Here is a 503439-nt window from a genome sequence, read left to right on the forward strand (position 1 = left end):
CACCCCAAATGCTTAAGAGAAAACAGGCAGCAACTTGCTCACGATGCATGTTATGCTTGAGGCCTCACACTATCCAAAAGCATGGCAGAACCAAATACTTCAGCTGCTGGGAGACATTTCTTGCTCTCCATGCATGTAAAGTAAAAGATGTTTTCCTCTGTTTTCTAGAACTTACAAATATCTTTTCCCACTTTTTGTCTCTCAATTTAAACAATCAGTGCAATGAAAGCTCTGAAAAATGCTTCTCCCAGCACAAGTTTTGTAAGGAGCTGTATGGAGAGGGCCATTGACCAGAAACAAGACATATCAGGGAATGCCTTTTCCAGGCCATAGACATGGGAGGCATAGCTCTTCTTTTGTGATCAGCAGCATCTTTCTCAGAGCCCAGTGTGAAACCAGCCAGGTGATCCAGCAAGTTTTATATTTTCCTCCCACCTGATTAAGTGATAAAAGAAACTTCCTGGGCTGCAGCTTTGTTCTATCCCTCATTTCTTTGTATGCAGATGCTCACTACTGGGTCTGTGTGTATAAATACAAGGAGAGCAGGGGCCAGCCGCTCCCTAGGGTCTCTGGGGTTGAAAACACCTGGAAGCTGCTGTTTCATTTCCACAGAGAAAATCCCATCTCTGGGCTCCAGGACAGCGATTGCTTTTCACTTCTGCACCAGAGCAGCATGTCTGCCTCTCCAGCACTCCTGCACCAGCACAGCCAAGATCACAAAGCCATTGACTTTTTCCTGCTGCTTTCAATTAAGCAGAATTCATCAGCACAGAAGGCTAGCAAACAGCACAGGCACTAATAAGCGCAGCGCTTCAGCATCTGATATTTCTAATATCAAGTTTCATAGCAGCACCCCCCTCACTCTGTGTGCTATTTGCCTCTGTTATTAAGTGCATTCATCCAAAGCTGGGAAGAACAACTAATCTTAAGTAATTAAAATAGTAAACTCGCTGATTTCTTGCTCAGCATCAGTTTGTTTCCCTAAAGCAATAAAGCGATCCACAGCAAATAACCAAGTGGCAGTCATACCAGAAGAGCTTCAGCCCCCAAATACTTGACCCACATTGCCCAAAGATCAGCTGTTTTGGGCAGTCTGAAGTCATTAACAGCTGCTCCAATTCACCTGTCAACAATTTGACCCCCCCTTCATTTGTCAAATCCTCTTCACAACAACCCACTTAGGCTCTAAGAATATAATTCAAATCTTTTCTGCTTTCAGAGTTAGACCTGAGTCAAAGCTAGTTGGAAATCATATAGAGAACTGTACTGGCTCAGAGAGGCTTGGATCAATTTTCTAAAGGAAACCGGCAAAATGAAGTATGGGTCTGCAGATGTCTTGTTATCTCTGCTCCTCCATTCCACCGATTTCCCCCTCACCCTTTTTTAAACAGCATTGCACTGGAAGAAACCTTGCAGAACAGGGAGCTGTTCTAACAGCTATAACGACGCAAAGCCCTTCAAGGACGGTTTCAGTGGTATCCAATGCTATTGTGCCTACACAGGAGCACATTTCACCTGACCTGAAAATAGTGGTGAGCAAGGGAAAAGAGCACTCTTGCACTTGTGCTATTAAACTGATTGCCTTGATTTTAAATATTTTTGGAAAGTGTCTTCAGTGTGCTGCCCAGTGCAACTCTGAAAAATCATTTCATAAATCAATTTAAATTAGCAGCATTTCACATCCTCCAGGCAAAGAGATGCTTTATGGTTTATCTACATGGTAAGACACCATTAAAAGAAAGAATTAACGGAGGATTGCTATCAGTGAATGACTGACAATAAGATGAAAGATTGATTTGATCAGCACAGGAAATGCAAACAAATTATACCTTTAGGGGGTTACTGAAAAGCTCAGCAGAAACTGACAGTTTATGTGATTAAAATAAATCACCATCAGAACCTGGAGATAGAGCAGCTGTGAATGGTTCACTTCTCCTCTCAGTCCTGCTAGCTTTACCCCTGTGTAATCCTGCTGACTTCAGGCTTTCACTGCTCAAGTGGGAAGAGATGCACATGCCAAATATACACCATGCTAGCTCTGCCCAAACTTTGGAGTGGTGACTCCAGCTCAGAGGTTCCAACTTTAGTGCCCCTACCCTTCTGGACCATCCTTTTCACTGAAGCACTTGACCTCTACACAAAACATAAAATGCTTTCAGAAAGGGTTTTCTACTTCTATAAGGGAACTGTTCGTATATTCTTGTTAATTTTAATATGTTTCTTTTGAATGAGCATCTCCCAAAATCTGTAACATCAAGAACAGTAGCAATTTCCTTTTTTCAGAGTTCCCAAAGTAGATTTTGTAAATGTCTATCATTTTTACTATTTTTTTTTAAACACCCATCCTTTTATAGACACAATCCCCATGCAGCCCTTTTACTTCTCAATATATACTGGTGCTAATTTATAAATCCATTTATTGTAGTTCTTTTTACTCCCATTTCAATGAAACTGAAACAACATAAACATATTGACTAAAGAAAGCTAATCTAATAGACTTGGAACATTTCATCTCATAAAACATTATTAAAAATGTTGGTACATAACACTACCTCATTCCAATTTGTTTCCTTTTCCTCATCTCTTATCATTTCTCCAAATGTAGATTACACTTTAGAATTTCTTCCTTTCATGGAAGTCAAGTCCCTGGCAGATTTCTATCATCTCCAAATCCAGCTTGTCATAATGTATCAAATCCATTTTCTAAATCCAGTCTTGCAAGTCCTGCAGACATCTGAAGCAGAACAGCCAAATCAAGATCAGGCTTTGGCTGTGTATGACTGATCTAGAGATCCCTCTCCTTTTATCAGCAACTCTGCTGCTGCTATTAGAGTTTCTCTCTGAAGCCCAGACTTCTTATATATGGAAAATCTGCAGATTATGCCATTTTTGGACAAGGAATGCAGGGCTGGAAGAGGCCTCCTAGCTCTCTGAACATGATCTCTTGCTATTGCATGTATTGCATTATACAGTTCCCAATCACAATCTTATCACGCTGCATCACAAAACAAAGTCAGGTTGCAGCACTGCTTCTCCCAGAGGAAAGCTGCTCCAGACCCTGATTGCTGTCATCATCCTTCCAGACTGAATTTTATTCATGACTAGTCCAGACTCATTTGTCTGTACGCCAACATCTTCCTGAACTTTACACAATTTTTTTCTCCTTCACTGCCACCAGCGTTCACCCTCTGTTGCACTATAGAGAGAACTTTTTTCTGCCTTTCTGCAGGTGAACATCATGCTCTTTCAGTCTCCTCTGGCAGGAGACTGGCCCTATCCTTACCTGGGAGCTCTACACTGGACACCCTATCATTTCATTGGTATTCTTGGCAGCTATAGCCAATTTTTCTAGATAGTGACTAGTCAAAAAGGAGAATATTTCAAAAAAGAAAAGAACTGTATGTGTCACCACTCCTAGTTACATTAATTATTCTCCTCTATAAAGATGCTAATTTCCTGAGCCAAAACTTTTTCTCTCGCTTTCCCTCTCTCTACAATCCCCTTCTCTGCCTGAATCATGCTCAAATTCCTCACCATTTGGTAACTGGATAGCAGATTGCTGGACTGCAATTAGACATACATATATGGTACCACCTGCTACTTTTTTTTTTTTCTTATTGGCTCTGGAACAGCTGTTGGTCTCAGTTTTTGCAAATTCAGAGTGAATGAAAGGAGGGAATTGATTTTTTTTTTTTTTTTTTTTTGCAGATGCATTAATTCTTCCACAGAGCGTCAGGGCATGCAACAAACTCAAAAGTTTTAAGAACCTATAAGAAATTCCATCAAACAGCAGACATTAAGGAATTTACCAAAGGAGTCTCCAAAATGATATAGGCTCACAATCACATCTTTGTCACTGGTTCTTTTTTGAAAATACTTAGCACTTTGCAACATACACATTCAAAGTCCATCAAAAAACTGAGAGCTTTAAAAAGCAACACATAGGACATAAAATGTTTCAAGCAATCGATGCATCAAAACCTGCCAAAAGGTGAGATGAAAAATCTCATTGCTCTATCTTGAATACCTCATTTAAGAGTGAGGGAGACAAAGAGATGCATAGTGTAACGTTTCCATGTTTTTCAAATCACTGACCCATAAGTCAATCCTTGAACTTACCAATAATATTGCATAATTATCTCAAAGGCATTGATATGTATCAACTTAATTTCAATGTCTTTCATGAAGTCAACTGTAAAATGCAGATAACAGTCCTAACATCCTATTACACTGGTATTGTGACAAACAGTTCCGACTTATTCAAGGGGAAATGAAACATGCTGTTACAAAAGTCCAGAGCTGACCATACTTACTAAGGTAATGGATCTTTCTCCTTGGGGAGACACACTGAAATAAATAGGATTACTTGAAGTATATGGGCCAGGATATGTAGAGGAATCTGGTCTGCATCACAATATTAAAATTTCTGCAAAAACTCAAGAGCTGTTCAGTATTCATACAGTTCCAGCTACTAAGTATAAACAAAAAGTATCTTACTTGGTTGGATTTTTTTTTTTTTGGTGATTGTTTTTCCCTTAAATATTCTGCATTTAAAAACAGATCAGAGTTGGTGGTAAGCATAGCTCTCCTATTAGACATGACTATATTTTCAGTGTTGGGTAGAAGAATACTTACTATTCCCTCACTGAATTGCTGGGTAGAAGTAGCGTCTAAGCATATAAAAACATCTGTACAACTATCCAAGAGCCAGAAAGGGATTTAGAGCTGAAAGACTGGTGGGCACAGTTGCCCTGCAGCCAAGTTTTCTGAAGCACTATAAATTTCATAGCAAAGTTAAAGTTGTAACTGACTCTCTCCACAGTCACTAATGCACAAAATACGTAATGTCATGCTCTCCCTTTCCTCCTTTTCCCTTATCTAATATCTTTGCTATTTCAAACTATAACCAGTTTGCAGCTATTTTTCCCAGCACTGCTGTTGCACATCTCCAGTCCCATATGAATTCACAAAGCATTTCCATGAGAGAGAGTGCCTCATGATGGGCTTGACTCTACCTGGAGCCTTTTCCCTGAAGTGGGACAACCTGGCTGGAACAGGGTCAGGGTTTTGTCACCTGAGCAAACTCCAAGCTGAATGGGGTTTCTGTTCTGTTTCAGTAGGATTTAAGCTATGCAGCTTAATGAAAAGTGCTTGTGATTACTTTTGAGGAAGAAACTAAGCACGTAGTGACAAAGTTGTGAATGTTTTTAGGCACTCAGTGATGTAGATAGACACCTGATAGAGGCTTTCTAATGTGATTTTAAAGACAATTACCTCAAATCCCTCTCCCTGGCTTCTAGACAGGGATGCACCTCACAACCTCCTCTAGCTCTGAATCTTATAATAGGAACATCACTGCACACTGAAGTGACACCAATGGCCCACATAAGCTACTGCCAACTCTAGCCATTGACTAGAAAGTATGGAAAGCCACAAAATCCTCAGGAGCTAGCCCTTGTCCCCTTCGGTAGACCCGCAGCATAACCTTTGAGGTCTCATCATTCAGCTGCATGTTCGCATGCGTAGACTCTGGCGACTCAAGAAGAGATCTAAATGCGCAATCTCAATTGAAACCTTCTGCTCTGCCACTAAAATGATAAGTGTTACAGTTTTTTTTTTTCCTTAAATTGCAGTGAGAAAAAGTTATTGACATGGATCATCACACAGCTGAACTAAAATTGAACTTTGGGGTGAATAATAACAAATTATTCTATTGATCGAGACTAAGCAATGTGTTAATTGTTTCAATTTGCATTAGTTCTAATGTAGTGCAACAGAATAGCATCTTGGAATCCAGTTTCCCCATTAATGCTAGTCCTTCACATATCTGATCTTCTTCAAGCACTTACAAAGTCACTGCAGCATTGTCATTTGGCCTTCATTTCCCCCTTCTCTCTGGAAGAAGGATTTTTTTCCATTTGGTTTTAAGCTTGAAATCCGTCTGATTCATGGCTTACCAGCACTTTATTTTTGCTCTGGAGATCTTGCTTTATCCACCTCAGATAACTGGGAAGCAAGCCACATCGGAGGCCTGATGTGCAGTTTGGGTCTCTAGGATGGGGAATGAAGCAGTACACCATTTAAGATGACTGCGTTAAGGCACACTACCCACCTTACAGCACAACAGCAAGATCCCTGCTCGTTTCATGAGGCAGGCTACATCTTGTGTTGACCCCTTGCTGCACGTCAGTCTTAATTTTCTAACACTCATTAAAACATTCAGCTGAAGACTATGCACATGTCCCTGCTCTCCAAGAATGTTATGTCAGTACTTTGGAACTCTTTTCCCTCTATCCAGCAGTTCCTAGACACAAAGGCACTGTGATTATACAAAACCCTGGTCTTCTGTATCCTACATTCCCTGTTTGCTTCAGTGTGGCTCTTATTAGCTAACAACAGATTGCAGTCTCAGCTTTGGAGAGCTTTCAGCTGAGCAAATGGAAATCTGCATTACCAAAATGCAATGCATAAAGAGAAGGGAAAAAGTGCTGAAAATGAAATGTGATCTGATTTCAGGTAGTAAATCTTAACACAAAAAGATTGCTCCTGCTTACAGCTAACATGTTCAATTACTTGAAGAAACTGGGTTCTAAAAAGAGAATTTGGTCATGTCAGCTTATTCCTCTCACTTCTCAGATGAACTGGTAGAGCAAATATCAAATTTTATTTTCTTTCTTTGGCAAGTCCTCAGAGGTCAATATCTACCCACAAAAAGGAGATATAATCATCGCAAACATAGGCAACAGATGTTGTACACCCATGTCCGATCTACAGGGTGTCAGCGATGTTCCTTTTGCTGTCTCCCAGGCAAGGGGTAGAGAGGTGAATGATCTGTAGTTATCACCAGCCACTAAACACACATGATTCCACACTGTGGCTGCAAAGCCCTTCCCCCCTCCAATTCCCTGTATCAGATCAGTCCATGTAACAGAAGGGTATCAGGCTAGACTGCATTATCAAACAAAACAATGGAATTTAACTACAATATCAAAATATTTACAAGATGGATCCTGAGGTTCCTCAATATTTAGATGAAGTGCAGTTACAAATGCTTTTCCACATCTGTTACTCTTGGGCTGCAGTAGATGATAAAAACACAATTATAGTTAGGGCTGGTAAGAAGCCATGACTTAAAGTTTCAGTGAATCACTCACTACCTTCAGTAATGGACTTGAGGAAAATACCTGTTTTTCCTTTCCACTAACTCTCTACCCCCAAACATGCATGAAGTCCTGCATCTTAGGGAGAGACTGCAGTATCTGCAAAGCTTCCGTGCCAGCCTCTAAGACCAAAGGCTGATACTGCCAGTGGAAAGCACACTACAGAGCCTGCTGTATTGCTGCAGTGGAGTTTAAGAAATATTCAAGCATTTTAATGTTATGAGTATAAACTAAGTAAAATTCAAGTAGAACTGTTAGGGTAAATCCATAGTAGGATTAAGCTGAATTAAATATTTAAGGGTTACAAAACATTTCTGGGCAAGCTGTGTTTCTGATTTGTATGATACCTCTAGTTTGGCACTGAAGGAATGAAGTCATCCCTAAGGCAGAACAGTTACACATAATAGTATCATCTAATATCACTTGCTGTAATACTGCAACTGCCTGATTCTACAAAATGATCCTGGCAGCCTCAGCAGCAGTGAATGAAAAAGCCTAGCACTTTCTGCCATGTACATTGCAGCCCCTGGCTCTCTAAAAATACCTGATAGAGCAATTAATCCCATGAGGTAGCTATTGCTTCGGCACCATGTCATCCATTTTTAAGATTCCATAAACACTTGCACAGGGAGAGAGCTGAGGTCTGTCAGGCCAGGCGCCAGATAATATCATGTATTATGGCCTTAACTCCACAACACCTTTGTATACCTGCTTAGCCAGCAAAACCGGGCTCTGAGTCATCACTTCACCACGTGCTTTCTCCTTTTTAGTGAAGCAATGGCGCAGATGCCCATAGGTAAGGTGTGGGATGGCCTAACCCTGCCTCACAGAATTCAGCAGGACTTGTGCCATCAGCTTCACCAGGTGCATGATCAAGCTGTAAAGGACAGATTTTTCACAGACACGAAGGATGCAGATCAGCAATTAGCAGGGCTTGTGCTAACGTGATTTTCAAAACTGCAACAAGTATCTGCATCTTTAGGTGCACCTTTAGAAAAGTGAACCTTGCATGTTGAACTGGACTTTCTCCAAGGAAAAAGATGTCATTATATAATATAGGCCTGTCTGAATTTTCCTTTTCATTATTGCCACACTGAACTTTTGGCTATGATGCCATTCAATCCTGACTATGCTGAACTTACACAGGCAGCTTTGGAAGTGATGCTAATTGATGAATCTGGGCATAGAAAAAGAATCAAAACCACATAGTGTTCACCTGAGTGGCAGAAGGCAGCAATGCAAGAAGGTGCAATATGCAGGAAAGGGATCTAAAGGTGCCAGTAGTTAATGAAACTCTGGTAGAAACATATTTAATGACAAAGGGTTGGGGCGGAGCGGGGGGGGGGGGGGGGCGCTTTTTTTTTTTTTTTTTTAAGTAGTGTAACATGTAGATCAATTCATTACAACTGCATGAATTAGTTATCTCCAGACATTGGGAGTGCCGCATATCGTGGCGCTTCAGTGTCATTCCTCAAATGCAAGAGGAACTCATTTTTTCCTATAGCATGGCAATATACCAGCCAGATCCATCAATATGTGTCTCACCTAGAGGGGGCTGCATCTACAATTGTGCAAATACATTTGATCTGTGAACCTTTGTTGTATTTATTTAGGCACAGAAATTCAGATCTACAGTCAGCGTAGCGGCCACAAAAGAGATCACACGTCTCTGGGCAAGGAAAGAGTATTCCATCACATAAAGCCCGGAAGACGGAAATAGTTGGACATATGCCATTGGAGAAAATTATTCATTGGACTTAGCAACAATTGGAGACATTGTTGCAGTCCTTTCTGGATGGAATTGTGGAAAAGTAAAAGCAACACTATTAATGAGATTATTCATAGATTTTCTTTATCCCTCACTTCCTCCACCCATTCAGAATTGGCTGCTTCCAGGTCCCTTCACAAAGCATCACAACAACAGATGTGAGAGTCTTCTCTGCAACTCTGACATCTGGAACAACCCTCCTGTATTTCTCCACCTCGTCACTTCTCCATCTGTCTTCAGACCTCATAAGAGTTCACAGCTTGCTGCTCTGCTGGCACAATCGAGATTTTCCTCAATTGTTCTGCTGATCTTTTGTATTTAATTCCATGCAACTGAAAATATCTGTTCTATCTGTAAATATATCCGCCACCACTCAAAATGGTTTGTTTGAAGTTTTAACAGATACTGTTTGATTTGTGTAAGATTGTTAATGAATGACTGTACACATTTTATTTTGAAGACACAGTGAATGCAAGCCAATCACCAGAGCTGGCTCAATGATCCTCATCACCATAAACAAATTAAGTTTTGCTGCCCTGAGGACAAAGTATGGGTTACACCCAGAGCTGGCTGCTTCTGCCACAAAAAAGTAAATAGGATCCAGAAGAGGCCCATGTGCCTCATTTTCCCCAAGTAGCTGTTTCACACGTTCTCATCCTCTCTCCTGGCAGCAGAGGCAGCTGCCAGCCTGGCTTTCAGGGCTCTGCTACGGCCCATTCCACCATCACTATAGCTGCCTCCTTTGCCTGTGCCTAGAGCTGGCCCTGCCAAGCACCAAAAGATTAGCCACGTGTTTAAAAAAAAAAAAAAAAAAGCCCAACCTCAGCTTTGTGTATGCTCTCCTCTTGTGTCTGTATCTTTATCTCACTAGAAATGGTAATAACAACCTTGTATGCAAGTCCGAAATAGAGAATTCCATGCATCTTTATACATGGTATGTGCCAGCTTCCATCCTGGCAGGATTTTAACTCTTACTGACACCTACAGTCTTCTATGGACTTCTAAGGTCTTCTAAGAAAGATTCTACCCAGGTTGCCAAGGTCACACCCAATTGCTTACCTCTAGTAAATAAAGTAAGCAGGCATGTACATGTACACATGTGCTTGCACAAACGCTTATTTCTTCCAAAAGGGAATGTGCTTGTTCTGTGCTTTATTTCAATGATCAAATTGTGGCAAGGGCACTTGTAAAAACACAAACTACAAAGCCAGATATGTGCAGTGAAGGGTGTAAAATGGTATGTAAGGGCCTAAGTTTGCAACAAGCTCCCATTAGGGTATGTGTCCCAGTGAAGTCTAAGCTCATGCTTTATGATTAAGAAAGGTTTACTATAGTTTAAGACACCACAACACACTTACACTCTGAGCATGCAACTGGAATGACATAAAATGCTTTGGACTACTCCTCTGCTCTGCGATACCTCTCATTCTTAGCAACCAAACATCAAATGAGAAATAGTTCACATTCATATGCAATAGATTCCAGCAAGGAAAGCATCAGAGATTTCTCCAAACAAAAGTAATAGAGCTTATGCTTTTGCTGTACTCTTGTTCCTCTTTCCTCCAAGATGAGGAAGGGGAGCACATAACACAATAGAGACAAACCCACTATCGAAAGTTTAAGTCTATGCTGAAACACTGAGTTTTGCCCTAGAGGTGATGAATAAGATTAAAGAACTGTATTGCAGAATTCATTACAACTATGGAAAGAAATCATGGGCCTGTTTTCAACAGTTGGAACAAGCTGTCTCAGGTCCAACTTTACAAAGTGCTGGGTCAGCTCTGGAAAGGAAGGGGTGGCTTGGCAGAAATAGTAAAGCTGATTAGGGAGTTAGGGAAAACTGCCAAATCCACAAAGTCCTGATTACAATTAGTAGATTTAATAGACTTTTCTGCTATGAGATGTTTAAAATGGAAAAAAAGATTAGAGAAAAATCTAGCCTTGTTCTAATGCACGATTATGTCCACATACATTAAATGCCCCATGGCACCCCACTTCATTTGCATTACACAGGCAGCAGAAGAGTTAGAAATGGTCCCTCCTTCAGGGACAACTCTCCAGAGGAGAGATTTCATGGCTGACACAGGGCTGGCAGAGTGGCTTCATGCAGGAACACAAGGGGCATGCTTGAAACGGGGAGGGTGGGAGAGGCAGCAGTGTCAGCTATCCTTGGTTTCCCATCACACAGTAGGAGCTATGGCAATTTGAGCATAAATGAGGCCAGTCCCAAACACTAAAGTGTCCTGAGAAAACAGAAAGCACAGAAGCATCTTACAGTTGAACATAAAATTAACAGAGAGTCAGGGCTGTTACATTTACGTTCCCTCCAGACCTCAGGCATGCCAGGAGAAGTACAGTTCTCATTAATAACTGCTGTTATCATTAAAAAATGGCTATTAAATCATTACTGACTTAATTGTTGGGGTCTCTTGTTGATATGTTAAGATTTTTCAATGAAATCACAGAAAAGGCAGCTTACTTACGAAGAAGCAACCTAAGAGAAGGATACACAGGAAACAAATGATGTCCTGTACTATTTTTAAAAAAAATATTCTCATGTAATTTATACTTTTATAATAATGTGCTGTCAGTGACTTCTTGTGAAGAGTGTGAATTTTTCATTTTGCTGAGGGAAGATCCAATCTGCTATTCCCATGGGTGAAAAGCTGATTATGTATGAATTTGATATTCAGAAATGATTAATTACTTGGTTGAGAATGTTAGTCTTATAAACCTGGTTGGGTATGCACAAACAAGAGAAGATATGCTCAAATTAAAGGAGCAAGCAGGAAGAACTGCACTAGCACAAGTACCTATAAGACGCATCTGCAGAAAAGGAGAAGAAAATCAGAAGATCTGGACACCATTTAAGAAGTTAAATACCAGTCATCCTGATATGCACAAAGAGTACACACGTGTAGAGGTTGCTTGCTCAGCACCAATAGAAAAGGACTCCACCTGCACATTTACCCTTAAGAGACATGTTTTGCAAAAGTTATATGTAATTATATTCTTCCACTTAATGTCAGGAGGGACTCTTCTTTCCTGTATGATCCTTGCAAAAGTTAATCCACTTCAGTTTTTATACCACTGCATCCTTCACGCATTTGGGTGGAGCTGAATAAACTGACTTTAGACATCATTGTAGAAAACAGATTACAAAGAAACTACTGCCCTCTTTTTAGTAACTCCTTTGTCCCTCTTAGTTATGAAAGCCTATTTTTATGCAACCACTTTGTGGTACCTTTTTCAGAGCTTCTCAGCTTATTCAAAGTATCAGCAGAAGCAATGATGAACAATTTCCCTAAACTTCTGCTCCCTCGTTTCTTGGGCATTAGGTGAATATTCTTTGCCAGCAATAGAGGAGGATGCTGTTGAGCAAGTTCTCTAGTAAACCAGCACTTTACTATTTCTAGCATCCAATAACTTATATTTGAAACCACGGATGAGGAGAACCCCCTAAAAAAGAACTTTCCTACCATGTAGGAAAACCTCAGGATTTGGTTCACATATGGAAAAAAAAAAAAAGACAACAAGAATCTACAGAGATCTAGGGGGAAGTCCAGCCAGATTCTGCCAGGGTTTGGAAAGAGCTATTTTAAAGGCCTACAGCCCGGTACAGTAAAGATAAGCACTCAGCAGGGCTTCCCTCTTGCTATGGAAGAAGCTAGAATCAGAAGCCTTTGCAGAACATACCAGTCCACCTGCCCGTACTTACAGCTCCATGCATCAGCCACCCACTCAAACAGCTATATATCAAATAAGGGATGAGGATAAGGAACGGAAACAGGAAAAGGACAAATAGACAGAGGAATGAATGTAGGTGGCTTTCTGACAGTCAAGATGACTAATATCTTCCTGTGCTCTGTCCTACCATGTGCCTTACCTTAGAGGTAACCATCCCAAGACAGTTTTGTTTTCCTGTGATTTCATTCTTTGGCTCTCCGGTGGAAGTCAATAACTGCAGCAATGCTGGCTGCCTGCAGAAGCCTGGGGCCGTGCCATGGAAATCCCTGGGTAACTATAAAGAGAACACAGCAACTGAATGGGAGTCACAGGAAGGAACAAAGTTTATCTAACACTTCAGTTCCACACAAAACCAAAGTAGAGCTAAAGCAGCATGTGGCCGTGAAGCTGACACCCTGCGTTGTTTTCCTCTTGACTGAAAACTCTGCAAATAAATAGTATTTTTGAAAAAAGTTATAGTGTTTGTACGCAAAGTTTACCCTATAGGCCCAGGTGTTAGTGCTTTATTAAACATACAAATTAGAGGATACTTGCAATAAAGAATATTGTGACTGCTGCCAATTTTTCTTTGGCAAGTCTCCAGCAGGAAATATTCTTGTGTCAACTGTAGCTCTTTCCTTTGGTATCACATAGATTCAGACAATGCATCTGTTGGATTCATTTAAATATGTCCAAGTCTGTGTTTCATTGTTTTAAAGCATCAAAGAATTGTGCTGTCATAAATCATAACAAATAATCGGCAATTCTGAACAATAAAACCACAGGATAAAAGTGAGGTGCAGATGTTGCCAATCATTGAAGGAGATTGTAAAAGAAAGAGGAAACAGTTATGTATATTATAGTGCTTGTTATTTGAATGATTTGTTTGAAGACAGGGTGCTAACAACATCTCATTTTAAAGGTGAAGATTTTTCCATAACACTGAATTGCCATATTTAAAGAAATACAGCAAAAAGTCTTTATTACAGCAACAAACTTAATGTGTTGTAACATCTGTGGAGCCAGGAGAGCAATGTCATGTATTTTAGGAAATACATTGCTGTTTCAGTGCTTTATCAGCATCCTTAGAATACAGGCTTTTGAAAAATATCATTATTGCTGCATAGGAATTTCAGATAAAGCAAACATTCAGCATGGCTCTGTATAAGTCACATTTGATTCAGATTTCTGTGTGTAATTTAAACCTAAGCATTTTAGGAGACTAAATCCTATTTTCAAAACTGTAATACTTAATTTCCCTGTATACTTCATGCAGCAGATTTGTATTTTCTGTCTTTGAATATGAAGAAAACTAAATAAAGGGCCAGATTTTAAAACCTGCTTGTTTAGTAGCTGCTTTTAAAAATGACCCAGGAAGGTGTGTATCTCTATACTCTAGAGCATAGAGAACTCAGACTGTATTATTTATTGTTCACATTGAGAATTATCACTTAGCTAAAGGCATATGGGTTTGTGGACAGCAAGCCTGATGTTTACTTTCCAATTCTTCCCACAGCAGTTTTGAAAACCTGGAAATGTTCATCAGATCAGAAAGTAGTTCAGCTGCAAACAGCAATGTTAAGATGCTTGGTAGAAACCACAGGGGGCTTCTAATCAAAGGCAACACGAATTGCTTTCTGAGAGACAGTACTATTACAGGAACTACTGCTTTTCAAGTGTTAGAATTTCTCTGATGATGCTAATACTGTGCACAAGGGCAGCCAGGCTGATTGACTGGAGGATCAGCTTATGGCCCTTCCACTCTGAATAGTGCAAGGGATACAACTCCAAGGGATGCTATTTTTGTTGTTAGTCTTCTACCTCACACATCGCCAAATCTGTGTCCCATTAACTTTGTTGGGACTGATATTTTATGTGGGAACTAGAGCTGAATTACAATCCTATTCTTCATGCTTTCTGAGCCCTTGAAACTGTTATTCCCCTTAAGATTAGGTATTGGAACATGTCTTCATTTGCTGCATTCCTGGGTCTTGAGTATTCCTTACCAAAAAGGTTAACTCTGTAAAGTCATTCTCTAGCTTAGAAATAACTGAGTGATTTTCTGCAGATACAGCAACTATCACACAAGAGAAAATATAACTTCTTTTTGAGCTTGTATTTAGACCAATGTAACTACAGAGCTAAAAGAATTTGATAAGATCAGCTGATCCAACCTTGACAGACATCATTTGATATATATTTTTTAAATCATAACCAAAATCAGCAGAGCTGGGAAGAATTAGTAATGTCATGGCATGATTGCTACAACTCTGAGCTTCACTTTGAATACTGAAAACCTGCTAGTGTAAGATGGGGCTGGGAGAGATGATCCCTTCAGTTACTCAGTTTCATTGCTAAGCATAGTAGTTTATAAAGAGATTCTGCCCTCCCCCCCCCCCCCCCCGAATGAACTTCTGGAAGTTTCTGTGCAAATCTGAAGAGTAAGATTCAGCAATGCTATAATGCCTTATTAGAATAACTCTTATCACCTTACAAAATTGAATCTCATTAAGTTAAGTGGGATTGATAAGTTTATTGGAAAACCTGGAGGATCCTATTATTACCAGAATGAAGAAGTTGATGCAAAATAAGGAACTGTTGCAACACAGTAATGCTGTGCTTTGTGCATGATGCAGTGATCTGGAATACGGCAGGCAGATGTAGCTGAAACAAAACACTGCAGCAGCATTTACACAAGGCAAAGAGTAAAATTATTACCCAAAATTCCACTTTCCCTCACACACCTCAGATTTTCACTGAACCCATCTAACAACCTATGGCACATTTCTCACTCTCACTAGGAGGAGTCTCACATCCACACATGGGGGTGACTAATGGGGAGGAAAGCCAAAAGAACCCCCTTGCTCTGTCCCTCTTGCAGCTGCAGCATAAGGGCCATTTGCTGCCAGTACCTCTCAGCTCAGCATGGCAGGGAGAACATGGGGACTGCTGAAGTCAAACAGCAGCATAACCTGTAAACTACCTTCAGAGGACAGATTTGGACAATAGACTTCCCCTGATTATTTTAATTGTTCAAAATAACCTAAAGCCTTCTATTAACTATAAATTAAGAAAACAAGCAGTTTTTGTAAGTGTTCTCTAGGGTATATATTCATTTGCATCATTATTTGCTCTTTTCTATGAGACTTACTCATTCAAAGTCCCAAAGGCAACTGCTTACTTAAAGCTATTTGGCAATTTGTGTCTTAACTTTTTTCCAAAGACTGGCTACTTATGTCAGAAAATGCATGGTCCATGGCATTCAGATCCATCCTGACTCTCACACCAATGTATGTCGTTTGGTGGAAGTCATGTTACTTCTCTGTGCCTTGCTTTCTTTATTTGTAAATGCATACTCAATGCTGCGACACTGCAGCAGGAACTACAGTAGGAACACTAAAGTAGTAGATGAATGGGAGGAGAGGCTTAAGAATTCAAGATGATCTAAAACTAGAAAAATGTCCTACTATCAAGAAACTGAATTAGAGAAGTGTTCAAAGTGGAAGGAAAACACGTGCAAATACCAAACAAAATAACAAGTCCAGTACCAAAAAGGCAGAAATGATCTAGAGGGCTAGTTTAGATCACAAATCAAAGCTAAAAAGAACATGGAGGGCTCTGTCCAGATTTTGAAAGAGACATAAGCAAAATAGCAGTGATCCAGAGGAGAGTGATAAGAATGATAAGGAGATTAGAAACCCTGTGAGAAACAGCTAAAGAGACTTCTAGTCTAGTAAAGAAGAGAAAGAGAAGTGAAAAAGTTGTTGATTCTTTCAATAATTATAAAGTTATTATTTCAATAACTATAAAGTAAAAAGCCACAATCCATTTGTTAACCATGACTAACGAGAGAAATACAGTAAGAGATTAGCTGAATTAGCACTACAGAGCTGGACTGGGTCCTCAGAGAAACTTTCTAGTGAGGATGGTGGAACACTGGAGTGGCTACATAGAGATGCTACCGCATCTCCTGCTCTGAGGATTTTAACAAAGAGGTTAAGTAAACAGCAGTCCTGGGTGACCTACTAATCTCACTGTTGTATGTGAAGGTTTATTTTTTGTGCTTTCTCTCAGCCCTGCATTTTTATAACTGTATGATTCATTGCTATCTTGCATGTTATAATAAACACTTCAGACATATCCCCAAAGGCATCTCCTTAGTCTCCTTCATACCTCCCTCTCAAACTTTCCTTTACCCCAGTGCTTGAAAATAATTGACAATGGTTCAGGCTGCCAACATGCAGAAATCAATGTATGTTGTGCTGACTACTAATGCCTTACTTATATTCCCCATCTGCCTGAACCCATCTGCTGTCTCTCATTTTATAGTTAGCTAGTAAGCTCTTTAGGGTAAGGACTGCTTTTTCATTCTATATTTGTTTAGTGCCTAACCAAATAGGATCTCCTTCCACAAGGATAACAAAAGCAATAATAGGAATATTAAAATAATAAGGGTTTCATAAGTACTGTAACAGTTTGAAGAATCAGCTTATACCTTGTTTAAGGTCAGTTAGAGAGCAGCAGTGGTCAGCTGCTTCGTAAGAGACAGGGAGCCAGGAGTCAAGCACAAGAACACAGCCAACAGAACAGGGGCCTCCCCAGCCAAGGCCCCATCCCACAGTACCTGAGCAAGGCAGGCCCAGAGAAGGTGGCCAGAGGCAACCAGAGTTCAGATCACAAGCTAAGATCAGAGCAATGAGGAAGATACCAGGTCAAGCCAGGAAGTCAATCCATAGGTCAACAACAGATCTGGAGAGGGCAACCAGGATCAGACACAGCCCAGTTATCACCAAGGAGGACCACAGCAACAAGACAGGTCTGAGATCAAGCTAAAACATCAATCAAGGGCCACATCAACAGGACCCATGGCCAAGCACACACAAAACTATAACTAAACCAAACACTAACAGTCCTATAACTGACCTCAAACAGGGAGTAAAGGCCCAGGCCTGAGCTTAAATGGAGCCCTTGGGCCAGAGGGTGTGGGTCACAGCCCCAGGTGAGGCTGATCAGGGCAATTAGGGCCTATTAGTGTCATTAGGGCCCTAATCATTCTCTTCCAATGCTAAAGTAATAATGACAGTGATGATTTTTGACTAACATTACTCACCAAAGATTAGTTTGACTCATAGTAAATGCCATTTTTATAACTATGTCTCTTAAATTTGTCTTTCCAAACCTTCTAAAGTAGTTATCAAAGTAGTCTGGTCACATTTTAGCCACAACCTCTTGTAGCAGGTGGTGGTGGTGGGTTAATCAGTTTATTGTGCTTGAGTTTCCTGAGCCTTGTAAGTGGCATACATTCCACTGAGGCATTTTTGAAGTATTTTGATACTGGCTCTGGCAGAGCATTCATAGTATCATTTATAAAATGGAAGAAGATTATTTTATCACTGTCAATTTTCTCAGTCTGCCATACCACAGTGGAAAATGCATATGCTCATTCACATGTGCATGCCCATACACACACACACACCATCTAATTTACATGCCTAGATTTGATTTATGCTGCATTTAAATGGACCTGTTCTGAGACAGTGATTTAAAATGTATTTGAATGAATTTGAAATGTATTTGAAATGACAGATTAGAAAACAGTTTATAGCAGTTGAAGGCCCCCTGCACACACACTTGACTAAGCTTTACTTCACCTGAAACATCACCAAAGATGCCAGAATTGCTGTCATTTGAAATGGTGCTCCCATAGGTTAGTTTAAGTATCAGAGTAGTAGAATATTTTCAATACAAAGATTAACACAGGGCCATAAACAAGTAAATGACATTTATGGATACTTTGTGTAATGTTTCACTCCTCTCTGAGTTTTTTGAGATCACTTAGCATCTGCCTCTCAAGCTGAAAAAAAGATGTCCCCAGCCTTTCTGTCCCACCTGGTGAAATGCAAGAGTATTCCTGACATTCACATGCCAATCCCATTTTGTTTCACAGAAGCAGATATGACTGTTGTACTTCTTGCTCTGACAAAGCACATTTGCCCTTAAGGCTCTGGGGCTTGGTAATTAGGGAGATGGAAAGGAAAAGTACTAGAACAGCTGGGATGGAAGGCAAATGTAACCTCAGAAGTAAAGTCAGATGCCTGATACAATGCCTTCATTTTTAAATGTTCTCTGAATACATATAAAGCCTAGAAATGTTATATTCTTTAAAAATATATTACCACTCTATCATAACAAATCATGAGCATTACCTGTCACAGCTGGTAATTGTGACTGGAATCTGATTTGATCTCAGGAGATTATTATGTCATGCAGGTAGTCGGACTGATTTCAAACTCTGCAGTTACCACTGGCAAAATCAGTTTAATGATACTCTGGGAAATGAGTGACACACTGAATAGAAAAGAAATGAAAGGTCAAAAGTTTTGTAGAAATGCGAAAGGAAATTTGCATTATTCCAGTACATTGATGTAAGCACTTTCAGGTTCATCTATACTGCAATTAATTTTTTTCAACAGCAATACACCTATCTGCAAATTTTAGTAAGTGGAAATAATGTAAACTAACCAGGAAGCTATATTTATGATCTCTACATCCACTGAGATACAGCAAAAATTAGAGTTATTTTTCATTACTGAGACAACAAAAGCTGGATCCTCGAATAACAGATTGATAGGAGACCTCATTCATTATTATAATACTATTATCACAGATTGCTACTGCAGAACTCAGCCATGGGCCCAGATCCCATTGTACTGCATGCTATGAAAACAGAGCAAAAAAGCTGGTCTGTGCCCCAAAGCAAGTCGGTAGCTGGGTACAAAGGGAAACAATAGACGGGTCCAGAAAGGCAGACAGACTGGGAGCAGAAAGACACAGAAACGATACAGGGTAGCCGGATAGCCCCTGGTCGCATCACTGTGCGGCATTTTATAGCCGCATTTAGCTGTCTGGAATTTCGGTGGGTTTCTGTTGGCATCACAGTAAAGAGATCCCAAAGAAGAGGTTGGGAGCACAGCGCGGCACAGAGGATCCTGCGGCCTCCCTGTAAGCTCTGAGAGGAAACGGGAGCACACAGGAATACCCTCACCCGAACGGACATAAGCAATGGAGACTGGAAGTGTGGCCTGGCATGTTATCACATAAGGGAACACAGGGACTAGGAAAAGCCTAAAAAGTGAAGCTTGTAAGGCAGAAATAGCCAAAGCGAGGAAGAAGAGCAATGGAGTAGAGGAAGTTGCTTTCGAAACAGTATTGAAATTGGAAAATAAGATAATACCGTAGAGAGAGAATGAGGTGGTCAATATATATGCTGTAAGAGTCTGGAGGACAGTTTAAGTTGTATGATGAATGCAGAAGGCCATATCATCAGAAGCTTATCATTATGGTGAGTTAAAGGCCACAAAAAGCTGTCTTTATGCAAAATGTTATGGCTGTTTACAGACAACTTACATCTGCAAAATTACATCTAAAGTGCAAGAAATACTTATCTCTTATTTTAATAATGGATATGACGATCATTTTGTTAAATTAGTACATTGTCAAGTATTTGCAAGTTATAAAGCAAACCCTGCAGGGTCTCTCTTTTAATTAAGAGGATACTTTTTGTTCCTTTGCTAATGTTGACACAGCTCAGACTATTACAGATGTTAATATCATGATGCTTTTAATTCTGTAGTGTGGGTGTGCAAGATAACTGGGCTTAGTTTTTGTAACTACAGACTGACTTAAACATGAGTACCAACATGTGAGTTGATCCAATGGTACCTACATTGGATCATATCACTGTACAGCACCATTGTATTTGAGTCCAGTGTCTTAGGGTTAGTTTGATTGAGCAAAATTACCCTTGAAGGAAAGAATGGCTGTTGTGCCATGCAGGTCTTTAATCCGGTTACAAGCCAAAACCTTTACCTGTGGCTGTGCTTCAGCTAGATCAGATTCAATTATTTTGATTGTATGATTTTTTTCAACTGTAGCAGTTTCACTGATGCCCTAGTATATATGAAATTAATTTACATAAGAGACTTAAGCTTGCCTATGTATTCCCTTTCTCATGTTGATATGGAAACCATTTGTACAGCTGTCATGGTACTGGAATAGTCAAAATGGTACCGTCTATGTATGGAAAGTCCTGAGTTTCCTTTGCTACTACAGCAGCAAATTTGTTGCTGGCTTTGCTTCTAAATGCTTAACATAACAAAATCCAAACGCAGTTTCAGTTGGACTGTTTGTTCAAAGTGCATTGACCATATTTTCATATTTTTTGGTACTCTGAAACCATCTCTGTACCCAGAGTTTTGTCTGAAGTCTCCAATCAATGCACAGGAGGTGCAAGTTGCTGGATAGCAGCAGCGGCCTGGGTGGGAGCTGAGGGGTTTCGAAATCGCTGCTTCACGAGTGTTGGGAAGGTAAAACCTCACCAGCCCAGGCGCAGGTGTGGCTGGTGAGCCACGATTTGCCCTAAGTGGCTCCACCTGCGAGCGCAAAACTTTGATTTTTTGCTGTCATCGTTCAGGTTTAGGATGGAAACAGAGTTACGTGCTGGGGGCCGGCAGGAGGCCCGAGAGCTGCGCTGAGGAGACGCGTCGCCGCCCCCGCGCGCGCCGCCGGGGGGCCGGGCGCCTCGCGCCCCCGCAGCGGCCGTTTAACGGTCGTTGACGGTCCGGCGCGGCCGGGCGGGAGCGGCGCTCTCCGCAGCTCGCGGTGTCCCCGCGGCCCCGTGTTCCCTCTCCCGGCCTCCCCACTTCCCGGGGCGCCGCCGGCCCTGCCGGTAGCTGCCTGGCGGCCGCGGCCCCGAGCGGGCCGGCGGCGAGCGGCGCTACCTCAGCGGGGGCGCGGCCGGCGGAGGTCCCGCTGCCGCTCGCGCAGGTAAGGGGGGCCCTGGCCCCTCCGCCCGGCCGTCCGCCTGGGGCGCCTTCCTCTCCCGCGGCTCGGGGGCGGCGGGCTGCCCCGGGCGGGCGGCGGCGCGGGCCGGGCCGGGCGGAGGGCGGCAGAGCGGTCCCGGAGTGATGACGCGCTTCCTGCCCTCCCCGGCGGGGGTCTGCGCCTGGCGTCCGCGGCGGCGGCGGCGGCAGCTGCGGGCGGCGGCGGAGCAGGCGGGAGCGGGCGCCAGGAGAGCGGGGGGAAGGAAGGAAGGGAGCGAGCGAGCTGCGGGGCTCAGGCGCTCCGCAGTGCTCCAGTAACGCCTCTCCCGGTAGGAGCCCCCGAGGGCCCCTCTTCCCTCCTTGCCGTCGCGCGTTGCATGGAGCGTCTGGTCCGCGCTGAGCCGCGGAGAGGGGGACGGCTCCGCGCAGGGGCTGAGCGGCGGGAGCGCGGAGCCGCTCCGTGCCTGCGGCCAGGCAGCCGCCGCCGGGATTTGCGTATAAACGTTGCGTGGTCCCCAGCCAGCAGCAGCTCGGGAGCGGGGCAGTGGGCTCCGGGCGGGCGGTAGCCGCCGGTGCCTGCCGGTGGCCGGGCGAGCGGCGGGAGCCGGGCGGTGCGGTCCGTTCGGCACAGCCTCGCCGGCGCGCAGCGCTGCCCGCCCAGCAACTTGCTGGCTCCGGGGGGGGCTGCGATAAGCCGGTGTGATGCGGTGCGGGGAGCCAGGCTGCCCCGGCGCCGCTGGGCTCCCACGCCGGGCGGGCTGCCGGGGCTGAGCCCCGGGAGGGGGCGAGCGAGCGGCTCCGGCTCGCCTTCCCTTCGGCCGGAGCGGCGCCCGGGCCGGGGCAGAGCCTGACGCCTTCGGGATCCCCCAAGCCGTGTAGGTTTGGCGCGTGGGAGCGAGGGGGCTGCGGCGATGGGCGGGGGCGGCCGGGCCGGGCCGAGGGGCTGCGCCCCGGGAACGGAGCTGTCCGCCGCGCCGCCGGGCACCGCGATGGGGAGAAACGCTTTTCGCGACGCGTTTTGAAGCGACGACCTCCCAAGGGCGATCGCGCCGTGTGTGTTTACATGCGTGTATCATAGCCGTGTGTCTGTCCGCCCTCTCCCACCAGCCCCGCGGGGCGGCTCGGGGTGGCGGCGGCTCGCGGGCCGGTGCCGTGGGGCCACCCAGGAGCGGGGGGGAGGCGCGCCGCTCGGCGCCGGCCGGAGCCGGCTTGGGGCGTGCGAGCGCCCGGCGGCCGCGGGCTGCCCCCCGCGGGCGGGAGGCGTGCGCTCTGCGGGGCCGCGCCCTGCGGCCCGGGCGGGGGGCGCCGCGCCGGCAGCACCTGCGGCCCCCGCGGCTCCGCGCTCGCCTCGCCGAGCGCTCCTGCTCTCCTGACTGGCCCGGTTCCCTTCTTTGGGCCCCGCTTTCCCTTCTGCGTTAAGCCGCTGCTAGTTGGAAAGAACGTGGCATGCTCATTGATTCGAAAACTCCATCAGATTAAACAATTGCCCGCTTCCCTCCAGCTCTTGTAAAAGTTTATTTTACGTAGCTGTATTTTTAGAGCCAAGTTTGAGCCATATTAACTTGCGTGCCAGAAAGCCTGCTCTGAGCTTGAAAGCATGCTGCTTAAAGACATCAGGAGTTCTGCATGGCTAGAGAGCCCAGTAGGTATGGAAAATGTACTTGTGATTAAAAAGCAAGCAAACAACAGATTTTTCAGCTTACTTACGGTTATGTAAAACATCACCTACTCTTTTGTGAACTTACAACACACTGCCATTCACATAAGAGTAAGTATGGGTGAAAGCTGCCAGTGGTAATTTTAAATGTCTTATGAATGGTAGTATATGGAAAGTTTTCATATCTGTTTCAGATAGTGGCCAGCCGTTCTTTAGTCAGTATGGTCGTTAGCTAAGTTGACCATGAATTAAGTCGGCTGAACTACTTTTTCTGCTTTATTTTTTAAAGCATTAAAGGTGGTGCCATGAGATTGAAGGTTGCCATAGAGCTGGGGGGAGGGGGAGGAGGGAACAAACAAACAAAAAACCCCCAAAAATCCACTTGCCTCTGAGATGTGCATTTCATGTGAACTTCATAACACTTCATTCCACTCCCTGGTCGTTGCAGAACTAAAGGTTTAAGTGGAATTTTCTTCTGACCTACCTAGTTATTGGTGGCAAAAGTGTTGAGCTGAAGAAAGATGATGAGAATACTTCTTGTTCCTAGTCCTCAATCTAAGTCTCAGAGTTACCTTGACAAACTTGGTGTATATTTAAGTTCTGCATCCCAGTGTAGAACTTGATACTGAATATAGCAATTTTATATAGAATACCCATTCATTCTACTATGCAAATTAGAGTACTTCACCCTGAATACTTGTGAATAATTGTCCTACGTGTTCCTAAAGTAACATCTGTTGCATTATATCATGTAATGGAATGTGGTACAGCCTAATTTAAGTTGTTTTGAAATGCTGCCATTCCGCTGTAGTAGTGCCTCAGAGGGTAAGGGTTTTTTTGGTGTGTGTGATGGATAGGTTGGTTAAAGACTAGAAGATATTGAGAAAGATGAATTTGCATTTGAACTGTAAAGGATTAAGTAATTTAACTCTGAGCTTGGTTTGTTGTGCAGTTTTATGTAGACTTCTTTCATCATTTGCCAACTAACCTAATCACTGAATTCTACTAACATTAGCAAATGAATCTTTAGTTCAGATATAACTGAATTGCACTATAGTCTATACAAGTCTCTTATTTTGGAGAGGGAAAAGTTGGCTTCAGAGAAGTGTCTGGCTGTCGATACTTCTGTGGCACAGCTTGGACTGCATAATCTTTATGACGATTAAAAATCTTACTGTGGAAACTTTCTCTTATTTGGTATTGTTTCTGCAAGGGTTTGACTCAGCCAAGCAAGGATGTACTGAAGTATTAATATTTGGCCTGTGCTACTTCATATCCTTACCTATGTAACAGATACATATTAAATCTGTGCAAATGCAAGGTCTGGGCAGCTTCCAAAAATGCCAGTACTCAATTAGTCATCACAGCTGGTCAGTAGTACAGACACCAACCTCCATTCCTTACTGTGGTATTGTAGTGTCAGATAGCTATTGGCATAGCAATAGTGTATGTTCATGAAATGTGGGCAATATCACTTGCTTAAGCATCAGTACATCCATAACATTAGCAATGAAATAATGAAAAAGCTGTTTGAAGTAATTCTCAGTGCCTAGTCATATCTACATCTCGCAGATTTTGGCAAACTGCTGAATGTATACACATCATCGCTTTTAAAAATATGCTAACTTTCTTGCTAAGAAGTTCTTGTATAAATGCTGCCTTTGCAACAGGTCATAATTAGGAAAGGGGGAGAGGTGTGAATGTGTTTACAGAACACTGTATCCAGCTTTCAAAAATTCATTTTCTTCCTGGTCTTGAATCTTCCAAAGATTTGGCAAGTCTGTTTATGCATGTTTCTGCAGACAATAGAATGCTGATGCAAATTGAGAACAGCAAACAAAATGGTTGGGTGTTGTTGCAAATAGGGGGAAACAGTCTCAAATATCTTGCATGTTATGTTTCATTTGTTTCCTTTTGCATTGTAGTATGTTAATTGGAACAAAACTTACTAGCATATAGCTGGAAACAGTAGTTGGCACCTGAAAGGGAATGCAGGTTTTTGCTTCTGAAGTTTTGCTTTTGACCGCATGAAGTCTTAAAATGAGATACAGTGAACTGAAGGAGTTTTTTGGGGCAGTGGGTACAAAGAATTAAGCAGTGTTTTATGGAGCAGCCTGACTCCCAAATTCCAGAGGCTATGGTATTCAGAGTAATCTAGGCCTTTGCAACTTTATGGATAGGATTATGGGAGTATAAGTATAGACATCATGTTATATCTTGGGCTCCCTTATTTTTATTGTTCTGAGTAAACAGTCCATTCCTTTTTTTAAGATTGGCTGTGTATGTTAAAGACCTTAATGGTAGCCCAAGCTAGTTAGACCTCTAAGTGCTAGGTAGTTACACAGGGTGCTGAGATCCTGGGTCTGATCAATGACTAGTGAATTATGGACATCTCTCTCTGGATGCAGAAGAGACAGATGCCTCTTCAGTCAGGTTGGTACAGTTGAGGACGAGAAGAGGGGAAGGAGCCTGGGGTTAGCCTAGATGCAAAGATACCAAACTTGTACGTGCGAATACTGAACGTTCCAGGTTTGTCTCTGCTAATGCTATTACAAATCCATTTCATGGCAGTGTCAGAGAACCATTTCTCTGGGTGTGTTGTGTGCACACATACTTATCTCTGAACTGAGTTTGAATTAGCCTGTGTACTTAAAGTAACTGTGATAACATTTTGATGTTTTTCAGTTTCAGTTGCAAGCTGGGATTCCATCCCCAGAGATCCACCCCCTCAATTCTCAAAGCTCCAGTGCCTTTTTACCAAAGCACCTTCATAAAGCTAGAAAACACACTGACTTTACAAGGTGGTGGTGAGCATACAATAAAAAGTCACGTCTTAAAATATCTTTACCACAGTGCTGATTTCTTGCTCTTAGTCCCTTTACTTGGCAGCAACCAGTTGAATTTCTGCCAAGACAGGTCAGGCTGGTACTTGAAACTGCATCCCTTGCATTCTGGGTAGGTAGCTCATCTTTCTGTGTTTGGGCAGCAGGAGGAAGGTGTGAATTGAAGTGAATTGTAAATGAGTCTTGTGTCTTTCTATCTGCCAGCTTTTTTAAGGCTGAGATTTTGTATTTCCATGAAAAAGTGACATTTCGCCTAGGGAGAAGCAGGAGGTACTGGCTGTTCAAAATCACAGTGAATAACAATTAAGGTGATAAAGAATCAATGGTACTATGTGGGCCATTTAACTGTTCAGACAGATTAACAATTTCTATCAGCTGTGGTAGGGGCTTTCCCTACTATAGTGTATCAAAAAGTGTTTAGTGCTTTGCTAAAGAGTAATGATGTGAGAACTTCTTAAACAATAGCATTTTCTTCAGCTTAGGAAGGCCTTCAGAATTGTTTAAGACTTTTCTTAGCATGTGTTCCTGTCTGGTCTCATCTAGTCATCTCTCATGCTTCTTGGGAGTCAGTATCTGTAATACAGTAAAAATTACCCTTTGTTTCATCCACCTCATCTTTGAGTCTAGTTTGTATTGTAGTTTTACAGTGGTGGTGTGTACTGCTTAGGAAGCTGTAATTTCTCTGGACTGTTTAAAGGTTCAAATGTGGATGGAATAATTACATGAGCATAAAACAGTTTTGAAAACTTATTGGTGGTAAAAAACGGGCTTGAATGTGTATTGGTGACACCATCAATTAGCCTTAAAGGCATTGATGGCAGGACAATATAATAGCAGTTGGAGAAATACTGTAAATCTGCCTTTGACTGTTCTGATTAAATGTACCACATGTTGGGTAACAAGAAACAGCAGGATGGTACTTGGCGCAGAGAGAGGAGAATGGAAGTAGTGAAGGCAAGTAATGAATGCCTGCCAGAAGTGATAACCCCTGGTGAGGAAAAGAAACATGGTAATCTAATGGTGGTGGCAGGGGACAGGAGTATGGTGTAGGACTAAAGCACATAATGCTATAGACATAATAAAGATGTTGAAATGCCAGGAGAAATTTGAAATTCAGCAATGGGACTAACAATGAATACATGAATAAATGAGATCAGGAAGCAGAATTCGAATGCTACAGTTCTCCATAGCCTGTAACTTTTGCAATTTTTGGTTTTTGACTCAAAGATTTTCTTAGATTAATTTTTGTTCCAATCTAAGGAAACGATTGCTTGAGTCACCTCCTGTTGGCAAAGGGGCATCAGAACTTTCTGGGGAAAGGATCAAGTGGGAGCCACTACTGCACAGCAGGAATGCAGGATCAAGCTGAAGGAACTAGTGGCAGGCCTCCTGGGTCACGGTACTGCAGAAAGCATGACTGCAGGCAGGAAAAGATAAATGCTCAGCTTCTGTTTTAAAAAGCAAAGGCTATGGGAAATGAAATTACTTTGTTGTGATGTTTGAAGTACTCCTGGGAAATGTTATGTGCAGCAACAGAAGATGTATGGAGCCCAAAGGAGAATCCAAAACCTTGTGGTATTTACCCACCCTGAAAATGGTTTAAAAAAAAAAAAGTTCAGTGGCTGCCTTTGCAGTTGTGGCATGATCCAGATGAGCCTTGTTGTAGCTGGATTGCCTATCCAGTTGCACTGTGATCCTAACCAGACTTAAAAGCAGCTGAGGAGGACAAGAGAAACATGACCAAATGTATAGAAGGATGAAACCTGTGGAGAAAGGGTAATTAACTTTATATAGTGAGATCTTACTGGCCAGAGTATGGATTAAATACAGCACAAACCTAGGCACTAAGATGTGAGAAGGGAGACTGCAGTGGTTTTAATGGGCCTTGTGTGAGGCTTTTGTGCTTAGAGGACATGAAGGATAAGGGACCAGTGCAAAAGGATTCGCAGATGCTGTTGGGCTGTGTGTGTGTGATGTTTTGTGCTCTCTGTCGTTAGCCAGGAAAGCAAAGGCCAGGCTAAACAAAGTGGTGTTGTCCCAGGAGCAGGAAGATAGTCTGTTAGTGGTGCTAACTCTGTCGGTTGCAAAAGCTGCGATTGTCAAAGAATATGGAATGCTTCAGCCTCTCTCCTCTCCCTGTTCACACTGTCTTGTTACGTTGTTCGAAATGGCCACCTTGCTCCAGAACATGCAGGTGGTTACCTCTTACAGGGAGGTACATAGCTGTTGCTGTGTAGCTGTTCCTGAAAGAATGGTCCAGTCTTGAAAGATGCCGTCATCATGATCACAGCAAACCATCAGACATCAAGCCTTCTAGTACCATGGAAAATAATACTTTGAAGTTTGATCTTGGGGAGAAGAACAGCTGTGTTCAGTGAGTGACTGGCTAATGGCACAGTACAGTTAGAAAGCCCAAGTATGCCAGCTGTGTGGTGGTATTTTGGGGGCAGCAGGAGGAAGTGTCATTTCCACCATTCTAAAGTTTTTTCTGCTGCTGCCTTGTTTGCAGCACAGACTTGTCCATCCTCAAAGTTGCTCATAGTTGCTTGAGCTCTAACACAACCATTTGCTGAGTGAAATTGCTCCATGATGTTCCATGAATATTTTGGGGCAAGTGCTGTTTGCTCTCAGGTGACTTGACCTTGAACAGTACTCTTAAAATTTTAATTACGATGGCAGTTGTGGTGCTAGCCAAATTTTAATTCAAGCTGCCTAACAAAAAGCAAGGAAGATGAAACAAGAAACCATGGGAATTAAGTTCCACAATTCTGTTGCTTTACTCTAAAGAATCAAATCCCCCAAGACAAAACATGAAAATATGGGGGGGTGAGGGTACAAAAAGATGTTTTTAAAGATTTCATATCAGAACTGTGGCTGACCTCTTACAAGGGAACACTGAATGGAAGAGCAGGGCTTTGGTGTCGAAGAGATAAGGCAGAAGAATACCTTGATGGTGGTACAAGTGGGTGGTTAAGGTGAATTACGTATGCAGCAGTTGTTGCAGATTATTTGGAACAGATGAAGAAAGCTTGCAACCAGTGAGAAGGATAGACATGCCCTGAGGAACTGAGCAAACCAGTACTGAAAAAACTGTAAGGTCAGGGTGTGAAAATGACTCCCTAATAGCTGTGAATACTTTTACAGGAAAAATACTTTCCTATCTAATGCTATTATCATTTCTTTTCAAAATGTAAATTAGAGTTCCAAGAACTGAAAATCTCATCTGTGTATGAGGGGGAAAAAACTCTGTTACTTAAGCTGAAAGCTGAAAATGGAAGTTGAAGTCAAAACACGCTATTCCATATGGGTTATATTATAATCAGCAATGGCCTTAACTTTTCTGGAATAGTTTCACTCCTTTCAAAACTTCAGCCTTATCTGGTCATTTAAGAAAGAGAATGAATTGCCTGTCTTCAAAGTGACGTCTGGTTGTAGCATTAAATTCTGCCCTCTATGTTTGGATCTTGTTACTAAACAAAGTCAAGTGCTCCCTGAGCGGAAGTGCTTTGTAGTTTTCTCTTCTGAGCCAAAGGCTCTGCTGAACAGTATCAATACAGAGGTGGTGATTTAAGGAGGTTTTGGAGACTTGAAGAGGTTACAGGTCCATTCTGGTGAAGAGCAAAAGTGCAATTTGACTTAATAAAATAAAGCAGCAAGACTAGTAAAACGTAAAAGCAGTGGGACCTTTTAACAGAATGGCTTAATTGCTTCAGAGTTGTGGAAGCTTTTGAGTCCAAAAGGTTATATTTGAAAACAATCTTAACTTGTTTTCTTCCACCATAGAAAAATGTTAATCTGCATTTCGATGTCAGTTCTGTTGGTGATGGAGGTTCAGTTCATTGCCTCATGAAAGAAGATGAACAGCAGAGCTGAGAATTACTTGCAGAAGACCCTGATCTTAGTTCACCAGGTTGATACTGAGCGCCCTTAAATGTTCTTGGGTTGGTTTTGTCTCATGTTAGCTGAGCACTTGCAATATGTCTGATGCCTCAGCAAGTGATTAGGTATAAGTTAATGTAGCTGTGACAATTGTACTGTCATTACAAAAGAGATGCAGTGTCTTGACCTTGAAGCATACTCATTGTATTTAAGCAGTACTCTAATAGTGTGATACCTTGTTAGAGTTCTTGATAGTCCATGTTGCTAACTATACTAATGGTTTACTTAGCTTTTTCTCAGGGTAGTGATTTTAGTTTTGGAGCCCAATAAGAGGCTGTAGAAGTTGTAGAAGTACATAACCCCTTGATAATTAACATCATTTGAACTTCTCAAAATGAAGGCATGCATATAATCTTAAGTACACAAAATTAGGTCTGTTGTTGCTGTATGGTGATCTTAGCCCAGGAAGGGTGTCATTTTGATGTTAAATTTCATATTGAGAATTACTTACCTATAGTACTACTTACCTTCAGGTAGCTTGCAAATTAGTTCATGCTTTGATTTGTTTGTTTCCCAACACAAGTGGGAAGATTTAAATACATAACTTTGAAATGTTTTTGTGTGCATGGGTATATTAAATGTCAGCTGGGAATTTTCTACCTAAAGGCTTAGTGCAGCTGGATACTGTTGCACTCGGGATCAGCCTGTATTGAGTTTTGGAGGAGAGTTTCCCGTAAGCAAGTTTCACAAATGGTGAGAGGTTATCTAGTCAAGACTTGGAAAGCTTCCATGTTGCAGGGTTCGTGTGTTTTTTGACACAGTACCTGTGCATTTGGAATTGTATTATCTCCTGCCTTCTTGCATTACTTTGCAGGTGACTTGCACAGCAAATGCTGGTATAGCAGCTGTCCCAGTGCATATTGTCTTTCCAGTGCTATATTAATATTAAATATACTGCTGACTGCTCTGGGTGACTAATATTCAGTAGCTGCTCCACTTGCAGACAGACATCTTGTAGTCAGGCACTCCTGATGTTGGCCTTGCTAGTAACCTGTTTCTGCATCTGTAGCCCTGTTCCCTTAGTGTTAGGAAATCTCATGTTTAACATAAACAGTTATTAACTTTTTATTAAGTCACTTTGGAAAGTTCCATAGGAGTCATCTTAACAACATGAAGTGAAGCAGCTGCTCTGTGTGTGTGCATACATGTTCATGTACTTACTGGGGAGACAGTGCTGTCAAAACCAGAGCTGGCTTAGTGTTTTCAGGTGTTGGCTGAATGGGAGGCACCTTAATTTCCCCAATATCAGTTTAGCCAGATAATTGAGATTTCTTGGCCTAAGGCTTGTGCTGTAGCTTTGTGGGTCTCTTCTGTAGAGAGGGTATAACAAGGTGAACTGTTAGCCCAGCTCCAAACTAGAGGGGAGAGTTACCTCTGTTTTTATGGACAGGCTGAGTTGAGGGGTGGTCTTTCTGGTACTCCGTCCCTTTTTACTAAAAGTTATTTGCACTTACTGATTCATGGGGGTCCAGGTCATGTTCTCTTGGTCCTAGGAATACTTCCTCTTTAGCCTATTTTCCTTAGCTCTTGGTAAAGCATTGCATTATACAGTTTACCGTGCTTGGTTGCCTGTTATCTTGTCTGCCTTGAATATGAGGCACTTGCTATCATTTGTGGGCAGGATGGTGATGACACACACATAGCCCATCTGTGTGGGTCTGGTTTATGGGTTTTCCCTGTCTCACAGTGAAATAAGATCACTTGCTTATTTTTTGCCTTCCAGAACTTGTTTAATTTGCCTGCAGCTTAGGGTCATACGTACTTGTTGTGTGTACACTCCACCTGAACAGTGAAGCTCTAGGTTTTTTGTTGTTGTCTCATTTTGTGGCAATGTAGACCCCACTATAAATGGTGGATCACCTGTTTCCATACACTGGAACTGGAAGGCTAATAATGAAGCCATGAATAACGATGCAGTCACTGTTTAAACAGAGGCATTTTTATTTAGATACTGATGGTCAAAGAGCATTTGAAGCCCCTTGTTTGCTTAGGCTTGAGTTCAGGATCCTGTCACCTTACAGAACTGCATGTTAGAACACTTAAAATGAGTTGTGCTGTGGTCCTATCAGGTGATGTGTGTGGATTTTTGAAGCAGAAGCCAAATCTGTCATGGTATTTGTGCATGTGACTGATTTCATAACACTTGAAGGTTCTAAAGGGGTGATTTGAGCAAGATCCCAACTGCAGAGGGTCCTAAACCACTTGTGCACTTCCCTGGTTAGAATTCCTTGTCTTCATTGTGCCTCATATTCCTGTGCTTCAAAACACAGTATTTAGTAATGTGACCCCTGTGTGTTGTGACAGCATGCAGGTTTTAATGAACACATCCTAGTGATGTATAGCTTTAGGTCATGCCAGCTAAACTCTTAGAAATAAGTGTTAAATGATTGAAGATTTTTGCCTAGGACTTCTGGGGAGGAACAGCAATTCTTGCTCACTTTGTTTAGCAGCCAGCACAATGCAGTTCTCATCCTGCCTGAGGCTACAGAGTCTCCCTTAGAGATAAATTTCAAGTACCTGCTAAACATTGGCTATCAGGCACCAGTAAGGTCTTGGTGCCCACCCAATAAGTCTATCTCTTCATGTGCAGCTCAGCTTCTGTAGCTGTCATGTGAGTTGTGAGGAATGGAGTACAACTTCAGCCCCTGAAGAGGATGCTGAAGCAAGGTGGGACTGCAGATAATAGTGCTTTGGGTAAAAGGGGAAGATTAAGCAGGGAGTTGCTTTTTTTAGCGTTGTTTACAAGGAACTTCTTAAAACTAAAGGAAAAATATAAAAGGACAGAAAATACATGGATGAAAGGGAAAATGACAAAAACAGCTGTTTTCTTTAACTGTAGTTACAGCAGTTGTGCTGTATTGACTAATCTCTTTTTCTGGACTATATACTAGTCTAAAACTCCTTGCTTAGGGTGTAGTTTTCATTGCTTGAAGCAAAATTGTTCTTGCATACTACCTGCAAAGTATTCCTACTACCACAATCAAATACTCAAAGAAGTCCTCTCTGTGTTGAAGCAGAAAATTTCTAGAATGGTAGCGGCTGGTATTTGGTACCAACATTTGTTTCTGACATGTTATATGGAACTTGTTTGCTTCTGGATTTAAATTCTTGTGTGAGAGAAGCAAAGCACGCCACTTATTTGGGGCACTCTTCTTTGCATTTGTTCCTTAGGACCTAACTTTGGCATTTAGAATGGATATGAACGACAGGAAGCTGCCTGTAGATGCTGCTGTACATGGCAAGTAAATCAGGATGTTAGAGATTTGTTGTACAAGTGAAGTTTGTCTTCCTTCCTTGGCCCCTAGCAGCTCAGCAGAGGTCGGGGGTTTTTTTTGTTTGTTTTGTTTTTCTTCCTGGTCAATTTATAGATGTTTGAAATGTTTGTGCTTGTGATTGTTGGGAATTTATCATTTGAAATTTAAGCAATTCATACTTCAGGTATCTCAAGTGGTTTAGAATAGGAGCTTTTATTTTCTGACAATATTCAGGAGATATTCAACTAACCAATAGGAAAAAATGTCTTTAAGCTAATGAAAACCTATTTGTATGATCAAGTTTGTGTAAAAAGTATGACTGTCTTTTTAGAAACTAGCAGAATGCAGTCCTAGAAAATGCTGGTTGACAATCTTATTTTGATGAGTGTGAGTATATTAGTGGCCCCTAATGAGTGAAACAAATGATAGCGGAGCTGGAGTGAGTAGGACAGAGGCTAGTCTTTGCTTTTGTTTAACATTTCCTGTTGGGAGTTATGGCATGCTTGTGGAAGAGGCATGCACTAAAACAGCTCATTTTCCAGAATGCGGATGATCAAAATGGTGCCAAATTATAATATTTGCAGAAAAAATTAAGTGTTGTGGAGCGGGGAAGAACATAAACAGGTGAATCTGGGTTATTGTTAGTCACACTCTGGTTCAGTAATGGATATCTTGGGAGCAATGTAATGAGATGTAAAATGGTATGCAGGATCTTGGTGCAAGTCCCATACTCCAAAAATTCAAGGCATTATAACAGAATCTGCTTGTGTTCTGCAAAAAAGCTGTGATGTCATATGGAAGACACAGGTCCTGACTTTTAGTTAACCGAAAAGGAGATTTAGAGCAGAACTTTGAAGGCTAAAAATGTGCGTTTTCAGCAACTCTTGGTTTCCGTTGCAGGCTTGTTTGCTTGTTCAAGAAACAAAATGGGGATCAGAGAGACTGGATGCAAGCATTGACCTGAGAGCCAAGTCTGTGGGGTATCTGGGAGACATAGATGGTGTGTGTGGAGGTTTTGGCACTGTTGTTAGGCATTCAGATGTACCTACTTTGAAAAGTTTACTTGTCACATAGAAGGGGAAAAGCTTCCCCATCTCTTTTGCAGTGTACAATACATGAATCGGTGTGGTGATCTGAAGCTACCTATCAAACTTTCTCCTGTAAAGAGGAAACCCTCAGGGAGGGCTTTGATTATAAATAGAAAGTGTTTTGTCAAAGAAAACTTCTGTATTATGTAAAGCCTTCCGTTATCTGTCTAATACATGAGTGGACAGTGACAGCTTTTTCCACTGTAGAGAGATAAATACCATAAAGCTTAACAGTCAGCTTGGTAAGTAATATTAAACATTGGGAAGCTTTGGTCTTAAGGTTCTTCTCTAGATGTTGTATTGCAAATGAATGATATGCTGCAATATCTTCCTAATGGAACGAAGAAAATGGCTAAACCACTTGAAATAAATATTTGCTTTAGAGACATCTTATTTTGAGCTGGAAGAAGAATCAGCTGATGTGTTAAACTGCTCTGATGTCCTCAGAAGCAGTCTGCAGGGTGCTTCAACCTATGAGCATACTAACACTATTCAGTGAAACTTGCTCATGCTGACAGCTAGTAGTTTCTAAATGTTTGTTCTTGGCTAATTTGGGGGCAAGTCTTGATACAGTTGGCGTCTTGTGTGACTGAACAAAGGAGCAGTGTTTTTTTGAATGTCTGAGAAGAAAAATATATAGGCAAAATGCAGAGTTCAACAGGTAATGAAGCTTAATGTCTGATATTTAATGATTCCAAGTAAAAAGAAACTTACTTCTAGTCCTGCATAAAACAAAATGGAGACAGAAGAGGTTTGGATACTTCTAAATCTGTTTGAACTGTGTGTTAATGTTAATACCTTCTCAGTCTGATCAGGGTTGCATCTTCTGAGCTGCTGTTTTGAGGTTTGTCCCTCTGAGATACCTACACAACTGCTTTGATTGCATTTAACTCTTTTTTTAAGATATCATTCACAATCATATAAGCCAGAAATGCGTTCAAATGGAGATAGTTATTTTTTGTGACATGTCTCAGTGGAGCTTGAAAATTAAGGAAAATCTATTGGACTTCCTAGGGCCCTAAATTGCATCTAGGCCCTGTAGGTCTAGGTTTACAGCTTGGAAAACTGCATCTTCAGGCTATGTGGTGGGCTGTATATATGCAATATAAAACTGTAAAACACCTTTTTGTAATTATAAGAGGGGCTGCAGTGGTCAAGTAAAGAAAGGCTTTCAGATGAAGTCTTATAGAGATTAATTCTATTTTGTAAATGATTCCTAAAGTATTTCTTAATAGTTTGGCTGTCTCAGCAAAGTGTCAAAAGAATAACCTTGCCATATGACAGTTGCTACACCTGAGGGGCAATAGAAGTTATTCAAGAGACAGTGAAGTTATGCTAATCGCATATACTTGATATCTTCTACTGAACACAGATTTTCTGTTTGCAGAGGCAGGAGTGAAAGCCTTTGAAGCACTACAGGAATCTCTGTGAGAGATTAATGGCTCTGAGGCAATGCTTGTGTAAAATAAGTGCATATATAACATGTTAAACTTGTCTGACTGGGCACCATACAACCTATGACCTTCACAGTTAACTGCTTATGATATTTCGACCACACATCAAAATGTATCAGTCAAATTAATGTTGATGCTCAAAAAGAGCTATACCTTCACTTTTTCTGAAGGATAGAAATAATCTAACTTCAAGATGATTTGTTTCTCTTCTTGAGCAATAAGGATAAATGGAAAGATTCAGGAGTACATGATATTGATTTTTTTGAATGCTTTAACATGATTATTTTAAGTCTCAGACAAGGCCCACTTTTTGTGCTGAAGCTGCCTGAGTATCCAGACATGAATTGAATTTTGGATCTACTTTTTTTGCAGTAAGCTCTTATGCAGAATGATGATTCATCCTACCCTGTATCAGTGAATTACTGACATCCTTTCTGGCTTTTGCATTCTCATTCTCTCTCTCTCTCTCTCTCATTATTTCTTTTTTTTTTAAAGCCCTAGTTGTTTAAGGCCAAGTTCTCCTGTCATTTGATACTTCATTCCCTTCTAACAGTGTGTAGCCCATCTGTGGAATCTGCCACTTCAGGGACCAGAGCCTGGGTAGCAGTATGGGTGGGATTGATGTGGTTACGCATGCTACAATAAAAGTCCTCAACTGCAACCACAAGCAGCATATTTTAAGTGGAGAGCCTAGAGGGAACAATTTTTTTCCTTGCATTGCATATATAGAGGTGGCTGAGTGATCAGGATTTTACCTTTTTCTGCAGCATTACAGACCTAGATTTGCTTTGTCAAAGGTAAAGCCAGGGATCTTCACAGGCAAAGGGGAAGTAGTTGTGTGTGTCACAGCAAACAGAGTTCCTGAGCCCAAATGTCAGGTTTGGATTTGAAAAATTAATTTGAAATACTGACTTTGCAGGCATATTTTGACCTATGTTTTGAGTTTGAAGCTTTATTAAACTCATGTTGTTAAACCCTTTTTTTCACATCCCCTTCTCCAGTAACCTTTCATATACCTACTGACAAATGGCAATGACAAATCTGAATTGTTGTGTTCTGATGATGCTCGAGAGACCAAGGGTAGATTTTTGCCCATCAGTGTAAATAGTGTTTTAAAAAAAATCTTCTTAATTTGCAAAAGTGTGCGCTTTTTCCAGGAAACCTAATATATTCAAATTCTTGATAAATAAACATTTGTGGCAGTTCCCAGATGTGGCCCATGAAGATTAGGTGATGATAGATAGTATTTTAAACATATTCAACAAATGGTATGCTTAACCCAACTGCAGTAGGGTGTGTTTTCTGAACAAATGATATTCAGAATCCAGTGGTTGTATTTATGGTGTCACTGGGTGGGAAACACCCAAAGGTATGATGAAAGATAGCAACATTTTGATTTTCTAAAAAATGTTTAGCTAGTGCAATAAAACTGAACAAATGGAACAGGTGAACAGGGCTATTGTTTTTGAGACTGAGGTTTAGAGTAAGAACATGCGAAGAGTGTCCTTCTGTTACAGGATTGGATATCCAAGATCCTGGCATAACCTGAAAACCACTAATGATAACACTTGTTTTAATGTTGTTTTGTTTTGTTTTTGATGGTGCTGTACAGTGACAAATTCAGTTATTTTTGGTAATGAAATTACAACTTTTATCCTTGGTGAATGAATTGCTATCTCTTACAGTGAAAATTAAAAATTAAACCTAATGTTGGGATAGCAAGCTTTTTGTCCTGAGAGAGCAGTTGAGGAAAGGTTAGAAGTGTTAGCTCTGTTTTGCCTGAGGATATATTTCACTTTTTGTACTGAAGTATGTGATGTAACTGACCCCATCTTGCAATGACATGTGATTTCTTGTAATTTATTCTAGCTTCATGAGCATTAATGCCATTATGGTTGAATAATTTGCAAGGATTTTTATGCTTCTGGCTTGTTCTCTACTTGTGCCTTGTTTAGGTTTTTATATGTTGCAAATTTAGTTAAAAGTAAAGTAAGATGAACTGTAGTTGTGTGTTTTTCAGCTTCTTGCTCGTTTCTAATGGCAAAATAGAGGTGATGGTAAGAGCTTTCTAATCCAACTTGCAGCTGGAACACAAGGAGTCATTTTTGGTGCACTGTAAATGTTAAGCTTAGTTAAGGTAAAAGTTAGATCCATTCTCGGTTACCTTCTGTTGCTATGTATCCCAAAACTTGAAAATAATTTTTTGTATTTTGGTGGTTAGCTTTTGGTCCTTGAATATCTATTTTTTTTTTCATTATTCAGAGTTTTTGTATTTAGGGCAAATGCTTTTAATTCTTTCTCCAAATTGTTACTGTGATGAACAGTAGTGGAATGCTTACAAGGGAATTAGCTGCATATTGAGTTCAGCCTGTGACAGTAAACATCTTCCATTCCTTGGAAGATGAGTACCTGCCTGCACAGCAAGTACTCATCATACCATGTTGGTGGAATGAGTATCCTACTTGCCCATTTTGGAAAAACTAAAACTTTATTAATAGTGTCCCTTTAACTAGACCAGGCTTTCAAGACTTCACGTGAGTAACTAAAATCTCCATGTCCAGTTACCAAGGATAGACCACTTGGCCTTTGCAAGAAAGCAGTTCTTTGAAGGGTTGGCAGTTGGCTCAAAGGACAGATTCTTGGTCTTTTCTGGTACTTCCTTAGCCACTCTAGCAGGGAGCTCCTACTTCAATTGCCTAGTGCTAATACTAAAGACAGTCCTTGTTGTTGTGTTGGATGTGGTTTGCAACAAAAATCTCTTTCCAAATCCAGTAATCTCATTTCCTTTCCAGTTCACTGTGCGCTGTGTAAAGATAGGGATCTTATTAACTGATGGACATGTGCTGAGCCTTGCTGAAAATATTGCTATTGTATCTTACCGCATTAATGGATGGGATTTAGATATGCAACAGTAGTTTATTAACTAATGAGGAATCTAACCTTGCTATGGAGTTTTAAATTGCACGTATTAGTGCATGCAGTACACCAAATACAGTGAAGCTGCAGACATTTATGTTACATGAATGACTCTGGCTTGTCATCTTTTTCTTAAATACAACTTTTTGAAAAAGACTTTGAGCATGTTAAATCAACAAAAGAGGATGTTGATCTAACCAGTATAAATCTTCAAGGTCCCTTAAAATCTGGATTCTATTTGTTTGAGCTTTCTTTAAAAGTGAATCTCACCAATACTTGGAATGACTTCACACTTGTGTTTTCCCTGAAAGTCCTTTTGTTTTGGTTCAAGACAAATTACATTAGTTTGTTGGTACCAGTTTATGATAGCTGCTTGTCAGAAGACAGGAAACTTTTAATGTAAACTTTGAAGAACAGAATTCTGATCATTGTTCTTTATTAAGCACTTCAGTAAACATGATGCCGGAGCATATCTCATATTTGAGATGACGAAAAAGAATGTCTTGAACTTGCAAAATCAGCTGATTATTATGATTGCGAATAATTCATGACCCTTCCAACAGTGCAACAAATTAATTTGTTCTCTTGTGTGCAGGAGGATCTACAAACCAGCTCCCTAATGTGATTGGATACACTGCTGGTCACCATTCAATTTTTATTAAAAATTAATAGCATAAATGGACTGTAGTATAACACAGTCTTGATGCAGATGAGGTAGAAAGATATTTGGGCAGTGAGTTGCCAGAGGACTTAGTAGACTTCCAGTGTGCCCAGCAAATTGAATTTTCCCTCCTCACCCTTCAAAATCAAAAGCATTCTGGTGTTCATCATTTAAATTAGTGTCTGTGTTAGGTCAGATTCTGCCTGACAGTAGGACAGGAGTCTTGACTGACAGTGTTCTGCCATATGTTTCTGTGAGGAAACAAAGATGTATTTAGTCTTAAACACACAGTTTCTGGGTCACCCTAGAAGCTGGAGGAGAAGTTTCCATTGAAGTTGTTTCCCAAGATCTAAGTCTGCTTTATAAAGGATACTTGCAGCCAACAAAATGATTGAAATTATCCCAACCAATACAAAATCTATGCTTTCCTACAGCTGATAAGGAAACTGGTGTTATTTTCCTTGTCTACCCCTCTTCAGTGCCAGATACTTCAAAGTTCACTGCATCTAGCACTGAAATAAAGGTTATACACAGAACACTAAACGCTGACTTTGTTACTAGTTTGTTGTAGAAATGGTCCAAGTATACTTTGTCTTGTTTGCTTATAAAGTTTTCCAATTGCTGCCTCAGAGCATTTTGTTTAAAACAGTTGTACCTTTCATTTCTTCTTCCCTCCCCAGAAGCAAATGGTTTTTGGGGAGTTGAGTGTTAAATTGGAAGTGACCTTACTTGCCTTCAGTCACAAATAGCAGCAAGAAGGAAGGGGATTCCCCTGCTGCCCATCCCCATTCATGGCTTTCTATTTCTGTGCAAACCCCACCTTACAGTGCACGGTGACTGCCAGCACTCAACCTGCTGCAACAGTTCAGGTGCAAACCAACGCGCTGCCCCCCCCCCCCCCCAAAAAAAAAAGGAAAAAAAAAGAAAAAAGAAAATAAAAAACAGTCTAGGTTGTGAGCAGGCAAAGTTGCTGTGGTACAAGTGCTATAATTTTTTGGCTGGGGGATGCTAGTAGAATTAGATGTTATGAGATTTGTTGAAACAATTTTATTTTGATGTTCATGGTTGTGTGCTAGTTTGTGTGCTTGAGTTGTTCTGGGCAATGTGACTCATGGGTTAAGATGCTGCTAATGGTGAAATGTTGAATTCTGGTTTTGAAATTCAAAGAAAATAAATCTTGGATATGGTATTTGGAAAGGACAACTTTTTGTTATTGTTCAGATGGCTTGCTTTTATGTGACAGGGCTTCTTGCACTGTAGCTATTATGGGAACTAAGCACTTAAACAGTAAAAAAAAAATAATGTTTTGGTGTCTCTTCTGTGTGGTAACACCTTTTAAAAATTCTGTGATATGAGGCATTAGTAAAAATATACTCTTATTTGAACAAGAGTGTAATATAGTATTTCCAACTGTTCTTGACCACTTTATTACCTATATTGGGTGGCTGGCTAGCTGATTAATTGTTTATCATCCTAAAATGTATCTTTGGCAACATGTGGATTGGTACTGGCATTCAGTTTTTACCCCACCTTCTAAGCATACTGTTTGTCTGTAACTCTGCAATGCAATAAATGTCTGTGGTGGGAGCAGCTGGTTACTTGAAACATATGATCATATGATTGATACTTGATCTTGAAAGTAATTTCACTGAGACAGCAGGTCTCCTAAACCAGTGATTTCTAGTGGACTGAATGGCAGATACCTGACTTCCGTAGCACAGTGCAAAATGTTGTATATCAGGTAGGTGGAGGGCAGAAGAGAACAATATGTCATTATTTTGTATGTGATCTAGTTATTGAAGCGAAGGTGAAGTTAAGCTGAGCTTCTGACTTAATTGAAGGGATAAACTGATTTGAAATAAATATTAGTGTTGTCCTCTCCCAAATCAAGACTGTAAAATTGTGGCAGGAAGTAGAATTATTATGAAAAAGGTGATCTGCAGACAGGCTCATGTCAATCCTTCTCCATCCTTTCCCTCATGTCAGACAAGGTAATATCAGTCATTTTCTGGTTCATCCTCTCCCCGATTGACACAACTAGGTTATGAGCTATAACTGTTCCTGCACAGCATTTGTCTGTCACTTGCTTTTTCTCCTTGACCATTGTACTCTAATTCTCTTTTAGAAATTGGGTATTTTATAACCTAACTGCTTTGGATTTTTGTGTTGCTTATACTTTTTTACTGTCACTTATTTCAAAATGTTAAGACTGTTGAAACAATTAATGATGATCCACTCTTCTAGATCTGTTCCTTGTTCCCTTTCTTCCCTTGCATGGTCTTCAGTGCATTCTTGACTTGCAAAACTCCCTAGATTTTCATGCTGTCAATGATACCAGCCAGATTCTCCTTCCTTCCTGCCCCCCAAAGAATAGTACACTGTAGTAACTTCTTGCTCTTCCTCTAATTTTAGGGGAGAGCACATGCTCAAAACTACTAGTTGCCTTTTTATTTCAGCTTTGGTTGAGGAAAACTGCTTCCTGGTAGTGAGATGATTCTAGCTGTTTATTAGGCTAAAACATGCTTTTCCTTATGCTCTTGTTGTTCAGTAGTCTATGTAGCTCAGTTTTGTTTTTGTTTTTTTTTTTCTTTTTTGAGTAACACTGTGGGGGAAACCATTTTTCAGCGGTGTTCAATATAGTGGAGCCCTAAGCTGGTAGAGTCAGCTTTAAAAGAACTTCAGCATATAAACTCATAATGTGTCAGTGTGGTAAGAGCCAGAATTTTATTTTTCAGGTCTTGCTAATGAGCACGTATTTCCAGTTATGAGTGGATGACCTTTCATTAAACCTGGCTCTTGGCCTCAGTTCAGTTCCTGAGTGGAAAAACCAGGAATATGTACTAGAAGTGGCTACCTAGCATAACGTATGATGTCCTGATGACATTCCTAGACAAAGTTATTTTTAGGATGGTGAGGCAGGCAGTATCTCTTCAGGTTCTACTGTACACGTATAGTTTGTGAAATGAAATTTGTAGTAATAGGATTCTCAATAGAGCAGCCACAATGAGCCCAAGCCTGGATTTTTCATATTGCTGTTTCTTGGGTTTTACTTCAACTACATGCTGTCCTTATGAATTTCCTAATGCAGGCAGCTACTTGACCAGTAAGAGTCAGAAGGCTCTGAGTAAACTCAGTGTTTATAACTAGTTGATTTTTAAAGAATGCACCATAAATACATCCTAGAGAAAGCACACTGTTTAATTTTTTTTATTGTCTATTGTTCACTTTCAGGAAAAACGTGCCAGTTCTGGCATTTATACCCACAGATAACTTCATGGTTATGCACACCACATTAGCAATATGCTCTTAGTGCAGTTTGAAGAGCTTACAGACTTCTTTGTGCATCAGCCCTTGGTTTGAAGACTGAATAATTTCCCTTAGATAAACTGGTTGAGAACCTCTGTCTGCATAAGTGAAAATATACTGGAAAAACCTTAAGTAATTATTTCAAGCAGTCTGAAAATCCCATGTCCCTGTTCTTCTGATCCTGAAGGTCAAAAAAGAAGGTATGCTTACAATTTCCCCTTATCTCCCCCCCCGCCTCGACACACTCACTCTCACAGAGCTGACCTCTAATGCTCCATTGCTGTGTCTTCTGATTGCTAGTATACTAAAGTTGCAGGCTGTAAATCTAGAAATCCCTGTGAAAGGTTAGTTTCACAAACATGATCTGCTTGCTCCTTCCCCTGGTTCCTCTCACAGGTTTTCCTGCTGGGGCCAGGATGGTCAGTGTGATGCTCTGACTCAGGCTTGGCCTCTGCTTGGCAGCTGTGGAGTGGGATCTCTTCACAAAACTGTCTCCTGAGTGTGGGAATGAAGGCTGAGACACTCCGTGCTTTTTCAGAGCTTCATAACAGCATAAGTTTTCTGTCCAAAAGGTAGAAATGTGAAAGAATGAAAGAACAACAGCAATGTGTAGTAAGAAGGGAGAGGCTACTCTTGGTAAAAGTTACCAAAAATGGAGATTTGTTTTCCTCCTTACCTGCACTCAGGGTCGCATCTACCATGGACTGCGATGAGAAAACAGGTTGCTCAGACTCCCCTGCCTCAGGAGGGGGAGAAAACAAGGTGGAAAATTTGACCTCAAGTGTGAGATGAAGGGGACTGTTAAGTGAAAAGCCTAGAGCACAGACACAGAAGAGACTTCTGGGGGAGATGACAGCATCCAAATCACAGAATCACTGAGGTTGGAAGGGACCTCTGGAGATCATCTAGTCCAACCCCCCTGCTCCACCAGGGTCACCTAGAGCACATTGCACAGGATTGCATCCAGGCGGCTTTTGAATATCTCCAGAGAAGGAGACTCCACCACCTCTCGGGGCAACCTGTTCCAGTGCTCTGTCACCCTCACAGTGAAAAAGTTTTTCCTCATGTTAAGATGGAAGTGTCTGTGTTTCAGTTTGTGCCCATTGCCTCGCGTCCTGTCGCTCGGCACCACTGAAAAGAGTCTGGTCCCATCCTCTCGACACCCTCCCTTCAGATACTTATACACATTGATAAGATCTCCTCTCAGCCTTCTCTTCTCCAAGCTAAACAGGCCCAGCTCTCTCAGCCTTTCCTCATAAGAGAGATGCTCCAGTCCCCTAATCATCTTTGTGGCCCTTTGCTGGACTTGCTCCAGTAGTGCCACATCCCTCTTGTACTGGGGAGCCCAGAACTGGACGCAGTACTCCAGATGTGGCCTCACCAGGGCTGAGTAGAGGGGGAGAATCACTTCCCTCGACCTGCTGGCAACACTCTTTCTGATGCACCCCAGGATACCATTGGCCTTCTTGGCCACAAGGGCACATTGCTGCCTCATACTTAACTTGGTGTCCACCAGCACTCCCAGGTCCTTCTCAGCAGAGCTGCTTTCCAGCAGGTCAACCCCCAACCTGTACTGCTGCATGGGGTTATTCCTCCCCAGGTGCAGGACCCTGCACTTGCCTTTGTTGAACTTCAGGAGGTTCCCCTCTGCCCATCTCTCCAGCCTGTCCAAGTCTCTTTGAATGGCAGCACAGCCCTCTGGCGTATCGGCCACTCCTCCCAGTTTTGTATCATCAGCAAACTTGCTGAGTGTGCACTCTGTGCCTTCATCCAGGTCATTGATGAAGAAGTTGAACAAGACTGGACCCAGTACTGACCCCTGGGGGACACCGCTAGCTACAGGCCTCCAACTAGACTCTGTACCACTGATCACAACTCTCTGAGCTCTGCCATTCAGCCAGTTCTCAATCCACCTCACTGTCCACTCATCTAACCCACACTTCCTGAGCTTGTCTATGAGGATGCTATGGGAGACAGTGTCAAAAGCCTTGCTGAAGTCTAGGTAGACAACATCCACTGCTCTCCCCTCATCTACCCAGCCAGTCATTCCATCATAGAAGGCTATCAGATTGGTTAGGCATGATTTCCCCTTGGTGAAGCCATGCTGACTACTCCTGATCACCTTCTTTTCCTCCACATGCGTGGAGATGGCTTCCAGGATGAGCTGCTCCATCACCTTTCCAGGGATGGAGGTGAGGCTGACTGGCCTGTAGTTCCCTGGGTCCTCCTTCTTGCCCTTTTTGAAGACTGGGGTGACATTGGCTTTCTTCCAGTCCTCAGGCACCTCTCCTGTTCTCCATGACCTTTCAAAGATGATGGAGAGTGGCTTAGCAATAACATCCGCCAGCTCCCTCAGCACTCGTGGGTGCATCCCATCAGGGCCCATGGATTTGTGGGTGTCAAGTTTGCTTAAATGATCTCTAACCCACTCCTCCTCCACCAAGGGAAAGTCTTCCTCTCTCCAGACTTTCTCTCTTGCCTCCAGGGTCTGGGGCTCCTGAGGGCTGGCCTGAGCAGTAAAGACTGAAGCAAAGAAGGCATTCAGTAACTCTGCCTTCTCTGCATCCTTCGTCACCAGGGCACCCACCCCATTCAGCAAAGGGCCCACGTTTTCCCTAGTCTTCCTCTTGCTGCTGATGTATTTGAAGAAGCCCTTCTTGTTGTCCTTGACATCTCTAGCCAGATTTAATTCCAAACGGGCCTTAGCCTTCCTCGTCGCATCCCTGCATACTCTGACAACGTTCCTATATTCCTCCCAAGTGGCCTGTCCCCCTTTCCACTTTCTGTAGACTTCCTTCTTCTGGTTGAGTTTTGCCAGGAGCTCCTTGCTCATCCATGCAGGTCTCCTGCCTCCTTTGCTTGACTTCTTACTCATAGGGATGCACCGCTCTTGAGCCTGGAGGAAGTGATGTTTGAATATTAACCAACTCTCTTGAACACTCCTTCCTTCCAGGGCCCTCACCCATGGGATTCCTCCAAGTAGGTCCCTGAAGAGGACAAAGTTTGCTCTCCTGAAGTCCAGGGTTGCGATCCTACTTGGTGCCCTGCTGCCTCCTCGCAGGATCCTGAACTCCACCATCTCATGGTCACTGCAGCCAAGGCAGCCCCCAACCTTCACATCTTCCACCAGTCCTTCTTTGTTTGTTAGTACGAGGTCCAGCAGCACCCCTCTCCTTGTTGGCTCCTCCACCACCTGGGTCAAGAAGTTGTCACCAATGCTCTGCAGGAATCTCCAGGACTGTTTGTGCCTAGCTGTGTTGTCTTTCCAGCAGATATCGGGGTGGTTGAAGTCCCCCATGAGAACCAGGGCCTGGGATTGTGAGGCTACTTCCAGCTGTCTGTAGAAGGCCTCATCCACTTCCTCATCCTGATCAGGTGGCCTGTAGTAAACACCCACAACAGTGTCACCTCTATTAGCCTGCCCTTTGATCCTTACCCATAAGCTCTCGACTCGCTCTTCATCCACCCCTAGGCACAGCTCAATACATTCCAGTTGCTCTCTCACATCAAGAGCAACTCCACCACCTCGCTTTCCTGGCCTGTCTTTCCTAAAAAGCACGTAGCCATCCATGACAGCACTCCAGTCATGCGAGCTATCCCACCATGTCTCTGTAATGGCAATGAGATCATGGCCCTGCGACCGCACACACATCTCTAGTTCTTCCTGTTTGTTCCCCAAGCTGCGTGCATTGGTGTACAGGCATTTCAGGGAGGTGATCGAGCATGCAGGTTTCCCAGGAGGGATACAAGAGGGTCCTCCACAGCCACATCCCATGCGCACTTCCCTGGCTGCATTCACCTGTTGGAGGCATCCTGACTTGAGCAGTCTTTTGCCAGCTACCCTGTCACTATAACTCTCCCCTTCCCCCATCTTTCCTAGTTTAAAGCCCTCCTTACCAGGTTGGCCAACCTGTTGGCAAAGACCCGCGTGCCCCGCCTCGTGAGGTGGATCCCATCTCTCGCCATCAGTTGTCGATCTTCAAACAGGGTCCCATGGTCGTAGAAACCAAAACCCTGTTGCCAACACCAGCGGCGCAGCCAGTCGTTAACCTGGAAAGTCCGTCTCCTCCTCAAATGATGAGCAGGGATTATGGTGCCAGATATGAGACTGGGTTTTATACCTACTGGTAGACCTGTAAAATCAGCAGAGCAATCTCTTTGGAAGTGGCATTTGATATTTTTACTCACAGCTGTTGATAAGCAAGGTCCCAGTATCAGGTGGTGCCAGGTAAGCTGACCCAGTAATTACTCCAAGGTTTTAATTAGGATGGTTATGTTAATATTCCTGGTTCCTCTACTTTCTCCACCACCTTTACTGAAACAATGTCTGTCCATCCCCCCGCTGGCATGGGTGGCTGCTAAAGAATGGAGAGTTGTCACCTGAAGTTTTAACACCCAAAATATGGGGAAAATGCCAACAGCGAAGCTTCTATGATTTAAATGTGTTCTGTGGTTCAGACTACCTTTTTGGATTTACAAAGGCAGCTTTTTGATTTAAGCTGTTAGATGACTGAAATGCAAAACATGTTTGGTTTTTGGCTGGATAGCAACCTGTTTTTAAAATGACTTTCTGAAGCCTGAATCACCCACATAGAAGCCTTCAACAGAAAGATTGTCAGACACTTAAAATTATCTCTCAAGGCCAGATTTTCTGCACTTTTTTTTGTTACCATGTGCAGCCCCTGTTTACATAGAAGGCTCCCACTCATTTGCTGCTTCCCGACTCTGTTACTAGCTGAATGAAAGAATTTGATCCATTATTTCTTCTTTTCATCCTTTTCTTTATCCAGTTCTCTTCTCTCCCTCAACAGATCTCAGCCCTTCATCTTTCCAAGAAAAGGCTATGGATTTGGAAGGTATCGTGTAGATGAAAGGGAGGGTATTTGACCTGTGGTGGCTGTGCACAAAAATTCTTATACTGCTCTTAGTTGGCTGAAGAAAAGCAAGTATCTTACAGGGAGAATATAGTGGATAGGGAGCCTGAGGGTTTTACAGCTGCCTTTGTACTGAGCCATAAATTTATATCAGAAGCTAGTTTCTACAAGCTGGATGGCAGAGCAGCTGTTCCTGATTCATTCTAGTTACAATTCCACTGGCTACATTTTTCCACCTTAAAGTACTCTTGAAATCATAGAGCTAAGCTTAAAATAAGCTGTAATTCAAAACAAAAGAGTTGGAAAAATGGTGGTGCTGCAAGTGGTATTAGCTCAGCATGATAGGATGACTTGTTGCACTGCTGAGTGCCATTATTAATTAAGCAAATGGACTGCCACCTTGATCATCTTGTTGCTCTTCTCCTATCCCCGTTGTTGATCTCTGCCCTAGTTTTAGCTTATTCCTACTGACATTTTCCTTCAAAGAAAGGAAAATAATGCAGGTGTAAAATGGTTTGAAAAAGAAACTCTGATCCCATATATCTGGGGGGGAGTGAAAAGATCGGAAGTCATTCTCCTCTGATTAAATATATTCGAATGTGATGCTTCTGTAAAATTTGAGGTGGTTCATTCTCTAGACCATATATTTAGGATTTCACTTGCAACTCTCTAGTACATAGAACTAATGTTAATGGAAGAGATCCTTTCTTGTCACTCGAAAGGCGTGTCACTGCAGTACTTCAGGAAAGTGTACTTGACTCAGATTTGGAGTATAATTGTCTTTAATTGTGCTTCTTGCAGACTAGCGAGTTCCTTAGGCAAGTTTTAGTGAGAATTTTCAAATGGTCAGAAGAAACAACTTCATAAGCCTTTAAATCTTAGGGGATAATTAGATTAAGATGAAAAAAGGTGAGGAAAAAGCAATGTTTTAAGTATTCATGCTTCTCTGATTCTTTGCAGTGCAATGCAAGTTGCTGGTCTCAGCATGCTTATTAATACGTGAACAATTATCTGACAGTCAAATAGACTAAAAGTATCTGTTATGTGCCTCCACTACGTATGTTTCTGGTATGTCCATTACTTTCTTTAGGTAGAGAACTGCTAATACATTAATACTTGGACTTTGACAGCTAACTGATGAATTCATATCTTGTAAATGTGAAGCCGCTAAGAGTTGAAGACCTTTAAGCTGTTGCATTCCAGTTCCCTTGCACAAGTGTGTGGAGTAGGCCTTTTATACTTCAAACTTGCAACAAAGCTTGTATTTATTTCAAATGAATGGCAGCTAAATAAAGTGGACTGCAATAGTTGTATCTATAGCCATTATTAGGAGTAAAGGCTTACATGAGGATGGGCGGAGGACAAAGCCTGCTATCATTCCAGAGCAATGCAGCTTGCAAACATTCTTGGTTTTGTTGTAAGTCAGGCTGGTTGTTTCTTTGTGTTCATGAAGGCCTGTGTTGTGCAACTGTACCATGCATTACAAACTTTTGTTGACAAGGAACTTTGGCATCTGTAGCATCTGTGGAACTGGGAAGATATGTTCCAGTGTTTGTTGGGACTTGCTTATTCAAAGCTCCGTCAGTTATGAGGAAGCATCTTTGTGATAAGAGGTGGTAAATTTAATTGTCAATCAAACTTGAGCTACTTCAGAAATCTGATAACTGTTTTAAGACTGGGAACAGTTGTTATATTAAATGTTTTATGGAAAGGATGGAGAATCATTTGTTACCCCACATTTTAGATAGCTGCTTTAGCTACCAAGAAAGAAGGGTTAGATTTTCTCTGGTTACATTTCTGCAGCTAAGAAATAAAATGCAGCTTTTCCAGTTGTGGAATATTATTCTTGAGCACAGGTGTAGCAAGTAGAGGTGACTGTCATATCCAGTTTGATGCTAACACTATTCTGTTCCACATGTCTCCCTGGAATCTCCTGCGAGCGTTGTAATGAAGTATCTGAAAATTTTGTGTAAATTAAAGTTATTTTTATTTTATCCCATTAAATGTATAGTGTAAAAGGCTTGGTTAGAAATGGGTGAAATAAGTGAATTTTGGGAGTAAATAAGCATGATTTGTTTAAAAGAGGTGACAAAGTTGTGCCATCTGCCTTGATAGAAGCTGCCATAAATACTCTTCTTGACTTGGAACATAAACATAGCACTGAATTGTTGTAGAAGTTGTGATCATGATGACGCCTGTTCATTAGGCAGATTTGCATAAACTTTTGCCTGAATAAGCTCTTTTGCATGCAAAATAATTTCTCATGCATATGAGAGTTCACCTTTTGCAGTACAGTTGGAAAAACCAAGAAAACAGCCTAACCTTGAACTTCTAGTTATTGCTATACCTGAACAATAATTGAATCTGAAAGGGAACCTCTCTGAGCTATTTATTGCTACTTCTGGAGCATCTGCGCCTGAGTATTTCCTCCTTATAAAGGATTTAAAGAGGCTAGGTCAGCAGTGTAGGCCTTCTGGGTCCCTTTACCCTTAGACTGCAAAATCTGTTCTGGTATGCTCCACCTCCCTTGGCTAGACCAAGAGAAGTTCAGCTTTTCTGTTGACGTCCTTTTATCTAGGCCATGTAGTGCTGGTGTCTGGACAGGTACTCTCGACTGGGAAGAGAAGACCTTTGCCTTTTCTGTCACCATTACTAATCTCAGTCCTCACTTGTATCCCTCTAGGCTTCCTTGAGGAGGCACATAGTGTTTATATTAAATGTTTACTGCTGTGTAGACGCTTTGCTAGCATAAGGATATGATTCCAAGGTAGCTTGGTTTATGCTGAACCAAGGTTCGTGCAGTTCTTCCTTCCCTGCAATGTGGCAGCCCTGGCACTGGCCTGACTGTGCAGAGAGCTGGGCTGGGAGTTTCAGCGGTTTGAAGGAACAGCTAGCTGTTTGGGGGGAGGGAAGGACAAGTACTGATGGGTAGTCTAGCTCCCCGCACACACTTGCTATGGGCAGAGAGGAGTGCCAGTGTACAGCAGGAGTGGGAACATCTGCTCAGCGAGGTAAGGAGAAGCATGGGACCAAGGCAGTGCTGACTGAAACGGACGACAAGTTATACCCCCAGGGAATTAATTCTCCCAGTAAAAGTGGTCTGTTTGCTAGGGTTGCTATAGCCCCCAGCATTATGAACTTCCAGTTTGGGTTGGTGAGCAGGTTGTTTCTGGAGTACAAATACTGATGCTAAAGTTTGCCTTCAGGTGGGCTCAGGTTATGTAGCACTGCTTTACTACAGCTGGCATCATTCGTCTCTTCTCTTCCTTCTGGCTTATTAATCTTGTTGTCTTGTTGCAGTGGGCCTCTGGGAAGGAAATATTTATTTGAGCAAAGTTCAGTCTAATCAGTTCAGTTTCTTGTGTGATTGTATTAAATTAAGCTGTAGTATGCAATTAAACACTTTTAATAGACAGCTTCCTGTTAATGTGTTTCCTGACATTCATTAACATCTCTACTAAAACTTGAGCAAGTGAAAGTTGAAAGAGGGAGTGGATAGACTTAAAAAGAAAAAAGGGAGAAAGTTTCTCGGGAGATTTATTTTTCTTTCTTAGCCATCCCTGTATCTTCTATGAATTTGTCTTAAACTTAAAAATGGTGGGTTTTTTGCTTTGACAGAACAAATTTTTCTGTTATGACTTTTCAAATCAATGTTTCACTTAAGTTTCTTTGTATTATATTTTTTCCCCATCTTCTGACTATTTCCAATAAACATAGGCACAAAAGTGTGTGTGTGTGTATATATATATATATATACACATATATATATTAGCCCAAGAAAAAGCTAACTCTTTGAAAGACTTCAAGGTTGCTTCTCATCCTTCCCCCCCCCCCCCCTTTCCAGTGATGGGGGGCAGGGGACCAAAAACCCTCAAATGTCATCTATTACTGCAGGTAAGCCTCCTCTCACTCTCTTGCTGACTTGGGCTGAGTTTATGAGCATTGGAAGTGATGGTGATAATGAGTGTTCTTGCTGCAAGGTACTAAACACAGGTTGTTTGAGAAATAAAATAAATGATCTTTCTGTCACTGTCTGTAAAACAATCCAGCTGGCAGAATGCTGCTGCTCTGAGAATCCATGTGCTTTTTCACTCTTGTATGTGAGCTGGAGGCAGCATGTGGGAGGAGAAGGTAGGAAGAGTGGACCTTGGACATCCGTTTTGTGTGCTAATAGAAAGGACTCTGAATCATTGTTATGCCACAGTTTCCACATTAATGATTTTGATGGATTTTTTTTTTTTAATTAGCATGAGTGATTTGTTTATTGAGGCATTGACTGAACTGATGTCTTGGCTGAAATCACATGATTTGCATAATGGAAAATGGATATGAAGAGAGTGAAGAAGCCTGTGTTTGAAGAGCTTTCTTAGACACAGCCAAATCAATCTGAAAGTGTGGTGCCATTTTGGGAAGGTTGTAGAATCATTTTGACTACAGTGCTATTCTGTAGAGAGACAAATAAGCAGGGTGATGCCAGGTACATGTCCAGAATTGCAGAACAGTAAGAAATGAAGCTGCAGGGAAAACTGAGCGAGCCTTTTAAAAGGGAGAGGGTGCGCAGGTGCCTGAAAACTACTAACCTGTGACTTCAGTCAAACTTGTAGAAACAGTAGCAAGTCTTGCATTTGATTCAGCAGACCTTGTCCATGGGAGCACCAAGGATTTGTGTTGAGGCAACAGTAACTTTACCAACATGTTTGGAGCTCTCAGCATTTGAAATTATGCTGTACACATTGCTACTACTGCATCTGCTTCAGGACACCTATTTTTGAAGAGTTTGTACTTTGAATCTTGTGAGTTTTACTCGAAGGGTGTTCCTGAGAATAGATGCTGTGTATCTCACTGCATATGTTCTCACTGGTCACTGGCAAAGAAGCTGGCTGAGCATTTTAAAATACATCTGGAGGGACTAGCCTATATCAGAAGGTATTGTTATGGTGCCAGTTATAACTTAGCCTTCTGATTTGGCTAGGGTTAGAAGTGATAGTTTAAACACCAGTTAAATGACCTGATTGTGTTGCACTTACTTAATTGTATATGACATCTCAGCAGGATCAAATGATACTGCTGCACGCTTTTACAATTGGCATCATGCATCAGAATTTCAGTATGGCTGAAAATTTGTCAGTGCAATTAAAGTTCCAGGCAGTTAGCATTTATTATTGGGGCTAGAATTTGTTTGAGGTTTGTTACCTCAGTTGATGCTCATTCATGGGCAGTGTTTTCTACCTAATTTAACTTCAGTGTAGCATGTGTTCCTAAGAGCTGGTTAGGTCTTTAACTTGATCAGCTGTAACTAGGGTGCAGCATACTTCACTACATCAGGGCATGCAAATATAGATTAATCTTTGTTCTGTTCAAATTATTTGGAAAAAATCAGTGTATTAATTAAACTTACTCAAATTTCATTAAGCATTATTTTCTGTACTTTAGCTGGCCAATTTTGTGGAAGAGTTTATGGAATGACTTAATATGTTATTTTTTAGTACAAGCCTTGATTGTCAGTAGAAGAAACAATTCATGCAGTATTGATTAGCGCCATGCCCCCTTACTTTAACATACCTAATCCACTAGAGGCTAAGGTAATATTCAACTGCTTATCAGGCAGCTTCGTTAATGCCAGTACTCAGGCCATTTTGAAGTGCATATTAATAATTCTGCATTCACTGGATAACTGTTTGGTAAGCACATCTTAAACGTGTATGTGCATGTTATTAGGGCCGTATAGCCTTGCCCATTTCTCCTGGTATGCATTTACCAGCTCTATTGTTATTGTTGGAACTCGGATGGACCGTTAGCTGGGGAAAGACTGCTGCTGAAGTGGAAGATGGGTTGAAATGATGGCAGGAAATTCAACTAAAGCGTCTCTCTCAGGCTTTTTTAAGCTTTCCAAACTGGAGTACTTCATTACAGTCCAGAAGCTTTTCCAGTCCCTTTTATTGTTTGGTATTCTGACAATCCTGACCATCCATATGGCTATGAGGTTGCACTTGATTGTCTTAAAATCTTGAACTCACGTGTAAATAAAATCCTTCATATAGTGATAGCGAGTTGTTGCCTGACATGGAGGAAAGAAGAAAATTTCTACTTCCAGTTGCTGAAACTAAGATAAAACTACAGTTTTGTTTTTCGGTGCTCAGTAGTAATCTCTAACATACATGAAGGAAACCACACAACCTCCTCTCTTCCTTTCTTGCATACCTGTCACCAAGGGCATTGCTTACATGTACCATGCATAAAGGGTATGTTGCAAGGATCAGTGCATCCTATATTGCAAAGTGCTAGACCCACAATTAAGATATGCTTATCTTGACAGAGCATCAACTATTTTTTAAGGCTTAATTTAGATTAAAGCCAAAGATTTAGAAGTAGCAATAAACATTAGCTATTCATTTTATTACTGATGAAAACAGCAGAGCAAAATATTTGTATCAGTATCAATCTGGAAAGATCTGTGAAATACAATTAACTAGCTGAAGTGCTGCAGGTAAACAGAAACAGTTAAATGTAATCAATATGTACTTCACTGAGATCAATGTGATTATTTTTGAACCATGAGCTGATGATACAAAACTGGGAGGAGTGGCTGATACCCCAGAGGGCTGTGCTGCCATTCAGAGAGACCTGGACAGGCTGGAGAGGTGGGCGGAGAGGAACCTCCTGAAGTTCAACAAAGGCAAGTGCAGGGTCCTGCACCTGGGGAGGAATAACCCCATGCACCAGTACAGGCTGGGGACTGACCTGCTGGAAAGCAGCTCTGCGGAGAAGGACCTGGGAGTGCTGGTGGACACCAAGTTAAGCATGAGGCAGCAATGTGCCCTTGTGGCCAAGAAGGCCAATGGTATCCTGGGGTGCATCAGGAAGAGTGTTGCCAGCAGGTGGAGGGAGATGATTCTCCCCCTCTACTCAGCCCTGGTGAGGCCACATCTGGAGTGCTGTGTCCAGTTCTGGGCTCCCCAGTACAAGAGGGATGTGGCACTACTGGAGCAAGTCCAGCAAAGGGCCACAAAGATGATTAGGGGACTGGAGCATCTCTCTTATGAGGAAAGGCCGAGAGAGCTGGGCCTGTTTAGCCTGGAGAAGAGAAGGCTGAGAGGAGATCTTATCAACGTGTACAAGTATCTGAAGGGAGGGTGTCGAGAGGATGGGACCAGACTCTTTTCAGTGGTGCCGAGCGACAGGACGCGAGGCAACGGGCACAAACTGAAACACAGACGCTTCCGTCTGAACATGAGGAAAAACTTTTTCACTGTGAGGGTGGCAGAGCACTGGAACAGGTTGCCCCGAGAGGTGGTGGAGTCTCCTTCTCTGGAGATATTCAAAACGCGCCTGGATGCAATCCTGTGCAATGTGCTCTAGGTGACCCTGCTTGAGCAGGGGGGTTGGACTAGATGATCTCTAGAGGTCCCTTCCAACCTCAGCGATTCTGTGATTCTGTGATGAGCTAATCAATATTCAGCACCTTGGCCATGTTTTCTTGCTCTCACTATATAACCATTGCAAAGCCGGGTCCGGGTAGCTGCTCTTACTTAACACTCATAGGACTTTGACATCTGCAAACTGGAGCATCTTTACATGCAACCCAGCTGTCATAAAGAAGAATCTGCATATTCCTGCAGGACTCTTTACAACCCCTCTGCTAATATCTGAGTGCAGAAAGCCACCCATACTGTTCCCTGATCTCTGGGCCCCAGGTATCCAGGGGAAGGCATCTCTGATCCCTGCGAGATGCTCATTTTCAAACTTTGTAACATAATTCCATATCCTGTATCTTAATAATACAGAGTTCATAGTTTCTTATTTTGGGCAGACCTGAGACAACTAGTCTTGTAAGAAGGCTACAGGACTGTAGCAAGTCCACTGAGCTCCAGAACAGTGGTGTCACTCTGTGGTACTCTCCACAGTTCTTGTCCAGTGGATTACTGGACTCTTGCCATTGCAAAGATCTCTGAATTTAACATGACATTTGATGCTCTTGGGTACCCTTTCACTAATATCTCTGACAGGTCAGCAATATTTAACTGGGAGACGGATAAAGATCTTGACAGACTTAAATATCACGGCTTCAGAATGCTGTTCTTAATTTTGAATCCAAACTGGACAAATGTGCAAGTTGAATGTGACAGAACAGTTTCTCAGAGGTGTTACTGTGAGTTGCTGCTGCTGCTGGAATTGGCAGGTGCCATTTCTGTAAGCTTGCAGGCAAAAAAATGATAGTAGATGAACTTAACGGTTGGTGTGGAAAGCCTTTGGAGTGTTGAACCTTTACAGCAGGATTTTCAAGTGTGTGTGCACCTGTTGCTATCAGGGTGGGCAAATAAGCTGCAAGAGAAATGTTTGAGACTGGCTATTGGCAGTATTAGAAGGTTTTGCTGCACTAGAAGGGCCAATAATTTGTGCTGTTAGCTGTCAAATGGTATTAGAAAAAAGTAATTAGTTCATCGCTTACCACTTTCTGTTTAAGTAAATGTGAAGTCATGTCATACACTTCTGTCATCTTCCATGCCTAGAATTCATTTCTTCTGCCTGGAATACTTTTGACATGGAGGTGTAAAGTTTTTGCAGCACTAAAAGGGATCTCTCTGAAAGTGTGACATACCCTGTTAAGTCCCTTTAAAGCAAACTTTTGTTGAAATTTTCACCTGCTTTATTATTAGCTGGTTAGTCAGAAAGGCTACTTAAAAATAGAGCAGATGTGGAAATGCGTTTTAGTGTGAACCAATTTTGCACATGAGTGAATGCGTGGGCTGCTGTGAGGGGGGAAGAAGAGCTATGACGTACCTCAGTTTGAGTGGGTAACTTTTACTCAGTGTGGCTGAGCAACTGGGAAGCAACAGGAACTGCTGCTGTGACAGTTCCTGACAACCTTCTGTCTGCACCAGGAAAACATTGGGCACAAAAGTGTGGTGAATGTGGAAGATATTCCATACAACACCTTTTTAATTCTTCTGTAAGAGTTTACCAGTAGTTGAACTGCTTAAAATTTCATCTTACTAAAATAGAGAAGTAATTGCCTGTATAGGGCAAACTGTGATTAAATTGGCTTAGTTTTTAATCTCCTTTAAAGGGCGGGTCTGCTGTTGAGCCACTTCTTTATGTGGGGATCTGGGCATTCCACTCTCTCAAATGTGCCATAAGGCCACAGCTGCCCTCGTTTCCCAGACATATTAACAAAACATTGGTGATTCCTCTTTGGGACACTGGGACCATACAGATTTGTTGTGCCAAAAATGTCTTTAGAACATTGCATCAGTTATTTATCAGAGTAGAAAATACGTGGAGCAGAAGGCCTAAAAGACTTCTGTGTGTAGTATCTTCTTTATCTTTTCAGCTTTCCAAGGTGGGCTTTCAGGCTTGTCTCAGCCCAGGTAGCTCTAGCAGAGAGAAGTGGCACAGCAAGCTTCCTGTGACAGTAAGTTTGTCAGTTCAGTCTAGTTAGCTTCTGGCAACTTAATCTGTCCTATCCTTTCTTCTAGCATCCCTGGGATGATTTAAAACCTGCTTTGATCCTGGATTTGGCCTCACAAGAAGTCAGTTCTTAACTAGATGGACCCAGTCTAGGGGAAGGGGAGGAGATGTGCCCAATCCACATAACTTTCCTATTGTTTTTTCAAAGAGCCGTATCTTTCCACCATTTTCTTTGCTGTAGGCTTCTCCCTTTACAACTTGCATTGACATAATTTCTGCTCTTCTTTCAAGTTAGTATGAATCAGATAAGCTGAGGGGTATATACTTATAAAAAAAAAAAAAATTGCATGTTTTTCCTCTATTCTCAACAATGATGTTATACAGCATGAAAGTAATTGCTTGATAAACCCATCACTTATTATTTATCTGTAGGGTTTTTTTTTCAATGTTACTCCCTGTTTGTTTCTGTAAGTAGGCTACCTCTAGATATGATTGTCTGATCAGAGAGACCTCTGTTAATACCTTGCAGACAGATATTAAATAGCCAAACACACAGTGCTGGAAAGACAACTGAATAGGTATATGCCTATAGAAGGGGAGAGTATGTATCGTACTAACTGTGTGATAAGAACCAGAGGGGGCAAGTGTTGACCCCAAGCTGCAGTTCTACTATGGTTTCTAAAGGAATAGAGACTGCAGGCATCAGTAGTTTTGGGGAAGGAGTACTGGGAATGGAAGACAGGTAGAACATCTGTGACTTCTGCTTGACTGTCATTACTTAGAGGATACATTACTACCTGCTTGCTGGAGGGCAGAACAGAAGGGGTAGAGCAGTCAGGAGGAGGTGCTGATGAAGCAGCTACCTGTCTGCTGCAGTGCCTATCAAAATGCATGTGGCTGTGTGACAGATTCAAATGTGTGCCTATTACCAGTAAAACTAAACAGTGTGTAGGTAAGTTGAATTAAACTTTGCCTATAAGTATGTCTTCAGAAATGTGTTTTCAAACTGAAATGGAAAGCAGCTATTTACTTTGTCTTCTGAACTGTATTGGAGTTGTTTCATATTGAGGGGAGTCACTGTTGCTTTATTTCTCTGGCATACCAGGGAAAGAGGATAACAGTAAAAGGCTATAAATGAACATGTCAACATTTGCCTGGCACTGGGCAGAATTGGCTGTAATGTTGCTTTGCAGAGGTTTCAGACTTGTCTGAACACAGGTAATATCTTTGTGGAAGCCGTTCTTTTCTTGTGTGAGGATTTGCTTCTGTGCGTGTCATTGGAGTAGCTCTTTGCTGGTGTTGACTAGTATAAGCTCTAAGTAGCTGAATGTAGACTTATAAAAATAGACTTGTACTTTTGTGTCTTATTGTGGAATAATGTTGGTTGACAAACACATGCTAAAACAGAAGGGAACTTGAAGCATCCACTCATAAATATTGAAAAAATGAAGTCTGATGTGACTCCTTCTAAGAAAAGAAAAAAAAAGTTTGAAAAAGTTTAATAGGTGTAGGCTATCTTCTTTCTCAAAACTCAAGCAAAAGTACTGGCTTACCCAGTGTCAGCTTTGCAGGTAGGAGCCTCGCACTGTCCTGGGGTTCGTTTCTCCTGGGTCTAATGAGAAGTTCCAGGCATGGCCTTGCTCATATTGAATGATGGCATGTGGCCATGACCTGAGCTGCAGCCCCTCACATTTGGTAGAAGTTGCTCTTAAAGTTGAGGGGTGTTTCATCCTAGATGTTATTTCTTAAATGAATCTCTGGGCCAATCTCAAGCAGCCTGGTGTATCAGGTGGTATTTTTGCCAAAAGAACGAAACTGTTATGTCAGGTAGTCATTATTTTTATTTTGGCATCTGAACTGTTACACTCAAACTAGGTTGAATCTTCCCTGTACCCTTAAGTTTTTAGACCACTGGCTTGCTGTCAAGCCCAGGGTAGGCAGAATTTGTAACAGCAGCACAAGGCATATCCAGTGAAACTGGCTATAAATCAAATACTACTTACAAGCTAGTGGTGATATCAATGCTTGTGACTAACGCAGGAAATCAGCTGCCTTTGAGGTGGTCTTCAATATGATATGATATAAAACTGCTCTATTTATATGCAAAGATATATCACAGAAGCCGTCATGCGTCTAGAACGCTTCTTCCTGTGAAGATCAGACTCCATAGTGTGGTTTAAGTTAAACTAGCATTGTTAGCTATAACAAAACAAAGCTTTGTAAAATGCCTTTAAGCAGCAACTTGAGGATTACATTAAGGTAACTCCAAACCTACACAAACATGATGTGCATTAGCAAACCCTGTAGGAGTTTCTTGACGTGGAAACAAGCCCACCCAGGCCCTTTTTGTATAATATGTCATTTATCATAAACCTGATGTGGTTTACTAAAGGCCAGCAACGTTTCCTATACTGAGCTGTAGAGGCATGAGAATAAACTATAACGAATCTTAAAAAAAAAAAAAAAAAAAAAAAAATTTTTGCAGCATTTTTATCATACTACATGAACAGCTCAGGCAATCTTAAATAATCAGTTGCTGTTCTTGAGTGGCTAAAACTCTTTGCTGTTTGGTTTCTCCGTATGGGAATGATGTGGGCTGTTTTAAAGGGTTGCCACTCCTGGATGGCTGACAGGCTGCCCGTAGCTCCACTTAGGAAATCAGTAGCACTTAGCACAAATAGAATTGTCAGTTGTCTTAATATCTGACTCTTCCAGCAATCTCATATGCAAATCTGATAAGTAGTGCTCCCCCCCCCCCCAATTTGAATTTTTTTCTAAAATTGGTTCTGGGTCAGTTGTTGTATGGTTTGGGATTAGACACTTGTATGTATTTTTACTGTTCATGACTGCAACTTGGGAGGCAAAGGCTAATGTACCATCTTTCACTTCGTTCTTCTATTTCATTTTTAATCTGTGTTTACCAACTGGTGCAAATAGAGAAATTGGACTACAGACAGGACTGTGCTGCTGTTGAAATTAAGTTTTCCTGTTGTATCCACAGCTCCGGGATGGCAGCGTGTTTAGAACTGTCCTTTCCTTGGCTGGTGCTATGGCCTCAATGTTATAAAGCTGTGTTTTTGTGTGTGGCTGATTATGCACTGGTTGTTCTAACAGCATGTTCACTAGCTAAGGTCTTCATAGTATGACTAGTGGTGAAAGGACTTCGAGGATGCCTGAGTAAGACACTTGAAGTCTAGTTTATCAAAGCGTTAAGTATGCACTTTGTGAATACTAGGCTTTTTTGAAGTACCAACAATCTAAAAACTGAGCCATTGTTGCTGCCTTGTTCAGAAAGTTTGCTCTGTAGGTGCTATGTAGACTGAAACATCTCAGGAGTTTGGTGGTAGAATAGTTCATGCTGATAAACCAATTCTTTAATGGATACTTGTAGGAGAAAGGAGGGTGGTAACAGCATGCAAGCGCAGATGTTTTCTGCTGACAAACCCTCCTGTTCCTTCATTTAAATAGGAAGTAAAATGCAGAAGGGTGAAAAATCTGATGTTAACATTTTTCATATCTTCTGATTGTTCAGGTCCTACTCTGAATCAAATTTTGGCATCCTCATAAAGGAATAAAGTTTTTTTGTAACTGCTCATCTTTGGACTGTTTAACTATTATAAAGCTATCCTCTCTTGTATTCGTGTTATTCTTAATGTTGAAAATGTATGGGGTATTTCCTCCTGGGTATTTTTGATATTCATATTCATGACTTGCATTGTAGAGTGTCTGACCTTAAGGTTTGATAACATGGTGCATTTCTTAAAGTCATGAAATCCTATAAATGGCATTATTAATAATGACAATCAGTAAAGACAATAGTTTTTCAGCTGTTTGAGAAATGATATCAAAATTCTGTAAATTTCAGTAGTTACTATACAGCAAAAACATTCTATTTTCTTCCAACTGTGAAAAGAGTGATGCTGTTTGGAGTACCAGCTAAGTCTATTGCTTGATGTTTGTGGGTTTTGGCTGTATGCATTGACTGTAAAATATACAGTATCTGGTAACTCTTGGATCTTACTAGAGTATGGGAACAACTTTTTTTAAGCCAATTCTAAGAAAGTAAAGGGGAAACAAATGTAGTATGTTTGGCTGTGATAAAACAGTGGAAGTACGCTGGTAATGATTTGTCTACTGTGATATGACAAGCAAATAATGAGATTGAGGATTTTTTCTTGTTTCTTGTATATACTTTTCATGAACTTTCAATATGTTGTGAAGACTGATTATTTTTCCTGGATTTCTTGTAAGGGAGAGGCCTTGTTCTTGCCTTCATGTGTGATAAAGTGGAAGACTCTACTTATGCCTGTAGTGATATACCTGCAAAAATGTTAAAATTTTAATGATCTGTTTCCAGTAGTCCTTTGAATATTAGACCAGGGACACACTTCTGTTACATTTAAAAGATTTTTAGAAGAATCTTAGAAACCAGACTGAAATTTTCCCCAAATATGAATATTTAACTAAGATTATGTTCACAGGAGGAAATGCCCTTGTATCCATGCTAAATGTGAGGGTGTTTGGTAGTTAACAGTAGAAATACAAATATTTATTTAAGTGTTATGGCATATAGTCTTGTAGATAGTGTATGTACACATATCTGTGTAGAGAGTACATAAGCTGGATGGCATGACAGAAACTTTTCTTTTGTTGTTGCCAGTTTGTGTGTAGAGCACTTCAGGCGTTTGGGAAGGTGAAAGAAAAGCATCTGGATATTTTTCCCCTGCTTGCTATCTTCACCTAGCCGAGTGGCTGCTCAAACATATTCCCAGGCAGCCTGCAGGTATGGTGGGGAAACAGCTTCCCAAGTAGTCTGTGTGTACAGCTCATAGGACAGTGCTTGTGGAAGGGCCTGATACTTGAGTTTTAAATCTGATCTGAAGCTGAGCAGCATGGGAAGCTTTCAAAAGCTCTGCTGTCTGCTCAGACAGTATGAGAGGGTAGTTAGACGGTACCAAGTGCAGTACTCGGACACTGTTACTGTGCATGCATGCGCCAGGATCCTTCTGAAATTGCGCTTAAGGTTTTTAAATCTGGTTGGCATGTCTAAGGACAACTTGGCGGCCCTTAAGTTGCTCACAGATATAGCTTAAGCCCATGAGTTAGGAGGCAGGGGTAGTTTTATTGCATTTTTACAGATGGGGGAAAATGTAATGTGGAATTTAAGTGACTTGCCCCAGCCTGTGCAGTAAATGGTAGATGGCTTGTATACTGATCATAGTGCAGGGAAAAATAGCTTGGGTAGCCTTTTGTCAAACAGCATCTTGTGTCTTTAAGGCAGCTAGTACTGCTATTACTAAGCAGCCATTACAAAGTACAGCAAACATCTACTGTGTATATCATGTGGAAGTTGTTGAATGCTAACAGCTGTTGCTTCTTTTTTTGTTAGGAATCTGCTGAATAGATTTCCAGACCTAATGATATTTCTTTTGGATTGTTTTCAGTGCTTCTGGATAGAAAAGTTGAGTGACCACTGTTTAGCACTTCTGTAAGTATGTTTATGCAAGTTGATTGACTGGTGGCACAGCTCAAGTTGTCATTGATAAGTGACATTGTTTCTATGAGAGCTGCTTTTGCTGATCTACACAGTCAAGCTGGTGGTGGAGAAGGTTTTAGAGCATTGACTCAATATTTGTATGAGTTGAGTATAGTTGCAAGGAAGGATGCAGTCTATCTTGAGTAGTTAAATGTGCAAAAGATGCAGAATGCCTTTATAATTCATGAGAAAATGACAATAAATATCAAAATGAGCAACAACTTGATCTCTAGTTAGCTTTACTCAAGCAGACTGTCATATGCAGTTTTGAGTTATGACTGCAGATGTGTTTGGTATATGAGAGTTGGACTTTTAAGATTGGTAATCAGGATAATTATTTAGTTTTTTTTCCTGCGTTACCCCATACTTCTATTTCTAAAGCATGTAACGGAAGATATTGTAGGAGGAGAAAAAGTGAGGGTGCCATCTCATGTCAGCAGGCATATTATGCTTCCTGTAAGGACTAAAGGTAAAAGTTACCTAAAAATAGGTTACAGTATAGGTTAACTTGAATCCTCAGTTATTTCTGGGCTACTTTCAGTTATGTTGGATAAAATACTTTGCCCTTATCTATAACCTTTGAGGTGAAATTGCTTTGAATTCATCCATCTTGTCCATGAAGTACCTGTATCTGCTTAAAACCAAAGAAAAGCTATTAATGTACTTCAGTGTTAGCTTTTTGTTGGGGCTTTTTTGTTTTATTTTAATCAAAGGGGAAGACTAGTATCTTATGTGACTTTCTTGGTTTTGCAGATTGCCCACAGTAGTTTTAGAATAGTGGACCTTGATACCTTTCTGTACTGGAGGGCAAGTAGGCAGGCACCTGTGCTGTGATGAATGACTGATGTCTTTTGAAATGTCCAGCTTTACTATACGGATGAGCAACTGTGCTAAAATGGATGCTAGTGATGGCTGCTACAGTTTCAAGACAAACAAATGACTTCATTTCCTAGATTATTTTTTGTGTGTGTGGAAAGCTAACTGCTTGTAAAATAATTCTTGGAACCTCAAACAGCATATTGTAACAGCAGGTTCATTACTGAGATTGGGGGTGATCAACCAGTGAAGGGTAAAAGGTACACTGTGTATCTTGTATACATTGAACCACATATATGCATGCAAATATATGTGCATCACTGGTTAACAAAATCAGTTGCTTCTAAGTTCTATTTAGACACTGCAAATAGTCTTTAAACTTTGAACATGTTGGAAATTCCGAAGGCAAGTATTAAAAAATTTTGTTAGACCTACATAGTCTGGATTTCAGCCATTTGAAAGGGGCATGAGGTCCAGGAAAAAGCACCTCAGTTGTAGACAGTGCATTTCTCATCAAATTAGTGTATTAGTACCAGAGTTCTAACATTCATGTAAACCAAATATATTTCTTTCGATTGCAATAGTTATTCCTTTACTGGCTGTAGTGTAACTTTTTTCTTAGTTTGCTTATGTTCAGTTTTGTCCCAAAGATGTCAGTGTTGAATAGCTGAGTTATGTGAGAATGAATTACACCATTTTTTTTAAAGGCACTTTGCTATGATTTTGTGAAATCATAGTAGTTTTTGACCATCTCTCAGACTGTGGCACTCAAACTTGCAGATGTCAGTGAGGACAAATGACTCTGGTGTTTTAAGGGAAACTAGATTCACAAGAAACTTCTAGGTGCTTGAAGAATCACAGAATAGTTGAGGTTGGAAGGGACCTCTGGAGATCATCTAGACCCTGCTCAAGCAGGGTCACCTAGAGCATGTTGCCCAGGGTCATGTCTGCATGGATTTTGAATGCCTCCAAGAAAGGAGACTCCACAACCTCTCTGGGCAACCTGTTCCAGTGCTCTGTTACCCTCACAGTAAAGAGGTTTTTCCTCATCTTCAGATGGAACGTCCTCTGTTCATGCTCGTTGCCTCTCATCCTGTCACTGTGCACCACTGAAAAGAGTCTGGCTCCGTTCTCTTGACACCCTCCCTTAAGGTACTTGTGCACATTAATAAGAGCTCCTCTCAGCCTTCTCTTCTCCAGGCTGAACAGTCCCAACTCTCTCAGCCTTTCCTCATGAGAGATGCTCCAGTCCCTTAATCATCTTAGTAGTCCTCTGCTGAACTTGCTCCAGTAGCTCCATGTCTCTCTTGTACTGGGGAGTCCAGAACAGTACTCCAGATGCAGCCTCACCAATTTATCATAGTATTTTTCCAAGATGATCTTGAAAATAATGATCATTTTCCTACAAAAAAGTGTTGGGTGACAGAATGACACTGCAGCTCTTTCAGAGAATCATTATCTATCAGGAGTTTCCTTTTTCTCTGCCCATTTTCACTAAGTACATTCTTAGGAGTGTTGATCAAACTCTGTGGCTTTGCAATACCAAGTATATGTTTGGAATAGCAGTTACTGCTTGTCAGGTCACTCCGGCTAAATCCTGCAACATGAACTGCCCTGGTTTGCTATTAACTTATTCTGATGGACTGCGGTACGGGTCACTTTGCTGACACATTTCAAGTTGTTTTTTCTTTATTATTTGGCTTGATGTGTCTTTTGTGCTGAAGAGTGGTGTCATAACATGCTGTTGCTTTCACTAACCTCTCTGCTTAGATAGAATGCTTAAACTTATTTTTTTCTCTCCCTCTTCCTCCCTCCCTTTTTTTTCCCCAATAGTACTCCGTTGTGGGATAACATCTAGGCCTTGCATGCCACTGGACTGTTCTGTTTACCTGTTCCAGTATTTTGAGATCCCAGATCAGCACAAAGGAATCTGTAAGTACCATTGTACAGGGAGGGATACTTCACTGTCATTTATGGCACTACATGCTTCCTGCAAAGATAGATAGTACTAGTTAATGTGATGTTGTGTGTGTGCTTTGTGAAGCCTTGTAAAGCAAGCTGCTAGTGGTATCATGAGTTTTATACCACTTTGCTCTCAATGATAGTACATGCAGCTGATCAATAATCAAGGTTCAGGCACTATCTTAAAATTGCATTTTACATCTTTATCCATTAAAGAAAATACTAAATGAAAAATGTAGCAGAACTATCCTTTAATATACAACTTGTGCGTAGTCTCTTGGTGTTTTAGAGTCTTAGACCTAACCTATGAAATTGTGTAGATAGGAAAAATATAGGGAAGAAGTGTATTTTAAAATAGCTGTATGTGATAAAACTGAATCTGATAATCTAGAGCTACCTTTTAGTCTTCTCTCATTGACTGGACATCACGTAGCATGCATAGTGTTCAACCTCATGTCGGTGCTCTTAGCATGTGAATTATTTGGCCATCAGCACACAAGTATATGATAATGCATAGGAAGACTTGGATTCTGATTTATTTTGTTGCAGTTTCTTAGTTCTGAAACTACTCCTGTCATCCAAGTAGCATTCTGTCTAAATGTCCAGGGTGTGCACCATTAGATGAAGTGTTGCTGCCAAGATGTCTGGGCTGGCTTCAGAAACTGGAGCACTGTAGCAGCTTACTTGGTTCCCTCACTGACCTCTCAGCAAGTTTGGCTGCCTTTGTCTGCTCTTGTCTGGTTCCCACTTCTGGCCTCAACTGTAGTTGGAGCTTTAACAGTCATGCTAAAAGCTCTTTCTAACTCTAGATGTATGCTAAGTGTGTTATCTCCAATGTGTGTGGGTGTTAATGAACAACTGAATGCAACATCTTTCATGTCTGTTACTTGGGACAGTTGGAGGATGGGTCCCTATATAGGAGCAGCTTCTGGGGGCTAGTTGGGTGCTGTTGTTTTGTTGTTGCAAGGTCATGTGTAAGACTGGGAATATCATATTTGAACGAATACTTGAAAGAAATGGCAATAGCTATAAAGAAATGGAAAATGAACATAAGGGTTGCTGAAATGCATGCTTTAGCAAGAACACTGGAAAAGGAAAAAGGGTGTGTGTTGGAAGAGCAAGTCATCAGGTGCTCCTTACAGGATATGTCATACTTAATGTATTATGTGGAATTTCAAACAACTGTCCTCCTCTAATAGCTGAGTTCCAGTGAAACAGCTGAACAGGAAAAGCTGCTGTTGTAAGAATTTCATACTGTGGCAGTTCAAAAAATGGGACATGTCCAATTATTTTTATCAACTCAATTTACTATGACTGGAGGCAGAAAAATGAAAACACTTCAGTCAAAATGTGGTTTGAATGTTGTGACTGGAAACTGGTTCTATTCTTGGCACTTCCAGAACGGAGTCCCTTTGAGAGATTCTATTGATCTCTTCTGCATCAGTTAGTAGTGTGTTGGTTTTTTCTTCTTTTTTTTTTTTCTTTTGAGTGGCATGATAATTCAGCTATTCAGCTTTCCCGGAGGTCTGTAAGTGGTTTCATTGAGGCTATTTCCAGGTACAAGAATGTTCAGGTGTAAATAAAACTGTCACTTTTCTCCCCCACTGGCCCATAAACTGCCTCCATTAACGTGACTGATTTTGTGCAAGTACAGTTGATTCTTAGTATCAGCTAGTTAAGTGTTTGAATACTAACTTTATTTTGCAGTATCAACACTCAAACTTGCCTGGAATTTTTCCCCCTAAAGATTGCTTCAAGTAGTTGCTACCCTGCTGATATTTGCTTGTGTTCTGGGCCATAACTATTTATACTTTGACAGTCACAGCTATTGCAGGAACTAACCAAGTTTAAGGGAGTTACCTTGAGACATGCATCACTTCTGGAGTTTGTGGACAGGAAGGTTTGGCTTTTCTATCCAAGAGAATGTAAACATGTTGAAAAGTTCTCCATGTTGGGTAGTAAAACAGTTAAAACCAAGTAGTGAGTTTTGACTGTGAATCTTGCTTGTTAATGAACTTCGCAGTTGCCATGTTATCCTATTTTTGATGAAGCGCTATCCTGTGGAGTCTCTCTGAAGAGCTTAACTCTGGTTCTTCCTACAGAGCTATGAAGTCAAGAATGATTTATTTGACTGAACTGCTTCACAGTTCAGTTTGTAGGTGGACACTAAATTATCTGCAGGTGTGAACATTTATTGTGCAAATAGGAAATAACTCTGACAGTTTGAACCTTCAAGTAAATTGAAACCGTGAGTTAACTCCTAACTTGTAAATGTTCTGAACATTGAGAAACAGTGAAATTTTCCAGATTGGAAAAGACAATGAAAATACTACAAAAGAATGGAAATGGAATCTTTTACTGTTTATTTTTTCTTCTCTCAGTGTGTATATTTATAGGTTAACTCTTATAAGCAAGCCCCTGATTTTAGTTTATTTAAAGAGGCCATAACAAATCCTAATATGTGCTAACTTTCTCTTGCCTTGAATTTTGTGGGGGGAAAAGTAAACAAAACTTAGGGGGGAGGAAAGAATTATAAAATGGCCTCTCCTACCAAGGAGGCTATGTTCATCCTGACAAACCCAAATGTTAGTCAGCTTACTCCAATACAGTGATAACACTGGCATTTGAACAGAGCTTTCCAGGTTACTTGACTGGTTCCTAGAGGCTGACTACTTCAGTGAACTACGAGCTAAATTTAAGTTGCAACTGAAATTTCTTCCTTCTGTAGGGCTTTTGCTGTATAAGTGATCCCATAGTGGTGGCAAAGTGTCCTTGACTTCTGTTCCAGTTGAATTCTAGGAAGTTTGCAATAGTTCAGCTTCTTAGAAGACTTGCTACAGTCTCAGGTTGTGTATTTGTATACTGCTGACAAACATACTTTGTTGCAAGTATGGTAGTTGCATGCAGTCTAAAAATGACTACGAAATGTGCAACTCTGGTTTAATATATATTAGTGCTGACTGTCTTAATGAAGTAGGTTAAAAGGGGCCCTTAGTTCAAAAAAGATTGCAAATACTCTTTTTGTGAGGAATCCTCAATCTTTGTGAGAACTACTCAGTATTGCTCTAATACACACACTCTTGCTGAGATGCAGAGCCAGTTTATACTGCTTAATGAAGAAAACTTCAGTGCTGTGGCTGACTTTAAGAAAGTCTTATCAATTTATGTTCCAGAAAGTGTAAAATTTTAAGAAATTGTGCAGGTTTTACTGTTAAGTTAAAATGGGTGTTCCTTGGATTTTCCTGACAGTGAGGCAAGATCCCTCAGCATAGGCATTGAAATACTTGCCCTGAAGTTAAGGCTAGAGCATTTTTCTTACTTCATTACAAAAGTATATCATAATAAAAGTGGATATTAAATGGTGTGCAGTTCAGCTGAATCCGTACCTAGTTCCATAATCTCTGAACGTAGTTATTCTTATACTGCCAAGTAGTATATGAATACTGCCTGACATTTCTTTTGTGTCTGTCCAAATTTAAACAAAGTTGTTATTCCTAGTTGTCACTGCCTCTCTGTTTTTTTCCCTTAGGTTTCTCTATGCAGTGTTCTAGCTTAAGAAAAGTGGTCCAATTTCTATGACTTTTGGACGTGATGTTGGACTTTTGTGAAACTTAGCAGTAAGGACATCTTATTTGTCAGTCATCTTTATTATTATTATGGAAATACCTAAAGAATTTTTTGTTAAATATTTTTAGCTTTTACTTTCATTTTGTTTGAGTTTCACTTTATTTCATTTATCTTTTGGACTCCCATGCCATCTATTGAGTATTGTATATATTGTCAGAAACTTTCTTTACACTCTTGTATATTCTCTGAAATGATTTGCAGCAGTTGGGTATGCAAGAGAAAACACTGTGAAGTAAGCTAATTGAAACTAAAACCTAATTTCTGCTCCTGAGCGGCTTTCCTCAGCAGCAGTTTCAGTTACATTGCCTTTTTTGGGGTCTCTTGACCAAAGTGTTGAGAAACCGTTAGCTCCTGGCAGAGCTGCACCATTAGTTTTAGATGAGGGGAATTAGGAGGGAGAATTTCTGAAGTAAAAGTAGCAGGAGGAGCTTCTTAGATGAGCCAAAATTAATCTGTAACAGTAGAGATGAGCTGAAGACACTCAAACTTGTCTCACTATGAACCTGCTTTATTAAAGCAAAGAGTGCAAACTGTACTCAGACTTTTTTGGAAATTCCACTCTTTGAAAAATGATTCAAGTATGATCTGTTCTGGATACTTGACTCTGTATGAACTGGAGTGACCAGTTAGTGTTTGTGTGTTGACTTGTTCCTCACACTGTGTGGACTTCAGTTTATGCAAAGCACTGCAGTGTCCTTCATTGGGGGAAGAAGGTGTCACAGGGGCGTAGGATATGAAGGAATTTCTGGAGAAGAGGAGGGAAGAGGAGAGGAGTATGGGAGAAGGATGCATGTCTCCACAAAACCAGCTTTGCTAGTTTTACTCTTCAAAAACAACTTGTTCTTATTTAAAATGCTAAAAGATCTTTCACTTTAGCCTTGTGATGCTGAGGGCAGTTTGGAAATTGGTAATGTAACTTTCTTTTATTTTTCCTGTTCTAGAAGGGTTGGAAGAACCCACCTAATGTATTCTTAGTCTTCAGCTTGCACCCTAATCCTTCCTCGCTTTCTCCTCACCAAAGGCCCTCTCTCACTTGTTGTAGAGCAACTACCGAGCTGAGTCCTAGATGCCCCTTGCCTCCTGAGGAAGCCTCAGCAAAGATGATTAAATTAATCATCCTCTTTGAGCCGATGGCTTTCTCCAGTCCCTTTCCCTTGCTTTTTTTTCTTCCCCTATTGGATGGGCTTCCAGCGTTTTTTGGCAGGTTCAGGCTATTTATGTTGCTTATCTGATATCTTTCTGGGCATGTAACTTGTATTTAAACTGTTGATGACATTGCTAATGGTTAATTAATTGGTTCATTGAATTCCATTTTAAGTGGGGAGCAGTTCAAATGGTTTAAATTTGTATTTGACCTAGAAATGCTTATGATTTTCTATTCCAGGCAAAGGTTTACAATTCTGCAGTTTTCACAATATTCTATCCTTTGGCAGTGGTTAATCTTTTGTATTCCTTCTGGTGAGGTGTGGCTCTTTTTTTCTTTTTGATGTAGGAAGGTGTTTATTTTCTGAAGTTATGAGAACTTTGGTCTAATTTTGGTGTTCTAATAAATTTATTTGTCTTGTATATATTTTCCATACTTCAAGTACACAGGTAAGCAGTTTGGGCAGGTTAATTTCAGGATGTGCCGAAAGCTCTGTTTTACTTTTGTAACACAGAGAAGTTGGTTATCTTTTTGAAAACATATAAAGAAATATTGGGCTCGAGGCTGCTGCTTTGACAATGTTAAATAACTGAACAAGACACCTTTTATGGCTAGGGGATGAAAGAAAGTCACCTTTTAGTGACAATGAAATAATGTAATCAGAAGGTACCCTCTCTTGATACCTCAAAGATAAATTATTTCTATATTAGACTTCCTTTTTGTCATGGAGAACAGCTATCTTATTTTAAAATTCAACGGAAATTGCATCTTAAATTAATCCACCATTCATGAGTATTAAAATTGCATGGAAAACTAGCCTGCTATTTAGTTAAGCAGTGTATGAGCTACTGAGCCACTAACTATGCTGGAGCTATAGTACCAAATGATTACATGTGGTGCATAATTGAAAATTTGCTTTTATATCATCGTTGTCTATATTCCCTTGATAACACAATTCTGCTACTTGGAATCTGAGATGTACAGGAACTAGAAACATGGCTAACAGGAGAAGAAAAGTTGCAACAGCTCCCAGTATTGAGAAAATCATTGGCTGTAATATTTTAAATGGTTGAAAAGAATTACTTGCCCAGTTGCTCTTAGATGATGGTTGTCACATGCATCTGTGATTTGTAGGGCCCTTTTATCAAGAGCCCTTTAAGGAAAGATAGTATTTAGATAAGAGAAGGAAGCAGTTAAGTTTGTGCTTGCTTGACTTGGAGTGTTCAACATTATAAAATTAAGCTTTTGTCTGAAACTATGTAAGATAAACCATTAGTGGAGTTTAATTCTCAGGACTTCAAAGTTTTTTCAAGAAATGGGAGTGCCTTATGTATATTCCCTTTTAGCCTTGCAGAAGAGAACTTTCCCAGCTCTATAGCAGAGATAGCCTTTTATCGGCTTTCTCAATTGCAGATTTGATTGGAGTCCAAGAACTAGGCTCCTTCCTATCCCTTTGCAAGATCAATGACTCATTGCTTTGTATGTGAGGCAGCCAGTTGAAGAATGCAAAAGCTGTGGAAATCAGCTCTGCAGCTTATGATTTTTTTTTTTCCCATCTTCTGTAATTGTGCAACTGTTCCTGTGATGGGTAGGAGCTTCATGCAGTGCTGCTGTGGCCAGGTTTTTACAAGATCTTGGGAAACTATTTTAGAAGACTTTTAAGCCTTGAGTAGTCTGCATTGCAGCTGCAGGCATAATTGGTAATCATCAAATACACTGCTCACCTGGCTAAACTACTGTATCTGGTATATGTCAGTAAGGCTTTTGCAAGGAAGCTGAGTGTTAAGTTGAGGAACAGTGTTGCCTTTGTATACTTGTGAATCCTAGTTTTATTTTGCATTCAGGAATTTAAAGATCTCACCACCCCAGAAATCTCAGTAAATAATGTAATAGGTAATTATTCAAAGAAAGCAAGTTTCCTATTAAGAAATTAGATGTGCAGGTGTTAGAAAAATTGTTGTGATAATGCAGAATGAGTTTATTATTATTATTTTTATTTGACTAAGTGGTTAGGTATCTTTCATCTTGAACAAGATGGTGGAAAAAAAAGCATGAATGTGAATTGCATGTGTGATCGTAGAAAGGGCTGATTCCGGAAGCAGCTTTCATACCAAGTGCATACATTGTATTCCTCTTTATAGTTCTTCTGTGATACTGTTACCATTCCCTATTGCCAAAACATATGAAACAAAATTCCTCTCCCCACCTCTACTTGGAAATTGGGGCGAGCTACTCTAAATTACTACTGGAATCATGAAATTGTTGGTTTACCAGGGAAAGATAAGAAGATGATACAAAGATGGTATTAGGACTTCACAGAAGTGTGGAACCAAAAGAGCTGGGGAGTAATAAACAAACAAGCCTGCTGAATTACAGTTTGGAGGAAAAGCACAAAATCACTATTGTAAGTGAAATTTCTCTGGAAAATACCCTCTAGCACTGATATGCTAAAGAATTTGCCGACTATAAAAGCTGTTTTGTAGCAAGTCTGTCTATTGACTTCAGTAACCAATTTATTACTCTTGCGTATTTGGATGTGTAGTATCCTGTAACTGTTGTGGGTGCCAAAATATGAAAGACCCAACATGCTGCTCTAGACTGATACTGAAGCTAACATAACGCAGTTCATGAGAGAACATCATTGGTATTCTCCAGGTATGCTAATTCTGTTTAAACTACTGTCAATTCCTTGAGTTTTAGCAATGAAATCAGTCATTTGCATGTCCAGGAAATTGATTATAGGGAGTATAGCAGTAGTTTGTTTAAAGATGTAGCATGAGGTAGCCTTATAGACTATAATTCAGGAGGCATAAGTCTGTCTATTTAAGAAAAAACATTGATAAGCAACAGATGAGCACTTAGCAGCATAAATTCCTCACCTTTGTTGCTTGTATGTTCAGAGTTTGTACTGCAGCTAGAATGCTTTGAAGTACTTGCTTTGCTTTGCCTCCAGTGGCTGTTACTGATTTTATATTGATTTTTTTCCTACAGTGGGGAGTGAGCCATTACTTATTTAGCTTCTTGAATTTTGTGACCATGTAGCCATTGCTCATGCAGTTTGGGATTTACGAGAAGTGGATGAAGGGACTGTGGCACCTTCTGCCTGATCCTGTCAACCCATTAGGTCTGACCAGTACAGTACTTGCTGTCTGGGTCATATGACAGTGCAGCTTCCTTGTGGTCACACACTTCTCCTCTCTCCGTGTGCCATACACCCTGCCTTTTGAGATTTTACTGCATGGCAGTTAGCACATACCACCAGCTGTGGGGAAGGATGAAGACTGCTTAGTCTTCCAGCAAGAGATTGGAGTTAGCAAGGTATCTCAAATGGAAATTACCTCTGGGTTGCACAGGAAATGGGAATGCTGGCTAGGGTACTGTCTACAGCATTTAGATGCATTTTCTGTGAAGGTGAGTTAACTGCTTCAGATCATGCTGTTCTTGTCTTCAGCTTTATATAAAAGTTAGTCAAATGATTGAAAGGTCATATCAAAGTAGTGGCAGCTGTGACAGGCATATGCATGTAGAAGTGTGAGAGGAAGTAAATGGAGAGAAATAAAGATATACTAAATGCTGTGGTATGTGGTGGTGCTGTGGTAACATGTGCTATATTAAATACATACCATTTACAACAAGTGGATTTTGATTGTGTTGATTGTTTAAAAAAATCTGTAATTAAATTTCACTTTGACTGTAGCACTTCTCCCAGCATTTATTGTTCAGCCTTGATGTTACCCTTGTGCTTCAGTCAAGATAACTAATGTGATATGTAGCCTATGAGGCCAAGAATCTAAAGGTCTGTTGGACTGAAGATATACATGACTGTCAGAGCTGTTGAGCTAAATATGGAAAAATAGGAGGAAGTCTGTATACTTTCTTCCTCATTAAAAGTACTGAGGAATCTATAATCCAATTTGCACTGAATAGAAAATCAAATAGGTTTTAGGTGCTTTCAGTTTACACTCAGTGAGAGGCTGTTACCTTAATTTTTAATTGTTCACTTTGACTCTCTCCAAATTGTTTGGAGATCTCTCCCTCCAGTGAAGTAGTCAAAAGGAAAGTGTTTGGAAACTAGCCCATTCGGATTTATCCCTGGCAGGCTGTGCCTGAGGTTTGTCTTTCATTATTGTGTGCTCCTGTTTATTTTAACAGGAAGTTCAGCCAGGCCTCTGTTTACACAGAGGGAAAAAACCCCAAATCTGCATTTTCATTATCATGCTAGTGTCAAATTCTGAGTTAACTATTGAAGTCCATACTTGGACCTTACCTGAACAAGAATTTGTTTGAAGTTAATGGAGTTACCGAGAATGAGATATGCAGAGGTGTCAGATCTGATTTTGTTTCCATTCTGTTAATGCTTACAGAGGCCAAGGCAACCGTTTTGCTTTACAAACCACAGCAACCATTGTAAAAATGCTTGGTGATCTTGGCTGTTATGTCTTCAACATCCAGTATTGCTTCCGCCTGTAGCACACTTAGCTCATTCATCACCTGCATGCTGTCAGCTTTTGCTTTTTGGCAGTCTAAATGGCCAGACTTGGCTTTTTGCCTATTCGTGATAGGAAAACTCCTGAGGAATGACTTAAATGTTGATTATTTATGATTGTTGATACATACTTATGTATGTTGATTACAAATGTTGATACTTAAATGTATGACAGCTCTGCAGTTCTTTTATTTTAAGAATTTTCCTGTTTTCTCCACTTTTAAATCTTGTAAGCTTTTTTCCAAGCTCAGAATATTTTTTCCTTGCTACTTAGTTAGCATTAACTATAGTTTGTCACATTTACATCGTAATGTGTATTTGGTCAGTTGTACCACTGGTTGCTAGACATAACTAGGATCTGTTTAATACTTCTGATATTCACGTAGTTAGAAATAAGACATTTCTTTCTGTCACATCAAAATGAAGTTGGTTCAACCAAGAATTTGAGCTTTGAGTATGGGGCAGAAAATCAGTGTGTGTGCGCATGTTTTTCTGTCCCCCCCCTTAAAAAAAAAAAAAGAAAGAAAAGAAAAAAAGCACTGGACAGAGGCTCTGGGAAGAACAGTAAAATCTGTAGCTCTCTAGTGGATTTGACAGCCACAAATAGTGGTTTGCAGATTGTTCGGTCTCCTGTGGTTTAGTTCCTGTTCTCAAGCTTCTTATCACCAAATGTGAATGCTAGAGTCTGTCTGCTTGGAAGCACTATAGAAGGAGGAATTGCTGCTGACCTCTTCCTGCTATGTTTCTCCTTCAGCCTGCTGTTTTCTACCCTTTGGCTTTCGGATTACTTGTTCATTAATGGCCCTTTTAAACGTTGGGTCTTTGCTAGCGGGAAAGTCACCGTTAGGGCTCTCCATAATCAGAGAATGAAGGCAGCTAAACCACTCCTAAGTGAGGAATGATTTCTGCATTTTCAGTTCTCAGAAATGTCTTGAGCTGTTGTACTAGGCTATGAAATATTTCTTAGTTTGGGCACACAAAATGGATATTCAGCTCTGATCCTCTTCCCTTTGTAGTTTATACAGATTGTCTCACTTTCAGGGGTCAAGGACTTGGAAAGAAAGCACAGCTGGTTGTATGGATTGTCAAGAGGATGGTGTGCCTATTTCTGTCTCGGTCTGTTCTGGAAAGTCACTGGGGAGAGCTATTCGTCCCTTTCCATCTTAAATTGGAGGATTAGTAACTTTTTAGGTAACTTTTGAGAGCTTTTGCCTACAAAAAGATGTGCTAAACAAGATACCAAAGTCTTTCTGTGTAGTGCCTAAATTGTATGTGTATCAATGGGTTCATCTAGTCTATGTGAACTTTTCATTAGGTCTTGCATGTTTACTCTAACAGCTTTCGTTAACACATGCATTGCTTTTTAGACTTAAATAGTAGTGTAACTTGAGAGCTGTAGTACAGCAGCTAAATATATCTCTTTAGTATAGCTGAGAAGTCCAGCACTGAGAAATTAACTTTTGCAAATGAGGACTGACCTTTTTACACTCTCACCAAGAAAACAGTTACTTTTGATGTGGTAGGGTCATTTAACTTTAAGTTATTCATATGATCTCCTGAGATACTATTAGGTACATAGGTGTCAGTATAATAAAGTTAATGTGAAACAAATCAATTTAAACTAAATGGTAACATTCAGCATTTGCATACTCCCTGAAAACTAAAGTAATAAGGTGTCAGACTGAGTTTAAGTAGCTGTATGTCTCGTGGTATTACATGAAAAATGTGCCAGCCACCTACAAGATGGAGGGGAAAAAAAACCCAAAAAACTATTCCATTTGGCAGAAATGCTTGAAGTTGTGTTGGAGCTTCCATAGTGGAATGTTGTAATTGAAGGTTCATGTGGCAATAGCATGGTCAGTGTGGATTTCTGTATAATTATTGCATTAATCAAGCAATTCTGCGTAGTTATGAAAGATGTGGCACAGAGGGGAGAAAACATATCTCTTAACAAAGCCTGATTTATTCCACCTGAATCTTATGGGTTTTACAATGCTGTGGAGAAACGCTGGTGTTCTGGCCCTACTCTGGGTGGAAGCTTGAATTGTTTTCTTTATGCAGTTGAGCTGGTGGTGTGTTCCAGAGGTAAGAAAATCACCCTGCCTTCTGACAGCTGGATCTTGCTTGGATATTTGAAACAGTATCAGTTGTCATGGAGGATTCTGCGGAATGACCAATGATCATGTTACGTGCTGTGCTGAGGAGAGATGCAGTGTAGCCAAAGGCAAGAGGCAGTTTTGCAAACTGGATTTTTCAGGCAAGACTCTTACTGTGTCACTACCATAAAAGACTTCAAGTGATTGGACAGCAAACTTTACATTTTATTGGTTTTTCTGCATAATTGTAGATACATTCATGTATGTAGGTTGCAAGCTACCATCCCAAAAATGGCCCTGAATGTCAGTACTCATTCTAGATAATTGTAGCAAAGTTAATTATAACAGTTAATGGGCCACTGTGAGAAATTATATCCTCTCTATGAAGCAGCAGATAGGTAGGATGCCAGCTTCCTCTTATTGCATTTGTATAAGTTGCTTCTGGTTTACCACCCACTAAAGAAAAGGTTTTGAATAAAGCCATTTGCAGTTAAGGATACTTATCAGGTAGGCTAGAAATGATGCAGATAAACAGTTGAATTTTTCTAAGAACACTTTAAAAGCTAGATTTCACAGGCTGAGAGCTGTATCTTGAGGTAGTAAACAGGTATCAAATTCAGAAACCCCACTGAATAGAGAACATAATATTAAACCATATCAGTTGAGTCTTTTGCTTACTGGCTGTTTGCGAGGTTTGAAAATATCCTCTTTCCCTTCTGTGAGATTACCAGGAAAGAGAGCTAGTGAGTTTTGATTAACTAACTGTCAATCCCTTGAGTGTCCAATAGCTTATGCCTTTCCAGAAACCCTATGCATGTAAATGAGGTGGTATTTCATGGTCCTGAGTTCAGTGTTTATATTTTCATCCTTGCTAACAACTATCAGTGCTGTCCTGGTTTCTTCTCTTCTACCTTTCCCTCCACTTGGCCCAGCTGTTTAGGCAATAAGAAAATATGCCCAAATAATAGTTTCAGGGATAATAGCGCTAAAAATGTAGATGCTACCCTCTCTCCCCTTCAATTTGGGAATTCCATTTCTCCAGGCCCTTTCCAAGCTGGATCAAGAGATTTGATGGGAAGGCATGTGAGAAGCATTCCCCATGCATGTGGAACTGCAGCATGTGGTGACATAAAACAGTAGGTGCCAGAGTAGCACAGAGGAATTTGTTGTAATTTCTGGAAAGGTTTCAAAATGGGTTGCGATGCTGAGGGTCATCAGTAGCCTGAAGCAGCTGTCTGTTTTCAGAGATGACTTGTCTTTGTGGGCAATGTTGATGGGCAGCAAAAGCAAACTTAAAATTGCCTGTACATTTCTGTGGGCAAAGGGGATAACTGTAAGGTATGACCCGAAAGAATTTTGTTCAAAAGGCGGCAAATAAGTTTAGCAAGCTACCTGTCCAGAATTACCTTCTTCCATTTCTACTTTTTTGTAGAAAGGCTGTTTGTTTTGACCCAAGATGACTCCCAGTGTAACACAGCAGTTGCGTAAAGCACAGATTGAATCTTAAGAGGTGAAAACAGTGATGCCTTTTGATGCTTGACTTTATGATTAAGTGCAAAAAGTTTCCTAGAGTGTAGAGGAATTAGGTTTCCTTTTCAAGAAGGTGGGGAGCATTTCTGTAGAAACTGTTTTTCAGGCACTTGTTAAAAGCTAGCTGAAATAGTGGCTCAGCGTAGTGAGATAAGCCCAAACATCATTATTAAATGCGCTTGAGGGTTCCTTAGGAGTGACCTTACTCTCCCTGACCTCAAACACATGATATTTGGTCTGAAACTGGGCAAATCAAACCATGCTAGAATCTTTGACTGTCAGAAATGATTAAACTGTGGCTTAAACTAACAATATAGCTGTCAAATTACTTATTAAATCTGAAAACTTGCTAAGCAAACATGTATAGCACATTGAGAGGTACAAACAGTATTATTCTTTGGTAGAGCAGGTTTCTGAGCATGGATGTATATGCACTGAATCTTGCCTGATGTGTCCCAATTTGCTAAGCTAAAGAACACTTGTTCTGATTCTGAACACCCTGTTTTTTCAGAAGTCTTTTTGTAAGACAATTTTCAGTACTTTTTTTTTCTTTAAGAAAAAAAATCACTGAAACAGTTATATGATGGAGGAGGGTTTTTTTGATGGAAGAGTTTTGTTTGTTTTGGTGTCATTTTGTTGGTCAGCCTTTAGTCTGTCACGTTTTCCTGAGAAATAAATTTGAGGAAAATACCAGGGTACCTGGTTGTTTAGTAAAAGAAACTAGCTCTCCAGCTATCTTTAGCAGGTACCAAATAGCATGATAAATAGTTGTCTTGGAATTGCTACTTTTGCTTTTAAAACATTAGTTTTTGTTTGTAAACTTATTTCCTTCTTGAAGAATATTCTGATTTCAGTTATGGCCTAGAGATCTTAGTTTCAGTTGCTGAAATTCTGGAACAATAAATAATCATTTTGAATATCATTCAAATTTGCAGCTTGTGTGGGAGGAAGAATTCATTTGGGAGCTGGGTCACATAGCCCACTGAGCTCTTGCAAATATATTTCATTATTGGAGATTTCTGGTTGCTGCAATATTTCATTTGGTGCAAGGGCCCTTAAACTTTAATTTTAGAGTTAATAGCCACCAAAACATGGATTTTATTCTTTGGGCTAAATTCAGCTATTGTGTAAGCTTTTATCACCCCACTGAAGCATGCGAGTCAGGTCACAGCTGGAATTTGACCGTTTCATATGGCTGAAATGTGCTTCAATTGTCAACATTGTCTTCTCTGCTCATTCTCAAACTTGCATTGCTTTGGGTGGCACCTTCCATGAAATAAAGCTTAGGAACTACAGTACAAGTTTGTTTTGAAGAATTTGGATTAAAGCTGGGCTTTAATAATCACACAGGAAGATGTGAAGCTAGAACCCTATTTTGGGTAACTTTTTGCTGATATCGCTTAATTATTGTCAGTGCTCAGCTCTGTTCTGCATAGGCAGTGTTTCTTGGTTGCAAATATGCTGTAGTCTTCAAAGGGTAGTTTGGGGCCACGGTATCTCTGCTATAATTATTGGCACTTTTAAAGGCTGACAGTTTGCTAATTGTAGTTCTCAGAATGGTGATGTATGTGATTGCATCCAGGAAGCAGTAAAAAAGGACCAAATTACAGAAACAACTACTTCTGTCTTGGAGCAGTGGCAAAACTGGGAGGGTGTGTGTGCGGGGGGTGGGGTGGGGTTTTTTTGTTTTTTGTTTTGTTTTTTATTAACATACCCCAAAAACACCCACATAAAGAGGGAGGGAAAGGCCTTGGAAAATGGCCCAAGACTTGACTGTTTAAAAGGAGGGCCTAGTGGGTGGGTTGGAAAGCTGTTGTGCAGTGGTGGTTGCTGGTCTTGGAGGTAAGAGGGGTAGAAACATGCTTGCAACTGCAAAATGAAAACTTCAGAGTAACTGTTTCAAGGAAAACGAAAGTGCAGATGTCTCTGGGAGAATGCTAAGGCACCTCATGACATTTAGGAAAGTCACTGCATTAATGTGAGGGTGCGTTTGTTTCCTTTATAGTGAAACCTAATATCTCCAAGGTCCTGCGTTCCTTTTTGCTGGCCCTCTTTGGAGCTCGGTGTATTACAAGGCTTATTTCCCTCCATGTCAGAAATTAAGATCTCTCTTCTTGTCCCAGAATTGTAAAAGGCTGGGCACATGAGCAGGCTTAGGTGTTACTTTACGTTCTTGGAAGCCTGATTTATGTTAAAGATATTAGCAGCAAATGACGTATCAGAATCACTGACATCAGCTCAGCTGAACCACAGTTGCTGGGGAGAAAGTTGTTCAGACACATTTCCCTGCGGACGCAGCTATTTTGTGTGTTTTGTGTTATCTTATTTTTGTTATAATTGGCATCCTATTTGGTTTAAAATCTATTTCATACTGGTGGTGCACCAGCTTTATATGCACTTCCTTTATACAGCGGTATTTCCTTTAAACTCTTGTATTTAGTGTGTCAGTATTACTTGCCAAATGGAGTTTTTTTCATTCATTGTATGTCCTGACTACTGCTTGTCACACAGATTAGGATGGTAATGATCATATGCGTTACATTTGCAGGGTTATATTGTGACAGCTTCTCACCTTTGTATTCCTTCTGTGTGGATCTAATGGCTATGCCCAGTGTGATCTTCCTTGGAACAAAGCTGAAACTGAAGCTTATTTGTAATTATTTTCTCTTTAAATGATTGATCAAAAAATGAACCATGTTCATATTAATGAAAATCGGGCCTTTCAAAAAAGGAGCCCCTTTTTTACTTTATGCTGTACTGCAAGGTAAAACTAATAGCCACATTTATTAGTCGCATTGAAAACAGCTGAAACTGTAGTTTTCATTCTGATATGCTGCAAGTCACTGCCTAATACTTTCAGTCTGAGTTAGCTTTCTGCGACCTCCCCTCTGTTGGCTCTGTCCTGCCCCATTCCGCACTCCCAAGTTCAGGACAGTTCTTCGCAAGGGTGCAGCTGCCTGCCAGGACCATGGAGGTGAGCTGGCCTGCCGCTCAGGTGAGGGGCTGGCGGGTGGCCCCTGGTGGGGAGCCCCCCGGCTGGCCTGCCGCTCAGGTGAGGGGCCGGCGGTTGCACCCTGCATGTTTCCCTTATTAGCTCGACAGCAGGGAGCCGATGGAGGCAAGAACATCGGAGCCCTGGCTCTAAAGGGGCAAAAAAGGTGTTTCCTCTGCCTGGCGGAAGAGATGTGCACAGTCTGGAGTAACATCAGCTTCACTTCTGTGTTGCCTGTTACATGGCAAAGTGATTTCTGACTGCCAGCTTAAAATTCTCCAATGGCACATACATTTTCCTCTTAGATATTTTTGCCTAGATGTTATATAGATATTAATATTTGAAGAATGTAAAATTTGACATTTCTTCAAATTTAACTGAGCTCTATTAGGGTAAGATATAACTGCCTTTTCTGCTTTTATTCTTATGTAAATCTTTAATGTTTAGTTTTTTGAGTTGTTTTTTAGGTCAGACGATTTATTTAGCAATTTGCTTAAAAAGATTTGTTCTGAAAACTATCACAGATGACTACAGAATAACATGCTGAAATCAATAAGAATAATTAGTCAAGGAACTACGTAATGGGGACAGATTTATCAGAATTTTCTTTGCTTTAATGTTAGAGCTTTTGGAAATCTGTTTAGGATGCTAGGTTTATTTTACTATTTGTTTTTCTTTGAATTGCTGCGTAGGGAGTAAATATGTTACAGCTAATAGCATACTTTCAGCAAGTAAATAGTCCATCTGTTGCCTTCTACTATTTTGCATTCAAAATGTTCTGGGAATTTAAATATATAACACTGCACTGAAAAGGTTGTGGTTTATAAAATAAAGCATATTTCTCTTCTGAGGCGTTCGGCAACTTACATTGTTTAATAGTTAAAATAGTCAAGGTCCTGTGCTTTGGACCTACAATTTCTTAAAGCTATCCTCTCTTACCTTCTTTCTCTAATTAGCTTGGTAGGAAAACTTAACTGTTAGGATGTTTGTGTAGCTGTGACATAAGATAATGCTTTTGTAAGTAGCTGTGTGCTGTGAAACTCTTAACTCCATTGTATGGCATTTACATAGATATTCAAATAGAATTTGTATTATACATGATATTGTTCACAATTGGAATATTGGGAATGAAAGTACAGTGACATTTCATCTTGAACGTAGATGGGATTTGGCAAACAGCCCAAAACGGACAACTTTGTGGATTCTAGAAAGTGGTGGCGGTAGCACAAAGGAATTAACTGCTGGATTCCTCTTATAAGCATTGAGCTATAGGCAAATGCTTTAATACGATGGTAAGGAGAATTAAAGCACAAGAGCAGAAGACTAGGATGGTGGAGTTGAGCATAGTTGGTGCAGGAGATATCTTCCTGTCAGTGGGCTCTTGGAAAAGCATATATTTTTCCACTCTTCTCTGGAAGGCCTGGAGACCCATAACTGCTGATTTAAAAAACAAAACAAAAACAAAAACAAAACAAAAAAAACCCCCCACACAAAAAAATAAAACAACCCTGCTCTCTTCATTGCCACTTTATTATCTTAAAGTCCAGATCTGGAAGAAAAACTGAGGAATTTGGTATCCCCTCCAGCTGTCTGTGCTACTGTTCTTTCCATGTACAGTATAAGGAGATATACCACTTAATCCTCAGGAACACATTCAGTCCACTGAATCTAATTTATAAGGCATCTGCCTAAATTCAGTAGTCTGCAGGTATGCACTAAACCTATAAGGGAATATCTGAATCAAGGACAATTTCATATTTTGTGTTTGCCATGAGACTTAAGACATTTTACAGGGAGATTTTGGTATACTGATAAACTTGAGATGGCTTGTTTTTAATTTTTACTTATTTCATGTGCTAAAACCAATGTGCTGTTAAACTTATTTTTCGGGAGACTTGAGTTTACACACATAGTTATAAAGTGTGTTTATTCCATATTAATGGTCTGTTAAGACTGATTTTTTTTTTTTGCTTGACTGGTACTTCCCTTACAGTACTTTTTAAATTTAGTGGACTGTAAAATCTTACAAACTAGTCTAAGTGTGAAATAAAAATGAACAGAAGTCCAGATACTTTCCAGTACAAAAGTCTAAGAAGAAATGAATATTTTTTTTGATTTGCAAAGTAGTGACTTTCAAAACCCAGTTTTATGGTGTAAACTATGTTTGTTTTTTCTAATTCAGCCCACTTACAATGCATAAAGAGTTATTCTGTAGTAAACCTCAGTGTGTTACATAATGTTAGTAAAATTTTGACAGAAACCCTGAAGTGTGCACAAATGAGTTCTCAGCCTGACTGCTGAATACTGAGTACTGGTACATTAAACTATTGAGAATAGTCTTACTCTTGTTAATATTTTCTTTAAGCAATTGTTTCATTCTAAAATTTATGCTATTATTTCTAAAGCACTAATACAACAGGTTCAGATAAACTAGACTTTGGTTTTTATGATACTTTGCTGTGCTTTTCCTAAGTTTAACTTCAAAAGAAAAAAAAAGTGTGACCAAGGCCAATATATAGGAAAAAAATGCTTTGGGAATTGAAGAGGAAGCTGTTAGACTTGGACTTAAAACAGAAGAATATCTCTGTGTGGTAGCTAAAGATTTTGGAAAGCATCTGTATCAAGTCAACAGGAACACTTCTGTCACAAAAACGCTGGGTTTGGCCCACACTGAGAGGGCAAGGATTTGCTTATATAATAGATTACCTGCAGTATACCTACAATTTCACCAAATGCAAATTGCTTTTAGTTGTATTGAGAAGATGTATGCACATTCAATTAGTCACTTAATAGTGAAGCATGGAAGCTAGTATTCACTGTGAGGATTTTGATCAGTATTGTAGTTTAAAACCTAGCTTTTGTGGGAGTTGGAATGTAATTTAATTTGTCACCTGCAAAGATGTGCGTCTTTCTTTCATTAAGTATTTCTTAACTTTTGGTCTTACCTTAATTATGTGTGCAGAATGAGACCGAGACCAATGGCAGGCACTACAGTCTCTGCAAGTTATTTTCCTGAAATAATTCAGTTATATGTTTGCTCTTTCCTGATTTAGTTGAAGCAAACTGAGAGCTGATTAGTTATTAAAGGTGGTCTAAGCCACCCATTTATATGTGTATATACACAGCTCTGATAAGCTTTTTGTAAGGGCTTTAAAATCTTCTGTATGAAACTGTTTTGGAAGTTTTGGCAAAGGAATTCTAGCTCACTTACCTCTTTTTCCAGCTTGTCTGAAAGATCAGAAGATCTTGGCCTATTCAGAGTTCAGCTAACTGTAACCAGCAATTTGCTATGTTCAATGCATGATGTTAGTGTGATAGTTCTGTCACCTTGACAAGATTTTTATTACCTAGAATTGGTAGTATTTATAAAGGAAAATGTTTAAAGCCTTTATAGCAAAAAAGTTTTCTGTGGAAATTATGCATTTAAATGGCTTTATTTTCTCTTCATATACTGAAAAATGAGCCCTAAGCAATTTTTGCCTAATTTGAACAGAGGAATAACTTTAGAATAATCACTACTGGTCCATTGTTAGAAGCATATATTTTAAATTTCTTTGTGGTTCTTTTTTAGCTCCACCATGTATTTCCTTCTTCCTGGGAAATGTGAACATCAACTGCCAAACTCCCTGAACAGATGAAATGAGATAGTTCTCTGGAATTTACCAATCTGATAAGTACCTTTATTGCCCCAACTGAACTTGCACAGCCCTGCTTCTGTCCCATGGCAAAGCAGGGATGCTGTAGTCACCTGGTGCTTTCTGTTGGCACTTAGTCAACCAGTTTGTATTGAGTGGAAGTAACTTGGGGCTTCTTGGAAAAGCAAATGTTCCTACTGTATGCATCAGACAAAAGCCATTATTGGTACTGACTAAGAATTCTTTGATTAACTAGATAGCTAATGAAGTACCAGGCAAACAATTCTGGGAAAAGTCATTGAGGAATCCAGCGAAACCTTCAGTTGTTTTTATTTTTTCTGCTTCCTCTGACTGAAACTTTTGTATCATATTTTAATTTTCTAAGTAATTCCATCAGTTTGGCCATCCATGCCCTTTGGATAGAAGACACACAAGCTCAGAGTGGAGACATAAAAGATGCAGGCTGTCTGTTGGAGCTTCTTACTCAGTTCCTCACTGTCTGCTTGCTGTGAGGACTGTTTACTGCTGCTCAGGCTTCTGAAGCTTTCATTCCTGGATCCATGTCCCCAGGACCTTACTTTTGCAACCAGCAGAAACCACACTCCATTTTCCCTTTTTTTTTCTTTTTTTTCTTTTTTTTTTCTTTTTGCCTGGGAAGATGCAAAGTGGCAGAAAGCAGTACCCCAGTAGATCAGCCTTTTCTCAGCCACACTGTGGAAGCGCTAGGCCATTTTGGAGTTTTCAGAGTTTAGGAGGTACTGCATCTTTGGTTTCTTCCCTGAGTGTAAAAAATGGCAATTGAGAAATGTGTCAAAGGAATCGGAAATTCTGGAAGTGATTATTAGCCTGGAAAAAAAATTGTTCTTCTGCCTATTCTGTGAATTTCTTTAAGCGACATGAAGTCATATTGCATTTAGTCTTCTGTCCTGCAGGTGTTTCTTTTAAGTATAAGATTTGATCCCCCAACCACATGCCCTCAGACTGATCTGTCTCCTGTTAGTTTCTCACTAAGAAAAAAGTTCTTTCTCTTCATATGCTTGCTAGTTGCAAGCTCAGGGCAGCAAGCCAAGAGGGAAATGTGTCTGCCAGAAGTGTGGTTCTTCCCCCACAGTCCTCCCCAGCCATGCCAGTCCAGAAGGAGGGTTTGGCTTGCATGTTCTTGGCTAGAATTGCTTCTAAAAGTTTGTTGTCCATCTGTTTGCACAGCTAAGCATTTTCTAAGTAGCAAATAGCACACAGTTGCAGGAGGCTTGAGTGTTAATCATTTATGAAAGCAGCTGGACTGAAATCAATCCAGAAAGTAGTTCTGAATTATCTCAAGCTAGTACTTGATCTAAAAGGACACTTTGCAGTTTTCTTTCTCTTGGATTACACTGATTAAAAAGGTAGTTATTTTTCAGAAACATTTTTGTCTTTATGCAGTGCCTCATTTCAAGTTAGCCATTCAAAAAAGCTTGCATGCTATTTAAATGTGACCTTGTTAATTGTGGTTTAGCTGGCAGCTAATTATTGCCTAATACTGGGCCCAGCAATAGCTCAGGATTGTTGCTTAGTTCCTCATTTTGTATGCACAATATTCCTGAGCTGAGCTGCTATGAATTTTCAGACAAATTGGCAATTTTGCTTCTGAAATACACTATGACAGATGTGGATTATGTCACATAAGAACATCAGGAGCACTTGGAGGTTTTCATGGCAAAATCCATAAAAGAACTGATGCGGAGTAAGATACAGAGCAGTGAAGATGGAAGTTGAACTCTGATACTGTTGCCTGGCCTACTGGCTTGGTAAATGCCATCTACTCAAATACAACTGCGTAACATATCACCAGTTTTCATGGACATGCTCACTTTCTTTGTACACATAAATGGCTTTTGCATAGCTTTGTGGTAATCATTTACTTAATGTTGGTTCTTATGTTCCTGTGGTCTGTGAAGAAAACTAATGATCTAACCAGGTTTTTTAGATATTGTATTAAAGAAAATCATTTCTATGCTTAAGACCCTTATGTTTTAATCTTAAGATCAGTGATTTCTGAAAGCGAAAACTGGGCAAAAGTTTCAGGTTGTTTGCACCCAAAGTTAGTGTCCATTCTTCAGTCACAAAGATCAAGCTGATAGTTGGGTTGTTATATTGCTAGACCTTCAGATCTAAAGGTTTACATCAACTTCATTTATCATTAACTTGAGTAGGCCTGTGTTAGCTTGTGGTGCTGTTGTCTAATTCATGTATCTGGGACAGTGAGGTTAGTTTTCATCTATTAAGTGCAGAACTGGCCATAAATCATGAGGATTAAATTTTGGTTTTAGTGCAGATTCTGAATGTACTGCTTCCAATTTTGGCAGAGAATGTCAAAAAGATTAGGGAATATTATTTGTGGAATCAATGTGAAGTTCCTAAACACTTTACAAGTGCTTCAAGCAGACTGCAATACAAGTGATGTTTTGTGTTCATCTTTTTTGTTAAATAGTTTGTTCTGACTAAAACTTAAAAATGATCTTTGCATACTCAGAGAATTAATATGCAGGAAATGTGTTTATCCTGAAGTGAGACTCTGGGGTGAAGACCAGAGAGGCTTTAGCAAAGCTATTAAGACAACCCAGCTGAGCTGTAACAGTAATTTCTCCTTTTGAAATTTGGAAGGCAATAAACATCTTAGATGTGCTTTCAGAACACAGACAAATCAGTCCCTTGGGCAGACAATGTGTGTACAGCCTTGGGAGTTAACTTTGGATATCAACTGTACAGTCTTCTGAAAATGCTGAAATGCTGTGGCATACTGGAGCTAAGAATGCAATGTTTTTGCCTCTTTGTTTCTGAAGTCTTTGTTCTGTGCAGTCTGCAGTGGTGTCACAGTGACCTCTTTCAAAAAGACTAGATAGGAAAATCAAGATTGATTTGTTTTTTTGGCTGAAACTCTAGGACAATGAATGGAAAATCAGAGGAAAATGCATTATGTTTTTCTGGGGTCTTCGTTATCTAAAGTTTTGAGTCAGTCCAATCTTCTATACTAACAGCTTTACTTGTTGCTGAAATGTAGTTTTTCCTGCAGTGGAGCATTGCAGCTCTATACAATGCGTCCTAGCCAATGCGGTGCTGCACTAAGTGGCAAGTAAAGGGAATGGTCTGAATCTGCAACAGCTGTGTTGCAGGTCTGTGATCATGTTAAACAACTGAAACAAAGTCCAAGTGACTGATATTGTTGAATATTTAAGCTTTTACAGTCTTAAGAAATATGAGAGCAAAGGCAAACTGCTTTCTCTCTAACAAAATGTCTTGGGGATGGTAGGGAAGAGCCTGATTTAAGTTTCTTCTCAGAAAGATATGGAGGCTTCGGCTGGTATATGGAAAAAACTTTACCTATGGGAGCTACCTGGACAGATGAACCACAGTGTGATGTGAGGAGAACTGAAACTGAAGCAGCTCCAGTATGGGGCATAAGTAGTGACTGAAGAAATAGTACTTGGAGTTAGGCAACTTGTGTGCATAACTGGAGGGCTGATTTAGTTCAAGGATTTGACAAAGACTATTTCAGTACAGAAGTCTGAGGGAGAAAGAACCTCCAGGATGTGGACGCAGTTAAGGATGTAGCTGATGGAGTCTTACCTCCTCATTACCTGATTGGAGGAAAAAAAAAAATTAATAAAAAGATCCTGGTCTGAGATCACCTAGCTAGGCATGTAAGTAATAAAGGCATTCTGAAAAGGGTTGTTTTATATTCTACGTAGCATAGGCACTGCCTCAGCCCTGAAACAGATGATAGAGCTAAGCTTTCCAACTAAGAGAATGCATCTCTCAACTTTCTTAAAAAAATAAAATAAAAATTTTGAGCTTATCTTTAGTCTCAATGAAGAGTGTAACCAGCACATATTTCCTCTGTGTTTTCAGCATTGTCTCTTCTCCTTCCCCCATTTAAATAGTTATTCCAGAGAATGTTCTCCCCTGGGACAGAGCGAGTGCTGTTCAACCTGCTTGTGAACACTGCAAAACATCATCTTTGTTCTTTAGGGGACTTGAAGTAAAGCAGTTAAAATGACGGGAAGTGGCTGGGACTGAAAAATTTATGTCTTTAGGAAGGCCTTATGAAAGTCAAAGCATATTTCAATTGGAAGGAATTGATTTGGCATGGTTAAGGTAACAGACCTATAAATGCAGTGATGTCAGGACACAAAGATATTCTGCTTTTCTGAAATGTTAACTTAGTGTCCTTCAAGACAAGGCAGACAGAGAGGTCATCGTTTTATGCGTATCTACTGTAGTGTACAACAGAGTTATAAAGTTCATTTTGTAGAACTACTAAATTCTGAATCACTAAAGAGCTCTAATAAGTAGTGGTGATAAAGCTGTATTTTACATTCCTTTGTCTCATTTTAAAGCAATATGAAAAAGTTTATACCTCCTACAGGGGAACAAATCCCTAATACAGGAGGTAGCCACTCAAAATTTTAACCTATGTGATTATGACTTGTATAAATTCATGTTACTTGGAGAGATAGGTACATCAAAAGCAATTTAAAATCGTAGAAGTTTGCTGAGATTAAAATACTGTGCGGTAAGCTTGATCCCAAATCATAGTGGTGTGAAGATGACCTATAAATACAAAAGAAAACTTAAAAGCTACTATCTTAAAGTCTCACAAAACTTTATTGCTTAGCTTATTATTGGTAATGTATGCTGGAGAGCTCTAGCCCAGTTGCTGATGGCAGTGGGCTAATTTGGAGATGGGAATATGGTGTTCTTGGGTCAGGAAGTGCTTCACTTTGGGTTCTAGTCAACCAAATTTACTCTGGGTGATTTTTAGTGTATCTGGTCTTGATCTAGATTTCTAATGTCCTAGGAGCTTGCCTGGAGTGACAACCTCCGTTGACAGAAGACATCCCTGGGCCTCAGGTGGCTGCTTAGGATCTCATTTTGGACTCCTGAGCTGCACACACTAGTTGCATTAGCAGTTGCTGTTTGTATGAAGAGTTTTGGGGTTGGGTGTGGTGTGGGTTTTTTTGTGTTGTAGTTGTTGTTTTTTGCTTGGTTGGGTTTTTTTTACACCATTACCAATAACCAAGTTAGTAGCAGCCTAAAACAATCTTCAAGTACAAACTATTTCTTTATCTCTTCATCTTATCCAGATGTACTTTTAGAAATGGTTTCCAAGTGATGAAAATTTGAGCTTCATGCCTGTGTCCTGTTAGAGAGATGTGTAGAGGTGTAAAAGATATTTAATACAGAGGTAGGGAACATTTGCATAGTTTGCATAGTAGAAATCAATGTGGAGACTTCCTGAAATTTTCTTTCTTCCACTTCAAAGGGATATGAAAGTGCAGATAAAACAAATCATGTAATAGTGTGCCCCCTAATTATTAGGGGTAGTTTGATTGCCAGTAGTAGGTAACTTGACTGGCAAAGGCTGTTTTTGTAGGGAGAAAATTTAAGGATGGTAAAACTGTTCACCACTGAATTTCTAAACTTAGTCAGGCTCTTTTAATGTTATGAGGGAAATACCTTCAATTCACAGAATCGCTGAGGTTGGAAGGGACCTCTGGAGATCATCTAGTCCAACCCCCCCGCTCAAGCAGGGTCACCTAGAGCACATTGCACAGGATTGCATCCAGGCGCGTTTTGAATATCTCCAGAGAAGGAGACTCCACCACCTCTCTGGGCAACCTGTTCCAGTGCTCTGCCACCCTCACAGTGAAAAAGTTTTTCCTCATGTTCAGACGGAAGCGTCTGTGTTTCAGTTTGTGCCCGTTGCCTCGCGTCCTGTCGCTCGGCACCACTGAAAAGAGTCTGGTCCCATCCTCTCGACACCCTCCCTTCAGATACTTGTACACGTTGATAAGATCTCCTCTCAGCCTTCTCTTCTCCAGGCTAAACAGGCCCAGCTCTCTCAGCCTTTCCTCATAAGAGAGATGCTCCAGTCCCCTAATCATCTTTGTAGCCCTTTGCTGGACTTGCTCCAGTAGTGCCACATCCCTCTTGTACTGGGGAGCCCAGAACTGGACACAGCACTCCAGATGTGGCCTCACCAGGGCTGAGTAGAGGGGGAGAATCATCTCCCTCCACCTGCTGGCAACACTCTTCCTGATGCACCCCAGGATACCATTGGCCTTCTTGGCCACAAGGGCACATTGCTGCCTCATGCTTAACTTGGTGTCCACCAGCACTCCCAGGTCCTTCTCCGCAGAGCTGCTTTCCAGCAGGTCAGTCCCCAGCCTGTACTGGTGCATGGGGTTATTCCTCCCCAGGTGCAGGACCCTGCACTTGCCTTTGTTGAACTTCAGGAGGTTCCTCTCCGCCCACCTCTCCAGCCTGTCCAGGTCTCTCTGAATGGCAGCACAGCCCTCTGGGGTATCGGCCACTCCTCCCAGTTTTGTATCGTCAGCAAACTTGCTGAGGGTGCACTCTGTCCCTTCATCCAGGTCATTGATGAAGAAGTTGAACAAGACTGGACCCAGTACTGACCCCTGGGGGACACCGCTAGCTACAGGCCTCCAGCCAGACTTTGCACCACTGATCACAACCCTCTGAGCTCTGCCATTCAGCCAGTTCTCAATCCACCTCACTGTCCACTCATCTAACTCACACTTCCTGAGCTTATCTATGAGGATGTTACAGGAGACAGTGTCAAAAGCCTTGCTGAAGTCAAGGGAGACAACATCCACTGCTCTCCCCTCATCTACCCAGCCAGTCATTCCATCATAGAAGGCTATCAGATTGGTTAGGCATGATTTCCCCTTGGTGAAGCCATGCTGACTACTCCTGATCACCTTCTTGTCCTCCACATGCTTGGAGATTGCCTCCAGGATGAGCTGCTCCATCACCTTTCCAGGGATGGAGGTGAGGCTGACTGGCCTGTAGTTGCCTGGGTCCTCCTTCTTGCCCTTTTTGAAGACTGGGGTGACGTTGGCTTTCTTCCAGTCCTCAGGCACCTCTCCTGTCCTCCATGACCTTTCAAAGATGATGGAGAGTGGCTTAGCAATAACATCCGCCAGCTCCCTCAGCACTCGTGGGTGCATCCCATCGGGGCCCATGGATTTGTGGGTGTCAAGTTTGCTTAAATGATCTCTAACCCACTCCTCCTCCACCAAGGGAAAGTCTTCCTTCCTCCAGACTTTCTGTCTTGCCTCCAGGCTCTGGGGTTCCTGAGGGCTGGCCTGAGCAGTAAAGACTGAAGCAAAGAAGGCATTCAGTAACTCTGCCTTCTCTGCATCCTTCGTCACCAGGGCACCCACCCCGTTCAGCAAAGGGCCCACATTTTCCCTAGTCTTCCTCTTGCTACTGAGGTATTTGAAGAAGCCCTTCTTGCTGTCCCTGACATCTCTAGCCAGATTTAATTCCAAACGGGCCTTAGCCTTCCTCGTCGCATCCCTGCATACTCTGACAACGTTCCTATATTCCTCCCAAGTGGCCTGTCCCCCTTTCCACTTTCTGTAGACTTCCTTCTTCTGGTTGAGTTTTGCCAGGAGCTTCTTGCTCATCCATGCAGGTCTCCTGCCTCCTTTGCTTGACTTCCTACTCATAGGGATGCACTGCTCTTGAGCCTGGAGGAAGTGATGTTTGAATGTTAACCAGCTCTCTTGAACGCCCCTTCCTTCTAGGGCCCTAACCCATGGGATTCCTCCAGGTAGGTCCCTGAAGAGGCCAAAGTTTGCTCTCCTGAAGTCCAGGGTTGCAATCCTACTTGGTGCCCTGCTGCTTCCTCACAGGATACTGAACTCCACGATCTCATGGTCACTGCAGCCAAGGCAGCCCCCGACCTTCACATCTTCCACCAGTCCTTCTTTGTTTGTTAGTACGAGGTCCAGCAGCACCCCTCTCCTTGTTGGCTCCTCCACCACCTGTGTCAAGAAGTTGTCACCAATGCTCTGCAGGAACCTCCAGGACTGTTTGTGCCTAGCTGTGTTGTCTTTCCAGCAGATATCGGGGTGGTTGAAGTCCCCCATGAGAACCAGGGCCTGGGATCGTGAGGCTACTTCCAACTGTCTGTAGAAGGCCTCCTCGACTTCCTCTTCCTGATCAGGTGGCCTGTAGTAAACACCCACAACAGTGTCACCCATGCTAGCCTGCCCTTTGATCCTTACCCATAAGCTCTCGACTCGCTCTTCATCCACCCCTAGGCACAGCTCAATACATTCCAGTTGCTCTCTCACATCAAGAGCAACTCCACCACCTCGCTTTCCTGGCCTGTCTTTCCTAAAAAGCACGTAGCCATCCATGACAGCACTCCAGTCATGCGAGCTATCCCACCATGTCTCTGTAATGGCAATGAGATCATGGCCCTGTGACCGCACACACATCTCTAGTTCTTCCTGTTTGTTCCCCAAGCTGCGTGCATTGGTGTACAGGCATTTCAGGGAGGTGATCGAGCATGCAGGTTTCCCAGGAGGGGTAAAAGAGGGTCCTCCATAGCCACATCCCCTGCGCGCTTCCCTGGCTCCATTCACCTGTTGGAGGCATCCTGACTTGAGCAGTCTTTTGCCAACTACCCTGTCACTATAACTCTCCCCTTCCCCCATCTTTCCTAGTTTAAAGCCCTCCTTACCAGGTTGGCCAACCTGTTGGCAAAGACCCGCGTGCCCCGCCTCGTGAGGTGGATCCCATCTCTCGCCATCAGTTGTTGCTCTTCAAACAGGGTCCCATGGTCGTAGAAACCAAAACCCTGTTGGCAACACCAGCGGCGCAGCCAGTCGTTAACCTGGAAAGTCCGTCTCCTCCTCCTCTCATCCAACCCCCTCACTGGCAGGATTGAGGAGAAGTTGACCTGGGCTCCCAGACCCTTGACCACCATCCCCAGAGCTCTGAAATCCTGCTTGATGGTCTCCAGTTTGCCCTTGGTGTCATTGGCGCCCACATGGAAGAGCAGCAGTGGGTAATAGTCCGAAGAATGGACGAGCCTAGGCAGTCTTTCCATGACATCTCTCACACGAGCCCCCGGCAGGCCACAAACCTCTCTAGACATGAGGTCAGGTCGGCAGATAGATGCCTCCGTCCCCTGCGGCAGGGAGTCCCCCACAAAAAACTTCATGACTCTAGCCACAATAATGTTTGTTAAGATGTCATACTGTAAGTTACGGAGCTATGATGATAAATATTTGGAGAAAGCTGTAATTTGCTTTCTTTCTGGAATTCCAGGTTAGCATCATTTTACTCTGGGCAGCCTGCTATGCGTGTGGTCTGTCGGCAGATAGCTTTCAATTGCGTAGTTCTTAGGCCAATTGTGAGATTACTTTGATATCTTGCTAGTGAAGATATCTTGATAAATTAATGATCTTTCAGTGGAATAACTATCTAGTTTTTGAGGAGAAAGCCTTATCTCAGGCTGCTCAATGTAAAGATGAGGTCTGTTGTGTTGATTGATTTTCTCTAAAGGAATTGGTTGGCGGGGGGGGGGAGTGTTTTCTGGAACTCGAGAATGGAATAGAGGAATATAGTAATTTGGAGCCAATAAGTGAACATGGGCACCTCTGTGGAATTGTTAGTAGCTTGGTATATCTTGAGATAAACTAAGTTCCTTCAGCACTACAAAATGCAGTGCTATATTTTTGTGTATTATAAAACTTATTGACTGTAAATATTTGTGAATCATGCCACAATATGACTGTGCAAGTTTTCCTTTTTATAGCATCAGGATGCCCTTGACTTTAAAAAAGCTTAGCAGTGGAGTTGCTGGAGTATTTCATGGTGTGCTCTAGTTGCCTTCATCTCCTCCTTCTCCACCAGGTTTCTTTCTTCTAGCCATAACACCTGCGAAGTTTGTGACTGAGCAGTTTTGTATGAGTAGCAGATGGCCTAAGGTTTCCGGATTCTAATATGGGTCTGTAGCCACTACCTTAACGTAGAAATAAAAGGAAATCCTCCCCTGAGAAGAATCAATCTAAAGGAGGAGTTAAAAGGTGTGCTGAAGTAACTGAAGGGCTGAGGTTGCAGTCTGCTGGGGGGCTGTGCGCCAGTGAGTCCCAGGGCAGTGTTTCCAGAGCTCGCAGCGGCCAGCCCCAGCGGAGCTGAAGGCCCCACGCTGGAGCTGCTTCCGGTGAGTCATGGGAAGGCTGGTTTCCCAGCTGTTCATCGGGTGCTCTCTGCCTCTCCTTTGCATTTTAAGGAAGGCTTCCCAGAGTCCTGTCATTTTTCCTAGCTGCTCATGAGTTTTAAAGCTGAGTTTAACTCAGGTAAAATTCCTGGTGTTAGAAACTTCTAGACTTGACTGTATTGAAAATACTGGATGTGCTGTCCCTATGCAATGGAGTGTAGTGCAAAGACCTCCAAGCTAAAGCTGTTACAAACTTGGTAGGAAGAACTTGTGTGGATATTTGCATGTCTTAAAGTGTGTGTGTGTATATATATATATGTATGTATGTGTATGTATATATAAAATGAGTATATAATATATAAAATGTATATAAATGTGTACATGAATATGTGTGTATATATGCCCACACACACACGTGTGTGTGTGTGCATGCAGACATATATGTATGTATAGAAACTTGTCCCAGAGCTGACTTGTCTCCACATGTCAGTGTAGTTACATGTTCTTTGATAGCTGGCTTTCCGTCGGAGGGGGTCCCAGACCTGTTCCATTTGTTTGAAAATTCTCTTGAACGCACGCAGAGCGCAGAGCGGAACGACACAGTGCTGCGGAGGTCTGGCAGGTCATAAAACTGCTGGGTGGAATGTTGAGTTGGTTCTGTGAGCTTGGATCGTTCTGGTTTGAGTTCAAAATTGTTTCTCTTTCCAGACATTATTGATTCATATACTAACATGACCTTTGGGCGTTTGGTATGTTTGTGACTCTGGTACGCTTTTTACCATCAGGGTAGTTAATGTGTTGCTTAAGTTAAATATTTAATTGTTAGATCTGAAAATAAGGGACTTTACAAACCACTGTTCTTTAAAAAGAACCTTTTCAATCTGGTAAGCCAATGAAGACAATATAATAAACAAAATCTGAGTTTTATATTTACTGAGAGTGGTTTTCCAACACTTTGAATTCTCGGAACCATTAGTCTACTAACCCTTTGGATGCAAATATAGAGCAGCCCAGCTTTCAAAGAATGTGTTTGGAAAGCTGTCAAGCTTCCCTTTAGTCATGCCAAAAAAGTAAATTGTTTGCTTTCTTTGGTACTGTATAAATGGACTGTAGTTCTGTTCGGAATAAACTGAGCCAGCAAACTTTATGCTAAATACAGGCAGCTTGAATTAGACCATTAGAATGGTGGGCATCCTATGTTGGTAAAATACTATGAAAAAATAGTGATCTCAACTCAAGCTTTTTTTTTTTCTTTTATATGTCCATTAAAAGGTAATAATTAGTAATAGTTTCTTGCATATTCAGCTCATGCACCAGCCCGAGATGAAATCTAAACTCCTGAAACTAGTATACATATTGCCACTAACTTTACTTGCAGGTATTTTGGCCAAAATTAGTGAATTTCAAATCATTGTTTGAGATGGAAGTGCTCACCCTGCAGCCCACACATTAGACAGCCTTGTAACTTCATGATAACCCTGTAGTATCGCTTGATAAAATGACAGTGACATACTTAAATATAATATTGGTAGAGCAATAGACTTTTCAGTCAGCTTAACGGTCAGTAATTGGAATCAGGCACTCCTGTTACCTTTCCTGCAAGGATATCTGAGGGCTGCACAGTTTATGTTCAATAACCGGCAATAGCACTGCTAACATTAGCAGCAGCTCGTAATTCTATTGCCAACAATAGCAGCAGCTAACAGCAGTGTCTGCCGGCCATGTCTGCAGAAAGGTTAAGCCTGCTGGCTATCAGTGCTGGGGGAAGAATGACAGGCAAAAGCTTTTAAGCTATTTAGAGTTTGAGTCAAGTCCTGTTTCTGATTTCTGCCTTGGAACTGTGCTAATATGTGCCTAGCTGGGTAGCTGGAGTCTCGCAAAAGGGTCTAGATAATGAAGGGTGAAAGGTAGGAGGCATTAACAACTATAACATTGGAAAACAGGGCAGTCAGGAGATTGCCTTTGAATCTTGTGTGGTTTTTGGGAGGAGGGATTGCTTTTTTCTGGGGGAGGGAGGTGTTTTTTATTATGGAGATGAAATTTGCTTGAATAGCACAAGTGATCATCCTGAGCTTCTAGCAACTGAAGAAATAATCCTCTTTATTCAGCCTATGATTGTTTCTGAAAAATAGTTTTAATTTCAGTAATTTTCCAAGAAAAATTAAGAAGCCTTGTTGGTAGAAGTAAAGCTGTCCTGACCAAATGTGCTAGCCTTCTAGGTCAGGCAAAATCTTGGTCAAACACGTCAAGTTTGGTTGCTACTGGCTGCATACTTGGATCCTGAGACTTCACAAGGATTTTCCGTGGCTTGACATTGTTGGCATTGGTTTTCCATGCACAGGATGTTTTAATGCATGGCTAAAGTGTATAAAACCATGTATTCCACCTCCAGTGGTAGCTAGATAAGGATGCAAAGGGAAAGGTGGTAAACACTGAATCACTTCTCTGCTCTCCCCAGTTGATTTATGGCAGTTAGTGGTTTAGTGGCTCCAAATAAACATTCTTTGTGTTCGGTAACCTAAACAGTTCTTTAAAGAAAGCACCCTGAAGAGATCTCTACGTCAGTAGTAATTGTAAAGGCAAATTGCTATTGGCATAGTCAGCTATAATCATTTTTAAAACTGAAAATTTGCAGCTGTGAATGTATTAAGTTAATTGTGCAGCTAATGCTGGTAGACAAGTACGTTGTATAGCAACAGCTTGGGAGAGGTTAAAAGAAGTGTTTCATATGACTTTGACTTTTGATCAGTCATTGCTCTGTAGTTTTGCAGGGCTACATAGTGTTCTGAGGTTTTTTTATGGTGTGTGCTCACTCATGGGAATGGACTTCTCAAAGCAAAAAGCAGGAAAGGAAGCTTGCATCACTATGTCAATCAGTTCTTACTGCTTTGAATTTGTATGATCTAGGACTAGAGTTGTTTTGCCATTTGCTTGAATAAGAATTCCCCAAACAGGAAAACACACCCAAGACTGTGCTAACCTTTCTGTTTGGAGTATCATCCTAGTAATGTTGTGCAGTACTTCATCACTTGCTTTTTGTAATTTTATAAAATAGACATGCCCAGCTAATTTTTGCCCGTAATAGTGAAATAGCACTGTCTGCTTGCTTTGGTTTTAAACACCTCTGTTGGAAATTGATGCTAATTGCTGTCTGATATGGTAAGAGACTGGCAAATGAGAAAGAAATGGGTTTTGTTCAAATGACAGTGACTAGAGGGGTCTAGACACTTCTTATGACTTGAATATATCTTGTTAGTCCTGTAACAAACTGCTCTGTTCTTTGCTTTGAACTCAATGACCTGTGCGTCACAATGCCTTGATATAAAGTAAATATATTAAGAAAAAATACTATTATGAATTTTTATGCTGCCACTCCTCCTCTCCTCCAATTGTGTAGCTAGTACTAGACCATGTTAGTCATGCATGCGGATGCTACTTCCCAAGTAATTGGTGACCAATAACGTGATAGGCCTGGATATATTTACTGTGTGGTGACCCTACAGGATGTCAGTGTTTGACTCTACATCACTCTGTGATGTCAGTATGTCTGTCCCAACAGCTGCATGTACTTGTTTTTGGCTTTGTTAGAAATGCTACAGCTCTTTTTTTGCTTTGCAGTGGAAAATGTTGATTCAGTGGAGGCAGAAAAAAACATAACATAAAATGAAACTGAAGAAGCTTTCCTCAAAACAGACATAATCTGGCCAGGAGGCTGTGTTTAAAAAAGTAAGAAGCCTTCATGACACTTGGCCTGACTAAATCTCGTTAATATGCCCCCGCTCTTCTTTGAATTTGTTTTGCCTTGTACCTTCAGAGAAATCTGCTTGTTCAGAGGCAAAATGCTACAGTGTAGGATCTGAAAACCTATTTGTTGGAATGTGATCGAATGCACTTTTGCAGACTGAATTCGTTGGTTAACTCCTGACTCTCCTCTGAAATGCAGTAAAAAGCTAGGTAAAGGCTCAGGTTTTGAGTCACTTGTGTTACTTTCCACAGGAACAGTCTGGAGCTCTGGAAATCAGTTACCAAGTCTCAGCAAGGAGCCATTACCTTCATTCTGAGTGATAGTAATTTCTTCAAATTCTTGAACTCGGTCCCTGAGCACATAACTTTTCTTTAGATTCATCTCTGGCGTCAGTATTAACTGACAATCTGAAGATGGACAACAGATTTCTGAAAATACACTGTTGCAAATAACTAACTCCAGGGCCAGTGAAATCTTCAATCTGATGTGCGGTGTTCTTTATGATCCCTTTTCTTGTACATAATTTTATCCAAGTATTTTGTCAGTGCATAACAAGAATTTCAAGAAGTCAACTTACCCCCCCCCCAAATAAAAAGGGACAATAAAGGAAAGTGCCTCTTCAGTAGTTTACACTTGCTGACATCTTAGTGTTCTGGGTATTTTGTATGAAATAAATGTGCAGTGCCTACATGGAAAATGAATGATAAAACTCTAATTTTGAAATGACCTTTGTAAAAACTCTTACGAACTGAATCTGAATGGCCTTTGTAGTTGCTGATGTGAAGTATAATGTAAGAGATTTGTTTGAACCACATTGATTTAAATGAATTTGGGCAGCTTTCAAATGTACATTTCAAAGGATTACATAATCTGAACTGCTAAGATTCAGTCTGTAGAAGTAGTGCATAGATTGGCAGGAATCTTCAAATTCTCTCTCTCTCTCTCTTTTTTTTTTTTAAGTGGTATTTAGTCTCTGAAAGCAGCAGTAACTAGGAGGCCTAATAGTGAATATATTCAGGCAGTGGCCTTAAAGCATTTTCCTCATATTAAAACTTAAGTGGCTGTACTTTTTTGTTACTGTTTTGGTGAAATAATAGCTGGCACTGTAATGCTCCATTTGTTTTAGAAATGTGCACTGTTCATTTTTTCTGTTTTGACCCTTTGTTGTAAAGGAATAGGCTGGCCATGTAAAATGCTCCCACACACAAATAATTATCTACTAACTTCATGTGGCTTCAGACCCTTCTTCCAGACCTACTCAGCAATGAACAAGTGAACTGCTAGTATAAACAGCAGACTCCAGTGATGCTTTCTTCTGTTATCTTTGATTATTTTTTGTTTTTAAGTAACTTGGGCTTGAAATCTTAGTAGTGGACATAGCCCATGAATTGTTACATTTTCTGAAATGTGTCTATCGTAATTATTGTGTGCTGTTCGTGTTCAGTGTTCTGCATACAGAAAAATACTTTCAAGGCTGTACCTGGAATTGTAACCATAAGGATACTTTTGAAAACATGTAGTCACCAGTGTGTTTGGGATCCATGTTGTGGTAGGTGATGCTACAGACAGCTTCCTAAGCTCGTGTCGCACGCTTGCATTTTTTGCATCGTGAACCAAAACCTCAAGATTATTTTAAGACAAGACCTAGTTCTGGTGAGAGTTTAACTGTGTATGGGGTTAAAATCTACCATGCGCATAGTCAGCCTGCCTTAAACTTTTTGTTACTAAATTTTCTTTAACTTTTTGAGAAGAAAAATAGAAATGGCAGCCACTGTAATGGACAGTAGCTGTAATTGCCAAGGACACATTTATTTATTTATTTAATACCTTCATTCTATAAAGTCCTCTTTAACCCAACTGTGAGCTTAGGTTAACTGATTTTTGGATTGCACAGAGGTTAACTACATTTTCCTGAGGACAAAAGCTTGATTGGATATTGGGAGTAGTAGGGCTACTGTTGTGTCTCATGGATTGAAACACCTTTCTTGGATGGGTAGATTGCAGGGAAGTGTCATCAACTGCAGTGGGCACTTATTTAGGTGAAGTGTTTGAAGCCTGAGTAATTCATTATCTAATATTAAAGAAAAAGTAGAAGTTCCTTTATGTTTTTTGATACAGTTGCTTATAGTTCAATTCCTGCTATTTCATAAGGACAATGCAAATTTTCTGTTGTTTACTTATTGCCATAGATCTGCTGAGGTTCAATAGCTTCAACTGACCAGAAAGTCTGCAAAAGACTGAATAATTGATACTGTAATGTATGTCAGCATAAATGGCTGATAAATCTGATTAATTCTGACTTGAGTCCAAGTACATCTTTGGGGTATTCTGAGTGTATGATATCACAGTGTGGGAAGAAAATAGCCCTAATGCTGAGGAATCTTCCTGATAGGATGGAGTTGCTCACTGCTCAAGTGTGTAGCTTCTAGCAGAGGTTGCTGCTGTTCCAAGGCAAGCTTCATTGTCCTTCTGTTCCCAGGAGAAATATGCTTAACATCTAGTCTGCAGTTTTTTAAACTGCTTCCAAACTGGATAGTAGGAAATAAAGGATCATTTTAGGGTAGATTCCAAATCAGGAAAAGACAGAAACTATAGTTGTATTATGGTAATCTGATGTAGAAACAGCCATGTGTTCATAGTTTGGAGATCTGTTATTTCATGGTAATCAAAAAAAGACAGGTGGTAATGACATGTTTTATCACACAATTGAAAAATATATATTTACCTATGTATTTTTGAAAGCCTATGTTCTGTGTTTGTATCTAGAACCAGACATTTTATATTAAATGAAGAACCACTGATTGCTTTGGTTAGTTCCTTGCAGACATAAGTCTGGCATGCTTAATAGCAGTTGCTATTTGCCAGTCCTGGACACTTCCCGTGGTAGCACTTGGAGGGCGAGTGTCGGTCACATCATGACGGAACAATAGATGGATTTGACACGTGGCACCTTTCTAGCACCCAGCTTCTCAGCAGGGCAGCAAAGCATGACTGTCTTGTACTTCAGATCACCGCTGTAAATCACTCAAACTTACTTTCTGTCATTAAAGGAAAGGCATTGCAATTTGATGCCAGGATGACATACTGTTCAGGGCAAATATGTTTCAAAGAACTTACCAAGCGTGACTGAATGTATTTGCTGCAGCTTTTCCCATAATAATAATAATAATAAAAAAATAAAGTAAGTTACCATTTAACTTTTGGTAAACCTCCTCCTCCACCCCAGAAGGAATAATATAATACTTTATATTAAACATGATTTTCTATTTCTATTGGGCAACAAAATGAGAACTTGTTTTTCTAATTCACATAGTGTGCTGTTTGGAGTTTGTGTGACAGTTCTGAATAGAGTTGAAGAGTAATAACTGCTCCTTTGTGGAGAACTTCCTACTGCTCTTCAAGAGCCCTAAACTGGAGAAAAGTAGTATTTACCTGACAAAAATTTCAAGTTCATGGAAAATGCAAAAAGACAAATATGTCTTACATTAATCATAGAAAGTTGGTTCAGCCTCATAAAAATAAGAGACTTGAGATGTACATAATGTTGGAAATATAGCAGAGGTATAGTTGGCTTTAAATGGTCACACTAGGACTTTTCTTAGTTCTCCTGTATACAAGCAATCCAGTCTTGAGAAGAAATTAATGCCATACTTGTGTTGCACAACTTGTTTCCAAAGCCTTTTCAGACATCCTCAAAGCTATCATCCTAGGTGTACTGGATGCAGGAAGGATCACCAAATAGAAGCTGCAGAAAAACAGTTAAGAGCTTTTAGTGTGAAACTATAAGGCTCATGAGATGTAGGGTCATGCTATTTAGTGAAGATGCTGCTGCTGTCTGTCTGCTCTGTGCTTGTACGCACATGATTTGTGATGAAGGAAGGGTTGATTTCTCTCATCATCCTACTTTCCATTAGAAGAATAGATGACCTCTATCATTGGCTCCTACTTATCAAAAGAATTAATTCGATATGGGTGACATTTAGTGATTTTTTTTTTATTTTATTTATTTTTTACTTTTTATGGATGTATTTTGGAATTTTACACTCTTATGTCAGTCTGTCCACTCCATCTTTATGTCCCTTCCACCATACCAAGGAGAGCAGCTGTTTTCCTTCTCAAGGCCTTGATGGTCTCAAGTGATTACTGCTATAAACCTGTATAAACCTGTTTATTCATGGGTTTTCTGTTGTTGTTGTTTTTAGTGCTGGTGAAGGTTCTCAAAAACAATGTGGGGAGAAAATGGTCCCTGGGGGTTGAGAGAGCTGGGTTTTGGCTGAGCAGTGTAGGGCTGAGCTGCCACCTTCTGAGATGCAAAAGAAAAGTCTAGCTTGAAATCTTCAGCTCACACTGGGGCAGCATTTTCAGCAACTTCCCGCTTTACAGGAATGATGTTTCATTCCAAGCCCAAGTAAAGAGATTGCATTTCAGAGTGTCATTTGGGCTGAAGGATAGAATTAAATTTGCCTAGATGCTGAAGACCTTACTCTGGTAGGTGACTCCTGGCAATCTAGGAAGTGTCTGATACAGCTGTAGAACATGCGGTATACGTTGTTAATTATAATTTAAAAAAGAAGAGGTTTGTACTGGTTGTTTTGAACAGTTAATTTGGTGAAAGACATGGATGTCAGGCAAAAAAAAGCCAAAAACCAGAAGTGTTGGTTCACTTGAGCAGATTCAGTGCATAGTAAGATAAAGACTAAAATGTCATGTATTTCAGTCACCTTTACTAAGGGGCATTCAGGAAGCTGAGGTCATTTGTGATGTGCACTTGCAGCAGGATGAAATGGTTTTGCATTGTTACAGTATCTATTAACAGCAATTGGCTATAAAGGTTGCACTGAGTTTAAATACTCATTTACAGCTTAACAGTGGTACTTGACTTCTGAAAAAGGAAACACAAACAGTTACCGTGCTTGAAAAATTCAGTCCAGTAAATAACAAGCCCCAAACTCAAGGTGGGGATGGGAATAGAGTAGCTTGGTTTCCGACTGCCCTGGCCTGCTAATATTCTGGGATTAGCTAGTCTTGCAGACATTGCTGGACACAACCTCACATTCTTGGAGACACGGGTTGGTGGGTCCCTTTAACGGTTAGGAGTTAGGAGCCTAAATATCTTCAGTCCTTGACTGGCTGCTTTTCTTCATTGATAATTTTGGAGTGCCTGACCTATTTAGGAACCCAAAAAAGGATACAAATTGTAATTTCATTCTGTCTGAGAGCTTCCATGCCTGTCCCAGGCTAGTCACCTAAGATGAGTCAATGTATTTTTCTGGAAAACTATATCCTTGCTTTCTAAGTTTGTAAGCTTGCTTTTGCTCTTCAGATGCCAGCTCTGTGTTTATGTAAACTTTTCATATCTTCCATATGTCAAGACTGAAATGTTTCTCAGTATTGACAGGAGAAAACTCAAGAAAGGAAAACTATAAAGAACGCTTGTTTCCTTCTTTATAATGCAATTAATTGTTACCTTACTATGCAAGGAATCAGTATGTAGGTTTGTAGTTTGTAATCTTTTTGAAAGAATAAATATCACCTTTCTATGAATGCGTTTGTCAGTCAGTAGCAGTTTATCATGTGAAAATTATGAAGCTCAAAATGTGAGGAAAAAAGTGGCCATTTGGCTAGAGAGAGTGGGGCAATCTTGCCATGATAAAATGTAGTTTCTCAGGTCTCAAGTATAAGTGATCATATGTGTTGGGGTGGGGTGGGGAAAGGGCAAGAAATGACACTGTGTATTGACTTGTTTTGCTTTCTAAAATGGATTGCCCACTGTAAGAGTTCTCCCCTGACACTTCACAGAAAAAAATTAGTTAAAATTGGATTTTTTTATTCAAAGCTACATACTGTACTTCATACCTTTTTAGGAAAATACAGCAGCCATTTTGGGGTATACAGTGCTTGTTGGTCACTTTTTCTCCTTTGTGGCTTGCTTTTATTCTCCATGAGTAGTAAGCATACTGACAACACGTGTGGGTATTTTGTGGTGTTTGGTCATGTGTAATTTATTCAACTAAATGCAGAGTTGCTGGATTTTATGTGCAGTGTTCTTTTGTTTACTTTCTGCTGCTAGAATATCTTGCTGGTTTTAGAGTATTGCAACACCTAAAACTCAAAATCAGTAATTGTAATAAGGCTGCAGGCATAAATGAGGCTCAAGTCTCATAATTTAATAACTGTTCTGCTTATTAGCCGAGAGGAGTATAGTAATGGTTGTTGTATGATTGCTCAATGTTTCATGCTTAGTGTAGTTGTGGTACCTTAGTGGAACATTTATATAAAATATTTAAAGCTTTATCGTAATGGCTTTTGGTAATGAACTGTTATCCAAATTAAAACCTAATACAAACCAATTTGAAAACTCTTAAAATGAGGCTTCTTCAAACAGATGTAGGCTAAGGTTTCTAACAGCTCCTTGTTAGACGCTGTGGATAACTGTTCTTTGTGCGAGTATGTGGAAGGGCAGGCCCCTTTCTCTGGGAGCACACGGGCACTAGGCTCTTCGTGTGCTTGTCCTGGCGTGCTGTTCCAGTACGTGGCACTCGGTCTCAGGAGAGTGCCCTGCTGGGTGCCGCTGACTTCTGGTCATGCCGCCCTGTTACTTGCACTAGTTGAACCAATCTGCTCTCAAGAAAAGGAAGCTGTAGGCATAACTGCAGTTAAATCCATCTGTTTTCTGGTGTGCTATGCCATTCTGTAGTAGTAAGTACATTGCAATGTACAGAGATGGGATTGGTTACAGTAATATTCAGTGTGATAAATGCCAATTTGCTTTGATCGTGAAAAACCCTATATTGATCCATAGCAAAAAAAGCTCTACTGCTTGTTTTTTAATGTATGTTTTTGATAAATTTGCATGACAGCTCAGTATTGCTGAGATGTCTGGCTGTTTCCAGTAACTGTTCAGATTTTTAGTAGAACAACCAACCTTGTTGCTGTAGTTTTCAAGTATGTTTTTGGTAGTGTCTTATCACACCATTTTTTCATTTGATTCAGATGCCTCCTGGTGATATTAAGCAGAATACAGTGTTAGTCTTAGAACCTGAAATGCCAATGACTTGGCATTTCCAGACAATCAGTTAAAATCTTAGTTGACTTGAACTTGTAATACATGTTTGTTTGTCTTTTTTTTTCTTTACATTTTGTCATCTTGTCATCAGAAAGCCTGATGGTGTTGCGTTAATGCTACACTTGCCAGTAGAAGGGAATTCAACATTATCACATCAAATAGAATGGGAAATGGAGGCCTAGAGGACTGGTCACAACCTTTGCCACAAGGTGAACCTTTGAATGGTTGTTCTTTGACATTCATGTTTCCTTTTTTATGTAAAGAGGTCTATAGCCTTGTTAAAGGTGGAAGTAATATAAAGCACTACATCAAAAAGGATGTAGAGTTAAACTTCACCCATAATACTCTAATATATTCACATGTTCTATTTAAACTGTTTGCACTAGCCCACTCAGAAGTCATCTCTTCTATGCTATAACTATATTAGTTCTCATATTAGAATATAAGAACTCGTCTCTCCTGGTCAGTAGCTCTTTGCCAGATGAAAATCCTTTCTGCTTTGCTTTCCAGGCTACCTGTTTATTGTCTAGTGTTGACTAGAAGTAAGCTCTCTTACTCCCTTGCTAACGCTGCAAAATCTTTAAGACTCACTGAATGCACAGTGTGTCCCATCTAAGCATGTGGCAAACCTTCCCACGTCAATGTGCATAGGAGTGAGTGTTTCAGAATATTGCTTTACAGAATGCATCCTTTTTGTTGTGATGATTATGGATTAGAGCAGCGTGGAAAGAGAGAAAGGGGGAATACTTAGGAGGACAAAAGCTGTCTTCCTGGGAAGCTTTTTTCATATAGGTAGCTGAAACCCAGACTTAGGATGCAAAGGAATCAAAAGAAACCTTGGCAAGAAGTAGATTCTTGAAGAGTTTAGAAGGATAGTGGGAATCTGCTTTTGCATATAACTTGAACTATATCGGATCCTGTGGAATATGCCCTTGGTCATGCACTGTGAGTGTCTGCAGAGACTATATTCTTATGTCTTCTCCTTATATCTGTTTGGCTGAATTCAGCCTTACTTTATAGGGATGGGATTGGTAGCAAGGATTTGTCTTCTGAACATGACACTTAATCTGTCTCTGACTTCACGCTACTGCCAGTTTCGCATCCATTTAGTATGTTAAAGACTGCAAGAGAGTAAAATAATACAACAAGACAGATAAGTAGAGGAGATAACTGGAAAGAAGGAGAAAAGCAAGTCCTGCCTGATAATGTTATCTAAATTAGTGCCAGCTTAGAATGGCCGTTCAGAAGCTTTCTTGTGTGCACAGAACGTCAAGTTTTGAAGTATGAAATGTACATTAGATGAGCTTTCCAATGTGCTGGAAGAAAATCCTGTTTTCCCATTTATAGCTCAGAAAAATTAAGCAATTAACGGATTAATTTAGTAAAGAAGGAGTAATATGGTGATTCATACCAACTGGACTAGTGCAGCTAACAGAGGCAGCGAACAGACGCAGCAGTTTGCACAGCAGTGTTTGGGCTCTGACTAGAACTTGAGGATCTTGTTGGAAGTTGTGGGCTTTCGGAGGACCCCTGGGGAACTAGAAGACGATTGCTGTGAACAGGAAAGGGGAAGCTAGGCAAGGACAGCTGCAGGAGGCCTTGACTTCTCCTGGGAAAAGCTGTAGCTAGGAGTGGCTGCTGCTAATGAGCTCTCTTGGTTGCCCTGACCAGAGGGAGTTGGGGCCTTTGATCCAGGTGGCCCTTGATTAGGGCAGATCAAGCACCCTGTTAGCCAGTGCTAGGGAGAGGCCTATATAAGAGCCAGGCCCAGAGTGCAGCGAACAGACGCAGCAGTTTGCGCAGCAGTTTGTGCGGAAGGGCGCACAAAGGTACCTTCGTTTCTGATCCCTGTGGTATACGCTTCCTCAAGTATGGTCGTGACACGCTGCAGAGCATGTTCCCCAGCGGCTGTTGGAGTTGCTGTGTCGGAGGCTTGGACCCAGACCGACCCTCTGACAGTAGATGCGGCTCTACAGGTCTCAGGCTGCAGGGAGTGCTTGGGGCCTCTCCGGGAGGCCTGGGCTGGCAGCCAGCTCTCCTGCAGGAGGTGGGCTGCTGTTGACGAGTTGTGTTGTCAGGTAAGGGAGTTATGGGAAGAGGTCAGTAGGCCGCGCAGCATCCGAGAAGATGAGCAAGAGACAGACAGGGTATTCTTGGAGACTGTGCAGCTTCGGGAGTCCCAACCCCCCGCAGCAGTGGAGTTGCCGGAGGGCTCTGTGCCGTGTGAAACGGTACATCATAACATCGTAGAAGAAGGCTGGAAACTGGTCACTGCTCGTAGGAGGAGAAAGGCTCCTACTCCTCCTGAAGACCTGAAGCTGAAGAACAGGTTTAGTGCCCTCCAGGATGAGAAGAAGATGGGCATGGCTGCAAGGGAAGTATCTGGGACGACAGACCCTGTGCCTTGCCGGAACACCCGGAAAAAGCGGCGGGTGATTGTTGTGGGGGACTCCCTGCTGCAGGGGATGGAGGCATCTATCTGCCGACCTGACCTCATGTCTAGAGAGGTTTGTGGCCTGCCGGGGGCTCGTGTGAGAGATGTCATGGAAAGACTGCCTAGGCTCGTCCATTCTTCGGACTATTACCCACTGCTGCTCTTCCATGTGGGCGCCAATGACACCAAGGGCAAACTGGAGACCATCAAGCAGGATTTCAGAGCTCTGGGGATGGTGGTCAAGGGTCTGGGAGCCCAGGTCAACTTCTCCTCAATCCTGCCAGTGAGGGGGTTGGATGAGAGGAGGAGGAGACGGACTTTCCAGGTTAACGACTGGCTGCGCCGCTGGTGTTGCCAACAGGGTTTTGGTTTCTACGACCATGGGACCCTGTTTGAAGAGCAACAACTGATGGCGAGAGATGGGATCCACCTCACGAGGCGGGGCACGCGGGTCTTTGCCAACAGGTTGGCCAACCTGGTAAGGAGGGCTTTAAACTAGGAAAGATGGGGGAAGGGGAGAGTTATAGTGACAGGGTAGTTGGCAAAAGACTGCTCAAGTCAGGATGCCTCCAACAGGTGAATGCAGCCAGGGAAGCGCGCATGGGATGTGGCTATGGAGGACCCTCTTTTACCCCTCCTGGGAAACCTGCATGCTCGATCACCTCCCTGAAATGCCTGTACACCAATGCACGCAGCTTGGGGAACAAACAGGAAGAACTAGAGATGTGTGTGCGGTCACAGGGCCATGATCTCATTGCCATTACAGAGACATGGTGGGATAGCTCGCATGACTGGAGTGCTGTCATGGATGGCTACGTGCTTTTTAGGAAAGACAGGCCAGGAAAGCGAGGTGGTGGAGTTGCTCTTGATGTGAGAGAGCAACTGGAATGTATTGAGCTGTGCCTAGGGGTGGATGAAGAGCGAGTCGAGAGCTTATGGGTAAGGATCAAAGGGCAGGCTAGCATGGGTGACACTGTTGTGGGTGTTTACTACAGGCCACCTGATCAGGAAGAGGAAGTCGAGGAGGCCTTCTACAGACAGTTGGAAGTAGCCTCACGATCCCAGGCCCTGGTTCTCATGGGGGACTTCAACCACCCCGATATCTGCTGGAAAGACAACACAGCTAGGCACAAACAGTCCTGGAGGTTCCTGCAGAGCATTGGTGACAACTTCTTGACACAGGTGGTGGAGGAGCCAACAAGGAGAGGGGTGCTGCTGGACCTCGTACTAACAAACAAAGAAGGACTGGTGGAAGATGTGAAGGTCGGGGGCTGCCTTGGCTGCAGTGACCATGAGATCGTGGAGTTCAGTATCCTGCGAGGAAGCAGCAGGGCACCAAGTAGGATTGCAACCCTGGACTTCAGGAGAGCAAACTTTGGCCTCTTCAGGGACCTACCTGGAGGAATCCCATGGGTTAGGGCCCTAGAAGGAAGGGGCGTTCAAGAGAGCTGGTTAACATTCAAACATCACTTCCTCCAGGCTCAAGAGCAGTGCATCCCTATGAGTAGGAAGTCAAGCAAAGGAGGCAGGAGACCTGCATGGATGAGCAAGAAGCTCCTGGCAAAACTCAACCAGAAGAAGGAAGTCTACAGAAAGTGGAAAGGGGGACAGGCCACTTGGGAGGAATATAGGAACGTTGTCAGAGTATGCAGGGATGCGACGAGGAAGGCTAAGGCCCGTTTGGAATTAAATCTGGCTAGAGATGTCAGGGACAGCAAGAAGGGCTTCTTCAAATACCTCAGTAGCAAGAGGAAGACTAGGGAAAATGTGGGCCCTTTGCTGAACGGGGTGGGTGCCCTGGTGACGAAGGATGCAGAGAAGGCAGAGTTACTGAATGCCTTCTTTGCTTCAGTCTTTACTGCTCAGGCCAGCCCTCAGGAACCCCAGAGCCTGGAGGCAAGACAGAAAGTCTGGAGGAAGGAAGACTTTCCCTTGGTGGAGGAGGAGTGGGTTAGAGATCATTTAAGCAAACTTGACACCCACAAATCCATGGGCCCCGATGGGATGCACCCACGAGTGCTGAGGGAGCTGGCGGGCATTATTGCTAAGCCACTCTCCATCATCTTTGAAAGGTCATGGAGAACAGGAGAGGTGCCCGAGGACTGGAAGAAAGCCAATGTCACCCCAGTCTTTAAAAAGGGCAAGAAGGAGGACCCAGGGAACTACAGGCCAGTCAGCCTCACCTCCATCCCTGGAAAGGTGATGGAGCAGCTCATCCTGGAGGCAATCTCCAAGCATGTGGAGGACAAGAAGGTGATCAGGAGTAGTCAGCATGGCTTCACCAAGGGGAAATCATGCCTAACCAATCTGATAGCCTTCTATGATGGAATGACTGGCTGGGTAGATGAGGGGAGAGCAGTGGATGTTGTCTCCCTTGACTTCAGCAAGGCTTTTGACACTGTCTCCTGTAACATCCTCATAGATAAGCTCAGGAAGTGTGAGTTAGATGAGTGGACAGTGAGGTGGATTGAGAACTGGCTGAATGGCAGAGCTCAGAGGGTTGTGATCAGTGGTGCAAAGTCTGGCTGGAGGCCTGTAGCTAGCGGTGTCCCCCAGGGGTCAGTACTGGGTCCAGTCTTGTTCAACTTCTTCATCAATGACCTGGATGAAGGGACAGAGTGCACCCTCAGCAAGTTTGCTGACGATACAAAACTGGGAGGAGTGGCCGATACCCCAGAGGGCTGTGCTGCCATTCAGAGAGACCTGGACAGGCTGGAGAGGTGGGCGGAGAGGAACCTCCTGAAGTTCAACAAAGGCAAGTGCAGGGTCCTGCACCTGGGGAGGAATAACCCCATGCACCAGTACAGGCTGGGGGCTGACCTGCTGGAAAGCAGCTCTGCGGAGAAGGACCTGGGAGTGCTGGTGGACACCAAGTTAAGCATGAGGCAGCAATGTGCCCTTGTGGCCAAGAAGGCCAATGGTATCCTGGGGTGCATCAGGAAGAGTGTTGCCAGCAGGTGGAGGGAGATGATTCTCCCCCTCTACTCAGCCCTGGTGAGGCCACATCTGGAGTGCTGTGTCCAGTTCTGGGCTCCCCAGTACAAGAGGGATGTGGCACTACTGGAGCAAGTCCAGCAAAGGGCTACAAAGATGATTAGGGGACTGGAGCATCTCTCTTATGAGGAAAGGCTGAGAGAGCTGGGCCTGTTTAGCCTGGAGAAGAGAAGGCTGAGAGGAGATCTTATCAACGTGTACAAGTATCTGAAGGGAGGGTGTCGAGAGGATGGGACCAGACTCTTTTCAGTGGTGCCGAGCGACAGGACGCGAGGCAACGGGCACAAACTGAAACACAGACGCTTCCGTCTGAACATGAGGAAAAACTTTTTCACTGTGAGGGTGGCAGAGCACTGGAACAGGTTGCCCAGAGAGGTGGTGGAGTCTCCTTCTCTGGAGATATTCAAAACCCGCCTGGATGCGATCCTGTGCAACGTGCTCTAGGTGACCCTGCTTGAGCAGGGGGGTGCCTTCCAACCTCAACCATTCTGTGATTCTGTGACTAAAACATAGGAATTCATGCTTTGCCTGATAGACCATGTATTTTGATTTGCTTTTGTTTTTTATAGCAATGTTTGGCTAGCAACAATTATAAGTAAATAATAAAAAAAAAATAGTGTAGCAGAACTCAAAGGGGAACACAAACTCAAGGGAAATAGGTGGACAGAAATATCTTCCACATTCAAAAAACATTGTACAAGAGGATGCTGGAATTTATCCATGTAATCTCAGTGAGCCTGCAGTCAAAATGCTCTTGGGTTTAGCTCCTTAACAGCAAACAGCAAGAATTTTGAACATGGAATACTTGGGAAATAACTCTAAACGACAGAACTGTAGTTTACCTCTGATTCACAATACTCAGTATATGATTTTGTGAGAGTACTGAGAAAGCATGTTCTAGCCTCGTGCTTATTTCTTAAGTTCAGTATTTATGTTGTATAGATAACACCAGTAGCATTCGAAACAAAAACATTGTAGATACCTACCTGCAGCTAATTAAAAAAAAAAAAAACTGGTGGGGTTATAGCTTAAAAAAAACCAAACCTCCAAATACCTAGCCCCATTGAATTTTGTGTGGATTTCCAGAATTAGGTGCTTTATTTATGCACATGGTTTTCCTCCCTCCCTCCTCCCCAGTTAAGAATTTAAATGGTAAGTAGGATCATTCTGTCAACAAATCGGGGGTTAAGGGCAGGCAATTTGCTGACTGAGCTTTGGGCAGTTGAGTTTCATTGCCTGGCTACGTTCCAGGAAACGAGGAGAATAGAATGAATAAACAATGATTGTTCATTTTTTAGGCTCGTTTTAGGCGCAGTTATCACTTTGGAAAGCAGAAAAGTAGATGGCTTCTTCAGTGTTAATGAACCCTGTTGAAAAATAAACATTCTTTCCATAGTCACATTTTTTGAGCTAGTATCAAAATGAGGTACGAGCAATTTTTGTTTTGCCCTAAGACTCTACAAGATGAATTCATTTGTTATCTTAAATGTTCAGATCACTGAAAATATATTTTAAGTTATAATTTTGAAACCTGTTGTTTTATTCACTAGTTCCTCTGGATTTAGTATGTGCAAAAGTACTGCTTTGTTTCTTCCCTTGATGTAAAATGGGAAAGATGCAGGTTCCTTCACTTCCTTCCTTCCCAGTCTGTTTCTGGTAAGCACTTGCACAAGTAGTTAAGCCTTCCCGATGGACTAGAGAAAAGTAAATTTCTGCTCCTGTCAGAGCAGGGAAACTATAGCACCATCTTTGGTTAGTAGCTTCAAAACAAAGGCTGTTTGGTTTTTGTTTTTGTTTTTTCCTTAGCTGCGCCTGAAAAGAGCAGGTTGTAAAATAGGTTCCCAACCATTTAAATCATGTTGATGGTAAATGAACAACTTGCGTTGAATTGGGAAATTTATTGGGAACCTTTGTCAGATGTGCCTAGAAAGAAACAGTACTGAGATGGGTCACTTCATTCTTTGCTGCATCAGGTTTTGTTGATCCCTGGATGTAATACCTTCTTTAGACAGTCATTTTTGGTATAGTTCTGGGAAGTAGTATTCTTTCTTGATGAAAGCTCTGAGTGGAGGTGAAGATCCTTCCAGTTAGTACTTGATATTCTCAGACCTTGGGGATTTGAAAGGGCTTCTGAGGCCTTTGTAAACGAAGGACTGGAGCTAGACACATCAGAATGAAGGCATGGTCTGTTGTAAGGGATTGAAATACTTTACAGTTTTGTTGAAAACAAATTTTAGAAATTTAAAATATGTTTAAGTGCAGAAAAGTCAATAGCAGCTACCAGTAAAGAGTGGCTGACAAATTGATGGGCTGTACTGAATAGGCCTTCGGGGTGCTATCGTAATACAAACATTTCATTCAAAATCTTTTATATGCTGATATAACCACCTGAGGCTATGTGTTAGATATGCAGACATTTTGCACACTGAACTTGCTTTTATCCTGATTTGCCTTTCAGTTGAAAGATGTTACATTTTTAGCAGATCCATCTAGTGCAGGCTGGTGGCACACTTTTTGATTAAAGTTAATTGTTCATACTTTCTAATATTGAAAATTTGCCCTTCATTTACAAGTTGAATATGTGTGGGTTAGAGGTCTGTTTTTAAAAGCAAACTACTATGATATTAACTTTAGTGTAAGTGCAGGTGATCTATTGGATGCTGGGATGGTTGTCCTAAAGTACACCATGTTTATTCTGGCCTGGCATAGAGTTAATAGTTTAGTTGACATAGAGCTCATGTGGCTTAAATCCACTAAAAGGAAAAAAGATCACATTTCTAAGCAACCTACACAGGAGAAAAATCCCATGATAAATTTAATTCTATTAGAAACATCTTTTTGCCTATATAGCTTTGGGTGGTGAAGTGTTGCAGGAATTCTTTTCTTGCTATAGGCTTTTCCAGTTAAGAGGCCTTTTGAATTGTGTAACTGTTTACATATGAAACTTCTTTAAGTTCCTGGTCTTTCCAAATTCATATGTAAACGAGTTTCAAATTTGGATAGTCAGTATGGATCTGTTTCCTATGAATTTTTTGGCCGTAGTAAGATTGTGCTCCAAGAGGTTCAGAAGTAAGGGTAAAAACCTTTTATAATTGCAGTCCGCCTGCTGGAGCGTATACAGGCCCTTGACTTCCTCACAGCAAGCTTTAGGTCATCCTCTGTGTGTCCAGACATTGCTGTGCCTGTAGAAGTGGCCAGAGAGTCTGTAGTCTTTGCTTATTTGAGGAGAAGATGTTGCTCTTCTCATAGCTCTGGATGGGGAGGAGGGTGGAATTGTCAAATTGCAATTTTTTATATTCAAATTGAATTCCTCATGAGATGAGAATTAAACCTGTATGTTAAACTAGCTTTTGTTTAAACTTTAAAAGCAAAACAAAAACACACACAAACCTCCCACCCCCAAATGACCAAAACCTCAAACTAATATTTTTCTTGTGTCTTAAAAGCAAACCAGAACTATTAACTCTGATATCTTTATTTTTCTGTGATCACAATCTCTGAAGGGATTTCAGTGTGAAGGGAAACAGCCCAGTGAGGCTTCTGCTAAACTGTTTTCCACAATAAGTTCCTCCACAAAAAGACCTTAAACCATACAAAAGCACTGGTAATGCAAAATAACAGTCTTAAGAGGTAACTCTGACTGTGTGTGTAGTTTATGTTCACACCCAGGCTTTTGCTGAAAGCTTTCTTTTAAGTTCTTCTTTATACTATTTCAAGGTATTTACCTGCATAAGCTCAGAAGTTATTTATTAGGGACTTTTAAGTGTGAGTAATTTGGAAACCTAGATTGAATTTCCCTTTTTTTTTTTTTTTTTTTATCTTAAAGCTGTTCTTTTTGGCAATGCAAATTCTGACTCCCAAAGAGAAAAGGAAACTCCTAACTTCCTGAGTTGCTTCCTTTCCAGAGTGCTGGCAGAAGGGACTTCAGAACTAGCAAAGAGCGTCTTGGGGATAAGGAAGTAACTTGTTTGTTTCCTGTGTTACAGACCTGGTTACTGGAGGCATTCCACATGGTCAGGCAGTACTTTCAGATGAACTTATTTTCTATTAAATGAAGTTTAATTTTGAGGTAAGATTCTGTTTACTTTAACTTCCTTTGTTATGCATATAATGACATTTGACAACTCTTACATTGATTTAAAACTTTTATTTACTGCCTGTAAAGATCAGTGTGATATTTTCTTTAAAGAATGCATGAAATAGTTGAAGATATGACTCTGTGTTTAAAAAAAAAAGAAGAGAGAAATCAAGTTGAAGAATAAATGTAATGCACAAATACTGAAGCTTCAAGTAAAGATTGTGATTACTAGCCAGGAGGACAAACCTGACCATTGCAGTTATTGACAATTTTAACCAGCTTCCAGGGAGACTGAGGGTTTTAAACACAAGTGAGTTCTCTAAGCCATAAGAGAAAGGGCTGTGCCTTTCATTGATATGAGAACAAACAGCTGAGAAGATGACTGACTTGGTTTCATCTTAGCGCGTGTAAGAAAGGTGGCAAAAAGAACATGGAGAAATGATTACTAGGCACACAACAGACTTACTGGCATTGTTTCTACTCTTGTTGTGCTTTGAAAAGTGAGTATCGTATAAAGTGGTAAGGCTGGTTTTGGGCAAAGTGTTGATGAATCTTGCTGTACACTCTTAATCTGTTGGAGTTATTTTAACCTTGTACACATTACTGTTCTAAATGTGTCTCTGGCTCTACGTCCGTGTCTGGAAATGGTGCTCGTAATACTGAAAGGTCACTAATGGGATTTTGTGCTGCTATCCTCCATGTTTGAAAAATGTCTGTAGTGAACTTTCAGAACAGCCTATAATTAATGTAGCATGTCAGCTTATATCAGACAGGTCTAAGGACAAGGTTATGTGAAGTGAAATCAGTAGAGTAAATAGTTATTTAGAATATATATTTCATTGTAGGCGTAATCTTTGAGATGGCTATATGGTTAGTAATGCTAACTGCTTTGTTCATATTATTATGTAAGTGGAGCTAAGTATTTATAGAGCATTCTTGTCATCAAGCCTGCCAGTAAGAACCTCCAAACTTTTGTGCTTTTAAGAATTATCACTGCATTAAATACTATTTTCCTGTGCCTTTCTTTCCCTTGTTCCACTGACACTGTTATCAAATCATGGCCATCAAGTGTGGTATCAAATAGTATGGATGAAGATCTTAATTAGCTTTTTTTAATCATTAAAATATTATCTCTTAGTGTAGTCATACTAATTATGTCTGGCCATTCAACTGATTGAACTGGATTAGTAAATACTTAGTCATCAGACATAACAGGTGCTTTTAGGAGGGTTCCTGGTTTCTTATTTGTGAAAGGAGATTTTCCCCAGGAAACATTTTCAGTTCATTTATGTTGGCCTGATTGAATGAATCACTCAAAGTACACAAAGATTTTTCCTCTTTTCTGTCAGTGGTATGTCAGTGTTACTGGCTTTTGTATACCTAAGTGAATGGCAGGAGAATGACCTTCAGAGTGAGGTGTTGTCCTTGAGAAATTCAGTGACCTCTTCACATGAGATCTTTGTTTACTGACAGCCGTAAGACATGCTTTAATATGGAAAGTTAAGATCTTTTTGAAAAAGCTTCCTACTGAACTGATCATGGAAAGTGCAAGTCTGAACCTAAAGCTTGTTTAGGGTACATCCCTTTCTGGATATGGAAATCACTTGAGAGAGTACTTTTGAGTACTGGAAAATGAACTTAAGTGATTCTGTACAATTATGGGCTAAAACAGTATCCCAGCAGCAGCAGAAAATCACCAGAGTCGCCTAGGGGAATCACTGTCAGTAAGGAGTATGGATAAGCTGTTAGTAAGGAAAGCTTTAAGTCCCTTTCTGCATGCATGCACTGGAAGGAAAACAAAATCTAAAAATTTCCATAAATGTTCTTGCTTGGCTTTAATGTTATGTGATTGTCTTTGCAGAAATCCCTTTCAGGGGAAGACTTTTTGAGGGTTAATGACAACGTGTTTACTTGGAATTTTCTAACACAAAAATGCCCAAGGAAGCTGCTGCTTGCCTGTCTGCCACTGCTCAGTGGTCTTTCTGCATCAGATAGTTCAAGGTATTAAGACATGAGAAACTTGGGATATTAAAGTAAACTTGCACCATAGGGCTTTGAGAGGGTTGTTCACTTGTCAATAATGATTTATGAATTTTAAAAGATGCTTTATGCTGTTGATTTTGAGTGGATTGCCAAGCAGTTCTCTGAAAAGAAATTCTTGAAAACTCTCTTCATTTAGCTAGAAGCCGAAGGAATATCAATTTGAAAAACAGAGCTAGGCAATGTTTGCAGTGGGTGGTGAGTGAAGCCTATTAAAATAAAATAAAAAGGGGGGGGGAGGGTAGATTGTTCTGTTCACTTTTTCTTTTCATAAGTGAAAACATCCTAAAATACTATTATGGGAAGATGCACTTCCAGGTGCTAATTCATATTAAATAACATCAGTTCTTAAAGGAAAAAATAGGAGAAAGCTATGTCATATTCATTGTAGTATATGTTTTACCAGTTATGTTATTTTAATGGTGGGGATGGTTGAATAGCTTTTTCTAAAGCAATATTAATATTACGATGCATGAAATGATTATGGACTTACTCTGAAGGTAAAGTTTATGACTTAGCATATAATCAGTTATACAAACTTAGCATATAAATCAGCTGCAGCCATTACAGTCCAAAGGGCAAATAGTTCAGAATTAGATCTCGGGCTTGAAGATCTTGAGTGGTGCTCCCTCCGTTCTGAGTTTGTGTTTGTGCCCAGTTTGGTCTGGGGAAGGGGATGACTTCGGCCAACTCATTTAGTCCCCATCCTTGGTCGCTGGATAGGTAAAGGGATTTCCTGGTACTGCATGTGTTGACTGTTCCAAGTTGTCACCCCAGGATGAAAGTTTGTTTTATCATCTTTGTGCCTGTGTGCTGGAATAAAACCCTCCAAAAAGACTTTGTGGAGTTTGTAAGGACAAGAACCTGCTTATCTGTACAATTGTAGTGCTGGGAATACATGAAGAAAAGATAAAAATGAGCAAACGGCTATTGAATGATTACTTTCTGAATTGCTATATCAGCACATGAAGAATCTGTTCAAATGAGAATCCAATAAATTGTTTTTTTGTTAAAATGATTTATTCTGAGACAGCTTCATCTTTTTCTCATGTGATCTGAAACAGTAATTACAGCTTCTTGTTGACACCAATATTTAAGGAAAAATAAATAATTGGGTGAAAAGTTTTCTGCTTTTAAGGGTCCATGAGAAATCCTATTTGGTTTGTTTCATCTTGTTCCTTTCGTTACAATAGCAAGACATATCACAGAATCATGAATGGTTCAAGTTGGAAGGCACCTCTGGAGATTGTGCAAGTCCATCCCCCCTGCCCCAGCAGGTCACCTACAGCATGTCGCACAGGATCGCGTCCAGGCAGGTTTTGAATATCTGCAGAGAAGAGACTCCACAACCTCTCTGGGCAACCTGTGCCAGTGCTCTGTCACCCTCACAGTGAAGAAGTTTTTCCTCATGTTCAGATGGAAAAAGATACCTAACTTGTCTTTGAAATTCATCATTCAACACTTGTAAGTTTTCAGCATTTCCAGATTTTTAAGATTCAGCAAAACATAACCATGTTCTTGAACATGAGAAATTCGCAAACAATTTGACATGCAAGTGTCATATCTCAAGAAAAGCCCTTCGCAAGTGCCTGGTGGAAGAAGGCCCCTGTAGTGAAGTGCTGGTTGTGACAATGCATGGGAGGGGAAGTGGAGAGCCTGGGGCAGAAGATCAGTAGCAGAATCCAAGTCTCTTTCCTTTTCCTAAAGCCACAGGTGTTACTTTTAAGTTTTATTAATAGCTTCCCTTAAACACTGAAGTTGTGCTTAAAACAACTGCTGTATTACTTGTTTTCCACAGGAAATAGGCACTTCACTGAAGAGCATAGCTGTGACACAGCACATCATAAGCAAGTAGGAAACCATGATAAAATTGCAATTCCTGCTGAGGCTGGATAGATTCCCATTTTTAACAGTTGGTTTGCTTAGTGATCTTAATTTTTAATTTCAGTGTTTTGGTGCTTTCCCCATTTTGAAGGAGATGTGTGTTTTACACCGAAGGAATAGGATGTGAATGGAACTTGGAACTCTGAAGAAATATGCAGGTTGTTTTAATGTAAAATACGGAGTGGATTGGGAAGTAGTGGTGTTGGGGGTTAAGCTGTAATAAGCACAGAAAGTATTACACAAGGAAACATTTCACTCCTGTCTTGCAGTGCTGCTGCTTAGCTGTAACAGTAAGGTAGATCTTTGAGGGAATGACTGGAGTTGCACAAGAAAATAAAATAAAGTAGCATAAAATGGCTCTTCCAGATAATGGAACATTTCTGTAAGAATAAGAGGGATGCGAAAGGCTTGAAAAAGTAGGTCAAGTAATCTCATGTTTATGCATAAGAATTCTAGTGCAGGTTTAAATTGTGTAATACTGGATGAATGCTGTTCATTCTTCAGGTACCTAATACAAGATTTAGCACAATGCTTAATATATTTTAGATAAATATCTCGTAAAAAATCAGCAGTTTGGGGTATTTCTTTTAACTGTGGTAGTTTAAAAAAAAAAAAGTGGGGTAATATCACTAATATCACCAATTATGTCAGTTTGTTTCCATGAACATAAGATGTATTATTTTAAATTCTTTCACTGAATATGCATACCCTGAATGTATTATAATGTGTAACTTTGTGGGAAGTATCCTATGCTTGTTTTATATGAAGAACAAGCTAATTATATTCATTTTTTCTCTATATCCTTCAGTCACAAGTCCATTGATAGAATTACTTCAAAATTTTGAAGGATTCCATTATTAATCAGACTGTAAATATATAATTCAATACTTTCAATGCAATGAACCTCCTGTTGCAGCTGGAGTTGATTAATGATGCTGAGGCTGCTGTTGCAATATAAAGGTTGCATTTAAATGCATGGTGTGTGTTGCTTAAGTTTTAAATTTATGTCTAGAGTAGTCAGCCATTCAGTCAGATGATGAGGAAGGGAGGAAGGGTAGGAGGGACAATGTGACCTGGAGAGCACTCATTGCACTGGACAATGTGAGGGAATTGTCTCTTCTCCTTAGTGCCTTTTCAAATGATACGTTTCACACTGATACGCAGTGTTTAAAAGCCACAATAATTGAGGTGTATGTGTGCACACACTTGTATCTACACATACATACACAAATATGCTGTATTTATATTAGTATGTGTTTATATGTGCGTGTATATACACACATAAAAATAAAGACCATGTGTCAAAGCAGAGTGGTACTTGCATTGAGATTTGGTATGTTTTATCATTAAACATGTTGTTTGCCATACCAATCACTTTAATACCTTCTTACTAAAATAAGTCATAAATCTGAATTATTTTATAGTTGTCTGATTGTAAACATGCTACGTGTTTCTACAGTTAGTCAGCTGTCATTTATTTGTTCTTTTTCAGGTAGTAATAAGTACAAAATAGTAATAGTTAAGAGATTTTCCTTAAGTACTGGCATGACTTCTTGCCCGTATGCCTTGTGCTTTGTTGTTTGCTACAGAAATAGTGTGTTTAAAAACATCCAGTGCTTTGCACTGTGCACAGAAGAACATAACCTTGAGGAGATCATGTAAGGGTGGATGTGGACTTCTATTAAGAAATATCCTTCCTTGTGATTTTCTAATGTGAAGTTAGGGGAATGATGCTATGAAATATTATAATTTTAAATTTATGATTCCAGCTTTGTATAATATTCATAACAATATAGTAACTTAGGTTTAGTGATTGTTTTGCTTATTGTTCCTTTAAGCTAGGAATTATTTTCCAAACATATTTAAACACTTAAAAGAAGATAAACAGAGTATTTGATACACAACAACAAGAGCTCATAAATAATCTTCTATTTCTCAGAAGAAAAGTGCTGATTCCTGGGCAGGCCAGCTTGCTGGGTGGCAAGTTGAGCCTAAATTTTGTAACAAATGGGATTGCATGAGTCTAGCTGCTTGGAGCTGTGTTACCTAAAAAGGGTTGGAGAGGTTTCATGCGGTGGTGGAGTGAATGAATCTCCCTGTACTGCTGTTGCCTGTATTGGTATTTATCCAAGTTTCTTTTTATTTTCCACTTCATGTGTCTTTCATGGGTGATACTTTAGAAAGTGCCTAAACTGACTGTGGAAGTCAGCAGTAAAAAAGAAAGTTTTGGCACATGGGTAGGAGCTCAGCACATCCTAGAAAGTATATGAAAATGAAAACTGAACCAAATCAGCTTTGTGATGTTGGCTGCAGAAATTGACACTAAAATCACCAGTGAAGCTGGGAATGAGTAGTTAAATATGAAATGATAATGTATTGGAGTGACAAGTATGTCTTCAGCTATTGTTTCTTAGTACTTCTAAATAAGTTGGCATAAAGTCATTTTGTTGTGGTTTTCCCTTTAAGGATGTGGTCCAGAAAGAGAATGTTTTCAAACTGAAAACTTGGAATTGTTGGTCATGAAGCCATGAAATTTCCAACTGGGAAATCCTGTTGCCCTACTTCTTGCAGCCTTCCCTAGCATAAAACCTTTTTAGTGGAAAACCTGCAGGTAGAAACCCTACAGGGAGAATAAGTCGGTGTCTGTGCCTGATTTGCAGCTCAACTGCTTGCATGGCTGAGTGCCTCACACAGTTTTGACTAACTGTATTTAAGACTTAATCCTCTGATTTCCCACCTAAATAACCATTAAATAAGAAATCGTTCATCTCTGAGAGGGCTACTTGATAAGTATCTTTTAGGTGGCCACAAGTGGAAGCTCTAGCTGGAATTGTGTGTTTAGGTAGGAGATGATACCTGTGGTTTGAAACTTGGATCTCAGGTTGATTTTTCCCATTTGCTGCTGCATATAATCAGTAGAAATAGTGACAACAATTGCTTATCTTTTCCAACTGTGATTGGAAAGCAATCTCCTCTTTCTTTTGTAAAGTAACCTTTTTATTGCTGCCTATGTCTGCCTCAGGTTGGGGATACTTTTGTGTACGTTAGGAAGGGCTGTGGCTAAAAACTTTTGGGAGGCTGAATATATTGCAGAATGTAGGAATGAAATGATGTGTACTGGTCGGGTGCTTCTTGGAGCTGAAGGTGTTGATCCTTTTGTGGTCCTGTCTGATCTGTGAACCTCCCTGCTAAACTGCCTTCTCTTCCATGCTGTTGTCAAGCAGTTGAGGCAAAGGAGGCCCTGGTGTGACACTGGTAGGTCAGGTTTTTTTTCTGACTTAAACACAGTTGTCTGGAGGGGTGTGTTTTGTGGCATGTACTTGGTAATTCTTTTATGTGTAGTGAATTTTAAGTGACAGCAGTAGCTAGAGTTCCACGCAGATTTTGTTGTTGTTTGAGTTTATACCTGTGCCACAAATACTAACCTATCTAATATCATATCCTTTCAGTCTTGTATGGGAAAGTGTTTGTGTGTATTCATATGCATCTGTCCATGTATACATATGTAAGCCTGAGTGTGTAGGAGTGGAATGAGTGTGTGCTCTTCATGTGTAGAACATGCCTTGTATACGCCTCCTCTGCAGGAGTAACCCGAAGACGCATATGAGAACCAATAGTGGTGGAACGTAAGATTCATCCAGTGTTTTTTGTCCATCTTGAAATAGGCTTTGCTAGGAAAAGTAAGTGCATGTAGTGAATCCAGGTTCATCATCTGAAGAGTCTGTTACTTTAAGAGGTTTTTAGTAATACTACTGCCAGAGTCTCCTTGTGAGCATGTTTCATGTAGTAGCAGGTTTGATCTTAGATTAGCACACTAAGTGGCAGCGTGCTAGGCTAGGTATAATCTAATTGATATGTATGCACACACTGTCACACCCAGCTAAAAATCCAGCTGCGTTTTATGACCTCTTCGTTCATCTCCGTTGTAGAAGTAGTAGCCACTCCAGGTTCCATCCTGGTCTCTTGCAGATTGTTTTTCTCAAGTTTAGGCCAGTTCCAGAAGCTTTCATAGGGATTACACCAACCTGTGTTTTCCTCCCTTCCTTATCCTGTAGCTGTAAGCTTTTTTTTTTTTTTTTTTTTTTTTAACCTTTGTGGTTATGGGATACACTCTTAAAGCTATAAATAAATGAAAGTTTTGGTGCCTGCTTGAAACAATCACTCTAATGGATGTTAGGTTTCTCATATATCTCAATCTCTGTATCCTCTCATACTTTGTGGCTGTGTCATTGGGCATTTTTCTATGATGCTACTGCATGATTAAAAAAAAAAAATGCATGTGTGTGTGTTTGGGGGGGGGAAGGAGGGAGTGAATAAAAAGAAAAAAAATATATCCTTTTCAGGAAGGGAGCAGCTGTTTTTGTTTTTCCTGGCTTGTTTGGGTCTCCAGATCCCCCTTCATAATGCAATAATTTTCCTAGATTTTCAGACTCCCCTCCTCACTGAGTGAAGCTAGGCAGGTCTTGACTGGTCCTAATCATTTCTATCTTCAGCATGCACCCGTTGCCCTTTCTGCTGTAGCAGCAGCATGTCTCAATTCTTTGAAGGTATTTTAGTCCTTACAAATGAGGAAGTAAAGCTGGAATGTAAGACATCGAGAGTGCTGGTGTGAGACCGTGCTGGGTGCAGTCCTTGAACGCAGTAGATTGAACCCAGACGCTCTGCAGAGCTCCCTGCTGAGACATGGACTTGGCAGGTGGGAGCTCCCTGCCCTTGCTCTGCTTCTCCACTTCCACCAGCAACTGTTCCCCAGGTAGTAACTGAGCCTTCTGCAGCTGATCGCTATAGGTCTTGTTCTTTCTACTCTTTTTTTTTTTCTTTTTTGTTCCCTCTCCATTTACCTCACTGCATTTCTTACTCAAAGCTCATCATCTGGCTAACAAGTTACTGTTTCTTACTTTTCTTGAAAAAAGCTTCTCAGTTTTTTCTAAAATGAAAAGCTATACTGTTTAGTAATCAGAAAGCACATAGAAACCTGATATTTCTTCCAGAGGAACCTGTTGTTTGCAAATCATTACAGCAGATGGCATTCAGCCTCTGAGATTAGCATGAAATGGTTAAGTATCGAGACATCCTGTTTTTCCTTCCTTTCCTCCTCCCTTCCCTTCAGTTGCTAGCATCAGTAAATGAAAGGAGAATGCATTAAACTCGCTTAAGCTTGCTGCAATACTGTGTGAAAATCCTTTGGTATTCTAGCTAGACCTGAAGTTGATGGTGCTTGGAAGAGCAGGAAGATGCTTTTTAAAATTATTTTATTATTTTTTTTATATATATATATAAATATATATATAAAATTCGACGTGTTTTGTGAATGCATCTTGTAATTTGTAGACTGTATATAAACTGTTGCATCATATACTGCTCCAGGGTGTGCCAGGATGGAATGTAATTATCACACAGGTCTGTGAGCACTTCTTTAGTGAAGGATGTACATTGGATTCTTATTGCTATCTTCACCAACATGCAATGTCTTTTTTGTATATTTTACTCTTTTGTATGCTTTATCTACACAACATGAAAATTGATAAAGAATGATAATTTATGTTAAAAAAAATGGTTCTAAACTCGCATTGATTCCAAATTGTGTTTGCTCATGAGCTAAAGTTGTCTGAATGTTATGATAGATGGAATCAAGCCAGAGCATTTAAGAGGCAGAAACATAACTGATTTAACCACAAGTTAGACTCAAGTAGCAGTTGGCTTTGTTTTGAATTTTGTAATAAATATTATAAGGCAGAAATAAGAATATCCTAGAGAATTCACTGTAGTGAATTTTTAGATGCTAATGGCAAAATTAATCTATTTGCTACTAATTTTATATGGATTGTTTTATTTCCTCTTTGTTCTGTCTTCTGTATGCTTGTATATTGAAACCTGATTTAATTTCATTGCTCTGTCATGTTAGTCACAAAAGGCATAAGGCTTCCTAAGGTGAAAGGAATAGTATGTGTGTATATATATCAATATATCATAAACTAACTATTTACCATTGTAGTTTGTCCATGGAAATGATGGTTGGATATACTGCAGCAAGTATGCCTTGTTCATAAAAAGTTAAAAGCAGGTGATTACTCGAAATTAATGAAACGTTTAAAAAAACAAAAAAAACTTTTTTGTGTGTCAGAAAAAACACACAAGCAGAGCACAGGAGTGTGAGAAGCAACCCCTGAATATGGATTGATAGAGCTGTTCTGCTTTTTATTTGAAGACAGGAAAAAGAAAAAGCATGAAACCTTAAAACCCAGTGAAGCACTGAGAAGACACAGCCTAATCTCAGGTGCCCCTTTAAATGCAATATTTAGAGAATTTCTGCTGAACAACCACATTCTTTACAAAATTAATTTTAAATCCTGTTTTTATGGGGAAATGAGAACTAAAATGTGGCGTTCAGATACTTCTCCCTCAGAGTAATGGAGTGCTCACAGCAAGTATATTCTTACTGTTTAGCATGCTCCGGTTGTATTCTTTTCTCTTTGAGTGACTTCCAAAGTGATTTCTCCTTTTCCTCTGAAAAGTGATTTTTGGCGTTTCCTCTGCCCTAAATTAAATACTGATCCATGCGTATCTATTGCCATCCTTCCATCCTTTAAAACACAGTACTTTTTCTTAGATACTTTTCTATCCCTTTTCCAGATATGTTTGGTTTCTTCAATTTCTGCTTAAAAGGATTGTGTGGTTATAAGTTTAATAGACCCAGAATGTACACATTTAAAAACTAGGATGCTGGGAAAGAACGTGCTTCTCTGGTGTCATCTTTGTTGGCAAGACTGGCCTAGGGGGTCTTTATGCTTCAGCCTGGCCACTCTGTTGTGCCAGTAGTACTGATTTCCCCATAATTTTAGTACAGCAAAGTTGGATTCTGAATTATTTTAATACCAGGTCTGAATGTAGATTAAAAAAATCAGATTAAATTTATTTTGTAGTCCTTAAGTGATCTAAAGTACACTGGCTGATTAATAGTATAAATCTTAAAGGGCTGGGAACTGAATTCTAGATTTAAAAGTACCTAAATTCACAGCCTAAAAAATTGTTGAATAGCAATCTGAATGGAAGGATTTATTTGCAATTAAATGTGGACCTTTGAACTATACCAATTATTTTTATTTAAACAAAGTAAACTGACATAACAGTGGCCCAAGCTGTAATCTCACATTTACAGTCCAGTGAGATTGTGCTGGTGCAATCAGCGCCTATGTCATACGCCTTTTATCTCAGAGCATTTCATTGGTTTTAGTTCTGCTGCCTCCACCCCATCCCCAAAATGTCAAACTTCTGAATCATTCCTCAGTGGTGGGTGGTGGGGGGAAGGAGGAGGTTTTATCTACTTCAATTAGGTTGAGGCAGCCAGGTTCAGTGGTTAGAAACTCTCAGCTGAAATGCTGAAGGGGAATTCAAGCACACGTGCCCCTATATAAAATACAGTGGTCTTAAAGGAATTACTTCAAGCTATGCCTTTGTGGTAAAATGGTTGAAAGGTACTGGGTTAAATTAACTGTGCTACACAGAAAATATCCATTAAACTGGTTTGGAATTTAGCTTTCAAAACAATTGTATTTATTTGCATTTCATTCTTTACCAGGTTTCTCTGGATGAGCTTGGAACAAGGAAGTAACTCTCAATGTCCCACCATGAAAGCTTCAGTAAGATATTTTTTTTTTTTTTTTTTGGTAGGAACAGTTGTTCGTCATGGGTGTGTAATGTTTTGCAAATCTCTTTCTTTGGACCTTGGGTGTCATGATTGGCAATGATTAAAGCCTCTCCAAAATGAGCAATGACATTTATAATACAAAATATTCTTCTTGAGGAAAAATTGAACAAGGTATGAACCTATCTGCAGGGCAAGATAGGAATGGTCTGAGGCATCTAAATTGACCATTTGGGGATGCAGGTAGGAAAAAAAAAATCAAAAAACTTGCAGAGCCAACTGCCAATGTTGACACCAGCAAATACTGATCTGGAATAGTCCCTGGGTACCAAGGTTAATCTCAGCAGTTGAGTAGTGTGGCTCATGTACTGCCACTCTGCATGTTACTGCTGTAGGGCTCCTGCATGGGCTCTCGTACTCTCCTTTTCTCTCCTGCTCTCTTCCTCTTTCTTTAATGGAAGAAGTGGGGGATTTTTGTATGCATTAATGAGCCTGTGAAAGGGAAGAGGAGAAATGGATGGGTGAAAGTGCTTGTTTAGCCTTGGTGAGCTTTTGACTGTGTTTTGGCATGCTGCAGTAGCATACAGCAAACTTGACAAATAGCCTGATGCCAATATGCTACATATTAACTGTATAAATGTACACAGTTCGGGAAGAAGGATCATCATCCTAGCCAAAAAAGAATTGGATGAATTGACATGAATTTCATCATAAGTAGTAATTTCTTAGAAGTTGTGTAATGCCTTTATGATTGCATTTAGTTTCCCTAAACATACCTACTGGCCTGTGAACGTGCAGCTGGCATTTTGGAGCAGTCACCTACGAGACTGTTTTTGTAAATCTTCTGGTAGTCAAATCTGTGTCTGATAAAGGCTTCATCTTAAAATCACAAGTGTCATGTGAACAGAGGTATTGGCCAGTTTTTCCCTTTTCTGGATCGGTTTAATCAGTCGTAGTGGTTTTTTGCTCAGAGAAGCTGTATAATGTTTTATTTAAATTGATTACAGAAGAGATTCTTCACATGGATATGCACATTCTCTGGAAGGACTCTTATTTTAGTTAACTCTTCTTTTAGATTCCTTATCTTTGAAGAAACTATTTCTTTCATTCCACCTCTAAAGCTTCAGTTTCTTTAGGTCACTGTCACCTATGTCCAGTTAAGGATTTTTGCTCATTTCAGCTTCAAAAATTACATCAACTTCAGTAATACCGCCACTAGCTCCTGAAATGTCACTATTCAAGGACTGGATTTTTTTTTTTCTGTGGTGATTAGGTTTTTAGAAGAGGTATAGGTTGTGCTATCTAAAAACTTTGTTCAATCTTTCAAGGTCTTGCAGTGGGTTTGATGATGCATTTAGGTGCTTAAATAGGAATAGGGATTTACTCTAGAGAAGTAATAGGGTAATGGTTCAGGATTTGAAAAACATTTCATATTTCACAGGTATTCTGGCAAGTTTTGAGCAAACTGCCCAGTGTCTTGGCTTCTAACATCCCATGTTTTGTGGCAAGGAAACTTGGGAACTGTTGTGGGGTGGTTCTAATGGATGTGACTATATAAAGCAAATATTCAAGAAATACCATTAGTGAATTGTTGGAGTCATTCAACCATTTGAGCCTGGATAACCTACCTCTTCAGGGAACTTTCGACAAGCGCTATTGGAAGATGCAGATATGAATTGCAAATACTAGGTTAAGTTGTTCACTTGGTGTCTCAAGATTTTTGTTGCTGGTGTCTCTTTGCAAATCCCTTCCAGTGAATTATCATGCAACTTTTTTGCTTAAAAATTCCATGCTGTGACTCGCATTTGAGACCTTTCAATGAGGTCTTGGGCAGAAAAACAGGTTGTGTTGGACCGAGTCAGCATGATTACTGTTTTTGCCCAACAGTGTTTGCTGGGAGAAATTCATGTTAAATTGCAACACTAACACTCCTATATAAGTGGCACCAAAGATGCATGCCTGAGTCTGAAAAGTATTTGAGAAGCTTTTAGTAGGATGACCTTTTCCTTTTTGACTCCAGCTCCATAGCAGTGTGTACTGTGTGGTTCATATTAGAAATCCAAAAGGAAATTGTTTTGCTTGCAACAAATTCCATTCAGGTGCTCCTGCCAGCTTGATTATTAGGTTGATGTTGACTCTTTTGCAATTTTAACTTTTAGGGGTGGGGTTGGATTTTTTTGTTTGGCTGGGTTTTTTTGGTTTTGTCCCCAATTTGGGCATCATGTCAGCCAAGCAATTTTACTGGTGCTTCCTTTGTTCTCTGTGCTTCCTTCAGTCTCAGAGAGCAATCAATGACAGCAACAAAGTTCCATTTATGCAGCAGTTTACATCTCAAATGCCTGATAACTTTTGAAAAATAACAATACACTTACTGTTTATCACAATAAGAGATGCTTAAAAGTTGCAGCAAAAAAAGACCCTAGAAAATGTTATGTACAGTTCAAAGGATCAAATACTTCAAGTATTAGAAGTATATTAATAGTTCAATCCTTTTATAGTTGACCAGTACCATATGGCTTCTTATATGCTTTCTAATACTGTCTGGTTCTTAATGATGATTTCATTTAATCCATATTAGCATGTAGTAGCTTCTGGAATGACCTTATAATATTTACCTCAGAGTGAATCTTAAGCCTTTGTCACCATTGCACATATTACCTATTCTTCAGTTTCTATTAATTATTTGACATTTCGCAGTACATTTTTATTTATTATGTGCCAGTGTTTTGTTATTGTAACTGTAATAAGTAATTGGCCTGTACTAATGGCACAGAGTGGCAGGATTTAACAAGAAGATGGAAGCATCAGTATTAATAAACGTGCTTTATATTAATACATAGTGTGTTAGTGAAGCTAATGTCATGTCATACACTGACCATTGGGAATGGGTGGGTTTTGTGCTGAGAAGTTCTGAACTGATATCCTGGTGAGAAAGAAAGCATTCAGTAGCCTCTTAACTGATTTTTTTTATCATTGTCTTAGGACAAAAGACGTTATGGAAATGAATATGGTTCCTCTAACAGTGATTTTGCTGTCACTTGTATTCCTGACCAGCTTAGTAATACTGAAGGTATAAATAAAGTAGTTCAAGCACTTGGATTAATACTGAACCATTTAATACTGATTAAGGTGCTCTCCATATTTCTATATATGGCTGTTTTGACATAGGAAGAATTTTAGTGCACTGTAAATAACTGAATGGAGAAAAGTTGAGTTACCTTGAAGAGTAGAAATGACTTTCTTACTGGGATCTCTTTTGTCATGCTTTGTTTAATATAGATGACAATCAATCTCTAAGCTATCCACTTAAATTTTTGCTAAATGACTGAACACATTACCAACCATCCTGCTCTCCAGATAGGCCTGCATGAAATAATGGTTTTCCAAGTCAGGAATCTCTTAGCTTAATCCTCCATTAGTGAAGATTCTGGATGAGCAGATGAGCTTCACAGTGGAGACAAGGGTTTTTCTTGTCAGTGTGACTGCCAGTCCTGTGTAGTCCTCCTTCAAGTTCTTCTGGGCTTACTTAATTAGAGGGAATACTAACTTATTAGACTAGATTTGCATTCCTCCAAATAGCATTTTATAAATGATAACTATTTTTTCTTGCCTCACTTCCTATTTTAGAGAGCTATTGTAATTGATTGTATTGACTGATTGTTGGGATGAATTGATCAAAACTTACTGAAAGCCATTTCAGTGCCTGTGCAGTCTAGTGTGGTAGAGCAATGAGAGCAGAGAACTAGCCTATGTAAGGCTGAAGACCAGCAAAAAAGGATCTTACTTGAGGCCTCACAAATTTTCTTGTCTTTTGTAGCACAGCTGGTCCTGAAGACTTGTCTACCTCATCTAATTCAAGATGATCGTGTTGAAAATGATTGATATGGATTTTTTTCTGTCATTTCAATAGCTAGGTGGATTTTATTTTATTTATTAGTTCAACTTCCAAAATAAATAAGGAAGTATGTTGATGAAGTTTATAAGAAACTTGACCAGACCATTAGTTGCCTTCATATTCTCTTAGGTAGGTAATAAGAGTGGAGTATAAATGAAGTAACTGTTGACTACCAGTCTCCTAGAAAAGAAAATGAATAAAAAGTTTCAGGGTGGCATCAGATGGTATTCAGGAGGGTGGGAGAAAAGCAATAGATAAAGCCTTATATAATTTACCTGGCCATCTTTATTTGATTCCTAGCAATACTGTTTTGGTATCTAAGGAAAGATTCCCTGACTTTCTGTTGAATGGGCATAGTATATTACTGTACAAAACACTAATGGCATATTCTAAACTCTGTCTATGCATGTCACTTTACGTTTCCTCAGTCTTTTTAAAGTTTGGACCACAGTGGATGAACCCATTAGGTCATATTCTAGCTATGTCATTTAATGACTAAATTAACAACTCTGAAATGGCTTATTTCATCCTACTTTGGGGCAGTTGCCAAGAAGTGTCAGGCATAGTTCAGAACCTTGAGTGGCTCCTTTGAATTAATTCAGTAAAACGAAGCATTGAAGTGAGTGTGCTTGAAGGTTGTAAATCCAGATGCAGCAACTTAAAAATGCCCCTTCAAAAGATTGTAGCATTTCAGCATGAAAATAGAGCAAATATGCAGAACTCTGCAAGTCTGGATTTAACAGCCCATTTGGTAGTTCAACCTATTACCATTGTCAGTGTGAGTTAGAATCTGTGGATGAAATAATTAGAATACTTAAATCTGCTGCTTTGGAAAATCTGTATCAGCTTAACTCTTTCACAGAAAAGAAAGTATTTTTATCTTCATTTATTCTTTTTATCCTATTTATCTGTCTACTCTTAGATTACTAGAAATCGGAAAATATTTTTGAAGCTGTATATTATTAATCTCCAAGCAAGTTGTGGCACTTATGATAGACCTAAATTAACCTTTCAAGCAGTGTTATGATTTTCAAAAAAATCCACCTCTTCTCTCAGATACTGTCTTAATTATACTCTTGGCATCTGTGAGCACCTTTATTACCATCCTCCCGAGCAGCCTCATAAAAGGTCTTGTCTCAATCTTGAAAACATTTCATCTGGAGAAGAACCTGGCAAAAGGATGTAGACTCACATATTGTGGTTTCTACAGGCAGTCATGTTGCCCATTTTCAACTTTTTCTTGCAGTGTTCTCACCAAATAGGATCAAATGCCTGGAAGGAGAGACCCCTCCAAAGAGTTTAGTCATTGACTGCCATATAAGAGACTCTTGCTCATAAGCTTAATGACTTCAACTTTAGATCTAGCTCCACTCAAGCTGTTCGCTTCGGTTACCCAAAAGCTATTTTGGCTCTGCTGGGAAAAATGATGTTTCTCCAGTACTCCCTTATAATTCATATTCCTTTTGAAGATGCACTCATGTGAGTTACTTTGCAAATATGCCTTTTGATTTAAAAAGCAAATTGTAGTTGAAACTGTATTACTGATAAACTGAATGTTCTCTATACAACTCTTAACAAGACTCGCTTAGTTTGGTCTCTTACATAACTCTGCTTGAGGATACTTCCTTGCTGGGTACTTAGTAAAATGGATACTGTACCTGTACGATTACGTGTGAACAGACAAGAGCATAATTAACTGCTAAAACTCTAACAGTGTATTTCCTAAACTTGACCTAGTTCAGCCTGACACCTTCATTTTACAGTTTTTCAAGTGGTCAAAGACTACACTACAGATAAACGCTGTGTATTTTTTCTGAGGTTCTTGAAGATTTTAAATGTAAACTTGCTTATCAGACCTTGTAGTATATATAGGCATTATGGTTGATTAGGGATTTTCTTGGGGGGAATATAAAATTCTTGGATTTAAACTGTCTACGAGTATCTTACAAATGTAGAATAAACGGTGTTCTGTGCAGTACAGTCTTGTTTGTTGCATTACAGCTGATGGAAGGAAGACTTGAGGTTTTTTCTTTGAGCTTCGAGGGTTCTGTCTAGTTGCTTCAAACAGCATGCTGTGCCCGAGGTTGCCAGATAGAGTAGTTTTGGACCCGGGCACTAAATCAGTGCCTCTGTACTACTCACTGCCATTTATAACATCAACTTTTGGTGCATTGGTTTACTGCTGTTGGATTCATCCTCGAGCTAACTTGAGGAAAATTGAGATTGTGTTTTCTGGCTGCTGGATGAGTGCATATTGCTGCTCCCTCCTAAACTTACTGACAGCATAACTCCTAGTGCAGTGTTCGTAAATATGGTCTTTGGGCATCAGTGTTAGAAGTTCTCCCAGAAGCACCTCTGCGCTCTTCTCAGTGGAATGGCAAAGCAGCTGACCAGTGATGAGATCTTTAGTGTGTTGTCCGTCAAGGAACTGATGATGAAGTCCTTGCTATAACACATGGACATATATTTCAGATATAGAACCCACAAATGACTAATCAGATTCTATACAATGATCTGGTGGAGAAGCCTACTGTTCTGAGAAAGCATACTAATAGCACCTCTTAGACACATTTGATTGAGTGCATCTTGCTTCAGATGAGCTGCAAATGGGCAGTTGTAGAATACTAAAGAGAAGGCAGGCTTCCTTGGAAGGAAACGGTGTGACCTTTGACAGGATAATCATATAAGATGATAAATGTATTGCTGAGAGTAGCAATGACCAACTAGTTCAATTGCCATTGTTAATTTGATAATAAAAGTATTTGTTTAATGTCTGAACAATCATCTGCTCAAATGTCTGCACTGTGGTCCCATCATACTTGACTTTGAAGGATGACACTTCCATCTGAATTCATAATTTTGGCAGTACAAAATGTCGCTAGTAGTCCAACAGGGCTTGTATTCTTGTATACTTTTTGCTTAAGGTATTCTTGCCATCCACTGGACCAGTAAGGAAGTCTTTGACGTGTTGCAAACAAAATTAGATATTCAGTTGCCACAAACAACAGGAAGTGTCACGTGTCCTGTTTGGCTTGTGCCCTGCACCAGCATTTAACTGGTGGGAGTACTGAGAATACAGAACTTTTGACCCACTGGATCTTGTTACAAATTTAATCTAGTATAAAAATATTTAGCTTTGACCATACTAGCATGCATATATGCAGGCTTCTAGACTGTGAAGTCTCATGACCTAGATTTCTGTTTGCTCAAGCTGAAATGAACCAGTTAAGAAATATCTCCAGGGAGACAAACCTCTGCTAAATCATAGCAGAGCTTTACATTTAACCATAACAGAGGCAGTTGAAACTCTGCTTTAACAGGGTGGGTGCAGTCCATATTCAACAGTGTCAGTGTTAGCTGTTCTACATTTGCCTAGAATAGAAGTGTAGTTGTTTCAGTTATTTTGGATGGTATACTTAGTTAAAACACTTTATTTGCAAGGGTGTGAAATAGAAGGCAAAACAGTGTTCATGTCCTCATAGCATTAAGCAGAGATGATAAAAATATTGAATTTTCCGTTTGTTTAGCATTGCAGTTGAAAATACACTGACAATGTCACTGCCCCACTGGGTATCAATACCCCAGGTGTTGGCATGGGAAGGGTACAAATAATACCTGGTGGGTGCCCAAATTATTGGGGAGGTCAGTGTTTACTAAATGGTCTCCCCTCTAAATTCCTTTTCATACATCTCATAAACTATTCTCCTGCTGTCTTATTGTATGCTTTTAGCTTGATAATACTTGTTCCTGCTTGAATTATGGTGTGCAAATTTTCCTGGTCAATAGTCAGAGGCACAGCCTTCTGCTCTGGGCTAGGTGTCTCTGGAGAGTCCCTGTAAGATGCTCCTTGGCATATCCGTGCTTCCCCTTGCTTAACTTTATCTCTTTGCAGAAGCAGCTGACTGGGTAGTTGTTACATCAGTGCCCCAACCCAGTCCAGCAGAGCGGGGCTGTCACATTTGTCATTTTGTCATGCCAGTTAATGTGCACGGGACATTGCGAGGCAGTCTGTAGCTAGCAGATACACCTTCTGTATATTATCTAAAACTCACACCCACAGTATTGATCTGGCCTGTGAACTTTCAAATTAGTGTAGACTTTGATTCCTCGCTGACTCTGCATTCACTTAGTGAGCCTGCCGAAAAACATAAAAGCTTTCCAAGTAGGGAAGGCCTTATCTTGATCAGTACAGGTGTCATCCATCTCAATGCTTTTAAGATGGGAGAATTCACAAACAGCAGACATTTCATTTTTACCTACTATTATGGAAGACATTTTTAAGGATCTGGTTAGCAAATGGCCTGGCTTGTCTTCAGTCTTAGGCATTTGTTGGAGCAGCAGGCAAGTTCACCAACAGCCAAGTATTCTCTCATTCGCGAGTGGTGCCCCTTCTTTTGCTATAGAGCCTTCTCAGTCAGAAAGACTGAGGAGTTTCCCGCCAGAGTAGAAAATTATGGTGTGGCCCACTAGGACCCCTCATTGCAAAGCAAACAGTCTGGACAAAGCCCAGGCAGGCAGTTCTCTGAAGTGTTGAACAAATAGAGCAGGCTGACCTTGACTTCTGGAGTAACTGGAATAAAACTTTGTCCAGGCAAATCTGGATATGTTGATTTTTCTTTGCTCTAGAAATATTTTCTCCAGGAGAAAAAGCCTGGAGCATTTTTACATACCTACATTAGGCACTCCTTAATTGTGTTATGTCACTGGCATTACTGAACTGTGTGAAATTAATTTGCACTAACTTAATTAAAATTCCAAATGCTGTTTTCTGTCTTTATTCTTATTTAGTGATTTTGCACAGCGTCTGGTTAAAGTAGAACTGTAGTGGGTTGGTGTTTCCTCAGCTCAAATGCTTAACTAATGTGGCTATGGTGTGTGTGGCACAGAATGCTGTGCCTCAAGCAGTTTGCTGAACAGAGCAAAGGGCCATGAAGCCCTCTTGGATGTTCATTTAAAAATTAGAGTTCCTACTGACTGTTTAATTATTTGGCAGTCCCTCAGCAGGAAAGAGGCGAGTTATATGGAAGAAGAAAAGCGGAGAGTAAATCCTTGCAAAGGCTATTCATTTCTTACTGCAGTAGCCCAAAGTGTGTGGAAGTTATCATTAGGACATGTGAATGAAGGAAGGCAGCAGGATATGAGTGAGTGTTGATCAGCACTGGGAGTCCTGCTGGATATTGGGTAGTTTTGGTTAGCTCTCCTGGACTGATACCAGGAAGAAAAGCAATTTTAACTGAATTCCCAGTGCAACTAAAGGATGGGTATGCTTGGACATTGGCTCACTTCCTGTTACTCTGGTGATGCTTCTGAAAGAGAATTAATGAATATATGTCAGCTCTTATTTGTTTGACTTATTATCCTGTGACTTGCCTTCTATAGTTACCTTTATGCTTTCTGGCTTATTACTTATCAAAGAAGTAAATCAGTAGAAAAGCATTTTTAAAAACTTCCTTCATTTCAGAGAAAATGGAATGCTGAGACCTGTAAATATTTATCTTTTCAGCTAAGAAAGTATTTTCTTTGTTTGTTCATACTGTTTCACTGAGAATACCTACTTTAGAAGAGATGAGTAGCTGTTCAGCTTTGTAAATATTTTTTCCCAGGGAATTTCAGAAAATTTCTTTTAATGAAGAAGTGTTAAAGAAAAAAGGTTCGTTGAGTATGCGTCTGTTTCAAAGCCCACACCTTCTGTAATTTAACAGTAGCAGCATCCTAGATCCAGCAGTTGTTAGGAAGACATGTCTATGCAGGAGGCTTTGAGGAGGTGTTCAGTAACTTCAGCTGAAAGTTGAAGCAAGACTGTGCAAATGGAAGTGCAGGTGCCTGCTGCAAGATTTCTGCTGTGCAGTTGCAGTGACCAGAAGCTATGTAGCGGCAGGGTGTGCCGCCCACAGGTGGCCCAGCTGGGACAGTGACCATCCCTTAGCACCCATCGCTTGATCTCCTGTTCCTCTGCTGGAGTTTACCATTTTCTTGGCTCTCCCAGCTTAATTGTAATTGCTCCGTAACCCACTACTGCCAAAATTAAGGAAAAAAAGATTCTCTCTGAAGTGCAATGGCCAACACAAAAATGTATCTAATTGGTGTGGAAAGCGATTGTACAAACAGATGGTGGCAACTCTGAGAGGGGCTGTTGGCCTGTGGAGCTGGAGGGCAGCTGGCTGCTGTAGTGGTTATGACTTGCTGAACCACAGCCGGAGTGGCGTGCCAGCCCACAGCCTAAAGTTACTTTACTAGAAAGAACCTTAACACTGCTTTGTCCTTGCATCTTAATTTTCAGCAGATACCAGTGTCTTTTTATGTTTGAAATTATTTTGCTTGTTGCCATGCTGTATCCAAGGTGCCCCATGGGCACGCAGAGGCCTGCTCATCTTGCTTCCAGCACTGGTTATAACCTTGGTTTGGGGGTTCCCAGAGTGTGGGCACTGGCACTCTGGCTGGAGGCCTTGATGTACATGCTCCAGAGTTTGAAGGAGACCAGAGCACTAACAGATTTAGCTCCTTTCTTTTTAAAGGAGTTGTATCTGACCCTGAAAAAAGAAATGGGGCAATGGGAGGACGCAGTAACAGGATCCCAACCTGTGAAATTTTGTGTTAAAGAATACAAGGACTAATCCTCCATGTCGATTGGTGGGGGGGCAGGAACTAAGACTCATTTGCAACATGGAATACCTAGGTTGGAAATTTGGAAGAAAAGCTTTCAAAATATAGAAACAGTAAAAAGAAGTGAAGCAGCTTCCCTGTGGATTTTGTGGATTTAATATCCCTGGAGCTTTGTACATACGGGTTAGACAAGCATCTGCCAGGGATAGCACAGGGATACGTAATTTCACAGGGCCAGGGGCTCAAGCTGGGCTCCTCAGGTTCCTTCCGGCACAGGGTTTTGTGGTTCCTCTGGTGCGTGTTTACAAAGTGAAAATGTTAACAAGTGCTGAAACTACAGAATTTTTTGTTCTGAAAGAACTTTTTTAGTGTAAATTTTGAGATGCTTGGTTTTAATTTCTTTAATAAAGTGTGTGACATAAGGCTTCACTGACTAAACTGCTTTCAAGTTCTGACTTGTTCTGTTTTGGATCTTACATGGTCAGACCATGTTTGTCTGAAATCTGTTTTTTGTTCTGTTTATGTTAACCTAATAAAAGACTCAATTCAAACTGCAAAATTGCGAGAATTTTATCACAATACTTTTGTTGATAAGTTTTTACTTTTCCTATTAAAGTTTGGTTGATCTTTACCTTTTGCTCTTTCTCTGTACCTTTTTCTCAATTCCTCACGGGAGAGGAGATTACTGGCCACATTTGGATGTCTGGATATGAGTTAGTGTGCCCTTTTTTAAAAATCCATTTCGAGTGTTCCATATGAAAAGGGTAATTTAAAATAATATGGGTTTTTCTATTTGCATGCAAGTGTATTTGTTTTCATGTCATAACTTTGGCATTTCACTTTTTTTTATGAAGTGATATTAAAAGATTCATCTCTAAGAAATAAATAATATTACATCACTATAACTTACATGAGATGTGCTCTTGGCAGTGCTGGTAATGAAGGATTTGTGTGGTGTGAAATTTTCATGGTATGTGCTAATTTATGACCATTCAGTCATTTGTCTAGTATTCCTTACCAAGAAAAGTTGGTCATTTCATTAGACAGAATAATGTCTCAAATGGATCCTATTTTTAACTCAACAGAAAAAGACTAGTTAGATCTGTTGGAAAGTGTTGTCATATGGCTGTGCGACTGTATTACGAGCATTTAACTACAACGTCAGAGTGGAAAGATTCAGTCATCTGTGTTGCTCTTGCATATGTTAGAGTGTAGAGAGGGGAACATTTCTTTTCATGTGCTATTCAAGGGCGTGTGGTGGTTTTTGTTTTCTTTTGTTTTGTTTTTTGACAACTGTTGAACGTGCTCACTTTTTTTCCCTGAATGGCTATTTCCCTTTGTCCAAAGTCATTTATACTGAAAGTTAAACAGCTGCTTGTTCATGGGAACGCCTGAGCTTCCAGGACAAGGTCAATATTCATTTTACCTTTTTAATGGGCAAGATAATCAAATCAGGTCCTGCAATGTGCTGTGAATGGCCTGCTAGCCTCATCCTCAGGTGCAATAAAAAGTAAGGAGGAGACAAAACCATTCTCTTGAGCTTATCTGTTTCCTGGTGTCACTTTATATCACTTCCTCTCCTTAAGAGAAGGAAGTAGCAAAGAGGGAGAGTCCAGAGGGCTGCGGTGTGTTGGCCCTGCCCCAGCATGTTGGCCAAGACGGCGGAGGAGGGAGCAGGGCTGGTGTCTCGCCTTTTCACGCTGCTGACCAGCAGCCAGCTCGCCCAGGTGGCCCCTTGGCCAGGACTGCTATCTGAGCAAATTGGCCAGACTGCTTTCAAAGCTGACCTGGCTTTTTTCTGGCTGTTTAGTGTGCCAATTTTTTTTGTTGTTTAACAGTGCACATGCATGCACACACGTGAACCTGAGACCATTCTGGATGGTGAAAAATTGTTCCAAGCTATGGTTTCTTGGGATGTTTTATTTTCGTAATGCTCTGGATTTTGCTTGTGTGTGACTGATAAAGTACCAAACTGTAGCTGGTTGTGGTGAATCTCTGTGGAAATACTGCAATGAGATTTATTTTTCTATTGTGTTTATTTTGTGCAGCTGCTATACTGAATGATTACTTTTGAAAGACGAAGATGATTGGGAACATCATCTTTTAGAAAATGGTATTTGGTAGTAGGGAAAGATCTTGATTTATTGATATCCAGCTAGAATGATTGGTTCAAAATATGCATTTTTAATAGGTGCTGAAAGGTTTGGAAAGCCATGAGGTGTGTGCATTGATATTTCTTGTATATTTTCTCTCATTTCCCCCTTTTCCCAGATACAGTCATTGTCTTGCTGTTGTCAAATAGTGTCTTTGTAATCTGTCACTGTGAACTTCTCTAGGGTTTCATGCTGGTAGAGAGAGGTCTTGGAAGTATGACGAAATACTGGTAGGATGATTTGATTGCTGGGAGGCAGATGGACGGGCTGTCCTGAAACTCTGCTTGGGCAAGGATGACATCTTAGAGCCAGAGCTACTTCTAAGTGTTACTGGTAGAGAGATGATTTCGTTGTTTGTGCCTTGGAGAAGTGTTTGATCACTGAGCTCTGTGCTTTGGTATGTGGTGGGGTTTTTGTTTTTGTTTTTTTGTTGTTTGTTTTTCATCATTGATGAAATGTAAATGATGGTTCCTTTCTATTCTTTACAGTGATTTTGCCAAATGGTACTGAGTATTTGGGCTGTAAAAAGATGTACAATTGGGATTTAAATTTGTGCTTAGAATTAGTAGCAGTGTGTCCTGCTCAAATTATCATCAGTTAATCAGAGTCCTTGGCATCTCCCAAGTTTTCCTATCTAAAATATGCATAATGAATTTCTGCAGAGAAGATTTTATCAGAAGTTGTGAAGAGTTGCTGGAGATCAGTGTGGAAAGCCCAGGGATGGGGGAGTGGTTTGGAGTGTCACGACAGCAAGGGAAGGCTCAGGAGATGAAACCCAGACCATCCACAAAATGAAGCAAAACAAAAAGTGCCTGGAGCTTCCTGCTCTGTAGACAAAAGCTGTCAAAGTTTCTGAACTAGAATAGAAAGGAAAAATACCTTGGAGCTGAAACTTTGGATAGCTGCACGACAGGATAAAAAATCTAGGGATCTATGTGGAGACTTGGGGAAAAAAAAACAACACATGGTATTGCGTACTCTACACTCTTTAGAAAGAGGAGTTTTGTATTAAGAAAATTCTGCTTCTGTTTAAGTAGTTATTCTAAGTTGTTTATAGCTACCAGCTAATCTAAATGTTCTAATAGAAGGTGTGGTGGGAAAAAAGCCATTTCATTGCTGGGGGACCAGTTAACTTTCCAGTCTGAAAATACATTATCTCTTTCCTTGGAAAGCAATCTCTCCACTTCCCCTCACTGCCCTTTTCTTTTAATGTGTCTGGCATTGAAAAGGAGGAGAAAATGTTAACATTTCAGAATTCAGTATTGCATATTTACTGAAAGTTTGACCTGCAGATTTGAATTTGTTATTAAATGTTTGATATTGAAGAGTGAAAAATCGATGAAAATTGTTGTTGTTTTTCTGTCAGGAGTGAATGACTCGCTCTTGGCTGTATACCCAGTAAGCGTACTGTTTTCCTCATGCAGCATTTTGATGTAGTTCAGACAAAATGTTAATTTTCAAGAATGCATACACGCCTTTTCCCAAAAATGACCTTCCAATATGCCAAGAAAAATAACTGTTTTGGGTAGTTTCTAGCTTGCTGATAATGTGACTTTATACAGAACTGCATTTGTAAATGTCTCACCTGAACTCTTTAATGAAAAGGTGAGTGTATTAAAGCATTAAATGCAAAATTCAGAGAGAAAATGCTATTTCTGCTTTTTCAGGTACTTTAGTAGGAGCTTGCAAGTGATTTGACACCATGGTGGCCCTTTCCTTGAAGATCTGTGTCCGCCAGTGCAATGTGGTAAAGACAATGCAATTTGAACCGTCCACTGCAGTGTATGATGCCTGCAGAGTTATTCGTGAACGAGTGCCAGAGGCTCAGACAGGGCAAGGTGAGTTCCTGAATTTGCCCTCAGTTAAATTATTTAATTTTAAATATAATTTAAAATACAATTTAATTTAAATTTAAAATAAAAAGACAGAGACCCAAGTTCTGTTACTCTAGCAGTGTTTTTTTTTGTTTGTCCATTTATTAGACAGCTGGGGGTTATTTTTTAATATTTTTAATATAAATAAAAATCCTCTGGAGTGACATGTAGAGTGCAAATGTATCTGTAAGCAATCTAAGATAAAGATTGTGTGGGTGTGGGTTTTTTGTTTTGTTTTGTTTTGTTTTTTGGTAAGGCAGAGTTCTACAAAGAGAACTTCTTTTGTGAAGCGTTGACTTTTTACATAAATTGTTTGCTTGCCTGAAAGGCAATTCCCACTCCACCCCCAACAAACATACACATACAAATTTCTTTAGCTCTTCTTCATTTCTGCAACAGGCAGGGTTTTTGTCTGAAGAACGCTTTTTCTGGTACCATTTTTTTTTGCAGCAATGTTTGTGGCAATGCTTTCTAGGAAAATCTGGATGGACTTATTCTGTACCTTGGTAAAGGAAGGGATGATACAGATTGCGAAAGAATGGCTGGACATCTCCAAAACTATCTCTGTGCCTATTGAGTAAATTAAATGAAAAAGTCCTGTAAAATATTTGTTCACTCAGAGAAAAACTTTGGTTTGAACTTGACTGAAGTTCTGAGCGAATTCAGGTTCTTCAGAATCCTTTGGTGCCACTAGAATATAATCCTTAGAGCAGGGACTTTATTGCTTTTTATGCAAAGTCTTCCAACTTTAGAGCTGTTTCTAAAAAACCTTGTCTCAACTGTTACAAAAATGTGTTAGACATGTATGATACTATTTAATAATGATTCTCCTTTGCAAGAGTCTGTAGGAAGTCTAGTTATAGAGCTTCAATTTTTTGGATGAAAGTTGTATGTTTTTACCAGCTAATTTTGAAGAGCTGTTGAATTCAGAGAATCTGAGTACTAAATATCCCTCAATGTCATGAACCTCATAGGAAAGCTAAGGAACTTTGTGTAGCTTATGTAATAGTATTTTTTTTTCCTTTATATACAATTGCAGTACAATTACGTCTTTTGAACAAACAAAACTTTCTGAAATTGGATGAATAGGAAAAAAATATTAATGTGTCCTTTTCCCTTCTACTTTATGGTTGTTAAAACACATTTGTTTGCCTTTTAGTTCAGAAAATTCCTACTGGCACAGTATAGGTGGATCAAGCTATATCCTGCATCACAGAAAATGCAGTTGTAGTATGGCTATCAAGCTTGCAAATTCACTTCTCAAGCAGGCTTGCACAGCGGCACAAAGACGGCCAGGCCGTTAGTGTGCGAGCTGCACAGCTCCGACTGTTTCATTACTAGAGTGCATTCCCCAGAAGCAAGGATTAAAGCAGCCTGTGCTTCTGCGGTAATTCTGTACTCTGTGTAAGGTGCTTTGTGTTTAAAGATCACAATGTGTGTATAAAGATCACATTTATAAGCTCAAATTATAAAATGATTTTATCCAACTGATTTCTTTACTCAGCTTTTGCATCTTTGTATGTACGGATCGCTTGGCTTTCCAGTGGATTTTTTTTAAATTAAGATCTGCAGGAAAGCTTTTGTTGTGTTTTATATTCAGTTGTTTTTAGAAGGATTCTTCCTTCAGACTTTTGTATTTTCAAGCCATTTACACTATTTTTTCATCAAACAAAATCTTTTATATGCTTTTATATATACATTTGTGTTTGTGTATATATATATGAGTAATAACATGCATTTAAGGTAAAACTCTTAGATCTAAATTGTTGCTATACGTGACATTTAAAGATGAAACAGTGTCACAGAAATTGTAGCAGCTCTTTTTACTTGACACTGATCACAGGGAGTCTGGACATGTGCCTGAAAGTGTGCAAGGTACTGTCCATGCACTGAGCAGCTGTAATGCTGTTTGCGCACAGCTGGCCAGGTTGTGTTGAAAAAAGGCATTAGCTTAAACTTTGGTAGAGCTGCAATTTGAGCAGGCTCAGCTGATGAATAGTAGCTTTTGCTGTTTGCGGTAGTAAAATTGTGTAAGAATGTACTGTGTATAAATTCTTCACATATATGCTTGTCATGAAGATGCTTTGGTAGGCCTTAAACTGACACCTGAGATCTTTACACCTGGAGTTTAGTCTTTGAAACCTGGTTTTGCTCTTCTGTGACAATGAGAGTTTTACCCTTTACTACTTATTAAGGAAGAAAATTGGCATGTGTTTAGCCTGCAATAGGTGCAGGTGTTTCCTGAGATTATTATGGACATAAAATTTTCAAGTTAATTTTTTTGTACATTTTTTAAGTACCTAAACTTAATGCATCTACCAAAGAAAACTCAGAAGTTTTGCATAAATGCACCTTAATCTGTGGAATATTAAAAAAAAAAGGGGGGGGGGGGACATGTACCCCATCCCCAAATGATATGTTTGAAACTAGAACTGCTGCTTGGAAGAGTGTATTTTGTCAGTGTTCAAATTATTAAATCCACTGCCTGTATTTTTGGCTAGTCGGTTACAAAGCAGGACCTATGAGCATTAAAAAGGTCTTGTTGAGAAGAATTAATTACAAATATGCTATAGATTACATAGTATCTATGACATGTTTTTGCTTAGTGAAACCTTTAAGCTTTCTATAAAGCCTGACCTACCCTGCTCTCTGCTGCTGAACTAAATATTTCACGAAACACAGAAAAAGTATTTCTACTTAAGTTTAAGAATGGAAGGAAAATGTAATGGAAGCTTAAACTTGAATTGTAGTTACCGTGCTGGTTTTATTAGATGGGGTTTCTTTTTTTTCTTCTTTTTCTTCCATGAAAGTCCCACTTTCTCTTTTGTTCCACAGCCTCTGACTATGGATTGTTCTTGTCAGATGAAGATCCTCGAAAAGGTATATGGTTGGAGGCTGGAAGAACGCTGGATTATTACATGCTGAGAAATGGGGTAGGGTGCAAGTTTGTTGCTTCTTTCATCAACTGGTTTTTAGAAAACTTGTTTCCCAAATAGAAAAAAAGAATACTTAGCTGGAGAGGTAGGAGGGGTGCAGAAGCCATTACCCTGTACATGTCATCTTTGGCAACATCAGTTCTAAATAAAATAACCTAATAAAAAGAACAAAGTCATGAGTTTATGTTGTATTCCCTATCTGTCATTTCCAGCCAAAGCTGTGCTTCTGAGTAGTACCAAGAAGTGGTTCATTTTTTTGTTCTTGGATCGGGATTATTCTTTCTATATCCCATATAGTTGTTGAGGCATAGAGTGGATTTGAATGTGCCTGGACCATGTCACAGCTGAGTCTTATGCTGTGCATTTAAGAAATCCAGATCAAAGCTATCACTGCAGTCTAGGTATCCTCTTCAGATGCTAAATCATTTTTTGTGGCACAAATGCTGTGACTTACCCGGCCCTGTTTCAGTCTTGCTGGCTAAGACAACTGTATGAAAAATGGCATCGTCATTGTTCAAGGGTCTGACAGAACTGCAAGTAGTCACTTCGGAGTTTTTTGCTTGAATAAATTTGCCCATATTATACAAAACAAAGGAAAAAAAAAACTTTTCATGGAGGGGTGGGGAGTGAACAAAACTGAAGAGAAACAGTGCTTCAGGCCTCTACACTAGTGGGTTGTTTTGTGGTGGCTTCCAAAAGCATTTAGAAACAGTATTGTTTATTCCCTAGGATATATTGGAGTACAAGAAGAAACAGAGACCTCAAAAGATACGGATGTTGGATGGTTCAGTGAAAACAGTCATGGTGGATGATTCTAAAACAGTTGGTGAATTGCTGGTTACCATTTGCAGCAGGATAGGTGAGACTTTGAGACCTACATATGCAAGAATTTGGGGGGTTTCTGCCATATTTGCATTCTGAATGCCTCTTCTGGATTAAAAAAATGACATGCATGTTCAAAAATTTTTTTTTCAATTTATCAATTAACTTTTATCAAACACTTTCTTAAAAGCCATTGTCCAGGTTTCCTTATGAAAGTCAGTAGACAGTTTAGCTACATCCTAAACCACTTAGATATTCAGCAGATGAAGAAAGTAAGTTATCTGACAGTGAAGTTCTAACTTTTTCAGTATTTGCTAGTTCTACATATGCTTTCCTGCTGTGTGGCAGAGAATTAGCACTAAACTTAATTGCAATGACAAAAGAGGAAAGCTGTTAACCTTGGAAATATACCTAAACGTAGGGCACCACAGCACTGTGTTCTTTGTAAAACTAAATATGGAAGCCATCCAGAGCAGCTGGTCTAACGTGTGTCACATTGGTTATGGTCTGTCTTTCTGTTTATCTGAATAGAGACATTTTGGAAAACTAATACAAATTTAATGATAAACATGCATTCAGCATGGATTAGTTTAAATCATCTTAAACCCTTGCTTAATTCTCGTTTAGAATTCAAGTGGCCTTAATTTAATTTAGATTAATTTACTTGGAAAGTGAATTAAGCTAAATTGAAATTGGTCCATTTTAATTCTGTGTGAGTGTTTCTATGCAGGGTTCTAATGTGCTGTAACTGATTTACTTTAAAAATGAATTTGACTAATTTTCACGAATGTGGTCATGTAGGCAAGCATTTCATTTGCTTTCCTGTATAACATGATCATGCTTTACCAAACAATGGAACGAGCAAGCAGAACAAAGAAATGAGAGCGACTTGGCACATAGGCTAAAGGCTTTCAACTGACTTTCCAATCAGTTTCATGTAAAATTCATAGGAAGAATTGACAGTTTTAAAGCCCTAAAGGAGATACTTCACATGTTTTCATTCTTCTGTGTGCTCTGCTACGTTTCTTCTATATGTCCTGGGCAAACTGTAATTACCTGGTTCTCAGGAAGCAATTGTAGCTTGGCATGTCTGCATCCCGGGATTTACTGCTAATTTAAAATGCATCATGGTCTTAATCATGCAACTGCTCTTGGAAGATAACAAAAAAGTGAGTATCTTTCTGAAAGTGACAAATGTAAAATACAATGAATTAACAGTATTTTGGAAGGATTATGTCAAACACTGGACAATAGATCATGAATGCAGAACTTGTAGATTGTTTTGGGGATCCTCTTCCCCATACTGTGCAAGTCTTTCATCTGGGATATCTTTACTATACTTGAAATTAAGCATTAGTGCTATAGAAAAGAATATTTCATCCATCCTAAAATGCATTAAACTTTCAATGTTATAAACCCTGGATTTATTTATACTTGCAGGAATAACAAATTATGAAGAATATTCCTTAATCCAGGAAAGCATTGAAGAGAAGAAAGAAGAGAGCACAGGGACACTTAAGAAAGATAGGACGTTGTTGCGTGACGAAAGAAAAATGGAAAAGTTGAAGGCAAAGCTTCATACAGATGATGATTGTAAGTAGTGTATTCCAGGATAATGCTTGGACAAATATTTTTTCCACAGAATTGTGTAAGAAAACATATGGGAATGCATTTTTTGATTCTTTAATGTCTCTCAATTGACTGCTTCCTGTATTTTGCACCCGTTTATTTGTAATTTCATTTTCTACTGAGTATTTTCAAGTGTAGTTAAATGGATCATTTGTTGCTTCTAGCTGTGAAAGTCGACATGTCTTTTGAAATGGTTTTCTGTGTTTTTTGGGGGGTGGGGGAGGGAGTTATAAGTTGGAAGGGAAGCTCATTTCCATACTGATCTCCTTTTCCCCTTCATTAAACTAGGATATTTAACTATTGATGCCTTATTTCAACCTTAATACTGAAAGTCGTCAAAAGGTAGTTTTGTCTTTGAAGGTATACATTTTAAATGTAAATGGAGTTTGCCAAAGAACTAAGGTAGTATTTGATTTGTTTTATATAAAAAGTCATCAGAACTATGATTTGCGTTTTACATTAGGACACTAAGATTAACTGTTACCAGGAGAAGGATATTTCAAAATGTATTCAGATATCAAAATGTGAACAGAACAATTGGCAGTTTTAGGGGGAAAATGTATTTCTGAACTTTTAAGTTGTTTTACAACACAACTTTTAAGATTTGAATTAAATGTTACTATAATTTTTCCTTCAACAGTATTAATGGTGTATCATGCTGTAGTAAACTCCTGTTTGTCGGCAGTGCTATTCCTTCTTAAATTCTGATTTGTAGCAACTCTCAACACTGAGGACTAGAAACCTAAATGAAAGCAACAGTTGAAATGCCAATTATCACATGATCTTCACAACAGCTATTAGCACCGGCAACACTGCATATTTAACAACGTGTGTGTCTGTGGTTCTGTTACAGTAAACTGGTTAGATCACAGCCGAACATTTAGAGAGCAAGGAGTTGATGAAAATGAAACACTACTATTAAGGAGAAAATTCTTTTATTCAGACCAGAATGTAGATTCAAGAGATCCTGTTCAGCTGAACTTGCTTTATGTTCAGGTATAGTATGTGGACCAGTGGTACCTGTTTTACCTTGTCTGAGGTAACTTGTGTAGGTTCATTAGAAAAAAAATAAAGCTGAATAGCTGACTCCTCCATTGCTGAAATACACCATCTTCTAGATTTCCAGTTCTGGCTGTGCTATGATTTTGTGTCTATTCCTTCAAGAACATCTGACAATACAGAGGCTTTGCAAATCCTTTTATTCAAGTACTTTAAACACAATAATGCAGACTCAGATAAAAATCCACTGACTGTTGTGTCCTTGTCCTGCCTTCCTTAAAATTCATGAATGCATCTTGTCTTTGGGTAAGAGTTTCAGGGATCTGGGATGGTAGTTTTCATGATTGTTTCCTGTAGGTGATACTTTCTCTGTAACATTGAATCTCATTGCAGTCTTGCGGCCAGCTTTCTGCTGTTGATCTCTTTTCTCTTTCTGCATGATCTGTGAGAGAGCTGCTTTCCCACCCACTCTCCAGTATTCAACCCAGATAGCACAAGGCAGGCAGGCAGGTGTCCTGTCCAAAATGGACCGTATCATGGGACACAGTAGGAGCCCACCTAGACAGGTTCACCAAACTGCTGGAGATGCCATACCCTAGCCAAGCTGGGAGTATTTCTGCAGAAGATTCTCTTCAATAGTAGGCTTTGGTGCAGCAGGCTCCAATGCAATCTGAAGACAGTAGGCTTTTGAACTCTGTGTTAAAGTTCAAAAAAGAAAGGGGTGGGAGTGCCGTTGATTGAAAAAGCTAATAGGTTCTTCAACTGTTATTCTTCCAGCTGATTCAAATAGAATTTCTCTAAATTATATTTTATAACTCCAAGGTGAATGATAAAGATGGCCTTGTTTTTTTTGACTTCACTGAATTTTCAAGTGTGTTAGAGGATTGTATCACACTGAGCCATTTTCTTGCCCTTAGATATTTTCTTCAGGTTGCTGTTATGGCAGTATGCATTAATATTGCCATTCCACTGTTTGCTGTATGGATAGATGAGACTTCTGTTTCCAGAGCTATAAAATCTGTCATCCTCTATGAGTACTAAATTTAAACAAAAGAAAGGAAAATGTTGCTTGCCTTCTCCTTTTGCTATTTCTATAATAGTATTTCTATTTTACCTACTAGTTATGTATTTAAGTACCTACTGGTTGGTGTGTGTGTGTATATATATACCTATATATGTAAGTATATATGTGTGTGTGTGTGTATACACCTTGTGTATTACATATACACATAGTAAAGGAAATGTGTGTTGGGTCCTTAGGCGATGAAAGTTATCACCATCAGGGTTTCAGTAAGTCTCTGGATACTCACCAGAAGAGAATCTGGCCCTTTGTTTTGGGGCATAAACATGTCCACAGTGGAGTAACAAAGATATTCAGACAGGAGGATGTGTTGCTTGATTATTGGCATATGTTCAAGCTTTCAGAAAATTTCAGAGATGCAACAATTGTCACTGATGTGTCTTTGCTTACCTCTTACAGGCTCGTGATGACATTCTGAATGGCTCCCATCCCGTCTCTTTTGAGAAGGCCTGCGAGTTTGGAGGCTTTCAAGCACAGATCCAGTTTGGACCTCATGTAGAACACAAACACAAACCTGGATTTTTAGAGTAAACGCTTTTGCTAACTTCTAAATTTGGGTGTCACTTCAGTGTAACCCAGTGTAACTAAGCCTAGACACAGTTTAGACCTTAAAGCAGAGGTAGCTAGATCTGTGTTTGCTGCAGCAGTCTCCCTGTGGCAGGAGCCTTTTTGCATAAATCAGCAATCCTAACTGCTGAGGGAACCTTTGGCAGTGGTTTATAGGCAGCAGATGGCACTGTCTGACCCAGCAGTGCCAGTTAGGTGTGCGACTGGATTCTTTGACAACCTGGTAATGTTGGCCGTGCCAGCCCTCTCTTTTCTCCCACAGCCAAGGCTGAGGTTACCCAGTAGCCTCCACTCCTTCAGTGCAGCTCCATTCTGTCCTGTGGGTTCCTGCATCGGAACTGCCCTGGACTACTCAAAAGCTAGGTGTGACTCAAAAGCCATATGTTGGTCGTCATCTTGGTTTAGACTTGAGAGTGTACTGAAAAAGTTTATTATGCCTCAGTTACTGAGTTAGGAGAAATGGAATTTTATTCTTGCTTTGAAGTCTACTTTTGCCTCCATTTAGTACTGCCATCTGTGAATTAAGCGTACACCAGTATGTATGACAGATGCTTGATTTGCTAGGAAAGCGTGTGAATGGAAAGATGTTATATTATTCAAATAATATTTGTATTGCTCTGCACAGAGGTTAAATTTTCCAGACTTTTTGTTAGTGGCATTAATCATATAGATTCATCCTCTCATGGCATTGTATAAATGGAGATCTAGGACTGTGCTCTTTGTCTCAAACTCAAGACAGGAGTCCTGCCTACAGTTGACCCATCCTTTCACCTTTATTGTCGTACTTACTTTTATGTTCTCAGCAGAGCAAGTTGAGTGTTGCTAAAGTTTAGATACCCCATCTTTCTAGCAATTTTGACTATTCTCATTAGTTTGCCTAAGGTGAAATGAACAGAAGGCAGGAATTTGAGAAAGGGAATGAGAGAAGTTAAAGCTAGTTACTGAGCAGTCAGTCAAGCATTGGCTTCGTGTGAGGCTCATAGAAGCCTTAATAAGGATGCGCAAAACAGTGGGTGCATGTTTGGTTTCTGTTCTGTTACATGAATCCATGGTGAGTGCAGGGTGCTGACTCTTAGATACTTGCCTTGGTGAGCCCAAGTCTGTGGCTTACTGTATCTCAGGGAATCATTTTAAAATGACGACTCGCTTTGGAGTGTGCAGTGCTACAAGCTTCATTGTTCAAAACACTTTGTTATTATGAAAGTTCCTGAAGCAGGTGTTATGTTATGCTCAGTTATGCAAACAAATCACATATGCAAACTTGCTTCAGTTCCAATTAATTTGAGTAATCAGCTTAATTTGAGTAATCAGCTTTCCTTTGTGCCATCTCTGCCTTGCTACTGATGGCCCGTGAGCCTTTTGTGATAGAGCTACTGATACCTCATCCGAATCACAGAGACCCAACGTAGTAGCCTCAGTGCACTCCCCGTCCTTATTTCCTCACACTGTGGCTGGTTATGCAACAATCTTTCTCTGGGGTTTTTCCACTGAATATTTATTCTTCTCTTCTCCCTCCATGCATTCCCTCCTTCCCCCCCCCCCCCCCCCCAAGAAAAGTATTCCTGCAGCAAACCATTAGACTATTACCTCATGACAAGTTAATATTGGGTCACGGTTATGATTTCAGGAGTTAGCTGTTCTCCATAATAGCTGCTTTTGATTTTTAAAGCAATATTTCCCCAAAAAACTTAATAGTTTTCTCAAACTGCTGTGCAGAGTTCAGTTACTTAAATTTTTTTTTACAGGTTTTTGACTTGGTCTTTTCTGACTAAGATTCCTTTTTCCCTCCCCCCAATTTAAGTCCCATATAGTAGCTGTATTTTACATTGGACAGGAACTGCTGGATGGATGATACCTCTGTTTTGTAAGCAGTGCTAGACAGACTTAAGTCCATCATGCAATAAAATGTTACACATAAAGTGCAGTATCTTTTTATGCTAGAAGAGGTAAAATGTATATGAACATGAACTTCATGTCAGAAGAGAATATTTCTCTAGTGGAATTTGCATAAAACTGGAATTTCAAATTTTAAAACCTTATAATTGTCTGCAGAGCATTTTCTGTACTTATTATTTTCATTGAAAGAGGTATTGACTGTATTAAGATTGAGTCTTGTTAGGCCACCAAATCTAGTCTCTCACTCTTCTGGCATAGAATTCATTTCATAAAATTACAGATTTTTGATTTGTAAGTAAGCCTGCAACTCCCTGATTTTAAGCTTGCATGTTTGATTTAGCTTTGTATACTTTTGGCTGTACTTAGCTTTCCTAAGAGCCTTTTGTGAAACCTCATGCTTTTGTTTTGTGCACCTAAACAAGCCAAGCTCTCCTGACTGGTTATGAATAGTATATATGTTGTATAGAGGAATGCTGATTTTTCTGAAAATGTGCCTCTCTTCAGAAAACATTTCATTTTTTTCTTCTTGAAAGAATGAGTTATTTTTTTGAACAGGTTTCATCCAACTGTTTCTTGTTCTTTGGAAGAACGCTGCTTCTGTTCGAGCATGAAAGTAGTTATGTTTAAACTGTGCTATAGCTCCATCTGAAATATGGTTGAAAAGCGTTTATTCACTCACCATTGGAACCTCAATACACTGCCGACTCCCTTAAGGATATTCCATCTGCTCATACAGAAAACAGCATGTAGCAAAATAGGGTTGTTTTCTTTTTAGCATTGTTTTAAAACAGCTTAGTTTAGTTTGCCATGTCTGCAGTATGTTTATATGGACAATTTTTTCATCTCTTTTTTTGTCATTGATAAATGATTCTTGGCACAGATGAAGATTACTGCATGCATCTTGTTAACACTTTGATATTGGCTGTTGGAATTTCCTTGAAGCTCATGCCAGAGTAAATTGTGAAAGTTCCTAGGCTATCAAATTGCAAATAGCTGTATGAGGAAGAGCGTGAAGGAGGGCTTATGTTTTTGGATTGCATCTGCAGAGGAACACTGTTTAAATTTGATGAAAAAATATCTGTTAAAGAAGTCTTACTATGCATATGTAGATAAGGAGTGGCTAAAACTATTGACACTTGTTTTTTGTTTCCAAGGACACTCAGTAATCATTTAGCTCACTTTTATGCAGTCTCTTATACTAATTCCTATCTTACACTGTCTTTGTCCATGAACACTGGATATACATTTACGCTATTGAAAAACAGTCAAAATAGTGCCACTAGTATAAGTAAAATGGTTTGAGGAACTGAAGGAGCAAGCTCATGCTGGATCAAGTTACATAAACACTGTTTGCTATTAGATATTTTTGAAGTAAGTTCATTGTCCAAAATAATATTGTGTAATTAAAGAAATAAAGAAGGCTAATTGAATAATATATTCCAGGTGGTTTTGCCAGCTCCTTTAAACAAGTTGTTTAAAAAAGTAAAACTGTTTGTTGCAAAATAAATGAAGAAAATGCCTTGATTATAGATAGCATTAAAGTAATTTTGGAGTCTGTTTACAACTAGTACTTCAGCCTTTCAGTGGAGGTGACTACTATTTCTTATTGGTTGATAAATGGAAGGTTGTATAAGGGAAAAGCATCAGTTCTGCCAGCCTCATTTGCAAGAGCAAGTATGGGCTGATGCTTAGTGGACAAAAAGCTACCTTGTTTTCTTACCTTTTCCTGCTCCAAATAAGGTTTGTTCAGTCTGTTTTTAAGGAAGTGTGTTTTGGTTAATAAGATAGGTAGACAAAGTAATCATTCTGACAGCTTTTCTACATAGGAATAACTAAGAAAACTAACTCCTGTTAATAAAAGATGAGAATTGGAAGTGTGTTTATTAAACTGTATCACTCTTCTGCATAAATCTGTTTTCCAGAATTAAACTGGGTTTAACTCGGTTTATTTTTCATTGGCCTTGGAACTGAATTTAACTAAACTGGATTTAACTGAACTAAACTACAAAATTCTGAATAGAAGCACCAGCTTTTAGGATAGTAAGGGGTATTCAATCCTTGTCTACAAAATTAATTTGGCTTCCCATCCTCTCCCCTGCACGCTTCTGTCTGTATAAATAAGTCCTGAGAAGCGATTTCATTATTGAGTATTAGTAAGCCATAGCTGCCTGGGCACTGGAAGAACTATTAGCAAGATCTCTTGCTCATGCTTTTATTTTTGTATTGCTAGAGTTTTATGGAATGAACAAAGTGAATGATCTCATGACTGGAAGTATTTTTGAAGAAAGCACAAAATCCTGACTTACTGTTTGAATTATTTTGTCTGTTGTCTGCAATGCCAGACTTTCTTAAAGAAACAAAACAAAACAGGCTGACTTTTTTTGCCTTTCTTGTTTAAAAATCCAGAGTAGAAATCCTTCCCAAAACTCTGTCTAGCTTTCTGCAATAGTAGGAAGCTTAAGCTCTCTGTGTTAATAATGTACTTGTGTACTGAATAAATCAAAATGAGGAGAAGATTCTCTGGTCATTCCTATTGCTGTTATTCCCAGTACTCCAAAGAGGGAGATCAATAGAGGGCAGTTCTTTGAGCTGGGGAGTTCTGCTTGTTTTGTATTGAACTTGAGTGAAAATTCCCAAATTCATGTGAAAAAATTCTCTTCAGACTAAATACGAACTGCAGAATATATGGCATCACTTCATCAAACTCGAGCATTGCAGATGGGAAGATGCCATTCAAAAAAGAACTGTCATTTGTTAAACATGATGTTGGTATATCTTGAAGTTGAGGTGATGTTTGGCTGAGAAAACTGTTTGTTTTATTATAGAGCAAGGAGGTACAGCTGGACAATATTGTGAGGCATTAAAAGATGCTCTCTGACCCAAATTTATCATGGAGGCGGAACAGACTTAGTTTATTCTGTATTATGAGACCTTAGTATCTGAGTGCTGCAAAAATTAAGACTGGTTATTTATTACTTTGTTTTTGAGATGCTGACTGGTATTAAGTGTCCACTTATTGGCTTTGCAGTTTTTCAGTAAATATCATTGTACTAATGTTTCTTGGAAGACTGAGAGGAAGAACTATCTGTCCCCACACATCAGTAAATCAAAGTGCTACTGGAAAGTAATAGCAGTGTCTGAACTCGGACACAGAACTGGCTCAAGTTTTGATTACCCCTTCTTCCCCCAGACTACAATAAGTGTATCTGGAAATGGATGTGAACCCTTGGACTGCTGAAATACATCATATGGTTTAACGATGGAAAGTGTCCCAGCTCTTATTTACTTTTGATGACTTTTCAAAACATGAAGAGAGATTACTTGAGAATATAGCCAAAATGTTTCTCTTAATTATGCCAGTTATCCTCTTGACCTTACCCTATTTAGTCAGCCACAGTTTTATTTCACTGTATAGGTATTTTATGCCCATTTTAGGAAGCATGGGGGACTTAGTGCTGATAAAGGAGTGTGGAAAGCATCCCTCCTCATGAAAGCACCATTAACTACAGTGTTGTTTTTTTTTTTCCTAGCCTAAAAGAGTTCCTGCCTAAAGAATATACCAAACAAAGAGGGGCTGAAAAGAGAATATTTCAGGTAATTAAGGCTGAAAAACTTATAATAGTATCCTTTCCTTTGTAAGAAAAACATGAGCGCTCTTTCACAGGGTGTACTTTGTATGTGTACATGTACTTTGTATGTGTACTTGACTTACTTAATCAGAAAATGAGGTGTAAAAATCTCTTAGCTTTTCTTTTCTTTCCTCACCAGATTTATTGTCCTGATCCTTTTTTCTTCACCGATAATTATTTGGTTTACTTTGAAGGGGAGAGAGTGAATATTCAATGTTCTTAAGACTATGTTATGTTACATTGTAATATAAGGATGTGTATTTCTACTACAATAGAAGCACGTTTAGGAAAATCAGTTTAATTTCTTCTGCACAGCCCTTCATGCATTCATTATTCAAGTATGAGCTTCAAGTAATAGAGTTCTGTATTACTTGACTTTGGTGACGTACCTGGGAAGCAGCACACTGTACAACACTGAAACAGTTGAGCCTGAAACACCAACACTGTTGGAAATGTTCTTAGTGTTTGAGAATTATAGATGTGCTAAATGTCTGTGCTGACTGGGGTAAAAACTTGGCCACGTAATCGAATTTGGAAAATTTTGAGGTCAACAGCTGAAATCAAGTCATAGAGTTTCTGGAAGAACATACCAGTGACCTGCGATCTCTGTTTGGGAGACAAGTTTAAAAGCAAGAATAGCTCACATGCTTTCCTTCAACTCTTACACTCTTAGTCTGGGAATGCTGTATCCCAGAAAGTCTGTTCTACCTGAAGCTTGTCACACTTGCTTGGAGGTAAGGTTGTCTAATGCTTCCCTTTATACCTTCAGTTGGTGGTGGTGATAATGTTGCAGTTGCAGCAAAAATTATTTTATTCATTCATTTCTGAGTATGAGATTCAAATCATGTGATTTTGCCCATGTGAAATATTACACATGCAATCATGATGTACTTCAGCGCATGGACAAGAAATTTTTCAGTGGTTGCACTTGATGCTGGGCAAAGACACAACACCAAGGCAGAAAAAGCATGCTGTCTTTTTGAAAAACTTTGGCTGTTTTCCCAAGTTATAAAGTTCTTGAATTTGGCAGGTGATTTTCTTCATCTGCAATGACTACATTTGGGCTCCTTGCTCCTCTCTGATCCCGGTTGCATTCCCTGTGCTAGACTTTGCAGAGTTATCTGATCAAGCTGTGTCCTTGGGATGCAGAAGGGTTTTCTGAGCTGCAGTTGCTCCTCCCAGTTCTGTGGAGAACTCAAACTGGAGCTGGAAAAAAGTTTCCCCTGTTCGTGGTGCTCCCCCTGCTGCCATCAGTCAGCATGGAGGGGGTGGCAACCAGCAGTTCAGAAGAGGGGAAGATGCAAGGGGAAGATGGGGTGTGACAGGCAAACTCACAGACTGTTTAAATAGCAGGAGTTTAGGATGGGACTCTTGGAAGGACTGACTGGAGTATATGCTGAGGTGAGGATGTTTGTACTGGCAATCCTGTATTATAGTTGCTTACAGGTAATAAAGTCTACTATTGAATAATTGTTTAAATAATAAACAGGTGGGTCTTTTAACTCCATTTCTATATGAGCATTTCCGAATGAACTGTTTTAAAAAATCATTGCTTGTTCCTCATCTCTAGAATTCTTTTCATGTGATGACAAAATAGATGAAGCTGCAACTAGCCAAAAAAAAAAAAAAAAAGCCAGTTGGAAATCCTTTGCAAGACATGAGAAATGGTCAACTGCAAGGTGTGAGGCTCTCATGAATCAGAAGTTTGAGACAAAGCAGAAATAACTTGTCTGTTTCTGGAAAAAAATACGATGGACCCTGAAATGATTTGACAAGGCCGAGTAAATAGGCAGTAATGTAAATGTATGAAACTTAATTCTGTCAAATATATTTTAATGAAGTGACTATATTGGACAATGTTCCAGGAGTCTGTCTGCAGTGCACTTCCCAGTAGAAGCTGTGTATGGGGAAAATGAGATGGAAAGCACCATTCCCTGCACACTCCCATAGAGAAGAGGGAAGTTATAGTGTGCCATTGTCTAATATAAATAACAGCAGTAGTAAGTAAGTCTATCAACAGTGACATAGCTGTATTAAGTTCATCTCATAGTTCATTTAGGGCTATCGGAAATAAAGTATTCTCTTTCAGTTAGAATACAATGGGTATGTAAGGGGTAGAGATATAAAATTAACATCCCTGTGTGAAGGGAATGGATCCAGTTTCCCTTTGAAAGCAGGCAAAAATGACAGCAGGTAATACACAAAGGGAATAGCTAGCGTGGTGAAAGGAGATTGTGAACTTCTAGTTTGTCTTTATTTTAATTGAAGGACTAGGTAAACAAGCCTCAGATGAACTGTGCAATGATATGGCAGTGAGTTCCAGAGGTTACCCAAAGCCAAGAACAAAGGATTTTTTTAAAAGATGATTATTTATACAGATTTACAGAATTGAGACTAGTAGCAATACTTAGTTTTTTAAACTATTTTAGAAGTGATTTAAATCTGCTTGATCTGAGAAGTAAATAGCATGGATGATGGTCAAAGAGAAATATTCCTTTCAGACAAGTTGTTCATGTCTTCTGGGTGTGAGGAATTATGGGATACAGTCTTGCTGACATCTCTACCCACTGCTGTTTCAAATACTCTAATTGCAGTGCTTATTAACTAGGCATCCTTAAACAAGGAAAAGCTAACATGTATTTTTCCTTTGTTTCCAGATGGGATTATTTCTGTCTATCATTATTCCAGATGGGATTATTTCTGCCTAATACTGAACTCTCATTACAGGAGCACAAAAACTGTGGTGAGATGACTGAAATAGAAGCCAAAGTGAAGTATGTGAAGCTAGCACGTTCCCTACGGACCTATGGAGTGTCCTTTTTCCTTGTTAAGGTAATGTGGATCTTGCTGACCATATGTATGCCTGATTATGTATTACTTTAGATCTCCCCTAAGCAAAAGGTCAAAGTTGTTCTTTCAACCTTCTTTCTTAAAGCTACGTTTAGAAAAATTGTTTAATTTACCACATGGGACAGGATCATAATTTCAGTTTAGGTTCCTGTTTACTGAATTCCAGAAAGACAGTTTAGAGTCTGCCATGATTTTATTTTCTAAATTGACGCTTTCTGTTTTTTTTACCATCAAAGTACTTTATTTGTGAAAATATTCACAAAAACCTTGTAAGCTGTTGCATGCTGAAACCTGCATCTGACAAGAACATCATCAGCTGCATGATTAATTTCTCTTAGTCCTTAGTGAGACAGAGGCATTGGTCTTAAGGCTGCAAAAAAAAAAAAGGCACCCAGAAACTGACACTCTGCTGCAAAAACTGGACTGAAGTATTAGTGCTTGAATATTCAGTTACCACTGAGATGGAAAGGAGAGTAAACTTAAGCCAAGGTTTCCATTTTTGGGTTCCCAAAATTATGGTGCTAAATCTTTATAGATAGCTTAATGTCAGTAAGTCTCCTTCTCCTAAAGTACTTAATCACCCACAAATTCTAATGAAGCAAATAAAAGGTGCAAATAAATGAAAAATCTGCAAAGGATACCATTCATAGTGAAAAAATGACCTTTCCTTTTTGCTTCCTTCAAGTGAAATTGTCTTTTTAGACACCTTTAATAGAGAAAACAGTCTCAACTCTCCAAAGGAGCTGTTGAGCTAGCAAACTGAAGGTGATGAATCTTTTCAAGCATATCCAAAGCTATGCTCCTTTTCAGTATCATAAGCCAATATCCCCTTTAGACAGTATATGCTGTTGATTAGGTACCTTTTTGGAGTAGCTGCTATTTATTATGTATCATTAAGTTGGAGGTTGTTTTGGTTTTTTTGTTGTTGTTTTTTTCCCCCCTAACAAAAAACACTTTATCATTGCTTGGGTTATTAAACTTTTTCATTTGAATCATGCAACTTCCAATCTGGTGACTTAGAGCTAAATGTTCACCAAGATACTAAAACAGTGGAATTCAGTTTGGACATAAATCTTTAAAATGCAAAACATTGGAATTACTTAAAGAGCACTATAAATAATAAACTGACATCTCCAGCTGATTTATGAAGTTGTATATTAGCAACTATAGTAAAACTCTGGTGTGCGGTTTTTGGTAACTAAAATATTAAAACAAGCATGCACATTCAAAATAAGCTGATAATTCAACATGGATTTGTTAACACCATATAGTTGACCTATATGGTAAAAGGTAAAAATACTTCCCCCCCCCACCCCCCCCAGCATGCAGGCATGTGCATGCACACACACACACTTTTTTCTTTAATCCTACCTTAAAGTAAATGATAACTGAATCAAGTAACTATGTCATGGAACTTTAGCTGGAAGGAATAATTGCTCTCGCTTTCTGAGGTCTATCAAATGACTTACTAGATAGATAGATAGGAATTTATTCTTTGCAGCTTACTACATAAATTCAGTGGAATGGGGCACCTGGATTCATTTCCACTTTACAAGAAGACTTTCTATGGTAAATTGATCGCTAGGACCTGTGCTCTGCAACCTTGAAAAGCTGGAGGAGCAAAATGCTCAACAAAATAAGAAGCAGCATCTGGCAGCCTTGAGACTGACCCTGTCTCCTTGTGGCCTGTCTCTAGAAAGTCTGCCATCATGGCTTTAAGTAACTTCCTAAGATTCTCTCCCTAAAATCCCCTTTTTTGCAAGGAGAAAAAGGGGAAGGGGAGTTTTTTCTGAACTGCATAATAAAGATCAAATACAGTTGGAATCTTTGAATATACAAATGCTCATGGTTGCCCGACTGTGCTTTCATGTGCAGTAGTCAGTTTGCAATTCTGTAAACAGTGGCTTTCTTGTATCAGTTTAAAAGGTAATAGGTGCACTTTCCTAATATACTATATTTCTGTACAAATATTAGAGTTATACATAGCCTGAGTTTATTGTCATTAAGATGAAAACATATTGAATGTTAAGTGTGTCAGAAGAGTACTGATGTGAGCTTACTCTAAGAGAAAGCCCTAACTCTGGGTCATTGATTTCTTAAACATTAGCATTTGAGGACTTGCAGTGGCATTCCAGGACTGCAAGTGCACTGTGCTTGTGATGTTGGGATTTGCTGCCAAGGACCTGTAGCTAGTTTTTAATTTCAATACATGCCATGTTGCTTTTCTGAGGTGTTGTGTTTTTTGTTTTTTTTTTTACTTGCTCCTATATAACTCATCAGACTTCTGATCAGCTTTTTTGGTTTTAATTTCTTTGTGATAAATAGTGACTGACATAAGAGTTGCTTTAGACAGAAACGGCAATGGACTGTGTTTTGTGTGTCATCTCCTCCCAGTTGTGTATTTATTTAAAAACAAAAGCAAAAACAAAACAAAACAAAAAATTCTAGCGTCATGTTGTTACTAATTAATTGTAGCCAATTGACAGAACTTCGTAATGTTAATACCATTCTCGGAAATAATTTGCTTCCCCCTGTCCCCCAGTATATTCCCTCATGATTTTTTCCTTTCTCATCTGGCGTGCTCCATTTGAATGTAAAACAATCCCCTGTGTTCTGTTACAGGAAAAAATGAAAGGCAAAAACAAGCTGGTTCCTCGTTTGCTGGGGGTCACCAAAGACTCAGTGATGCGTGTGGATGAGAAGACCAAGGAAGTGTTGCAGGAATGGCCGCTGACAACTGTGAAACGCTGGGCTGCATCACCTAAAAGCTTCACTCTGGTAATCTTTCTGTATATGCTTGGAGGAGGAATCAGTATGGTGTAGAGAAGGGACAATGCACTCGCGCTCTGAACAGTTTCTAGAATTTGATTTGTTCTATCTGCAGCTCATTATGTAGAGCCACTGAATCCTGAAGTAATGAACTGGCCCATCTTAGTGTCTAGGGTCAATCTGTATTTTGATATTTCTAAACCGAACTGTTTTCAAAGAGCACTGTTTAAATCTGTTCTGTGCCTAACCACCAATACAGTTATGAAAGCCATCATTATTAAGACCTGCCTCACCCTTATGGCACTTGCCATTCAAAATGCAGTTTGTGACATACAGGTTATGAGCATAAATGAAGCTAGATGGCTCATGGAAACATCTTAAAATTATGAATTTAAAGAACTTTCATAAATATGGTGGGGTTTGTAACTTATTTGGCCCATTATAAGGAGAGTATCTTGTATATGAAAGGGTGGTTTAATGTGATAGAGCAAGACTCTCGCTAGAAGCTGATAATTCACTTCGGAAATTAGATGCATGTTATTAATGGTGTGAGTGATTACACTTTAGAAGAAGTTTCTGAAGAGTTCTCCATTATCCAGTGACTGTCTGACAAAGTCAGATTAGGTATCTGTGGGTCCTCTAGCGTTTCAATCTATACACCTATGATTAAGCTGCAAGAAAAGGCATCCTTTATTCACCAGATGAATCTTGGAATAGTCTCATCTACTGTTAGTTATAATAAAATGTAATACAAACAAAATAAAATTTAGGTCTTTAATTTTCTTTCTCAAATTTTGTACTGTGTCTTCATTTACTTACCTTCTATTTCCAAATGGTTAATTTTTCTTTTTTCCCCCACAGGATTTTGGCGAGTATCAGGAAAGCTATTATTCAGTACAGACCACTGAAGGAGAACAGATCTCTCAGCTAATTGCAGGTTACATTGATATCATCCTGAAGAAGGTATATTAGGATGACATTTAGTAAAAATGCAATAAAATCAGTAAAATGACTACAGAAGTGAAAAAGCTACAATGTGTGCAAGCTGGAGTTTCTCTCTTGTGAAATTAGTGTTGTATCTATGCTTTCATGTGACTTATTTTTAGGTATAAATAATATCTCTTTTAGTTTAACCTAAGTGATTGTTTATGGAAAAAATATCAAGGCTGTTAATAATAATGATAGCATGAGTCGGGCTCAATATAGCATGCTTGGGCTGTGTTTTTCCTTCTGGAAGGTGAACTGCTGGCTGTGAGTGTATATCCAGAGAGCAGCCTAAAGCTTTCTGCTCAACTGTGGATATGAAACTGGGGACCGAAGTGGTGAATCAGGTGGGAGGAAGTGATTCTATGGAAGCAGCATGTTGAACTGTATTAAAGGTTACATTATAGTTGTCCTGAGGCTGTTGTATATGCTGCAACAAAGCTGAAGAAATATTTTGGCAAAACTTAAGAATAAGTCATAGTATTGCTTAACAAATACTGTGGTCAGTAAAGCAGAGATTTATATTTCATTTTTGCAGACAGAGGAAAAGGAGTGTTTGTGAAGGCACCAGGCTATCTTTAAACCTGGTTTTGTCAAGTGTGCCAAGCAGGAGAGGCTGATAAGCACCTCCAGTGTTCTTTAGGCACTCCAGTGTTCAAAATATTCGCAAGTGAATAAGCTTGATAACAGCTTTTGCCAACAAGCATACAGCTGAATGGTCATATGCTGAGCACATTATATAGAAAAGTGTAGTGTTTCAAATAGCTCTGGGTGTTTATTGCTGATGAATTTTTACTTTATTAAGGTTCAACCAAACTACAGTATTATCTGTTATAATAAATTCTTCATAGTAAAGAAATGACAGAAAACTAGGCAGCTCAGTCGAATTTATTGCCTTTGTTCATGAGAACAGTCTGGGATATAACATCAAGTTGAGTGAAATCAGAGGCTGAGGGTAGATTGCTAGAATTCATCACAGCACTTACCTTTTCAGTCCCAGATTTAATGAATGTTAAATAAGCTACAGTTTTCCACAGATAATTTGAAATTTGATTCTAGCTTTTCTAAGCTTCACTAGTAGCTTCACTCTCTAATTCCAAAGTAAAGCAGCCTTTCTATGCTGATAAAATACAGATGTGCATATTTCCCCTCTAAAGCCAATCCTTTGATTTCTTCTTTACAATCTGCTGACACAGCTAGTTTCAAAATGAATGAAGTAGGAACAGGTTAATAATAAACACCCACGATGCTTCATGACTCATATGAGAAGCATGCAGTTTCCAGCTGTCAAGTCCAAGTTACCACTTTGCCACATGCCTTAAACTGTGGTTTATCACTCTGAGTTGCATAATGTTTACTTTTGGTGTGTTTTGAAAGATTTCAGCTCATTTGCTCTGTTGTAGATTGGGGGCACTTTTTTTTTTTTTTTTTGCTAAAGTATTTTTGTGTTAAGGAAATCTTGTCCTACAACTTGTTAGTGATAGATCCTTGATCAGTAGACAAGGAACTCTGAACTTAAGTAGCTTTTATCTTTTTTTAATATAACTATATTTTTTTCTATGTATTGATATGGAAATAAGATGCAATCCTGACTAGGAGTAGGCATTTTCAGTTCATGCATAAACTGGTAAGGGATTTTTTTGGACAAAGTTGGTTGGTGTGTATGGATGTGTGTGAGGAGTTCTCATTGAATGTGTCCAAGGCCATAGTGGATGTTTCTCTAGTTCTGCATGCTGAATATTCAGACTGCAAGTCACATAAGGTAGCAAGCAGAGAGTGTCTTTGACCTGGTCATGTGTACTCCAAGGTCACCAGTAGAAATGGACAGTCTTTACGAGGCGTTCCTTTTATATCTTACAATAGTTCCCTGTTGTTGTTTCTGGTGGTTTAGACTTGAACCTTGTGTACGTTTTCCTCCCTTATACCAGTGTAAAAAACTGCCTCGAGAAGTCAGATGTCCAAACTATCCAGATGTCTGAAGTAACTATGGTAAAATGACTTTGATACAGTGTTAAATTTACTGTCTTTCCTGTAGCTATATATTTTCTACTGGCAGTTAGCTGTAGGTAGCAACATTTTGGGATGCTGAAGGTGATTTGTAGCTGAGTTCTAGTCAACTGAATCTCAGTCCGGCCCCATTCCTGAGTCAGAACAGGATGGGGAAGGAGATGAACTTGCCATACCTGTGCCTGGGTTTGGTGGTGGTGCACATCTCCAGAATGCTCTTCTGGGAGGTAAAGATGGTATCTCAGCATTTTTTTTCCATAGCGTTGGTCAGAAAATCCCTGGGTTTGCTAGCACTGGCAGTTGCAATAGGCTTTTTTCTTTAGGCGCTTCATCTTCCAGGGCTTAGAAGCTGGGCTGCTGAAGTGCACTGCCTCAGAGGCAGAGGTTATATTTCACACTCTGCCAAAAGTTAGTGTTCAGCACTGGGCAAGACTCCTCAGATCATTTGACCAGATTTTTGATAAATATCAATACAATGCTGGAGGGAATGGGAAAAAAATAAGCGTAGTGTCTATCTTTTTCTTCTTTTTTTTTTTTCTTTTTTCCTCCAGAAACAGAGTAAAGATAGATTTGGCCTTGAAGGCGATGAGGAATCAACCATGTTGGAAGAATCTGTTTCACCTAAGAAGTGAGTGTATACAACAGGAGGAAATGCCCTTTTACGTAAGCGTGACACCTTTAGCTGTGGTAGCATTTTTCATTCCTCAAGTGAAGTAGCACAGTTATTACTTTGAAGAATGATTTTTTTCTACAGAGTAGTTCAGCAGGAAGAGGCACTATCCTCCAGGCTGTTCTTCAGACTTTCAGCTTTGTTCTAGGATAGAAGAGCATGCTTTTCTGTCTTAAAATTTCTGGTTAGGGCAAATGTATATTTTCATGGTAATTTGACCACTGAACAATGGAACTCTGGCTATAATTCAATAAAATGAAGAAAAAAAAGATTGCAGAGATGAAAATATTGTATTAGTTTGGTCTTTGTGCAAACACCTAGGTTTGCAAGATCTCAGTTGTTTTTGTTTGCCAAGTCTGTGGCTTCCGGTGGAATTTGACTTCTCAGTTTAATCATACTCTGTCATGACACTGGTTCATTACACCAACCCGCTTTAGACAGACTGGTTAGATATGTGGTGTGGGTAAAGGTAAGATTTTGACACTGATAGATCAGGCTATGATTTCTTTGTTGGTTCTGCTGGGAGATTAACAGAGTTGCTGATGATCAGCAAAAAGTAGAACCGTAGAGCTGGCTATGCTCTTGAAAAGGAATATTACATCCTTCTGTGCAATGAAATAATAGAAACAGTTTCAGGGCAGTTTGAGCTGTAATGAGCTCCTTAAGTCTCCTCTTTGAACTCTAAGGATGACAATGTCTGCAGTGTGTGTCTGTGTGTGTGAAAGTATTTGATTTACTGTTAAACATATGGTTTATAGGAGATGGGCTGGTTAAGTATTTAATGTGGCCTTATGTGAAATTTCAACTTTTGACAGATCACACACGTTCAGATGTGCTTCCTTTTGACACTGCCCTTTCCAAATTGCTTCCAGAATATACTGTTAGTGAAATACTGTGCAGAGAAGCCCAAAACAGATGAATACAAAGATTTTTTCATAATTGAAGTTATTTTTTTTCCCCCCCTATAACACATAATTGCTGTGAAAGCCAGAATTCCTGCAAATACTTCTAGCTGTTAAAGCTTGAATCATATTTAAATACAAACAGGGCAACTGGCAAAGCAGTTCATGACCATGGATAACAATAACTTTATTATGCTTGAAAACACCCTGCTTCCTAGTCCATTATCTGTTAGACTGCCAGGCTTTTAGATAAGTGTGTGTGTGTGAGATGAAGGAAGAACACTTGTTTTTATTCCAAATCTAGGGATTGCTTGCATAGACATTTCCAAAGAGTCTGTCCCTCTGTTTTTTACTGATCAGCCTAATGGTGCAATTGAAACAGAGCAGTCTGTTATGCCATAAACCTTAATCCAGCTCTGTCTCTGCCAGGCATCTTAGAGGGGCAAAGCTATTGTACCACATACACCAAAATTGTATGTTGCTCCTTTTTTCACTGCCTGCTCATTACTGTTACTGATATTTGATCTGTCAAAAGCATCAAATTTAATTTTTCAAAATGCTATTAGAAAATGGTTAGAAGAAGACTTCTAACAATTCTCCAGCTCCTCCAAATGTTCTGAAATACAATTTAGAACAATATCCAGCAGGACTTAGTTTGCAGGAGCTGATTAATTCTGTGTTCTTTGGTTTTTTTAGATCTACTATCTTGCAGCAGCAGTTCAACCGAACAGGGAAGGTGGAGCATGGCTCTGTGGCGCTACCAGCTGTTATGCGTTCAGGGTCCAGTGGGCCAGAGACTTTCAACATCGGCATCATGCCTTCTCCCCAGCAACAGGTCACGATCGGTCAGATGCACAGAGGACACATGCCCCCACTTGTGAGGAACCTCCTTGTTTTGTAGTAGCGTTTGAAACTGGTCTGTGCCACATGTAGTCAGAAACAGCATGTTATCCATGTTGCTAAGAGCAGGAGGATGGTGTAGTGTGTGGCTGCCTGGCTGTCCTACTGAACACACATGTTTTGAGCATCCCTGAAATATTTAGGGTATCTCATTTTGACTTATTCTCATTCTCTCTCTCTCTCTCTCTTTTTTCTTCTCTCCTTTAAACTGGCTCTTCTAGCCTTCCCTTTACTTCAAAGTCATTAAATTGTTATCCAAGGCTTAGAAAAAGATGGTTTAAAGACTGGTAAAAGCAAGAGACGTTAAGAAAAAAGCTAATGTTTTGCCTGTCACTGGCCTGCTGATTTATAGTTTTCAGGGCAGGTTTAAAATTGATGCTTATTTTTCTCATTTAATTTAAGACTATCAAAGGGCTACAGGGGCTGCAGAGTATAATCAATGCTTAAGCTCATGTTGTACCAGTGGAGGTGTAGTATGTGTGATGGCCATTCCACTCTGCCTATAACCTTTCAGTTTTCTGTTAGCTCATGCATATTGATGGCAATTTAGTTTTGGAATCGTCTTTGATACCATTTGTAGACTGTCATGTTTCAGGAAATCAATAATGGTATCCTCAAAATATATTACGTATGCATATTCACATTCCTAGAATGCAGGCCAGGTAGACAGCTTGGTATTTGAGTATGTGTCTGGGTATGGTTTGATCTGTGAAAGTTCAGAATCTTATAAATGTGTGCAAGTACAGAGGAGTACAAAATGGCATAGGCAGGATCAAGAACATGAGAGGAGTGTTAAAGTGGGCTTTGCTTTCTCCGTTGCACAGCTAAGGTGCTGGGGAAAGGCTAGCTGTGAAAATAGATTGGTGTGCTTGGTGTCACTCACTGCCTCTTAACATCAATGTAGTATCTGCCAGAAATGCTGCTTGAAACACGGCACACACCCATTTCCTTGTTCTGCCTTTCAGACCTCAGCTCAGCAGGCTTTGATGGGGACTATAAATACTAGTATGCATGCGGTTCAACAGGCACAAGCTGACCTCAGTGAAGTTGATAACCTGCCACCTCTAGGACAGGACATGGTGAGTTTATCTAATCCCCATAGAAATGAATCTTAGTGGCCTGGGGCGTTTTCAAACCAGTTTAGTTATCGTCCCTGGATCTAAAGTGGCATCTCTGGCTTTTTAAATGGGATTTAAAAAAAAAAAAATCTTGCTTGTTTTAAGGAATTTGTGTATGTATGCTGTTCCATCCAGCTCTTGTTAATCCCCTGAGATTAAGTGGAGCAAGCTTCCTTGCATAATCATTTCTGTAATCTTTCTTGTTTCCTGTGCTGCCCATATACAGTTAAAGGCAAATAGGGGGCCAGTATTTGCAACGAGGATAACTCCCTCCTGGATACTTGAAAGAAATGACCAGGCTTCAGATAAAGTCCTCTCACGATGCTAATATAGAATAAATTTGGTTCTTTCAGGGATATCTCAAAGTTCCTCACCTTGTTTTTAGAGGTAGAAGTATATGGCTCAGAAAGACAGGTTAAAGACCAGACCTGTCTGCTAACAGTCTGCCTGGGATATTTCATGGGATAGAGCCTGTCATTTCTGATGTAGAGTAGGGCAGGAGGAGAGATTGAGCCTACTGTTCATGGGAACTGGCGGTCAAATCTTTAGCCTTCTTGGTTGCACTGTCCTTATGGCATTCACCTTAAAGGGCAGCTGTTGAACTACAATAGCAATTGTGTAATGAGGGATTCTGCAAAAGAAAATGTTTGCTTTTGTGTTTCCCTCTAAAGGACTGGTTGCTGTCCTCTGTTTCACTTTTAAAGGTTTGTGAAGTGTTTTATACGATATCCTAACTTACAGGACCTCACTGCAGTCCTTAATACTTGTATGTTTTGTTTTTTGTCTTCTTGTTTTGTTGCTCTTCAGGCATCAAGAGTATGGGTTCAGAACAAGGTTGATGAATCAAAACATGAAATACACTCTCAGGTTGATGCTATTACTGCAGGAACTGCATCTGTTGTTAACCTTACAGCAGGTAAATTTCAAAGCAAGGTCTTTCTAGCAGTCTCTGACATATTTATCAGTCTAAGCAACATAGAGACTGACTGTGAGACAGCTGGAGATAAATTTTCTTCCAAATACCCCAATAGCTAAGTGCAGTGATTTGTGGAACAAGCTTACAATCCCTCCCAATCACAATTTTTAAATCCTCAATTTATCATCTCTAACACTAGAGGAACTACCATTGATGAAGATAAAAATGTAGCTTATTTACTCACCATAGTAATGTAGAAATTTGGCAAGGCTGTTAACAATTAAAGTATCATTCATCTGACCATTGTTAGAGAGATATTACGAATGTTTATTTGTGTACTTTTGCAAATCATGAGTTGAAGGAATTCTAAGTGGCGTAAAGGGGTTAATACTGTGTTACCTTGGGTTCCTTCAATGTTGGAACAGGAAAGATGGCTGAAATTGGGGACTTCTCAGCAAATTGCATGGAAGGAAGAAGAAGAAAATTCTATTAGAAAAACAGAGATTGAAAAAATGTTAGACCTTAAATTTTGAAGTGATACTTAAGTTGCTTAGTAGACATTGCTTGACCATCTTCAAATGTACCTGTTGTATCTCACTAGAATGCAGCTTGTGGTGGCTTTTTCTCTTTTAACCTCTGAAACCTGCTGCTCATGAAAAACAATTTACTCTGCAGGTGACCCAGTTGACACTGATTACACTGCTGTGGGATGTGCCATTACAACCATCTCTTCCAACCTCACTGAGATGTCTAAAGGTGTGAAACTGCTTGCTGCCCTCATGGATGATGAAGTTGGAAGTGGAGAAGACCTCCTGAAAGCTGCTCGAACACTGGCTGGTGCTGTCTCAGACTTGCTGAAAGCTGTGCAACCTACTTCAGGAGAGGTGAGAACATGAAACCTTCTCAGGCTCTCTCTCTGAAATGCATGACATGAATGGCTCTTCTGAGACATGTTAGCTTCTAAGCCTCACCTGCTCAATCCCACATAATGTCCCCAATGCAAACAGTTCTTCTGACTTTTTATCCCTATACCTATCTCTGTCTTTATGCCTTTAAGTCCTGCACCTTGATTTGGGGAGGGGGGGGGGGGGAGGCTGTGTTTGCTTGCTTTTTGATGTTTTTTGTTTGTTTTTTTGTCGTATTGATTGCATGCTAATGCAAAAGTTCCTTGAGGAAATCTGAAAGTTTAAGTAAAGAAAGATGTGGGGTGTTTGTTGTTGTTGTTGTTAGGTTTTTTTTGTTTTGGTTGTTTTTTTTAATTTAACTTGTTTCACCATTTTATTTTTCCAGCCTCGACAGACAGTTTTGACTGCAGCTGGAAGTATTGGGCAAGCTAGTGGGGAGCTCCTGAGGCAAATTGGAGAGAATGAAACAGATGAAAGGTTCCAGGTAAGGAGGGGAGTAGTTAGTCACTGTGAGAATTGTGCAGCTTTGTAATGAAGAAGCCACTGCATAAAAACAAGGCTTCCCGAAGTGGTGTTAGGAAATGCTAGATTTGATATTGCTTAATGATAATTTGAGGCTAACCCATTATGAAATTGCTTTGAATTACATCATCACAAAATGTTGCAAATGATCTCATAGGAACCCCTGCTTCATTCAGTGTGTCACATAGAAGGTTTCTTTCTTCACGGAGCACTGTTTGCCATATATTCTTCTCTGTTCAAAATGCATGGCTCATGCTATTTGCATACTGTTCAGATTCTTGCTATTGAAATTCTACTCTATGCAAACTTCTGGTAAATTTAGAAAAAAGTTACTGTGTTACAACATTATTTTTTAAAGATTAATATTATTGTCAAAGCGTAATGCCTGTGTGGCTTAATAGCACAGTTGCCCTTTGGCAATTTAAAGTCATTGTCCCTAAATGCTCTGTTAGAAACATCTGGGTTTTTTCACTCAATGTCAAGAACAGGTCTGCCTCAGAACCAAAAGGAAGTAGTTTACAGCAACAGGTGGATCTCTGGAGTGTACTGTATGTGAGATGTATGCCAGTGCAACTTAGGGGCCATTTAAAGCACTTTATCCATGAGTAATGCTGTCTGCAAGTTTCATCAGAGTTCTCACATGTATTCCTAGTTTAATATGTATTGCAACCCTCTGCTTTCTTACTTCGGTATATGTTCTAAGTGTTACAAGGTGTTGGAGACAGTGGGTAAGGAGTGGGATGATTCATCTGGCCTTCATTTTTAAAAACAAAACAAAAATTTAGCCTGCTAAATTGTGAAGTTAAAAGTTTTTTTCTGCTGCAAAGTCAGAATTCTGCCTAAGTGTATCTATACTATCTTTTAATGAGAAAGCCAGATCATTTTAACAGCATGTACCTTCACAGTGTGCCTCAAGATGTTTTAATAGCAGGTTAAAGTGTTATTCTTGAGTGCCTACTTGGTAACAACTAAATGTGTTTTTGTAAGAGGGAAGAATATTTTGGAATTAGGATCTATTATGAATTATATTTTGGAGCAATAGTTTATAGGGCTATATTTATGCTATGAACATGCAAATAATTTGGCTGAAAGGCTGCATCTTTTCAAAAATGGAGTGGTAGTTGTCATTACTGTTGAGTGCATTTAACTACTTGGAGTTCATATTAGCTCAAATGCTGTCTATTCTCATTTATCATTTTGCTCTTCAAGGTCTCCATCCTTACTGCAGATATTTAGCATGTATTTAGTAGTGAAGTCCACATGTTTTTGCACTGATGGTGCATTCTCAGGAGGTTAAGATTGGCATGTTGACATTTGGGACATGTTTTCTTTATGGATGCCTAGTCAATTCAAAACTTATGACACTCTGTACTCGTTCAGTCCAGTAACCTGATAATGTCAATAGAGCAATGCTTTTTTGTCTTGAGAACAAAATCGCAAGTTTTCTGAGTAATAGCCATGTTTGCTACCTTTCACAAAACAAAATCTCATTTTTACTTTGAGAGACGTGGAAAACTTCTTACCCTCAGGATTCTCAAGTTTGATCTTAGATAAACCAAGCGTATACTATGTTTTGTTTATAAGGCTGAGTTTTCCCCTTATTTTACCAGGATGTTCTGATGAGTCTGGCCAAAGCTGTTGCAAATGCTGCTGCCATGTTAGTGCTGAAGGCCAAGAATGTAGCACAGGTGGCTGAGGATACTGTCCTGCAGAACAGGGTCATTGCTGCTGCTACACAGTGTGCACTCTCTACTTCCCAGCTTGTGGCTTGTGCCAAGGTAAGGCTAGCGGTGTTCCTGCAGCAGCAAGGCGTCATTTTGGGTGTACGCTCTGTGTTCTTCCAGTAGTCTTTTAGTAGTCCAATATACTTTTATACTTTAGTAGTCCAATATACTTTTAGTATGGTTCTATGTTTGTGTAGTGCTGAAACTGTTGATCAGTAAATTTTTGTCACCTGTAAGTTTGCAACTGGAGCATTAAGTCTTCTGCAGCCTTTTTTGCCTTTGGAAAATCTGTTGATTTTAATTTTAAAAATGGAACAATTTACATTTGCTATTTGAATACTGCTTTTGAAGTTTGAAGGTCAGCTTTCATAGGGTTAATTGTGGTTGGAAAATGGGTATTCAACTATTGTAAAACATCCCAGAGGATTATAATGAAATTAATTGCTGATTCTAGGTATTAAATTTTCAATATTTCCTCCTTTATAGCTCTGGCTAAAAGGGCCTTTTGTAATGAATATATATGAATGTTTGTTATTGGGGCTTGATGTTCTTGCTGCTGGTGAATTTCTTTGGGTCAGCAAAAAACACTCAGTGGCATCCTTTTTCCCATAAGATGCACACAGCTTTCATGTTGCCCGCGTTGCTGGATATATCTGAACAAAATGGGAGAGGACTGTTTCTAGCTTACATCTGTAGATTACTCAGCTTTTTTTGTCTTGAGCCTGTCTTGTGCCAGTGTTGTGTTTCCTTTTGCCAAGCATTACTTTTATTTAAACAAACAAACAGAGGCTGGTGAGAGAGGGCTTTACAAAACCTATTCCCATTAAAATTTCATGTTACTTGGAATTCCAGGATACAGAAATGTGCCAATGGGCATAGCTACTTTGGGGAAGTTTGGCCTGTGCCTCCCCATCAGAACCACTGACTAGTGTTAGCTGTGTTCAGTAGCTGCTGACAAAAGCATGAAACAAGATTGGGGGGGGGGGTGGTCTCTGGGCTGAGCATCTAAATTAAGACTAAAATGACTATATAGGTAGCCCAGATTCCTAATTTAGGTGTCTGATGCTACCTGTAGTAATGGAAAGCTCAGTAAAATCTATTTAAATACTCACATCAGGGTTTTCTATCTAGGGAAAACATGTTATGTATTTAAAAAAAAAAAAAAAAAAAAGTGGGGGGGGCAGTGGATGTCACCTGTTAGTAATTAGGAAGTTCTCAGTTAAGCCTCTTCTGAATGCTCTGCATCCTTTGTCTATGCAGGTTGTGAGTCCCACCATCAGCTCTCCAGTGTGCCAGGAACAGCTGATTGAGGCAGGGAAACTGGTGGACCGTTCAGTGGAGAACTGCGTGAGGGCCTGCCAGGCTGCCACAGATGACACTGAGTTACTGAAGCAGGTCAGTGCAGCTGCCAGCATTGTCAGCCAAGCCCTGAATGACCTCTTGCAGCACGTCCGCCAGTTTGCAAGCAGGGGAGAGCCCATTGGACGCTATGACCAGGCTACAGATACCATCATGTGTGTCACAGAGAGTATTTTCAGTTCAATGGGAGATGCCGGTGAGTCTCTCTAATGGACAGAAGCTTTTTATGAATCACAGGTTCCCGGAGATGTGAATATTTCAAATAATGCAGATCAAAAAAACCTTCTCTAAAGTGTGCTGTGCTTCTAGACTGGTGATCTCAGGAGCAGTCATTCAACCCATAATATTAAAACAGCAAAATACTATAATTGTGTACTAGATAACAGATCTTCACAGAATATTCGTTCTAATATTATGCAAAAGGATCAATCTAGTATTTTGTCTATGTTCCACTGCTGCATTTCATTAAAAAAATTATAACAATTTCTCATCTTTAAATAGGAAATAGGAAGACAGATCCATAAGCAACTATTTCCCCAGTGATTGATTTCATGAATATTATTTATCTACCAATAATAAGATTGCATGGATTTTGATTTTGTATGCTTAGATTGTATGTTGTGGGTTTTGAAACTCCACGTTTGTCTTTTTCCAGTGACATTTCTAAAATGCGCAGCTTCTGTAACCAACCAAACTTGAGATGCCCGACATTGAACTGACCCAATGTGATCTTTTAGTAAAGAACCAGGAGATTAGTTAGAATGGTGAAATTTCAATAGGTATGAATGCTGTGAATTATCAACAACATGAAGGGGCAGTAACAACTTTGAAATCAGGGCAATTCTTATCAAGTTTAAAATGGGCTTATTTTTTTTTAAATCCAGTTCTCTTTTATCTTGGGAATAGTATGGCTTCGCAGTCTCCTTTCTCACCCCTTTCATTTGTGATATATGAACATGAAGACAAGAAATTTAAGCATTTACATTCATGTTACAGTCAAAATGTGAACCAACGAATCTTTTCCTCATGGAGTTGTTTTAGCTCTTATGTGTAAGCGATCTTTAAAAAAAAATAAGCCAAGTTAGGTGTGAAAGGTTTCGTTTTCTAAGGAACCATACTTTCAACTGTGCCAAACTCTTTTAGAGAGAATTCTGCAGGGAGGTTTTTTATCAAATTGCAAGTATATTTTGGCCCTAAAAGAAGGTAGTTCATGAGAAATCAGAGAGATGAAGATTTTTAAGAAATGCAAATATGCACGGAAGTGTTGTTTGTTAAGCCATTCTTAATTTTCCAAATGGAAGTTGTGGAAAGTTTTCTAATGCTCGGTAGTTGTCTGAAGGAACTTGATTACTATTTATATGCACAAGAAAGCATGTTAGTTAAGTTTATATATTTAACCATTATTTATAAATCATTCAGTATCTGTACAGAAGGAAGCAGTAAAAGAGAGAGCCTTGGATAGCATTTATCTTCTGTTCAGTCAAATATCTTGTTGTGCTATACTTGCTTTTTTGCAGAAAGCATTCAGATTCCAGTTGGCATTTCCAACTTACCATTGCCTTTTTGCAGTGGGTCAACCTCAAAGCCGTTTTGAATTCAAAGACACTCGGGCTTTTGTGACAGCTGTAATACTGCCCAAGTGGGTTGTTCTTTCTCTTCTATTTGCTGGCATAATATTTCAGCAAGGGGTGTTTGAATGGATTATGCCAAGTGGACTGTTTAGAGTGGTTGCTGGGTTAACCATTATTGGTTTAAAAAAAATTTTTTTTTTAAATGCAAAATTACAAAAATTACAAATTAGGAAAAAGCTGGTAACAGCCAGAAGACTTTTTTTTTTCTTTGTCTGAGCAGAGGAGCCCAGTAGGAGGCATTCAGTTCTAAAGCCCCCAAGTTAACTTTGCACAACATAAGAAAAATGCTGCTTTCAAAATTTTTTTTTTCCTTCATGTCAATAATTACTTTTGAGAGCATTTAAATGACAGGAGGCCTTTAACCCAATCACCTGCTGCCTGCTTGGACAACCTGCAGAAAGCTGAAGGCTTTATTCATTCAAGTCTGTTATGATGGAGTTCAAATGAATGTTAAACTGATCAAATAAATTTGCTCTAGAAATAGTATGTGTCCACTTATGCATTGCTGTTTGGTCTCTGTGTGTTTGATCATGACCAGCACTAGACTTCAATACCTTAAACCTTATTTTAGACTGAAAATACCTAGCTGGTGCTAAGTCACTCTTGACAGAGCTCTTGATCTAGTTTACGTTGTTAGACAGAAGATGCAAGAAGAGGTAAAAGACAGTAATTTTTATTGAAGGAGTGAAACCTGTGCTGTAATCTGAAAGCAAAACTTTTGGTATTCACTGGGGCCAGGACTTTCCTGGAACTACATATATAGAATTACTTTTAAGCACTGTTATTTGTTGGTTTTTATCTTGCTATCTAGAATAACAATAGTCCGTTTCTTCTTAATCTCCACCGTATCAGTTTCCCTCAATTATGTTGTCATCCAAGATTTTGTTTATAAAGCTTCTAAGCCACAAACTACTTACCTATCCTTTTCGATTCAAAAGAACACTTCAGCAAATGTGACTTTGTTTTCTTCTTGTTGAGATGACTTTTGAAACCAAAACTGAAAGCAAAGAGAAGAAAAGTAAAAATGTAACTGTTGCTACTGTAGGTGAAATGGTGCGGCAGGCCAGGGTGCTGGCTCAGGCTACTTCAGACCTGGTCAATGCCATGAGGTCAGATGCCGAAGCAGAGATCGACATGGACAACTCCAAGAAGCTTCTGGCTGCTGCAAAGCTCCTGGCAGATTCGACAGCCCGCATGGTTGAAGCTGCAAAGGTACCAGGAAACTGAACCGTCAGCTTAAAATTGTATAGTTAGACACAAAGAGGAGGCGTGCTATATTATGAAAAGGAACTGACTGATGCTAGAGACAGTTTTTCTTATCCTGTGAATGTTTTGTATTTAACCATTTATCTTGGGTATCTTCAGAAAATCCTATTTATTAATTATTTGTTTGGTTGGTTTTTAAAATCTTTCCTGCATTGTTTTGCAGGATAGTTACCACCAGCCATGGCCACTGTGGTGCGAAATTTTGTACTGGTCTTCCAATTCAAACCCGACAAAAAAAATCCCATACAACTGACAGAAGCAGTAACAAAGAAACTCTACCTTCCTTTTTTTTCTTTCCTTTTTTTTTTTTTCTTTTCCTCCTTCAGGCAATGCAGCCTTTGTCTGCCTTGGGATCAGCTTCCTCCATCTGGGGAGTCTTGTCCATGTCTGCCCCTTTTGTCTGCTCTTGCCAGAGGGGCACATATCTAGCCATCTATCTCCTTTTTGTGCTAAAAAAAACTATTTAAATCCACTGGGTAGGAATATGCTCTTTGAGTAGTTTCCCAGATCTTGCACATAATTTTTTTTTTTCTTTTCCTTCCTTCCCAGATCAGGGCCAGGCAATCTCCTGGGCCTTTAGAAGGCCAATATACCTAGCTACAGAGCATATCCTTTCCAGTACTTTCTCAGGCTTCAAATGGAGAAAAACTGCTGTGTCAAATCACAAATTTTTAGATTACAGTTACTGAAAGGCACATTAAATTAAAAAAAAATGATTATATGAATCTAGATTTTGAAACAATTGAAGTACACTGTTACAGAGCATAGTAGAAGCTGTTTACAAAAAACCTTTTTTCCAAAGTACTTAATCATAGTAGCTTTTTAATGCCTGTAAAGTTTTTTAATGCCTGTTGTTGGAGATAGGAGAGAGAAATAGCTCTCACTCGGTTATAAAGTAAAAGTTCAACTCCATTCCTAAAACTGCCTGACATGTACAGCAACAATCTGCACTGGCAATACATCTTCTGCTTCAAATTATTTGAATAGTTTAATCTTTTTCTTTCTAACTTCAGTTAAAGTAATATAAAGAAAATAAAGGCAGATGTAGTAGAGATGGTCTGGAACTAAAGCTTTCATATTCTTCTGCATTCTCTCCAGGAACTTTTTTTGAGGGCTCTTGTTTTGTGCTTTGAAATTTTGTGTAGGGAGCTGCAGCCAATCCTGAAAATGAGGATCAACAGCAGCGTCTTAGAGAAGCAGCAGAGGGACTGCGGGTTGCCACAAATGCTGCTGCACAGAATGCTATCAAGAAGAAAATTGTCAACAGATTAGAGGTTGGAAACTAGATCCTGTGATTTTTTTCCAGTTTATTTTGATAATTAATATCTGTAGATAATTTCAAGCAATTAAATTTCAAGCCATTAAAAATGTATACATTAGGCAAAGTGCTAAGCAAAAGATGGTAACATTTTAAGTTCTCTTCTAGAATACAAGGCTTGGAATTTGTTTGAGGTGCTAACATGTAATAGCACAGTTGTCACATGCAGAAAAACTGAGGAATTTCTATCACTGATGAAGCTGAACTGATGAAAGCATTATATTCAGAAGCAGTTTGGTGGGTTAGTCATAAAGTCAAAACAGCTGAGGGCTACTACTTCATTACTGTTTTAAATTATCTGTAATCTGTCATTTACACAAAATATCCTTTGGTGTTTTTACTAGTATGTATCAGAGTTTCATGTAAATTTCCCTACAAAGATATGTTAAATTGCACCATATCCAATTAAACTGTGAAGTTATTCAGAGAATCAAGGAAGCAGAAACAAAAGTGAAAAGATGCATAATAGCTGGTGGCACAGCCAAGGGCAGAAAGGCAGTTTACTATGCATTGAAGATAAAATTTAGCTTCCACTTGTCTAGTGAAGGCTTGAACTTCCCCTTTTCAGCTAAAATATAGAAAAAAAGGATAAAAACAGTCTTTCAGAATTCATAATTTCCAACTGTGCTTTTACAGTAATCAGACAATGATTCAAGTGAGATGAGATGTGACCAAAGTAGATAACCATCTTCTAGAAAGGTATCAAATCTATTCTAGCTATATAAGACACAAAATCATAAGTATTTTAGAAAATGAATATTTAATAATTAATATATAATTTCATAACTAAATGCAAAAAAACTTTAGAAAGGACTCTGTTTTGCTTCAATATAATATATATTGTCTTGGAAGATGCATGTAATGATGAGGATGAACCTCATGCTTAGTTTTATCGGTCTGGTGGGCCAGTTAAAGAACAGTATTGTGCAGCATGTTGGAATGTATTTGATAAATTGTTGAATATTTAATTTTGTGATAGGGAGAGATTGACGATAAGATTCCTAGACATTTGAACAGGGTCTTGTTAGTGCTTTTAGACTCAGCAGTACCAGTAGTGCATCATTGTAATATCTTTTCTTCTTAAGAGCAGTCTCAGTAAAGAAAGCCTTGCCTCCCTTGATTCTTTGGTCAGAGGTGCTAATGTGGCAGCATGGATCACTAAATGTTCTTTGCCTGCTTTTTATGGCCTCCTTTTGAAAGAGATAATTCATTAGAGATTTTTTCTCTCCCTAATTGAGATCTTCTGGTAATATTGCCAACCCATGATATGAAGGAGGAAGAGCTTAGAATCCTTATGGTTCCAGGTGTTTTTTCCTTTATTATTGCTAAGGTTGAGGTGGATAACAATGTTCAGCTTGTAGAAATGTTTTTCATTTTCATCTTGAAAAAGGAGTGACCCTGAGTTTCCTTAAGGCAAATTAATCAAGGGAAACAATGTTTTAATCTGTTAGTTATTATTTTCAATGTTACCTGTATTATCTATTTCATCCTTTGAATTACTTGGACTTTTTATCAGCAAGTGTTCTGACTGTTTCTTTTTCTCTGAAGATTGCAGCTAAACAAGCTGCAGCTGCTGCCACTCAGACAATTGCAGCATCTCAGAATGCAGCTGTTTCAAACAAGAACACTGCAGCCCACCAGCAACTTGTGCAGAGCTGCAAGGTAAATATATCACAACCCCTTGGCAAATAACTTTGGAATCAACTTTATGGGAAGCGGAAGATCACCTTCTGTAATCAGTTTGGTTTGACCTCAAGGGAGATTTAAAAACTATTGGTCAGTATGTATTCCAGAAAACCTTGATTTATTTTATTATCCATAGTTTCCATATGTTACTGTGTGGGGAGCTTTGAAAAGCTGAGCTACTAAGTATTTGCCTGTTACCAATACCCTTGTAAACACCTTTACTAGAAAGGATTGACAGCCATATATACCTTTGCGTTTACGTGTAGAATACCAACCGATTTACCTGAGGCAAGTGCTGTAGGCAAACGTGGTGCTGCAAATCAGTCAGCAGTACTGCATATGCAGAGCTAAGCTAGAAGCACTGGGCAGGTGGGTGCAATTGCTCAGGAACTGGTGCAGTGACCAGAAGTCTTGGCTGTCAGTTCAGTGCACAACTTTGCCCTTCAGTGGGTGGGTCTAGCTCTGTGATTATCAAAAGAGGCTATTGAATGATATATGCAGTGAAATGGCACTGAGGGCTGTTGTGGAATAAACATTTAAATGTTCCACTAAAAAGTATGGAATAGCAATAGTGTTTTATAGTATAGCAAGGTAAAATCTTTGCTTAATGTATTCGTCCTATATAATTAACAACACTGATCTTTCTGTTCTGGTTATCAGCCTACAAGCAATTTGGGCCCTAAATGTAATTTTCCAAACTAAGCTACAGACCATACTATAGGATTACATGATTCTTAGCTCTCAGTTAAGCTGCCAAAAGCACAGAGCTTGAGGTATGCCTGAAGTCAAGCACATTTTTATAGTTTGAAGCTGGAATTCAGAGCCTCTCTGAGAACTGTTCTCTTTGGTGTTAATCTACAGTTGCCATCTTCATTTCTAGCTTTGACTAATGTTGCTTCAGGGATTTTAGAGAAATTTTTAAAAAAAATTTTTTTAATAAACAGTAGAATGTAAAAATTTATTTTTCTAAATAGAGCAGTTATGCAGGGGTTGAGAACAAAACCGTTAAAGAAGGCATTCTCAAAAAACACATTAATATTCAGCAATTATTTCTTGTCACACTGGTGTTCTTAAGAAATCTGGGAAATAAATTTTGTAGCTCAAGTAAATCTCAAGACTATGTTGTAGGCAGCTGATATTTCAGCATGAATAATAATAAAATTTATTTGCTGTATTATAGTTCATTCTAATTTGACCTGGATGTTGATTTATTAGACAGCAGAGAAGGTCCAATATCCGCTTTTGTACTTTGGGGAGGGCGGAGGGAGAAATCAGTGTTGCACTACTGAGGTAAGTGTTATTGTAAAGTGGACTGACAAGGAGTCATGTGAGCATGAGTTTGGGCGGTCTCAGAATAAACTTTTAATGATACGCGTTTCAGAATGTAACAGGCGTACTATAAACTTTATATTGTTAGAAGTCAAGGAAAAGTAGGCTGAGGTGCTGAGTATAAAAGACAACATTTTTTTGAAAGCAAGACATTCTCTTGAAAATCTAAGCCGCTTATACCTCCACTACTGGCATTTGAACATGCAGAGGCAGTCACTGAAAATACTTTATGCCAACCTAATTTTATGGAAGAATCTTGACTGTCATATGGTTTTTAAACTAATGGGTAGCATGAATAAAGATTTCTAAGTAACAGTAGAAAACCTCTGAAAAATCCTCTTATATTAATTCAGTTCTGTGCAATCCTAAACAAATTCAGTGCAGGCACAAGGGTATTGTAGCTGTGAATTCTATGGGTTGGCTTTAAGGGTGGGGGACTTCTTTACTTTCAGATGGTTGGGGGGATGTTTATCTGCTAAAAGCTGCTTCCTTTGTTTCCTACAGAATGTTGCAGATCACATTCCTCAGTTGGTGCAGGGTGTAAGAGGAAGTCAAGCTCAGGCAGAAGATCTCAGTGCCCAGCTAGCTCTGATAAATTCCAGCCAGAACTTCCTTCAGGTGAAGTGAATCATTCACTGTAGTAGATTACCTTGGAGCAAAAGGCATTCTTGAATGCTGTATATTTTTGTTTGCGATGAATAAGCAGAGAGCTGTTGAGAACTGTTTAAACGAGTTTCTTAGCTGTGGCTCACAATCAGGAATGAAAATTTAGTTCCTCCGATCAGATGGGTAGAGTATGTTGAAGCTGTGGAGAGTGAAAAATAACAAAATTGTGGATATAAGTAACAAGAAAACTGAAGGATATGAAAAAGGAACATTCATGGCAATGGCATTCCTCTTCTGGGAATGAACAAGGTGGTGAGAATTCAGCATCTCTCCAAGCAGAGGTTTGAATGGGCGAGGTACTGTTGTAATCATTCCTGGTGAAGGTCAAGTCACAATGTTGCAATAAGTACTTCCAGAGTTCTTTGCAAGTGCAGGGGAATATTATTGATGTTCCTTAGATATTAGCCTGCCCATGTAGTGGATCTTGATCAAAGTTGAACAAAACCTAGAATTCAAGTTTGTGCCTCTTTGAAAGTATCAGAAGCATGGTGATGGTGCAGAATCAGCAAAGTAGGCAAACTGTATTAGCAGCAAGCCTTGTGGAGAGTTATTGCTTGAATTATTTTTTCAACTTACAGAATTTTGAAAGAATTTAATTGGAAACTTGTTAACAAATTTGGCATCTGTGCTGCCTGGACCTGCTTGTATCGCACAGATACTGAATGGCAAAACTGCAAGTTTAAATTTTAAACAATCTGCAGAAGTACTTAAAGGCTTCAGGTAGACATTGGTACCTTTGAAGTAGTAAAGCACAAATAGTTTTGGCTGCAGAGGATACTGGGGTAAGGATTGTGACAGGGTGCAGCAAGGGAATAAACAGCCTGGCAGCTAGGAAGTGCATGGTTAATGGGCAAACAAGTGCATGAGCTGGTCACTACAGAAGATGTAGAGGCCTCATGGTTGATGTGTGAGTGGGGGAAGCAGACATTTTCTGGTTGTTCATTCATTCAATCCTAAGCCTCATTTAAAGAGAGTGAACTAATAAAACCAAAAGTGTTCCTTTTTCCTCTTTGAACAGCCTGGAAGTAAAATGGTGGCATCTGCTAAAGCTGCCGTTCCCACAGTGACTGATCAAGCAGCAGCAATGCAACTAAGTCAGTGTGCGAAGAATCTTGCCACCAGCTTAGCTGAGCTACGAACTGCCTCCCAGAAGGTAGGTAGATAGTAGTTTCAATCAGAGCAAGTTGGCCAAGCTGATGGTCACAGGCTCACTCCTGCTTGGCCCACTGTCTCTTCCCCCAGGGGAATGGTCATGCTTAGGCAGTGTTTGTTGCTCCTGTCTCTTTCTGTGCATAGTTTGCCCTCAGTTCCAAGTGGCTTCTGTTATCATAATTGAAAGGGGAGAAAGAAGTGGCAAGAAACCTGAAAAGCTTGTGCTACCCTTGCCATATCAAAATGACAGGAAGATGATGTGTGCTAAGCAGCCCATCAAAGCTGTGAGCTGCTGTTACATCTGAAGGCGGCTATGGGGAAAGGGAGTTTACCTCCTGCATGTGCTTAGCTCAGGAAAACCCAGATCTGTCTCTGCTGTGGTCCATGGGGTGACAGCAGACTGCAGAGCCGCTTCAGTTCTCAAGGAAGTAGAGGCGAATTGTGTTTGACACAGACTTCTAAATCTTGTGTATTACTAAGGGGGGGGGGTTTTCTGAAAAAGCTGCTCTTTGGTGCACACTGACACCCAAACCCAGGACTGCAGCACATACTAGCACACCTGAGCAAACTTTAAACTCTAGCTCAGGTACTGATGATTGTGTGACTGCTGTATCAAAGGCCTGTGAGCAGTTTATTCATCATATTGAAGCTGTTTTTCAAAGATGAAGTCCAGGCTGCAGTAGTTATACTTTGTACCTGAAGTGGCTAATATGAAGGTACGTGTACAGAAGCCAAGTATATCTCATTCCCCTGATGGCTCTTAACAATGTGTTAATCTACTCACAAGCTAAGATTGTGTGGAAATTTGTAGTTTATGATGGGTAACACTTCAGAATGCCTACAGGTGCTCTTGAAGTCATGAGACCCACTGTCATGTTAGATGATGTTTGGCAGATGATATCTGAAGCATTTACTATTTTTGGTAGTGGAAAAGGCTTACAGATCGTAAGTTTTGTTGATCTGGTTTCTGAATAGGCTCATGAAGCGTGTGGCCCAATGGAAATTGATTCTGCTTTGAACACAGTCCAGACACTGAAAAACGAACTGCAAGATGCAAAGATGGCAGCTGTGGATGGACAGTTAAAACCTCTTCCAGGGGAAACGGTGATTGATAAAGGATGTTTTGTTTAAAAACAAACAAAAAACCTTATGATGTTAGCTCTTTGAAAAAAAGAGTAAATGTTTGAGGCAAAACAAGTCAGGAGGCCCTGGTTAATGGTCATTCTGACAGGATTTTACACTAATTCTCTTAAAAAGAGAATATATTCCTACTACATCAATAAAAGCCTATTCTTAGCGGGAACACACAGGACTGCAGGACCTCCTTCCATATTGCACAAACTAAAATTCAGTAGTCCTGTTCAAAGTCTCTTTCCTTTTTGACTAGGAAATTATAATGACAAAGAGAACTGTAAACTTGGTATTAGGTTAGGCTTAGACAGTGAAATGTTTAATTTGGTAAAAGCCTCCTTCTCATCTCAGATTTAGATATGAATTTCCATTGCTAATTTTAAAATAAAATTCTGGGGTTTTTGTTTTTCACACAACCAGATATATGATTTTATTTCAGCCAGGACGTGGCAAGCGTGTTAATCAGGTTTCAGAGAACTCTGTGTGTGTGTGTGTCAGTAGCTGAGGTGAAAGCTTGTTTTCGGGAAAGTAGGGAATTTTTTCATACCACTTAAAAGGAAAGTGTGCTTTAATTGAGCTTAAACACAGAATTTTGTCTTTTGCAATTTTTCACAGCTTGAGAAATGTGCTCAGGATCTGGGTAGTACATCGAAAGCTGTTGGTTCATCAATGGCCCAGTTGTTAACTTGTGCTGCTCAAGGCAACGAGCACTACACAGGTACTGTTTTATTCCTAATGTCTGAGAAAACTCTGCTTCCCATAATACACATGGTAAGAAGGTTTTCTTATCATGGGCTACTTAAATCATGGAATTGCTTGCTTCCTTATTTTTATGTAGGTAGTGTATTTTGCAAGTTGCTAGAAATTGCTAATGTAAAGAATGTGCTTCATGATGGAATAAATAGTGTTGCAGTCTGATGTATGTCTGTGCATAATCAGAATGGATTGAGACATCTGTTGTTTTTGAAAATATATGCCACCAAAACTCTTTGTGAAGGACAGAATTAAAATGTAATGCAATTTTAAAGGTCAGTGCCACTGAAAATGTTGCTATGTACTCTTAGAAGGTTAAAAGGGTCCTTGGGATATGTTTGCATCTGGTGCTTTAAAACACTCTCAGGATGCTTCGGTGATGTTAAAAACTGTGCATCACTTACTAGATGTTACAATGTAGCTAGTCTCTCTGACTCAATCCTATTTGCATAGTTTAGATTAAAGCCCATAGGGGTTGTGGGCACACAGATTCTGCAGCTTGTTCTTTTTAGAAGTTGCCTCATTTTTCATACCTGTACTTTTAGGAACTGAAAAGACCTGATAATGAAAATGTTCCTTGGGGGGAGGGAGAAGGTTTACACTTGGATAATAAAATGTTCTATCTCCTTTCTGTAGGAAACAGAAGCTGTTAGTGCAAATGCTACAGTAGAATTTTCTTAATATTACTGATAAAACACATTACAGCAATTATCATTTCATAGGATATAATTGCATCAAGGCTACATAACTTACAGTTGCTTTCACTTGAAGCAGATGCAATTGGATTAAGATGACACACATTCCTAATACACAGTTATGCAGAAGTTAGCACTGGATATCTGGTGAAGGAACACAAATACTTATACTTGAAGCTGATATTTAATAATTGAATTTAGTAGCTCTCTCAACATCAAGCTATGAGAGCTGTTCAATCAGGAAATCTTATGAAGTAACAAGTTCCTATTCAGCTGAAGAATAGTCCTTTTCAGAACTCATATGACTATTTTCTATCTTATGCTGTCTTGTTATACAGGAACTTTTTTGTGCTCAAGCAAGCCTTGAGTGTTTGTAGGTGGTATGCCACATTCTGCTGTTCCTCAGTGATAAAATCTCTGCAGTTTGTCTTCACTGTTTAATAATTCCCTTTTGTCTGCAACTGCCATTTTAAATTTCTTTTCACTTTATGGTGAAAGTTATTGTAGAGGAAATAAACAGTACTAAATTGAAAGTAAAACAACTAGACTTTTTTCTTTTCTGGTGCTGTGATAAATTAAGTCAAGCTTAAAAGATGGCTACTCATGCAATAAAGGGAAAAGAATGTGCAGGTATTGTTCCTGAAATTTTCCTTGAATCAAGAATGCAGAGAGCTCATGTTGGTTTGTCAAATACAAAAGTTGTTATTGAGCAACATAGGTGGTGTACTGTTTCTGTCTAGCTTGGCTTACTTTGGCATATAGTGTCGCTTTTTATTATCTTCTAAGTTTTCTGCATTTAAAAACGCTCAGGTGGTATGAACTGAAAAGTTAAAGGCATTGGTGTTAAAATTCTAACCTGGCAACTCTGTAATTTTACTGTTACTACATTTTGAGCTGTTACTACCTAGATTTTTTTTTTCAAAATCCCCAAGTAACCTTTTCAGAAGTGGCAGAGATGCTGTGGCTCTGAAGTCACATACATGGTTTTTGGAAAAAATCACCTTCGCCCATAGCCTGGAATACAACTTTCTCATGTACTATTTTTAGACTTTATTCTTTCCTCCTACTTCACTATAAGACCTGTTCAGTGATTTAGAGCTGCCCTGGAATGTGCTTTTTGGAGTATATTTACATTATGGCTTCACTACAGGCATTTCTCTGGCTAAATGACGCTATGCATTTCAAACGTTCATATTTGAACGTTTTGCATTTGAAATGTTATGTTAAAATGAGATTGTTACCTGCGAATTCAGCTGTCATAAAATGAAAGGATGATGTTTCTGAGGATCCTAATAGTCCTTGGTGAAATCTGAACATAGGGGTCGCTGCCAGAGAAACTGCCCAGGCTCTGAAGACTTTGGCTCAGGCAGCACGAGGGGTTGCAGCATCTACTACCGACCCAGTGGCAGCCCATGCAATGTTGGATTCAGCAAGAGATGTCATGGAAGGCTCTGCTATGCTTATTCAGGAGGCAAAGCAGGCCCTGGCCGCACCAGGGGATGCAGACAGTCAGCAGAGATTAGCCCAGGTGAGTTGTGATACGAGCTGCTACATGAATTATGGGAAAACCCACTGAGATTACTTAGAACAGAGCACTAAATCAGAGAAAAACAGAAAATAGTTCTGGAAAGAATATCAGAGGGTTGTCTAGTCTTTCCACCAGCTCTCAGGTATTAACATCATGCTTATGCCGAATAATGCAGATGGTGCTGAGGTGAGATATTATAGTTATCCTTTAGGAAAAAGAATTTATATGAAGATGCAGTTTATTAATGCTTTTACTCCACAAAATATTTGGAAAGTGGGCTTCTAGACTGCAAAATGGAACTGTTAAACTCAGCATTACCAAATCAAGTATCTGTATTCATGTTCTATTCAAAACATGAGCTGTAACTCATCAACTGTTCTATGCCGTGTGGCACCAGTGCTTCTGAAGACAGTAGTAACAGGTTCTTTTTTAACTTGTTTGAAGAGCTCTGTGTTTGGTCTGTATTTTAAATAAATTATTATGAGGAGAGATTCATTTTAGGTAACAGGGTCAGGACTTTGAAAAAAGTTGCATGCAAAGGATTTCTCTAACTAGTATATGGTTAATTATTAGGGCTCCACTGATTAGGGCCATTCCCTTAGCTGCAATGCTGTAGCCGTTATCGCAGGTGCAAGCAGCAGTCATGGAGCTGCCCTGCCAAGACTGTACTATCAAATGGGTAAGTATAACTGATGACTACTGCTCATCTACAGGTGAGCAAATCAAGGAAGTCACAGGCCTTAAAAATGGCCTCGCTGGTCAGAATTTTAAAAAGCCCAGCTATAGAATGTGCCTCCTATTAGATCAGTGACCACTTAAACCTTAATCAGTCTGGGTATGTTTTATTTATGTTGTTGTAGGTGGCAAAAGCAGTGTCTCACTCATTAAATAACTGTGTGAATTGTCTGCCTGGACAAAAGGATGTGGATGTAGCTTTGAAGAGTATTGGAGAATCCAGCAAGAAGCTCCTTGTTGATTCGGTGAGATGTCTTTTAATGTACAAATAATTTGAGAGAAAGGAAAATCAGGTCTGTTACCCACATGTCAAATTATTTAATAGCAAATGTGCTTTAAGTATACTTTGTGTAAGTTTTGTATAGAAGCCAGTTCTCAGGCTGAAATGCTGTTCTTCTAATTCATGGGAAGTCGGCATATGTTTGTAGCTTATGAAGGCAGTGTTTAAGTTGTCTGAGATCACCATTAGTTTGTCTTTTGGAAATGCCAACCGTGATGCCACAATTTCACCATGAAAATTATCATCCAGCTCTGCTCTCACTCTCTGAGAAGTGATTGATTCAGTTTAAGGGGTGTTATAGTCATTCGAAAAGGTGCATCTGTAGTAATTTTGTGCAAAGATATAAAATGTTATGTTTCTGTTTCACTGCATCAGTGTCACAAAAACCCTTTGTGCACTGGTAATTTGCCTGAAGGCTATGTGATTTGAACAACATAAAATTCACCTACAAGTGATCCTGCTATTCTGCAAATGAAGGAGGAATTTTATTTTGACATGTTTGTGGAATGCCTTCAGTCAAATCAGGTCAGAACTGAGTTTGGAGACATACAAGAACTGCTGATACTTTTGCTTTGTTCTGGAAAGCTTGTTTGTGGGAGTGAATGATGACTTGGAGAACAAGATTCTTAGGGTTTTTTTTCAGTGCTCATCACTTAGAATTTCATAGCTGAACTGTAAAATAACTGTCACCTTGTCTGTCCCTTAAACTTCCTTTTTTTGAACTCAGATGATACTTTGGACTTCAAAGTCAAAGTCTTATCTTCCTGCATACGGCAGGACTGAGCTCTGCATTGTATAGGTTTCTGGTTGAGAGCTATCACTAACAATGCAGATGCAGTGCTCTGTTCTAGCTTGTATGTGAAACTCACTGCTGTATTGCATTAGTGTTCTTGAATTGTATTGAACTTTCCAGTCGTGAAGGTTTAGTGTGACTTGTTAGCCCTTAAAATACAGCTCCTGGTCTCTCGCAGTTACCGCCAAGTTCCAAGTCTTTCCAAGAAGCTCAGAGTGAACTGAACCAGGCAGCAGCAGATCTGAATCAGTCAGCAGGAGAAGTTGTCCATGCTACACGGGGCCAAAGCGGGGAATTGGCTGCAGCCTCTGGAAAATTCAGTGATGATTTTGATGAATTCCTTGATGCTGGTATTGAAATGGCTGGCCAGGCACAAGTAAGGGTTTTTTGTTCGTTTTTATCATGCTAATTGGGACAAGGGCTATCTTGGGAATAAGGTACAATGTGCTAGTGTGAGAATCTATCCAGAAATGATGGGTGATGGATGACTATTTCATAACATCTGTAACTGCCTATCTGGAGTGAAGAGAAATCACCTTGCTATTTGCATTTTATACAAGATACTGAAGTTACTTCCTGGTCCCACTCAGAAATGTGACTTTATACTATTCTGTCTAGTTTGGGCTGTTAGCTAACTAATTCATGAGCTGTATATTTGAAGGTACAAGAGTCCACTGAACCTCTCAAATAACTGAAGGTTATGGAAAAGGCTGCTTCTATTTTGGTAGATCTATCATGGACTATAATTTATATGAACACTACTCTAGTAGCTTTATGCTAAATTTCCAATGCTTTAAATAAAGGGAAGAAAAGGCACCTTTAAAATCTAGACTCTACATTGCTCTATGGTGTGTACCACTGTGGACTGGCTACAGACTGGTGCAGGCATGTGAAGTGGGCTGGCTGAACTGTCATGCATCTGACAGCAGCACTTAGACTTTTGTTTTGTGATTTAAAATCTAGTGCAGTTATAGTCTGGTAAACTCAATAACAATCAGCAATGTTGTCACGTATTACCTGGTTTATTTCTAGTAATCTGGGTACTCTTTTTGAAGTTGGAGCTATCTTCTTCATATCTTAGTGGATGTAGGTGTACTGAATTAGTGTTGCTATTCTGGAAGTGATTTCACATAACAAAGGACAGCATATATAATAAAGGGTTATGTACAAGGTGAGCTAGGAGGACTTTATGGGGGAAAAAAAATCTGCAGATTGCCTGTTTTGCGCTACTTAGTAGGAAGAACTTGCAAACTTAAGAACTTGCAAATTTAAAAATGGTTGCCAAAAGAAATACTAGCCGGCAGGTCTAAGGAATGTGCCAGGTCTTCCAGGTTAGTTATGAAGTGTCTCTATAAAGCAAATGCTTTGTAGATAGAGCTGAGCAGAGAGATCAGACAATGACCGCTGATTCCACCAAATCTTTCAGGCTCAAATCCATAAGGTGAATTAGGCAGCAAATTCTCTGAAGCTATATAGGAGTTAGAGACCTGACTGTCTTTTTAGCCATGGGTCTTATTCAGTCTTAGAACTTTCATTTATGAGGCTACTCTGTGAAGACCAAGGTAGAAATGATGCTGCAAATAGCTACTTGAAAAGAGAATTCTGCTGGTGACCTTGGGGCCCTTAAGAATTTGCTTATCCTGCTCACACAGTGGGTTAAAACAATCTCCATTATTAATGGCTGAACTTGGAGTAGAAGATGCTTTCTGTCTGTGTCTGGTCCAGAACAGAAGCAATATTGGGGGTTTTGGATGGCCCAGGGGGAAAGGCCAAGTGTAGATATAGATTAAAGCCTGTTTATATCAGCTGAGTAAAATGCAGTGTCCTTACATAAGAGCCTGAACAGATGGTTAAAAGGAACAGACTCTCTTTTACAGGTCATTGACAGAAGAATTTAGTCTCAGCCGTTTGCCACAATCAGGCACTACTCTCCTGTAATTGTACATGTATGAAGTTCTCTGTTTCAAGCAATGGCTTAAAATTGACAAGTAATAGAACATCCAAGTCAGAACGTTTACCAAAGCCAGTTTACAGAAACTCTTTTTCTTGGAATAAAGGAATTTCAGGAGGGATCTTTCTCTGTGAGTAATCTGTTAGATACAAGAGTGCTTGGGGGTTATACAGGGGATGCTGGAATACAGACAATACACGCTGAATAATGTGGACCAGTTGTGCCAGGCAGAGACACATGGGAGTCTGGACAACGAAAGCATTGTTCAGCAAGTAGTTAAATTTTTCCCTTGCTCCTTTGTGAATACTACTGTTGTTAGAAATCAAGCTATTTGTTATATGGGTTTCTTTTTCTCCTCTGTGAATGGAGCTAGAGGAACCTGTTGGGATTTTTTCTACTCTGTGATTGGAGCTAGAGGCACCTGTCTGCATGACCAGAAGTTTTGGTCAGTGCCCTTCTCTGATGTACAGGGGACCATAGTCCCTTGGCTTCAGGTGGATAAACAAATTAGGTTTCCAAATGTGGCTCGTGAAGTTTTAGCACTCTTTCTTTATTGCAAACTCTACACTTTATGTTGTTGTGGCTTTCCAGACTAAAGAGGACCAGATTCAAGTAATAGGTAATCTCAAGAACATCTCTATGGCTTCCAGCAAGCTGTTACTGGCTGCCAAGTCTCTCTCTGTTGATCCTGGAGCTCCTAATGCCAAGAATTTATTAGCAGCAGCTGCGAGGTAAGGATGTGTTGCTTGCTTTAGGTTTTATTAAGGTGTTTGCTTTGCAAATTACCTTTGCAATATTTATAATGTATTTATATATTCTTTTGATACTGCCAGTTAACTGTGTGTTTGGGACCTGTACTACTTTTAAATGAAATTAGATCCCAGGAAAGTCACTTATTTTTGGATTAGTTTCTTATCTGGCTTAACTTGTTACACTCCATGGAAATAACCATCAGATGAAGATCTGGTGTGCTTTTTGAAAGGGATGGATTCTCCTGTTTCTTCTTTACCCCAGCGTGTTTTGTCTACTTTTTTCTTTCCATTTATGTTCTGATAATGCACGAGATAATACTAAGCCTTTCAATCCTGAACAAGGAAAGAAATAAATTTTTTATATATACTGTGCTTAAAAATCGTGTTGTGACTACCTTTTGCTAACAGTGTGTGTGTGCATGATCAAGAACACTCTTGTCTTGCTTTGAAAGGTTTAGGTGCTATGTTTATTTGGTGAAAGATATTCTTTAAGGATTTTGTCAAGCATGCCCTGAATTTCATCCCATGAACGCTATTTCTCAGCCAGGGTACTTAGTGTTTGCTTGTAAAATATTACCTCATTTCAATATTTGTAGCTGGATAGTTTTCTACTTCACTTTCTCAAATCCTTTTCATGATTAGTGTGGTTTTTTTTTAAACAAATTATTTACTCATTTATCACAGTCTTTAAATTGAATGTTCAAATATCAAACCAGAAGGGGACTATTAAAGGACAGCTACATTCACACCCAAGAAATCTCAACATTTAAACAGATCAACGTTTGAGATCGTGTTTGCATGTCACTTGTAAAACTGTCTTCCAAAATGTTTACCCCCAACAAGGATTAGCCTGGAGTGTAAGAGAATAATTTAAGACCTGCTTCCTTAGGGGTAATGCAGTTGATGGTCCTGTACTCTGTAATCATCCCTTTTTTTTAATAGGAAATAAACTTTTTTAATAAATACACTCTTGTAATAAAGGGCCCTAGAGTAAGCTATGCTACTTTATTTTGTCTAACAAAAAATATTCTGACATCCATCTTGTCTCCTCAAATATAAACAGGTTTCTAGCAAAATTGTAAGTATTCAAAGGTGCATTGCTTAAAATGAAGGAGTTGTCTTAGCTGGTGTTATCGGCACAGCACCAGACTGCTACAGATTCCTGCGCTGGGCTTGGAGCCCTCCTGTTGCTTTGGAGCCTGAAGGAAGTTAGTGTCTTCAGTGAAGCTGGTTAGGTGCTAGTATCTGCCAGGCTGCTATTCAGTCCAGAGAAGCATTTAGTAAAAAAAGAGGCCAGCTGTGTAGAACCTTTAGATATTCTGTTTTGCCACAGTGCTTGTGTGTGTGCGTGCACATCTGCGTGCATATGATTTACGTGGCCAATAGATAACAGTGAGAAATAAATACTATATTGGTCCTAGGTTTGTGTTTGAGATACTAATGAGACACCAAATCTCCCTTCTCAAATCCTCTGTGGCTTTGCCCATGCAATGGTTCTGACAAGCTTGGCAAGGCTCCGCGCTCTGATCTGAGGCAGTCAGGGTCAAGTATTTTTATACTCTTTTCTGAGAAAATTAAAAAAAGATGCTCAGCTTCCTTTGCTTCCCATTTATAAGCTGGCTTATCTTCTCATTTTTCTCTAATCTTTTATGGTGCTGTGATTAATCTTCTTGTCTTTTCCTCCTCCCCCCTTCACTCCAATTTTAATTGAGGTTCCTACCCTTTTCAGTAGCTTTGGTCTCCTTGCAGAACCGTTTTTCCTGGCTTCCTCTGACAGCCTCTTAAGATCTGCAGCACAGATCCGAATATTGATAGTTGATTAAAACAAATGTGGTTTTTGGAATCCTAGCAGTCCTTTCCCACTCTGGGGATGATATTTGGGGGCCACCTTCTGTGTTCTGCTGCTTCCAAATATTAAAAAAGAGGCTTGCACATCAGGTTTATTCCTGGATACAGGTACCTGCTGTGTAGTAATATTGATGAGACTGCATTGCATCTTCTACAGAGCTGACAACTCAAGCGTATTATCATTTTTTTATCATTAATATTCTCTGAGTCAGCATACATTATCTGCCTTTGGTTAAAATCAACAGAGAACAAGAAATTTTTGCCTTAAGTTTCTCTGGGATTGGCAGAACCATCAGTTCTTGCCATCTGTTAATAAGTCTAAATGCTATGAAATTTTTTGGATGCATAGAAATCACCATGAGGTTTGAGAGATTCAGAATCCATCCTTTGTATCGATGGTATGTTGGTGAAGCCATATGTGCTATGGAAAAGATTTTCTAGAACTCGTTTTCTTGTCTAAATATTTTTTTTGCCAGGCTATTTCATCTTCAAATTCGATTCATTGCAAATCAAGTGAAATGCACTAGGATTCAGCTGACAACATCAAAGATCAGGGGGACCTATGCCTCAGTTAACTAAATTAGCAGATTAAAAATAGTGTGACCTAGTGGAGGGCACTAGGAAATTATTGAATGAAGGAAATGGAAAAGGGAAGATGAAAATAACTTGCCCTGCAGGTAAGAAAATCGGAAGAGGAAAGGAATATAGGACCAGAGTGGAGAAAACTTATCTGAAGATTTTCTTAAACTAGTATGTGACTGTCTCCGGCCATTTTGCTTGATAGCTTGCCAACACGTGGAGATTGTCCGCTGTACGCAGAGCAGTGGTTTGAGCTCTTGAAGGCAGCATGAATGTGATGTATAGCATAGACACTATCCATGTTTCAGGTGCTCTAATATTAAGCAAGATTCATTATAAATAGATCCATTTTAGACTAATGGCTAAGCACCCGGGAAAGCAGCTCCTAGAAGAAGAGGCTTTGCAGGAGGAACTAGAGCTCTGGCATTCATTATGTTATTAATCAAGGAAATTGTTTTCTATAGCAGGGCATGCTGTCACCAATTTGCAAAAACTTAGTTTATTTTGTGTTACAGTGTAATACAGGTTTATTGTGTCAGATCTCATGGCAAATTAGAAAATGAGTGACATTAACAGAGTACATGGAGGATGTGTTTTCCTTGCATTGGAACCTGTGCATGGCATATGGATAATCTGCCAGAAAACTGGTTGGTGAAAAAGCAATAACTTGATTGCTTAGACAGATGGTATCCTACTGCTACAAGAGGAAAGAAGGTGTGCATATTATGTGTGTCCAGTTATATATTTGATTTTGGGAAGGAAAAAAAATGGGAGCAACCATATATATAAATTCACAGACACCAGAAGTGTTTAAATTGTGAAGTCAAACTCTTAAGAAATCCCAGAATTAGTTGCTTATGCAATTCAAGTTCCTAAGTTGCTTCTGGACTCCATGCCCAAGCTCTAATCCCTCAGTTCAATTTTTATTTCCCAGTAGTAAAGATGTAAGGAGACAAATTTCGTGCTTGAAATTTCAGAGCTTTAGATTCTCTTAATGCTGAAAAAGCAGATTTCTGTTTCCTTTATTCCCCTGCAAGCTTTAAGTAAGAACTGGCGTACACCTTTCATGTGATGGGGGAAGGTTAAGATATCGAAATAGGGTCCACAGACTTTGCGCAAAGATGTGCTTCTTAGGCAAGAAAAATGGGGCTTCAAAACAAAGCAGTAAATGATTCTTCCATGTTTAGCCTTATCTTTATTTGGCCTTAAGTGAAAAAGGTTCCGGAATGTCTGAACAAGGTGTTTCATACATTAAAAAGGTCTAGGAACTTTTGGATTTTTTCCAGAAGGATTAGGTGACGTAGGTGGGTGGTTTTGGTGATTTTGGTGTTTTTTACCAAAAATCTTTGCAAAATATTTTCAAATGCACTGGTCTTTGATTCTGTGTATATGGGGACTTTGCAATACTAGATTTTTTTCATTATTTTTTAATAAAAGAATCTGTTTGCTTCAGGGTGTAGAAGGGAAATGATAATTGAGAAACCATATCATAGACTTTCTGAACCTTACCCCATTACTTCCTAAACTATTAGTAATATAAAATCCCTCTGTGTATGTGCAGTATGTCAGACAAGACACAACACTTCACTGGGAAAAGGTTATAATATTCCTCTACTTTCAGATGCTTTGGACATAATTGTTATTTGTTTTTGTGTCTTTTGTCTTCTGTGCTGCTAGTTGATAAATCATTCAGCTGATATCAGACCAGAAGGAATTTAATATTTTTAATGTCATGAATGCCATTTTAGCAAATAAGTTATATCACTAGGCTAGACACTTATCGCTGTGAGATTAAGCTTGTTTGTTATGTACTAAATACTAAATTTTTTGCACTGAGGGGTTGATTTTTCAGATGTGGATCATTATCAAACACTTTATTGAGGATTAGGTTGTTTTATTTAGTTGGTTGTGTGGTTTTTTATTTGTTTATTTTTTTAACCTATGAAGCTTGTGAAGGAAGAGATCTTTAGGTCAGCTATTTTATGGTATGTTATACTCCAAACACTGAATAGAAAAGTAGAACACCAGAGCTTGAAAACTTTATTCAGTGTGCAGTTAGTGAGATAAAAGCTGAAATAAGAGAAATTGTTTAACTTCAAAATATACCTTTTTTCCTCCACTCTCTTTAGAGCCGTGACTGAGAGTATAAACCAGCTCATCACACTGTGCACCCAGCAAGCACCTGGGCAGAAGGAATGCGACAATGCTCTCAGGGAACTAGAGGTATTGTTACGTTTCAAAAGTTCTAGTGAATTAAAATGGGCCAAAGATGGATTTTTTTCCCTCTGTTTTCATTGTCTAATAGTTGCTGTCATTGTCTTCCCACTTAGTATCTGTGGCTGGGGTTATCTTTGCATACAAGCTAGGCATAAAACCTCTCTGAACATCTTGTGGATTTGGCTGGAAGATGATGTACTGCTCTGTCTCCATCTCCTCTTCCCTCCAAAAGATACAGTTTATTCATTATTATTCATACTTACTGTGAATTAAAAAAGAATCAAGAGGGGATGGACATTCCCAGTACCAGCAATGCACTGGAAGGAGCTGCAACATCTTGATTGATTTTTCTGCTTACAGCAGCTTGTCACTGCCATCCGACTTTACGATAATGTTTATCACATTTTATCCTGCCACTCCTGCGTCTTCCTCATTTAGGTTTTTGCCCTGTATCCACTTTGTCACGGCCACGCTAGTGTGGAGTATCTGTCAGTGTCGGTATTTGCAAGTTATGTTCTGGTTCATGAGTGATGAGGCTATTTGGCTGGCTGAATAGTGGGTTGCAGGTCTTTCTATGAAAAACCTACTTCTGAGGTTTTGCATCAGTCAAAGACTGCTGCTTAGCATAATAGGAAATAGCATCTTTAAGTTAAACTAAATGAATTAAGTGTTGTCCCCTAACACTGTCAGGGAAGTGTTCAGTTAGAAGAACAGCCATTTGGATCTCTTAATTAGTCTGTGTTACCTGTCACAAAGGAGCGAGTATGAAGGGGCAGGAATTATAGAAGGAAGGAAAAGGTCTATCTCATGAACTGAATCTCTCGTAGGTTTTCTTGGCATCAGCAGAGCTGCACAGCTTTCTGTGTATATGTTTAATGTTGACTGTTGCTTTAAAGTGTTGAAGATTTTTTTTGACTGCCTTTTTTCCATCTTTGTTTCTTCATGCCAAAATGAATCTGCCAACTAGCTTTATATGCTGGCAGTTCTGGTTGAAACCAAGTTTCTTGGATGATTTTATTGGAAATGCCAGACTTGTCTATAGTGTTTGAACCCTTGCTGATGATTTCCTTGTCATTGAGCTAATGGGGTTACACTGATTCTCACCAGCAAGGTCAGCCTTAATGGCAGCTCTCAGTAAAGTCACAGCTGGGCTTTGCTTTGTTGTCGTAACTCAATGTAAGAACTGTTTTGTGTTACAGGATATGATTTTGCCACTCTTAAGAGGCATCCTTCTGCTTGCTCTATGAATGCATCCTATTCAGTAGGGAAAATAAAAACATCTCTGAGTTGCCGTATTTCCAGGGTTTGACTTTTGGGTTTGGCAAAATGTCTTTAGTAAATAATCGAGTTGATAAAGTGCCAAATACAAAATCAAATGATTTGATGCCTTTTATGTTGAGAAGAAACATGTAGATGCTTTTTCTGGTAGAAGAGAGGAGAGGTAGGGTGTCAAAATGGATTCAAGGTGGAGGTTTAGCAGTTCCAAGTATTTTATTATGTGTGAGGGACAGGAAATTTGGAATTGTCATGTTTTAATCAAGGTTAAAATAGAAATTCAGTTAATAAGTGCCTTTAATTCAGAAGGAAGGTGTAGTCAGTTTTCTTTTAAAATCAAGTCAGTGGGAAGAAGTGACGCTTTTATTTTAGATTTCAGTCCTTTGCGCAGTACAGAATATATGTTCTAGTAATTTGCTATTCTGTAATGTGCCTATTTTCAAATGTTTTGCAAATATTTCATGGAGAATGCTTCTGAAATATTGGGCTTGTTAGCATTTCCATAAGTGTTGGTGCAGCACTGGGTGATTAGGAGAACGTGGTGACAAGAGTACATGTGCTGATGGGGCAGATACAGCCTTTTCTCCTTCTCCTCCTCTCTTGCAGTAAGTCTGGCCTCTTTAAGCAGCATAAAACAGCTTTCAGGCCTTTTGTTTCTGCCCCTTGGTATGGAAAGGCTACCAAGGTCATTTTGGTGCATTCCAGGATACTCTGGGCTTTTTTTAATATACAAGTCCACACTCTTCATCCCAAATAGTAGTAGAACTTTTCCTAGGAGCTTTGTTGCACTTCTGGATTCTTAGCTTCTTGAGCTTACAAGTGTCCCACCTTAGCTACAGGGAGTGGTGGCAAGTCCAAATAACAGAAAGAGGAAGCTAGAAAGCAGGCTGTCATGTAATGTGATTGCTTCCCGAGATTGCTGCTGAAGGTAGGGGCAGGCCGAAGTGGGGAATTGAAGTGCCATTTCTCAGGAGTTCTCCAGAAGACAGGCTAATCAGGGGAGGCCTGTGAGAGAGCAGAGACCTGAAAGGTGGAAAGTTCCAGCTAATGAATGGCAAAAGCCTGAGAGCTTTAGTGGGAGACCTCAAGCCAGGGCAGCCCTAAGAAACCAAACCACTGTGGACGGTTGTGTGCCAATAGCTTGGCTTGTCTGGGTTGTAAGCAGAGCCTGGGAAAGGCAGGAGGGGAGATCTGTTGTGTCTTGAACTTCAGGAAACACTTGCTGGAAAGGAATAGTTAGTGAGAAGAGCCCGGATGTATGACATGAGTTTCTGATAAAAGGGAAACTGAGGCAAAAAGAGGTAGTTCAGAAACCAGACTGGAGACTGGTGTTAGAAGTGACCTATCAGCTTTTGGAAAAGCAGTATTTGTGGGCTTAACTTATAATTTCTTTTTATAGTGATTAAGTCCTTGACTTATTCTCTTTATTTTCCTAATTTATCACTTACTACTACTAGTCTCCCCAAGACTTCATACAATGACCAAAAATTGTCTTTCCTGTAGAAAGTGTTTCAACCTGAACTCGGTAGACTGTCAGTATGCTCTGTAGCCTTCCCTGGAGACTCTGGAAAAGTGTGTTTTTTGAAAGGACCTTACTATGTGGTTTACAGAGAGTCAGCTACACTTTCCCAGAACTTCAGCTGAAAGAATAAACAAAGGTGTTGTAGGAGCAGCAACTGTATCTTAACTGTCAGTGTAAAGTTGGGTTTGCTTGTGTTTTCCTGTGCTGCTTCTGTGCATTTGGAGGGCTTTGGTCTCCAGAATAGTGTAAATGTTGCTAGAACATCCCTTACTTTACAAACTGATATGTAATGATGAAGCACAGCAATGAAGAATTGTTGTAATTTCTGAGAACTGAGAAACAGATGGGAAGCAACTGGAAACTGTTTGCTAGAAATGACCTCTTCCTCACATCACCTTGTTCTTACAGTATCCTAATTGCTGGAAGGCTTTAAGGTAGACCACAGCTTTTAAAAAGAGAGCAAACTAATGATGGCTGAGCTTTTAAAAATATTGCTGTGGGTGTGTCTTACTATTAGGAGTTCAGTTATAATAAAAATCTAATGCTTCAAATTCAAACTCAGATTTCCTTCAGGTGGAAGGTGGAAGTCAGATAAAGGCTTTGGTGTCTTTCTATACCTGCTGACTTCACTTTCATTAGAAAGACTATAAATCTTGTCTGCCTGGTGTTTGGTGAGTTTTATTCCTTCAAATTTGGAAAAAGTCTTTTTGCAATTTTTTTAAGCATAAGAGAAAGGCTGCTGTGTTTTACAGCTTTCTATGAGTCTTTTTAACTAAATGCATGGATTCTTCTCAACAATTATATGACCCAGTTTTTACTTTTTTATTTCCAGGGATCTGATTCACCTCAGAAGAAGAAATTAAATCCAATTTGTACCTTTAGCTTTTTGGCAGAGGGAGCTATGTGAATGGCTTTTGTTGACAGCAGGGAGAGGCAGGCAGATGGTGTACTTGCATTTACCTTGGTAGTTCTTCCTGTCTCTAGCCAGTACTCAACAAAAGGGACCAGGTTTTCCTATCACTTACTTTCACCTCCATTTATAACATTTTAATTCTTGCTGCAAAGATGTATTAGGCTGTTCAGAACTGACACAAAATCAAGTTACTTGTGTCAGCCAGTCTTCACCAGCTGACTCTAAGTCACTCATGACAAACAGTGTAAACCATGTTAGCTTAGACTTCAGTGAAGAATGTTTTCCAGCAGGTTTGTAGTGCACAAATGAATAGTTACCACAGCTCAGCTGATGCAGGGCAGCCTTTCATCTGTAGCACGTGGTTCTGTGTGTCTGCCCTCAGTGATTGGATAGTTTTGCTTGCTGATAGATGACCATTTGTAGGAAAGATTTCACTGTTGTCATCAAGGCATTTGTGACTATATATAGTTTGCTCCATTCCGTATTTTAGGCTCTGTTAATAATCAAGGCCTTTTTCCTTTTCTCAGACAGTTAAGGGGATGCTGGACAACCCCAATGAACCTGTGAGCGATCTCTCATATTTTGATTGTATTGAGGGTGTAATGGAAAACTCCAAGGTAATTTCTTTTCCCTACTCCTGTGCCAATTTTGACATACATTTTAATTATTGGAAGTTTGCACATGCACGTAGAAAATGTTGGAAGCACAGCACGGTGTTTCTAGAACGTATATTCCATTCCTTGGGAAAACTCGGCCTGAGATAAATCTTGTATGGATCACTTAAAATTTTTTTATTTTGGTTGCTTGGAAGGGCTTTTTGTCTTGGTAACATGTTTTTTTTTTTTTATTAAAGCTCCCACCCATCACACAGTATGTCTTACTGTCATGCTGTGTTTTGACTGCAGCCATGTTAAAAATGCCTGAAGTGTAGATGGGAGCCTTGGCAATGAAATATCATTGTACTGTTCTGTGTGAAACAGCTTGGAGAAAGTCTGAGCAGTCCAGCTTTTTCAGCACACTAGCAGATTTCTGTGAAATCTGTTATGCTATTTTTAAACAGTGTCATACATCTTTCTTTGAAGCTTTGCTTTTGGTTTCTTTATTATTCAATGTGTTGGAGTTGTCTCAAATTCTTCCTTCTCTAAAAGAAAAAGAATGCTTAATGGATGAGGATATGCATGTCATCTTGTTTTGGTGCTGTACTGCAGTCAGACCTTACTTTGATTTTTTTTAAAAGAAAGTAAATAGCATTCAGTGAGAAGAAGCTTTAAGATTTAACATGCATTCTAATATTCAGATGATTCCAGCGGACTAGATGCAGCTTCATTTGCACTGAAGTTTCAGTGAGTTTTGGGGCAAAGAAGATCCAGGATGTGTTGAAAGCATCTGCTTAATTTGTTGTCAGTGCCCTGCAGATAAGCCAGTATGGCTGACCTCTGTATAACAGAAAAATTAATGGGGGCTACTTCTCTACCCTCGTGGTTGTTTGAGCTGTAACTATGTTTGCTTGACACTTCGATGCAGTGTTGATCTGCATGTCTCATCGTTCACTCCACACAGAGCAATGTGCCCAATTCAGTAAGCCTGTCACTTGGCTAAAATTTCTGGAAGCCAAGTCAAATAGGTTTGTGGACCAGAACTAGCTCCAGGGCCACTTGTCCTTGACCTATAGGAAAGCGTATTGTGCAATTTACTTTGTTTTTTAATTTCTGAGGTTCTTGGAGAATCAATGGCAGGCATTTCCCAGAATGCCAAGACTGGGGATCTTTTAGTCTTTGGCGAATGTGTTGGAGTTGCATCCAAAGCTCTTTGTGGCCTCACAGAGGCAGCAGCTCAGGTAAGCTACTGAAGTCTGTAAACTTACGTCATGCATGTGTAAATTTGAGACTTTCTTCCTGTTAGCCAAACAAGTGGTGTCCTTGTATTACATAGTGTATTCTACATACAATCCACATGAGTTGTGAATATATTGCTGTATACTGCAGAGGTGGCAGAGTGCAATAATATGTACATTCTAGATGGAAGAGAAATGAGACCAGGAGGGTAAGTTTTCCAAAGGAAAAGCAAGTGTCAGAACTGTAGTATGCAGAATTCATGTTTGCAGCTCCCAGTCTTGTGCATCCCCCAAGTTAGTAGCACTTCCAGACTATTACATCATATAGAAGCACAGAAACATGAAGCCACTGTTAAAACAAGTGATTCAACTTTGTGTTTTAATTTAACCACAGGAAAAAAAATTGTAAGGATCACTCCTAATCTCGGACTGCATTCTGAATCATAAGCAGTCTATGTGTTTCAGCTGTTTACATACTATCTGAATAACCAGAGTTCTTAAGCCATTGCAATAGTCTGAGTCTGGAACTGCTCACTGTGGTTTGAGTAATCTGACCTGAATAGCTGACTGAACTATTGAGCTGCTCTCCCTTGTAGTTAAAGCTGGTCAAGCCTTTTCAATGAAGGACTTGGCTGTTGGGGTACCATCTTCTGCATCTGGAAATTGTTCCTTGACTTCCCCAAATAGGGAATTTCTTATTATGGACTTAACGTTCTCCATTTCTAACCCTGAGTTGCCTTACTGGGGGATGAGGATGACAGATATTGTATCTTTAGTGGAAATTCATTAAGAAACACAGTTTTGCCAATCTAGACAATTTCTCTCTGTATTGAGATACGTAGAAACTCTGTTTAATTGAGAAGGAAAAAAAAGTGTGGCCACAAGACATCTCTAACAGCAGTGAGACCAGCAACTGCAGACTTCATGGGTCCTTCACTCAGCAGTAGTGCATTTGCTGTGGTGAATTTATTTTGGCTGCTAAGAAGTGGGGGGAGGGAGGGGCTTTTGTTTTGTTTTAGATATGAAAAAGAGTAATGAAGAGAAGTAAAATTTGTTTTCTACTCAAGTTTGACCAAAACCCTTACCTCCTCCGCCTGTAGCTAATCCGGTAACTAAATAGCTGATGGTAGTTAGCAGTGAAGCTCTTTCCTGGCTATCCTAGTGGAAAATAACTTTTTCGGGGATACCAGCTGCCTAAAGAAACAGTGGGCAGTTTTGTTCCAACTAATTAGATTTCACAACTTTAACTGCTGTGGTGCCTGTTTTCAGAGGATTCTGGAGATTTACTACCAAAGAAAATTTTAATAGTACTTTACAGTATGACTTCTTGATAATCTCTGCCCACCATGTGCAATGACATAGGGCAAGCTTAGCAAAGAATTGAGGTGGATTTAACTTTTTTTTCTTAATATGTTTTTTCTTTTCTCCATTTCTAGGCTGCTTACCTGGTTGGCATCTCAGATCCCAACAGTCAGGCTGGTCAGCAGGGTCTTGTTGACCCAATTCAATTTGCCAGAGCCAATCAAGCAATCCAGATGGCTTGCCAGAATTTGGTAGATCCAGCAAGCAGCCCATCACAGGTAATTCAAGAGGGCTGCAGTGAGACCATCATTGTTAGGGCACATCGCTTTGTTGGTGAACCAAGCAGAGGGTGACTTGGCTTGAAACTATTCCATGGCCTTGAACTGAGATTTTTCACAGCTAGACTATAGTAACCATCATGCCCCTTCAAACTGTTCTATGCCTCTTTTGTACCATCTGTTTTTACAGGTGTTATCAGCTGCCACAATTGTGGCCAAACATACTTCTGCTTTGTGCAATGCTTGTCGCATTGCTTCATCAAAGACAGCGAATCCTGTTGCCAAGAGACACTTTGTGCAGTCCGCCAAGGAAGTTGCAAACAGTACTGCCAACCTGGTTAAGACTATCAAGGTACACGTGCTTCTTAATTGCGCTTTATTCTTCATCTTTTCTGTTGAGACAGAATCAGAACAGTTAGCAGTATCTTTTTACCTGTTGTGGTATGTATTTAAAAAAACAACAAAAAAAATTATATATTCCATTTCAGACCTTCAAAAACAATCAGTGGTGTAATGGTCCCCACTCAGAATGGGTGTAGTCAAAATGGAAAGAATCAGGCCATGTTAATATTAGGAGAGGCAGCTGGCCCACCCAGTGTAAGACATTGTTGTGCCAATATATCTTGATGAGCTTTCTCCATCAAAATAATTTCCAAGCAACTGCAATTAAAGACTTTTAATGGCGCTTCTACGTGCTGAAATGGCCACTTTAACATCAGTGGTTTGATTGTTCAGTATCAAGAGTTTGTGGAGCTATTTGTGGCAGCTTTACCGTATTTATCAGTAATAATACTCGGAACAAAAGCAGCTTAAGTTGCTGCTATTTAATATATTCCTTTTAATGGTGATCTATTTTCCAGATACCTGCCTGCATTCTGGCAGGAACAGGTTTTTCTCTTGCAGGCAATAATGATACTTGCAAAGGCGTAGAGGACTAATGAATCTGAATCCCTCTGGAAGTCATTAGATGATCTGCTACTAAAATTCTTTTAAAATAGCTATGCTATTTGGACAGGAAAGTTCTATTATGATGTTATACAGAAGGTCCTTTATATTGCAGTCTTTCTGATTATGGAAGAGATTAGCTTACTTGTGTGAAAATGAGACCAGTAAGTTAATGATCTGGTTTAAAAAGTTAAGCCTACAAGAAAGTATCAGCTTGCTAGCCACTTCAACCCTTTGGAGTGTGAGGTACTGAGGCATGATTTATGAGAGTTATCAGAGTGCAATTATTTAAAATGTTTATTTGGTCTTGTGTAGCAGGGCAGCTGTTTTAAGTTTGGGGTCAGTAATCATCTGAGTAAAGAAACATGCAGTTAAGGAAATGGGGTTTTTTTTGCATCTGGAGGAACTTTCCAGTCTCAAATGTTATAAACATACAGTAAAAAATTAAACTTTCTTCAGTTTTGCAAAGCAGCCCATTCACAGAGCTTAATTATAACTTCCTTTCCAGGCTCTGGATGGTGATTTCTCTGAAGATAACCGCAACAAGTGCAGAATTGCTACTGCACCTTTGATTGAGGCTGTGGAAAATCTGACAGCATTTGCTTCAAATCCAGAATTTGTCAGTATACCAGCACAGATCAGCACTGAGGTAGGCAGATGTTGCCCTTCCACCCTCAAAAAGTTTAAAACATTGAAACTGTGTCTGTGGGTAAAATGGCCTGACCCTGAAATGTCTGTGTTCCTGGAACCTCATGGGAATTGCACTGTTATTCGTAGGGCACTCTGCCATCTTTTGCTTGACCTCTGCCCTTGAATTTTGCACCAGTGGGGTGAAACTAATGATGCTATCGTAAATGCCACCAGTCTCCAGCTACTAACTAGTAACATGGTGCAAATGACTTGCATGTCTTGTTAGCTTGATTCTTCCATTTGATAAAGTAATAAATCTCCTTTTTCTCCCCTCAAGAGTAGCTTTAACAATCAAATTAGTTCTGAAAAAGGTTGAATGGTTGTCATTTGGCTTTGTCCCTTCCAAAAATGATATGTATCCATGATGACAAAAAGTGGGATTTTTTGAGAGTAACTTTTCATAGGCCTTCCCTTTCCTTTCCTTCTGTTCTCCCTCCCCAGCTCCTGTAACTATAACAGATTAGTGTATAAGTTAACAAATACAGGTTTTCTTCAGGCAAAAAATTCTTTCAAACTTCATAAATGCTTAAACGTGGAATTGATGTAATGTTGCTGACTCTCTAACTGGTGGTTCCCACTTTTGGCAACCCTCAGTTCATGCTGGCTGTATCAGATGATTTGATAACTGTTGCAGTCTCAAAGTTGTGGGGCTGTTCCTTAAATCTAGGCCTGTCTTTTCCAGGCCTATTGTTCTTGAGTTAACGAGATTATTGGAGATAAACTAGATATAAAGATGATGACCCAACTACAGTGCTGTAGTCCACGTGATTACTGTGAAGAGAACCTGTTCACTTGGATCCTGCCAATCTTGTGACAAACTTTGTTAAAGGATATCTCTGTAGTCTACCTTCAGACAAGTGTCTTTATTTTCTCCTATTTCTGAGCTGGATGAGGCCTCTGTAAACTTCAAAACTGTTTTCTGAAGTATGTTACAGAGAAAACGGTTGGACTGCAATGATTTTACTACTCTTTTCTTGGTGATTATCAGTGAATATAATAGTATTGGGCAAGATATGATAATGCTTTTTTAATGCCATTGATGAAACCTATTTTTAGTAGCAGAACATGTGGACAAACTCAAATAATGATATAAGCATTCTCTGCGTTCCTGCTAGTGCAGAAAACACCAATTTTTATTCTGATGTATGTCTTTATTAAGATTTGGTAGTCAGGTAATTTGGAGTGTTTTCCATATATTTTGAAGCTAGTTTTAATCCTGTTTGTCTTGTTCCTCTCTGATCACAGGGATCACGAGCACAGGAGCCAATTCTAGTTTCTGCTAAAACAATGTTGGAGAGCTCATCTTTATTGATCAAAACCGCCCGTTCTCTGGCTATCAATCCAAAAGACCCTCCTACATGGTCTGTGCTAGCTGGGCATTCGCACACTGTCTCGGATTCCATTAAGAGTCTTATCACCTCCATCAGGTATGTTTTCTGTAGTAAGCATTTTTTTGTATCCACATTTAAGTTGCAATAGTTCAGCAGCTGATTCAATAAAGGGAAAATAAAGAATAGTACTATATTGCCCATACTGCTTTGTTGTTTTCTTTTTTCTTTCCCAGCTAATGGACATTATTTATGTTCTGTGATGCACAAGGTCTCTCCAGTTACACTGAGTGTTTAATCATAATTAGAGACTGTACTGCTCTGCAGTGTAAGATTGTTCTTTGTTTGTATTCTATTCTCCTTTCCTATTCCCACACTTTTTGTTTCAGTTTAAAGGTAAACTTAACAGAAAATGCTGTAGAAGTAAAAATTTGGCTAATATTATCTATATTCAGCCCACTTACCAACATCTAGAATGTGGAGAACAGTAATTTTAGGTCAGATACCATACAAACTAACTTTGCTATCTTTTTCTTTACAATACTCTTCTCTGTTTAGTTACAAGAATGCTGTTGCAAAACATGAATATTTCTTAAGACCAAACCTGTGTGTCCCTTTCTCGTTCAAAGGTGTTTGGTTTTTTTTTTTAAGTCCTAATAGGAGTTTTGTTGTTTATTCAACCTCTTAATGTTGATCAACTCAAAATGCTATAAAAACAATGCACTAGTATCTGCTACAGTTTCATTTATCTTTGGTAATGATTATACTAAAATAGCAAACTGCATGTCAGGACAAATTACCCAAAAACTAATTTTATTAGAAGGCACCTGGGACTGAGGGTAAAATATAATATCCAAGCAATTGTCTTCTGAGACATTCTGTCACACTGTACAGAATATTTTTTCCTGTTGTCTCTGTTGCTCTTTTATTGTGACCTCCTTTACTGGGCTAATCGCTTGACCATCCTGAGGAGGTTGGGTTGTGTGGGTTTTGGGGAGGGGGTTGTTTTTCTGTTTTTGTTTGTTTGTTTTGTTGTTGTTTTGTTTTTCCTCCTGAGACAGTTAACTTTATTGCATAATCCTTGGAGACAACTGATATTTCCTTCACTCCCTTTTTCTCCAAGCCTAGCACTGATTTTTACTAAAGGTTTGGAGTACTCTGTATGTATATCAAAATCCCCCAGGTACAGCAACGCTAATCCTTCTCCTGGTTGCACTCCTCCCACGTGGTTTGTGCATGGTCAGTTAACGAACTGCGCTTGTATGTGTCCGTGGAAGAGGCCTGCCTCCTTCCCCTCGTGCTGAAATTACCACCTCTGTTCCAGGGACAAGGCCCCAGGCCAGCGAGAATGCGATTACTCCATCGATGGGATCAACAGATGCATCAGGGACATTGAGCAGGCCTCGCTGGCGGCTGTCAGTCAGAACCTGGCCACCAGGGATGACATCTCAGTTGAAGTAAGGGAGATGGCACGGGAACAGGCTAATCGTGCTGCTTTCCTTTCCGTCTGCAGATTTAGAGCTGGGCACTGAGCAAGCACAGCCTGTCCCTGAGGGGAGAAGTAGTCTTACTGAAATCTTTCCAGGCAAAACCATGTGCTTGTTAAAAAGTACGTTGCTTCTGGAAGTGTGCTGGTAGGAGGAGATCTCTAATGTTTTCTGTGCAGCTAAGGCTGGCTGTAGATGGGAGGCAGAATTGGGAAGGAGGTAGCTGGGAGTTAAAATGTTTAAACTCTAGTTTTGTCTTGGATTTTGCAAAGTGAGAACTGGAGCTTCCTGAAATTAGAAAAAAGACTCTAAGGTGCAGGAGAGAGTAGTGAACAAGCAAACCAAAAATAGAGAAGGAGTGATGGTTTTGTTAACAATTTATGACAAGATTTAATATAGTAGCTCCTCAGAGCAGGCCTAATGACACTACTGTAAAAAATTTTTTTGTTTGTTTCATCGGGGGGAAAAAAATCATTCTTCAATTAATTGCTATAATTTAGGAAGTAGAAGCTGTAAAGCAGAAAGAGCAATACCAAGATAAGAAATCTATTCTGTAAGTGTTGAATATATTCATGAGCAAAAAGCTACTGTAGTTACTTGTAGCATGTAGTGATTATTTTAAGTGATAGCCCTAATGAGAAAATTTTCTTAAAATATTAATACACGTTACCCTTTCCTCCTCATACGTGAAGAAGCTTGACTAGAGCTACAGTCATCATGAGAAAATTATCTCAAATTACCAGCAGGGAGGTTGGCATTAAACTCCTTCATTATTTTGCCCTTTTTTTTTTTTTTTCTCCAGTCCTTAGTGTAAGTATTCCAGTATTTTCTGTTCTCCAGTGGAAAGGGTCGGTTGAGGCCACCTAGTACCATTTAATACATTTTTGCTAATTTGTTAGAGGGATTTGGCTTTTAAATTGATGTCCAAGTTCTGATTGCTTTTCTAAAGTGGTCAAATATCTCTTCCCATGTCAACACAGAGTAGGAGGGCTATGGGAGAATATGATCCTCAAAATTACAGATTCACTTGCCAAATGTAGTGGTGAAATTTTTTAATTTTAAACAACACCTACCTATTGCTGATCTGCCTGCCTTTTCTCACATGACTGACAGATGGTTAATGTTTCTCTGGCTTAGATTTCCTGTGCTGCATAGAAATCAGGATGTTTTTGAAGTTAATCTGTTACTAGAAGTCCAGTGATTTAAATTTCAATGTCTTTTTTATTAATGACTATTTTTTGGTTCAATAAATGAACTGTTGGGTTTATGTTGATATATGTTCACAGGAAAATCAGTGCCACCCCCTGCCTGGTGGTAATTTAGGCAAATTCTATGCTATTTCAGCCTTCATCTGTTTGAGTAAGGGCCATTAGGGCAGACTGCCTATGAAAAACAAGCAACTGGAGGCTAGATTCTGTTTGGTATTCAGTGTTTCATTGTTCTATTGCTGCTTGAAATTGCGTCTATATTTGTGTATTCCAGTGGTTTATTTGGGCTGTAATACTGCATATTAGAAACATCTCGGACTAAATGAAATGATACAAAATAAGTTACTACAGAAAATATTTCATACATGTAATTCTTTTCTATTTCAATCATTTCATTTTGAACATAGTGCTGAACTGAAATAAGCACTATTTAAGATACTAAGCTATTTGTAAAGCAGTATAGAAATACAGCCAAGTGCCAGAATGCTTCTCCCCCACTCACCCCCCCAGTCTTGCCTTGCAGGAGAATGAGCTAAATCCTGGCTGCCAAGACATTAACTGCCTTTGAATTAAAAGCTAGTATTTATGTGATAACAGGCCCAGTGTTGTGCCTTCCTTATCTTTCTGTCCCTCAGACTGTGCTCAGGTCTCTTGCACTCAGATGTCATATTTTTGCTTTCCCTTTTATATTAATAAATTTCTGCTGCTGGCTTCAAAGTGTACAGCAGAGTTTCTGCTCTTGTGCTGCACTGTTTGCTTTGAAAATGCTTGTTCGTATTTTAATTGGAGCTCTGACCAGTGCAGAGACCAGTGGTTTCTCTCACCAGTGCAGGGCAAGAATAGGGTTTGTTTTGGTTTTGGTTTTGGTTTTTTTGGTTTGGTTTTTGGTGGGAGGAGAGGAGGTCACCTTGCGATGAGAAATGGTTCCTATTCCTGCATTGCCACTATCAGCTCAAGTGAGAGGCGCCATCATCACCCCCCTCCCTTTCTCCCTCTCAGACTTGCCTTATAAATCTAAACAGCAGCAAGCCTCTGTTAGGGCTCCTACAGTTGAAATAGGATATATGTGAAGAAAACAAGCATGTAAATAAAATCAGTAGCTTGAATTTCTGCATCATATGTAGTGGGTCATTTAATAGAGATTTGAGTAGTTTGGTTGGTCTGAGGATGAGTTTATGGTGTGATAAAACTTGATAAATGAGCAGCTGTGGTAAGAACTGACAATTTGTCTTTATACTAGGCTTTACAGGAGCAGCTGACATCGGTTGTTCAGGAAATTGGCCACCTTATTGATCCTATAGCTACAGCAGCTCGGGGAGAGGCAGCTCAGCTTGGGCACAAGGTACGGTCCTAACATTACAAAGATATCTGGAGTCTTGGACAGTTGGACACTAGGGGAGACCATGGTTTAGTAGTTCATTCACCTCTTACAAAAGAGCAGAAGAAAATACGTGGAAGGAAGAAGGATCTGGGACTTCCAAACGCTAGGAGCAGAGACCAAATAAATCTGCTTATTTTATGAACCATAAGAAAGACATTTTCATTAAATTTTTTGGTGTTAGCAGGTGGGGAGGGTGAAAAAAGGACGAATTAAACAAGGGTGGAGAAAAGCAAAGATGGAAAGGAGGAGTGGAAGGTTATAGGTGTCTGTTCTAGCAGCTACAGATGTGTGTAGGTGCTCCTGACTCCTGTGATATGACCTCAGGCTTGTCACTCTCCAGGTTTATTTGGCAGTTCACTTGCTTGCGGTTTGTGAGCTGAATTTGGCCAAATGAAGAGTTCTGACAAAGGTTTGCCAGATCCCATGCTGATCTGGGACTCTGTGGATCAAGTGCCCCACTCCATTTCTTGGCCCATGTGTGACGAAGCAGGGCAAAGTGTGGGGGAAATGTGCAGGGGCTCCCTCTGGCCTCGCCTGGGCTCAGTCATCTCCTGAGGTGGCTTCTGTAGTCTGTGGAGAGGGAAGTTTTGAAGTGTGGCTTCAGAGCAGGAGGCTAACTTGCCCACTTACCACCTTTTCAGGGAGACTCTCTCCATTAATTATAGAGGGAATATAGCTTTATTAGGAAACAGTATTTTTGAGCTACTCCAAGTTTGGACTCCTGCTGTAAAATTTTAGGGGCCTTTAGTGGTGACGGGGGAGGAAAAGAGGAGAAACTTGAGTACTGTTTTAAGTATTTTGAAAACAAATGTCCCCCTTTACTTTGAATTAAATATGGTAGAAGTTGTACTTTTTGGATCTCTGATTCTGTATGAAAGGGTTAAGTGTATTTGCTGTTTGGATAAGGGTTTGCATTAATTGTTGAAAATGCTTATTATTTTCAGTCTAATGGATCAAATATGCAAATATTTTTCAAGTACTTAACTCATTCTGGAGCCATTATAAGGTAAGGTGTCTGTCCACAGCAAAGAGTTGCGTTTATCTCTGACAGAATCAGTAACAGGTTCCCAGAGCTGATCAGTAAGAGTCGTCAGCGTGCCAATAGACACACGTGTATGAAAAAACACTTGAGCGCCAAGGAGAGCAGGTAGCCTGAAAAGCGGTAGTGTACTCCTCACAAATGCCAGGCAGTTTTTTCACTAAAAATTCAGTTAAGGGTGACATGCAAAAAAGCCAGTACACTTCATAACCATGTAAACAGTGTCAGATCTGCTAACAAATGTTACTTTCTTTAGCTTTGGATAACCATCAATTATTTGGTACTGTATCAGCTCCTTGCAATTTGGATACATGGTCTACCTAGCCCTGGAGCCTTTGCAGAACTTTTCTAATTCTGGATTGATAAGATACAGGAAGCTATGTAGTCATGTTCCTCCTCTGTCTACATTTGATATGTCTAGACCAAAGTGCATAGAGCACTTAAGCATAGACTTCTGAAGTCTACTTTTCCTGTCTGATGCAGATGGTATGGTTTCCACTACTTGCTTTGACATAGTTTAAAAGATCTTATTTGTGAAATCATTCCAAATATTTTTTTTTTAACTATGGTTTTAATTTTTTTTTAATTCTTTGGAAAATAAAGTAGGAAAAGAAGGCTTACTAAGGTATTTCCAATCTTCATATTTTACTGGCTCTTAGCTATCCCTGTAGTCATATACATGGATTAAACATTTTAATCTTTTACTCCACAGTTTTTGGCTTCCAGTACAGTTGTTTTCCCTTGGCAGACCAGCTTTCTAAAGCTTCTTTATAGCCCCTGCAAATGTATCAACACTTTAATTTCTGAGGTTACAGGTACACCAAACTGTGCCATACTTCGCTTTTCTTGCATGTTCTGGAATAATCAGTCCAAAGTAATACTGTCTTACAGCCAGCAGAAGGTATAAAGCATAATTCTCATGTATTTAATGCAGGAACCAAACACTTTTATAGATGGCACATCAGACAAGTACACTGTAAAAATTTTCATGCTACTAAAACTCCCCTTTTCTTTCAATAAGTATATAGCTGAAAGCAGATGTTTCCTCAGTAGAACTGTGAATTAAATGAGAAACTTAGGAAAACAGAGACCGACTCCACACATTTCTGAAGACTAAATTACAGCAACATGAGTTGCTAGCAGAACTGTGTCTTTAGATATTGCAAACACTTTAACCCCTGTAATTAACTGAACAAACATGCACTTTCCCTGGTAAGTCTTCTTTCTGGAGCACCTATTCCAGTCAGCCCACACCCCTCTGTTACAGACCACCATGTACCCAGCAGTCTCCTGTTTAGCAGTAAGAAACACTGCATGGTTGGGCCACTTGGCTGTCTTGTGCAACTGTTTGCATATAATGAATTAAGAGTCTATCCTAAGGTGGTAATATCATTTCTGCAGACCACAGCATCTTGCACGTTAGAGAACTGTTCAGGTCTGCGCTGGAATCTGACTTAGAGGCTTTGAAAGGTTAGCCTGGTTTGCCACAGAGCAAGTTATTGCAAATATGGATAGTCTCTGAGATAAACAGAAGACTCCAAATCCTGTACAGTCCCACTCTGTTGTCTGTCAACAATGAAAGTTGAGAAATCTCTCCCTTGGACAGAGGAGGCTGTTGTCATTTATGCCCTTAAATACTGTGCAATTTCTTACCAGTTTGAAAACAATTTCATCTGACGTCAGGTCTCATGTCTTCAATTGTTTCTGTCTGAAGGGATAAACATTGTTATATTACAGCATTTGAAGCTGAGGAGAGACAGAATCACATAGGAATATGTTCATAAACTAAGTTTCATACAGCTTTGAGGCATTAGGAAACTGCGCTACTTGAGCTAACCCACTGCCTGATGTTAATTGGGGAATAGGATTCCACTCCCGTTTTTAAAGAAACTGGATTAAGAACCTTTTGTTTTTTCTGCTTTCTTAGGTTACACAGCTGTCAAGTTACTTTGAACCCTTGGTTTTAGCTGCAGTCGGTGTGGCGTCCAAAACATTAGACCATCAGCAACAGATGACTGTGTTGGACCAGAGTAAGACGCTAGCAGAATCTGCCTTACAGATGTTATATGCAGCCAAGGAAGGAGGAGGAAATCCCAAGGTATAATCAATGTGTGTAACAAATGGGTCATTAGAGATATTAACTTGAAATGATTCCTACAATTTTAAAGTGAAAATCCTGTGCATTAAGTTTGTATTTTCTCAAACAGATATGTTGTTTTCTGATGCTGGTAACTAAAGTCCTTTTATGACTTCCACTTACTGAAATTGAAGGCTTAGAAGGTTTTCTATTAATAGAAAGGAAGAATTGGCAGATTCAGATTACAAGGAGCAAAGTAATTCTGACTGCTATAGAAAATAAAGAAGAGGTTTTTAATGGATGGCGGCTTAAGTAAATAGGTAGGGTCAAAATGCATGCAATACAGAAAAAAGTGTAGGTATATATTGATTCTCTTAGTATATATGTGTCTTGTAAAGAAAGCAATGAGTAAAACTTTACCTTTTTTTTTCCTTTTGATAAAGGAGACAGTTGTCAAAATATATTTTAGTATGATTTGTTGCATCATGCTAAAGAATAGGCAAATTTTTATTGGGAATTCTTATGTTTTGTAAAGGACTATTGCAATATAAAGTCATGGAGTTGTGGAAGTAATGTTTATTTTCCTGCCTCTCTGCTGCGTCATGTGAAATGGCTTAACTTTAACCAGCACAGACTGTTTGGAGGGGAAGGAGGGAGGAATTACTGGATAGCACTTCAAAACTAGGCAGAAAAATCCTGAAGTGTTTTTATAGCTTAGAAAATAAAGAATAGCTGTTAAGAGAACCTGCTGTAATGTTCACTTACTCCTTTTACTGCTCAGATGACACAGTAACTATGTAGGGTATGGATTTTGTCTATTTAAAAAAAAAAATCTAGTTCTTCTACACTGCAGTTATTAGCAGACAGTTCAGGTGTTACTGCCTGTTTACAGCGTGCGATAGACCTAATTGTCAACCCGTAGGTTAAATTATTGTCTGAAAAATCCACTCCTGCTTTTTAACCTATAACCACCCATAAATTGAAATCTTTCCATTCTTTGTGAAGATCTATTCCATGGTGAAGAGAGGGGAAAGGGATTATTAGCAGTATAAATGTTAGGAACGCTTACTCTTTGGAATTGTTTTTTTTAATTGTGAAATGGTTCTCAATTTGCAACCATTTGCAAAACCTTTAAGCGTATGGCAGCTACCTCTTCCTGCCAAATTAATAGGCTATGTTAAGAGTCTAAGTTAGTATGTGTTTACTGTCTGTTGGGCGCTGCATTTCTTACAGGTCGCAGCATTCAGTGCCTCTCAAGTACCAAGGGAAGGCTGAAAACCAAATAGAACAGTTGCTGGAAAGGTTCCTACTGAGAATAGGTAGAGGTGGCCTGAAGGCTGGAGGATGCTCTGAAGATGTTGTGCGACACGCTTACCTTCAGTCTTTTGCACCAGCATGCATAAAACTAACTTGGTTTTGTTTGATAGCAGTGGCAGCTCCTGGCTGCGTGTCCAGGCCACATATTGCTTAAAGTGATGTATATAGTATTAGCAATATGCATGCTAGGGGTTGGGATCCCATGCTATAGACAACTGAGAGCATTTGATTTCTGGTCTTTTCTGTTAGAAATAAGAATCTGCAAATCAGAATCTGAATGCTCAAGAAACCCACTTGCCTTTGTGCACATTAACCATACAGCAGGGACTGGTACAATGTGGTGGATGAGAAGGAAGGTGGTGCCAGTGCCTTTTGGGGTTATCTTTTATTTGGACAGAGTGTGACAGAGGGGAATACCCTTTATGTGTCCCAGAATGCTATTTCCAACTTGACTGGGGCACCCACGTCCTACCCACAACTAGGTCCTACCCTGACTGGGTGTTTTCATATCACTCTGGCCTTTCATCAGACTTGCTATGGGGGCTTTTATAGCATAAATATGCTTTTGGCAGAAAGTGGGTTCATGACGCACTGAAACTGATATTAGAGAGGCTTTTTATTAGTTCATGGATGCTAACTTCTAAGACCTGCTGGAACTAGATTTGAAACACGTTTTATAAGTGTTTCAAATGTTCTGTATTATGCTGCTGCTTCACAGAGAGATTTAATCCACACATATGCAGGCTCCATAGAGTTGGGGGTTCTTGAATGTTCTCTCTACTGGCTGCAATACAGGCGTATTTTCAGAATGTTTTCCTCAGTAGGATTCAAGATGTGGATTGAGCACCGCTGAAATCCTAGCACTTGTTTCTTCATTACCTCTTGAGAGTGTAAAGTAGGAGGAGTCAGCAGAGATGATGCAAGGCTGTGCAACTGAGGTTGAGGAAAAATAATTTGGGAAATCTAAGTTGTCAGGATAGCCTCGGTTCTGCAACGTGCTGCATCTGCTAATTTCCGTAGACAAAGATTTCTTTAAAGGCAAAGATTTGAAGCAGCACCTATCAAAAACATTAGTACAAAACACACATCCAGAATAGCTGATGTCCACTTCAGGGTTTCTAATTAGCAGATTACTTGCATCACCTAAATACTTTACTTAAGGGATGGTATTGTTAGGAGTGAGAAGGAAATTTCAGCTTCTGAAAGAAAGGGAGAGTTGTCCTGCATTCCCCTCAATTTAATTTTAAATCCTTTTCAAGCCAATTAATTATGCTTCAGATTCTAATGCTGTGATGTCTTCGTTAGACCATTTGGCCTAGTTCGTGCTGAACTCTGATCCTCTCAGATCATTACCTTTTATGTTCATATTGGAGGTTTTACACACTCTGGCAGACTGTAGTGCCTCCGGGATAGTCACCTGCTACAAGCATTTCACATCTCATCGGTTTTATGCAAAGAGAATTCCTTGTTCCTATGAAACTGTCACACATTTTTAGAGTGTGAACTGTGAGCAAGACCACTTGCATAATCATTTCATTGCTTAGACTTCTGGCATTCTCTATTTCATTAAGTTTAGAAGAAAACTAAAATAGTTGACACTGTAGACTTCAGCAATCTACAACTATTTCAGCAATCTAAACCACTGTTTTAAACATGGATGGCATATACATTTGCCTGATGGCTTGTTGCTTACTGCAAGTGCTCATTGCTTCATGTTGCTTAGCAAATATTGATTTATTTCACCCCTTCCTCTTTCTCTTGCTTAATGATGGTTACTGATGTAGTAGAATGCAGTACTGCAAGTCCAGGGTGCTCTTGATCCCTAATTGTTGCTAATAGTAAGGGGTACAAAGGCTGTTGTTGCCTATCTCTTCTGCAAGAGTTCGGGTTATGTTTTTTTATGAAATATTCAGTTAGTTGTGTGCATGCCCTGACTTCTCTTACTCTGCTTTCTTCCAAAACCATTGATGAGCATCTGTGTTGACTAGATATTTTTAACCATTTTTTTTAATTTGTTTTCATCCAGAGCCTTGTAGACACATAAGCATCTATTGTGTATCTAGGGAGAGATCTCTGTTAAAGTTTGTCTTTTCTTTTATTTACCCTCAGCTCTGCAATTTGGTGCATTAGAACAAATGGACCCGTTTACATTATTTCTCAACATGTATCACAGGAAAACCTCTTCTGATGAATGTGACAAAACACATATGAGGATCAGATACAATAATAAGAAATGATTGTTTTGTATCCCTGCAAGACATTGTTTCCTCCGTTTACATGCTACCTGGATGTTTTTTGTAATGCTCAAGATTTTCCTAAAAATAACTAAAGCACATGAAGGAGGAGGAAGGGAAAAATGGAAGAGGCTGAGTATTGAACTAAATGTACTTGACTGGATTAACAAAGCAGCTGGGCTAGAATGTGTGCTTTCAAAACAGCTCCTTAGTAAAATTTGTTTTTTTTTTTTTTTTTCTTCCTCTTGGCAACAATCTTTTTCTTCCTGAGTTCAGGAAATGGAGAAACTAAAAACCTTGCATCAACTTTATGGAGAAGAAACTTTCTGTTAGTGGCCTGTAGGGATGATGGGCTATGTATTCCACACTAATGGTTATGTAAATGCCATCATCTTTTCTAGAAGTTAAGAGCCTTTATAGAAGAGAGAGAAAGATGAGATGCAGATTTCTGTGTTCATGCTTTGTGAGGGCATATTGGTAATTTTGGCAACTTACGCTGCTATCTTTGAGCTGGTGGTAGCTTTTGGAAACTCAGAAATGAAAGATTTGTGAGTTTCTCAGTAAAAAAGGAAAATATTTCAAACCAAAGACATCAATTTAGACACATGTAGAAGAATTCTATTGCCAGAATAAAACAGTTTATTACCTTTAGGTCCTGTATAAATTGTTGATAAACAGGGAGGCAACTAGACTTTAATTATTACACTGTTGGATTATTATTCTGGTGGACCTTTTCTTCTGAAATGTCTTTAGCCAGGATATTTTTACATTGTCTCGTCAGAATCAAGAGCCAAACACTGTTTAGGATTATCTCTGCTCATTGCTAATGAGGATTTTGTAGGGAAGTAATGGCATTCCCTCCAACTTTGGCTGGGGAACTAAACAGTATTTCAAGATGGAAAACAGTCAGTTCTGTGTCTTCACCCATCTGAAACACTGCAAACTAAAATCTGCTTTCTGGATTTGCATGAGTGAAACTGGGATAAACCAAACCCAGAGTTCTTAATTGCCATTGTTTTTAAAATCTCATCTTGAAGCTCCATGTTCTCTGCTGTTCATAACTGATTATCTAAAAATTGTATCATTTTCATCACAAGAATCTGTTCATAAAAATGAAATGTATAATAATGTATATTAAAAGGGAAGTGATTTTTCTATTTTATGTAGGCTTTTTTTTTCTGGCTGGCTTTTCATTTTTCACTGATTATATGGTTCATATGAATAACAAAATAAGCTTGTTGATATAGCTCCAAATCAAATGAGAGTAGGGTTTTGATTATTGAAGTCTGTTTTGATTACCTGCATCAAGAAATATTGTCATTAAAGAAGCCCTCAAGTGTTTTAACTCCTACAGAATGCTTTAATGGTTGTACATACACATGCTAGTATATGCAAAAGACCCTTCCATTATGCTTATGCATTAGTCTAACTTTATAGATGTGTGTATGTATGTGTAGGTATGTATACATACATATTAACACAGATGTGTATATATACACTCATACTTTTTATACCCTAGGCCCTATACTACAGTCATGGCAAGGCCCTTAGCAGTGCAATTTTTAGTAGACTGCTTAAAAATTACTGAAGCTCAGGGGTATTCATTGTCTTTACATGTAAATATGTTGAGGAAGGAAATTGGGCAAGCTTGCGTACAGCCTTTGTAGTGTGTGTGTCTGAAATGCAGAAAAAAGGTATTTTCTGCACTTTTGCTTTGGTGTAAGAGTAGACTGTTTCAACATCTGGTGTATTTTTGCCTTTCCCTAACTTTGTTTCTTCTGTTAAACACTAATCACTTTCCTAATCTGTTCTAGGGAAGGTCTTAATATGTTCCCAAGTAATTCTTATTCAGTATTGCGTTTCTTTTTTCAGCCAGCTTTTCTCCATCAATGTTGATGCTGGACAAGGTTTTCAAAGCTACTATTAGATGTTGCATTAACTAATAACACTTTCAAACCGGATGTTGACTTGTGCACAGAACAGTCCCTAATATTCTTTCTTTTCCCATTCTCTCCACTCCAGGCATCACATACGCACGATGCAATCACAGAGGCGGCCCAGCTGATGAAAGAGGCTGTGGATGACATAATGGTTACCTTAAATGAAGCTGCCAGTGAAGTAGGCATGGTTGGTGGTATGGTAGACTCAATAGCAGAGGCAATGAGCAAGGTGAGCATAGATATTTAGAATGCTTTTTGCCTTGCATCTGAAAGCTGATCCACAGTGTAGCAGCTGAAAGAGCTAGTGCTAATTCATTTCAGCGACATGTGATAAATGACACACTACCCCAGTAAACCTAAAGAATATTTGAAAAATAGCACGGATTTCAAAATCAAACTGATATGTGGGATGGATGTTCCATTACCAAAATAGACAGCACCAGTGGGTAGAATTGTTTTGGAAGATTATTCTATTCAGTAATACACTGGTAGTTAGGAAAAATAGAAGAAGCAAAATTAAAAGCCTAGATGACCTAGGTTTATCACCATATTTAATTATCTTTTAAATTAGTCTTCTAAGTGATCAACAAGTCTGTTTTGGGACAAACTCATCCCAGAAGGAAGATAGCAGAGACTGAAGTGTTTTGCTACTTTCTGTAAAGTGTTGTGCTGGAAATGTACAATTGCAGAAGGCAAACGGGCTGCGCTGAACCAAAAAACTGGCTTTTCCTGTCTCAAGTTTTTGGCTCTTAAAGCGTTAAGCATTGCACATTAACTTTTAGATTAGCAGAGTACCAAAGGTGGTTTGAACTTGCACAAAAAGTTAATTTTGAACTTGAAAACACTGCACTGTAAATTCTGTACAAGTTGTATTCTATACTGACATTGGGCTAGGTCTTTTCTGAGTTTTCCCATACATGCTTGTGCACTGATTTTATATATTTAGAGATATTTTATAAGAATTAACATACAATACAGTTTTAATATTAAGTGGAAGATGTTATTTATTATGAGGTTATTTCTTTCATATTTTTCCCTCTTTCATGGAGCTGGATGAAGGTACACCTCCAGATCCCAGGGGAACATTTGTTGATTATCAGACCACTGTGGTGAAATACTCTAAAGCCATTGCTGTAACAGCACAAGAAATGGTAAGAAATTTGGCTAGAGATAGTAAAAGCTGTTGTGCACACACAAGGAACATGAAATGCTTTACACAGTGTTACATACAATGTTGTGATATTGATTTCCAATACGCCTATCTATATAGGGGTAATCAACAAGAGAGGTTATGGTTTTGTAGATTTAACTGTTGAGTCTTAGTCGCACAATGGAAGGGGTGGCTGTCCAGAAGAGGAGTGCTGGGTCTCTGGGTTGTCTTCTGGCTATTCTACAAAGCCCTCTTTTAAAAAAAAAAAAAAAAAGTGGTATTCTAACTTGTCATTTTGTCCAAGAAAACCAGTATGGAAACAGATGGCCATCAAGAGGCTAAGTCACTACTTGGCAGAATGTAGTGGGATTCACTGTGATAGGGAAATACACTTTTCGGGAATAATTATAAGGAAGCAAAAAGAAATGGTTGTTAATTTGGGGGGAGAGAAGTTAGGATACTATCAATGCTTGATTCTATCAATGCATAGCTTTTATCACTTGCATCAGCATGGGCCTGGAGACAGATTTCTGTTTTAAGTTTTAGCAGAGTTTATAACTCTCCCTCCTTTGTGAGAAGTTTGATTTGACCTGAAACCTGATTCTGTTTGAAACAAGGTTTGTCTCTGCCAGAATATTTTATAACAGAGTCCTCTAAAAGTTGAAAACAGGCCAATCAACTCATTTCATTAGCTTCATCATGAAGCAGTCTACTAGCACTACTTAAAAGCTGTCTGGCCAAGTTTCTGTTATTTTAATGAAAAGGTATCTAACTTGGAAGTTGGTGGTGATTTTAGCTCTCTGGCCTAAGACCTGTATAGTGAAATGTAAGCTGAAATACTTTTTATTTGGCTTTTTGTATGAGAAATTAAAAAATATATATTTCAACATGTTTTGATCAGCCCTTCATTTGTTACTGAAATCTTGTCCTATGTTTCTTGTTTATTTAGATTAGCCCTTCACAGTGTTTGCTTATTGTTTAACTTTGCCCATGAACTGAGATCAGATTTTTATGAGACCACTCTAATAGTTATAAATATGGATCAAAAGGTCAAGTTTCTGTTTTCTTGGATTTCTGTAATTTAGCTGGATTAAAAAGAAAAAAAGAGGAAACTTGCTTAATCAAGTCTGTCTTGTTTCAGTGATGTTTAAGATAACTAAGTTTTGAAGAGTTTGGGGGAGGGTGTTGTGTATTTGGGGTTTTTCAGAAGAATAAGGGAGGGGCTCCCTTGTATGCTAGGTAAAACAATTTTCTATGGAGATGTGCTTAAAAAATTTTGCGTTGCAGTCAAGAAAGGTTGATGATACTGCAGTCTATGATAATATAGCTTATTTGCAAACAGTAGGAATTTGTCCAAAACTAGTTTTGCTCCAAAGATGGAATATCATGGGTTTTGCTAACATAAATTGAGGAAAGAAGAAATATCTTTGTATAAAAGGTAGGTTTTCCTGGAGAGGTGTTTTTTTATACTGACGTTCTACCAAGGCATTTTGCATAGTTCTAGTTATTCTTCTTTGCCCTCCTTCCCATATCTTTATAAAAGATGAGATGTTCTGCCTTGATCCCAAGAATTTTTCCGTTTCCATGTCATGCCAGCTGAGACTGACACAGACTAGCTCACCTTTGACAAAATGAAGGGGTGGCTGTGAAAGACAAGACCTGCTTCCCCATCCAATCTGAGTAACTCTAGCTGGCCTATTCCCTCACTATGTTAAAGAGTGAATTACCACCTCTAACTGCTCCTCTTTGATTACTCCGTATGTTCTGCAAGTGCCTGATTATCATGACTCTAATAAAGCATGTTTGCTTGAGTTTGCTCATGGAATTCTTGCTGGGAGGCAGATCCCTTAAAAAGCAAGTGTTTTTCCCCCATTTCATCAGTGTGGCCAAACAAACGAGTGTGCTTCTAGGCTGGAGTGTATTAACAAGTTATTCTCATGCCTGTCTTTTTCTTTTTCTTTTGCCTGTGTTCTTTTTTCAGATGACTAAGTCGGTTACTAACCCCGAAGAGTTGGGAGGACTTGCATCACAAATGACCAATGACTATGGGCATTTGGCTCTCCAGGGCCGGATGGCTGCAGCTACAGCTGAACCAGAGGAGGTCTGCAGTTTTTAGACCTCTTCGTTCTATGTACACAGTGGTGTCAACATAGGTGTTCTTTTACCATAGGTGATAAAATAAATGCAGAGCAAAATATCAAGGGAAATTCACCTCACAGAGCTGCAGTCATCCCCAGGTCTGATACATCTCTTGTATGGTCAAAAAGATAACTGGTTTGGAACCATGTGGTAATGTGTTTTCTCTCACATGTATCTGAGATGATTCTAAAACAAATGCAGTAAATGCATTTCCAGGCAGGAGAACTGCCTTTGCTTTGCTAGCCACTTGTCTGTGTGCCAGAGATGTCCGTAGCATGTGTGCTCTGTTTGATATGTGGAAGGATGTGCTACTTCTGCCCCACTCCCACTAGAAATGTGGGGCAGGACAACACATCTGTTTTTCAAAGGAATTTTAATTGGCCTAACATTGCTTTGTTGAAACCATGCCATGATTCAAGTCAAAATTGTAGATGCAGTTTGGCTATACAGATTTCTCTCTTCAGATCTATGTTTTCAGTAAAAATGTAATTTAATGCATCAAGCATGTGCACCAAGACCAGAATTCTGAGTTTGTTTTCATTGGATAGAATGGAGCAACTGGTGTAGCAAAACTGTACATCTTTTCAAAATGGCATGAAATCATTACTTGTGCACATGGGTGTGTAAGGAAGGGAATTAGGTGTTACTGTAAGATGTTTTCAGTGAACATTCAAAACTTTAAACAGGTTTAGTTTCTGTTTCTCCTAACTCCTCCTGTTGCTCTTGATGTATGGAAAGTATCTAGGGAACAAGTTTTCTGCTAGGACTGCTATGAATCATCCAATTTTTTTTAAGAAGCATCAGGGACTATACAAAAGGAATAAATTTTTACTGTAAAAGTGTGGGTTCTCATGCTATAAGCCCTGTTGTAAAAATTTTCTGCTTGAAGAACAGAAACCTCCAATCAAAAGCTCAGTTCAGCTTAAGAAATAGACAACTTGAACAGCTGACAACTCTGTAGACCAGAAAAGAATCTCCAGAATGTCTTGGGGATATCACTTGCAGGCAACTTGCAAATATAAACAAACTCTTTATTATAATATTTTCTTTAAGTCTCATTTGGCTTGATGAATTACAAATACACTTTTTGTCTTACTGACAAGCGATTTCAAGTATATCTTGCTGTCCTGAAAGTGAGATGCAGAAAGAAAGTAGCAGCAAAGTTGTCTTTTGCTGTTGAGCATCTTTCATATCTTAGCATCAGAATATGATGGGGGGGAGTTTCCCCACAGTTTGAGCTCCTCATGCTAATTGAGGAATACATGCTATTTGCTTCAAGTGTATTAACCAATTGCAGTAGGTGCTGCAGTTTTGCTCTGAGCAGAATTAAATAAACCCCCTCTTTTAATTGAATTCCTGTGGAGAATAATTCCTTATGGGGCATAACAAAGCTTTGGTGAGTTGGGGTGAGGGGATATCTCACCATCACCAGATGTATCAGATTATCCAGACAAATGACTTCCAAAGAATTTTTTTCACTTAGTAATTACATTTCACCACTGAAAGATCATTCAGGTGTTTTAAATATCCTGATGCCCAGTTGCTAAATGAAAAGCAATGGCTTGTGTTCAGCTTGATATTGTTAAATAGAATGACCCTCATGCATGTGAGTTTCTGCTTGAAGTAGAAATAATTTCATTTGTGAAACTAATGGCTACGGTTCCTGCTTCCTTGTTGATCCAAACAGAAAATTATTTGCCTGAGTACATGCAGGTACTAAAGCTAGCACACATTTGTGAACAGGGACCACACAGCTTATGTTGTAAGATTAATAATAAACCAGAAGCAGTGAGGGCAGCTCTTGTCAGTGTTTCACATGTGGTCAGTTCTGGAAAACTGAGAATGTGTGTGATATTCCACAAAGAATGAACCAAATCATATATTCTTCAGTCCCATTTGAGTAGTGTAGAGCAAATGCATGCTTTTTACCCATCCTAAATGCCTTGAAACCAGCATTGTGTTTATTTATTCACTTTGCTTTTACTTCTTTTTCCCCTGTACCTCCTTTACCATCTAGATAGGGTTCCAGATCAGGACTCGGGTGCAAGATCTTGGTCACGGCTGTATTTTCCTTGTACAAAAAGCTGGAGCCCTCCAGATTTGCCCTTCAGACAGTTACACCAAAAGGGAGTTGATAGAATGTGCTCGTGCTGTGACTGAAAAGGTGAGATGCCCCTTGTATTGCCCCACAGTGTCTGTCCACCACATTCCCCCATGAAGTAAATTAGTCAAATTATACGGGTCCGAATTTTTTTTTGTACTTTACATTTATACTACAATACTGGAATTATAGCAGCTGAATTACAGTAACTTTTTACTTTTGTGTGCAGTACAGTCACAGATTCATGTACTAGGCTAGTCCTATTCTTGTTCATGTCTTGTAACAAAGCTGTGGCCTGATACCAGAGGGAGGCTAGTCCAAAGCCAATCCCTGAAAAATAAGATGGTAATGTTATCTTATGAGGCACTCCCTGGGAAAGAGTATATCCATAGTTGTTATGCTGAGGTTGGTTGAGGACACATTATTTCACGTAGCAACGTCCTCCCTTTCATGCTAACCCACTTAGATCCGCATGTTCAGATTGTCTGGCTTTTCTTGGTCTTTGAAAACAGATGCATTTCAAACTGTGCAGCTTGCCTTTAGTAAGCCTTTTTGACTTCTCTCCCTTTTGTTGGCCATGAAAATTGAAAGTCAAGTGTCAGTTCCATTTAGGTTTCACCAGATATCCCTTTCTCAGCCTGTGTTAATATGCTGTCAGCTGTATGGCTGTTTTGCCATGCCATGACCCAGGAGTATCAGCAGTCCTAAACTTATGCAGGGGCAGGCTGTATCTTAAGTGTTAAAGCTCAAAACAAGATTACTAAATCAAGGAAACTGTCCAGGGAGAAGTTTGAATCTGAATACACCATCAGGAAGAGTTGTTGTATTTGAGATACATATCCCCACATGTGGATCCTTTTTGCAAAAGCCATATTTAGGACTGTAATATGGCATAAGGATGGCATCCCAGCTACAGAGCTTTGTAAATAGAATGTTAATTGGATGAAATAGAGAATTATAGCTTTTATAGTAGACAAAAATGTTGATAGATGTAAAGCTAGATATTTTCGTATGTTTTTTTTCCTAATACAATAATATTTTAGTATTTGAGTTCAGAGAGTATATACCTTCCATTTGTCTGGCATTACAGTTGATACCAAGATAACTTAAAGGCATGATTTGGTGTTTGCCTGTGCTATTAATGTATTTTGTTGCTGACATCTATCTTGACAGAAGTTCACTCCATTGTGTGTGACTGTATTTCAGGGAAGTTCGAACTGGTGCTTCATCCTGTGATGGAGAGGGAGCTTCCTTCTGTCTGAAGAGCAGAACTGCTAGCTCTAGTCCCCCTTAATTTGAGACAGTCTTGAAGTAATCTGGGGCCAGACTGCTAACTGCCCTGGTGAAGAACAAAACCTTATGCTTTTGTCCTCTTTCCTTAATCCTGTCTAATTCCCTGTGTCTATCATAACCTATTTCATTGCCCCTCTTACCTGTAGCCCATGGAACAGTTCCTGCAGAGTACTCTTCTAGATGGGCCCACAGTAGTTTCATTAGCCGAAATTCCCAGCTTCTCCCTGCTGCCATCTGAAAGTACTGAAGGTGCCAAGTGTGGTAACGCCGTGGTTTTGTGTGCGTGTAGGATGCATTTGATCTAAAGGATCGTTTAGATGCAGGTGTTTGTTACCAGATGGTAGCTGGCTTTCAGTGACCATTCCCTGAGGGGGAAGTGGAGTGACGGTGGTATCTTAACATCATAGCACTGCTGTGTGGCAATGTACAGCAAGAGACATCGGCTCTGGGCCATTGTGGTGGTGTCATGTTTCGTGCAAGTCGGATGTTTATCAAAAGGAGAGATCTCGCCTCACCTCAGTAGCAGGACCATATGAGTTATATAACATCAGCTCATAGAGATGCACCTTCTTTAATATTGTCTATATAACATCATTGAATCACAAAGAGTTTTTCATCCTTATGATCATGTTACCAAGCAGTGCCAGAAATCACAGAAAAGTAATTTTGACACTAAAGTAAATGCAGCTAGGTCCTTATTGACTATACAGAGTGTTGCAAGATAATTGGAATTCTTATTTATTGTACCTGGAGAAGCTTTTCCTTTCGTATATGGAAGATGAGTGCTTAAACTATTGATTGTGGAGTACCATTATTTATACGCAGAGCAGATGTAGTTAAGGCTTTGATCTGCTCCTTTATTGTGTACCATGCCTGTCCTTGCATGAATGACAAATGCCAATAGCAGGCTTCCTACTATGGAAAAAATGATCAAAATGACTAATGCACAAACAGAGCAAGCAAGGGAAAGGGGAAAGAGGTTTATTAAAACTTGCAAAAATAAGACTGCAAAATGAATTTCACTTATTGTTTTCAATATAAATTTACATTGGAAGAATTAGCTTAATTCAACAGCAGATAATGGGGGCTTTATTTTAACGGCCACCTTGTTTTATGTTGTTTCCAGGTTTCCTTAGTTTTATCTGCCCTTCAAGCAGGAAACAAAGGCACGCAGGCCTGTATTACTGCAGCCAGTGCTGTGTCTGGAATAATCGCAGATCTAGACACCACCATCATGTTTGCTACTGCTGGAACCCTTAATGCAGAGAACAACGAATCGTTTGCAGACCACAGGTCAGTGTAAATGGAAAAGATGGACGAGCATGTGCATGGGGGAACAGGCAAACTGGCAGAAGGAAAGGCACATGGGGATGCTTTTTTCAGCTTTATTGTCCTGGCAATCTTTCTAAATTTCCAGGAATGAAGTGAGATGAGGCAGTGGGGTATTGGTAGAGGATAACAAACTTCACTTTGGTTATTTGTGTGAAGGAAGAATTTTAAACAGCTGAAGAATATGTGCCAAGAGAACTTCAACAGAAGACCACACTCATAGCAATATTGGGGGGGGAAGTGGGGCGGTGGCGGGTAATCAAGCCATTTTGTTGCATAGGCTACCCTGCGCTGTCATTCCAGTAGGGAAAATTAGCTGTCCATGACACTGAAGAGGAATCTTTAATACACTTTTTTTCCACGAATTGTTTTTCATTTTCTGACTGTTTGTGTTGCTAAGTAATGCTTATGGTTAACACTGTGTGGACAGGAGTGCTGGAAATGGCACAGCTGTGCCACACATTCTCTCCTTTGGGAGTGAGAACACAGTTTTTCCTTCTAGTAGCATCTGGAATATAATAATCCCACTGCATTTTTAAGAATATTGAGATTTGCAGCATCTGACTTGCTTCCTTTGCAGTAAAACCCAGGGCTTCATAGTAAAGACACTGAATTATTGCTTAGTAGCCTAATTGGCCTACACAGTTGTTGCTTGTCCAGCATTTATTTTCCACCTTGCCATTACTCAACAAATAGGAAAGGTGCAAAGATATGCAAGTTGCTGCTATTGTACAGAGCTCAAATCAGGGCTTGTTTGCTTTAACCTCACCAGGTTAATGAGTTTATTAGTTGCTTTATAGGCAGATGTTGAAGACTGGGCCCCAAATGGTTTCATCTTTTAAAGAACGGTGAATTATAAATATCTTTTTAGCCCATTTACTTAAAACCAAACAAACAAAAATAGAAAATCTAATGGGTTTGACCAGCAGTGAATGCCATGTCTTTTGGTGTAGATTTGGCTTGTTTGGTGTAAATTTGGCAGTTTCTTCTTGTTCCAAAACATCTTAATGTTGCACCAAAAATTTTATTCTTGCTCTTCAAAGCAGATTTCTTGTTTAGGAAGGAGGCAGGCGAGCAAGTTGTTTTGAGACTTGAAAACTTTTCATGTTGAAGAGCATAATTTAACTCTAGGTTAGACTGGTGAATACTGTTTTTAAGTTTTTCTTTTAAATCCCTTTGAACATAAATTATGTATACTAGCTGTTAAGTGTTTGATATGAAGTTTCTAGACTAAAAAAAGAAAAAAAAAAGATATTCTCAGTTTAGCTAAATGAAGATGAATGAAGGCCTTTTAGCTCCTTAATATGTTACTTAGGGTGGCACCACTGGAATTTAATGCTTAACTCTGGAATTACTGACTGTCTCTCCATTACAGTGAGTGACTTTGAAAATGGTGGAAGCTGGCTCTTCATGCAGGTGCCATTAATTTTTAGGCTGACACTTTATATAAACAAGATTCTAGTTCTCAAACTCCCAGTTAACTGCTTTCTTTTATGAAGTGCTTACTCAGAATAGTTTCTTTTCACACAAATGTTGCTTTAGATTTGTTTGCCCAATGTGTGTGGGAGGGGGTGCAGAGGGCAATGAACCCTGCATTAGTCGCATTCTCTGCACCTTTTGTCATTCTTGCTACGACCTCCCTCACAAATAATTTTCTTTTCCATACAATATACGTGTTAAGGTGGACATTTGACAACTGTTAGTTTCCTTGCAGCATTGCCACATTTTCTTTGCATGTTAAAAAACCCATGCGCTCTACCTTCATTGCCTTATCTTGGTATTTCTTTTCAAGAGGAGGTTATTTCACTGAACTGCCTTGTATCTTTTTGTATTTACAGCCTGAAACATAATGCAACTGTGTTAAAATGGTTGGAGGGGGTTTTTTTGTTTGTTTTAATTGCAACCCAACTTGTGGTACTAAGATTATCATGAGTAGACACTGGTATGATGACTTATATCAGCTCTTTTATGTAGCTGTTAGTCAGGATAACATTGAAAAGCACGTTTTTTTCCTCTTCTTTTTTTCCACTCTCCTGCTTCCTCTTTTCCCTTACAGGGAAAACATCCTGAAAACAGCAAAAGCTTTAGTTGAAGATACCAAATTGCTGGTATCCGGTGCTGCCTCAAGTCAGGACAAACTGGCCCAAGCAGCTCAGTCATCAGCTAATACCATCACCCAGCTTGCAGAAGTAGTAAAACTGGGAGCAGCCAGCTTGGGATCAGATGATCCTGAAACACAGGTGAGATGTTTAAGATTTTTGTGATGTTCTTTAAGAGACCAGGGGAGTTGAAAGAAGTAGAAAGTGGGGGTAGAGAAAGAGTTTTCATTTAATAAGATTTTGTGGGACTTGTACTTTCAAACAACACAGTAGAGTTTGTCCTCTGGGATTTTTTCAGGTTTAGTCAGGTATTGCTTCCCCCCCCCCCCCCCCCCCCCAATACACTCAAGAGCCTAACACATTGAGTGGAACTAGACAAGCCGCTGTATAAGCCTTTTCCATGTATTTCATAGGTGTGTTGTTGCTGGGATGCTTTTGGCAAAGTGCGTGGGGGGGGGGGGGTTGTTTGTTTTACCAAGTCAGGGCCTCCTGACTCATCCTTTGAAAAGCTATTTTGTAGTAAATAGATTGCATCAGTTAAAAGCTATTCATTGAGCTTACAACTGGGCTGTGCCCTGTGTGTTATTTTTATAGGCCAGCAGGCTCTTGGGCTTCTGTAGCTATATCTGAATTGTTTTTAATTGAACTCAGTAACTTAAGCCTTCAGTGTGGATTATGTCATATATTTCTTCTGTTTCTTGTTTGGATCTTGGTGAAATGGAGGTTGACAAGCATGTTGCAGATGTGCCTGTGTTGGCAAATTAATTTGAAAAAATCCGTCTGAGGCACTGAAAGGGTTATGTATCCTGTTTCGTTTGACCTATACCATTCTAGCGTGAACTTCAAAGATATTGCTCTGCAGGAAAACCCTGCTGAAACTTTTCTTATGGAAAGATTTCCTTAAACTAGCAACGTAGACCAGTGTAAAACATTTATCACACATTGTTTTTTTTCTCTATGTAAAAGCTGAGAATACAATACTTGGAATGAAAGCTATTATGCAGGAGTAATTATTTATTTGGAGAAATTTTATATTGCTGCTTTATAATATTCTGAAATCAGGTTCAGAGAAGGTTAAGCTGAAGTAGTAGGCACGTTGTATGTCTTAAATGGAGCATTTCTAATAGGTTAGCATGAGATATCATCACATCATTTTTCCATGGAAGCAAAACTTTTTTACATGGTGTGATAGAGCTTCAAATGTCTTGCTGTGCAATGCAGGCAGTTGAACAAGGAAACTTTCGGGGAAAAGAAAAGATTTTACTTCTGTATAAGTTAGTGAAGTACAAACAGGCTGAAATGAAGCTGTGTTCCTATTTTTTTTAAATGCTACAGAAATGCAGGTTTTGAAGTGATTGGTCCACAAATCTCTTTTTATTTTTTCTGAGCTTTTCTGTTTTCATGCATATGTAAACTTTTTTTAACGAACAATTGTTCTGGTATTGCCGAATTCCAGCAAGATCCTTACATGTCTGACCTTCTATTAGTGGAAAGGACAAAGGAGAAGGATTTGGAGTAAAGAATCTTTCCAGTAATACCCTAAAATAATTAATAAGGCTGTGATAGTATCTGTATTTTGTCTAGGAATTGTATCTTTCTTTGATCTTGGTTTTAGGAGGCAATATATCTATATTTGACTGTAATGCCAAGCAAGTTATTCAGCATTTAATTCTGTAGGGCTTCTTACAGAGATTCAACATCTTTTTCCCTGCGCAAAAGTGTCCCTTAACACCTAGCAAGTACACTTGATCTTTTCAGTAGCTAATTTCACAGCTGACAGTGAAAGGTGGAATCAGACTGTAAGCCTATAATCTCTCTCTCTTTTTTTTTTTTTTTTTTTTTTTTTTTTTTGCTGTCATCCCACTTCCATCCAATGGTGTTGAACACTGAGAAGAGTAATCGTCTTTAAGGGAGGCTCATAGGAGGGAAATCCCACCTGCAATCAGCATTTGAGTTTCTTCACAGGAAGTTTCTGACCAGTGTCTGAAATACCATAGTTATAAACATGGCTCTTCATTTTGCAGAATATGGCATGTTTTACTGGGGTAGAGGGTGGTGGTATTTGTATATCATATAATCTTTACCTACCAGCACTGAGTTTTGTTTAGGAGTTCTGTAAAAAGCATGCTCACATCCACACTTCCTTCTCTTGACTGAGCCTCACCTCTGTGTTTCTCCTTTCCATAGGTTGTCCTGATCAATGCTATTAAGGATGTTGCAAAGGCCCTTTCTGATCTCATTGGTGCTACCAAAGGAGCTGCCAGCAAACCAGCAGATGATCCATCTATGTACCAGCTGAAGGGGGCTGCCAAGGTAAAAGTTTGGTCTTGCATTTTATTTGAAAATATTTGTAGCATCACTGTTGCTAAACATCTAAAGCTTGGATTTCAGCAATTTCTGATTCACTGAAATCTCATCTTTTTCACTAGCATCCTGGGATGATAGAGCTAGGTAATGAGGCAATTGAGTTTCCAAGAAAACTGTGTTTTTGTAGGCTGTAGGGTGACTTTTGTGGTTTTGGTGAAAGAGCTCTAATCTTTCTGAAGAAAACCCTCCTTCTTCTGCAAGCCTGTGTCACTAAGGGTGGGTTTTTGTGCTCAGGCTAAGCATGTTGGTGTGCTGCTTAGATTAAAAAAGGTTGAGTTGTGTGTTCTGCAGCAGGCTATCGTACACTTCTGATTCCTTTCTCCTAGAAGACGTTTCCAAGAAGCACGTAAGTGTCTGAGCTCAAACCTCGCACTGATTCCACCGCACTTGCTGTGATATCTTTGTGCTTTAATTTCCCTGTGTCTGAGATATACTATGACATTTGCCTCACAAGCATCTTGAAGTTTAGTATCTACAAAATCTTCCCGTATGTGGAGATTTAGGCAGTGTTACCTCTGAATTCTCCTATTATGAGTGTGTCATGGTGGCTTTCATCTTTCTGCTTGGCAGCAAGATACTGTACGCCCGTGTCTGTTGCCTGCTTGAAATACCTGCGCCTCTGTTGCTTTTGGAGCAGATGAGAACAGTGCACCGTAAAGGCACTCCTTAAAAATGACCCAAGAAAATGATCTCATCAAGAAAGCTAGTTGCTTATTTGCCCTTCTGCTTGAAGGGCTATCTGTGTTTTCAGTCCTAATTGCCAGGAAGCTGGCCTGCCTTTTTTTTTTTTTAATTCTGAAGAACTCCAGTGTGCTGATAAGGCATCACTTGTCTGTCAGCATGCTGGGGTATAGGGAAAGGCATAGCAATCACAAAAAGAATTGGGTTATTCTGCATCTGAACTACTGGGTTTGTTAATAGGAACAGCAGCACTGATACTGTCTCTGAATTGGGTTTGAGAGTGGTGTTTGTTCAGTTGTTTTTCTGGTTGCAGAGAATGTAATGAATCTCTCAAACATAATGTACCTGCATTCACATTTCTTTCTAGTTATAGTGTAAGCTGAGTGGGAAGAAAAGATGCTAAGATAATTAATCTGAATGAGAGATCTACCCTGGAAACTTTGTGAAGTTTTCATTTTTGTAAAATCTTTGCCAGGACACTTGTATTTAAGATGTCACCAGTCTGCAATAAGTTGTGCTACATTCTTCTAACTTACAGGGAGCTTTCAAAAACTGTGACCAACAGGAGAGGTCATACTTAGTCCCATAACCAATACAGTCTGTGCAGCCTCTTGGGCCGTATTAGAGGTACTAATGTTAGATAGCTTACTCTGTCTTGTTTCAAACCACCCTGCCTCTGAAAAATGGGAGGAAGGAATTATGCATCTTTTGGCTTTGCACCTCTCTTTTTCAGGTTATGGTAACAAATGTAACATCACTTTTGAAGACAGTTAAAGCAGTAGAAGATGAAGCTACTCGAGGTACAAGAGCTCTGGAGGCCACAATTGAGTACATCAAACAGGAACTCACGGTAAAGAATAGACTAGTCATACATGGCAGCTTTTGAAAGTATACCCTTAAAATCAAGCTAGGCTGCCCAGGGGCTTCTCAGGCTATGTTTTACTGCCCTATAGTGAGTTAGATGCAGTTTGGTCCCTACCACCTGTTGTAAATCAGCTCTGAAAGTACAATTACATGTCACTTAAGCCTATCTAATTTCAGATGTCACCAGTCCCCACTGTGAGATTTGAGATGCTACTGTCATGTAAAAATCTGGAAGCAACTGGTTCTTTGTTCTTTAGACATTAAGCTTTTGCTACTGATATTATTTTCTGAGTCAAATGCTATTTGCTTTTTATTGATCCTGGCTTTGGAAATGTTTCTTCAGCATCAAAGCCTTATTGCACCTGCAATTTAATCTTATTTCTATTTTTTCTTTCTTATGAAATCGTATTACCAGTGATAAATAACCTCATATCTAATATTTTGTCTGAGCAGGAATTAAAAACAGCATGGAATCTTCTCCCAAATTAGATGTTAGGCCTTGACTATTGTTTTGTTTTTGTTTTTTGGGTTTTTTTTGTCTTTAAGATAGAGCGGTATAACCTCCAGCTGCTGCTTTCAGTTAGTGTTTTCCTAGTATGCTAGTCAGTGACATAAATTAATACTTGTGGGTACATGAAGAAGCCTGTTTTTTTTCTTTGCTTAAAATAAATTTTAGAAAAAGATGCATAGACAGAGTCTTCATCAGAAAATATTTTCTTGTATAGTCTGTGAATTAAGAACTTTTATCCTCTAACTATGCTGACACAGTTTTAACTTGTCAAGCACTCTCCATAGAATATTTATTTTTCATTGCATGAACAATGCTGATGTAAGGAAGAAAAGAATTTTTATTAAAAATATACTAAAATAAACATTTGCGCACAATTATGGGCATTTCTTGCAGTGTCTACTATGCAAGTAGTAAAACCTCCTGATTTAGTACCTGATCTGGAATGCTCTGTATGATTTCTAGTGCATGGGATTGTCGTGCATCTGCATGAAGACCTGGCTAACTAAAAACAAAATTATAATCCTTCCCGTAATTCTGATCTAAAAACTGTCCAGATATATAGTTGAGTGGTTGTGCTTTATCACATCAGTTTTCCTAGTCTCGTGGTACCTCTTCTGAAATGTTTCTCCTCCTTTTTCCCTCTGTCAGCGTTACTACAGAATGGGCCGCTGCTGCTGCTGCTGCTGCTGCTGCTGCTGCTGTTGTCAGCCCTTTCACGGGGAGAGAAGCAGAGTGATGGGGGGGTACAGAGGTAGCCAGGATGGCGCACATCCTCAGTAAAGTGCCCCCTGCTTTACCTGGCACTCCAGAGGCTGAATTTGAGCTAAATTGAGGCGTTTCCTTCACACATCTAACTAGGCTTTATTTTTTAACATCGCCTCCATTTTTAGAGAGAAACTAGGAGCATGGGAAGGACCAGGCTAATGTTCGTCTAGACGTTTGGATTCTGTGGTCCCCAGCCTGCTTGAGGAGATGAAGAGATGCTCCCAAAGCATTGCTTGCTCTGTGTGTAGTGGAGAAACCTCTCCAGATTAATTGTGCCCTCTGAAATGCTCCTGTAGGGTAAAAGAATGGCAAGTAAATACAGAATAAAGCTTTGGAAAAGGAAATTTGAGCTTAAAAGTAAGGTTAACCAGCTCTTGTTGTCTATATCTTACCACAGTTAGTGTATTCTGGTATTCATAAGTGGTGTATATTTTCAGATCCAAGTGTCACGATTTACCCTGCACAATTATATCTTTAGGTTTCTAAGGGAGACTAAGTATAGCGTAAGAGACAATGCTCTACCCTCCTCCACCGCCACTTCTTTAAGAGCCATTTGAATATTTTATTGATGTTCTCGGTCTGTCCAGCACAATGCTGATTTTGGCAGAGAGGGCTTGGCAGGGCACAGCCTTTGCTGGGGAAGGATCCTCATGTGACTAGACCCACCTAGGCAGCAGTCAGGATGAAAAAGAGAATATAACTAAAGGAATATTTATTCTTTTGATACTGTAACACTCTGAACAGCAGTCTGTAAAAACTGTGATGCAGGTAGTTTAATGGCAGAGTCGTCCTTTGAGAGGAATGGGTTAACCTTCCACTGTGTGCTTCCCTCAGCTTGCTGTTTCCTGTGGTTGTCTGTAGGTGTGCAGGCTTATCAGGACCAGACTCAGGACAGGCATGAATGATATCAAACTACTCCAAATACGTCTCTAATTTCCTGCCATTTGAAGGCTGCTTCTAGCTGCTGTCTCTTTTTCGAGGGTTGAGTTGTTCTGCTTTGATTTGAAGGGGATCAGGATTTCCTTCTGCTTTCACTTCCAGGTGTTTCAGTCAAACGAGGTTCCAGAAAAGACATCATCACCTGAAGAATCAATCCGGATGACGAAAGGCATCACCATGGCAACTGCCAAAGCTGTTGCAGCTGGGAACTCATGCAGACAGGAGGATGTGATTGCTACAGCGAATCTGAGCCGCAAAGCAGTAGCTGACATGCTAACAGCTTGTAAGGTAACGATTCACTTCCTTGCCTAAGACGGATTTTTGTCTTTAAATCCCTTGAATGTTGGTTTCTGTTCCGTTTTATTAATGTTTTACTTTGCAGCTGAGAAAGTTAATGGTTATGATGATTTTAAGGTAACATCTGTACCAGAAAGGGTTTTCTGTGCTATGCCAAAAAAACCACTAATACTTGCTATTTTATTTTGGTGAAAATGAGAAGTTTTAATTGACCTGAGACTTTGTTGTTTTCTTCAGTCTTTCATTAAACTAGACGAGAATCTGTGCAAACAGTAGAATATAAGAATAATCCTAGGGTCAAAAATACAATTTTAATGTTTTAGGAGTCCATTGGTGAAAAGAATCATTCAGGTCCATTTTTAGTAGTCCTTTCCACCCTAACCAAACCTGCTGGTTTGCTCAATTTTTTTCCTGTGCTTTTGAAAAATGTGTTTTTCCATTGTACTAAAAATACTGATATTCTCTTTTCTAAAGTTGCATGAGCTGGGCAACTTTCTAAAACAGATCTCCAAAACTCTGTGTGCAAGGGCGTGTGTTTGCGGTACATAAATGGCTTAATATTCATTTGGCTTTGTTCTGATGGTATAAAGGTTTTAGCTGTAAATAAAAGTGTCAAGATTATGAAGCCCCTATTGACTAACTCATTTCTTTCAGTCTTAAATAGTAAAGTAAAAGTGCCTTTGTTTGTAAATGATATTTATTTACTTTACCTTTAAATGTGTGGAAAATGACAGGAAAATAATGGTGTTGTGTGAGAGGTGTGTGAAGTTGAGGATTTGATCGGATCCCTGCCTGGGTCAATCCTGGATGATTTTTTTGCCTAATGTTAGCAAGATGGAAGGTGTTGATTTGGTTTTTTAACATGATCATCATACAGAAGTGCAAGTTCTAATATAATTTAAAATTGGTTTTATAGAAAACCACTGAAGGAAATTTTTTACTTTGACTCGGTTTTCTTGCTGAGTTTTTAGCATCTGGCAGTCCTTGAACTCTTCATCTGCTTCAAGTTTTGATTCTAGCTTCTCCATGCCATAAACTCATAAGCTCAACAAAACAGAATAGCTCTAATTTGCATAGGAAAATTAAACCACCATGCTAATTACATGAGGAATATTCCAGCCTAATATGTCTTAGGCAGCATTCAGTTAATTGAAGCTTCTAACAGAGGCTGAAACACTTTGTAGTTGTGCAACATTATGACAAAAGACATCAATTCAGATGCTGAAACACAGTAAACATCCTTTAGCGTTGGAAGTGGCTAGTGTAGGCACACTTCTGTTTGGATCTCTCCAAACAGGCAGCAAATTCTCAGGAATGAAATCATCTGTTTCTAGAAGCGTTATATATAAACTTGTGCACACACAATATACAGCCTGATACATACTTTTAGACCTTTAATATTAAAGGATTAACCTTTTTGTTTACATTGCTCGCAGTTCTTGTAATGATTTTGCAGTTTATGCATTGCTTGTGGCCTACAACATGAAACTTTCTGCCAGCTGAAGAGCGGAGCTCTGGGATGCTGGAAAAGCACTTGTGATCGGTCAGGGAATTGCTTTGCAAAGCAGTCTGCAGAAGGAAAATGGCTGGGAATCATTTTACTTATCTGTAACAATATATCAAAAAGGAGTCCTTCTTGGACTATTCATTCTTTTATAAATTGGGCTTCAGTAACCTAAATAAGTAAGGAAAATTCAAGAATAATGGCTAGCTAGCTGTAATGTGGTTTAGAAGAGAAAAGACAAAGGTTCCCTTAGTCTAACAGATCTGGTTTGATCTCCTTAGTTTCCCTAAAGTCAAGAGAGGTTATTGGACAAACAGAAATAAGAGTCTAGAGGGATACTAATGGTATGCGCCACCAAAATGTAGGACAAAATAACTATTTCATTTAATAAAAACTTTTAAATAAACAGTTTCTACAAGATCTTACTTAGAAAATCCTGTTCCTAAAAATTTTGCCCTGGGAACTAGATACCTTATGGCATTAATTTCTACAAACTAATTACTGAACGTGGCATTTCCATGAAAGGCTGAGCCTCTTGAATTCTAAGGGTAAGAATCAGCAGTCTTAGCCTCGCTACACCATAAAAGCTGTGCAACCCTGTGCAACTTGTTTTTTGTGATATTTGACAGATAGTTCTTCTTCCTTCACAGTATGATGAAGCTAGTCCATAAAATAAGCAATGGAAGATAATCAGAATTTGATGTTCTTTGGGCTAAAACACAAACACAATTGTGTGTGTGAACTATGGTAGAATTCTATAAAACACAGCTCAGACTTCCCTGCTGTCAGTAATTTAAATTTAAGTTCCATTTCACTGCAACCTGCGTGAGGAAAGTAACGTAAGGGATTTGACTACTTAGTAGTTGTATATATGCTTGTGCTTTTTCTGCTATATGTGATTATACAGAGGTCATTACTACATCAACATTTATAAGTGGATACCATTTTGAAAAAAAATTAGGATGATTACTGTGGGATATAATGAACCAAGCCAGCTCTCATTAAAGTCAATGGAAACACTGTAATTACATTTACTGGAGGTTAGAGCAGGCCCTTAGATAACAATTCTTGTCTTTATTAACTATTTGTATAAAATAATGACTATTCAGGAACCAACCTGTGTATAATATCAATATTTTTAATGACCACTGTTGGAAAAGAAACAAGTATAGAAGGTCCATCAAAAGCATACAAAGTAATCTGAGTAATCACTTAGACTCTTACGTAGCCAGTAGATTGAGGGAAATGGTTGTTTGCTTTTACCCTGCCCTTGCTAGACTGCATCTGGATGCTGTGTCCAGCTCAGGCCCCCAGTAGGCGAAAGGTGCTGCTAAATGGGAGTGAGTTCAGTGACGGGTGAGCCGGGGTGGGGGCTGGAGCGTGTGCGCAAGGATATGCGGGGGCAGCGGGGCTTGCTCAGCCTGGAGGAACGATGGCCTTGGGGCACCCCCCAGCAGCCCTCTCCGACCGGCAGGGAAATGACTGCGAGCCAGGCTGTGTCCTGAGGTGCATGGCAGCACAAGGAGACGGGGTCAGCAACGGAAACGTGGGAAGCTCCGCTGCTCTTCTGCTATGGGAGTAATTAAGCACTGGGACAGGAGCCTAGAGAGGAGGTGAAATCTCCATCTTTGGAGGTTCTCAAGACCCAAGTGGGCAAAACCCTGAGCAGGTGTGGTCTGAATTTCATGTGGACCCGTCTTTTGGCAGGAAGCTGGACTTAGGTGAGCTCTCAAGGTCCCTCAACAGCAATGATTGCCTATGCTGTGACTGTTTCAGTTGTAGTACTTGAGTCAAGTGCTGCTGCCTCAGTGTTTTAAAAGCACATGGAGAGAAAATGAGAGTTGATGGTAAAGAGAGGCCTCCATGTAAGGAAATATGCATCTTGGGTCTTTGGACACATGGTTCAGTTTTGAGGTGCTCCAACACACTGTGCAAGTCTGGAAAAATAAAAACTTCTGTTACAATCCTACCTGGTATAATGAGATTTATGTTAGTTTGTTTGGCTTTTTAAAATGAATTTATGGCCTCTTTAGTCTGCTGTGAAGTGAATGGATTTGTTTTAAGATTCACTGAACCTTAAAAATGCTTCCTAAGTATTCTGATACCAGCCTTGGTTACATATGCAAAGCATAAAAGGAATTTGTATTTCTCTCTTATGGACAATTGCTATAATAGCATGTGTAACAATATTTAAGTGCAGAAGAGTTCATATTAGGGTACATACAATAAATTCATATGGAACACTGGGGTGCCTTCCAGTCTCTCTGAAAATGGAAAATCAGCTGTTCTGGGTTATTTGGACCTTTGAAACTTGTTTGAGGTATGCTGAAGGCAGCAAAAATCGAATCTTGTTTCCTCCCTTCCCCTTTTCCTCCGGATTTTACTTACTGATGATGAAGAGCTGATGGTGGCTAATGAGCACTAGTGGTTTTAGGCTCTGCTTCTTGCAAGCTTCCCAGCAGAGGGAGCCCATAAACCAGCTCATACTCCAGGCTGTTGCCAGCACTTGCTGGGGATGTTGAGGATTCAAGGGAGCCTCTGCTCACAATAAATGAGCAGCAAGATGATTTTCAGTCCTAATTGAGAATATGAGGCTGCAAGAGCAGAAGGGGGTGTTCTGTGAGAGGAAATGCTAAAGGAAATTCTATTTATCAACAACCAGCAGTTATGTTCAATAAAACATAGTCCCCAGTGACCTAGAAGCTCATTTTTGGAAATACAAGGCTTGAACAAGCTACAGTTTTCACTTTTTATTACGAATAAAATGGCTGAACCGGTCAGGCCTGTGTCAGACATTACACTTTCAGCAGTCCTGAAGTTAAAGAAACAACTCTGGTGCTTCTCCTCTCTATTTAAACATGCAGCTCTCACAGTGTTAAGAACCAATTGCTGTGTTAAATCCTTATATCAAGCTAAAGCCCATAATTAGCTTTTTATAATGTCTTAACAGGTAACACAACAGAAAGCAGGTAAGTTTGTTTGTTTTGCCTTTTTTCCACCTCATGTATAATAATAATATCCCAGTCTTCCTATAGCACTATTCATCTGTTGTTTGCAAAACTTTGTACAAGGAAGTGAAACATGATGTTTGTTTTGCGGAGTGGAGAAGGGAACAACGATGGTTGAACCACATGCCAGGCTGGTGGCCGAGCTCCTGCGTCCAGCCCGGCGCTTTGGCCTCCAAAGCAAATGGCCGTTCCTGGTCTCATTCCTTTCGGATAGGCTGCACAGGCTATGGAGGCTTAGAACAGAAAATGGTTTTAGCACATTTCTAACCTGGAAGATGTAAATGCCCACTTACGGATGGCAAAATTATACTTAAGATTTTGATTTTTGATGATACTAGTAGAAATGAAGAGTCACACTGGCACAAAACTTGCATGGTTACGCAGAGTATATGCACTCCCAGAGTCCATTCCAGCCCCAAGACCTTTTCCAAGTGTTATGTTTTTAGCAGGTGTGTCTATATCTGTTTTTAACTGGTGCAAAGAGTAGTATTAATACCAACAATACCTAATGATGGACTCTGAGAAAGAGAGAGATGTTGCACCCTCATAGAGGGGGGTGAGCTAATAAGAGGATATGTGTTTCTAATGCCCTTCTCAGCACTGGAGCTCTGCTGCTTTGCAAGCCCTGTTTGCTTGTGCCTTTGCAACAGAGATGGCTGGCTCAAATGTCACTCACATGTTACGAGGAATCTCTTCACTCCTCTTTCCGCTATCCTGTTTGTGTTGACTTCCTCTACTGGGAGCAGTTTTGGGGTGTTAATGTTGTTCTGCCTCCTCAGCAAGCATCGTATCACCCAGATGTGAGTGAGGATGTTCGAGAGCGAGCGCTGCGCTTTGGAACAGAGTGTACCCTGGGCTACCTGGAGCTCCTGGAACATGTGCTGCTGGTAAGGAGGAGCCTGTGTGCATGTATTGGATCCCTTCCAAGGAGCAAAATCTCTCTAAACTGTTTCTGTAGTGACTGCTAGTGACATGTTTTTATTAAGTTGTCTCAAGATTATGGTTATTTCATTATTTGGAAAAACAAACTAAAGCAAACTCAGCACTTCAGCTCAAAGTGCAAGAGAGAAAGAAGAGTGGAAGTACTTATATTGGACTGAATTCTGGAGCGGGTCTGGAGGCAGTAAGGGTGTTGACCTAAAAACGGTCCCTGATGAACTAAATTTAGATGCTTCTTCAATCTTCCTTTAAGCTTATGGTAAGCATTAGACATACTAGGCACATGCCTGTCCCCCAAACCAATGTGGCTGTGAGATCTTTATGAAAGCACCATCTTTCATATGCCTTTTGCAGTCCTGATCCCAGGAAAATAAGAGGCAGGTACCCAATGCCAGCCTGGCAACCGAAGCCAGCATCATCTCACAAAAAGTTCTCCAACTGTCACGACTTTGTTTTTGTTTTCTTTGGCCGGGGGGGGTAGAGAATCCAAAATTCTAAATAAAAATTCTGCACTGAAATCCAGACTCATGAATTCTGTATTGACTTGGCTTTTCTTGACCATGAATAAGTATCGAATAATACGTTGTTCCTCTGTTGCTGTAAGAATTGTAGGAAGGAATAATGTGCGTTAGAACCAACGTTTGTGAAATAGTCAAGTTTCTGGAGGTGATTTAGATCAGCTATCAGTTTCACAGACTCAAAGATTTCTTTTAAGTGGCTTTAGGCTGACGTATTTAAGCCTCCTAAACTGAAATTTGCACCCACTGGCTGCAGATCAGCATATCCCCAAGTCACATTTACTGCTGAGGATACAGCATGCCTAATCAATTAAACTAATTTGTTGAAATACGTGTAAAATAGAAGTAAAGTCACAATTATGCTTATGCTTGCCACTAGCAAGGAAAATAGTGCAAGAAAGACTGAGCTGCTTAATGTCATTTTTGGTGCTGTGCAGTAGTAAATGATTTACCATTAGATGTCTAATACATTTTTAGTTTAGAAGTATTTTGGAGAACTTTTCAGATTTGGTCCCCTTACTTGGTCATGGTACTTGTTTCAGACTATATGCCAGGAGGGATAAAGACTTGAATCAGTTTTTACTCATTTTATTTCTCTTTGCTTACCATCCACATTCTGTTCCACTTCCTTGGAGAAAGAGGCCTTTCTTATCTTAAGCCTCTTTACTTATAAGGCCTTAAATTGCTGAGAAAATTCCCTTCCCCCAAATGCCTGCTGGCTCAAAAAAGTGACTATGACCCAGATTACAACCAAAATTGAAGAGCATAATGCTTGCGTGGAAAGAAAGATGGATGGAATGATAACAGCATCTTGACTGTTTGCAGAAGCCTGTCTAGAACTAGTCACATAAACACATAATACATCTATGTTATGTTCCATAAATGTAAACAGGATCTGGAAAGCACATGGAAAAAGATCACTTTCAGAGAAGTGCTGAACTGAGTAAATTACAGTCTTCTGCTCAGGGACTTCTGCCCTCTTTCCGCTGAATTCTAGTTGTGGCAGGGAGACAGGCTGGATGTGATCCAAATGTTTTGTTTGCTTGTTCTGTGTTTAATTGAGCTATTCTCTTGATGTACACAATCTTCTAGTTTATCATCCTAACTCAAACTTGCTCTCTTTGGATAAAAGAAAGTGACAGCAAGATGATTTCAGATTCAGACGATCCTTATGCTTCCTGATCCCTGTTAGTCTGGTTGTAGATGCGGGCATGCTAAACTTTCTCATTTAACCCCATGAAATACAGATTGTCTCAGATTAGAAATCTCTAATACTTAGTCAAGGTGGTATCTTTTGATACAAGTGTTAGTAAGTTCTCACTGACATGTCCTTAGCACTCAGGCTAGATATGGTTGTATGGGTGTCTCAACACTGAGATGCCAAAGAATAGTATTCAGCAGCCATATTTCTTTGAAGATGGTGGTACTTAGGCACAAGAGTTGTAAAATGCAATATCTAAGGCTTCTTAAGCTTTGTGCTTTGCTCTGCTTTGTGCAGAGGTTCTGTTGGCCAATGACATAAAACTGACTTGACTGCTCAGAGGAATATTCCTCTAATCATTCATCTGAAAAAGCAGTCTAGTTAAGGGTGTCGGGTGTGCACAGATTAGTATAAAACACCGCCTGTGCACCGCTTGTGCTCTTATGAAGGTTAAAGGCTGACCTGCCCTCCTACGTATTCCTATGCTCTGTCTCAGTCAGTATTGAGGCACACTAACTGCAGCTCTTATTGCTTTCTTGTGCAAGTGTCTGTACAAGGGTCTGCAAGGAAAAAGGATCATCTGTCGTGAGATCTAAATTGGCTTTAAACCAACGCAGTGTGTAAACCTGCCAGTTTGAGACTTTGCATCTCCTTGTTCAATTACAATGTTGTCAGCGCTATCGTAGCTAGTACTACAGTCAGAGCTGCTGGAGCAGGAAATGTGGTTCTTTGCTATAGTTGTGACGAACACTCGTGTAGTTTTGGACGTTTTTGGCTGTGTGGGAAGGTTACCTCTGAAAGGCCCAATGCTCTGTCTGCTTGACTGAAAGATTCTGCAGCAGACAAGCCCTGATTATAAACCTGTTGTTAAAGAAGGCCTTAATTTGGTTAATATTGCAGCAGATTGTTTAGCTGTTAAGGATTCGTGTACTTCTATTTACTATGGAAACTAATGTCTTCAGCCTTAGACACTATGAATTGCCATGATTCATGTGAGAGTTAAATACCAGCCGGACTTCTCTAGCATCTTTTGTAACAGTAATTAGCGGGGAAGTGCCCATAACTTCCACGGGTGTTCCGTGTTGTTGTTTCTTCCTGCCCAAGGAGCCGGCAGGAGGGGACGCTCCACTAGAGGGAAAGCAGAACGCTTCTAAAGCTGTTGAAAGATGCAGTCAGAATTTCTGAAACCTCTCAGATTCTCAGAGATTAGAATTGCTTGGTCAGGCTTCACCTAAAATCTGTGCTCTGACATATCTGAATTTTACAACATCAAAATCTCAGTGACCACTGTTTTACAAGGTACACATAGTTTGTGTACCAGCCATGTGTTCCTTGCCCCTGCCCAATGTTAACACATTTTCTGGCATTTAAAAGTGTTCTAGATGCTTCCTAAAGCATACAGAAGAAACCAGTCCTTGTCTGAAAGCAGTTACAAGCTGTGGTAAGGTGAAACAGAGAGGGGGTTGTTGCACATGAAGAGTCGACACCCCCCCCTTTTTTTTTCTTGATCCACTTGTTTAAAATTTAGTCAAGGTAAAATCACCTTACACCCTTGCTTAGGTTTTGTAAGAACGTATGTATCAGTTTGATCATTGTGGATAGTTTAACTGTGAAGAGACTTTAATATCCTATTCTCGTTCTCTCTGAATGAGCAAGAAATAAGCAAATTGCAGGTCTATTGCCAGCAGTTACTCAGAACAGCCACGCGATGCCTGCAGCACTGAGCTGTACCGTTTTCAGCTGTATTTTGTTCATTTGTTGTAAGTCATGTTGAATTTCAGGAAGAAATTTGAAGCAGAAGTTACTCCCCGAGCCCTAAGAAGTGCAAATTCATCCCTATTTCTTGTATTACTGCTAGAGTAGATAATGAATGTCTCAACAGGCTTGGTTTTGCGGGGCAGGGGAGATGGGGGGGGTGTTTGGTTTTGTCGGGGTTTTTTTGTTTGGGTTTTTTGTTCTATTTTGGCTTGAGCCAAATATTTGTCAGTAAATTAGTGCTGCTTTTTTTGTTGTTGTTTTAATTGTTTTAGGATTCTTTTTTCCTGTTGTTCCATTTGACTCCATTTGTATTTTCCTGCCCTGCTACAGTTAAAAGTTGATCAAACATTACCAGGAGCAAGAGAATGAATCTCAAGCCCTAACAAGGGCATAACAAAGATGGCAGTAAAAAACACGTAGCTTGGACCTCACTTTATACCTGATTCCAGAACGAAGATGTGTCAGGAATCTTTTGGCTTGTGTATGAATTAGGGTGAATATTAAATATGTTGAAGAAAGATTTTGTAATTTTACTGGGTGTGAGTATTTTTAGTCATAAGCTTTCTTCGTACTTCTTATGCTGCTTTTCCCAAGGTAGTTGTTTAATGCCTGACTAAAAGTCTTCCTTGATGCGGTTACCTCAACCCGTAAGAACACCAAGGGCCACCTTTGGGGAGCAGGCGTTCGGCCAGCTGGGCCCGTAGGGTGGCGGAGCAGGTTCAGAGAGGTGGAACGCCTCGGGTGGCAAAGTTCGCATCAGGCAAAATGAAGGAAACTGTTCAGCTGAGTTGATGCAGTCAAGGTAAAGGACTAGGCATTTGACTGCAAGATGGGAAATGTGCACTTAATTTTCAGAGCTGCTTTGAAGGGGAATTTTTGAAAACATTAAGCAAGTGTGGAAACGCACACCTGAATGTGACTTTGGAGACTCAGCCTCTTGTTCTGCTCTTAAATATCTCCATATATCCATCATTTTCAGAAGTAGCTGCTGAGTGTAAATGAATTTTCAGAACATCTTCTTCTATCTTCTTGCAGTATGGTCATTAAAAATGCAAATATTGTCTGACTTCCATTGAACAGGAACATCTTTAGAATTCAGAATCACTGTCTATGGACTGTTTTTTTCATTTGAAGAAGCAGTTTAATATGTGATGCAAATTCATTTTGGGGGTGTTTCCCTTCTGCTTAAGGGTCTTGCCCACAGTTGGCACTTCTTCCACTGTGTTCACCACTGCTGGTGGGTTCCCCCCCACCAGGACAGGCAGCTAGCGTTAGCTTGCAGAACTCTATTTCAGTCTCTTAGAAAGATTGTGTGCAGCCACTTTGTTAATATTAAAAAAATCAGCTCTTCTCCCACAATTTGGAAACACCAAGCCTGATGCTAAGTATAACTATAGTATTTGAGAATAGGGTGCTCAGGCTATATATTCCTCCCACATGCTCACGCATGTACTTCAGTTTTAGGGAAATCTGTCCTACTTGTAGCACTAAGAACTCCTGGATAATATTGTCAGTTCCTGCAGGAATGGCAGACAGTGCCACTTTCCTAGTGTGCATTAAACATCTTGCAGTGTAATCCTTTGCTCCTACATATTCATAGACACTTAACATTTTTTTTATTATTATTTTTTACACTGGACTCATGCTTTTTTACAGTGATTGCTGCATGAAATGTTAGACCTTCATTTAACTCATGTGTCTTGGGAACTTTCCAGTGTTCTGTAGAATCCTTACTAAATATTTTTTATTACTTGTTACCTTTTTCTTTAGATCCTTCAAAAACCAACTCCAGAACTAAAGCATCAGCTGGCCGCTTTCTCCAAGCGAGTTGCTGGCGCTGTTACAGAGCTCATCCAATCAGCAGAAGCAATGAAAGGTGAGTTGGACAGCCTGGCTACCAGTACGATGTGCTTTTTGCACCAGAGATGACCCTTCATTTTTGTTGTTTAAGCAAAGCAAAACTCCTGTGATGTTTTAGGATCTTGGTGCCATCCAATTTCTTTGTTTTAATTTCTCTGCCAGCGTTTGGTTGTATATGAGCTGCTAACATTGTTTTCATGGTCTTACTCCCTTCCAGCTATCCATGTGTTTACACTGAAAGACTGCACTAAGCTTGTTCCTTTATTTGTACACATGCAGTGAAGACTAAAGCCATTAGAAGTGCAGAAAGGGTATATTGTACATGACCCTGCCAGTACAGTTATAAAGAAGAATTTTCATCTCCTGCAGAGCTCGTGCTGTGTGTCATCTGCAAAACCTTGCCCGGTGTTGCTAAACATGGCCATTTAGCCCTCTCCCATGTCATATGATCAGTCACAAGTCATCAGTAGAGCATGTGGCCTTTGGAGATGGATCCATCAAACAGAGCACTTGAGCTACAATAGCAGAAAACAGAATATAATACAACTTTCATTGAACCAGAGGTTAAATTGTAATTAGATGATTATTCCCTTCCCCCACACTCCTGCTTGTTTCATCAAAATAAGTCCTTTGCTTTGCAGTGATAGGTGCTTCCCAATTTCAAATAAAAGCAGACACCATCTTACACAATTAATACGCAGCCCCTAGCACTGATATAAATGTTAGGTCCATACTGCATATGGTTTTCTGTGTGGGTCCTGCCCTGATAGAGGATGTTATTGAAACTGCTGAGACTTGAGAAAACTCAGGTCTGGATGATTTCCTGAACTCTTTGAACAGAAGAAATTGTGGACAAATATAAATTCAACAGTCAAATGAGCAGTGAATTCAATTCCTTAGTAAAAGTTCATTGCTCTTACAATAGATTAGTGATATTTTTCTCATATACTGACTTTAGTAAATATTTTTACCCAGTGATCTGGGCAAACTCTTAGGACCAGAACTGTAACATTCTGCCCTGTAAATGAGACAATTACGTTCACAAAGAAAGAATTATAAATAGGCAGAGAAATAAATGTTGAGCTGGCATTACAAATATTAGACTACTACTGCTGAAGCACATTTAATACAAGGTTTACTGGAAAGTTTAATCTGAAGAAGAAATGTTCATAGCCATCCAAAAGGTGCCTGAGCATTCTAATCTCATAGCTAATAGAATGCTACAGTAAAATATTTTGAATAAAACATTGTAATCCCCCCCCCCCAAAGGCTACTAGTAAATTCATATTTCTGATCATTCTTTCCTAAGCTAGGCCAGAGCAGAACACAGGAGTCATTTGTCTGATACTTGTGTAACAGAGGCTGTAGGATTTCCACAGTTAATTCTTGTTTAAATCAGTATACACATTTCTTAGAAAATCCTGACTAATCTCTTCAGAAATAGAAAATTGTTATAATTTTCTTATATTATTTCCCTCTAGATTTTTATATGATTATCCTTTTTCATGTGACAGTCATGTACATTATGCCTTTTCCCTGTTCAGGTGTATTTATTGACCACTTCAGCCTTTTCTGCACTCTTTCTTGTTTCTAAATTACGTTTTCATTTGCTAACAAGCCAAGCATATATCAGAATCTTCTTGTTCCCTGAATGCTTTTTGAAAATCTTTTTATTGTCCTTGTCTTTGGTTGTAACACTTATTCATTTCTTGTAATTTGTTTTTTAATTCATATTTACTAATATCAAATTACATTTTCCTTCTCTTATAATGCTTTTTTTTTAACTGGCTGTAGGCTGTAAATTTTTTTTAAGACAGTACAGATTTTCAGAGTTTTTTCCATGCAAAGTAAAATGTTTTCTAACTGTTCTAATTATCACTTACAGATGCATAAAATTCTTTCTCCTAACTGATGTATCTCATAAATGTTTTCAGCTTTGTGAAATGGCTTTTTTTGAAGTGGAACTCTTACAAGTTTGGATTTCAGTGTTTATACCCACTGCTTGTATCAAAAATGTACTTTTTTTTTTTCCTGCTAACCTGCCAAGATTAGGGCTTATTATTGTCTTAGGTAACAGTTCAATATTTGATACAAGAAATACATCAAGACTCACAGCATGAGCCGTCTCACTAGGTTCACAGTTCCATGTGCTTCTGCTTTCTCTCTGCACATCATAAACAGCTGCAAGTCATCCTGTATTCTCCTGTGATTGGGTCACCTGCAGCAGAAACTCTTATTCTTTAGCTTCTGCAATGTTAATCTGTAAGTGTTCAAGGTTTCCTTTAGAGTTCGGTGATTCAGAAATGGTTATGCTACTCTTGATGCAAAATGCCAGTGTCCTCCTGCCTCGTCACTGCTCCTTAATACTAATTAATATTTTAGTTGATGTTCTAATGCTAGAGTCACCCAGATTTTCTAATCAAGTTTCGAGAAGGTTAACAAAGCCTTAAGATTTTTTTTATCTTTGTTTATTCATTCTAGCTTAGTCTTCCTTTGTCTAGTACACACAGCTTCCCATCCTTTTCTGTCTCCATCTGAGATCACTTCCTCCTCTTGCCCTTGCTTTCGTCAAGCACTGGTAGCTTCATCTCTAACCACTGACAAAAAGGAGAGTTTGAGAATTGTGCTGCGGATGACTATCTGTTGTCGTGTAACATGTCCACTTTACTATTCTGTTGGACTTCTCAATGCACCTTGCGGCTTGGTCAAGGAAGGCATGATAGAAACCCTCTTGACACACACACAGTTGAGTGATGACTAGTTCTGTTCCCAGCATGGACAACACCCCTTCTGAAGCCACTTTGCTTCCACAAGTCCTTAATCGAGTTACTTTTGTAATGGAATATTACTGCTAAATACTTTTTCTGTTCTGACTTAAATTTTGCTCTCAGTGGCATAAGCTATAGTATTCTATGCCATTATGGTACTAAAATGAGCTTTCTGTGTTGTGCACACTGTGTATTTGACACTCAGGGGGACTGTAAATCTCCCTGTTCGGCAGCTTCCAGTGCCACTGAAGTTACTGTCTTCCTTTCCATTAATTCAGGGACAGAGTGGGTGGATCCAGAAGACCCAACAGTCATTGCGGAGACGGAGCTACTTGGGGCTGCAGCATCAATTGAGGCTGCAGCAAAGAAGTTAGAGCAGCTGAAACCAAGAGCCAAGCCAAAGGTGAGTCCGTCTCCGTTGTTTCTTTTGAAATTAATAAAGCAAGATGTAAGCAGCCCGTGTATTGGCTTATTGCTTACTACTGCCCACAATAATAGTATGAACAATCAAACTTTGCATCATTCTCAGTGCCACTTAAAGCCATGCTGGAAGGGACTGCACCCTAAAGGAAGAGGTTAGAAAAGGTGCTTTTCAGGCAGTGAGTTAGCACAAGATGTTGACAAGCAAAGGAAGAAAAGCCAAATGTCAGAAATGCCTGTAAGAGTTACAGTATCATTACTGTTGATTATTTACTTTTCTATTTCTGAACACGTTTTCCTGATGTGAAAAGTCATTCTCACTTGCTTTAAATCCTTTGATCCTTGCTTTAAATCCCTTTGAAGGCCCTTTGTTCTCATACGAATGTGTAGCATAGTGGGAGAAAGCAGCAGCAAAGGGATTGAGCAGAATGCAAAAGACCTTTAAGATTTTCTAAGATAAACACATAGCTTTTCATTTCCTGCTAGAAGAGTATTTGCTTTGGTATCATATCAGTTACATGGTATGGCTGTTGTTCCTTAATTTTCCTAAAGGAAAAAATATTGCAGTTCACTATGAATGCGGGTGGTATTGCACGTTGCCAGATCATTTCAAATGTGTCTCTGAATATGTTGTATAAAATGAGGCCAACTATTTTCAGGAGTGGTGCAGAGGGAATGTATGACACTGCTGTTACTTATGGTGATATGTATAGTCCACAGGATGGGATCTCAGAGAATTGCTACTTGTTGCTTAGTGTGGAATAACAGGCAGGTTTTAGAAGAAATTCCCATGTCACCTGCAATTGTATCTAAAATGAAACTCATGCTGTAGCTTTGTAATTGGCTTCAGGAAAGGTTTGTGTATCCATGTATGTTCTTAAGCTGCTTTGTACATGCAAAGTTGTTTTCCAAGTAAGGTAAATGAAACATATTTCCAAAAAGCAGGGCCTCAAAATCATTCAGTGGTGGATTGCTGCTTTCAGTGCAGGGGTGGTATTCTGTCATTCAGGAGCATCAGATGGAATAGCTCTTGGTAGCTTCGCTCTTTCTGAGGACATTTTTTTTCCCCCCCTTTTGGTGATGGGAATGAATTAGCTCATGAAAAAAATGCTTTGTTCTGCATTTTTTAACAAGTACATCCATTTTTTTTATAAAGAAAAATGGGCCCTTTTAATGAGGTTCTGCAGAACAGAGGATGCAGGCTGAGTTTGAAGAGAGGAATGGTCCTCCATCACCTTTTCTATACAATCACTGCACAATAGCATATGCGAGTTGCCTGGTAACCATGAAACAGCTTTCCTTCTAACATCTAAGCCACTCCAGGGTCATTGTAATTTCCCAGTGAATACAGATCCCACACCTGCTCCTCGTTTACCATGTTAATTTGAGTATCCAGTCTGCCTGTGATTTATTGGTCCATTTATTTGTCACTTTCTGAAAGGCAAATTCATATCCATCTGTCTGTTTAATCTGGGAATTGAACAGCCCTTGCATCCTTTTTTGGATGTAAAATCCTTGTCACAATATGGACTGTAATCCACGTGAAAGGTGCTAGGTAGATAACAGAGTTCAAATATCAGCTTTTCTACTGAAGTTATAGCATGGGCAGGACCAGTGCTACCTAGTACTCTCCTGCTGTCCTCCCAGAGTAGGATTTCCAGCTTTGAACAGGCTCGCTCTTTCTGATGCTCAAGTCTTTGACAACATACATGTTGTTGTGGTGTGAATGCCTACGCTGGGTAACTGGATTGATGCAATCGATTTTCTTATGCTCAGTCTATGAAATGCAGGAATAATAATTATCTTCTACACTGGAATAAACCACTAGTCCAACTAGACCAATGTCCTGTTAATGGTGATAATCACCATTAAGTGAACTTGCAACCAAGTCCTTAGTAGTTAATTTCAGAATAATCTGCCCACAGGAAACCCATCATCTTCACCTTTTTTAATTGGTGATTGATTCTTTATTCTTGGGTGAGCTTCTTTTTTTGGGAAAGGGGAATGGGACTGATTTGTTTTAGATTTGAAATTTTTGGTCTTTGAGTCTGTAAGTCTATTACTTCTGAGACTTACTCTATTACTTTTATTTAAAAAAAAAATCAACAGTTGAAGGGGGAGGCTCATTTGTGATTGAGTTCTACTGTCTTAATTTCCTTTTGATACTTCTGGATTTAACACACACACCGCCCCCCCCCCCCCATTTTTGCACCAAACATAACCTTCTTGATGTCTTAGACTGAGAATAATAGAGTGAGATCTCTTCATTTTCCACTGCTGGAGAATCATTCTTGCCCCAGAGAGCAGTCATCGTAAGACAGATTTGGTAATGGGTGCCCGTGTTTTATTATTGTATGATGCACATTGTGTTTGAGTTGATTCATGGTAGTTTGGCTACAGAGCAGATAGATCCTTTCTCGCTCTTCACACATTTGGTCCTTTCACAAGTGAGTATGCTTCTAAATTGTGTGAACTGTTAGCCCAGCACCCCAGTGATGGCCTGTTAATATTTGTCTTACTTCTGAGCTTGTATCTTGCAAGAACTTTGAGGAGGAGTCTCCCAAGTGGATGCCTTTAATCCTACACATAACAAAACCTGTTCAATATTCTAACTGCAGTGTTCAAGGTGGGGAGATGATCCATGAAGCAATGAGAGCTTTACTGTTCATGAAGCAAGTTCTGGCTGTCACATTTCCTTTAAACAGTTGCATATATTTTGAGCATGGAATCTTTTTTTTTCTTTTCAATTTTTAGTGGGTTGAGCGTCCTGCAACGGGGCCACACGTTGCCTCTTTTTCTGGACTTGTAAATATGCCAATGGCTGTAAACCCTAAAAACTTCCTAACTTTTTGAAGAAGAAAATTATTTTGTCTAATAAAAGCTACATGCTTCACTAATGCTGGGGAAAAAAAAAAATACTTGAAGGAAAATGGTGCTGTAGGTGAGGTACAACACTGGAGAGCATTGCTGTACTTTATTCTGTTGGTACCCTCTTCATGCTTCCATGCAGGCTTATGCCTTCAAAAAGTGTCTTTAGTAGTCAATAACAGTTCCCTGCTGTTAGCTTTCAGCAGTTTGTCCTTTTTTTCCCAAGATGAATCAAACCTGGATGCCTTTTCTGCAGGACTCTGTGTGATATGTTTGATATATTAGGTTGTTATTTAATCCAACTATATATCAAACATATTCCTACAGTGTCCTGCCCTGTCTCCGGGGGTTTATAACATAGTATAAGGCAATATGAAGGAGTACATTCACTCACAAGCAGGTTTAGAAGACTTCCTGCAGACTCTTATTCTAATCTGATTTTAAATACATACATGAAGTGCTCCTCTGAGTAGAGTTGCTCTTGGAGAGATTTGTAAGTTGTATAGGGCCTTTTATGATAGAGAGCAGCAGTCATGCCAAGAACTGACTTTCATTGAAATGGTTAATGTGTTTTCTATGGCTCAGTGCAGTAACTTATCCTTGTTGGGTTTTTCTTTATGAAATAGTAGCTGAGAGCTGCTTCAAAAGAAAAAAAAAATGGTTTGTCTTTTGTAATAACTTCTAACATTTAGCAATGGCATTGAGGGTTCATTTGTTCCAGCTGACCCTGACTTTATTTATGCTATCCCTGATAATGAAGGCTCTATAAGAAAGTGGTTAAAAGTAAGAAAGTACAAAATCATCTGAAATCATACTTTTAAATGGTGCAATCAACATTTTGAGGATATTTTATACTACAGACTTTGTAGTTAGTCTAATAATTTTGGTTTGTCCATTCTGGTGATCTTATTTTCCAATCCATTTATTGTACCCATACACAGTCAATAACAGCTTATTAGTTTAAGCTTGTGGAAAAAGAGATGCTGATCTTCATGATGGCTCCTGGGGAAGAGAGAAGCTAATCGCTTGTCTCACTGATCCAGTTTTTTAAATAAGCCTAAGTTGTCCTCCCAAGGAACTAAAATCTTACAGGGTGAACTTTTCTGTCACGTATCGCATCATTGCTCCTGACTTTACGTTCGGGAAAGCTGTGAACTGCGATGTGTTGTGAGAGCACTGTTGATGAGTGTGAACCTAAGACAATTTATGATGTGGTCTTTAATAATGGGAGCGGGTAGACGAATTACTTCTCTTGTTGGGCCTTTTGCTCTGTTCAGTCTTGGACTGTTGCATGTCCTCATTGCTAAGGAGTGCTCCGAGGTGGGTACAGGTGGGTAAATGTGCCCATGACGCTGACTGAGCACCATTTCACATTGAGCAACCAGCCCTAAGATGTACTTTTTCCTTCAACATTCCCAGTTATGACAAGGAAGGACTAGATAAGTGAGAATTTGTCAGAGATGACGACAACTCAGCACAAGCTCCACAGTTTGTGTTGTGTAAGGCTTGTTCAAAGAGAAATCCTCCACAGAGGGGATCTGTTGTCAATTAAAAAAAAATTTTTTTTTCCTCCTCCCCAGGAACAAAATAAGTCGTAAGACAACAGGAAATACAGGATTTGGAAGTTTTGGAAACCTAGGGTGTGATTTCTCTTCCTCCTCTTCCCCCCAGTACAATATAAATGGAAAGAAATTAATTTTGTACAGAGAAGAAAAACTGTTATCTAGTGAGATGCTAAGGTTTAGCTATCCATTTTCCTGCTGAGCTTTGGCTGCTGCTCCAGGATGGCAGTAATTTAGCTGCTGAATAACAGCATTCTCAGTAACGCAAATGTGATTCCCTTGCATTCCTTTTCGGACTAGTCGTATTTGCTTAGCACTTACCTGCAATATTTAGTTCAATCACTCTGAGAGTTTAAATAGCTATTTTTCTCAGCCTCTTTTTGGTGGCTGGTTTTTGGTAAGTTAAAAAACACCTAGGCATGTACGCAGCTGTCTAATGGATTAGTGTGACCATGAGCATTTTATTAAACTTTATGAACAAATATCTCATTTATTAAAAAAAATAACTAGGTACTGAATTGCTTCCTCCCTTAAGTTTGAATTCCTGGCAGCATTGACTTTTGAAGAATAATATGCATAAAATATTTTGTCATATTGGACAATTTTTATCCAAAATAATTTTAATGAAAATTTTGAAAGCTCTTGATATCAGGAAGCCTTAGACAAAAGGAAGATAGCAGTAACGGTCTGTTAAGGTGAAATATCGACAAAAGTATTGCTGGATGGTAGCCAATTTAAATCATTAGTCTACTTAAATCAAATTCACTAGTGCGTATATTTTAATAATGAAAAGAAATCTGAAGGAAACTGAATTCCGTATAGTCACTTCGGTTTCTTTGGTCATTTTGTGATATCATGATTGAAGTAAGAGTTCTATAAATAAGACTCGAGGCCTGTTGAATAAATCCAGGACCACCGTGATTACCATTTAGATATAACAGTCATGATGTTACCAATAATTCATGGGGAATGTGGCTTGCTCACCTTACAGAGCAAGTCCTTACCATACTCCTATTACACAGGCATACGCTGCAGTTGAGGGGCATAGCCCACTAGCGAGACAACGTAAGCATTTTCCTTTGAATTAGGTGGGTCTTTTCTTAATGGATAAGAAAAAAATTAAGGTGCCAAACAACTTTACCTAGCCATCAGTGTTTATTCTCAGATCACCATGTTTTTCTAGTGTTCATGGATGCTGAGCTTTCATCTCCCAGACTTTATTTTAGTTTGGTAGTTATATGAAATGCCATAGGATATGTCATATGCCATATGCTTGATATGTTATTTTGCAATTAACGGTAATTACTCATAATTATTTGTTGCTATGAATTATTAGTCAATTATAAAATAGCAGTAACAGGAGAGCTAAACTTGCTTTTAGATTGGCAAAACTTAGATGGATGCATTTAGCCTCACAAATGAAGTGCCCAGTTTTCTAACTGGTTCCCAAAATTTTGGTTTTTAGCCCAAAGCTCACTTGGCTCCTATTCCTAGAGTTAGTTATTTGATACAAGAATGCTGTGCTTGCAGAAGTGGAAAGAAACCTGTATTTCAAAAGCCCAACCTTTCATAAGGTGTTTTGTTGTGGTATTGTCCCCCACTGGTCATGCCGCATTGGATTCTGTTAGGATTTGATCACAGTCAAAATAAATTATTTTGGTTTGGTTTGTATTAAAAACAATCCTAACCATTTCTCTGCATCTATTCCATTAACTATTCAGAAACTAGTAATCATGCTTAGATGGATAAACGCTTTCTGTATGTGTTTAAATGATTAGAAAGTCAAGGAAGATTTTTTTATGGAGCAATAGATTTGCCTTTTAACTAGCAAAAAGCTCATTAGGAACAGCTGATCTCTCTATTTGCACGTGCTTGTTGAAACGCATGTTTGGATAACTGAAGTGTTCCAGACAGACCTTTGGAATTCCCTATCTCCAAGAGGACTAAACTGGACTGCTTCCCAGTACTGCTCTCTGAAATGATGGCTCTTACCAAAAGCTGTTAACTGTATGCACTTGCTTGGTACCTACATCACATTTCTTAGTACAGGTGAATGAGAAAATATACATTTATCACTGTCCTTCTATAATGCTTTGTGTATTTTTTTTTAAGTATTTATAAAGTATTCTACATAATTTAACAATTCTGGAAGACAATATTTTAGCACTACAAATACAATTTTGATATATAAAAGCAAAGTAATTTCTTTTCAGACTTGCACTTTTCTGAATGTAGTTCTGAGTAGTGAAAATAATGTATTAACAAGTTAAAAACCTTTTTTTGAGGCATATTCTGTGATATACTCAATTTTACACGTGATCAGCTATAAGAGCAATTTAGTATTTGTTAAGTCCACTGAGGTTGACTCCCAGATTAGACCACAGGGAGCTCTTTTGTAGAAAATGATATTGTAGCTCTTCTTGAATCTACTCATGTGTTTCAAAATCTTGCCTCAACTTGCATACACCCTAGATCTTGAACATGAAACCACTCTCTGATGAATGAAATCACTTTCTGATGAATAATGTGTGATGTCCTTTTTTGGTTATAGCAAGCAGACGAGACTCTGGATTTTGAAGAACAGATCCTGGAAGCAGCTAAATCCATTGCAGCTGCTACCAGTGCCCTGGTGAAGTCAGCTTCGGCAGCCCAGAGAGAACTGGTGGCCCAGGGAAAGGTGGGTAAACGGAACAAGTAGCAATAGTGGAGGGGAAAATGTCAAAATTGATAACAGTAGGAAGGGAGTTTGGGAATGACTAATTAAAATGTAAACATTGCCATTGCTCATCAGACTACATAGCTTAGGCCTCCATCTGTTCCGAAAAACATTTTTTTTCAACTTAGCAAGTGTAGTCAGGTATTTGGCTTTTCAGGTGATTTTTTTGTTATTGTTTTTTGATATTTTGGGGTTTGGGGGATATTTTGGGGGGTTTTTTGTTTTGCTTTTAACAGCAGCATTACCTTCTGTGAAGGGCTGTGATTCAAGCTAATAATGAATATTCCTACAGGGCAGTTTAGGGATTCAAAAACAAATGTCAGAGTAAACAATGCCACTCTGGACCAGAATAGCAAAGGGCATCACTAATTGTCCTCTCAATGTTTTGTTATCTGATACAATGGGGACACAGGCCTGCATGCAAAATGGGTACACTTAAGTGTACCTAAATATTTTTGGGACCAGCTAAACAGTGCTTCTAATGTGTGTCTTTGTCCTTTTGGTCTTGTCAAGAGTCAGGTCTTTGTATTTCATTTCACATCCCTCACTGCTTCCCTCCCCACTGCCTTCCACCCAGTTAGTATAATTTGAAATTTAAAATCTGAACATCAAACAGATATGTTGTCTGTGAGAACAGTTTGTTACAGGACCATTGCTGTTGTGTAGTTATGGTTTCTAATTGCATCTGAGCCTTTATTCTGAGCAGACTGTCGTGGATCCCGTCACAGAAGAGCTAATCCGCTGTGTTCAGCCAGGATTCCTGGGGAGCTTGTGCTTTATTTCCAGCACAAGCACAAAGCAATTGTTTTACAACAACAGTGATATAACTGATTGAAAAGACCAACCATAAGCTGTAACTGTAGAACTTCTTAATAATGCATAAAACAAGATATTAATAATTAGCCATTGAAAGGTGGCTATGGAAACAGTCAAGAAAATGGCAATTTTGACCTACCTTACTGCTTCACTTGAATTATTGTGCTGTTTACTTTTATCTGATAAGACCCGTTCTTACTTTGTTTTATTCTGATGTGTAGCTTTGTTTTTTGGGGGTTTTTTTTCAACACCATCAATACAGAGTTATACAATATATCCTGATATGAGCCCTTAGTATCAGTTTTGGTTTCTTGTGACTGCTCCCTCTAACACATTTCTATTTGTGCCTTTCGCTCACAGCACTTGCATCCTGTTCCAGCCAAGCTCAGAAAATTGCTAAAACCACTTTAATCCCCCTGCTAAAGGAAAGCTGTAGCTTGCCTTTCTAATAGAAGTGTACCTGTCAAATATAGTGCCATATTAGTAGATCTGTTCAACCTGCTTTACTGGATTTAGTCATTTTGCTTTATCCTTCACTCTTGTTTAGTAACCTGCTGAAAGACCAGGAATTTTTGCAGCGAATGGCTTTTACTGATGGCTGCTTTCTGCCCACAAGATCTCCTTGCTTGAGCCAGCAAATAATGCAGTGCTATTTATGGGAAGAAATGAATCCAAACTAAAATAAAATTCTAAGGAAAAATAAAACTTCAGAATTGTTTATGGCAGGCATGTTCTTGTCCTGTATAAATTTCCCACATCACTTGGTAAAGACTGTGAAAGTATCTTACAGGGCAAATTGATGCATGTCATAGTTGAAAAGGCTGTTAAATTTTAAATGAAAATTTCTTTCTCCTCTGAAATTTTTATGACAATTAGTTTGATGTTGAGCAGTTGTTTCTGTCTGTATAGTACAAATAAAATCTGGGAAGTTGGATCTGATCTATCTTATTCCCCCCCCTCCGCCCCCCCCCCAGCCCGCTTCTGCATTTTCTTTCTCTTTGGTGCACACATGCAATTCAGATGCCAGTGTTTAGTCTCCTGCATCTGTGGTGTACTTTGAATGCTTTTTCTGGTGATTATTAGGCAGGAAAACCCTGAAATTTAAAAAATTCAGTGACTTTACTGTATTGCATAACTTTCTCTCATAGCTGTGGTGACGTGATAGGGTCCCCGTATCCCATTTGTGTTGGTGCCACACGTAACAATTCCATCCCAAACTCTGGGGATCTTCCTTACACATGAATCCCTGTTTTTTTTTTTCTTTTAAATTATGACAAGTTTCTGGACTGCATTTTGGTTTCACATCTTCCAGCTTCTCTCTCCAAAGACTCCTAAGGCCAGGCGAATAATATGGGGGGCACCAACTGTAATATTTCATTTCATTATATTCATCTGACGTGGGAAGAAAATTCTCTCCTGGTTGTCGCCAGCAGTGCTGATTCCACGGATGCTTCAGTGGATGAACCATGTAGAAAAATAGGCTGCTTTCCTCAAATGCCTAACTGGGCATGAAGACTCTAGGTGGCTGTCCTGTGGAGCTTTCTGTTTTGTACCTTGCCATAATGCCGGAATCAGAAGAGGTTCAGAAATGATGTAAAACAGAACATGTGGGGGAAACGGAAATAAATTATTTTTAAGGCCAAGGGAATAGGAACTACTGGTACAGCTGTTGCTTAGGCCAAAGTTTCAGCTGCAGCAATCTGGGATCTCTAAAAGTGTTCCAAGAGTGGGACAATTCAAGCAACATAGCAGGTTGGACACCACCTGAGCAGGCAGATGTGTGCTGGAAGCACTCTTACTTTAACAACAAAAACCTGTTATTGGGGAGAAAAGAGTTCTTGTGGATGCTCATTCCTTTAGTAGAGCAGTCAGAAATCCTTGGGTCGCACAGATATGTGTATTAAAGCCTGAGAGCCTCTGACTATGTTTGCAAGGACAAATCGCCAGTTCTCTTTTTCAGTTGGATCTTGTGCTCCTGGGAATTCAGTCTCTCTGCACTGTGGGCAGGCACAGGTGTTCGTCTTTTTACTCAGATTACTGTTTGTCTAAAGCCTAGATAAAGCAACTGTGTTTTCTGTTTCATTGTAAGCCAGCTCTGAACTGTTTTTTCAGGTTGGAGCAATCCCTGCAAATGCAGCTGATGATGGACAGTGGTCTCAGGGACTTATTTCTGCTGTGAGTAAATTCTTTCGTGTTGATCTTTAAAATACCAGAGAAACTAGCACCTTCTCTGAAGAAATAATATCCTGTGAGAATACACAGTGACTTTTTTTTAAACTGACTCCTAGGCCAGAATGGTGGCAGCTGCGACCAGCAATCTCTGTGAAGCAGCTAATGCCTCAGTACAAGGCCACGCTAGTGAGGAGAAACTCATCTCATCTGCCAAACAAGTCGCAGCTTCTACAGCACAGTTGCTTGTGGCTTGCAAAGTGAAAGCTGATCATGACTCTGAAGCCATGAGGAGGCTACAGGTACTTGTGTTCTTAATCCCTGAAAACCCATGGTAGTGCTACATAAACGTTGTTCTAGCAATGTGAACGAACCTAAAATTTCAGGAATGGCTTTCTGAATTTTCAGAGTTCTGCTCAGTTTTCTTTGTGGGTTTCGAGGGGGACTTTCCTTCAGCAAGGATGAAGCGACTGTGCATTTATCATTATTCAGCAGCAGCTAAAGGTCACCTCACTTTGCTTGTTTTATTCTTTATCTTTAAAAGATACTGAAAGATATAAATGTGGGCTGGTGTGTGCCTAGTCCTGACTTAGGTGCAACACTGATCCATTCATACCTGTGATCCATCACAGGAACACGTGAACTGACAAAACGTTGCAGCATGTAATGTTAATGTCAAATTGGAGTTGTCTGTTATCAGAAGTAACACTTAGGTTTTCTTTTTGCTTTAGAGTTGTTTTGTTCATTATGTTTTGCTACATGCATTTTTGTAGCAACTGAGTGTAGCTGGTTTCTGTGCAATTATTCTGTGTGCGGTTAGACTCCCAGCGAGCCTGCAGGCAGCTAAGCACTCTTAACTTGGTTGCGCGTGAGTATCCGTCTGACCTCTCCAAGGTTACGCACGTGTTCAACCAAGTACTTGCCTAAGTGCCTGACGGGGCTGTGGTCAGTTTTCCTTTGTTTCTGAGCGCCAGGAGACAGTAACTCCAGACAGAACATTTCTAAAACAGGAGAATGATTGTCAGACAAAAAAGCATATTGGCAGCATCTCAACAGAAGCTGACGCGCCATCTCAACTGAAGCCTGATTTAACTTTTTTTTTAATGCAACTGGTTCCATTTCACATTACATGTCCCTTTCACTTTGAGCTAGTGTGAACTGTTATTGAATTAACACCGTATTACGAGGGGGGACTGTTGTCCCCAGGAGTTCTCTTTAAGGGTGTTTGTTTTTAAAATGGCTACAGCCTTTTCTGACTGCCAGTCCTGCAGGCTCAGCCTGGAATGTAAGAACTATTTCAGCTCCTTTTCATACCAACAACACGGTGCATCTCTGAGAGTGAAACTTCCCATTTTTCAGTTATTTCCCCAAATGCTACTAACGTGCCTCTATAAAACAATTGGTGTATAGGTAGGTAGAATCAATGCCAGTGGAAATATGTATGACTGAGTATCTGTCTGAGCAAGAGGAAGTAAAATCATTTTTTTCAAAATATAACAACAGTTTAAATGTTTAGGAGGAAAAAATAAATGTACATATGGGTGGATGAAAAACGTGTTTATATAAAAAACAGTGTCATGTCAATGTTATCCCTAGGAGTGAGATGGGCTGAGTGCTTGATAATGGATTTGTATGAGTTGGGTTTCTCATGGGTCTGTGGGGAAGGGATCAGAAAGGAAGATAGCTCTGACTTAATGCAGCCCACACTTCCGTATCCAAATGCCAAGACAGAGCTGGAGGAATTTTAAATGCAGAACAAGCAATAGAAACAGGAAGTTCAGGGTACTTGGTCACTGTAGACAAATATTATTAAATAGACATGGAATGTGAACAGTTGGGAAGGCTGAAGGAGACAAGCCCAGGAGCTCTAGAAAAAGTAGTTGTTGTTTCAGCATTGTGCAAACCCAAGCATTGAATTTGAAAAAAAGACTTCGAAAATGAACTTTGTCACTTGACAAGGCTTTGTGTTTGTCTCAAAATGAATAATGAAGGGAAAAGCAGTTTGAACTTGGAAAACGTCCTTTATAATAGCAAAACTAGTGAGTTGATGTCTGCCAAATATTTTTATTGGTAAATTTGCCAAATCTACTGTGGCTTTTCAGCAGACTGTGCCACCAGCACGAATGTTTTCATGTAACTTTAATCAATAGGTTAGGTACAGGAGGTTGGACATATTGGTTTTCCCCTTCTTCCCCCCACTAACAACGACAAGCTCTGGGAGAAGGCGTTTGAGCTGCGTTTCCTATGAATGCTGATTTGGAGTGCATTGTTCCAGAGTCTGTTCCAAAATTTAACAAAATAAATGGAAACATTTCCACTCTTTTTGGATCATGTCCAAACTGAGCAAAGCAAATTTTAAGTGATTTGTTCTTGGGTCATTTCAGGTGGGGCAAGAGTTCAGTTGAAAGGGAGGTGGAACTGGAGGTATGGAGTTGGGTGGGGGGGTTGGAGCTGGTCCTTATGGCTTTTGCTCCTGGTACATGTGAAAGCAGACTCCTTTGGCCAGTGGTGTGTGCGGGTACCAGAGTCCTCAGCATGCCCAATGCCTGGGGACATCAGCAGCCAAGGGACAGTGGGCTCTACTTACTATTCTTTCTCACTGCCTGTTGCAACGCTGCCTTTTTTTCCCCACACACACTTTGCTAGCATTAATATTATTTATTGATATTAACTGATCTGCTGTTAGATACTAGGGTTTAGAGTTTAACGTGAGAACAACCTTACTGGATTAGACCAAAAGTTCATTTACCCCAATATCGTGATTCCAGCAGTGACCAGGAGCAGATGCTCAGGGCAGAGTAGGAACAGGGTAAGCATGTGTGATATTCCCTAGTATGTTCCTAAATACCCAGCATTTTCAGCTCAGAAATTTCCTAAGCCAGATATAAATTCTGTATGTTTAGTAATCCTCTGTGGTTTTTTCTTCTAATTTATCCAGTCCTGCTTGATCCTATATAAACTTTGAGTCAAATTAACACTTCCTGGGCAATAGATTAAGCTAGGACAGCTGTACCTGTGTTTGCCCCATCCTTTTTCTGCTGGTTTCAGTCCACACAGAAGGAATAGCTGAGTGACATGCAAATCCACTCCTGTAGCAGACTGGTGTCAGATTTGGTTTATAGGTTAGACATCTTCCCAGGGCAAGGCTTCTAGCAAGGCAATAGAAGACTAGCCTTTCGCATCCTTCTCCTCATGAAGTATTCAAGTGCTCTTAAGAGTACGTGGTACAAAGTAATGCTGTGCACAATTACATGAGCCAGTTTGCATAGTGATAAATTCATGTCAACATGACCAGGCTGTGTAACTGCAGGAGCGTGGATAGCATGTTGCTTCTGGTATCTCAGCTACATTTGTCACAAATAACTCTCTGATATCTCTGCACAGCGTTTCACTGTGCTCTGAAGATTTGCCCTTAGTAATAGGTATTGTAAGTGCTCCTCTTAGGAGATGGAAGTATCCCTGAGTGGTGCTGTCTCCTCTAAGGTCGTTTCTTTGCTAAAGTAATTGATACGCAGTTAGGGATCCACCTTTCAGTATTTGTATGTGTAACTGAGGAGTATACATATAGCTAGGTCTCCCAGTCAGTCCCTCAGAACGAGTGGCCCATGGCCCCTCTCAGCTCTGTCTACTTCAGCCCAGAGGGTCTTTTCCTATGTCTGTCCTGACATTGATGATTTGAGAAAGAGGTAGGAAGGAGGCAAATTCTAGTAAGAGCAAGAAAGGAGGCAGGTCAAATCTTTGGTTCACCAGCTAAGTTGAAATACAGATTATGAGGCATAAAACTTACCTGGGACTCAACAAATTTGAAGTACTGCCAGTGGTGTACGAAAGATCACATTTACGCCTCCATGTGCAGTGCGCATTAACCATGGTTGTCGTTCTCCCAGAGCTAGCCTTCCACCAGTGTCAGCAGTTCTTCGTACGCTGAGCAAATTCAGTGCCAGGTCAGATGATTCTGAGCCCGTGCTGCAATCACCTACCTGCCTAGGTTATGTGTTTCCTAGACGGTGCTCTTCAAGACTTCAGTGCTCTGGAAAAGGTGCCAGCTCCACCTTTGAGCTGTAGTAGAAGAGAGGTTTGCATATCCTGATTACACAGCTGGATAGCACTTTGGTTAAGGATGCCTTCCGTTTGTGACAAGGGCTCTTCCTCCACTCGCTCGTCATCTCCATAGGGGTCACAACAGGAGATTCCAAGGCCGCTTCCTAGTAGGAAAAGGGCATAGATATGAGGACCCTGGTATCTTCCTCTGTATCCATTACACCAGTGCCCATAGACTTGGTCATAATTGAGTATGCAATGTGGTTTCTCTGTTGTCAATATGCATTATAGTATAGGAAAGATATTCATCAATGTTAGAATGCAGGTAGCTTAGTTATCTTTTTCTTTTTGATGAGCATTTGCTCACACTACTCAGTTTTGACAACAAACAATGTATTACAAATCTGTGATTGTTTATATTTAGAAATAGGAGCATTTTTAAAGAAATAAAAGATTAAATTTAATCATGGCTATGTATGTGGTGAATTTCCACTGGTAAAAGTGCATTAATTTCAAAAAATTCATTGATTTAAGGGTTTTTTTTTCTTGTTTTCTTTCCTCCAAAGATTTTTGTATCAGTATTGGGCAGAACATAATTTGGAATTTTTGTCCACTGTTTTATTTCAAACTGTGAGGGGGGGGAAGAAGTCCTAATTCTAACTTCTCAAGTAGAAGTTTTGTGTTCCTCTCTGCAGCATTGATTTTTGAAAGATTAATGTGCCCCTCACTGGGAGGGAAGCATCTTTCCTATGGAGTCAAGCAAAGCTGCAAAAGTTTTGATGCCCTGAAGAACTGATGTTACAATTATACATTGTTGTTACTAAATTCCTTTTGTTTTTTCCCAAGGCTGCAGGAAATGCTGTCAAGCGAGCATCAGACAATCTTGTCAGGGCAGCCCAGAAAGCAGCATTTGGGAAAGCAGAGGATGACGACGTTGTGGTCAAAACTAAGTTTGTGGGTGGCATTGCTCAGGTTGGTACAAACACCAAGAACTAAAGCAGAGAAAAGCTGTGTCATGGGAATGTGGCATAGTGTTACAATGACCATGTGGTAAATTGCAGAATGGAGAAAGCTATGTAGAAATCAATGATAAATTATTTGATGCCTCGCTGTTTGATAACCATTGACATAATAGGACACTGAAATATCATCTTGTCCTGAAGAAGTTAACAGTTCTTTTCAAACACTTCTATACGTGTTTTAAATATACCCAAATATTAGTGGAACACCAATTTTGTATGTATATAGTCAAAGAATAAGAAAGTGGGAGATGAGAACTGGTAACATTTTATTACTGTGACTTTATGGAGAAATTAAAAAAAAAAAAATTCTAAGGCTCTTAAGTTGTACCAACCTCTGGATTTACTGTTATAAATGAGGAACAGCATATGCTGTGTTCACCACTTAAGATATTGAAATTTGTCATTTCTGCATGCCTGCAGTGCTGTCATTTCTCCTTTTGGCATTTCTAGATGCAGGAAAATGCTGTGGATACCTGCAGCAATGAGTGCTCAGTTTTACTGTCACTCAAACAGTATGTTAAGGCATAGGGCTTATCCTACCTTGCTCATCTCTCACCCAGATTGAATGGGGGAGCACTGTGCTATAAAATCCATCATGAATGTATGATGAGACTATGCTCATAGATAGATATTTTTTTCCCCCTGTAAGAAACAAGTGGGAATATGATACTGTTCTTGATGGCGTAGTCGTGGAGGGAACTGGCCTGAATTGGAAAAATTTGAGCAATTCCTGCTGAGGTCATTGACACTTGGTACTTTTCTGGAGAATGTCCAATGCCTTGCTGTGACTGGTGTGATAGAGAAAGAAAGATTGTTTTACAAACACTGTTCTTTGCTATCATAGTTCATGCTTCTTTCTTCTCCTAGATCATTGCAGCCCAAGAAGAAATGCTGAAGAAAGAGAGAGAGCTGGAGGAGGCAAGGAAAAAACTGGCTCAGATCCGCCAACAGCAATACAAATTTCTACCCACAGAGCTGAGAGAAGATGAGGGTTAACCTGCTGAGATTTTTTTTTTTTTACTTTTTTTGTTTTTTCTTTTAAAGAAATAAGCTAAAGGGGGACAGTACAGTGAGAACTGCTCTGACAACATTCTGGTATGCCAAGCACACCTAAATAAACTGCCTGTCATAGCTTTGGGTGAGCAGAGGACAATAAACACTTGTTCTTTCTCATCTGGTCAGCTGAGGTGCATGATGATCAAATAATGGTATAGTGTTAAGTTCATCATTCCTGTTCCTTCCCTGACTGCTATCTCAGGAGAGAATGCTTCACTTTTTACAAAAATCTCTAAGTCAGTATTATTGTCATTCGCCTGAAGCTTGAGGTATTTATCGTTCCTTGACTTGTTATAAAACATTTGTAATATTAATAGAAAAACAGTCAAGAAATCATTCATGTGATAAATATCACATGAGCTGGTGGTTCTCCCCCCACCCCACCCTTGTAATAAGAAGACCAAGCCTGAGATGGATGCATGTCTGAGTGGAGAAACACACGAGTGTGGGTTTGAAGAAGTTGCCTGTCCTCTTTCAGTATTAGATAGCTGGTTCATCCCAAAACTGGAGGAATTGTCTGTACCTGTTTGCACTAGTATTATTAGTCCTTACCTGATACCAACAAGCTTCTGCTTGTACAGTATTTAGGTTCACAAAATGTGGCAATATCCATTTTTTAAGAGCTCAGAAAACAGAGAAATGGAAACCTTGTCACTGCCTCAATAATAGCAGGTTCATGAAGCAAAATGCTGTTTCAATTATATACCTCTAATGTGTGACTACTCTTACAGTATTATAAACACATACACATGCTCTGACATTGGACTGAATAGTTTGCGTTTTGTATTGTTTTTCAGTTGAAATTACCTGGTTCGTACTGTGGGATTTCTGTTAGAATGTATGTTAAGTGAAAAAGGGAAATTCCCAGTACAGCAAAAGACTATCACAATTCATTATTCTTTTAATTTCTAATATTTTGTTTTGAAACCTGTGGGTATTGTAGAAGAAATGGAAGTGATTTACACTTTCCTGTAATATAAAAGAATATCTGGATTCTTGGAAGCTTGTTTTTATAGTTGGCATTGATGAAAAAGCACTCACCAAGGAATTGCAGAGAAGGAACAGCAGCAATCCTCAGTATATCTGAGCATCAGTCTCTGGTCGGCTGCAGGCAGGTACTGTATATTCTCAAGATCTCTGCTGTGGCCTAAACAATAGCAACATGGGTAGAGTCAGTAATGCATTTCACCCTGTTAAAGTAAAAACACAAACCACAGAAACTGAAACTAGCAAAAGTTATACTTTTTGACTGACTACATAAACACAGTTTCTAACAATAATCCCCATCATTCTTCCATCTCCACTCAAGCCCTCTGAAACAATAATGTCAAGTCTATTTAGGTCAAAGGATGTTGCCACTCCAGTCCTTCTGAAGGCTGTGCTGTCATTTAGATACCTGCCAAGTACATCCAGCTGAGCCTATTATGTTACATGCATACCCACCTAGTCATCACTGTTGCAGAAATATTTGTCTTGTAGACTCAAAAGTAATCCTCTAGTGCTAGATTTAGCAGTTTAGATAGTGCTAACTCCTCATTTAAGCTACATGCATGAAATATAATTATCAGAAGTTTTGTCACACTAGTGTTAAATATATAGCAAAAATGACTAGAGAATTAATGAATATTAAAGTGTACAAAGTTTTTGTTCTTTGGGTTTTTTTGTTAGTGTCTTCTCTGGTACTGAAATATTTCAGACTCAGTAGATTTGTTGGAGAAACCACAATGATGAGAGGAAAAAATTGGCAGATCCCAAGTAGAATCACAGGTGCAGATGTGCTGTGGTGCGTAGGCTTGTGTGCATACGCAAAGCACTGCTGCCAGGCACCCACGGCCGAGTTCCCTAACTTCCATTTCAGCACAATTGATGTTTTTTTTTTCTTCCACTCATCCTTTACACAATGAATTCAGTGAGCAGTGTCACAGAAGCTCTGTTAAGAATTCCTATACCAAAAAAACCTTCTTGTAAATTTTGAGGTAGAAGGCTAAGTCATTTTTTATTGTTGTAAGACCTAAAAAAAAGACAGCTCTTACAATATGGATTTTCTGCTGCTTTTGCCTTGCTGGTGTGTCAAGCTTCTTTGTAGTTTATGGCTCTTTCTCTTGTTTGCCTGGTAGCCTCACATTCCCATCTCTCTCTTTTGGAATGATCCTTAAAACAGATTTGTTACTGCTCCCTTTTCAACCACTGTTTAACCTATTGTGTTAGTCTCACTTAAAGCATGAAGAAAGATGATGCTGCCCTTAATACCATGCCAGTATTTTTTTGTAGGTATAATAATGTAATATATTTTAATCAGGAATGTTTGGTATTGGTCATCAGTCAGGATGGTATTTGCCAGGTTGTAAGAAGCTAAAAGCCTGGTCAAATGCAAGTGCAGAAATTGTATGGCTAGAAGACTTTATCAGTATGTAGAAGGGAAGAGTATGTTCAAATTGTGCTCCAGATCAAGTTGTTTGGGAAGTCCATTTCAGTTCAGTTATCTTGAGATCTCTCGATTTCTGATTTATTGCCCCATCTTATTTGACAAAAAGTGTTGTTCTTATTTTTTCTTCCTTAGCTACCAGCTGTTCCACAGAGGAACCACAGTCAGATGAGCAGTTGAGCTGAACAATTGAAGTATTTTTTTACTGTGAATTTTGGGTCTTGATTTGGGAAGCATTTAGAGGATATAAACTCATCTGAAGACTTTCTATTTTGGTTTATTCTTGCTGTTATAATTTGCAGTACCACTGAAGTCCACATGTGAACATCTGTGGAGTTTGGGACTAGTCCATGCAGTGTTTAGGCATGGAGGCTTGCAGCGGGAAGTCGCCGGTCGGGTAAGGGATGGAGGTTGCTCAAAAGGAGGGCAGATGTTTGCTTTGTTCTGTTGACTTGTGAAATGATAAACAAGCTCTGTTGTATCTCACCCTTCTTCATGTGGAATTCACTTTAAGAAATTGTATGCAAATTAAAAGCAAAATGCCTCAAAGTTGTTTGTGTACAAATAGTCTAGTGTTGTTTTACCCAAATAATAATTTGAATGGAACATTTTGTTATTTGTCTAAACTTCTCTTCTTCTACATCAGAAACCTCGAAGCAAGAAAAGTTTTAAAACAGAATTTGAAGGTTGGGCTTTTGTTTCATCTGCCCCTTTCCCTTTGATTTCCTGCATCTTCATCATTTAATTCCTAATGAAGGGATGGATTCAGGAAACCTCATCGCTTAAATGATCATGAGTAGATTTTTGTTTTTAAACGGGCTATACTGATAAGATATTCACCCCAAGGGAGTATTGCATGTGCCATCACTAAATTTATCTTCCCCAAAGTTTGTTTTTATTGTATGATTTTGGATATTTTTGTGCCTTTATATACTGAAAAAGTTCTGTACTAATGCAACTGAATCATGATTAACTAAAGGAAGAGAATTATCTGCCCATAACTGACACGATTCCTGGAACCTGCTTTTCAGTACTTGCACTTGTATAAATTAAACATACGCAGTTGTCATGTTAATGGAACATCACATTTCTGTGGCACTCGCAGAGTTTGTGATGCCAAATGCAGAGGCTGTTAGGTCGTAGGAGTTACTGCTCTCTTATAACTTGGTGTTTTGCCTGTCCTTAGTATCTGCGGTGAAGTCTGATAAATTAGCTCAGCAGTGACAGACCACAGGCCAGGTCCGGCTCACGAGCTGCTCTTCCTCTAGTGCCGGACTCTGGCTTGGGGCGTCGCGCAGCCTTCGGCGAGAGCCGCCGCGTGTGCGCAGCCCGGCGTGGGGCCCAGCGGCTGCTTCAGCCCCACGCAATGTCCCTGCTTGCATCGGGGAGGCGAGGGGACGCGCTGCCATGGTCAGCCCTGGGCAGGAGGAGGACCAGGTGCAGAGTTGCAACCTGAGCAACATTCACCAGTATTTGGTAATTTTAATAATTCTGGCAGCATATAGTCTGTCAACTGCCTGCTATCAGGTCAGGCCCCTGAATCTGGTACTTCCTAGCTGGAGCCGACCATCTCCACAGTGTTAGACTCTGTATTGCTGCGTCTACCCCCTGCGCGTGAGCTACAGAGAGGTCTCGGGGAGGCAGGGTGGAGACTGCCAAACTCGCGTGCTCTGATAGCTGCTGCGCGAAGTAGATACTGCTGAGGAGTGCTGCGCTGCAACGTTTCAGCACCAGAGGAGTTCAACAGCAGAACAGGTCGAAGCAGACATGGCCCAGCCTAAGGGGCAGGCAGAAGCAGTCCTAGAGTGTGGAAATACCATACCCGTGACAGTTCACACCCAGCAACATGAATCATTTTGTCTAAAGATTTTTTTTCTGCCATTTATTGAGCTAAAAATAGTTGCCATTATGTCCCTTTTTAAAAATAAAGCAGTAGAGACTTCTGTTTTATCTCAAATTAGTGAACTTTGTTGCAGTGGAAGAACCTTCTGTTCAAGACGGTTTTGCCAGCATATGCTGGAGTTGCTAGGGGGTGAATTCCCACTGTAACATCTTCCCTTCCCATTAAAGCTTTAACTCAAAGGAAAGGTACAAAGGGGTCTAGAGTCACATTGCGACACTGTTAAGTATAGTGCTTCTCTGGCCACAAAAATAAATTTTTTTGTATTCACCAACAGGAATTCCTTTTTTCTGCATGTAGGTATTTGTGACTTGTGTTGCACTGGTTGTCATGCAGAAGATCATTTTGCTACTTAAGCCAAATTAGGCAGAAGTTGTTTGTCTGCACGGCAGGGAAAAATGCAGAATTCCCGGGTGAGAGGGGAGAACGTTCTGCTTCCTAGGCAAAACTATGCATGTTTACCTTGTGTTGTATGTCAGTGACCTTTCAATATCCTTAAACTAAGTGCATATTAACTACATGTAAATAGTATGCAAAAGACAGAAGCACGAGTGATTTGAGGGTGTCAGATGCTTTGTGTTGCTTTTTATTTGGGATGTTTTGGGGGGAGGTTGGTTGCTTTCCTTTTATGTATGCTATGATTTCCATTTCATTCTAGGTGCTTCCATGTCCAAGATAGCTGTGTGTGTGTGTGCACACACAGTTAGGGTCCTTCAGTTCTGCATGTGACATCTGTGCCAGCAGTGTCACCAGTCCTCAGCTGTGGTCCAACTGCACTGAGGTTGCAGCTGGCAGGGACAGTTTCTGGCACGACTGCCCTGGTGTCAGAAGCGGCATCTCTTCTGCACTGTGTGCATTTGTCAAGTGGGTCCAGCACCAGATGTGTGTGTCATCTCACTGATGACATGGTAGCTTCCCACCATGCATCTTCCATGTAGAAACAAGATTGAAGAAGCTCCTCTTCTAGGGTTGGTTAGATCAATATTAATATGGAGGATATGGAAGCATTAGTCATGTTTTAGGCTAAATTCTTTAAAATATATATTTAAAATACTAAATACTTAAGGTATTTTAAATTACAGGAACAAGCATTTTGGAGTTTACTGTCTGTTGTTGGTGTGTGTGTGCAGCATGACTTCAGTTTGTGTTGCAAAAGTTCTAGGTACAACTTTAGAGACGCTAGGGAAGTTGCCTCTTCGAGCTTTCACAGTGACGTCTAAAGACTTGAAGACTAAACGGTGCTTTTTGAGATGCTTGGATCACTTCTGACCTGAACTGTTCTCAAGTTCTTTTGCTTTCCTCTTTCTCGTTCCTTCTGAGCATTTATGAGAGCTGAACTTTTTCTTCCTTGAGGATCTCTTTACAATATATTCATCAAGTTTTCCACCTATGTAAGTCTATCAGTTATTTCTAGCGTGTCTCAGGAGAAATGCTAGTATGTGGGGTTTATCCATTCCTAATTTGGATAGTGTAAAGCTTACATATCAAACATGGTTTTATTTCCCTACTGCTTATTTTCTTTCAGTATATTTACTAATTTTAAAAATGAACAGCATGGGTTATGACTTCTTAACATCCTAAAGTGTCCACTGTTAGTTTATCCTTGTTAGAGAGTTTCTTTGGACATGTTACACTTAACTGGTATTGCTGTAAGTCAAAATTTCTTTATTAAAAATACCAAGTGCAACGTGAAGTTCAGTTCATTCCCAGAACTTTTGAAGATGAAAATTCACTCATCATGGTAGAGTGTCAAGTATTAAGTTGATTCAGCAGTCTGAGAAGTGTTTTGAAGTCTATGGAAAAGGTATTGCATTAGGATAGTGAGAGAACGTTCGTTATTTTCTTAATACAGTTCTTGCTCTTCAGGTGCTGGATTTAATAATACTGGTTGAAATTTGCAATTTTACCAGATAATATCTAGTACTTGCTAAGCTGTTACTAAAATCCTTTTATTTTGGAATAATTGTCTGTACTGCAATTCATCTTCTCCGCGTATGGTTCAAAATCAATCTTTTTAGTGGCTGTCTGTATTTTGTAGGATGTAATTGACCTCCCAAAAAGATTAATAGAGGTTTCTTCCAACATTACAACTAATGATCTTTCTATTCAAATTGCAATGATCCATATTATAATTTATTGATTAAAATATTTACTTGAATGTAAGTCACTGCACTACTGACCTGATCAAAGTAAAGAGTGGGTGGATTCTGGAGCAGTGGATATACTGTAAATACATGTTTGTACTGTCTTGTACCTTTTCCAGTTTAACAATAAATACATTGCATTTTATTATGAATGTAGTGCCATCTAATAGTTTTACCAGCCCTGCTTCTGGAACAGAAAAGGTATTTACTCCTTAATACAGCAAATGCTGTAGCACATACTTATATTATTTAAAAAAAAAAAAAAAGTCCCTCGTGCTCTCACAGCAATACAGCTAACTCAACTTGACCTAAATGGGATTTAGCGCATGTGTAAGTGGTTTGCTAAATTGGGGGTTTTTGGGCACTCGGAGACAATGCGTGGCCCCCTGCTTTGCTGCCTGCTGCTACTTCGAAGCACCTTCTCCATGACATCCATCGCAAGATCACCGTGGTGGGTGTCAAGCATTGATAAGAATACTCTGCTCTCAGAGAGCACTTTCCATCTGTAGTTTATAAAGCACTACAGATGAGTCACTCATTTTATAGGTAGTGAAATTATGGTGCAGGAAAAGAGATAGTTTGTTCAAGTCCTCTGAGAAGGCTGCAGTGAACTTAATAGCTGGTGAAGCTGCTATGGTCCGGGAACTAAACAGAGCAGCAACAGTAGTAACCCTCTCCAGGAAAGAGTTAATATTAATATTCCTGTTTAGTTCACTAAGTGGTTGGGTTTTTTTTGCGGGGGGGGGGGGGGGGGGCTGGTATTAATATTTCTGTACTCTGTCAGTTCCACAGAAATCAAATGCATTCTTTCCCTGTAACTATATAGCAGAGGGACTTAAACAGTGATTGTGATTAGTGCCAAGAACAACCCTGTCTTTCACTGCCAATGCTTTAGACAAACATCCTGTCTTCTGGAGTTGAATTTAATCTGCAAGAATCCGTGCTCAGTGCCTTGGCTTCGCTTCATGTTGTAACCGCTTCTGCTAAGGCACCAGCCTCAGTTCTCTTCCAGCTTTTACTTATCTCTGCATTTTTCTCTGACTTTTTCTACAAGAGAAGTGGCTGCTTTAATACTTTGGACAAAGCTCTCGCAACTTATTAGAATAGGCCTCTTACTTTACCAAAGCGGCCTGCAAAATATGATGAAAATGCTGAGACACCAAGGCCTCCAGTCTGACAGTTTAGCCACAGAACCAGTTTTGAAGTTTACTCACAAATGCCTTTAGTCATCTGCAGCTGTGTGAGACTTGGACGCTAACACCACCACATTAATGATTTCTGGGTCTGTCTGCAATTACTTACTCTTTGCCTTCAGCTATATAAGGTTGAGCATTTTGTGTCTTCTAAGTACCCATCTTTTGTTTGCATTTTTTAACAGTAAGAGAGTTGAAATGACGCTACGTTTTAAAAATGCTAGGACAGTTTCTCTAGATTCAGTCCAAGCTTTTAGTTCTGCTTTTTCTGTGCAGATTGTGAGCTGTATTAAAAGAAGTGGCATATATGGCAAAATTGATGTGAAATGTTTAGTGCCTCAAGCACATGCTAAATGCTTATACATGTCATATTCTTGCCTGTTTTATAGAGGGGGAAAATACATTGCTTTACTAACAATCTAAAGATTACTGGGTTTGAAATATAGCAAGTTCAAGCAAGGCAGTCATTGTGGGAATATTTGGGTTATGACCTAAGACAGAGGCATGTTAGGAAGCAAAATGGGTATATTCTTCAAGCCTAGACTGAACTTTTGTCTCGTTAGTCTTTGGAGACTTCAGCTAAATGTTTTGGTTCCTTTTTTTGTAATTGGTTTTGGCCTAATCTGTTTTTGCCTGCTTTTATGTGCCTGTGGATGGCTTTTCTTCCTTGAAAGAAGTCAGTATGTGTCAGGATGTGCAGGCTTAACTATAGTCATATATCTGGGGAGAAAGCAGGGGTCTTAATATTTATTACCAAAATCAGGAACAGTATCTCCTGCAAATTAAGATCAAATCCTGCAGTGATATTTATCAATTGACATTAGTGACAGCAGACTCGGTCCCTGTATTTGTGAAGCTTCACTATAAGAACAGAATTTGGCGTCCTTATGTGTATGGTCACTGAATATTCTATTAGATTTGAAATGCAGTGAGTTCAAGCAGTCCAGTCACTGTGGGAATATCTGGGTTTTGACCTAAGACAGAGGAGTGTTAAGAAACAAAGTGGATATAGTCTTCAAGCCTAGGCTGAGCTGTTGCTTCGTGACATCATTAACGATTTTGGCTTAATATCTGTGTGCCAGCACGATTCCAAGCATGATTCCTTTTGCCTCAGAAAAATGAAACTGAGAGCTTCAGTTTAACATTGCTCTCTTCTGATCAGGCATTTGTGTTACTGAGATGATAATTCCACATAGGAAAATGGTGCAAAAAGTATACTAGTTCAAAAGATCTCAGTAAAAGTTTCATTGGTCTTTCTATTGTGTTTGGCTCAAGCCAGTTGCTGCCCTCTGCCACTCAGTGATGATAATGTTCTTTAGGGCAATTTGGCAGCCAAACCACTGCTGTGACGTGTCTGTGATGCTTTCAGAGCCTGTAGTCTTTCTGTTCAAGCCACAGAGAGGTTTTTTTGGTTACCTTCAGGAGTCACCTCCAATCTCTTCCAAATCATCTGAGCTGCTCTTAATGGAAACTCATTACCAAGATTGCATTTTATTATATGATTTTGGTTCGTCCGAGGCATTTTTATCTAAAAAGAGGCTAGATGCAAAAACTTCATTCCGGAAGCAGTTTCCTACTCCCCTCCTAGACCTGGAAAAACTCTAAATCTGCTGAACATCTCTTAAACTGCATGTTTATTCCCAATCTTAAGGGTAACAGCCACAAAAAAGAGAACCTTTAACCTACAGTCCTCTCTCAAAAGTACTTGCTAGCAGCAGAGTTCTCAGTGTTTAGTCCCGAAGTAGATAGATAATGTCAGTAGATGAAGATGACACGTATTCCTTTCTACTGTTTCCCACCCTTCCTCCTCCCCACTAAACGTGCTAACACAATAATTGCCTTTTGAGTGGAGGGAGAGCTATTCAGATACAGAAGAGAAAGTTGCCTATGCTTCTGGGGCTGTAAAGCAGGCACAGATTAAGTAGCTTCTCTGGGTTTTGCTGAAAGGTCTCTCTTAAGGTCTGGTGGGTCTCATTATTGCAGTGGAATTGAGATGTCAGTGTGGCTTTGGATGCGTTTGATTACGTCCTGGAAAAGTGGCCAGAAGGAGTTAAATGTCACAGCACAGACAAGCCAAAATTGTGTGCTGGAGAAACACCACCACTGTGAGCAACAGGAGAGGGCAGGCGATGAGGTGATGGCTCTCGCCCTGCTGTAGACACTCTGAAAGATGCCGCTGCATCTCTACTGCCTTACAAGGAGAAACAGGGTAAGGACGGGGGGGACGTGCTTGAAATTCCCTGTGACAGGTAAATGCTGGCACCCAGGAGATGCTGGGTTACCTTCAAATTCCCAGAGAATCTCTAGAAGTACATAAACTGAGGTAGGAAAGAAAACACTGGACACTTGATTCAGAGCTTTTCTTCTAAGCTGGGATTGTACTATCTGTAGTTGCTCCCCGCCAGTGCAAATGAACCGTGGCATTCGTACAGCGAAGGCTGCTGCCCTCAGAATACAACTGCCCCGTGTTGCTGGGACAGTCTGGCTCTGGTAACAAATTTCCCCAAGTGTTGAAGGGGTAAGTCAGACCTGTGGTGACACTGCTGATGGTGAAAGCAGGGCTCGTTTGCTGAATTACAGGATCATGTTGAAAATGAGGTAAGCTCAGATGTTGCTTTGAGTCCCTTTTGATCTTACAGACAAGTGGGTGGTGGCTGTTGACTTTCCTGCATTTCTTGGAGTCAAGGCCACCTTTAGAGTTCAAACAGAAACGCTTGCTATAACCGGGGCATGCTGAAAGCCATGACTTCATTTCTTAGAACTTTACCAGCTGTATAGCTCAAAGACAAATAACTCATCCCTGGCTGGTCCCTGTAATAACACAGACATTCAGAAAATGTCTGGCATTTTTTTGGTTCGCTACTTGGGATCAAATTCCTCTGATTTTGTTCCCCTCTGGACTAAAAACAGACTATTCTTAATGCTGCAGCCCTGAGAAGGAATCTCGTGTCCTGCTGAAGCTTAGCTGCCGCATGTGTTACACAGTCCCGGGAAAAAAGCTACTGAGTTAGCAGCTCTCTGTCCAGTCTCACGTGCAGCCCCTTGCTCGGGCAGCAAGTTCCCGTCGTCTCATTTGGGTTTTCAAAGGAAGAGGCTCCTGTTTGCTCCAAACCGCTTGGGAGCTCTTCTGCCCAATGCTTCCGCAGAGCCCCGGGAGCTCTGGAACCGAGCTGGCTCCCTGGCACTGATCCTAGGGCCAGTGCCAAGTGCCCCGGTGACTTTTTAGGGGTGGATTGGGGTTTTTTGTTTGTTTGTTGGTTTTCCCCTCTCTACAAGAACTCTGCTGTGGTGAGAAATGTTGAGCATACAAAAGCGCAACATTTCTAAGGGTAGAAATTTTGAAATGGAAGGGAAAGGAGAGTCTGTCCTGGGATCAGAGGGGAGAAGTGTTTTATTTGTTTAGCTTAAGAGTCTGAGAGAGAGTCTACATAAAAAGAAGGTGATAAGTGTAGAGGTGGGAGAGAGGGAGTTATTTAAATCCAGATAGGTGTTGGCATAAGAGGTATTATTATGTTGGTCCTGAATAAGTTTAGGCAGGAAAAAAAATTCACAACTATCATAACAAGATTTTCATGGCCAGTCTATTTAGTATGGCTAAGAGGGAAAGAAATCTGCCTGCTTTTGACATAAGACTTAGAACCAGGCTTATTCGGTCACAATAAGGGTTTGACCTCATGTCCCTTCTGCTCCTGCCCCTTCCAAGCTGTCACTGAGGTGTGTGGTGGGAAGCAGGGTGAGGGTTCCAGGCTGATCGGCCTGAACCATCTCAGCAATGCTGTAGGTCACTGCAGGCTGCAGAACTGATCCAAGCCTTCTGGGAGCACAGTTTGTTCCAGAGCACTGCTGGGCTTTCTCAAGTGGGACTGGATTTCACAGTGGTGTGTTTCTTAACTGTGCATCGTGTGAGACACTGCGAGGTCAGGAACAAGTACGGCTCTACAGTGCTTGAGTTAGTGTCCAAGCCATTTCTGCTGATTGCTGTATCTTTAAAGCACTCTTCCCAGCCAGACTTGAGGGCCCTGCTTGTGCCCACAGTCAAGCCGGCGCACGCACAAGGCTGTCGACTCATCCAGTTTGCTTCTCTGCTATTGCCAGTACTGCTCGCTACAGGACGCTTTCTGGTGCTCTCATCCAGTCAAACAGTTTTGAAAGACTTTCCAATACTTTCCTGGAGGACCCTGTGGACTGTGCTGGGAGTTGTTTTTTCTTGTCTAGTCAACTGCAGTCGATTAAAGGAAGAAGATGGAAATGGTTGCATATAATATCCTACAGGATTCCTCCCCTCCAGTCCTGGGTGTTTGTAAACTGCTCTTCACTGCCTCCCATCAGGTTTATGTGGACATCTTTACCCTTCTCCCATGGCCTGGCCAACTCTCCAGCCATTTTTCTTCTCTTATTCCTTCATTCATGTTGGGCAGTGCTCAAATCAGAGACTTGCAGTTGAGGACTGGGTGGAAAGGAAGGGTGTTTGAGTGATGTAGCTGCCAGACAGAGTGCAGCTGGAGCCAAGAGTCTCTGCTGCTGCTGAACTGTTTCAGTGCTGCTGCAGCCCCCGTTTGCTTTCCAGCAAAGCCTGAGCTGCTGGTGAAAGCAGCATTTCCTGCTGCACAGAGCTCTTGACCAAAGCACAAATCAAAACAAGAGCAAGCCCAGTGCGGACTCTGGCAGAGATCCCCCTCTCTTCTTATATAAAAGGTAAGCATTTAGCCTGACCTCATAAAAGAGAAAATTTAAAGGACTGTTCTGCAGTTTGAAACCTTACCCTCCGTGGAATGGAAACAAAACGCTGACTTGGGAGTTTCAGCCCTTCATTTCACGCTGTGCTCAGCCTGCTGCACTTCCGGAGTGGGAATTGACCACTGCCTCATCCCACAAAAATAAAGGTTATTGGGTCAACGGCTGCTCTTATAAGCAGCACAGTAAGAATTTCTTAAGGGTATAAACCAGCACCCAGAATAACATTTAAAATGGTCTAGAAAATGCCTGCTTGTAGCAGTCATCAACCTCCTAAAGGTTTGCTATAACCTCATAAAGGTTTGCAGGAGGCCTACTATTTGGATGAGTTAGCAGCACACCCTCTATAAGCATCATTTGAAACAGATGCTCGCAGGAACCCTGCAGATAAATAGTTGAGGGATAGTTTAGAATAACGTTCAATGGAGAACAACTGGTGTCCAAATCTTCTCGGTCCTATTTGCTCCCAGAATGTCAGGCAAACTTCTCGTCCACAGTCTCTCTACAAGTAAACTGCAGCCGGGGTACAGGTATGGCTGAACCTTACTGCAAAGCAGGGTGGCCTCTTCCCATGGAAATGCCATAGATTCTCTGGTTGTGACTCCTATTCTTCTGAGGGACAAGATAACATCTGTTATCCCTCGATTGTTTACCAGACCCTAAAGGACAATTCAGTGGCTTCGTTCTCTGGTTGCATCGCACCATTTCAGCAGGGAACGCAGCCCAGGGTGCAAGGCAACCTTCTGCCTGCTGTGCAAACGCTGTTGCAGACAAGATTCAGCTTAGAACAGAAAAGCTCTTTGTAGAAACACAAAACATGCCGTACTGTGCAATCTCGGGCTCTCTCTCCCCTTGTTCTGGTGATGCTTTGACTGTGAACATGAAGGCTCTTGTCAAGCTCTTCTGGGGTGCCCCCACTGCCCAGCCATGCCAGCCAGTGCTGACACTTCCATATGGCTGAGCTGAACGATCTACTTCAGCTGTCTTTGCATTCAGTCACTGTGGGAGTGTTTTGCTGGAAAGTGTTTCCTGCTGGTGTTCCTCTGCTCATGCTCTCCTGGCCCACAGGAAAGCAGCGAGCTGATGAGGAAGTGCTTGATCCACAGGAAGTGATTTGGGATGAAACTTGCCTTTTTCTATTTCTTCCTTGTTTGTGGACTGAATGTAAGAGAAAAGGAAATGTAATTGCTATCAATCCTAACTGGTGTTTCTGGCATATGGGTGCTTGGGACCACTTAACTTGGCTTTGCTTGAAAGGAGCTGAGAGACCGAAAGGAAGGAGGAAGGAAGAAAGCAGGAAAACATCACCACAATCTGGTAGATTCCCGGAGTACTTTCCTCCCAGCTGTTGCTCACAGGCCAGCTCAGCCTCCCAAGCCCAATTAGCTTTGCTAATGCTGCTCGCGGTGTCTTGCCTCAGCTCAGAGCCACCCTGGTTTGTCAGCACCTCCGGCAGCGCGGCAGTCCGAAACACGCGGCGTCTTCCAGCCAGGGTCTGGGTTACAGCCGACCGCAGGAGTCGGGGACCTCATCCTGGACGGGGAGAGCGGAGACAGATGCTGCTCCTTGGAGCCAGCTCACAGCCCCAGATGCTGTTTGCGCTGCCCAGCTGTAGGGATACGCAGTGGAAAGCAGTAGGAATATTCTTTGCTCTGCTTTTTCTCCAGGGAGTGATTCTGATTTCTCCTATTCCTGTCTTGTGATGTGAGCTGGTTCTATGCCTGGAAAAGCTGCTGCTTGTGCTCCACCACCTGATCCCACAGCACGGCTACTGTTCGGCTCTTCTAAGTGAGCAAGGCTGAACTGTGTCACAGTCTTTCATAAATATCTCAGTTTATCACAGGCCAAGTGTGAGACTGCAAATACACTAGTGACCACAGTTCCACGTAGCACCCTTTTGCTATAAAGATAGGTGAAACGTATGAAGACAGACAGAATGAACGAAGCTTAAAAATATTTGTGGAATAATTTCTGGTTAACAAGTTCATTTTTATAATGGGTAACATATGAGAACAAAAGGCACAAGGGAACATAGGTTTTGGAAAAATGGAGCTTAATACAAAATTATACATTGCATATTGTTTAAAAAAAACAATGTAAGTAGTGCTTAACTGTGATCAGAAGAAATCTAAAACATCTGTAAGATCTCTTAAATAAATCATGGAAAGCAGGAAGAATTCAACAAATGGTGGGAAACAGAAGAACAAAGAGCTGGGTGGAATTTATGCCTCTGCCGAAATATGCCAAGATTTTCCCCTCTACTTGTCACTAGTGCTAAGCAGAAATTGTCCCTATTTCATTGTGTAAAATTTCCATTAATAACCTATAGCTCTCAAGCCTGAGAGCTGAATTGTTTTATACCTTTGAGGTATGTGGCTCTTGCCGTGATTCTCTGTTTTTGTACTGAGTGTAGATAATGGCACCCACTTTTCTCAGCAGAGTGTGATATTAAGGGTTAATTTAAGCACTTCTTTACTGCCCTGAAATAAAAATGATTACATAACTATTTGGAAAATGGGATGAATGTCAATGCTAGTTTTGCCTCTTGTTAGATTATCTTTTAACTTGTTCGCTTCCTCTTTATTTACATTCCCTAAAGACAGCGAGTTAAGTAGATCCATCAATGAACATAGCCGCCTTTAAACACAGAGCTGGCACAACGCTTATCCGACCACCCGGCAGCAAGGGGCACAGCTGGGCGGCATTCCTGCCCCTCCTCGGGGGAAGAGCTGCGCTCACACCCCTAAAATCCACAGATCTTCAGCAGGTACAACTATTATACATCAGGTGCAGGAACACAGGAAAACAGGTTATTTCTTATGCCTGTGGAGAACTTTTTCCTATAACCTGGGGAGAAATAAAAAAAAAAAAAAAAAAAAACAGGAAGCATGCTTCTTCAGGAGCCTCAGATAATTAGGATTTTGGGAAAACTACCTGTTCCATGAACAGTCTGAAGCTTCATGTTATTTCAGAGACTCCTCTGATTCTATGTTCTTTGTGCATATTCTGCTTACAGAAAAAACACTCTTAAAGCATCACCTTGACATCCAGTTTGGCACAAAACACTGAACTGTGTTGTAGGCATAGACAAAAAAATCATTTCTATTCATTTAGTTTTCAAATTGTTGCAGGCAGTTCTGCTTAACAGAATTCTTTATAAAATCTCCTTGGAACGCTGCAGTGTCGTGTAGAGGCACGAGACCCTGGAAGTGAAATGACAGAGAGCTGCTTCCTTCTCCTGTCTCTCAAATTCAAACTAAACTATTGTGGTTTTCCTCACTCTTGCAAGGTTTGGCTGAGAATTCAATGGCTCGCATCATGAAAAGCAAACAAAATTGTGGAAATTTCTCAATTGTGGTAACCTGCAACATTAGCTGTAACAAAGAGAAGGGAAAGTTTTCCTCCAAAGAATTTCATTTTTTGTATGAGTGCATCTGGTGTCCAATCCCCTATTTAGGGCTAACTTGGGTAGCTGCTGCTGTGTGAAATCCAGCTGTACCCAGGACAAATGGAGGAAGCTAACACCAAGTCTGTGTACTCCTCCTTGTCAGGAATGACTTTTCTCAGAGATACAAATCATCATCGCGATAAGGCAGGCACAGACCCATATCATATGTAAAAGTGAAGATATTAACCCTTTTCTCCATTGTCAGAATCATCTGGACCACACTCCCACACGATGCACTCCTTCCATCCTCGTTTTAACTTATCCACTGTGTCCACAGTGAAGCATTGACCATCCCAAGTGGCCTTTGCCTGCTGCCTTGGATGCCAGCGGCTGTCTTGCAGCAGCAGCAGGGAGCTCGGCACAAGCTGTGAAACCCTCCCCAGCACAGGGCTGGGCAGACTTGCTCCTTCTTGGGTGCCAACAGACGGAGTTTCTGGCAGTGCTTCAGTTGCTCCAGTGCTGAAGCAACCTGCTCTAGCTATTGTGCTGGGGCGCTTTCCAAGCCAATGCTTCCAAACAAAACAAAACAAGACCCCCAAAACCTAAAATACACTTGTAGTTTTTGCTGTAAAAATGCAGGGTAAAAAGCTGAGCTGCGTGGAAGAGGTTCTCTGTTATAATCCAGTTTTCATGTGTGGTGACGAAAACTTGCTGCTATTCGGGTGCATGCACCACCTAAGGCATTCTTGGAAGCTGAAGCAGTACCATATTTGGCCACTTCTCTTCATAGTCCCTGTCTGGTTGTAGAGCTTTTGCATCCTGCTAGCATTCCCGGACTGCTGCTAGACATGCATTAGAGCGCTCTGCTTTCAATCTTCAAAGCTGTCAAACGGCTTTAAAGAGGTGCTGGTCCTTTTGAAAGGGAAGTAGAAAAAAGACTTTTAGAACAACCTAAGTCAGCCTCTGTGTATTTCTCTCCCACCCAGGTAATAAGTGTGTTCTCTCGATGTTCAGCTTTGGACTTGTTTGCATCATATTTGCTTGCATGCACAACATTTTTAGAGTCTGCTCCAAATTACAGTACTGCATGTTAGTCTTTGAATGATCTGGGCCCTGAGATACTTTGCAGTTTCTACAGCTAAAGTATCCTTAAGTGCTGTAACTTTTTCCATCATTAATCAGGGTGCTTAGACTTCCTTCCTGGGGAAATTTGGTGTGTAAGGAGAAGGGAGTCCTTCAACAAGAGCAGTTTGCCTGAAAGGCAGGCCCAGAGTAGCAGTATGTCATGTTGAATGCTTTTGAGGAAACATCTTTAGCACCTTGTTGGGCTCAGCAGATTCCTGAGGAAATCAGAGTGTATGCTGGGAAACAGAGCGTTACGTTCTGGGCCAGAAGTGCTAAAAAAGAAGGAAGAGATTTCAGAATTTGACTCCAGCACTCTTAAAGACCTTCACGCTAAAAAAAGGTAAGTGACGGAGACTGGAGAACAGTAAGTAGCAGGTGTATGTAAATCGCTGGTCTGCCCCTAAAATCTAATGGAGAACAAAGCTGGAGACTAAGCAAATCTCTGACTTCTGGTGCTTATTAATAGACCAAAGCCTCAGTTATTTCGTGAGATGTCCTTTTAAAATAGATGCTCCATTTTAGAAATAAATACCTGCTTGCCTGTGCTAGTACCAGCCATGCTTCTAGTAGTTGCTTGCTACTTGTTGCTTGCTGAAGTTCCCCGGGGCCCCAGCTGGCTTTTTCTGAATGGAGAAAGAAACCAAACTTTCATGCTGTACGGTGTTTTTCTGAAAGAAGGGGAGAGGTTTTGATGACGAAGACTCACGTCTCAGTCCTCTTCTAGCAGGGAACAGCACGGGGGCAGGAAGCCATCTGTGCTCCATGAGGAGGTGGCAGGCGGCGAAGCCGTCTCACCCCAAGGCTGATCTGGCTGGTGTCGCACCTTGGGCAGCGGCTAGTTCCACGCGTTTCGGAGGAAGAACAAAGAAACCTTTCAGTGATTTCTCTGTGGGCTGAGTGTACAAGAAGCACCTTTAACACTCTTCCCTCCTTTGCAGCTGGTCTTTTGGTATTGCCTGTGTTTCACAAAGGAGGAGAACGGGAATCTAGCGTTGCTCCCATCTGCACGGCTAATTTGCTGCAATAAGAGCTCTCTTGGCTGAGTTAAATGACAAGAAAAGGTGCTGGTAATTTCAGTGTTACACCTGAAGATTTTTGTCCCTTAAAAAAAAAAAAAAAAGTTGAAAAGGCTAATAACTTTTTTTGCCTTTCTACCCCCCCAGCAGTTTTGAAAGCCTCCTGCTTCCAAGAGCAGGCAATGATGTAGTCTGATGTAAGGGAGTAGCTTCCCAAGGAGATTCTGCACGCCTGAGGACAAGGGTAAAGAGATGTATGGGTACTACAAAAGTGTGTTTAGCAGAGTTGGGTTGTTTTTGTTCTGGTTTTCTTTAAAAGAAAAAAAACTAGGTAGAGTGCTTTCTTCAGATGCTAAGAAAGGCTGACCGTAGAAGACATGTTATTTAACCATGGAAGTTGTGACGTGTGCTGTCTTCTCATCCTATACCAGTGTTCAGTTTTCTAGCCACTTATGAATGTTAACCTGTCACTTCAGTGAAAGAGATGTTTGCAAGCCTGCCTCATGGGTTTTTTGGTTTTCTTTTTCTTTCTTTTACTGGAGCCAGGTTATGCTCCTCTACACAGAGATGTTGAAGAGGTGGGAAACTTCCAGTAACAGGCTGTGCCAGTGCAGAAGTCTTCAATTTTAAGCACCCCGTTCCCAGACCGAAGGCAGAGCCAGTGACAGCGGCATGAGCAGTCTGGTCTGGCCCCGCGCTACCCAGTCTGATACAGACGCTCCGGGATGCGCTCCGCGGCTCTGCGCAGCCCTGCCGGGAGACGCTGACGTGCCCGCGAGCTTCGAGGGGAGCGGGCTGGAAGCAGGGCGCCTCTCGCATGTAAGGCTTCGAGGCTCTTCCCTGCCTGCGGGTGGGACGAAGGGGTGGTGCTGCTGGTGGGGGCTGTGCTGTAGCTCGGCCCCGAGGTGTCGTCGGGTAGCACTTCAGAAAGTACTGCAACTACAAATTTGAATGATTCGTGGTAAGAGCTGTGGCATTCAGAGAAAACTTGCAGTCCTTGCCTTGAAGCATCAAAAGCTTATTGTTTTGGGTTTTCTTTTAATCTTTCCATGTTTTGTAACTAGAGATCTAATGAGTCTCTTTTCTGTAAGCAGCTGGGTGTTGTTCTCTGCATTCTGGTCAAATTCCAGGCTGAGTAATTGCATTCTTAATTCTCACCACATTTCCTTCCCTCGGCAAGAGCGGTGTGGCGTGCTGCTCGGCATGGAGCTCAGCTCTTCAAGTGTCAGCATGTCAGAAATGGGTAAGGTATGATTTTTAGCATAGCTGTTCTAGTGCACGCAGTGTCTTAGAATCAAAGATGCTGAAATAGCATCAGCTATTATTTTTAATCAATGAAGCTCCTGCAGCCCGTTGGGGTCCCTCAAGATTGCCCATCCCACAGGGTCTGACTCCCTCGTGGCAGGGGAGAGTGCTGCAATCTTTAGGTTTCCCAGAGGGAAGAGCCTCACTATTCTCAGTAACATCCTATCATGGTGCCATAAACAAACTGATTGAAGCTGTAAACCCTCCCATATGATTCCCTTCATTCCTTCTCCTTTTGTGTAACATAGATGCATTCATACAGCACTGGAGAATGCGTAGGAATGCAGCACGGGAGCTCACGGCACTGTCAGCAGGGACTCTCCTCTCTCCTTGTCTTTAGCAGGGTTTCAGCGCCCGCTGCAGTGGTAAAGGCAAACCTCCAGCATGTCCCCGGAGACGGTGTCTCACGCAGGAGGTGGTGTTAGCCAGTGCAATACCTCATCCTCCTACAGGCTTCCTGCACAACCTTAGTCAAGTCTCTTAGTCTTTATGCTTCCTACCCTGTCTGTAAAATGGGATAATTGCACATAAACCTCACAGAGATGGCAAGATTAAATGCACTAAAGACTGAGAGGTGCTTTGATCTTGCACTAATCTAGTTCCTAGAGTCTCTAGTTCCTAGAGAGCTTTGCAGGGATGTTAACTGAATCTAACCTAGAATGATGCCAAGCGAATGTCCCACAAGGGAGGAATCCCAGTGGACTGCCCTGGTGTTTGTGTGTGTTGTCCATGTTTTCTGAAGGAGTTCAAAGCAGCCTCCAGTTTGTACTCATGTGTTTTCATCTGCACAGGTACGCAACATGGAAAAGGAGACCCCAGCCCAGTGCCGTTCTATTAGGCAACTCTGCTGCGAGCATTTCTATAGTATGTTATGTGCTTACTAGCCTAGCGTGAGGGAATAGTCTAGAGCATAACTATTACTTAGGAGTGTCCCTATTTCCACTTGTCAAGATTTAAAAATTAACCTGGAGGCAACAGTAACAAACTGAAGCTTGTTCCCTACCAGACAATGCTGTTAAGCATATCTTTATAGAGGGAAGACACAACACAAGTAGGATCACGATAAAAATAACGCCAAGCTATCTAATCTAATCCCTTGTCAAGCCCTCTAGATCTTTTAGGCAATGTGTGTGCAGTTAGGATGTTAATTGGGCAGGGAATGCGTTGGGTAAGTTGAGGCAGTTACTGCCGTTGGAGATACGCTTATCGTCCGCAAATCAGTCACATACTTTGTCTGGCACTTGCTAGTGTCAAATGCTTCATGTTTATTACTGAGGACAGCAGCCACCTAATCTCCTAGATGTAAATGTTAGAGGTTAATGTTTGTCTGCATGTGAGTTTTCTCTGTAGGAACACACGTGCCCCCTGCCTGCACTGAGGGGTCTGGATAGCCCAGGACCAACAAACAAGTCATGACATTCATGGTTCCCTGCTTATTAATTTTCAGAAAATATATGTTCTGGACTGAGAATCTAAAGAAAGGAAAAGATTCTTTTTTTCCTCTTTTCTTTTTTCTTCCTCCAAGAATGGAACCAACACCAACATTAATCATCTGGAGAAGCACAGTAGTGCAACTGTGCCAAAATGGAACAATGGCCGTTTTGGGGTAGGATTTTGGCCAGGCTCCCGACTAGCGTAAACTGAAATGGCTTCATTTAAAATCAGTTTAACATAGGTCATGCTAGTCTATACCACCTGGAGATCATCAATCTTTTAGTACCTGCTCTTGAAAGAGAAGGGGAAAACATAAAGCACATTTTGGAAAGTTCAAAAATGAAATCTGCACAAGGCCCCATGTTGTTAGTGGGGTATAGAGGAAAAGCGTGGGGCCAAATTCAGTAGTTGTTACCTCTTTGACAGGCAGAAGCACCTTTTCATAACGGAAGAAACATGGCCCTGTGAACCTGTTGAGCAGCACAAATTCAAACCCCAGGTCCTCCTGCATTCACCAAAGGTCCCGAAAACTCCTTAGGACAGCTGGGTGCCTTTGGAAATGCCTTGAAAGCTGCAGAGAGAGTTTCCTCCCAGTCGGCCAGTTTGCTGCGATGTTGTTTAATAACAGTTATGCTTATCACTATCATCTTCCAGTTTTCCCCCCTCCTTTTCCCATACACTGTCATTCATCAGGTTGGGACTCCTTCTTTGTGGTTAGTGCCAGGGCACTGCAAGGTTACAAGTAAATGACAAGCCAATAGCACTGTGTTTAGGGCATTCAGTTCATATGTGGGAGACATTGCTTCAGACTCCTGGCTGATTCCAACAGAGCAGGGACATGAAACCCAGTTTCCAATGTCAGAAGTCAGAGCCTATTGCTGGAGAAGTATGGATGTCTGATCTTAAGAACAGGCATGTAAATACAAACCACAAGATCAGCATCACAATATTATCCTGCAAGAAATGTCAAATAATCTGCAAAAACATCTGTTTCTTGTTCATGTCCATAGGCTAGACAGAGCTTGGGGGTATTTAATTAGCCATCTGCACCGCCATCTGTTGCTGTTTGAGTGCCTACAATGTATGGCTTCAGCTCAGTATGGGGATCTAACATCCTTCAGTTCTACTGGAATTGGTGTGAGCAAGGGGTGGTGGGAAGCTTGTAAGTGGGCGAAATTCCTAAAACAGTAAGCACGAGGTTGGATGAAATCACATAAGTCACGTGGGAACTTAAATATGTATTAAAAGCTCACTGTTTTCCTTTACTAGGGCTGTGGCCAGGATTTTCACTTTAACAGAGCCTTGAGTATCTTAGTTTGGAGATGTAAATTCTTCCAGATTTAGCAATATCTTGGAGGGTTTTTTAATCATATCATCTTTTTTGATCGCTCAGGTAACACACTCAAAGACTGTTTGTGGTTAATACCTCTGCAGCTAGCACTCAGTTGTAGAAGTGCAGCAGTAGTAGTAGAAGTACTCAGCAGTAGAAGTCTGACAGTGGTAGTTATCACCATAATTTTGTGGGCACAGTCAGAGCACAGTAGGATAATATGTTTTGCAATAATAAGGCATATGTGTAAGGCTATTGCCAGGTGAGCTGCTGAGGCAGCTTTAAAATAGCTCCAGACTAGTGGCTTTTGATTAAAGCTCTGTTCTCTAGCTCATTCCAGTGGTCAGCACGAAGCACTCCAAAACATACATCATCTTACTGCCTGCCAGATCCTGCTTACTGTTGCCGCTTGCCTCCTGACATGCCAAACCTCAGTGCTTTCAGGCAGCTGGTGGCAGCCATGAAATGACTGTATGGGGAGCTGGGAAAGAGGCATTTGAAAACGGAGCTGCTCAGATTGTCTTAAAATTCTCTGCCTGTCCTGAAAAATTCTGCCAGCTCAAGGTTTTGGCAAAGCCTGTGTTATGCTTGGGAAGCCAAGCTGAATTTAAACCACAGCCTTAGTTCTATCTGCATCTGAAGCAGAGTGGTAATGAAAAGAGGGAGAAGAAATGTTTGCTAAATGGAGGAAAGTAAGCTTAATTCTGAGTGGCTATGTACAGCTATTGCAATTTTCGTGTAAATGTACAGCTTTGGCAACTTTTTAAAAATATTCTTGGGAATAATGGCAGTAATAAAACTGGGGTTTATGGCACTCTGAGCTATAGGAGGGACTCCAGTGTGTGAAGTTTACTGGGTATATGACGTTAGAGTCAGTAGACAGGCTGATAGGACTATCCCACTGGCTTTGCGGCATCCTGAGCTCCCAGTCCAAGTAACTTCAGATGGTCCCTCACTTCCCACTCATGACTGCACTGGATCCAGACTATTGCAGCATTCAAGCAGTTTTGAGATCTGGGATTTTAATCACACTTTTCTAGGTATTCAGGCGAGCTCTGGGCATGAGAACTTATCCTACTGTCCTCGGCATTGATGGAGCAAGGTACTTGCTATGATGGATCAGAAATGTCTATATATAAATACTGCCTTTTGGCAGGAGGCAGAATATCTGTATTCATCAGCAATATGTTATTTTATAGTTGATTCCTTTGTGACAGCTTCCCCATGATGGAAAATCTCTTCTGGTGAGGTACTTAAACACAGATTTATTTTTTTGATGGAAGTTAACTGAGGCTGTGATTCCACTGGCTCATAAACACTGAGTGTGTAATGAAACTTTGGCAAAGGCAGATTATAAGACTCTGGCGCAGAGAGGCTTGCATCTATAAAAGGCAAGCTCTGTCCTTTGTTTATTCCCTAGTAAACCAGTGAAGTATGTCATGGTATTTTAGCATCAACTTTGCATATTTTATTTTCCCTTCTAATTTACAGGTCAGTGGAAAATAGAGATTGACCAAGTTGACTAAAGAGTCAGAGACAGTTCATAAAAAAAGACTGGAAAGGAAACTGTTTCTCAGCTCTAAAGACAGTGGGTAGCAGAGTACATTTATGGTGTGGTATTACAAGCCTCAGGTACAACAAAAAGTCTAAATTCAAGTGATTTAAAGCCATCCTAGCAAGCAATAAACTTGAAATGGTATTTAAACAAGGGAAAAGTCAAGCTATATGTATTTAAGAGAAATTATTGATCTGGACAAGATACTGACATCTAATGGTACTGAAGGCTTCTCTGCAGTTACCAGAAGAAAAGCATTTCACTTAAGGCATCACCTACTTGCACTATTCACTGGGACATAGGATGCATTTCACTAGTAGTTTAATTCAGATCAGGATAGTACTTTTGATGTGAATCTCGCTGTCAACCTCACTGTTGTTCAGTGGTCTGGAGAGATGCAAAGTAGGTACCTTTTGGACGAAACTAAACCAGAAGATGTGGTCAGAGCACAAAGAGGCATTCAGTTCACACAAGACTAGAGAAAGGCTGAAGGAAAACTCCCCAAAGTACATGCAGGGCAAAGAGTGGTCCTGAGTACCAAATGTTTTGCTCAACAGATCTGCTACTCTTACACCACATCACTTGCTACTGTAGAGACAATTGTACTCAACTATCAGTAAATAGCTTCCCTCAGTCACACTTTTGGATTTACTGGGTTGGATATCTAGCTAGTACAACTCAGGGCAAGTTCACTGAAACCAGTTAGTATTAATAAAGGCTGTCCTAAATATTACAGTAGCTTTATAGTCAACTAAGTTTGCCAGCTACCATCTCCTGTTCTGTAAAATATGAGCTGCACAGAGCCCAAGGGAGAGATGGCTGGAGTTGCTCTAAGTACCAGCTTCCAAATCCCAAAGCCGTAGGAAACAGAAATTCAAAGAACGTGGTCAGCATATTGTTTCTTTGCCCTCTGCCTTTACATGACCAGCAGACTGTGTAGATGACCACCTTTTCTTGTATACTTGAAATGGGTAGTTCAACCTAACATTTCTTTAATCCCTTACAAAAATACCCATTAAATGGATTAATTGCATGCAAAAATGAGATTAAACTCAGCCAAGATTAAACCCTGTCACAGGAATACCTGATGAACCTTCAGAAAGACTAAAAGAATTACTAAATTAAGGAACATATTTAAAATAATGCCAACTAAATATGATGTTAGAAGTAAGTGAGTTAATGTTTTTCGTTAGTGTCTAGTTTCGCGAATAAGAACACATTCACTGTCCTTTAAAAGGGAAGTTAACATTCGAAAAGGAAAGGTAGGAGCATTTGACACTGCAATATATAAATTGTGTTAATATCAAAAGACCTCAGTCTTGCTTTCCCTGAAGTTTTCCACGACAGTCGTAGTAGGGGGGATATCTGTTTAACACCAGAGGTAACCTGTATTGCTAAGTTGGAAATCTTTCAGGACTGAAAGAAAATTGCTTTGATATTTACAGGTATTTCACTCAGCCTAGGGAAAAATACCTTTTAAAAAAGTAATTTCAGACAGGAAGAGAAAGGAAGGGTTCAAAATTAAAAAGGGTTCAAAGCTAAAATTGTCATCATAGTATTTTGTCACAGTTTTGACTTGTTCTGTCATTTTCTAGGATGAGATTTCGAATACTCCCAATATGAAAAGGGCAACGTGAGACAATGTTCACTCTCGCTTCCTTATTCAGCTTGAGAGAGCAGCCAGAACCGCGACCCAGTGAGAAATCCCAAGTATGGCTATGAAAATGTATCTGCCAGGACCGAGCGTGGCCGCGAGCTCAGCCCACGGCTCTTGCCTCTCGTCTGCAACTGCCTGCCAAGCCCCATCACTCGCGCTGCAGTCCTAAGGGCGAGACGGGGGGCTGCGCGGCTCTTGGCTCTCTCACGAAGGCCGAATTCCATCAAAGGATGCTGTTCTCTCCTGTGCGCATGTTTGCCATTCTCTCCCTTTGATGATCGTGTGAGTTGCCGTTTGCGGTACCCATTTCACATGCATTAAAATAAACACTGAATTATGCATGCAGCCGACAGCAGCTTTAAGTAGGCAGGCAATCTCTTAGCACTCAGAGAGGGCAGAACGCACAGGTGGAATGAGCCGCAGCTGTTTGTAAACTCTTTCTCCACCATGCCAGTCATTTTGCAGTGGGAGAGATCTCCAGGGATGTTCCAACTTCTACACATGCCTATGTCGGTTATAAAAAACATGCATCATTCAGGATCCTGGAGAAGTGTGAAGTCATGGGCACCTTGGCCCTAATTCTAAAGTCATTTACCCTTGCGTAATTGGAAGTAGTTCAGCTGAAGCCTGTGAAGTCATCCCGGCATGAAATGGCTTGTGAAATCGGAATCAAGCTCTCCTCTTGTCATTAAGGCATTTTAATTGGAGCTACTTTTGATCAGAAGGGAAATAAAAAACAAGGACAAAACTCTGCCTCAAGCAAACATCCTGAAAGATCTGGATTTTTCCCCCTCACCTTAGGAAACAACAGGCTTACTGCAAATTTAGACCACAGCGAGTCAGATTCCAACTGAAGTGCTGGACCTCTCCTCTCCCCTACAAGTTTCAGCCAAGCCACTACTTTTCTTCTGTGAAATTTTGACCAAAAACTTAAAGATCACTCCCCCTGCCTGTACTTGATTATTGACTCTGCAAGGGAATTGCGGATGGGAAGGTGTGCGCACAGTTACCCTGCAGGTCTTCTTTCCTGCTAGTGTAGAACGTACATCCCCTTTCTACGTATTGCTCTTCTACAGAATCCAACATGACTTAAACTTTTTGCTCTATTTTGGCAAGTTTTTGCTGAACTTGATGCTCTTTCTGGGAATGGCACTCTTACTCCTTTAATGGCAACAGTCATGGTCATTGCACATGCTGAAAGATGGTGGCCCTTTCAGGAGCAGTGTCTGGTCCTCTCTGCTTTCCTTCAACTGCTGCGACTTGATTCTCCATGCCTCTTGATCAGCCCAGTTGGTCTCTCCACTTGCAATAGGTGCATCTCACTCCATCCCCTCATGTGGTCTTTTCTCTAATTCCATGACAGCCCTGAACTGCTTACTTCCAGCTGCACCCCCGTATGCTTCTGATTTTTAATATAGATGTATTCCTCACTTGAGTCTTAGCTCTCACGGCTGCCCTGGAACTCCAGTCTTATGGCCACAGTATATCCATGTTTCAATGTATATCAATGTATATCAGCCTTCATCTGCCTAGTGAGACACCACTCTTTTCTGGCTTTTTCTTTACTTCCCCACTCCATCTCCTTTTTTACCTCTTGCCTTTGCTCCAGCTATGCCCTTCATCGCAAAAGAAGAACGAGTTCAAGACTGCAGAGGCAGCGGAGACAAAATTAACTGAATGTTAGAGAGGCCAGAAACTTCTGTTTTGAATCCCTTGGAGCAAAACTGAACCAAAATTGGTGATGGCATTCCAGTAACCCTGGAGGCTCGGACAGGGATCAGCGCTACCTCAGGCCCTCAGGACAGAGGCCGTTGTAACTCTCTGCAATCTCACTGGGAGGGCCGTGGAGCCACACTGCATATGCAAGTATAGGTATGGAACAAACCAATATTAAGAAAAGGCAAATTTGTTTGGTGTAACTCAACCCACCAGCTAAAACTGAGAAGGGAAAAAGGAAACTCAGAACACGAGGACTTGCTAAAAATCAGAACGCAAATGGGCAGCTGAACTGGGACTTGAATTTCAATGCACATGTTTCCAGGCCACTGGAAACTGATAGCCTGGATTTAAACATAGATGTGTGATTCTCAATTAAGTATTTTTATTTTCTTTTAATTAATTCAGTCCTCTTCTAACAACTCTCCCCTCAATCAGGACAGCTGCACAGTTTGGATGAAAAGCCATCCACAAGGGTATTCCAGCTGGAGTTGTTGTAATTAAACCCAAATAATTAAGACATTCATGACTAGCACGTGAAGTCTGTAGAAACTGGCAATAAATTTTTGTGCAGGTTCACATCACCATGGGCTGGAAGCCAGAGCCGCTGTGTGTGTGGAGGGCTCACTTCTTTGGCTTTCCCGGGGAGGAGCAGACCAGTATGAAAATGTCAGCTTTCTAATTAAGCCCTATTTCCATGGGTTATGAAACAAAAAAAGCCCACAAAATAAACCGCAAAAATATTTTGAAATGGTATTACCATTTAAACCATTTTTGAGACCAAAAAGAAACTGTCACATTAACTTGTATACCAAGCTTTCAGCAGACACAATTTAAATGCTAAGTTATTAAACTATTGCCCAGCTATATTTATACTGAAAATTGCATTTGACCCTTTCAAAGAACTTCAGATCTGTGCCACACTCAGTCCCATGGTGCGATGGATACACTTGAAACTGCAGAAATGTTGTTAAATTCTTCTATTTAGCTTATGAAAACTCTGTGGATTCAGTGCCCTGGACTTTAGCCCAGACTTTAATACTCAGTCTGAAGCCTTACAGGGAGAGTTCTGGAAAACGCTTTTGGCATTGACAGTCGTCTTTCTTACCTGCCCATATTAGACCAAAGAAACACAAGCGAGCAGTATGACTCAGGCACTCTGAAAACTCCAGAGCGTAAGAATGCTGGGTGTACTCGAGCCAGTCGTAGTTTAAAAAGGAAGACAAAATTCTCCGATTCCTGGAGTCTAGGTATTAATCGCTAGAAGGAAGCTCTGGGCAGCAGACTGAGGGGCAGCTTCAGTAACTGGGGCTAACAAGACTCCCCCCCGTCCTTGGAGCTGTGGCCTCGGCCTCGGCCGCGACCTCCTCCGAGCAGGGAGCTCGGCTGCTAGACCCCAGGCGGGTCCAGCTCAGCGACGTCAGCAGGCGGAGCCCCGTTTTTCCATGCAAACGCTTCCTAGGCTCCACCAGGAAAATTCTAGTGAACAGATCCTACCTGTTGCTGTTAATTAAAATTGTACTATAAAAGATGATTAACGCATTTTGTAAGATGACCAGTAGGAATAACCTTCTCCAGTGAACTTAGTGAAGAATGCCAGACTGGAGACCAAAGTTTTCCTTTAATGTAACTAAGCAAAAGCTCTCAACCCGTAACTGTTCCAGTTCCATTTCCTCAAACCAGACTTCTGGGCCTGAAGTGAGAGGCAAGAAAACTTCTGCATCACGGAAAAATGAGAAGAAATAGTCCTGCTTGGTAACAATGCAGCAAAAAAAGCAGCCTTAATCTAAACCAAAATCTGAAAAATGCTATTTGACAGAGCTCTTGGGTCACGTGCAGCACACACACAAAGATTTCCTAAATGGGAGACAGGAATTAGACCCCTGAATAAAAACGTCAGACATGGAAAGCAGATATTTACTGCTCGGCGTGGGTTCAGGCCGGAGGCGCGCGGGCGCCTGCGTGCTTGGCAGCGCGACTCCGCCGGCGGGCAGGGCCTCGCGGCGCGGCCATATTCTTGGGTGCCATCTGCTGGCACCTCGTCTGCTAGGTCTGTCCACACGGGCCTCCCGGGCGCTGCTCTGTGCTCCCCAGGCTCCGGCCCGATGCGGCCGCGGGGCAGAGCCGACCTGTCTCCAAGCCAGAGACCGAGGAGCTCTGGGCAGCAGCGCCGACGCGGTGGTAAAGTAGGACGTGTGGAAGCGGGCTTTGGTCCGCGTGAAGCGAGGCACCAAGCGTATCGCGTGGTGCTGCTTTCGAGGCTGCCAAGAAGAGAAGGTGGCAGGCTGGCGGGCCCGCATCCGGCTAGGGGCGCCCGCCTGCCTCGCTCGGGAAACGCGAGCGTGTGGCTGCTGCTTCCACCTGCTGCTCTAACTGCTTTTTTCTTCCCTTTTTATTTTTTGAAAGACATTGTAACTCATACTACATCTCTCACCTCAGTCAGCAAATTGTGCGTAGGTGTGCGTTGGGCACAACCGTTCATAAAATGGTACTTAGCAATATGAAAAATTACTGTATTTTAGCGTTAAAACTCTAGCCTTCCCCCAGCTGCAGGAGGCTTTGCGCTCTAATTCTGGACACTAGAAAGCCTTTCTTTTCTGCACAGATACTGTTTTTAGCACCAGTATTATACCATAATAAGCTCTGCCTTCCGTTGGCGCAGGCACTAGGTGAGCCCTTGCTCGGATCTGCGCAGCGGGCAGCGGGCAGACGGCGCCCGGGGCCTTTCTGCGGCCTTTCCACCAGCTCCCAGGAGCAAAGCCCTTCCCCCTGAGCCAGCTGACGTGGCGCGTGAAAGCTCGGCTTTCGGATCTGCTCCGCGCGCGTGCTTGTGTGGCAGCGAGCGCCGCGCTCCTCCGGGAGCAGCCCGGAAAGGTCGCGGTGACGCGGCTTACCTGCCCGTTGGCTGCAGAGCCGCCCCGCTGCCGAGCGGCCGCCAGCCCGAGCGGGGACCGGGTGCAGCTTCTGGAGCTGCCACGTGCGACCAGAGCCCTGAGCGAGGTTATCCTTCCCGTGGAAAACAGCCGGAGACGAGCAAGTTCCTTCGGAGCACAGAAAGGGCAGGAAGTCGGGCCGGCGGCCACTGTCTCGAGTTTGTACAGTATAAACGTTGGGGTTTCTACGTCTGGCGTTCAAAACCTTCCCACAGCTCTTCTTTCCCCGCAGACGCGTGTCTCTTGGGTGGCTCAACACGCGCCGGCCTCTGGGCTCTGCCTCCTGCGTGCTTTCCCCGGGCGTTTTGCCCGGCCGGGGGCTTTCACAGGCAAGCAGCGACTCCCCTCGCCGAAGCGGGGCCAGGTGGCACGGTGCCGTGGCCATGCGAGCCACCGCGGCCTGCTCTGCCGGCCGGAGCCGGGCCGCCGCGGCGCCCCCCTCGCGGCGCCCCCGCTGCTGCTGGCGCGGGGAAGGGGGCTCGGCGGCGGAGTCGCGCTCCTCTCCGCTTTTCCCGCTTCATCAAAATGAGCCTGACGCCTCTTCTCCTCACGGACCCCTTCTACCTTTCATGAGGTGAAAAACAGCGTTTGCCGAGCCGCGGTCTTCTCGCCGCCCTCGCATCCCGGCTCGGCTGACTTTGGCACTTCTCCCTCGGTGCAGGGCCGAGCCGGGCGCCCCGACGCGCCGGGACGCGGCTGCCGGGGGCTGAGCCCTCCTCGCGCCCCGCACCGTGCCCTGCCGCCCGCCTGCCCATCCGCGGGGCAGTGCGGGGCGCCCGAGGCGTGCGGCGCCAAGGGGAAGGCGTGCAGCGCGCCCGGCTCCTCGCCGCCGACCCCTCTGCGGTCTCCAGCCCTCGAGGAGACGCAGGGAGCGTGCGGGTCCGTGTCCTGCCCTGCCGGCGCTTGGGTGCCTCCGCCGTGGGCGGGGAGCGAGGGAGGCCGGGGCGCAAGACGCCCGAGCAGCACGGGGCTCCGCGTGCCGCCTGGGCCGGGGATCCCCCGGACGGCGAGCAGGTCGCTCCTCGCCTGTGGCCCCGGCCCGGCCCGCGTGGCGCTGTGGCAGCCTGCCGAGGCCGCTGGCGCGGATCTGGCGGAGGAACAGTCCGGTGCCTCCTGCCGACTCGTTAACTGTTGGGCGCTAATTACGCAAGGAAGAAAGGGGCGGCCTGCCGAGAGCGCAGACGGGGAGCTTTCCCGAGGGAGACGACCTGGGAGCGGACAAGCTCAAGAGACCTCTTGGGCTCCCGTTACTTTCCCTCGCTGCCCTGTCAGGCCGGTGGGAGATGAGCTTCAGCGGAGGAGAGCGCGCGGGTCTCCGTGCAGCCATCGGCGCCAGCGGTGCCCCAAACGTGTGCGCCTCTGCTCTGTACGGGCCGGTTCTGGAAAGCGGTGCCTGTGCTGATCTAACGCTTTCCCCCCGCTAAGGAAATCGTACCGTTAAAATGACACGATTCACCAAATGCCATACCCTGAACAAGATGAAGCTGTATGAGAGTGCGAGAAGGAAAACGACCTCAGCAGTGACACCGTGCCCGGTGAAGAGTGTCTGATCCGGATTTGGGGCAGCAGCTCACGCTGGCAGCTCTTGCAGGTAAGAATGACATTTTCACTCTGCATCTTTCAGTTCAAGCGCCCCTGGTATTTTATTGAAACTGTGGGTTTTTTTTTTTTCAAGAGTGCCACCATGGGTTTGATGCATTAACTTACTTTTAGGGGAGAACAGAAAAGCGCTGGAACGAGGAGACCAAGACCAAGCCCAGACCTCAGCCACGCACGAGCCGCCTTCTCCTCACCTCTTTCCTCCTCTGCCGATCATGTTCTCACCCAGACCGACCCCAGGCAAATAGCCCCATTCTTAACGTTTCCCAGCACTGAGTTTTTTAAGAATTGTATTTGAGTTTTGAAACTTAATCTCAGCTTCAGATTCTTCTAAGTCATTTCTGATAGAGGTATCCTGAGAAGCTTCAAAGGGCTGAAGAGGCCGTCCAAGCCAGCGCGAAGGCTCCTGCGGGTGTCTGCAGGCACAGGAACGGGCCCCTTGTAAGGAGCAGATAAGGGGATACAATTTAGCTCTGGGGAGCAAATTTCTGCCTGAGTATCTCCCACAGTTTTATTTGGATTAACAAGGATGGTGCTAGCACCACATTAATACTATGATTCTGAACGTACACAGTACTAAATTCAGAATTACAAAATTGCAGTTTTAGAATCGAAAAAAGAAAACATCAATGCTGTCGTGCTGGTCTTCTGCCTGTGATGTTAAGGCTGAGGGCGGGCAGCCCCCACCGGAGCTGTGCAGTCTCAGGAGGCGGCTGGAGGTTTGCTGTGTTCCCCTCTCGCCAGCCACCAGGCTTTTCTGCACTTGGGCACTTTACCATGCTGTGGGCGTTTGGGGAGCTAGAGGTCCCACCCTGCAGAGACCGAGGGAAAGGGGAAACGGGAGGTGCGGTTCCTCCCCTTTGCAGCAGAGCCCTGGGGCGCAAGGTCTCAAGCTTCCCTGGTGAGATCGGATGGACTGAAGAACACGGGTTTCTGCAAGGAGAAGCGTGCACATGATCTGACCTCCCAACACAAGTGCCCTCCAAACCACATTGATCTTTTTGCCTGAGGGTCTAAAAGTTTAAAAATCTGTGCTATTGCAGTGACCTTTTTGGTGGGTATTAGCATCTTAGAAGATTCAAATTTTTGGCCCATCTCTACCCCGATATAGTGCTGGTTTTTGCTTGTTTCTTTGTCTGCTTCCTTCGTGTGTCACACAGCGTTGTAGAGCTCTGCCCGCCTGCTGCCAGCAGGCCAGTTCAAGCTGCTTCAGTGTTTGAAGGTTTCCATGGATGGTGGGCATTGAAGGCATCAAAATTTATTGAGCTCACAGGAGAGCATTTCTGCGCCCCCTCTGTTGCTGGACTCTCTCCAAACGTTGGTTTGGACTGATCCAGGCCCCTCTCATTTGCACTGTCCCCTTTTGCTCAAGGTGCCTTAACTTTACCTTGAAACATGACAGGGAGAGAAGAACCCTTCCTGGGTCAGTACTAAGTACCTTTCTACACTGGGTCTCGTTCTTTACAAAGTGTTTGTTTTGGAAGTGCCTTGAAATCAAATCCTACTTTCCTGTATGAGCGGCCCCCTAAGTATGAGCCAGAGCACACTAAAAGGCTGTACCTGTTTAACGAGAGACAGCCGGAACCAAAGTGCTGCTCTCCAGTGCCAAAAAAACTGGACTTTATTCCTTCCATCCACTCTTGGAGCAGCCTTTCACTAATTGGTATCTACCCGGAGGGCAAACAGTTGCACACAGAAAGAGATGAAGTTTTTTCTCCTCCTCCGAAACAACTTGGAGCTGTAGCGAATGCTGCTTCTGAAATAACTGTGTCCAGCCTCCTCAGTAAAACAACCTCACTTTCCTACAGACCTGCCGGCCGAGTGGCATTTTGCTGCATACCAGTCGCTGCAAGCTGGTGAAAAGCAGGGGAGCATCTCTTACAGGCAGGCTGTCAAAGCGCAAAGGAGACTTTCCATCTGAAAGACTAATTGTGGAAAAGAGTGGAAAAAGGGGAGCTTTGGGGCAAACATTTTTCTAAAATGTTTATAAGCCTTATCCTGTGCCTCCTTTCATTTTTCAGAAATGTTGTGACTATCGTTCAAGCGCACACATAACCTTTGACAGACACATGCAGGGTAGTGCATCTCTTGTTCTGGAAACTAAATGCAAAGGGCCTGTTCCTTCCATCCAGCTTCATCCTATTTTGATAAGGAGTTTTTCATCTGGCAACCAAAAGTTGAATGTTTGTACCTCCAGTCTGCTTGTGAATGTGAAGTCCAAAAACCCTGTTGTGAAACACTCTACTGAAAAGGGTGTTTCACAGTATTTAGTATAAATCAGTACTCAGTTTAAATCAGTATTTAGTTTAAATCAGACTCCCCTTCCCCCACCACCCTGCTTGTATCAGTGAAGATAAGGCAGAAGTTGTTCTGGCCGTACATAGGATTACTAGGACTGTCTGCATGGATGCATAGATGCATCCAGCTCTGAAAGGTCACTTCATTGCAAAAGTTACCTCCGATACAGACAAAAATGTTGTTGTTTGGTTGGGCTTATTTAGTCAAAACTCTTCTTTTAAAATCTGGGTAGAAGTTGGCTGCTCTGACTGTTTTCAGAGTACGCTCCCTCAGCTGGGCTGTCGTGGGTCTTGCGCCAAGGAGTGAAACAGGGTCCCTTCTCCTGACAGCAGCCAGCGCCTGCCCCCTGCCAAGTCCTTCTGCTGGGCCGAGCAGCCTGCGCCGGCCCCTGCACCCGCATTCCTGTTCTCCTGACAGCCCCAGCCATCGCCAAGGGTGAACCCTAGCACCCAGTCTGCTAACGACCCGGTTTGTTAGCAGAAATGAATCCTGTGCCCAGAGGTTTCCTGGGGAAGTCCCTGAAGGGAGCTGCCCCCTTATCTGGCTGCCCTGAGATGCAGCAAGCAGAGGCCATGTGCTTCATCAGGCTGTGTGGGAAGCCCGTTTGCTAGAAACAGAGAAACCCAGTGGTGTCTAAAGTCATCTTCTTCTTTGTACTTCTAGCACTTAGGCTGTGAAACTTCATTTTAGTAGGCCCCTGAGTAAAATTGTCATGTCCTCTTGGTATTTCAAAGCATGGTTCATCTAGCACTGTAAAAAATATACTTTGGGAAAAAAAATCCTAGACAGCAGAACTGAATTTTCTCATCTCTGTTATGAACCAGGCTTGAGCTTCAAATTCCTGCATTTTTTAAAGGATGTCTAGCATCTTTCTGCTAAGCACTTAAAGAACAGTTGCCTCAAACAGAGAAAGAGCAGCAGCTTTACTGCATTCTTTGTGAGCTGCTAAATTCCATGTAAGGCTCAGGTCAGCTTGCTAAAGGCAAGTGAAAGATTTTAATACTGATTGAAGGTGTGTGGAGTCAGAGTGGAAAATGGCTTACTTAGCAAATGGTTAATTGAAAAGAAAATGTCTGATAGCCTGACTGGAAAGCTGTCCCATCCTTCATTCTCACCTCCCGCTATTCCGCGGTCACAGATCTGCTCTGTATTCAGAGCAGCTACTCTTGGCTACAGCTCTTCCCCCGCACCCCAACAACAAGGACAAAAAAAGACCTCCTGCTGGCAGCAGGCACTAACCCTGGCTGCTGTCGCACACTTCCTACTATTCCCCTTGGTAAGTGGCAGTTTCAATAGACCACTTTGCCCCTGCGCTGAAAGACGAGGATTTGATGATAGCTTTAAGTGCATATTCCTGATAATGGTAGACTGCGTCAAATACAGTGTCTGCTCAGCCCCGTAATGGACTTCCCAGCGTATTGTTCCAAGCAAGGCAAGAAGCACTTAGCAGAGTGGGCTACATGCCACTCTGCATCCAATGCTTGGGAGCACTTTTGTAGAGCAAAGGCAGTGTAGAATCAGGATCCATTTTCAGGCCACTTTAGCCATTTTTTTTTTCCAGGAGTGCAGCCATTTCTTTGAGTTCTGACATACCTTGAATTTAGAGAAAATGATATGATAATGTGGTGTCCTGTTTTCTCAAACGTCAGTTGTGGAGGTTTGGTGCTGCACGTGGCTCACTTCAAAAATTGCCAAAAGGAAGCAATAAAGAAAAAGGAGCGAAGTTCTATTTTCCTCAGCCCATGGGGAGTGGGGCAGTGCTTCTCCAGGCAGTGGCAGAGGAGAAACATCAGGTGGAAAGGGAAATGGATAATATTGGCATAAAGTTACCAGCTGGAGGAAGACCTTACTGATAGCAGAAAAATTACCAAAATAGGCAGTACTGGTACTTGACTACTGATTGAACCATCCTAAAAGTGAGTGGGCTGGCTGAAAGGATGCAGCTCTGCAGTAATATATGGGTGGTGGCAGTGTTGTCACTCCTCAGTTTGGTGACCTGGCTGCTCTACATATACAGCACCAGCTCCAGAGGTTTCGGACTGAGAAAAGAGGGAAACCTTGAATGTCCTAACATATATGATAGCTCTGAAAAGTAAGACGTAGACAGAGGTGGACCTAAAATGGATCCAAATTCCCCCAAATTTTTCTTTTCAGATACTTGATTTAGTTTACAGGTTGGGAGCAGTTGTTAGTGACTAATTAAAATAGTAAACAAGTGGAGAAAGGCAATGCACATTGCTGAGCACAGTGGTGCCTTTAAATCCTAGTAGGCATGTGTGTTTGTTTACTCTGTTCACTAGCTCAATTACTCCAAGTGCAGATTGAAACTCCAATAAACAAATGGATGAATCAAAAATGCAATTATGTTGCTTAGAGGAATTACAAGATGTCTTTCAAATATAATCAGTAAGACAGGCTTTGCATCAAAGAGAACTTTAAATGCTATCGGGAAGGTCTAATTCAAACCACATCAATCCTGTATTGCAGAGCTTGTGAAGGAGAAATGGGAAGGGTTTCAGAAATCACACAGCTGTGCCAGCAGCTTCAGTTGTTGACACTTTTAGAGGAGGTAAGGTATGTGTATTTTGATTTCCTGGGAAAAAGAATCTCAAGTGAAAACTGTTGGGTGAATCCACAAAGTGAAAAATTATTAACCCCCTTGATGACAATGCTGTATGCCTGGCTAGCCTTGTCTTGCTCTTCCTTGGATGTTCTTCAAATCCTAGAATAAGATAGTTGAGTTATTTTAAGGTCTATGTAGGAGACTACTCTTGTCAAATATCTGTTCCAATTGATTTCCTCTGATAGACAAGTCAAAATTCTTGTAAATCCTAGAAAGCCTACAATAAAGAGCATCATCTGTAAGAGCCTGTTCATCCTTGGGCCCTGAGGCTGTTCCAAGACAGCCAAAAGACTCCAAACCATCCTGAAGTGAAAAAGTAACAGTGGAACAAGATACTAGACTTTCTTTTTGTGCAATATACCTGGGACTGTCATGATGAATTGGGACTAGAGCAGCTGGGGTTGCATCATCGTTCATCTGTGAATCACAGCGTGAACAGATTTTTCTTAAGGTGTGTCATTGTTAGATTAGCAGCTTCTGTTTGTGGCTAGTTCATGACAAGTACCTATTTGAATAATTACTAATCTGCTATACTTCTAAATTCTATCACTAGGGGTGTAACAGGTCTGTCCTCTTTTCAGGAGGTGTACGCAATAATTCATAGCATGATAATAGACTGGCAAATTAAACCTGAAATTCCAGACACAATTTTATACTTTGTCTGCAAGAACTTGAGTTGTTTTCGGGGCCTTTTTCTTGGCATACTTTTTGTTTGGTTCTTCATGCTTTGTTTTGGGTCAAAGTTTAGAACCCCTTTTGCTAGGCAGTGCACCAGTGTAGGAAACAACAAAAGAGCCCCCCTGCCAAACAGCTCATGGTTTGAGACCTGGGTGGAAGCAGAAGGGAAACATGTGGAGCGAAACAGGCAGAACACAGCATTCAGAAGTAATTACCTAAACATTCTATTCTCTGAAATTATATTTTCTTTTCCTTTCAAGCTCATTTCAGGCCCTAGTTATTCATTTTTTTGTGGCTCTCAACATGATCTCATTTAAATGAATCTAGAAAATGCAAAGAGAAGTTCTCAAAGTTTTTGTTTTTCCGAAATTATGTAAATTATGACAGTAATGATGTTGGAATTTCTTCAGGGCTGTATAACAGGATAAATGAGCTCTTTCATCACATTTTGTAATTAAGCAGTTCTTTGCTTCTCCCCTGTTTTCCTCAGGTGGAACTTCAGTTTCTTCTCAAATGTGTTATTTTATGTGAAAGGTAAGCAAAGCAGAGGGCATGTTGGCTACTTGAAACAGAGGGGGCAAATGAGATCTCCTGACTTTCTTTCACAGAGATATTTTGGTTAGGTTGGGGAAGGTGGTTCAATGCCCCAGTTTATAACACGCATATCTGCCTGTGTCATCCTGAAGTGTTTTCAAACTGACTCATCAAAATTTGCAAAATGCCTTTTCCTCTTTGTATTGAAAGTGCAAAGTGTTTTTATTGTTATGATTCACACATCCTGAATCAAACTGAGCCGCTTCATGGATCACCGCTGATTCCTCACAGGCTCTTTTTGCCCTGGAAAATCTCTCTGTGATCTAGCCTTTGTTTTGGAAAAAGTTCTTAGATTGTTTCACATTTTTCCTAACTTTACATAGATTGGATTTCCTTTCAAAGCTACCGCTCGGCCATGAGAATTCCTTTTAAAAACCCAAATGTCTGCACTAAGTTCCAGTTTGGTGTGAGAGTGTTCATTTTGCTAGAGGAACATCTCTAGCTGTGTGTTGAGGGAAGGCGTCTGCATCGAGTTGTCTGCTTCTCCCCTGTGCAGAATGGTTGCCTGTAAGGACACTGACTCTGCACAGCACAAAATCTTAGGCATTAATCACGCGTTCAGTTCCCCGCCCGGGACTTGAGCCTGTGGCTGCACAGCCAGTAGCTCTGCGAGCTCTGTGTCGTGTTGCAGCCGAGGTAAAGGTGTTCCGGCAAGCAGGAGTTCCCGTTCCTGCCAGCGGCCGGGCTGAGCCGCGAGGCCCGAGGGGCAGCTGGAGCCGAGGCTGGGGGGATAAGGGTGCTCCCCTTCCCGCCCAGCTCTGCTGGCAGGAAGGACCGAGGAGGGCGTTTGTCACTCTGCCCCCCGAATTGGCTTGTTTTAGAGTTGAGTATAGGGTTTGGAAGTAAAGTAGCCCCCGAGGAAAGGGATCAGAAGCGGTGTGTAGTTAGGACTTTTCTTTTTCCTGCTCTAGCTTGTGAGTCTGTCCAAAGGCCTCCTTGGCATTTTTTTTCAATTTATGGCTGAATGTGTATGAGGGGATTCCCTGGGGGCCAGGCTCAGCTGCGAGGCCGTGAGGGAACGGAGCTGACAGCTTTCCCGAGCCACTGTCATTGCCATGGTATAGAATAGCATAAAGCTTCTGGTTTCAGTGACTAAACCCGTAAGTTTAGGCAGACTAACTCTATGAACCTGCCACCAGATGAGGTTGCAGAAGATATGTGCTATTCTGCTTTTCCTTTACTTCTGTGAAGGGAACTCTTGGCAGAGCTAAATGGGTTAGGACAGCATGTAACCGCAGGCATAATGTGGAGTGATTTCTGGCCTCACAGTCAGTTTTGACTTGCACATTTTGTTACTGTCTCTTTATCTCTCTGGAGTGCAGCATAACATGATTACCCTTTACTGCATGGGTCATCAGAGAGGAACCACATGTAATTTATTTATCAGCGCAAAGAGCATCAAGACCTTGACCTCTAGGTCAGAAGGGAAACGATGATGGGAAAGGAAACATAGGGAAGCAGTACGTGTTACGCAAGTAAAAGACAACGTCCTATAAGATTCTCTGTAAATTGGTGCCAGAATAATCATTTAAAGTGTCTTTATGATTTTACTGTGTGTCCGTCATGACTATGTTTTAGAAGTCTGTCTGTTTTTTTCTAAACCATTCGCCCTGTACCATCATGGATCTACAAATATTCCCAGTTCACATCTGTTTCCTGGCCGTTTTCAGAGTGCCCAAGTTACTATTGTTTTCTGGGTATCTGAGTTCAGCAGTTCAAGCAGTTAGCTTGCTTTGTCCCAGGAAGAGCATAAATCTTCAGGAACTCTTTGGGAGTTCCTCTTTATTGCAGTGACAAACACAAATCTGAACAGGCTCAGTGGAGATGGCATTTGTAACAGCTTTTCCCTAAACAGTTCTCCAAGATGTTGAAAGGTTTGCACAGTCCCGTTATTTTGCTCTCAGCCAGCTCTTTTGGGTGTTCCTTTTTTAAGCAGGTGGTGGGTGATCTTGAAAGATCCTGATTTTCCATAATGTTCCTGAAAGTACCGATGGAAGATGTTGCTGAGCTGATTTTTCTATTCGTTGTACTGCTTTCCCTGTTCTGTCTGTGCTTATCCTTTGAGGAGTTCATTTACAATGATACTGCCGAAGCAGAATAGAGAGTCACAGATGCACAGAAAATTTCATGTGTGGTAGAACCATTCAGCCGTTCTGTGACCTTTTCTTAGGTTTGCTGGGTGGACACACGGAACTTGATAAATACTGTATTTTTGGCCTACATTCTCCCTGGACTGTATCCTACATTTTTGAGCTCTCCCACAGTAGCTTGTTAATTTGTATGAATGGGATCAGAGAGAACCTCTGTATGGTGCTAGATGTTGTACAAATCCAGACTGAAGAGATGGCCCTACTGTCATTTCAGCTTCCTGGGGATGGCCTTAGAGAAAATATATTGTATCATTTGTTGTTTTTGCAGATTAAAGAGTATGCCGGTGGAATACACAGGGAGCTACAGAACAGTCTAGGGAGAGCCCAGTTTTTCAGTGTTCAAGCTTGGAGCAAAGCGAAGTGTGAAAAAGTAGATATAAAACTAGAAGCATCTGTAGAAAATCCAATGAATTTGTTAACAGAGATAGGTGAACGAGTTTGAATTTTTTTACTCCAATATATGTCAGCACAGATGATACGTAGACCACTTTCAGTGATGTACAAACCACATCTCTGTTCCAGCTGTATATTTTGAGAACATCAAAAAGCACAAACTTACCATGTGCCAGAGATGCTTCGTTGACGCAGAGTCAGTACAGCTGGCCCTGTGCCATCCCATTTGATGTTTAGGGGAGCAACAGGAGGGAGAGGTACACGGAGCACCTCCACGCTGGTTACCTCTGTGATTACAGCCCCTGGGGAGTTAGTGCCACCAGACTGCGCTCAGGTCTGCTGAGGCTGGTGTCAAACTGCTCTCAGGACTGGGAATTTGTTCTTGGCTCCCTGCCTCCTCCGTCCCATTGTCCTTCCCAGTAAAGCCAGTGGGGACAGAGCACAGCAATGATCATGAGCCTGTTGGCTTAACATCAGTTGTGCCAAGCTACTTTTCCATTTCTCAGGCTTCAGAAGAAGTAGTATATCAGGCATATTTTTTTCCCTTTTGCCTTACCTTTCTAACCTCCTCCTTCAGTCCTGTTTCTACTGCAGCACCTACTGATAGCAAAGTAAAGGTGAAGAACAGCATGCGAATGCTAGTGTCTGCATGCTCCTATCACCAGCCCTCTGATTCTTTCATTTGTAACCAAAACAGTCAGATTTAGAGCAGGAACTCACTCACATATGCTGAGGCAGCACCAACCATAATGTGGGATTTTGATTCCTGAACTGGCATATCTAGGCACCGCTGTACAGCAAGCAATGAAATATAATGATGAAATAAAAACCCTTCAGAAACCATATCCAAAACCTCAAATCAGCCACATTCAGCTTCCTTTTTCAGGACTTTTCACTCCTGTGTGCTCCCACGTTCTGACTGGGAGGTGCAGAGCCAGAATCAGGCATTACTAGTCTAAAAGAAAACAGGAAATAGGGGAAATGTGAGGAGAGAGCTTAAGACCTCCTCCTAAAGTTACAGTGCCTGAACTTAAAAGCCTTTATACTGACTATTCCCATTGACCCGCTGCTTGGGGGTTTGTTTCAGTAACAGATCGAGCAGAAGTAGTTATATATGCCAGCTTTCAAGAGAGAAATCAAAAATTAGAACATGAAGCATAGATAGGAAGGCAGCTTCTTCCTTTTAAGCTTCTTCCTTTTATGAGAGGGAGTATGAGTCTTGTGTTTCATATCCTCCGGGGAAAGCAAGTCAAAAGAGGAGGCCGTATTCAGGGATGTCATCATAGCATTACCAACATTTTCCTTTCTCTCAGCTCCCTGAGATTTAAAGAGCTGGTGATGTCAGAGAGCTGGGAATCCAGACAGAATTGTTGATCTTACCTCACCGTGAGAAGCCGCATGGTCTAGCTTTTCCTTACAAGACATTGTCCAGCCTTTCTTACATGAAGGATTTCTCATATTTCATTTGGGCTAATTATGCTGCCTCCCTTTCCTGCTCTCGTGAATTAATACCACCATGCTTGACTCTATCTGTTCTGAAAATAGCTATTGATACAGCTTACAGCTATTTATATCTGCTAGTGTCAACATAAAGGCACATATTCCCAGAAGAAATTCTGACTTTTCACAGCTCCTGCAGCAGAAAAGTTAAAAAGGCTCTAAATGCAGAGATTGCTTGGACAGAGTTTGAAATGTTCTCCATTCTTGCCTTCCCTCTGAAGAAGATGCAAAAATTTGCATGTGGTGGTGGATTTTAAAGCCTATAGAATCTGCCAGAACTTGGGGAGGGGTCCACCTTTGAAAACAGGAGTTTTTCAAGTTATCCTGTGTTTCATGTATCCCCAGTGTTCATATCCAGGTATGCAGTAAGGAATGTTTTCCATTCTGGCCTAGTAACTTCCTTCCCTAGAGGTGAGTCTTCCAAGCATTGTGGCATTTTGGTTCCTGGACTGCTTTCGCAATAATACCACAAAAACCTGAACAGGAGCAAATAACTCAGAGAGCAATTTGTGCTCCAGAGTAGCTTACAGTTTTGATGTCAGAGCAAACAGATTCACAGGGTGGTTAGCAAAGAAGCATGATGCTGCGAGGAGGGTATCTAAAACAGTGCTGAGCAGAAAATTGGCATTGTGTACCTGCAACTGCTGGCACGTAGCTGAAGTGGCCGTATGTTTTTTTTGTATGTTTGTGACCCTATTGTTTGAAGGATGAAGACACACTTATATCTAGGGATCTGAGCTTATATCCAGTTGTGTTGTCACCAAAATGCTCTGCTGAGAAGCTGGGGAAGGAAGAGGACAAAGGGCAATATTTCTGAATGCACTGAAACACTTTTTTTGATCCTGACTTGTGTATTTTTGTAGCCGGTGTGCTCTCTTAACCTCTAATGCAGAAGACTAGTTTTGAAAAAAGAATTATGTATCAAAGCATTTCATTCCAATATTTCAATGTTATCAACATTTTATCAAAAAAAAAATAGTGAAATATACTTTATTTTTCTGTGTGTATTGGATTTTGATAGAATTGTGTACACCAAAATGTGACTCAGTGACTCTGACAACAAAAGCATTGGGGTACCACACAAAGGCAACCCATCAGTGTTTGAAATAACCAAAAACAGTGGGTTCCAGGTCTCATGGGACAGCAGAAAAAGAAAGGAATCACTTTTTCTAATTGTCTACTCCAGAAAAGCCTGAAAGTCAACAGGAGCAGGAGCCTACACAGGGTCCTAGCAGCCTTAGCCAAATGTAGCAGACCATGTGGAGTAGGTGCTTGTTTTCCAGAGCGGTGCCATATTGCCAACCTCTATGGGATGGGGAACAGAAGACGGAATCAAAGAGACACCCATCTTCCTGGTCTTGCGTGACTTCACATTTTGAGAGCTTCCCTCTCTTCAAAAACTTCAGGAGCCAATTTCAGATCCTGGGGGCAAGTTAGAAGCAAGAGGGAGTGGACATGGGCTGAAGTGAAGGCTTTGGCATGTATGAATTGCAGTCAGCAGCAATCTGAAAAGCAAAAAGGAGGAGGGAAATTAGCATTTTCAAATCTCAGGGAGTGTGGGGGCCTAAAGCCATTTAGCACAGCTGCAGATAAGAAATGGTGAACAGGATATTGTTAAAGACTAAAGAGCTATAGCGTCCCTCAATTTTGTTTTTTTTTTCCTTGTTTTGTGGGCATTTGTGCAGCTTTCTGACTAATCAAAGGTATGAAGGAGCCACATTCTGTGTCGTACTTAACAGGAAATGGAGCCACGCTCTTGCATAAAAAACAGCCAGGAAAGTGCTCAGACAGCAGTTAAATTTCTGAGTAGCTGCTGAGGTCAAAGATGGAGGCCAGTTAAGGTCAGATTTTATGATCCTACAACATCAGAGATTTTTTGAGACTTCCTTCCTGAACAGAAGAAACTTTGGTGCTAATAAATTTCTGTCATTTTGGTTCTATCCTGGGAGGAACAGTCCTCAGAGATCTTTTGATACTGGCAAAGTGAAGGTGTATGAAATATTCTTTTCAGGTTGGAAACCAGATCCAGAAAGAACTTGAGGAGTTGAATGTGAGTTTCCCTATAGTCACCCTTAACAAAAATGCTGGCGGGGTTGGGCTCCACATTCTGCGTGGCAGGAAGAAGCATCTGACTTTCTTGTAGCATGTTTGGTATTTCTTCCTTCTGCTCTTCAGAAAAGAAATGAAAACCCCACAGAACAATCAGTTATGCACAGGAAAATAATTATGTTTAAGTATGGATTTAGGTAGGCCTTTCTGTACAGTATGTATGAAATGAAAATCTGCTCTCACTTTCGAAGTAATATATGGAAGGTTTCAGCTCACGTTATATAGCAGAGGAAACCCTGCTGGGAATAATGCACCACTAGCAAACCACCAGTTCTAACTGTTCCTGTGATATTTTAAATGCAAATTCTTAATTTAAAGCTAGTCAGAGATAGAGGTATTGCTGAGCAATTGTAAGAGTACTTGAACACACATGTTGTAAAAGCTCCTGAGACCTCTCTGTGGAAAACCTAATTGCATCTGTTTGGAAGCTAGTCTGAAATCTCCATCATGACAGCATACGGAGAGATGAGTATGGCTCTGCCCTTCACAGCCCACTTCCGTAGAGATTTGAGGCGCCCATACTGTGTGCTGCTGGTGCCAGTGCCACCATCTGTATCGCCTCCACCAGGTCTAGGAGTTGCTTGCCTGGACATGGAGGGACAGTTAGCACTGATTGATGCAGTAATGTGAACTTCAGTTCAGCATGGTGATTGCTAGAATAATTACAGCTTTTTCAGATATTCTAAAAAGGCTTTTTTTGAGATTTGGGGAGGTTGCTTTTTGCTTTTTTTTTTCATAAGAGAAGACCTTAGAAACAATGCTTTTATGGTTTTACAGTTTAAATACTGTTCACAAAAGTCCTTAAGGAAGCAAGAGTGATGGGAAAAGCCATGCTGGCAGCAAGTTAGTTTTCAGCTGAGTCTTTGGGTTTGTAAGTTCCAGAGCAGTAAGAGTCTAAGCATAAGAGAAGTAGTGGTAGTTGCTGGTAGCATCAATTGAAGGTTCAAATACTACAGTCATGAGGAACAGTGTAAGCACAATTCTTTGGATAACTGCTTTAACTAATTCAGCACTGACAATAAACTCTTACTTGATTTAGGGTATTGTTTTATTGATTAAGCATTGGCTGTAAATTACTCCAAACGTAAGTACCAGTTGACACTTACCATTATTGCTTTTTATTAGTGTTATTTTATATCTTAATTAGAGCCAATTTAAGGCCCAGTTCTCCAGGGTTCAGAGAGATTCTCGGAAGACTGAGGGCTCCGCTGTCCCCAGTTGCGACTTAAGGCTCAGCTCTATGATCAAGCTGCAGCATCTTAAGTTGACATGCAACTGGTCAACAGTTGACCTGGCCAACAGTTGTTGACCTGGAGCCATTTGTTGTAGCTTAACGCACAGTATATGATGCTTAAGTTAAATTGTATGGAGTATGCACTACAGACAGTTGCCACAGTCTAGCTGATGAGTACGAAGTTAAGGAGTGGCTGTAGTTCGATCATGTATCTGAGTAAGGGCAGCATAACATGGACTTAATCAGGGAGGCCCTGACTTTCCTGAGTCTCAACAGTTTTGAATTTGTCCATCTAAGACTGCAGGACTGCTTTCACTGAGGTCTTCTTTAAAATCTATTGGGGAAATATTTTAGGTATTGGTGTTGGTTTCACGGGATGGCTCTCGTGGTGCTCTTCAAATGCCAGTCAGATCCTGTCACTGCCGTCAGGAACGGAGACCATAAAAACTGTGGAAAAAAGTTGCAATTCCTGCAGGTAAACGAAGAGAACTAAGAGAACATACCAGCTTTTAATAATACCAACCAAATGGGATGCTTTGTCCTGCGGTATGCTCCAAAGACGTAATTATTTCATATAGCAGAAATTAAGACTGATTCAGACACTGCAGTTCTGGTCAAAAATTTTAACATCCAAGACTATAATTATCGAAATCACAGACAGTGAATGACCCTTGCAGTTAGTTAATACTAACCGAATAATGATGCAAAGAATTCAGAAAATGATGAATATGGCAACAAGAAGTTTTTACCAGGAAAGGCAGCTACACCTACACTGCAGAATAGCAGGTTAAATAAAGATCCATAAAATCATTTAATGGAAAATTGCCCTTAATGCAATTTGGGGGTGGTATTAAGTAAGATTAATGCTTAGGAAATTGAGCTAACAGCACTGGTCGGAGATGTGCATAAATATGGATAAGGGGCATTAAGTTTCACTTTTACACCTTTGCAAGTTACCTTACTTTTTTTTTAACTAGCAGGCTTCTGCTATTCCATGCCAGTTCCTATTAGTACAAGAACAGCTCAGCTGATGGCAAACTGGGGAGTCTATAAAAGTGGTATTTTCGAGCTAGCTAGTGATCATGTACTGTGATTTCAATGAATAAGGCATTTAAATATTTTGCTTCTTGTCTTTCTGGCACATTGTCATGTTTGATTTCTTGTGCATGTTGGGCAGGGGTAAGGTGAACTGTGTTTTGTTCAGGCTAGCAAAATAGTAAGGAATAGTTCATACTCATAAAAAGAATTTGAAATTGCCCCCATTTATTTCTAGACATGATTAGAGAAAAAAAGTCAATGCCCCTATATTAATTTTGAAACTTAGCTATAGCGTTTGTGTCCATGACCTTGCTAAAGAGTGAGCAAAGAGATGAAACCTTATAGCACCTTTGGATTAAATAAAGAATTTGCATAACAAATGAAAACAATAAATATGACAAACTGAGACATTTCTATCAGATCTCTGTCCAAGATCTTTTAGAAGGTAATAGCCACTGGTGTTTCACCTGGAATGTGCAAAGATAAATTTTTGTTGTTATTGAGAAAGATAAGAACAGCAGCACATGGTTCCGCTGTGATAAAGCATCTTCCCTGTGTTTCTTAGCTCCCTCAGGTTGATGACCTGATTGCTTGGTTTAATATCCTTCATGCCCGGGATGACAAACAGCAGAATTCCCCTGGTGGAAAACTCCCAAACAATTCTAGAGCAGGAAATGAACTGAAATATTGGATAATGCGCTTGCATGCCGTGAATACAGCAGAGGTCCCCTCCCTGTCAGGGAAATGTACAGTCTGCTTGCGCTTGGGATGCCAGTTTTTGTCTCGGCTCCCTTCACAATCAGTGGAAATAGCAGTGCAACACGCCTATTTCTTCAGTATGCAAAGGACTATGAATCTCTCAGTAAGGGTTCATTGCTGTGACTGGTCAGCAATAAGAGCGCAGCTGAAACGTAGACTGTTTCCCCCTATTGTGCAAGTTCTGCCAGCTCTTTCAGTTCGAGCACGGGTTATGCAAAACATGACGATTTTTAGTGAGACCCAGCATCTAGAGTAATATTAGACCCAGCTCCTAGGGTAAAGTGAATGCATGAGAATCTCTGATTTGGCAGGCTTAGGGTGGGGTTGTTTGTTTAAATTGCTATGTGTGGAGAAAAGCTTGAAAGTGTCTTGTAAATTCAAAATCCAGAAAGCAACCCAGCACCAATCTGTTATTTCAATTTAATTGTAGGTATTAGGATTATTAGAATTAGAATATTCACATCTTTGGAAGAATTTGGCTCATGATTTAGGAAGATTAGCAAAATTGCCATAATCCCGTGCAATTAATTCTTTTCCTCATATCCAGCCAACTCTTAATTAGGATGCATATAGGGTAGGATCACACAAATAAAAACCCAGATCGTCCAAATCATGGAAATTAAATTGAACAAAACTGCTGCAAGACTGAAGTGGAGAGGAAAGGTATACCTGCATAGCTAATTTGTAATCTAGATTATCAGAACTGATTGCACTCTCTCTTCCTTTCCTTGGAAACCCTTTGAATATGTGTATTTGACTGAATCAGTTCTTCAGGTATGTGAAGTCTTTCAAAATGAGAAGAGAAGACACTGCACAGGTGTCTCGGTGACTTGTTTTGGCAGGTTACTGCTCATATGTTACTTTCTTAACAGTTCTCTGCAGAGGACTCAGCAATATCAAAGGAGAGGACTCTTTACTTCAGGACTGTGGAAACACTGAGAAGAGAGGGTCTGCCTCAAGAAGCCCTTGGTGACAATTGCACACACCAGTAAAATTAGTTATTTTTATATAAAATACAGAATCAAAAGAACTGGTTTGATGCCGCCAATAAGCAGGCAGTCAAATAAGGAAGGGTGTCCAGATCTTCAGAAAAATCAAATTCAGTACCATGTATAGTAGAGACCATATCATGTACTGTTTTTCTCTGTGTACAGAAAGACTCAGGAACAGAATATGCTTCCTGACTTTATCACCAATAGGTTATTGTCCAAAAACATGTCTCAGACTGTTATGCTAGCCTTCACTTACGACTTTTGGGTGATGAACATTTTAAATATATTGAGGACCAAGAAAACCATAGGTGACTCACCAATGGGGAGTCACTAATTAAAAAACAGATTGCATTCATAACTCTCAAATTATTTCCATTCATTATTTACATTGAAATAACTACTTGCTTTTGAAATATTCAGCATATTCTTGGTATTTAGTAAGCTCATTACAGGAAATAGATGATCTTTAGGGGGAGAAGATGACATAGTCCTTTCAGACGGAAGATTTTGGCAGATGAAGTGTAGTTCTTGTGGAATCAAGTTAAGCAGCTGACTAAGCAAGTAAAATGAATCTGTTGGGCCTCCAGTTCACAGGCATGTGTGAATGGTGTTTGCTAACTTCTAATTGTAGTTAGTGGTTTCATATTGCAGTCAGTTCCCTTTTTCCTATCTCAGTTCAGGCCAGCTCTGGCCTTTGAGGTTTAAAAAAATGCAGGTACTTTACAGAAGGAAAATTCATTGCTTTCAACAGAGGTTCACTGTGGGATCCTCCTTGATTTCTAACAGCCACATTCTTTCAAGCTTGGTAATGTATGTAGTGATAATGAAAGCAAGTAGCTCATTGTGTTGGTATGAGCCAGGTGTAAGGTAAATAGGTATTGTGCAAACACTGTCAGACTGCCAAAGCAAACTATTTCTGGCTGATCCCAGCCTTCTATAAGCACAGATTGATAACCATGGTGAAGATCCTTGTCTAAAAGCTACTACTATTATCTACAGCCCTGGCATCTGGCGATCTTCCCAGAGACCAAACTGCATGACTTATTCCAGGGCAGGATCCCTGCCCCACTTGGACATAGCCTGTAGTAAATACTAATCAATTGCTTCAGCCCTTGAAAACAAGCTTCGCCTTGTGTTTTGCAGCTCATCAGCCTGAAGGTCTAGCAAACCATTAGAGGAGAGCAGCTTCCAAACGGAGCACATCCAGTGTCCCCTTCCTGGACCTAGCTTTCGCCAGCAGTAAGGTAGAAGCATGAGAAGGGATGAAAACACTGCCTGCTGATTAATCTGTCTGTAACCAGCAGGCATACTGGAGAAGAGCTCTCTGGAGGGGAAACACTAGCACGCTGATACCTGCGTGTTAGCTAGCTGAAAGCCATATGGTTTAAAAACAAGCTTGAACTGATACCAAGAACTCTTAGAATTAATGTTAGCCCCAAGTGGAGAGGCATGTTGTAATTCTGGCTTCTGCTTCCTTCCCTTTGGCCCCATGGCTAACGCATCCTCCTGTTATCAGTGCCTGCGTGCGTGGAGCCCCTGGAGCCATAATGAGAGGGAGACTTGGTGAGATTGTAGAACTGGGTAAAGGGGAATTACTGGAAATCTGAAACCTCTCCCTGGATGTGCAGAGCAACCACCTCTTATAATTGATAAGTGTATTTATTTCGTGCTGCTAATCACAAATCTTTAGTAAGTGTTGCCTCATCAGCTCGGAGCTTTAAGGCACAATCGGTCATTCCCTAGCGTTGAAAGAGAAGCCTTGATCCCAAAACTTTTGATTGAGGAAAATAAGTGTTTTAAATGTGTATCTCAAGCTGCTTGTTAAAATAAATGCCTGTGGTGTGACTGGGGTGGAAGGATGAAAGGGAAAATTCACTGGGCCCTCAGACTGGAAAGCACATCACCCGCTCCAACTTCAGCTTTTATTGCAAGGGCTCTGGGTTTATCCAAACTGACAGCAACTTGGCAGAAATTTTCCTCCGCACGTTGTTTTTATGTAGACGTACCAGCGGCAAGCTTAAAAATTGGAGAAATGAAACTCATCAATGAGCATGTGGTGTAAGTCTCCCTCGGTGCCCAACCCACAAAATGTTCTCAGTCCGCTGTAGCCCCAGCCAGAAGACGTCAGCTCCTTAGCTCAGGTTGGGGCGGCTCGCGCGTGTAGTCTGGGCGGCTCCGAGCTCGGTACCCAGCGCGCCAGCCAGCACCACGGCTCTCACGGAAACAAGGGGCCCAGCAAACAGAGTCGCCTCCCGTCTGTGCAGCAGAAAAGAAGGATGTGTCCGGGGAAGACAGGACGCATGATGGGCTTATCCCTATTTTTCCCCCATAGTGTCTCCCCTCCAGCTTTTAGCAGGATAATTTTGATGCCACCCCAACGGGGGGCCTGTCCACCACTGCTCGCAGGTGTTTCTTTTACTTCATGATGTTTGCTACCACCACATTTTAACCTCCATGTGTCAGCATGTCCCTAGCAGGTAGGTGCAGCTTCTAGTGCTATCAGTATTGCTAGAGCAAAAGCAGGAGGGTAAATTCAACAGGTCATATTACACAGAAGACTGCTTTGTAGGTATTTGCTCACACAGGGGCTGCCTATTTATTACAAGGTAAGATAACCAGAAAGGCTCTGAAATAGAAAGCCTTTTGTGCAACTGCACATATATGAAATCTGTATGAAAAATCAGTCCGCTCAGCTGCTTCAAATATGACATATGTAATACTTTTATACATGTCAAAATGTTCTTGAACGAAAGTAATTTAGGGCAAGAGTGCAAAAAAACCTGCCTTGTTTTTCCCCCCCTTCCTGGGGTATTTTAATATGATTTATTAAATATTTCATATTAATAAAATTTTGAAATATTTTAATTAATAAACTTTTGAAATATTTATTGCAAACATTATTCCCACATTGAGTTTGTAATTGAGTGAAAGGGAAGCTTTTAATGTTGAATTAAAGCCACTTTTGATTTCAGCTTTCTTATTTCAAAAAGATCAAAAGGTAATTAGATTAAGCAACATTAAACTTATGATTTCCAGTAAATATATTCCATTTCAGTTTTTTTAAACTGAAGAGCTGAAACACAAAGACATTTTAAGCACAGATGAAAATTTAATTTCTGTATTTTTTTGCAAGGAAAATGAAAAGCATTGGTATTTTGGCACAAGAAACTGCTTCTAAGGGAAATGATTTTTTTTGAGGAAAATGATATTTTAGTAAGGGAGCCTGCGAAATAAACAAATGAACCAGGTTGTTAAAAGTCCAGTGCCATGTTTGTACCTCAGCAGTAATAAGAAGAGGAAACTCTTTACACGACTAGGACAAACTTTGTTTTGCCGTGAGCGCAAAGCTTCTGTGGTAGAGGGGCAGGAGCTCCCGGCCACCCCGGTTAAGGAATCACGGCTTTTCTCAGCCAGACGTGCTTTGGCCTTCGGAAGTTGTGCTCAGCTCCAAGCAGGGGCACACGCTGTGTGTGCAAAGGGTGTGCGGGGCAGGCACCTGGATGGGATGCTCGTTGGAGCTGATAGACTGTGTGTGTCCCTGGGGGGGGCTGAAGCCTTAAGCTCCTGTTGGGCAACCTGACGGAAAGCTGCACGCGCCGTTCCAACGGCCTCCTCTGCGGACAGATGGACAGATGGACAGTTACACTGCTGTCAGGGTTTCAGAGCTCCAGAGCTAAAAGCCTCCCTATGAATCATATCCAGAAGTAGTAAAGACTTTCCCTGTAGATTGCTGTTCACTGCGTGCAAAAAGAAATGCTGTGAACAGTGCATACTTTTTTGAAACCTAGACTTTGTGTTTTAGCGGCTCTTCTCAGTGCTGCTCACAAACATAATTCCATGGAAGTCCTGTGATGTGTACCTGGTTGTAGCATAAAAATTGAGGTTGCCGAGGCTATCCGCCCTTTGTGTGGAAATTTGCAGGTAGCAAATGAGGACTCTTTTTTTTTTTTTTTTTTTGGGGGGGTGCAAAAACTGAAAAGATAATAGTACTACTTCCAGCCAAAGCAGCAGAAGAGGGAGAATACCATTACATGTATGGGATCTTTTCTCTGTCCAGGCATTGTAGTTTTGATCTTCAATAACCAGAAGTGCTTGGAATGATTATGAAGTGGTAGAAAGAGCTTTTATCAGCATCACCTAAAGCACTGGCTGCTGTGTCTGCAAATTCCAAAAATGTCAAATTTATTGACATATTTTCTTCCAAATTCTGTCATCCCCATTGCCATTCTCTGGATCTGCATCTTGCTTGTTATCTAACGGTGACGAGATGGGTGTTCAGTCAAAGAGCTAGCCAGTGATTTCACCTGTGAGTGAGAAGATGACTATTCACATGTGATTATGCTGCCTATAACCTTTCCTTTCAAACCATTCAGTGTGGAAGTTATAACTCCACTTCCAGAGAGTTAGTTTTTGTTCTTGTGACTGCCTGGTTTAGAGATCATAAAGCAACATGAACTTAGACACTACCATTAAAAAAAAAATAGTTCTCAGCTTTGTATCTCCTTTGCTTTAAACACTTCCACGTACCGTGTTCCCAGTGTCTTTATGTGAAGATTGAGTTAGATGCCTTGGTGAAAAAGCAGCAGGCTCCATTTGGAAAGATCAAGATGGTAATCAAGGGAGGAAGAAGATAAGGAGAACCACCACCAAATATTATGGCCCAGATCCCGAAGAGGGTTTCAGTGGAAGCTTGAGCACTAAGATAGTTTTACAGATCTTGATACGACACCTATCAAAGAACAGTAAAAATCCCAAGGTGTTTCCACGGTTGCTTCTCCTGCTTTGAGATCCAAAATTTTTTATGAGCTCTGTTGTACTGGAGACATAGAACTGCTTCTTCCTGGCTGAACAGATTCAGATATAGGCTGTGTCTGACAGAGGATCCTTAGCCCAAATTTTGTCAGATTACTAACTGTAACCATTCGTATTTGTCACTGGTCAACTGCTAGAGTTTGAGGAATCAGCATCAGTCTTGGTTAATCAGTAACTCAGGGTGTTTCTTTGTTTCCTGGGTTTGTGAAGGACCTAGAAATAAATGGCCTGAGAAGTGGCCCTGTGTGAAAGAGGTTTGGTAGAGGGTAAAGGGATAGTGGATTATAAATAGTGGTTTATTTAAAAATCAATAGCTCTTTTTTTAAAAGCACAATAGAAATGTTTTATTTAATAAAAAAAAAAATCTTCATCACTTCTTGCAGGAGACATTGCTCTAGCCCAGCAGCACATGGCAATTGAGAGAGAAATGCCCTGAGCTAGAGAAGTCTGCTTGCTTTTTTCAGCTACAGGAAATATAAAAAGAAAGTACAGTTGCCAGTGCAAAAAGTAACTCCAGATTTGAAAAATCTTCCTGTTGAGAAATACTAGTTACATAAGCAAGAAAACGTGTTTTTCATAATTATGATCACTTCTTCCACGTAACTATTACTTGCTAAAGTTTAGAAAATATAAACAACCTTCCACATAGATGGTAATGTCAGATGCTGTTAATTTCTATGCTATGTAAATGTGACATGAATTGTTTTTCCATTTTTCAAAATTTATCTTCACAATTTCTGTACAATTCTATTTCCATATGTTCTCTCTCAAGCTAGAGAATATACAGATGTAAAAGTCCCCACCTCTTCTGCTCTGCAAGTTGTGCAGTTCTAATGCATCTGTTAGTGCAGAATCTAGAAATAGTATTTTGCTAACAGCTGTTCCTCTTTTCTTTTTTCTTCTTCTTCCCCCCCCCCCCCCAAACCAGTGCTCCATAGAGTAACTGGTCCATAGAGCACTGGTGGAATTTCCTGAAGGCAGAGCAGCGTTATATCCTAGTGCAAGTCTTCCACGTGTTCCACATTAGGTGAAAAGGTTGAGCTGTCAAACACCAGGTTTCCACCTGTTGACTTTGAAAATGCTGTCCCATTTTGCCTGAGAAAAGAGAGTGGGCCCTACATAATGTTTCTTATGAAAACAGAAATGTGCATAGTGTGCACAGTCCATGTCTCCAAGTTCCCATGTTTATTGACTTCTGCTGAGTTTCACGTTGAAACTGTTGGCACTCAGCTTTGGAGCAATGAAAGACTGAGAAGCATATAGAGATGTGACAGAAATGGGAACAGAAAGCTTGCCAAAACCTATGGCATTTTGCACAGTTAAAAAGCCAGTAGCCTCTTGTTGCTCTTTGCTACAGCATTTATTACAACTGCCCAATGGGTGTAGGGCTGATCTTGTTCCGACTGAAAACACGTTCAAACTGAGCTAAGAATCTTCTCTGCTCTCATTTTTGTAGCTGTCCTTAAAAGGTGCCGTTCAAGGATGCTCACATATCCTCAGCCAGAGTGAACATGAAGAGAGGTCTGAGTTAGACACATTTACTGCTCTGTGTGCCATTATGCAGTCTAAAACATTGAAATATGGATGTCCTTCATCTATAAGTTATCTTTATGCTATTGATTTCCAATCATAGTGTGGTTTTGATTTTGCTAGTCAGATTCTGAGATTTGTACTTGAGAGACTGAAGTGGTTGAAGAAGCATCGTCTTCCCCTTAGTTGTACAGCGCAACTGTCACTAGATTTAATAGAAGTAACCCTCCATGGTAGGTATGACATCTGGGTTCTGAAACTCAGTGTAAGGAGAGAAGCTGAAAAAGGAAAATGTTGAGGACCTGCTCTGCGTTTTAGTGGCGAGGATCACTCAGTATTCCTGATAGCATATTTATAATTTCTGTTCATTTTGATCATAGATAGGTGCTTTTCTGAACACTGAGAAGTAGATTTTTGCGTGTTCTTGATTATATGCTGTACAATTTTATGAGATCCATGTCTTCAGACCAGCAATGAGGTTGAGTCTGCACTTCATCATTGATTACAGAGTTGAGAATATTGCCCCAGTCCCACCAAAGACAAGAACCAGCACATTTTTCCTGTGGGAGTAGACTTCTGAAAGCAGCAGTCAGATTCTCCAGGGCAGAACTGCTACCCCAGAATAGGTTAGACTGCTCTTCTGTCTCCAATGTGAGACATAATTATGCATTACTGTACTTAATTATGTGTTACTGTATTGGGCAGGGAAGGTATTACATCCTCTACCACGAGGCTTGACAGAGCTCAGGATACCTTGATTACTATCGTTTTGGGCCAAGTAAAGGAGTAATCTCACTCATTTCCAGATAGATCTGTGGTATCTGAGGTCAGATTCTGAACTGCTTTTCTTAATCTTTTAATGTTCTAATCTCTTTTAGTTTGTTGATATAACTTTGGATTTACTTTAGTAAGACCTCATTTTGAGTCCAAGCTCAGGTAGTGCCTGAAGCAGTATGAGACTTATTTCCTGTTCCGTCATCTTTTCTTGAAAGAAAGATTAACCCATAGCTGAGGCTTTATCTAGAGGAGAAAGCAAGACGTGATGCAAGATTATGCCTGTGGTACAGAGTGCATGTGTTTGCCAGCTGTGGGTTATGTAGGGCAGGCCAACTGTTTAACGATGGGGTTCAGACCTCAGTTACAGCCCATGTGAGGCAGTGGTTGGCGGCTCAACGTGGCTGGCTGTGTGCAGGTGCAGCAGGGCACCTACCCCTCTGTGTGGAAGTGGGAGCTCCTGAAGGGAGAGAAGCAGCCTAGAGGGAGTCCCACAGGCTGGGAGCTCCAGCACCCTGATCTCTGGGAAAGGCTTAAAACACAAAAAGTTTGTACTGGTTGTCCAAAATTTCTACCAATTGTATTTTGATAATAGAAAAAAGGAATGCAGAACACAGTACTGTTTCCCCAGCACATCTCACCACAAGGCTCTGAGCTGCATCTGAGAGGGGTAAGTATCTACCATTGCCAATTGAAGGACTGTATATACAATGGCCTTGCACCAATTTTAGGATCATCACTGTGTCCAAGAGGCTCCAGCAGTATGTGTCAGTGCAGGAGTGAATGACAGATCTACCAAACATTTAACTTCCTAATGCTACCCTTGACTATCATGCCCTATAAATCTCTTGCACAACACCATGACAAAGAGCTTGCCCTCTGACAGCTTTCAACAGCCTGCCGTCCTCAGCCACACAGGTTTTGTTTCTTTGCAAATACAGACTAAAAATAGCAAGATGGTCCTCATGTTTCTCAATCAACTGGGTTAGTGCTGCACGAAAGGTGCACGAAAAGTGCTGTCTTTATAGAGCAAACTATTGACCCTTGCTGTTAAGAGTAATTGTTTGTTCTTAACTTCCTAATCTCGCCTGCTTTCAGCTCAGTAGGTCTCTTTTGAAATTAGCTCAGTTTTGCTGCCTTATCCGTAGGCAAAGCTCCCTATGTGTCAGGAATTACAGGTTTTATTAAAATATACAAATATCTTGGAATCCATGACTCTTGCAACAGCTATGACAAAAATGCAGGCTAAAGTATAATTTACACTTGCTGTATCTCCTTCCTTGTCACTCTTGATCTGTAAGTGCTGCTCACACCAGAAGTCTCCTAGCACCTAATTAAGAATGTTTAAGAAGTTCATGCTGTTCTACTGACAGTGGACAAAATTGGTGTCTGCATTCTCCTCTTACCTTTAAAAGTTGCACCAACTGTGAAGCTGACCCACTGTCAAATAATGTTGTTACCCAGTGTAAAAAGAGGAGACTTTTGCCTCATGTTGCCGGTGTTCACTTGAAGTTGTCAAATTTATCCTGCTGTGTCATTTTACATTCTTTCCAAAAAACTGTGATAACATAGCTTTAAAATGTCAAAGGTTGTATCTTTTTTTTTTCAAAGAATGTTTCCATCTCTTAGGAGGTTATTAACAAAACTAATGACAACCATAAAAATAAATAGAAAGGGAGCAACTGTACAATGAAAAGCAATCTCTCTATAGAAAATAGCACTTGCATTTGTACCATCCAGAATAGGGGCGGGGGATTAAGGATGCAAATTCTCCTCTCTGTCTCTCCCACTTCATTGCAACAGTGATTTATGTATCTGCTGTATAGCCACAAAGGGAGAAAGCAGATTAGAGTCAGAGATCACACTGCAGAAAATTAGTGTTCTTGCTGCGGTTACCCCTGTGAGCCGACAGAACCATGGGCCCGACCCGTGCCAAGTCCGGCTTCTCACCCAAAACGTTACGTAGCGCTGCAGCAGCACGTGTCCATGCCAGTCTTCAACACGCTTGGCAGTTAATCCCAGGGATTTGATTCCCACACATTACCAAGAAGCTTAGACACATGCCATTCATGACTACAAATATATTTAGGAACTTTTTGCTGTCAGGAACGCTTGGGGAGGAATATCTATCTGGCAGTCTTTGGGGTTTTACGATAATCAAATCTGATAATAATGGGTACTGTCTATTATTGGGCTTCAAGCAGTGAACTGAAAGCATGTCCTATAATGAATAAAAACTTTGTTGGAAAGAATTCTTTTGTTCTCACATGGGTTTGCTGTCATCTCCTGAAATGTTATTAATTTCCTTTTGGAAATGGCTACAACAATCGAAGTTTGATATCCTTGCCAGCCATTTGGTTTAAATAAACTGCTGTATTGATTTACAGAGATGCTGGGCCTCGTGCCAGTTGTTTCTTCGCACTGCCGCTAGGAGTACAGAAGGATCCCTGACACAGTGTGCCCTTGACTAAGCCACGTCTTGTCTGCTGCATTCTACCGTGTTCGGTTTCCTTCTCCATGTGAAAGCCGTCTGGCCATTAAAGAACATAACAATTTATGGTGTGAAAGCTGGAAGTGGCCAGCTAGCTCTTGGCTTGGTTCTTTTCATCCCAAACCCACATGTTTCTCACCACCCTTGGGGATCCCAGTATTTCCTTCTAAGCTGTTTTAAGCATGAGTCTGTTTCTTCAGCTCTGCTTTTTATATTTCAAAAAGAAAGTGCCTAGAAAACAGTTTTCTGGGAGACATTTCCTTGAAGAGACTAAACTAGAGCAGAAAAAATAATTAGAACGGAAGGCCCTGACTGAAGGTTTAATGCCTTTGTCATTAAACAGGCTGTTTCACCACTGAGAGTTATGTAGCTAAGGCAAAATAGGCTGTGAAATCCATTTGGGAAGCTGGCTAAATAGACAAGCGATTGTCTTGAGCGAGTCCTGCACTGCCGTGGCACCAGTACTAGCAAGCTAGCTCAGCTGCGTCTGCGGGAACTGCTGGCAGCGTAGTCCGGGGGCTTCCCCCGTGCTGCCAGCGAGGCCGTGGCCTTCAGCGCCTCAACCGATATACCCAGAAATGGCTTGATAATTTCTGAGGTGCTTCAGCACCTGAGAAGACAGTCTGAGAGTGAATAAGCCAGCTGGTTTTGGATGGAAGATGAGTATCAGGAAGGTCCTGCACATGGGAGCTGCTGAGAAAGAGCTCGATTTTAATTTCTGCTGCTTGTTGTGAGTGAGGATAAGCAAGGACAGGAAGTAGCTGTTGACTCCAAGGTGACTGCTTCTTTAGGAAACGAGTAACCTGACTTGAGATAAATGCTGTGATGCAAATATGATCTTAAATTATGGCTTGTAGTAAGTTCAGACTGGCATATATTCAGGTAGGAAAGAGTAACAAATAAATTCTCATTCCAGCAGGCTTATATTTAGTCAGCTGCATCTACATTTGTCTAGAAGATACTGAGGTTTCTAAAGGGGTTTAAAACTGCATGTCTGCAGCTGTGCGTCTTTGTGTTCTGCCGGAGATTTGGCTCCATACTTGCTGAGGACAAAGGCACGCTCTGGTATATAGGCTTGGCCTGCCTGCACGGCCTTGCAGAAGCTTCAGAAATGACAGTGTCTAAAGCAGCAGTTCCCTTTGTGCTTCTTCCATCAGCTGATCCAAAACTTGATTTTGGAGGTACACATGGTCTTTCTGACTTTGCCAGTGGAACCCCTAAGTCCTTTAGAACTGGTAAGCTGGTTTTTAAATTGCTTCTGTCACCAAATTGTAATACTTGCTCTGGATGCCTCGAAGTTTGCCAGGATCTGGGTTTGCATTCCTTGGCGTCTAGTTTTTTGGTCACTGTATTGCACAGGTATCAATACTTGGAAGAAGACAGAGTGTGCCAGAGCAGTGGCACAAACCTCCCACAACCTTTGCTTTTGTGTAGTTCATCTCGGCTACGTTTATTCTAGAAACAGAGTAGGGATAGGGCAGGGGACAAGTTCTGGGCTGTGACCTTTACTGGGGACTTTGCAACTGGCTTCTCTTGGTAGAATCCCAAGGGAAGAGCAGTAAAACCCTCCTCGATCTCCTGGTCTTTTGGAGGTGAAGTTCACAGCTGTAGGTGTCCAATACAGTTTGTTCATCCTCTCTACTCTGCGAATCTCCTGTCCCTTGAGCAGAGACCCAGGGATCCAAACAACTTCTACTGAGAAGATACTGTGTATTGCCTGGCTGCCAGTGAACTGAGCTGGAGAAGAAGAAGAAAGTTTGCAGTTCTGAATTTGTTCATTCAGTCTGTAGCATAATGATATATTATACATTATTATTACTTACAAGCTAGAATCAGAATTACCCACCTCATCCCATATCCTAAGACAACTAAAAAAATGATACTCCCTAAGCTTAAGAGGTAGAACTGGAACCCTAAGCATTCTCTCCCAGCATTAGCCAGGAGGTTGGGGTAACCTTTTTGTGCAATAATGTAACATTGGACCATGAAGTTCAAATTGTTCATAGGGCTGTTGCAGCATTTTGGTGATTATCTGATGCTGAAATCTGCATCTAGCCGTGCTCAGGCTACATTACCTCATCGTTGGGTATTTGTGGCAATGCTTTTTAAACCAGCATCATGACAAAACAAAATGTTCAGTTATTCCTCTAACCTTGTAAGAATGATGCCCAGGCACTGGCCAAAGACAAGAGTCTTCTGGACCAGGCAATATAACAGCTCTTGCTCAGAGATGTGTCCGAACAACAGCCAAAGATGCAAGCAGGGTTAATTTTGGGATGGCTAGTATAGCAGTTTAGAATTATACCTTTTTTTTTCACTTTGATCTGTTGTAAATATTGGTATTTATGGTAGACTATTAGATGCCAAGCTGCTTCAAGCTTCCATCTTTATTGCCAGTACATATTCTGGATTTCATCTGAAATAGTCTTCTGTAGGTAATGTAAATATTTTATTTCCTAGGTGGGCTCTGTGAGCATTTGCCAATTGTGCTTATAAAGCCCCCTCCCATTTTTTAAAGGGGCCCTGTACTTGTTTTAATAAAGATATAAAAATGTCCCAGCAGAGCTGCAAATCCTTGGGCTGGCAGGGTTTTGCTGCTCTAGTAGCAGTTTGCTTTTATCCCTACTCCTTGTGGGACCAGGAAAGGAAAATCTTTTCCAAAGATACTGACATTCCCCACTTTTCCTAGACTCCGGCAGGGTTGTACTTTGCATATAAATGCTTTTCTGATCAGCATTTGCAGTTTGCTGTCCTTAGAAGAGTGGCCACCCAATGTTCCCTTGAGCTTAGGGTCTTCCCCCTAGTAGTGCCTAGAAGAATATGTAAGAACAGGGTGTAATTGTAGAGTTACTTCCTCAGATATTCTCCCAGTCTCCAGCAATCTGTGGCTTAGGCATCTTCTGAGTCAAAGATGGTACTTTTGTGTTTAGTAGCAATGGATTTTTTTGCCCCATGAGTTTGTGTAATTGCTTTGAACCCTTAAGCATCTGATCTGCAGACTATATGGCAATGAGGTCTGCACTGTATCTTCATGTTGCCAGAAGATGTGGGCCACAAACAACATACATGACTCCTCCACGATCCTCTGTCTCCAGTGTCTCATTTTGCATCATGGTGAATTTATTTTTATATCCTTGGTCACACTGAGACACACTGTTGCTTGGAAAGGGAATACAGCAGCCTTTCCTCCCTTTGGCAGACAGATCTAGGAAGCTGTTGTGGTCTTGTGTGTAGGGCTGGAGTAAAGACTATCTGTGCAGGGATGCAGCAGAGCCACGGCATGGCTCGATGCTCCTCTGTGCTGCCAAAGCAAGCCGGGGTGCTGTGGCATCACATCCACCCTGTACTAAGAGTATATGGTACACAGTACTGGCTCTGCCCAGCACACTGGCAAACTCTAAAATGTAACAGTGCTCTAGGGCAGGTTTTCTGTTTGTCCATGGGCTACCGAGGTGTTTGGAAAACAACAGAAATACCATCCTGCACACTGTCACCATGTGATGGCTTTTGTTTACAACCAGAATAAAAATAAGGCTAAATTTGAAATGTTCTTCTGTAATTTTTAGTGGTCTTCATTTTGTTTTATGCCTTCCTCTAGTGCATGCAAATGTGCTTATTCATATTTTGTTCTGTTTTCTTCCGGTTATTTTGCAGACTTCCTTCTGCTGTCTACCCCAGATTGACAGGTCTGCGGAGTACAGATTGAGAAACACTGGTTTAAAAGTGTGTTTCTTTACTAATGGGATGACCAGTAGAAAAGTGGTATGTTCCCAAGATTTGCAGTGATGTGATTTCTGTTCCTCTTCTTTTCAGAACCATCTTCTGCTTTTCTCTCTAGCTCTCCGATGCAGTAAAGCCTGAGCCCCTCAAACCATGAACAAATTCCCTTCTGAAATGGCGTCTGAATACTGAGGAGCCTTCTGTGTGCAGGTATGAGATTTTTTTAATGCAGTAGTTGCTCATTTACTGACCTTTGTCACAGGCAGTGCATGCTATAAACTGTCCGACACAGACCAGAATCTTGGTAACACCAAAAGATCCAGGTTTTCTGGCTCATCTCCTCAGAAAAAAAAATCTCCTGTATAGATAACTGGGTAGTTAGGGATTCCTGACAGAGTAGCAGAATAATTATGCCAAAGGATAAGTGATTATCCTCAAAGCCATGAATAGCCTGCAAGTTATCTTAAGTGCCTCAGAGGGAATAAATAAAGCATTGTTTGCCACCACATTCATGTCTCTGTATAGCTGTCTTTGAATCTGAAGAGAGATATAATTAATAGGATAATTAATCAATCAGCTACTTTATAGTTTTCCTAAGAGTGAATGAGTGTTTTTTAGCTTCAAGACAACCAAGTTAAACAGAGGATTCTGTCAGAGCCATTTTGATTAGATTTGCAAAACTCCCTAAATTTTCTCTCTATTCTGATCCTGTATGTGAAGGAACAGGAGGAAATCTGGGTTGCTCTACATGGTCTGATCCCTCTGCAGCAGTGCTCTAGGCCTAGCCCCATGTTTCTAAGGCTTAAAAATGGAAAATAGTGCACTTAGCAAGTTTGCACCAGCAGCATGGGACTGAAAACGCCAGCTCTCCAATACTTACGGATTGCTCAAGGCTTTCTTCATCTCTGGATGTTTGCAATTAGTGTTTCAGTGTCCTCTGCTACGTTTTGGGAATTTGGCAAATTAAAGAAATTATGTGGAAAATTAAATTTAGACAGTAAGGCTTAAAAAAATGTGGCCTTTGTAAGTTAATTGTATACATGTATTTTTTGCCTTCTGCTTTGCATGCTGCTTTCATAAGGAAGATGGCCAGCAGTCCTCGTGTACATGTGTGACATACCGCCGCAGCAGCTCTGTGGTTTACTTGATACAGGGCCTGTTCCTGAGGGAGCAGCAGGGGCAGCTGACGGGCACTTTTGACCCTTGCTGAGGTGTTCCCAAGCAAGCTAAGGTCACTCTGGAGGTTATGTTTTGATCTGGTGCTCCTGTAGGTCAGCACGGAGTGGAGGGGATTAAGGGATTGTCTTTAGCAGTGTGTATGAGGGGTCTGCTGCTGGCGATAGCCTTGGAAAGAATGTTTGTCATCCGCACGGCCTGGTGTGGGAAATTCGCAGGATCACTGCATCCAGGGCTGCGATTGCCAGAGAGTCTTAAGCCAGAAGGAGCCTCGGCCAGGCTCTATCTGTCTTATCTAGCTGTGACATTTCTAGAGGAGATGATGTTTTACAGCACACTGGTTTAAGATATCTAATTCATGGAGAATTGGCATGTTTAATGTACTTTTTCAAGTGATTTCTTAATTTGAGATTTAAAAAAAATAATGTTAAGCATTTTGTCCCACGTCTTTTTCTCGCTGTTCTTCTTGCCTACATGTAACTTCATGTATGGCTATCTGGACCACAGCACTTCGAGGAACAGTGGCTTGCTTCATAAATTGCAGTTTGTCCCAAAGCCTGCATTAACTAGCTACTTACCACAGTTATGTGCTCAAAAGTCACTTTACTCAACTTTCTGGTGTTAAAAAAGTGATATAAAAGTGTGATTTTTGCCTTGAGGAAAATCAATGCAGTGGAGAGAGAAGATTCTCCTGGGGCATGGCTCTGCGCCCAGGCTCCTGCCTTGTTCGCTTCATACTGTCAGCTGGAGGCAAAACCTCCCCTGTTCCTTTTCTTGAGTAAGTTCAGTCCATCCAGTGCAGAGGGTGCACCTATGCAGCCTGATGCAATGTACCCAGAAGGTGGCTGCACTCCTCCGGAGTGTAGTAGCTGTGCTGAGAAGTAGGATGTGGTGCAGGACAGTGCAAGTTTTCCCCTTCCAAGGTCCAAACTAGGTTATGTTGTGATACAGCACCGTATATCATGCAGCCCATATCCAAAAAGTCACTATGGATAGAAATATTTAACAATCCTAGCAGGGTTTTAAATATACACATTTTTGTAGCTTCTATTTTAAATGTAATACCCTGTATTCTACACAGAGACCTCTATGCCTGAATCTTCAAGTGCTTTCAGATTAGTAGCAAAATTCTCCGTTGTGGTCTCCTTTGCCTTTCTTCTTCCTTCTTTTTGACTTACCTGTTATGTCTCCCAGTAGCCCTACAGTGCTGCAATCAAGGTCAAAGCAGAGAACTTTGCCTTTCCTTCTCTGCGGTATACTTATATACCCTAAGAATAATAAAAAATCTTCTGAATTAATTCTGAATTAATTTTGCTAAATTCTGTGATTATTAACAAAAATACAGCATAAAAATCTCTAGATCCAAAAAGAGAATTTTGTCCTTGAACATGTTGATGAAGAAAAGTGTTCTATTTAGCCCTTTGGTACGTGTGTGACTTCATAATTCTACATCTTGTGTTGCTCAAGCCATCCGTTACTCAAAGCTGTTTGGCACAAAATCCCATTGGTATTTTGAGAAATTAATTGTATCACCCGAAGACATGGTATCGGAACAGTCAAAAGGAAACATTTGTGTGTTTGGAAGACAAATTCCTCTTGCCCTACGAGTTTCCAGGTGGGAGGATCATTCCTGTCTTCTCATTGCTAATTGTGTTACAGAACTGGTTTCTTTCAGCAGGAACTTATCATGAGATAATCTAATTGTGAATAATTTTGTTTACTAGACAGCTTTTCTTTGAAAATAATCTAATTAAAGTCTCTCAAAAATTTATCACCTCAAATATTCCCTATTGTTGGTTTCCCAGTGCTTCGTTAATGCCTCTTTTATGGGTTTCTCTTTCTTATTCTTGATGATTGCTCCAGAAAAGTAATCTCAAATTATTTTCATCTGTCTTGCCATTCTGAAGACCTGTCAGTTTAAAGATATAATTCTTTTATTTCTTCCTGATGCTTTCCAGAATGTACTGTATGCACATGTATTTGAAAGAATACCTGATTCTGAAAATATATTTGTAAGAACAAAGGCTGGATGTGTTAAAAAAGATTAAGTTACTATTTTAAAATAAGCTTTTTGTCTATATTTATTAGAGGCCAACGCTGTTGCCCATCACCATGGAATGTGAACATGCTCCATGTAAAATAGTTTGGCCATTGCAGAGCATCTGATCTTCAGGGAGTGTTCTCTCTCCTCCCTTCCCATAATTATTGATGGGAAATATAATTCATATAATAAATTGGTAGCTTATGCAGTTGACAAATTACTGCTTTGAGCTCATGGCTATTAAAAAAGTGGCATTGCACCAGTTGGGATGCCTTAGTCAAAGAATACTGCTCCATAACTGTTCTCTCTTCAACATCTCCCAGTAAATAAACTGCTACTCTGCAGTTTCTTACTGCAGAAAACAGAGTGCTTAATGCTGTCACTTGTCACATTAGTTCTAATGTTGCAGGAGTAAAAGTGTGAAGTATGGGATCACGTCACTCTGCATTCCACTTGCATCTCAAATGCATGGATGGACACCACCTCCACAGGCTGGCCGCCTTTTTCTTTTCTTTCTCGCTCTCTCATTATTTCAAAATTAAGTGGCATAAAACCAAGCCCCAAATAGCTGTCTGCCAACCAGAGCTGCTAAATACTGGCGCAGAGAAATGAGCCCTGCCTGACCAGACTACTTAGGTTGGCCAAGGCGCTTGGGAGTAGCTCAAAGCCTAGTCACAGTGGGAAAGGGAGGGAATAATGCCAATTTCTTATATACGTACATATTAAAGGAAAACAGCTGCTCCAAAATACCCTTGGTGAGCAGATGGCACCACAGGCAGGCTGCTAAAGGAGCAGTGTCTGGAGATTAGTAAAACTGGCTTTTTAAAAAGCAGTAACTTGAAGAACAGAAGAATTGATTCCTCCCCCCACCTCCCTTTATAATCAAAGTTGCTTTCACCTCAGCTTCTACCAAATGACACTTTTGGCTTCTACAATCTCTTCTGCAAGATTATTAAAGGGAACATCAGACCATCCTAGCAGGAGGGCCCTTAACAAATTACTTCACGCTCAGGGGCAGATCTATGTGCTAAAACCCTCTTCCATTTACAAGCAATTGAACTAGACTGCTTTGGCTCCAGAGTGTTTACTATTCTGCTGATTTTGTGTGCTTTGCTGATTATGCCCCATCACTTTTACTGTTTTTTCTGCTCTTACAGAAGCAAAGGCAGTAATAGCAATGGTTGGAAAATGGAGCTGACAGCAAATGTGAAGCTCAAATTCTTCATGTTTTCCTTCCTTGGCATGCTGTTACTGAGGGCTAGAATATACTACAAGAGATGTTGGATGTGACATGAAACAGGGGTCTATGCTACCTACTACGCTTTGCAAGAGCTGATAACTCCTGTCCTCTGGCTGAAGTCCAGCGTAAGTAACTATTTTCATACCTGAAATTTCTCTATAGTTTCAGCTGAACATGTTCTTCACTTGCTGAGCTAAACTGTGCAGCCCAGGAATTGCCAAATGGCAAGTGCCAACCCTTAGTTCTGTTTTGGGTGAGCAAAGCTCCCTGGGAAAAAGGAGAGAGGGAATGTTTGCTCCTATAAATTTAGTTCATAGGGCTCTCTAAAGAGTCCAATACACGTCTTCATTGCAATAAGAAAGCAAGAGAATGGGAGAAAGAGCTGAGATTTATGTGAGCGATTGTCACAAGGGCAGAAAGCTACTGAACACAGGGTCTCATCAGCACGTTGTCCTGAGGCGGTTCTGTGCTGAGCTCCTCCTGCTTGCTTTTTTTTTTGTGTGTGAGTCTTGCCACAGCAGAGATCCTCCTGGTGGCAAATCCCTTTTGCCTGGGAGACCACTTCTGGCCATGGCCCTATTTTTAAATCTCTTTGCAAGAGATTTCCAGCATTCTAGTCTGTAGCTGCATTTACTTTGTATTGTAACAATTAGGGCCCCATTGCACTAAGCGCTGAACAAAATCACAGGAACAGATGGCTGCAGATGTTAAGAGCTTATAACTGGTGTAGACAAAGGCACACAGAAGGGGGTGGAAAAGAGAGATGTGGAACAGCTACTGAGAGCCACATCGAGCGACAACGAACTGAGGTTTTCCATCTTGCAAGTCAGAGGTAGATCCACAGGAGTCTGAAAACTTTCAGAATCATGTTTCTTTGTTTCCTGTGCTCCAAACCTTAGCCTGACATACACATGCTATGGCCAGTAACCTTTGTCAGTTATTATCATTCAGAACTGGAATCCAGAGACACTTTTCTTCAGAAAGCAGAAAAAAAAAAAAAACATTAAATTTCCAGCTCATTCCATGCCCAGAGCTGGGGAAGACCTCCTGGGGTATTCTGTGCTAATATAGGCATCTCTCCTGAGATGTGTTCAAACTGAGGTTTCCGAAGGAGGCAGACATGCCCATTCCCTAGTAATTGCTATGGAGCTGGTTGTCAAAACAACATTATTAACTCCCTTCTAGGTGTACTGTCAAGTCCATGCAAAGAAAGGGGGCTTCTCTTTTTTCTTTTTTTTTTTGCACTGCATCAAAAACAAGCACTACGTACAGGAGAAAGCTTATTTCTCAGTATTACATGATGTTAGTCTATATCTGGCTGAAATCTTTACCCGAGTGAGGAAATCATGAAGGCAACGTAGGGAATGAATAGCACTTCCAGGAAAAGAAGATGTTCCAGCAGCTGGATCACTAGTTTGATATTCAGGAGACCTGAGCGTAGGTCCTTTCTCTCAGAAGACTGTCTACAGCAAGTAAGAGGCTTAGCCTCTGTGGGCCTCAGCACTACAGCTAGGCTAAAAGCATCGCCTTGCTACCGCCTGCGGCAGTGCCTACCAGCTGGCTGTGGTTTCTGGGGGATATTCACTGGGTGGGAATCGTTGCAGCCCTGGTGCTTCACCTCCGCTGCTGAGGGTGTTGGACTGCGGTCTGGGAAAGGCTATGCCACTTTATTCCACGCTTCACTCAACGAATTCTCACTTCCTTGGTCAGAGAGTATAACAGCGGGCGAGAACCGGGCCTGTGTGGTGGTCCTTTTTCAGAGGACTGGTGAAAGAGGTAGCAAGTATTTTGCATGGAGTGGGAAGGTGTTTGGGTTTTTGCTTGCTATTCCTTCCCCTCCACAGAAAACACTGAAGATTATTTGCATGTGTGTGCACAGTGGGAGAAGATGCCCAGCTGAGATCCAAACACAAATGAAACAGAACTCGCAGAGTTCAAAGCTGACACAATCCAAGTTCTTGCTACTAGGAAAAAAATGTTGTTCTATTTTTCCTTTAACTAAAAGAAAATACACCCCCATCATCCATTTTAAAAGTGCATGCATTTAAATCAACACACTGATTTGGGGGTAGGAAGAGAGGGATATTCCAGCTCCTAAAACCTGTTTTTAATTATCAGATGAATTCTGAGACAATCTCTGAACATTCAGCACTTGTGGTCAGTTTTCCCCACCCAAAAAACCTAGTGGCTTTTGCAGACATTCCATAAACACAGGAAGCTTTGACTGCGTCTCTAGCAGATAGGGAAGCAAAATACCCACAATGTGAAGGCAAAAGCTAAACGCAGGACTTCCCATGCCAGCTCATAGCAATGATTTATATCGTCCAGAAGTCTGTCTTTGATGGCCAGAGCCAGATGTTTCAAAGAGAATTGTGAAAATCTATAGAGTACAATTCTGACATAGGCTACCTACATTTTAGATTTCTTTTTAATTATTGGCTTCCTCCCTGAAGCATGAGGCTTTATATTCTGCTTGAGCTTTTGGTTTGTTTTTGTTGCTTTGGAGGGGGGAAAGGGACAGCATGGAGGGCTGCAAAAATGCCTTGTGCAAGATGCCTTTGGTGTTTTGGATTCCTGTTGATCACATAACTATTCAGTCCTAATCTGCATCTGCTGAAGTCTTGGCCTCAATTATACTTGGAGCAATAAGTTTCATGGGTTAACCGTACTTTGTCCAAGTTTTCTTTTCACCCATTTTAAGACTTCTGTCTTCCAGCTCCCTATTGAATGTCTCATTTTTCTTTAAACATGAAAGTAGCCAAAAAGAAATTCCTGACTGTCTTTTTTCTGCACCATTTATTATTTTTATACAGCCTAATTGCTGTTAGTGTCCTTTCTAAAATAAACATTTTCGTTCCTCTCATCCATGCTTTTTTCAAAGAGAAGCCCTCCCTTTCCTTAGAATAATTCCCATACCAGTCTCTTCTCAGCTTTGCTTCTGCCCACTGGCTGACCAGAACTGAAGCCAGTAATACAGCTGAAGGTACTCCTTTCATTTTAGAACAGCATTTTAATATAAATATCGTCTTTTCCACTTGAATGTTAACCTTCACATCACATCATCCTAGTGAAGAGAGAAGAGATTTTAACAGAACTGTCCACAGCTAGCCCGCATCTTGCTCAGGAGCAGTTATAGTCAATTATGGATCACTGAAATTCAGAACATTCTTTCCAAGGTACCTTACCTCACTTTGAAAAGTAAAGAATTTTACGTGATATTAATCTGTTCACTTTTCTCAATTTACCCAGTTAAAATTGCAGGAGACAATATTTAACTGGAAAAACGCTAAAGATTTCTGATGATTTCTGTGACACAGTTGTCACCGAGCAGCTGAATCTAAGTGCTTTTAATTACATATTCTGAATGTAGGATTATGAATCAGAATAATTTCAGATTATTTAGAATCCATGTTCTTTGATTACAAACTCCCTCATTTTTTAATCTGTTTTCTAAAATGCAGTGTTGTGTTCCTATGTTTGGTTATGATTTCTCCCTTAACGGTCAAACTGGAATACAATGTCATCACTGTTAGCCTGTTTGTCAACAGAAACTCCTTTCCATAATTTCTTGTTTTGTAGAAAGTTTCAAAGTAAAAGAAAAAATCAAGTGGGAACAAAAAATACAGCCTCTGAAATCTCCAGCAGAGTAAAAAAAGTCAATAGTAAGGAACTATCAAAGTATCTCTTTTTTGTAATGTTAGCTGACATTTGAGCTTTCATGTTATAGTAAACCATGGATAATGTTAAAATTGCAATTAAAGAAAAAGAGGAAAACAGTTTTGCTGAAACAAACATTTTTATTCATATTTTTGTAGAAATCTATTCCTGCAGAGCTTTCAGATTTCCACCACGCTATCCTATGGTAAACTGTTCTGTAGAAAGTTTCAGATACAGCTCCACTGTGGGAGAGGGCTGCTCAGTTTTGGTTTTGCTTTACCCTAAGGGCTGTATGTTAACCAAGACAAGTTAAAAATAGTTCATATTCTATTGTACTTCAGAATTAGCTATTAAATAATGTAAGCTATTATGAAATTGAATCTCTAACCCTTACTCCATCATGACTGTTATCTATAGCTTGTATTCAGATAAAATTTTGTTATGGAAACTGGGAGCAGTTTAGTTCAGTTTGGTCAAACTATCCATTAAAATCCTAGCCAGTTTCCAGTTAAAATCTGCCTTCAACGTATCCCTGCTCCCCCAGCTCCCACTCTCACATCAGCTCAGCCTGAAATCTAGAAATTCCTACCCCCGTGAGTAATGGGCAAGGAGGTAATCACTCCCCACCAGCTCTGCGTCCCCTACTCCTTTGGGTCTCCTTTGAAACTAGTTAATAATAAAGAGCAAAGGACCCCTGGCCCTTATCATTGTTTTATTAAACTCACTTGCATGATAGCTTTAACACTGTATGCTCATTTTTCTGTTTCCAGCCTTAAGGCAGATACAATATATGAGTAAAGAAATACCTTGTTTTACTAGCCAGTGTAGTTCCACAGCAACAGAGTAGATAAGTTACATATGTTAAAGCCGTTCTAGTGATGTGCACCAAAACCTCATGTAAAAAGAACTCCGAATCAGCTCTTCTCCAGGGAATTGTCAGCAAGCTTGGAGAACCCCCTGCTGATAATCAAATGTCATCTGTTCCCACTAGCTAAAGGCTAAAATTAACTTAGGTTGGGTTTTTCAAATGGAAAATTTGCAGTGTCCCTGAGTCCTTTATTCTGCAGAACTGTTGTTTTCAGCAGTATTCTTGGCTCGCTCATACACAGCAAGCTTCTGTGGGAGATGTAGTCAGCATCTGCAAATGAGGGACACAAGAGGAGGTCGTGGGCAGAACTTCAAAGGCAGAGAGAGAGCAGTGAGGTCCCTTTTCCCAGCAGCCGCCTCCCAGGGGAAAGAGATGTCTCTGTGCCATCAGTGTCCCCGAATCCGGAGGGGCCTCATTTTTTTAGTAAGTTGAGTGGCTGCAGGTGAGGGGAGCTCTGAGAGTGCAGGACCTCAGCCAGTCCTCCCTGTTTACACCCTAAACCCTGACGCGGAGCTTGGGGGTCCAGGGCCAAAGGTGACCCATTTGGGGGTTACAGACAGATATTGGATGCTTTTCTTGAAAATGAGTGGGGTGGGTATTTATTTCGTCTTAAAGTTCAGCATGATAATTAGGCGTAGATAATTAAATACACAATTTTAGCAACTTTGTGGAAGGAAAAGGCCAGTATGAATAACTATTACAGCTGTCAACATTTCTACGCTGTTTTTAGGGGATTAATATACAGCCACAAAAATTTGTTCCAGCAGAAACTTGGCATTAAAAGATGCAGTTCAGGAGTGTTTTGGTTTTTTTTTTTTCCTGAAATTTGACTTTAATCCATTTGGCTGTTTTTAAGTATGAAAAACCTGTGTTTTTGAAGGTGGAGATTCCTTACATAGTTCTGGTTTCAGAGTAAATATTTAGAGAACTGTTGGGGGTTAAAACCCTCTGCCTCCTCCCTTGCCCCCATTCTGACTCTCTCCAGCAAACCTATTTCTTGTTATGTTTTTGCACTTTATCACAGCCTAATATAGGAATAGCTGCAAGGGTAGTTGTAGATTTAATCTTCCTTGTTTTCCTCTTTCGTTCAGTTAGACATTTGCAAAGCCCCTAACTGATTACCCCCATTGACTTCTGATAGCAGCTGGGAGTTTCTTTGGGAACTCTGAAAAATTACATCTTTGTTAGACGTTCTGTCCACAGAGTGCTCTCTCTGCCCACATGCAATATCAATTTAAGCACTCTGTGATGTCCTGAAAGTAGTCTTTTCCCCAGTCATTGTAACCCTCTTCCAAAAGGTAAGTTTTCAGCTATTTCTGGAGTAAATGGCCTATTGTGAAGACAGTAGCAGCAGAAATTATTCTATTCCCAGTGCTTTTGCTGTCATGCTTCTAATGCCAAATTTCTGCCAAACTGGAGAAGAAAAATTTAGCTCCTACATGGCCAATTCCTTGAACAATTCAAAATAATCAGGGAACGCAAAAAAAGGAAGAGAGAATGTTTCTCTCTCTAAATTAAGAATATATCTTCTAAATTAAGAAATTTCCTTATTTCTAAATTAAGAAACTTTTGAGATGTAAGAAAAGGATCTGTAGAAAATGCAGCAGCTGAGACTCCCAGTCCTGAACGGAGGGTTCACTCAGGATTTTGTGAGCTGCAAACCCCTGTGCTGGCAGGGAAAGTCACTCACTGACCTGTTCATTTTTCTTTTTATCTTCAGTGTTTAGTTTTGCTTTAAAAACAAGCAGTGTAGGTTCTACACTGAATTCCAGGACTGAATAACCCCATAAACTCTGAGATTTCTTGTAAGTTCAAATGGAAAATGTGCCATGAGGTAACAAAGAATCCACTATTCGGGGTCTGAGTTTTGTTTTGTACGTTGTCTGTGAACTCACGACATAACTTCTGCTCTAATGGTATCTGAGGTGCAAAACGGGGTGCTGTTGCCCTAAGAGCTGAGAAAACAAAGGCACTGAGAGACGAGTGCTCATATTTGAGTCAAAGAAGAGAAAGAGCAACAGCCTAATCCCTGTTTTCCTGAGGCCCAAGTGAGTAGGATTGCTTTGCCTGAGACCGCACACACCGTCCACGGCAAAGCTGAGACCAGAGCCTGGCCTGGTAGTCTACTGCCTTAGTAGTCAAAGCCTGTGTTACTGATCAGAGCAATAAAATTAATTATTTTTCTACTGCTATTGAACAGCCAGTTAAAATGATGTTTGAGTCGTGCTTTAGAAGGCCTTGTTAAAGACGTGACGAATTTGCTCAGGAAACATAACTGCTTCGTTGACTGAGTATTGCTGAGATGCCCTTCCGCCTCAGCACACGCTGCGCGAGCAAAGAACATTTACACGTGTCTTACAGAGCCCCGGGGTGTTAGGCTTTGTACAGCTAGGAGGACTGAGGGAGGAAAATTCAGGTTACCCATCGCATCTGCTCAGCCTTGCAGGGGTTTAGACAAATAGGGTTGATTTATTAAAACCTTTAAACACTGTGCTAATATACAGCCCCTCCCGAGAGTGCCCCTGCATCTCAGGTGTGTGGTGTGCCACAAGGACCACAGCGACTTCAGCTGCAGGTGCCACGGGCATGAGCTGACTCTGGCACAAGAGGTAAAACGTCAGAGAAGGTAGCTGTTGAGCTGGTAGCTACTGAGTTAGCAGGTTAGTGGAGCGGGGCGCAGAGAAACGTGAGCTGGAGAGACCCTGCCAGCTCCAGAGATGTAAGCAGCACAGCTGTATGAGCAAGCTCTCTCAGTGGCGTTCGTTAGCCTCGTTACAGCCTAGGCACTAATACGAAACTATGCTATTCCAGCGGGATAAACCCTACTGATTTTTTTTTATTTTTTACTGGGTTACTTTTTGCAGATTTAGTGAGCTAGGTCAGCTCACTGAGGGTCAGACAAGCATTAGACGTGACGCAAGGGAAGGAACAAGCCCCTGCGGCCCGGCTCGGGACAGGGCGCTGTGAGACGGGCTCAGGATCTCGCACTGCTCACCCTCAGTAACGCCTCAGATTCTACAGACCTTGCAAACTCTTTTGTACTGAAATAATTTTCAAAAGCATGCTCATTTCTAGCACTTCTCATCTTGCTTTGTACTTTTAAAGCAGGCGGGATGCCTTTGCGGTGCAGGTGTCTGTGAGTTTCAGTTTCTGGTTTGCATGATGCTTTGCATGGTGCTGTGTGTTCACACTGGCGCTATGTGATGGGAACACGTCATGGGTTCAGGAAGGGCGTCGTGTCCACGTACGGCGTTTGTGGCCTGAGAGCAAGGCAAGGCAGAGGGAAGCTACACCAGCGTGCCAGATGAGGGTCTTTATGACAGCGAAGTATTTTAAATGAAATTTACTATTTGTAGACTGAAGATACTCAATTGTAATTTTAACACCGAGGACTGGGCCCAGATGTTAGTGACAGTTACAAGGAGAGTCTCTTAAGATGAATGTGCCTTGTCCTCCTTCCCCTCGGGCAATCAGACTAGCCTAATAAGAAGATGCTTTCTTACGTAGCAAACTCTTGACCACTTACCTGCTGAATTTAATCCCTTATAGGAAAGTCATGCATTCCAGATTTGTTTTCCTCTGTCACTTCCCAGGCAAAGAGTTGTTCTGGAGAAACAGGAAGGTATGTTGGCGTGGGCACCTGGGTAAAAGCAACATGAGTTAGGAATGGTAGTTGGTGAATGCTGCTCAAGCAGGTTTGCTTGTAATTTCTTACAGGCCAACATTGGCAACCTGCAGTTCAAGTGTGACATCCGTGTTGGGGCTATGGCCCTGCTAATACAGGGATTGTGGAGTAATCTGAATCCACAGCTGTGGGAGGAAACAAGGTGCTTTAACAAGTGTGGGTCCCTTGGGATCCAGGTGTCCACCGAGCTCTGTCTGCAGTGCAATGCTGCTATCATCTCCTGTTAATGGACTGCAGCCCAAGTGCCTCTTCCATTTAACTCTCTAAAGTCTGTAAAGAGTCTGTGTCTCATCCACAGGAGGATTTTGAGGTGTAGCTCATAGGGTTAGGAGAGCCAGCTACCTTCATCTGGACTCTTTTACCGATAGTACCTTTCAATAAAAACGTCCCTGGGGCCACTGTAGGAATATTTTGAGTTCCTACATGACCTTAAGTTAAAACCAAATACTAGCACTACTGGGCATGTCCATTTGGTTCTGTTTCCTGTATCCAGGGGTACTCGGTAGCAAATTCTTAAGAGAGAAGTTTGAAAAACAGAACTAACGGAGGATCCTCTCCTAAGTGCATCTCCCCTTTCCAGCAGCTGGTAGGTTTGGGACTTGCTGGACCAATATTTGAATCCAGACAATCACATTTAACAGCCTTCAGTAGGCTAATAATCTATGCATTTGTATAATGTTTTTTGAATCTGTTTATGCTGTTGGCCTTCACAACATCTTGTGGCAATGAGTTCCATAGTTTAATTGTGTGTTGTATGAAAAAGCACTTATTTTTGCTTTAAGGCTGATAATTCCAGCTGGGTGGTCCCAAGTACACTTAAAAGGAAGTCTGCTTAGAACAGACTTCCTTCCTTCCTACCTACCTTCCTTCCTTCCTTCCTTCTGGTCCTCCAACATGTTATATGAGCTTTTATAAAACTTCATTTTTAATTAAGGAAATTATATAATATTTTTTAAATCCAATCCATCAAAACACTTACATTTGTCCTTAAATTAAAACAAATGCTATAAACCAAGCATAGGATTCAAAGCCCTGATGGAGCTGGGCATTGTCATTTATGAATAAATTGCTTAAACATTTATTTAGAAAAAAAAAATACTTCTTTTTCCTCCAACCATTTTGTAAGAATCCTAGAGAGCTTTAAATGGTTTAAGGTCTTCACTTTTTGAAAACCAGTTGTTAAGCAAAATAAACTGCTTGGAGAAAGGAGTCAAATTTAAAGTCATACAAAGTTCAAAAAGGAGAAAAAGAATTATAAAGAGCTTATTTTCAGCACCAAGCTCCTACCCTAATATTGTGAATTAATTCAGCTCAGATTGGAAGCAGAAGGATCCCATTATTTTCATTTTTAAATATATTTTTCATTAAAACAGAATATCCCAAACATAACACTTCAGACCGAATTATCTTTTATTATTTATTTATATTTTTTAAGTATGGTATGGGAGCATGTTATCTTTCCCGTCTGTAGAGCACTCAACAGCCAGAAGTAGGTATTGTTCCCACCCAGCCGCGCCGAGGCTGGATGCTGCAGAACAGAGGAGGTCCTTGCAGGTTTCCCTGTTTGGCGGCGGAAAGCCAAGGCCGGGCTACACCGCACAAAGCAGCCCCGTATCAGAGAAGCCGAATTCAGCTCCAAGCAAGCTGCCGAGTCTACGCGGGGCACCACAGTATCATGCAGAGGCGCTGAGCAGTGCTTGGGCCCTGCACGCGCTGCAAGCGCTAAACCAGCCCATGTACCCTGGGGTATCAGTGCAGCCCAACCGCTCGCGGGTCTGACCACTAACAGTGGTGAGCGCTTGCTGGGGGATTTGCACAAGGTGCTCATTACGGGATATACATACAGGCCCGAAGGAGCTGTAAAGCGAACCTGGTAATAAGTGATGTTGTGGGAAGGAAAAAGATGGTAACATCACCAGTAAGTTTTAAAGATATCATTGCTTTAAGTACAGGAAATACATTTACACCCCGGAGAATTATAGAAACAGACACCTGTATCTTATTTTACAGCAAAGAAATACGGAAAGTCCTTAGTGCAAACAAGAAGGGCTCATGTGTAATGTGTCGGAGGTACCTTTCTCATCTGAGGCCTTTGGGAGAGTAACACAGTGAAATTCGGGCTTTGTTTTCACAAGGAAAATAATGTGTGAAACTGTTATGTTTTGTGCTACACGCCTGACAAACGCAAGGCGCATTGCTCTTCTAACCTAACCTAGCTGCTCAGCATAAATCCCAGTTTCTGACAGGTGATTTATTTCAGTAAACCAAGAGATGTTAAAATACAACCAATATGTTCTACACTCAAATGTAAATATGTTAGTAAAATGGTAAAACCACACTTTTTTTTCCTAGCATGGACTTGGCATCAGCATGCACTTGTTACAGACTAGTTTTACTAAAGGCACAGAAGCAGATGAGCAAACACCGGCCAAGTCTTGCCTTGAAAACCATCTGGGTTATCGGGGCAAGAGCGAAAACTGAAAGCTGCCCAGACAGGAGCTGAATCGGCAGCTTGTCAGCAGCCCCGGCTGCCTCTGCTTTACGCAACGCAGACTTGCAGCGGTTGCCGTTTAGCAGCAAGGTCTTTAGAGGGGATAGCTGCTGCCGTGCAGAACGGCGTCCGGCCGGCACCGGGAGGGACGAGGAGGGCGGCGCGGGCCCGCTCCCGCTCCCGCTCCGCTCCGTGGCCGGGAGGGACGAGCGTGGGCCACCCCGGCCTGACGCCCGGCGGGCGCGTGTTCGCGAAGCCGCGCTGAAGCAGGAGAGCTGGGGGCAGCCTTCTGCTCCCTCAGCATCGGGGTCTGCTGCGCTGGTGTCCGAAGCGGACCGTGGTCGTGCGGCCTCTGTTGGAAGTGATCGTCCTCCCGCGTGAGCAGCCCAAGCACAGCTGCGATCAACAAGGAGAAACGCCCGCGAGGAGCCCACGGCGGCTGCTGGCCCGGGCTCGGCGCGCTGCTGGCGGTGCCGGCAACGCGTGCAGCCGGGTCTGGGCAAAACGGTAACGTCAGCCGCGAACTTCCAAGAGTCGCTCCGGCAGAGGGCTGCAGCCAAAGTCCATTCGTTTGCTCGGCTTATTGTCCCTGTAGGCCGATGAATGCGAAAATAGCTTCTAATGAAACTTTAGCTTCTGGCTGGCTCCTGCCCTGTTGTCCGGCTGTAACAGCTATGCCGTTGCAGTGCCAGTTTTCAATTCTGCTTGATTAACAATTCATGCAGACCATGGGATGGTTGAGATGGATGTTAAGCATGTTGACATGCAGAGGATTAGCTCTTCAAACGTTTTCACTGTTGGCACCTGCAAGCTGCTATTTTGATAACTGTTGTTACAGCACCAGTGATTAGCTGGGATATGCATGACACGTGGCTCTAGACATATTTTAAATAATGTGTAGTTCAGTAAAATTGATCTGGAAATTTGAAATATGGAGGCCATTTTACCTTCAGAATGAAAAGGAGCTGTGCGCTCTAAACACCATGTAGTGCTCTTGCTGCTTGAAACTGCAATCTGCATGCTGAAGTAGGCATGTCGTGATATACTGAATTAACTCTTACAATACCTTTGCAATAGGCCTGCAAAGGATTTTCCCTTTGCTACCACTCAAGGGCTGCTGTGCAGCATCCCCATGGCAGTCTTGTCTCCAGCTCCCTTGGGTAGTTTTCCCAAGTAAATGGAAAGCTATTCAATTCGGCATCATGGTATCAGAGGCAATTTTAACTGACTCACAAAAAGGTCATCTTTCTCCAATGAAAAATGGTATTCTTGATGGAAGTTAGATAGCCTGATAGTTCAGCTCTTCCCATGGATCTGGTAATTTGCCTCTTGCATTGGACCATAGAAGTATGTCCTCGGAGGCCTGGGGAAGTACATTCCACATCAAATCGGGATTAATCCCAGGACAACAACCTGGGACTTTTTTTTTTCTATTTCACTGTAAGGAAGGAAAAACATGATGCGTAAATATAAACTCTACAGACCTAAGCTGAGTCCATGAACTCTGCCCAGACAGCTTTCTATAGCAAAAATAGCATGAAGACTAATGGGAACATCAAGTACGCTCTTTAACTGAAAAAGCATTAACTGCTAAGGAATTAGTGAAAGTTTTCAGAGATACAAAGAAAAAGGATAAAGAACTAACGAGAAGACAGATTAATATGTATTTTTTTTCCAGTGGACTAGATTTATTGTGTTTGCTATTGCTGAATCTCATCTGTCAAGTTTAAATAATAACATGTCAAGCTGCCAGCTCAAAGATCTCAGCGATATGAACTGCATGTTTGTTACCAGGGAGGCTAGGAAAGAACAAGCTAAGACTGGGGGATACGTGCAGAGAGATGTTGGAAGGATGTATTTAATCACACTGTACCTGCGCTCACACCATTTTCTGAACCAAGACTAAACACTTTCACAGTTCTTTTGCTGTGGCAGCAAGTTTCAGGCTGTACAAATACAAGGCTTGAAATGAAGGGGATAAAATATTATTCGTTCTGCTACATGACAAAGGATTGTTTATAAAATAATGCTGAATGCCCCTTTCTTCACTTTCTCTCCTCCCTGAAGAAAACTCCAAACAGATTAGGAAAAACCTCCTCGGTTTCAATAGAGAATTTTTCTTTGGCTAGATTACAACATGGCGCCTAGTTTAAGGATTAAAATGAATGAAGGAGCAGGATGAGAGCAGGGATGAGAAACTAGATCTGGTTCTAAGTAGGCAGGAGGCCACCTCACAGAAGTCACTACCTTTGGCATTCGCTGGCACTGCCCAATGCCAACAGGGAGACCAAGGGCCGAATAAGCATTTTGCTTACATTTGTCAAAAAATATCCTGGAATAGGTCTTGACTGGGAATAAATTTGATTTTTATTTTTTGTGGTGCAGTATTCTATGGTAATAAGTAAACTTTGGCCAGATCTAGTAGGTTAGCTGCTGACAAAAATTTACACTTTGCTAAAGCAGAGAGAGTTAAGTTCTCAGGATCTTCCCACCAGAAAGGTGAACGTTCAGATCAGATTATGAGTATTCAGTAAGAAAGCTGACTGTCTTCCAGAAATAATCTCTCTACCTTGTAGGCCCATATAATGTATTTTGACAGTATAATTACCCACTTATTTTCTTGAGCTGTATACACTCAGTGTGATTGAAACGGAGTAATTGCTGAAGACCAAATGTTACGATAGCCCTATTTACTATCAGAAAATTTGCTTTTCCCAGAGCCAGATTCACACAGCCTAAATCCACTGTGCTGGTGTTTCCTCTTGGCTAGGCACCTCTGAAGACTTCTACCTACTTTCCTAGGTCACCAGGCATTAGCAGGTAAGTTGAATTTAGGCTGCGTGAATGTGGGCGTATTTTCCTACATCCTGTCCAAATTCAAATTGAAGCCTTGATGTGTGACACCTGAGCGCTTCCACAAAACAAAAACTAATTCCTAGCAGGAGAGGAGCGTGCATGTGTACAGCCCCAAAGCTTCTGCTGATTCACTTACGGAGCTGCTTTTTCTTTTCCAGCTTTCTGTGCGGCAGGAGCGCTACTGCTCTACATTCCCCGCTGTGAACTCTGCCAAACGATTTCAGGACATTCCTAAAACACTCTGAGTTTTCCCAGTTGCAGCCCAGAGGAGGGAAATAGCTGTCTGCCCTGACATGTCTCTACAGCATCTCCCTCCGTACTGTTGTATGAGGGGCTGGACATTAGCAATATCCTCAGGTTTCTTGGCTGCTTTTTCATTCCTGCTCTATTGCACTATTTACTGTCATCATACGTAGCTGTACCAGTATGATTAGTACCATAAATCTGTTAAGGGTTTGCTAATGGTAGCTGTTCTTTGTTCTGCCAAAAAAAAAGAATCCCCTACCAAATTGCAAAGCTATACTGCAGTACAGCTTGTAATCATGTAGACGCAGCAGGAGATGTTATGACGATAGCGTATTTATCTATATATAGCTCAAAGCATTGGCAAATGAGCTGCTTAACGAGGATGGAATTAGGTCTTTTGAAGGCATAGTCTTTCTTAGCATCCACCACAGTGGGCATTTCTACTTTTTTCTCACCTTGCATTCAGCAGGACTGAGTCTGGTATCAGTTGCCGTAGTGTAAATCAGGAGGAAATGCACTGAATTTAATGCCTTTTCTGTACCAGTGTAAGGTTAGGACTGGGACCTTTCACCAGGAGAGGGTCATTTCCGTTCACATTTGTTCATTCACAATTCTTTTCAGTTTAATGTTTGGGCATATTAGATTTTAGCCTCTCTTTTTTTGTTGTTTTCACATTACATTTTACTTGCTCTTTACTGCTGCTTGTCCTCTTCAGCTTTCTTTTCTCTTCCACAATAACATGCTTTAAATTGAGATGGATTGTGTGTCTTTTTGAAAGACTTTTTTTTTCAAACACCAGATTTACTGTAATCAAATGCAAGCAAGTGACTTCAACAGAGGTTTCACTGGCCGGAATATAAATCCACCATACTATACCAGCAATTGGTTTTAAATGATCTATTTATCTTTTGGGGGCTAAGACTTTCTGAAGCTATAAAAAGAAAGATGTGGGAAAACATGTTACCAAAGGTGGTCTTTTTTTGCCTCTCTATTACTTGGTTCTTGTTTATTTTTCCAGAGAATGAAATTAGGATTTCATAACTACCAGCTAAATCAAACCTCTTGGTTTAAAAAGGAAACACAATGCAAAACCTTGGGAGATGTAATTTTGCTCAGCTGAAAAGTAATGAATAACAGTAGTTATTCATTAGTAATAAGGGTGAAAAGAGTCTTACAAAAGAGACCTTCCCAGAGATATTTTAAGACCTTAGGTCATGAGTTAGGTCATGAGCTCCTTAGCATTTGGTGTGGCATCTGAGTAGACCCTTGGGTTACAGATCAGGACAGGTGCAGAAGAGTGTCCTATAAATACTTTTTCCCTTAAGGAGCTCACAGGCTGCAGAGAGTTGCCTTCTTGAATGACAAATCAGACAGAAACATGTTCGTTCTGAAGGGAGTAATTATTTTAATATTTTTAGAAGAATTTGAAGGTTTATTTTCCAACATGTCATCTCCTAGTTTTTAAATTTAAAAGTTCAGATGTTCTTCATGGTTACCTTAAAAATGTTATGGAAAATCTTTTACAGGGGTATAGCAGCATTTATAAGCGTGACTGGCATGTTGAGGGGTATTTCTGTACTCATTCGCTGCCTGCTGGGCTGCGCAGAGAACTGACCGTCAGCATTGCAACCTGCTATTTTAAGCCCTGCCGTTGCCTTAAGGCTCGAGTGTATATGAGCAGTGCCCTCAGGGGGAGTTTGGCCATTTAGACACATCTCCTAGAAATATTGCCCATCGGCTCATTTTGCGCAAGGCTCTCTGAGATCCTTACAGGATAAAATACACTAACTGTGATGGCAAAACCTGCCTAATTTCATCAGGTCCTATTGTTTTATTTGTTTTCCAGGTGAATACAGATGTTTTCAGTCTCTCATTTCTGGATGTTGTGCCACACTTCTGTTGCTCCCTTTGTCCAAAATGAACCTTCCAGCTTTACAAGGGCTGCAGATGTCTCAGAGACCTTTGTGAAGTGAGTTTGTAATTTTATTTACATTTGCCTTCTTATGAGTGAACACTCCATTTCTTCACAAATGAAGCATACAGGGCTGTGAGCTCACTCTGACTGACCTAATTTGAATCCTTAATCATCTTTTAAGATGACTGTTTTCAGAGAACTGGCAGAACCAGTTGGAGTATGAAGTTAGGTGTCATTTCCTGCCTATTCCATTAAAAAAAAAAAAAAAAGCAACCCCAGCCTTGCCAGGAAGGGTATGTTTGAAGTCTTTCCCAGTTCCTGCCTCCACCTGCCCTGTTGGCTGTTCTCAGAATGAGCAGAGAGCACGGCCTTTGGCCAGGCCGATCCGTGCACGAGGAGCAGGTCCTCCTCAAGGCAAGTTCTGCCCGTGCCCGTGGATATATGGCACGACAGAGGCATCATGATACCAACAGGTCCCAGCCCATCCTGGGAAGCAATAGCATATAGTCATTAACCCCAAAGCACCACATCCCCTATTCATAGGAGGAAGAGGGGAGTTCAAAATATATATATACTTCTCTGGTTCCTTTCGTTGGCTGTCGGGGTTTTTAAAGGGCCCGATTCAATTACCAGAATTCAAAATGAGTGCAGTAGGTATTTCCTTTTAGTATTAACCTCTGTTGTTTCCCCAGAAGCCAGTAAAACTGCTGTTAGGGAGTTCCTGCACCATTTGTCAATGAGAGAGATGAGACACCCACTGTGATGGGGAAAAAAAAAAAAGCAGAACTAACAAGTACTATTGCAGAATCGATATTATCTCAAAGAATCAAAGTTTGTGCTGCCTTCTTTTTTTCAGTGTACAGAAGTAATTTGTAAACAGTCTTTCTTCGAGTATCAATTAAAGAGGGAGAGACTACACAAGCTACTTGATTTCCAAGCCTATCTTTCTTAGCCAGCTGGAACAGAACTTTCCATGCAGTTGAAGGTGTTAATGAAAGGTAAGATGAGCATGTTTACACGTGTTTGTACTTTACATATTTACATAAATCACCATTAAAATTCAGCCCCATGGATGCAGGGCTATCTTGATATAAACAAAGCTTATTAATTAGACATTTTCATGTAAATGGAACCTCGAGATGTTATTTTTCTGTGGAGGTGATGGCATCCTCCAGGTATTTTTTTAAACTTTGAGTTCCTTTCCTCCCTGCATACCTCATACTTTCTCATGTATCCCAGAGGTTCCCTGTCATTCTTTAGAAAAATGGAGCTGCACAGGAATTCATTAAGAGCCTATCAGCACCACTCCCAAATTAGCCAGACAGGATACTGTTTGTTTAATTTCGCAAGACATTTGCTTCACCCAAAGGCAAAAGCGCTGCCTCACTGAATTCCCGGCCAAGAGGCTCTACACTTTTTAAGGACTTTTTGTTTTGTGGCAGAGGAGTAAGTTAACCTAACCAAGGAACAAAATATATTGATGCATTTCATAAAGCAGTCAGGTTGTTGAATAAAATATAATTAGATGTCTTTTAAATATTTTACTATACTTGCTTAAGAAAGGCCCTGATCTGCTCTAATTGGCTTCACAGTAACTGCAAACGGAAAAATTGGCTGCAAATAAATCTGCAGGCTTTTGCAATAGTCCATTGTCTGGTGTTTTTAAACAGCCCATGCCAGTGCATTGCTGTTTATATTTTGATGGGTTTAAATAGTATTTTCTTAGGACCTGATGAATACGGATTAATGAATATTGTCTGTATAGAGGAGAAAGAATTTCACTTTCTAGAAAGATTTTACTTACTATTTTTATTACTATTCTCACAGAAGTTTGGATATTAAGGAAATGCAGTGAGAAAGCATCTTTCCTTTAGCTAGGCATACGGAAAGCTTCTACTTTGCCAGTGCTATTCCACCTCCTCTAGCAGCAAAATGACCTGAATCTCAGTGCCTAGCTGTGACCCTCTCTGAACTCTGTGTATAGTTATGGGTGAATTCAGATTCTGGCCTTTCTCAGGAGTGGAGAAAGAAAACCAGCGGTCTGAACTCCGGGGGCTTCGCTGTGTCGTCGCGGGGGAGCGGCAGCTTTGAGGTGCAGCCTGCTCCGGCGGTGCGGAGCTGCCTCCGAGGCCTGCTTTGCAAACCAGCCCCATCGCCCCGGCAAGGCCGGCAGCCCAGGAGCCACAGCACCCTCCCTCCTGCCGCAAAGCAACTTCGGCTCAGCTGAGCTGGTGACAGCAGCAGGGAGGAATTTTCTGCTGCAAGTGCTGAGCGCAAAGAGGCCGCTTAATTCTCTTTGTGCAGCCAGGTCCCGCGGGGCTCGTGCACGTCTGCGCGCTTGCTGCGTGGGCCTGGGGAGTGCGCACGGCGGCAAGGGGGCGTGCTGTGTCTTGCCCGGTGCGCTGAGGAGACTGAGAGACCTGCCACAAGCCAAAATAGGTCTCCACTTAATTATATGTTATTTCCTCAATTGTTCTCTGGATTGCTCGAGCCTCTCTGCTGCCTCGGTCTCGCTCCCTCCGGGGGCCACGAGCCTGGTGGAGGCTGCGAGCCCAGCAGAGGCTGCGAGCCCTGGTGGAGGCCGCAAGCCCGGCGGAGGCTGCGAGCCCAATGGAGGCTGCGAGCCCCAGTGGAGGCTGCAAGCCCCGGTGGAGGCCGCGAGCCCCGGTGGAGGCCGCAAGCCCGGTGGTAGCCGTGAGCCCCGGCGGAGGCCAAAAGCCCTGGTGGAGGCCACAAGCCCGGCGGAGGCTGTGAGCCCCAGTGGAGGCCGCGAGCCTCAGTGGAGGCTGCAAGCCCGGTGGCAGCTGCGAGCCCTGGCGGAGGCCATGAGCCTGGTGGAGGCTGCAGGCCCAGTGGAGGCTGCAAGCCTGGTGGAGGCCGTGAGCCCCGGCGGAGGCCGTGAGCCCGGTGGAGGCTGCGAGCCCCAGCGGAGGCCACGAGCCTGGTGGAGGCCGCGAGCCCCAGCAGAGGCCGCGAGCCCGGTGGAGGCTGCGAGCCCCGGCAGAGGCTGTGAGCCTGGTGGAGGCTGCAGGCCTGGTGGAGGCTGAGAGCCCGGTGGAGGCTGCGAGCCCTGGCGGCCTCTCCAGCCACCTCCCGTCCCACCTTCCCCTGGCCTCATCCCTCGCAGCCCCGGCTGTGCCGGGCGGGCAGCTGAGCCTCCGCATGGCCCCGGCTCAGCGGCCCTGTGACTTTCCTGCCTTCTCTTTCCAGCTCGGCGCCCGCGCCCCGGCGCCGCAGCAGAGCCGCAGGTCGCAGCAAGCACCGCGGGGCAGCGCGGAGCCCCGGGAGCTGCTCGGAGGCGCCGGCTGCCGCCCCGGCCCGGCCCCGGCCCCGGCCCCGGCCCCGGCCCCGGCCCGGCCCCGCCGCCCCCCGCGCTGCCCCCGCCGCAGAGGGGCGCGGAGCGCGGCCGTGCGCGCAGCCCGGCTCCCGCCGCCCGCGGAGCCTTTTCCCTCTCCGTTTCCCAGGAGCAGCAGCCAGCCGCCCCGTCCGGCCCCTCTGGAAGCGGGGACACCCCCGCCCGGCCCCCCTCGCCCCGCGGCCCAAATATAGTCATATCCACGGCCGGGCGGCAGCGGCGGCGAATGGGAGCGGCGCGGCCGGGCCGGGCGGCGCGGCAGGGAAAGGGGCAGGGCGCGGGGAGGCAGGGCGGGGGGGGAAAGCCCTTTCCAAAAAAGTATTGGATGTCTTGAGGAATGCAGTCAGCCCCCTGGGAAAGTACATATCTGTGAGGCGCTGCCCGCGCGCCGCTCGCACTCCGCCGCCCGCCCCGCACGCATCGGCTCCGCGCTGCTCCGCGCCGCCGCCGCGGGGGCCGCGGCTGGGAACAGGGGCTGCCCCGGCGTTGCTCGCAGTGCCCGTCTGCCGGTGCCCGTCGCGGGTCGCCGCCTAGCCCGCCGCCGCCATGGACGCCATCAAGAAGAAGATGCAGATGCTGAAGCTGGACAAGGAGAACGCGCTGGACCGCGCCGAGCAGGCCGAGGCCGACAAGAAGGCGGCGGAGGAGCGCAGCAAGCAGGTCTGCGCCGCTCCGCGCCCCCCGCGCCCCTCCGCAGCCCCCGCGCCCCCGCGCCCCCGTCCCGCCGCGCTCGCGGACCCCGGGGGAGGCGGAGGAGGCGGGAGGAAGGGGAGACCCGCCGCGCCACCCTCTTCCGAAGCGCAGGGGGAAATGTGTCTGTGCGTTGTATCTCCTCTTGTGCACCTAGCTAGAGGATGACATTGTGCAATTGGAAAAGCAATTGCACGTGACGGAGGATGCGCGGGACCAGGTGCTGGAGGAGCTGCACAAGGCGGAGGACAGCCTCCTCTCCGCCGAGGAGAATGCCGCCAAGGTATCGCGCCCGCGCCACCGGCACGGCCGTCTAACTGTCTCTCCTTCTCTCCCTCTCTCTGTCCGTCTGTCCTTTGCTGTCTCTTCTGCACTCGCACCTCTCCCTTTGCACGATCACGCTGCCTGCCGCACCTTTTCCTGCCCGCCCTCCCCTCTCCACCACTCCGCCCGAATCACAGCTGGAGGACGAGCTGGTGGCTCTGCAAAAGAAGCTGAAGGGCACTGAGGATGAGCTGGACAAATACTCCGAGTCCCTTAAAGATGCCCAGGAAAAGTTGGAACTGGCTGACAAAAAGGCCACAGATGTAAGTTACCCCCATCGCCACCCCCCAACTGAGAGAGGGCCCGCACGCCCCTCCGCTCAGGGCGGCCAGGCCTCCGGCCAAGCGGCGCCCCGCAGCCGCCCCGGGGCAGGTCCTGGCGCCGCCTGGTCGGAGCGGTGGGAGACCCCGCACCGCCTCCTTGCATGAGGTTTGCGCACTAGCAGGAGCGTTCGGTTGGGTTTCTGCTCACTCCACACGTGCTTTTCATGTGTACTTGCTACTCCAGGCGTGAAAGCAAAGGCAGAGGTGGCTTGTCGGCTCGGATGACGGGGGGAATGGCTCGGGTTGGAACAACCCTGCTCTGATAACCAGCGAAGCAGAGCCGGGGAGCTGGCGGCAACTTTTGTCCCGTGGCTCCCGAAGAGCAGGGGCTGCGAGGTCCGTCTTCGAGAGTGCTGTTCCGTGCGTTAGAGCTGCCCTAGGTACAGGCTGGCTCATGGTCCCCCAGTGAAAGGTCCTTTCCTAGTTCTTCGTCCTGGAAATCCCTGGGACTTGTTCACTTGTCAAGGCAAAGTTCAGTCCTGCAGGGGAGCAAACCGTCCGGAAGACGATACTTGCTAGGTCTGCAGTTCGGAGGACAGGGATCTTGGGCGCAAGGATATATATAGCTCAGCACTTTATATGGTAATAACGCAGGAGCCCGCGCCCCTCCCTGGCCCTCACCCCCACCTGTCTGCCCCGACATGCATCTAGCGCATTACGTGCGGGGAACTATTCAAGTCGACTCTTTCTGCAGCGAGGGTCCAGGTCCCTGTGGCTGCTGCTGCACAGTCCTGTTGCTCTGAGCGAATCTTGGGTCTGAATTACAGGATTAGGTGAAACCACAGCACTTCCCAAGTGATGACTCTCCTTTTCCTGTAACTCAGCTTTTAAAATTAACCTCCAAGCTGTAATAAAAGAGTGGCCGCAGAGGAAGCGAGCAAAGGATTTCAGGTGGAGGAAGGATACTTTGGGAAGGGGAAACGCTGGTAAAACTGCCTCTGTATGAGAGACAACATGCGTTTCTGCTGGCTGACTTTAAAAACGAGCAAACGGCAGAGCAGGTTTCGGCTCAGCAGCGGCTCAGCTGTACAGCTGCCTCGAGAGAGGGCTCGAGAGCGTAACAAAAGCAAGCGCTCGGCGCTCGGCGCTGGGTGCGTGACGGGGATCAGATGTCCCTCTCCGGCGCGGCGCTTCCGAGCAGGACGTTTGTTAACTGGTTCAAAGGGCCGCGGAGAGATGCAGGGGAGATATTCCTTATAAGGAAAAGTATGCGGACTATTTGGGAATAGCTCGCCCGGGACGAGAGCACGGGAGGGGAGAGGAGCGCTGCTATATTCCCCCTTCGAAGAGAAGGAGCTTCCCGGCAGCCGCAGCGCGGGCTCGCGGGCCGCCGCGGAGCCCTCGGGCGCCGCCGGTGCGCGCTCGCCGCGGGGCGGAGCGCAGCCGCAGCCGCAGCCGCAGCCGCAGCGTCCCGCCCGCACAAGCGCCGTCCCGCGGCGGCGCGGCGCTGCCCCGGCCGGGGCGCGGAGCCCCCGCCCGCGGCGCCCCCAGCGCGGGGACCCTGCGCCGCCCCGCGCCGCCAGGGGGCGCCGCCGCCCCAGCGCGCCCACCTGGCGGCGCCCCCCGTCCCGCCCCGCCCTGCCCTGCGCCCGGTGCCGGCGGCCCCGCCCCCGCGGCCGCCCCGCCCCGCCCCGCGCCCGGTGCCGGCGGCCCCGCCCCGGCGCGGCGCCCCGCGGCCCCCCGCGGCGACACTTCCGGGGCCGCGGCGGGTAGCGGCGCGGCGCGGCGGGATGGCGGCGCTGAGCTCGCTGGAGGCCGTGCGCAGGAAGATCCGGAGCCTGCAGGAGCAGGCGGACGCCGCCGAGGAGCGGGCGGGCCGGCTGCAGCGGGACGTGGACCAGGAGCGGGCGCTGCGCGAGGAGGTAGCGCCGCCGCGGCCGCGCGGGGCCTCGCCGGGGCGGCCCGGCCCGTGTCGTCCCCCCCCCCCCCCCCACACACACACACACGACCGGCCTCGTCGCGGCCTCCGCCCCAAGCGCCTCAGCCCCCGCCCGGGTGTGACGGCGCCGGGGGGGGCGAGGCCGGGGCCGTGACGGTGCCGGCGGGATCGCGGCGCGGTGGCGGCCTGCGCCGGTCGGTCGAGGTGTTAGCGGGGGCCGGCGGCGGCCCCGCGGCAGCCCCGGGGCGCCGTGATTGCTGCCGGCGCCGGGAACCGGGGTCCGGCTGGCGCGGCCGTTATCTGCGGGCGGTGCCGGTGGTGCCGCGGTGCCCGGCGTCGGCGCAGCCCGCCCGGAGCCCCGGCCAGGCCGGGCGGGAGCCGCGGGGACGAGGGCGGCCGGGAGCAGCCCGGTGGGGTTCGGGGTTTGCCCGCAGCCGCGGAGCTTGCTGCGGTCGCACCTGCTGTAGGCCACCCCGGGAAAAGCTTCCGTTTGTTTGTTTGCTTTGCGTTGCTTCCTTTAACCCCTGCGGGGGCTCGGGCCCGGCGGCTTGTCCGGCAGGGCGTGTGGCGCTCCGTTACGGAGCGAGGAATTAAACGGGCGACTCCCCGGGCAGAGCCACGGCTGCCTTCGTCACTCGATTTAAAGCAATTACGTATTTTTTGTCAGGCAAAGATGACTTGAAAGACACTATATGGAAATGCCGAACTGGCCTGTGTCAGTGCCATATTTGCCTGTGTTACACATGTGTACACAGAAAGGAGGAAAATGTATCAGCTGGTGCAGATGTAATTATGGGTGGCTATTACAGCAAAAAAAAACGATGGTGCTTTTTTTTTTTTTGCCTGGCTACCAACCTTGGGTAACACCAGCAGCCATGAATTGTTTTTTCCTTCTGTAAAGTAGGCAGTGTCCTGTACGATGGCTTCAGTGGTTGTGTAAAAGTGGTGCAAAAGAACAACCTTGTTATTCATGCAGTTTGTTACAATAGAAAAGATGGTGATTTTTGTATTTCCTTACAGTGTGCAGGGGGGTTTGTATGTTCTGGGTGGCAAGTTCACAATGATATCAAGTAAGGGAAGGGCCTTCTCGTCACTTGCAGATGGCCTGCCCAAGGAGCAAAGCTCCTTACCACGTTCTTGCAAGTCACTTCACGTGCCCTTTTTTCAGTAATGGATCACGTCGCAGTCATATTAGTTTGCTTCATAAGGGTTTCTGTCTTAAAAGCAACTGGACTCCTTTTCTAAGCGTTGTTGCTACGGTTGGTTACTATGCCGCTGAGAGCGGGAAGGCTTGCTGTTACCTTTGGTGGCGGAAGGATCGGTCTGGAGGAGCGATTGCAGCTCGCTGGCCAAGTCTTGCCGTTAGAGCTTCGTCACGGGGCTGGCCTAAGGCTTAGCATCCTGCAGGGCAGTGTTTGCCTCTCCCCGGGAGCAGTGCATGTCGGATTCTGCTGCGTGCATTTGCATGGTATTTCAGTTTTTGTTTGGAGGAGGTCAGTACTGAGGTGAACAAATGCGGAGAACGACTCCCGGGCACATGCAGACCTGTGCCTCTTCTGTGACAAGCAATCTGCGGGTGCGAGCGCTGTGGCCGCTGCGTTTCTGTGTGGTTGAGGACGGAGGAGGAGGAGGAGGAGGCTTGGGAACACTGCAGCAAGCAACCTGAGGTGTGGAGTGACCCTTCCCTTAGTGTAGTGCCGTGCACGTATAGCACGTGACCAGCTAGGGCATTTTTTCTTTCTGTGCAGGGTACAGATATGCAAACAATGAAAAAGCTAAGGCTGTGGCCAAAGCATATCACCGCTTGCAGCTTTGATTGTTAAACCAGACTGTTAGCGTTTCGCGAGTCTGACTAGCAGCTATTGCGGGGGTGTGTGGTGTTTTGGGGTGTTTTTTTTTTTTTTTTAAGAAGAAGAAAAATCTCTTCTGCTGTGTTGTCTGCGTGCATTTCATGGGGCTGTTAGTGACTGCATTTTCAGAATACGTTATTCCTTCTTCAATTATGTGATTAGCTGGAAAACAGAATCTCTTACAGCAGTAGTAATTAACACCCAACAGTAACTTATCCATGTCATCTCTCACTGTAAAAATATGCGGTGTATAAGCGCTCTGGCAAAAATGCAGAAGACTATGTTTGTCTGCTCATCATGGGAGTGTCCCTTAATGTCACTGGGGTTTTTTCCTTCCTTGCCATATAAGGAGAGAAGTCCTGCTCTGCAGAATAACAACTTGGGCCATATAAGGGTAGTCAGTAAACCCTTATTGGGTTACTGCTCCTAGAGCAGGAAGTAAAAACTTGAACTTTAGTCACCCTCTGTTTTCTAAGCTTATTGTATGCTCTTATCATGATGAGAAGTTGTAATGTGCCAATAATTAACTTGTAACATTACTAATTTCCCCAGAGTAATGTTTGTGAGCACATGAAAGTCTCTTTCTCCCCCCAAAAGTTGCTTTGTTTCTCAACTCAAAATGTTTAAATTCTTACTCTTTAAAGCTAGAAATCTAAAAACATAGGTTTGGAGTCCTACTGCACTATTATACAGTTAGATAAAGACTTCGTATTGGAGTTGATGTGGATCTGTAGGGTTCTTTTCTGGTTTTGGTTCCACACGTTCACTGCCAGTACTCAGTAATGTTCAAATATATATTTGCAACTCTGTTGTTTGTATGTAGTTTCCAGTCATTCTAGTGGCGGTGTTACTGTTATATCAAAGGTTGTTTTACTTGTGGTCTGGTGTGTAAGTTATCCTCACTGATGTTTTGTACAACAAAATTCAAACCTTGGCCAAGTGTATCCAAGTGCCTCTAGCTAGTAGAAACAACTAATAACAGTTCCTTAACTTTTTAATGATAGAAAAAGTACCAAGCTGATACTTTTGGTATGAAAGGAATTTCTTTTCTTTTCTTTTTTTTTCCACCAATTAGATATTATAAGAAATATCGAATTTGTACTTCCTCATACCTGGCAAGATAGCTTTCAATACAAATTAAGAGTAATTTTTATTCTTGGAAGTAATTTACTTTTTAGAATAATCTTTTTGCTATATCTCTTCCTCGTTTCTTTCAAAAGGATATTAAGAGCAAGTTTAATAAAGGGGTTGCTATGAGGAGGCTGTTGGAGAACTTACTCTACAACTTAAGCAAGTGTAGGTTTGAGAATGTCAGAAGTAAAAGCTTGTAAGGATAAGAGAGAGATTAGTTGCAAGTGTTGTATGGAAGATTAAGCAAACAGGTAATGCAAGAGAGGGAAATCTGGGGGAAGTTCGAAGATGGCATTATCGAAACAACCAGCATGTTTCAGGTGACTCTTGCCTGCACCAGGGCCCTTCCGTGATGTAGCCTCCACTGATGCCTTCTTTGCCAGCTCTGTATCTCGCTTATACACAAAGCTTGTGGGTATCCAGCGGCTCAGATACTTCTTAAATGTTCTTGTGCGCTCTCTGTGTGAGCTCTCATTGCAAATGCTGATCTAGGTGCTTATTGAAAACGAGGACATACTGGTACAGCATTTCTTATCAAACTATGGCCTAAAGTCAGAGTTAAAGGATTTGGTTTTTAAATGTACTCCTGCAGTAGATTATTCAGGATAACATAGAATAATTGGATAACTTGGATATTTGTGTTGATTTGCTTTAAAAAAAAAGTCTATAATTGGTTCAAGTCTGCAAATACAATAACAAAATATTTAGAGAACGATTCATAATTCCTCTAGTACAGCTCTTTCTAGTTCAAAAGGTACAGCCCTTACTGTGCTTTATGTAAAGGAAGCACTAATCACATTTTCCCCATTAAGCAATAACTTCACAATTCGGTGAGGGCATGCATGTCTCTGTGTACATGCTATTTAGTGGATGAAGTGAGAAATTACTGAAGTGCTTTTAAATGACACTAGCAGGAATGTGGGTTGATCTTTTACAAAAGGTGATGTGTACATTGCCATGCATTAATTTCTGTTCTTCCTGTGCTTAGGCTGAGAGCGAAGTAGCTTCTCTGAACAGACGCATCCAGCTGGTTGAGGAAGAGTTGGATCGGGCTCAGGAGCGCTTGGCCACCGCCCTGCAGAAGCTGGAGGAGGCTGAGAAGGCTGCAGATGAGAGTGAAAGGTGGGCAGGACCACTCTTAAAGGGCTCATTACCCTTATGACGAAGGTGGTAATTGCCAGGGTGTGGATTAGGGAAGTAAATTAAACCACTCCTATGTCTCTGAACATGTGTCATCCTCTCTGCCTTTGCCTACATGAACTTCAGTTACAGTTTGTCTGTAGGGATGCCCTAAATGTTTAGGCTTGAGTTCTTGTTTGTGTCTCAGTTGTAAAGATCAGATTTACCTGGGGTAGGGCTGACTTCTGATGTGCTGTGTCACTTCCTGGGAAAACTGCTTGACCCAGCCCAGGCTCCTATATTTGGATGACAAGTTCTGTACAGGTGATATGTATTCCTGTGCTGTAGGGTGATTCTTGATTTCATCATATGTAGAAAATCCCACCTAGAGAACAGCAAAGGGCTGAAGGAGGCTTTGGTTCTCTTGTTGATCAGATTTGTGCATGATGTTGAACAAAGGGGAGAGAGAGGGAGATGATGCTGACTGAGTCTTATTTAGACTGGGATTTTCAGAAGTACTTAATATGAGTTAGGAGCTCAAGATTTGCTGACTTTGGAAGATCCCACATTTTATTTTTACAGATTATATTTTATCTGTGATAGAATCTTTCTTTGGGAAAGAATTCCAAATGTAATGCACTTCTCTTTTTACCTCACTAATGCTGCAGCCTGTTGAAAGTAGAAAGCACCTTACTATTTCACAGGTTGCTGTGTGTCTCCTAAGAAAGAGAATTTCAGGCAAACGTGCGTGGAAGGGGGACCACAAGATGTTTCCTATTGCAAAGGGGTTAAACTTTGCTGGTGCTGAGCACAAAGAACTTCATTGCTCAAGGGCTCTGACATGACAAAACTCATGGGAATCTGTCTGTCTCATAAAGATAATATCTGTCAGCCCTGCAGGAATTGGAACATGCTATCTCATGATGAGTGAAGAAGCACAGATGTTTTAAGTCATTTTATTAGATCTTTAGAAGCAAGATGTTTTTGATTTACTTTTGTATAAGAACTGGTTTCCCTGAACTTAAAATGAAAAGACTAGTCAGCTGGTTTCGAGTTTCTGAGTAGAGCTGAACTGTGGAAAGAGCTAAACAAATGACTTTTATTTCCTCCTAAGTTATGCATCTCTCCTTTAAACTTCCAATGTGCAAGTACACAGGACTAGACCCCTGGTCTGCAGAATCAAGTATCTGACATGCTTGCTTCATCTTAATGTACCTGTCAGAAAGACACAGTCCAGTGGGGTAGCAGAGCTGAAGATAAACTGGCAAACCCTGAACCTTGAATTTCCTGTTTTTCTTGTCTTTCAGAGGAATGAAGGTCATTGAAAATAGAGCCCAGAAGGATGAAGAGAAAATGGAAATCCAAGAGATCCAGCTTAAAGAAGCTAAGCACATTGCTGAAGAGGCTGACCGCAAGTATGAAGAGGTCAGTTTTTGAACACAGATCATCTGTTTCTAAGGCCCTTCAGGCTCTGCCTATGGTTTCTTCTTTCCTTTGCCATGTTAAGTTCAAAAGATTACAAACACCACTGTCTGCAGCTGCAGAAAAAGACTGGGTACCTGGATACATACCTCCAGGGCCAAGTAGGTGGCTGGAGATCTGTGCTCAGTCCTTTGCACCAAAATGGTTGAGAGCATTCCCCGGTCTCTTAAGGAGTCTCTCAAAAAGACTACTTTTAAGCTGCCTTTTGGGGAATGAAGAAGAGAGGCTGTGAAAAATGTCAGGTAACTCTGACCCAAATGAATAATGAAGATGTCGCATAATCAAAACTCACGTGTTAACCCTTCAGCTGAAAGTGGGAAGAGGCCCAGCTGCCTGCCTCCTAGATTCCAGCCACAGATGACACTGGCTGCAGCAGCATAACGCCTGTGATTGTCATTTGCCTTTTCCTATAGGTGGCTCGTAAGCTTGTGATCATTGAGAGCGACCTGGAGCGGGCTGAGGAACGTGCTGAGCTTTCGGAAAGGTAAACGTTGGAACCGCCCTTGAGATGCGTGTGAGGTGCTCTAAGACAGTAACTGTAACAGCATGAAACATTGGCAGTACACTGTGTTCAGCTCAAAGCTATGTTCTGCTCATTTACTGTAATGGTTGAAATAAATGGTCAGCACCAAAGTAAATGTGTTTGTATGTGTGTGCGCGTGTGTTTTGTCACTGCATGCTGTACCTGCACACTGATTTTGTGAATGGCTTTTGTGCATTTCATGTGTTCACTAACAGCCAAGTCCGACAGCTGGAAGAACAGTTAAGAATAATGGATCAAACCTTGAAAGCATTAATGGCTGCAGAGGATAAGGTACTGATACTAATAAACAGTTCTTAGGTTTAACTGCAACCCAAGTCTTTCAGCTTTCATAGCCAGTTAGCTCACTCAGTAGTAACAAATAAGTCCTCACTACGCTCTTTACTCTCTTTGCATCTTGCTTTGGTGGTTTTCTTTGGTCTCTTTTTGTTTGTTTATTCATTTTTACCTTTACAACCGATCTCTTGTGCAGCCAAAAAGAAGCTGAACTGTCTCACATTTAAAGGCTGTGTAAATATTTCTGTGTAAGCCAAGGGCTGTAGATAATTTCTGTCTGGTATTCTTAACGCATACTTGGAGCAGAATTTGGCATCATAAAGAATTGCTTTCAATCTGTGATGGATTCAGCTGCTTTTGAGGCCATCCTTTTGCTCTATAATTGTTTTCATTTTTCTCTATCTTTTCCCCCTATTTTCTCCTGTTTCTTTTGCTTGACTGAATCTTCCACCCGCCCCTTTCCTGCCTTCCTTCCGAAATAACAGCAAATGTGCTGAGCTTGAAGAGGAGTTGAAAACTGTGACCAACAACCTGAAGTCGCTGGAGGCTCAGGCTGAGAAGGTAGGCTAGAGACTTATGTGAGAATGTGTTCCTTAACAAGTTGTCACCTCGACTGGCCTGTGTTTTTATAGGCTGATAACTTTTGTTTGCAGCATTTCAGCAAGGCCATTTGTTAATAGAAGCATTTGGACTTACTACTCAATTCATATTTGGCTGTTATGAGAACCTAGGATTCTTTCTGATTCCAAATAGACCAGTATTATTTGAACACATCTACTGTTAAACATCCAACAGCATTTATGTATGTTTATATAATGTGCTTTAAAATGGCATTTGATGTGCTAATGTATTTTCTCAAAATGCCCCTCCTCTTTAAAACTGTGGGATTAATTTCTACTCAGAGTTCCCACTGCATAGCCCTGGTATATAACTCAACTAGTATATAACTCTTGTAATAAAATTTGTATGACTACAGTCTGGTAAGCGGAACTTAGTTATACCCACGTTTCTTCTATACAGTTCATCTATTGGAAGACAGTTACGAATGTGATATTTTTGTATGTGTAGACTGCTTGGTCTAATATCAGTGATCTTCTTTCTAATTGCAGTACTCGCAGAAAGAAGACAAATATGAAGAGGAGATTAAAGTCTTGACTGACAAACTGAAGGAGGTAAAATTAGAACCATTCTTTACAGCACACATTGCAATACTACTTTGTTTCTTTATATATAAACACTACTTTGAATCTTTAAAGATGGATATGTCATTTCTGATTCAGTGAGTTTAGTGTTAGCTGTCTCTCCTAAAAGTGAATGCTTCCGTATTGTTTTAATTTATTTCAAATCCATTTCCCATCATGGTACTTTTTTCTTCTCACTTGAATTGTTGCTCTTCTATTTGTAAGTACTACATGTGTGTTTCCTAAAATCATTTGTATTTGTCCTGACTTCAGGCTGAGACCCGTGCTGAATTTGCTGAGAGGTCAGTAACCAAGCTGGAGAAGAGCATTGATGACCTAGAAGGTATGGTTCTTTGTTCTTCACGCTTACTACAGAAATACAGATCTCATGTTTTCCTGTTGTTTTTATTCAGTACCCAGTTCTACTCATCAAACTTGTCCTGCTTATATAAATGGGTCTGCTTAAAGAGTAAAATATGCAAAATATTTGTTAAATGTTTTCCAACTGAAATGTATTGATAACTTAAATATTTCGGGTGAACAGTGTTTTGCTCTTGCCTGTTCCTTTTTCTCTGATGTTCTAAAGACGTCTTTCATTTTTACTTTAAACTCTTCTTCTTGGAAGTATATGTCTATATGCAAGGTAAATAATAAGATAAGTGTTATTAGCAACTATTTTATTGCTTTAAAAGTTGGTGAAGAGCTGTGTTATGTTTGTTATAATTAGGAATGTAACAAACCAACCTAATTTATGACCGTGAAGAGTGCAGGTCAGGGCAAGCATTTTGTGACGGAGAACAGTTTCAGCAAAGCTAATGGATTGTATACGTATTCAAGAGGACAACTTATTAAGCAAAGAGTTTGCTCTAAGGTTCTGATAAATCTTTCAGAACTACAGTACAATGTGCTTTCTCCCCCAGAGCAAATAATTCAATAGTACTTTGTAATTAAAGGTTAAGTTATATGGAGTTTACTTCTTAGGTGTGTTACGTTGTCTGAGATTTTAAGCAATATGATCACTTGGTATAGTGGCAGGCTTACTTATGCATAAAGCATATGAAATATCTAGTATCTAATACTCAGATGCTGAAAACTTATGGCCACTTAGGGAAGAAACAGAGAAGAAAACTGAGTGCTTTAGAAAGAACAAAAATCTCTTGAAAAATCTGAGCTTATGATAGCTCAGAGAAAGCAATGGGTTTTATAAAAGAGCAATGAAAGATAAATGTTAGCATCTTCCTTGAGCCCCGCTTTCAGATCTTCTGTCCCTGCTACTGGCTTTTGTAGCTTGTGTGTGTGCCTCTCTAATGGTTATTAAAACAGGTTAAATCCAGGGTAGGGAAACAGGGGTTTTGCTTACCTTATACACTTTGTTTGCTTCCATCTTTCTCTTTATCACATGTTGCCTCACTGGCAGTTCAGTTAAAGAACTTGTCACAAAACTATTCACTTTTTTAATTTATTATTACTCCCTAATTTTGTATTTTGTTTGGTGGTTCTTTTGTTCTGTCTGCCACAACACTTCTTTCTGTGTGCTCTCTTCCCCTTTCCTGCTGCTTCTGGATGGTATCTCATGCCACTGCCTTCACCTTCCATCCCATGATCATGCTCCATTTCCTTGCACCCCTCTGCCTCCCTTTGGGGGAATGTTAGATGAGCTATACGCTCAGAAACTGAAGTACAAAGCCATCAGCGAGGAGCTGGACCACGCTCTCAACGATATGACTTCCATGTAAATGTCTTTCCAGCTTGTGCCTGCGCCTGCTTCTCTGCCCTCATTGATTGCGTGGTTCCGGCTTTGAAATTATACCCGCTGTCTAGCGGGAGGCGCAGTCCTTTAGCGAGACTAGGTGTGCAAAACACCATGAACGATTTCTTTACCGTGGCAGAGTGTGGGCGAGTGTTGTGCCTAGCCTGGTAAATACTCATGGTGATTTTGTAAGCTGCCGAATAAGCTTGTTTACTCTTTCATTCCGTATCTGACCCTTGTGTCTTGTGGTTGCCCCTTTTTTGTAGCTCTGCTTTTATCCTTTCAGCTCACCTCTGTTCAAGTATTTTCTCCCAGGCCCATTGCTTGTAAATTGCCAAAAGATGATTACCTGGGTACATGTTGTATACAGGGTATGTCGTTCTTCTGCTGTCACAGTTTTCTTCTGGCAAAGTTCCTGTCAGCGTTTCAAAGAAAAACATGAGACTTTGCCGTCTCTTCTATTAATGCCAATGGAAAGTGCCTATCTAAATTTCCTCAACTGCTCTGAAATTTTCAGTTGTTATTATTAAATTGTATGTGCAGAAATTGATTGAAAATACTTTGTCATTTAAACCCATAGAAGTGACAGAATTGGAATGTAGGTTGTTTCTGTGAAGAGTATTTGAAAAATAAATCTTTGCATTTTTTTGTGGACAGTGGTAGTAAGTAACTTGCAAGTAGCAGAAGTGTGTCAGTATCAGCTGTAGTCATAAGGGGGAAAAAGAGAGCATTTTGTGTAGGAGAAAAACAGAAGAGTGATCAGGTGCGAGGTCTGTGAGGTGTGCACTGATGATGCAGCCTGGCCCTTCCTCCATGAACCTAAAAACTCTGAACAGAGATCAGCTGTGCTAAATCTGCTGTCCCATGCTCATACCTCTCATTTGCATGGACTGTGTGCTGTTGACATGGGAAAGAGGAAGAGCTGGGACTCTCTCGTACTTGGGAGGTGCGATGTTCAGCCCCAGCCTTTCTTTCGGAACTTAACACCTTTTCAGCAAGGCATAAGCTTTGGTTAGAGCTGAAAATGTGCTTGGCCTGCACCCATATTTGCATGTTTTTTCCTTGCTTACCTTTTAAGATCCCTACATTTGTTCATTACTTCCCCCCCTCCCCCAGCCTTTTATAGTGTCTAATGTCTGCTTTGTATACTTCTTATTTTTATGTCCCAACATATGCTTTTGCTCAGTGGCTTATCACACAAATGGATTTTTTTGCCCTCTGTTTACAGAGATTACAGTATTTCTTCCATTTGAGATATTTCCAAATGGAAAACAGACTTTAAAATGTGCTCCTCTGCTGGTGCATGAGGACGTTGCTGTAGCATTCCAATCGTAGCATGGTGTGGTATTTCACTAGTGGTCATCTTGGCGTGCTGGGCTCTGCTGTGCTGTTGCTACTTTTGGGGGAATCTTTACTGCACCTTTTTATTTCCTACCTTATCTCACTTTTTCTTTTCATGCAGATAATTTTCTTTGCTTCACTTCTGCAAAGACATCTTCATCAGGTTGGATAAAACATCTTTCCAAGCTCTTGGATGTGTCATGGTTTCATTGTCCTGTCTGCTACCTTAGTTGACTCTCTCTCTAGCACCTGTCTCCAAACATGCTCTGTTTGTGCTCTATTGTACAGAAACTCTAAATCTCTCAATGTAAAATAAACATCCCAGCTGTATCCCTTTTGCTATTCACATGCCTTTTATTTATTTAAATAGCTATTTCAGTTATTAATAAAAAAGTTGCTTTTTTTGCCACTAGGGATTTAACTTTTGTTGCCGTTTTCATTTTTTCCACAAACACTTCTGCTTGAATGTTGACAATGCAAAGCCAACAATATCAGCCTATGGGATGAGAATGCTATTCCTGGTATTTCGAGGTTGATACTGACCAGTCATGATCTCGATCTTTCTCAAGTTATGATGCAGATAAAATGACGCATAAATTTAATGGGATTTTTTTAGGTTGTTATTGTTGGGCCAAAATCTGCAAGGACACTACTCCCTTGGGGTCACTTGGTCGTGGGAGCATGGCTGAGATAGCAGTTAAGCCCTTGACATTAGATTTTTCATTTTAGAGTTCAAATTGTCCTCCTAGCTTGACATTGAAGACTTCCTGCTTTTATATAAATGCCTGTTTTTTTAAATCTCTTCCCTAGAGAAGTTAAGGGGTAATACCAAAAGTTCAACACCCGTGGGCCCCCCCCCCCCAAAGTAATCACTTAACTGTCTTGCAAGACAGGTTTCCTCTGTCACATGCTGATGTCTCAGGAAGGGTGCTGCTTGATACCTTCTTTACGTTATACTTTCTCTTGAAAGTTCAGCAGGGAGATTTCAATAGCTTTTCAGTCTTGTGCTTAGCTTGGACATGTGAGTGTGAATTGCAGATTCATGAGAAATGTTTTAAATCTGGAATAAGAAACTTGTTATTACATTAATACTGAAATCATTCTGCTGTAAACTGAAACATACTGATTTCAGGTTTGAAAGCCTAGACAGTGGTTTTCAGTTGATGTGGCAGTGCCTAATTAAGTATGAAACATTAAATACTGACACCTCTTGCTCTTTTGTGCTGTTATATGCAACTAGAAAGACTGCAATTATTTTAATTTCATTTCCTTCTCAATGGAAGAAGCTATTTTCCAATTTACATTAAAGCATCAGTTTCAATTGAATTGACTTAATACACCTCTTACTGTATTTGTTGCTAAGTTCCAAAGCCCCAATAGCTGATAAACTCTCATCACATTGCAACTGAGTTTTAATTTAGCATGTAGAATAATGTAACTGTGGCTTTCTCGTTCAACTTTAAAATTACTCAACAGTAGTTTTGTAATCTAATCTAGACTACATTTCCCCCCCTTAATCCTGTTCTCCAAATAAGGCTTGAAAATGGGTCCATCTCTTCCCCTGCTGCCTTTTTTTTCCTCAGATAACTTAATCTCATTCCAGCTTTTTATCCCATGACACTTGTTTTTCCTAATGTTACTGAGTTTGGGAGGAAGCACAAGTATGGGATATATATCAACAGTCACAAGTAGTCCAGTTATTACAGTTCAATAACTTGCCACTCATGAATCAGGATGTAATAAGTGTGTTTTTACACTCAGTGTATTGCAACTGCAAAGTAAAATGTTTGGTGTGAAGGTTAACCAAGGGTATTTCAGCATTTGTGAAATGACTGAAGCTAAATACAGTTAACTTCAGTTGCAAGAGTCTAGGGGAACACGGTCAGTTGTCAGCTGAGCTGGGGTAACTTATGCTACAGCAGCTCCAACCCCTGAATGTATTGCGTTTGTTGTATTGTATCAGTAGTGTGGGGTTTTTTGTTTTTCCCCCTCAACTCCCTGTAATAATGTTTTTAAAGAAGTTAAAATTCAATGTAGGAATGTAGTAATAATTAATAAATAAATAAATGGGGGAGGGGGAGTCTTCACAGTAACTCTGAATATCAGTGTTTAAATCTTCCCTTTTCCTTTAAACATACCTAATCATACCTCTGCACTGCCGGGTGATGAATTGCTGGAAAGAGTATTGGGAGTGGGCCATGTAATGCAGATATAGCAGTAGCTCCGTGCAGGATTGCAGCAGGCCCTGCCGCACACGTCAGCTCCACGAGCGGTTCTGGTTTCTCTGTGCAGTGTTTCAGCGCTGTGTCGCCTCTGGAGCTGGCCTGCGCGTTACGCCCCGCTTCGCCCCAGCGCTGGTCGTGTGCGAGCCCCCTGCCCGCAGTGCAGCGGGGGGGCCGGGCTGCCCCGGGGCCCGGTTCTCCGGGTCGGTGCTGTGTGAGGGTGGCAGTGCTGAGGCTGAGGGGCGCTGGGTGTGCGCCAGGGCTCGGGCTCCCAGCTTGGCCCGGGGGGCTCCCTTCGGAGCCCGGCCTCCGCGGCGCGGTACGTCACCGCGCAGACGGGCTGCATGTGATGGAGCCCTGGCTGGGCAGCCCGTTAGGAAGTCATGCTGGCTTCGTGCTGACCAAGGGGTTTTAGTCTCGCTTTGGATGTTAAGAAACGTTGGAAATCTTTGCCTCAAATAAAGAGTAGTTTTCTGCAATGCAGGTAAGCATCCAGTTTTTAGTTCAAATTGTTATGTTGTCATGTTTGAGTAACCACCAGGTACATTTTGCCAAACAAGTCAAATTTTAGTAACTGTGAGGTTTGGGTGTTCTCCATGTGTGTCTGAGTATGTGACATTGTTCCAATAAGAGAAACAAAAGCCTCATTAACAGTCCGAGACCTGGACTGCGTGACGTGCTCCAGCTTTCCTGCGCTGGCCGTCAGGCTGGGCTCCAGGGAGACGTCGTGCAGAGTTGCCACCAGCTGCCCGAGTGGTTAGTTCAGTGCACAGCTTTGCCCTTACTGCAGCATGCTATAGCCTGGCCCCACGGAGGGAGAGGATTTCTGTGGAAGCTTTAGGAAGGCTGTGGAAAAAGATTCCCTACAGTGGGATAATCTGAGAGCAGGAGGCCAGTTTGCATCTAGACTATCAGAAGAATATACACGGCTTGAAAAAACAGAACGGTCAAAAGCCATCAGAGACCTTTCCTTCCCTCTGTGGAACAGCCCTTAAATTTACTGTCATGACATAGCTGCAGGTGTTTGATCTTGAAAGCGAACTCTCCTGTCAGTTTGCTGTATTTGGGCAACACAGATTTTCACACTACCATTTCATTTACCTTCAATGTGGTTTTTTGTTGTGTTGTGTGGGGATTTTGTTGTTTTGTTTTGTTTTTGTAGTACCACTGGACAGTTTAAAGCTTCTTAATATTAGTAACACAAGTATGCTTTCCCTGGTTTAAAAAAAAAAAAAAAAAAAAAATTTCAGCTGTCAGGTTCCACAGTAAAGAAATCATGGAGTAGAAAACTTGGGGATCAGTCCAGTTCCTGCTCCCTTCAGTGACAGGAGCCGAGGAGAGGCTGGCTGGAAGGGGCTGGGGAGTGCGGGTGAATCAAACCTAGCAGTACTGGGCTGTCTGCTGAGCCAGTGCCTCTCTCCTGTATTAGCCCGGTTACGATACAATTGCTTTACACCAGCTGAGATATGGGGTTTCCAACACATCTTAAATATTTTACAAAGAAAAACATCATAAAACAAGTTTTCTATGCATTATTCATAAAGTTTTAAGCAGGACTTAGTTCTTCTAGGAATATAGCTGCAGTTCTTCCGTTTTTATTCCTCTTCACCTGTCTCCCAGCTGTTCTCCACAACAGGAGTCTTAGCAGGTCCTCCTTAGGTTATAATAGCTGTTCCTTGGAGTAGCTATTTAATTGCTAAAGTTCTAGAGACAAAGGTAAAATGTTTCTCTATATGTTACTAGTTACTGAACTGTCTGTGGTGTGACCAGTTTCTTTATTAACTCTTACTTACCTGTTTTCTCTGTCTAATCTGTCTTCATTCTGCCTCTTTTTTTCTTTCTAACCTGCTTGCTGCCTGTACAGACCAACTCTACCAGCAACTTGAGCAAAACAGTCGCCTAACTAATGAACTAAAGCTGGCATTGAATGAGGATTAAACTTTAGTGTGAATATATTGTTAATTTGTTTTAAAACTGCTTCTTCCAAAAGTTCCTCAAGAATGAATCAGTAAATGTAGAAAGAAGCAAGAAACCTAGAATTTGATTTTCAGGATGTTGATTCTGTGACAAATTAATGGATGAAATTCTCAGTTTATGTTGGAAAAATTAAAATGGAAGTGCTCCTTCTGATGAGGCTTTTGATTATCTGTATGCACAACTACTTTGGAGGAGCTGTAAGCTCCTACTTCAGCTGTGCAGTAGTTCCTTTCCATTTTGGTACCAGTTACAGCATTTAGCTAACAGTATCCAAAAAGTAACAGCCTTCCTGGCAGAGAGACTATTAGTTTAGCTGATGCCATAAATTGGGCCTGAGAGTTCTACTAGGAAGTGGATAAAAAAAAGGATTCAAATTTCAAAACTAATATAAAGTATATTTACAGCTATTCTGTATCTGGAGATTGTAATGCATTAATTTTGCATTACTACAAAATGGGCTTGCATTTGACTAAAAAAACTAGAAATGGGAGCTCCATTTGAAAATACCTGGTCAGTTTAAAGGTACGCTTGCATTAGTATGAAGTTATATTATGGTGTTCTGGTAAGATGCAGCTCTAGAACGTTGTGCTCATTTATTGTATCATATAAGTGTGTTAAATGACAGTCCTATAAAAGTGTGCATGCAACATAAAGCTACTAACTTCTTTTTTTGTATTTTATGGCAGAAATAAGTTAATTTTCTCAAAAGTCACTTGATTGAAGGGAGTGGCTTTAGTTTTTTTGTTAGTTCTCTGCAAGTTCTGAATTACATGAAGCTTGAAGTGTGGAACTGCAAAGAACTTGCGTTCTTTTTTCTTACTGCCCTACTTTAAAAAATAAATAAATAAAAATTCACTCACCATCCCACATTCCCACAGCAAAGAGCTCCCAGAACATACAAAAATATCATCTCTGTTGGCAGTGCATTTTCTTTAAAAATGCAGCTGTAAACAGTTCTAAGCTTGCATTACTTGCAGTTTGTTTTATTAATGTGGAATTCTCCCTGGTTGTGCTGTCTGAGGATATTAGCATTTATGAGCATGCACATTTCTTACCTTCTAAACCCTCCATTAGAAATGATGATTGCATGCCTTCATGTTCTGAGAATCCGTGCCTCCAAAGAACTGCTATTCATGTGTTAATTTTCTAATCCCACAACAGAGAAAGTGGCGCATGCCAAAGAAGAAAACCTTAGTATGCATCAGATGCTGGATCAAACTTTACTGGAGTTAAACAACATGTGAAAACCTTCTTAGCAGCAACCACATTATTTGTTTTATTTTTTTTTTTTTTTTTACACCTGCTTGCCGTGAAACCCCATAAACATGTCTTTATTTTAGTTTCACCACAGTCACAAGAACATCTGCTAAATTATCATGCAGGGGTCAGGGAGACACCAAAATGGGCAAGCCATATGCGGGTTAAGCTATGATATTATGGTTTAAATGTGCCATTTCCCAACAAAATGTTACCTACGCTTTGTAGAGAGTTCAGCAATTCAGTATGCTTAATTTGAAGAATCCTGGCTGTGGCAGAAAGTGTCCCACCTCAAGTGCCAACTACAATTTTTAACAAGAAGATTGATTCACATTCAAGAAAGATAAGGTGGAAATGGTGCTATTCTAAACAAAAGGTTCTACTGAAGTCTTTTGTTTGATATCAGACAAGTCAGGAGTTTGACCAGCACAGTAACTTATTTTATTGGCGTTTTATTGATCTGTGAGGATTTGGACTTTCTGTGCCTTCTAATTCAATAAAACGAAGGGTATATAAGCAACAGAGAAAACTGAAGGCTTCTGGAGGTTTTAAATTGTGTACTTGCAACTCATTACAGAAGTGTAGGTCAGCATTTCACCTCGAGTATTCGTTCAATTGTATTTTTCATGTTGAAATGAAAGATTCAATAAATTCAGGAGAAAACATAAATTTGGTAGAGATTGTTTTAAAATGTATTTTATTTGTGTGGAGTTTGGGGGAGGGGGAGGAATTTATAAATTGATAATCGCCTCACTTTATTTTTCACACTTTTTTTTGAGCAGTTTTAAAAGTATGCCTGTATGTAAACATTGTATAATGATGGAATGGAATAAAATGCACATTTTAGGACATTTTTTAAATTTTGCTCTCCTGTGATTTGTTTCTCATCACATTCATCTTCTGTCTGTATTGTGTTAAATAAGCACGTGTACAGTGTGTCTCACTGGGATACACTATCAACACACTGGCTTCCAGTCTTCTCCATTGTTAGGATAGTTTGTTTGTTTGTTTTAAAAAGCCACAAAATGTCAGGATTTGGACTGATGTGGATATCCAGCAGCTTATGGGGCCATGTGCCAAGAATCCATCCCCAGCACTTGATTGTAGCCCCATGTCATTATGAGCCCAGAAAGCAACCATCCCCAGAGAGATGCCTGAGCTTGCGAAATTAGTCATTGTTGACCAAATCTGTTTTCAGTGGAGTCAGTGGCAGAGCTCCTGTGGACTTCTGTGGGAAATGAGCCTAAAAGGTTGTGCTAATGAAAATGCTGCCATGTATTTGCATATCTTACCTGCTAATATGTGTTAATTTATTTTGACATGGTGATAGACTTCTCAAAATGGTGATGTGCCAAGTTCTTGAGAAAACCTTTCACCCAACTTTTCACTATTAGCTGCTGATTTCTATGTATCTAGGTATCTTTATTTGAATTACAAGGTCTGTCACTAGACAACTTCAAAAATAGTGTCTTTATACCTTCTTTTTCCATAGTATATTGCTGAAAGCTGGTGCTGTCCATTCTTCTAGCAGTAAGGAGCTTGGCAGAGGACATGTTATAGATAGCCCTCCAAATCATCAAAGCATCTCTGCTACTGGACCCTTAGCAAGTGACTGAAAACGAGGAATTTCCTCAGCAGTTTGCGTAGTGCTGGGGGGCTGGAGAAATACATGATGGTTTCAGGTTAAATGGGAGTCTGAGGGAGGAGATGCACAGGCGTGAATCTCCGTGGCCCTGGTTTTGTTGATTGTGGTGTAAAGGGGAGAACTTACCAACATTGCAGGCCTCTGCGTGACTCATTGGCTGCTGCCAAGCCCTGAAGGGAAAGGATGAGGCCCCTGGCTTTGCGTACCCACACAAGTGGCTTTGGGAAGCAGGAGGAATGTTAGAAGGCTCCTACAGCGCCTTAAGCTTGTATTGGAGGCTGACGGTCTGTTAGAAAAGCTCCGAATGCCAGATGCGCAGAGATGAGTTATTCTGCTCTTTCTTCTTCCTTCGACAAGGGTGGCATGTCAGATAATTGGGCTCTGGAGTCCACGGCTGGGCGCTGAAGGGCAGCACTGGAGTCAGCAGGGCTGCTTGCAGGAGAAGGTGCTGTGCCAGGCGTAGTCGCTGTAGGGTCGGGCCTGAGGCCAGCCGGAGCGTCGGAGGCAGCGCTGGGCCCTGTGCAGAGGTCCTGGCTCCCGGCCGCGGGTCATACGCAGCTGCGTGCGTTGCCTGCTCCGGTGGCTTGCTTTCCTCATCCCACGGTCTGTGCGTGGGTCCTAATGATGTTCCCGAGTGAGGTCAGACCAAGTCTCTGCTTCTAGAATAGCCTTCTCCAAAGGGGGCTGTTGCAGCTGATGCTATAACGCTTCACAATAGGAAAATAAAAGCTTTCCGGTTCCAAGGAGAACTGAAGGGAGCAGTGAACATGATGGTGAATTGCCCCAAGGGGCCTTTTTGGCTGTCTACCAACAGACACGTAAATAGGTGTACATATGTATTTGCTGGAGTAGGAAAATCTGTTTCTACCATGTATCACAAGCCACTAGCTGTTACAGATTCTTTCCTGACGTGCCTGATCAGATGAAATTCAGTGAAGCTAGAAAGCATTTTGTTTGTAAAAATAAACAAACTGGGCTTTGATTTAACCCCGTTCCAAACAAACAGGAATTTCTCCCTCTGCAGCTACTTTGTCAGAAATGGTAACTCTGAAAATTGATTACATTCCAGAAGCCAGCATCACTTAGCATTCCCCAAAATGTCTGTCCTGATGCGGAGTTTAACTCATCCTTTTCTTGAATGCAAGAACACATTGGCATTGGCAGATGGGGATCTACCAGTAGTGTGCAGCTGTGCTGTGTAACTCTGCCAGTGGCTGGAGAACTGTCCTCTCCCAGTGAAATGAGCAGTACTGAGAGCACCGGCCTTGGCAAAACCTGCCTTCCTGCAGATGCGTATCTCATGGTTGACTGTAAACTCACAGTGAAATTTTTTCCAGATTCTGGGGCATTTGTGTTGTCTCTTGCTCTCTCATGGGATTTCTCTGATGCGTAATAATACGCAAGGTGTGCTGCAGGCTGTGAGGTGCCTTTCCCTCCACCAGGACACTTCCTTACACTCACAAAACTTGCAGAAATGTAATCTTCCTTCAGAGTTCTTCCCCTTTGTGGCCAAAACTAGTCAATCAATTCCGGAGTTATTGAATGGGATGAGGACGAAGATCAGAGCAATGTATGTGCCCCTGTAGGAAATGAGGTTAAGGCAGCAGCCTGTATCCATGGAGCATTGCTTCTCAGAGCTCTAGCTTCTGAATCCATAAAAAGTATTGTGCATATTAACCAACTTCTGCTGTTATTGATACTAATGAAAATCTGCACTGGACTGTCTTTATTGTAGGAATATGTTACATTGGGCTTTCTGTGAGTGGTGCAATGTCTGTAAGTGGCAGTAAAAGAAAATTAGCTAACTAAAAAGTAAAAATCAAGAAAAAACACATTTTTTACATCAGTCAGTCCTTGGTGAAATATTCTCAGTGTTTTCTTGTTTTCTGTGTTTTAGTAATAAAACAGGAGCATCACTGAAAGATTATGTGGGAATTACAGCAAAAAGACCAAAGTTGTAGAGAAAATAAGAATAGTAATTTTCATCTTTGGGTTTTTTGGAAAATGCACACAGGAATAGTTATGTTTAATGAAGGAAAGCTGTGTCATTTTTCTTCTTCAGTGTGTATTGTAATCTTTCCAAGAGTATGGTATGGAAAATCTGTTTAAGCTTGCATAACTCTTGGCTCCAGTTGCAAACCTGTCTAGTTTTCTGTAAGTCACAGTCTTGCTGGTTTGTAAGGCGTTCCAGGGTATTGCATAAATGCAGGATGCCCCTCATGATGAAAGGAGCTCAGTGAGTAATCTAGGTGTCTCAGCTAATTTATATGAGAGAAGAAAAAATGGGAGACAGAAGCAGGTAAACACAGAAAAGTTTATACAGAGAAAATGCCAAATGCTTTCTAATGTTAAAGGTGAGAAAAAATGCAGACCTTGTCTGCAATATTTCCAACACCCCAAGAATCTAATTCTGGAACCTAGGAATTCTGAAACCTACTGAAGTTTTATCTTTTATTAACGATAAGCTGTTGCATTCAGACCTAGATCCTGTGTTCGTTAGATGATTTGCTGGTACTGTACGATTCCTTCCCATTTTGTTGTTTCTTAACTCATGCAATGAACTGAGAGGACATTACATAGTGTTTTGGATTTGAATGTTTTGGCCCTAAGGGCGCCTCAGCACTGGTCTGTCCTGATTTGTTTTTGGGGAGGGCCAGGTAGGGTTTAAACAGCATCTCTTTCATAAGAAAGCATTGAGCTAGCACTTCAAGAAAAATGCTGCAGCCCTAGCTGCGACTGGCAGTGCCACATATAAATCAAAATGTGGATGTAATGCACTGGCATGTACGTCTGTAAAGCATTTCTCTCATTTGTATACAGCAAGCAAATATGGACCCTGCGTGTAAAAGGGAAAAATCCTTATGGGGCCTTGATCCTGCAAAGGCCTTTGATTCTGGGGCCTGACCATGATCTGCCTTTCAGGATTGTTCTTTCATCAGTGGTGTTTTCATTTTCTGTCCTGAAGTTCTAACAGCAGCGTCATGGGAGCGTCCGCGTGACCGGTCGCAGCCAAAGCCCATGGCAAACAGTCGGTGTCTCTTTGGATAAAACCTTCAAGGAGGCCTAGCACAGAAGGCCTAGTGGTAGTTGTCTGTGCCCCTGAGGAAAACTATGCAGTTCTGGTGTTTCTACAGTAGAATTTTTGGAAAAATGATCCAGAAGGAGAAACTTCAAAGTCTTGGTAAGTTCATTTAACCTGCTTAGGACAGATTTATATTGATATTAACACGGACACGTCTGTATTGCATTTGTGTTTCCAGTTTAAAAATATAGTATGTCTTTGCAGGACCACCAGTAGTTTGCATGTTTCTCTTGACAAGAATACGAGTTGGAGAAATAGCCTGGGAAAACGTTAGAATCTCTCCTGGATTACTCTGTTCCGTAGCCAGCGAGAAGGAGCCTGCCAGACTTCTTCCCACTTCACCTGGATTGCTGTCCTATTTCGTTATTTGTTTATTGTACAAAGGAAAGTATTGCACACACACAGAGTGTAAAATACTGGCAAGAAGGATGAATCATTTCTGCAGGCTATCCAGAAAAAAAGATGTATCCAGAAAATGAACTAGGTGATAAAGCAGCTGGAAGGGAAGCAGTGAGAGAGATTTGCACACAGGGAGCAAAGGGCAGTCGGGAAGGCAGACCGCGTGACGGTGGTGGGCAGGAGAGCGACTCCTCCCCCTCAAAATGCCACCCTGTAATTGTGCCTTGTGCTGCTCCTCTGCCGCAGAGGAAAGAGGCTGGCAAAGTCCAGGGAGCAGCAGATTCTTCACCTCACCCCTCATCTGGGTTCAAAGTGCAGCGTGCAGGAGCTCTTCGTGTATAAAACGATAAAACTCCTTTCTCACAGTGGTTTTGGCTGCAACGGTGGATTCTGGGCTGTGTTTCTCCTGGCTGGGACTTTATTATCAATTACCTTGGCCAGGAAGGTCATGATCCCTTAAAAAGAAAAAAGCAAACCCACCATTTATTGCTGGTTTTCAGCAGTTAGCTGACAGATATCAAATGTGTATGTGCTTTTGTTATACACACACACACACACCCCCGCACGCACGTGTGCGTCAGGGTACAGGGCATTTCCTGGGGATAAATGACTAGAGTACTGTGGGTACAAGATGCAGCCTAAGGGACCTAAACTGGTTGTTAATGCATAGGAAATGCTCCGTGCTGAGACTCTTACGTTACAAGTTGACAGTAAAAAGCAGGCAGGGCTGCGTGTCTCTGTCTCTTGAGGAGAAGCAGCGTCCATGGCCACCTGGAGTCATTAAGTGCCTGAATCCTCCCTCCGCTTCCCCAGCGGTGCGTGTGCTGGGGGCAGCTAACAACAGAACTGGCTTCCTTTTGAATCCATGCTTTCTGTCAATTGCTTGCTATTAACAATTTGGATTGAATTAGGGAAAATCAATAAAATACAACCTCAACTGGGTTGAGATTGTTTTCATAGGGTTTGGTGCCTTTTTAGCTAAGTTTCAAGAAGTTCATTTTCTCAAACCACACAAAAGCATGTACAGCTTTGGCCCTGTGCATATATGGTGTCTATGCGGCTAAGGCCTGCCTGTTTGACTAAGCCTTGGTCAAACAGCTCCATTAGTGCAAAGGTCTCGGTGTTGCAGAATCAAGCTTTACAGAATCATTGCACAAGGAGAAATTGTCTTTCTTCTGTCAAAGCTGCTGGGCCTTTAGCTGCTGTGACATTTAATATGTAGGTTTCAAAAATAAACAGCTGTCCCTAGTTAGGACTGCAATGATACATTTCAGTTTCTAAAGAAGGAGACTGATGTTCAAAGGTGCTGAGCATGCAGTAGCTTTTGTTGCTCTCAATAGGACACTTGGATGCTGTATTAAAGGTTGGAGATTTCAGAATCCCCATTTAAAATATAATAAATACAGGAAAAACAGGAAATCTGTATTCCCAGTTCCTCTTTCCCCGGTGTCTACTTTGCCTTTGAGGCAATACTGAAGAAATTACTCTCTCTACTGTAGTGTGAACAGGAAAACCAAAGTGTGGCGTTTTGTTTCACAGTTATGGATGCATTTCTCAAATAACATGGGGATTTCCCTTAGTTTCTATTTTGTTTTCCTGTTTGAGAATTTACAAGAACACCAGCTGTCCGTGTAAGAAATGGTTTTTACTCACACCTGTTGTCTAAATCTGACAGGCACCGAGTCGAGTAGGAACTTGCTAGCTTTCATTACACCCCTTGGAAAAAATACTATCACCAATTAAGTAGAGCACAGCTTCCCCTCCCGCATCAGTATCTCTTGAGCTTGATTCTCTTCAGATGCATGCATCAAAACCTTGCTAACCTTCCCACTACAAGATCATCGTTGTTGGAGATGATGGGATGAAAAGAATCCAAGCTGAGTGTCAGACATTAAGATGAGTATGCTGAGTGTCAGACATTAAGATGAGTATGCAGGTGGTAAAACTGGTCTATTGAGTAATGTTCCATCCCACCGTAAAATATAACTGCAAGTATGTGTGTGTATGTGTACATGTGCATATCAATGTGTGCATATATGCCAGAAAGTGTACATACCATTTAAAACACGGAAATTACTTCCTCTGTGCTGATGGTATGCGTTGGTTTGGTTCAAGGTCAATGAAATAAATTATATTCATTATTTCCAACTGAAGCAGTTGGTGGGTTATTCCAGACAGCAGGAGGGATAAACTGTCCCCACTTAGTGCTTACTGCAGAAATCAGTCATCCCAGGCAGTCACCTTCCCTCATTAATGAAGGGTATCAAACTTTTCTTAGCTCCTTCCCATACCCTGCATGTAAACGTACAAAGGAAATAGCTGCTTTAGTTTTTGCAGTGATCTTGCTGCAGCACAGATCTGTGTAAATGCCATTAACTTGATCTACTTCTATTTTACACGTATGGAAAAGCAGCAGAGTAAAATTGAGCTGCATAGCACATAGTAATTGCGCACTTACACTTGTACAGAGAGGCTCTTCTGAAACGTGCCTCAACTTGGGAGCAATAACATCAAGCAAAGGAATGGAGTCTGCAGTATGCACAGACTCACTCCTATAAGAATACGCAAGTCCAGTGCCAAATGTCTCCACCCAAATATCTGAGATGTTACTAATTTGATAAGAGTCCTTTTCCTGTTTTTGACTAGTGTGTGCAGTTTCTCAAGTTATCTGTGCTCAGTTCTCACAAAAAGCATTCCTAGTGACACGGGTCATGTCTGCAGGGCAAAATGAAGGTGTAATCGCAGCACAGGTAGGTGAAACTGCACTAGAAAAGGTAGTCATAGCAGTGCACATGTGGAAAATGGGCTAGCAACCAGCTTGCACCTATAGCTGGATGAGTATTTGGTGCAAAGAGAAGCAGAGAAACACTTGCTCCTGACAATAGATATCAGTAAAAAGACATGCTGGAGCTTCAAATATTGTTGGAGGTTTGGAAAAAATGCTTACCTCTTCCCTCAGTCTGAAATAGGTAAAGAAAGTAAACACAAATCAGGATTGTATTCCTCACACAGGGATGTGTCTGAAGACTCCCATACAGAATTTGGAAACACATTTTTCCTCCTGGTGCTGTATCTGTCAAAGCAAATGTGCCTGTTGCTTTTTTCCTCACCTGTAGACACATGATGTGGAGACGGCACCAGAACCTGGCACTTTAGGACAACTGAATGCAGTCTGGTCAGCTTCTCTCCTAAGTAAGTAAGTCAGCAGCAGGCATTAAGAGTTCTCACTGTCACATTCCTTGGGCCATAGTTGTCTGAGGCTTGTTCATTTTGTTGAGCTTTGTATTTTGGGGAAAGGGGTGGAGAGAGGTATTTAATCGCCCAATTGTAAGGAACTCCTCTTAGAGCAAGCTGAAAAGCTTTACAGGAGCAGTACGTGCATGTACTCTGTGATTGTATCTTTGGGCATTTCATACTTTCTGATTAATATGCTTAATCCTTTAGGTATTTTACACCTGCCTTGGTTCATTTCTTTTTAAAGAAATGTGCTTCAGGTCAAAAGATATACTTAGAAAAAACAAAGGTGCTGATGCTGTCTGGTATCTATTCCTTTACGTGGGTAGTGGCTACACAAGACACTGTTTTCTGTGATATATTGCACCTCTTCCCACTGAATGGGGAGAAAAGCTGGAGAGCGTAAAAAGGTCAGACGTATCAGCTGAATCTAATGATAAATATAAAGCCATTCTCGGGGACCAAACTGTTTAGTCCTCTCTGTGCTCAGTTTTCTATCACAAGAGATTGTTGTCTGAAGAATAAGTTCAGGAAAAACAGGAAATCATTCTGTACGGTTTTGGGGGGGGGGGGGGGGTTGTTGTTTTTTTAACGCTGATGTATTTCCCAAATGTTCCTTCGTTACTTGTTTTAGCCAGTGACAATTATTTTTCCTCTGAGTCCCCAGAGGTTTAAAGTAGGCCCTGATTTAAAAGTATGAGAAATCACCACTGGGAAACTGGAGTTTAAAAACTAATGTTTCTGCAAAGAAGAAAAAGAAATGTGTGTGCCCTTTGGCTGGTCTGTGACCAGAGCATGGTCTTTTCAGCATTCCTTCCCCTGACATGCAAAACATTTCCCAAACTCCCATCCTGTTGTTTCTAGGAACTGCGTTGGGCTGGATGCAAGTCATAAAGCAAAGGAAGTAACAATGTGGCACAATAAAACTCTCTCATTTTCTATTATCTTGAAAGTAAACAATTCCCAGGTGACACCTCCCAAGCACACAGGCAAACAGAATAAATTAAGGAGTCACGTCCCTTTTACGGTGTGTGTAAAGAAAGGGTGCCTGACCTGGAGCACTGTGCAAGTCGGTATGAGCTGCTGCCTGAAGGCAGGACCAGCCCTGCTGGGCTGCTAGGTGGGCTTGAGGACCACCACTGCCATCTCTGTTAACTTGTGACTGGGACACAGACACGGCACGGCTGTGCCACTGGTCTGACTGCAACAGGATCAGTGCTCTTGTGCAGTGTAGAAAAAATACATCACGTTTAACTAAACTCCTCAAGAAATTAAGATTTATAAAAATCAGGTATCTGACATCTGAATCATGGTTCAGGCAGAGCTGATGATAAACATGTTGGTCTCACTGTCTAAAGACTGAGTCACCTAATGTTTTAATGCCACTTAGTCTCCTCATCCAGACATCTTAAATGTTTCAAGTTCTGTTCCTGAATAACATTTCTGGGCTAAGTTGTTGAGCAGAGAATTCATTCACCCATGATTTTTGTTCAAAAAAAACTCAGGGAAGGCTTTTATCTTAAAGTAAAACTGTAACTACACACCTATTTAAATACCTTTTCGAGAAGGGATGTTTGGTTTTTGGCTGGATCTAACTGTCCTAGCACAGAACTTCATTGGTGTGCATTGGTGAGGCTAGCGCTGTTATTGTAACGGCACTGTAATCACGCAGGCGTTACCTTGACAAGCAAATAATAATCCCCTGAGAACTGCCGTACTGATCAAGAGCAAACAAATAATGTAAACGGGTGAGGAATCTGTAGTAACAACTCAGTTCAGTAAGACTGAGACTCCCAAGAGAGATCGCACTGCAGTAAAACCATCCCTTTTGCTAAGAACTGGTTAAACCAATAAAGCTTCTTACTGCCATCTACTGTATGAAGGTTTCAAGCCAAACGGGAATAAAAGTTCCATCTCTTGGTTCTCCAAAAAATGAAAATGCTTCTGAAAAGAGAGAAATCAGAGCTTGATTTCTGGCTAGATCTAATGTTCCCCTTATTTGTCTTCTTTTTAAAATCAGAAATAATTTGTTTAAAGCAATCTTTCACATACTGAGAGCAGAAACAGCAGGCGTGATCAAGTGAATCATTATAGCTTTGTTCTTTGCATCTTCCATCAGCATCAGCTTCCCCTATACTTATGCAAACAGATATACCTGGATATTAATATTAAAAGTATTAAAATTGCTGCTTTCCTTTTTTTCATCCTCATTTTATCTGGTACGAATATAAATTATTTTCTTTTTTGACAATTTTATCTTCTGCCTGTTAATTGTTTTCCATTAGACTTGGTTTTTTTAGATCTAGAAATTAGTTGTTTCTTTTTAAGTCTTTATAAAAGTTACAATCCCAGAGATTAATGGAACATTTAATTGGTTCAAAATAAATCCAAACCAAGGAATATTTTAAGCTTTCTTCCTCACACTGTTGCTTCCTAAATGTTTGAAAGTCCCTTCACACAAACTGTGTTCCAGGCTGAAAGCTTCACTTTGGGTCTGTGGCAGATATAATGGTATTTAGTAGGATGAAAAGGCAGAACTGGGCTAATGAGCTAATGATTTCAGAATCAACAAACCTTTTATCAGAGGAATAGTAGTAGGTACCATTCGTTCCTGTCATTTGAACCTTAGATGGTGTGTGTTAATAACAGTTCCTATCTTTTCAATTTCAGTGAAAATGTTAAATTCAGGAGTATGTTAGTGTAGAATTTTGCCACATCAGTGAGCTAGAAAAGCAAATGAAATCACTGTAGAGAAAATACCAAGATCAAAGGCCAGACCTACAAACAAGAGCAGCCATAGCAGCAGCTGTGAAACAGTGCTGAAACACCACAATCCACAAAAGCTCCTGCACAAATGGAGGAGGACTGACAGAAATCGTGAAGTTGTAGTTCTTTTTTTTTAAGGAGCCATACTTTAGGAAGTATTGATGAATCTTCATGATTTGAAAATACCCAGTGTTTCCAGACTCTGCTGACCACAGCAGCAGAATTAGCATTTTACACCTTTGAGAGTGGGGTACAGCAGTGCAGAACAATATAAAAGCTATTGCCCAGCTTGTTCTTCGCTCCATCAGTTCGCACAGTGACAGGATTATGAAAAGGCCAGGGAACACAGTCGTGTACAAATACAAGAGCAAGATAACTAGGAAGATGCATGCACACTCTGTTTGAAAGTCTCATGTTATTGAGCCTTTGGAGTTTGTCTTACTCAAAGACCATGAAGCTTGAAAGGATTCTCGATCATGAGAATCAAAGGTGGCCCGTGCGGAAGTGGCCACACTGTGAGGTGAGTGAGCACAGCCCTGCTTGCCTGAGACCTGCTGTGTAAAACTGCCACGCTGCATAAGGGGAGAGTGCCCCACCGTGTCATATCATCTCAATTTGGCATATTCACCCCAGCTCTTCAAATCTGGTAAGTACCACTTGGCAGGGAGGCAGAGCAGAAGAAAATTCAGCTGTTCTAGCGCTAAACCATGTGTTTTTCCACTATGCCAGAGGGATCCCCAGATGGCCTTTTCTGGCTGTGTTACATAAGGAAGCTGGATTACAGCTGGGAATCCGTCCCTATATTTTTAAGTGACTGATGCACAAGGATAGAAGAAAACCTTTTTTTGGTAAATTTAGAATTGAATTAGCCTAGTGCTTGCTGTTCTCATTTTCTATTGCCATCAGTGGGAGAGAGATTTCTCAGCACCTCATAGGGCCTGGCAACTCAACTCAAAGTTCAACAAAAACAGCAGTTTTGAGGAAGATGTGACATATAACTGCAGGTCACATTGTGCTACTGGATTTAATGCAAACCTCTTCATTGAAGAGAATCAGAGAAAAATGGCAAGATCTATTACTTGCTTAGGCACATTCAAAAGTGTGATGCCAAAGAGGGTTTAAGAATGCAGAGAATCCTCCTGCTGAAAAACACTTCCTGGGACAGTTTAACACAGTGCAAACGAGCTACTAGAAAGTAAATATTGCATCCTGTACCAGTTGGGTATTAATTTGTACTGTTATAAACAGCTGAGTTTTATTGAGAAAATAGTAATGAGAAATAAATGCCTGCAGTAAAATGTGTATCATCTGGTCTGCATTTGACTTCACACATGAAAGCTATTTGGCCTGGCTTCCTGCCAAATCCTGCAGTTTTGGAGATCATCAGACAGGAAGAAGGACATTGAATTCCCTAGGTTAGCATCTCAGAATTTTCTCCCAGCATGTCCTATGCAGAGCTCTAGAAGGACAGACTCCCTCCTTTTGCTTGCAATTATGGCTCCATATTTTGGATTTTTTAAGCTGTAGTATTCTCTGTCAACATTTGTAACATTTGCAGTGTGGCCATTATTAGGGATCGTTAGCTGTTGTTCAAGAATCCTTCAACATGTATACATCTGGTTTTAAGTAATTGTCCAAATACCCAAGAAAATCTCCAAGAAAGGAATGGCAAGCCCCTATACTGGACTGTACAATCCATCAGACTGGATACTGTGGGCTTTCTGCATAAGGGGCTTTCTGTATTGCAAGGGAACAATACATCCCAGTCACTCTGTCTGTTATTTGCAGAGTCCAGGGCCCTGGAAGCGTTCAGTCTTTAAGGCATCCCCTCTTTGAGATGACCGACTTTGAACAGTTAAAAAGAAAGCCACTATGATCATTTCTAACCTGTTTGTACACCATTGCATTCTCCATTCCCCTCTTACACTTAAACTCCTGGACAAGTTAGTCTGAAACCCAAAAGAACAGTATCAGTGATATAAAAGACTGAAATGGAAGGCTAGTGAGGGTGGTTTTTTAACATTCTTTGAGCCTAGCATCATCTGCTCTATCATTATAATTAGTAATTTCCTAGCAATGAACAATATGATAGATATAGGAAAGGAAAAAGCAGAGGAGTTAATGTGAAAATGTTACAGGATGACCAAACATCTTCATACAAATGAAGATGTTTTGATGAGCCACTTAGACGTGTGGACTAACAACTCCACTGACACCTTTGAGTTGCCCCGGCTTTGCCTTTGCATTGTGGGCATAGTAGCTCTTCGATTGTCAATAAAAGGGCGACTGTGAGGATCCCAAATCTGCAGATTCATCCCTTTTGCAAGCTCACAAGAGTCCTGATTATTGGACCCATCCTTGGCTCCTCGCCTGACATTTGGACTTAGATCTAGCTGACGCTGCTTACCAGTGTGTCAATCTGCATCTGCTGATGCACTGAAAATTCTCTTTTCTTTCTGCCTTCTTGAGTAATAATATTATGATTCAGTCACTTTTTAGTCTCTTTAAAGTTAATTCGCTGTTCAGTCAACATTCAAACTATTAAAGAGAGCTATTAAAAGTTTATTGGAAGCCAAATATGCAGAAAGTTGAGAGGAAACCTCTGAGATACTTTAAAAGCATCAGTTGGAGGGCATTCTCATCTCCCATGCCTCGATATATCAGAAAGCAACTGCAACTACCTGGAAAAGCTGTTTCCAAGAGGAAATGTGGGCTGTGCCATTAGTACTATTCTAGGCTGAAACTGGACTCTAAAACTGGCATTGGGAAATTCAAGGTTTATAATTAATTCCTCATTAATCTAGATTAAATACACTCATATTACAGTTGAAAAGTTTTATCTTAGTGCCAGCCTAGCTTACTCAATATTACTTCTGCCTGGCATACATTCAGCAATGATTTTTTTAATTTGAATTTAGGGACTGATTCTGCAATCATTTTCCATGAAGTGCAGACTTAAGAATTAGAAATGATGTCATAGCTTGATTGTCCGTGATCTCGTCTCTCTTTTTATTACACGTCAGTACAGGGAAAGTGTTGGTAAAAAACGGCTTGTTGTCTCAGAGCTGCATTGGCGCTGACGGGAGTTACAAACTCCCCGTCAGGGAAGGAGGCAGGCAGTGCCGAGCCCATGCTGCAAGACTGGCGTTTTTTCCAGTTACCTGGCAAAGTGGAACTGTACTTTAAAAATCCTCCTTTTTAAACAGGGGAAAAATTAATGAGAATTTGATTAATCTTAGGGGGCCAAATATCGCCTATAACTGAGTTTGGTCACAGAGATGTTCCCAGTGGTTAAATTAGCAAACCTAGATGAAAAGAGATTCTTAGGCGCCAGCTTCATCACTGCGACGGACAAGGCGCTGAGGAGCGGCCCGGCCCCTCCTGACGAGGAGTGCTGCTTGATGGCGTCACCAGCCGCCCCCCACGGCGGCCGCGGCCTCCGGGAGAGCTCTCGCTCAGCCGTTTCCACCTGCGGCGGGCGGGCAGGGCTGTCCCGCCGCGTGCGGCGTCGCGCCTCCGCGGCCGTTTAACGGCCGGGCTGGGCGAGGCGCGCGGCTCCGCTGCTCGATGCGCTCGGCGCGCGGCTGGAGCTGCCTGGCGGCGGCCGTTGGCGGCGGCCGGCCGTTGGCGGCGGCGAGGCGCGGCGCCGCCATGAACAGGCTGGCGCGGGCCCTGCGCCGGGCGGCGGCCCTGGGGCGGGCCGGGCGGCTGCCGGGGGGCGGCGGGGCCGGGACGCGACCCTGGGGCTGGGGGCTGGCGCTGGGGCTGGCGCTGGGGGTGCAGGCGCCGGCGGGCTGCGAGGTGGACGCGCGGCCGGAGGCGGCGCCGCCGCCGGCCCCTGGGGACTTCGGCGGGGCCGTCGAGAGGAGCCGCGACCTGCTGCGCAGGGTCAAGGTGCCGCGGGGGGGCTTCCTTATTTTTTGTACTTCATCATTTTTATCTACTATACTTCATTATACTTCTTAATACCAGTGGAGGCAGTCTGTACTTGGGAAGGTTAGGCCGGTGGCGCACGGTGGTGAAGCTAGCGAAAGTACGGCACGGCACGGCGTGCCCGACAGCAAGGGGGGTCTTAAAGGCTGTGGGAAGGAGAGGGAGCCAGAGGGGCAGGTGGATTGTTCAAAAAATATGTTGTAGTTATTTTGAAAATCTCACTGAAGCTCCCTGAATTTCTCTTTGTTAATATATGATGCTGTTCACGCACTACATACTGACTCTTTAATGTTTTCTCTCTATTTACCATTGGTTTTGCATGTCCTGATCTTTAAATCCATTAAATTATGAAATATTTCAAATTAACTAAACTATTATTATATTGCTGGATTATATTTTTCATAATTGCTGTATTGAAATTGCCTCTTTTTTTCAGAGCAGTTTATACCAGTTCAGTCCAACTAGTACTTAACAAAATAATTTCAGTTGTAATTTGGCAACAATATGCAAGAATATTTTTAGTTGGAGAATTGTTTTTGCTCCTTTGGGGTTTTGGAGGTTTTTTTTTTTTTTTTAACTCCCTCCTTAAAATGCCTCCTCTCTCTTCTTTGACAGGATGAAGCAGGAATTCCGGGTATACTGGTTGGAGTTTCTGTAGATGGAAAGGAAATCTGGTCAGAAGGTTAGCGTATGGGAGTATTAGTTCTGTATTGTGCATGCCCTTGGAAAATGATGAGCGCTCTTTAAAAGTTAACTATTGTTACTGGGAAGGTACTGAGGATTTAACAGCCGTCATTCCTCCAGAAATTACAAGTAATTCCTCTGGTTACACAGGTTATTTTTTAAATAGAGTCTGTTAGTACTGTTCATATTATGTACACATTTGATGTTCATTTAAAAAATTACTGTGTTTATGTTTTCAGAAACACTTTGATAATAGGTTTGTGTTTTCCATAAAAAACAAAGACAATAGCAGTCCATAGCAACATATTTTATTAAAGTGAGGTTACAGAATTTGAAAGATTCTTTGTAACTGACTTTGTCCTGACATAGGGTTTTCATTTTCTTACAGGTTTGGGTTATGCTGATGTAGAGAATCGTGTAATATGTAAACCAGAGACGATCATGCGAATTGCTAGTATTAGCAAGTGTCTTACCATGATGGCTGTTGCTAAATTGTGGGAAGAGGGAAAACTGGATTTAGATGCTCCAGTACAGAAATACGTCCCTGAATTTCCAGAAAAAATCTATGAGGGTGAAAAGGTATGTGATAGTTTATTGGTAATGCTTGTTTGGATTTTGTTCTTGCCATTGCCCAGCCATGTGTGTTTGTAGCTGGATCTATTAGTGTAGAACACCAGATATCCTTTAGACATGTACTGATGTTGGCTGCTTGAAAAAGCAACATTGAAAATTTGGATCTTCGGTTTTATATTAAAGACTGTGTGTGTGTGTATATGCATGTGTTTGTGCATGTGTACTTAAATATGTATATATTTTAAACTAGTTTAATATACAGCATTTAAAAGGTCCTATATCTTTGTCTCTTCCTTGTCATGTTCTTCTGGGTGATTCAGTATGCTTCATATCTTTAATTACGAGGGCTTGTCCTTTGATATTGTCCTTTCTACCTAGGTTGTTATTACTACAAGACTGTTAGTTTCACACTTGAGTGGCATTCGTCACTACGAAAAAGATATTACAAAAGTAAAGGAAGAGAAGGAAAAGGCAAACAGAGCATTTAAACTAACAAAACCTAACCAGGAGAAGGAACTAAAAGAAAAAGAAGCTAAAGGCATTGAAAAGACTAATTCTGTCAAAGCTAAGAAAGAACATGAAGATGAGGTAAAAAGCCGAAATTCAAAACCTGGCAGGAGAGACAAGGAATTTGAACAAGAAGAGTATTATTTGAAGGAAAAATTTGAAAGTGTGATTGAATCACTGAAGATATTTAAAAATGATCCTTTATTCTTTAAACCAGGTGAGTTTCTATTTCTTTTGATTAAAAATGCACTTTTCTAGTGAAACTTTAGTTTCAAATCGCTTTACATGCAATGAAGTTAGTCTAGTCCAGTAAAGTGGAGTGGTTTTGTTTATTTGTTTTTCTGTGCTCCATTAAAAGTTCAACAAACTGTCCAGTCCTGTAATTATCTTACAATTGATTTAACTTTTGATGATCAAACTAATCATTAGGACTTCATCAAGACAAAGCAGTGCTGTAAGGGTGTTTTTTAGCTGAAGTCTTTAGTGGTACCATATTTTCAGTGTCTTTAAAGGTACAGACCACAGTGTTTGTGCATTTGAAAGTCCTTATCTGTACAGTAGAGTACGTGCCTTGTATAGAGAGATCTCCATTATCTGTTTACACTACTTGTATACTGTTCATTTCTGGTTTTAACCATTTGTTCAGTTTCCCTGTTACTTCAGCTACACAGCTACAACAATTAGACTTCATTTAAATGTTTTTAATCTTCACATTGTGGAGGAGGGGAGGTTGATTAGTCAAATACCAGAATACCAAACCTTATTGAAGATGCTGAAATTATTTAAGTTAATTCCAGAGATTACTTTGAAGAGTTTCAGATATAAATTCTAAATGAGTTGGGTTAGTAGGCAAACGATACTCATTGCCAATAAACAGCAAGTAATGCGCGTTTAAGGGAGACAGATATGAAGGGGAAGAAGTCAACCATTTTTCCACCTTGGAGAGATCTAAGTTAATTGAACCATTTCAAATAAGGGGTCTGTCTGTGACTGTAGGTAGTTCAATGAAAACTTTTGCTTGGTATGCTGGTGTTTCAGAAAAGGTGTTAGCACAAGAAATAAGAAGATTAAAACACAAAACATCATTTTGTAAATAATATTATCTAAAATATGTGTGTTACTGTTCATGTGACCTTAAAGGATATTCTAGAACTAGGAAGGTTAAAACATGATGATAAAAGTGAGTGAGGACCTTGGAAAAACTTGAGCCAGTACTGCCCCCTGCCTTTCCACCTCTAAGGTACAGATACACAAATCACGGTGGGTCAGCTTCTCTTAGGAAGTGATTACGTGATTCACTCCAGCTGCTCTAAATCCAGATATCCTTGTTAGAACTAGTATGGTAAATCTTGTGGAAAGAATGTTAAATATTATTCTCTACGTCTCAGCATGAAACCTGTCTGTAAATGTTGATTCTTGAAAATTCTTTAGTGCTGTTGTCACAGCTACCTGTGCTCAGTGAGCATCTTTGTCTGTTCCAGTACAGTAATTCCTAGGGATCAGTATCTTGAGCCCTAGTTTTCCCAATTGTAATATAATGTAAATAATTCTTTAAACTGGATAGTCATTGCTATACATAATTTTATTTCCTGTGTGATTATTGAAGTTTTATCCCTCAAAGTTTTCATTTATGCATCATGCAGCTAACCTTTTTTTTTTTTCTTTCTTTCTTTTTTTCTTCCTCCCCTTTTTCCATTTCTTTAAGGTAGTCAGTTCTTGTATTCAACATATGGCTTTACCCTCTTAAGTGCTGTTGTGGAGAGAGTTTCAGGACAAAAATTTACAGATTATATGCTAAAAATGTTTCGGGACCTGGATATGCTATCAACTGTTTTGGATGATAATGAAGCAATGATATATAACAGAGCAAGGTAAACAATGAAATTTTACTCTACCTTTTCCACACTATTTGTTGTTCTTTCTATCTTTTTGAGCCTGCTGAATTAAAATATGCAATTTTTTTTGAGTGTTTAGATGAAATGGTTCATGTTATTTCAAATTTGAATTTTATGTCAGCATTATGGTATTGATGCTGTAATTAGCAGGTGAAATTGCAGACTAGAAAATAAGTATTTTCTGTTATAAGGGCATATATATATTTTTAAATATATATAGATACATATAGAGAGAGAGCAAGCTGATATATAGTCAGTTTGCTTTAAAAAAGTAGGGCAGTTTAAAATGGTTGTGCATAATATTTGAGAATGATGAATTACATTTTCTTGATTTCTAGGTGTTATGTTTACAACAAAAAGGGACGGCTGGTAAACGCACCATATGTGGACAACTCTTACAAGTGGGCTGGTGGTGGCTTTCTGTCATCAGTAGGTGACCTTCTGAAATTTGGAAATGCCTTGTTGTACAGTTACCAAATTGGACGATTTAAAAACACTAATGGCAAACTTCTTCCTGGGTACCTCAAACCAGACACAGTCGCAATGATGTGGACCCCGGTGCCAAAAACTGAAGTATCGTGGGACAGGGATGGTAAATACGCCATGGCTTGGGCTGTAGTAGAGAAGAAACAACAATATGGCTTTTGCAGACAGCAGAGACATTATGCTTCCCATACAGGTGGTGCAGTGGGCGCAAGTAGTGTTCTCCTCATTCTTCCTGAAGAGCTGGACTCTCAAGTCACAGATAATGGGCTAGTGGCACCACCTAGAGGGGTAATTGTTACTATTATCTGTAATATGCAATCGGTTTCCCTCAACAGCACTGCCTTAAAGATTGCAAGGGAATTTGATAAAGAAAAATGGATGCAATATGTAGATTAAAAAAAAAATGGATTTGAGTAACCGAAGTACTGTACTGAAACATGGGGAAAAAAAATGGAGGGGGTACAACTGAAGTCTGAGATTGCTAAGAATACATGAGAGAAAGTATTAGAAATTCACTTAATTAACTCCTGCTAGTGGTGCTACATTTTCATGTAACTGGATTCATCTCTCAGGGAAGTTCCTAGCTTATAGAATGTAAAAGTTGAATTTGACTTCCTGTGTTACCCATGTAAATTATCATTATATTAGCAGTTCTTGGTTTTTTGGTTTTGTTTTTTTCCTCCCCCCCCTCATCCAGTCAAGCACTTGACCAAGATTAAAGAACTAGTATTGGTTTCTTATACTGGGAAGTACAGCAACAAATTATCTAACTTAAATGTTAAACTTGTGAAAAATTTTCACATTTTGATTTGAGCACACAAAAGCTTAATTTTTTTCACAATTCAGGCCTGCCAAAACTATTCAGTATTTAAAAAGTTTTAGTATCGATTTTAGATTTTTACAGAGGTTTTCTTATTTGTTTAAAAAGCAAAAAAAACAAATCATGAAGCTACCTCCAGAATGCAGATTTATACCAGAAGTACATTTTTATCAGAGATGTGGATTGTTGAAGAATTAAAAAAGAATGAAGCTAGAGTAATGTGAGTAAAAATCTTTTCGTTATGTAGCTGCCTGCTCTTCCATTATGATTGGGCACAGAAAATATGTGAAACTTTTTTACTGTGAAATAAGGGTATTATTTCACAGTTGAATATGCCAGAATAGCACAACATGGTGAGCCATCAAACTGTCTCATTGTTAGCTTTCCGTACAAGGTAAATCAGCCACAATGTGCATGTGTGAACTTAGCTTTGGTAGTAGAAGTAGTAGCTAATAGCCAGAAATAGCACTATATTCTGGTATGTAGATAGACCTTTAGATAAAGAAAATAAGAACTCCAATAAAATTTGAAGGACATTCTTGAAGCCAGCAGTAGAAGTCTTACAGATGGAGAGTGTGTTTTTTCAAAAACTATCCTTTTTCCCATTCTGGAGACCTGCCTTAAGGTGTTACTTTTGCACAAGGTGAGCAAGAAATTATTGTGACAGGTTTCCAAAGAAGCTATATCTAATCTTCAATTCTATTACAGGAGTATAATGACGGGTCAATATTGTGAATTTTATATATTCTATAATGACACCTCATTTTTCTCAAGGGCAGCAAAAAGCCGTTTACTGCTTGGTCATCCCTTTACTGATCTGTGTTTTCCCCAGTCCACTTCTGTTCAAAATAGGTTTTAAGTATCTCAATATAGGAAATTATATGCCCTTTTGGAGGGGCATGTTATCCTATTGTCCACATGCCCTAACTGAAAAGGGTTCCAACTACTGCCTTTTCTTGGTGTCAGATAATTTTAGAATATTTGTCATAGCTCTTGAGAGCCTCTGTACTGTTTCTAACACAGGAAATAATAAAATTTCTGTCCCATAACATTAGATTTGGAATACTTCAAAAGGTGAAGTCTTTTTTTCCTTTTTTAAATTGGTAGCAATTTCTCATACTAGCTGTATCACAGTCTTTGCAACTTCTTACATGTTTAGAGCAAGGCAGCTCAGACTGAACTGTTCTAGTGTGTTTTCCAGTGGCAGCTACTTAAATCATCCCTTTCACATGTATCTTTTGGTTAAGTTTATCATCAGGAGATCTTTGATCCTGTCCTTAAGAGACTTCCCATGTGTTTCTTGTACAGTGCTAAGCATGATGTCAGTCCCAAAACAGCTGTGAAATGTTTGTGTGTGTGTGTATATATATGTATAAACTTTTTTTTAATTAAATGAGAAGATGGTACAAATCTAGCATGACATATACTTGAGACTGTAGGGATACTGTATAGTGTAGGAGTTACCAGTTCCAGTTACCAGTGTCCCAGTCTGTATACTAATTCTTGAGAGAACTAGCATGTCTAAACTTAGAGGTGGTCAGAGTGAAGATAATGCTCTGATGAAAGATAGCTTGTTGTCTTCTTGATGCAAGTTCTAATCAGTGTAATAGGACTGGATTTTAGAAAACAGACAAGTTAGGTGTTTCTGTATTACCGCTTCTTTTTTCTTTTTTTTTCTTACAGTAAATATGTGGTCGTGATTCACTAACTCTTAAACAGTTTGCTTCTTTAATGGATTTGATTGTTGCCTCTGTGGAGTATCATCTTCTCAATACCACTGCTGTTAGATGAGTGCCACTAACTTGTTCTGTGCCCAGACTTTTGGTTTAGCACACAGCTGCCATTAGTTACTCTCAGTAGATTGCATCCCATGTTTTCTATCTGCAGTGCTAGTATGTTTGATTGGTTGCAGAGCTGGCACTCGCAGCCTTGCTTTACATGTTTCACCAGCAGTTCCTTCACAAGACTGCAAGGAGGTGTTTTCTTAAACAGAGAACTCCTCTTCCCCTGCAGTTAGATCAGATGCTTTTTTCCAGCCTGAGACAACACAAAATACCCTTTAGAAAAGATTTGAATGCTTATGTCCCCACACTGTTTAGCAGCTGTGCTTCTCTGAACCTGGCGAGAAAGATGTCTCAGGTAACAGCTGAGAGAAGATAGCTGTACCTGCCTCTTCCGCAAGCTAGTGCTTCTTGTGTTAAGTTCATAATTGATACCTGCTGGGTGGTGAAATAATATGCTGTCAGCTCTGTTCCCAGTATGTCTATGATTACAGTTACTAAGACTGACAAACCAGGAAATGTACTATTATGAGGTGTCAGTGTTTTATCGAGATTTTTTTAATTCAAGATGGTATGACTGTTTTAGCACTTTTCATGATTATATATAATCATTCTTGTGCCTTAAAGCAATAAAAAAACCTTATATCTATATTTTTTGCTTTGGTTTCCTGGCCCACCAAAATTTCACTTTTTTAAATTCATTAATAATGAGTTGTCTTAACAGCTAAAAAATATCAAACCAGGAGAGAATATAAGCATGAAAACCTTTCTGAACAAAATGTTCATTTGTTCAAGCAATAAATTCATTTAACTTGTCTTTGAAGTCTTTAGTAATAGTTGACAGTTCCAATACAGAAGTACTAGAGATGAGCATCTTATACAATGGCAACATGTTTTCAGTCTTGAGCACCTAGTAACTGGTAAGCATGCAGCAGCAGAAGTCATTGCTCATTTTAGACAGGGAACAAGTAATTTGTTCAGAGTTGTTTTCATGTTGAAGGATACATTAACAGAAATTGACCAAATACAATGTTTTAAATACAGAAACCCTGAAAACTAACATTGGTACTATAGGACTTATAGGCTATATTTTTGTGTAATATTTTTATTTCGCAAGTGATTTTTTTTGTGTGTGTGTGTAATTTAGAAAACAAATTTCATTCAGTGACTGTTGTGTCTAGGTTTAGATAAAAGATTCAGCACGTAAGAAGTGCAAGTTTACCAGTATGCTTGTCTACATGTGACTGAATATGCATCATGAATGAATATTTGACGTATGTATGGAAGCAAATAATGGCCAGAAGTGTCTAAGACTAACTAATACTAAGCTATTAATGATAGTATCTCACTTGACAAGTAGAATGGTTAGCTATTAACTTTGTATGCAGAGACAACATTCTTTATACTGTATCTCCGGTAACTTAAGGCTTTAAAAAAATCAGTGTTCAAATGTCACTAGCCTATTGTCATGTGTACAGTACTGGAAACATTTCAATGTTTACATTTCACCTACTAGCACCTGTAGCAAAATGGGTCACTGACTTCCTTTGATTTGGTAGTTCTTACTTAATCATGACTTTTAAGTTCTCATCTGTTAGGGGGTGGGGAGAAAAAGCAGTGATATGGGAGTATAGTAATCGGTCTGGTTTTAGCACATGTATTCAGGTCACAGATGAATTAATATTGCTACTCTGATCTTTATTCTGAAACCAGTTATTTGATGGACTGGCATTAAGTGTGGGCAACTGTCCAGTTAGTCAAGAACAACCTGAGTGATAAACATGCTCTTAAATTAACCTTTATTGTGAAAACGTGGTATGGCACTGACCTAAAACTACTTTCTTTAAAAGGCATGTATACTAAATTGGTGTATCTGTTTCTCTACCAAACGCCTGCTTTTTGCATCTGATAATTATCAGTGTTCACTGAATGCATTAACTGAAATAAAACATATCTTGCAAATGCACTGAATTATAATACCTTTTTTTTATTGACTAGACACTGACAAATTTGCTATCATTTAAAAAAAAAAATACAAGTTAAATAAATTCCCAACAACAATCAGCTTGCCAAGACAGCTGGTATTTTGAAAGAGATGTTGTTGACATGTAACTGAAGATATTATTTAGTAAAATAAGATGCATATAAGATTACATTGTTTGTATGAATGGTTTATCATGGTTAAAACAACCTTTCAACTCTAATGATCTTGCACAGCCATTTAGAAAGGGATGTCTTTAAAAATTAATCTAAAAATCACTTTCCTCATTCAAAAAAGTAATTATTTATATTTAATACTGAAAATATGCATGGTTTTGCTATTAGTTCTGTTATGACTTGCTGTCCTTCTCAGCTGTTACTGTAAACTGCTGATTTACTGTTACTCATATACCATATGCTTTCCCTATCCAGAATGCTTTTGTTGTTTTGCAAAATATTCCTTCTTTGTATTGTAATCCAATCCAGTATAGAAGCTCAACGGGAGTTTCTAGACCAGAAGAGAGAGGGGGAAACCATGCATTCTAGAATAACAGCTGAACATAAGTGGGTAATTTATATTTGAGAAATAAACTGACAGACTATCAGCATATTCATCAGCATGCTAAAGGGACTAAAGCAATGCTGAAAGCAAATGAGTTGCATGCCCTTTATAAATCCGTCTAGCCTTTATGATCCTTATATTGGAGCAGCTACAGTGATAAAGCATACAAAATGCATTTTTACAGTGGTCTCTGTGTCACCACATGCCTTACACTTCTGTAGTTGATATTAACAAGGGGAAGGGTGCATGCAGCAAGTGTGAGGTTCAAATTCTTGCATTAAATGCCACTATCCAATTGTAATACATTGTTTAGAAGTAAAACTATAAAAATAGAGCTCAGCTGTCTGCAAACTTGCAGGAAAAATTCTCACTTCGAACCATTTATTGAAAAAGAGATTCCAGCTCATTAGTCACTTGTGGTATGTAATTTTTACAAAATCAACCATAATTACATTGTTATATTAACAGGCATTTTTTTTAACAGATAAGGCTTTCAGGAACCCAGATCCAAGTCAGTATGCTGAAGAGACTTTTCAGTGTTGCTTTCTTCTAAATGAACAGCCTGTAAAGAAATCACAGGAGTATAAATGAATAGTCCTTACATTGTCAGACTGCCGTGAAAAATTGCTCACCCAACTTCTGCTATAGAACTTCCGTAATAAATTTAAATTTCATATACCACAAAAGATAAAGATCTAGCACTTTGACTCTACTCCAATCCAACCAGAATGACATGACTTTTATATATCACCTTCTAATAAGGCTCAGGAGTACTATTTTTCTTTTTTTTTCTGGATGCCTTTTTAAATTTCATTCTACTGTTCCACCCCTGACTGGTACAAACCCTAAACTGAAACAGCTGCTAAGGCTGTTGAGCAGCTGAAAGGGTTCCAACACTATTTCAAATATTCTGTCCTCCCATAAGCTACACCTGTATAGTAGTATATGATACAAGCACCACTATATATAATTCACATATGTGTTTACCTTTTAAACAAGAAGTATGAATGAAATCTGGATTCGTTCTTTGAATTACTTTAAACTCTCAAGTGTTTCCAGTGTTTTCCATATCCTAGACCTTGGGTTGTACTTCAAGATACTGGGGTTGCACCAGTTATCCATGCATAATGATAAGTGGTTATTTGCTTCCTTATAAATTATACAAAACAAATTTTGATAGGGAACCCTAGCCAAGTAACTGGAAGGAAGGAAAAAAGCCACCACTGACTAGCAGTGGGAGGGATCACTTTAACCTGACAAAAGTACTCTCCTCCTTTAATGGTGGATAATCACAGGATTTTTTTTTTAACCCTCTAGACTTTGTTCAGAACTAAAATTAAATAGGCCATCTATCTATTACAGTTAGGCTGAAGGAAATTACAAGTCAAAGCATCTAAAATCAAGTGTGACCAAAATATAGCTGCTTAGCTGTTTGGTGTGTCTATGTAGCCAATTAAAAAAAAAGCTGCAGAAAAACAATGTTTTTGCTAATCAACTCTAAACAATTTGAGATTTTTTTCCAGTATCTGTTTTCAAAACCAAAGCTAAATTATTTGCAGACTATAAATACATGATCTTAAGTGCAATATTTGGACTGTTAACGATTGCCCCTTACCTTCTGTGAGCCTAGCCTTTCCCCCAGTAGGCTGGCACAGGACAGTTGAGCACCCTACACACAGAACTACTGTCTGAGCGTGGCTGAATACGGTGGTGATCTTGTAGCATCCTGGAAAACAGCATTATTTTAATTTCTCTCTTGAGTGTTTCTAGCATTTTTTTTAACATAATGAAGACAGCTCTCAGACACTACTTCAACTTGCAACTTTTCACTGATAAAAAGAGAGGAATGTAGGTATTTCATTATCTTAACCTATTTAAAAGTACAGGATACCTCGTAAGAAGTCAAACAAGTACCTCTAACAATAATGTTTAAACTTCTCTTACAGTGCACAATAAACAGCTGCTCTGTATTAATGTGTTCAAGGCACTTGCAATGAGAAGCTTAAGAGCAGTACACAAGAGTTGTTCTACAGTTTAAGTAACCAACAGCATTATTCAACACACATACCATATAGTACTATTTACCATTAGGAAATTTGCTGTATTAACAATATTGTTTTTCCTTTTATCAACATACTGGTCGTACTAAGACGGCATTGAGACAGGCATGTTACCTGTTCAGCTGCTGTACAATTTTAGGAAAAAAACAAATACATGCTAAGTTACCCAGGGCTATTAAAACTGAAAAATTTCAAATTATTTACTGTATGTGTAATTGAACCAGATACCCTAAACAGTGGTCCAAAAATGGATCTATATTTCATTACACAGCATCCTAACTAAACCAAAACAAAGTGTTGCTACTGTAGTTTGAAGTACTTGCTTTTATTAATATGCATCCAAAAGTGACAGCTAATTAACTGAAATTGTTATGACTGTTTATATGGGAATCATCAACAAAGCTTGATGGTTGACAAGCCTCAATTTACCTGCAGTATGTCTCCTGCAAACAGTAGGAGCCTGATACCTTATCTTTATGGCTATCAGAAACTGTTCGTGAAACATTCAGAGACTTATCCTGCTGCTTGGTGAAACTGTTCCATGGTATTTATTCTTTTTTAATGCATGGGGGAAAAGACAGCTATCTCATCCCAAGCTTGAAAGGAGTAAATCAGCAGGCGGTTCTATAGATACAGACTAGGGTATCTGCTAATGGACCTTTTAGATGCTTGTGTTGATACGTTCTTAGGACAAACTTCAGAATAATCTAAGCTCTTCCTTTGGTAAGTAACTTACTCCCCTCTTCTACACAGTGGTTATTCTCAGTTTTGGGGGTTTATATATATATATATACTTTTTTATAAAGCCAACAGGAGTGAAAGTAGAAGCTGCCACCTACTAGACAGTCTTCATACTTTCTTCAAACAATTTTTTTTTCTTAATGACATCAGTTCAAAAGACTCCTAATATGCAGGACAAAACATTCTGTATCTAGAACGCAGGTCAAACTGCAGTGATGCATCCCAATTCTCATAATACTGCACTACCATTGCCGACCTGCTTTCCTGACATGAAGTCTGGTTCTGGACTTTCTCCACTGAATACAAGAACCCATCTATCTGGAGAAACAGGTAATTTGCTATGGTACAGCACTGCTGTTGACAAAGTTTGGCAGCTGTGAATATAAACATTACTGTACAAACCTATTTGCTTTCTGTTTAATAACTGGTACACATAAGGCACATGCTTGGTTGTATTCTGCTAAGCTAGTATCATATTTAAAACAGAAGACTTGCATAGAAAAACTTTACTCAATTCCAGACCCCAAAAGAAGCATTTTGCAGATAATGTCTAAGTTCCATTACTTAAGAAAGCAAAAATGGAATTGTTCTCATACATGGCCTAAACAAAGGGCTTTTTTTAATTAGTCAAGAGGAATTGGAAAGGGAGGTTTTGGAGATGAAAATATTTATAATGGATTTCAATCCAGATGTGAATATAAACAACAGACAAGTAGCTACTGACAAGCATAGAAGCCATTTTCAGGTGGCATCAGTATCTGAAAATATCAGAAAGAGTAGACAAAATAGAATATATGATGTGAGAAAGGTCTCCCGAAACTTCAGAAAAACCCCTGACAAGGAAGCTGGCAGGCAAAGAGAATTCTTATGAGAAAAGATGGCAGCTTTCTACTCTGTTTAAACCATAAAGAGCTGCTGCCAGAATCTTTGTTTGAAAAAAAAATATTAGAAGCTAAAACTTAACAATAGCAAGTGTTGTTTTCCCCCACAAATTTGAACTTCTGTATTGATGAGGTTTTATTTTGGGCGTTGCAAGAAAATGAGCCCAATTAATTTCAACAACTATTTTGCATCTTCAGCAACAGTGGATGATACAAAAGGCTGCCTGATGTCGTGAGCAGTGCCTCAATGAGCGTCATTGTTGAAGCTCTCCTCCTTTGCTCTATATATCCCTAAAAGTCAACAACCAATTAATCCAACAATTATGAATGTAACAGATGACCTATGGGCATAAGCTGGCATTTCTAACTGTATCTTAGTATGTGCATGTGTGAACACTTGTTTGAAGCAAGTTAAATATTTTTAAGTGGCATGTATTTTTTTTTAATAATCATGCTTTACCTTCAAAGAGTTTTAATGATTTTACATCATCTTTAGATGGAAAACAATGTTTCAGAGCATCCTAGAAATCTAAACTACTAAGATAGAACTGGATAATAACAAATACAAGGAAATGAATACAGCAACGATTCACTACACTGCTTCCTGTCAGGATGATCACTGTTCTAAGTAAGTCCATGTATTTTCTTACTGTTTTAATTTTAGTTTAAGATACAGTTTATAGTTCTCTTATACTGCAAGAGTCTCTAAGAGACAAGTTACAATATTTGACAATTTCTGTGCCTCAGTATGAATGCAGCTGTGCTGATCAAAGAAGCTGTTCACTGGTAGAGCATCGTCCTATAATTGTGCTAGAAAATGTTATGTTTTAGTATACGCAGGAGAGATTGTACAGATGTTTCTAAGCCAAAATAATTAAAATCTGTGAGAAGTGGACACAGACAGTACCTTAAACATGTGTTCTGTATGTGGGTTGGATGTCAAGTTGCTTAACAGAAATATGCAAAAGAGAAAGTGGTGTATTTTTTACTTTATATGTAAAGTTCCAGTATATCTGTTTGTATCCTTGCAAAACATTTTTCTGGTTGTTCTTCCAGAATCACCCAACTTAGGAGAAAAATAATGTTATTTTCCATTTGAAACTTGTGCAATGGATGTTTTAAAACACCCCTTTCATTTCAGTTCTTACACATGGAAAGGTTGGTGTTTGTTTTTCCCGCACTTGCCAAGATTTCAGAAAGCAAAAAAAAAAGAAAGAAAAAAAACAACATAATATAATTTCAAACCTCCAGAAAAGAAAGTAAGACCTGATATTTTAAATCAACTCTTCAAAAAGTTTGAAACATTTTATTGTAAAGAAAAAGCAACAAAATTTACAACCATATTTTTTTTAATCTACAGAATACACAAACCACATTTAGGTAAATTATTTTTCAGAGGCCTTTTATGAAGCTGAACTGTGTGCAAAATCAGTTTCATTCCTTTTTTAAGATACAGACATTTTAAGTATTTACCTGGACATTTTACATCCATAAAGTATGAGTTTGGGCTCTGCACAAGACGTTTCTTTTTGTGCTTTTTCTTCTCATCCTCTAAAGAGGGATGCACTAAATCTCTAGCCAACTGGACAGAAAAAAAATGCACTGAATGTTAAATAATGTTCAGTCTAGTTAAATAAACTGCATACTATGAACCATATCTTCTGCTGCCCGTAGTTTGTTCCTGAGCATAGCTGCAAAGCTATATTTAACCTACCTGTGTGAACATTTATTCTTTAGAATAACTTACAATACCATTATTGACTTCTTATGTTACTTGAATCCCGGAATAGAAAATGTAGTATATTAAGAAAAATGCTGTCACTCCAGACATATAGTGAAGTAGCAATGCTAACGTGCGTTTCCCTTGAATTCAAGGGTTGAAGCAGACAGGAATAACCAAAAAACCCTCACAAACGTTTCTAGGTACTTGCTGAGTATCTTGATTCCTGAAATGAATCCGTGTAAAAGCAAGCATGGAGCTATCCCTAAAAAGGAAGGGGGAAAAGGAAAAATAAAAAAAAAGGGGGGGGGGGGAGAGACATTTACCAGATCACGCCACGGCTCTGAGAAAAACAACCTTTGGGAGCCATTAAGTGATTACGGGGAGGTGATAAGCCCCAGAGTCCCAAGGTGGCAGGGCGCGGGCGGCAGCCGGAGCGACGCCAGGCCGCGGGCTCGCCCGCCCCCGCCGCGCCCCGCTCTCTCCGGAGGCGGCAGGGACGGGGCCGGGCGCTGCCCCCCGGCCGCGGCCCGCGCCCCCGGGTCGCTCCAGCCAGGCCGGGCGCCCCGGCACGAGGAGGCCCGAGGGCCGCTGTCACCCAGGAGCGGCCTCCCCAGATGGTCCCCCCTCCTCCCCCCCTCCTCTGGCCTCGGCCGGTCGCGACGGGGTCTGTCCCGGGGCCGGCACGGGGGCCGCTGCGCCGCCCGACGCTGGTAAACAACTCACAGGCATGTCTCCGGCGGAGCCGCCACACGAGCCTACGGCCGCCACCGCCCGCCCCTTCCCTCGGCGCCCGCCGCTTCCGGGAGGCGGGGAGCGTGCTCTGCGATGGGCTGCGTCCGGGATGGGGCGGGGGAACAACCGGCCCCGCCCGCCAACGGTCCTAACGGTCCAGCCGGGGGCGCGCGGCCTGTGATGGGCTGAGTCCTGGGGGGGGGGGGGTGCGGAGGAACAACCGGCCCCGCCCGCCAACGGTCCTAACGGTCCAGCCGGAGGCGCGCGGCCTGCGATGGGCTGCGTCCTGGGGGGGCGGGGGCGCGGAGGAACAACCGGACCCGCCCCCCCAACGGTCCTAACGGTCCTGCCGCGGAGGGGGGCGGCCTCCGCCCCTGGCGTTACATGGCTGCCCGAAGGGAAACGGTGCTGCGAGAGCAGGCAGGCGGACGGGCGGTTCCGGGCACTAGGGCACTAGGGGGAAGACCGGGTGCAAACGGGCGTCAGAGTCTGCTGTGGAAGCGCCTTGCTGGGTATCTGGTACATTTTTAACAGACTTTTAGAAATAAGGAAGGAAACTCATCCTAATACAGAAGTTATTTTTCAGTACTGGAAAAATAACAATGTAATTTCCTTGCATGTAATGTAATTAATTAACCTTTTTTCAGCAAATTACCATAGAGAATGTGTTAAATACACTTCCTGTAAAGAAGTGTTACACACAGCCTTGATGATGGATCTAATGCTTTATCGCCGATAAAATGCAACTTAAGGGAAAGAAAAAGCACAAGACCTTTTATAATGGTCATTGTGATATTGCCCTGCTATAAACACCGTAACGTTCCCTCTGACTAACTCAAGAGCTGATTAAGCACAGAGAAAAACAGTGTTAGAGTATTATTTCAGTTTTCTTTTCTAAAAAAATCTGCTTGTATTTCCTTTTTATAGTTGAATACGTGACATGAAAAAATAAGAAAAATACACTTACTTGTAAAATAGGATTTTTACATGTTCAAGTATAATCGCTAAAAACAATTCATCAGCCTACAGATACTTAGTTCTCTTTTTGCAAGGCATCTTCATATGTTCATTGATCAAGAGATCAAGGTCTCAACTTGAATTTTCAGATCTTAAATGGAGTTTAGAAGACCAATGTACCTTTATACTAGATTTTGACTAAAATGTGACTCAATATTTTATAATAAATAACACCTTATTTTAAGCTGTATATATGTACAAACTCTTCTGGAGTTTCCCACCCAAATAAAAAAAAAAAGAAGAACAATTTTTATGTTAGTTATTTATGCATTTAATTTGATTTAGAAAACCTATGAGAAATAAAAAATTGCTGATAGTAAGAATGAAAAAATAGTCATTAATTTTGTCATTAAGAGGTAGAATTTTTTTATGAGTAATAAGTATGAGTATAATTTGTAAGACTATTGGATTTAACTGAAACAAGCCCCAAGCTGCATTTAAAAGTGTAATTCACTAAAAGTCCATTAAGTGGCACAAATACACCTTATAAAAATCACTTACTATGAAAAGTCTTCAAAAAATTTAAAACAGAATGTCAAGCCACATCCTTTTTGAAGGGAAAACTGATGCATTTAGCAAAAATTTTATCAAAGAAATAGATGTTGAAAATAGTTTAACCAGACATAAAGGTATTCTCCATGCACCTTTTCTGAAATACTTTTTCAATAACTTTGTCAAAAACTGAATTCATTGTATTATACTTTAACATCTAAACTACATAATGCAGATTAACATAACTGTTATCTACTTAGTATATTTGTTAATAACGTTATCTTAAATTTATTATGGTCTAGTAAGAAATATTGCATGAATATGAAAGCTTTTAAAAATTTTTTTCCATTATTGAAGTTTCTTATTTCTTTCTGAGAATTGTTTTAATTTCTCCTAAAATACAGAGCTGGAATTTCCTGTCTTTTCTTCCTCCAGGATTTTAAAAATTTGCCACATGCAGAAGTGAAGATGTAAATTTTCATAGAGGTACATCTGTCTGATGACAATATTCCCAAAGCTGAGACGGCATCTCCAATGCTGCCGGTGTACAAAGCTTTCAAAATATGTTCTCCCTCCCCCCAAACCCCACGTTATTCTGCAAGAATAGACCCACGTGTTGTAGTGCTTCAAGCCATTATATTGTTTTTTCTTGTCTCTCGGTCACACCCATCACACTGTAGTGCTATGTTAGCATTTTTTTTCCTTATGCTCTGGAGAGATGATGACACCTACCAAGGGTATTTTGCAAGTCCTTTTCATTATATCATAGGGACTTTGAAAGGCCCTGACTCATGCTCTGCATGCTGTCCTGTGAAGTTAGGAACATGCACTAGTTATCAGTACAGAGCAGCTGGCTCAAGTTCTTGCTTCTTAACTGTTTCTACTACCTTTCGGTCTTTTTCAAATGTATGGTGTTTACCTGCAAGAAGAAAGGAGAGAATATATTAAGGCAGTTGATTCAGAATCTGGAAGAGAATTATATGTTTCTTTGGTTATGATAATACCTTCACAATATATAAAGCAAACAAAACAAAACAAAAAAATCTTCAAGTACTGCCTTCCTTCACTTCTTCCTTCTAACCTTCCTTTCATAAATGTTTTTCCTGCAAGGTCCATCCGGTGCCTGAGGAAGACTGTAGATTCACAGTTTACATTAAAAACAGGTTTCTGTGGAAGACAGGGCACACAGGATGATCTGAAAACAGGATGTGTATGGGACACATCCCTCTATTTGGTTCTCTATTTTGGTTTTACTTGGAGATTCATTTCCCTTTCATAGCAGCTTGTAGTTGAGCGTGACTTGCTAAAGGAGTCAGTTATAATGGATTACATTCAATCTTATGATATAAATTTTTTGAAGTACGCTATTTGGAAAGCAGAAATGCAGCACAGAGCTTTATGTTGCAAGTTAACTGGGAGAGAAATGTAGTCCGTTTTTGCCAGGTTTGTACCACAGTGACATGGCCTACAGAGTATATATACAAGTCCAAGAGAAATTACTTCCCCTTTCCAGTCTTCCCTCTGCAAAAAATAAAAAGACTTTAATCTCATTTCAGAGAAAAGAACAAGAAGCACTGTCTGTCTGCTAGAACAACTAGAGAAAATTTCCAGAAGTTGTTCTGGAGATGTTTAAAAACAACATAATGATGGTTACTTTTTTTCCACATAATGAGTGGAAGTCTTTTGCTGTTTCAGAGCTGAAGCTGAAACTCTCTGATGACATGCATTGTGGTGATCTCTCGCTGAGTTGTGCCTGGGATGCGCTTTGCGACGTGGGAGGCCACACTGGAGTGCCTGCTCGCACCCGGTACTACTCCATTCTCTTCCTTTTGCAGCCTTCAGCAGCAGAGCTTGGGGGGGTGGTTAGGATTTGCTATGTGATGTTGCCAGAATACAGGCTATTGGGGTGTTTACTACAGGACATCTTTCAAACTGAGCATGGTCTCCAAGGAGATGTATATTGACTATTCTAGAAAAAATGAATTCACCCTAATAATGCTTCCTGTGGTACATTTAGAATACTAAAATGTGGGTAGGTGTCTCTGTAGTATTATCATTAAAACTATTTAGATTTCCATATGTTAACCAACTCTAAGCTGCGCTCAAAACTAGTTTCCCTTCAAGTTGTATGTTTGACCTGGAACACTGTCTGCCTGTGGTTTTGTTCATACTGCAGAATTAAGTATAATAATTTTTAATTGGTTATAAATTAATGGTATAAACCCTGGGATGTGTTCACTGGGTTTAAATATGGCTTATGCTGAGATAGTTCTGATTGGCAAGGGAATTTGAAGAAGGTCCACTTTTAGCATTAATCTTATTAACAAACCTTGAACTTCATGGAATTTACAGATAAGAATCTTATAGTGCTTTTCCTTTCTGGGATTGAGGGAGACCAAACTGTACATACTTTGTGTAATTTTTCTTGTTAATGGCTTGACTTAATCTCTTCTATATAAAGTTCTGCAACACATACATGTATACATACATACATAGATATGAAGAATTCATACATTTAGGTCACTCGGGTAAAGGAAAGTACCGCTCTTTCTAAAGACCAAAAAAATTAAACATGTGGATTGACATTTTTTTAAGTAAAAAGCAGGACATATTGAATGCACTGAGACAAAGTGTAGAATGAGCATAGAAATATCCACCTGCAGAGCAAGACATACTTACTAGAACTGGCAAATAAGTGGCAGTTATTTAAAGGAATGTCACATGGTAGTCATCAAACAGTAATAAATTTCAGTGGCATCTGCCAAAAACAGAGTTGTTAAGGATATACATGAAAACTATTATTATATTATTTACCAGAGTCCAAAAGTTAAGGAGCAAAGCTCATGTTCATGATTTTTAGTTAGGTGGCATTCTGGGAAAGACTGCCTTGTAAGCTTAACTTTTGCAGGACTTGCACCTGTAGACTCCAATTAGTGACAGAATAACAGGATCTTGGTTCTACCAACATTTTAAATAATTCTGTTGTTTTTTGAAGCCTTGTATTTAAACAATTAAGACTTAGAAATTCCTACAATTTCATACACATTGAATGAAAGAACTTGATTAAAGAAGTATTTTCACACAGCAATATGTGTTCTGTATGGGGTTCTTTTATACTTAGCTAATCTTCTATTTGAATAGAGGGGGAAAAAAGATTTTTGAAAGTTAGAAGTAATGAGTCTATCATTTGAGACAAGTAGAAACGAGAGTGGGAATTAAGGAGCAAGACTGTAATCTGTTATTTTCCTAAAAATGTAGATGTCAGTAAACTAGTCACAGTATTTTCTGGGGTTTTTATGCGTATGTAAAGGTTGTTGTATTTATTGCATATGAATCGAGGGAGTAATTGCATTGCGCTACTCATGTTAGTGCCTTTCTTGACAAGATCTCAGTGCTTTAACAGATGCACTTTACATACATCTCAGTGACTAAGGGAATTTTGCCATATCTTGTTTGGGACTCAACATCTGTTTATTGGATGAGTTTCAACTGTGATATTCAGGCAAAACTGTTAGGGCAGTTGAGACTGAACTTGGAATTTTATTTTGGGGGTTTTAAAAGGTTTTAAAGTGTTGCTTTTTTTTTTTTTTGAAATGTACAAATCAGCATCATAGTCAACATCTAGGCAACATTGTTATGGTGCTATCCCCATTTATATAGTCACAAAAGGTAAACTATAATGTCAACCATTTTCAACTTCATACATCAGTATACCCCTCAGTGGTTCTCCCCTGTCAGACACAAATAAAATGTTTAATCTTAGTTGACCTATTTCACTGCAATGTCACATAAAACAAATACTGTCTTTTTCAATTTAGTGCTAAAACAGAGACTGGGTTTCAAAGTATTTTCATGGACCAAGTATCAGACTGGATTAAGTGTTAAGCCCTAAGAGCTTTGATAGTATTCTTCAAACTTTTACTGAAGTATTGCAAGGTATGCAGTTGTACAATTACAGCTTTTACATGTTCAAAAAAATCAAAAATAATATAACTTTCAGTCTTTATATCTTGTTTTTAAAGTAACTTTAAAGTTGGTGGTTAAGTAAACATCTGTCCTCTGAGTCTGGCAAACTGGCACTTTTCCAGATCAGAACAGAACACAATATTGCAAAGCACCAGTGTAATTAAAGAGGGAAGTAATTTGCATTATTTTTCTATAAAACTACTCTTGAGTAACAGATGGCAGTCACAAACATACTGCTCCAAAGACATATGGAAACCTACTTGTTCCATAAATCTCAGAGTGAATATTAACCCCCAAATTACTCTCTTCATTGCTAAAAGAAGATGATACAGTCAGTAATCTTCAGCAGGGCCCTAATTACAGTACATAGCAATTCATGTCTCTGAAAATACAGATATATGGAAATGTTTCAGAGATTACTTTTTCATTTGCAGTTTGCTATAATCTAATTATTCATGCTAGTCTGAAGTAATTAATCTGTTTGGTTTTACTGCTTCAGTGCCAGCTTGTCATTATCATATATAACCTTAAATCTTATAATAAGTACTTCAGCAGCCCATCTTAACATCTAAACAGCCCAATTGTCAATAATACTGTAAAAAAATGAACTAAGCAGCCATGTTTTCAAATTCCAGCCTGAACAGGGTTGAGCTCTGCAAGTGTGTTAATATCAACCGGCAGACCTTTCCCCTCCAAAATCTTTGTTTTGCCACCTTGGCTCCCCTCTATCAGACAGTATCCTGATCTGCCACAGGTCTTAATCAAACAAACAGTGAAATTTTTACTTGAATCACCAACACAGCACCTATGTTAAGAATTTAGATTTTAATACAATTAACCAGAAGTTTGATTAGCATTTATGACAAGCTTTTATTGAACCTAGCTTGTAAGCTTGTACAGTTTTACATCAGATTTGTTACTGGATCTTTTTTCATGATTTGTAACACAAACATATGTTGGTCAGGAACACCACCAAACTGAGTAATACATGATTAAGAACATAATGCCATATTAAGCCCTTGTTTTCTCAAGGTTTATCATGACTGAAGTTACTTGTGTGGGGGCAGTCCCATCTAGAGGGTACTTGAGAATCTTGCACACAGGGAAAAAAAATCAGAGGGGTGCATGTTATGCCCTTGGTGTCTGCTAATGCCACAGCTCACCCCTGCCGGTGCGCAGGGTAGCTGCTGAGCCAGCCACCCCGTCAGATGAAGTGGCAGGGGGTGTTCCTGTGTCAGTAGGTGCCAAAGAGCCGTTCTCGCACAGGGGTGAGGGAAAGCCTACAGCGGGCTGAAAAGAACATTGGCGTTTCGAGCCTTGCAGGATGGCAATCCCTTAATGAATAATTTGGGGAAAACTGCTTCTTTTCCTTTGCTTTCCTAAGAGAGAAGTAAGTAGTGTTGTAGTGACTTACACAAATAGAAATTTCTCTTTATAGCTTGTTTAGAGGCATATTACAACTTTAAAAATTAAAGCAGTAGATCTTTGCTGTCATTTTAAATTGTTTCAGTAATGTTATTTATTTTTATAGCACCTTGTAACATCCTGTAAGGAACACAGCATAAAAAAATATGTAATGAGGCTGCCTCACATTAAAAGATAATTACCAGTGGAAAAAGATGGGAAAAGGACTTTATTCAGATGGTGTAAAATACCCACATACTGCTCTAGAATACACACATTTTTAACTCTGCTTGAGACTGAGTGAAAATAATTTTCTGTGTTGTGTGAATTACAGTTTATTCCTTACATGACACTCCCAAATCTATACTTAAAAGAAACAGTTGAGGCCACATGCTCATCCACTTTTTCACCTCTACTTGTTAACGATGTACATATAACTGAAGTGCAGTATTATGCCATTATTTATTGTGTCACTTCAGGTAACTACGTGGCTCTAATTTACAAATTTTGATTGGTTTCCAAAGAGAATTTAGCCCAATCCCTTGCAGAATGTGACCACCTGATTGCTCAGTGGTAGCAATTCTCCCCATGCCATTAAATTCAGAATGCATCTGTTTCTATGTAGAAAACTCATGCATCCACTGTAATTTGAGCATTGACACGAAAAATACAAGATACAAACTTACCAGTAGTGTCAGTGCATTTAGGATGAAGCTCAGTATTCTTTATGCTGGCTTCCTATTTCTTTCATCTGCTGATACTCTTAAAGTAATATTATTTCTTTTAGTTTTTAAGGTTTAGCATTCCTGAAAGGTAATATATGCTAGAACACACTACAAACTTGATATTACAAAATCAAACTACAGATACACATTTTAAAACTCAATCTCAAAAATTACATTTATGGAAGACTGTTAATATGAAAATATATAGACAAGTAGCTTGCAGGGTACTTTGATTTGTCCAGCTGTAGGCAGTTGGTGAAGCCTTTCTGTAGATGCTGGTCTCAGATCTGAAGCTCCCGGGCAATATGTTGCCTGCAAGATCCTCTGATGTTGCTTGCAGCCTTAGGAAATAGGAAAGCTAGAAATGAGGCTGGCAGCTCTAGTCCATGTTAACAGGAGCAGCAAAATGTGGTGTTTTGCAGCATGCTACTGAACGTAGCTACCCGAGAGCCAGCGTTGCTGTGCTCAGATGCACACAGGCCATCTGGTGCAGCGCTGGTTCATTGTGGAAAGCCCACAAAAGTCTGTCCAAAGCTTTATCTTTGTTCTTCAGTTAAGTAGAAGATATTCAAATACTTAGAAATCATTGTGTTAAGGGTGATGTGAGCAATACCACTGAAGCATTATTTTGGTGATAGACTTATTTTGACAGGGAACTGTTGTTTTTTATAAGCAAACCACTAAGATAGGGTTACCCAAATGAGCGTGTTTAGATGTATTAGGCTGTGCCACAACTGCTGCAGCTGGCTGCCTGGCCCCGGGAGGAAGGGAAGCCTTTCATGGGGAAGCAGCTCTTCTGCGCGGACACAAACACAGATACTATAAACAGATTTGAATTTAGCACTGCTTCGGCGTCATTACCAGCTCGTAGCTCTGTGCTATCTATGTGCAATGTAATGGCGGCCGCTGTCCCCCGCTGGGGGTTGTATCGGGCAGAAACGCTGTGCTGGGAAGACAACTGACTTTTACGCCTATTTCCCGGGAACAGCCCTGTGTTTCAGACCGCGGCAGGATAAACTGCTGCGGCCCCACTCGGAGAGCGGAGTCCCCGCTGCCGCGCCGCGCCCGCAGCCGCGGGAGCTCGGCGGGGGCGGGGGCGGGGGCGGGGGCGGGGGCGGGGGCGGGGGCGGGGGCGGGGGCGGGGGCGGGGGCGGGGGCGGGGGCGGGGGCGGGGGCGGGGGCGGGGCGTTCCGCCCCCAGACGGCGCAGGCGCGCCGCGAGGCGGGCGCGCCGCCGGGGACTACATCTCCCGTCGCCCCCCGCGGCACTTCCGGCGGCGCCGTGACGGGCCAGGGCGGGGCCGCGCCTGCCTCCCGCCCTCGCTCGCTCCGTCCTTCCCGCTGCGGGTGGCGGCGAGCCGGAGGCCGAGCGAAGATGGCGAAGACCTACGACTATCTCTTCAAGCTGCTGCTGATCGGCGACTCGGGCGTGGGCAAGACCTGCCTGCTGTTCCGCTTCAGCGAGGACGCCTTCAACACCACCTTCATCTCCACCATCGGTGAGCGGCCGCGCCGCGCCGAGCCGCGGGGTGGGCTCGGGGCGCCTCCGCCGCGGGGCCGGGGCCGGGGCTGGGGCTGGGGCCGGGGCTCCCGGCGGGGCCCTCCCGGCGCGGGGCGGGGGCGGGGGCCGCGCCGCGGGAGGGAGGGAGCCGCCGCTGCCCGCGGCCGGGCCGCGCTCGCCGGCCTCTCGCGGCGCGGCAGCCCCGCGGCCGTTGCGGGCCGTTGCGGGCCCCGCGCGGCCGGAGGCGCCGCCGCGGGGAGAGCGGGGCGCGCCGGCTGCGGGCCGCGGCCGGGCCTCCCGCGCCGCTGGGCGCCCGGGGCCGGGGCAGAGCCCTGCCGGCCGCGGAGCAGCCTCCCGCGGGGGGGGGGGGGCGGCCCGGGCGCCGGGGCAGGAAGGGGGGCGGCGGCGGCCCCTTCCCCGGCGGCCGCAGGCGGGAGCAGCCTGTCACTCGCCCCGCGGTGGCGGCAGGGGCCGCTCTGCGCTCCCCCCTGCGGGCGGCCTGCCTCGGGCAGCGCTCCCTCCCCCGGCTCGGCCCCCGTGAGCGCCTTGCTCGTATCAACAGTTGGCTCTTCCTCGGGTGTGCGGATTCGCTGAGCCGCCTTTTCTTCTTTCTTGCCGTGGAAACTCCTGTTCATGTGGACTTTTTTTTTTTTTTTTTTAATAAAAAGCTGTTTTCAGAACTGCCTCAGTAATGAGTCATATACGAAATCCATAATATGACACGAACAGGCTTATAGGTGCTTTTTTTGTAAGTTGTGCTCCTTATTGTTTCACTGCTGTTCCTTTCACGTTTGTACGTAAGTTCTCAGAAAATGGAAGATGGCTTGAGCTGTTCAGGCTGGTCGTTGCTCATGTTGGGCTGAGCTACGTAGTTGCAGTGACCAAACTGCTCTTAGCAGATCGTTGACAAATCTCTTTTCTTGGGTGAGCTTCTCTAAACGTGCATGTGCGTATTTATATACATATAGCTCAAATCTGCAGGGTTTGAAGTAGTTCTGTTTAAGAACTGTGTAGAAATGCCTTTGTGATTAAATAGAGGAACTTCCTTGATAAAAGCCGAGTTTGGTTATTAGACTCGATGGTGAAAAGGAGTGCTTCTAAAACTCAACTAACCTGTTTTAATGAGATCTAATATATTAAAACAGAGTACTGCGGTTTGAGTTTTTGTAAGACTTGTTTTAAAAGTTGTGTTTATATTTAGTTCAGCAGAAAGGGATTTTTTTGTTTTTTGTGGGTTTTTTTAAGTCCTTTACTGAGATATTGTTGAGTTGAAATCTCCTGCAAAACTGGAGATATATGGTTAACTTCTAGTAGTTGGGGTCACTTTTAAAATAAAATGAAGTATGCTCTTTTCAGGATGAAGGGATAAATTCCTGTGGAGGTTGCTAGTATTTAGGAGAGCAAAACCAATGTTAACTTTGAAGAATAATATTAAGAGAATGAGTAGGCTCTCTTTGTTTTAAGGAAATTGATTTAAAGATGAGATGAAATAATATATGACTTATTCTGTGTTACTGAAATGTCATTGCCTCTTTAGACACTTTATTGTGTTGAGCACTTGATGCACAGGGAAGAAGTGAAATCTTATTTAAGCAGATGTGAATGACTAAACTGGATATCACTGGCATTTCTATGGCTTAAAAAGAAAAACCAGTTTTTCTAAATTTCAAAAAAAGCATTTTTACAAAACTAAAATTGCATGCTCCTTTCCCCGCTGCTTGCTCTTTTCAACCACTTTTTCAAATGCTACATCAGTAACACCAACTGATCAAGGCCTGAGTAGCAGTTATCTAAAGAATATTTTGCTCTGTGTGGTACAATAAAAGGCTTAATAGAGATTATTAAATGCTGTATGGTTTTCAAAAAAAAAATTAAGTTGGGTGCTGTACTAAATATAAAATAACTCTTTAAAAAGAGATGGCTAACACAAATGGATGCCTCACTGTTTTTTCTAGTCATCTTTTATCATGATGCTTCTTGAACTGCTTAGTCCCTTGATGTTTCCTTTTGTGCACTGATTCACTTTGAAGTCTTGAGGATGCTGAAGATGGTGCTGTTTTTTCTTACCTTATTCAGTAAATGTAAGATTTTATTGTTGTATGTCCTTCCCTTATATTTGCTTTTATAAGGCACTGATATCACCACTAATCAACCTGAAGAAAGTTACTAATAATTGAGGCATATTTCTGATTTGTCAAGCTGTATTTATGGTTTCACAATCACATTTTCCTATTTGTATAATTTTTCTTCCAGTCTTTTTTTGTTTTTAGCGAAGGACCTACAAAGAGAAAAGTTGACGACACAGGAAATAGTGAAATTGTTCATACAAAGTGCTGATGGATGCTTAAATAAAGTACTCAGTTTTTGGTTTTTTTCAGTCTTTCTCATGTATTGGTTGTATTACTTTTAAGTCACTCATGCAGATCTAAGCTGTATGTTCTTGAAAATGCTCTTTTAAAAAAAAAAAAAGTGCAGTGAGTGCATGCTGATTGTTTGGTACTGGTCAGTTTTACAGTCATAACTAATGTATCTGATGAGCTTAGGGGAATTCTGTATTTAACACCTCTGAATTTATTCCTCCACTGATAAAGCATAACCAATGATGGCATGGAGGGAAACTCAGAAATGCAGTGCTTTTCCCAGACAGGCCTTTGCCAATTGAAATGAATTTTTCAGGTCCCTGGATTAGCATTCCTGGTTGAGTACACAGTCTTCCTGAGGTATAAACTGCCAGGCTGCCTTGTTTATATGCTCTCCAGAAAGAGGCTTCTCCAATACAGTGCTTCTTATTAGTGCCTTCAGCTCACAGTCATTTCAATTAGTACCTACTATGTTGTATGCCCTGAGTGGTACCCTAGATCTCTTCTAGTCTGTCTGATTCCTAACAAGACTGGAGTTGTTTTAACTCCAGAATCTGAAAAGGCATCTGCTTGAGATGTGATGTCAAATTTTATTGTTTAATCATACTCATAAATATTGTTTGTATGTGAGGTGAGCCATTTAGGGACCTCTAACTACATTATGTAAAACTTCTAATTGTTTTAAACTTTTTTTCTTAGACTCTACATCTAGAATTTGAACCAATTTTATTGCTATGATTAAATGTCCAAGCCCAAAGTATCTTTCTTATCCTTTCCCAGTTGCATTGTTATTCACTAACTTCAGTTACCAGAGTGATGGGAACTTTTTCCTGACAGTTGTGGAAGACAAAAAGAGGAGGAAAAGAATATGGAAATCTTGGGTTTTATTATAGAATATTCATATTATTTATATTCAATGTTCATATGATAGGAATGAGTCAATAATGAGTTGTAGTTATTCTGTTTTCTTAACAACGTGCTTGTGTCACTGAGCCGAACAGCTTGTTTTACAGATTCCTTTCTCTTCTGCTGTCATGCAAGCCATGTCTGTAAGGCTAAATCTTGGTAGTTTGCTTGGAGGCTTACAGGTGGTCCCTTGATTTTTTTTTTTTTTTTTTTTTTTCTCCTCAAGACTGTGTTCATGCTATAACCATGGCTGTACTGGTTCAGACTGTAAGTCCATCTAGCCCAGTATCCTGTGGCCAACAGTTGCATAAGGAGTAAGAAGAAAGCGCAATGCATGCGTGCTTATAATTTACCAGAATATTTTTTTTGAGTGAGCCTTGACTCAGGGGCTTTCTGTCTTCATCTTGGCTATCTGGAATAACTAACACAGCCAGCAAACTTTGCCATTGACTAAGAGAAGTGAACCAGCAATCTGTTTCCAATGTTCCTTTAGTTACTCTAAGTGGTGTGTTTTCAACTTGTGGTCTGCAGGTCTTTGGCCTTCAGCAATCTGAAATTTATTACATGTATCTCTCATTTCTGAAGGGATTGACGAGCCAAAAAAATCCATCACTACTGTGATTACTAGTAAGGATCAGCTTTTCACTGTTAACATAGGATAAAACTCTTCTTACAATGGAAATTTATTGTGTAAGGTTATGTTGTTCAGTTTGCTTCCTGAGTGGAGACTTCTGCTTTTACACACATCTACATGGAAAGTAAAATGCAATCAAGTCAGCTAATTTTCACACTTCAACTCCTAAAGCAAAACTTATCTTGGAGTATCTAAAGTGCACTTTGTTAGTACTTTTAATACAGTGTGCGAGAATAAGAAGCATTAATTTGTTAGTCTCCAACTATCTAACTTGCTGTTCAAGTAGTGCTGTCTGGTAAAACTGGATTGGGTTTATCGTTCCAAATAGTAAGGCTTATTCTTTGCATTCCTTCCAACTTTTTGTATAAACTGGTTTCTATGAGAGTAAAGTCATATCTTTTAGCTGAGAGCATTTCTGACTTAGTACGAAGACTTGCTGACTCTAAAACAAAATTTGTCATATTTATTTTTAATCCAAGATGATACCAGTATTAGGCAGGAAGTTGGCCACACGAGGCAGTACTGTATCTGCGAGCTGAAACAATTTGTTGATTTTACAGAAGTAACTTTTCCTCGGCCATCATCTTGCAAAATAGGCCACTACTCCAGCAGTCAAGCACGTGTGTGCTGACCTTTGAACACATTGATGAAAATCCTTTGACAAGCAAAATTACCAACTTCCCTTTTGCAGTGAAACTTCTATGTCTGTAATGTGTAATGGAAATTGTTTCAGTGTACTCAAACTATGCCTCACTGAATATTGCGGCTCTTGTCCCCACAGTTACTTGTATTATAGACAAAAAGTAGCTGAGGAGAGGCAGATTCTCCTCCAAAAGAGCATGGGCATACTAAAGCTTGATGGGAGGAAAAAAGGAGTCTCTTTTGGACTTCTCTAGATGATGGGAGCTATAGAAGAAAATAACCCTCATGAGCTTGGGGAAGGAATAGTCAGGAATGAGTTACTGGCAGTGCTTTATAAATGGTCATTTTTATTAAGGGAATTGTAAATCTGATTTTGAAAGCTGTGAGGCTAGTAGAAACTGTCTCAGGTGGTGCTGTTATTCTTGTATGCACTTCCATTCTGCAGGTGCAAGATTCATAAGATCTGGGACTCGGGTATCTCTGTGAGGAGGTGGTCAAGGGTTTAAGTAAGAAGGGGAAGACAGCATTAGGGAGGTAAATATGAAACTGGAGAAGGATTCAGAGTTCAGGGTATGTGATGGGGAGTCACCAAGATGCTAATCAGAAAGGATTGCTGTTAGAGATATCATAGGTTTAAAAGCTTGTCTCTTGTGACATTAAAACTGACACCAATGCCTAGCTGGTAACAAAAGACACCTTAGACTTTGATTTCCGTCTACCGATGAGATCGTATTGCCCTTTTGTGTTCTGTAAGGGGCCAACACAAATGAAATTGTTTGGCTTTAGTTAAAAATGCTGTTGCAGCTTCCTTGCTGTATGTTATTCTGAAACAGCGTGACAGATGTCGAACTGCTTCATGCCTATTCTTAATTGGCAGATGGAGCTCCATCTTGGGTATGTGTTATCTGGTTATCTGAGTGACAGGAGGGCAGCTTGGAGCTGCTTTTGTGACTTGCTGTGAATACACAGTTAAGAACACAGAGTAGCACTGAATGAGTGTAGGAACAAATGTATTGTTTAATTGATTGGTACAGGCTTTGAGAAAGGTATTGAAGCATATAGCTTCTGGGTTTTTTTGTTTGTTTTATAGGACTTCCCAGTGCTTCTGTGATAGGGCAGCTAAGAGCCATCTCTTTAACAGAAATACATCTTGAACTGACTTCTTCCAAAACTTACTGAAAATTCATAATACGTGGTGAAGAATACATGCAGTGTTTATAGTGATGTTTTATTTCAGGTTTTGTGATGGCATTACAAACAAACATCTAATTTCCAAGAATATTACATGGCTTTTTAGCTTTAATCAAATGTTATGGTAGTTTAAATACCTTGTGCATCAAGGTGACTCTAGATGTGTGAAATGGATGAGATCCATTTCATGCATGTGAATAGTCTATGAATAGTACTAAATTCAATGGAGTTGCACTGTATAAAGCTTTGTACAAGCAGAGTTGATCCAGAGGCTTTTAGTTGCCTGACTCAGAACTCAAGTCAGCAAGTTGTTGTTCCCACTCGGTGGCAGTGGGAGGTAATTTTGTACCTCCTTAAGTCTTTTTTTGACCAACAGTTGTGTCTAATATCATTTAATCTTGTGAGTTTTAGTAAGCTTTCCTTTGAAATGTAAGCTATGGTCTGTTGTATAATGAATGAGTAGGGCATTCCAGCATTCCTATAAAACTTCCAAAAATCTTCATCTCTGCTCATCTTTTTGAACTGTTTCTAGTTTTATAGAAGTGATTTGTAATTTATATTTGCTCCATCTACCACTACCCAATTCAACATTTCTTTCCTCTGCCCCTAGCCCTGCCTTGATATCCCTGAATCTCTCAAGGAGGTGTTTGGCAATGTAGTTGTTAAGCTGTAGCAAAGTTTAGCTGTACAGACTAACTGTTTCCTTCAACTCTTCATACCACTGTGTTTTAAATCTGCAGCTGACAGAATCTGCATGCAGTGCCTGTCATACCTACTGCTGCAGTAGGAGATAAAAGGTGCATTGTTTGTACCATGTAAGGCTTTTCTATTTAACTCATTGATGACTTATCGCTGCTTCTTTTACTTCATGCATTGTAGGACCCTCTGTATGATTGTTTTTATATGGTGGCTCTTCCATTATAAACTAACAGTTGTATGGTCCTAAAGTCTTTATTTCTTCACTCTGAATAACCACTTCACTATATACATTCAGATCAAGTGGAGTCCTAAAGTTTTAAGAGGGTTTAAAAATACATAAGTGAATAAATAAAAAGCCCATTCTCCATTTCTTACTGGACAGTCATATAGGCTAATCTGGACCAGAAATTACTAAATAAAAATAAACCTAACCTCCTTGTCCAGTACTCATCAGTGCAGCTGAAGTGTGGAATACAAATAGTGAACAATGAACTTTATAGTGGTAAGGATAGTGTTGATTGTATAGGATCTTTTTAATACGGCTTTTTTTCAACCTTTTGGATGTTTAATATGCTTTACTTCTGGATGACGTGAGCTACTTTGCTGACAGAGATATTTAGTGCTTAAGAGTTATCTTGCTTAAAGAAAGTATATTCTGTTTTCAGCATCTACAAACTTGTCTGGTTTACAGGCAGGAGCTTCAAGTAAGTCTGACTGTACCTCGGATCATCTTTATCTCCTGTTTCTTTGGCTTTGTTTTTGGGGGATTTTTTTGGTTGCACTTATTAAATGATGCAGTTAATGGTTATGAATTGCATATTGTCCTGCTTTAAGTGCTGGTTTCTGACAGTCATCAAATACTTGGCTTCCTAAGCTACCTTTTAAATTGGGGAAAATCTGGCTTTCCTACCTCTCAAATGTGGCAAAGTTTTTCATGCGGTAGAGCACCGTATACTGCATGTCCTAGAGACCCGAGGGAAAGAGCAGCTTTGGAGCTGATGACAGATGCACAGATCTCCCCTTGCTGCGTTACAGGACAAGCGAGTGTGGAGCTGGGTTCTTGGGACAGCACTGCAGCTGCTTTTGGCCAGTGTCTCGCCGTAGGTGGAGATTCAAATACAGAACAATTCCTGTACGAGCACAGGGCTGCAGCTGGTCAGGTCGTATCCTGGCATTGGAGCTACGCTGGAGCTGCTCGCGAGCTACTTGGTGGCCACCTTCAGTCTGTGTTAGCAAGGACTTGAATTTCATCATTGATTCAATCTAGTTTGTGGTCAGCTGTTCGGGGGGGGGGGGGCGACTGTGACTGTGTGTGCTGATTCTCTTTGCTGTGCCATCAGTAGTGCTTGCAGGTAATGCTAAGCTGAATGAGGGAATTCATCCAGCTAAAGATTAACCTGACCAAAAAGAGAAGAGGATTTGGTCACCACTCTTCAGTGGCTACCCACGCCTACCCGAGTTTCAACTAGCTGGGCAACTGGAGCCTCAACTCAAGTCTGGTGAATGATTTTAATATTTGCTGCTCTCCAGTCGTACGTTGGCTTGAAAGGAATATGTTTTCCAAGCAGCTAAGTTAGTGCATTCCTCTTAGAAACAGTCAGTCTATAAATAAGCCTTAAAATAAGCAAACCATGCTATCTGTATCAGTATCTGTATCAGCAATTTTAATGTATTCCAGAACAACTTTAGATGAAACTAAGTTTTCACTGAATGTCACTTATTTTATATTCAGAATGGAATGAGCAATAGAAATAGGCTAGCTTCTCTTTATTATGCACTTTCATAGTGCTGTAATATCTAGGTTGCAAACTCTAAAAGAAATTCTGCAGAGACCTGTCCCCTTTAAAATTGTTGCTGAAATTGGTGATTTTAGTCTTGTCAAGTAGTATTAAGTTCTACTATTATTTTATCTTGCAGTCTTTAAATGTGGATCAAGTAATTTTTGATGTTTAAAATCATGCAATTCAAAGGCTTTTGAAGGAGTTTGTAAATTCTGAATTCAAAATTCTGAAAGGAGAACCTGATTTTGCAGGACCCTCTGGTGTTGGCCCTGAAGCCCTCCAACATGCTGCTGCGCTGCCAGAGCTCCCAGCAGCGCTGCCGTGAACAGGTGACAGAAGCGCGTTAGAGTGCTGGATTCAGATGTTAGTATGATAATTGGATTACACTATAGGTCATTGAGCTGTCAAAAATCTGAATGTTTCAAAGTGTAGCTGGTCTAATTCTGATAATTGAGTTGTGTTTTGAATCTCATTTGTTTTTAAATGACAAGTAATTTATCTTGGGAAGGAAAGGGATGTTGGCGTGGTAGTTGTACCCTAGCTGAGGAGATAAGTCCTGTCAGAAGCTGCATTTTGCTTAACGTTATTATGAGCATTGATCTGATCTAGTTTACGAGTTCCAAGTGCTTATTAGCAGAAAACCGCCTTATGTCATATGTACATGGCACTTGCATCTTTTATTGCCTTACCTACTTTAGCCATTTGTGTCTATTTTTATTTTGCCACCTGTAGTGTGTTTAAACTTTCCTTCAAGAACCTTACTATGTTCATAGCTTTAAAGGTGCAAGACACTGCTGTTGTCATTGTGTAGGAAACCAATATTGGATCTTTTGTACAATTGAAGAATGAGGTGAAGGAGGGCCAGCTTAACCTGAAGAAGCCCATTCAGCCCATTCTGATTTAAGTTGTCTTGTGGATTCTTATGGGGTGTCCATATTGAATACAGCTTTGTCCTGTTAAGTCATAGAAGGATGAATAAATACAGTTGCACTTGTGTATAATTCTAAAATAAATGTATCTTGCAACTTCTGAAAAATATTGGCCTTCACCCTAGTGTGTTGCTTAATGTTTATCTGCCCTATTATTTAGTGGTTGCAATAAAGACTACTGCATCTTTAAGTCACATACTGATACAAATGTTGCTGAGATCATCTGAAAATTCCTTGCAGATGTTACTAGGAACTAAAGCCAAATGTTCAAGTTCAAAATGATTAGACTTTGCTCTTTTGCGTTAGGCACTGTATGACACACTAGATGTTGCAAGTGTTCCACACCCTGCCTATTACTCTGATCTTGTTTCCTACTTGGTCATGTTCTTGTGTTTTCTAGAATCCTTCAAAAAAGATCTAATAAATATGCATCTTTCTGAGGCTTCATTTATCAATCTTTATAGATTCAGACAGAAGTGATGTAGTAGAATAAAAGATTCCCTTGAAAACACCACTAGAAAAAAACCATGGTTGTGTATGTAGCCAGCAATGCCTACTTCAGAGAACAAAAAATAATAATTCCTGGGTAAGCTTGCAGGAAAATCTACAAGAACAAATCTATCTCCCCCAACTGGCAGATGGCATATGGCAAAGAACAAGTTTCTGGAGGAGTGTTGTCCTGGGCGTCTGTCAGTGCTTGGTATCTGCTGGGGAGGTGTTGAAACCCTTCAGCCCTCCTCCAGGCCTGAGGTCAGTGCTGGCGTCTGCACGAGCCGGTCATCCTGTAGTGAGCGAGGTGTGTAAATAAGCATGTCGGTGGGCTTCAGTACCGATTGCCTATAGCTCTTCAAAGTATAGTTAAAAGCAAATGCACTTGCAGCCATTGGTTCTGACATGTGCTGTTGCAGTGTCTTGGAGATGAGGGGCCTGTGACAGCTCTGCAGAACTCAAACCTGCCCTTTGGGAATCGGCAGACAGTACCAGCTGTTAGAGCTGTATTACAGCCGTATTACTGCTGGCTAGTTCTGACGTTCAGCTATGCAGCTAGTCACTTGCTGTCTGCAAGAAGCAAAAGCTACAGTGAGAAATATTTTGCAAATAATTCCCTCCCGGAATTCAACAAAACGAAGGTGAAGCATATTGCTTGTCAGTCATGTGCTTCTTCTTGCTTCCTATTTCTGAAGGTAGCTTACAAATTCACTTGCTTAGTTTAAGTTGCTCCTAATTCAGCCTTACTCTGAGTGACTGCAGGAGGATGTTTGTTTTTCTTTGCCTTTACATATCTATAAGATTCTAACATGCTGTGTCTTGCAGTAAAGTAGCAGTTCTCTCCAGCTCTGTCCATTAAAAAGTTCAAAAATCAGAAAAGACCTATGAACACAGTAGGATAGGAAGGACCAAAGCTGCGAACTTGGAACAAGCTCAGCTTGAAAGCTGATGCATGAATTCCAGACATTTTGATGCCCTGTTGCTTAAAACGGGAAGGAGACTTTGTATCTTGACTCCTTTCCCAATCTTGTAATGAATTCCTATTTTAAGTCCTGTGGGAATAAGTGCCACAGAGTTGCTGCTTATCAGAGAATCTCGTTGGAAAAAAATTATTTCCCCTTAATTTTGACTTCTTCCACTCTTAGCTCAAAAGAGGTAAGTGGTTAGATAAGTAGGGAGATTACCTACTTAAAAGGGTGGGGGGTTTATTGTATGCAAGTCTTGCAAAACAGATCTCTTAGTTTTCAGTTTGATAAATAAGATTTAATACTGCAGTGTCTTCTACATTCATTCATAGATGGGTCTAAAATGAGACTCTAACAAGCAAGCAAGCTAGGCATTATTTTTTTTATGCCTCTGTTCAGATTCTTAGTGTTTAGTCACCTGTTTTTATTTCCACAACTTGGAGGGAAAAAAAAAAAACTTTAAAATGCTGCTGCATTGGGTGCTATACATATTTTTATAAATTTTTTTGTGTGTTTTATATATATTTTTTTTGTAAAGTACATCTTGCATTGCTAGAGATGGAGAGATACTGTACTGTGGAGGATATACGGACTAGTGTACACCATCACAGAGTGAAGCTTATTTGAATCCCACAAGAATTTACATCCCTCAAGGATTTAATTTCCTGGCTGGTTTCTTACTACAACGGCACAAAAAAAAAAATATTATTAAGCATAGACACTCTACAGAATTAGTGAAATAGTCATTAAAGGGTTTTATATTGCATAATTTGCATTGAACTCTGTACCCAAAGCGTTGCTCAGGCTTAGCCATGCGAGGGTATTCAGCAGGAAGTGGTAGCCTGTGTCGCCAGGCTTGCTCCGCGAACGTGTGCTGCTCACCGCTTCCTCTTGCTGAAGTGAAAGAACAAAAGAAACATCAGTCTGTAGTTCATTTCAGCCTCTAAAAAGTTGCAGTTGCATTTGTTGAACCTCTTTGGATTGTAACAGAGATATTTATGGTTTTCCCCTGTATGTTGTTCTTTTTTTAGCTTTCGATTTCATCTTTATTCAATAAAAATGTTTGGTGGAGTTCCTGCTAGAAATCTGAAGTTCTGAGAAGCTATTTTGTGTGCAGATCCTGAGTTTTAGACATGATCAAAGAAATGGTTGTATCAACTGTTTCTGTGCCGTAAGGGAAATGACTAACCACTAGAAACCAGTCTGTGCAAGGCATGGACTGGTGCACCTAATATCTAACTGCAGTGTGAGCTCACTTTCTCGGAAAACCATCCCTACAGGAGTCTCATGCTCTCTGTGCTGATGTGTCTTAGTTTCATTAGTTCATAGTACATACAGAATTATCTTTGAACCACAGTAGTCTCTGAACCTCATTTTCCTGGTAGGGTTATTGTATTTAATACTAAGATTTCAGGCCTAGACACAAAGGAACTTCTAAAACTGATTTAATTTGCTGTTGTCCATGGTAAAATAGCCATTCCAGAAAAATCTGTATTTGTGCTTTTGGAATCTGTGAGGCTAAAAAAATATATTGAGAGCCAAGGTCATTTGTTTTCAGACACGAGTACAATGAAGTGTGACTTCAGCAAGTGTTACAACTGGTTACTAGAAAGAAATCTTTACAGCAAGGTGGATGCAAAGTCCTCCCAAATGTAGAATGGAAACACACTTGTAACTTCTGCTACGTATAATAAGAACTTTTTTGTAATAAATGTCATCCTTATATTGCTTTAGAGGAATGCAAGTTAGTAATAGATCTTTTTGCTTTTAAATCTTGGGGAACCTTGGGAATTTATGACTGTAGTGGTGTCATAGCATTTTAAAATACTGCAGTTAATTTCATACAGTGTTAAAAGTGCTGATGTGATGTTTGTACTGATATGTATTCTTTCTAACTAATGGGCTAAACTGTGTATTCTTATCGCATCAATATTAAATGGCTGAAACTTGGTATTTTCATTCAATTAAAATTTTATGCCCTTCTATGAGAAGGGTGAAAGTCAAGTAGTTAATGAATATCTATATTTCATTTTCAAATACTGCTGTAGTATATTTAAAAAAAAATCCCATAGCTTATTTCCAGTGATTCCTGTTTAAGCTGTGGATGAACTAGCAAAGCTAGAGACAGGATTTTCCCAGTTAAGATACCCTTGATAATGGTCACTTAAGGTACATCTGAGGAAGAGAAAAAAACAAATAAATCATTATGACTAAATATCAGGTAATCTTTAAGACTCAGTGAAGGGAAAATGGGCCATCAGCCTCAAAACGGACTAATTTTGGGGAGGCTGTTCTGAGATTCAAGAATCTGGCAATCACATAGCAGGAGTTCAGCAGTCTCGCAAATTTGAGCTATATTTATAATATAGATTTAGAGATGCAAAAATTAGAATACCCAACCTGCTAGGTTGTTTGGAAATCTTGGCTTGGATTCATAGATCCATTTGAAGACCCTTCTAAACCTTAACAGATCTTACTAGGCTCTTCTGAATTTATTCATTTTTTTTTCTTTAACCCATAGTTTAAAAATCTGCTTTCAGAAACAATCACAGAACCAGTAGGTACCATGTGGAAGAGCAAGGGGGGAGAGAGGAGGGAAGCATTTTCTCACTAACTTTTGGAGCTTTCCAGGAAATTTTAGTTGCTCCTAAACTGGTGTTCTCAGAACAGTCCCATGGGTGGTCATCTTCAGTCACCTTTTGTAACCATCTGTGTATCTTTTATGTCCTATGATCCTTTCCCCTTCACTGTGATGTCTGATTAGATTGCATTAACCATGAGCATTAAAAAATAGGCACTAGTTTTGAAAAGCAACTAAGCAGCCATAGGATGTAACTTTTCTGCAGGTGCTGAGCCAGTAGAGGTCCTAGGGAACTGATCTGAATTTCAGGGACTAGTCTAAAGCTAAGAAAAATAGCAATTTAAACTAGTGGCCTTATTGGTATAAATTGGAAGAATTTTGAGATTAATTCTTCTCATAATCTTGACTAATTCTAGTAATGAGTCTGAATTTGTTCTATTTTCATTGAGCAGAATAATTTCCTTGATCTTTTGGATGCAGCTGAAAATCTTTGTGCATCCTCAGCACTTCCTAGTGCATGGAAGAAGTGACAGCTTCAGAATAATTATCTTTTGCCTAACACTGCTCTTACCAAATCATCAAAAGGAAACTGAACACTTCCTTTTCATTTGTTGCAAAACTTAAGTATCTTTTTCTCTGGCAGGAATCGACTTTAAGATCAGAACAATAGAATTAGATGGAAAGAAAATCAAGCTACAAATATGGTAAGTATTCAGTACGTATCGGATGGATCTTTGAGCGGGAGCACCTCATAGCTTTTGAGCCTGGATGTACTAGAAATCTCATGACTCTTTTCATTGGCGCTCCATGAGGCTTATGCTTTCTTTTAGCTTGGTCTAGAGTGGCTCTGTTTCAGTAGCACAGGAAATAGCCTGTTCGCGTACTAGTGTTAAAGCAACTTCCCATTATATCGAAAGCTGTCATCTTAAATGCAGTTTTAGTTACTCCATGTGGAAGATAAGTATTAATTACGTAGCAGTAGACTAAAATGTGAGCCAGAGTAGCTTTTAAAAATGTAATCTGAATTCTCTGATACTTGGATACCTGGTTGTACTCACAAATGGGCAGGTGATAACGCTGCTCGCGTGGTGCATAGTAGAGACTGAGCCTCCTGGTAGCAGCAGATGAGTAGTCGTAGAGTAGCTTTATTGTACATGCCAAACTCTTAAAAATGCTACTGGTGAATGTAGGGTTATTGCTGATTACTCAAGTCCTAGCAGAGATAATCGTGACCTCAGGAGTAATACTTGCATGCCAGCCAGAATCCTTGTGACAAAGGAAGTGAACTGCTAGAAGTGGTTGCTACAAATTTTATACCTCTGATGGCAGTCAGAAAGCTGGGGGGGGGGGGGGTATTCAGGTCTTTGGGGTTCAGCTCCCTCTAGGTGTAACTAGTATCCAAACACTTTGGTCCTCCTGTTCACTCACAGATACTACTTTGAAGTCATCTAGGATAAAATATCAGCACACTAAGGTATAGTGGCTGATTCTAATAGCTAATTGTACATGAAAACACACTATCCTAAAAATATTTTACTGCTGCATGTGTTAATTCTTGTTTAATGCAGGATTCGAATGCATCAGAGCTGCCTTTGTTAGTTATTCTAGAGAAGGCTGTGTAGCGCTGGGTTTTCACTGTTTGTGTGAAAATTCAAATGCTTTTATACAATATTTATGGTGCTTCTGTAACCACTGATGTAAATATGATAGCTGAGGGGGAAGAGGGTGTTGAGGGCTAGAAATTTGTGCAGACAGCTTCTAAATGGTACTTTGCTTAATAAGTATCAATATGCTGTTATTCTATTTAAAAAGACATCTATTTTAGTACAGAAGAGTTTAAAGAAGGTCTCCAACGAGTATTTGTTTTCACTGAATTTTAGGGATACAGCAGGCCAGGAGAGATTCCGCACAATTACAACAGCTTACTACAGAGGAGCCATGGTGAGTGCTTTTCTTTCCAAAAATTCAGGTACAGCTAGTGTAACTGGTTTGTTAGTCTTAAGGTTATACCATGTAAGACTTTTTGTTTGGAGGGTTGCAGAACTGTGGCTTGTGACATGGGGAATAAAGTGGTGGTGGGGGGTTGTTTTGGTTTTGGTTGATTGGTTGCTTTTTTTTTTTTTTTTTTAAACCTGCTGCTACTATGTTTAATCCTGTTTTCTGTGATGAATCTTTGAGCCCAATTGTCTTTTTTACTATAGTTGTAATCTCTGCAGATATAATGAGAAGCTAAGTGTCTAAGTTTTAGTTTGACAACTTTTTAAAATGCAATCAACCATTTTAATACAGTTGAAGTGCCTGAAAAATAGGTAATGAATGGTTTTAATATTAAGAATGTATCTCACTGAGTTGCTTTTCCTGCTGCTCTTCATCACGTTCAGCTGGTCAAGAGTGCAAAATCTGCATTCACTAGAAATCTGATTGCATACAGAAGCCCCTTTAGCTTATTCCTCAATTAAGGATGACCTGGAGTCAAATAATTGCCTTAGAGGCTGCGCTCTGTGTGGTACAACTGCTTGTAGTGGTTCTTAAATGCCAGGATTTGAGACGCTTTAGTTTGGGATGCTGCTAGTTTCAATTTGCTGATGACTGTCTAAGCTGATACTATGGTTTCTCTGCCATGTGTGAACAGATGAGTTGCATTCATAGACTGGTTGCACGCCCAAACAGCCCCGTTGTTATGGGACACGGATGGGGAGCAACAGTCATGGTTGTGGTCCCGTGTTAGCGCGTTGAGCACTGCAGGGTTTGGCAGTGGCAGGGTCTTCTCCCTGTCACAGTGCACGGCCAAGGACCTTTCTTGGCCTTACGAAGGATGACTGGAAAGGCAATAAAGAATGGAGGCGAACTTGGCAACGTGTAGTTAACGTAGCTGTTGTGTCGTTTCACTTGCTTTGCTATTTCTTGAGAGCCCATGCAGTATATGTATACAGCTGTGTGAAAGAGCTACAGCTTCTGTGAGAGCCCCTAGTGCCAGCTTTGCTGTAAATATCTAGTGGCCCCAGCAGGTGAGATCTCATGGGACTGTCATTCTTGACTGCATGAAGCTGCTGACTTTAACAAGAGTCATGGTCTCTGTTCTAGTAGAATTTGTAAACTCTTCCTGATCATAGGCTAATAATTTAAAAATTCATACTAGTAGTGCGTTCAAACTCTATTGAACAGTGCCAAGAGAAGTAAATAGTATTTTGTGTAAACTTTCAGCAAAGGCATAATGCTTTGAGAAAGCATTATTGATTGTAGGGGCATAAGTTCGATCTCTAGTGAATTTTTTGCAAGTATAACCAAACCAACAACACACATCAAAAGTGAAACAATAGTGCTTGCTCATCTAACCAGATTTTTCTTAATTTTATTTAGGGAATTATGCTGGTGTATGACATCACAAATGAAAAGTCTTTTGACAACATAAAAAACTGGATAAGAAACATTGAGGAGGTAGGTGCTTTGTAACAGGAGGCATTGGAAAGTAGTTATTATTTGCACCTTATGATTTTTCTGGGACAAACAATAATCAAGTAATTATTTACTTTCAATATAGGAGCCAACATATATGACCAAATTAGACACTGCAGTGAATGGAACAGTGCTTACTGATGGGAAGAATATCTATCTCGTTTATCTAGGCACAGAAAGTAGGAAACTTAGGTTTAAAAAGCAAGCATAAAATAAGTGTTTCAAAACTGCTTGTTCTGTATAATTTTTATTGTTCTTTTTTGCTTTTGGGTTTGTCTAAGGAATGGGAAGGAGAAAGATCTTGGGGTATCTGCCTTGCCCTGAGGTGATGACAGACCTGTCTAATTTCAGTTGCTATTTTGTGTTGTGTATTTATCCATTTAAATATTTTTGGTTTTTTTTCATTTGGTCTTGGGTAAGCTGCCTGCTAACCTCTCATAAATTATTTAACATGACATGCTGTCAAGTAGGGGAAGGTCAGTATGAAGTTGTAGGGGAAACCCTAAATTAGTATTTAATGAAGCTGTAGTTAGGTAACATAATCTTACTGTTTTTTCTCTAAGATAAAATCCACAGGCTTTTCCTTATTATTGTTCTTTGGCGCTCTAAGCAAAATTCCTGTGTTAGTGGTCAATTCAATGTGATGGTGACTGGACTAGAAAGGTATGCTTCAGTGTTTGTGCTGAAGTGATTATTACTTAAGTCTTTTATTAATAGCCTCTCTTAAAAATGCATGTGTTGCATAATGATACTCCAACCAAATACTGCAGATGTAAGGGTACCCACTCTACTTCAAACTGGTGCATGGACACATCCAAAATAGCCAAATGCCTGTGCATGTATGCAGTCTGGTATGGAGCTGGTGCTGCTGTAGTCAATCTGTAGTGATATTCAGGCAAATTTAATGTGGGAATCTTTATCCCAAACTATTTTAATATTTAGTTATTGGATTGCCTGTTTCAAAAGGCAGTCCCTTTCTCAGTAATGCCCTCTCATTAGATAATTTCTTTTAAAAGAAAATATTAATTTGTGGATGAGTTTGGCATACAGAGAATTCTTTTAAATAATGCTATGATTTGTTTCTGAGGGATTGCTTTTTTCCCCTTTAGCATGCCTCTTCAGATGTAGAAAGAATGATCCTTGGTAATAAATGTGATATGAATGAAAAAAGACAAGTCTCAAAAGAAAAAGGGGAGAAGGTAAACTTTCTATGTTGACTTACCTTGCTTAGAAGCCTATTTTTCTTCTTCTCAGGATTCTGGTTATTGGATATTTGATTTGTTTTAGGTATATGAGAGATAATGGGCCTCAAACCTCATGTTTCAGAACTTTTTGTGTATTATAGGATGTCAGGTTTTTGTAATAGCACTTGACTGTATTCAAGTTTGAGTAATTTAATGTTACTGTTGTCTTGAGGGAGAGATCCTGTAAAGAACGTTGATCCTCCCTATACCATCGAGTGTTATAAATCTCAATATAAAGCTTTGTATATAGTTTGATCATGTTGCATACAATTCACCATGGTGATTACTGACACTTCTTGTAAGTATTATTAAAGCTAAAATAATTTGTTGTTCTGCAATACTAACAAGCAAGTAAGAATACTACACAATATATCACACAGCTGAAGTAGTATAGCTGCTAGTAACACAACTTACAGGATGGTTGTATGTAGTTATCCTGTCAAAAAATCCAAATCAGTGAAGATTCTGTCTTTATGCTCTCTTCAATCCTAAATAAGTTATTCTGTGAGCAATTCATGTTTTTGTGAGTTTTGAATTTACATGAGGATTTGGCCTGTTAGAGTATTTTGTCTAATTGTCCAGTAACATTAATGCTCTTGTGAGAGAAAGCAGACAAATGAAGCTTTTTGATTTTTTAGCATCATAGAGTCCCTGTTCTATTATGAACCTATGTAAACATCCCTTTTGCAAAGGAACTTTTAAATACACTGAAAAACTTTAACCTCTCTTCCAGTTAGCAATTGATTATGGAATCAAATTTTTGGAGACAAGTGCAAAATCCAGCATAAATGTGGAAGAGGTAAGAGATGGATGTTACACTTAGTTATGTTTCTTGAAGTACTACTGTGGAGGCATGTTATGTGATCTGTAACTGCTGGACTTTCTGACCTGATCTGAAACCTAAAGTGACAACTCCAATCTTGTTTGTTTAGATAGCTATTGTAAAACCCAGGATGGCTTGTTTTCTGGTAATATCTGGAATACTTTTTAGATAGGTGTTAAGAGTGGTTTGCTATTACTGTAGAAACTGTTTCTTTAGACTTCTTTGTCTTGCTGCTTAAATTACAAGTGCTTTTGGACAAGGAGTAGGTGTAATGTTAGAACAATGCTTTGTGCAGGAAACTAGATTCAAGATTCTTTACTTTCTGAATAACGTTACTATGTCAAGGAGACTTCAGGTTACTACTAAATATGTCTATGCAGATGAGACTTAAGATTTGCATTTAAAATTGGAACATCAGTGTAGACTGTGATAAGTTGATGTCAGAGGAGAAAGAAAGCTTATAATACTGTCTGTAGACTTGCGGTATGTTTTCTTGCAAATAAATTTCGTGCAAAAAACGCCAGACCCTATTTATGAGAGCATAAGGAAATGGAATCGGAAGGAAGAGTGGCTCAGCTCGAGTCTGTCTTACCCTGAATCACTATTGTAATCTTACAGAGGATGGGGGGAGGATGTTAACTCTATGAAGAAGGTGGACAGTAAAACATGATATCAGAAGGCAGTTACATTAAGACGCTCTCAAAAGGATTGAAGTGTGAGCTGGTTCAAAATCTTGTGAATGTACTAAATAATCACACATGATATGTTAATCTTAGAAATATGTCACAACAGTTTTAGGGCTGGGGTTAAGCAGTGCAGAAATGCAGTTCAGTTCGTTCAAATAAGGCAGATTTGTTGTTAAATGGTGTTCCTGAAGCTAATGGTCTAAAAGCCTTTCCAAGTGTATTGTTGGGATACTTTTTAGAAGTCCTCCAGATACATACCGAATTCAGATCATGCAGCTAATAGTTTAACTAGAAACTAAAGAAATTGTTACTGTAAAATAGCATGACTGATACTGTGCCCACTAAACTGGCACATAGCCTTTTATCTGATTGCAGGAAGGTTGTGATACAATAGTTGGTTCATAGTTAGGATGAATTTATTTGAATTGTGCTGCATCTGCAGTAGTGTTTGACCTCATTTTCACAGTATCTCTGTGATTCTTAGAGCAGGCAGTAGAAGTGTGAACATTAGCAACTAATACCAATAGGCTCCCAATAAAAAGTGGATACCATCTTCATTAGTTCTTCCAGATGGTTGACTTGCTGCCTCATGACATGCCCTGCAATTTTGTTCTAACTTCTGTAGGTCATTAAATGCACAAAATTAATTTGTGCCTATTCCAAAACACTTGGCTGTCTGAATATTTTTAAAAATTGTCACATGAATCGGGAAGAAAGCACAGAAAGAATGCAGCTGGTGTAGGTATTCTGCCAGTAATGATTTAATCTTATTTTCACCAAACGTTTAACTTGTGGAAACTAATACAATTGTGATTTTTTTAAAATTTTTTTTTCCTTTGGATATATTCAAAATACAATGAGAGTGGAAAATACTTACCACTTTTCATTCTGGAACTGTCCTTCAAGTATTGGTATCTTCAGATTTATCCCTAAAATCTTGTTTCTCCCTGCTTCTAATTGCAGTATTTTCCTGCTACAGAAATTTCTCTGCTGCTTTGTGCTGTGAAGTTGGAGATGATGAAATTTGCCACAGTGATTTTAAGATTGTTAGAAACATAAACAGTGTTGTTGGTAGCCCAAGTGCAAAGGTTTTGGAGGACAGAAAGAAGGTGCTGACCTTGATGTGAATTCCCAGACATACCAGCCTCAAAGCTCTCTGTAGGTTTCTACTTGCAATGCACAATGTATGGTTTGGCCAAAAAAAAAAAAAGCAAATGTATGCTGCATATTTGAATCACAATGCTGTGTAAACAGCCTTCCAGTCAGCAGTTTTTTTGTTCAAGAGCTATGCAATGGGAAAGGCCGTTCACTTGCTTCAAAGTTTGGAGAGAAGGAGACTAAAACAGGATTATTTTTTTTATTTTGTTTTTGTAAGCATGCTTATTGCAGTGTAAGTATTGTGCACAGAGTGCCTTGCAACTTGAAGTGCTAGCAGTGGCCTACAGAATACGGTATTGTTAATGTGTCTGACTACTCCAAATCTGTCTCGTCTCTAATGTGTCTTATGACTGATCTTTTTTTTTTTCCTCTCTCCCCCCTTGCCAGGCATTTTTCACACTTGCACGGGACATTATGACAAAGCTCAACAGAAAAATGGTTTGTATTTCCAATCAGCATACAATCTATATTAATTGAAATGACTAGTTCTAAGAACTAGCTAAGCAGTGGCCCTACCTAAAAGCTTGTGGGGATACAGTGGCTGCTAGTTTAAATTTGAGTGAACAGGTTTTGATCATTGCAAAAAATGTTGCATATTGGGCTACATTAGAAGAAATTGGGCCCTCGGAGCAAAGTAAGTTGTTGCCTCCCCCTGCTTGTTGCTGCCGGACTACTGCATCCAGTTTTGAGCCTCTCGATCCGGGAAGGATGCTGGTTGAGGATGATCTGGAGAGAGTCCAGCAGAGTTCCTAGGATGGGCAAGCGCCTAGAGCAAAAGAGCGGTAGCTAAGCCACAAATTGCTGCTTGGGAGGTTTGGGCTGGGCATGGGCGGCAGGAGGCAAATCACTGATGAGGGTAGCGCAGCCCTGGAATAGGTTGCCTAGAGGGTTGTGAATCCATGTCTTTGGAAGTTTCCAAAACTCAGCTAGACAGAGCTCTAACTGACCTGATCTGGTGTTAGTGATAGTCCTGCCTCGAGTGAGGGGTCAAACTAGATGATCTCCAGAGGCCTTTCGAACATTTCTGTGATTCTGTGACATGCTTCGTCTGTTTTTAATTCATAATATAACCTGTAGCTTTGATTTAATGAAGCCATTCTTAAGTGTGTATGGTTCCAGATGTGGGAAGCATTGCTGCTCTTAACAGTTGTTCGCTAGCTTTAAATGAGGTTCGGAGACTATGCCTTCATTTACTTTATTACTTTAAAGTATTTTTTTGTAGAAGAAGCAGCAAAACGCAGTTGGTGCCAAACGTGGTTGTTAATTTCTTAAGCACTTGTGCAAACATTTGGCTAGACTGATTGACTGATGCGATCATGGAAGTTGCCATTACTAGTGAACAAGAATTTAGTGATGCAAATCTTGTTAGGCGAATGGATTTGCCACTTTCTAGTAAAAGAACCTTCAAAAAACCCAGTAGATCTTGTGGTTGAGCCATTCAGTGGGGTAGATGCTAGAACCCACCTCTGCTTTTAATCAGATCTTAAGCAGATCAGTGTATACCTGTTCTCTACTTAAGTGGGTACTTTAATACAAACACACATCAGTGTGCAATTTTTCTTTATTTTGTGAACACTAAATGTAGTGCAACCTGAAATTGGTGTGTTCTTTCTAACCATGAGTATGATCCTTGCTTTATTAAACTTCAGATTGTGCAGTCACTCCTTGAGTTAATTCCTGAGATTTGGACTGTTGGATAAGTTCTTTTTAAAGTAGGCAGTTTTATCAAGGGATTAACAAAGTCTGGATAACTGAAGAGCTCAAGTTAGAGCAGACAGCTCTGATTACTGCTTCGCAAGGCAGAGGATGTGAAGGGAAATTAGAAAAGCTATTTTTTTTCTGCATTTTGTGATGTTGATGTTCTTTTCTTTTTCAGAATGACAACAGTTCATCAGGGGCAGGTGGGCCAGTAAAAATAACAGAAAATCGGTCTAAGAAGAGCAGCTTCTTTCGATGCACGCTACTTTGATGAACTTCTAATGATAGACTGCAGCACACTTAGAACCTTTTCTGCTTCTTTGAAAGCACAGGGTCACAAAGCCTCAGAAATAATACCACCAAGCTGCTGCTGAGAGCTCCATTGAACGTAGACTGCGATACACAAAATACCAAGTGGATTTTGCTCACTAAGCCTATTGACCTGTCAGGCTCCTCTTTCTCAGATATGGAAGCTATGAAGTGGAGACACAAATGCAAGAGTTAACTTGTTTTCCTTTTTTACTTTCTATTTTATTGCCTGTTGCAAAAGCTGCTATGTTCCTTTTAACTTTGCACATCCATATTAGCCTCTTATTGCCTGTTACAGCACAATCTTACATTTATATTTGCACAGTTTGACCCGTAAGAAAGATTTTTAACAGATTTGTGCAGGATTTTCTTTTTATAACAAATTTATTATTTTAAAGCAGAAGAGCCAGGGAACAGATTAAGTCTTATTTCCACTAGTTTTTGCTGTATACATGTGGCCATGACTGCAGTATGGATGTTGACACTCTAGTGATGAATATTATAATAACAATTGGCATTTAACAATTTGTATTTTCTTCCTCTTAGATGCACAAATCTGTTTATGCAGAAGCTGTGGCTTCTATTCTGAATGTAGTATGTTGCTTTTCTTTCTTTACCGGACTTAGCGAAGTTGTGTTCTGAATTGCCAGTCACTGTCTGATTCACAGATGCACCCTTCAGTTATCTGAATAAACACAGTGTCTTTCCTCACTTAACTTCCCTTTGTTAGCTCAACCTGTCTGCACCTTTTTTTGTTCCTGATGAGGAAGTACGCTCTGGAGTCGAAATCGTCATCACAAATTGGCCTCATTGCTCTCACTTAAGTGGCTTGCGGAAATTGAATGCATGAGTTTTGAGTAACCTCTTTGTGGATTCATTTATTCAGAAATGACCGCTTCTAAAGGTGGCTTTCATTTCTACTGTAATTCTAAGGATAGTCTGTTAACGTCTGTAAGCATCGACCCTTGACAACAGAGGCATACAAAAACTAGCTTCCTGTGCAGTTGCTAAAGTTTATCAGGTTCTGCCACTAAGGAAAGGCTCACGCTAGGGTTATAATGTAGTATTTGTTCTGCACTTAATGTTGAATGTGTGAAGCCCTCTTTGGTCTGCTCAAGCTGTTAAATTATTTTATCATCAAAAACTGGTACCGTGACCTAGCCTGTTAGAAGCAGAATTGAAACTTAGTTGCCTTTTTACTCAGTTGAGCATTGTATAACCTAAACTTTGTTTTACCACCTTTTTAATGTGTTCTGAAAGATTTCCTGGGTAATTAAAACAGGTGCTTTTAGTTTCTGTTGATGTGCCAAACTTGGACCATTGTAAGCTTTACCTACAGGCTTGTGTCCAGCTTGTTCGTTAGTAGGGGGTAGGTGGATCCTGTCACTGTCACAGCAATGTCTGACGTGCTCGCTTTCGCTCCGCTGCGTTGTCTAGAGCGGCAGTCAGGGAGTTGGTTGTTACCACCAAATAGCTCTGCGTCGTTGGTGGCACTGGGTACTGAGTTTGTCATCTCTGGGTCTGCTGTAAATATTTTGAAAGAGATTGGGCCAATAGTATTAAATTTAAAGACTTTTGATTTGAAAAGCTTTATTAGTAGCAGGTTCCATAAAGTTATAAAGTTTTAAGTGGCTTTCTATCAAACTGTCCCCACATGTAGTTTAATTGAAGTGGCTGTAACTAAATTGTGAATCTCACAACTTGCTGTTGCTGCACTAAAATAGAAAAATCTTCATGGCAACAAGGTTTAGCGGAAAAACAAAGCAACCCTAACTGCTCTGTTGTCTGCCCTGGATGTTTTTCTTGGACAGGCTAAAGCAGTTATGTTTTCTGTATGGTTTAAAAAAAAGAAGTGCTTTCTATACAGAAAGTGTTGTGACACCAATTATGAATATTGTTTATTTTCAGTAATTTACCTCTGACTTATTTGGTGTCGTAATACTTTGATTTTTATCTCAGGGGTTGTTTGCAAACCAAAACTGACATGTTCTGCGTTTGGCAACGTTTACAGAATGCTTTGTATTGTTTTTCCTGTCCTATCTGTGTAGTTAAATGTACGTTCAATATTAGTCTCCATGAACTTCCCTTTGAAAGAGCCTGTAAGTAGTAGAGTCTATGAAGTGCTTCTTGAAGCAGCAGCAAACGGGGGGTATCTGCTCTGTATTTAAAACAAACAAAAAAAACTTGCTATTTTCTTACATTTAGCTATGCTAAACTGTACATAAATGTGAGGTAAGACCATAGGAAATTCACTTTATGCATGATAAAATAATGCAGTCAGTATTTCCCTTTGCTTAATGTTCATGTAAAGTTAATCTTTTTCTATTTGTAGAAGAATATAGTGCAATTTTGTTGTCCCCTGCTGAAACTGAAGAAATCTAATTTCATGTCTTATGGATAAGGTAAAATGCAGATTTCTCTCTCTCTTGCTCTCTTGTTTTGTCTTGTTTTGCTCCCACCCATGTTCTCCAGCAGTATTAAATGGCTGAGTGGCTGCACTTTACCAGTGTGCTAATTTTTGGTCAGTATAGACCTCTTTCTGTGTACAGTCTGGATTGTCAGGCATTGAAAAATGTGCTGTATCTTAGCGTGCAAATCAATTGTATGTTTTACTGGGAACTTTTTTTTGGCTATATTTTGCTTTAGGCAAGTGGAAGATGACAAATGATATGTTCTGCCTAGGCATCAGATACTGGGTACTACAGGCTTATCTGATATCAGTATGATTGTTTTGTGCAGTCTTTGTTGCAACTTTGCTCAAGACTATATAATCTGAACTTTGAAGGACTCTTAACTATACCTCAGTCAACTAGCTACTATTCTGATGTCCATTAGAATGAAAGTCATGCAGTTATTATTCATTAAGCAGCAAATGTAATTGCAGTTATTATTCATTAAGCAGCAAATGTATTTCTGTCTTGTTCCAAAAATTGTCATCAACTTTTTAGGAAAGGCAGACTTTTTTGTGGATTTTGATTAAAAAAAACAAAGCTGCTGTTTATGCTGTTGATTTTTATTTTTTATGAAACCTTTCCCTCTGCCCCATGTCTGTGCAATGTATCTTGACCAAGTTTTTTTCCTAAATGGTTTAAAAAACAAAAGAAAAAAATGGTCTCAGTGCTTCTCAACTTTAGCTTTCAGTCTGTGCTCAGCAAAACATGCACAAAGTGTTTTTGTTGAGGTAGATATAGAATATTTGATTTAGTTATTAATTATCCTGAAGTTCTATTATTGTATTATTGTTAAAACTTAAACCACTCATGAAACCTAACACAGCTCACTTTTTTGGGGGGGGGGGGGCGGGGGAAGGTTGTTCTCAGAAATGCTAATTGGCTTTTCAGACATGCAGGTTGTTTTGGGGGGGTTGTTTTTGAGTGGTTGTTTTTTTTGTTCTGTTTTTTTAGCAAAATGTATTTCCCATCACAAGTACATTTCCCCTCCTGGTCTGCTAAAGTCAAGTGAATCAAGTCAATTGTTTTTTGCAGTTGAAAACAGGAGTCTGGAATACACATATTGCATTAAAAATTGTGAATGGATAATGATTTGAAAGCTACGTGAATAATATGTAAAATGCATAAATGTGTTATGTGTGGAAATGCATCTGTTATCTGTTTATATATAAATGTAACTGAAATTTTGCAAAGTTAAACTTACTAAGGGTTAGCCTGTAGATGATAGGTCCTTTTTTCCTCCGTTCACTGAACTGCTTGTGCCGCTCTTGTTCTTAAAAATAAAACTTGTATTTCTCCCTGCCACAAAAGCAGGATTTCCATCAATTTTTATTTCCAGTGAATTTAAGTATTTTAGTGTATTCCTATGGCCTTACAAACATTTTTCAAATGAAACTTCAATTACAATTATTTTAATGTTATATAGCTACTAAATTCAGACTAAAAAGTATAGCCCTTGAAAAAATGCTTAATTTTGAAATAGGATTGTTTTACCATGTGTGTTTAAGCACATTTTATCTCTGCTCTAAAGGTGTAATATGAAAAGCTCCTGCAGATAAAGTGAACTGGTTATGTTGTTAACTTGTAAATCTAATCGTTAATTGTGTATTGATATGTATAGACAAAAAATCCCAAACTCCCCCAAAACAACAAACTCGGTGGTTTTATTATTCCATGCAAACTTTTTTACAACAATGTGTCTCAAATAAAAGTTACATAATGAAAAGTATGTGGAGTATTTTGTATGAAATATTCCATGTAGTTACACAGTTAGCATTTCCCACCTATTTCCAGTACATCTGTTGTGGAAAGGGGTCCAGCTGAATTGCATCAGTAAAGCTTTGCTTAACTTCAGTGGCAAGTCACAGGGGTGTTTTGAATGGTTTTGCTTATGCCTAAACATGACTGTTCTTCAGATTTCTCCAGAAATATCCTGTACTCCTGTAGTGATTACTTAGCCTAGTAATGAGATCTAAGTATATTATTCAGATGACCTTAGGCTTCGTAAAGATAGCGAGACACAATCTCCAGTTTGAATAAGAATTATCTGGTCACTTAAATTGTTAACCCTGATTAAAATATATAAATATATATATATATGTAAAGGGTAAGATCTTAAGACTTTTAAGTAACCTGAGGCACAAGTAGAATGAACTAATACAGCAAATATTGTTTGCCCAGTCTCCTTCTACACTGAGGGATTCGACAGAAATATTTGTTGGCAATTACATTTACAGCAGTTTTTGACTTAGAAATTAGCGCGGTTTGGCAGTAACTCAAGTGATTGGTGTAAAAAAGAAACTAAGGAAAGAATGGTTTGGTCTACTCAAGCCAAAGGCAGCTTAATGGCTGCAAGACCCAAGTGGATGCCCTAAGGAATACACAGCAAAGGTACTTCAGCATGGGTGACAAGCCAAGCCGCCTCTACTACTCTTGCTTTTCACATTTTCCCCTAGTAGACTGTATTTAGCTGAAAGGATATGTAGTCTCTTTACCCTCATTAAGAGCAAGCTAGAGCTACATTCTTGTTCTCTAACACCTGTGTGTGTTTTTGTTTTTGTTGCTTTTCAGACTGCTGCTTCAGGACTGTTTAACTTGCAGATCATTGTGATCTGAACTGATTTTAGATGTTCAGCAGTCCTAAAAGCTGAGTCCTTAAATTCAGTTCTCACAGAAGTTAGTGGCATGCATCTGCACCAATAATGTCTTAAATGTATTTATATTCCTCATGTATCAAATGGAAGTGGCAGGAATATTTGTGGTGCTAAAAATGGTGATTTATTAAAGTTCCTTGATCTATTTTTTTGGTGCAGACAAGGTATTATCATAAAAATAGTGCTAACACATTTGTAGATGAGAAGCAAATTATTGCACATGTGTAGAACCTATCCAGCTTTTATAATTGGTGAATTGCCTTTCTCTTAATTCCTTTCCTTTTCCAACTTAGTTGACTAGTGTTTTTTAGGCTTCTTGAGCTATCCCAAGGTCACTAATATCACATAAGATTTCAAAATAATCTATCTTTAGAAACAACTCTAATCTACAAGAGATACAGAAATGAAGTTTTTACAAGTTTCATTGCTTAACGTTGTTCTTGCCATCTAGAGGTTTGAAGAAAGGGCAGGGAATGCAAAATATTATCATATGCTGAAGAGACAATTTCTCAGTGTTCTAGGATGTTGCAGCTTCTTATTCAATTTTGTTTTTTTTCCCACTATCTTCAGCAGAGCACATCAGCATTAAGCTTCTGGTATGATCAAATGTTACATAAATTCCTATGAGCACAAGTTTGGTAAATAATGATTGTTCTTTCAATCTGCAAAATAAAACAGTAAGTGGGATGCACTGGGATATTGGTGTGGATTGTGGAAGGCACATGTAGCTTGTGAACTCTGCTGCTGCACACAGTGCACCCTCTTCAAAGGGAAGAACAGTTTTGTAAACATTCAGTAAGTGCTGAGAATTTCACCCTGTTTAGTCCTAAACAGCTTCCTGGAGTAGACAGTTTTGAGATGACCTCTTGCAATTGTGACTTTTTTAAAAATGAGTGGCCATGATGCACAGCTGCCACTCCAAAAGCCTCGTACCAGGCCCTGGTCTCAGACTGAGCAAGTCAGTCAGGTGAACTTGCTTTTAAAATGGTTTTGGATTTCTCGGGGGAGCTTTACCATTGCGTACACTAACCTTTCCAACCTGTTTAACACTTTAGTGGCACAGAAGAGATGATGCTCCTGTGAACTTACCTTGTGACACAAAATGGCAGGCTCCAGAATTGCCCAGCTTTCCTAACTGCTACATTCACAACTTAGGATGTTTGCGGCACTGTGTCATGCATGTAACTTCCTTTTGCTGGAGCAGCTGGCAACGTGCTCATCTGTAAAGGAAAGCTGCTGTCTTTACCCCATTAAGAACTTCCACTTCACTTGTAGTTGGGTCAATAACTTTTTTTTTAATATGGAAAAGTTGAATGTTTAATTATTTTTCAAGGCTGTTTTTTCTTTTTTTCAGGCATTGTAGCAACTAACTAGCTCTGGTATATATTCTTGATGAAGGATGGGATTGTTCCAAGACGCCTAAGCAAGTTCTAGCCATGGATTAGTCGTCTAACGCTGCTGAACACTGCTTCCACGCTTCCTCGCCTGGAATCCAGCGACTTTGTACACCTCACATTTATGCTCTGAACCAATAAAATAGAGGGGGACAAGGCAACTATGTGTGTCTTAAATGGTGTTTGTAAGTAGTCTTCCAAAACAGCACTGACACAAGCCCTTGACATTATGCCGAAACAGCTGCCTGTGCAAGGGCTGGGGAGGGGCTGTCCTTTAAAAGTATTCTTCAAATAATTCAGTTAACTCTTCCTTTAGCCGAAGTGCTCCATTATGCTTCAGATATTGTATTTGTTTTAAGAAAAAAGCGCACGGTGTAAAGCTGCTCGCCGTTGGCCTCCGCGCCGCAGCAGGGCCGCTCTCCACCCTGCCCCGCGGGAGAGCCGCGCTGCCCGGGCGCCTCCTGCCCGTGCGGCGGCAGGTCGTGCTGCTGCGCACAAACCGCGCCGTTTCTGGCAAACGGAACGCGCAGGCCCCGCGCGCCGCGTCAGGGCGCTGCGGGGCAGCGAGGCGGCGGCGGGGCAGCGAGGCGGCGGCGGGGCCGCGCCGGGGGCGGGGGGAGGCGGCGGCGGCGGTCCTGGTGCCCCCGCCGGGCTCGGGCAGCCGCTGCGGCCCTGAGGTGGCGTCGCGCCTCGCGCCGGCGGCCGTTGGGGGCGGCGGGGCTCCCGCGCAGCCCGCGGTGCCGGGCGGCGGCTCCGGCAGCGCCGAGCTCCGGTTCGGCTGCTGCTGGGACCTGGCTCGGGCGGGCGAGCGGGGGCGCCGGGCCGCGCGGTCACCCCGCCCGCGCTGGCCGGGACCAGGCGAAGCCCCGCGCCATGGTGCCTCCTCGCGCCATGGTGCCTCCTCGTGCTATGGCCCCTCCTCACACTGTGGTGCCTCCTCGCGCCATGGCCCCTCCTCACACTGTGGTGCTTCCTCGCACCATGGTGCCTCCTCATGCCGTGCTCCCCCCTTATGCCATGGCTCCCCCTCACACCATAGTCCCCCCTCGTGCTATGGTAGCTCCTTGCGCTATGGTGCCTCCTCACACCATGGTCCCTTCTCTCACCATGGTCCCTTCTTGTGCCATGGTCCTTCCTCACACTATGGTCCCCCCCCTTGCGCCATGGCCCCTCCTCACACCGTGGCACCTCCTCGCACCATGGTGCCTCCTCGCGCCATGGTCCCCCCTCGTGCCATGGTGCTTCCTCGTGCCATGGTGCTTCCTCATGCCATGGTGCCTCCTCACGCCATGGTCCTTCCTCACACCATCGTCCCTCCTCACACCATGGTCCTTCCTCGACCATGGTCCCCCCTCGCGCCATGGTCCCACCTCACACCGTGGTCCCTCCTCACAGGCTTGGCCTGGTTCTGCCTCCAACATTCAGACATGCCCTCGTTTTTTTCATACACATTTCAAAATCTGTTGCACGTTGCAGTTGTTTCATTTTCAGTGCCTGGCAGGTATTCCCAAGAACCTCAGGTAAGGCAGGAAGCAGATGTTTCTAGAGGCTGGTCCTGCTTCTCTGTAATCAGGCTGATCTGTCCTTGTTCTGCAGTAGTTCAGTTTGCATGGGTAAGTAGGGTTCTTTAACTGGTTTTTAACCACGCTGTCCACATCAGAAATGAAATTGCTAGTCAAATTATTCTTAAAAAGCAGTTTCTTTTCGTGGGAAAATCACTCTTCTTTAGAATGTACTTTTGTTGTGGTATCTGCTCTCCTACTCCCTAACCAATGTATTTGCCTCATGCAGATCCTTATTAGAAATTTAAGATGCTAATGGGAAATACAGTATGAATAACAGTTGCTTTTTTTTCTTCTTTGAGTCTAGGTCCTTCTGCTGCCTGCTCTCCTGCTGCTTTCTTCCCCTGTGTGGCTTGTTGCTGTGCAAGTTGGTGGTAGCCATAATGCATCAGTACAGAAAAATGTGCTCGTCTCTGGAGTGGTGTTTTCTTTTCTGCTCCAAGAACTATCCCAATTTGCCTACTACAGACTTTTAAAGTAAGTCATATGGTATCTCCCATTTGCTGGAGATCCTTAAATATGGAGTCATACTGGACAGATTGATAACAGTATTCAAGATCAGCAGTTCTCTTACGGCGACATGCTTTCCCAAGAGTTGGGTTTAATAATAGAAAATACAGTGGTTGCAGCCTTAAGGCCACTAATAAAACTTCCAAACTGTAATTTTTAAATTTGAATCTATGATACAAATTGGAGATCAATTACGACCAATAGAGTTAACAAAAGGATCAGCCCATGAACTTATAACTTACATAATAAAGGCCACCACAAGAAAGAAAGACAAGTTAGAACTAAATAGCTTGGATTTCATTTATTATGGCTCTTCATTAAAAATTAGTTTTAGTTAGAGAAAACTCCATTTCAATCATATATTTTGATATTTTCATGTTTTATTGTTATTACTGCTTGCCAGTTTTCTTCAATATATGACATCATAGCTCTTTCTAAAAAGATTAAACTGATTAAATGCCAATAAACTTTCCAAACTGCATTTTACTTAAGGATATAGAATCAAATGTTTACTTTGACCTTTTAAAATGTTTTTCCCCTTTTTTTAAATTCTGTCTAAATGAGAACACAAAGTTGACAGAGGCTGGTAAGTTGCTGAGAAGTGGCTTGCAGTATCATATGGGAACCTCTTATATCATGATGAATTGTCTTGTGACAGCTGTATAAAATGTCAGATGAGTGAATACGGTTGAGTGCAAAAGCAACAGCTTACGTCACTGACCTGAGATTGCATGCACAGTTTAGGCGTATAGCGCTCGGTGATTTTTACTTTATCATGTAATTATCACTTAATGCCAGTTAAATGTTATACTCTTCATAATTTCTGTATTCAAATAGTAAATATCTTTTATGATTTTTGTCTGTTTCATAGTGTATTATCTTTTATAATTTTCTCCTAGCTTGTGCCCTTATTATAACTTTTTTGGTGACTTGAACTTTAACTTCATATTTTTGAGTGTCTAGTACTTAGAGATCTTGATCTGTGAATAGAATATTTTGCATTTTATACATCCCTTTAGTAAGGCATTGGTGAGCCAAGGCATTATTAATTTTCTCTATACAATATTTTTCTATCCCAATTCAGTTTAAACATGAAGAGTTTTTCATAAAAATATGAAATTAAGATTATCTAGCGTTCACTATAAAGAAACCAGTTTCCTGCAAAGGTGGAATACGGGAATGAAAGAGGAGATTCTTCAGAGTGTTTTTGGGTTTGTTTCCTCTTTCTAGTATCGGGGCTGGGTTTTGGGAGTGTGAGCGGGGTGTTTTCTCTTGTGAACATGCTGGCTGGCCCCTGGGGCCAGGCACAGCGGCAGGTGTGGGGACTCCCCGCAGCGCCTCCTCTCTTCTGGTACGGGTCTGCGTGTGGCTGCATGAACTTGAGTAAGGTGGCGTCAGTCAGCGGGGACCTTGTTCGTTCAGTCATCTTCTTAGAGAGCCCCTAGCACACGTCCCGCAACAACAGATAGTCCGTGGGAGACTTTGTGTATATATATATATGTATGTATAATATTTTAATTGTATAAGCTATTAGAAGGGTGATGATTGCACAGTGACGTATTTTTATGAGATTAAGTATAGATCTGAGAAAATCTAACTCTAGGATTCTAATTAAAATTTTATGCCAACTTTAGTCAAGTCAAGATGAATTTAATTCAAATCTGACTTTTCATGTGAAAGCTTATGCTGCTTTTGCCTCAAGGCATGCAGAGTCCTAAAATTTAACTGTGAGTGAATTAACTGCAAGTGAATCCCTTATTACTAGGCATTAAGTGGTAGAAATTATCTTTTATCCTTTTATTTTCAGGGAGGGGTTTAATGTAGCTCTCTGTAATTATATAACTAATTTAGTGGGTAAGCATTAGTTTGTCAGAAGTTTAGTGCAACTCAAAGAAAAATTATGATGACATCTTGTCCTTAAAAAAGCGTATTTGTGCATGTATTCTCTTGTAACTATTTACATGCTTTTTCCTTCAGGGTATTCATATAAATTTTTAGAATCTGAAAATACTCAAACATAAACTAGAGCTTTTTACCATCTGTTTTTTCCTTATTTGACTGTTTTTGTGACCAGAAACATTTGCTCTTTTATTCCCATGACTGTCAAATTAGAGTGCATCTTTAGCTGACATTGGGCTAAGAAAAAGACATCATTTTGAATGGGAGTCTGTAGACTTACCCTGTGTTTGTCTCCATGATATTTAAAGCAACTGCCATTGTTATGTTATAAATAATACCCATCGGTATATGCAAGTAAAGTTTTCATACATTTTTTTGTACAAGTTGTTAGTGAGCTCTGCTGGTGTTCTCGACAGACAGATGAGGAGAGGGCTGTTGTTAGCGTGTGTCAGCCAAAGACCGTTCTTGCAGACAGCACTTTCACCCTGAACTGAAATCAGACTGAAAAGAGGAAGGGCAGGCCGTTGAAACGTACGTACGTCCGTTTCTGTGCTTTGCTAAAGCTAAAATAGGTATCCGGGTGGTGAGCTGATTCGTAGAAATAGAGAAATGATTTGTTCTGGGCCAGCTGCGTGCGTTACAGTGGATAAAATTAAGTAGCTTAACCCAGTGCAGTACTAACCAGAAAGGATTTTATCCAAAAGTTCTTGGAATATTATCCATGCCTGTAGTAGGTTGGTGGTAGCTGACTCTTCTGTGATTTCCCTGTGTGTGGGGGCAACAGCTGAGGATTGCAGCAGTACGGGGCAATGCCAGTTCTCCTGCTTGTTGCGTTTCTTAATGGCTTTTGAGGCTGTCACAATATACAGTTTGTCTTGCTTATCTTTCTTGTTGTTAGAAATAGTATCCCTTGCCCTGCTGTATCTGTTACCCTTGAAAATATGAATAAGTGAGAAGCTGAACAGAGCTGCAAGAACACTGTAATGTTCTTCACAAGGTTCACCCTCTCAATATATAAAAATAGATAGTTCTCTGATGCTTTAATTTTAACCTGTCCCACTTTTTACGTTTTTTTTTTTTAGTTGCTAGAGACTTAATTTTGCTTGCAAAGCGAGAAACTGTTCCTTGCTTTCTGTGTGTATTTAATAAATGCAAAGAACAAGGCAGAAAACATTAGTGAAAAATTCCTGAAGGTTATAAAATCTCCACTGCACAACCTCCTTCACTCTTTCTCTTTTTGTACAGCAATTTCTAAAGGAAAAACTCTCTTTGATAGTACCGCAGAGAGCATATGACTTTGAGAAAAAAGCAGTTCAGTCACCTCATGTGACTAAATTTTAACTTTCTTTCAGTACATTTGTTTAAGAAAAACACAGAGGAGAGTAGTCTGTAGTTTGCTTGTGGATGAGTTCCTTGAAGACTTTATAAAAAGTACACAATGTATACAGAATCAGTACAGTTTGGTTCTATAAAAACAGCTTAGAAATTTTTTCTGCTGGCAGCTTTTAAGCAGTCTGCTGGAAACGTGAGTCGGTGAACATGCACACTTGGGATCATGGTGCCTGTGCAAAAATAGTGTGTTACTAGTTGAAAAGAGGGGCCACTGCTTTACTTGATTATATCAGTGATGAGCTGGGTGCATCCAAAGTTACCCAGTTTTTATTAATAAATTTTGACTCCTATATATGTTAACATTAATTGCTAGATACCTTTGTAATTAGCTGTTGTTGCCACAGCTTAAAAAGCATTTGGCTTTCCTAGGAAAACATTTGAGTCAGTAGTATGTACAGTGACTATTAAATTTATATTGCATATGCTTCCCAAAACATTATAAAGTACTAAAAACTACAAATACATAGTTTTGTAGAAAAATAACCCTTGAGTTAATACTTGGCTTTCAATTCCTTTTTCCATAATAAGTGTTCCAGAATTCATGTTTATTTTTACATTTCCTTTTGCTATTGTTTCCAAATTTGAATGCCTGGTATTGTGAGGAAGTAAAAGAAGTAACAACCTTCCTGACTTCATTTTCTGATCATTAGTCACTAGATGGTGCCATTTGACTTCTTTGGAATTACAAATAGTTTGTCCTGCATGCTATTTTTAATAGAAGTTGTTAATTATGTTTTAAAAGGAAACAAAAGAATTAGATTTTGGGGGTTCTTTTGGGGGGACTCAGCTAATGTGAATTATGATATGAGTTACTTCAGTTGAGTTATAGCAGTTTTCATCCACTGATAATTGCTCTATAGTTCTCTTTGACTGTACGAACAATTTTAAAGAACAGGGTTAACAGTGGCTCATTTATGTATGCAGCTCTAGTCGTAGGGTACCACAGAAATAACTTTGCACAATGTAATGCAAAGGGCTAAAAGCTGACCTGGAAACTTTTGCTTCATAGTTTCACATTAAAAAGCTATATGGTAATTTAGTCTATTGTTACAACTCGTGCTGGTTAAGAATTGGGTATAAGTTGTGGGTATTATCTTCAAGTTTAGCTAATTACTTTTCTGTTTATTTGGTCATAAATAGGGTTGCAAAATCAATTTTGCAAAATGGTTTTGATACTTTTTTTAATAGGTCAAGCAGAGAGCAAAATAAAACTTAACATTTACATGACTTCTTTTCATCAATAAAATTACTTATTTTGAATGATGTAAGGCAGCCTGATATTCAGCTGTTGATTTGCTGGCCAACAGTCATCTTTGAGTGAGAAACAATATCATGAAAGTGTAGCTGTCACATTGTGGTGGAAAGTTTTTCTTTTTATATGAGTGGCCAAGGTGCAATGAGTTAGGTTAGTAACAGAAAACCTTTATAGGTTTCAGAAAAGGTAGTAAATAAATAAGTTGTCCAAAGCTATGCAGTAAGGGAGTTACAGTTGTAGGTTATAATGTGAGCAGGCCTTGAGTGTCCAGGAGGGTCGAGAAGGGCTTGTAATGTGATTAAACAACCTAAAACTGGCACCACCAAAACATGTAACTGGTTAGGTGAGCGCCTTGCTGCCCCGAGGCTTTCAAGGCACCATCGCTTTGTTACTTCTGATTTATTTTAAGAGCCTTGCACATAATAGACGTTCACGCTAAAGAGGCAGACGCTCGAGCGTATCGGGCGTTTGAGCCGTGGCGGTGGCAGCCCGCGCCACTCCCGGCACCTCGTGCTGTGCAGCCTGCGAGCCGTCCCGCCATCCCGGCCGCTTCCGTGGAGTCCGGAAGGTGAACGTGGTGGGAAGTCTCGTGTGTGCCTTGCAAAGTCTTCTGGTTGCTTTCGTTGGGCTTAATCAAAGCGTGGTGAATTTGAGATCTGTCTGTAAATGTTTACTCGTTGAGTAGGCTGCCAGACCTGGTACAAGGAGTCAGGTTCTGCTTTCCTTTAATGTTTCTGATTATCTGGCATTTTCCAAATGTAGAACATATAAATATGGCCTAAAGAGGTCTGTGGGGCAGATTATGTCCCCACTTTACATTTTCTAGCAATGTAGAAAAATGTTGGTCTTTTTTAAAATAGAAGGAAAACCAAGGCAAGTAAAATGAAGTGAGAGTGTTATTAAGATTTAAATATTCTCTGCAGGTTATTAATAGAAACCTCACAGTGTCTTTTGAATTTTTATGTCCCAAGCTATATTCATGGTAAAAAAATAAACCACAGTTAAGTCATATGCTGAATTTTTAAAATATATTCAACGCATAAAAATAAATGTTTACAATTTTCTTCTGGAATTGTATAAAATTTTATTACTTAAAAAATTATTTTAATTATTTCATGAAATATAATACTTGTAAAATATCTTCAGTTATGTCTGGAAAAGCACGGGCAGCACGAGATGTGCGAGAGAGATGGTGCGTCGCTGCAGGGGAAGGTGATGGGGCGGCAGGCATGAGAGGCTGGCTGCTGGGAGAGCTGCAGAACGGCTGGGTGTTTTTTACCTTGCCAGCACGGGGCTGAGGGTTTGGACCTGCTGTTAGCACATTCCTGCTGCCGGTGCTGGCAGTTACCAAAACTGGCACGCAGCCCCGTGTGGGAAGAGGGCTGGCTGTATAAGAAATGGCGTTTTCCCCATTGCCTGTTTCAACACCTGGACGAGGGGACCGCTGCCACGATTCCCAGCCTGCATGCAATGTCTTTGCAAAAAATGGAGAAAGTAGTATCTGTTTGTACCCTATTTATTTGCTTTGTTTTTTTTGACAAACGCTGCTTTGCTGACTGTGCTACTCTCAGTTTACCCCCAATATCTTTGAAACCCTTTGGCCGATTTCCACAAGTCTGGCAAAGAGGTAAAGTCCGTACAAGTTTAGCGAGCGGCCGGGAGCGAAGCGCGGCGGTGCAGAGTCCCCGCTGAGGGAGCAGCGGTGTCGTGTCCGGCCGCCCGCGGCCGGCGGCTAATTAGCGCCCACGTGTTGAGCAGCGACCCGAGGAGCGCATCGCTCCAGAGCAGCCCTGTCTGCTGCTGCCTCCTCCGCTCCGGAGGGGGAAGAGAAGACCTGGGGGGACCCGAAACCCCCTGAGGAGGAGGAGGTGATGAAGTCAGAGCTAATACGGGCTTGGAAGAAGCTGGGGAGACTTGCAAGTGCTGTGGTAGAGAAGCCAGGAGGGCGAAGGGGTGGAAGGTGAGAGGGGGAGCTGGAGTTACCTCAGCGGAGGCATTCAGGCTCAAATTGGAACAACCTACCCAAATATTTCAAGAACAGAAGGGGTAAATCCACAGTAAGCCTTGCAACAGATGCAATAACAAAATGACTCCGTTTCCTTCAGTGTCTTAGCCAAAGTTAGGAGATTTATTTTTTTTAACGCTTCTATATTTAATAGGCTTTTTCAGATTCTAATATTTCCTTTAGAGGACAATAACTTCTAGGTGAAAATATTAAAAGTAATCCTTTTGTGTGTGTGTGTGTGTGTGTGCATTAGATACGAAACATATAGAACTCAATGCTTCCTGGTCAAATTTTGAAATAAACTTAGTTTTGCAAAGTGTGTTGTTCCTCTTTGCTGTTCACATAGTGAAGGAAATGTGAAAATAAAATGATTTTTGTTGTGGGCCCAGTGTACATAAGTTTTAGTAGGATAATCTGACTGACTACCAGTTGAAACAAAGTTGTGTCATGTTGACTTCAAAATTTGTTATGTAAGCTACGATAAGAAGCTGTGAAGTAAGTTCTCATTTCTGAAGAAAAAAAGACAAACAGGTAGCTGCTAGTTTGATAACCTCTTCCTGGGGGGCTAAATGTCTCTGTGGGGCAGGAAGCGCGCAGGCCCTGCGGCACCTCTGTGGTGAGATTCCTCTTTGCTCGCAGGAAATTAACACTCGAGTTTGGACCTGAGGTTGTGTAACCGCATTATAGGTACACCCTAACACAAAGAAATGGGTTTCCCTCTATCACAAGGAAATGGAGGAGGGCTCTCCACCCCTTGTGGCGTCTGGCTGCTCAGTAACGGTTTTCTTACTTCTATTCTGGCTTCAGTTATTTAGGCTTGATTTCTGCTATTGGAATCTCCAAAGTGGCTAATTCCGTTTAAAAGGAAGGAGTGAACTGCAATTTTTATAAGTCGATTTGATTTATTACAATAGTATGTTAACTACATCTGTGTTTCTGATTATGTCTGACTTTCTGTACGTCTGCAATGTTGTGCACGTGAGAATGACAAACAAATATCCTGGAAAGTATTAAAAAATGATAGTGGCTAAGGAACCAAGAAAACATGCAATTCTAGACTTTTTTAGCTCCGGGACCATTGGCAGTATAAATGGAGAATATAGTAGTAACAAAAAAAGACAATAATTTTGATGTGCTTGCATTTTCAAAGGCAATATGGATTTCTTAGGAGCACTTCATGCAATTAGAGTTACAAGTGGGAGTAGCAGGACAATGATTTGTATGAATCCCTCTTCATTTTGTTCTTTTTATTTTTTAAAGAAATAGGTCTAAAGGAGATACTTTTTGCCTAATGTATAATATGCTTTCTTTACTGACAACGTGAGACGTTCCCTCACAGGAAGCATATATTACTTGCCTCAAGTATTTACATGTGTTTTACAGATGCCAAGGATGCTGCACACGAAAGAGAGCAATTGATCAGTGTTTCTAATTAGCTGCACTGAGGATAAAATATTAATAAAAATGTTACTCTTCTAGGAGAAAGAAGAGAAACTAAAGCAACAACATTAAAAGATTTATTATCTGTTCTTGTCTGTAAGCACCTGTATTCAAAGAGTAAACAATATTCCCCTTAGCACACAAATGCTACTTTTTGAGTAATTTCAAACATTTCAATAAGATGATCTTTAAATGCTTATTTATGTGAAAGAAAAATACTGTGAAAATCAATATATTTGGCTGTATGCTCCTAAATTACGTGTATAACAAATTAATAAGTTATTTCTCCTTTCACTCAAAAGCTTCCTTTATTTTTGCAGGCTGATGGGGGAGGAATCTAAAACCTACATATTCATCTACCAGAGTTTGGTGCACAGAATCTTATACCCCGTGCAGAGCTAGAGCCATAGTGTATATATGCTATAAAATTACACTACACTGCTATCATTTTTGACAATTAAAGTGAAATCGATTTTGAAATTAGCTTTCCTGTGATAATTTGTCACTGTCAGATTCGTTCATAATAATTAGCACCTAAGGTTCATATCAGCACAGATCATACCCATATAAGCCAAGAACATGCTTTTTGAATAGCTGATGTGTTTTAAATAGTTTAAATGGTTTTAAATAGTTAAACCATGAAGATTGCAAGGGATGAAAATTAGAGGGGATTGGGACTGATACAGATACCAAGGAAAGGAGGTGACATAACTTGCTATTTATTGAAGGTTATTGGCAATGTTGGTTTGAATCAAGACTGTAGAAATGTTAATCTCTAAGGCAGATGTTCTCTTATGGGTTTAGCTGTGCTTGTAGAAGAAATTACCAATTTAGCAAACACCTGTTGCTTAATCTAATGTGGCTTGTTTTTGATGTAACAGGTAAAGGTCAGCTGGCTATTATTGGAAAAGCAACCTCTATCAAGGGATGCTGCTGAGCTGCTGAGATCAGGCTGATGGGCAAGAACCTCTACTATCAACACAGCTGCTTGGAGAAGGCACATCTGTCCACATGTTTAAAGCCCTGTCACTCCAGGTTGATGTTGTTCTATTGTTTTCATAATCTTTGTTTCCTGTCTGGATTTTGGAATGCTGAGAAGCACTTAGGGTGTAATATAACTATGGGTTTTACACTCATCTGAGAAGATTATCTTGATGCAAAGAGCAAAAAGGTTCCACTGAGGCTGCTAGGTATGAACTGGAGGTATGGAAACTTTAAATACTGCTGTGCCTCTACAATGAAGGGAATAAGAATTTTTTAAAATATTTTTTAATTTGAAATTTGAATTAATTTTTGAAGACTATTCTGCAATTTTTTTTCTGGTTTTACCAGATGGGAAAAAAAAATTTATGGTAGTGGTTTTTAGGGTTTTTTTTGTTAGTTTGATTTTAAGGGATAAGCGAGAAACAATAATTAGATTTCTGACACTGGTACGCTTACCTTCTCACATGGTGACTTTTAAATAACACCATTTTGAAGACTCAGGATGCTTTACAACCCAAGGCCATCTATATTTGATGAGGAACCAAGGGCAGACAGTGACATGATAGTTCCAGGCCCTATAGCCAGTCAGTACAGATCTGGCTATCGAATAGTTCACAGCCTGTCCATAGGATGTAGTGGTTGCCTCTTATTTTCTCTACAATCGGATAAACATGTGGTAGAGATTTTTTTTATTTGATTATTAAGCATTATCTGTTCTAACAACAGAAAAGAACTAATGCATGACTTCTAAACGGTTGAGATGTCAGATGGCATTTTAAATACCAAGTGGCTGCTACTGGACAAACACTTTCATAATAACCATCTTAGCATACGGCAGAAGTCTTGCAGATTTGATTTTTAAAAGATACAACTTAATTGGCGGCTAAGATAGCCACTGTTTGCAAAGAGGGTAATAATGGTTGTTTTCTTACATGATATAATGTGAAAAATCATGGAACTTTTAGATGCATGATATTTTCATGTCTGAAAGAGGAACAGCCAACTTCAGGCCAAATACAGGTTGGGAAAATACAGTAAATCCAGCCTTGGGGCTCTTTGCATCAGTTAGAAAATTATGTGATCTTGTGATCCAAATAGTGTTATAAATTCTATCAATCAACTCAGTTTCATTTAAAAAGTAATGATAGATTAATTTTGTATGCCAGACAGTGTTTAGACCAAAATCTGTCCTGCATTCTTAAGGTTCCAGGTTCATCTTTGAAGTCATTTTTGTGGGCAGTTTGTGCATCATCTTTTCTGGCTCAAGATGGAGCGGGAGCAAGCTACAGACGCAGCAGCCCTGCAAGTCCTGGTTCAGGTGTCTGAGTGACGCTCGCAGGCGCTGCAGCTGCAGTGATATGACTGGCACAGTTACAGCCCCGTCTTCCACGGCCTCTCCTCTCCCCGCCGGGGAGGTTGCTGTCCCCGCGCCAGGGACAGCAGAGCGGGCGCTGTGCTGCGCGCAGCTGGCGTGTTTGACAAGCCGCTGAACACGTCTGCAAGCGGGGCAGGGGCGCACGGTGACGCGCCCCCTCATCCTGCCGCAGCCCCAGGGCTCGGGGCCTTTGCTGTGACCTGCCCCCCAGCGGTATTTTCAGTCCGAAGGTTTCACCCTGCGGCCCGAATTCTCTGGCTGCCTGGGAGAGTCCCAGGATCTGGGATGTCTTCTGGGGAGCAAGGCTGAGGCTCAGCACAGTGAGGGAGGATGCTTCGAGCAGCTGGGGGCGAGGGAAGGAGCAGAATGAGGCAAAAAGTAAGCAGTGTTTTAGGTGAGGGTTCAGCAGACGTGGGAGGGACACAGGTGTTAAGCAGTGCTACCTGCTACTCTCCAGGCCTGTAGATACTCTAAGGCAGGGAGCAAATGGGGCCACAGGTGCATACTTCAGTTAAATGCCAGGGCTGTTAGTGAGATAGAGAACTGCTTGTTTGTACAACCAATTCGTAACACGTCCAGCAGCACGCAGGTGACCTGTGGTATTGCTGAACCTGCATTTGCAGCTTAAACCATACGAATGGTTTGCATCTCAGCGTGGCTAATGAAGTTCAGTTTTTGAAAAGGAATGAATTAGTTGAAATACATGTGCCAGAAATGGATTTAGCTTTGTACACTGAAAGGTTATTTGCTGCAGCGTATCATATTCCATGGATACATATGGTCTTTGTTTTGTCAGTATTAAGGTTTGTACATACATGGAAACATCTGTACAAACCTGTGCACTCAGTGAAGCTCATCACGATTCATTGTTGACAGGGAGGCCGGTTTTGTTCTCACAGGTTGGAAAATAAAGTCAATTACTGGTGTACAGGCCCGTGTACTTTTAAAACTGGCTTAGGCCTTGCCTGACGTGCGTCAGTTGAGTTTATGCAAAACATAATTTGAAACTGTGTTTTTGTTGTCCAGCTTACATGAGAGAGAACTGAGATTGGATTTAGTTGCTGCAGCCCAAATGGCTGCACAGCCAAGAGCTGCCAAAGCTGGTTAGTTTTGTTACCGGCAGAAACTCCCACCTCTCACTGGGCCATATGCATGTGCTGGAGCCATTTTCACCATGCTTCATGTAAGAGGCCAGTGTCAGTTTGGAAATTGCCATTCTATGTTATCCAGACATTTCTGATTAGTAATTTGTGGGGAAGGGGAGGGTATTTGCTGGTGGCTCATCCTTCTGCTTCAAGAACCTCTCAGCTGCAGCTTTACTTTTTTTCTTCACTGAATCTAATCCATATTTTGGATGTCAGTTCAATTACACTGAAAAATTTTCATCATTATTTAGTTGCATGCTGAAATCTAAAGGAGAAAACACATGTAATCACAATTTATTTATTTATTTAAAATCACAAATATGACGGTGTTGCTACTGAGGGAGCACATAAATATGAATGGAAAGTGGATCTAAGTGTAAAATTCAGATTGGAATTTCCTCAGTAGCCGGTGTGTACTGGCACTCAGACTTGGAATTATCTTAGGTGGGTCCCTGCCTTGAATCACGTCCTGCATGTCTGCTCAAGTGCAGGCATTTCCGTGCCTCCCTTCAGATGTCCAGTTCCGGAGGGATTCTGTATAGGTGCAGTACTGAACCGGCTAACCCTGTTCTTCCTCAAGGCAGTAGCACATTTCACATTGTCTTCAGTGGAGGCAGTTAGGTTCTTGCTTTCAAAAATGCATAATGAGATTCAGAGTATCTAGTTTATGAGATTTGAAGTGACAATTTTAATTACCTTCTAATAATTGAATTACTGAATCCAGAGAACTAAATCAGCAACCTCTACTGTATAATTGCATTTATAATATATGCTGTAAAATCAATCAAGATTTAATGATTAAATAGAAATTAGTCTGCTTAAAAGTAGCAGCAACTGCCTTATCTCAACATCACTCGTGCACACTACAAATAAGATCAGGATAATAAGACATAATGAAAGACTGACAAGATGCCTCCGTAATTCCCGTGCCAGGCCAGCAGACATACGGTCATTCTGATGACTGACCTCCATAACAGATTTGTGAGGCTGTATAATGACTGGAAAGAGGGTCATTCCTCAAGCAGTAGATCTGTGTTTTCAGCACTGAGTCTTTGTGCTGAACCCCTTTAACAGTCCATGCGGATCTCTCTGCATTTACACTTGCCTTTTCCTCTAATATTTCCAACTGTTGCAAACTCAGTGGTGGATGTGATACCATCATTTGCTGTGATTTAAAACACTGTATCAGCTGACCAGCCTGGTTCAAATCTTGATCTGACAATAACTCAGATACACATTGCCCTTTACCTTGTCTATATTCATGATGTTGTTCCTGGGTTATCCTCCCTGTATTTAGTAGGGAAGAGTGCTTGTAGCTTGATGAATGTCTCCAGCTTTGAATACTTGTGGGAAAATCGGTGCTAAACAAACCATAAAATTGGAGTTTAGTATTAACTGTAAAATCAATTAAAAGACCCAGCAGACGGCCAACATGAAAAGAACGTGGGGAGGAATTTACTCTCAGGAGTATTCACGGATCGTATCTCCCCAAAAACCAGAGAACAAGAGCTACAAAAATGTTTTGGCTGTTAGTTTTTTTGAAAAGTCTTGAGATTTATCATTAGCCAGGAACATGAGACCTGTTTGCCAATGCAAAATTCTGTCAGTGCTATTAGTGAAAAGGGGCTTTTTTGACAAAGAAGGATCTCATATTTCGGAGGTATCTTCTTCCTCCTTGTCCCTGCCTGGCTTGTAGATGACTCCTGTATTGTCTTCTCCCTTTTTGCAGCTAAAACAAAACAATTGTATTAAGATATTTGAAATTGCAATGAAGGAAAAGCACCATTGGTTATTTAAAATGTCTGTTATGCATGCATGAGGTGTTTTTTTCTCTGTACCGGTAAAACTGTCACAGTAGATTACTGTTACAAATATTTCAGGAAAACACATTCTGTGCAACAAAGTTGATGCTGATTGTGAAGGGATATGAGCATGCTGTAGGAAAGTTAGTTGTCTTAGTCTTTTTTCCAGAATGTGACTTTGATGGAAACAGTCTGGCTAAATTATCTCTGTCAGTACGTATTTCTTTCCCTTAAATGATGTGACCTTTGGAAGGGGTTTTCTCTAAAAATTCATTCCCCTCTTGTTTGACTTATTGTTCTAGGAAAAAATGAAAGAATTCAAAGAGCAATTAAAAGCAGCAACTCTAGCAAAAAGACCAGGAAAAAGAACAAATGGCAATTGAGTGCTGGAAAAATCAGGTAAGTCTGTTATCTAGCCAGCCTGCTTGTCCCATGTAGTCTGGAAAGGGACACTCATTTCCTAGCTTTTGCTTGTGGAAGTAGTTGGTAGCTAAAGTGTTTTTGTCTTCTCTGGGTAGTCACATACTCTTGCCTATTTCTTGTCATTGTATGTTTTAAGGTTTTACATGAACGTCGTTAAAGTAATTATTTTTAAGTTCAAAGCAACGAGGGGGCTACTGTTCTTAAATGGCAGAAGGGTGGCCATTGTGGCACAAAAGTCACAGCAAATAGAGACCTTTCAGCCATGTAAATGTATTTTGCTGGCAATGAAATAGGATTAGTTTGGAGTATATGATACAGGAGAAATAGCATCTACCATGGCAAAAACAAATCAAAGCTTGTAGGGAGAGATCATATCTCCCCTAAAAGATCCACCATTTCCACTGGAAAAAATGCTGAAGGTTTCAGGCACACAAGCACTTCCTTGTGTCAGAACAAGGATTTGGTTTGGCTTCTCCTTCTGTGACATGACAACAAGATGTCTTACCTTTTCCTCTTGAATAGCCAAAAGGCTACTGCAAGAATGATGACAACTCCCACAATGCAGGCTATCACAACAGAAACAACAACACCTAGGAGAAGATGGAAAATATACAAAACAGTTCATTTAATTTACTTGAGAGGAGAAGATTGGTCTCTAGTCAGTCATAACATTTTAGTCCTGCTTCTGCCATGTATGAAGGCCCTTCAGTGGATAGCTTTGCCCAGATAAATACTGGAAGATCCTAATCCCACAACCGGATCCGCAGTTTACAATTTTGTGAATTTAGAGCTCCGCTGAAGTCACCAAGCCATCATTCAGGCAAAGTCATGGCAGATCAGAAACTGCTTGTATGCTATAATATGTAAGAGAGCATAACCAAAATTCAGCAACTAAGTCTGGGCAAATGAAGATGTCAAGTTTGATGCCTGTTGTTTTTTTCATGGCAGAACAACATCACTGATGGGTGGCACCTAAAGAGTGGTGTGCTTTGTCTTTGAGAACAGTGCTTGAAAGAGGCAAGGAAGGTAAGAATGAATTCAAGATATCAAGATAAACAATTGAGTGATCTCATCTTTGCATTGAGGTGTTAAGCATTAGCATTATAATACCATCTTTAGTAACGATCTTCAGATACATTCTTGGCAGTGAAAGTATTTTTACTTATTTTGGCCTTCCCAAAGAGCCTGAAGGTGGGCACTCTTTTCTTAGCTGCATTTTCCTAATTCATTTACACACAGTTTATTAAATTTTATCAAATGACTGTCTCTGAACATTATCAGAACCCTTTCAGAGTGAAGCATATTAAGCTGCTCACAGGTTTCATGTATTCCATTTAAATATTTTCTCTTATTAAATAAGCTGTGGAGAAAACAGAAGTGCAAAGCCTGGAGCTTAACCTTGTCCCACTGGTTGCTTTATTAAGTCCAAGTAAATGGAAACTTGTCATGCATGAATTTTAAGAAAAACTGTGTTATAGGAAGAAAAGGGGAGTTTCAGTAAAGTAAAGGAGTTTCCAATGGACATCAAAACATAACACAAGTAGAAAGAGCTTGTGATTTAAAGAAGAAGGGTAGGGGCAAGGTTAAAGTTCAGGCCTTAAATTTCTGTTTGATGAGAACAAGAATCAGCATAGTTCTGTTCAGCATAGTCCTGTAATCAAAACTAGGCACCAGTTTCCATGTAACTTGCGGGCATTGGAAAGTATGAATATTGTAATGAATTTCAGCTGCATGTGAAGGTGCTTTTATTGGAATATTTGGCAGGCAAAATACAATATAAACATGTTTGAGTTTTGCTGAGTAATCCTTTAACGTTTGAGACATTTTGAAATGTAGTACTTGTTAATAGTTAACATGAATTTAGATTTTATTTATCAGTATCGAAACGCAGATGGCCAAAGGCTTCAGTCATTTACATTCCATGTACAAAGCACAGCTCAAGGGCCCCGTCTTGCGGCTTCTACACTCAGCTGGAGATGGCAGCCCTTAACCTTGACACTGAAAGTCAGGAAAGTTGCTCTGAAGACCTGCTTTGGTAGGGGCCTGGAGCCTGCACAGCAGGATTTGTTTCACAAATCTCTGTGGTTGCCTGGCCCAATACATGGCTGTGTGTATGGCCTCTCCTTCCTTTCCGAATAAGCACACGCTGCTCCTGCCTGCACGCAGCCGGCTCCATCCGGCTGCGTGCTTGCAGCCGACTACCAGGTGCGCTTTAATTGTGCTTTGGCAGGAACCTTTCTTCTTTGAGGTGAGGGGCTGCACCTGTGAGGGGCCTTTGTGACTGTGGCAGGTGGAATGTGCCTGAATGCTGCTTGGGAGATTACAGGCATGATGAATACCTTTTTTGACACGGATAGAACATTTTGCTATGGTTCACTGATAGAGTCAATGAGCTTTTGTAATTAAATGTACTTAGCCTGAATGGGGTTTCTATTAAAGTAGCACTGAGCAATGCCTTCCGTAGCCATAGAGACAAGTTCTTGGGTGAGAACTGCAGGATGGGCAAAAATCCACACAATTCAGCTCCAGTAAGTCATGCCAGCTTTAAAGATACATTGGAAATGCTTTTATAGCTGGTGTCACCTCTGTATGGGAGCCAAATGATGTGGCTTAATAGAGGGAGAGCCAAATATTATTCTTGGCTTTGGCACCGCTTCACAGAAACAATTTTGAGAAAGTCACATCTGGGTCAAATTTTCCCCCATAGATAGAAATAATAATGCTTATACTATTCCTGTGAAGTGTTTAGCGATCCCTGGATGAAAAGCGTACTGTCAGATTTTCAATTACTGGGATCATGGATTGTAACTCAATACCATTTAACTATTGAATGTGATTTACAGAGAGAAGGTAGACAGGTGCTGAAAGGTCAGGTTACTACACAGATGGAAAACTGCATTTCTCATTTCTGCATGACCATGATTCAGATCAGAAAAATCACTGGTGCATAGATGCTGTTAGCAAACCAGCAACATACACATGGTCAGTCCAGCAGGTATTGGATCTTGATTTGAAAGGGGAGAAAAAGTGAAAGATCACTAGGATTCCATGGAGAACCAATCTTAAAGACAGAGAAGCTGCTCACTCCAGAACTGCTTCTCTTACTTCAGTAACTGTTTCTGCATTGGCATTGCTATAGTAAATTATTTGTATATGGATTTAAGGCAGAGGAGCCCTGCTGTCTCAGAAACCTGGCAGTTGTACTGAAAATCGTGAATCTCATGCTACTTAAAATCATTGTACATGGTTTGACTAAAGCAGAGATTTGAAGAGAATCACTAAAATAGCCATTCTGGAGCCAACTAGTCTAGTCAGTGTTCAAGAATGGAAGTTCGAGAAGAAAGTCATAACCCTCTTCCTGGTCATACAAGAATGTGCTATGGGGGAAGGATATTTCTAGTTGACCGATCGACAAAAGCATGAAGCAGTAGGAAGTATACTGATGTGCCTTTCAGTCTTCCTGGAAGCACCCCAGTTGAAGTAACTTTGGAGGAAGAATAGCTTAAAGTGGCAAGAATTTGTGTTCTACCTCCAAGAAAACATCAAGTAAACCTGCCTAGGAATAAGGAAAATGAACTAAGTACTTCCAGGCCACCTACGTGGGGCCTCTGTTGAGGCGCCTCAGCATTCTCGGCACTCTCTCAGCTTCCTGTGCTGCCATTATCTAGATTCTCCTGAGAACTGCCAAAGAAACAAATACATGCCTTCAAAAATGGACATAAGTAGGGCAGGATTCTTGATATTAATATAATGGAGATCTTGAGTTTACAGAATCACAGAATCACTGAGGTTGGAAGGGACCTCTGGAGATCATCTAGTCCAACCCCTCCGCTCAAGCAGGGTCACCTAGAGCACATTGCACAGGATTGCATCCAGGCGCATTTTGAATATCTCCAGAGAAGGAGACTCCACCACCTCACGGGGCAACCTGTTCCAGTGCTCTGTCACCCTCACAGTGAAGAAGTTTTTCCTCATGTTCAGACGGAACTGTCTGTGTTTCAGTTTGTGCCCATTGCCTCGCGTCCTGTCGCTCGGCACCACTGAAAAGAGTCTGGCCCCATCCTCTCGACACCCTCCCTTCAGATACTTGTACACATTGATAAGATCTCCTCTCAGCCTTCTCTTCTCCAAACTAAACAGGCCAAGCTCTCTCAGCCTTTCCTCATGAGAGAGATGCTCCAGTCCCCTAATCATCTTTGTGGCCCTTCGCTGGACTTGCTCCAGTAGTGCCACATCCCTCTTGTACTGGGGAGCCCAGAACTGGACGCAGTACTCCAGATGGGGCCTCACCAGGGCTGAGTAGAGGGGGAGAATCACCTCCCTCGACCTGCTGGCAACACTCTTCCTGATGCAGCCCAGGATACCATTGGCCTTCTTGGCCACAAGGGCACATTGCTGCCTCATACTTAACTTGGTGTCCACCAGCACTCCCAGGTCCTTCTCAGCAGAGCTGCTTTCCAGCAGGTCAACCCCCAACCTGTACTGCTGCATGGGGTTATTCCTCCCCAGGTGCAGGACCCTGCACTTCCCTTTGTTGAATTTCATGAGGTTCCTCTCCGCCCACCTCTCCAGCCTGTCCAAGTCTCTTTGAATGGCAGCACAGCCCTCTGGCGTATCGGCCACTCCTCCCAGTTTTGTATCGTCAGCAAACTTGCTGAGGGTGCACTCTGTGCCTTCATCCAGGTCATTGATGAAGAAGTTGAACAAGACTGGACCCAGGACTGACCCCTGGGGGACACCGCTAGCTACAGGCCTCCAACTAGACTCTGTGCCACTGAGCACAACCCTCTGAGCTCTGCCATTCAGCCAGTTCTCAATCCACCTCACTGTCCACTCATCTAACCCACACTTCCTGAGCTTGTCTATGAGGATGCTATGGGAGACAGTGTCAAAAGCCTTGCTGAAGTCTAGGTAGACAACATCCACTGCTCTCCCCTCATCTACCCAGCCAGTCATTCCATCATAGAAGGCTATCAGATTGGTTAGGCATGATTTCCCCTTGGTGAAGCCATGCTGACTACTCCTGATCACCTTCTTTTCCTCCACATGCGTGGAGATGGCTTCCAGGATGAGCTGCTCCATCACCTTTCCAGGGATGGAGGTGAGGCTGACTGGCCTGTAGTTCCCTGGGTCCTCCTTCTTGCCCTTTTTAAAGACTGGGGTGACATTGGCTTTCTTCCAGTCCTCGGGCACCTCTCCTGTTCTCCATGACCTTTCAAAGATGATGGAGAGTGGCTTAGCAATAATGTCCGCCAGCTCCCTCAGCACTCGTGGGTGCATCCCATCAGGGCCCATGGATTTGTGGGTGTCAAGTTTGCTTAAATGATCTCTAACCCACTCCTCCTCCACCAAGGGAAAGTCTTCCTTCCTCCAGACTTTCTCTCTTGCCTCCAGGCTCTGGGGTTCCTGAGGGCTGGCCTGAGCAGTAAAGACTGAAGCAAAGAAGGCATTCAGTAACTCTGCCTTCTCTGCATCCTTCGTCACCAGGGCACCCACCCCATTCAGCAAAGGGCCCACATTTTCCCTAGTCTTCCTCTTGCTGCTGATGTATTTGAAGAAGCCCTTCTTGTTGTCCTTGACATCTCTAGCCAGATTTAATTCCAAACGGGCCTTAGCCTTCCTCGTCGCATCCCTGCATACTCTGACAACATTCCTATATTCCTCCCAAGTGGCCTGCCTTATGACTTTTTTTCTTTTACAAAAAAAGGCCTCTCATACTCTAGTTCTTTCCCTGTTTCACCATTTGTTCATCTTTTACTTTACTCAGAATATTTTTGCACAACTAATACCAGTTTGTATATTACTCACGTGGCTATTAAGGATTGTTAATGATGATTTGGTAAACTGACTGGTAATTTTCTCATCTATTTTGGTTAGACTCCACCTTTTATTATGGGTGTAGTTCTCATTTAAAAATGATATTATATTGAGACATTGTTTTATAACCATCATACTCTGCAAGTGGTGGCATGGGGACTTGGTAAGAAGCACAAAAATAGGTTAGGATATTACGACTATGGCTTTTTCATAGTATACAATGAGAAATCAAAGTGCAGAACTAGCAAAATCCTAAATGTGACCTGTGTATGCCTTGTATGTGAATTTTATATATTGTATATATTCAAATGATTGCTTACTGCAGAGAACTACATGTGAACAGACATTACTCATGCATAGCAGAAAGGTAACTGTGATCTATCAGAAAGGACAAGATCTCATTTTTCATTAACACATGCGCTGGTGCAAACTAACACAAGTTTGGTACCCAAATGTACTCTCTCTCTTTTGTTCTAGAAAAGAAGTAAATTTAATATTATGTTCTAGTCAGACCTTGAAACTTGGTTCCAAACAATGAACAAAGAAAAATGAGAAAAGAGATAATTGATCAGAATAGCTTTTCTCTCAGCAGTAATTCAAGATTAGGAATGATAGCTTTAAATAGATGAAAGATGAAACCAGGGTGAACTACCTTAGACTTAGATATTTAGCTGTCTGCTGCTATAATGGGAACATCATCAACAAGATGATAAGATACATTTGGCAGCAAATAAATAAAAAGACAAAATGGAAACAATGACAATGAAAGCAGAAGAATATTCCAGATAAACAGCTCTGTGGAGAAGGACCTGGGAGTGCTGGTGGACACCAAGTTAAGCATGAGGCAGCAATGTGCCCTTGTGGCCAAGAAGGCCAATGGTATCCTGGGCTGCATCAGGAAGAGTGTTGCCAGCAGGTCAAGGGAGGTGATCCTCCCCCTCTACTCAGCCCTGGTGAGGCCACATCTGGAGTACTGTGTCCAGTTCTGGGCTCCCCAGTACAAGAGAGACATGGAGCTACTGGAGCAAGTCCAGCGAAGGGCTGCAAAGATGATTAGGGGACTGGAGCATCTCTCTCATGAGGAAAGGCTGAGAGAGCTTGGCCTGTTTAGTTTGGAGAAGAGAAGGCTGAGAGGAGATCTTATCAACGTGTACAAGTATCTGAAGGGAGGGTGTCAAGGGGATGGGACCAGACTCTTTTCAGTGGTGCCCAGCGACTGGACAAGAGGCAACGGGCACAAACTGAAACACAGACAGTTCCATCTGAACATGAGGAAAAACTTCTTCACTGTGAGGGTGACAGAGCACTGGCACAGGTTGCCCAGAGAGGTGGTGGAGTCTCCTTCTCTGGAGATTTTCAAAACCCTCCTGGACGCGATCCTGTGCAATGTGCTCTAGGTGACCCTGCTTGAGCGGAGGGGTTGGACTAGATGATCTCCAGAGGTCCCTTCCAACCTCAGCGATTCTGTGATTCTGTAAACACAAAAAGCCTTTCTATGCTTCCTGTAACTACAGGAAGTAATTAGCAGAAGATTAGCATCAAAAAGAAGTGACTTAATGCAGATGCTTTAGTGTAGGTTTCTGAATACACAAAAGCAATAAATTTCACCTGAAAAAATATTATCCTGGAATATCAGAGTTAAAACAGAGATTAAAAAAACCACCTTATATTTACATACAAACTAATAACCATCTATGCACATGTAGCTGAAGCTCAAATCTAGTATATGAATTCCTTGTAGTATGTTTAAGCACAGCCCACAAAAACAGTGCAAAATGGATTTTAGTTTGCAGTTTGTTTTCAGGGCAGTATTTACATGTAATGGTGCCTTAACAGTTACAGTGTAAACCTCTCATATGTGCTTGAAAGACCTCGGTGCCTTTGATTTTAGAAAGCTTAAAACGAAAGTGATGAATAGTAAAGGCCAAATATTCACTTCTTGTCCCTCGATTTGAAGTTGGTTGTCCTTCATATCATTTTGGATATCCAGACAGCTATTTGTATATATAATTGAGTAGTTGAGTCTCTGCTACTCCATGTGAACCATGTGAACGTTCTCAGATTTTAGCCCAGACAGTCAAAGTCAAATGTTAGCAAGGCAAAACTGAAAATATAACATAATAGATTTTCTTGTTTAGCTCTTAGTATTAGCAATAATACTGAGTGTGAGCTTTCCATAAAACATTGCACTTAAAAATTCACTAGCTATATCAGAAAACACCTGTTGTGCAGCTGTACTGAGAATTAACATTTCACGTGTGAAATCCTGGACGCAACTGAAGTTGATAGCATAGTTGACGTCACTAAAACCAGGATTTTATTGTTTCTATTTAACAACCTCAAGAAAGTGGGTTGAAAAAACTGTGTGTACCTTAAAGGGATAAGTGAACTTAGGAGTCTAGTTTTTGGATTTTGGTTTTGATTTTTTAGGAAAATTTCTTTTCCATAAAAAAAAGTTGAAAGTAAATGTAAGTACTGCAACTTGCTTCATAGCTTCCCTGCAACATTTTGGTGACTTTATACATAGTACTAAGTAAATACAACTTTTTTTCTTTTCACTCTGGGAAAAATTCTCAAAAGCAAAACAAAACTACAGAAGTGAAAATTGCAGAACTGATCATGCATGTGGTACTGTAAGGTAAATGAAGACACAATCTTCTCCATTGATAGGAAACCTCAGTGCTGAGTATAGTTGGCAAAGCATCCTGACAAATAGCACTATATTTATAGTGGCAGAATCCCTTTAAGAATATCCTGGCTCAGCTTGCAGAGTTGCCAGCTGACCAAGGTTATGGCTGATAGGAAGCTCCAATGTGAAATGCTCAGAGCTGCTGTCATGCCAGAGATGAGCTTGGCTCTTGGATCTACTGAGAAGAGAAGAGAAGATACTGTCTCTCAGGCATCAGAGTCCGCTGAGGGGAGGCAGGGGTAATTTTGGCCAAAAGAGAAGAATTTAACTTGGGTTTTCTAGGTGAAAGGTTCTGCCTATAACTTTTGATTCTCTTTTAGTCTGCAGTGGAATTAGCTGGATGAATACATGAAGAAGAGATAAAAATGTACAGGAGAAAATGTAGAGAAATGTAAAGAGTACAATCATAGCTAATGTGGATGCTTACAGTGCTCTGCATTGCAGTCTCAACAGGCTTCCTAGGCTTGAGGACTTTCACTTTGGAGGCTGGAATGAACACATTCCTACCTTCCCCAGTGAGGATGGGAGATGAAAGCTACTTAGCCATTTGTGGTACAAATGGCCTGAATTAATTCTCTAACTCATGGTGTACTTGAAATTTCAACCTGTGTCTGGCTGAGAGAGAGGTAGACATTGCTAACCTTCATCAGAAGAGAACCAGAACATGGAAATTAAGCACCAAGAATTTGTGGTGCTTGAAATACCAATGTGGGCACTTCTGATTGTAAGAAGAGGGAGGGTATGGAGTACTTCAAAGACTGAGGATGGTAAAAGTGTACCCTGCTGTCATGGACAGGCTAAAGACATTTTCCCCTATGTGGTATCATTTTGAATATAACATAGAGTTGGCTTTGGAACTCCTCTTTTTTTCCTAATGTGAGCAAAATATAGTACTCAAATTATCGCTTATACCTCTGTTTATTTATAAATATTTTGACTTATTGCAAAAATACAACATATAATAGAGAATGACACTTAGTGCCTTAATTATCTCAAAGTAAACAAAAGCCCCAACTGTTTTTCTCTGAAGAGGCTTGTGAAGTTTGCCTTAGAGAAAATTTAGCCATCTTAATTTTTTACAGGTTCTGTGAAATGATAAATCAGGCCATACTTTTTTTTTTTGGAGGGGGGGGGGCTGGTGGGAGTTGGTGTAAATGTGTTGACTTCAGTGATAAACTTGCCTTAGTGTTTTGGGGAATGCTTGAATCTGTCTTTTTGAATCCTATTATTTTTGAAATATAAAGCTAAGTGTCTACTACATAGTGAAATACAAACATTACCTGAAATATTTCAGGTATGCTAAGTCTGTTTAGAGCATTTTTGGAGCTCTTACATTGTGTCTGTTATTTTATCTTTGCTGTTGGTGGTGGTGGTGGTGGTGGTGGAATTCAACCGTCTTGGTAAAATTTCAGTGTTTTGCAATTGTTAGAATGAATGCTGTTTCCAAAGCTACCTACTTGCCATTGGCCGAGACTCTCCAGCCTAGTCTTTGCACTCACTTACTGCAGAGCTTGGGTTAGCGCGAGTTGCTTATCATGTGCATTTGTTTTGCAGTTTCCCTTTCTCCCCAAAGACCGGAAATTAAGGCTCTAGCAGTTTGGGACATTCTATCCTTAGAGAAGTAGGAAAAAAGACAGTTATTTTTCAGATTTCTACAATGTATGTTTACATTATATAATGCAGTTTGCTCTATTGCATGTACCAGAAGTGTAGTAATGCTAAGGGCAGACTTTCCCAGTGCAAGTCAATGGAAAGCCTCCTCTTGATCCCAGTGTCCTTGGGGGATCTTGTGTCTTGCCAGATTTGCCACTGGTAGCCTACATGGCAAAATCCTGCCCTTTCTTTAGATCTTTAAGATCTATGTTACATATCTCATGTAGCCCCTTCTGGGACCAGTCCTGCCTCTGTCGGCAGGACTCTTGTCACTCACTTACCATGAACAACATACTGGAGCAGAGGTGTTTTGCTAAAATGTGGGTGGCATGCACAACCATTATAAACAGCTAGAGAGTCTCATTAAAGCATTGCAAACTGAAATTACAGAGAACCAGCAAATGTAACTGGAAAAAGGAGGCTAGCTCAAACTGTTACACTGACTGAAAGACTTCAGCTGTAGAGAACAGGTTAGTGTTTGGAATGACGGAAAGTTGTTCTGCTGGGCATGACAAGGGCAAGCATGGTCTTCCTTCTCCTATCTCCTTCCCTTTGATCAAAACACAAGGGATGCATGGAATTGGCTTGCCTGATACCCCTTGTGAAACAAAGCTTTTTGTATACTCTCTGTATACCTTACTCTCATAGAGTTGCCCATGCAACAATGCAGTAAGAGAAGAAAAGGCAACAAATCGAACTGCAGGAAAGAGACTGCTATGTTTTTGCAGCAGTGAAGTGCAATGGGACTGCCAGTTCAGTACTTCAAATTTACACAAATCATGGTGCGCTATTTCTTTATATGCAAGCGCTCATGCAACTTACCTTCATGGAAGGAGATAAAAACCAGTCTTTCATCAAACTTCTGAACGTGGCGGAAGTTATCAACCATTTCCAGGGGTTCTGGGTCGTCACTCTCTGTGCAATACATGGCTGTTTCCAGCGCCCGTAACTACAAAGGGAAGCACCTGTTCAGCTCCCAGAACACAGGAAAAGCAATGTGGGTGTACGGTCCCAGGAATCAAACTCCCGGAGGGTGTGTGTTTGAAATCACAGAGGAAGGCAAAGGGAAGAGGATACATTAAGTAGTACTTAAAAATTTTGCATGGCTGTGAGCCCAAATACAGAATAATGTGTAGACAGTGTGATATCTCCAAATCCATACCTGTATTTTGTTTACATTCTGTTAAAATTAACCCTCTGTAGTAATTGGCTTCTAGGAAAATCAGATGGGGAGAGAAAACATGGTGGGCCTGTGCTGCGTGTTCTCCCTAACACAGTCTAAATCCCAAGCAGAACTAAAAGCTACTTCATGAAAGGACTCCCTATTTTGGTAAAGACATGATCTGGCAGAGTGGACAAGGTTAAAAAGCGACTTTCATAACAGTGAGCACATATTAATTTGGTCGGAGATTTTGATAATAATTTTTTCCCCTCAAGTTTATAATTAGGTGAATCAGAAGATAGTGTTTGGGAGTTTATAGCCTATATAATTCATCAGTGGCCACCTGAGAATAAAAAAAAAAAAAAATTAATTGAGCACAGAAACAAGTGTTGGAGAAAAGCCAGGGGATTTGGGCTTGACAATAACCTATCACAAGCTTTTAGAAACTAACATCTACCCAGCCTATCATCCCTAAGTCAGTCAGGATCCAAGTAGCACTTAAAGGCTTGATGAATAGGGTTCAGCCATGAAACTTGAACAAAAATGATCTGATAGTGACTCGTGGAAAGACTCAAAGCAGCAAGTAAGTGCATAGTGAAAACACAAAAGAATCTCACTTTACTGTGATTTTTTTCAAGCTGATACAATACTAATGTATGTTGGAATATAAGAGAAATCCAGGAAATTAGAATATGTATTTACTGTTCCTTAGTAAACACCAATAAGGAAAACACATGGTATATTTAAACTTGCCTGTTCTTGTGAAATTTTAACAGGGTGTCGAAAAACTGTCCAGAGAACACTAGGGTAGCAAGGAGGAGTTGTCAGGGATCCTTCATAGCGATAATACTCATCCAGTCTGTTGGGAAGCAGTTCTTGAATATTGAAACCAGGAACTAGGGCCATCTGATCTAAAATAGAGGATTTGTGTTAAATGCTGTATCATTATTACACAGATTGTGTAGTTTAGTCCCGATGAAGTGAATTTTTCAGTAAGTAAGATGTTTTCAGTCGTATCATTAAGAAAATAAAATACATTTTAACAGAGGTTATCCCAGTAAAATAAGGAAATAGAGCTTTTTAGGTTTCCTGTACAAATCTTGTCCTAGATACCAAATCAAGAGTTCTGTAACATAAACTGTGGCCATGTCAACCAGACAACACCATATGCAAGAAATAAGGGCCAGTCAGAAACGTGTGGCGTTATGTGTTTGTCTCATGCTAGCAATACACTCTTCACAGAAATGCACTGAATTTTAAGTCTTCTAGAGTTTGACAGAGGTTTGCCTGCAACTTCTGGACTATTTCTACAATCCCTCTCAGGGTGATATTGGATACTCCTAGCCACTCTCAATCCATAGCTGGTTTATAGCCACTCACCCTTGTATTTCACATTTCGGAAATGCCTGAAGATCTTTTCGTACGTTGGGTTGAAAGGTCCAATCTGTAATGAGCAGACCATTAACAGCTGTGCAAATCACCACAGTCCAAATACAAATCTTTGCTTCTGCATGCAGCAGGTAACAGCATTTGATGAACAACTCTACCGTAAGGGAAAGGTTTCCACTGTCCAGACACTAATGTACTAGCATGGCCTAATTCCTCTTTTTGCCCAAAACATTAATACTATTCCCAGAATCCCAACAATGTTCTTACTGCTCTGTGGATATTAGAGCTGCTTTAACATGTTGCTCTAGCCCACTGTCATAATGATGCCTTAGCAATGACAGCATAGACCTCTCTGCGCTTGGAAGAGCTGGCTGCCTTTGCGTGTTCAGCACACTGTGCGCCTGAAGAAAAACCTTGTCCTGTAAGAGCCTTGTAGACCCGAGTTCTCTGCTGACAGGCTTCTCAGGTCATCCACTGGTTTCTAGTCAAAGCCACAGTTTTCCACCCACAAACGTTTTTTAGTCTGCTGCTCCTCACAGTTCCAGCAGATAAAGAATGACACTACTGGGCACCACAGGGCCTCTGGCAAGGACTATAACTCAACACTCTAGCAAGACTGTGTTTTTCAACTTCTCCCAGCAGCTTTTGGGTTTAATAATCAATGCCTTTTTATATGAATTCTCTGGAGTTGGTGTTTAGCAGCTCCTCTGACAACCGAGCATAGTAAAACGGTGTCCTTAAATCAACTTTAAAAGCCACCAGCTGTCTGAAAGTTTTTCAGAGTCCAAATCTCCAGGCTTAACAACATTCTCTTACTTGATTTTAAACACTAACAGTTGGAGGGGAACAACCTAGAATCCTGTTATTCTTTCCTAGAATAATATGCAATACTCTCAAACTTTTCACAATTCTGACTTCCAAATAAGCTGAAATTTGACACAAAATTGTTGTCAGAGCCTTAGAGGTGGGCCAGGAGGTGGGCTTGGATGATATCCATTTGCAGTGGAGCTCTGTTGGCGAGCTGGGACGTTTGTCCCCTGCACGGGACCTGGGCCTGGCTGTGCAGTTCACAGCCAATGCTGATAAAGCCCCTGTCTCGCTGTGCGGGGTTGCACGAGACACAGCTGCTTTCTTACATTTATTCCTTCTGGTTCTGTTTTAGGAGCTGTTTGATACCAGAATGTTTGTTCTGTGCTCACCTGCTCTGAATTAGAGCGTGAGCTGTAGGTATTGGCTGTGACTGGCACATAACGCGCTCTCTGCTTCCTGCCTCGGTGACTAACTTTGGAGGAGGGCTGAACAAGTCTGTCCTCCTTTTAGAAAAAGGACAAAAGAATTACAGAAAAAGGCACTTTTTTCTGCACCACCACTCCCCCCCTTTACCTGAGAGTTCATTCTTGGGAAAAATGAGTTTCTGAAAACTGGTGTTAAGTTCCTAAGACTATTTTGTGGCAACCTCCAAAAAAAATTTTTCTTCTGTTTTTTTCCCTCTCCTTTTTTTTGTTGTTGTTGTTGAAACTGCCTGTGTCCTTAAACATTTTTACATATTCAATGGAAATGTAAAAATTGAGTACTTTCAGGCCTTATGTAAAAAGTGGAAAATACTCCAATTTTACAAATAGCTTTATAGTAAAGCTTATTGAGGAGTTTTACTCTTTAAGAGGAAGGAAAATTATAGAAGCTTGTCAAAATTGTTTCTTCAGATCAACTGATGGATGTGGGGCTTTAGAAGGGAAAATTGGAAATCTGTCCTTTTAAAAAATGCACCGAATTTACGTGTTTGTAATTTTATATCACTACTAGAATCCGTGATTCAAAGAATCTGGGAAGTCCGTGTCCTGAAGGCTATGGTCACATCCGAATTACATATAGTTGCCAGAGCGAGGGTTGTCTCTCTCTGCTGTGTTAAACTGCTTCATCTGCAATAGGCAGTTTTAAATACATGAGTTTGAAATTCACTGTCGTCTATTATTTGATAAATTCTACCAATCCTCAGTTTGTAAATGAATTTAAAAGTAGATTCAGCATATCTGAAGTTAATTTGCTGAAAAATATGAGGAAATATTCAGAATTATTCTTTTCCTTTGTTTGTACCCGTTTATATAGGTGCTGATGAAGTCTGGCCCTTTTTTGTGAAACAGAAAAGGAAGAACGTATTCAGCAATATCACTTTTAGTTAATCTAGGTAATTTTTTACTTTAAAGATCTCTGATGCCTTACTTAATGATCAAAAGTGTATTAAAAAATAAAAAAGTCCTACATCCTACCTCAAGAAGAATAGCCAGAACCGCCAGCCCATCCGCTTTGTCCATTGCTGCTGTTATATCCGGATATTTCTCAGAGTTGTAATGTACAATATGCAGCTACAAGGAAGGAGATATGATATTATGGTAACACTTCTGTTTCACTAACTGAGAAAGACCAGTGCAGCCACCTCGGACCAGGACATACCATGGTTTTTTTATGGTTTGCGGGCAGTAGTGGCAAAATACCTTCTAGAGAAAAGCAACACGTGCTGGAAGTCCCTCTGCTAGCTCCTGTCTAGCTGAGTTATCCCTCCTCTCTATGTGATGGAGAAAAAAGAGGATCGCTTTAGCTTCAAGCCATCTTGATTGTATTGCCAGTACTAGTAAATATTTCTGAAATAGTAGCACCTTGGTACTCTTGGGGCTCTCTCATGTTTAGAATCCAAAAACTGGTGTTAAATATAACTGGAGAAGAAGCAGATTCCTGAAAGGCTCTTATGCAATTAAATGATTCTGACTGAATAATTTCTCGTTTAATCATTTGGCATAAGCATCCCATAGGTGCTGCTGTTCCAAATCTATTCCTAAATCCTTAATTTAGGGTTAGAAAAGATGGAAATGAAAAAGACCTGTCAAATAGTTCTTCACCAGATAGAAGAAAGTGAGTAAACATAAAGAGAAAACATTTCAAAATGTCATTTAAGCCCAGTGGAGCCAATGTTGTGCTCTGTTTTACAGAGAAGAAACAAGGGGTCAGATATCTAGCAATTTTCTTGAAATTACTCAGTGACCTGGTGACAGCCCTGAGTCTAAAACTTAGATTCTAACTCCCTGAAAGTACATGAAAACTCATGAAAGTACACGGGACCCCATCCTCTTCCCAGTGCACAGTGCAGGTTTTTAGTTTATATACAGAGTGCAAGTACTTTGATGAGGACCTTGCAGCCTTTTGCAGTCATATACCAAAGGTCAAAATCCCACTTGTAAATGGTGGGACTTCCCCAACCTTCTTTGCGTGTTTCCCTGATCCAAGCTCGTCTTACCTCTGCTGCAAAATGCTTCCCACCGATGGTGTGCTCTGAGCCTTCTGACTTGTTTCTGTTGCCCCAGTGCAGGTGAAGTTGAGATGCAGCGTATTCGAATGGGAGGTTTCTGATATACATAGTAGGCGACAGATACATTTTCACTGTAAGCAGACCAAAACCAGATGGGAGGAGATGATACCACAGCTTTCAAGCACTGGGCACATAGAACTACTGTCTAGCTATATTACATATGGAGAAGGGACAGAGCAGAATAAACTATTAGATTCTTAACTTGGAACCCATCTCAGTCTGCAGTCAGAGATAAACATTTTAGTTGTCTTTAAGCCTTTCTAGGCAATTCAGGAAAGTTTAGAACATTCCCTTTTTCTGTTTTCTTAAACTAAAGGAATTAAGTGTGAGAATTATTGCTAACAGAATTCTTTCTCTTCCCTGAAGAATGCAAAATTACTTCAGTCTTATTAAAGAGACAGTTATCAAAGTATTGAAGCAGAACTTAGGCTCATGTGCTTTCTTTCTATTCCCTTATTATAGTAAAAATGGCTTAATAAGCCAGTATTTGGTCTGGTATTTTTAAACACTGGTAAATTGAGTTCTTTTCTCTTTTAATCTTCTTTTAGGAGCATTTGGAAAAAACTAATAAATTAATAACACCCCCCACCAAACCCAGAGTAATGATGTCAAGCAGCAAGGTAATCAGAGGCCTTAAGAATTAGCATTTCTTCTCTTGACATAGGGAAGGGGAGGCTGTTGTATACAGTACCCTCCTTTCTGATCACTAATGCTCTTCAGCATGGAAGGCAGGCTGGCTTATTTTTTTGTGTAGAAATTGCAGTAGAAAAAAAAATGAGTTGTTCTCTTTTTGCTGTTCAGTCTGGAGAAGTTTGGTACTTCATAAAGCAACAGTTTATGTAAAGAATAGATCAACCTCTTAGCAGTTTACCTTTACTGGTTTCCAGTGGGAATATATTTCATTTCTGGAATGTCCCAGGTATGTTTTGCAGGGGAAACAAGGCCCAAAACCTTAATAAAGGAGCAACTGCTGACATATGTATTCTTCAGCTAATATTAAAGAGCTTTTCTTGAGCTCTACTGTTTTCAGTCTAGCTGAAGTAGATAATTGTAGCTGGCTGTGAAGCACATTAATTGTATATAGGAAAGCCTGATAGCGCAGTACTAGATATCCTACTGATTTCCTCTCTAGCTGTAAGAGAAGATAATAGCAGATGGTGTAATGAGCACTCCAGCAGAACCAGTGCTTGTTACCTGGAGCAATCAAGCAATCGTATCTGAGCGAGTTCTCTGGTGAGAGTGGGCCACACGTTCCCTGCCTCCCAGGAGAGTACTTACCTGAGAAGCAAATTCCAGTTTTAGGAAGCCAGATTTTCTGAGGGTAAATCTATTTTTATCTTGGCTTTTATTAGGAAGTGATTGAATTTCTGGTGTTAGGGACAAAATCTGAAAAGCTTAGTGACCTAGGCTCTGGGAGGAATTTGTTTTTTCCTGTGTGACTGTGTCACAAGGGACAGGCTCTCAGTGTTGTGCTGTTGTTTCCACCTACTCTCCAGTACTTTTAAAGGCCACAGTGATGATGCTCCCTGTTCTGCCTAGGGTTGACTTGCAATGGCCTAATGCATTCAACTTGGACAGTACAGTCTTTCGCTAAGGACTCAGAGTGGTTCTTAGGAAAAGGAGATTCCCAAAGAAATGGTGTTCCAGACCTTCCATTTCTTTCAGTACTACTAGTCTAAAGCAACCTGCTTTTGGTGGAGAAATTGGTCAAGATGAGGAAAACCAGGAACCATGCGCTAAGAGGTTGGTCCTTACCTGACGAATGGGCTCATGATGTTGTACAGAGCAGGTTTACCCCACTGAAAGAGTGAGAAAAAAAAAAAAGTTTGCCTGTCAAGCATCTTTCAACGAGGCATGCTAGGGAAGGGCAGAGGCTGTTTTACAGCACAGGTTCTTCTGATGCCTGTGCAATAGAGGAGGATACACAGAAGGAGAGCCTTATACCTGCTCTTGTTTATAGATCCTCAAGCGTTTCAAGAAGAAAAAAATGATGGAACTAGCTTATTGGTATTGTATGTCGTGTTGATACATTAGACATCGTAGACATTTATGAGATTGCCTCTTCTCTACTTTTATCTCCTATACCGGACACTTTGATTTAGTACTACAGTGGAGAGTATGTTTGTAAGCTGTTTCTAATTATTTTTATATCTTTTGAATCTATCTTTCTTATCCTTCACTACAGGAGGTTTCAGTCTCAAGTCAAAGGAGCAGAATGGTACTCCTAACTGTGTTTTATTTTTGTACTAAATTCAACTGAGCTGCTTTGATTAGACTAGAATATCAAAGAGTCATTGCATCTATATTTTATCAATTTATCTCTTTCTAAACAAAACCACAAAATCTGTTCCTGTTTCTGAGCACTTGAACCAAAGGAACAAGAAGAGCTTTCAAAAGCTCAGGAATTAATTCTGTGACCTGCCTAGAATTTATTTAAAAACAACAGTTTTTCAGTTCTGCTTATGCCAGGTCCATTTGTATTTAGTACATTGCCGGTTTTCCTTAGCCTGTTCTTTAGGGTGTATGTATGCTGATGCGAAGGCTTCATCTATCTCAGTTTAATTTCAACTGATAATCAAAGAAGTTCACCCATGAAATACAAAATTATGAACTCCAGTGACACTTTCCTTCACAATCTTTTACTGTCATTAAGTTTCCTTACCTGAATGACCATTATTGGTCAATGTAAACTGGTCAGTGGAGGGCACATTATAGCCTACAAATTCTAAAGGCAAGAGATTAGAATTGTACTGGAGAATATCTTTGTGAAAATCTATCGGTGATTGGAATACTCCTCCACAAAATGGATATTTCTTTGGCCAGGCTTTCTCTCCATCAGGACCTGTGTAAATTAACAAAGAGACAGGTTTGTCAAGCCTTGATGTTGTTTGAATCTTCCTTGAGAAACAGTAAAAAACAGACAGGGATGAACTACTGCAGTTAATCTAAAAACTCCTGTGTTTGAGCTTTCATCTAAAATTTGGAAAAGGAGTCTTTTCTGAAGCTTGAAGATTTTTTTCTACTCCTTTACTTTTCTCAATTTCATGTTTCCAGTATCTCAATAGGTAGAAAAGGGCCAGATTACTGTAATAAGATGCATTTGCTGGCAGAGAAAGTGCCAGCAAAAATCTCACAGAGAGACACTTTATACCAAATTTCTAGACAGATTCCTGAGTTGTAATTTTCCATTTTGTCTACAATTTTCATCCCTCATGGTGCTGGTCGATCAAAGTCAAATTCTCATATATTTGAATTTCATAAAGCAATGATAAGACTATGTAGTACCAAAAATGCCACTGTATTAAAACTTTAATTCACATAAACTTAATGATAGCTAGATAGATGAATCATATTAGTTATTACATATGGTCATGCATATAGCGGGAAAAGCTTTCACAGATCTTTAGGTACTACATATATAAAATGTTTTTTTTCCTTAGTAAAAAAGCTAGGAACAGTTTTTTGTTTTTAAAATACCTGAAAAAACTTTTGTTACTGAGTTTTAATAGGTCAAGTGCATGCAAGGCTATTTTTCCATCAGTGACCAATTAAAACAGATACTGCTTAGAATTAGCCAAGGGTTGCTTATAGTCCTGCAAAAGCTTTCAGTGGTGACCTAGTTATGTTTCTTTTGACCTGAAGCCGTTGTCCCAAGTCTCAGCCATGCCTTTGGGAACCGACGAGCACGGCCCCACCTTCAGCCAGAAGCGATGGTGCAACAGGCAGCGTGCAGCAGAAGTGAGGGAAGCAGCTTTGAACTTGCTTATGTATCTGACCTGGTCTAACCTCCCTAACTTCAGTAGTGCTACTTTGCACTGGTATAGGAGAGAGGCATTTTTAGGCCTTTATATTTTTGCTTATTACCAAACCATAAAGTGAGGAAATTATGTGGAAGAGTTTATTGCCTTTTCCAACCCTTTCAGTGGTTGGAGATGGAGTTCTGGGATGACAGTGCTATTCCCTTTGGGCTCCAAAATATACAGGTATTTATAAAACCCCAAATTATGCTTCAAATTCTATTTCATTTTTCACCTACTGACTCTTGATTTTTTGACAATCTCAGCTGCCTTTTAGGTTGTACTGTTTGGGAACTGCAGGCCTGGTAGCTCACCAGGTTAGGCCTAAGTGTTTTCAGACAACAACAAAACAAAGACAGTCACAGTGCCGGCTGTGCCCCTGTGTTTGGATGTGTCACAAAATTTGGACTGTGTTCTGACAGGAATGACTTTTCCCTGTGCAAGTACAGGCATATGCACACTAATGGAGCTATGCCTGCCTTCTGAAGAGAATTGCTGAAAAAAGTAACTTCATGTTGACGAAGGAAATGTCACAGAAAGGAAGCAAGCCTTCTCCTCATCATGCAAACCGTTTGGCTCTAGCTAGCAGTATCTCATAACATGCCGTGAAAAGTTAACTTCCAAAAATGAAAAGTGTTATGGTAATTTGACCTGCAGTAGCATGCTCACTCTTGCAAAACTTTTTTTCATCACAGTCTTTTGCCTTAGGTAGACTCTACAAAGAATAGATAATATCAAGAAATTGTTCACTGTGCCTTTGATTTAATTAGACATTAATAGCTAGCAGCTGTTCTCAAGCTGTAAGCTGAGACTATTGGGATTTAAATGTCAAAAGAGGTACTTGCAACTTGTGTTTCTCCCTGACATTGAAGATTCATCTTGCTTCTTTCTAAGGCAGGAGGGTCTTTTGGGGTCACCTGGCCTGATCTGTATAACACAGGCCATTGGACCCCCTTGGATTGATTTCTGCTTTAATGAGGCTGTATCTTTCGTCAGGAAAAAAAAAATCCAATCTTGTTTTAAGCATTGCAGGTAAAAGTTACTTCATAACTGCGCAATGGGTAATTACTCTCCTTGGCAGCTTGCCTTTTAGTGCGAGTTTGTCTAGCTTTGACCTTTAGTGGCTGCTTTTAATCCTTTGCTTAGTAATTGAAGAACCTCCTATTAGCATATTTGTTCTCCTCATGGAAGTACTTATAACATAGATGATAAGTACTTACTTCTCCTAAGCTAAATAGATGGAGTTCTTTGAGTCTTTTGTTAGAAGGCTTCTTTTCCAGACCTGTAATATTTTTTGTGGCTTCTTTGAAGTCTCTCCAGTATGATAACATCTTCCTTGAATTGTGGATGTCAGGATCTAATGTTACATCAGGTCATCAATGGCAAAGCAAATTCAGATATTTTCCGAAGGGAAATTAATGATCAGGTGAATATTAATGGAGACTCACTTTTTAATGTGAAAGAGTTTCCAAGGATATCAATAAAGGAGGAGAATCTGATTTAAATGTAGTGCATATGACAAAAATTACGAGTTCAGTTTTGGTGCTCAAAGACCAATTTACTTCCTCAGGAAAGCTCTTTAAGTTTATTCAAGACATAGGTTAGCACGTGACTGTTTGCAATGTGGATATGCAGACTCAGTCAGTGCTTTTCAGTATAAATAGGCTCTGATGTTGCTGTGACTTATGCATTTCGCTACGGTTGACTGACAATCACTGTAACTTCTCTCCTCTTAGATCTTCATGGCACTTACTATCTTAAAATTATTTTAATTCTTTTTAAAAGCTAATAAATCTTATGCTGACATTAACTTCATGATCATCAAAGCATTTATAACAGAAAATTTTTGCATTTGTGCAAGCTGTGGGTTTCATGGCATAGTGCTGCAGTGCCAAAATAACTTATTAAACAGACCAGCAGTGTCAGGAAAAATTGATGAAAAGCCTTTATTGTAATAAGATTCCAATAATTTTGTAAGGGTCTGTTTTTCTGTGCACTGATGAGGTAGTGGGTTTCCAGAAAGACTTTGAGATATATCGTAAGTTTGGACACTTGATAAATCAATAGGTAATTTTTAATTGATGCATGAGACAGAAGCCTAGTCCAGCCAATGGAAGCCACATCATGAAGTACAGCACACTTTTTTAGTACTATTTTTGGTGTATTGCATGCCTTTAGGAGTTGGCAGGATAATATGGGAACTTTCATACCAACATCAGCAGTTCAGAAGGGAAACTCACTCTTTACAATAAAATGATGTAGTTACTGCAGTCTTAATGCACCTTAATCTCGAGTAGCTGTTGTCCTTTCCCTGACACACATCCACAAATCCACCTTCAGACCACTAAGCTTTGGCAGTTCTTGCTTGTTTCCCACTCCTGCTCAATCAACACGACCTTTTTTTTTTTTGGGGGGGGGGTACAAAACCAGTTTTTCTAGAAATTCAGCCTTTTTGTTACATAGTGTTCCTCATTTTAGTGCCTCAAAGCTCTTGTCTCAAAGAGCTGAGCTCACTGCAGCTTGTGTTTGCATATATGAAATTGAGATTTCCATGGTAGATAAACCACACAGCTGGAAGGCATCTCTGAGCCAGCTCTGCTGAAAATGAATGATTGATTGTGAACCAGATTTTCCTTTTCCTCTGCCAGCATGTTTAGAGAAATTCAGTGGAAATCATGTTCTGTTTACAAAGGCTCTGTCTGATCACTATTGAATAAAGAATAATATGTGGATGTATTCAGATTGGCCTGTATTACAAGTCCCATAAGGTATTTACATGAGAGGTATTGCAAAAACATCTTAATATTTCACTTCTTCCTTTTGTGACAACAGTTATGACAAAGGGGAAGGCCCAGACATCTCAGATGCTTGCTTCCCTGAGGATCCTGCCAGGACTGCATCAGCAGAGCAGTAATTGTGCTGTGGGCCTGTCCCACCCATCCAATGTAGTATTCAGCTGTTGGAGTAAGCGATTAGGCACGGAGCTGTCAGTATGGGTGGATGTCGGACCCCCCTGCCCCTGCCAACACTGCTCCCGATGCAGCCGTGAACGCTCCCTGCTCTACTGTACTTGCAGACCTGGTTGCTCAAATCCAGCTTGTCAGCTGCTTCCTTTTACATGAGCTCCCAGGGCCGTGTTCCCTTAGCAGGATGTAAGTAACCCTAAGCGTGGCTGTGCCCTCATGGCTATTTTATAGAAGATGCCTGTAAGTAGAATAGTAAAAATTCTTCGGACGGCCTTGCTGCCCACCTCCACAGTGAGCTGAGTGAAATACCCTCAGTCCTACAGCAGCATATCTCTATCATATCATCTCCTTTGATGCTTTTTAGCTTTCTGCATGCCTAAGCCTTCATCAAGCCCCACAGCCCTGGCACAGGTAGGAGATGCAGGCAAATGCTCCCCCAGGGATGACAGGGGTCTCTGCCCCCAGGAGACATACCCTGGCTGGATAAAAGAAGAAAAAGCCAGGTCTGTATGATGCCATTATTACGAAGAGGCTTTTTCACTGGTGACTAGTTAATACTCGTGTTGCTTGAGCTTCTGATGGGGCATCCAAGATCTCTTAGGCTGAAGTGAACTAATGTCGTAAAATGCACGGGATCAGTGAGACGGGGAATGTGCGTGTGGTATTTTGCAGCCATGCAGAGCACTGCCTCAGTTTTCAGCCAGCTGGAAGCTATATAGCTGCAGTGAGCTTGGGTTTGAGGCTGATTTAGCAACGAAGGCTGAGAGACTGGGCTGTGTGCCACAATAACGTGGCCACGTGTTTTCTGTTTGGCTCACAGCACAGGCAGAGCTCCGTTCTTTCTGCATACACATATCCAATATGCGTATATCTTCCATATGTGTGTCCAGAGGACAGCTTGTGAGGTAGAGGAATCGGCAAGGGCTGTAGCTGTCGCTGCTACTCCATTACACCATTGTACAGGTGCTGTACAAGAAATTTTGGGTGTGTTCTAGAGTGTGCACTAAAGCTGGCATTTCCTCAAAAAAAGAGGGCAGGTTCTCAGCATCTCACTGAATTGAAGTAGAGCACCTGGCAACAATAAAACTAAAGAGTTTGCAGCTTTAATTAGCATAATGTCTGTTAACAACAGTCCTTGTAGTGTCTAGGTTAATAATATTGTCTCCTCACGTGCTAAAGCACATTAATAATTCTGGTGCTTCTATTACTTTTAACTTGTCTGTAAAACTAGGCAGCATCCTAGCTGTTTGTCCACTCTCAGGGAGTGATTCTAGCTCTTTGGTTTCCCTCCAATCCTCTTACATAAAAGCAGCAGAATATCAGCATCCAAAGAGTTTGAGCCCAGCTCTGCAATTCTGCCAGTTGTGTTCTGGGCAGAGGAGTTTGGGCCTGCACTTCCAGCCGCACAGCAACACTGCAGAAGGAGCCGTGTGGGCACGGTGTCCTGAGCTCTAGGGACATCTGAACATTGTTTGAGTTCTCTAACTGGAGCTGGAAATACTTTTCTCAGGATGTTTCTCACTCTTATGCTGGTTCTCTGACTTTCACCAGAAACAGCCCAGTGCTAAAACAGAGTTGCCTTCGTTAGCATTCATTTCTGAGGTCAGACTTGCGCTTTGTAGCACAGCGCCCCATAAATTTGTGGCTGATATCATGTTTGTCTATCCTTAGTGCTGTATAGAGTGGAGCCCCCCCAGTAGAAGATCACATGGAGGCAGGGGCTGGCAGAGTGCCAGACACTGCTGACGCTCACTGCCACCAGCATTACATACTGTATGTGACACTAGCACCTTATTCCTTAGCTACCTATATAGTAGCAATAGTAGTAATATATAATAGTAATGGTGACTAGAGACAGCTCCCCTTTCCAAAAGCACTTTGTCTATTTTGTCCATGTTACAGAAGGTGAAGCAGCCCACCAAGGGACACAGCACTCGCCTGTGCTGCTTCTTCCAGGCACACAGTTTAGGTTCTGTTCTTGGACTATGTACAAGATTAGTGAAATCAGGAAGAACAAATAGCATAGCTACAGTTTGGCTAAGGAAGAGGCAAGTAGAGAAGGTTAGCCTTTACGTTTATTGTAGCTAATGCAGTAGTTTCCATTATAGCCAAGCCAAATACCCAGTTCTTTACAAAGTTTGTTCTGAAAAGATAACACCAGGCCACATCCTGGTTTACCACCTTGCCCTGAGCTGCTGTGCTATATCAACATTCAGTTCTGCATATTGTCTTACTGAGCAAATAGGCCTCTCATTGACGAGGGATGTCTCAATTTCTCCTCCACCCTTTACCTTGTACCTTGACCCTCATCTTGAGATCAGCACTGCGTTTGTAAAGGCTTGACTTCTTCTCCCTTCCTGTTGACTTCATTTTAGTGGGTGGCACTGCAGAGTGCTGCAGGGGTAAAGGTAATGGGTGGAAGGTGTAGGCTGTCCTGAGGAACCATGAGCAGTAGGAGAATATGAGGAGCAGTTCTTCCCTGGTGTTGATGACAGTCTCTCTAATCGTCATTTCTCTCCATACAACATTTTACCCATGCTTTATTCCAGATATTTGCAAAGAAGTGTTCTGTACTATTCAATTGCCACTTTAGTCTTTTGAAGTTGCTTTTACAATATCTTTATCCAGATATTTTTTAAAAAGTAGTTGAGAGAGGGAAAAAAAATCTGGTTTGTGAACCTTTTCTCCATCCTCCAGTACATGTCAGAAATCAGACTGCAGCATAGAAATGCTTAACATGAACTGAAGAAGCTGGGCACTGAGAATACTGTACTCTGAAAAATACATTGGTATCCAAATGCCCAGAAAGGGAGAAGTAACTAATTTAAACAAGCACTACCCTGGGAAGGAGGGCAGAACTTCTACTTTGCTGTAGAAGTCTTGATTTCCTGATTACCCAGTAGGGTTAGGTTCATCTGGTTGCTGCTCTCAAGGTGGCAAAGCTAGGCTTCTATTATTCAACGTATGTCAAGCATTTTCTCCAAATGAGAATATGAAATATATATAACACACAGTGGCAGTTAGATTAATACCTATAGATGTGCAGCTGACAGTTTTCCTTTTGCTTATGTGAAATGAGTCATGTAAATTGGAGCACAGCCAAAAGAGCAGCTGTTAGAGTTAAACAATTTAAATCTTGGAGTTTCTTGGGTTTGGCTTGAAGCAGCACCGAAGGCTTAAGAACAAGCATTTTTTTGTGAGATTCTCAGTACTGCCTTCTTCTCTGTGGGCATGTGGCATTGAAACATGGTTTTGAATGAGGAAATACCAGCCAGGGGATTTGCTCAAATAAAAGAAAATTTCTAGACAATCCTTCTTCTTGAGCAGCTATCAGGCCCCTCTGATTTAATGTCTGACTTGGAGGACCGGTGTGCAAAATACCACTGAATGTTATTTATTCTACCGTGTCAGAGCTGGGGTCTTCTAGGAGCCAAGTCTCCAGTGACATGATCCAGGTGACACTGAACTCTGGCTCTAGTGAAAATGAAGACCCGTGTGGACAGGGAGAGGCACGCTCTTTGCAGAGCTAGGCTGAGGTGTGCTACTGGTCTGTGACTGGTGAGGAACCAGAGGGCTGTGGGGAGCCTCTGCGGTCGTGGGGCTCCTCTTAGTCCTCTGAAGTTCTTGTCATTCTGCAGGCAGTGTAGAGCCCACTAACTGCCTCCCGATCCTCCAGACAGCCCTGGTGGATAAATGACAGGTTTGAAGACAATGGGCCAGATCGAAACCTGGGTAAGGATACTGAACCCAGTAGGTTCTCACCAGGATAAATTTGACATGTTCTCCTTAAAATGCAAAACAAAGCCACAACTTACTATGTATGAATTAGTTACTACTTACCGATATAAGACCATTTTGACCCTGCAAAAAACAAAGGAAATATTACTGTGAATATTTGAAATTGAGCTTACTGTGTGCACATTAAAGAAACAAATTGCCACTTAAGCCCATCTACCGATTTTTGCAATACTTATCTGTCTTTCTAGTCCAGATGTTGAGCAGAAACATAAAAGTTTTCACAAGTTATGAACCCTTCTAACCAAAATGCTGTCTATAATTATCCCTGTGATCCTGCCCGCAGGGCTTGACACTTTTGTGGTCACTTAAATCCTGGGGGCAAACTTCTGTCAGTCAGTTTTTTTGAAATAGCCACAAACGTCAGTATGTAGGTATCCCTGATTTTCTCTGGTTGGGAAAATAAATATAAAGCAGGGTGTAGTTATCATCAAACCCCCATGCCTAGTTGGGGAGTTTGAAACACGTCAGTGGATTGCCAGCTGCCGCTCTGAGAAGCGATGGACAGTCCTTGCTGCACAGAGGCTCTGGGATTTGCTGTCTGAAACAGATAGAAACTGTCTGGACTTTGAAAAAAGGCGATATGGTATGTGAACCCATATAACTCATGAGAATCATGGGAGCTTGAGTGAGTGTTAAAATGATTAATGGTCAGTAGTCGTTGATTGCCTAAGGGATTGGGACATCGTCTTTGCATACTCTTGGAAATGTCTTGATTTACTTGAATATTCTTTTTAAATTTTTTTGGTCCTACTTACAGTCATTCAGCTTGCTGTGGAATTACAGACACTTGTCCTGACCAACCTGAATGGATTTGGTCTTCAGGCTAATGCAAATCTTTACTTTTCCCAAGTTTAACTTTGTTTCCACCCAGGAAACAATCCTGAACTCTGAGTCTGCAAACACGCTGTGTGCATGTGTGTGCATGCAGGCATTTGTGTATCCTCAGACGCACATGTCTGTTCAGTACGTGGTACTTGGCTACATTTCTTGTACTCTGAAATGTAGTCCCAAGTATGGCTCTTCCCCAAAGAACGTAGTGTGAAATATTTGGGGTGAATTTGTGGGGGTGTGCAAAGCAGCTGCACTTCACTCTTTTGCATCGACTGGGGCTGGGAGCATGAAGCTCCCTAGCTGCAGTTTGTCAGGACCAGTGAGCCTTTTTCTTTTTGAATTTTCAGAACAAGCTTGGTGTAATCATCCTGGCTGAAATCCCCATGTTGCTGTGTAGGAGAATTCATGCTCTGTCTTGGATTTCAACATGAGAAAAACCCATTCTCCTTTACCCTTTCGTCTGCAGGAGATTATCTCTTACTGATGTCTTTGGGGGTGTTTGTGTCCTACAGTCAGCGCTTTCTGTAGGTACACCTTTGATAAAGAGGGCAACCCACTGTCAGCAAGTTTTAGAAATCCCACATCCTCATCTGAGCAGGGTTTGAAGAAATTTTGGCTTAACTACACAGCTACTCTCCACTCATGCTCTTACTCTCACTGAAATGTGTATAAACTGTCAAAACTGTCTTTTTTGATAATCTAGAACAACCTTAAAAAAGTAAATTTCAAAGATTTCCAGTATTTTGGGCTTTTATCCCAATTGGAACAAAAATAAATGAAAGCTTAAAGTCTTTTGCAAATGAAATTTTCCTCAGCCTGTGATGATCTGTAATTCACTATTATGCCTTTACCAATGAGCACAACAATAACAACCAGTGTAGGCAGGGCTGAGGCACTCTTAACCCTGTGTCGTCTAACTCAGACCAGAAGAGGAACAGATGGCAGAATCTTCTTGGCTTTGTCTGTATGAACATATCAGAGCTGCAAAAGTGCTTTGCTACTATCCTAAGACTGTGGACAAGGTTGCTTTTATCCTTATTCTGCTTGACAATGAAATCAGGATGAGGCAGGTTGTCACACAGTCTCCCAAGGTTGGAGAGGAGTCACTGGAGTGTCTGATTCATGTGCGGTGAAGGAAGTAGCAGCAGCTCCCTAGCTGGGAGGGCTCTGCTGCCTTCGTTCATGCTAGGGTGAGTGCTGATGAGTAACACAGTTACGCTCCTGTGCATAAGGAGGAAATACCTAGAGCCAATGTATTTGTGACTCTCTGATCCATATCTGGGGAATAATACCTTTCCAGTGACACTTTGGAGCTGGGAGAGTGGGAACACTTCCAGTTGTAATAGTCTGTACCATAGTTACTTCTCTGACTTGCGAAGATGTCAAAGACAGGCAGATGCTGTAGCTGTTACTGCTTCTTGGTACAGGGTGTCTGACTCTAAAACAGGAATTCTCCAGTTTTCCCTTCAGGACATGTCATAAGAGGGATCTTTCCTACGCACACTTTCACTTCCAAGCCTGCCGTGTTGTCAGAGAGGTTATTCTGGGAATCACCAAGCTCTGGGAACCTCTGCCCCTCAGGTGGGAGATGCTGCTGGAGAATGCAGGCATTTCTCAGAGGAAATATTCCTGAAATAACAAGCTGGCCTAAAAAGTTTGAATGCCACCCCTTGTGTAGCTAGTGCTGAAAACCTGGTATAATGCTTGTCTTGGCAGGGCTCTTTCTGAAGCTGACTGCTCTGCATTACTCCTGAGCCTTCAGGATTTTCCTCCCATGGATATAGGTGCTGAGTAAGTCCTCTCTCACACAACCCTCCACTATGATTCTGCCTCACATCCTGTAATCACACCAGATGGGTTATAATCAGCTCAGATGGATGCAAATTGATTATAATCAGCTTGAATGGATGATATTAACTCCTAAAAGGAGAGTGAGGGCTGACCTCCTGAAACAGGTCCTGTTTAAATATAAAACAATGATGTTGAGTATATGAGAAAAGTGGCACTTCACAGTGATTCTTTTCCTCAGTTTAAAACTAAGCCAAACAGAGGGAAAGGGGTGATGCTCCCCCTAGCTCTGGGACAGGCCAGTCTCTGCTTCATTCTACAAGAAACAAACAGATCACAAAGCAAGGCATCCTGAGCATGCAAGGAGTCTCTAACATGAACTAAATCAGACGACAAATTTCTTTTTTTTCTGTATATATCAGAATACCTGTGCTGAAAAGCTGAAAAAGGATACTAACTCCAAACAGCTGCAAACTGCAATGACATGCAACTATGAGCATGCTATAGAAATCATAATAAAAAGTCTCCCCTGCTTTTCTGCTCACATTAGCTGCCCTAAGTTAGGATTGACAATAAAATAGAAAACTGAGACTTTACCATTCAACGGCGCTTGCACTGATAGTTGTATCTTTAGGAAGAAAATAAGCACAGTAGCAACTATGACTATACAGAAGATCTTGGCTGACATCTCAAGGAAGGACTTGTAATATCCCAGCCACAGGTTTCTCTGCACTCTGAAGAAACTCCCTTGTAGATATCTGGCAAAGAGCAGACACCCACATACAGAGCTTCTGCCAATGAGTTATTGCCCTTCTCTCTCCTCATTTCCCTCCTTCTTTTTAGGGCTGCTTTTTATAAAGCTCCTCAGACTCAACCCAAAACAAATGATGTAATCAGACCTGCCTCTAGTCAGAGCACCCTCAGAAAGCTGATCCTCTCCTTGGTTTACCCCCATTCTGCTGAGCTCCTGACAGGGCAGACTCCAGCACTCAGGGAACTGAAATGCGGCACTTCAGAAATTCTTCAGCACAGACACAAATGCTTAAAAAATGTGTCCACGCTCTTCTGGGCCATACCACAGAAGGGGTTTTCTAGCCTGGTTCAGAGCAGCTCCCTCAACTGCCACTGTTGGATCCGTGTGATTTAGCATAATAGACCAGTGTGAGGACTGGAGGGGGGAGTCAAGGGGGGCTGTGTGGGGCACCATGGACACTTCCCACAAAAAAACACCCAGCTGGGCAGGAGGGCGTTTTCTTAATTTGAAAGCACCTGAAACAGAGTATATGAAGCAGGGGATACTGAAAAATCATGAAGAAATGGCCCCAGAGGCTAATGTTGTGAAAAGTATGTGTATGGAAAGGGGAAAAGAGGAAATGGAGAGGGGGAAAGGGTATAGGTGATGTTCTGCTCTGCGGGTTATTGGGCAATAACCTCTTAAATCTGAAGGCACTATGGATAACTGAAGAAGGGAGGATGGGATTGGAGAGGCTGGTAGTAGTTTTAGCTCAATACATTCCTGTTTATAACTGTGACTAACTACTTATTACATCTCATTAACAGCTATGCAGCATGTGTTAGTTTTGATTGGTCAAACTCTTCATTATTTTTAGCATCACTATTTATCAAGTACTATTTAATTGTTTAGTGTGATTAGATTTATGTCTTTTTGCTTGCGACCGTTCATGAGGCTGTTAAAGGGCAAGGGGCTGCAGCTTGGCTCGCTTCTGTCTGGATCCCCGGCTGCAGAGCACCATTCTGGCCTGCGGCTGCTGTTCAGCAATAGCCCGACTCTTCCTAGCCATACAGTGGGCAGGGCAGAGCAGCAGCCCCTAAGGTCTCGTAGCATTTTGGAAAGTAGCTGTCTCTGAGTACAGTTCCTCTCTCATACTTCTCCTCTGTATTTTGTAAACCTAGATTGTAAGAGTTGACTCTGCTTGTTTTGGTTCAGCCAGATGTAATCGAGAGGGTGTGAGCTATCGTAGAAATGCTTTTAACACCTTTATTCTTCTGTCTGGCTGTTGGCTTTTTAAATGTCGTTAACCAAAAGAGAGGGACACTAAAGAGCATCTGTCTGTTGCCCTGTTTGTACAGAGGGGCGTGCTGAGTGTGTTGAGATGTGTGGGCCATCAGCACAGAATTAATTGCTGCTGCATGTAGGCCCTCTCCTAACTTGCCAGAAGTTTGAACATACCATTTTGCAGGTTTCTGTAGAGGAAATGGTTTTCTCATCAGCCTTCACACAAGTGGCAACTTGTGTGACAAGCTGCTAAAGCTGGTGTCAACCCATTTAAGGCAACTCATCATGCCAAACAATAGATAGGACTTCTGTGAATGGGGGGTTGCCATGTTAAAATATATATTTAAACACAGTATACAATAAGCAGAGCTAAGAACAGGGAGGATAAAAGCTGGTATGGAGAAAGGAGAGAAAAAACAAAAGAAAAACATAGCCACCCAGCAGGACCGTGGGCCTCAGAGGAGACTCAATATTGTTATGAGATGCCCTGTTGAATGGAACTGCAGAAGTGCAATTATACTATAAGATAATATGATTCCATATCCTGTTTCTTACAAGTTGTGATTTCCCATTTTACAGCTGGGGCAAAGGAATGCAAGGGTTGAATGATAAGTTCAGTCTAATGTCCCAATGTTGGAGAAAAGTAGAGATTACAGTCCCTGAAGTTTAACGCTCTGCCCCAGCTGGTAGCCAACACATCCCTATCTGACTAAGAATCACGAAACCTGCATGGTTTAAAGCAGGACACAAGAGGATCAAATGCAGAGTGCTGTTGGCCTGAATACGTTTGCTTCGCAACTTCATTATTTCTGTTCCTCAGTTTTTCTTTATCACAGTATTTTGCAAGACTTTTAGTTCTGCTGTTCTCAGCTGAGAAGGTGGTGGAGTTTGGCTGACTCAAGCTCCCAGAGTTCCCTGGAGCAATGGTAATAAAACACTGGCACCGTCCAAATCTAATCTAGCTAACCAGGGCAGGCCAGATTTCTCCTAATTGCACTGAAGCTTAGGCTGCTGTGGCACTTCAACATGACGAATGCAATGAAGCGTTAAACACAGCCTCACAGTGTATGAACGGAACTGCTTTAAAAATGCGTAATTCCCACTATTAGGGTATATTTCAAAGGGGAAAAGATGCACTGTCAGCATAGTTATTTTCAGCCAAATTCTTCTGTACCAGTTTGTCCTCACAATCTCTGTGTGTAGAATTTGGAACAGAAAAAAAGCCAGGATATTGCTTCCCAGGACATTGCACTGCAAGAGTGAGCCAATGATAGGGGAAATGGCCTTTAGGTAGGGAAAATTAAAGAGGAAGACACTTGTCATGGAAGCATTTGTGATTAGACCTGGACAGTGTAAGTCAAAATCAAGATGGTTCTCTATTACAGCTATTCAAGAGCTTCATGATTCAGGTATGCCTCAGTGAAATACAGTATATGATGTGATCTCACTGCAGTTCATCTTCCTAAGTAACTTAGATTAGCAAAATACTAATTTAGCAAGAAAATTTACTCTTTTTTGTTGTTTATTTTACATGATACAGTTGTTCAGTCTGAACACATGCTGTCCTTCAGGTGATACATACATGGGCTCTGTCGAACGTAGTACACATTCCTGTGTGCAATCACTAACACATATCTTAAACCACCAGCAAAGATTATTCGTGCTGCCTTCTGCGGTGCTCAGGCTTAAATACGCAAAAACAAACAAACAAAAAGAGCAGCTCCTTGCTCATGTTTGACTTTGGGAATGGTAGCAGTTGCTGTGGGCACACAGGTCGGGTATTACAAGTGGACAGACATCTTACAGGTAAATAAACAAACATGTTCATGTGTAAATATCCTTGTTTTGGAAATGGCTATCTACATTTAGGTGGCCAGTATGTGTTCTGCTGCTCATCAGCAAAGGAAATTCTGCTCCTTCTCCCTTACCTGTGAGTTCTGCTAATCTGAGGTGCAAAAGCAAAGATCTCTGGGGTTTCCACTGCTTCTTTTCCCAGCATCAGTCCATACCTATTTATTTGTTTCATCCATCCCATAACAAGGCATATGCAGAAAAAAACCGGCAGATACAAACTAACAGGCACAACAATGACACTTGGCTCCCAGACTGGGAAACTACTTCTTATTAGCTCATGTTTTCCAATTTGTCCTTCATTTTCAGATTCATAAATGTTCTGTTTGTACTTGTCATTTCAAGAATTGCTTCATCACAACAATGCCCTTTACTGTGGGGGGTATGGTATTAGAAGGGGACATAGCAAAAAGAAAAGAAAAATTTAGATAACAGTCATGCTCTCACCTTTTTCTGACACGTGAGTTACCAAATTCATTTATCAAACCAAACTCTGCCATCTCCAAGCAGACACATTTCATGATGGTAGACTCAAGAATTTTGAAAACAGAAATTAAGCCTATTCACCTATTCTAGCAGAAAATCAAATTGGGAATATGGACTTTCAAATGTTCTTCAGGCACTATCAACACATGCACTGATGAGTGGGTATGAGTCAACCTTTAATGCCTACTAGACATCTCTGCAAACTAAGTGGGAATGTTTTTTATTTATCTTTTTACAAGCTGGTTAGCCTGGATGCTGCTCAGTCAATATGCACAAGTGACACTATTAAACATTTGATACTCCTTGCCCATTAAATGGACAAGATGAGGCCTTTTCATGATGCTCAGTGAGGTGTCATTTCCATTTTAAAGTCTGGTGCTGGCAAAAATGGGAGTGATTATCCAACACATTTGGAGTTTTCACTTGCAAAGTTTGCCGTGATTTGACTGACTGCTGCCACTGCCTCTTCTTGGTGTGTTTAGTTTCAAATGTGAAGTTGAAATGAAATGGGAAAAGAAAGCTTTGATGTGAGCAGTGTCAAAGTTAAGGGGAGGTGCTGGTACTGCATGGGCACTTTTCTATGAAAATGATGTAGCAAACATAGGGGTAAATGGTGATAGCAAACAGAGGCTTTATGAAGTACTGTGCATACTGTAAACAGAAAGCAAACAGAAAGGGCAGCTGGAGCCAAAACAAGAAATTCGTTTGAGGTCTGCAATAACTCAGATCGGTCTGGGTCGCAGTGCCATCCGGTGGGGTCTCCCCTTCGGCGAGGCTGGGGCGGGCAGGGGCGATGGGGCCCTGTGAGGGTTGGGGGGCAGGAGGTGCCGCTGCAGCCCCCTGCGGCTCCGGCGATGCCGACCTGTGCCGATCGGCTGGTAAGTGGCTGTGTGTCAGCGAAAGGCCTGACCTCAGGACTGTCTGAGGATTTTTGGAGGCCAAAGGCACAGCATCGGCAGGGAAATCCGGGGTCTAGTTGCCTCAGGAGCCCTTTAAACTGAGTCCTATTTTCATGTCTGAGCTATGCCGGAATATAAACCTTGATGTCTGTGTTTGAAATGCTTGTGCACACTGCCATTAGTTGTATAGACAAAACAGGCTGTTCAGAGCTTCAGTGTTGCCTTCTTCTTGACACTGGCTCTCCTAGAAAGGTCAGTTCACTGTTGAACTGGCTGTTTCCAGATTGTGGGATTTTATGGGCAATTTTTTATCTCAAGGAAGTTCCTTGTTTCTCTGACATGATCTTCCGTCAGGCCTTTCAGTCTTTCATCATCTTGAAAACTACATTTATGAATTATTATGCAATGCAAGAAGTTGTTTAATATCTTTTTTCATATCATATCTACCCTACCGGAAGATCACATGCTTTCAGTTAGTGGCTTGGCAAGCAGCTAAAGCTGGCAGTAGTTAATCCTAGTAGCCACAGCTTGCACAGTATTGCCTCACTGGCCTTGGCAGCCAAACTCTCGTCCCAGGAACGCCCTCCTGCAGCATTGCATGCTGGCAAGGTGAAAAGCATGTGCTTGTCCTTAGGACTGTCTTGCACCAGTTGGCTCCAGTTCCAGGGCTGGTTACAAGCACATGCTACAGCTGATCGAAGACTGGCAGAAACAAGTTCTGATAGTATCTTTTTTATGAAAACACCAGCAACTGCTGAACCACTCATTAGTTTTTAATGTACAGTTTAGATATATGAGATAATATCTGAGGATTAATGAGTGAGTTAGTTAGGGAGAGAAGTAGAATTCATAGATGCAGTAATAGTTAGAAGTGCTGGACTGCATATCATAAATCAGCAGGTTTGAAAGTCCCAGGTCCTCCCTCCCTTCCCAGTGTGAAGGCCTGAATGTCGCTTATGTCTGGCCATATTCTGACTAGGAGAGGAGCTTATCTGAGACAGCCAGAGGGGTTTATGGTCTATTAAATTCAGGAGAGACTAACCCAAAGCCCTGGATCCAGGTGTCTCTATACTTCAGGAGCTGAACCTTGGTTGGGATTGGGGGACACAGCCAGCCAGGAATGAAGGAGTCAGGCACAGGAGCAACTGTGGGGTAGCTGTGTTGGAAATCCATGGCTTACTCTGGTTAGATCATTGCCCAGTTTCCAGGACTGTCACACTGACATCTTTCCTGGGCATTAACCACTCCCTTAATTCTCATGTTAACTAAACACAATGGTGAATTTGATGTGACATGCAAACATCAACTACTTATGCTTGTGTAGGAATAAAGATAAGTTACTGACACTCTCACAGTAGGAATTAATGATTTAGGATTGCAAAGGACACAGCCTCATGACTGCTGGAAGATATTAAATCTTAGCTTCATTTACTGCTTGGATTCACTGCACAATAAAAAATAAGTTGTTAAAGACATGCGTAGTTTCTTACCATTGCATGCATCAGTGCATTTTACAAACAGTGAGGTTGTTTGTACTGTCAGTTATTTTTCTGTGTTTATTCCTGCCTTACAATGTATAAGTAATGAATGTATTGCCGATCAGCTGTGGGATTAGAAGGCTCCTGTTTCCATCCATCTCCTCAGCACCCAGATGGACTAGATGCATGGCTGCTTTAGGGCCTGAAGTGGGGAGCTGGGATGACTTTCTGGGCTGTAACATGTCTTAGGGCAATACTAAGAGCTGGTGAAACTGGACAAAGAAGGATCATTCCAGTGTAAGAAAAGTTGCAGACCAAGCTGACAGGCTGAGAGGAGGATGTTAGATCAAGCGTTATGTATGTCTGTAGGTGTAAATACATAAAAAGGTAGGATAGTGACTTCTTCAGTTTATGGCCTGGGGTAGCAACTACCGATGGGCTGTAAGATGCTGTACTTCTCACTTACTGCTTATGGTGATTTCCATTCTCATAAGCTATTCCCAACCCTCAGAGCAAAACTGTTACTATTGCCTTGCACTGTAACAAAAGCTGGATATCAGAGAAAAAAATTTTAAGATAATCTTTTTAACCAGGCTGTTTATTGCACATACAAGAGCATACTGATGTTTGTGCAATTAAAAGAAGTAAGCTCCAGGTTTAATTTGTGGCCACTGTCTATTGCTCTGCATGTGATACTTGGCTTTCTGTTAAACCTGTTTCTCCTCAGCTGCATTATGCACCATTAACTACTTGTCTGCATTTTTCTTCCAGTCGGGCTGCCTATATAAGCTATCTAAAGTCATAGGAGTACAGCTCTGTGGTTCGTTTTGTTTTCTAGACAATATGAAACTGTTCTGTTTGCATGGCAAGCTGTTTGGCTTGACTAGAAATAGGCCAAAGCAGAGAGTCACAGCTGTCGAGGGAGCAATCTGCCACTTGTCATAGCTCCCTATTTTCCAATCTCCTTCATGTCAGTAGTCTTTCATTTCAGCACTGCAAATGCTGTGCATGCTCCCCATGGCATCCACTGCGGTAACATACTCTGTGATATACAGCAGTTGGTTGAACAGGATCTAAACGTCCTAGCAAGACAGATTAGGACTCTTGTGCTGATAACAATTTGCGGTTCAAAGAGAAGACCAGTCCAAAAGCTCCTAACGGACACCAAAGGGCAGTCTAGTGCAGAGGAGCAGGCCCTGGGAACATACCCTCCTGGTGAGCCACAGCAGAGTCCTTCACTGCCCATCTGTGGGTCTCAGTTGTAGCCAACTGCTCTGTCACGTGGCAGGGTTTCACTATGTGCTATTTTTTATTGTCTTTTGCCAGCTGGCTGTATTTTTACTGATAAAGCAGCTTGCTTCTAAGTTGGGGTCTTCACCTGCATGCTAAGACTTGCCGTTCCTCACCGGAGCAGGCACTGCATTGAGATGGAGTGCAAACTGTGTCTTGAGGAAAATGGGCACTTCCAAACTTGCTGATTGCCTGATATTTCACCACAGAACAGGACAACTGACTGGAATACCCTAATTCAGGAATACACTTTTAGGGGTTCAGATTGGGAGCCTCTCTTGCCTGAGTCAACTCTCGGATTTACAAGAGCACGTGACAGGGATCGTGTTGGGCACAGTCTAAAACTCCCTCCAAGTGCTTATATTGGCTTGCTCAGAGTATGTTTTCAGAAGGCTTCAGTTCTCTTGAATTGCTGGGTCGATTACAAACTGTTACAGTACAGTGTTTAAACACTAGGCTAAACTATGTTGCTTAGAATAGGTTAAGCAGCACCCATAAAAGAAGCAGACTGAATGCCACATTTACAGTGGCTGTAACTAAAACTAGTTAGAAATAGTTCTGATTTTGGCATATATGTGAGTAAGAAATCCAAATATACTTCCAGTTAATTTCAAGCCGTTACATTCTGTTTCTGTGCAAATGACTTGGTCGGGTATCTAGACTTGCATGTGGGGGGTATATGCAATGAATAAGAAACTGAGTATATGCCAAGCTCAATGCTAACCTTTTTGGTGCTAATAGATCACATGAATTAACAGAGGTCATCAGTCACCTGTGTTTATGTAAATTAAACAGGATAGTGATGAGGTAGACATGCTGCTTTATAGTGAACTGTAGGTGTAAAGATTTGCCTTGGTCCCTGCGTTCTGTGCAAAGGCATGGCTTTTTCTGTATAATTTTTAGGACATGAGAATCACCTCCTTGTGAGCAGGCTCCAAGAGTTCATTCAGAGTGTGACTAACATTAATCATAGGCGCTGCATTTGCTAGAACGGTAGAATTGCGCAATGGAGCTGTGGAAAGTTTTCCTAAATTTGTGAAAAATTGATGGCTGTCTTATCTTCAGTAGATAATATTTGGGATTGCTTTTTGCTAAATCAAGTAGATGGGGAAAGGTGGGGACAGAAGTAGGTCGCTTACTTCACTCAGCTTAAATTTACCACAGCCCATTCCTAACAAGGCAGCGACCTGGTGAGGACTCTGGGTTTTGAAGACATGGTCTGGGAACCAGCCCTCTACACAGGGTCTTTGTCTGCTTCTGCACGAGCCATTCAGTGAGTAGCTCCTTTAATGAGCTTCAGCTAGTCATTATAATGCCAACTATCAACTCACCCTAACTCAAAGACTGGGGCACCAAATGCCTGGCTACCTGCTTCCCGCTTCCCAGGTCAATGGCTTCTTCAGCGTGTCCGTTCCCCCTCCCCAGCGCCCCTCAGTTGGATCCTGTGTTCTTTGCAGAATTGCCAGAAAATAATATGAAGACACTGCGGGGGAATGAAAGGATGGGCTGGACATGGCCATTCAGTTTCCCATTTAGAAAAGAAGGGGAGATGTTCTTTTGACATTATACAACTTGTCTTTCCCTCATGGCTGGGGGCAGATGGGAGGGGAGCCCACCCCACTGTACCTTTCCTTTGCTTTTGCAGCCTGATGTGCAAGGATCCAGGAATTTGCAGAGCCCTCTGCAAAGCAGAGGCCTCTTGTTTTGGTCTTTGGCTCGAAGCAGTTTCTCCTCTGAGATGCTCTATCATGGCATTGACTGAGCAATAATGATATGGCATAAAATAGCATTTCACTGTGATTTTGTTCTGAGGCATATAGAAATTGAAATTTCTAAGGCAGATAGAAGAGGAGCATTAGTGTTAGCTCTCTTCATCTGTGTGTTTATCCAGATATTGGCAGTACCCTTGTGGAGGAAGATCTCTCACCTTTTTCATGACAACCTTTGATTTCTCAGCCTGTCCTAGATTACACTTTATCAGGGACTCAAACCTTTCCCCACCATTAGAGTGGAGCTGAGGATCTAAGTCTTCACTGAATGGGGGAATGGAGGAGAAGAAGCGGTGACTATACGAATGATGTGCAACAAGAATTGGTATCAAAAATAGGCTCTGACAAATTTCCTTGCTGCCTGCCAGGATGGTGGCCTCTGCCACCACATGAAAAGTACAAATGGTACCCTACATTATGAAAGGTTACCTAGTAAAGTTGCGTGAAATAACAAAAGAATCTCAAAGGCAAAACCTTTTCTGTGGTCACTGCTGTGACTAAGAGGGTTTCTCTGTACTCATTTAGAAGTGTGTTGAGGATATATTTGTGTGGGGGGAAGAGAAATGATCCCTGCAAGGTGGCAACAGCCCAGAGCAAATTTCCAGAGAAAGCTTCCAGCAAATCTGAAACGTGAATTCATGGTGCTCTCAGGTGGGCTTTATATAACAACTAAATAATAGGTATGCACTGGTGAGTCACTATATTTGTCCTGTCTGCACACACTGGAAAGCCCAAAAGTCTGGTTAAAAAAAGGGTCAAGCAAACAAGTCGAGAAGCAGAGTACAGCCAAGGAGGCATTCTGCTAAAGAGGGAACACAGCATTCTCCTCAGTGCTTCGCACTGCTGCTGGGTCCTGCCTTAAATAAGCCTCAGAATAACAGGACCATTTTTGTTGCTGGCATCACCATCAGTGTCTCTGCTCTGTCTGCTTCATTCACCACACCTGGTCTTGGTGTTGGCTCAAGAGCTGATCCCATGTTAAATGTGAGACACTGCAGGAGTAGCCAGAAAAAGGTCTTGCTGTAGGGAAGACAGAGGCCTTCAGATACTTGCATTGATTTCAGACTTGGGACTTTCCAGAGTCAGGGTGCTGAGTGACATGCAGAGATAAAGGGCACAAAAACTCCACAAAGTGAGGAGGCCTCCATGCCAAGGTGGAGGGGACGTACTCAAGGTGCAGTACAAGCAGGGCTGTGGGCAGTAGTCCTAGAAATGGCTGCTAAACATACAGATTGCAATAACTTTGTCTTTGCAGCTTTTAACAATACCTGGGAGATAAAAGCTGTGAAAGTATACGAAACAGGTACAGTTTGGGTGGTGGAGGCCACACTTCACCTCACTACTTAGTTAGCACCGAATCTGCAGAGGTTTGGGCCAATGAGGTTATTATTAGGGTTCTTGCTCTTTGGCATTGAATATCTTCTGTGCCACCTACAACACTTACAGACTGACATATTCATGAAAATGCCTCTAGAGAGCTCTATAGTTCCTCAGTTCTGGCCTTGCCTAATTACTAAGCTAGCAGGGTGGTAGAAGGGAATGAGCTGGGCAGGTGACCAGCAGTCTGCATGCTGGATTTCCCTTTCTGCTCTGACTCCTCTCTGCTTAATTTCTGTCTCTGCACCTTTGTAAACACCCGTAGGTGCTACACACTTCCCACATTGCAGGCAGCCAGACACATAAAGCAGTATGAATTGGGGAAGTTTGGGGAAATGGCCTCACTGCTGTGTTTCCTCCTTCCACTGGTGCCGTTGTGATCTTTGTTCTGAGCATAGAGGCTCGCTGCAGTGGATGCTGCTGTACAGACAATAAATGCAAAGTCCCCTTGTCACCTCTCCTCTAGCTTCATCAACACAGGCTGGCTAGAGTCACACCACAAGTCCTTGAATTTCTCGGAGTGCCTGCATGGCTCAGGGAAGTTATGTGTTCATTAACTTCTATGCAACTTTCTAGTTCTCCCTCTATTACAAAACAAAAACAAAGAACTAAGCCAAGTCTGCTCGTGATGGAAAAAAGAAAAAGAAAAAAAGCAACAAACAAACAAACCTAAAAACTCACTTTACAGCTTTTTCCAAAATATCTTTGAGCTGTCTGGAGTGACTCAGTGATGTCTGCTACACATCAGGAGATCTAAAGTGTATTTTAATATAAAACCAGAGAGATGAATATTAACTCTTCTTCAACCTCAACTCCAAATGTATTTATGGCTTAGCGTTCTGGGTTGGAACTGTTCTAAATCAACAGGAGAACCTATGCTTAAGCAACTTCAGGATGATTAAAATAGCCATCCCCACATGTTGGGCTTGCAGAATGATCTCTGCTGGTACAGAAACTCAAAGCAAGCTGCTCTCCAAGCAGTATTTTAGTAGCTTGGGGGACATAAAAAGCTCGCTTGGTTTGTCTTGCTGGTAAACATTTTGCCAATCATATGTTGGCACTAAAAGCCAATTTGAAAGAAGTCAGTGTTGTAGTTTTCCAGAAATGTAAATCTCAATAATAACAGCAAAGGACAGGGAGCTGGGGGTGGGGGAAAAGGGAGAATGAAATGGGGGCCAGTTCTTTGCATGAAGGCATGAAAAATAGGTGTTTTCTGAATGAAGTTTACTCTGCTTATATTTTAATAATATGTTCCAAAATCTTTAAAAATGTTAAGTGTCCTCCAGCAATGTAGAGAGTCCACATCTTCTGCCCTTACTCCCGGGGGAAGGCAATGCAGTGGTGGTGCAGCTGCGGCTTTGAAGCTCTCCACAAAGGGATCTTTGAGGCAGCCCCTGGCACATGGGGCTGCTGGAGTCCTTCCACCAGCTTATTTACTCCAGGAGTCTTGTGTCTGGAGCGGCAATGTGACATTTCATACATAGCTATAAACACATTATCCTAGCAAATAGGATAAAAGGGAACCAGCATAAACTAGCACCGTAGATTGTAAATATTGCTGAATATCTTCTATGATTACAGAACCATGGACTGCTGCAAACCATTTGCCTACAGAGGTGCTGCTGGGAGAGGTAATAGCTGCTTCCCTGACAGGCAGTGAACAAAGAGTTTTCCACATTAGCCGAACAAATCTATCCAGATGATGGTGAGTCAGACTGGTTTTTAATTTCACTGCTCAGCCCTTAGTGAAACGTCTTCACAATTCCTGATGACTTGTAGCTAGCTAAATAATTATAAATGTGAATCATTAAAACTCTGAAATGTAGGCCCTTCTGAAAAAAGAACAACTTACATCAGATACAAGCAGCATATGCCAGCAACACATCCTAAAAGTACACAATGCACATACTTGCAGGAAAAAGTAAAGTCTGCAGATAGTCCTGAGTCTTACCCTTATTGTGCATAGATAAGTTGTGGTTTCACACTGCTAATGGTTTTACAGCACTGTCAACAATATCTACTCATTTTCCCACATTTCAAGGTGAAGTACCAATTCTCCTTCTGTAGTTAACATCCAGAGCTAACTTTAGACTTTAGCAAAATAGCTGCTTGGGACAGCAGGCTGCCGGCAGCAGAAATGCCTGTGCCACAGCCCTAGGCAACCAGTCGGGCTGCGGCTGTGGCTGCGGTTCTGGGAGAAGGGGACACGATGGATATAGCAAAGTTTGGAGTCAGGCTGACCAGCAGCCCAGCAGCGGTAGTTGCTGTCCCCCTTTTTTTCTTCCCTTCCTCTGCTCATGGCAGGGGTGGCCTTGTCCCAGCCTTTTACCATAGGAATGGCAAATGCAGTGTTGCTTATGCTGCTGAGAAGCCTTAGTGAGAAGTCAGGCTTGTTAACCTCTGTTTCCTTAGGGAAAGACAGTAATATAAAGCTTTACCTTCTTGCAGAAATACTGAGAGCAATGGTGTAAAACTTAAGCCCAGAATTTGGGAGCAAGATTGATGATTACAAGGCATGCCTATGAACACCTAAATACTATGGCTATTAAATCAGCCTTTGATCTACTACTGCTGCTGCATTTACCCATCAAAAGAAAAATATCCTACGTACAGCAAGCATGTCTTGATTATTCTGACTTCAAAGTTCTGGCCCTTATGTACTTCGTAAACTTCTAGTTGAAAGATGTTGAACTGGATGTGCTGCTTAACTATCTTTATGTGGCCAGTGATGGGGCAGTGAGGGACCACAAAATGTGGCAGGTCTTACCAAGCTTATTCATTTACTGGCTGGAACATCTATTCTGGTCACTGTTACTAAAACGCACTTTTAACAAAAGGGAATCATCGTAATGATAGGTTTTGCTTCAGTTATGTGTCACCTTGGATTCTTTTAGGCATACAGATCTCAGAACATACAGAAATGCACGTTAACATGGTACAGTGTCACTGGGAATTGGGGATGTTTGCATTACATGGGAATGGATGAGTTACTAAGTACTTCCTGAGGGAATGCCAGTAAATCTCTTTTCATGGTGCATCGTAAACTCCTAGCTATACAGGCATTACAGAAATCAACCTGGTTAATTATAGAGTCTAGCAGGTAGAGGAATAGTAATGTCATCCTGTAGATATTTTTAAGTGGGTGGCTTAACTATATTGAGTCTAATTGTACAGGAGACTGAGTGAAAGAAATAGTAGTCATTGCAAATTTAAAATTCTGTAAAATTACTTCAAATAATTTTCTTGAATGTGATTTGTATCATACCACACACTGATTTCCTGATCCTCTCTGGTCCCCCTCCCCCAGCAAAATTCCATGCATTTAAATGGCTAAAAATATATTTGGGTGCTGACCTTGTTTAGTGTGAAGCAAGTCAAAATCCCAGAAAAGGAAGACTGCCTAATATGGTAAAAAATATGTCTGTGATGGTTTGACTCCAAATCTCCTCTATAACTCAGCCACATTTCTGTTCCTCAAAATTCAGGGCTGTCTGTGTCAGCAGTCCATAGAAGCCCTTTGATCAAGGCACTGAACAGCTGCTGGCACAGTCACATTTTGCCATAGTGAGTAAATCAGTGTAGTGTTTGGAGCTTAGCTAGACTGCTTGGAAAGCTCTGCTAGTGTTCGCGGGAGAGCTCCATGGATTCTTACTTCAGAACAAGCTGCACAACTCCCTCTCACTGTATTTTACTGTCTCCATTTCAAGTTCCAGCTAGAACAGAAAAATTTCAGGAGACCTCATTCAGTCCTTGAATTAGATGTCAAGGGAAAGGAGTGAGGAAAGGAAATCTGAACCAATGGTCCTCTTTTTATAATTCAGATTGCTAGTGAACATTGCGAATAACTGAACCTGAAGAATAACATAATAAGAAATAATAAATTCCTAGTCACATGGCCAGAAAATTCCTATTTCCCTGGTCCAACGAGCTGGTCTCCAGACAAGATAAAATACTGCCATTTGCAATCTAACACAAATCTCATTCAGCACAGTCATCAGTTGTGTCTATGCACTGTCTTTGTGTACGGTGGCAAGTTTTTCTCAGTGATACTTTGCTCTGGAGTCAAAACTCTTCAGAATCAAGATACTCTGAGACACCAGCATCTTTATGTTAATATCTACAGCTCATGGTGGCCAGTAAAGAAGGACCAAGGTCTGATACATCCCAGTATGGTACGAGAAATAGAAGAAATAGTAGAAATAGTAGAAACGATTAGTAGGAATAGTAGAAACATCCCAGTACAGTACGAGAAATAGTAGGCTGCAGTATTCTTTAACCAAAACTAGAATCAAGTACGTGCAGCAGCGAGGCAGGCGGGATGCCTTTGTAGCTTACAGCAAACAAAGAAGCAAAAATAGCTTGTTGAGTATTTTGGCTATCAACAGTCTTGTTTAATGTAGGGGGAAAAGTGATACAGTTTGTATACGGTTACAATTCACAGACACGCACAATACTTTTACTGTAGTTGTATTCTACACAGAAATTACAGATGTTAGAAGTGGAAAAATCCTATTAGTTCACCCAGTTTGTCCTGGGACTTTCCCTACAGAACATTTTTAACTGTTTGGCATGGGACTTCAGAAATTAATTAAAAAATTTCCTTTACAAGCTCTTTTCACAACCAAATAATTTCACATTTTGTTTCTTCAAATTTATTTGAAATAACATCATTCTTTACCATCTCATTCGCTCCCTGGCCCTACCATTATTATCATACAAGTTCTTTTTTTAAATTCTTGTGACTGGATTGTTGTCTATTTTCCTTATATTTGTTAATAAGCTAATAATAGTGGTGAAATTCAAAATCTGCATGTCATTTAAATACACAGTGTTTGTGGCATAGTAACTTCAGTGGTTTTGCCCATGTGACATGAGAAACAGTATGTGTGAGTTTTAGGTTCTGGAATTACTCAAGTGCTTTTGAACAGTTTCCCCTTCCTTGATTGAACGGACTGGCTAATCCCAAGTATCCCATTTTCCCACCACATAGGTGGTACTGAGTCCTCTGGTAACAGACTGCTTGGAGAGCCCCCTCTGCCCTCCAAGACACTATCTATCTAAACTGAGCTGCCTACATCTTTTTTAAATATGCCCGTGGTTATCTCGCTTGCCTAAAATTAGTGTGTCAACCCTGGTCAGTTGTGATGAAGAGAAATTAGTCACACCGGCTACAGAGTATTCTGTCTGGATTAGGACAGGATGAAATAAAGCCTCATGATCTTGAAAGTAGCTTAAGCACAAGCACACAATCATGATTATATATCACCATTGTATTTCCAAGATTGCATTTGGAAAGATTGGTGCAGGAAATGTACACAGCTGACTACAGGAAAAGCTGGGGAACCTAAAGGCCAGTGACATGCGGGTCACCCTGCTGGCGTCACTCTGATGCACTTGCGTTATTGAACAGACTCTGGAGGACAAAGCAACAATTGATGAAGCTGCTGTTGAAAGCTGCATGACATATGAGAACTTTCAGGCATGTTTTTAAGCATGAATTTAAAATAATCCCTTGTCTGTACAAGTAACACCTTAAGAAAGCAATGCAGAGAATTTTAAAACAATTCAGTTTATTCGCATCATTTATTTTTTACACCTCTCTTGGTTTGTTAAAAAAGACAAAACAACAGAACAGTCACATTCGCCTTTATTTATACCGTGCGGTGTGATCAAGCCATGACAGGGCAGATAAAGCAAAGTCTGGATCAGAGGCATGACAGGAAAAATGTTGCCTTTGTTCAGTAGGTTGCCTCTGGAGTGCTTGGAAAAGTGGTATAAAATTAGCATCAACTCTCAGAAATCGCAGCTCTGGGAGATTATCTGAGTATCTGTTGTTTTCCATGAAAACAAGAATTCTGGTAAAAAGATTGCAGCTTTTTGCTTGTCTGTTGCACTACTCCCTTTCCCCTCTACTACTGCTTTCTTTTCTGCAGCTACAGGGAACTGGAGCCAGGCCCTCAGGATTTCAATCCCTTCATCTGGCAGCTCAGGTTGCAACAGATTTCTTACTTTTTGCATTCACACTTGGCATTCTTAACACTATGTTGCAATCTGCAAGGTTATTTTGGAGGGCTTTTTAATACTAAGACACTGTTTGTTTGCACAGAGGAGCACCCATTCTAGAGGACTTTGTCACCTCAAAGTAGCCTTCCAAAATATCCCTTTTCAGGGACTGGATTTTGCAGGTGTGCTCAGCAATGGGAAAATAAAATCTGTTCCAGCAGACATCATGGAATACCAAGCTGTCAAGGTGAGGAAAATGCTCCATCTTTCTGGGTAAACATAAATCATGAGAAAGGACATGTGTTTTCTGATAGTAGCACATGAACAAATTGTGCCTTCAGCCCACTCTGAATCATTGGTTTGAAGAGAGAAACAACCTTTTGATGTCATTTAAAAGAAACATATGAAGACAGTTTGTCAGCTGGGTGAACACAATTTAAGTTAATGGAACAACTCCCAATTTATACTAACTGGGGAATGTGACCCATAATTCTGATGTACATGATTCAGCCCACATGATCCAATAGTATGCAATTGCTTTGGCCAGTTTCCTTCTCTTTTGTGTGTTTTAGGGAACACAGCTGTTCTGCAGACCTCATATACATACCTGAATTTGACTTCAGAAAAAAATAATAACCTTCTGCTCTGATGGAATCTCAAAACAGCCTAATACAATTATACTGCTGTAGTAAATGTTATTCTGCACGAGAAGCAACTCATTTAGAAATGAGGGATCCCTCCTCAGTGTTGGAGAGAACCATTAACCTCATGGAAGCAGAAGTTCAGGTAGTTTCTTACAGTGCCAGTGTAAGCAGGGGGCAGCGAAGGAGATCAGTTCTCTCCTTTGGCATTACCTGGTACCTTTGCACAACGCTTGTGTCATACCGCCCCCTCAAGGTACATGTACAGAAGTGTCCAAGCTCCTTCCAAGCAGGTCATCCCTAATTTTTCATCTGCTTTAATCTGACAGTCTAAATATCATCACAGATGCTTCTTCTGGGCATTTGCCTAATTCTAGCTTTTTGTCCTTCATCTAGAGCATCTTGCCTTCTAGAGAAAAATCTTAGACCATGTAAAGGGAGCTACTTGCTGTGGTGTTTTGATCAAACGCTGAAAAAGAGCATGACCTTTATTTTCAGAGGATGTGCAGGAAATGGAAATAGATTTGTTAATGAGACAACATGCTGCCGGAAGTGCGCTTGTGGTATGCAGCGTGCTGTAGCTTACTTTCATACACAGATGCATGCAACTAAGCTTCTGGCCGTGGTACAGATGGTATGTAACAAACAGAGGTGTGAAGCCAACCTCCAGTAAAGGTTGCATTAAGCTGAGACCTTCTCTTAAAACTTACCCATATTCTGCTGGTTTCTGTTGATATTTTCCATGCCAGTTGTCTGCCTCAGAGTTGCATGCTAATCTGCACTGACTAAAGAATTCATTTCCTTGTGGGTTTCTGTATAGTCCCCATGCTGTCATAACTGAGTCACCACCATCATATCTGAATGTTTCACTTTTACACCTCTGGGAAATAGGGAACTATATGCTAATTGAATCTGATACGCAGAGAGGTGAAAGCCCAAACTATCAAGTTTCTACTAGGTCGGGACAGGCATGTATTGTTTTCCAGAGTATTCACTGCTTTATGTGTTCAGAGCAAAACACTTGCTGATATCCTTTTCAGTTATGAGTGCAAACTCATTCCACATATTCTGAGCTGACCATCCAGAAAAGAAGCAGCATGCCATGGAAGAGGGTGTTCTTTTTGTCTTTAATTTAATCTAGAAGTTCAAGCTAGATGTCTAGCCATAGAGAGAGGAAGACTGCAATGTGTGTGCTCTGAATAGAGCTGGCCTCTTTTCCTTGATTGTAGTTGAAAAGGAGGTTAGGCTTCTACATTAAGTACCTATGGCAGACAGGTCTCCGTAGTAAAACTTCGGTTTAAATAACTTGCCCAGTGATATGCAGGAATTCTGCGGCAAAGAGTGAGTTAGATTCTAGTTCTTCAGGTTAGCATTCATTCCACTTCTCCAGTGTCCTCCCTTCCTCATGCCATGCTCACCAGCTTCTACAGCAAACGAGGAAGTCATCCTCAGCAAGTCTGCCCCACTTGATCCACTGAGTGATGTTCATCTAGTGACCCTGAAGGAAGCTAAGATCACATGGAAAATTCTGCTATTGTATCATTAGACCGCATCATAATGCATACACAAGGGAGGCAACTTAATGCTGCACTACTAACACTTTTGAATATTTAAGATCACCGGTCTTATTCTGAGAAGTAAATAGAACTGAGGAACCCTGCAGGTAAACTTGGTGTAAATACTAGGAATACACACAGGATACCGATTTAGGGCCAAATTTTAAGCCCTCAGATGGAGCCTATGGCATAGATGGATGGCTACATATATCTCATGGGGGTATAGTGTGGAATATCTTTCTTGAAGTAGAGATGATGTGCTATAATATCAAATAGGTATATCTAATTTATAATGCTAACTCATAGCCTCCTGTTCTGCAATGATTTGCATTTGTTATGAGCATGTGTGTAGGATTTACCTTAGCTATCATCTAAATTAGACTGATCTGAGGAAGGATGGGAGCAAGAGATGGGACTCCAGTTCCAAATCAAGTGGTTTGTACTCATGGAATCTTATTCAAAAAGCAAATGGAAAAGGAAGATTGTAATCTGAATTCTTCATCATCAATATCCAGAGCTCCTATTCCAGTTTTCCCTTGTATTCAACATGTATGCCTCCAGTGCAAGTCACTTAAAACTACTCTTCTTCTAGTAGTGCTTTTGAGATCCAGATGCTCACAGAACTGGATTTGGTTGTTTTTCAATAGGCAAATAGGTTGCATTACAAATATATTTATTCTTCTTCAGAAATGTCCCTAAATGCAACTTCATACATGCAGTAGCTGCTGTGCACCATGGCTTTCCAACAGATGGAAACACCCTTACTTAAATATTTATCTTGGCAATTAAAGAAAAAAAAAAAGGCTACCACCTTTGCTATAGGCATTACAAATAAAATGGAGACACATGCAAATATTTGGGCAAGGTTACACTGTTTAAAGTGCTTTACTGAATGGCTGTCAACACGCAAATGAAAGGAGGAATTAAACTCCATTTATTATCATGCATAGGAACAAGGTGTCAAATGTATATGGATTTTAGCTCTTAAGTGTGAAACATCGGGGAGGAAGATGAAGGACCTGATTTTGGTAAGCTGACACCTTTTTATTTAGTAGTTCTTCACAGCTAAATGCTGTCTGGAGAAGTTATGACTTTGGTGTCTTTCATTCTAAGGACTGCTGTGCTTAGCAGAGCTTTGTAGTCCCTACCAGCCTCCCTGCAATTCCAAACCCTTGTGTTCTTTTGTTATGGAGATCTTAATAGCTCCACAGCAGGGGAGAAGGGAGATTTTTCTTTGTGCATCATATTGCAGGCCGACTAGTCCCATCTTAAAATAAAGGTCATAGATGATGGTCAAAGGGCTCTTAAATTAAACCAAAGACATGTTTTTTTCTCTGAAAAGTTTGTAGCCTTCTGGAATAGGAAATCTTAGAGAAAGCAGAACATAATCCTTATATCTGTAAACATTTTTGTGGCTGTCTTTCTTCCATAGTTCCCTATGCCCATTACAGTTTTGCTGCCATGGATCATGCCTGTTCACCTTCTCTGGAACCCTCTTTTTCAGAAATAGTAGCACTCTTTCACCTATTCAACCTATTTTTCTGTTAAATCCACTGGTTCTTGGGGAAACAAGATGAAATATAAAGTTACAGCATAGCCCCCTCTACTTGATTCCTACCTAATATTTTGGCATGGCCCAGGACAAAAGAAAGGTGATTTGGAAATACTGTTCCCTTTCCCCAGACAAAGGAAGGGAACAATTTTCTACTTGGATTACATAAGATGACTAACTCTATTGTCACTTAATGTTAATACTATGGTTACCCTAATCCACAGATCATGATTTGGATGGTTCCAGTGCAGCACAGGCCTGCCTGAAAGTGCATTGCTTGTTGAGTCTTCTACTGTGGCACAACTACTGCAATGTAGGGCACTAGGTGTCCAGTAAGGTACCTGCAAAAAAATGAAGTCCCACCAAAGGAAAAATTTTCTGTTGTCAGAGAAGTCATATCAACCATATCAGCCCATCAATGGAGCTGTGCTACAGGCAGCTTTTGGCAACAACTGGCAACAGCAGAGTCTGTGGTTTTCTCAGACACTGGCTCTTCCGTGCTACTCTATGAAAAGAAATGTAAATATACTAAGATTATCTTCTCTCCAGTTAACCATGTGCTAACTTTTCTTTGCACTTGAGACGTGGTGTCACTGTGGGATGTGCTGCAGCTGGGATCTCACTATTTCCACTAGCCACTTTCCTTCTTCAGAAAAGATA

At 40.9% G+C, this 503439-nt stretch overlaps 5 protein-coding genes across 14 annotated transcripts; 4 read left to right on the top strand and 1 right to left on the bottom strand.

Annotated features, from left to right (window-relative positions):
- Window positions 1-21679: 21679 nt before the first annotated feature.
- Window positions 21680-267132, top strand: TLN2 (talin 2). Its single transcript, XM_067305763.1, has 62 exons — window positions 21680-21805; window positions 62321-62364; window positions 65062-65160; window positions 114947-115029; window positions 126542-126602; window positions 140926-141096; window positions 143968-144065; window positions 144798-144927; window positions 146331-146483; window positions 147373-147515; window positions 148999-149126; window positions 154593-154656; window positions 157419-157523; window positions 160164-160319; window positions 161172-161273; window positions 163853-163929; window positions 165570-165750; window positions 166739-166852; window positions 167699-167807; window positions 168483-168691; window positions 169098-169196; window positions 170845-171012; window positions 172219-172513; window positions 174994-175160; window positions 176360-176488; window positions 178081-178194; window positions 180052-180165; window positions 181232-181366; window positions 182341-182469; window positions 183112-183214; window positions 185264-185472; window positions 186333-186452; window positions 187459-187656; window positions 189823-189962; window positions 194540-194633; window positions 198865-198954; window positions 200052-200174; window positions 201608-201751; window positions 201942-202103; window positions 203205-203345; window positions 204632-204813; window positions 206039-206171; window positions 208650-208751; window positions 211757-211927; window positions 217480-217626; window positions 218447-218548; window positions 220529-220648; window positions 222704-222850; window positions 225207-225373; window positions 227466-227649; window positions 229696-229821; window positions 231290-231406; window positions 233738-233923; window positions 239224-239331; window positions 244631-244736; window positions 247767-247891; window positions 254890-255015; window positions 257983-258045; window positions 258159-258341; window positions 262927-263052; window positions 263970-264240; window positions 266719-267132. The coding sequence occupies exons 6-61, from the start codon at window positions 140961-140963 to the stop codon at window positions 264096-264098; spliced, it is 7629 nt and encodes a 2542-aa protein (XP_067161864.1). The 5' UTR covers window positions 21680-21805; window positions 62321-62364; window positions 65062-65160; window positions 114947-115029; window positions 126542-126602; window positions 140926-140960; the 3' UTR covers window positions 264099-264240; window positions 266719-267132.
- Window positions 267133-349215: 82083 nt separating this feature from the next.
- Window positions 349216-369040, top strand: TPM1 (tropomyosin 1). The gene is given in 10 exon segments (XM_067305463.1): window positions 349216-349497; window positions 349685-349971; window positions 349973-350114; window positions 356023-356156; window positions 357461-357578; window positions 358049-358119; window positions 358938-359013; window positions 359562-359624; window positions 359907-359976; window positions 368085-369040. Coding segments are annotated over 10 exon segments (1158 nt in total). The 5' UTR covers window positions 349216-349383; the 3' UTR covers window positions 368168-369040.
- A 13917-nt stretch (window positions 369041-382957) lies between these two features.
- Window positions 382958-392138, top strand: LACTB (lactamase beta). 2 transcript variants are annotated; one of them, XM_013957226.2, is made up of 6 exons: window positions 382958-383200; window positions 383855-383921; window positions 384312-384502; window positions 384875-385220; window positions 386709-386874; window positions 387237-392138. In XM_013957226.2, exons 1-6 carry the CDS (start codon window positions 382958-382960, stop codon window positions 387778-387780), a joined length of 1557 nt encoding a protein of 518 aa, XP_013812680.2. In that variant the 3' UTR covers window positions 387781-392138. The 2 variants fall into 2 exon arrangements, with proteins under 2 accessions (XP_013812680.2, XP_067161955.1); XM_067305854.1 differs by lacking the exon at window positions 382958-383200 and having other exon boundaries at window positions 383753-384052.
- Window positions 392139-398896: 6758 nt separating this feature from the next.
- RAB8B (RAB8B, member RAS oncogene family) lies at window positions 398897-436995 on the top strand. 9 transcript variants are annotated; one of them, XM_067305642.1, is made up of 12 exons: window positions 398897-399176; window positions 400578-400659; window positions 401869-401980; window positions 421589-421649; window positions 422826-422886; window positions 424306-424383; window positions 425511-425600; window positions 426379-426444; window positions 428700-428750; window positions 430189-430213; window positions 430343-430510; window positions 436778-436995. In XM_067305642.1, exons 3-12 carry the CDS (start codon window positions 401932-401934, stop codon window positions 436795-436797), a joined length of 669 nt encoding a protein of 222 aa, XP_067161743.1. In that variant the 5' UTR covers window positions 398897-399176; window positions 400578-400659; window positions 401869-401931; the 3' UTR covers window positions 436798-436995. The 9 variants fall into 9 exon arrangements, with proteins under 9 accessions (XP_067161743.1, XP_013812571.1, XP_013812568.1 ...); XM_013957117.2 differs by having other exon boundaries at window positions 400609-400659; XM_013957114.2 differs by lacking the exon at window positions 400578-400659 and having other exon boundaries at window positions 398897-399183.
- A 15036-nt stretch (window positions 436996-452031) lies between these two features.
- Window positions 452032-482548, bottom strand: CA12 (carbonic anhydrase 12). The gene is made up of 10 exons (XM_013957085.1): window positions 482458-482548; window positions 479284-479304; window positions 471343-471522; window positions 468609-468751; window positions 467587-467682; window positions 465311-465374; window positions 464684-464841; window positions 463591-463717; window positions 453115-453199; window positions 452032-452113 (listed from the first exon to the last, which is right to left on the bottom strand). Exons 1-10 carry the CDS (start codon window positions 482546-482548, stop codon window positions 452032-452034), a joined length of 1047 nt encoding a protein of 348 aa, XP_013812539.1.
- Between the last annotated feature and the right edge of the window lie 20891 nt (window positions 482549-503439).

This window comes from Apteryx mantelli, chromosome 15 (genome assembly GCF_036417845.1).
Source record: "Apteryx mantelli isolate bAptMan1 chromosome 15, bAptMan1.hap1, whole genome shotgun sequence".
NCBI lineage: Eukaryota > Metazoa > Chordata > Aves > Apterygiformes > Apterygidae > Apteryx > Apteryx mantelli.

Excerpts from the sequence above, each read along its gene's own strand:
- RAB8B (XM_067305639.1), top strand. The coding sequence starts at position 407,643 with ATGGCGAAGACCTACGACTATCTCTTCAAGCTGCTGCTGATCGGCGAC. Across the intron at positions 407,767-421,588 it reads CACCTTCATCTCCACCATCG|GAATCGACTTTAAGATCAGA; the intron begins GTGAGCGGCCGC and ends TTTCTCTGGCAG. Across the intron at positions 421,650-422,825 it reads AAAATCAAGCTACAAATATG|GGATACAGCAGGCCAGGAGA; the intron begins GTAAGTATTCAG and ends ACTGAATTTTAG.
- CA12 (XM_013957085.1), bottom strand. The coding sequence starts at position 482,548 with ATGTCAGCCAAGATCTTCTGTATAGTCATAGTTGCTACTGTGCTTATT. Across the intron at positions 479,305-482,457 it reads AGTGCAAGCGCCGTTGAATG|GGTCAAAATGGTCTTATATC; the intron begins GTAAAGTCTCAG and ends TGTTTTTTGCAG. Across the intron at positions 453,200-463,590 it reads TTTTATCTCCTTCCATGAAG|GTGTTGTTGTTTCTGTTGTG; the intron begins GTAAGTTGCATG and ends ATCTTCTCCTAG.
- TLN2 (XM_067305763.1), top strand. The coding sequence starts at position 140,961 with ATGGTGGCCCTTTCCTTGAAGATCTGTGTCCGCCAGTGCAATGTGGTA. Across the intron at positions 175,161-176,359 it reads GCATGGTTGAAGCTGCAAAG|GGAGCTGCAGCCAATCCTGA; the intron begins GTACCAGGAAAC and ends AATTTTGTGTAG. Across the intron at positions 233,924-239,223 it reads ACATGCTAACAGCTTGTAAG|CAAGCATCGTATCACCCAGA; the intron begins GTAACGATTCAC and ends CTGCCTCCTCAG.
- LACTB (XM_013957226.2), top strand. The coding sequence starts at position 382,958 with ATGAACAGGCTGGCGCGGGCCCTGCGCCGGGCGGCGGCCCTGGGGCGG. Across the intron at positions 383,201-383,854 it reads ACCTGCTGCGCAGGGTCAAG|GATGAAGCAGGAATTCCGGG; the intron begins GTGCCGCGGGGG and ends CTTCTTTGACAG. Across the intron at positions 384,503-384,874 it reads AAATCTATGAGGGTGAAAAG|GTTGTTATTACTACAAGACT; the intron begins GTATGTGATAGT and ends CTTTCTACCTAG.